The 496,026-nt window shown below is 45.5% G+C and overlaps 1 protein-coding gene across 4 annotated transcripts; it reads left to right on the forward strand.

The window, feature by feature from the left end:
- The first annotated feature begins 69,951 nt into the window (after positions 1–69,951).
- On the forward strand, positions 69,952–478,053 carry tulp4a (TUB like protein 4a). Of its 4 annotated transcripts, XM_078556827.1 has the most exons (15): positions 70,860–70,997; positions 130,621–130,706; positions 183,085–183,213; positions 193,902–194,063; positions 200,269–200,449; positions 214,250–214,384; positions 266,842–267,008; positions 327,140–327,364; positions 367,102–367,336; positions 393,287–393,431; positions 394,942–395,086; positions 395,540–395,633; positions 428,967–429,110; positions 452,490–454,969; positions 477,125–478,053. In XM_078556827.1, the coding sequence occupies exons 5-15, from the start codon at positions 200,305–200,307 to the stop codon at positions 477,239–477,241; spliced, it is 4,032 nt and encodes a 1,343-aa protein (XP_078412953.1). In that variant the 5' UTR covers positions 70,860–70,997; positions 130,621–130,706; positions 183,085–183,213; positions 193,902–194,063; positions 200,269–200,304; the 3' UTR covers positions 477,242–478,053. The 4 variants fall into 4 exon arrangements, with proteins under 4 accessions (XP_078412954.1, XP_078412951.1, XP_078412952.1 ...); XM_078556828.1 differs by lacking the exons at positions 70,860–70,997; positions 130,621–130,706 and adding an exon at positions 69,952–70,296; XM_078556825.1 differs by lacking the exon at positions 130,621–130,706 and having other exon boundaries at positions 69,953–70,997.
- The last annotated feature ends 17,973 nt before the right edge of the window (positions 478,054–496,026 follow it).

The following is a 496,026-nucleotide window of genomic DNA, read 5'->3' on the forward strand; positions in this document are numbered from 1 at the left end:
GACTGCAACGTCTTGTCTGTGATGACCTTGGCGGGTGTCCTCTGGAGGGCTGAGCCCTGGAGGGCCACGGCCCACTTTCAGCGTCCTGCTGTGTGGCAGTGGCACCCTCCTTGGCCTGTGCACCTGGAGATGCTGAGGTCACAGGAAGAGGGGATTCAGATGGGCCGGACACTCTAGGAGTCACCTGGATAGATGGCCCCGGTGTGTGCACCTGCTGATCCTCTTCCCTATGGCTGCCTGATGGACCCCGGCTGACTCCTTGAGGAGAAGGGGTAGCTGGAGTGAGATCAAGCTGCTCGGCACAATTCTCGCGTACACACTGTTGGAGGCCAACTATGGCATCAGAGATGGAGTTGAGCCCACACAACAGTGCAGTAGCGAAATCCTGGACCAAGGTCTCCATGGCGGCCACCATCCTACCAGTGTTGACTTCGGTGCATTGCAATGCCGGCGCTATCACCTTAGAGTGAAAGCGGACGGACTCCTCCATCATGCCTTGCAATCTGAGTAGTGCAGCGGACATCCCTTCCTGATGTTCCCGAGCTTGCCTTTGCAGCTCCAGCAACTGTGACATGACCGAGTCCAGAGGCTCCTCATCTGACTCGGACTCAGCAAATTTCCATCCTCCAGCAGACCTCCGAGTGCCAGACACCAGGGAAGTCTCTGCCGCTGCCTGTTGTGGATCAGAAAGTGCAATGTGTTCACCAGATTGTAATCCTGAGGCTAGTCTAAAGCTAGGCCCTACTGTGGTATGTGTCTGCGCTGGTGGAGGGCGTGGGTGCGAGACTTCAAAGAAGGTGCCTCCAGATTCCCCTTCAGAGGTTTCTTCGGGGCTTGTTTGAATGCCCTGGGTCATGGACTCCATAAGCTATTTCCCAGATTTGCCTGTGGAACCAAGGGGAGATAATTAGTACATGGCAGTGGCCTGTGAAACATCACTCACAGCATGGTTGTCTAATGGATGTTGCACTGTTGGACCCTCACTTGGTGCAGCACTGCCGACCTCATGGTCAGCACAGGACCGGTCCAGTTTGTCACCGGCCAAGTAGTTGGCTCTGTTTTCAAAGTCCATGAGGACCTTGATTTCAGGCATTCCTCCACCAGTCTGCGACCTCTCCCTGTTGTTGTGTGCCAGCTTGTCTTGCATGAATAGAGATGGAGAAAGTGTAAGCAGGATGCCTGCCAGGCCAGATGATAAGCATGCTTGGCATGTGTGGATGGTGAGTGGTCCCATGTACAGGATGAGGACAATGACGGTGTGTGTGAGAGAGTGAATAGTCATTGATGTCCCTTGAACTGGCAGTGAGTGAGATCCCGGTGAATGTGTGATGGGTTTGTGAGTATGAGAGTTGATAGTGATGAGAAGAGTGACTTACCCTGGTGGTACGGCGGAGATCATTTGACCTCTTGCGACACTGTGTAGCAGCCCTCTTTTGAAGGGCATTGGCACTGACCACCGCTGCCACTGCCTCCCAAGCCTGGTTGGTCATGCTGCTGCCCTGCGGCCAGAGGGAGTAGAGGACATCGCTAAACCTGAGGGGCTGCAGTCTTTTTGTCTTTCGTGGACATCTTCCCTGCAGCAGTTGCGGTGGGTTTGGAACAATACGGCGTGAAAACCTGCCATCGCAGCCAGCAGGTAAAACATCATTTTACCCACCCGCTACCACACTTTGTGCAAATCTAGGACGATTCCGCCTGCAGATTTTATGATCTGTTGCTCAAAGAAACAGAAACAAAGAAAATAGGAGCAGGAGCAGGCCATTCGGCCCTTCAAGCCTGCTCTGCCATTCATTATGATCATGGCTGATCATCCAACTCAATAGCCTGCTTTCTCTCCATATCCTTTGATCCCTTTTTCCCCAAGAGCTATATCTAATTCCTTCTTGAAAACATACAATGTTTTGGCCTCAACTGCTTTCTGTGGTAGCGAATTCCACCGGCTCACCACTCTCTGGGTGAAGAAATTTCTCCTCATCTCAGTCCTAAATGGTCTACCCGTATCCTCAGACTGTGACCCCTGGTTCTGGACTCCCCCACCATCGGGAACCTCCTTCCTGCATCTAGCCCTGTTAGAATTTTATAGGTTTCTATGAGATCCCTCCTCATTCTTCTGAACTCCAGCAAATATAATCCTAACCGACTCAATCTCTCCTCATACGTCAGTCCCGCCATCCCAGGAATCAGTCGGGTAAACCTTCGCTGCACTCCCTTATAGCAAGAACATCCTCCCTCAGACAAGGAGACCAAAACTGCACACAATGTTCCAGGTGTGGTCGCACCAAGGCCCTGTATAATTGCAGCAAGACATCCCTGCTCCTGTACTCGAATCCTCTGGCTATGAAGGCCAACATACCGGGCAGAATTTTCTGCCTGACGTCAGTAGTGGGGAAAATTCTAGAGTCCATTATGAAAGATTTAATAGCTGAGCACTTGGAAAACAGTGGCAGAATCAGACAGGGTCAGCATGGATTTACGAAAGGGAAATCATGCTTGACAAATCTACTGGAATTTTTCGAGGATGCAACTAGTAGAGTTGATGAGGTGGAGCCAGTGGATATGGTTTACTTGGACTTTCAGAAGGCTTTCGATAGAGTCCCACATAAGAGATTAGCATATAAAATTAAAGTGCATGGGATTGGGGGTAGTTTATTGAGATAGATAGAAAACTGGTTGGCAGACAGGAAACAAGGAGTAGGAATAAACGGGTCTTATTCCGAATGGCAGGCAGTGACTAGTGGGGTACCGCAGGGATCGGTGCTGTACCCCAGCTATTCACAATATATATTAATGATTTAGATGAGGGAACTAAATGTAATATCTCCAAATTTGCAGATGACACAAAGCTGGGTGGGAGGGTGAGCTGTGAGGAGGATGCAGAGATGCTTCAGTGTGATTTGGACAAGCTGAGTGAGTGGGCAGATGCAGTATAATGTGGATAAATGTGAGGTTATCCACTTTGGTAGCAAAAACAGGAAGGCAGATTATTATCTGAATGGCTATAAATTGAGAGAGGGGAATGTGCTCAATGATATCAAATCCAGAATAGACTCAAATGCTGCCAGAACACATCTCCATAATATATGTTTATTCTGAGATCCCATGCTTATGGCCTCCAACCCTGTCCAGTGCTCCAAATTTCCAGGGTTGCACTGAATTTAAATAAATCAGTGTCTTTTGTATGATAACTTCACTTAATAATCTAATGGTTATAAAACTCGCACCTTGCTTAAGCGTTGCCACAGGGCATCAGCTTAAAGTTTTTCATGCTGCACATTTGCCCAGTTATCACAGCTCATGAGCATCATGCACACAGGCAAAGAAACTGATTTCTCCAAGGGCAGACATTTACTGTGGGTTTGAAGGCAGGGGCTCTTAAAATCCTGCATGTGGCCTTCTCACTACCTACCAACCAGTATGAAATTTTACTGGGAGTGGTGGAGGCATTGGTGGCCTGCCCAACCTTGGGCCTATTGAGGCCCTTAAGTGGCCAATTAATGGGGGCTGAATGTAGTCCCAACAGTGGACCCGCTCCCGCCTGGTGCCTTTAGGACCTCAAAGCTACTAGCCATCTGATTGGCTCCTTGAAGTGGAACTTGCTGTCCCTGAGGGATGGAAATCCCACCTCCAGGCTATTCATGGCCATTTTGCCATTGAATAATAGCAGGGCAGCCATTTTCCCATGGGCGGATTCCCCACTGACATTTTAGATGGGAGTGGGGAACCAAATCCTTCCTGGGTGGCTTTCCTGCCACCTTCCTTGCTGCCCCTGACCTGCCCACAATTTTATGTAGGGCAAGTGTGACCTAGGACCTACCCTCACACCTTTTGAGGCCATTGGCCAGTTAAGGGTCGCTTCCCACTCAGCCTCAATTTTGAGGCTGGCGATAGGATGCAAGGACACTCTGCTTGGGTGTAGGCCTCTCTCAAGGGCCCGCCTTCCATATCAGGTGCACTCCCAAAGATCTGCCCCCCCCTCCGCCCCGCATCCCCCAGGAGCTCCCTGCCTCCCTGGTCTTTCCATCAAGACCTTCATCCCCTCTCCCTAACCTAACCTTCCTTCCACGCCATGAGACACCCGACATAGTTCATGTCCAAATGCAGCAAGACCTGCACAATATCCAGGCTTGGACTGACGAGTGGCAAGTAACATTCGTGCCACAAAAGTGTCAGGCAATGACCATCTCCAACAAGAGAGAATCCAACCATCGCCCCTTGATGTTCAATGGCATTACCATCACTGAATCCCCCACTATCAACATCCTGGGGGCTACCATTGACCAGAAACTGAACTGGGCTAGCCATATAAATACTGTGGCTACAAGAGCAGGTCAGAGGCTCGGAATCCTGCAACGAGTAACCCACCTCCTCACTCCCCAAAGCCTGTCCAGCATCTATAAGGCACAAGTCAGGAGTGTGATGGAATACTCCCCACTTGCCTGGATGAGTGCAGCTCCCACAACACTCAAGAAGCTTGACACTGTCCAGGACAAAGCAGCCTGCTTGACTGGCACCACATCCATAAAAATTCACTCCCTCCACCGCCGACGCACGGTAGCAGCAGTGTGTACCATCTACAAGATGCACTGCAGGAATTCACCAAGGTTCCTTCGACAGCATCTTCCAAACCCACGAGCACTACCATCTAGAATGACAAGAACAGCAGATAGATGGGAACACCACTAGCTGGAACCTCCCCTCCAAGTCACTCACCATTCTGTCTTGGAAATATATCGTTGTTCCTTCACTGTTGCTGGGTCAAAATCCTGGAACTCCCTTCCTAACAGTACTGTGTGTGTACCCACACCACATGGACTGCAGCAGTTCAAGAAGGCAGCTCACCACTCCCTTTCTCAAAGGAAACTAGGGATGCTGCAATAAATGCTGGCCCAGTCAGCAAAGCCCACATCCCGTGAAGGAATAAAAAAAACTTACTTGGTCCTTGATTCTGACACTTAGGATGGAGTTTTGTACCAGTGTAGGGGGCCCGGCCACCGGCTACAGAGCCAGTGAGACCCCCACATTGCCTCTTTCTGGGTAGGCCAGCCGGTAGCTTGCGCTAATCAGGCAATTGACAAGCCAATGGTGGGCCTTTCCCGAGATCAGGACTCCGGGGGTAGAAGTCCTGCCTACTGAGAGTTGCCAGCCAGTTGAAGGCAAACAGCTCTATTGAACTGCAGCGTCATCACCAGCACTACAACCATCTGAGACTCAGAATCGGGGAGGGACTCAGGCAATAGGTGTGTGATGGCTGGAGGAGATTTGTGGGGTAGGGGTCGTGGGACAGGGGGTGTAGAGGAGTCAACAGGAAGGGAAGGGGTGTGACTCTTAGCATTACCTCATTCTTTCTGATGCCGGGTCCCTCAATCAGGCACTGAGTGCCTTTGATCGAGGGCACTGGCAAGCAAACATGCCAGGGTTTGCTTGTCATGCACACCACATGTCGAGCTCCCACTCACCACTGCATTAATACCAGTAGTGGTGGGATTAAGCCCTTAGGTGAGCATTAATTTCCCACTTAAGAGCCTCAATTTGCACAGGGCGGAAAGACCGTTAATGGGCCTTTCCACCACGGACATAATTGGGGTAGTTGCTGAAAGGTGGCAGGGTCCCCACTCCCCACCCTCCTGCCTAATTAAATGCCCCCTGCCACCAAACTTGCCACAGGGGTGAGCACAAGATTGCTCTATTAGAATCTGGGGAATGCTTGAAGTCCCAGTTCTGGTCATGCTGACACTGCTGCTGCTGGGACTATAGAGCTGGCGGCTAATCAGTTTAGCTGGCAGCTCTCTGAAGCGGGTCTTCTGTCCAAGTGAAGGACGGAAGTCCCATCTTCAGCCATTTAACGCTCCTCGAAGTGTTGAATGGCTGCAGGGCTGCCATAATTGGTGGAGATGTGTTCTCTGCCGAATCATTGAGTGGCAGACTGGGAGACCCCACCGTATGAAAAATTCTGTCCCAAGTAACAGTTATCAGTTATCCTGATGGGTTGAAATATCCCTTGATAAAATGTTTTTAAAACACTCAAAAGCTACTCCCAGTCACTAGACAGAATGGAAAGCTCCTGTGTTTTTCTTCCCCTTGTGCTTACAGTAGATAAACATCAAGGGTAGAATTTTCTGCCTGTCGGGCGGGCGGGCCCGACCCAATCTCCAGTGGGCGGGGAGCTGATCCCCGCTGGAGAAGCGGGCCCCACTGCCATTTTATGTGGGCGGACCAATTAAGGCCATGAGATGGGACATGTTCATAATTTACATAATAAGTTTATTAAACTTTTTAAAACCCTACATGAAACCTCATCCCGCCGCTGGATGAGGTTTGATGTTTTTTCCATTCCCCGCCGGGGCTCCTAGCCTACCCGCCAACCTTAAGGTTGGACGGGCAGGTCCTTTAATTGTATAATTGATCCTGTCAATGGCCTCAATCGGCCATTGACAGGTCAACGGGCACACAGCTGATTTCGCTGTGCCCCTGCCTTCCTGAAAATTTAAATGAGGCGGGATGACGTCGGGGATTCCGCCCGACATCATCCCGTGTCGTTTTACGTGTCGGCGAGCGGGCCCCGCCCCCTGCCCCAAGTCACCAATCACGCATAAGAAATTGGTGATCACAAAAATACATAGGGCAGAATTTTCTGCCTATTGGGCGGGCGAAGCAGGAGCGGCTGCGGCAGGCGCAGACCCGATTGGCGTCTGCGATCGGGACCGTGCCGCCAATTAAGGCCCGCCCAGTGCATTTCCGACTCCTGTGAATAATGGGAGTGTGCGGGCTGCATGCACAGACCGCCGGGTCCAATGGAGACCTGGCAGTCTATTGAAAGGAAGACAGGCAGCCTCCTGTAGGCTGCTCACAATGGCCACTTCCAGGTCACACCTCAGGGGGTTGGCTGAACAGGGCACTCTGGAGGGAAGGGCAGAGGAGTAGGGCAGGCTGCAGAGTCTGCCACAGGAGCAGGGTAGGCCAGCAGGAGGCCAATGCGCCCCTCGCTTTTCTGATGACTGCCTTGCTGCCCTCCTTGAGGAGGTGGCAGCACGGTGGGAGGTGTTGGTCCCCCAGGATGGGAGGAGGAGGCCCCCCCACATGACCAAACGTGCCTGGGAGGAGGTGACGAAGATGGCGAGCTCCCGCGACGTGGTGCAGCGCACCTGGATCGAGTGCCGTAAGCGCTTCAATGATTTGTTGTGTTCTGGAAGGGTGAGTACCATGTTGGCATTGGGCATTTAACCCAGCAGGTAGCCTTGGCCTTTGAGGCCCCCCCGGGGCCCCCCCACCCCCCACCCACCCCCAAGACTTACTGTCATGACTGCATTGAATCATGTTGGGCATTTCTCGTACACTGGGTGCTTACATCAGCCTGAGTGGTTCATGAGGAGATGAGTTCTCCCTGCACCATGTGTTGCCCTTAGTTGCACATGACTAGTCTGGGGGCAACCTGCAGGAGATGCAGCTAGGCGCATGCTCAGAACTCCAACACATGTCCTATTCATGGTGATGAGATTGTGGAAGGGGAGCCTCAAGGTCCCGTGGCCAAAAGCCATCTGCTGCCCTCGACGCTGCACCTCCTTGCTATGGGAGCTAAGACCGTGTGTTTCCTAAAGTGATGGATGCAGAATGTGTCCAAGGTGGCCATTGGGTGGGGTTGGGAGCAGGTGTACTATCTTTGTGTGACTGATCAGCAGAGACGGGGAGAGGAGGCACTGGAGGCCTGATATGGGCTACTGTGGTAGGGGTGCGGCATGCATGTGCAGAGTCCATGTGCGAATTGCCGCAATGAATGGTCTTCTCTGTATTTCAGGAGAAGAATGCTCACAATGCATGTGAGCGTTCGAGGACTGTAGGCGGCCAGGCCCAGCTCCTGATGTTAAGCCGTTTCAAGCAGGAGACCCTGGAGCTTGAGAGGTGCCATGCGCCCAGGTCAACTGGTGTCGGTGAGGCTGGGGTGAAACGGCCAGGTATTTGAAGCCAACAGTGACATCCGCTATGTCCTCCCAACATCCATAGCAGTGATGATTGTTTGATTTGTTTTTGTTGCAACATTGCTCGGTCACAGATTGATAGAGTCAGAGGTGTGGATCATAGACAAAGGTCCCTCAGCCCTTCGAAAATGCACGTTTCAAGCACCTTCCAAAGTCGCCTTATCCCATTTCCCACCACTATCCCCATGGCCTTCTATGCATCGCAACTGCACATCCAAATACGTATTACATGTTAGGAGGGTTTCTGCATCCACCACCCTTTCAGCCAGTACGTTCCACATTCCCAACACACTCTGTGTGCAAAAGTTGGTCATCACATCACCGGTCAACCTCATGCCCCTTACCTTAAATCAATGCCACCTGGTTACTGATCCCTCCGCCAAGGGGATAAGTTCCTTTCTGTCGACTCTATCTATGCCCCTCATAATGTTATAAACCTCAATAATGTCACCCCTCAATCTCCTCTGCTCCAGGGGAAATAACCCCAGCCTATGCTATGTCTCCTCATAAGTCAAACTCTCCAGCCCAGCCAGCATCCTGGTCAACGACCTCTGCACTCTCTCCATTTTAATCACATCCCTCCTGTGAAGCGCATTTCATAACTGCATGCAGAACTATAGCTGTGGCCTAGGCAGCGTTTTCTGCATTTGGAACATGACCTCCCTGTTCCTATATTCTATTCCTCGGCTAATAAAGGCAAGTATGGCATTTACCTTCTTCAACACCTTATATATCTGTCCCGCTACCTTAACGGGCCTGTCAACATGCACAGCAAGGTTCCTCTGATCCTCCTTACTTTCCACGGTCTTACCATTCCTCGTGTATTCCTGTACCTTGTTTCTCCTGCCCAAGTGCATCACCTCACACTTATCCACATAACATTCCATTTGGCACTCCTTAGGCCATCTGACCAGCCTGTCTGTATCCGCCTGTAATGTAAGTGTATCCTCCTGACTATTTGCCACCCTACCAATATGCGTGTCCATAGGTTCTGTAAGGTTGAGCGCATAATGAGCCAGGGGCTCCCAGGAGAACAAGTAGCTTCTCCTGGGGTTACGTTCGGACCTGCAAGCCCTCACAGCGCCAGTGGCCACAGCTGGTCATTGCCAATGTGAGAGATGGTGTGGGCTTCAATCTTCCTAGCCTGTTGCCCATCCATCGACGGTGAGCAGGGAGGTCCGGGGCGACCTAACGTCGGTGGAGCACCTCCCTGTCGTACCTGCGGGCTCCTCTCATGGCGCTCCGGATGAGGACACCGGCTGCTGCGCCCCTCTCCCAGTGACTGCTTCATTGGGTCAGGCTGTGACGACTGGGGAGATGCCAACTGTGGACCTGACAGATCTCTCCCAGGTGGGCCCAGTACAGGTTCCATGGGCCAGACGACAGCCACCAAGGTCATCGAGGCCAACAGCAGAGTCAGCAGGCTGTCTCAGATGCCACTCTGAGCGATGGGGCGGCACCAAGACATAGCACCCGTAAACGTAAGCATAAAGCACCTTAGGCACACCATGGGTTTCTCACTGGTGCTTTTCTTTTGGTCCTAGATTAGGGCCTTATTATTTGTTTCTGCTTGAATAACATTTTGTTTTGACTTCTGATGGTGAAAATTAAAACCAGATGTGTTACTATGGCTGAGGGTGGCTCCTTTGTTCTGCATTTGTATGTTTTACATACATGTCATGAGTGTTTGTGGACATTGAAGTTTATGTCCGAAGCCCTTAGTTGCAGCTGATGACATGGCAGATTTAGCACTTAAGTGGCAAGTATGGAAGCGCCAGGCAAGGCTGGTCCTGCTGATCCATTTGTGTGGAAATAGCTGAAGGTTCATTGGATTGAAGTCTCCCGGGTGTCCCTGCCTCCTTGGTGTAGTCCTGGGTCAGTGTTCAGCCCTTCATCATTCCCCTGTGCTTCCTCATCCTCAGAATCAGTGCTGGGTTCGTCATGTGCAGCCGCATCCACTGCGTCAACGTCTTCACCGTCCACTGTGTCCCCCCTTTCCAGCGCAAGATTGTGGCAAGCGCAGCATGCAACCACTATCATCAACACAATCTGGGGGGTACTGGAGCGCACCCTCTGAGCGGCCCAGGCATCGGAAGCGCATCTTGGGAAGACTGATGGCTCTCTCCACCACAGCCCTTGTGGTGCCCTGGCTCCTATTGTACCGCTGCTCAGCTTCTGTTCTTGGATGGCGGAGAGGCGTCATGAGCCACCTTCTGAGAGGATAGCCCTTGTCTCCCAGCAGCCATCCATCAAGCCGAGCCGGAGCACTGAAGAGCCCCAGCACCTGGGAGTGTCTGAGGATGTAGGCATCGTGGGAGCTGCCTGGGTACCTTGCACAGACTTGTAGAATCAGCATCCTGTGATCACACACTATCTGCACGTTCATGGAGTGGAAGCCCTTCCTGTTGACGAAGGCACCGGGCACACCTGCTGGCACCTTGATGGCCACATGTGTACAGTCTATTGCACCCTGGACGCGGGAGAAGCCAGCAATGGCCGTGAAGCCTCTGGCTCACTGTGCCTGGCTTGCCTGGTCCCAGCAGAAGTGAATGCCTGAACAGAGCTTCTGTAACCTGCTTGACACAAGTGTGGACAGCTGATTGGGAGACACCGCAAAGATCACCCACCGAGCCCCAGAAGGAACCAGAGGCATAGACGTTGAGGGAAACTGTGACTTTCAGAGCCACTGGCATGGGGTGTCCGCCCAGACAGTTAGGAGAGATCTCAGGGCCAATCACCTGACAGATGTAGTTGACTGTCTCCCTTGACAGTCGGAGCCTCCTTCGGCACTGCACCTCAATCATATTGAGGTAGCTGCTTCGCCGCCTGTATACCCTGGCAGCAGGATAGTGGCATCTTCTGCGGCCCCTTCTACCTTGGACTACCTCTTGGACCTGCGCCCCTTGTGCATGCGCCTGACCTCCCAAAGGTGGCTCCCCTGGAGGCTGATTGTGCACTCCTGGCCTCCTCCTTATTCTATCCCTCCCTTCCTCCTCAGAGGAGCTGCCTCCAGTGGACATGTCAGAATCCATACCCAGGCCAAAGGGAGGCCTCCGGAAAGCTGCAGGCCCGATAAAGATTACTGACTGCAGAGAGCTGACCTGAAGGCTCAAAATACACAGAAAGCTGCTGGAATTTGTTCTGAACTGCTACAGATCACACAGGCAAGTTTAAAACACTTTCTGCAATAAATACTCACAGACCAGATTGACAACCCCACTTATCCCGCCTGTGGATGAGTTTGATTAAAAAGTCTGTTACTCACCTGCCAGTTGCGCCTGTGCGCCGACCCGAAGATCACACAGATGGCTGAAAGTCGCTGTCGATTGACGACTTAACTAGGGTCTTGACGGGTCTTAACTAGCCCGTTAATTAATGGCAGGTGCGCGTCGAACTTCATTGTGCGCCCGCCCAGCAATATATCACCATGGCGTGTGGTGATGTCGGGACGCTCGCCCGACGTCACTGCACGTCATTTTACGCGCTGACACATCAAGCAGAAAATTCTGGCCATAGGTTCCTTTTGTGAAGGATCTGAGAAGTTGATAGCAGTATTACACAGTTGGAGAACTTGTACATATGTCTGAGTTGGTAGCTTCTTCAGAATAAACTGAGACTACAAAAACAGAATTACCTGGAAAAACTCAGCAGGTCTGGCAGCATCGGCGGAGAAGAAAAGAGTTGACGTTTCGAGTCCTCATGACCCTTCAACAAAAGTTCTGTTGAAGGGTCATGAGGACTCGAAACGTCAACTCTTTTCTTCTCCGCCAATGCTGCCAGACCTGCTGAGTTTTTCCAGGTAATTCTGTTTTTGTTTTGGATTTCCAGCATCCGCAGTTTTTTGTTTTTTGTTTTTTGTTTTAAACTGAGACTAAGTCTGAATCACATTAAACATTGCATCATTCCCCCTCTAGTGGTGTATACAGAAAACATAACCACACCCACTTAAAGGTAAACCACAACAAAAGCTTTGATCAGCATGGATTAAACACCACAAAAACTTTCACATTACCTATTTGCCTTACCCAGTGAGTTTCTACAGCTAAAAACATATAGCATAACAAGCATGACAAATATAGGCAGTCGAGGGTCCCTGCCAACACCAGGCTGTTGGGCAATTGCTTCATTAAAACCACTGCTATTTTTACCTAATTTGTCTCTGAAAGGAGACCAATCTGATTGTCCAACTTGCTTCTTCATTCAAACACAACCATTGGGCTGGATTTAATGGGGCACTGCGGTCCCCGCCCCTCTGACTAAAAAGTCAGGAGAGGAGCCCGACAATGATCACAATGGCTGCCCCACAGCAATTTAATGCCAGGAGCAGTGTTAATTGCTTTAAGGCAAGACTTCCATCCCGATCTCGGGAGGAAGTCCTGCCTTAGAGAGCTGACAGCCAATCAAATGGCTGACAGCTCTGTAGTCCCACCAGTGCCAGTGGGAGCGCCAGCCACAGCTGGAACTACAAGCAGTCCCACCATGTCGAGGAGCCCATTTAAATCTGGGTTTGGGTTATTGGTGAAGTGGGGGAAGGGGGATGGGGGTTGAGGAATGGGTTCAAGAGGCTGGGGGAGGATTAAAGGGAGGGATGACCTTTGGAGTGGTGACTCCAATGGGTCCAGGCAAAGGAAGCCCCTCCCCCCTTACCTGACACCTGTCACAAACCTAAAGCTGCCGAGCTTCCTGCATGGCATGGTCCTTCCTCTGCCATGGGTAAAATAACAGCAGGGATGGAATGAGGCCCTGAAGGCACAGAAACACCATAGAAAAACTGGTACAACTGTGACTAACAAGAGGAGTTAAAAACAGCATTAGATCAGAGGAAGAGGCTTATAGTGTTACCAAAAAGAACAGTAAGCCTGAGGATTGGAGGATTTTTGAATTCAGCAAAGGAAGATTAAGACATTGATAAGGAAAGAGAATATGAGTAAACTAGCAAGAGACATAAAAACAGGTTGTAAACATTTCTATAGATATGCAAATTGAAGGAGATTATTGAAAGTAAATATGGGTCCATTTGAGGTAGAGACAGGTGAAATTAAAAGGGGAATAAGGAAATAGCAGAGATATTAAACAAATATTTTCTATCTGCCTTCACAATAGAAGACAAAACATATTCTAGAAACAATGGTGAACCAAGAGTCTAGTGAGAATGAGGAACTTAAGGGAATCGATGTAAGCAAAGAATGAGTTGGACTAAGGGGTGATTAATCCCTTGGACTTGACGAGTTGCATCAATTTTAGAACAGATGGCTGCAGAGATAGTGGATGTATTGGTTTTGATCTTCCAGAATTCCTTAGATTTTAGAATAATTTCAAAGGATTGGAAGGTAGAAAATACAACGCAATATTTAAGAAAAGAGGAAGAGAAAAAATCAGGAACTATAGCCCAGTAAGTGTATCAGTAATAGAAGAAACACTAAAATCTATTGGGCCGAATCTTCCATAGAGTGGCAATCACCTTCAGATTGCCACTCCGTTCCTTTTTACTTAATGCTAGTCTGGAACTTCAGACTTCTGACCCAGACCTCCTGAGAAATGTGCAGCATACCAGTTCTGGAGTCCTTTCAAGCATAAGGCAGCAGTGTTGAGGGAAGTCAAGCCATGCCCCCTTTTTATGCACTAGCTACCATAAAGCGGTGATTTTAAATGTCCCAGACACTTAGACAGGAGAGAAGTGTGTAAGGTAAGTGGGTGGGATGGGTTGGGATTGGTGCGGTTGGTTGGGAGGTGTCAAGTGGCCTGGGGTGGGGGTCAGGTGGTTTGAGGGGGCAATCAGGTGGTTTCAGGATGGTAGCTGGAGGGTCGGGAGGATAATCAGTGGTGGGGGTAGTCGGGGGTGTCGGGAAGGTAGTCGGGGTGGAGTGGGTAGTCAGGAGGTCTGGAGGGTAGTTGGGAAGCGTGGGCTTAGTCGGAAGCTTGGAGGGGTAGTTGGGGGTTTGGGAGGGTAGTCAGGTGGCCAGGGGGTGAGGTGGGGGCTAGATGGGGGTTCCATTGGGGGTGGTCAGTACTATAGTAGCCCATACGAACTAGGAGCAGGAGTAGGCTACTCGGTCCTTCAAGCCTGCTCTGCCATTCAATAAGATCACTGCTGATCTGATTGTAACCTCCTGCCCACCCCTATTAACATTCCACCCCCTTGTTAATCAAGGATCTATCTAGCTCTGCCTTAAAAATACACCCTGCTTCCACTGCCTTTTGAGGAAGAGAGTTCCAAAGACTCTGACCCTCTGAGAGAAAAAATTCTCCTCATCTGTCTTAATTGAGCGACCCCTTATTTTTAAACTGTGACCCCTAGTTCTAGATTCTCCCACAAGAGGAAACATTTTCTCCATATCACCTCTGTCAGGACCCCTCAAGATCTTAAAGGTTTCAATCAAGTTACTCTCATTCTTACTCTTCCAAATTCCAGTGTATACAAGCCTGACCTGTCCAACCCTTCCTCATAATGTCACGACTCACTGGGGATAGTGGGCTGTAATATCAAGCCCCACTGTTCCCTGAGCCACGACAAATGTGAAAAGTTTGACCAAACCACCAGATTGCACCAATTCTACCTAACTGTTTAATTTAGGTTAACGGAATACAAGCACCAGTTTGTAAACTTAATAAGTAAATAACAGTTTATTGAACAAACTGTCATTAACCAGTTGCAAAAGAAATAAATATGAACTGCTAATTTCTAACTCTATAACCTAAACTCTATCCCTCCTTAAATGCCTTTACACACAGATACATGACACATATGACACACAAAAACATGGATTTAAGGGTGGGATAAAACAGTTCAATAGCACCAATTCTGGAATATAGGATTCAATGGGTTGATTTTAATCGATGTCTTCCAAATTCCTTTCAGTTTTTGTTGATGACATGAGGTGGTCTTCCAGTGCTTTCAGTATTTAGTTCACTGGTTGAACACTTGCCTCTCAATGTCTCTAACAGTGATTTTCCTCTTTGCCTCTTGACAGGGGTTTTCAGAGAGAGAGCAGGTTATAGGGACATGAGGAGAAAAAGCCAGCTAGTTATTATTGTGGAATTACTAGAATCTTACACACACAGGAGAGAGAGGTTTTAGGTCTTTTTCATTTCATGCTAGGAGCTATTCTGCTACACTGCCCTCACAAAAAACCTGGTCACCTGGTCAGGAGTGAATTAAAACGTTGTTTCCAGGCAGCTTCCTTGGTCCAGGACTCCATTGCGGCACCATCCTGTCTTTCATGGCACATTCATAGATACCGTTATTCAAGAAGGGAGGAAGGGATAAACCAGGGAACCACAGGCCAGTCAGTCTAACTTCAGTGCTGGGGAAACTATTGGAAGCAATTCTGAGGGACAGAATTAATCTACACTTGGAGAGGCAGGGCTTAATCAAGGACAGTCAGCATGGTTTTGTTAAAGGGAGGTCATGTCTGACCAATTTGATTGAATTTTTCAAAGAGGTGACCAGGTGTGTAGATGAGGGCAATGCATTTGACGTAGTCTACTTGGACTTCAGCAAGGCTTTTGATAAGGTCCCACACGGGAGACTGATAACGAAGGTAAGAGCACATGGAATCCAAGATAATTTGGCAAATTGGATCCAGAATTGGCTGAGTGGCAGGAAGCAGAGGGTGATGGTCGAGGGGTGTTTTTGCGACTGGATGCCTGTGTCCAGTGGGGTCCCACAGGGATCGGTGTTGGGTCCCTTGCTGTTTGTGGTATATATGAACAATTTAGGCTTGAATGTAGAAGGGCTGATCAGTAAATTCGCAGATGAAACGAAAATTGGTGGGGTGGTAAATAGTGAGGAGGATAGCCTTAGATTACAGGAGGATTTAGACAGGCTGGTCAGATGGGCTGATCAGTGGCAAATGGAATTTAATCTGGATAAGTGTGAGGCGATGCACTTGGGCAGGACAAACAAGGCACGGGAATACACAATGAATGGTAGGACCCTGGGAAGTACCGAGGATCAGAGCGACCTTGGTGTGCATGTCCACTGGTCCCTTAAGGTAGCGGGACAGGTAGATAAGGTGGTTAAGAAGGCATATGGGATACTTGCCTTTATTAACTGAGGCATAGAGTATAAGAGCAGGGAAGTTATGCTGGAACTGTATAAAATGCTGGTTAGGCCACAGCTAGAATATTGCTTGCAGTTCTGGAATCCACATTATAGGAAGGATGTGCTTGCACTAGAGAGAGTGCAGAGGAGATTTACCAGGATGTTGCCTGAGCTGGAGAGTTTTAATTATGAGGAGAGATTGGATAGACTGGGGTTATTTTCCCTGGAGCAGAGGAGATTGAGGGGGGCACATGATTGAGGTGTATAAAATTATGAGGGGCATAGATAGGGTAGACAGGAAGGAGCTTTTTACTTTGGTGGAGGGATCAATAACCAGGGGACATAGATTTAAGGTAAGGGGCAGGAGGTTTAGAGGGGATGTGAGGAAGAATTTTTTCACCCAGAGGGTGGTGGGAATCTGGAACTCACTGCCTGAAAGAGTGGTAGAGGCAGAAACCCTCATAACATTTAAGAAGTATTTGGATGTGCACTTGCGATGCCATGGCATACAAGGCTATGGGTCTAGTGCTGGAAAATGGGATTAGAATAGTTAGGTACTTGTTAGACCGGCACAGGCTCGATGGGCCGAAGGGCCTTTTTCTGTGCTGTCGACCTCTATGACTCTATTCTGTTCCAGCACTGCAAAATTCACAGAATCACAGAATCACACAGTGCATTGGGCAGAATTTTCCAAGCCCGCTAGCAGCAGGCATCTGTGGAAAATTTGGTGTGACTTGCTTCACAACAGCGTGAAGGCAGGTCGTGATCGTCCACTCAGCCTGCCAACGGCGGGCCGTGTTTCCATCCATCAATCAGCGGGGAGCTAATTGTAATACGTCAGCATATAATTAAAAGGCCATCCTGCCAAGCTCTTGGAACCCTGTCATATCATCAGCCCACGTCGGCTGGAAAGCACGCCAACGTGTTTGACAACAGCACGCAGACTACGTGCACTTGGCTGCCTTCACTTTGGGGAAGGAGCGTTTTCCACAGCTCACCTGTTGTTTGCAGGCCTCAGGGGCACCGGGGACCGGGGGCAACTGATGCCTGGCCTCGGATGCGACTGCTAAGGACAGGGGGTTTCCGGAGGCAAGTGCTGGCCCGCCTTGGGGGCGACCGTTGTCAGTGGTGGGCGGGAGGGTTAAGTGCTGCCCTGGCGCTGCATCCCGTGCACAACCAATTGAGGTGGGGGCAGGGTAAGCGAGGGAAGTGGCCACGCATTATGGACACCTGTATAAATAGACCATGCCTCTGCAACTGAGACAGATCAGGCACAGCCAGAGTGATATGATTGGGGTTGCGCTCCTAGCCTGCCCACACATGCAAGCAACCAGGAGGCACCAAAGGGTCACCAAACGCTCCTTACCTTACCCTGGCGCTGCCCCTCCCATCCTCCTGCGCAGACTTCAAGTCTGCCACCACTTTATTGGACCACAGAGCAGTTGGACTGCATATGCTGTCCAATCTCCTCGCCAACGCTGAACATGTAGCAGTCACTGCTGGAGGCGCTCACAGACCCTTGCAAACTCAGCATCTCGGTTTGGACCAGTGTCCGTGTTGCAGGTTGACAGGGCAGTCATGCAGCGCACTCATCTCTGGCCATCCGAGGAGTGACCAGGACAATCCGGGAAGCATTAAGGGGCATTCACACAGGGCTAGGAAAGGTGCTAAGTACAGCCATGATACCCACGTCTCTCTCTTTCATGCTGCAGGAGGACCGCATCAGGATCATGGATCCTGCTGAGCTAGCTGTATGCCTGATGGCCTACAGAGACCACAGAAGACTGAGGAAGAGCGACTGAGGCTCCTGGCTGTGCAAAGGCAGAAGCAGCAACCTCATGAAGAAGAGGCAGCAGGGGCACCCGCACATGCTGCCAGGAGTGACAGTGAGCCATGGCTGGTCGATGCCTAGTGACACCCGGGGTCTATAGATGCTGCCTGCCATTCCTGCAGTTGACTGAGAACCAGTGTCGCAGACAACTGCGCATGTCTAGGGACCTTCTGGCTCACATCTGCCACTTACTGCAGTACTTGGTGCTTGCAGATATGGAGGGTATCCACTGCCAGTGGCTGTGAAAGTGACCGTGGCGCTCAATTTCTATGCCAGTGGCTCCTTTCAGGGCTCCACAGGTGACCTCTGTGGGATTTCACAATCCGTCACCCACAAATGCATCCATGAGGTCACGGATGCTATCTTCTCCATGGCACACAACTTTTTGCATTTCGCCTGGGACCGGGACAGCCAGAATACAACAACCATTGGATTCGCCCTGATCTCGGGATGTGGTGCTCAGGTCTTCATCGCTAAAAAGAAGAAAGAAAAGATAAGTACAGCACAGGAACAGGCCCTTCGGCCCTCCAAGCCTGCGCCGATCATATTCCCTGTCAAACTAAAACATTTTGCACTTCCGGGGTCCGTATCCCTCTATTCCCATCCTATTCAGGTATTTGTTAAGCTGCCTCTTAAACACCACTATCGTACCTGCTTCCACCACCTCCCCGGTAGCGAATTCCAGACACTCACTACCCTCTGCGTAAAAAACTTGCCCCAAACATCTCCTCTAAAGTTTTCTCCTCTCATCTTAAATCTATGTCCCCTAGTAATTGACTCTTCCACCCTGGGAAAAAGCTTCTGACTATCTACTCTGTCCATGCCACTCATAATTTTGTAAACTTCTATCAATTCGCCCCTCAATCTCCGTCGCTTTAGTGAGAACAATCCGAGTTTCTCCAATCTCTCTTCATAGCTAATAACCTCCAGACCAAGCAGCATCCTGGTAAACCTCCTCTGCACCCTCTCCAACGCCTCCATATCCTTCTGGTAATGTGGCGACCAGAATTGCACGCAATATTCCAAGTGTGGCCTAACCAAGGTTCTATACAGCTGCAGCATGACTTCCCAGCTTTTATACCCAATGAAGGCAAGCATGCCATATGCCTTCCTGACTACCTTATCCACCTGCGTTGCCACTTTCAGTGACCTGTGGGCCTGTACATCCAGATCCCTCTGCCCGTCAATGCACTTAAGGGTTCTGCCATTTACTGTACAATTCCTGCCTGTATTAGACCTTCCAAAATGCATTACCTCGCATTTGTCCGGATTAAACTCCATCTGCCATTTCTCCGTCCAAGTCTCCAACCGATCTATATCCCATTGTATCCTTTGACAATCCTCTTCACTATCTGCAACTCCTCCAACCTTAGTGTCGTCTGCAAACTTACTAATTAGCCCAGTTACATTTACCTCCGAATCATTTACGTATACTACAAACAGCAAAGATCCCAGCACTGATCCCTGCAGAACTCCACTAGTCACAGCTCTCCATTCAGAAAAGCACCCTTCCAATGCCACCCTCTGTCTTCTATGACTAAGACAATTCTGTATCCATCTTGCCAGCTCACCTCTGATCCCATGCGACTTTACCTTCTGTACCAGTCTGCCAAGAGGGACCTTGTCAAAGGCTTTACTGAAATCCATGTAGATAACATCCACTGCCCTTCCATCGTCAATCATCTTTGTCACTTCCTCGAAAAACTCGATCAAGTTAATGAGGCACGACCTCCCCTTCTAAAAACCATGCTGCCTCTTACTAATACACCCATTTGCTTCCAAATGGTAGTAAATCCTGTCACGAAGAATCTTCTCCAATAATTTCCCTACCACTGATATAAGGCTCACCGGCCTGTAATTTCCTAGATTATCCCTGCTACCCTTCTTAACCAATGGAACAACATTGGCCATTCTCCAGTCCTCTGGGACCTCACCCGTAGCTAGTGAGGATACAAAGATTTCTGTCAAGGCCCCAGAAATCTCCTCCTTTGCCTCCCTCAGTACTTTGGGGTAGATCCCATCTGGCCCTGGGGACTTATCCACCTTAATATTCTTCAAGACACCTAACACCTCCTCTTTTTTGATCTCAACATGATCCAGGCTACCTACACACTCTTTCCTAGACAAATCAACTGCTAAGTCCTTCTCTTTGGTGAATACTGATGAGAAGTACTCATTAAGTATCTCTCCCATTTCTTCTGGCTCCACGCACAGATTCCCACCTCTGTCCCTGAGTGGGCCTACCCTTTCCCTGGCTACCCTCTTGCTTTTTACATATGTATAAAAGGCCTTGGGATTTTCCTTAATCCTGGTTGCCAATGACTTTTCATGACCCCTTTTAGCCCTCCTGACTCCTTGCTTAAGTTTCTTCCTACTTTCTTTATATTCTCCACAGGCTTCATCTGTTCCCAGTCTTCTAGCCCTTACGAATGCTTCCCTTTTCTTTTTGACTAATCTCACAATATCCTTCGTTATCCAAGGTTCCTGAAACTTGCCATACTTATCCTTCATCCTAGCAGGAACATGCCGGTCCTGAATTCTTACCAATTGACGTTTGAAAGCCCCCCACATGTCAGTTGTTGATTTGCCCTCAAACATCCGCCTCCAGTCTAGATTCCTCAGTTCTTGCCTAATATTGTTATAATTAGCCTCCCCCCAATTAAGCACCTTAACCCCCCTGAGGACTCCTGTTATCCTTATCCACCAGTACCTTGAAACTTACTGAATTATGGTCACTTTTCCCGAAATGCTCCCCTACTGAAACTTCGACCACCTGGCTGGGTTCATTCCCTAATACCAGGTCCAGTATTGCCCCTTCCCTAGTTGGACTATCTACATATTGTCTCAGGAAGCCCTCCTGGATGCACCTTACAAACCCCTAGCACTAAGTGACTCCCAGTCAATATAGGGAAAGTTAAAATCATCCACCACAACAACCCTATTGCTTTTACATCTTTCCAAAATCTGCCTACATAACTGTTCCTCAATCTCTCACTGGCAATTGGGAGGCCTATAGTAAACCCCCAACATTGTGACTGCACCCTTCCTATTCTGGAGCACTGCCCATATTGCCTCGCTGCATGAGCCCTCCAAGGTGTCCTCCTGTCGTACAGCTGTGATATTCTCCTTAACCAGTAGTGCAACTCCCCCACCTCTTCTACATCCCTCTCTATCCTGCCTCAAACATCTAAATCCTGGAACGTTTATCTGCCAATCCTGTCCATCCTTCAACCAAGTCTCTGTAATAGCAATAACATCATAGTCCCAAGTACTAATCCAAGCTCTAAGCTCATCTGCCTTGCCTGTTATACTTCTCGTATTGAAACAAATGCATTTCAGACCTCCAGTCCCACTGTGTTCAGTAATTTCTCCCTGCCTGCCCTTCCTCTTAGTCCTACTGGCCAAATTCACTAGTTCCCAGTCATTTATTTCACCTGCTGACTTATTGCTCTGCTTCCCACCCCCCTGCCATACTAGTTTAAACCCTCCCTCGGTGGACTTCATCAAACGCAACGGCTTCCACTCACTGAACGTGCAGCAGGTATAAGACGACCAGAAATATATCCTGCAGGTGTGCGCACGGTTTCCAGGGAGTGTGCACGACATCTACATTCTGAGTCGCTCACAGATCCCTGCGGTCTTCCAGGGTCCACAGAGGCTGCAGAGTTGGTTCCTTGGGAACGAGGGCTACTCACCCATGCGTCAGCCTCAGACTGCAGCAGAGTGACACTATAATGAGCGTCATTATTCAGCAGCTCACAACTTGATGGAGCAGACCATCAGGATGCTGAAGCTGCGGTTCTGGTGCCTGGACCGATCTGGTGGAGCCCTGCAATACAGTCCGCAGAGGGTGTCATGCATTGTCATCGTCTGCTGCGCCCTTTGCAGCACCAGGTTGTAATGGGGAGAGGGAGCTGGCTGAGGAGGAGGTGGAGGAGCTGCATGTCTCCTCTGATGAGAAGGATGCCGACGGGCTTGAGGGTAAAGGGGTCCTCGGTGGTGATGATGACAGGGATGGGGCTCTCGCACTGGCTAGATGAGGCAGGTATGCTCGGGAGGCCCTCATAGCTGCCAGATTTGTGCAGGACGATGACGACATGCTGTGAGGCGTCCGCACAGATCCTCACATCGCAGTTGTGAACGTTTGCCTCCAGTCTGGCTTATGGCAGCACCAATACCCTCTGTGAGAATGCTGCTGTCGTGGAGGTGCAGTGGCGGCTCTAATAGTAACTCAATCGCAGGAGAATGATGTTGACATACAGTGAGGACAATCCATAGATCTTCACATAGCCTCTGAGAATGTCTGACTCCTGTCTGGCCGAGGGCAGCTCACTTGTGCTCCATGATCAGGGCCATCTCAGAGACGCAGCCGTGAAACTTTAGATGCATCTGATTCTGTGTCTGCCTTCAGCACCTCAGCCCTTCAGGAGCATCACTGGTTGCAGATGATGGTGTGATGGGGGCCAGCCTCACCTTAAAGGTGCTGAGAGCACACACACACAATGAGAGAACTCTGTGGCCCTGCCCACTACGTTCAGGCAGCAATGACAAACACCACCGAGGTGCAGGGAATGTGAGGCTGGACCATCACTGTGGTCTGAAGGCTGCACAGAGCACAAGGAATAGGCCCTGGACTGAGACACCTGCCTTTTATCTTGTGCAGAAAGGTTTCATATCTGAGTGACAAGAACACTGCTCATCAGAACAAGGAGCCACAGGCAGGGAGACATTCTTAGGAGTTTATTGACAATAGTGAACAGTATCTACAAGTGATCAACACCCATGGCCAGGCTGTGCAATTATTTTTACTTAACTTCCCTAACCCTGCCGCTATGTCTTGGTGCTCCCCAGACATCTACAGCAGAGGTGGAGGCAGCCTGCTGACTGTGACACCCTGTCTATGATAACTTTGGCAGTATCCTCTGGAGGACCGAGACCTGGAGGGCCCCGGCTTGCTTTCAGGGTCCTGCTGTGTGGCAGTGGGACCTTGCTCGGCCTGTAAATCTGGAGCTGCGGAGGTCACAGGAAGAGGGGATTCAGATGGGTCAGTCACTCCCAGGGTCACCTGGGTGGATGGCCCGGGGTGTGCACCTGCTGATCCTCTTCCCTATGGGTGCCCGAGGACCCCTGGCTGACTTCATGAGTGGAAGGGGCAGCTGGAGTGAGATCGAATTGCCCAGCACCCCTCTTGCGTACGCACTGTTGGAGTCCAACTTTGACATCAGCGATGGAGTTAAGCCCGTGCAGCAGTGCAGGAGTGGTGTCCTGGACCAAGGTCTCCAAAACAGCCACCATCCTGCCAGTGTTGATCTCAGTGCATTGCAATGCCGGCACTATCACCTCAGCCTGAAGATGGATGGACTCCATCGTGCCTTGCAATCTGAGGAGTGCAGCAGACATCCCTTCCTGATGTTCCCTAGCTTGCCTTTGCAGCTCCAACAACTGTGACATGACAGAGTCCAGAGGCTCCTCATCTGCCTCGGACTCAGCAACATTCTGTTCTCCAGCAGTACTCCAAGTGCCAGGGACCTGGGAAGTCCCTGCCTTTGCCTGCTGTAGATCAGAAAGTGCGATGTGCTCACCAGATTGTGACCCCAAGGCTACTCTAAAGCTAGGTCCCACCGAAGCGTGTGTCTCTGTGCTGGTGGAGTGTGTGGGTGAGCACTGTGATGGGTCTTCAGGGAAGGTGCCTTCAGATTCCTCTTCAGAATTTCTTCGGAGCTTGATTGGAGGCCCTGGGTCATGGACTCTGTCGGCTGTTTAGCAGATGTGCCTGCGTCAGCAAGGGAAGATAATTAGTGCATGGCAGTGGCCTGTGAAAGAGGACACATCACTCACAGCATGGTTGTCTGATGGATGTTGCGCTGCTGATCCTCACTTGGTAGAACAGCGCCGACCTCACTGTCAGCACAGGACCGGTCCTGGTCATCGCTGGCCAGCTGGATGGCTCTGTTTTCGAATTCTGTCAGAACTTTGATTGCTGGCATCCCTCCACCTTTCCCTCCTGTTGTTTGCCAGTTTGTCCTGTATGGATAGAGATGGGGAGAGTGTATCAGGACTCCTGCCGGGCCAGATGATAAGTATGCCTGGCCGGTGTGGGTGGTGAGTAGTCCCTTGGACAGGATAAGGACAATGATGGTGTGTGTGAAAGAATGAATGGTGATGTCCCTTGCTCTGGCAGTGAGTGAGGGACCTGTGGATGGGTTTGTGAGTGTGTGAGTTGGGAGTGATGAAAAGAGTGACTTACCCTGGCAGAACAGAGGAGATCATTCATCCTTTTACGTCACTGGGTGGCTGTCCTCCTCTGCAGGGCGTTTGCGCTGACCACTGCTGCCACCGCCTCCCAAGCTGGGTTGGTGACTTTGCTGCCCATCCTGTGGCCAGAGTGGGGGTAGACCACATCCTGGCAGGCCACAAGGGCATCCAGCAGTCACTTGAGGGACCCGTTGTTGAAGCAAGGGGCTGAAGTCTTTTTTCCTTTGCTGACCATGTCTCCCGACAGCGGTGGTGAGCTGGTGGCGATAAGCACTTTGCTGGATGCTGCCTTTTAAAGATAGCAGCAGGTGTGATACAACAGCGGGGCAATGGCAGGTGGCCAAATGAGAGCCCGCTCACCATGGAAACGGCGTGTTTCACAGGAGTGAGTAAATAATGAAGTGGGTTCAGGACGATATGGCATGAAAACCCGCCATTTTCATCGGCGGGTAGGACTCCATATTACCCACCAGCTACCGCACTTAGTGCAATTCTGGGAAAATTCCACCTATTGTATATATCTCTCATTTTTTCTGGGGAGGCAATGGCTTAGTGATATTGTCACTGGACTAGTAATCCAGAGACCCAGGGTAATGCTCTAGGGACCTGGGTTCAAATCCTACCACGGCACATGGTGGAATTTGAGTTCAATAAAAAATCTGGAATTAAAAGTCTAATCATAGGCATGAAACCATTGTTGTAAAAATGCATCTGGTTTACTCATGCCCTTTAGGGAAGGGCTGTCTGCTGTCCTTACCTGGTCTGGCCTACATGTGACTCCAGACCCACAGCAATGTGGTTAACTCTTAAATGCCATCTGAACAAGGGCAATTTGGGATGGGCAGTAAGTGTTTGCAAGCCAGCAATGCCCACACCTGATGAACAAATAAAAAAAAAGTCCTGTTCCAGTGGACTTGTCTTTCAAATTGCAGTAGTTGTAATTTTAATCCGCAGTCACAAAATCACAGAATCACAGAATGACGCAGTGCAGAAGAGGCCCTACGGCCCATCGGGTCTGCACGGACAGGTGAGAAACACCTGACCTACCTACCTAATCCCATTTACTAGCACTTGGCCCATAGCCTTGAATCTTATGCCGTGCCAAGTGCTCATCCAGGTACTTTTTAAAGGATGTGAGGCAACCCACCTCCACCACCCTCCCGGGCAGCGTATTCCAGACCGTCACCACCTTCTGGGTAAAAATATTTTTCCTCACATCCCCCCAAAGCCTCCTGCCCCTCACCTTGAACTTGTGTCCCCTCGTGACTGACCCTTCAGCTAAGGGGAACAACTGCTCCCTATCCACCCTGTCCATGCCCCTCATAATCTTGTACACCTCGATCAGGTCGCCCCCTCAGTCTTTTCTGCTCCAACGAAAACAACCCAAGTCTATCCAACCTCTCTTCATAACTTAAATCCCAGACAACATCCTGGTGAATCTCCTCTGCATCCCCTCCAGTGCAATCACATCCTTCCTATAATGTGGCAACCAGAACTGCACACAGTACTCCAGCTGTGGCCTCACCAAGGTTCTATACAACTCCATCATGACCTCCCTACTTTTGTAATCTCTGCCTCAATTGATAAAGGCAAGTGTCCCATATGCCTTTTTCACCATCCCACTAACATGCCCCTCCGCCTTCAGAGATCTATGGACACACACGGCAAGGTCCCTTTCTTCCTTAAAACTTCCTACTGTCATGCCGTTCATCGAAAACTTCCTTGTCAAATTACTCCTTCCAAAGTGTATCACTTCACACTTTTCAGGGTTAAATTCCATCTGCCACTTATCTGCCCATTTGACCATCCCGCCTATATCTTCCTGTAGCCCAAGTCACTCAACCTCTTTGATAACCACCCGGCCAATCTTTGTGTCATCCACAAACTTACTAATCCTACCCCCCACATAGTCATCTATGTCATTTATATCAATGATGAATAATAGGGGACCCAGCACAGATCCCTGTGGTACACCACTGGACACGGGCTTCCAGTCACTAAAGCAGCTTTCTGTCATCACCCTCTGTCTCCTACATTTAAGCCAATTTTGCATCCACGTTATCAAATTACCCTGTATCCCATGTGCATTTGCCTTCTTTAGAAGTCTCCCATGTGGGACATTGTCAAGGGCTTTGCTGAAACCCATATAAACTACATCAACTGCACTACCCTTATCTACACACCTGGTCACCTCCTCAAAAAATTCCATCAAATTTGTTAGGCATGACCTCCCTCTGTCAAAGCCATGCTGACTATCCCTGATCAAACTTTGCCTCTCCAAGTGGGGATAGATTTTCTCCTTCAGAATTTTCTCCAAAAGTTTCTCTACCGCTGACGTGAGACTCACTGGCCTGTAGTTCCCTGGCTTATCTCTACAACCCTTCTTAAATAACAGAACCGCATTAGCTGTTCTCCAATCCTCTGGCACCTCCCCCGTAGCCAGAGAGGAATTAAAAATTTGGGTCAGAGCCCCTGCGATCTCCTCCCTTGCCTTCCTCAGCAGTCTGGGACACAAATCATCCGGACCTGGAGATTTGTCCACTTTTAAGCCTGTCAACACCTCCTTGTCACTCCCAATATCAGTTTGCTCAAGAACCTCACAGTCTCTCTCCCTGACTTCCATACCTTCATCCTCATTCTCTTGGGTGAAGACGGATGTGAAGTATTCATTCAACACTCTACCAATGTCCTCTGGCTCCACCCATAGATTTCCCCCTTGCTCCCTTATGGGCCCTACTCTTTCCCTGGTTATCCTCTTCCCATTGATATACTTATAGAATATCTTGGGATTTTCCCTACTTTTACCAGCCAGAGCTCTCTCATATCCCCTCTTTCCTTTCCGAATTGCTTTCTTAAGTCATGAGGACTCGAAACGTCAACTCTTTTCTTTTCCGCCGATGCTGCCAGACCTGCTGAGTTTTTCCAGGTAATTCTGTTTTTGTTTTAAACTGTACCATGTTGTGGTCGCTATCACTAAAATGCTCATCCACCTCAGCCACCTGTCCGGCTTCATTCCCCAGAATTAGGTCCAGCAATGCACCGTCCCTTGTTGGACCCTGTACATATTGACCTAAAAAGTTCTCCTGTACACATTTCAAGAAATCCACTCCATCCAAGCCCTTAACACTATGTCAATCCCAATTAATGTTGGGAAGGTTGAAATCACCTAATATAATGACCCTGTTGTTATTGTTTTTACACACCTCCACAAATTGTGCACATATTTGCTCTTCAATTTCCCACTGACTAGCTGCGGATCTATAATAAACACCTAACAATGTGGTTGCCCCTTTTTTATTCCTAAGCTCTACCCATTAAGTTTCATTCGATGCCTCCTCCAAGATATCATCTCTCCTTACTGCAGTAACGGACTCCTTAACTAATAATGCAACGCCTCCTCCTCTTTTACCCCCTCCCCTGTCTTGCCTGAAGATTCTATATCCTGGAATGTTGAGCTGCCAATCCTGTCCTTCCCTCAACCACGTCTCAGTGATGGCTACTATATCACAATTCCACATGTCAATCCTCACCCTTAGCTCATCCGTTTTACCTGTAATACTCCTGGCATTAAAGTAGAGGCCATCCAGCCTTGCCTTACTCCCTTGAAGCTTATTGCAGCTGTACTCCCTCTGACTTGAGTAATCCAACGTGGAGGATTCGTCTTTCTGCTTTAGGAACTGTTACTTAATTGTTTTTAATGGACCTCTTATTTCACGACCATAAACCAATTCGAATGGACTAAATCCAGTAGATTCATTCGGAGAATCTCTGGTAGCAAATAGTAAGAAATCTAATCCTTTGTCCCAATCCTTTGGGTATTCATGACAATAAGTCTTAATCATGATTTTGAGAGTCTGATGGTATCTCTCTAAAGCTCTCTGTGTCTGTGGGTGATAGGCAGTAGATTTTAGGGATTTTAGATTTTTTGGGAATGTGTAGGTTTTATAGGAGTTTTGTGCCTAACTTCAGCACAATACCTGTATCTCTCGCCAATTTGTTAAGAAAACAGGCAGAAGTAGTATGGTCAGTAGAATGCCAAGCAGCCTTCTTTGCCTCCACCTATCGCTGGCCTTCTACCCAGCTTCACCTGTTCCACCCCCCTTTTGCCACATTTCTACTTCCCTTTAGCTCTGAAGAAGAGTCATATGGACTCGAAACATTAACTCTGTCTTTCTCTCCACAGATGCTGTCAGGCCTGTTGAGTTTTTCCAGCATTTTTTGATTTTGTTGGAGTAGATTTTAGTTGTTTGATACCCAAATTGCTGATTATGTCCTGGAAAATTTTAGACATGGAGTTAGAACCTCAGTCACATTGTATTTCAATTGGTAGGACATAATGAGTGAAAAGCCGAGTTAACTTTTCCACTACCACCTTAGCTGTAATTGTCCATAAAGGAATAGCTTCTTGTAATCGGGTTGTTATGTCCATGATTGTAAGTATATACTGAAAGGCTGCTTTTGTTTTGGGTAATGGTCCTACACAATCTACTAATACCTGACTGAATGGTTGTTCAAAAACTGGTATGGGTATTAAAGGTGCTGTTTTGATTGCATGTTGAGGTTTACCTACTACCTGACATGTATGACACATTTTACAAAATTGCACCACGTCTTGGCCAGGTAAAATGCCTGTTTATCAACGCTTGGGTATTCTGTATGTCCTGCCATAGGGATCTCATGTGCTACTCGCAATACCTGCCTACGACATTTGGGCGGTATCACTATCTGATGAACAACTATCCATTCCTCATCCGCAGGTCTGTGAGGATGTCTCCGCTTCCTCATCAGAACTCCGTTTTTAATGTAATAGCACTCCAGAACTCCTTCAGCTTCAGCTTCAGTGTGAGCTGACTGTGCTAACTTGTTTAACTCTGGATCTGCTTTCTGAGCCTCAATTAATGAAGACCTGCCAAACACTTCCTTTGAATTATCCTCATCCTTAAAGAAAGTTTCGGCTGCTCTAACATCTGATCATGGTATTACTTTGATCTCTGGTGATGGACTTTGTTTAGCCATTGCTCTGGTCACCAAAATACCAGGAATTTGTTCTTGTAACTGCTCCATCTCTTTAGCCCCTCTCAGACTTTTCGTAATTATGGGCAAAGCTATAACCTTCACTCCTGCCAAACCATTCCCCAGGAGTAAATCAACTCCATCCATGGGTAATTTCTTAACCACTCCTACAACCACCGATCCAGACAACAGATCACACTCCAATTGTACTTTGTACAATGGAACAGCGATATACTCTCCACTTATCCCGTTTACCAATACTTTAGCTTTTAGTGAACTCTCTAGAGGGAAAACTAGGTCATTCTCCAGCAAAAGACTTTTTAGTAGCTCCTGTGTCCTTTAATATAGTTATGGGCTTAGCTGCACTATTTGATGAAAAAGGGGTTATCTTTCCTTTAGACAAAAACCCTTTATATCTCTCATCTACCTTATTCACTTCACCTGCATTCACAGCAGTGTTTACCTCCAGACCCTTATTAGTAGTTAAAGCTACAGTTTCATCCGTAGCATTTTCTTTTTGAGTTCCCTTTTTGGACTCATTCTTACAAACTCCAAGAAGTCCCATGGGCTTCCCTCGCCACCTCCAGCATTCTGAATGAATGTGTCCCACTTTGTTACAATGGAAATAGTCATGAGCTGAGGAGCGCCTATAAATACAGACCGGGGATTACAGTGCGGTATACCTTGCTGGGAGTTGGAGTGGAGCAGACCTGCTGGAGACAGTCGGGAGCTGAGGAGTGCCTAAGAATACAGACCTGGGATTGCAGAGCGGCCTACCTTTCTGGGAGTTGGAGTGGAGCGGACCTGCTGAGACAGTCGGGGGCTGAGGAGTGCGCCATTTCAGCTGTTGTGAGGCAGCAGTCAGGGCAAAAGAAGAAAGCAACTGTGACATCACTGGAACTGGAACTAGTAAGTTGACTGGCCAGTAAGTGCTCAGTCTAAGGGACAGTGTGTGAGAAACCAGTTTAGGACAGGTGAGTTCAGGTAGATCTAGAAATAAAAAGAACTAAAACTTGAAAATAATAAACCAAAATTTGAAAACTTTAAAATTAAAATAAAACAATAAAGATAAAAAAGCAATAAAAATAAAGTTATTTAAACAAACATCTAAAACACATACCTTTGTAATTAAGAAGCATATAACCTTTAGTTGTCAGTGGTACTAGCATTCAATAAACACAGTAAATTGTAGCATACATAGGAAGAAAGTAATCAAAGTAAATTAACTAAATAACATAAGTTAGAATAGCGGGACAGGTGTTATGTTGCAGCTGTGGGATGTGGGAACTTTTGGATGCCACAGCGATCCATGACAAACATGTCTTCAGGAAGTGTAAGCAGCTTGAGGAATTCCAGATCAGGATTATTGATCTGGAAGCTGAAATGCAGACACTGCTCAACAAAAGGGAGGGGGAGAAATACCTAGATACTTTGTTCCAAAAGACAGTCACACCTCTTAGAAGAGGGTCATCTGTTTTGGGCAGCAGTGAGGGACAGGAGGATGTGACTATCAGTGAGGCAGGTAATGGGACCGAGCAGACAGTAGTGGAGGAGCCTCAGACTTTGCAATTGTCAAATAGGTTTGAGGTGCTCACAACCTGTGTGGATGAAAGCGAGGTCTGCAAGGCGAATGAGCTGACTGGCCATGGCACTGTGATACAGGAAGCCATTCAAGCAGAGGGGTAGTGAAAAGGAATGTAGTGGTAGTGGGGATAGTATAGTGAGGGGGATTGACACTGTTCTCTGCAACAAAGAGCGAGATGTTGCCTGCCCGGTGCCAGGGTTCGGGACATCTGCTCAGGGCTGGAGAGGAACTTGCAGTGGGAGGGCGAAGATCCAGTTGTCGTGGTCATGTAGGTACCAATGACATAGGTAGAACTGGGAAAGAGGTTCTGCAAAGTCAGTATGAGGAGTTACGTACCAAATTAAGAAGTAGAATCTCAAATAGTAATAATCTCTGGATTGTTACCTGAGCCACATGCAAATTGGCATAGGGCAAATAAGATTAGACAGACAAATGCATGGCTCAAAGACTGGTGTGGGAGAAGTGGGTTCCAGTTTGTGGGGCATTGGCATCAGTACTGGGGAAAGTGGAGGCTCTACCATTGGGATGGTTTACACCTTAACCGTACTGGGATGAGTGTCCTTGCAAGTTGCATAACTAGGGAAGTAAAGAGGTCTTTAAACTAAACAAGGGGGGTGAAGGATCAAGCTTGGATAGAGGTAGCAATTCAAGGTGTAGAGTCAAGACAGGAGAGCAAAATACTAATATGAGAAATGTGCGTCAGAGATTGGCAGGAAGGGACAGAGAAAAAAAAACCTAAGAATACATCAACAGTCAAGGCTAGATGTTACAAAGGTAGCAAAAAGACAAAACTGAAGGCTCTCTATCTGAATGCACGTAACATTCATAACAAAGTAAATGTATTGATGGCCCACATTGAAGTAAATAAATATGATCTGATAGCAATTATGGAGATGTGGCTGCAGGATGCCAAAGATTGGGTCCTGGACATGACATTCAAGAGGAATAGGAAGCTAGGTAAAGGTGGAGGGGAAGCACTGTTAATTGAAGAGGGCATTGGTGCAATATTTAGAGATGACCTTGGTTCAGGAGATCAGGATGTAGAATCAGTTTGGGTGGAGATGAGGAATAGTAGGGGAAAAAAGTCTTTATTGGGAGTGGTCTACAGGCCCCCTAACAGTAGCCACAGTGTAGGACAAAGTATTCAAGAGAAAATATTGTGTGCTTGTGATAAAGGGACGGCAATGATCATGGGTGATTTTAATCCACATATAAACTAGAAAAATCAGATTGACAATAGTAGCTTGGATGAGGAGTTAGAATGCTTTCAAGATAGTTTCTTAAAGCAGCATGTTCTGGAACCAACCAGAGAGCAGGTTATATTAGACATGGTATTATGTAATGTGACAGGATTAATTAATGACCTCAGAGTAAAGGCACCCCTAGGTAGCAGCAACCACAATGTGATTGAATTTTACATCCAGTTGGAAAGGGAGAAGAGTGAGTCTAAGGTCAACTATGTGAGAATGAAAGCTGAGCTAGCTGAAGTGAACTGGGATACTAGGCTAGAGGATAGATCAATAGAGAAGCAGTGGCAGCCATTTAAGGGGATATTTCAGAGTATTCAGAATAAGTACATTCCTATTATAAAGAAAAATTCTAAGGGGAGGACCCACCATCCATGGTTAACTAAAGAAGTTAAGGAAAGCATCAAACTTAAGGAAAAAGCATACGACTCCGCAAAGATGAGTGGCAGGACAGATGATTGATCAGAATATAAAGAACGGTAAGAATGACTAAAAAATTAACCAGGAGAAAGAAATTAGAGTATGAGAGGAAGCTAGCTAGAAATGTAAAAATGGATAGCAAGAGTTTCTACAGGTATTTAAAAAGGAAAAGAGTAAGTTAAGTGAGTGTTGGTCCTCTAGAGAGTGACAGCAGGGAGTTAATAGAAAATGAGGAAAAGGTGGAAGAAATGAACAAATATTTTGTTTCTGTGTTCACTATAGAGGATACAAAAAACATTCCAGCAATAACTGCAAATCAGGAGGTGAAAGGAACTTGGTGAAATTGAAATTACTGGGGAAATGGTACTGAGCAAATTGATGGAGCTGCGGGCTAGCAAGTCTTCGGGTCCTGATGGACTACATCCTAGGGTCTTAAAAGAGGTGGCCAATGAAGTAGTCGATACACTGGTGTTAATTTTCCAAAATTTGCTAGATTCTAGAAAGGTTACATCAGACTGGAAAGTAGCAAATATAACCCCTCTCTTCAAGAAGGGAGGGAGGCAGGAAACTATAAGCCAGTCTGTCGTGGGGAAGTTGTTAGAATCGATCATTAAGGAAGTTATAGCTGGGCACTTAGAAGAGCACATGGCAATTAGGAAGAGTCAGCATGGTTTTGTGAAAGGAAAACCATATTTAACCAATTTATTGGAGTTTTTTGAAGGAGTAACATGCGCTGTGGATAAAGGGTAGCCTGTAGACATACTGTACTTGGATTTCCAGAAGGCATTTGATAAGGTGCCACATCAAAGGTTATTACGGAAAATAAAAGCGCATGGTGTAGGAGTTTGCATATTAACCTGGATAGAGGATTGGCTGGCTGGCAGAAAACAGAGAGTATTCATAAATGGGTCTTTGTCTGATTGGCAGGATGTGACTAATGGTGTCCTGCAGGGGTCTGTGCTGGGGCCTCAACTTTTTATGACTTACATCAATGACTTGGATGAGGGGAGCGAAGAATGGTAGCTAACTTTGCAGATGACACAAAGATAGGTAGGAAAGTACGTTATGAAGAGGAAAAAAGTATGTTGTGAAGAGGTTGCAGATGGATATAGATAGGTTGAGTAAATGGGCAAAGATCTGGCAAATGGAGTTTAATGTGGGAAAATGTGAAGTTGTTCACTTTGGCAGGAAGAACAAAAATGCAGAATATTACTTAAATGTGGAGCGGCTGCATAATTTGAGATGCAGAGGGATCTAGGTGTTCTATTACATGAGTCACAAAAAATTTTGTGTGCAGGTACAGCAAGTAATTAAGAAGGCTAATGGAATGCTATCCTTTATTATGAGAGGGATTGAACATGAGAGTAAGGATGTTATGCTTCAGTTATACAGGGCATTGGTGAGACCGCACCTCGAAGACTGTGTGCAGTTTTGCTCTCATTTAAGGAGGGATGTAAATGCATTGGAGGCGGTTCAGAGGAGGTTTACTAGATTGATACCTGGAATGAATGGGTTGTCTTATGAGGAAAGGTTGGACAGACTGGGCTTGTTTCCATTAGAGTTTAGAAAAGTGAGGGGTGATTTGCTTGAAGTATACAAGATCCTGAACGGCCTCGACAAGGTGGACATCGAAAGGATGTTTCCTGTTGTGGGTGAGTCCAGAACTAAGGGGCACTGTTTTAAAATTAGGGATCGCCCTTTTAGGACAGAGATGAGGAGAATTTTTTTCTCTCAGAGGGTTTTGCAACTTTGGAGCTCTCTGCCTCAGGAGATGGTGGAGGCGGGCGGTCATTGAATATTTTTAAGGCAGAGGTAGATAGTTTCTTGTTAGGCAAGGGAATCAAAGGTTATCGGGGGTAGATGGGAATGTGGAAATCAAAACACAAGAAGATCAGCCATGATCTTATCGAATTGCAGAGCAGGCTCAAGGGGCCGAATGGTCTACTCTTATGTTCTTATGAAACACTTAGGCCTTTGAGTTTCACCTCTATCCTCAGCATCTTCTTTCTTGATTTGGGGAGGAGATCTCAAGGTATTCCCAGCTATCCATTCTTTACCCTGGCTACTTGTCCTTCCTTTCACTCTCCCACTTTCTATCCTTTTCAAATTTATGGGGTGATGGAAAAAAGGTTTAGTTTTATGGATCAGCTCATAATCGTCAGCCATTACTGCTGCCTGTCTAGCAATTGCAACCCTTTGCTCTTCAATATAGGTTCTTATTGCAGAAGGTAGGGAGTTTTTAAATTCTTCCAGGAGAATGGTCTCTTTGAGAATTTCATAGGTAGTTTCAACTCCTAATGCTCAAATCCACCTGTCAAAACTATTTTGCTGAATCTTTTCAAATTCAATGTAAGTTGCCTAGGCTGTTTCCTTAAATTTTAAACATTGTCTGTATGCTTCAGGGACCAGCTCATATGCACTCAAAATGGCCTTTTTCACCACATCATAATCCCTAGAAACCTACTCTGACAGTGAAGCATAAATTTCCTGTGCTCTACCTGTCAATTTGGTCTGCATGGGCTGTGTCCAGTTTTCCTTTAGCCAGTTCACCTGTTTAGCTATCTTCTCAAATGAAATAAAGAATGCTCCAACATCTCTTCCCTCAAATTTTGGAAGAGCTTGTACAAATTTAAACATCTCCCTACTAGAACAAAGAACAAAAAAAGTACAGCACAGGAACAGGCCCTTCGGCCCTCCAAGCCTGCGCCGATCATATTGCCCATCAACTAAAACATTTTGCACTTCCGGGGTCCGTATCCCTCTATTCCCATCCTATTCATGTATTTGTCAAGCTGCCTCTTAAACACCACTATCGTACCTGCTTCCACCACCTCCTCTGGCAGCAAATTCCAGAAACTCACTACCCTCTGGGTAAAAAACTTGCCCCGCACATCTCCTCTATAGTTTTCTCCTCTCACCTTAAATCTATGTCCCCGAATAATTGACTCTTCCACCCTGGGAAAAAGCTTCTGACTATATACTCTGTCCATGCCACTCATAATTTTGTAAACTTCTATCAAGTCGCCCCTCAATCTCCGTCGCTCTAGTGAGAATAATCCGAGTTTCTCCAACCTCTCCTCATAGCTAATAACCTTCAGACCAGGCAGCATCCTGGTAAACCTCCTCTGCACCCTCTCCAATGCCTCCATATCCTTCTGGTAATGTGGCGACCAGAATTGCACGCAATATTCCAAGTGTGGCCTAACCAAGGTTCTGTACAGTTGCAGCATGACTTCCCAGCTTTTATACTCAATACCCCTGCCGATGAAGGCAAGCATGCCATATGCCTTCCTGACTACCTTATCCACCTGCGTTGCCACTTTCAGTGACCTGTGGACCTGTTCACCCAGATCCCTCTGCCCGTCGATGCACTTAAGGGTTCTGCCATTTACTGTATAATTCCTGCCTGTATTAGACCTTCCAAAATGCATTACCTCACATTTGTCTGGATTAAACTCCATCTGCCATTTCTCCGCCCAAGTCTCCAACCGATCTATATCCCATTGTATCCTTTGACAATCCTCTTCACTATCTGCAACTCCTCCAACCTTAGTGTCGTCTGCAAACTTACTAATTAGTCCAGTTACATTTTCCTCCAAATCATTTACGTATACTACAAACAGCAAAGGCCCCAGCACTGATCCCTGCGGAACTCCACTAGTCACAGCTCTCCATTCAGAAAAGCACCCTTCCACTGCTACCCTCTGTCTTCTATGACCAAGCCAATTCTGTATCCATCTTACTAGGTTCTGATCTGGAAATAAGTCCTCCCTCACCTAATGGTGTCTCTTTTTTAACTGTCAGTATTTTAAGCTGGAATTCTCTCTCTTTTTCTGCTTCCTCCTTTTCAAACTTTGCCATTTCTACCTCCCTTTGAAATGTCCTTTATCTTTCCTTTTCTGCTGCCACTAGTTCCAATTTATTTTATTTGCAACTGAATTTGAGCCCATTCCAATGAACCCCCTCTGGAGGACTCAGTCTCTTAGGTATTCCTCCCAATTTCAAATGTTGTGCCATCTCTTCAATTATTTCTGCCTTCCTAACTACTTTTAATTTACTTGCCAATTCGATTAACCTGGCTTTTGGGATCCCTTGTAAAATTGTCAGGGATATCTCTTCCACTTTCAGGAAAGATTTACCAGTTTCCAGTGCCATCTTATTTTTGACAGTACAAACCTAGTGTTTCCTTTTAGCTTTTACTACTTACTAAATCTACACCCAAATCGTTGTTGCCTTTTGTTTCAAAATATCCTAGACCCGAGCCCCCAAACTTTGTCATGATTCACTGGGGATAGTGCACTTGTAATATCAAGCCCCACTGTCCCCGAGCCATGACAAATGTGAAAAGTTTGACCAAACCACCAGATTGCCCCAATTCTACCTAACTGTTTAATTTAGGTTAACAGAATATGAGCACCAGGTTTGTAAACTTAATAAGTAAATACCTGTTTATTGAACAAACTGTCATTAACCAGTGGCAAAAGAAATAAATATAAACTGCTAATTTCTAACTCTATAACCTAAACTCTACCCATTCTTAAATCCCTATACACACACATACAAGACACATAAGGCACACAAAGACATGGATTTAAGGGTGGGATAAAACAGTTCAATAGCACACAGGATTCAATGGGTTGATTTTGATTGAAGTTTCCCAAATTCCTTTCAGTTCTTGTTGATGACATGAGGTGGCCTTCCAGCCCTTTCAGTATTTAGTTCACTAGTTGAGCACTTTCCTTTCAATGTCTCATAGACACATAGGGGAGAATTTTCAGCATGTCGGGCGGGCTGTGCGGGAACGGGCGTGGGTGGGCATGGAGCTGATCGCCATCTGCGATTGGCTCCACGCTGCCATTTTACACAGGCAGGCCAACCAAGGATCACCCAGCGTGAATCACGGCTCCCGAGAACAGTGGGAGGGGGCGGGTGACGGCAGGACTCGAATGACCGTTGGGTCCAATGGCAACCCGCTGGCCTATTTAAAAACAGCGCAGGCAGCCTTCCAAAGGCTGCCAACGATGGTGCACAGAAGAGTTCCCGAGAACAATCTTAGGGACCAGGCCAGGCAGGAGGGCAGGTCACCCTTGAGATTCAAGGTATATTCCCTTGAAGGGGAAAGGTAGGACAAATAAATCTAGGACACCCTGGCTGATGAGAGAAATAGAGGTGAAGCTGAAAAGGAAGAAGTACACATGACAGATGTCAGGTAGAAAATACAATGGAGAATCAGGCTGAATATGGAAGGACAAGAGGGGAAGTGAAAAACTAATCAGAAAAGCAAGAGAGGAGCATGAAAAGAGACTAGCAGCTAACATAAAAGGGAATCCCAAGGTCTTCTATAATGAAAGGGCGACAAAGTTTGGGGACTCGGGTCTAGGATATTTTGAAACAAAAGGCAACAACGATTTGGGTGTAGATTTAGTAAGTAGTAAAAGCTAAAAAGAAACACTATTCTATAATAGAATGGGTAGAGCCAATTAGGGATTAAATAAATTTGATTGTGGAGGCAGGAGAAGTAGCAGAGGTATTAAATGAATACTTTTCATCTGTCCTTACAAAGGAAGAGGATGCTAGCCAGGCTGAGGTGAGAGAGGAGGTGGTTGGTACACTTGAGGAATTTACAATTGAGAAGGGCTTTCTTTACTTAAAATTGATGAGGTACCAGGGCCGGATGAGATGCATCCGAGAATACTGAGGGAGGTAAGAGTGGAAATTTCAGAGGCACTGGTGATAATCTTCCAGTCTTCCTTAGACACGGGTGGTGCTGGAGGACTGGAGAATTGTGAATGTTACACCCTTGTTCAAAGTGGGTGCAAGGATAATGCCAGCAACTACAGACCAGTCAGTTTGACCCCAGTGGTAGGGAAACTTCTGGAAACTATAGTTTGGGACAAAATTAATAGTCACTTATACAGTTGCTGGATAGTTAAGCAAAGCCAGCATGGATTCATTAAGGGAAAACCATCTTTAACTAACTTGCTGCAGTTTTTTGAGCAGGTAACAGAGAAGGTTGATAAGGGCAACACTGTTGATGTGGTGTGTATGGATTTTCAAAAGGCATTTGATACAATGCCACACAACAGATTTATGAGCAAAATTCTAGCTCATGGAATAAAAGTGAAAGTAGGCACTTGGCTGAGTGACAGGAAACAGAGAGTTGAAAAAAAGCATGAGAGGTGCTGGGAGTTGAAAAGGAGCTGGGAGAGGAGCCATGAGTTGAAAAGGAGTGCGAGAGGAGCCAGGAGTTGAAAAGGAGCTGGGAGAGGAGCTGGGAGTTGAAAAGGAGCTGGGAGAGGAGCCGTGAGTTGAAAAGGAATGCGAGAGGAGCCAGGAGTTGAAAAGGGGTTGGGAGAGGAGCCGTGAGTTGAAAAGGAGCGCGAGAGGAGCCAGGAGTTGAAAAGGAGCTGGGAGAGGAGCCCGGAGTTGAAGAGGAGCTGGGAGAGGAGCCAAGAGCTGAAAAGGTGCACGAGAGGAGCCTGGAGTTGAAAAGGTGCACAAGAGGAGCCAGGAATTGAAAAGGAGTTGGGAGAGGAGCTGGGAGTTGAAAAGGAGCTGGGAGAGGAGCCGTGAGTTGAAAAGGAGTGCGAGAGGAGCCGGGAGTTGAAAAAGGGCTGGGAGAGGAGCCGTGAGTTGAAAAGGAGCGCGAGGGGAGCTGGGAGTTGAAAAGGCGCACAAGAGGAGCCAGGAGTTGAAAAGGATCTGGGAGAGGAGCTGGGAGTTGAAAAAGGGCTGGGAGAGGAGCCGGGAGTTGAAAAGGAGTGCGAGAGGAGCCGGGAGTTGAAAAAGGGCTGGGAGAGGAGCCGGGAGTTGAAAAGGAGCTGGGAGAGGAGCAGGGAGTTGAAAATGTGCGCAAGAGGAGCCAGGAGTTGAAAAGGATCTGGGAGAGGAGCCGGGAGTTGAAAAGGAGCACGAGGGGAGCGGGGAGTTGAAAAGGTGCAGGAGAGGAGCCGTGAGTTGAAAAGGAGTGTGAGAAGAGCTGGGAGTTGAAAAGGAGCTGGGAGAGGAGCCAGGAGTTGAAAAGGAGCTGGGAAAGGAGCAGGGAGTTGAAAAGGAGCGCGAGGGAAGCCGGGAGCTGAAAGGAGCTGGGAGAGGAGCCGTGAGTCAAAAAGGAGTGCGAGGGGAGCTAGGAGTTGAAAAGGTCGCGAGAGGAGCCGGGAGTTGAAAAGGTTGCGAGAGGAGCCAGGAGTTGAAAAGGTCGTGAGAGGAGCCGGGAGTTGAAAAGGAGTGTGAATAGACTGTCGTTACTTAAAGTTGACAAGGCACCAGGACCAGGTGAGATGCATCCAAGGATATTGAAGGAAGTGAGAGTAGAAATTGCAGGGGCATTGGCCATAATCTTCCAGTCTTCCCTAGCCTCAGGGGAGGTGCCTGAGGACTGGAGAATTGCAAACATTACCCCCTTGTTCAAAAAAGGTTGTAAGGATAAGCCCAGCAATTATAGACCAGTCAGTTTAATTTCAGTGGTGGGCAAGATTCTAGAAACAATTATTCGGGATAGAATTAGTAGTCACATAGAAAAATATGGGTTGATAAGGGAGAGCCAGCATGGATTTCTAAAGGGGAAATCATGCTGGAGTATTGTGTACAGTTTTGGGTGCCATACAATAGGAAGGATGTGAACATATTGGAGAGAGTGCAGAAGAGGTTTACAAGAGTGGTTCCATGGATGAGAAACTTCAGCTATAAGGATAGACTGGAGAGGTTGGGATTATTCTCCTTGGAGAGAAGAAAGCTAAGAGGAGATTCGATAGAGATGTTCAAAATCATGAAAGGGCTAGACAGAGTAAATAGGGAGAAGCTGTTCCCACTCATAAAAGGATCAAGAACGAGAGGGCATAGATTTAAAGTGACTTTCAAAAGAAGCAAATGTAACATGAGAAAAAACTTTTTCATGCAACGAGTGGTTCAGGTCTGGAATCCACTGCCTGGAGGCAGGTTCAATCGAGGCATTCAAGAGGGCATTTGATGATAATTTGACTAGAAACAATTTTCAGGGGTATGAGGAAAATACAGGGCAATGGCACTAGATCATAATGTTCATTTGGAGAGCCGGTGCAGACACAATGTGCTGAATGGCCTCCTTCTGTGCCGTTAAAATTCTGTGATTCTGTGATAAATGGTTGTTTTTCAGTTTGGAGGAAGACCTGTAATAGCATTCCCCAGGGGTCAATGTTGGGACCCTTGCCCTTCTTGATATATATTAATGACCTAGACTGTGGTGTGCAGGGCATGATTTCAAAATTTGTGGATGAAACAAAGATTGGAAGCATTGTCAACTGTGATGAAGATAGTCTTGAACTTCAAATGGACATAGACATATTGGTGGATTGGGCAGACAAATGGCAGATGAAGTTCAATGCAGAGAAGTGTGAGGTGATTTATTTTAGCAGGAAGAATGTGGAGAGACAATATAAAATAAAGAGAGAAACTCTAAAGGAGATGCAGGAAAAAAGGACCTCAGTGTATATGTACAAAAGTCATTGAAGGTGGCAGGGCATGTTGAGAGAGCAGTTAATAAAGCATATGGTATCCTAGGTTTTATTAATAGTGGCATCGAGTACAAGAGTAAAGAGATCATGTTAAACTTGTATAAGGCACTAGTTAGACCTCATCAGGAGTACTGCATCCAGTTCTGGGTGCCATACGTGAGGAAGGATGTGAAGGCATTGGAGAGAGTACAGAGGAGATTCACAAGAATGATTCCAGGGATAAACAACTGTAGCTATGAGGATAGACTGGAGAGGTTGGGTCTGTTTTCCTTGGAGAAAAGAAGACTGAGAGGAGACCTGACAGAGGTATTTAAGATCCTGAGGGGTATGGACAGGGTAAATTGTGAGAAACGGTTCCCACTCAAGAGTACATCAAGAATTAGAGGCCACAGATTCAAAATAATGGGCAAAAGGAGTAGAAATGATGTGAGGAAACATTTTTTCACCCAGAGGGTGGTTGGAGTCTGGAACAAACTTTTTGAAAGGGTGGTGGAGGCAAGTTCAGTTGAGGCATTCAGAAGGGAATTGGATTGCTATCTGAAAAGAAAGAATGTGCAAGGTTATGGGGATAAGGCAGGGGAGTGAGATTAGGTAGAATGCTCTTTCAGCGAGCTAGTGCAGACTCAATGGGCTGAATAGCCTCCTGCACTGTAAAGATTCTGTGATTCATAAGTCCATATGATTTGTTTGGTGTGATCACATATCAGCTGTATGTTCAAAGAATGAAAATATTTCCTGTTGATGAATGTGACTGGCTAATGCCAGGGAGCTCTCAATGCCACATGAGTGCATCAAATGGCCCGTGTGAAAGGGAATCCTGCGATTGCTGCAAAACCCAACGCTCTGGCTGCCTGGCTCTCAGGATCCAAGTGGAAATTGACAAATTGGTATGCTCTCCTGAAGAGGGCACCTGTCATCTTCTGGATAAACTTGTGCATCACTGACTGGGAAATTCCACACAGGTCCCTGGTGGAGCTCAGGAAGGAGTCACTGGCAAAAAGGTTTAGAGATCCGGTAACCTTTAATGCCACCGGCATAGGATTGCCTCCAAGTCTTTGTGGATGCAGGTCTCCATGGAGCAGCTGGCATATGTGATCAAACACATTCTGGGACAACCTAAGACACCTCTGGCATTCCCTTTCGCTCACTTGCAGGTAGCTGCACCACCTGTGATTTACCCAAGTTCAGGCCAATGCTCGCCATTGCACTGGCCCCTGGTTGCTATCCTCCTAACATTATCGAGGCTTTGCTGCCTCTTGCTGCTCCAGCCATTGCTGCTCCTGGTCCTGGGCTAACCTAAACTGGTTCCTCTTATAAGCACTAGAGTCAGTAGAAAGGCAAGGCTTCCTGCAGCCTGCATCATCTATGCCTGAGTGAATCTGTGAACAAATTACAGTGATCCATCTAGTCAGCTTATTCTTTGTAGATTTGCCTCCATTGCTGAGCCTTTGTTTAAACCTATGCTAATCCCTGTGCCTGGCTAGACATGGCCACCCATCCCCAGTCCTTCATGGTGAAGGACATCCTGGAGGACCACAGATGAGTTCATACCTGAATGCGCATGGAGACTTTGCACGTTGACTTGGATAATGACAGCCATGTGCAATATCCCTCCCTCAGACACATTTTAGGTTGCCTCCATTACCATTGAGACTCTATAGAGAGACCATTGCCTTAGCATCATAGACCACATAAACTCTTGTCGGCTATGACCATTTATCAGCAGAATGAAGGTTTGGAGTCGGATCCAGCATCTATGCCCCTTGCAGGGTTCCACCTCCCACCGTCCTTTCACCACTGCCTCTGACAGCAGCAGATGCCAATCAGCACACAATGTACAGCAACTCCAGACCTTGATGGGTTCTCACTGGAATGCAATCCATTAATCTTGGAGCAATGCTGGTTTATTGAGCATTGGAACCTTGAAAGGGGAACTCAGCTGAGCCTCGTTCTCCATGGAATGGACTAATAATTAATAGGATGCCAATTCATTCGGCCCAAAAGATGAAGCATTAACTTCTCCCACCTGAAAGGAGACCCCTCCCATATCGAATGCTTGGGAGGTTTTAGAACTGCGCAATAATTTTGACAGCCTCAGCATGGTACATGTGAGGTTTGCCAGCATATCAAGCACCTTCCACCCTCCTCCTGTTCCCAATCAAGCTCCCCGCATTATCCTACACAATCAGCACTTTGTCACTCCTCTCCCTCCTGTAACCCTTCAACCTCCCCCAGTTGCCCTAGACACTATTGTTATCAATGTGTGGCATAGTTATCCTCCTAATATGCCTTGGACTGTCTGGCTTCCTTCTCGAATTACCCTCCTAAACAGCCCCAGACAGTTTGGTTTCCTTCTTGAATTACTAACCTAAACATCCCCAGACAGTCCGGCCTGCTTCTCTGGACACACTCCCACACTTCCCCACTAACCCTGCCTCCTTTATCCAGCCTCCACTCCACACTTCTCCATGGATCCTCCCTCCCATGTCCAGCCACCGCTCCACCCTTCTCCGCTGACCCTGCCTCCCATGTCCAGCCTCCGTGCAGCTTGGAATTCAGGCACCCAATCTCAATCAAGAGGCTGACAGCGGATCCTAAGGAGGACAAAGCAGTGGCTACTCGCTCCAAAGTCCAGGAAGAGGTCTACCTCGCCAGGTGCACACCACATAGTGGGGATCTGAACACAAGAATTTCTTGCTAGCAATGAATTAAATTTTGAAGGAGCATTTAATTCTGGCGATCTGGCCTTTAAATGAGCACGCATGACAGTCAAATATGCATGCAAAAAAGACTTCCTGACACTGTTTGCCATGAAACTCAGCCCGCCTTTAACCTGCAGAGTCAATGGGATACACCCGCAGGGTCAGCAGGCAACACCAGCAAGGAAAGCAAGCATCACCCATGGGGTCAGCAGGAGATACCTGCAGTGTCAGCGGGAGACACTTGGGGGGTTGATAGGTGACAACCGTGGGGTCAGTGGGAGACACCTTTGGGATCAGTGAGCGACACTTGCAGTGTTAGCGGGTGATACCCACAGAGTCAACAGGGACCACTTACCCCACTGCTTACTGACTGCCTGCTGACCCCACCGGTGTCACCCACCGACCCCCACAGGTGTTGCCCGCTGGCACTGTGGGTATTACCCAATGACACTGCGGATATCGCTCATGGACTCTGCAGGTGTCACTCTTGGACCACGAGGGTGTCGCCCTCTCACCCCTCGGATGCTGCCATCTGACTCCGCATGTATCTTCCACTGACTCCACGTGTTTTGGCCACTCACCCTTCAGGTGTCACCCATTGGGTGTTGCATGTTGACAATGCGAGTGTTGCCCGTTGAACTTGTGGTTGTTGCCCACTCATGCCGTGGGTGCTTGACCCCATGAGTGTCACCCACTGACCTTGCAGTTATTGCCCCCTGAGCGCGTGTTGTCACCTGCTGACCCCACAGGTATTGCACCCTGTGCCGGTGGGATTCTACCACTGACCACATGGGTGTCACCCACTGGCCCCACGGGTGTCGCCCGCTCACCCTGTTCGTCGCCCTCTCACCCACATGTGCCTACAACTGACCACAGGGTGTCACCCGCTCATCTCATGGGGGTTGCCCGTTGACAGCACGAGTGTTGCTCACTGATCCCGCAGGTTTCACCCACTCACCTGTGAGTGTCACCGCTGAGCCTGTGAGTGATGTCTGCTGACCCCACTTGTGCCGCCTGCTGACACCGTGCTGCCACCCGGTGACCCCAAGGATGATGCCCCATCACCACTCAGGTGTCGACTGTTGAAGCCACAAGTGTCCGGTAACACCCGCTGACACTATAGGTGCACCCACTCAAACAACGGGTGTCACCTGCTCACCTCACAAGCGTCACCCGCTCATGCTGCAGTTGTCACCTGCTCATCCCGTGGGTGTTATCCACTTACCCTCCGGGTGTTGCCCATTGATGCCTCGAGTGTCGCCCGATCACTCCACATGTGTTTTGGCCACTCACCCTTCAGGTGTCACCCATTGGGTGTTGCATGTTGACAATGCGAGTGCTGCTGACCTGCTGACCCCATGGGTTTCACCTACCAACCCTGTGGGTGCCAGCCCCGAACCAACAGTTGGCACACACTGACCCTGTGTGGGTGTTAAACCCTGACCCCATGTGTGCTGCCCCCTGACCCCATGGGTGTTGCCTGCTAACCCTGAGGATGGCGCCCCCTGATGCCATTGATGCCACTTGCTGGCTCCATGAGTGTCATCTGTTGACAGTGGGTGTCACCTGCCAACCCCATGGATGCCAAACCTGACCCTGCAGGAGTCACCGGTTGACCCCGCAGGTGACACATGCTCATCCAGCAGGTGTCACCTGCTCACCCTGCAGGGGTCACTCGTTGACACCATGGGTATTGCCCACTGACCCTGTGATTGTCACCTGTTTCCACATAGGGTGTCACCTTCTCAGCTTGTGAGTGTCATCCATTCACCCTGCGGTTGTCGCCCTCTCACACAGCAGGTGTCACCTGCTCACCTCGGGAGTTTCGTCTGCTGACCCCGTGGGTATTGTCCGATGACAGAACAGGTATCACCTGCGCACCCTGTGGTTTCGCCCGCTAACCCCATGGATGTTGCACCTCACCCTGCAGGTGTCACTTGCTGATCCCATGGATATTGTCCACTCACCCCGCGAGTGTCGACTGCTCACCACGTGGGTGTTGCCCACAAACCTCTAGTGTCACCCACCCACCCCGCATATGTCGCCTGCTCTCCCTGTGGCTGTTGTTCACTGACACTGCAGGTGTCTCCCGCTGAGTCCATGGGTTTTGCCAGCTGACTCTGCGGGTGTCGCCTGTTATCGCTACAGGTGTCACCCCTGCTGACCCCTCGGTCTCCTCCCTGACCCTGTGGGTGTTTCCTGCTCACCTGTGGGTGTCATCCATTGATGCCACGGATGTCGGACACTCACCCCACTGTTGCTGCCCGCTGTCCTTGTGGGTGTCGGTGCCTGACCCCGAGTGTGACAGTCCCTGACCCTGCTAGTATCACCCGCTCAGCCTGTGGGTGTCACCCTCTGACCATGCTAGTGTCAGATGCTGACCCCACAGGTTTCACCCGCTGACATCGTACCTATTGCCCACTCACTGCGTGGGTATCCCTTGCTCACTCCATGGGTGTCACTCATTGTTGCTTTCGAGATCCAGGTGGAATTAGACAAATCGGTGTGTTCTCCTGAACAGGGCATTTGTCACCTCCTGGGCGCACTTGATTGTCACTGACTGGGAGATTCCTATAGGTCCCCAGCGGAGCCCTGGAAGGAACTACTGGCAAAGAGGTTTAAGGCGACGGTGTCCTTTAATGCCATCAGCATGAGATTGCTTCTAAGTCTGCAGGTTGTTATGTAGCAGTTTGCAGATGTGAGCCAGCAGATTCTGGAACATTCTAAGGTGCCTCCAGCATTGTCTATTTCTTTCTGTAGATAGTTGCATTGCCTGCGATATACCGGTGGTCAGCCAATGCTCGCCGTTGCAGTAGACCCTACTCACCAGCATCCTGACCTTCTTGAGATCCTGCTTCCTCTTGCTACTCAGGCCATTGCTCCTGCTGGCCCTGTGCCAACCTGCGATGTGCCCTCCTCCTCCTCATCTGGATGAGAGCCAGTTTGTTTGGAGCCTGCATCATCTAGGCCTCAGTGGATCTGTGAACCAACTGCAGTAATAAATCCAGTGAGCATATTCTTCACAAGTTTGCCTCCATCTCAGAACCACTACTAAGCCCTGTGCCTGGCTTCCATTTAGACATGGCATCCTCACCCCTTCCAGATCAAGGACATTCTGGAGGACCAGAAATGGGTGTTCCTCCCATTCATACATGACTACACATGGGGTCATTGCTCTTTGATCAGGGTGATGAGAGCCATGAGTGAGAACCTCCCTCAGACACTATTCAGCTTTCCTCCAGCTACAAGGCCCACCTCCCCCGCCCCCACCATATCCCCTTTCCACCCTTCACCTGCCCCCCATGTCCAGCCTTTGCACAGCTTGTCCTACCAGCACCTGATCTGAGTCAAGAGGCTGAGATTTGTGAGTGATCCACAAGATGGCCAAAGCAGCATCTACTTACCTCGAAGTTGTGGAAGAAGTCAAGCTCACCAGGTACTCAGGCCACTTAGATACAGCCATGAATGTGAATGGTCTAATTTTGACTAGTGGGGAACTCACTTCAGAGGGGAAACTTAATTTCGGTGAGGTGGCCTTCTAATGAGCATGCATGACATGCAAAATGGCTTCCTGACATTGTTCGTTGGAAAGCTTGACCTGCCTTTAACCTGCCTTCAAAGTCCTGAGAACAAATTCCAAAAGTTCGTCCTACTGTCGGGAAACTGATTTTTGGACTCCCACCAAATTAAGTTCCCCTGCCACCAAGCTTCTTCCTATTGGTGGGACCGGAAGATTCCGCCAATCTTTCCGAAAGTATGGTGACCAGAACTAGATGCAATACTCTTGTTGAGGCCTAACCAGAGCTTTATAAATGTTCAACATAACTTTCCTGCTTTTGTACTCAATGCTCCATTTATGGAACTTAAGATCCCATATAAAAGCAAAATACTGTGGATGCTGGAAATCTGAATTAAAAACAGAAAATGCTGGAAAAACTCTGCAGGTCTGACAGCGTCTGTGGAGAGAGAAACAGAATTAACGTTTCAAGTCTGTATGACTCTTCTTTAGGGCTAAAGAGAAGTAGAAATGCAATGAAATTTATACTGTTTAAGAGGGGTGAAGCAGGTGAAGCTGTATAGGTCAGCAATAGATGGGGTCTAAGGAGAGATTGACAAAGATGTCATGGACACAAGACAAAGGGAATGTTAATGGTAGTGGTAAGGGCTAAAGAAGATGCTGATAGTGGCATAAAGGTAAGAAGGCAGAATATGTGAATAGCAGAACAGGAGTCAGCACTCTGTGAAAGAAACTGAGATTTGTGAGCGATCCACAACATGGCCAAAGCAGAGTCTACTTACCTTGAAGTTGTGGAAGAAGTCAAGCTCGCCAGGTATACAGGCTACTTAGATGCAGCCATGAATCTGAACGGTCTAATTTCTGACTAGTAGGGAACTTACTTCAGAGGGGAAACTTGGAACAAATAACAGTTGGCCCTTTTGGGGGTGGGATGCGGGAAGGGGGAGTGGTTGAGGAAAACGGATAGAAAAAGGGGAGCAAAAAGGCGATAAAACAACAAATAAGTGAATAAAAAATTAAAATAAACTTTTAAAAAGGGATTTAAAAAAGGGGTGAAGATAGAGGAGAGAGTTCATGGTCTGAAGTTGTTGAACTCAATGTTAAGCCTGGAAGGCTAATTGGAAGATGAGGTGCTGTTCCTCCAGTGTGCGTTGGGCTTCACTGGAACATTGCAAAAGGCCAAGGACGGACATGTGGGCATGACAGCAGGAAGGCGTGTTGAAATGGCAAGCAACAGGAAGGTCTGGGTCATGCTTACAGACAGACTGAAGATGTTACGCAAAGCGGTCACCCAGTCTGCATTTGGTCTCCTCAATGTAGAGGAGACCGCATTGGGAGCAGCGAATACAGTAGACAAAATTGAAGGAGCTGCAAGTGAAATGCTGCTTTACCTGAAAGAAGTGTTTGGGCCCTAGGATGGTGAAGAGGGAGGAGGTAAAGGGGCAGGCGTTGTACCTTCTGCGATTGGTGGGAGGTACCGTGGGAAGGGGATGAGGTTTTGGGGGTGATGGAATCCTTTGCCTTGTTTGACATCCCCAAATGCATCACCTCTCACTTCTCTAGGCTAAATTCCATTTGCCACTTTTTTGCTCACCTGACCGATCCATTGATATCTTCCTGCAGTCTACAGCTATCCTCCTCACAATCAAACGTACGGCCAATTTTTGTGTCGTCTGCAAACCTTTTAATCATTCTCCTACATTTATGTCCAAATCATTAATATATGCCACAAAAAGCAAGGGACCTAGTACTGCGTCCTGTGGAATGCCACTGGAAACAGCCTTCCAGTCATAAAAACATCCATCATCAATTACCTTTTGTTTCCTGCCACCGAGCCTATTTTGTATCCAGCTTGTTACATTCCGCTGGATCCCATGTGCTTTTATTTTTTAAACCAGTCTGCCATGTGGGACCTTGTCAAAAGCCTTGCTAAAATCCATGTAGACCATATCAATTGCACTACCCTCATCAATCCTTCATGTTACTTCCTCAAAAAGTTCAATCAAATTAGTCAGACACAACCTTCCCTTAACAAACCCATGCTGACTGTCCTTGAACAACCCATGCCTTTCTAAATGACAGTTAATTCTGTACCTTAGGAATGATTCTAATAATTTGCCCATTACCAAAGTGAGGCTGACTGGCCTGTCCCTCCCTCCCTTTTTAAACAAAGGTGCAATGTTAGCAGACCTACAAACCTCCAACACCACACCCGTATCCAGTGAGGATTGAAAAATGATGGTCAGGCACTCTGCAATTACCTTTCTCTGCGCTTCTTTTAACAGCCTGGGGTACATTTCATTCGGCCATGGTGATTTATCCACTTTCAAAGACGCAAATCCCCTTAATACTTCCTCCCTCTCTATGTTTATCACATTCAATACTTCATACTCCTCCTCCTTAACTATAATGCCCCCTCCTTTGTGAAGTCAAACACAAAAGTATTCATTAAGAACCGTATCCTCATCATTCAACCTCCACACACAGGTTACCTTTTTGGTCTTTTATGAGCCCTACTCTTTCTTCAGTTATCCTTGTTGTGGGAAAAGTAAGCCCCTCTTAAGTCTGAGAAATTCAAGCAAACAAAGATTTTATTCGAGCATATATAAGGGAGAAGATCTCGGTCACCCAAGGAACTTCTCAATAATGCAAAGTTTGCAGCACATATTTATAGTTCTTATCTTCCTGACTCCCCACACCCTGCCCACAACCTATAAGGCAAAAGTCAGGAGTGTGATGGAATACGTTCCACTTGCCTGGATGAGTGCAGCTCCAACAACATTCAAGAAGCTTGACACCATCCAGGACAAAGCAGCTCACTTGATTGACACTCCATTCACAAACATTCACTCCCTTCACCACCGACACACAGTAGCAGCAGTGTGTACCATCTACAAGATGCACTTCAGAAACTTACTAAGGCTTCTTAGACAGTACCTTCCAAACCCACAACCACTAACATCTAGAAGGACAAGGGCAGAAGATAGATGGGAAAAATATCTTATTTTCACTAGTGTTTCACGAAAGTCATTCATCACTAATCATATTACCCCAGCACATATACCACAACATGACGAGTTCCCCAACCTGATCAGTGAACTGAATCATGCAGGCCCAGCTGAAGTCTCCTGCTATCTCAACCTTCTGCCTTGAGTCTGCTAGTTTCCATGGTGACTCAACTGTCTTGTCTAGACTTCAGTTGCCTTTAGCTCTTTCCTCTGTATAGCAGTGAATAGTATATTTACACAGGCTGTTATTGCTAGCTGCTGAGTCAGCATCCCCAGAGCCACTTTTGGTCAAGTATCCCATCATGACTAGGACATATTTATAGTTCTTACCCCATAATGACAATGCTTATTTTAAGATTAATGAAGCATTTTAATATTAATCCTACTAGTATAAACACTCTGGCCCCTACTCCATCCTCTTACTCTTAATGTATTGATGAAATATCTTTGGATTCTCCTTGACTTTGCTTGCCAATAATCTTTCATGCTCTATCTTTACTTTCATAATTTCCTTTATGTTTTCACCCCTACTCTTTCTATACCCCTCTTGGTTTTCCTTTTCTATCTTATCTAACCCCGTTGGCGCCTTGACATCCAGGGGGCTCTAGATTTAGCCATCCCTTTCTCTTTGTGGGAACATATTTACTCTGACCCCTTGAATCTCCCCTTTGAATGTCTCCCACTGCTCTGAGACTGATATAACTTCAACAGCTGTTTGCAGTCCACTTTTGCTAAATCACTCCTCAGCTTAGTAAAACTGGCCTTTCCCCAAATTAGAACTCCTGTTTTATCTTTGTCCTTTTTTATAATTATGTTATTTCCATAAAAATAAGTAACTGAATTATGATCAGTACCATCAAAATGCTCTCCCAATGTCACTCCTTCCACCTGCCCAGCTTCATTTCCTAAAACTAAGTCCAGAACTGTATCCTCTCTTGTTGGACTTGGTACATACTGGCCACAAAAAGGTCTTCTGAATGCACCTTAAGAATTCTGTTCCCACCATTCCTTTCACACTAAGCCTATCCCAGTTAAATTGAGGTAGTTAAAATCCCCTACTATTACTGCCCTACTGTTTTTGCATTTCTCAGAGATTTTACTACATATTTGTTCTTCTATCTCCTGGGACTGATTGGGGGTCTATAGTATACTTGTGCCCCTTTTTCTTCTTAGGCTCAGATTTATAACCTCAATTGATGATTCTTCTAACATATCATCCCTCCTCACAGCTGTAATTGCTTCTCTAACTAAAATTGCCACCCCGTCCCTTTTTATCTCCCTCTCTATACCACCTGAAAACTTTGTAACCAGGAATGTTGAGCTGCCATTCCTGTCCCTCTTTAAGACATGTTTCTGTAATAGCTAAATCATACTGCCATGTTTCTATCTGTGCCCTCAGCTCATCTGCTTTATTTGCTGTACTCCTTGCATTGAAATATATACCCTTGAGCACTACCAAACTCTCTTTTTTATCTTCTATCTTTTGTTTCCTCTGTCTTCCAGACTCATTCAGTGATTTTCTGCCTTCCATTACCATTTTTGATTTTGCCCCATCTGAGTCTATCCTCAGGTTTCCAAACCTCATTTAAACCCTCCCCAACAGCACTAGCAAACCTCCCAGGAAGAATATTGGTCCCAGCCCCAATAAGGTGCAAGCCATCCAACTTATACAGGTCTCACCTCCTTCAGAACCGGTCTGAATGCCCCAGGAATCTGAATCCCTCCCTCCTACACCATTTCTTCAGCAAGCATGAATCAGCTCTAACTTCCTACTTCTATTCTGACTAGCATGTGGCACTGATAATAATCTGGAGATTACTACCTCTGAGGTCCTGCATTTTAATGTATTACCTATCTCCCTAAAATCTGCTTTCAGGTCCTCATCCCTCTTTCTATCTATGTCATTGGCACCAATGTGAATCACGATCTTTTTAAAAATTCATTCAAGGGCTTCGTTGGCTGGCCAGCATTTATTGCCCATCCCTAATTCTCCTTGAGAAGGTTGTGGTGAGCTGCCTTCTTGAACTGCTGCAGTCCATGTGGTGTAGGTACACCCACAGTGCTAGTAGGGAGGGAGTTCCAGGATTTTGACCCAGTGACAGTGAAGGAACGGCGATTTATTTCCAAGTCAGCATGGTAAGTGGCTTGGAGTGGGAACTTTCAAGTGGTGGTGTTCCCATCTATCTGTTCCCCTTGGCTTTCTAGATGGTAGAGGTTGTGGGTTTGGAAGGTACTGTCTAAGGAGCCTTAATGAGTTTCTGAAGTGCATCTTTTAGATGGCACTACTTGATGCTGCTACTATGTGTCGGTGGTGGAGGGAGTGAATGTTTGTAAATGGGGTGCCAATCAAGTGGGCTGCATTGTCCTGGATGGTGTCAAGCTTCTTGAATCTTGTTGGAGCTGTACTCATCCAGGCAAGTGGAATGTATTCCATCAAATTCCTGTCTTGTACCTTATAGATTGTGGACAGGCTTTGGGGAGTCAGTAGGTGAGTTATTCGTCGCAGGCTTCCTAGCCTCTGACCTGCTCTTGTAGGCACAGTATTTATATGGTCAGTCCAGTTCAGTTCCTGGACAATGGTGAACCCCCAAGATGTTGATAGTGGGGGATTCAGTGATACTAATGCCCATCTTACCCATTAAGAATATTCTGCAGACACTCTGTCATGTCCTTGACCTTGGCACCAGGGAAGCAACATACCATCCTGGAGTCACGTCTACCGCAGAAATGCCTATCTGTTCTCCTAACTATCTAATCCATCCACTATTCCTCTTTCACTCTTCTTCCTTCTTGCCCGTGCAGTTGAGCCACCCATGGTGCCCCAAATTTGGATCTTGCTGTACGCCTGTGAGGAACCATCACTGGTGTCCAAAATGGAAAACTGGTTCATGAGCAAGATAGAATCAGTGGACTCCTGCACTACCTGCCTTGTCCTCCTAGACTTTCTGGTGGTCACCCATTCCCTCTCTGCCTGCATGCTCCTAATTGGAGGCGTGACCACCTCTCTAAATGTGCTTTCCAAGTAGTCCTCAGCATCATGGGTGTGCCCCAGTAACTCCAGCCACCGCTTGAGTTCCAAAACTCAGAGCACAAGTTTCTGCAGCTCCTGCGCATGTACTCATCTAGGCCATGTGAAGTGTCCACAACTCCCTACATGCCACAAGCCAAGCTACCCTGTGCACCAAATTCCCACGTGAACCAAATTTCTAACTCCACACTCTATCTAGGTCACACTCAGGCATAATTTTCTGTCTCATGTGCCGCTTACTGTCCAATCACTTATGCGTCACTCCCATTGTTGGAAACTGAATACAAAGACTTTAATGAAGAAGTACACACAGACCCTAGCAATCAACATATTTTTGCTTGTTGTTCATGATCTATGTAGCAAATGGTTGGAAATTACTACAACAAATTCCATAACCTCCACTTCGGCCATTGATATTCTGGAAAAGTTACTTACAAAATGGGGTTTGCTGAAGTCTTTCACAACAGGTAATGTCCACAATTTGTTTCCAGTCAGTTCAGAGTTCCTAGCAAGCTATGAATTCACCACCATCTGACATTGCGATACAACCCACAATCTAATGGTAGCATCGAACGATTCAACAGAGTGATATAGGACAGTCTAAGAACTAATGCATTGGAGGATAAAACATTTGACTAAAATCAATTCACCTCCTACTTTGTGCATATCAATCCACTCCACATGAGCTAGGAAAGCAGGATTGTTGAAGAATTGTCTTGTCACTTGAAGCTTGAGTAAGAAAAGGATGCTACTATTCATGCTGAAATAGAATTAGCCAGACTTCAATTAGAGAATGAAAGGGAAATAAAACAATATGAAATAGAGAGGGTGAAATGGGAAACAGAAAAAGACATGAAACAGTTTGAATTCAAAAGAGAAAGAAAAAGAGAAAATTTAGAAAGAGAAAAGTTCAAAAGAGAGGAAAGGAAAAAAGAAAAAGAAAGCGAATTGGAAAGAAAAAGGTTCAGAGTACATGAATGTGAACTGATGGTGAAAAATGAGGTTGATCTAAAGCAAACTCATCATAGATTTGATTTGGTGAAGAGTGTTTGCTTGTTATCTAAATTTAGTGAGGAGGGAGTAGACATGTACTTGTGTCATTTGAGAAAAACACCATGAATCTGAAATGGCCTAAATATTGAACTATGCTTCCATAGAGTTTTTTTGTAGCTAAAGCTTTGGAATTGGACTCATTTCTTTCAGAACAGCACTCAGGTGACTATGACAAGGCAAAGACTGCTGTTCTTAATGCCTATGAGTTGGTGCGAGAGGTTTACAAACAGAAATTTGAAAAGGAAACAGGGCCAGACCTATGTGGAGTTTGCTTGGGAAAAGGAAATGGTGTTCGATAAGTGGTATAGATTGTGTAGGGTTGAATGCCTTAAGGAAGTGATTCTGATGGAAGAATTCAAAAACAGTCTTCATTTGGGAATAAGGTCCGGAAGAACATAAAGTTCATGAAATAAAGAAAGCTGCATGTGACAGATGATTATGAATTGACTGTAAGAGCAGGCCCCAATTCAGACACTCGGGAAATTGGAGTGATGGGAGATTTGATCATTGTTACGATCCCCAGCTGAGGTTACCACTGGACAAGCCTGATCCCAGGGTGGAACCCAGCTTGATAGATCCTAACTTTTATTTGTTTGTTTAGATACGTGGAGAGTGGCTACTGAACAGAGTCACCGAAGTCAGCTGAAGAACTTTTACCAAAAAAATACAGTTATTCAACAAGACAAGATGAACTATATTACAATACTCCTTCACCCACAACTATACCTTTACAGAATCAAAAACAAAAATAGCTGGAAAAACTCAGCAGGTCTGACAACATCTGCGGGGAGGAATACAGTTCATGTTTCAAGTCCGTATGACTCTTCAACAGAATGCCTTTACAGATATATATGGATTTGTGAGGATAACACAAGTTACAAAAGCTATCTTATACTTTAATGTTCACAGTAAATACGAAGTCAATGTAAACACCTGTGTTCAGACACACCACACTCTAAAACCAAGTGACTGATGTCACCCCAACCAGATGCTATGGATCTCTCCTCAACTCCCCACCACCCCCTCCTCCAGGCGCTTGTCACACCATGAGCCAACCAATTTCACTGAACTCCATCTTTCACATGAGGATTTCCAATCTCCACTCTCCAAGAACTTGCTTTGGAATCTTCTCCCAAACCAGCGCTTTCTCTCAGATCCTTCCGCAAGGGTTCACCTCCAGAGTTTTGAACCCTCTGTTCGATGTTCCTCTTCCCTAGGTCACCACATGCATTCAAGCTGTCTTCCATGCACTGTCTCTCACCAACTCAGCCATCAACAGTACACCACTGTTTCACATGCCCATAGCAAAGAGTTACAGAACTTCAGCCATCTCTTTGGACTTTCCTGCCTCTAGCAAATTGTTCTCACTTTAAATCTACTGTCTGCAGCTTTTGTCTCTTTAAATCTGAAGCTTGGAGTCTTTTTCTCTTCCCCTCACTCTTAACTTAACAGGACCTTTTCCAGGTTTCTGTCCTTCCTTTCTTCTTTGTACTTTCCCCTCTTCCACCCCCCTGGGATTTTGGGGTTGTCCTTAGCTTGGGACTGGCTATCTGTCCCCTTTGCTCCAATCTCTCCTGGCAGCAACTTTCAAAAAAACCAACTGAACTCCACAGCTTCCGAATCAAAACTGCTGTTTCTTTTCTTCCGTGTGTGTGTTTGTGGGAGGGACCTGCCTCTCTGGCCCCCTGTTGCTAGTTGTTTAACTTAGCTGCAACAGTCATAAAAAACCTCATTAGAAATGCAAGCACCCTTTTAAAGTGAAACTAAAACTCCATTTGACCTTTCTTAACACACAGACACAGAAATACAAATCAAACTTAAATTTTAAAGCTAAAACTCATTCATAACACCTACAAATGCCAATACAACTTACGTTAACTATCTCTATTTGCTAACATAATGAAGAGAAGTCTGGCTCAGTTGAAGAAGATGGCAGGGGTGAAGACATGAGCACTCCTTGGGGAAGTAAAGTTGAAAGTCCAGAGGGCAAGTTTGGTTTGCTATTTTTGTCATTAAAAAGGACATGTGTAGGCTGAGTATTGGAAGTGGAAAAACAAGACTGTAGCATTTGTATGGTCACGTGATATCCCTCCAGAAAATACTGTACTTGCCATGAAGAGATATTAATGTCTATAATGTTATTGGAAATTATTTTTAAGATGGAATTCTAGTGGGGTTTGTGTCTATGTGTTCGACTGTGTGTGTCTTAATTGGATTAAAACTAGCTAATCTGGTGCTTTGATGTATAGTTGTTTGAGATGTTAATTGGGTAAACACTAAGGAGGACAGAAGGTTAAGTGTAAATTTGCATTTGTTGAATAAAGCATTCAAGAGTGGGAGTACAATCTTGCACCTAGCTAGAAGACGACAAGCAATATGTTTATTTTTTTTTCAGTTTACTAATAAAATTGGTGGAGTCAAAGGGTGTTATTGTTAGAAGAGGTAAAATTAAAAATCTAGTAATAGAATGGAAAATTTACATTCAAAGGAAAAGCTAGGTATAAACAGAAAGGAGTTTGTGCGTGTAAGGCAGAGGCATTTAAGATCTAACCAGCCTGTACACCTGCAACTTGTGTCTGCAAGGAACCTCATTTTGAATTCATAAGGTCAAATGTGCTTTGCCTGGGGTCTTTTAAATCTATCAGTTTTACTGTTGCTTTAACAGGGGTGTAACTGAGAGTCAGATTAATTACGGGATTTTTGTAGTTATAGTAGTAATTTTGTAGACATATGTATGTGCTTACAATTTTTCTTGTATTAATAAATGTTTAATTTAGTTTTATAAAAAACCTCCCGAGACTCAATGGTCTTGTTACTACTGAATTCAAACCTGTATCTCGAAACATACAAATTACAAAAATGGGTTACGACAGTTGTTTCAAGTTTGCCTCTGGGATTTGAACAACTCAGCCTTCACCATTGGCTGTGTCATAATAGTCCTAGCAGGTAAAGTTCACGATTAGCAGGTATTTTCCCCCACATTTACTGATGGAGTGAATCAGTGCAGCAAACTATAGAAGTTTTCTATTTGAGGGTAACCTATCCCGGTGTTTGTCTGGTGAACAAGGAAAATCAATTGTTATCCTTAGAGGTACAGGGGCAACACAGTCAATGATGTTAACATGAATTTCCCTCCAGGTAGTTCACTGGATTCTAAGGTGTTAATTCATTGATAATTGATGGAAATTATTTACCTGTTCCCATGTATAGGTTGATTTAAAATGTGACTTAGTCACTGGTCCTGTTACTGTTGGTGCTATTTCTAGTTTGCTAATTGAAGGTGTGGGTTTTTTGCTAGGAAATGACCTGACTGGGGTAAAGCATTGTCATCTCCAGTGGTTTTGGGAAAGCCCACTGAAGCTCTGAAACAAAGCCTTAACAAGAAGAGCTGGCTGACTTGAAGGAACAAATTACTCTTTATGAATCTGCTGCTAAGATTGATGTTTTTACTAAAGATGTGTCAGAAGAGAGGCCTTAAAACAACTTAACATATAAGAACATAAGAACTAGGAGCAGGAGTAGGCAATTCAGCCCCTCAAGCCTGCCCTGCCATTCAATACGATCATGGCAGATCTAATTTCGGCCTCAACTCCAATTTCCTGCCCTCTCCCCGTAACCTTTCAACCCGTTACTAATTAAAAATCTGTCTATCTCCTCCTTAAATTTAACTAAATTAAACTTGAACTAGAACTGTAGAAAAAACATTAAGATAGTGTAGCTAAACTGGTGGAAATGGTATTAACAGAAGCACATGTTTGTTGATTGAAAGAATTAACTAACTTTCCTGAATACAGAGCCAATTTACAAATTGAGGAGAAGAAATGGAAGAGAGAGCATGAACAAGATATGGCAAAGTAGATAGCAACAGTACTCAAAAGAAATGATGAAAAATGGAAGAAACATGTTTTGGAAGAAATTGAGAAAGCAGGGTTAAAACTGCAGAGCTGCAAGAAAAAAAACTTGGGTGGAATTTTACGCCAGCGGGATGTTATGGTCCTACCGAAGTCAATGGACATTTGAACAGCTCACCGCATTTTAAGGCCCTACCCCCACCACGACAGGGCTATAAAATTCTGCCCCTTGTTCTTGAATGCAGGTTAGAGCTTCAGAAAGCAGCAGTAGTAGCTCAAGCTGAATTAACAAGTTCAAGCTCAGTGCAATAAAGAACAAGAAGAGGAGATAAATAGAATTCATGAACTAAATTAAAAGGAATGTCAAGCTTAGCTGACCATCAAAATAAACTCAATGAAGTTCTTAAAGCAGCACCTGGTAGAGAAATGAGCTGCTTACACAAAGGAGACAGAATTAAACCTGTGTATCCTGGAGGGACAAAAGGAATGGTCAGCTCATGATGAAGAATTTACAGCTGAAAATACTCTTGAACCTGAACAAGATAGGTCAGTTCCAGATGCAAATCTGGATAAAGACTTGGACATTAAAAAGCATGCAGACGTGGAAGAAAATGGGGTTCAGGAGCTGGAACCTAAACAAAATGGTTCAGGGTCTGTTTCTGAAAGTAAAAGCAACATCAAAGAAATCCCTGATGACAAAAGCAAAATACTGCGGATGCTGGAAACATCTTTGTCAATCTCTCCTTTGCCCCCCACCTATCGCTGGCCTTCTATCCAGCTTCACCTGCTCCACCCCTCTTAAACAGTATAAATTTCATCACATTCCTACTTCTCTGTAGCTCTGAAGATGGGCCATATGGACTCGAAACATCAACTCTGTTTCTGTCTCCACAGATGCTGTCAGACCTGCTGAGATTTTCTAGCATTTTCTGTTTTTGTTTCAAATCCCTGATGACAGCCTGGCTTCAAAGTGGAGCAGTGGGAATTTCTGAATCCAGAGGGCATGAAGCAATAAGGCTGGGAAGCTCTCCTTGGGTTCTAGTCCACAGCAGCTCATACAGGGAAGTCAGATGAATTGCCTTCAATCAGCAATGTTGTTCTTGACAAGATGAACCAGAACAGAAAAATTGCAAGACCTTCAGACCCTCATGAATGCTGTCCCGGGGCCCAGACTTCACACTCTCCTTTGCAGATTTTGGAAGCCAGCCACAAAGCGAATGAGCAGGAGCAGTCCTAAATGTTGGACCAAGGAGGTCACAGCATGGGAAAATGATAGAACCAAGGAAAATGATTACAAATGATGGTATCCAGCTGAAGAAGTCTGAGAATTTATTAAAAGAATCTGAAAGGCAACATCAGGAATACAAAACTGAAAAGGAAACTTTGGAAACTTAAATTGTCTGAACTTCAGCTCAAACAATAATTGGAACATTTACAGCGTAAGATGAAAAAATTTACACATCTACATTTACACATTTACAAAACTAAACTAAATATGACTTGGTTTCCGGGAAGGAAATCTTAAGTCCTGAATACTAGCTAAATGAGGAACAATGCAAGCAGCAGCACACAAATTTCAACAGTAAGGTCAGCAGCACTGTTCATGAAACCAAAACTGACTTACAACATTTAAAAACCATAAAGATAATGCAAAATGAAAAGGAGTATCTTGTAGGAAAACTGAAAGAAAGTGAATCAACCAGCAATAAAACAAATTCTCATTTACAGGAAAATTGGAACTCCAAGAATCCAAGCAAATTAATCTCCAAAAATGGATTAGAGAAAAATCAGCATCAGTATTTGAGAGCTGTGGACAAAATTAGAGAAGACATAATGCATTTCATTCAAGAGAGTGAGCAGCTGAAATGATTTGTACAGAAGTACTGAGGGAACATCAACAAACTGCACAAAAATTCTGCAAATATTACTTGACCTGCCTCCACCAGCTCCAAGAAGGCAGTGGGAAGAATGATAGTGCTGAAAAGAGGATTTTGAATGCTGTTAGCAAGTTGTTTGCAATGGCCAAAGTTTTAGAAACTCCTGTTACAAATCGAAAAAGCATGAGAAACCTTTCGCACATGCAAACATGAAAAGTTCAGAACTAAGAACCATAGGCTGTTCATTGGAGTTTGATGGTACAGCCATTTACACTGAAATTATGCATGTTGCAGGAAAAAAAAACAATGTAATTACTGATGCTCTGTCCATAATTTAAATATGGTGTGTAGGGGGAAAAAAGGCTCTGAATTGTAATAATTCTATGATGTTTGGATTCTGCTAATTATGGATTTGTTATTGGTTAAGTCTTTATGATTTTGTGAATAAGATATGTATAATTGTGGAATATGCAAAAAATATAAAGAAAACTTCACTATGGTAAAGCTTTTTTTTCCAACAGGAGGGGGTATGATGAAAAACTGTTACATCACAAACATCTGGTACTTTAATATTTCAATAATTGTTATAATTTTTTTAAAAGAGAGGGACAATGGCTCATATAAAGAGGTTTTCTGGAGGAGAGCTTGGTGGGGCACTTGAAAAAAGTGAACATGAAAGCTGGATTCAGGAGCAAAGATAAGGAAAAAATAAGTCTGCTGCCTTTGCTTCAGTTATTTTAACTTATTGACTTATTGAGCAGAACTGGCCATATAGGGTTGTCACTGAAGGTTCGGTTAAAGGTAATACTGGTGAATCCATGCTGTCGAATAGAGCTGAGGAAATTCTGGAGAAATGCATCATTTTGTTGAAGACTGCACATATAGAACTTGGGTTGTAGGGGAGCTGCTGTCTGATGAGAATCGATGGCTAAATCTGTGAAAGAAAACAGTTGGAATTCTACCTTTGAGCTTTGAATGGCTTTGTAGCTAAAATTGGTGCCATTTTTTATAGTGGATTACGTGATTTATTTAACGTGCAATTTATAATTTATATTAATCATGATTTGCCCATTAATTCATGTGTAATTTATGTTGATTTTGTTTTGATTGTTAAAGTTAGTCATAAAAAGGTTTCTGGTCCAGTAATGGCATGTAATATTCATAACTATTAAAATATAAACTTTATGCAATGTGGAATCTTTTGAATTGACTTTTTCTTTCAAAATTGACAATATGCTACAACTAAATGGCCACCAGAGGTCAGATGATGACCTAGTCTTTGTATTCGAAGAACTGACTCACTATCTCACAAGGAAAAAAGGTGGAAATTACACATATCCTGAAAGACCATCAGAAGACATTGAATGAGTCTTTTTGAAAAGAAAGAAAGTAATTATTTTAGCCCATCAAAGCGCATGTCTTCAATCAATGGTACAGTAATCCAAAAACAATAAAGCAGGATGTGGCTCATCAAAGGAGAACACCACTATATTTGGCAAATAAACCTCAGTTGTGTGGAGTTGCATGGTGGAGCAGCCATATTTGCCGGCAAGTCTGGTCATGTGGCGGCCAACTGCAGCGCTGTCCTCTGCAAGAATTGCAAGCAGGAAGGGCACCAGACAAAGGACTGCAAACAGACTAAGTGCTGCGACCTGTGTGGCGAGGCAGGCCACCTCAACATGACCTGCCCTAAACGCTGCCTCATTTATGCACAGGCGGCCAAAACCAATGAGGGGGAAGCAGATGAAATGCTTAGTGTCACTACTACCAAGGACACTTGCAACCCTCCAGTCACCAAGGCCACAAACGAGCACAATGGGGCAAAAGGGGACACTGAGAGAGACAAGATGAAGGAAAAGATTGAGGCAGCGGAAAGCCAAACAACTGCACTGCCCCCTGAACCTCCCACTCCTCAGCAGAGTGAATCAATGGAGGAGGAACCAGCAGAAAATCATCAGGGGGAGTGGCAGCTGGTGAAAAGAGCCAAAAAGAAGAAGGGGCTAAGAAGGGATCAAGCCACATCCCAGACGAGTGGCAAGGGGCGTCACCCATCTGACACGGATGACGAGGGCTGCTGCTCTTTGGACAAAGAAGGGCAAGGGTGGCACCAACAGAAGAAGCGGCAAAGCTCTAGAGAGTTGGAGGACGAGACACCTGAGCTCCAGAACATTGGAGACAATGAACAAACCAGCGCACCCCAACTTTGCTCACAACTTGAAGAGGCCAGCGCACCCCAGCCCCAGTGAAGCACTCAGCGCACCCCAGCTCCGGGAAGCCGGGAGCAGCAATGCCCCCGAGGAGGATTGGATCGGAGAGACTGCTCTAACAGAGAATAATTCAAAGCTCGTTCTTTGCATGAACCCCCAGATGCCACCTGAGTGGAACATCTCCAATGGGGTGGTTCAGGACAGTTTCCTCAGCCCATTCAAAGTGAGACAATTTGTTAATACTATGGGTATGCGGGAGCAGACCAAAGGTCTGGCACTCTCAAGGACAACAGGTTTTGTAAGCAACAAAATGCTTTAAAAATGGGGATAAAGATTGTATCCATAAACGTGCGTAGCATTAAATCTACTACGTGATGTGTTGCGACCTTGGATTACCTTGCCAAGGTCAAAGCTGACCTGCTGTTTCTGCAGGAGTGTGCGAGGGCAATGGTTACGGTGGTGGTCCCATGGGCCATCGGTCTGGTCGGGAGGAAACGACTCACGTTCCTCCGGCCTGGGTATTCTGCTGCGGGGAGGCAACTTCACTGTCACCAAGGTTAAGGAGGTGGTGGGCGGGCGCCTCCTCATAGCAGATGTAATGTACAAGAATGCTCCACTCTGGTTAATTAACGTGTATCCTCCGGCTCAAAAGAATGAGCGGCTGACGGTCTTTCAGCAGCTCCTGCTCCTGCTGGCGACCTCCAGGCCGGTCGTTCTGGGCGGTGACTTCAACTGCAGCTGGACGATCTGGCAGGGCCGACAGCAGATTGGACGCCACATCCAGATCCCTGATGGAAACAGTAAAGGATGCTAAGCTGCACGACGTCTTCAGCAACCCGGCAGATGGAGCGCAGCGTAGATACACCTGGTTGCAGCCAGACGGATCCATCCATTCCAGGATAGACTTCCTGTTTGTGTCCCATGCATTCACAGTCAAATCCACTGATGTCAAGCCAGTGTTTTTCTCTGACCTACTGGCTGACTGTCATTTACAGGAAGACTAGACGGTTGGCAGAGGGACATGGAAGTTGAACATGTAACTGCTGACCCCAGAGACCATCGAGGAACTCAATAGGGATTACAAAGGTTGGAGAACCGTGAAACCCCTCTTTGAGTCTCTGATACACTGGTGGGAAGTGATCAAGGAAAACATCAAGAGGTTTTTCATCCTCAAAGGCATCCAGAAAGCTAGAAAGGAACAGAGGGAAATGTCCCGACTCCAGAAAAACATGCAGAATCTGCTCCACTGCAGTCACAGAATCTCAGAAACACAGAGTGCAGAAGAGGCCCTTCAGCCCATCAAGTCTGTACCGACACGTGAGAAACACCTGACCTATCTACCTAATCCCATTTACCAGCACTTAGTCCATAGCCTTGAATGTTATGATGTGCCAAGTGCTCATCCAGGTACTTTTTAAAGGATGTGAGGCAACCCGCCTCCACCACCCTCCCAGGCAGCGCATTTGAGACCGTCACCACCTTCTGGGTAAAAAGGTTTTTCCTCATATCCCCCCTAAACCTCCTGCCCCTCACCTTAATCTTATGTCCCCTTGTGACTGACCCTTCGACGAAGGGGAACAGCTGCTCCCTATCCACCCTGTCCATGCCCCCCATAATCTTGTACACCTCGATCAGGTCGCCCCTCAGTCTTCTCTGCTCCAACAAAAATAACCCAAGTCTATCCAACCTCTCTTCATAACTTAAATGTTTCATCCCAGGCAGCATCCTGGTGAATCTCCTCTGCACCCCCTCCAGTGCAATCGCATCCTTCCTATAATGTGGCGACCAGAACTGCACAGAGTACTCCAGCTGTGGCCTCACCAAGGTTCTATACAACTCCAACATGACCTCCCTACTTTTGTAATCTATGCCTTGATTGATAAAGGCAAGTGTCCCATATGCCTTTTTCACCACCCCACTAACATGCCCCTCTGCAGATCTATGGACACACACGCCAAGGTCCCTTTGTTCCTCAGAACTTCCTAGTGTCATGCCGCTCATTGAATACTTCCTTGTCAAATTACTCCTTCCAAAGTGTATCACCTCACACTTTTCAGGGTTAAATTCCATCTGCCACTTATCTGCCCATTTGACCATCTCGTCTATATCTTCCTGTAGCTCAAGTCACTCAACCTCACTATTAACCATCCGGCTAATCTTTGTGTCATCCACAAAATTACTAATCCCACCCCCCACATAGTCATCTATGTCGTTTATATGAATGACAAATAATAGGGGACCCAGCACAGATCCCTGTGGTACGCCATTGGACACTGGCTTCCAGGCACTAAAGCATCCTTCTGTCATCACTCTCTGTCTCCTACAACTAAGCCAATTTTTAATCCACCTTATCAAATTACCCTGGATCCCATGTGCATTTGTCTTCTTTATAAGTTTCCCATGTGGGACCTTGTCAAAGGCTTTGCTGAAATCCATATAAACTACATCAACTGCACTACCCTCATCTACACACCTGATCACCTCCTCAAAAAATTCAATCAAATTTGTTAGGCATGACCTCCCTCTGACAAAGCCATGCTGACTAGCCCTGATCAAATCTTGCCTCTCCAAGTGGATATAGATTCTCTCCTTCAGAATTTTTTCCAATAGTTTCCCTATAGTTTTGCTATCACTAAAATGCTCCCCCCCCATCACCTCAGCCACCTGTCCAACTTCATTCCCCAGAATTAAATCCAGCACTGCACCGTCCCTTGTTGGACCTTCTACATATTTGCCTAAAAGGTTCTCCTGCACACATTTCAAGAAATCCATTCCATCCAAGCCCTTAACACTATATCTATCCCAATTAATGTTGGGAAAGTTGAAATCACTTAATATAATTACCCTATTGTTATTGTTTTTACACACATCCGCAAATTGTGCACATATTTGCTCCTCAATTTCCCACTGACTATCTGGGGAACTTTAGTAAACACCTAACAATGTGGCTGCCCTTTTTTATTCCTAAGCTGTATCCACAAAGCTTCATTCGATGCCCCCTCCAAGATATCATCTCTCCTTACTGCAGTAGCTGACTCCTTAACTAATAATGCAACGCCACCTCCTCTTTTACCCCCTCCCCTGTCTCGCCTGAAGATTCTATATCCTGGAATGCTGAGCTGCCATTCCTGCCCCTCCCTCAACTACGTCTCAGTGATGGCTACTATATCACAATTCCTCGTGTCAATGGGGGTCGATGTCAAGGAGGAACTCCAAGTGGTGAAGAGCCAGCAAGCCTCGCTCTTTGTGTCGGAGACCTCCAAGATCCACACCCCTGTCCTGCACATAGGCAATCGTATCCCTGAGTAGCGCAAGACTGTCAGAGATCTTCCTGCCGGGCACAGTGCAGGTCTGGTCAGGGTGGATCACCAATTCCAGAGTGGACTTGACTCGATTGGCGATGACCTTGGACAGAATCTTATAGTCCCACAGGTGAGAAGTGCTCACATTTCTTCTTCCAACAGCTGTCTTCCACAGCTCTGTGAAAAGCAGCCTGAAGGAAGAAGATGGCTCAGTAAAGTCATTGCAGTCTGACATTTTGAGGATCAGCAAATCCTTTTATGCCAGATTGTATGACATGAAGCCCGCAGACAGCGCCAGTCGTTCCTGTCCTCTATCACGGAGGTCATAGATGACAGTACACAGGAGAGTCTGGACAAACCATTAACTCCTGATGAACTGACTAAGGCCCTTGAGTCCTTCAAGAAGAGTAAGACTCCTGGAAGCGACGGCTTACCGGCTGAGTTGTATTTGGCTCTGTGGGACTGGATCAGCCCAGACCTACTAGAAGTGTACGAGGGTATGCTTCTGGCTGGCAGCAGGTCAGAATCCATGAGGAAAGGCATCATCACCCTCATCTACAAGCGGAAGGGGGAAAGGGAGGAAATTAGAAATTGGCAACCCATTTCACTGTTGAATGTGGACTATAAGATTCTGTCCAAGGTCATCGCCAATCGAGTCAAGTCCACTCTGGAATTGGTGATCCACCCTGACCAGACCTGCACTGTGCCCGGCAGGAAGATCTCTGACAGTCTTGCGCTACTCAGGGATACGATTGCCTATGTGCAGGACAGGGGTGTGGACACCTGCCTCATCAGCCTGGATCAGGAGAAGGCCTTTGACAGAATATTGCACACCTACATGGTGGATGAACTCTCCAAAATGGGGTTTGGGGAGGGAATTTGCAACTGGATCCAACTGCTCTACACTAATATCAGTAGAGCAGTTTCAATCAATGGGTGGGAATCAGAAAGCTTCCCAATTAAATCTGGCAGGGCTGCCCTCTCTCCCCTGTCCTGTTTGTTTTTTGCATAGAACCCTTTGCTGAGTCCATCAGGAAGTATCTGGGCATAAGAGAAGTGACAATCCCAGGCAGTTGAGGCACTCAGGTCAAAGCCTCTCTGTACATGGATGATGTCACTGTCTTCTGCTCGGATCCACTGTCGGTGCGCAGACTGATCAACGTCTACGACCAGTTTGAACTGGCCTCGGGAGCCAAGGTAAATTGTGGCAACAGCGAGGCCATGTTCTTTGGGAACTAGGGTGACCGATCCTTTGTCCCCTTCACCATCATGTCAGATGACCTGAAGATGCTGGGGATATGGTTCTGAGGGACCAGGGCATGCGTTGGAAACTAGAATGAGTGAATGACTATGGTGGAAAAAAAACTGGGCATGTGGGAGTGACGCTTCCTCTCCATTGTGGGTAAGAACCTGGTCATCAGGTGTAAGGCACTCTTGCTGTTGCTGTATGTGGCGCAGGTCTGGCCCATTCCTCACTCCTGCACGGTGGCAATCACCTGAGCCGTCTTTCGCTTTATCTGGAGGTCGAAAAGGGATTCAAAAAGTGTTCGCAGGGACATGATGTGCAAGCCTCTAGATAAAGGGGGAAAAAACGTGCCCAACATTGCCCTCATCCTGATGGCCACCTTTGTGTGTGGCTGCATCAAGCTGTACTTGGACCCTCGGTACACAAACACCAAGTGTCACTGTGTGCTGAGGTTCTACCTGTCCCCGGTGTTGCGAAGGATGGGTCTGGCCACGCTGCCATGGAACGCTCCAAGTAGTTGGATAATGCCGTTCCACCTGTCCCTCGTGGAAAAATTTATGCAGAGAAAAACCTTTGACCACAAGTCCATCAGGCAGTGGTCGGCATGTAACGTCCTAGAGGCTCTGCGGGAAAGGGAGATGGTGGATCCTGTCAGATGGTTCCCCGAGCATACTATCAAAGTCATTTGGCAGAATGCCTCATCGCCAGAACTTTCCAAAAAGCATCAAGATGTAGCTTGGCTGGTGGTGAGAAAGGCCCACCCCATCAGATCCTTCCTACACGCCAGGGGTCTCACCCCCTCTGCACGTTGCCCTCGAGGTGGCTGTGACAGGGAAGAGACCATTGTTCGCCTTGTTGTGGAATGTGCCTTTGCGAAGGAGATCTGGAGAGAGATGCAATGGTTTTTGTTGAGGTTCCTCCCGAGCAGTACTGTGACACAGGACTCTGTGCTGTACGGGCTGTTCCCAGGGACACACACCAAGACAAACGTCAACTGCAGTTGGAGGATCATCAATTCAGTGAAAGGCATTCTTTGGTCTGCCTGAAACTTGTTGGTCTTCCAGTGCAAAGAGTTGTCCCCGACTGAGTGTTGCAGACTGGCACATTCCAAGGTCCAGGACTACGTGCTGAGGGACGCACTAAAGCCTGGGGCAGCTGCCGCAAAGGTGCAATGGGGAAAGGTTGCTGTCTAAGGCCTTTCTGTCATAGCGCACCGAGGGGCTGGTAATTGTATAGACCCCTCGGGTTGTATGACTCACAATTAATGTATGTAGTGAATACTAAATGTGTCATAATTATATTGAAGCGCTTCAGAATGCAACATGATGTATGTCGATAACCCCAAAACCATTGCACTGTCTGACTGTCTGTAATGACCATATTGAAATGACTGTAATATTCATTGATTGTATTGAAGCACCTTGTGATCCATGTGTAAAAGTTGAATATGATTGCCCCTTTTGTGTTGGCCATTTAGAAATGTTTTGTAATGTTCTTTCAGATATTTTATGAATAAAGTATATTTTTCCAAAAAAAAAAATATTTAAATAAGAAATGCTGTCTGCAGAAAGGGAACACAGAAAAGACAGTAATATCTGTGCCTGAGAAAGATCTCAAGGCTGTAACATCGTAAGATTTCCAAGCCTGTTCCATTTTGGGTCCACTAAAACAGCAAACTATTCCTTTTTTTAATAACTTGTAAAGCACTGTAACCCTCCAACAGCACTTTCCTTGATTTGTTTGTGTGTGATTGTGTGACTGGGTTCCGTAAGTATTCAATTTTGGGCCGAGTGCTTAAATAAACAATCCTCTTTCTTTGTTTAAACTCACAAAAAAGCCTACTGCCTGTTATTCAAATTGTCCACACACTCAAGAGGTTAAAAAACATACATTGGGGTTGTTCGGCAAATTCAGTTCTTTTGATTTGCTGATCTCCATGAGGATCATACAAGACATCTTAGAAGAGGCTGGATTCAAGAGCAATCAAGGAGAACATACCCCTTGCACCACAGTTCTGCTATTAGTGAATGGCCAAGTGGAAGGAGTGTCCTCAGAGCAATTGGGGAATTGCTCATGAATTGGACAGTAAAGATATCATAGTCCAATACTTCCTCACCTACCAATTGGTTTTTATGTTACAGTAAAAGGGAGCTGCACATACCTGTAAAGTGGAAAAGACTGTCGCCAGTGTACCTATTAAAACTATACCTCTACTGAGTTCCAGGAGCGTCTATGTAGATGGTTCCAGATTCTAGAAGCAAGGACAGTACCATCTATACTGCTGCATGCTTGATTCCACAGGGTAATCAACATGCCCTCATTAAATATCCACCCAAAAGGCTGAAGTTATTCTGTATTCCAAATTTTCAGACCATTATGTGGGAGGTCACCATGTACTATGACAGTTTATTTGTGTGAAATTTCCTCGCAGAATATTTACCTGTCTGTCACCTTTTACCTTCTGGCTGCAGGAGTTCCATCATTTAGAACTCCAAAATAAAGCTCGCTTCATTACCACTCAACTTCGTTACAGTCTCCAACTCACTGTGAATAACACCTTAGGGGACCTTTTGGTGTCACAAAAATTTTCAATGAATTCTCATCACCATCAAACATCAGGAATCAACACCATAATCCTAACCGATCCATGTTTGGTATGCTTTGGATGTAACAAATGGATGCAACAAATGGATGCTTTGATGTAGTACCAATATTTCTTTGGCAGAACAATAAGAATTACATGGAATGTATATTCTTCAGTACAATGTTTGAATATTACTTTTCCAGGTTTACTCCTCATGGAGCAATGTTGCCGTTTGGTGGTTATTCCCAGCAGCATAGGACTTTACCAGTTAGAATTAACAATAAGTAGTACTTCTTTAAATATCTGAACAATTTAAAGGTTTCAGTATTTTTGATTTAATATGCAAATTCTAATCATACTTCAAAAACTTGGCACCAGATCATTAGCAGATTTGTTTGGAACCGTTAAGTAAATCATAATACAAAAACAAGTTGGAAATCTGAAATAACAGAAAATGCTGAAAATTCTTAGTTCTGACAGCATCAGTGTAGAGAGAAACACAATTAACGCTTCAGGTCTAAGCAAGTCTGACAGCATGAGTGGAGAGAAACATTTTTGATGCTGCCAGACCGACTGAGTGTTTCCAGCATTTTTTGCTTCTTTAAATTTTACGTAATGCCTAATAATACCGGCTAAACTTGCAGTGGATAATAAATTTTTTATTTGAATATCTCCACCTGCTCACGCTCAGCTTTTTCATAGCAAATCACTTGAAACAACTGCAAAAAATGCTGCAGGTAGCTGCAACGGAATGCGTACGCAGCACTTGAAACGCCTACGGGCCAAGTGCAAGAAAATGGGATTAGAACAGATAGGTGCTTGATGACCGGCACGGACACGATGGGCCGAAGGACCTGTTTCAGTGCTGTATAACTCTACGAAGCGTCATCCAGATGCTCCGTGCAGCATGACGCTAAACGGCATTCTGCGTGTGCGAGGGAGTTAACTAGAACGAGTTGTTAGTAAAGTATCGGCGACCGGGTGGGGAGGGGGCTGGTAAGGTTTTCACGTCTTCACACCGCCCGCGCGGGGTCGAAGGAGTAAACTGATGGTGCTAACAGGTGACGCTGTTCCTCCTCACTCAAAGGCAGGCTTTTCATACAATAAGGGCGAGCAGAGGCGCGCGCAGTCTCCCAAGGCTCTCGCACTCCTTCACCGAAACTCGAGCCAAGAGGGTGGTGTGGGCTAACGGTCGTACTCGCGGCTGAGGCGCGCGACAGCAGACCTGACTGGTGGCCTCCGCGTCGCAAAGCTTTGCGCTGCGTTCCTTAAGGGGCCTATGATCAGGAGGTTCAGTTCGGGATAAACAAGCGCCCATCCTCCCCTTCGGCCACTTCTAATTTTCTCACCCTCACCCCCCGCCCACGGGCCCTGTCAGTGTGTCTGTTGCCGAGAGTGTTAGGAGTGCCTCCTTCCCGCCCCGCCTCAGGCTTCCGATGCTGTCACTTGAGGTCGCCTAGGAACGCGCTCGTTCGGCGTGTGTTTGATTTACAGCTGCGGCCCCAGCGGGATGTTCGCAGCGGTGGAACAGGGCTTGGTGCTGTGCAGCGATTCCAACATCCTCTGCATGTCGTGGAAGGGCCGTGTGCCCAAGAGTGAGAAGGAGAAGCCCGTTTGTCGGCGACGCTGCTATGAAGAAGGCTGGCTGGCGACTGGTAACGGCAGAGGGGTGGTCGGCGTGACTTTCACTGCTAGTCACTGCAAGAAGGAGCGCAATTTTCCGCAGAGGATCAACTTTAATTTGCGAGGCCACAACAACGAGGTGAGACTTTAAAGAACTGCATTCGAGGCCGCGGCTCGTTGCGCGACTGCTATTGAATCAGTATTTGGTTAAAATAATGGCAGCCGCTTTCAGGTCTTCTCTAAACCGCCATCATGGTGCAGTACCATACATGGACTCAGCTGATGGAAGAGCGGGTGCGATCCTGACCGCTGGTCTGTTATTTCTAATGCTAGAGTGTTTTTAGGTGCCTTTACCCTTTTTAGATGCACGCTCTTTTTCTTTTACCTTCAGGAACACAACTTGAATTCACTTAAAGATTAATTTGTACTGTAACTTCGCTTTGCATTAGGGCTTTGGCAAAAAAAAACCCGTTTTTTGCCGGATTCCACCTCGCCTGTCTCTGGGAGATCAGTGGTACAAGATCCTCTGGAGGACATGATCATGTAAATGAGAAGGTTGATGCTCATGGGGAGCAGAACTCCTGTGTGATTCCAACCTTTATTGCAAAATATCCGTCCCCAGACCACACTAAGAAATGACTAAATTTACGGAGGGACGAATTTTGTTCTGATGGAGAAATATCCCAAAGGACTATTTTAATATATTAGTAGCTACAGGAGAACCTTTGGCTGTGATCTTCTATTTGATGGTGTCTTTAACATTTTTTAGTCACATTGCACTATCTATTATTGACTGTCTTAGTGGTCCAAGAGTAAGTTAATTATATATCATTAAAATAGTTCAAAGTGAATTTAAAATCCTATTTCAATCTTGAATTTGGTCATACAACAACTTAAACTGCAGCAATTTTCACGTTGGCCTATTGGGTTGTTGTCTTTCACTTTTCTATTGAATGTAACTGTGTGGCAGAAAATAGAGGAGTCAAAGGATGAACTACCATGGGCACAATATTTAAAAGTTGGCTGCAATATGACCAAATAACCGTGAAATTGTGATGAGTCAAATTCGGATGACACACAATTCCGGTTGTGCGATCAATCATACCTGCCAGCAGAATAGCAAATCCCATAGAATGATGCCTGTGATGAGACGAAATTCTGCACTTGTTACTCTGGATCAGCTGAACTTTTCTAAGCTTGTCATATGACTGCGCCAAACAATCAGAGCAGAGTTAGACCACATGAGCATGAAATCATGGACCGCTGAGCAAGCTATTGTTTGACATAAGAGATCTTCCTGTGACAGGACATGCTAAAACTGTGCGAAGGTTAAGTGCTCTCAGAGAGAAGGTGAAGTTGATGCAGCAAGTGGAAAACCATGGCATGAAGCGGAAAGTGGATGTTGCAAAGGAGTGGTAGATTCTGCCATCAAGTTTGTCCACCATTATGAAACACTTGGAACAATTTGATAAACAGGCATTCTCTCCAGTGAGGAAGTGGATGAGAATGGCTGCATATCCCAACATTGGAACAGCTCTGCTAATGTGGTTCAATGTAGCCTGAGCAGAGGATGTGACCATCTCCGATCCAATCCTGCAGGAAAGGGGAGTTACCCTGACAAAGAAACTGGGCCACCTGGAGTTCACTGCAGTGACGGATGGCTGATTCAAGACAAGGCATGGCGTTGTCTTCCATGTGGTTATGGCAGTAATGATGGATGATTGGCTCCAAAATGGTCTCACCCACGTCTTTCATGAATATGCACCAAGAGACATTTTTAACGTGGATGAAACCAGACTCTTTTACCGTCTTTTGCCAGACCTCTGATGTTTAAAGGTAAAACGTTTAATGGTGGAAAGCAGTGCAAGGAAAGTGTTAATTCTGTAGCCTGCACCAATATGGATGGCACCGAAAAGCTGCTGCTGCTTGTGATAGGCAAGTCTGAGAAACCATGTTGCTTCGCGAATCTACGCTATCTATGTGGTTCAAGGCTAACAAAATTGCCTGGATGAGATCTGGCCTTTTTCAATGCAAAGCCCCTGTCTTTTGCAAGGTCAGGTCTTTGTAAGGTGTTAACAAATTGAATAAAGACTTTTTCATGCATTACTGCTTACTCTTTTCATTTGGCGTTTGAATCTATTGTTTTTCACATGGACCACGTTTATAGGCATATTGAGTTACATAGAGACACGTTCATGTGGGATTAAGGTCCCATCAGCTATTGCGAAGCTCTGCTTAACACACATTTGGAGGCGACTCCACTAGGATTCATCAAGATTTTGCTGTATGTGATCCTCGACTGACTATAGTCCAGTCAGCCTTGTTTGAAAGTGTCAGTGCTATCGTACTCATATTCTGAACTCTGGCTCAACATGTCAGGAATTTGAGGTTAGGTAATTGTTGAGGAAATTTGCAGACCGGAAGAATTTGCTATATAGTAGATAAATTTCTTGAAGTTTACATCAATATTTTAATGTTTGTCAACATGATAAATCCTTATTGATGAAAATGCGAACTTTGATTAAGGTCACATGATCATATGAACATCCTAGGAAGAAATCGATACACATTCTAAAGCAACCATTAAATATCCCACCGCTATTTCAAATGAAAGAGAGAGGCCTGCACCTCATTTCTTGCTTGTAATTGTGGCTGGGTAGTGCAGTGAAATCTCCACTTGCAAAATTAAATTTATATTTTGATTGGAAGGAAAATGTTTTTATGGCTAAGTGATTTTGACAGTGATACATTTGAAAAAAATGGGGCAGAATTTTATGTCCCCCCACCACTGGCAGGTTTGTAGGTCTGGGTGGCTGTAAAATTTTTCGAATGGCCTTCCCATCAGGTTCGTGCCCGCCCTGACCGCTCTGCAATTTTATGCTGGGTTGGGCGAGGCCGAGGCTTCAGGGAGGTGTTCTGGGGCAGGGGGGATGCCCGCAAAGTGACACTTGCTTGGGTGCGTCTGCCTCCACCAGCAGCCTCCTTTGAACATTGAATGCCCCCTCCCCCCCCCCCCCCCCCAAAAAAAAAAGGTTTGGCCCCTGCAGGGGCTCCTTTCTGACCACCCCAGGTCCAGACTCTCCATCAACACCCCCACCTCCGCTCTGCCCAGCTCCCTGGCCTTGCCTACCTTCCCTGCCATCGGACTCTCAGAACTTACCTGGTCCTCGACACCTGGGACTTAGGCTCTGGGGATTCCCAGTCCTGGCCATTGCAGCTTCTGGCATTGCCAGGACTAGAGCTGCCAGCAGATCGGTTTGGCCGGCAGCTCTCCAAGGCGGAACTTCTTCCTGACTGATGGGCGGAAGTGCCCCCTCCAGCCAATTAACACTTGTTGGAGTGTGAAATGGCTGCAGGGCAGCCAGTATTGGCAGCAGTGTTTTGCCACCGACTCCTCGGATGGTGGGAAGGTAAACTCCCATCTGAAAAACCCTGGTCATGACTTTTTTTTATTAAAAGGTTTAAATTTGATAAGTAATGACAATTTGTATTCTGATAATGATCAGTGATCTCTTGCTAAGTAGTGTGCAGAGTTTTGTGTTTTGGAAAACATTGGTATGAAATTAAAAGCATTTTAGTGATGTGTTGCTCTGATTTTACCTTTCTGAACATTAAGGGGGTTGTTTTGATTTTATGATGTGGCTGTTGCACTGTTAGTCATCTGATAGATGACCACAAATTTATATTCTTTGACATTTCACATAGTACGTGAATGAAGTGACAGGTAATGTTCCCTACTGATCTGTAGTGGGGTCTCAAGTTTTCAGATGCCACTAAGTTAGGAGGCACAGTAAATTGTGAAGATGGGAGTAAGAAGTTATAAGGAGACTGATTAAGTGAACAGACAAAACTGCAGCAGATGAAATTTAAATCAAAAATAAAAATACCTGGAAAAACTCAGCAGGTCTGGCAGCATCTGCGGAGAGGAACACAGTTAACGTTTCGAGTCCGTATGACTCTTCAACAGAACTAAGTAAAAATAGGAGAGGTGAAATATAAAACAAAAACAGAATTACCTGGAAAAACTCAGCAGGTCTGGCAGCATCGGTGGAGAAGAAAAGAGTTGACGTTTCGGGTCCACACTACCCTTCAACAGAACTGAAGTATAGTTAGGAGAGGGGTGAAATATAAGCTGGTTTAAGGTGGGGGGCGGGGGGAGAGAAGTTGAGGGTGGGGTGGTTGTAGGGACAAGCAAGCAGTGATAGGAGCAGATAATCAAAAGATGTCACAGACAAAAGGATCAAAGAGGTGTTGAAGGTGGTGATATTATCTAAGAAAAGTGCTAATTAAGAATGGATGGCAGGACACTCAAGTTACAGCTCTAGTGGGGGTGGAGTGGAAAGACTGACAAGGTATTAGTTGTAGATTTAAAAATAATGGAAATAGGTGGGAAAAGAAAAATCTATATAAATTATTGGAAAAAAACAAAAGGGAGGGGGAGGAAACGGGGTGGGGATGGGGGGAGGGGGAGTTTAAGATCTAAAGTTGTTGAATTCAATATTCAGCCCGGAAGGCTGTAAAGTGCCTAGTCGGAAGATGAGGTGCTGTTCCTCCAGTTTGCGTTGGGCTTCACTGGAACAATGCAGCAAGCCAAGGACAGACATGTGGGCAAGGGAGCAGGGTGGAGTGTTAAAATGGCAAGCGACAGGGAGGTTTGGGTCTTTCTTGTGGACAGGCCGCAGGTGTTCCGCAAAGCGGTCGCCCAGTTTGCGTTTGGTCTCTCCAATGTAGAGGAGACCGCATTGGGAGCAACAAATGCAGTAGACTAAGTTAGGGGAAACGCAAGTGAAATGCTGCTTCACTTGAAAGGAGTGTTTGGGCCCTTGGACGGTGAGGAGAGAGGAAGTGAAGGGGCAGGTGTTGCATCTTCTGCGTGGGCATGGGGAGGTGCCATAGGTGGGGGTTGAGGAGTAGGGGGTGATGGAGGAGTGGACCAGGGTGTCCCGGAGGGAACGATCCCTACGGAATGCCGCCGGGGGGGTGAAGGGAAGATGTGTTTGGTGGTGGCATCATGCTGGAGTTGGCGGAAATGGCGGAGGATGATCCTTTGAATGCGGAGGCTGGTGGGGTGATAAGTGAGGACAAGGGGGACCCTATCATGTTTCTGGGAGGGAGGAGAAGGCGTGAGGGTGGATGCGCGGGAGTTTTTATCTCTGTGTTTAATTGACTGCCACTTCTCTTCAAGAAATGCCTTCCTTGAAGAAGTATTGCTCTGTTCTCCGACAGGATTTCCGCCTGTCTCTTCTGCCTTGTGCACTTTCATTGCTTTCCATTTCTCTCCTGGTGTTTGACAAGGTGTTTACTAAAACCCGCTTTCACAGCCATATTTCCTTTCTCAGTGACTGTCTCCGTCTCCGACTCACCCCACGTGGATTTCAACTGAAATTCCATCCCTCTTGTTACAACTACCCAGGATTACAGGTATCTCCGGGACATAAAATGTTTCTCGGACTGCTGTTCCCGTCGCATTCTGAGATCCACACTCAGTGCCATGCGCCGCCATATGAACACACTCGACCTCTCCCTCCAGCAGCACCGCCGCACCCTTTTTCAAAGCTGCGCGTGCCCCCAGTTTCATTTTATTCTTCGCCTCATCCGACGCCTCAACAAGAAACTTTTTCTCTTTCTCTCAAGTGCTAAGGAACGCAAGCTCCAACAGCTCATCGACACCAACACCCATCTGGGACCCTCCACCCCTGCTTGTCCTTCCGTCCCCACCCCATCTTCCAATCCCAGCCCCAGCCGCGTATTCACTATACCCCCTGACCTTCCCCTCTCTGACGCTGAACGTTCAGTGCTCAGCAAAGGACTTAGTTTCATACCCTTACGCCCTCATCTCAATGAATTTCGGGCTCGGCACGGTGCTGAACTCTTCTTCCGCCGTCTTCGTCTCCGTGCTCACTTCTTTGGGCAGGAGTCCTCTCCCCGTTCCACGGATCCTTTTACCCACCTCCAATATTCTCCCTCCACCTGGACCCCTCCCTCTGGATTCTTACCTTCTCTTGATCTTTTCATTGAGAACTGTCGGTGTGACATTAGCCGTCTTAATCTCTCTGCTCCTCTCACCCATTCCACCGTGTGTGGAAAACCTCGGTTAAGGAAGAAGGAGGACATGTCAGAGGAACTGTTTTTGAAGGTAGCGTCATCAGAACAGATGCGACGGAGGCGAAGGAACTGAGAGAATGGGATGGAGTACTTACAGGAAGCGGGGTGTGAGGAGCTGTAGTCGAGGTAGCTGTGGGAGTCGGTAGGCTTGTAATGGATATTGGTGGACAGTCTATCATCAGAAATTGAGACAGAGAGGTCAAGGAAGGGAAGTGTCAGAGACGGACCATGTGAAAATGATGGAGGGGTGGAGATTGGAAGCAAAATTAATAAATTTTTCCAGGTCCCGACGAGAGCATGAAGCAGCACCAAAGTAATCATCGATGTACCGGAGAAAGAGTTGTGGGAGGGGGCCGGAGTAGGACTGGAACAAGGAATGTTCCACATACCTCATAAAGAGACAGGCATAGCTGGGGCCCATGCGGGTACCCATAGCCACACCTTTTATTTGGAGGAAGTGAGAGGAGTTAAAGGAGAAATTGTTCAGTGTGAGAACAAGTTCAGCCAGACAGAGGAGAGTAGTGGTGGATGGGGATTGTTGGGGCCTCTGTTCAAGGAAGAAGCTAAGGGCCCTCAGACCATCCTGGTGGGGGATGGAGGTGTAGAGGGATTGGACATCCATGGTGAAGAGGAAGCGGTTGGGGCCAGGGAACTGGAAATTGTTGATGTGACGTAAGGTGTCAGAGGAATCACGGATGTAGGTGGGAAGGGACTGGACAAGGGGAGAGAGAAGGGAGTCAAGATAACGAGAAATGAGTTCCGTGGGGCAGGAACAGGCTGACACGATCGGTCTGCCAGGATAGTTCCGTTTGTGGATTTTGGGTAGGAGGTAGAAGCGGGCCGTCCGAGGTTGGGCGACTATCAGGTTGGAAGCTGTGGGAGGAAGATCTCCAGAGGAGATGAGGTCAGTGACAGTCCTGGAAACAATGGCTTGATGTTCCGTGGTGGGGTCATGGTCCAGGGAGATGTAGGAGGAAGTGTCTGCGAGTTGACGCTCAGCCTCCGCGAGGTAGAGGTCAGTGCGCCAGACAACAACAGCACCATCCTTGTCAGCGGGTTTGATGACAATGTTGGGGTTGGACCTGAGAGAATGGAGTGCAGTAAGTTCAGAGAGAGACAGGTTAGAATGGGTGAGAGGAGCAGAGAAATTGAGACGGCTAATAGTGAATACGCGGCTGGGGCTGGGATTGGAAGATGGGGTGGGGACGGAAGGACAAGCAGGGGTGGAGGGTCCCAGATGGGTGTTGGTGTCGATGAGCTGTTGGAGCTTGCGTTCCTTAGCACTTGAGAGAAAGAGAAAAAGTTTCTTGTTGAGGCGTCGGATGAGGCGAAGAATAAAATGAAACTGGGGGCACGCGCAGCTTTGAAAAAGGGTGCGGCAGTGCTGCTGGAGGGAGAGGTCGAGTGTGTTCATATGGCGGCGCATGGCACTGAGTGTGGATCTCAGAATGTGACGGGAACAGCAGTCCGAGAAACATTTTATGTCCCGGAGATACCTGTAATCCTGGGTGGGTTCGAAACAAGAGGGATGGAATTTCAGTTGAAATCCACGTGGGGTGAGTCGGAGACGGAGACAGTCACTGAGAAAGGAAATATGGCTGTGAAAGCGGGTTTTAGTAAACACCTTGTCAAACACCAGGAGAGAAATGGAAAGCAATGAAGGTGCACAAGGCAGAAGAGACAGGCGGAAATCCTGTCGGAGAACAGAGCAATACTTCTTCAAGGAAGGCATTTCTTGAAGAGAAGTGGCAGTCAATTAAACACAGAGATAAAAACCCCCGTGCATCCACCCTCACGCCTTCTCCCTCCCAGAAACATGATAGGATCCCCCTTGTCCTCACTTATCACCCCACCAGCCTCCGCATTCAAAGGATCATCCTCCGCCATTTCCGCCAACTCCAGCATGATGCCACCACCAAACACATCTTCCCTTCACCCCCCCCGGCGGCATTCCGTAGGGATCGTTCCCTCCGGGACACCCTGGTCCACTCCTCCATCACCCCCTACTCCTCAACCCCCACCTATGGCACCTCCCCATGCCCACGCAGAAGATGCAACACCTGCCCCTTCACTTCCTCTCCTCACCGTCCAAGGGCCCAAACACTCCTTTCAAGTGAAGCAGCATTTCACTTGCATTTCCCCTAACTTAGTCTACTGCATTCGTTGCTCCCAATGCGGTCTCCTCTACATTGGAGAGACCAAACGCAAACTGGGCGACCGCTTTGCAGAACACCTGCGGCCCGTCCGCAAGAAAGACCCAAACCTCTCTGTCGCTTGCCATTTTAACACTCTTGCCCACATGTCTGTCCTTGGCTTGCTGCATTGTTCCAGTGAAGCCCAACGCAAACTGGAGGAACAGCACCTCATCTTCCGACTAGGCACTTTACAGCCTTCCGGGCTGAATATTGAATTCAACAACTTTAGATCTTAAACTCCCCCTCCCCCCATCCCCACCCCGTTTCCTCCCCCTCCCTTTTGTTTTTTTCCAATAATTTATATAGATTTTTCTTTTCCCACCTATTTCCATTATTTTTAAATCTACAACTAATACCTTGTCAGTCTTTCCACCCCACCCCCACTAGAGCTGTACCTTGAGTGTCCTGCCATCCATTCTTAATTAGCACTTTTCTTAGATAATATCACCACCTTCAACACCTCTTTGATCTTTTTGTCTGTGACATCTTTTGATTATCTGCTCCTATCACTGCTTGCTTGTCCCTACAACCACCCCACCCTCAACTTCTCTCCCCCCGCCCCCCACCTTAAACCAGCTTATATTTCACCCCTCTCCTAACTATACTTCAGTTCTGTTGAAGGGTAGTGTGGACCCGAAACGTCGACTCTTTTCTTCTCCACCGATGCTGCCAGACCTGCTGAGTTTTTCCAGGTAATTCTGTTTTTGTTTTGGATTTCCAGCATCCGCAGAGGTGAAATATAAGCTGGTTTAAGGGGGGTGGGACAAGTAGAGCTGGATGGAGGGCCAGTGATAGGTGGAGATAGCCAAAAGATGTCATAGACAAAAGCACAAAGAGGTGTTGAAGGTGGTGATATTATCTAAGGAATGTTCTAATTAATGGTAGAAAGCAGGACAAGCAAGGTACAGAAAGCCCGAGTGGGGGTGGGGTGGGGTGAAGGAATTGAAAAAGGCTAAAAGGTAGAGATAACACGATGGATGGAAATACATTTAAAAATAATGGAAATAGGTGGGAAAAGAAAAATCTATATAAATTATTGGAAAAAAAAGGGGGGGATTGGAAAGGGGGTGGGGATGGAGGAGAGAGTTCATGATCTAAAATAGTTGAACACAATATTCAGTCCGGAAGGCTGTAAAGTGCCTAGTCGGAAGATGAAATTTAAATGTTCGGAAATGTGAGCTCATTCACTTGGGGTTCGAGAAAGAGATTAGTAGCTGTGCAGGGATTTAGATGTCCTTGTTCCCTGGTCCAAAAAGTAATAAGAATGGTCTTCGAATATTGGTCAATATCTTGAGTTTGGAATACAACCGTGACGTTATGCATCTAGTGTGTACAGAACCCTGATCAGGCTCCATCTGGCATATTGCGTTCAATTTTAGGCACCTCGATGTTTGTTTGTATGTTGGCCTTGGAAAGGAGTATGGTACAGATTCAGCAGAATTGTATTAGTGTTTAAATGGTTAATTTATGGGGCCTGGTTGCATAAGCTTGGTTTTTATATCCTTCAGATTTGAATGTTGAGGAATGATCTAATTGAAGTATTTAAAATGGTAGAGGGATTTGATAGGGTTAATATAGATAGAACTATTTTCCTTAGATGGAGAATTGAAGGCAGGGTTGGCACAATCTTAAAATCAGAAATAAACTTCTTAGAAGTGAAATCAGGAAGCTATTTTTCATACAATGTATAATGGAAATCTGAAACTCCCACTAAATGAGTCAACAAAACATTTTCAAGATGGATCATTTTTTTTAAGGTAACAGTATCAAAATATGAAGCAAAGATGGATAAAAGGAGTTAGTTACATATCAGTTGAATGATGGTACAGGCTTGAGGGGCTGAATGGCCTACTCCTATCCCTATGCTGCGTAGATTATTCTTATTATGATAAATGTAGCCACAGCAAATTTGTTCAAAAAACTTTTGCATGAGTAATTCATATTCATATCACTTTACATTGCTTTCAATGCTTGTTATGCTAAATCATACCATGAAATCATTAATTTTTCTGGTACAATGAATATTACAATGAATATATGAATAAAATATTAATACCACTTGTGGCAAATATACCCTATTTCATTTTTTTGCATGAGAAAGTTTCTTCTAATTTCCACCTTCATATATTTATCTTGAATGATCTTCTGTATTCATTTTATCTACCAGAGTATTTTTACCTTGTCTGTTACCTGTATCATTTTAAATGCCTTTGTCAAAACACCTCAGCCATCTTGGTTCAAAGTCAGCAGCCCAAATTGCTATAACCTTACCCTAAAACTCATGCTTTCTCACTTCTGCTATCATTATAGAAAACTCTGTGTTGCACTTTCTCTGGAGCTGCTAAATGACTGAAGATGCCTGGGGCCCATATTTGTGCTAGGTATGACACTAACTGGTTGAGTGTTCCTCCTCATTTCTGTTGACTTCAATTTTGCTTGATTCCTTGATGCCACACTCGGTGAAATGCTGCCTTGACGTCACGGGCAGTCACTTTCACTTCGCCTCTGAAATTCAGCTCTTTTGTCCATGTTTGAAGCAAGGCTACAATGAGATCTGGAGCCCTGTGCCCCTGGCAGCACCCAAACTGAGTATCGTTGAGCAGGTTATTGCGAGTAAGTGCTGCTTGATAGCACTGTCAACAGCACGATCAATCACATCGCACAGTAAAGTTAGAGGGAGAATATTCAGATGAAATTAGGAAACGCCTCTGCACAAAGTTGGAAACGCCTCTGTACAAAGTTGTAGAGGCACTGAAGGAGACCGTTTGACTCATTGAGTCCATGCTGATTTTTCTGTAGAGAAATCTAGCCAGACCCATCCGCTTGCCCTACCTCTATAGCCCTGCAAGTTTGTTTGCCTCAAGTGCCCACCCATTTTCTTTCTGAAATCATTGATCATCTCTGCTCCCGCTGTCCTTGTAGGCAGCAAGTTCCAGGTTATTACCACTCTGTATAGAAAAGGTCTTCCTCACATCACCACACATCTCTTGTCCAAAACCTTAAAATTGTGTCCCCGTAGTTCTTGTACCTTGTACCATCTGCTAACGGGAACAGCTTTTCTTTGTCTCTCTCACCTAAACCTTTCATAATTATGTACATCTCTATCAAATTTCTCCTCACTCACCTTTGCTCCAAGAAAAGCAGACCCAATTTCTCGAAATTAACCTTGTAGCTAAATTCCCTCATCCCTGGAACCATTCTGGTAAATCTCCTCTCTACCTTCTCAAGGACACTAACATCCTTCCTAAAGTGTGGTGACCAGAACTAGACGTGTGGTCTAACTAGAGCTTCATAAAGGTTCAGCATAACTTCCCTGCTTTTGTACTCATACCTCTATTTATGGGACCTTGGACTTCATATGCTTTACTAATTACAGTCTCAGTATGACCCCTCAGATCTGTGCCATTAAGTCTATATTGCCTATACCAACACTTATGCCAAAATGAATTGCCCTTACTTTTTCGTATTAAATTCCATCTGCCGCTTGTCTGCCCATTCTCCTAGTGTATCTGGGTCCTGATGCAGTCGATTGGCATCATTCTGACTATTCACAACACCTCCAAGTTTGGCATTCTTGAGAAATTTTGAAATTTTAATTTGTATTCCAGTATCTAAGTCATTTATATTTATCACTAATGTCCTTTAGGGAAGGAATAGTGCTGTCCTTACCTGCTCTGGCCTACATGTGACTCAAGACCCTCAGCAATATGACTAACTTTTAAATGGCCTACCAAGTCACTCAGTTGTACCAAGCCACTATAGAAAAGTTGAAATTAAACCAGACAAACCAGCCAGCAAATGACAATGGCATACCCAACCCTGTCAACCGTGCAAAGTCTTCCTTGGTAACCTCTGCGGGCTTGTGACAAAATTGGGAGAGTTGACCCACAGATTAATAAGCAACAGCCTGACAGTCTGTAAGGTATGATTTGGTGCGTATGACTATGTCCCAGACACCACCAATCACTTTCCCTGGGTTTGGCCTGTCCCAACCGCAGGACAGACCCACCAGAGGTGGTGGCACCGTGGTATACAGTTGGCAGAGAGTTGCTTTAGGAGTCCTCGTCATTGACTCTGGACCCCATGAAGTCTCATGGCATCAGGCCAGATATCACAAGGAAACCTCTGTTGATTTCTACCTACTGTCACCCCACCCCCCCACTCCTTTCAGCTGATGAATCAGTGCTCCTCCATGTTGAACACCACTTGAAAGAAGTACTGAGGGTGGCAAGGGCACAGAACCCTACTGTGGATGGGGGGGACTTCAATGTCCATCACCAAGAGTGGCTCAGTAGCACCACTTCTGGCTGAGTCCTAAAGGACATAGCTGCTATATTATGTCTGCTTTAGGTGGTGAGGGAACTAACGAGAGAGAAGAACCTACTTGTCGTCACCAAACTACCTGTTGCAAGATGCACCTGTCCATGACAATATTGGCATGGGTGGAGATGAGATGAAGTCTTGTCTTCTCATTGAGGATACCCTCTCTCGTGTTCTGTGCACTACCAGGGTGCTAAATAGAATAGATTTCAAACTGATCTAGTAGCTCATGGCATCCGTGAGGCGCTATGGGCCGTCAGCAGCCACAGAATTGTATTCAACCACAACCTGCAACCTCTTGGCCCAGCATATCAGCCACTGTACCGTTCCATCATGGTTTTCTGTCTTTAAGCCAAATTTTTATAAACTCAAATTTCTATTCCATGAGTCACAATTTGTTGACCTTTTTATGTGCTACTGTCACAGGTGCTTTCTTAAAATCCATGTAGATAACGTCACCTTGATTCCCTTCATCTGTTACTGGAAGTTCACTTAGATTAGTCAAAGACTATCTTGTAGGATTTAAACCCAATTGCAATCAATTCAATCGCCATTAATTTGTTTGAACTCAAGTTTGAACGAGACTTCTAACCTACAAGATAAGACAGGACTCATGGAAAATTAAAAAAAGTTTATTTCAAAGATGATTACTTATTGACATAGTGTTAAAATATGGAATTACTTAAGCCCAAACATATGGGGAGGGGTTCCTACAGTTAAGCCCTCTTAATTGAATATATACAGAATACAAACCTGATATTTTTATCAATTAATTACTTCCTTTCCAAGCCAGACAAAATTCTAGTTATAAATAACTCGATATAGAGGAAAAATATATACTTTTCAGTCCAAAACGGACTTTTACGACTTCCATCAGGTGACCAGGCCGAAGAAGTGTAACCCTACTATCCATGAAAATCTTGCCCAGGGGAGTTCTAGTTCATGGCTAGCAACAGGCCTTTCTTTGCTAAGGGTTTTTACACCCTAATAGTATTCTCGAATGAGTTTGGTTATAACTCGATAATTGGTCAATTTTATTACTGAATTGATTCAATTGGTTTTAAACTTTTGCACAAATGATCTTGGATACATTGGAACTGTTCATTTTACCACTCCCATCTGGCTCTGTTGTTATTGCTTTAGTGAGTTCTCTGGGTTGGACGTGCCTCTGGGCATAGCGCCGTGATCTCCCCAAGGGTAGAGGAAGGAGGGGCAGTTCCTGAATCCACACCAGCCAGAATGGATATCAAACCCTGTGCTGTTGGCACCAGTCTGATTCACAACGGCTGTCTGACCAACTGAGCCATCCTGTCCCCCAGAGTTGCTGTGGCAACCTGCACCTTTTTACATGCATGTTGTAGCCTGGAGCTATAGATAGTGATGGTAGAGGCTCCAATTTCTTTCCATTCCTAGCGCCTGTCATTGGCATATTGGTGGATTTACAATTTGATAGTCAACCTGTTTCGCCGCATTATGCGCAAACCTCCCTAGGCCATCAAGTCCTGGAGTGAGGTTTGAAGCTGGAGCTTCTGGCTCAGAGGCAGGGATGCTACCCGCCTTGCCACAAGAGCTCCTATTGGATTCTGTACAAGTTTTCTATTCATTGTTCAGTTCCAAATAATGTTTGACGAAGGCCATGGTGAATTTGTTGCTAACCATTTTATCCTGATGTTGCATTCTTTCTCACAGAATCTGCAATATGGAATTTAAAAACAACTTGGAGTTTTAAGGATAACTCAGTCTTTTAAAATGATTAAATCTTCAATTATAATTCACTTTTTTAATCATCTTTCTGGTTGATGTCTAAATATAGATATAAAGCGGTTAACAAAAACGTACAATAGGAAATGGCTGCAGAAAGCTAAGTGTTAAAATGCTTCCCTGACCTCGTTAGCTTAACAAAGTGAAAAGTTTCATTTTATAGCCTAAAAATGGTCATGTTCTACTAAAAATCGCTATCCAAACCTACCAACAGATTTAAGGTGAAATATATCTGCAATATATTGATCTCTCACTACTTATGTGACACCTTTATTTCCTTCACATCAATTGGATTACAGCTAATATGTGATATTATCCTGATCCATGATGGTATTTCAATAATCAGCCCACAGTTGCACCAATGACTATTGTCTCCAGCAGCAGGTATTTCTTCTTTGACTTATGCATTTCGTTGCAGAATATAAAGGTGTCAATTGGAAGAGACAAACCTTTGCCTGAATGTCTATCTGATGAACTTAATGCATTGGAGAGATATGATATCCAAATCTACTAACATATGTTCATGTAATTGTTCACTTAAGTCATCCCTAACACTGATGTTCAACTGTTGGTGGTTATACACCTGGAGTGGTAAGGCTGGGTGAAGCCAAAGGTCCCTGAGTAAGTGAGGCCAGTTAAATCTCCATATTTGTATTCTTGATTGTATGGTAATGATACAAATTCACCTTTCCCTCTGTAGGCCAAATGTACAGGGAATTCTGCCCCTCGTGGTGCTGTTAGATCCCTCTTGATCCCAAATGAACCTACAGTAGTGTGCGCAGCAACATCATAAGGGCAGATGGAAGGCATTGCCTCTTCGGGTACAACCTTTCAAGTCAGGCCAACCCAGATAACTCCATCTACCTGGACTAGGTACTTTGGGTACTGATGATATTGGTGCTGTGCCCTTGACTCCTTAGCCCAATGTTCTTGACCCTAAACAAGGCGGCTGGGCTGTTCATTGCCTTTTAACGCAGCGTAAAAACTTATTAGCATTTGTATAATTATTATTAGTATCAGTCCAATTATATTTGTCCCGTTGTTTCCCAGATGGCATTCCTGTTTTACTGGGTGTACCTGTACTAGGCCCCTAGTTTTACAAATGTTAGTCGTTAGCTGATAAATGGACAGGGCCTCCGGGTGCGCATTTGTCATCTACGAGGGATAACTCCCTGCAATCCTCTGCAGGTTCCCCCTAGTTTTTTCTAATACCCAAGAGCCATATGTTGCACAGACATCACTTTGCAGCCTCTGAAGCATTGTTCTTCTCTTTTTAAAGATCTTATTCATGTGATGGGTATGTGTCTTGTCATATGTCTTGCAAATGGGTGGTCATAATCTGATCCTTTGTAAGCTCTCCCCTTCTCACAGAATCTCTCAGTGCAGAAGAGGCCCTTCGGCCCATCGAGTCTGCACCAACACGTGAGAAACACCTGGCCTATCTACCTAATCCCATTTACCAGCACTTAGCCCATAGCCTTGAATGTTATGACGTGCCAAGTGCTCATCCAGGTACTTTTTAAATGATGTGAGGCAACCCGCCTCCACCACCCTCCCAGGCAGCGCATTCCAGATCGTCACCACCCTCTGAGTAAAAAAGTTATTCCTCACATACCCCCCCCTAAACCTCCTGCCCCTCACCTTGAACTTGTGTCCCCTTGTGACTGACCCTTCAACTAAGGGGAACAGCTGCTCCATATCCACCCTGTCCATGCCCCTCATAATCTTGTACATCTCAATCAGGTCGCCCCTCAGTCTTCTCTGCTCCAACGAAAACAACCCAAGTCTATCCAACCTCTCTTCATAACTTAAATCCCAGACAACATCCTGGTGAATCTCCTCTGCATCCCCTCCAGTGCAATCACATCCTTCCTATAATGTGGTGACCAGAACTGCACACAGTACTCCAGCTGTGGCCTCACCAAGGTTCTATACAACTCCAACATGACCTCCCTACTTTTGTAATCTATGCCTCGATTGATAAAGGCAAGTGTCCCATATGCATTTTTCACCACCCCACTAACATGTACTTCCGCTTTCAGAGATCTATGGACACACATGTCAAGGTCCCTTTGTTCCTCAGAACTTCCTAGTGTCATGCTGCTCATTGAATACTTCCTTGTCAAATTACTCCTTCCAAAGTGTATCACCTCACACTTTTCAGGGTTAAATTCCATCTGCCACTTATCTGCCCATTTGACCATCCCGTCTATATCTTCCTGCAGCCCAAGACACTCAACCTCACTGTTAACCACCCGGCCAATCTTTGTGTCATCTGCAAACTTATTAATCCTACCCCCCACATAGTCATCTATGTCGTTTATATCAATGACGAATAATAGGGGACCCAGCACAGATCCCTGTGGTATGCCACTGGCTTCCAGCCACTAAAGCATCCTTATGTCATCACCCTCTGTCTCCGACAACTAAGCCAATTTTGAATCCACCTTATTAAATTACCCCTGTGTCCCATGTGCATTTGCCTTTTTTTATAAGTCTCCCATGTGGGACCTTGTCAAGGGCTTTGCTGAAATCCATATAAACTACATCAACTGCACTACCCTCATCTACACACCTGGTCACCTCCTCAAAAAATTCCATCAAATTTGATAGGCATGACCTCCTTCTGACAAAGCCATGCTGACTATTCCTGATCAAACCTTGCCTCTCCAAGTGGAGATAGATTCTCTCCTTCAGAATTTTCTCCAATAGTTTCCCTACCACTGACGTGAGACTCACTGGTCTGTAGTTCCCTGGCTTATCTCTACAACCCTTCTTAAATAGTGGAACCACATTAGCTGTTCTCCAGTCCTCTGGCACCTCCCCCGTGGCCAGAGAGGAATTAAAAATTACGGTCAGAGCCCCTGCGATCTCCTCCCTTGCCTCCCTCAGCAGTCTGGGACATAAATCATCTGGACCTGGAGATTAGTCCACTTTTAAGCCTGCCAACACCTCTAATACCTTGTCACTCCATATATCAATTTGCACAAGAACCTCGCAGTCTATCTCCCAGAATTCCATACCTTCGTCCTCATTCTTTTGGGTGAAGATGGATGTGAAGTATTCATTCAACACTGTACCGATGTCTTCTGGCTGCACTCATAGATTGCCCCCTTGGTCCCTAATGGGCCCTACTCTTTCCCTGGTTATCCTCTTCCCATTGATATACTTATAGAATATCTTGGGATTTTCCCTACTTTTACCAGCCAGAGCTTTCTCATATCCCCTCTTTGCTCTCCGAATTGCTTTCTTAAGCTCCACCCTGCACTTTCTGTACTTCACTAATGCCTCCACTGATTTGCTCCCCTTGTACCTGCTAAAAGCCTCTCTTTTCCTTCTCATTGTATCCTGAATATCTTTGGTCATCCATCGTTCCCTGGCCTTTTTACTCCTTCCTATCACCCTAGAGGGAACATGTTGAGCCTGTACCCTCCCAATTTCCTTTGTGAACTCTGCTTTTCTGTAGATTTCCCCACAAGTAGCTGTTCCCAGTCTACGTTGGCTAGATCCTGCCTTATTTTACTAAAATTTGCTCTCCCCCAGTCCAAACATTTTTTTGTTATTCATCTTGGGCAATATCCCCTTTTACCTATTTCAGACAGTCATTATAGAATAATCTAGTCTGGGGATCAGGTCCAGGCCATTCACAACTGATGTCCCTGTGTTGAATATGGGTGCTGCATCATTAATTACGCCCCTTTGTACTTACAAGGCTTAGGATCTGGGCTATTTCCTGGTGCTCTGTACAGGTAAGTAACTTCCCTTTCATCTGCTATGGTACCTGTTCTTTCCCAAAATTCCCTAAGGATCTGGTGTAACATTTTGTCTTTTAAGGCTGGGATCTTATTTTTGCACCATGTGGTAATTCCCATATCGGTCATAACGGTATCGTCTCATGGCGTAAAGTGGGGTAAGAATGACAGTTTAAACTGTTGCCTGCTCTCTGTCTGTGTTTGGTGCACTCTATCTTCTTGGTGGCTTTCCTTGATTTATTAACTGGAGGTCGTAGTTTTATCTTCATTTCCAGAGTTGCAATGTTTTTGCTCCAATTCCCTGAGGTGCGTTGTGGGGCGGATTGTTGTAAGACCATTTGTGGGCCTCCTGGATAATAGATATCATCTGGTGAACACATTGAGTAAGCCTCAACCAGACAATAGGCGTGTAATCCCCATGTGCTGTTAGTCTGGGAAACTCGGGGTCCATTTCACAGGCTGCCTCTGGCATCACCTTCTGAATTAAATTAAAATTAGGCATGTTGGGATCGAGATCATCTCCCCTGATGCACATATAATTACCAGAAAGGTATGCCCCCCCCACCATCTAGGCTAATATAATTCTTCATTATATTTGGGTGCTCCTGTCCTAAACCATTTCAGGGTGGTGTGTGTATTCCAAGGGTTTCTGACCTGTTCCCGTATGACCTCATCTGTTCTTTGCCTCGTCAACCAGATTGTGTTAGTGTAAGGAGACTGCTTCCAACGGTATTCACACACCAAACATATGCCGTGTTCTTCCTTTACTTCCCAGGTTTGTTGTCTCCCTCTTCAAGGGACAATCAATCGTCCAATCACCCTTAATTTTAACTGTATAACTCCCAAGATTCGATCTTTCCTGCATTGCCTGGCATCATGTCTGGTGAACCAAAAGCAATATTACGATCAGTTAGATTCGTCCAATCGAAGTGGATGTCCTTTGAACTGAGACCAGGGGGATGAGACAGAAGATGGTATTAAAGATTTGTGATGTCCATCCCTTTCATTATAAATGATGCCAGAGTTAAGTGGAACAGTGGCGTCAGGATCCACATCTTCACCTCCTTCGCTGGCCTCTAAGACAAGTGCAGTATTTACTCTTTCACAGTTTTTAACTGATTAATATTGTACTACTTCTGTCTTTATCTTTTTAACTTCCTTTTTCAATCTGTGCCAGGAATACAGCTGGGTTTAACTTGTCTGTGATAGGAAATGGCTCTTTTCATTTGGGATCAAGCATGTTTTCTTTTCCACTGTATTTGAGTGTCATAACTGAATCTCCAACATGGTGTTCATGAGGTCTTAAATTTGCTTTGGAATACTTTTTGACTCTGTTTTTCGAAACTCCCAAATTCTTTGCTACATACTGGTTTACGAGGGCTGTTTGTTCTATCATTTGCTTCAACTATTTAGAACTGCAAGGTCACAGGACCGGCTGTCAAGTGTTAAATGACAAGAAACATGGGAAGTAAAGGAAGGACATGGGGTATGTTTAGTGTGCGAATACCGTTGGAAGCGGTCTCCCTAGACTAACAAAATCTGGTTGACAAGGCAAAGAACAGCTAAGGTCACACGGGAACAGGTTGGAAATTCTTGGAATACACACACCACCCTGAAATGGGTTTTCATGAGTCTGATAGAGAATTCCTGCTGTCCTATGATGTGTTAATCTTAAAGCCATGAGACACAGTGGTAACATATATTAGCCCATTGAGTTGGGTGATTTGTACACAACTTTTTCAACATTGTTTTTTGTGTTCTGTTCTATTCTTTCCACCACTCCAGAAGACTGTGGATGATGACTAATGTGTAATTTATGCATGATTCCCAATCGTTTTTGTATTTGAGTAAAAATTTCTCCTGTAAAATGTGAGCCTTGATCACTGTCTACCTGCAGTGGGAGTCCCCGCCTACAGATTGCTGCTAAATTTTTATTGAGTGAGGTAATGAGTGCAGTGTTATTTCTGCAGGGGAAGGCTTTAATCCATTTGGTAAACTGATCCATCACAACCAGTGCATACTCATAATTGCCTTGATGTTTGGCAAAGATCAAACCAATCACTTTGTAAATGTGCCCATGGTCCTTCAGGGGGTGGTGCAGTTTTTAGAAAAGCTCTGTTGGAATAAGCAGGAGGATTCTGTTGGAGGCATGACAGGCAACGTGACAGATTTACTGCATCTTGCATGCCTGGCCACCACCTTGTTTCAGTAGTTTTCTTGTAGGTGGCCACTATTGAGCAGATAGCACTTATTGGATGCGAGTGGACAGGTACAACAGTTCTTGTCCCAGCTCAAGGGAAACACTCCTATTTAAGGGTTTTGTCTTTCAACTTGTGCATTCACAGTTATTCTGCATTTAATACTTGGGACAAAATAGTATCTGCAGCCCAAGGAGTCAGTTGAGGGAGTGGCTTATCTTGTTTATGCCATTCAGTGACTATGGCAAAAAATGTCATACTATCATTGTAAAGTTCCTAAAATCTGTGGGATCACTCACTGTAATTGCAGCTTTTTCAAATAAATGTGCTGATGTTTCTGTGTCTAATTCCCCTGATGCTACAGCTTCTTTGGCTGCTGTCGAATTTTGCATCACTTTCACTGTGGGGCTGCCCTTGTTTATGAGCAGCTACCTTACCAATGTAACAGGGTTGACTACAACCTGTAGACGTAGTTAAGTGGTGTTAAATGGTACCATATCTTTTTCCACCAGGGGCCATAAATTAAAGGTTTGCCTTCTGTGGTGCAGTACGAATTTTTGTGATGCAGGGGAAGAGCTAACATGACATTGATGGCACAGGCACTGTCAGACCAAATGTTTACCATTCGGTTAGAAGTTTCTCTGGCAGTCAAGAGAGTAAGTATCCCTGCATACTGGGAAGAGTGTTTAGTACATCGTCTTTTAATAACTCATCTTAATAGTGTCACAGCATAGCCTGTGTGTGGCGATCGTTGAATGTGGTAGGAGCCATCCACATACACATCAGGAGCTCCTTTGGTTCTTTTGTGATTGGATATGATTCTAAGTCAATTAGAGGAAGTGGACACTTCGGAGGATCTCCCTCATAAGCCAATAAATGGGTAGTAAACTTGTCTTTTTTGTTGTAATTTCAATGTCTGTGCAACAACTCCAACGTCCACTTACTCAATCATTGAGACTAATGAATCTCCAAACTTCATCAATAAATTTGGTATTGTGTGTGGTGAGTGTAAAATGACATGCTGCAAACCTGTGATGGATGTAAAATACTTTACTGCCCAAAACATAGCCAGTACATGATGATCGTATGCAAAGTATGTTGACTCCGCCCCTTGAGGGATGAATGACACATAAGCAAATGTTTGTAGTCGTCTCGTCTGGACCTGGTAAAGTACAGCAGTTAGACTTAATTCTATAGAAGGGACATCTAGGTGGAAAGGTTGAGCAGAATCAGGCATCAATCTAGCAGCTTGCATAACTGTCATTTTAAGGTTTGTCACAGCTTCAGTGTGGCATTCTTTCCAGTTAGGCTGAGTACTGTCCTTTGGGACTTTTACAAGTTTGTACAGTGGCTTTGCCATTTCAGCAAAATTCGAAATAAAATTTTTATAGTAACTAACTAGACATAAGAATAGCAGGCTCTGAATACACTCTAATTTGAGAGAGTCCAAGACTGATTTCGTCTGGGGAAATTACAGCTCCCAAATAGGTAGGTCACTTGTTCTTTGAACGATTGAGCTTTTTGTGGATTAGCTTTCAAACCTGCCTGTTGCAAAATCATTAGCAGTTTGTCTAATTGAAACAAATGTTTCTTCACCATCCTGGTTGCTAAAAGTATGTCATTTATATTTGCAAAGGATATTTGGGTCGAGAAAATCTTTCAAAATGGCTGCATTTTGGAAATACTGTTGGAACATTATGGAATCCCTGTGGCCAGCAAGTCCAAGTATAACTTTGATTTCTTAAATGTAAAAGCAAATTTATACTGATCCTCTTTCCTAACGAGTGCTCCAAAATCCATTGGAAATATCTATGGTGGAAAAATATTTGGAACCAACTGGGATTTTTGACAGAAGAATGGTCGCTTCTTGCATAACAGGAGAACCTCAATTTCAGAATTGAGGTTTTGATGACAGATCATTAACCTCCAATTACTATCCGGTTTCTTTACGGGCCAAATAGGTGAGTTGGTTGTAAACGTGCCTTGCCTTACAACACCTTGTTTAATAAGAGGCTGGATTGTTTCTCTAATAAAGGGATAAAGAGGTAGCTTTCCTTAGGAACCTGATTCTGTTTAACAAATGCGTGAGGATTTCAGTTAATGGTCTCCTCCTTTCATTTGCCCACAATCATGTTCACTAGTGGCTAAGACAACAAGGTGTTTCTGAATTAACTGTTCTACCTGGCCATTTTCATGTTTAGCAGGATTGTACAAACAAACCTTTTTAATTGCAAACACAATGTAAACTATGCAATTGCAAACACCTCTGAGATTACTGGAGTCTTTTCTTTCTCTGCTCCAAACCACATACAGTTATGGTTATAGCCAGTGTAGTTCGCTTTGTACTGATCCAATATATCGGTTCCCAATATTCCTAATTCTAATGGTTCATTCATGTACGTTTGGTAAATCAGCTGTACAGATGAGACTTCCCAACTGAAGTTCAGAAAGCCTTTCCTTATGGTCCTCTGAAGGGGACAGTAATAGCGAGAGAGTGTGAGAAGAGCAGTGGGGCCATTAACAGCAAGAGAGTGCGAGAGGAGTGGGGATGTTAGCAGCGCGACTGGAAGCAGCATAAGAGGAGAGAGTAGTGATCAAAGTGTAAGGTCACAGGGAAACAGGTAAGTCATAGAGGTCTACAGCACAGAAAAAGGCCCTTCGGCCCATCAAGTCTGCGCCAGTCAAACAAGTACCTAACTATTCTAATCCCATTTTCCAGCACTAGGCCCATAGCCTTGTATCCCATGGCATCGTAAGTGCACATCCAAATACTTAAATGTTATGAGGGTTTCTGCTTTTATTACCCTTTCAGGCAGTGAGTTCCAGATTCCCACCACCCTCTGGGTGAAAAAATTCTTCCTCACATCCCCTCTAAACCTCCTGCCCCTTACCTTCATTCTATGCCCCTTGGTTATTGATCCCTCCATCAAGGGGAAAAGTTCCTTCCTGTCTACCCTATTCTATGCCCCCCATAATTTTATACCCCTCAATCATGTCCCTCCTCAATCTGCTCTGCTCCAGGGAAAATAACCCCAGTCTATCCAATCTCTCCTCATAACTAAATGCTGATGCCTTCCAGACTCTCTCGCTCACTCTTCTAATTTTGGCTGTGCATCTCCCTCTGCTGAACCTCCTCTCAGGATCCCATCCTCCTGCCAAGTTAGTTTAAACCCTCCACAACAGCACTCGCAAACCTCCCCGCAAGGATGTTGGTCCCATTCCGGTTCAGGTGCAACCCGTCGGCCTTGTACAGATCCTACCACCCCCAGAAACGGTCCCAATGTCCCAGAAATCTAAAGCCCTCCCTCCTGCACCATCTCTGCAGCCACGCATTCATCTGGACTAACCTCCTATTTCTATACTCACTAGCACGTGGCACCGGAAGTAATCCAGAGATTACCACCTTTTGAGGTCCTGTTTTTTAATCTGCTTCTTAGCTCCCTAAATTCTGCTTGCAGGACCTCATTCCTCTTTCTACCTATGTCGTTGGCACCAATATGTACCATATGTTTGCCCTCCCCTTTTAGAATGCCCTGCAGCCGTTCAGTGACATCCTTGACCCTGGCACCAGGGAGGCAACATACCATCCTGGAGTCAAGTCTATGGCCGCAGAAACGCCTGCCTGTTCCCCTTACTATTGAGTCTCCTACCGCTATTGCTCTTCCCCCCCCCCCCCCCCCCCCCCAGCCCCGTGCAGCTAAGCCACTCACAGTGCCATGAGTGTGGCTGCACTCCCCAGAAGAACCGTCACTCTCACCATTTTCCAACACAGAAAAATGCTTCTCGAGCGAGATGCACCCTGGGGATTTCCTGACTACCTGCCTGACACCTTTCTTCTGACTGATGGTCACCCATTCCCTCTCTGTTTGCACTTCCGTAAGCTGTGGGGTGACTACGTCTAAAAACATGCTATCCACGAAACTCTCAGCCTCGCAGATGCACCTCAGTGCCTCCAGCTGCCACTCAAGCACTGAAAATCAGAGCTCAAGTAGCTGCAGCTGGTGGCACTTCCTGCACACATGGTCGGTCAGAGCGCAAGGAGCATTTAGGATTTCCCACATGTTGCAGGCGGTACGTAACACGGGACTGAGCTGCCCTGCCATGCCTCTAGTTGGAAAAAAACACTTCCTTTAAGTTAAATACAGTAAAAAAAAAAGTTAAATTATTTATGTACTCTAAATAAAAACTAGAACCCTTACCTTTCCTTAGCTTAATCTATTTTAAACTGGAGAAGAACACTTACTCACTACTCACCAATCAGCTCTCTTTGTGCTGACGTCACTTTTTGAAGCCTCCCCGCACTCGCGCTGGTTCTGATCTCTCCGTCGCGCTGTCTTGTGATGTCACTTTTTCTTTGAAAAATATACTTTATTTATAAAACATCTGGAAGAACATTACAAAACATTTCAAAATTGCCATCACAAAAATGACAATCAGATTCAACTTTTACCCATTGGTGCTTCAATACAATCAATGAATATTACAATCATTTCAATATGGTCATTACAGACAATCAGACATTGGTATTGGAGTTATCAGCATACATCATGTTGCACTCTGAGGTGCTTCAATACAATTATAATACAATTAGTATTCAATGCATACAGTCATTGTGAGCTGTACAGCCAGAGGGGCTCTAAACAATTCCCAGCCCCTCGGTGCACTATGGCAGGAACGTCTTAGACAGCGACCTTTCCCCATTGCGCCTTTGCGGCGGCTGTCCCAAGCTTTAGTGTGTCCCTCAGCACGTAGTCCTGGACTTCGGAATGTACCAGTCTGCATCACTCGGTCGGGGACAACTCTTTGCACTGGAAGACCAACAAGTTTCGGGCAGACCAAAGAGCGTCTTTCACCGAGTTGATGACCCTCCAGCTGCAGTTGATGTTTGTCTCAGTGTGTGTCCCTGGGAACAGCCCGTAGATCACAGAGTCCTGTGTCACAGAACTGCTTGGGATGAACCTCGACAGAAACCACTGTATCTCTCTCCAGACCTTCTTTGCAAAGGCACAATCCACAAGGAGGTGAACAACGGTCTCGTCCCCACCACAGCCACCTCGAGGGCAACGTGCAGAGGGGGTAAGACCCCTGGCGTGTTGGAAGGATCTGACGGGGAGGGCCTTTCTCACCACCAGCCAAGCTACATCTTGGTGCTTGTTGGAAAGTTCTGGCGATGAGGCATTCTGCCAAATGACTTTGACAGTCTGCTCGGGGAACCATCCCACAGGAACCATCCTCTCCTTTTCCCGCAGGGCCTCTAAGATGTTACGTGCTGACCACTTCCTGATGGACTTGTGGTCAGAGGTGTTCCTCTGCATAAATCTTTCCACGAGGGACAGGTGGTACGGCACGAGTTCCGCGGCAGCATGGCCAGACCCATCCTTCGCAACACCGGCGACAGGTAGAACCTCAGCACGTAGTGACACTTGGTGTTTGTGTACAGAGGACCCACGCACAGTTCGATGCAGCCACACACAAAGGTGGCCATCAGTATGAGGGCGATGTTGGGAACGTTTTTTCCCCCCTCATCTAGAGGCTTGTACATCGCATCCCTGTAGACACGATCCATTTTCGACCTCCAGATAAAGCGAAAGATGGCTTGGGTAATCGCCATCGCGCAGGAGTCTGGAATGGGCCAGACCTATGCCACGTACAGCAACAGCGAGAGTGCCTCACACCTGATGACCAGGTTCTTACGCGCAATGGAGAGGGAGTGTCACTACCACATGCCCAGTTATTTTTGCACCATAGACACTTGCTCCTTCCAGTTTCTAACGCCTGCCCCGGTCCCTCTGAACCATATCCCCAGCACCTTCAGGCCGTCAACCCTGACGGTGAAGGGGACAAAGGATCGGTCAGCCCAGTTCTCAAAGAACATGGCCTCGCTCTTCCCACGATTTACCTTGGATCCCGAGGCCAGTTCGAACTGGTTGCAGATGTGGATCAGTCTGTGCACCGACAGTGGATCCGAGCAGAAGACGGCGACATCGTCCATGTACAAGGAGGCTTTGACTTGAGTGCCTCCACTGCCTGGGATCGTCACTCCTCTTATGCCCGGATCCTTCCTGATAGACTCAGCAAAGGGTTCTATGCAACACACAAACAGGACAGGGGAGAGAGGGCAGCCTTGCCTGACTCCAGATTTGATAGGAAAGCTATCTGATTCCCACCCATTGATTGAGATTGCGCTACTGATAGTGTAGAGCAGTTGGATCCAGTTGTGAGTTCCCTCCCCAAACCCCATTTTGGAGAGCACATCCACCATGTAGGTGTGCGATATTCTGTCAAAGGCCTTCTCCTGATCCAGGCTGATGAAGCAGGAGCCCGCACCCCTGTCCTGCACATAGGCAATTGTATCCCTGAATAGCGCAAGACTGTCAGAGATCTTCCTGCCGGGCACAGTGCAGGTCTGGTCAGGGTGGATCACCAATTCCAGAGTGGACTTGACTCGACTGGCGATGACCTTGGACAGAATCTTATAGTCCACCTTCAACAGTGAAATGGGTCGCCAATTTCTAATTTCCTCCCTTTCCCCCTTGTACTTGTAGATGAGGGTGATGATGCCTTTCCGCATGGATTCTGACATGCCGCCGGCCAGAAGCATACTCTCATACATTTCTAGCAGGTCTGGGCCGATCCAGTCCCACAGAGCCGAATACAACCCAGCCGGCAAGCTGTTGCTTCCGGGAGTTTTACTCTTCTCGAAGCACTCAAGGGTCTTAGTCAGTTCGTCAGGAGTTTGCAGTTTGTCCAAGCTCTCCTGTGTACTGTTGTCTAAGACCTCCGTGATAGAGGACAGGAAGGACTGGGAGGCCGTGCTGTCTGTGGGCTTCACGCCATACAATCTGGCATAAAAGGATTTGCTGAACCTCAAAATGTCAGACTGCGATGACTTTACTGAGCCATCTTCTTCCTTCAGGCTGCTGATCACAGAGCTCTCTCTGTGTGCCTTTTGGAAGAAGAAACGTGAGCATGTCTCATCCTGCTCCACGGAGCGGACTCTGGAACGGAAGACCTTGGAGGCATCCGAGGCAAAGAGCGAGGCTTGCTGGCTCTTCAGTTTTTGGAGTTCCTCCTTGACATCAACCATCATCGACTGCAGCCGGAGCAGGTTCTGCATGTTTTTCTGGAGTCAGGACATTTCCCTCTGTTACTTTCTAGCTTTCTTGGATGCCTTTGAGGATGAAAAATTTCTTGATGTTTTCCTTGATCGCTTCCCACCAGTGTGTCAGGGACTCAAAGAGGGGTTTCACGGTTCTCCAACCTTTGTAATCCCTCTTTGAGCTCCTCAATGTTCTCTGGGGTCAGCAGTTGCATGTTCAGCTTCCATGCCCCTCTGCCAACCCTCTGGTTTTCCTCTAACTGACAGTCAGCCAGCAGCAGGCAGTGGTCAGAGAAGAACACTGGCTTGACGTCGGTGGATCTGACTGCGAACGCACGGGACATAAACAGGAAGTCTATCCTGGAATGGATGGACCCGCCTGGCCTTGACCAGGTGTATCTATGCTGCGCTCCATCTGCAGGGTTGCTGAAGACACCGTGCAGCTTGGCATCCTTTACTGTTTCCATCAGGGATCTGGACGTAGCGTCCAATCTGCTGTCGGCCCTGCCGGATCGTCCAGCCGCATCGATGATGCAACTGAAGTCACCGCCCAGAATGACGAACCTGGAAGTCGCCAGCAGCAGTGGGAACTGCTGAAAGACCGCCAGCTGCTCGCCCTTTGTGCTGGGGCGTACACATTTATTAACCGGAGTGGAGCATTCTTGTACATCTGCTACGAGGAGGCGCCCGCCCACCACCTCCTTAACCTCGGAGACGGTGAAGTTGCCTCCCCGCAGCAGAATACCCAGGCCGGAGGATTGTAAGTCGTTTCTTCCCAACCAGATCGATGGTCCATGGGACCACCACCGTGACCATTGCCTGTAGGAGCTGAGATCTGGTATCGCACACTCCTGCAGAAACAGCAGGTCAGTTTTGACCTTGGCATCGTAGTCCAAGGTCGCGTAGTAGATTTAATGCTATGCACATTTATGGATACAATCTTTACACCCATTTTAAAAGCATTTAGTTGCTTACCAAACCTGCTGTCTTTGAGAGTTCCAGACCTTTGGTCTGCTCCTGCATACCCATAGTGTTCACAAATTGTCTCACTTTGGATGGGCTGAGGAAACTGTCCTGAACCACTCCATTGGAGATGTTCCGCTCAGGTGGCAACTGGGGGTTCGTGCAAGGAACGAGTTTTAAATTGTTCTCTGTTGGAGAAGTCTCTCCGATCCACACCCCTTCTGGGGCGTTGCTGCTCCCGGCTTCCCGGAGCTAGTGTGCGCTGAGCGTTTCATTGCTCCCAGATTCCTGGGGCTGGGCTGCGCTGGCCTCTTCGAGTTGTGGGCAAAGTTGGGGTGCGCTGCTCTCCTCATTGTCTCCAATGTTCTGGAGCTCAGGTGTCTCGTCTTCCAACTCCCTAGAACTTTGTTGCTTCTTCTGTTGGTGCCGCCCTTGCCCTTCTTCGTCCGAAGAGCAGCTGCCCTTATGATCCGTGTCGGATGGGAGACGCCTCTTGTCTGGGAAGTGGCTTGGTCCCTTCTTAGCCCCTTCTTCTTTTTGGCTCTCTTTACCAGCTGCCACTCCCCCTGATGATTTTCTGCTGCTTCCTCCTCCATTGATTCGCTCTCCTGAGGAGTGGGAGGTTCAGGGGGCAGTGCAGTTGATTGTCTGCTGCCTCAATCCTTTCCTCCACCTTGTCTCTCCATGTCCTCCTTTGTCTCATTGTTCTCAATGAACAATGATGGTTGGAGGGTTGCAAGTGTTCTTGGTAGTAGTGACATGAAGTTTTTCATCTGCTTCCCCCTCACAGGCTTTGGCTTCCTGTGCATAAGTGAGGCAGTGTTTGGGGCAGGTCTTGTAGAGGTGGCCTGCCCCGCCACACAAGTTGCAGCACTTAGTCTGTTTGCAGTCCTTTGTCTGGTGCCCTTCCTGCTTGCAGTTCTTGCGGAGGACGGCGCTGCAGTTGGCCGCCGCATGAGCAACAAAGTTTCGGCTGCCCAGCGTAGACAAGGTAGCCACGGCTTGCCCCGATAGCGAGGCTGGGAGGAGGGTGGAGGATGGCTCCCATATCAACGGCCTTGCGCGTAACCTTGACCTGGAGTTTGCTTGTCCAAATCCTGAAGGCGTCTTTAACCTCAGTGCAGCTCCCAACCTTGTCAACATACCTGGCACATCGGCGACAGGGATGTGGAGGTTGTAGAGATGCACAGTCACAACACGGTCCCGTTGCAACGGCAGAGCAAAGAGCGACTCCACTGTCAGGATCTTTATCTGCGGCTGGCCTCTCTTCTCCTCGAACACCTTCAGGAACTTGATGCAGGCAGCAACATTCCTGAAGGTCACGTCGAAGTATCCAGCGCTGGGGAAGTCCTGCAGGCAGTAGATCTCCGCAGCTTCAAACCCACACGACTTCAACAGGATCCACTTGATGATGAAGGCGGCACGATCCATGGGTGTTCCTCCGTCGCTGTCCTTCACCGCCACCCTAACGGTATTACGTACCCCACGGTTTGGGGCTCGACTGGTCTTAGCCGTCACTCTTGTTATTTTCAACAAGAACTGACTGCAGGACGCTCTTCCCAGACTGCTTCACCGCGATGCTGACTGCAGGACGCTCTTCCCAGACTGTTCCACCGCGATGCTGACTGCAGGACGCTCTTCCCAGACTGTTCCACCGCAATGCTGACTGCAGGATGCTCTTCCCAGACTGCTCCACTGCGATGCTGACTGCAGGACGCTCTTCCCAGACTGCTCCACCACGATGCTGACTGCAGGACGCTCTTCCCAGACTGCTCCACCACGATGCTGACTGCAGGACGCTCTTCCCAGACTGCTGCACCACGATGCTGACTGCAGGACGCTCTTCCCAGACTGCTCCACCACGATGCTGACTGCAGGACGCTCTTCCCAGACTGCTTCACCGTGATGCTGACTGCAGGACGCTCTTCCCAGACTGCTCCACCGAGATGCGGACTGCAGGATGCTCTTCCCAGACTGCTGAGTATTTTGCTACTTTAACTTTCAAAAGTGTGTAATTTATTAATAACGTTTTATTGGTAATAGTAAGGTCTACTAGCAATAGTAAAGGTTATTGAGAGTAGTGAGGTTTATTAATTATACTTTAATTAAGGAAAAGTAATTAATTAACTAACACGATAAAGATGGCAGGTGATCTGCTGTGGCTGCAGAAGGTGAAAGCTCCTGGACACCAGTGTGATCAAGGGCAAACATGTCTGCAGTAAGTGTCTGTGGCTTGAGGAACTTTGGCTCATTCATTGAGCTGCGGACTCTGCGATGTTCAGGGAGTGGAAAGTTACCTGGATACTTTATTCCAGGAGCTTTTCACACCCCTTAGGATAGGGTTGGTCAATGGTCAGGGACAGGAGAGTGTGACTGCAGGTCATGTAGGTATGGGGACCCAGCATATAATGACGGAGGAGCCTCAGTCCCTGCCTTTGTCCAACAGGTACGAGGTGTTTGCTACCAGTGTGGCTGAGGAGAAGGACTGCAAGGTGGGTGAGTGGACTGACCATGGTACCATGGTGAGGGTTGCCGTTTAAGTGGCTGGAGCAAAGGGAAGTGCGGTAGAGGTAGGAGACTGTATGGTCAAGGGGATAGATATGGTTCTATGCAACCGCAACAGGGATCTCTGAAGGTTGTGTTGCCTGCCCGGTCCCGGGGTTAAGGACATCTTCTCGTGGCTCGCGAGAAATTTGGAATGGGAGGGGAGGAATCCTGTTGTTGTCCATGTGGCAACTAATGACTTAGGCAGAACCAGGAATGATGTTTTCCTAAGCGAATTTGAGTTAGGGTCCAAATTAAAATCTGGAGCATCAAAGGTAATCATGTCTGGATGAGCCACCTGAGCCACGTGCAAATTAGCATACGGTTAAAACAGATCAGACAATTAAATGTGTGGCTCAGAATGGTGAGGGAAGAAGGGATTTTGATTCATGGGGCACTGGCATCAGTACTTGGGGAAGAGTGAGCAATTCTGTTGGGATGGTTTCCACTTGAACCAGGCTGGGGCCAGTGTCCTGGTCATTCGTATATCTTGGGCTGTGGACAGCGCCTTAAAGTAACGGAGGCGGGGTGGGGACTCAGGTAAAGGGAGACTTAGAAATCTAAAAAGAAAGGTCAGGGTATCAGAACTGTATAGTGATGTGGGTAAAGACAAGTGGAGTGGAACAGAGTGTTTAACAAAAATTGTACATCAGTGAATAAGGTCATTGCAGGGAATAGAAGTTTTTAAAAAAATGAAATTAAAGGTTCTTTATCTGAATGCACAAAGCATCTGCAACAAGATAGATGAACTAGTGACAAAAATAGAGGCAAATAATTTAGACCTAATGGCCATTAGAGAAACATGGTTTCAAGGTGATCTAGGTTGGGAAATTCCTAGAAGCACGATATTTCATAAAGACAGACAGAATGGCGAATGAGGTGGCGTAGCCCTTTATAATAAAGGATGACATGTGGGTATTAGTGGGAAAGGACCTGGTCTCTGAAGATCTTGAATTTGAATCATTATGGGTAGAAATTAGGAATAGCAAGAGTCAGAAAACACTGTGGGAGTAGTTTATAGGCCCCAGAGCATTAAACAAGATATAATTGGAAACAAAAACAGAATTACCTGGAAAAACTCAGCAGGTCTGGCAGCATCGGCGGAGAAGAAAAGAGTTGATGTTTCGAGTCCTCGTGACCCTTCAGCAGAACTGAGTAAAGATATATTTGGAGCCTGTAACAAAGGAAATGTAATAATTGTGGGGGACTTTAATCTTCATATAGACTGGGACAATCAAATTGGCATAGAATGGTATAGAAGTTGAGTTTGTAGAATGTTTTTGTGACAGTTTTATCCCTACATACTAGAAACTATCTTAGATCCAGTATTGTATAATAAAGCAGTGAAGGAACGGATATCTAGTTTTTATTCATTTACGGGAGGTGGGCGTTGCTGACCAGGCCAGCATTTATTGCCCATTCCTAATTGCCCTTGAGAAGATGATGGTGAGCTGCTGCTTTGAACCACTGCAGTCCCAGTCGTGTAGGTACACCCACAGTACTGTTCGGGAGGGAACACCAGGTTTTTGATCCAGTGACGAGTGAAGGAATGGTGATATATTTCCAAGCCAGGATGGTGAGTGACTTGGAGGAGAACTTCCAGGTGGTGGTGTTCCTGTGTATCTGCTGCCCTTGTCCTTCTAGATGATAGCAGTCATGGGTTTGGAAGGTGTTGCCTAAGGAGCCTCAGTGAGTTTCTGCAGTGCATCTTGTAGATGGTCCACACTGCTGCCACTGTTCGTTGGTTGTGGGGAAAGTGAATGTTTGTGCAAGGGGTGCCAATCAAGCAGGCTGCTTTGTCCTGGATGGTCCAAGCTGCTTGAGTGTTTTTTGGAGCTACACTCACCCAGGCAAGTGGAGAGTATTCTGTCACACTCTTGACTTGTGCCTTGTGGTGGACAGGCTTTGAGGAGTCAGGAGGTGAATTACCCACCGCAGGATTCTGAACCACTATTCAAGTCAGGATAATGTGTCGCTTGGAAGGGAACGAGAGGTGGTGGTGTTCCCATGCATGTGCTGCCCTTGCCCTTTTAGGTGGATATTTAAGGTAGTGGCTGGGATGCCAATCAAGCAGACTGCTTTGTCCTGGATGGTGTGAAGCTTCTTCAGTGTTGTTGGAGCTGCACTCATTCAAGCAAGTGTAGGGTGTTCCATCACACTCGCGACATGTGCTTTGTTGATGGTGGACATGCTTTGAAGAGTCACGAGGTGAATTATTCGCCACAGAATTCCCAGCCTCTGACCTACTCTTGTAGTCACAGTAGTTATGAATACAAATGTTTGTTTTTATAAAGGACTATGTGCTTGATTAGATTTAAATGTACTGAATTCATGAATGGAGAAGTTTTTTTGTATAGTTATGTATGTGATAGGTATTTAGAACTTAATTTTATTTAATCTTCTCATGGCTCCTGTGGTCGACCCATGGTGGATACTAGGTGAGTTGGCATAGGGGCCATGGGTGGAGGTCATGAGTTGGCACTAAGTTGGCATAGAGGCTAGAAGGGTGCATGGTTTGGCATGAATTGGCATTGGGAGTGAAGGTAATATTTAACAAATCAACTGGGACAAAGTCACAGAGAGTCAAGGCGGGCCGTTTAACCAGCCTGTATTGCCAGACATTGTGGCTGCCACCAAGCGGCATCCAGGGCTGGTGGGCCTGACTCGATTCCTCACCCTGGAGTGAAGATCCTGCCATGTGGGGAACTTTTTTCTGCGGTGGGTGAAGCGAGCTGGGAGTTCTCTCGGCTCGCCACACCTGCCATGAGAGCAAAAAATCTCGCACGGCTGGATTTAACTTGCTCGAACCCATTGATGTATGCAGTGTTAAAATCAGACCCAGCTGGCAAAAAGTGCAAATGTTGATTCCAGTCACTAACTTTCTTTACTTTGTTTGACTCAGAAGTTCAGATTAGAAAAAAGGCCGTTGGAAATAAGCAGAAGAACAAAGCATTAACTTATTTCTCTCAGAAATAAATTACTTTTTTTTTGCTTAGCTGTTGGAACAAAACCCTCAGAGGAAGGCTGATGTGATTGTACAAATCAGGAGCGCAGTAAAGAGATGATTCAATCTATACCTGTGAGCTGTGGTGTAGAGAACGTTCAAGCTGACTTCCATTGTGTTTGTCAGTGTAAATGTTTTGTCGATAACATGCCATTATCTGACAGCGATAGCATGCCATATAGAAATTTACCACCAAGTTCCCAATCTGATTCATCAAAAACTTGGATTTTAAAAGGAGATGATTTTGAAAGTGCCACTGACTGCAATTTAGCTGCCTAGGATGAGAGACACTCAGCCCCATGGCAATTGAAGACTTAGTGACAGAAAGCGCTATTATTTAGTAAGCATTGACAAACTTAAGATTTTTTCATTGTGCATTGTAGATTTAACAGGTAACTTACCAACTTGGAGGGACTTCATAAATGAATGTTGCTCTTAAACTTCTTCACAAGGTGTTCTGCAGTGTGATGTGTTCAACTGTGACTGTAATACAAGTAGTCAATCCACAGACAGCTCTTGTTCATGTGCACCACAAGCTTAAATAAGTACCCAATCTGTACGTGGAACATCTCCTCTTTAAAGGTCAGCCATTGTTCTGTTACAGCTTTTCCTGTCATTCTTTGGTTCAGTTTTACCTTGATGAGAAGCCCCCCCATCCCATTGATTAGCCCTCTTCCAATTTAGAAGTTCTACTTTAGAATATTCATTGTGCTTACCCAATCTGAGCCTAATTATATGATCATTCTTTCCCAGATGTTCCCCTGTGGACACTTGTCCCAACTCCATCCCTAGCACCAGAACCTTAAAATGCTTCCTTCCTAATTGGACAGGTAACATACTGGTCAAGGAAGTTCTCCTGAACGTATTTCAGAAATTCTTCCCGCTTTTTATCCTTTATTCTAACATTCAATGAATATTCAATAGTTAAAGTCCCACAATATCACCCCTCTATAGTTCCTACACATCTATGACTTCCCTTCAGATTTGCTACTCCACCTCTCTCACTATTAGAGGCCTACAAAATATTCCCAGCAGTGTGATCTTACCTTTCTTGCTTCTTTACTTTTATATTAGTGTTAATTATTCTTAACTCGGTGAGTCAGGGTAAAACATAGCCTGTGATTTGAAATCTGGCCCTGGAGAGCAGCTTCTGATGGTTGGAAGGCTGACTGTGGAAGATGCGATTCCATCTTGGCATTATCTGTATCGGCTGCTGAGATTCAGTCATTGCGTTAAAGCTAATTTTTGACAGAACGGAAAACAGATTCAGTCCTCGCCCCCTCAAGGACACCCTCTCTTTCCAATATTACAGTATCTTCCTCATAAGTACTACTACCCACCTCCCTTTTCCCCTTCCTTATCTTTTTTGAGGACTTTGTATCCTTGAATATTAAGCACTTAGACCTTGCTGTTTTAAGCCATGTTTCCATTATTGTTGCTACAACATATTTGCATATGGCTATTTGCACTTGTGGCTCACCAACCTCATTCACCACATTTTGCATGTTTACTTACATGCATTCTAAACCTGCCTTTGTATTCCTTGTAGTCCTTCTTGGGCTTCTATCTAATATGGTACCACTTCCTTCTCCGGTGCTCTCCAACACACACTTTCTACCTCTTCTATATGTTGGTGCACATCCTGCTGCCAGTTTAATTTTAACCCTCCCTACACTGGTGAACCTCCATATGAGGACATTTGCCCCTTTTGAATAGGTGTCTCCTGCCCCAGAACTGGTCCCAATGCCTCAATAATCTGAAGCTCTCCATCCTGCACCATGCCTCAAGCCACGCATTGATTCTCAATCTCCCTGTTTCTACTCTCGCTAGCACATGGCACTGAGATCCTACTTTTCAACTTGCTCCCTAGCTCCTGAAAGCAGGACCTCAATACCTGCCCTCTGTCAACTTCTTGGCCACTCTCTTCCCTCTGCAGAATATTCTGTACCCTCTCCCATTACCCTGGGAAGGCAACACGCCATGCAGGAAACAGTGATGGTTCCAGAAATGCCTTTATATCCCAGTATGGAACTCCCTATAATGACTGCATTTGTACGCTTTGCTGGTCCACCCTTTGCAAGCCCCTGCCCATTGGTGCCATGGTTTGGACTGCATTCTGGCTTGAGAGTGGCACCCTCCCTTAGCAGTATCTACATACCATACCAGTGTGATGCTAGGTATGTAGGCTGTAAGTTCCAAAGACGGCTGCAGTTCGCAATGGACAAGGTACATGCTACCCAACCAGCCCATGCTTGCAAAACTCAAAACATTAGATGTGATTCCTTGATTGGACAATATTTGTTAAATAATCCTCAATGCGCTCAGAATTACGCTGACAACCAATTTAAGTTTGTCAGTCGGACTTGCAGTGTGGTGCATTTGCATGTACCGGAAGCTACATATATTAATTCCAGGGCTCTGTTCTTTGCAGACAGAACATGTACACGCCTGTTTCAGCTAAACAAAATAAGTGACAGCCTTTTGCTGACTCATTCCCCAGGGCAATACCTTGGCCAATTGGTCAAGCTGCCTGGTTTAAATTTCAAACAATGCTTGGCAATTAACTGTAGTCACCGCCAATTAGTGCATTCTCCATGGCAACATCTTTACCAGTCACAGTCCACTTGCCAACCAATCAGCACTCTCTCTTCTCATTACAGTGCAAGACAAAAAGCTTTGACATGTCCCTTTTCAGCGATACTCAAATGAATATTAGTTCACGTGAATTCCAGAGACAATGAAGAGTTGTTTCACATAGGAGCTTGAGTGCAGCTGGCTGAAGACCTGAGTTGTAGAGTTCTCTTTACAGTTGGTGCTGATATTGCAGGATGAAGTTCGTGGACAGAGACAGGGCCAGTTCTGCAGGCGATGGTCGGAAATCTTCCAGCAGATACAGGCTTCAAGGAGCAGGCTGTTGTTCAGCCTAGAGTTGTTGTTCTTGGTGTTCACTGGTTGGATGCTAAACAGCAGACTGCTTGTGAGGTCAAAGATGAAATGCTAAAACTGTCCAAAAGGCCAGAGGCTTGGGTCATGTGACATGGCCCATTAATGGGTTAATTGCAGCTTAACAATCAGGCTCTGTGCTTCTAGTCAGAATTATTCCCCCTTAAGAGAGAGATGAGGCATCTATTAGCATCCCTTTTAGTACAACGAGTTTCAATTTCTCTCTTTTGTGATAGTTCAGGTTTTGGAAACCAGTTTGCATGCACTTGCTCTGCTTTTGCTGATTACAGGGGTTTGTACAATGAGGTGTGAGACTTGTTCTTGTAACTCCTGTTAGTAGCTTCTAGAACAAAGGGCTAAACCTGTGGTCATGTGACTTGTAGCAGCCAATTTCTTTGGCTCAGCAGAAAATCCATTTTGTAAAAAAGGGCAGAAGAATAAAGTTTGGGATTTCTTTTCATGTCCGAGGGACCCAAGAGTCTCTCTCTCTCTCTCTCCCCCTCTCTCCCCCCCCCACCCCCAAACCCCTTGTCTGGGGGAAATGAATTCAATTTCATTTTTTTTCAAGTGGTCTTGCAAAGAAAAGGTCTGTAGTCATTCTCAATCACACTGGAAAGTCAAACACATGGGCAATGTCAGTTCCTTACTGCATTTCAGGTCTGGAGAGTCCTGATTTATTACAATGAGAACAGGTTACCAGGTGTTCTTTTTTCAGGCTTGAGGACTTCTCACACCCTCATTTAGACTTTCCTCTATGGGGTGGAGGGGGAGTGGGTAGTGGCTATGTATCTATGTTGCCCCGCTTATCTTTCTGAAAGTCACGGGGATGGTATGGAAAGGGTCTGCCTGAGTTTCTAGGCCTTTTGGTGAGGTCATAGCTGTTTGCTGTGATGGCCGCATCCCTGGTTGTGAGGATTCTCTGCTCCTCCAAGTGCATCCTTAGACTGGAGGGTAAGCATTTTTAAATTCCTCCAGCAATATCAAGTCGCGTAACCCCTTGTAAGTGAACTGTATTTTCAAAGAGCAGACCCACTAGTTGAATGCGATTTGCTTCAGCTGTTCAAACTCAATGTCGGTCTATGTAGGTTTCTTAGGCCTCCAGAATTGCTGGCGATATGGCTCTGTGACCAGCTCATAGGCATTATGGATGGTGACCTTGGTTTGTTCATAATTGGTGGACACTTCAGGAGTCAGCATGGCATAGACCTCTTGAGCTTTCCCTGATAGCTGCCCTTGAAAAAGTTCACACATCCGGCCATTTTATCTGTCCTGCAACTTTTTCACAAAAGTGTCAAAAAAGGCTTCCATGTCACTGTCTTCAAATTTGGGAATCTAGCATACTTAAGGGCCTTGGAGATGTGGGCTATTATCAGTTGTGGAGAGGGGTTTTCTCTCGTGGCTTACAGCTGTCTGGTCTCTCTCTCCCTTTGAGCTTCTAACTCCATTTCTAATTTTTGAAGCTCTCGCTCTCCTTTCCTGAGCTTTTTCGCTCTATTTCGCATCTGCTCTCTCTCCTTACCTGCGCTTCTTTTTCACTCTCTTTCATGCTCTCTCTCTCTCCTTTCCTGAGCTTCTTTTTCGCTCTCTCCCGCTCTTTATCTCCTTTCCTGAGCTTTTTCGCTCTCTCTCGTGCCCTCGCTCTCCTTTCCTGAGCTTCTTTTTCGCTCTCTTTCGCACTCTTGCTCTCTCCTGAGCTTTTTTGCTGTCTCTCACACGCGCTCTCTCTCCTTTCCTTAGCTCTTTCGCTCTCTCTCACACACGCTCTCTCTCCTTTCCTGAACTTTTTCACTCTCTCTCATGTGCTCTCTCTCCTTTCCTGAGCTTTTTTGCTCTCTCTCACGCGCTCTCGCTCCATTCCTGAGCTTTTTTGTGTTCTCTTACGTGCTCTCTCTCCTTTGCTGAGCTTTTTTGCTCTGTCTCCTTTCCTGAGCTTTTTCACTCTCCTTTCCTGAGTTTTTTGCTCTCTCTCACGCACTGTCTCTCCTTTCCTGAGCTTTTTTGTTCTCTCTCACATGCTCTCTCTCCTTTCCTGAGCTTTTTCACTCTCTCTTGCGTTCTCCCTCTCTCCTTTCCTGAGCTTTTTCACTCTTTCTCTTGCTCTCCCTCTCCTTTCCTGAGCTTTTTCGCTCTCTTTTGCACTCTTGCTCTCTCCTTTCCTGAGCTTTTTCGCTCTCTTTCGCACTCTTGCTCTCTCCTTTCCTGAGCTTTTTTGCTCTCTCTCATGCTCTCTGCCCTTACCTGAGCTTTTTTGCTCTCTCTCTCTCTCTCTCCTTTGGCGAGCTGCTTCTTCGCTCTCGCTCGCTCGCTCTCTCTCTCTCTCTCTCTTTTCCTGAGCTTTTTCGCTCTTTCTCTCGCGCGCTCGCTCTACCTCCATTCCTGAGCTTTTTTGCTTTCTCTCGCGCTCTCCTTTCCTGAGCTTTTTTTGCTCCCTCTCTCTCTCCTTTCCTGAGCTTCTCTTTTTCTCTCTCTCTCAGGCTCTCCCCTTTTCCTGAGCTGCTCTTTCTCGCTCTCGCTCGCTCCCCTTTCCTCAGATTCTCTTTCTTGCTCTTGCTCTTGCGCGCTCTTTCTCTCTCTCCTTCCCTGAGTTTCTCTTTCTCTCTTGCGCTCTCTCTCTCCTCTCTCCTTTCATGAGCTTCTCTCTCGCTCTCGCTTATCCCTTTCCTGAGCTTCTCTTTCTCCCCCTCTCTCTCTCTCTCCCTTACTCCTTTCCTGAGTTTGTGTTTTACTTACTCGCTCTCTCGCTCTCTCTGTCCCCTTTCCAGAGCATCACTTCCTTTCTCGCATGCCCTGAGCTTCTCCTTCTCTTCCTCTTCTCTTCCCCTCTCTCTCTCTTTCTCTCGCTCTCTCTCTCTCTCCCCCTCTCCTCCCCAGCTCTCTCTCTCACCACCCCCCCCCCCCCCCCACCCCTCAGTTGTCCTGTGCGTAGGGATGCTAATGTTTTGCCTTTTAAGCCCCCTTGCTTTACCCACACCTGACCGTCAAAAGCCGCCATTTTCCTAGTGTTAGGGGAAGGGAATTTGCTGCTGCTTTTTTCTTGTGTTTTAAAAATCGTTCCAGCCTCTCTATCTATTCGTCTCAACTTCCAATTGGTTCCTTTTGTATCAGATTTGGCTTGTTTCCTTGCCTGATCAACTTTTGGCTTGCTTGCAATGGGTCTATTCTGGAACTGAGCCCTACATTCCTGGTATGGACAGGAGAGAGAGAGAGAGGCAAATTGTACTTCTTTCCCCTCACCAACTGTCTGTGAGCAGAAGGTGTTTTGAATTATTTTTGAAGTATGCTGTGGCATGTTTTCCCAAACCTCTTTCTGTGATCCAATTTACTAATAACTCACAGCAGACGTCTGTTATGATTAACTCCGAAGGTTTGTTTATTTTGTATTCAAAAACTGGGGGAGGAGTATTTGCAACTTCCCACCCTACTACACATGCGCACGCGCGCAACACACACACACACACACACACACAAAGTGGGAAATAGGAAAAAATAGTTTTACAACTATTACAGTAGCACTACAAGAACCACAGAAATTAATATTAGTTCGCATGAATTCTGGAGTCCAGAGCCCTAGTCCAGTAAGGAGTTCTTTCACGTAGGAGATTGAGTTTAGCTGGCTGAAAACCAGAGTTGTTAGAGTTGGAGGATCAACCCTGATTGAATGATGATTGCAGGAGGGCATGCCAGGAACAGCACCATGCATACCTAAAAATGAGGTGAAGCTACAACACAGGACTACTTGCATGCGAAACAGCAGCAGCAGCATGCGATAGACAGAGCTCAGCGATGCCACAACGGTTAAGATCCAAGCTCTGCACTCCTTCATCCAGTTGTGAATGCTGGTGGACGATTAAACCAGCACCTAGAGGTGGAGCCACAAATATTCCCATCCTCAATGATGGAGGAGCCAGCACATCGGTGCAATGGAGAAGGCTGAAGGATTTGCCTCCTCCTGAGGTCACCAGCATCACAAATGCCAGTCTTCAACCAATTCGATTCGCTCCATGTGATATCAAGAAATAGCTCAAAGCAGTGGGTTATGTAAAGGCTATGGTCTTGACAACATTCCAGCAATAGTATGGAAGAATTGTGCTCCAGAACTAGCTGCAGCCTTAGCCAAGATGTTCCAGTACAACACTGGCATCTACCCAGCAATGCTGAAAACTGCCCACACACATCCTGTCCGCAAAAAGCAGGATACACCTAACCTGGCCAGTAGCTACCCCATCAGTCTACTCTCGATCATAGCAAGGTGATGGAAGGGGTTGTCGACAGGGCTGCCCAGCGGCACTGACTCAGAAATAACCTGCTCACTGCTCAGTTTGGGTTCTGGGGGAAAGTGGGGGTTGTACCGTTGGGATGGTCTACACCTGAGCCAGTGTTCTTGCGAGCTGTGTAACTAGAAGTAGAGAGAGAATAGAGAAAACTAAGTATTGGGGACAAGGGATCACATTTGGGAAGATATAGTAAATCAGAGTGGAGACAAAGCAAGAGAGAAAGGTATTAATATGGGTAAGGATAAACAGACTGGCAGGAAGGGAGAGAGTACAAACCTGAGACAAATCAAGTAAGGCTAGAGGTTACAAAAATAATAAAATAATAATAAATAATAATAAAAATAAAACACACTAAAGGCTCTGTATCTGAATGCATGTAGCATTCGAAACAAAACAGTTGAACTGATAGCTCAATAGAAATAAATAAGTACAATCTGATAGTCATTACAGAGACATGGCTGCAGGATGACAAAGATTGGGAGCTGAATATTGAAAGGTACGTGACATTTAGGAAGGAAGTTGAGAAAAGGTGGAGGGTATGACCCTGTTAATTAATGATGGTATTAGTGCAATAGAGAGGGATGACCTAAGTTCAGGAAACTAGGATGTAGAAGTGGTTTGGGTAGTGATGAGAAATGATGATAAAGGCATGATAGTAACCACATGACAGGACGGGGTATAAAGGAAGAATTAACGGGAGCTTGTCAGAAAGATATGACGATAATCATGTGGGATTTTAATTTACATACGGTCTGTAAAAGTCATGAGGGCATGAAAGCAGGGCTAGCTAAAGTGAACTGGCAAATTAGGTTTCGGGATGGGTCAATAGAGATACAGTGGCAGACATTTAGTGGGATATTTCAGGATGCACAGAATAGATGCATTCCAAGGGAAAGAAAATTCCAAGGAGAGGACCCACCATCCGTGGTTAACTAAACAAGTTAAAGACAGTATCAAACTTAAAGAAAAAGCATATAATTGCGCAAAGATGGGTGGCATCAAAAATCAAAGAATGACTAAAAAATTAATAAGGAGGGAAAAATTAGAGTATGAGAGAAAGCTAGCTAAAAATATAAAAACAGATACTAAGAGTTTCTATAGATGTTTTTTTAAAAAAAGAAGAGCTAGCAAAGTGAGCGTTGGTCCTATAGCAAATGAATCTGGGGAACTAATAATGGAAAATGAGATGACAGATGAATTGAACTGATACTTTGCATCGGTCTTCACTATAGAGGATACAAGTAACATCGCAGAAATAGCTGTAAATCAGGAAATGGAAGGAAAGGGGGAACTCAAAATTACAATCACCAGGGAAGTGGTACTGAGGAAATTGTTGGAGCTGCATGCCGACAATTTCCTGGGTCCCAATGGACTTCATCGTAAGGTCTTAAAAGAAGTGGCTAGTGAGATAGTTGATGTGTTGGTTTTAATTTTCCAAAATTCCCTAGATTCGGGCAAGGTTCCATTAGACTCCAAAATTCAAAAAGTGAGGGAGACAGAAATCAGGAAACTATAAGCCGGTTAGCTTAACAACTGTCACAGGGAAATGTTAGCTATTATTAAAGACGTTATAGTTGGGCGCTTAGAAAAATTCAATGTAATCAGGCAGAGTTAGTATGGTTTTGTGAAAGGGAAATCACGTTTGACCAATTTATTGGAGTTCTTTGAAGTAACATTTTATTCATTTACAGGATGTGTGTGTCACTAGTGAGGCCAGCATTTATTGCCCATACCTAATTGCCGTTGAGAAGGTGGTGGTGAGCTGCCTTCTTGAACCGCTGCAATCCATGTGATGTAGGTACACCCACAGTGCTGTTAGAGAGGGAGTTCCGGGATTTTAACCCATCAACATTGAAGGAACGGCGATTTATTTCCAAGTCAGGATGGTGAGTGGCTTGGAGGGGAACTTCGAAGTGGTGGTGTCCCCATGTATCTGTTGCCTTTGTCCTTCTAGATGGTAGTCATTGTGGGTTTGGGAGTTGCTGTCTTAAGGAGGCTTGGTGAGTCCCTGCAGTACGTCTTGTAGATAGTATGTACTGCTGCCACGGTACGTCGATGGTGGAGGAAATGAATGTTTGTGGATGGAGTGCCAATCAAGTGGGCTGCTTTGTCCTGGATGGGTGTTGGAACTGCACCCATCCAGGCAATGTGGAGTGGATCAAGGGGAACCAGTGGATGTACTTTGCTTAGATTTCTAGAAGGCGTTTGATAAGGTGCCACATCAAATGTTATTACAGAAAATGAAAACTCATGGTGTAGGGGGCAACATATTGACATGGGTAGAAGATTGGCTAGATAACAAGAAACTGAGTAGGCATAAATGGGTCATTTTTTAGTTGGCAAGATGTAACGAGTGGTGTGCCACAGGGATCAATGCTGGTGCCTCAACTGTTCAATTCAGATGAGGAAAATTTTTTTCTGAGGGTCGTGAGTCTTTGGAACTCTTCCTCAAAAGGTGGTGGAAGCAGAGTCTTTGAATATTTTTAAGGCAGAGGTAGATAGATTCTTGATAAACAAGGTTATCGGGGTAGGTGGGAATGTGGAGTTGAGGTTACAATCAAATCAGCCTTGGTCTTACTGAATGGTGGAGCAGGCTCAAGGTGATATTTTAGTACCACCTATTGTTTCCCCTCAATTCATGAATCAGCAATCCTCCATGTTGAACACCGCTTGGAAGAAGAACTGAGGTTGGCAAGGGCACAGAATGTACCCTGGGTGGGGGACTTCAGTGTCCATCACCAGGAGCGGCTTGGTCGCACCACTACTGACTAAGCTGGCTGTGTCCTAAAGACGTAGCTGCTAGACTGGGTTTGTGGCAGGTGGGAGGGAACAAAGAAGAAAGAACCTACTTGAACTCGTCCCCACCAATTTATCTCGCAGATATATCTGTTGCTGAATCCACTACTATCAACACCCCACAGGGGCTACCATTGACCAGAAACTGAATTGGACCAGCTATATAAATACTGTGGCTAAAAGAGCATGTTAGAGGCTGGGAATTCTGCAGTGAGCAGCTCGCCTCCTGACTCTCTGAAGCCTGATCACGTTTACAAGTGGGGAGTGTGAACCACTTGCCTGGATGATTGCAACTCCAACAACATTCTTGACACCACCGGGACAAAGCAGCCTGCTTGATTGGCAGCATCTCCACCGCCAATGTACAGTGGCAGCAGTTTTTACTATCTACAAGATGACCTGCAGCTACTCAAATCAATAATATTCTGGTCACTATTGCCTAGATATGCCCTTTTAGGTCTGACTCATTCCCGATTACTAGATCAAATAGCAAATCCTCTCTTATTGAGCTTTGTGCATATTGGGTTAAAATAATACCTGTACTTATTATCAGAATTTGTAAATGCGAGTAGGCTCTTTCCACTTAGATTAGGAGAAATAAACACGAGAGGACATGGCTTTAGGGTGAAAGGGGAAAGATTTAGGGGGAACATTAGGGGGAACTTCTTCACTCAGAGTGGTGAGCGTGTGGAACGAGCTACCATCTGACGTGGTAAATGCGGGCTCACTCTTAAGTTTTAAGAATAAATTAGATAGATACATGGATGGGAGAGGTCTGGAGGGTTATGAACTAGGTGCAGGTCAGTGGGACTAGCGGAATAATATTTCGGCACAGACTAGAAGGGCCAAATGGCCTGTTTTCTGTGCTGTAGTGTTCTATGGTTCTATGGTTCTAATTCTAGTCCATTCCTTTCTGTACCGTTTCCAGCTAGTTATTAACAGGTTAGTTGAAATTTGCTGTTATTATTATGCTAAGTTTTTTTAAACTCATTTCCTAATGTATATTTCTTCCTCTACCTTTCTTCCACTATTAGGTGAAGACTACCCCTATATCAGTGGCTGATCCTTTGTTTTATCTCTCCCCATATGATTCTGTTGCTGCTTGCTGATGTCATTGTCACCTTTCTGTACTGTGATTGTTTTCTTTCTTCCATAATTAGTCTGGCTACTCAATTTCCCCCTTTTCCCTTTTGACACTTCGTTAAGTATGTTATACTCTGCAATGTGCAATGTTCAATTCCTAGCCCTAATTTTCAGTAGCCATGTCTCAGTAATCCCTTTAATGTCTATTTCCTTGCAATATAACATTGTCTCCAGTTTGCCTGTATTATTAAGGACACTTTGCGCATTGATGTTCAGGCAGTTTAACACACTTTACTAGCATTTCCTCTTACCCATTTAGCCATCTTTTACCTTTATATTCCACAATTCTACTCAACTTCATTTTACCTGAGTCTTGACTTAGGCCCAGAGTTTTGCTCCTGGGTCAGGTGTGCAGAGTTGTCAGAATTCCCAGTTTAGTGAGCACAACCTTTAAAAATGGTCACCCACAGGTCAAATTTTCATTTTAGGGTTGGGGGGGTGGAGGGAGGTGGAGTGGGCAGGGCAGGCTGGATTGGAAGTCAGGTTCAACACACCCCCAAAAAAGCCCAGAGCCTGACAGGTGCAGAGGTCTGGCTGGGTGAGAGGCCTGCCTCTGTGATCCAGCAGTTTGCTTAAGTTATTTAAAAACCGAGCAGCCCTCACCTCCCCCACAAATCCTCATGCTCAATCCATGCCAACCTATACCACCTCATGTTACCCTATGCACCCCCAGGGCCCCTCATACTCCCAATGCCCCCACATCCTCAATGCTCTTTATAGACCTTATGTCAACTTAGTGTCATCTCTTGTCAACCAATACCCCCACTCAAAACACTTTTTCCATACGCTCTCTATGCCATCTCAGCTAGTATCCTTTGACAGTTCTTTGGCAGCTTTGACAATTCTTTTGACAGTTCCTTGATAGCTTTAACATTTATAATGGGCTTGTGCATAAAAAGTGCATAACCATGTTTACTTTTCACAATCTCAAAGGGTTCCTTATCCCTCCAAAGGGGTATCCTGGCGATCAAAATGAATCCATCATGTTAAAAACATCAAGGGTATGGGGATAGTGCAGGAAAATGGTGGTGAAGAAGATGATCACCCACAGTCTCACTGAATGGCAGAGCAAGCTTGAAGGGCTAAATGACCTACTCCTCCTATTTCTTAAGTTCTTATGTAAGGCTCCTTTGGCAGCACCTCCCAAGCCCATGACCTCTACCACCTCGAAGGATAATGGTGGCAGATGCATGGGAACACCTCCATCTGCAAGTTTCCCTCCAAGCCACACACCACCTTGACTTGGAACTACATCGCAGCTCTTTCACTGTTGCTGGGTCTGGAGCTCCCTTCCTAACAGCACTGAGGGTGTACCTACCTGACATGACCTGTAACAGTTCAAGAAGGCAGCTCCCCAGCACTTTGTCGAGGGCAGTTGGGGATGGGCAATAAATGGTGGTTTAGCCAGCGAGGCCGACATCCCGTGAAGGAATAAAAAAAAACAATTCTCTCTGAGCATTAGCGTTTATAAGTTTCAGACTTTCTAACAAATATTCTGCTTTTCTATTCTTATCAAAGTGAATAACTTCACATTTCCTCTCATTTTACTCCATTTGCCACTTGTTGCCCATTCAATTAACCTGTCTTTATCTCTTTGCAGCCTCTGCGTCCTCCCCACAGCTCCCATTTCTACCTAGTTTTGTATCATCAGCAAACCTAGATACATTATTCTTTGTCTGTTCATCTAAGTCATGAATATAGATGGTAAATAGCTGAGGCCCCAGCACTGACCCTTGTGACATTCCACTAGTCAGCTGGGAAAGTTGATAAGATGTACATGGCTTACTTACTTTTGGATCTAGGGGCATAAAATGTGAAGGCAAAGAGATCATGTCAGATATCTTGTCCCAGTATACTATGAGCTTTCAGAGAATGCTTTAAAATTTTGAACAGAAACAGGCTGTTAAATATGGCTGCTGCAATTTCTGTGATCTATGATCTTTTGGCTCCTGAGCTCCAGAGAGTCCTGAGTCTCTAGCAAATACCTAATTAAATATGGGCAATCACAGCCATGTGGAATTCACAGATCTCTGTCTAAGGATGAACTGTCAACAAACGAACCAGAGCAATCAAGTCAGACCATCTTTTTGTTTCACCATGGACAAAAGAAACATGAAAACTCAACGTGTGTTAGATGAATGTAAATGGATTCCCATTGATTTTCCATTGTATAATGATGATCTCTCAACCAAACTAGACTGGACGAATTTCAAAGCGTCAAACGACAACTCAGGATGTGTAATCAACACACCACCGCTTTTTGAAAAAGAGACTTTGAAGTTGTAGAAGTCGCATGGTGAAGAAGCCATTTTGTGGCCTACTTTAAAAATTAATAAGATGCTTAGAGAGAGAGATCCATCAGACAGCCATCGAACCAGCTGCAAGTCAACCAAGCAGCCAAGTAATAAACAGCCAACCCTTGAAAGTAGGGGAAGGACTCTTCCCAACCTGTTTCAATTTCACCTGAGAATCAACCTGGAAATTTGACAACAAGAAACTTTGCATCTTACTGAAAATCCTCTGCTTTACAAGACCTTCAACCAAGCATCAACTCATCTAAGAAACTACAGTAATATAAAAACAAAATACTGCGGATGCTGGAAATCTGAAATAAAAACAGAAAATGCTGGGAAAACTGAGCAGGGCTAGCAGCATCTGTGGAGAGAGAAACAGCGTTAACGTTTCGAGTCCGTATGACCCTTCTTCAGAGATGAAACTACAGGCCTGTCACAAAAGAGACTGACAATTAGAAATTGTAATTGCATTTTTCCCCCCCATCTGTATCTAATCTTCCTGTGAGTGATAGTGTAGATGAGTCAAGTGAGAATCTCTGTGTCTACTCTGGGGCAAGTGTGAGATAATGAATAAACTTCCTTATTTTTAAATTCACTAAAAGCTTGGTGCCAGAAGTATTTAACTTGGGCAACCACTCTGATGGTCAGAAAACACACATCTCTCACATACAAAACACTGATCATGGGCAGTAAGAAAATATATAAAATCTGCCCATGTCACTGGTAAGATGGTAACACTCGCCCCTTGTTGACTTTGGCGGTGGATGTGTGTTTGCCACTTTTTTTTCGGTCATATGATACTGATCGTAGCTAAAGCCTTTAACTCTGACTTCGTCCACACATCATGTAGAAAGCCTGTTTGCTTTCTAGTTGGAGATTTTTCCACTATGAATTTTCATCCTGATCTGTCTTGCTGCTAACCTTGTGTATGTGCCTGTATTTATGTTGGTGTCTGGCATACTCCCTGTTGCTGTCAATATGCTGCACACACTTTTTCTTTGGTTATATCCTATTTTAACCTCTAGTCGCACCTCGAGATTCAGATTTCCTACGTTGGCAAGCCTCATGCCCTCGTGCCTTGCAAAGTCTTGGAACGCAGGACAGCTTTGTGGTGGGTTTTTGTATTCATTCATGGGATGTGGGCGTCGCTGGCGAAGTCAACATTTATTGCCTATCTCTAATTGCCCCTGAGAAGGTGGTGGTGAGCTGCCTTCTTGAACCGCTGCAGTCCATGTGGTGTAGGTACACCCATAGTGCTGTTAGGGAGGGAGTTCCAGGATTGTGACCCAGCGACAGTGAATGTACAGTGATATATTTCCAAGTCAGGATGGTGTGTGACTTGGAGGGGAACTTCCAGGTGGTGGTGTTCCCATGTGTCTGCTGCTCTTGTCCATCTAGATGGTAGTGGTCGGGGGTTTGGAAGGTGCTGTGCAAGGGAGCCTTGGTGAGTTCTTGCATTGCATCTTGTAGATGGTACACACTGCTGCACTGTGCATTGGTGATACAGGAAGTGAATGTTTGTGATGGGGTGCCAATCAAGCTGGCTGCTTTACCCTGAATGGTGTCAGGCCTCTTGGGTGTTGTTGGAGCTGCACTCATCCAGGCAATTGAAGAGTATTCCATCATACTCCTGACTTGTGCCTTGTACAAGGTGGACAGGCTTTGGGGAGTCAGGAGGTGAGTTACTTATCGCAGGATTCCTAGCCTCTGGCCTGCTGTTGTAGCTACAGTGTTTATGTGGCTAGTCCAGTACATTTTCTGGTCAATGGTAATCCCCAGGATGTTGATAGTGGGGGATTCCGTGATGGTAATGCCATTGAATGTCAAGAGGCAATGGTTAGATTCTCTCTTGTTGGAGATGGTCATTGCCTGGCATTTGTGTAGCGCAAATGTTACTTGCCATCTGTCAGCCTAAGTCTGGATATTGTCCAGGTCTTGCTACATTTGGACATGGATTGCTTCAGTATCCAAGGAGTCACGAATGGTGCTGAACATTGTGCAATCATCAACGAACATCCCCATTTCTGACCTTATGATGGAAGGAGCATTATTAAAGAAGAAGCTGAAGGTGGCTGGGCCGAGGGCACTACCGTGAGGAACTCCTGCAGTGATGTCCTGGAACTGAGATGATTGACCTCCAAAAACACAACCATCTTCCTTTGTGCTAGGTATGACTGCAATCAGCAGAGTTTTCCCCCTGATTCCCATTGACTCCAGTTCTGCTAGAGCACTTTGATGCCACCCTCAGTTAAATGCTGTATTGATGTCAAAGGCAGTCATTGTTATGCAGTAGACAGCACTTCTCATGGCTTGCTTGCTTTCTTCATTTTGGCTACTGTCGCAATACTGTTAGTCGCACCCAATGCTTGCAACTGTAGTCATCCAGCCGCAATGACTTCAAATTTTCACTTGTCTTCTACCAGTGTGTCAAAATCGTATCTTTTTCTCAGTCTTTTTTGAAAGGTTCAATGGGCGTTGTGAAGTTGTGACTAGCTCCATTATCTGTTAAGACAAGCTTGGCTTCTGAAAAATTGCAGTCCTTCCCCATATCAAGGCACCTGCTGATGAACTGATCAATTGATTCTTGTGGCTGTTTTCTGTAAGGCATCAGTTTCAATTGGTGTATCCTGAAATTCACCCTTACTCAAAGCTGATGGTCCAGCATATTCCACAGCATTACAAAGTGTTGACTCAATGTAGCCCCTCGTTTCCAATGGCTATTTTTATTTTCACCGCTTGTTTATCCGGTTCTGTGATGGATAAATCTAAAAAGCATAAATCTAAAAAGCATCCTTTGTTTAAAAACCCTAAATTCGGATCGGCCATCTGTGGCCTCCCAATTTATGCTGGTAACTCAGTGGTTATCTTCCTGATGTTCCTTGCCTTTTATAGGTGTTCCCAACTTATAGAGGATTTGTAACCTGTCCACTCTGTGGAGAGATTCAGCAATGCAGCTTGTTTTTTAAAAATTCCCATTCCCTTTTTGTTTGGCTCAGGTTATTTTTGGTTCAGGTTTTCGCCACACTCTTCCCAGTGCACAGTCCTTTGCACAGGAATGTCACCCAAGGATGCCTCATTGGCCCTGCAGCTTTTCTACCCGACTCAAAACCAACTGCACAGTGCGATCCTGAACCATCATTACCCCCAGTCGCCACCAATCTGATTATCCCACAAATCAGGTGCTTGGTGTTCTGCAAAGTGCGGTCTGTAGAGGCACCCTGCCTCCCAGAATTTCGGTGCATATACAGCCTCTGTCTTTGCTTCAGGCAGTCTATATCGCACCAGACTGAGTCTGTGGCTCCTCCTCTGGTTGTCAAGCTCCCAGCTCTGCCACCATATTGCATTTCTAGCTTCTTTATGCAAACTCGCCAATGTCATACAGGATTGGTAAACTAAGTAGGTTCTATTTATTTGAAGAGTAGGATGTATATACATGTTAGAGAGAGCTCAACAGAGGTGTACTAGGGATTCAGCACACACAACAGCAACCACCACCAATACTAACAGCAACAGCCTGTTGGTCACATGCTGCTTTATATCCCGGCACTGCGGTGACAGGTGTACATCATTTGCATACGTCTTTAAAGTGATATCGCAACAGACCCCAGTAACAGCTGCTCCCATGTGCAGCGTGCAGAGCCCCTTCCTGCACTGGGCCATCTTCCTGCTGCTGCTTCTGCTGCAGCTTCTGCTGCAGGAGTCACTTCTGTTGATGGAGAATGAATGGACGATCTTGTCTAATCCAAGGCCTTGTTACCGATGGAGCCACATGGCCCTGACCTAACCGTAGCACGCCGCTCAACTTCAGGCTCTAGCCCCGGCGGGAGATTCCAGCTGGCTGTGGTCTCAGCCATATCCTGCCCTCAGTAGCAGTCTCTGCTTTGTGCTTCCTCTGACTCAGTCTACTCGGGTCCCCAGCACTACCCAAACACCATTGATGGAAGAGGCAGAGCTCTCTGGCACACTGAGATCTGTGCCCATGGAGCCAGAGATCCTATGCCTTGGGGAGGTGGCTCGCTCACACCTTCATTTATTTAGCGAATGTAAATCCCTGAAGCCAAGCAAAGCTGCCTCATTTGCTGAGTTTACTGAGCCACTTAGCCTGTAGCAGGGACATTCCTCAGTAATGTGCAGCATTGCTTGTGTCTTTCCACAAGTGTATAAGAGGTTTGTACTGAGGCCCCTGTGGTGGAGGTTGGCTGCACAGGGACCCTGGCCTATCTTGAACTTATTTGGTAAGGACCACTGTCGCCGTGGCAGTTCAGAGCTTACCATTTGAAAGATGATGTTTGTCATGAGGAACTTATTGGTGATTTCTCTTTTTCCTATTCCTTGACCCAAAGGATGTCTGCTTGTAGGTCTTGCTCAGGAAGGGTGCTATATATAGGGCGCTGAGATGGAAGGTGAGCAATAGGTGGGTTGAATGGGTCATCAGGGAGTGGTAAGTGAGGTGTAGCATGGATGGTTTCAACCAGCTTGTAGGTTTTTAAGTTGGCAACGTGTGGCAATGTGATGTTTGCGAGGACAGGAAGCCAGGGGTGGGATGTTGAGCGGAGAGTTCCAGTTATGATGCGCAATGTTGCGTTCAGTTGAGTGTCAACAAGATGTGTAGTGTGATGACCTTTGCTGGACAAGTGCACAGTACTCTGTTGCAGTGTATGATAGGGCAAGTGTTGATGTCCAGAGTATTGTAGCAACAGCATATAGATCCAGCAAGTTTGGTTAGTAGGTTGTTTCTGGCTTTGGCCTTTGCTGCCGTTTTCTTCAAACATTCCCAGAAGGGCAGACTCCTATCCAGAGTCAGTCCCAAATATGTTGGGTTGGAATCGTGCTTTAGTCTTTGGCCATCCAAGTAGATATGCAATTCCTTTTTGACACAAGCATGGGTGGAGGTAGAATACACTGGATATGGCTTTAGATGGATTTAACGTGAGATGCCATGTGCTGCAGTAGTCCATCAACTTTGTAATGTTTTCTGTTTTTGCTAAAGATTTGATACAGAGTGCAGAAGAATGAAGCTTGGGTAGCACAACAGATGTCACCAGCATAGATGAATTTGCAGGGCGTGGTTGTTGGCAAATCATGTTGAACAGCTAGTATTTGAGCGCTGTGGTAATCCGTTGGCCTGGCTTCTCCATGCACTTCCACCTTGCCCTAGGTGGACTCTGAATCATTTGGCAGCCCTGGCAGTGTGGATCCAAGTGGCGTCAGACACGGACAGCGGCAGTGATGAGGAGCCTAGTCTAGGAAAGGTGGAGAAGGAGGAGAGTATGAATGAGTGCATCTGGGTGAGAAGGGAGGGTATGAGTGGGGGTGGAGGGCCATGAGTGAGTAACAGGGATCAGGCAGAGTGGGAATGGAGGGCCATGAGCCATAGATTCATAGACATTTACAGCACAGAAGGAGGCCATTCGGCCCACCGTGTCCGCACCAGCCAACAAAGATTGTAGCTATGAGGAGAGATTGGATAGGCTGGGGTTATTTTCCTTGAAACAAAGAAGGCTGAGAGGTGACTTGATTGAGGTGTACAAAATTATGAGGGGAATAGATAGAGTGGACAAATTAAAATTGTTTCCCTTGATGGAGAATTCTAGAACCAGGGGACATAGACTCAAGATAAGTGGCAGAAGGTGTAGGGGAGACATGAGGAAGAACTTTTTTACGCAGAGGGTAGTGGGTGTCTGGAATTCGCTGCCCAAGTTGGTGGTAGAGGCAGAAACTTTAAACTCTTTAAAAAGTACCTGGATCTGCACCTTAAGTGCTGTAAGCTGCAGGGTTATGGGCCGGGTGCAGGAAGGTGGGATTAGAAAGTACACCTGGGTATCCTCAGGCTGGCATGGACAAGATGGGCAGAATGGCCTCCTTCTGTGCTGTAACTTTTCTATGGTTCTATCTGACTACATTAATCCCATTTTCCAGCGCTGGAGACTATAGCAACGTAAGTGCATACCTAAATACTACTTAATTGTTACGAGAGTTTTCGTCTCAACCAACCACCCTTTCAGGCAGTGAGTTCCAGACTCCCACCACCCTCTGGGTGAAGAAATTTCTCCTCAACTCTCCTCTTAGCCTTCTACCTCTTAACTTAAATCTATGCCCCCTGGTTATTGACCCCTCTACTAATGGAAAAGTGCCTTCCTATCCGCCCTATCTATACCTCTCATAATCTTATACACCTCTATCAGCTCCCCCCTCAACCTTCGCTGCTTCAAGGAAAGCAACCCCACCCTATCCAATCTTTCCTCATAGCTCAGACCCTCCAGCCCAGGCAGCATCCTGGTAAATCTCCTCTGCACCCTCTCCAGTGCAATCACATCCTTCCTATAATGTGGTGACCTGAACTGCATGCAGTACTCCAGTTGTGGCCTAACCAGCATTTTATACAGTTCCAGCATAACCTCCCTGCTCTTGTATTCTATGCCTCGGCTAATAAAGGCAAGTATCCCATATGCCTTCTTAACCACATTATCTGCCTGCCCTGCTACCCTCGGGGATCTGTAGATATGCACACCAAGGTCCCTCTGACCTTCAGTACATTCCAGGGTCCGACCATTCATAGTGTAATCCCTTGCCTTGTTAGCCCTACCCATGTTCATTACCTCTCACTTTCCTGCGTTGAATTCCATTTGCTACTGCTCTGCCCACCTGACCAGTCCATTGATATCCTCCTGCAGTTTATGGCTATCCTCCTCACTATTTACCACACTACCAATTTTTGTGTCATCAGCAAACTTCTTGACCATACCCCCTACATTTAAGTCCAAATCATTTATGTACGCCACAAACCGCAAGGGTCCCAGCCCTGAGCCCTGAGGTGAGGGGGTCAGGCAGTGTGGGGAAGGAGGCCATGAGTCGGTGGGGGTGGGAAGAGAAGGAGGAGGAGGCCATGAGCTGGTGTGGAGGGGGAAGGAGGAGGAGGCAATGAATGGGGTGGAGCGCGGGAGGGGTATGTGTGGAGGGGACAGGCTTGAGTGGGGAGGTGATTTGGAAGGAGGGACTAGTAATGGAGAGCTTGACTGAAACCTACATGAGTGCATAAAATAATTACATTTTTACAAAGTACTTTAAAAAACCCATTTTCATTTTTATATGATGTATGTTGATCTATAATACTGTCTGAAGTAATTATATACCGAATGTTGTTATGCCCCTTTATTGCTGTTTTGTTTTTGCTGGCGCCTGGGATCATGTTAATTTTTCAAAAGTTGTTTTAATACATATTTGTGCATTGGACATGGTTGACAAGGCTGCTCGTTATTTCCCATCCCTAAGTGGTAGTGAGGTAAAATGGGGTCAGATTGGAGAATAGTTTAAGCACTGCCTTAGTCCTTTGCTCAGTTTCGCACTATGAACTCATGATCACCAAAATGGACTCCAATATTGTTGGACTTTTATTAAAATGGCAGTCCATCACGAAAATTGTTTAGCTCAATGAGAAAAACACTTCTCTGTTAGAAAATCAAAACGTTTTCACAAATGACTCAAAAAATTCTTGGACCTTCATAAAAGCAGTCAGACATCACAAGAATTGTTTAACTCTGTCGGAAAAGCACTTTTTATCAGAAAGTTGAAACTTTTCACGTGACTCATTGTTGAACCTTCATAGAAATACTTAACACACGATAAAGAAATGCTTAACTCACTGAGAAAAGTACTTTTTACTGGAAAATCAAAACTTTTCACACATGACTGGAAGGTTGTTGGGCCTTCAGAAAAAAAATAGTAGACCACCAGAGAATGATGAACAATGAAGCATTGCCAGAAAATCCAAACGTTTCACAAGTGACTCAAAAGCTGCTGACCTTTGTCACAACAGTAGTACATCACAAAACATTGGTTAACTCACTGCCACTTTTTGCCAGAAAATGAAAATTTTTCACAAAAGAATGAAATATTGTTGGATCTTCATTAAAACAGAAGCACATCACTAAAAGTGCTGAGCACGCTGAGTTTCTTAGAGCAGCACCACATTTGTGGTCATGTGCAATGAGGCAGGATGGATTAATAACCTCAGTGAAGGCGACCAGGTAGCAGTGATTGAATTTTGTATTCCGTTTGAGGGAGAGAAGAGTGTGTCTAAGACTAGCATTTTAAATTTAAATAAAGACAATTATGAGGGTATGAAGACAGCTGGCTAAATTGAACTGGGAAATAAGGCTAAGCGAGAGGCCAGTAGAGATGCAGTGGCAGATATTTAAGGAGTTATTTCATAACACTCAACAAAGATGCATTCCAGTGGGAAAAAGACTCCAGGGAAAGGATGTACCATTCATGGCTAACTAAGGAAGTTAAAGATAGTATCAGTATCAAATTGAAAGAAAAGGCATACAATCCAGCGATGAATAGTAGCAGGTCAGAACATTGGTTAGAGTGTAAAAAAAAGAGGCAAAGAATGATGAGCGAGAAATTAGAGCATGGGAGAAATCTAGTTAGGAATATTTTTTAGAAGTAAGAATTTCCACAGGTATTTAAAAACGAAAGGAGTAAGTCAAGGCGTTGATCCTCTGGAGAGCGAGTCTGGGTAATTAATAATGGGAAATAAAGAAATGGTGGATGAGTTGAACAAATACTTTGCATCTGTCTTAAGTGGAGGATACAAATAACATCCCAGAAATGAATCAAGAGGTGAAAGGGAAGGAGGAACTAAAAACAATTATAATCACTGAAGTGTATTGAGAAAGTTATTTGAACTCAAAGATGACAAGCCCCCAGGTCTTAATGGGCTGGATGCATTGGTGTTAATTTTCCAAAATTCCTAAGATTCTGGTAAGGTACCATCAGATTGGAAAATGGCAAATATAGCTCCTCTATTCAAAGGGCGACAGAAAGCTGGAAACCACAAGACAGTTAGCTTAACACCTGTCACAAGGAAAATGCTAGAATCTATTATTAAGGTGGTTATTTAGAAAATCTCAGTGCTATCAGGCAGAATCAGCATGGTTTTGTGTTTGACTAATTTATTAGAGTTATTTTGAGGAAGTAATAAGCAACGTGGATAAATGTGAACCTGTGGATGCAATGTACTTATTTTTGAAGAAAGCATTTATCAAGGTGCCACGTCAAAGGTTATTACAAAAAAAGGGCTCATGATGTCAGGGGTAACACATGAACTTGGATAGAGGATTGGTTAGCTAACAGGAAACAGAGATTAGGCATAAATGGATCATTTTCAGGTTGGCAAATTGTAACGCTACAAGGATCAGTGCTGGGGCCTCAACTATTTACAATCTGTATCAATGACTTGGATGAAGGGACAGAATGTATGGTTGCTAAGTTTGCTGATGCCACAAACAAAAAAGGAAAGAATGTTTTGAAGAGGACATAACCTATCTATATCCCTTTGCAGACTCAAGTGATTGGGTAAAAATGAGCAGATGCAGTATAATGTAGGAAAGTGTGAACTTGAACACAGGAAGAATAAAAAGCAGCATATTATTTAAATGGAGAGAGATTGCAGAACTTGGCGGTGCAGAGGGATCTGGGTCCTGGTGCATGAATTCCAAATAGTTGGTATGCAGGTACAGCAAATGATTAGGAAGACAAATTAAATGTTGTCATTTCTTACAAGGGGAATGGAATATAAAAATAAGGATATTTTGCTCCAGTTCCACAGGGCATTGGTGAGACCACATCTGGTGTACTGCCGCAAGCATGACCCAGACCTTCCTGTCGCTTGCCATTTCAACACGCCACCCTGCTCTCATGCCCACATGTTCATCCTTGGCCTGCTGTAATGTTCCAGTGAAGCCCAACGCAATCTGGAGGAGAACAGCACATCATCTTTCGATTAAGCACTTTACAGCCTTCCGGACTAAAAATTGAGTTCAACAACTTCAGACCATGAGCTCTCTCCTCCATCCTCACCCCTTTTTTTCATTATTCATTTTCATTTTTTTTTATCCACTTATTTTTATTTTTATTTATTTATTTTCATTTTTATTCATTGTTTTATCCCCACTTTTTATCCTATTTTTGATCTTTTTTCCCCCCACTACTGTCCCCTCCCCCCACCCCACTCCTACAAGGACCATCTGTCACTTGTTTATGTTGTTCTTTCCACAGTGCTTACCCTTGTCCTGCTATTATCACATTCTGCTTTCTGACCTTAATGCCACCATCAGCACCTCCTTTAGCCAATACCACTAGCATTTGTTCTTTTGTTCATGACATCTTTGGCAATCTGCCCTTTGCCCCCGCCTATCGCTTGCCTTCTATCCAGCTTCACCTGCTCCACCCCCTTTAAACAGTATAAATTTCATCCCCTTTTTACTTCTCTAGCTCTGAAGAAAAGCCATATGGACTCGAAACGTTAACTCTGTTTTTTCTCTCCACAGATGCTGTTCAATCTGCTGAGTTTTTCAAACATTTTCTTTTTTTGCTTCTGTTGCACTGTGTACAGTTTTGGTCTCCTTATTTAAGAAAGGACATAACTGTATTAGAAGTAGTTCAGACAACGTTTAGCTGGCTGAACTCTGGGATGAGGAGGTTATCTTATGAGGAAAGGTTGGACAGGTTGGACCTGTATCCATTGGAGTTTAGAAGAATAAGAGGTGATCTTTTTTAAATGTAAAAGGTCCTGAGGGGACTTGGCAGGATGGATGTTGAAAGGATGTTTCCCCTTGTGGGAGAGACTAGAACGAGGGGACACAGTTTAAAAATAAAGGGCCTCCCATTTAAGATGGTGATGAGAGAACTTTTCCATGTGGTCCATGAGCCTGTGTAACTGTCTTCCTTAGAGAACAGTGGAGACATGGTCATTGAATATTTTTAAGTAAGGGATAGGTAGATTTTTGACTAACAAGGGAGTTGATATTGGGGGTAGGCAGCAAAGTGGAGTTGAGGCCACAGTCAGATCAGCCATGATCTTTATCAAATGGCATAGCAAGCTCGAAGGTGCTCTCCTCCTCCTGCTCCTAATTTGTATGATTGAATTTATGGGGATGAGGAGGAATTTCATCTCTGGCCGTTAATCCTTGGAAGCCTGTCCCACAGATAGCAGTCGTCTGAGTGATTGAATATGTTCAAAGTTGAGTTAGACAGATTTTTAATCTACAAGGAAATGAAGCGTTATGAGGTGCACTCTGGAAAGTGAAGTTAAGACCACAATCAGATGACCCATGATCTTAATGATGAAGCTGACTCAAGGGGACAACTGGTCTACTGCTTTTCCTATTTCTTAGGTTCTGAATAATGTTAGGCATAAGTCGAGTGCCAAGAGGGGTGGCTTTGAGTGATGGAGTGCGATGCATGGAACTGATTGAGAGGGCATCAGTGTTGTGGGAATGAGATGTACTGTGAGAATGCATTCATTCACCTTGAGGTCAGTGTATTTTTTGACATTGTTCATGGCACCAAACCATGGGCATTTGCCTCCTGGGTGACGTGTTCTGATTTCTTCCTCAGGCTGTGCATTGAGGGCTTCCTTCCACCCCAGAGAAATAATTTCCCTTCTTCTAGATTCCACTATGGTGACTAGAGACTCCAGAGTGGTGTGACTGAACTGGGGAACCCCCTTCAGTGCCTGTTGAGTCATCCCTGAACTTTTCAGAAATAATTTAGTGCCAGGCATGATTTCAGGAATGCAGCACCCTTTAGTTGACGGTGAGTCTTTGAGGACCAAACTGCCTGGAGCACTGATTAGCAAAAAACGCTGCTGAGTCTTCTTTTGTACAGAGGCCACTGGTGCCCTGGAAGTTAGAGGAGTGGCTGGGCTGCTGTTTGGCCCAGCATCACAATTAGGGAAATGAGGTGGGTACACCAAAATTGCATCATACCCACCTTGAATTCTTTGAGCAGGGCCAGTTCGTGATCCTCGTGCACACTAGCTTCTAGACCACTGTGTTTTACTGTACCAATTTGGATAATGCTTCACACAGCTTCAGGTGTTACTGTGTGCAATTGATGTTTCTCTGAAGTTCCAGTAATTGTTTTCCAGCAACTTAAACGCTTTGATTTGCACATTTAGGCCTTTGAGCACAGGAAAACATGCTGTTCTGCCACAACCAAGTATATGGCTGAAAAGACCACAATTTTAAGCACATGTGATCCTGCAAAAATTCAGACTCCTAAGTATCCCTGCCATGTTTTGTATGACTCCATCAAGCTCTGTGTTGGAATGAGTCTGCCCACAAAATTGGCAACAACCCAACTCTGAAATATGCGTCTCCTCCAATTGCCCATGCTTTTAACATTGCATTCAAATTTTCAGGTGCATGGACACCTTGGTCGCCCAAAGCAAGTGCTGACCTGGAAAAAGGTTGATGCCATCATCATCTCTTGCTGCTGTAGGCAGGCATTTTACAGCCGATTCTGTAAATTAACGAAGATGGCTCATTTTATAGCTGCATCCTTGATTTTTTGTAATGTTGCAGGAGGAGAAGGAAGACAAGGGAGAGAACCAGAGACATGAACCCCAGAGAACAAAGCATCACAAGAAAGAACTGCACTACATCGACAGGTACCCTTCTCAGAGAGTGTGCAGGCTTCAACTGACATCCCAGAAGATGTCTGAGTACTAATAAAGGATTCAATCGGCTAGCTGTGCAACTTGCTCTGAAGTGTCTTGGGAAACTTTGGGCCACATGCTGCAGAATCCTCTTGGTGTAAATAAAGATGACCAAGGCCCTCAACTTTTACGAATATCAATCCTTCTAGCCAGCCACGACGTCCTGTTCCACATGAATCATGGTGAAGTGAGGGACAATATTTGACTGGTGATGGACACCTTATTCCGTTGAGCTTGCCAATACATTAAATTTGGAATGTGAGCAGTGGAGCAAAGGAGGATGACCCTGACTTTAATAGAATTGTTGGTTTTCCCAGAGTGCTCGAGTGATGAACACAATTGACACTAAAAGCTTCCCTTCAGAACCACATAGCTACATGTACAGGAAGGGTTTCCAGTCCCTTAGTGTGCAGGTAGTGTACCCGGCTTGCATATCCTTTAGATGTAGTGCACAGGCAGCTGTCATAATGCTCTCATCGTGTGTAGCTCAGTAATGGCAGGCTTGAGGATAGGACTGACGGAAGGATAGATAATTGGCAACAAGGCTTTACCTTCTGCTGCAATGCTTTGGGCATGCTTTCGCACTCTACAAACTAACGTTTAGGGGAGTTACAACAGGTGCAAATGTCTACCAGGCAGGTCAATCTGAGAATTGTCACTGTTCTGAGGAGCGGTTTCAGGAGCCTGCATGAATTTGGGCATTCTTTGGTGTTCTTCAAAGAGAAAGCGGTGAGGATTGTTGTAGTATGTTGTGCTCTGCATAGCTTTGCAATGACTGAAGGTGTGGACTTTGACATTTGGATATAAGACCCTGCACTGCAGGAACTGGAACAAAAAGACAGGAATGCAGAGCTGTAAGGCCTGTGGTGGGGCTGTTCTTCATAAGGCCCCCAACCACACCAATCGTAAGTAGGACTCTGATCTCTTCAAATTCATATGACATTTTATTGCAAAATACCAATGGGAGTGGTAGTATAGTATTTATAATACAGAACCAGTGATCTAGAGGCCTGGATTAATGCTTTGGAGACATGCATTCAAATCCCACTACGACAGCTAGGGCATTGAAATTCAATTAATTAAGTCTAAAGTAGAAAGCTAGTTCTCAGTAACGGTGACTGAAACTACTGGATTGTTGTGAAAACCCATCTGATTCATTTGTCTTCTAGGGAAGGAAATCTGCTGTCCTTCCCTGGTTTGGCCCAATGTAACTCCAGACCCACATCAATGTCCTTGACTCTCAACGTGATACAAATACACGTAATTGTATCAAACTGCTGTGATAAAGTTGATTTAAGAATAAAGCTGAACAGACTATCTGTTATTGACCTGGCCACTGGACATAAAGGCATACCCTGCCCAGTTGCCCCTTCTCACTAACAGCTGGGGACTTGTCTTATTGTGGAGAAATTTTAACACAAGCAACAATCTGATGTAGTCATACTCACCAAATGTCATACCCTACAGCCAATGGCCACTCCTCTATCACCAGCCCTAGGTATATCATGTCCTACTGGCAGGTCAGACCCACCAGAATTGGGGGCACAGTCAGGAGGGAGGGGCTCCAGAACATTGACTCCAAATCCATGAAATCTTATCACATCAGGTGAAAGATGGGTAGGGAAGAAAATCTGCTGCATATTACTGTTGGTGACTGCTTTCCTTTTCTATTATTTTTTGTTACTTTAAACCCAGACACAAGTTGTAACAATCAAAGAATCAGATCTTTATCTTTAACAAACTCATGTTACGCAGTCCAAGCATACAATACAATTCTATATGATATGACCATATGATATTACTAAGTTCACAACTCGCTATAAGAACTCCAGTACTAGCTTCACCATTCCAGCATGATTACAGCAAACAGTGGTTTACTTAAAACATTTAAACTAATTCTACCTTTTGATCTCTATATTCCATGCATGCTTACACTAAATTGCAATATAAAAGATACAGTCAGACATCATATAACATGGAGCCAAGAAGATACACTTATGTTCAGCTCAAACTCGCCCAATGATCCAGTTACCATGGTTATATTGCCCACTTAATCACTTTATTACCATAAACAGTATCCAAACCAACATGTCCCAGACCCTAAAGACATAGAGCTTCCTTCAGCTAGACCTGCTTCAAAAAGCATCCTTGTTCAGTGAAACTGAAAACTGTTCTAACTCCTTATGTGCAAATTCCACAAACAGCCCATGATGGGTAATGTGAACCACATTCCCACCTACTGCCCTCTTTCAACTAATGAATGAGTAAATCCCCCACCTTGAAAGCTATTTGGAAGAAGCACTTAGGGTAATAAGGGCATAGAGTGAACATTGGATGAAGCAACTTCAATGGCTATCACGAAGAGTGGCTCGGTGGCATCACTACTGACAGAACTGGCCAAGTCCTGAAACACATATCTTCAAAAGATGAGGCTTGTGGCAGGAGGTGAAAGACCCAACATAAGCGAAACACCTACTTTTAACTTCATCCTTGCTAACCTACATGCTGCAGATGCGTTTATCCTTGACAATATCAGCAGGAATGCAAATGAAGTTCAACATAGATAAATGTGCGGTAGTATATTTTGATAGGAAGAATGCGGAGGTCAGTTAATACTTGGAAGGTGCAAATCTAAGAGGGGTAGAAAAACAAGGATCTCTGAATACAAATACGTCAATCACGAAAAGCTACGCCACAGGTTAGCAAGACTAAAAACAAACCTGTTGGAGAGACAAATGAAAAGTAGGGAAGTTATACTCAACTTGTATCGAACCTTGGTTAGACTATACATAGAGTATGTGTGCAGTTCTGGCTGTCATATTATTAAAAGGACGTAGAGGCACTGGAGAAGACGCAGAGAGGATTTAAAAGGATGGTACCAGAAATGCTTGGCGTACTTAACAGGAAAGGATTGACAGGTTGGGCCTTCTTTCTCTTGAACAAAGAAAGTTGAGAGGTGACCTAATAGAGTTCTTTAAAATTATGAAGCGTTTTGGTAAGAATGCACACAGAGAGAATGGCTGGAATTTTATGTAGTTCTGGGTCGCAGTCTGAAGAACCTGCAGGAACCTCACGTCACCTATTTCTCAGGAGGCCTGCCACATCATGTGTCACTCAGGCACTTGGCAGGTCAGCAAAGGGCCTTTCGTTGGGATCATAAACCCCAGGGGTGGAGGTCCTGCCTGATGAGAGCTGCTGGCTACTCAGACGCTGGTAGCTCTATTGATTGGCAGCTCCTCTGGAGATGGTGGCTGCTACTGGTATGGCACCCACCCGAGGCTTAGGATCAGTGTTGGATCCCAGGCCACAGGTGAGAGGCTTCCACTACAGGAGGGGGCTATGCAGGGTTGGGTCGTGAGGGAGGGGGGGAAGGGGGTCGGCAGCAAGGGCAGGGGGTGGCTCTCAGCGGCACCCCCTCTACTTCCTGAGGCCAGGTTCTTTGATCAGGCACGAGATGCCTTTGAATGTGGGTCCCCCCACAAACAACCCCACATGGGTTGCCATGCTCCCTGCATGGTGAACCCTGCGCCTGCCGCTGGATTAATACTAGCAATGGCGGAATGAGGGCCTTAAGTGGGCATCAGTTGGCCACTTAAGGACTTCAGTTGGTGGTGGGAAGGGAAGGCCCAGAAAGTGGAAATGGGAAGGAAGCTAGATATTCACCAACCACCCTCCTGCCTGATTAAATGCTCCTCCCCACTAAACTCACCATGTGGGAGGGCAGAAGATACCAGACAATGTTTTCACTTGAGGGGAAGAGCATAACTAGAGGCCATCAATATAAAATAGTCATTAAGAAATCCAAAAGGGAATTTGGAAGACACTTCCTGACCCAAAGAGTGGAAACAGCTGTCAGGAAGACAGAATTTTCATAATATTATTTGGAATTTATTATAAAGTAGGGTAATAGTGGGGTCTGTGTCTATGTATGTGTGTGACTTAATTTAATTAAAGGCAGCTGGCTTTGATGTATCAGAAGATAAGCTAGGTTTGAAATGTTAAATAGGTAAACATGCAGGAAGTTCTAGAATGTGAGGTGTAAAGGGAGCATTTGCATTTCTGAATAAACCCAGAGTAGCTTGAATTCAAAAGAGGGGGGGTAAAATGTTTCACCCAGCCAGGAGAAGTTAAGAAACAGTGTGTTTATTTTTCCCAAAGATTACTGGTAAAATTGGTACTTTGATAGATTTTTATTATTAGAGAGGCAAAGTCCAAAGACATAGGGCAGAATTTTGCCCTTGATGGGCGGGCGGGCCTGACCGGCTCGGCGGTGGGCAGGCAGCTGATCGCCGCCGAAGCGAGCCCTGCCGCCATTTTGAGTGGGCGGGCCAATTAAGGCCCGCCCAGCAGGCTGCCTGCCTGACAGGAAGCGCTATGCACTTCCTGTGGGGGGAGGGATTCCCCAACTGTCAAAGTGCGCTCTTTTACGCATGCGCGTTAAAGAGCGCACATCTCCCTGAGACTAAGTGCTGTTACAGGAAGATCGGTGAAAGCTTTATAAACCTCAAAAATAGAAAAATAAAAAAATTATTAACATGCCCTCCTCATGTGACAATGTCACACGAGATGGGACATGTTAATAAAAAGCACAGAACCTTTATTAAACTTTTTAAAAACAGACTTGAAACCTCATCCCACCGGTGGATGAGGTTTCATGTTTTTTCAGAAGCCCCCTGGCCTGCCCGCCAACCTTAAGGTTGGACGGGCAGAGCCTTTAATCGGGTTAACTACTCCTCGATTGGCCATTGACAGGTTGGCGGGCGGACAGCTGATTTCGCTGTCCGCCCGCCTTCCTGAATATTTAAATGAGGCGGGATGACATCGGCCCGATGTCATCCCGTGTCGTTTTCGCGTCGGCGAGCGGGCCCCACCCCCAACTCGCCGACGGAAAATTCTGGCCATAGTGTAACAATGGGAATTTGTATTCAAAGGGGAAAATATGTATAAAGGAGAGAAGAATGTGTGCAAAGGAAGGCATTCTAAGATCTAATAAGTGTGAAAAGCCTCCAGCCGCTGAGCCCAAGCTGCTGTCTAAAGAAACTGAAGTTAAGAAAACTCTCTTTGAATTCAACTGTTCAGGGTATCATGTTACTTTGCCTGGGCCTTTTAAAGTCTGTGTTTTAACAGAGGTGTAACTGGGAGTTAGATTAATCAGGGGAGCCAGAAGTTATAGTCGTAATTTATAAACCTATCTTTGTGCTTAAAATCATTTTCCTATTTAATAAAGGTTTAATTTAGTTTTGTAAGAAATCTATAAGATATGGTGGTCTTATTACTACTGAATTCAATGCAAGCATCTCAAAATAAATACAAATTGTGAAATAGCTGTGGCAATTATTTCAAGTTTCCTTCTGTGATTTGAACAGCTCAGCATTTACCATCTGCTGTGCCATAACATAGTTGGGGGCTCTTTGTGGGATTATATTTGATATTCCTTGATTGGGTTGGAGTTGGTGAATCTTAAGGTTATGAGTATGAGAAGCACTTTGAACTCAGGAGTTGGTGTGGGGTTTTTTTAAAAGTGGTGAGACTGCAATATGGCTTTGGCAGTTGCTAAGACTTGTCTGGGAGTTGAAGTTATACCTTTGGCTGGTTTACATAAGGTACATAAAGTTAAGTTAATGGAATTGGCAGATAAGTTACAATTAGGGTTACCTGCAGGGGTAAGGAAATCATACATAATTGGCGGTATAGTACAGCATTTGAAATTGGAAGGAATACTTGAGAGACCGAGTTCTCCAAGGGGTGGTTTATTGGAATTGGCTCAAATTCAGTTGCAAATGAAAAGAATTGGAACTAGAGGCAGCAGAAAAAGAAAGGGCAGAGAAAGAAAAGAGAAAGGGCATTCCAAAGGGAACAGGCAGAAAGGCAGGAGAGAGAGAGAGAGAAAACAGGAAAGGGAATTAGAAATGGTGAGGTTAGAATAGGAGGAAAGAGAAAAAAGAGAGAGAGAGAGACTTCCAGCTGAAACTGCTGGCAGTTAAAGAAACAACAGAAGGTGCGGAAGTACTTATGTCCAGATCAGAACCCAGCGGGGAGATGTTTAAATTTGTACAAGCTCTTCCAAAGTTTGAAGAAAGTGATGCTGAAGCATTCTTTATTTCATTTGCGAAGATAGCTAAACAGATGAAATGGCCACAGAAAAACTGGACATTGTTATTACAATCCAGATTGGTGGGCAGAGCACATGAGGTTTATGTTTCATTGTCAGAAGAAATGTCAGTGAACTATGGTGTGGTAAAAAGGGCTATTTTGAGTGCATATGAGTTGGTTCCTGAGGCATACAGGCAGAAACTTAGGAATATGAGAAAACAGCCTGGGCAAACTTATATTGAGTTTGAAAGAATAAAACAAAGTAATTTTGACAGGTGGATACACAGGCCTTAAAGATAGAGATAACATATGCAGCTCTGAGGTAATTCTTTTGGAAGAATTTAAAGATTCAATTCCTTCGGTAGTGAGAACTCACATGGAGGAACAGAGGATTCAAATGGTAAGACAAGCAGCAGAGATAGCTGATGATTGAGTTAGTTCATTCAGCTAAACCTATTTTTGTCACTCTTTTAAATTAGGGAAGCATAGAAAGTGGGAAGGTGAAAGGAAGATGGGTATTCAGGGAAGAGAAAGAGGAGATGAAAATTCCCAGGAGGTTTTTTCTCAGAATAAAAAAGAAGGTGCTGAGGGTAGAGGTGACACCCAAAAATTGAGGTGTTTTATTGTAATAAAGTTGGGCACACTAAGTCAGTGTGTTGGAAATTACAGGGAAAATATGTTGAAATTGTAGGGGTGCAGAAAAACACTGGAATAAAAGTACTGTGGGTTCAGAGGTCCATACACAGGAAAAACCAGTAGTTTTTATACAGGTAAAACAGAAAGAATAAGTGATAGGTAAAGAAGTGGGAATGTGTTCACAATTTATCCAAGAGAATTCTGAGGAGCAGGTTGCAGAAATATTTAAAGATTTTGAATGTGAAGGGAAAGTCTTTCCATGTGTACAGGGTGGAGTAGGTAAAGACGTTAAAATTTTAAGAGACATAGGGGCTAGTCAAATCTTAATGTTGTGGGATAGTGACATTTGTTGTTCAAAGGGAGTATTGCAGGAACAGGTGATAATAAGTGGAGTTCATGGAGATGCTAAACCTATTCCCTTGTGGAAGGTGAATTTAAAGAGTAAGTGGAAAACAGGTGAGGTGATTGTTGGAGTAGTGGAAAAATTGCCCATTGCAGACGTTCAGTTTATTTTGGGTAATGATGTGGCAATGTCTATGGTAGTTGAGCAGCCTGTAGAAGTGATTTCAACAGAAGTATTGCCGAGAGAGCATCCTGAATTGTTTTCAGATTGTGTGGTAAGATCACAAGCTCATAGGTTGAAACAAGAACAGGAAGCTCATAGGCAGTGAGAAGGTGTGGAAATCCAATTAGCTGACACTGTGTTTCATAGGGTTGTTCAGGAGGAAAGACTGGAAGACAATGCAGCTGAAGTGTTAAACTCAAGACAGTTAGTGGAGTTACAGAAAAAAGATACGCAAATAAGACAGTTATATCAGACAGCTTACTCAGAAACAGAGGCAAATGTATTCCAGAATGTTTTGGGTAATGTTTTAATGAGAAAATGGAGACCGTATCATGTTTTAGCAAATGAAAGCTGGAGGGAGGTGCATCATATTGTAATGCCATTTGGATATAAAAATGAGATTCTGAGGATAGCTTATGAAATTCCAATGGGGGGACATTTAGGAATTAGAAAGACACAGACGGAAATACAAAAACATTTTTGTTAGCCTGGATTGCTTAGGGATGTAGTCAAATTCTGTAGAACATGCCATGCATGTCAGGTGATAGGTAAACCACAAGTAGCAAGCAGTGATTGAGCTGGCACCTTTAATTCTAATTCCAGCATGTGAATAACCATTTACTAGGGTCATGATTGATTGTGTAGGACCCCACCACCACCCCAAGACTAAAAGCGGAAATCAGTACTTATTGACAATAATGGATGTGTGTACAATGCAACCTGCTCCTCAGAATTCTCTTGGATAAATTGTGAACACATTCCCACTTCTTTACTTATCACTTATTCTTCCTGTTTTACCTGTACAAAAACTACTGGTTTTTTCTGTGTATGGACCTCTGAACCCATAGTACTTTTATTCTCGTGCTTTTCTGCACCGCTACAATTTCAACATATTTTCCCTGTAATTTCCAACGCACTGAAGCAATACCTTTGAGAAATATTATTAGAAAGAAAATTGTGGAAGAGCTAACTAAATTTTTGACTATCAGATCAGGGTTCAAATTTCATATCACAGCTGTTTAAAGAAGTAATGAACAATTTGGGGATAAAACAATTGAAGTCAACAGCTTATCATCTTGAGTCATAAGAGGCTTTGGAAAGATGACACCAAACTATAAAAACTATGATGAAGGCGTATAGTCAGGATTATCCACAGGATAGGGATAGGGGAATTCCATTCCTGTTATTTGCTATTGGGGATGCTCCTAAAGCATTGACTGGTTTTGGTCCTTTTGAACTAGTTTATGGTCATCAGGTAAGGGGATCACTGAAATTGATTAATGAGTAATTGGTGGGTCAAAATTCAGTAACTACTCTGCTGGATTATGTAGCAAGCTTCAGAGAGAAAATAGACAGAACGTGTGAGTTGGCTAGGGAGCATTTAAAGATATCACAGCAAGTGATTAAAGTGAAGGGAGATAGGAAAGCTACAGCTCGTAGTTGTGCTGCTCGGAAGAAAGTGCTAGTTCTGTAACCAGTACTGGGTGACTCGTTAAAGGCGAGGTTTAGTGGGCCTTACAGGATTGAAAGGAAACTGAATGAAGTAAATTATTTAATAAATACTCCAGATAGAAGAAAGAAGCAGAGGGTGTGTCATCACAGAATCTCAAAATGCAGAAGAGGCCCTTCGGCCCATCGGGTCTGCACCGACACGTGAGAAACACCTGACCTACCTACCTAATCCCATTTACCAGCACTCGGCCCATAGCCTTGAATGTTATGATGTGCCAAGTGCTCATCCAGGTACTTTTTAAAGGATGTGAGGCAACCCGCCCCCACCATCCTCCCAGGCAGCGCATTCCAGACCGTCACCACCCTCTGGGTAAAAAAGTCCTTCCTCACATCCCCCCGAGACCTCCTGCCCCTCACCTTGAACTTATGTCCCCTTGTGACTGACCCTTCAACTAAGGGGAAGAGCTGCTCCCTGTCCATGCCCCTCATAATCTTGTACACCTCGATCAGGTTGCCCCTCAGTCTTCTCTGCTCCAATGAAAATAACCCAAGTCTATCCAACCTCTCTTCATAACTTAAATGTTTCATCCCAGACAACATCCTGGTGAATCTCCTCTGCACCCCCTCCAGTGCAATCACATCCTTCCTATAATGTGGCGACCAGAACTGCACAGAGTACTCCAGCTGTGGCCTCACCAAGGTTCTATACAACTCCAACATGACCTCCCTACTTTTGTAATCTATGCCTTGATTGATAAAGGCAAATGTCCCATATGCCTTTTTCACCACCCCACTAACATGCCCCTCCGCCTTCAGAGATCTATGGACACACACGCCAAGGTCCCTTTGTTCCTCAGAACTTCTTAATGTAATGCCGTTCGTTGAATACTTCCTTGTCAAATTACTCCTTCCAAAGTGTATCACCTCAAACTTTTCAGGGTCAAATTCCATCTGCCATTTATCTGCCCATTTGACCATCCCGTCTATATCTTCCTGTAGCCCAAGACACTCAACCTCACCACCCGGCCAATCTTTGTGTCATCCGCAAACTTACTATCCATCTATGTCATTTATATAAACGACAAATAATAGGGGACCCAGCACAGATCCCTGTGGTATGCCACTGGACGCTGGCTTGCAGTCACGAGAGCATCCTTCTGTCATCACCCTCTGTTTCCTGCAACTAAGCCGATTTTGAATCCACCTTATCAAATTACCCTGTATCCCATGTGCATTTGCCTTCTTTAGAAGTCTCCCATGTGGGACCTTGTTAAGGGCTTTGCTGAAATCCATAAAAACTACATCAACTGCACTACCCTCATCTACACACCTGGTCACCTCACAAAATGCAATCAAATTTGTTAGGCATGACCTCCCTCTGATAAAGCCATGCTGACTATCCCTTATCAAACCTTGCCTCTCCAAGTGGAGATAGATTCTCTCCTTCAGAATTTTCTCCAATAGTTTCCTTACCATTGACGTGAGACTCACCGGTCTGTAGTTCCCTGGCTTATCTCTACAACCCTTCTTAAATAGCGGAATTGCATTAGCTGTTCTCCAGTCCTCTGGCACCTCCCCCTTGGCCGGAGAGGAATTAAAGATTTGGGTCAGAGCCCCTGCGATCTCCTCCCTTGCCTCTCTCAGTGATCTGGGACGCAAATCATCCGGACCTGGAGATTAGTCCACTTTTAAGCCTGCCAACACCCCTAAAACCTTGTCACTCCCTATGTCAATTTGCTTAAGAACCTCACAGTCTCTCTCCCAGAGTTCGATACCTTCATCCACATTCTCTTGGGTGAAGATGGGTGTGAAGTATTCGTTCAACACTCCAGCAATGTCATCTGGCTCCACCCATAGATTGCCCCCTTGGTCCCTACTCTTTCCCTGGTTATCCTCTTCCCATTGATATACTTATAGAATATCTTGGGATTTTCCCTACTTTTACCAGCCAGAGCTTTCTCATACCCCCTCTTTGCTCTCCTAATTGCTTTCTTAAGCTCCACCTTGCACTTGCTGTACTCCACTAATTCCTCCGCTGATTCCTCCCTTGTACCTGCTAAAAGCCTCTCTTTTCCTTCTTATCGTAACCTGAATGTCTCTGGTCATCCATGGTTCTCTGGGCTTGACACTCCTTCCTATCACCCTAGAGGGAACATGTTGAGCCTGTACCCTCCCCATTTCCTTTTTGAACGCTCCCCACTGCTCCTCTGTAGATTTCCCTTCAAGTAGCTGTTCCCAGTCTACGTTGACCAGATCCTGCCTTATTTTACTAAAATCCACTCTTCCCCCAATCCAAAACATTTTTTTGCAACTTGTCTATTACTTTGTCCCTATCAAAGTTAAACTGTACCATGTTGTGGTCGCTATCACTAAAGTGCTCTCTCACCACCACCTCAGCCAGCTGTCTGGCTTCATTCTCCAGAATTAGGTCCCTTGTTGGACCCTCTACATATTGGCCTAAAAAGTTCTCCTGTACACATTTCAAGAAATCCACTCCATCCAAGCCGTTAACACTATGTCTATCCCAAATAATGTTGGGAAAGTTGAAATCACCTAAAATTGTTATTGTTTTTACACACCTCCGCAAATTGTGCACATATTTGCTCCTCAATTTCCTGCTGATTTATCTGGGGGTCTATAATATACTCCCAACAATGTGGCTGCCCTTTTTTATTCCTAAGCTCTACCCACAAAGCTTCATTTGATGCCCCCTCCAAGATATCATCTCTCTTTCCTGCAGTAACTGACTCCTTAACTAATAATGCAATGCCTCCTCCTCTTTTACCCCCTCCCCTGTCTCGCCTGAAGATTCAGTGTCCTGGAATGTTGAGCTGCCAATCCTGCCCCTCCGTCAACCATGTCTCTGTGATGACTACTATATCACAATTCCACATGTCAATCCTCAGCCTTAACTCATCCGTTTTACCTGTAATACTCCTGGCATTGAAGTAGAGGCCATCTAGCCTTGCCTTACTCCCTTGAAACTTAATGCAGCTGTACTCCCTCTGAATTGATTGTTTTACTGTATTATGTTGTGTCCCTATTCTGCTAACATTCTGTGTCCCCTCCTCCTGCTGAATTAGTTTAAACTCCTCCCAACAGCACTAGCAAACCCGCCTGCAAGGATGTTAGTCCCGCTTTGGTTCAGATGTAGACCGTCCCGCTTGTACAGATCCCACCTTCCCCAGAAACGGTCCCAGTTATCCAGGAATCTAAAACCCTCCCTCCTGTACCAACTTTTAAGCCACGTATTCATCTGTGCTATTCTCCTATTCCTGAGCTCGCTAGCATGTAGCACTGGGAGTAATCCAGAGATTACAACCAGAGAGGTCTTGCTTTTTAGTCTACTGCCTAATTTCCTGAATTCTTGATGCAAGACCTCATCCCTCTTTCTACCTATGTCATTGATACCAATGTGTACCATGACCTCTGCCTTATCACCTTCCCCCTTCAGGATGCCTTGCAGCTATTCAGTGACATCCCAGACCCTGGCACCAGGGAGGCAACATACCATCCTGGAGTCACTTTGACGGCCGCAGTAGCGCCTATCTGTTCCCTTGACTATAGAATCCCCTATTATTATTGCTCTTCCTCTCTTCCTCCCCTCCTGTACAGAGAGGCTGCCTGTGGTGCCAGAAGGTTGGCTCTGTCTGCACTCCCTGGAGGAACCAGCGCCCTCATCAGCCTCCAAAATGGAATACCGATTTGCGAGCGGGACCCCAGGGGACTACTGAACTACCTGCCTGTTTCTCTTGGACTGCCAAAATGATATCATTGAGTCTAATTGCAATAACTGGAGTTCGCCTATTGTGCTGGTACCGAAACTGGATGGACCACAAACTGTGTGTGGACTATTGAAACGTGAATGTGGTGACAAAAAGTGATTCATATCCTATTCCACGGTTGAGAAAGTGGGACAATCATAAACTATTACAAAGATTGACTTGTTAAAAGGATATTCACAAGTATTGTTATTGGAGAGAGCAAAGGAGATATCGGCTTTTGTGATGCCAGATGGACTATATCAGTTTAAAGTCATGCCACTTGGTATGAAAAATGCACCTGCAGCATTTCAAAGACTGACGAACAAAGTAATTTCAGGCCTGAGCAATTGTGCTGTTTATATTGATGACATAATCGTTTTCAGTTAGATGTGGGAGGAGCATTTACACATCTGGAAGAATTATTTACTCGATTACAAGAAGCTAATTTGGTGATGAACTTGGCTAAAAGTAAATTTGCAAAAGCACAAGTTACATATCTAGGCCATACCATTGGACATGGTAAGGTGGCTTCGAGAGATGTGAAAGTCAGGGTTAGCATGGATTTCCCTGTGCCTATAACAAAACCAGAAGTTTTGAGATTTCTGGGCATGAGTGGGTTTTATCGGAAATTTGTACCAAATTGTAGCAGTGTGGTTGCTCCATTGACTGAACTATTAAAAAAGAACAAGAAGTTTCAATGGATACAGGAGTGTCAGAAAGCATTTGTTAGTTTGAAAACTGTATTAACTACAACACCAGATTTGGCAGTATCCAATTGTGCCAAGCAATTTAAGTTGGCCATTGACGCAAGCAATGTAGGTATTGGGGCTGTACATATAGAAGAAGATGACACTCGAATTGAAAAGCCAATAGGGTATTTTTTACGGAAACTGAATGTACGTCAGAGAAGATATTCAGTGATTGAAAGGGAATCTTTGGGTCTGGTGTTAGCATTGCAGCATATTGAAATTTACGTTGCAAACAATTCGCCAGAATCAGCTGTTTATAGAGAACACAATCCTTTAAAGTTTCTGAACAAATTTCGAGACAGAAGTGCAAGGCTATTCAGATGGAGTTTGTTACTGCAACCATTTAATCTGCAGATTAGACATGTGGCTGGGCGCGAAAATCTGATTGCAGATGCATTGTCAAGAGTTTGAAGCTGAAAGAGAAAATTGGACTTTTAAAACCTGAACATTGGACTGGAATGACTTCTGTTGATACCAAGGATTTGTGTATGTTAATGTATGTTATGTTAATGCATGCATCTGGTAATGTAATCATGTCATAAGTATAGGAGGGAATGTAAGATGGCTTCAAAAAATGAAGCTGTCTTTTTAAATGATGACGGTTCATTTTTTAATAAGGAAGGGAATGTCAGGAAGATATAATTTTCATAATGTTATTTGGAATTTATTGTAGAGTAATATTGGTGTGTGTGTGCGTGGCTAGGTTTGAAATGTTAAGTAGGTAAACGTGGGGAAATTTTAGAATGTGAGGTGTAAAGGGAGAATTTGCATTTTTAAATAAACCAGAGTAGCTTGAATTCAAAAGAGGGGGTGAAATGTTTCATCCAGCCAGGAGAAATTAAGAAACTGTGTGTTTATTTTTCCCAAAGATTACTGGTAAAATTGGTACTTTGATAGATTATTAGACATAGTGTAACAATGGGAATTTGCATTCAAAGGGGAAAATATGTATAAAGGAGAGAAGATTGTGTGCAAGGGAAGGCATTCTAAGATCTATCAAGTGTGAAAAGCCTCCAGCTTCTGAGCCTAAGCTGCTGTCTAAAGTAACTGAAGTTAAGAAAACTCTCTTTGAATTCAACTGTTCAGGATATTGTGTTACTTTGCCTGGGTCTTTTAAAGTCTGTGTGTTTTTACTGTTGCCTTAACAGAGGTGTAACTGGAAGTTAGATTAATCAGGGGAGCTAGAAGTTATTATAGTAGTAATTTGTAAACCTGTGTATGTGCTTAAAATCATTTTTTAATTTAATAAAGGTTTAATTTAGTTTTGTAAGAAACCTATAAGACATGGTGGTCCTGTTGCTACTGAATTTGAGGCACGCATCTCGCAATAAATACAAATTGTACAATAGTTGTGGCAGTTGTTTCAAGTTTCCCTCTGGGATTTGAACAGCTCAGCATTTGTCATCTGCTGTGCCATAACACCGTGTGGAGCTTGCTACCTCAGGGAGTGGTTGGTGAATACTATAGATGCATTTACGGGGAGGCAGGCAAGCATTTGAGAGAGAAGGAAATAGAGGTTTATGATAGATTTGGTTGAGGAAAGATGAGAGAGGGGGCTTGAGTGGAACATTAATCCTAGCAGGCACTGGTTGGGTTGAATGGTGTGTTTCTGTCCTGTATAACCTATGTAATTGAATGAGTGACCACCGCACAGTCCTTGTCGAGATTAAATCCTTCTTCCCATTTTGGACAGCCTCTATTATGTTGTATGGCATTACCATATGTTAAATGAGAATTTCAGAACAGATCTGGCAGCTCAAAGCTGGGGCATCCATGAGGTGCTGTGGCTCATCAACTTCAGCAGAATTGTATTCCACCACATTCTGTCAGCTGGAATGTGCCTGTGTCATTAACAGCAAACAAAGTTGAAGCACTTGCAACCATCTTCCGCAAGAAGCACCAAGTAGATGCTTGATCCCAACCTCCACCTGCGCTATCTAGCTTCACAGACAGCAGTCTTCAGCTACTTCAATTCACTCAAATAAGGATGAGTGCACTGATCCAGCAAATGATATGGATTCTGACAACATCCCGGCTGTAGCGCTTGAATACTTATGCACCTGAATTAGCTGCGCCCCTAGCCAAACGTTTCCAGTATGGCAACAGCACTGGCATCTGTCTAACAAGCTGAGAAACTGCCCAAGTGTGTCCTGTCTGCAAAATGAAAGGACACATTCAATTCTGCATTTATCACCCATCAGTATATCCTCAATCATCAGCAAAGTAATGGAAGCTGCCATCGACATTGCCATCAAGCGGCGCTTACTTGCCAATAAACTGCTCAGTTTGGGTTCTGCCTGCAGTACTTTCCACCGGACCACACTGTAGCCTTCGTTCAAACATGGACAACAGAGCTAAATTCTAGAGTGGGCGCCCTTGAATTCAGGGCAGCATTGACCAAATGTGGTATTGACGAGCCCTTCAAGTCATTGAGTTTGAGGACGATGCTCTTCACTAACTGAAGTCATAGCTAGTGCAAAGGTTGTTGAAGGCCAATCATCTGGACCCGAAATCATAGCTGCAGGGGCATGATCTAGTCTTAAACATCTTCACTTGCTTCATCAATGACATTCCCTCGATCATAAGCTCAGAAGTGGGGACTTCACTGATGATTGCACTGTTCTCAATTCCATTCACAACTCCTCAGATAATGAGACAGTCTTGCTTGCTTGTAGCAGGACCTGGACAACATTCAGGCCTAGACTGATAAGTGGCTAGTAACATTCATATCATACAAGTGCCAAGCAATGACCAACTCCAACAAGAATGTGTCTAACCACCCCTCCTTAACATGCAATGACATTACCACATCAGAATCTCCATCATCAACATCCTGGGGCGCTCACCATTGAACAGAATCTAATTAGCGTCACGGAAGAAAGCCATTCGCCTCATCAAACCGATGCTGCTCATGCTTGAGCAAGCCATTCCCCACTTTATCCCCTTGGGCCTGCAAGTTTATTTCCCTCAAGTGCCTATCCAGTTTCCTTTTGAAATCATTGGTCGTCTTTGCTTCCATCACCTCTTTTGTAGGCAGCAAGCTCCAAGTCATTACCACTTGCTGTGTAAAATAAAGAAGATCTTTCTCGCGTTCCCCCTGTACCTTTTTAATCAGTTTTCCTTTGTCTACCTTATCTAAACCTGCTATAATCTTCTACACTCTATCAAATCTCCCCTCAACCACCTGCACTGCAAAGAGAATAATCCCAACTTCTTCAATCTAATCTTCTAGCTAAATTCCCTCATCCCTGGGACCTTTCTGGTAAATTTCTTCTGTACTCTTAATGAAGTTCACTTCCTTCCTAAAGCACAGTGACCAGAACTGGATACTCTAGTTGCAGCCTAACCAGCACTTTCTAAAGGCCTAACTTCCTGTTTTTGTAATCAGTACCTTTATTTATGAAGCCCAAGCTCCCATTTGATTTGCTGACTAGTCTTTCAAGATGCTCTGCCACCGTCAAAGATGATTCTAGTACTCCATGCTGTATGTACATGAACCCTTAGGTCCCTATGTCCGTGTACATTCTTTAGAACTGTGCCATTAAGTATATATTGCCTCTCCCTATACCTTCCAAAATCTGTCACTCCGCATTTCTAGACCAGCCACATAAATAGTGTGGGTATAAGAGCAGGTCAGACGTCAGAAATTCTGCAGCCAGCAACTCACCACCTGACTTTCTACCACATTTATGGCACAAGTCAGAAGTGTGATGGAAATCTCTGCACTTGTCTGGATGTGTGAAGCTCCAATAAAACTCAAGAAGTTCAACTGCAGGACATAGCAGATTACTTAATTGACACCCTATCCACTGCCTTAAACATTCATTCACTCCAACACTGACACACCATGGCAGCAATATGTACCATCTGCAAGATGCACTGGAGCAACTTGTCAAAGCTGCTTTGAAAGCTTCCAAACCCACAACCTCTATCACCTGAAAGAAGGGAAGCATGCATATGGAAACTACACAACCTGCAAAGCACATACTATCCTGACTTGGAAGTATACTGTGTTCCTTCATGGTCATTGGGCCTAAATCTTGGAACACCCTCTGTAACAGTTCTGTGGATGTATCTACACCACATGTACTGCAGCAGTTCAGAGGTGGCTCACCGTTACCATCTTAAGGGCAATAAATGCTGGCCTTGCCAGTGGCACCCACATAACACGAACAACTAAGTAAAACAAAGTATTGTTAATGACAAATAGAACATTTATATAAAGAAAGTTAAATATCTGATGTAATGTTCAAAGATTTTTCAAGTGTTAAACCATAAACATTTTAAATAACAAATATTTATATGTAATACTGTTTTAAAAAGTTTTAAAGAGCAAAAATATAAGCAAGTGAAAATATTTTATATGATTTTACAACTGAGCTCAAACATTTAGGGTAAGAAATTGAATCATATTTCGCTGGAGATAGGCTGCTTTGTGATGCACTGGTGTCTATTGATATTGGCATATGTAGCTGCATCCTCTGCTTGCACCCAAACAAGTATCATGACAGCTGAACTGGTGTGATGCCAGGAGCCCAAATTTAGCGCAGCTCCTGGCAATGCCTATGTTCTATCCTTTTGAAAGTCAGAGCATTAAATAATAGGATGGGCCTTTCAGTTCCATTATAAGTTAAATTTTTGGGACACTTTTTATTGGAAAATGTCAAAAATTACTGGAGTGTTTTTTTTTAGGTATTTTGGTGAGTTCTGCCACAGTGTTGCAGCATCCTCATTGAAATAGCAAAGGAGTAAGTGAACTGTGTACACAAAGGCTGCACAGTTTCAGTGCCTTTGGGTCTGCAGCACAATAGGTGATTAAGCAGAGGTGTGGAGAGGGCAAACTTTGCACCATGCCCTCTGCCAAATTGGAACTGCACTCCTTTATGCTCATTGACAGTGACTGTCATGTCAGCAATGCATCCAGTAGTTTGGTGTGCATGTCATTTACACTCCTGTATGCTGCCCAATCAAGATCATTACCTGAGCCCTCTGAAGCAGTGCTTGTCTGCCATCTTACCCTTCGGTGAGCTGGCAAATAAACCATGCTTTCACCGTGGCTGGTTGTAGCTGATTCCTGCCCAGTGATTTACCATGACCAATCCCAACTCTATGCTACCCTCCAAGGTAAGTGTAGCGCCGGTGGCTGCAAGTGTCAGATCAAGTGGCTCTGTTGTAGTTCTCCTGTGGCTGGGCAGGGAACAATAGTGCCTGAAAGTAGCAGAATGAGAAGCTTGTTGTGAGGAAAGTAGACCTGTGGGGGATTTGGGGGTGGGGGGTGTAGTGCGCAAACAATATGTCCAAGATCACATTATCAGCAGCTTGCTCATCATGCTAGATAGCTAGATGAGGGTTGGGATTGGGGTTGGGAAGGTTGAGAATTGAGAAGAGGTATTAGGCATGAAGATATCATCAGCTCCAATGTCCTCATGAACATTGAATGCTATCAACTCTTGTCGCAGCTGACCCCACCATGTTGAGCACCATTTTCTTTGTAGGGCTCAGGCGATGCAGGTCTCCTTTTCCCCTGCTGACTCTGCTCTGCCTCATTGTGTTGTGTGTCACCTTGTCCTGTAAGAGAGAAGGCAGTGCGTCAGTGGTTGGTGTAGCACTGTATTTGGGTGATGTGTCTACCATAGCTGAATAGCTGCAGGTATGTCGAAGCAGCGAGAGGTGGGTGTGAGGCTGGCAGCATTGGTGGGTGTGTAAGAATGAAGTGGAGCTTTTGAATGTTACACAAGTCCTGCATCCCAGGGAGTGCTGTTGGGAGAACTGCATAAAGGAGTGCAGTTCCAATTTGGCAGAGGGCATGGTGCAAAGTTTGCCCTCTCCACACCTCTGCTTAATCACCTATTGTGCTGCAGACCCAAAGGCACTGAAACTTTGTGCAGCCTTTGTGTACACAGTTCACTTATTCCTTTGCTATTTCAATGAGGATGCTGGAACTTAATGCATTAAGTAGCATGATTGGTTGGTGGTATGGTGGGTAGGAGATGCCCTACCCACTGAGGTTGACCACCTGTGTGAGGCCATTAAACTTTGTGTGGCACTGCTACCGGGTCAGAGGGTTAAAACTCCAGAAACATAGAAACTAGGAGCAGGAGTAGGCCATTTGGCCCTTTGAGCCTGCTCTGCCATTCAATATGATCATGGCTGATCCTCTATCTCAACGCCATATTCTTGCTTTCTCTCCATACCCCTTGATGCCCCTAATATCCAAAAATAGATCAGTTTGGATATACTCAGTGACCCGGCCTCCATAGCCTTCTGTGGTACAGAATTCCACAGGTTCACCATCCTCTGTGTGAAGAAATATTTCCTTATCTTAGTCCTAAATGACCTGCCCCATACCCTGAGACTGTGGCCCCTGGTCCTGTACTCCCCAACCAGGTGAAATATCCCCAAGGTATCCGTAATTGAATGGTGAGGTGGAAAGGAGTGTCTGTACCATTAAATTAAGCCCCCAGTGCTGCCAAAGAAACTAATCCCAGGGTTGACAGCCAAGGACTACCAAAACACTCAGGACTGAGAACAGGCAGTGGCAGGCCTCCACCTACAGTTGAAGGTACCACACCAAGAACCTGCTACAGTTACACAAAGGTGACAGGGTGTGGATCAGGGACCTTGAAAGAGAGGACAACATTGCCTAGAGAGGCAGGGACCAACCAAGGCCATACCTTATCCATACACCGGAAGATATGATCAGGAGGAGCCTCCTCCTCAGCCCTCGAGGTGAACCTCCTACTACACACTTGAGCGAATTAGGAAGGACACTTGTTCCAGGACGCAGTCACACCCCTTAGGCTAGGTACTTCAGATTTGATCTGTGATCAGAGGCAGGAGAGTGTGACTACGAGTGAGACAGGTATGGGGATCCAGAGAGGTAGCAATGGAGGGGCCTCAGCCCTTGCTGTTGTCCAGCAGATTTGATGCTCTTGCAACTTGTGTGGACGAGAACAGGCACTACAGTGGTGATAAGCAAACTGACCACAGGAGCCATTCATGTAGGGGGAGTAAAGAGAAATGTAATAGTAGTAGGGGGCAGTATAGTTTCAGGGATAGATACTGTTTTCTGCAGCCGAGAGCATGAATCCAAAAGGGCGTGTTTCCTGCTCACCTCCAGGGTTGAGGACATCACCTGGGAGCTGGGAGAAACTTGAAGTGGGAGGGGAAGTGTCCGGGTGTCATGGTCCATGTGGGTGCCAATGATATGAGTAGGATTAAGAAAGAGCTGCTGCTGAGGGAGTATGAGCAGTTAGGGGCTAAATTAAAAAGCAGAACCACAAAGATGATGATCTCTGGATTACTACCTGAGTCGTAAGCAAATTGGTAAAGAGTAAATAAGATCAGAGAATTGAATGTGTGGCTCAAAGATTGGGGAGGGAGAAATTAGCTTTAAACTAATGTGGTGGGGTGGGTTCACTCGGGAGATTTGGAAAAAAGAGAAAGGGACATCTTACAGTGCAGTGTCACAACTCACTGGGGATAGTGCGCTGCAATATCAAGCCCCACTGCTCCCCGAGCCATGACAAATGTAAAAGAATTTGATCAACCCACCTAATTGTTTAATTTATGTTAACAGAATATGAGCACCAGGTTTGTAAACTTAAGTAAATAACTATTTATTGAACAAATTGTCTTTAACCGCTGGCAAAAGAAAGAAGTATGAACTGCTAACTTCTAACTCGATAACCTAAACTCCACCCCTTCTTAAATCCCTATACAAACACATACAAGACACATAAGACACACGAGAACATGGATTTTAAGGGTGGGCTAGAACAGTTCAGTACCACCAATTCATGAGTACAGGATTTGATGGGTTGATTTTGATCGATGTCTTCCAAATTCCTTTTAGTTCTTTGTTGATGACACAAGGTGGTCTTCCAGCACTTTCAGTATTTTGTTCACTGGCTGAGCACTTGCTTTTCAATGTCTCAAATGGTGATTTTCTGCCTTGCCTCTTGCCAGGGGTTTTCAGAGAGAGAGCAGGTTATAGAGATATGAGGTGAAAAAGCTAGCTAGCTGCTATTGTAGAATTATTGGAATCTTACATACACAGGAGAGAGAGGTTGTAGGTGTTTTTCCTTTAAGGCTAGGAGCTATTCTGCTGCACTGCTCTCTCACAAACCCTGGTCACCTGGTCAGGAGCCAATTAAAATGTTGTTGCCAGGCAGTTCTCCATTAGACCAGACTCCTCCTCGGCACCATCCTGTCTTTCATGGCACACACTATTCCAGGACAGCAACATTGAATATATCCCTCACACTGTTCCAGTAGACATGTCTTTCAAACTGTAACCATTGCAATTTTAGTCCACAGTGCAACAGAAATAAAAAGATATGTTCTTTACAGTAGTGATAAGGGTAACGGTAACCAGAGTGTGATAGGAAGGGTCAGAACATAGAAACATAAGAATGCACCAGCAAATAAAATCAGAATAGGGAAACATGGTAAAAAGACAGAATTAAAGGCTCTTTATCTGAACAAAACTGATTTGTAACAAAATTGATAGTACAAATAGAATTAAGTATGATAATGATAGCGATTACAGAGACGTGGTTACAATGTGACCAAGGCTGGGAACTGAATAGTCAAGTGATTTAATGTTTCGGAAGGATAGGAAGAAAGGAAAAGGAGGTGGGTTAGCTCTGTTGATAACCGATGAGATCAGTGAGAAATGATTTTGGCTTTGGAGATCAAGATATAGAATCAGCTTGGGTGGAGATGGGAAATAGCAAAGGAAAGAAGTCACTGGTGGGAATAGTTTATTCTAGCTACACTGTAGGGCAGAGTATAAATCAAGAAATAATGGGAGCTTGTAAGAAGGGAATTGCAGTAATTTTTGTTGAGGTTCTGAAGAAGAGTCGTATGGACTCGAAACGTTAACTCTGTCTTTCTCTCCATAGATGCTGTCAGACCTGCTGAGTTTTTCCAACAATTTTTGTTTTTGTTGCAGTAATTTTTGATTTTTTTACCTTCAGATCAATTGGACAAATAAAGTTGGCAAAGGTAGTGCATTCGGGACAGTTCCTGAGAACAATACTTCCTGGAACCAACCAGAAAGCAGGCTGTTTTAGACCTGATAATCTGTAATGAGACATGATTAATTAATAATCTCATGGTAAAGGAGTGATCATAATATGATAAAATTTCACCTTTGGTTTGAGACTGAGCAATTTGTGTCTGAAACTATTATCTTTAGTTTAGACAATTACAAGGGCATGAAGAAAATTAGCTAATATGGAATGGGGAAATAAGTTAAAAGCTAATACGGTAGAGAAGCAGTGGTAGACATTCAGGGTGATATTCCATAACTCATAACAAAGATGTAGTCCATTCCTTGAGAAAGAAAGGCTCTATGAGAAGGATGAACCATCTATGCCTAACTAAGGAAGTTAAGGATGGTATCAAATTGAAAGAAAAGGTGTATGATGCTGCCAAGATTAATGGTAGGCTGGAAGATTTGGAAGTTTTTAGAAACCAGCAAAGGGTAACAGAAAGAATAATAGAGGGAGAAATTGGAGTAAACTAGGAGGAATATTTAAAAAAATAAGAGCTTCTACAATTATATAAAAAAGTAAATAAGTAGCTAAAGTGAATGTTGGCCCCTTAGAAGATGAGTCTGGTGAATTACTGGGAAACAAGAAGTGGCAGAGAATTTGAACAACTGTTTTGTACCTGCCTTTAGAGTAGAAGACACAAAAGACTTCCCAAGAATAGTAGAAAATCAAGAGGCAAAAGGGAGGGAGGAACTTAAAACTATCACTGGAGAGAAAATGCACTGGCAAAACTAATGCGACTAAAGGCTGACAAGTCCCCCGGACGTGATTGCCTGCATCTGAGTGCCTTAGAGGCAGTGGCTGCTGACATAGCAGGTGCATTGTTCGTAATCTTTCAAAATTTCCAAGATTCTGGAACAGTCCAAGAGGATTGGACAACTGCAAATTTAATACCTCTGTTCAAGAATGGAGGGAGACAGAAAATAGGAAACTATAGGCCAGTTAGCCTAAAATTTGGAATTCATTATTAAGTAAGTGATAGCAGGACATTTGGAAAATCATAATACAATCAAGCAGAGTCATCGTGGTTTTATGAAAGGGAAATTGTGTTTACAAATTTGTTAGAATTCTTTGCAGATGTAACAAGCAGGGTGGATAAAGGGGAATCAGTAGATGTAGCTTATTTGAATTTCCAAAAAGCATTCGATAAGGTGTCACATAAAAGGTTACTACACAATATAAGAGTTCATAATGTTGGAGATAATATTAGTATGGATGGAGGATTAGTTTGACTAAATGGAGGAGGAGGCTCCACAAATATCCCCATCCTCAATGATGGGGGAGCCCAGTACATCGTTGCAAAAGACGAGGCTGAAGCACTTGCAACAATCTTAAGCTAGAAGTGCCGAGTGGGTGCCCATCTTGGCCTCCTCCTGAGGTCCTCAGCATCACAGATGCCAGTCTTCTGCCAACTTGATTCACTCCACGTGATATCAAAACACAGCTGAAGGCACTGGAGGCTGCAAAAACTATGGGTCCTGACAAAGTTCCAGCAAAAGTACTGAAGACTTGTGCTCAAGAACTAGCTACACCCTTAGCCAAGTTATTCAAGTGCAGCTACAACACTGGCGTCTATCCTGAATGTGGAAAACTGCCCAGGAATGTCCTATCCATAAAAAGCAGGACAAATCCAACCTGGCCAATCACTGCCGGTCTTACATCAGTTTACTCTAGATCATTAGCAAAGTGATGGCAGTGCTATCAAGTGGCACTTACTCAGAAATGGCCTGCTCACTAACGCTCAGTTTGGGTTCCACTAAGGCCACTGAGCTCCTGACCTCATTAGAGCCCTAGTCCAAACATGGACAAAAGAGCTGAACTCAAGAGGTGAGGTGAGAGTGACTGCCCTTGACGTCAAGGCAACATTTGACCGATAGTGGCATCAAGGAGTCCTAGCAAAAATTGAGTCAATGGGAATCAGAGGGGAATCTCTCCAGCAGTTAGCCATACCAAGCACAAAGGAAGATGGTTGTGATTGTTGGAGGTCAATCATCTCAGTTCCAGGACATCACTGCAGGAGTCCCTCAGGCCCAACCATCTTCAGCTGCTCCATCACTGACCTTTCCCCCCCACCCCCATCATAAAGTCAGAAGTGGGGATGTTCGCTGATATTTGAACTACGTTCAGCACCATTCGTGCCTCCTCAAATACTGAAGCAGTCCATACCCATAAGCAACAAGACCTGGGCAACATTTTGGCTTCGGCTGATAAGTGGCAAGTAATAAGAGTGAATCCAACCATCTCCCCTTGACAGTCAATGACATCACCATCGTTGAATCCTCCACTATCAACATACTGGGGGGTTACCATTGACCAGAAACGGAACTGGACCAGCCATATAAATACTGTGACTACAAGAGCAGGTCAGAGGCTGGGAATTCTGAGGGGAGTAACTCGCCTCCTGACTTCCCAGAACCTGTCCACCATCTAAAATGCAGGAGTCAGGAGTGTGATGGAATACTTTCCACTTGCCTGGATGAGTGCAGCACCATCAACACTCAAGAAACTCAACACCATCCAGGACAAAGCAGCTCACTTGACTGGCAAGCCATCCACCACTTCCAACATCCACTTCCTGCACCACCGACGCACAGTGGCAGCAGTGTGCATCATCTACAAGATGCACTGCATCAACTCACCAATGCTCCTTCGACAGCACCTTCGAAACCTGCGACCCATACTACCTAGAAAGATAAGGGGAGCAGATGCATTGGAACCCTACCAACTGCAAGCTCCCCTCCAAGCCAAACACCATCCTGACTTGGAACCATATCGCAGTTCCTTCACTGTTGCAGGGTCAAAATCCTAGATCTCCTTCCCAAACATCACTCCAGGTGTACCACATGGACTAGAGCAGTTCCAGAAGGCGGCTCTTCACCGCCTTCTCAAGGGCAATTAGGGGCAGGCAACAAAAATGCTGGCCTAGCATTTGACAAATGACCACATCTCGTGAAAGAATTTTTTTTAAAAAAGGAACAGAATCAGGATAAATGGGCTATTTTCAGCATGGCAAACTAACTCGTGTAGTGCCACAGGGATCAGTGCAAGGACCTCAATTATTTACGTTCTATATTAATAACTTGGACAAAGGGACTAAGTGCATTGTGTCAAATTTGCTGATGGTACAAAGATAACAAGAAGGCAAATTGTGAGGAACACACAATGAGTCTCCAAATGGATGTAGATATGTTAAGTGAGTGGGCATAGATTTGGCAGGTGACTTATAATGTGGGAAAATGTGAGGCTGTTCACTTTGGCGTGAAGAATAGAATAGTGGAATGTTACCTCAATGGAGGGAGCCTGCAGAATGGTGCAGTACAGAGGAATTTGGGTGTCCTTGTACATGAATCACAAAACATGCAGGTACAAGTAATTAGGAACACAAATGAAATGCTAGCCTCTATTGCAAGATGGATACAGTGTACAAGTAGGGAAACCTCTTTAAAATGGTACAGGACGCTGGTGAGACTGCACCTGGAGTACTGTGTACAGTTTTGGTCTCTGTACTTGAGGGATATACTTGCATTGGAAGCAGTTCAGTTAAGACAAACAAATGAAGATACGAATGAGGAGCCGGAGTAGGCCATTCAGACCTGCTCTGCCATTTAACAATATCATGGCTGATCTGATTGCGGCCTCAACTCTAGTTTCTTGCCTATCCCCTATAACCTTTGACTGCCTTGTCAATTAAAAGTCTGTCTAATGCAGCCTTAAAAATATTCAATGGCCCTACCTCCTCTGCTTTCTGGGGAAGAGAATGCCACAGTCTAACAAGCTTGTGAGAAAAAAATTCCTTAAATCTTCCTTTTAAATAGGTAACGCCTTATTCTGAAATAATGATCTCGACTTCTAGAGTCCCACACCAGCGTAAAAATCCTCTCAGAATTTACCCTTTTAAGCCCATATCCCGTGAATGGATTAAAAAAAAACTTGTTGCATCTGTGTATAATTTTTTGTGATTCATGTCCCAGGACAGCCATATCCCTCTGTACCGCAGAGTTCTGCAGGCTTTCTCGATTTAAATAATTACACTGCTTTTCTATTCTTCCTGCCAAAGTGGACAAGTTCGCATTTTTCCATTTTATACTCCAGCTGGCAATTTTTTGCCCGCTTACTTAACCTAATTGATATCCGTTTACAGACTCTTTAGATCCATTTCACAATTTATTCTTCTACCTATCTTTATGTCTTCAGCAAATTTAGCAACCATACATGCAGTCCCTTAGTCCAAGTCATTGTTATAGATTATAAATAGTTGATGCCCCAGCACTGATCCCTGTGGCACTCCGCCGGTTATAGCTTGCGAACCAAATTGGCCCAATTTACCTCTACTCTGCTTTCTGTTAGCTAACCAATCCTCTATCCGTGCTAGTATGTTACCCCTTACACCATGAGCTCTCGTTTTGTGCATTAACCTTTGATGTGGCACCTTATCAAATTTCTTTTGGAAATCCAGTAGTTTCCTGTTGTTTGTTACTCTCTCAAAGAACTCTAATAAATGGTCAAATACAATTTCCCTTTCACAAAACCACATTGACTCTGCTTGATTGCTTTGCGAGATTGTAAAGACTGCAGCGGTTGAAGAAGGCAGCTCACCACCACCTTCTCAAGGGCAATTAGGGACAGGCAATAAAAATGCTGGCCTAGTTGGCCACGTCCATGTCTCGTGAAAGAATTGAAAAAAAGAACAGAATAAGGATAAATGGGATAAGCAAGTTCAGGAAGACATAATGAGCCTTCAAATGGATATAAATATGTTAAGTGAATGGGCATACATTTGACAGGTGTCATATAATGTGGGAAAATGTGAGGATGTTCACTTTGGCTCGAAGAAGAGAAATGCAGGATGTTACTGAATTGGAGGGAGACTGCTATGAACTCTTCATTGATTCTAGCATTTTCTCTATGCTAGACTTGAGGCTAACTGGCCTGTAGCTTCCTGCTTTTTGCCTTCCTCCTTTCTTGAGTTGAGGAGTCACATTTGGTAGTTTCCAATCTGATGGGACCTTTCCAGAATCTAGGGAAGTTTGGAAAATTACAACCAATGCATCTACTATCTCAGCAGCTTTTAAGACCCTCGAATGCAGCCTATCAGGTCTTGGGACTTGTCAGTCTTTAATTGTAAAATAGTTTTCTCAGTACACTTTCCCTGGTGATTGTTGAGGTGTCAGCTGTGGCTCAGTTCATAGCACCCTCGCCTTTGAATCAGAAGGTTGTGGGTTCATGTCCCACTCCCGGAAACCAAGAACTGTGATTGTACTCGAAAGAGTTTCAATCTGTGACTGTTGATAACTCGAAAGAGTTTCCCTGGTGATTGTTGAGGTGTCAGCTGTGGCTCAGTTCATAGCACCCTCGCCTTTGAATCAGAGGGTTGTGGGTTCATGTCCCACTCCTGGAAAACCAAGAACTGTGATTGTACTCGAAAGAAGTTGCAATCTGTGACTGTTGGTAACTCGAAAGAGTTTCCCTGGTGATTGTAGTTCCTCACTCCCTTTGACCTCTTGATTTACAACTATTTCTGAGCTGTGTCTTCTACAGTGAAGATATACATAAAATACCTGTTTAAAGCTTCGACATTTCCTTATTTCCAATTATTAATTCCCCAAACTCACTCTGCAGGGGACCAATACTCACTTTAATTACTCTTCCTTTCTAAATACTTGTTGAAACTCTTAATATCTGTTTTTATATTTGTAGCTAGTTTTCTGTCATACTCCAATTTCTCCCTCCTTATTTTTTAGTTATCCTCTGCCAGTTTTCAAAATTCTGCCCAATCTTCTGGCGTACCATTAATATTCACAGAATTTAATGCTTTTTCTTTCAATTTGATACCAACCTTAACTGCCTTAGTTAACCACGTGTGGTCCATCCATCTCATAGAGTCTTTCTTTCTCACCAGAATGTATCTTTTCTGAGTCTCATGAAATATCTTCTTAGGACTGGATTAGATGCATCCGAGGATACTGAGGGAGGTGAGAGTGGAAATTTCAGAGGCATTGGTGATAATCTTCCAGTCTTCCTTCAACACAGTGGTGATGCAGGAGGACTGGAGAATAGCGAATATTGCACTCTTGTTCAGAAAGGGGTGCAAGGATAATGCCGGCAACTACAGACCAGTCAGTTTGACTTCAGTGGTAGGGAAACTTCTGGAAACTATAGTTTGGGACAAAATCAATAGCCACTTAGACAGGTGCGGTATATTGAAGGAAAGCCAGCTTGGATTCATTAAGGGAAAATCATGTTTCACTAACTTGCTGGAGTATTTTGAGGCGGTAACAGAGAAGGTTGACAACGGCAATGCTGTTGATTTGCTGTATATGGATATTCAAAAAGCATTTGATACATTTCTACACAGTAGACTTGTGAGCAAAACTCTAGCTCATGAAATAAAAGGGAAAGTAGGCACTTAGATAAGAAATTGGCTGAGTGACAGGAAACAGTCGTGATAAATAGTTGTTTTCCGGATTGGAGGAAGGTCTGTAGTGGAGTTCCCCAGGGATCAGTATGGGACCCTTGGTCATCTTGATACATATTAAAGACCTAGACTGTGGCGTGCAGGGCATGATTTCAAAATTTGCGGATGGTACGAAGATTAGAACCACTGTCAACTATGATGAGGATAGTCTTGATCTTCAAAAGTACATAGACATATAGGTGGATTGGGCAGCCAAATGGCAGACCAATTTCAATGCAGGGAAGTGTGAGGTGATTCATTTTGGCAGGAGGAATGTGGAGAGACAGTATAAAATAGAGGGAAGAACTCTAAAGGAGGTGCAAGAACAGAGGGAACTCGGTGTCTAAGTACATAAGCCATTGAAGATGGTAGGGCATGTTGAGAGAGCAGTTAATAAAGTATATGTTGTCCTAGGTTTTAATAATAAAGGCATTGAGTACAAGAGTAAGGAGGTCATGTTAAACTTGTGTAAGACACTTGTTAGGCCTCATTTGGAGTAATGTGTCCAGTTCTGGATGCCATACTTGAGGAAGGATGTGAAGGCATTGGAGAGAGTACAGAGGAGATTCACAAGAATGATTCCAGGGATAAACAATTGATAGGTTGGAGAGGTTGGGTCTGTATTTTTTTGAGAAAAGAAGGCTGAGAGGAGACTTGATAGAGGTATTCAAGACCCTGAAGGGTATGGACAGGGTAAATAGTGAGAAACTATTCCCATTCAAGAGTATAACAAGAACAAGAGAGCACAGGTTCCAAATAGTGGACAAAAGGAGTAGAAGTGATGTGAGAATGGTGGCTGGTGTATGGAATGACCTCCCTGAAAGGGTGGTGGAGGCAGGTTCGATCAAGATGTTGAAAAGGGAATTGGATTGCAATCTGAAAAGAAAGAATGTGCAAGGTTATGGGGATAAGGCAGGGGAGTGGGATTAGGTAGAATGCTCTTTCAACGAACCAGTGCAGACTGGATGGGCTGAACGGCCTTCTGTGCTGTAAAGATACTGTGATTCTGTGATACTGTGAAATGTCTGCCATTGCATCGACACTGTCCTATCCTTTACCTTTCTATCCTTAGCCTTTCCTGAGTGGAAAGGTAACTGTGGGGAGGGCACAGAGAGGCTGCAAAGAGATTTGACAGGTTAAGCAAATGGGCAACAAGATGGTGGATGTATTATAATGTTAGATTGAGAGACTTGTTGAGACTCATTGGGCCATTCACCGTGTCCCAAGAAACAGAACAATCCACAGTAACTGGTACAGAGCGTATCAGACAGCAGGCCAATGAGTTCATTCCAGGTGTAGGGGCCAAGTTGACCGTTCATGGGGTCTGGCAGCATAGTGGAGTTAAAACCAGTGATGATCTTATTGCAAGGCAGAGCAGGCACGAGGTGCAGCTGGATCTTTCCTGATTCTGTCTCTTATGATGTTATGATTCCATTGCAAGAATTTCCACTGCAGCAATTGTTTTGTGTAGTTTCCCTTTAAGTAGCCTTGCCTTTAATAAAGAACAGACTGTATGTTTCACATAGTCTGTAGCATCACTGCCTGCATCTCCTGTGCGTGCAGAGCTCGCTGGCAGCATTGCGAAGGAGAAAGCAATATTGGAGGTGCAGAAACTAGCACCAACGTCATTCGGATGAGGTGAATGACAGATTTTGTATCTGGGCTGGTGAGGGCAAGTCGCGAATCGAGGACCCCACACCAAAAAATTGAAGTATCTGAGTTTTTCGCCCTTTAGCTTTGTGCAAAACCTTTACAACTTTATAAAACTGAAATAAAAGTTCTGCATTTTGACAAATTAATTCTATAAAATTTAAGTGTGCCTTCAGGCCTGGCAGCTTTTTCCCTTAGTGACACAGGAGGCAGTATATGCAAGCTAAAAATCTCCGCAATCTCACTCAAGATGTTATATAATGTAGAATATTTATTTCAGTTTTATAATATTTCTGTCAACCTTTTGCTCCATCTGTCTCTTACTCTCTCCATCCGTCTTTCTCCGTCCGTCATCCTCTTTCTCTCTCTGTCCATCTCGTTCTCCCTCCATCTGCCTCTTTCTCCGTCCGTCTCGTTCTCTATCTCCGTCCGTCTCGTTCTCTCTCTCCGCCCGTCTCCTCCTCTCGCCGCCCGTCTCCTCCTCTCGCCCGCCGCCCCCGTCTCCTCCTCTCGCCCGCCGCCCCGTCTCCTCCTCTCGCCTGCTGCCCCCGTCTCCTCCTCTCGCCTGCCGCCCCCGTCTCCTCCTCTCGCCCGCCGCCCTGTCTCCTCCTCTCGCCCGCCGCCCCCGTCGTCTCCTCTCGCCCGCCGCTCCCGTCTCCTCCTCTCGCCCGCCGCCCCCGTCTCCTCCTCTCGCCCGCCGCCCCCGTCTCCTCCTCTCGCCCGCCGCCCCCGTCTCCTCCTCTCGCCCGCCGCCCCCGTCTCCTCCTCTCGCCCGCCGCCCCCGTCTCCTCCTCTCGCCCGCCGCCCCCGTCTCCTCCTCTCCCCCGCCGCCCCTCTCTCCCCCGCCGCCCCTCTCTCCCCCGCCGCCCCTCTCTCCCCCGCCGCCCCTCTCTCCCCCGCCGCCCCGCTCCATCCCCCTCTCTCCATCCCTCTCCCGCCGCCCCTCTCCATCCCCCTCTCTCCATCCATCTCCCGCCGCCCCTCTCCATCCCCCTCTCTCCATCCCTCTCCCGCTGCCCCTCTGCATCCCCCTCTCTCCATCGCTCTCCCGCCGCCCCTCTCCATCCCCCTCTCTCCATCCCTCTCCCGCCGCCCCTCTCCATCCCCCCCTCTCCATCCCTCTCCCGCCGTACCTACCTCTCTCGACGCCCCTCTCCCTCCCTCGCCGCCCCTCTCTCTCCCTCCCTCGCCGCCCCTCTCTCTCCCTCCCTCGCCGCCCCTCTCTCTCCCTCCCTCGCCGCCCCTCTCTCTCTCTCTGTCTCGCCGGCCCTCTCTGTCTCGCCGGCCCTCTCTGTCTCGCCGGCCCTCTCTGTCTCGCCGGCCCTCTCTCGCCATCTCCCTTGTCAGCCCTCTCTCTCTCTCTCTCTCGCTATCCCATCTCTCTCTCTTGCTATCCCTCTCTCTCTCTCTCTCTCTTTCCCACCATTCCTCTCTCTCTTGACATCCCTTTCGCCATCTCTCTCTCTCTCACCATCCCTCTCTCTCTTGCTGTCCCAACCTCCCTCTCTCTCTCCCCCTCTCGCCATCCCTCCCTGTCTCGCCATCGCTCTCTGTCTCGCCATCCCTCTCTGTCTCGCCATCCCTCTCTGTCTCGCCATCCCACTCTGTCTCGCCAACCCTCTCTGTCTCGCCATCCCTCTCTGTCTCTCTCTCGCCGTCTCTCTCTCGCTGTCTCTCTCTCTCTCACCGTCTCTCTCTCTCTAGTCGTCTCTCTCTCTCTCGCCGTCTCTCTCTCTCTCTCGCCTTCTCTCTCTCGCCATCTGTCCCTCTCGCCGTCTCTCTCTCGCCTTCTCTCTCTTGCCATCTGTCTCTTTCGCCATTCTCTCTCTCTCTCGCCATCTCTGTCTCTCTCTCCATCTCTCTCTCACTCGCCATCTCTCTCTCACTCGCCATCTCTCACTCGCCATCTCTCTCTCACTCGCCATCTCTCTCTCTCTCGCCTTCTCTCTCGGCATCTCTCTCTCTCGCCGTCTCTCTTTCTCTCGCCGTCTCTCTCTCTCTCTCGCCGTCTCTCCCTCTCTCGCCGTCTCTCTCTCTCTCGCTGTCTCTCTATCGCCGTCTCTCTCTCTCTCGCTGTCTCTCTATCGCCGTCTCTCTCTCTCTCTCGCCGTCACTCTCTCTCGCCGACTCTCTCTCTCTCGCCTCCTCTCTCGCCGTCTCTCTCTCTCGCCGTCTCTTTCTCGCCGTCTCTCTCTCTCTCTCTTGCCATCCCATCCCTCTCTCTCTCGCCATCCCATCCCTCTCTCTCTCGCCATCCTATCCCTCTCTCGCCATCCCATCCCTCTCTCTCTCGCCATCCCATCCCTCTCTTGCCAACCCCTTCCCTCTCTCTCTCGCCACGCTTCTCTGTCTCTTGCCATCCTTCTCAGCATCTCTCTCACCATCTTTCTCTCCCTTGCCATCCCAAACTCCCTCTCTCTCTTCCCCTCTCTCCATCCCCCTCACGCCATCCTTCACTGTCTCGCCATCCCTCTCTCTCGCGCCATCTCTCTTTCTGTCGTCATCTCTCTCTCTCCATCTCTCTCTCTCCATCTCTCTCTCTCTCTCGCCATCTCTCTCTCTCTCGCCATCTCTCTCTCGCCATCTCTCTCTCTCTCGTCATATCTCTCTCTCTCGCCATCTCTCTCTCGCCATCTCTCTCTCGCCGTCTCTCTCTCGCCGTCTCTCTCTCTCTCGCCGTCTCTCTCTCTCTCGCCGTCTCTCTCTCGCCGTTTCTCTCTCTCTCGCCGTCTCTCTCTCTCTCGCCGTCTCTCTCGCCGTCTCGCTCTCTCGCCGTCTCACTCTCGCCGTCTCTCTCTCTCTCGCCGTCTCTCTCTCTCGCCGTCTCTCTCGCCGTCTCTCTCTCTCGCCGTCTCTCTCTCTCGCCGTCTCTCTCTCTCGCCATCTCTATCGCCGTCTCTATCGCCGTCTCTCTCGCCGTCTCTCTCTCTCTCGCTCGCCGTTTCTCTCTCTTTCGCCGTCTCGCTCTCTCGCTCGCCGTCTCGCTCTCTCGCTCGCAGTCTCTCTCTTGCCGTCTCTCTCTCTCTCTCTCGCCGTGTCACTCTCTCTCGCCGTCTCTCTCTCGCCGTCTCTCTCTCTCGCCGTCTCTTTCTGTCCCGCCGTCTCTCTGTCCCGCCGTCTCTCTGTCCCGCCGTCTCTCTGTCCCGCCGTCTCTCTGTCCCGCCGTCTCTGTGTCCCGCCGTCTCTCTCTCTCTCGCCGTCTCTCTCTCTCTCGCCGTCTCTCTCTCTCTTTCGCCGTCTCTCTCTCTCTCGCCGTCTCTCTCTCTCTCGCCGTCTCTCTCTCTCTCTCCGTCTCTCTCGCCGTCTCTCCCTCTCTCGCCGTCTCTCCCTCTCGCCGTCTCTCTCTTTCGCCGTCTCTCTCGCCGTCTCTCTCTCTCTCGCCGTCTCTCTCTCGCCATCTCTCTCTCTCTCTTTCGCCGTCTCTCTCTCTCTCTCTTTCTCGCCGTCTCTCTCTCTCTCGCCGTCTCTCTCTCGCCGTCTCTCTCTCTCTCGCTGTCTCTATCTCTCTCGCCATCTCTCTCGCCGTCTCGCTCTCTCGCCGTTTCTCTCTCGCCGTCTCTCTCTCTCGCCGTCTCTCTCGCCGTCTCTCTCTCTCGCCGTCTCTCTCTCTCGCCGTCTCTCTCTCTCGCCGTCTCTCTCTCTCTCGCCGTCTCTCTCTCTCGCCGTCTCTCTCTCTCGCCGTCTTTCTCTCTCGCCGTCTCTCACGCCGTCTCTCTCTCTCGCCGTCTCTCACGCCGTCTCTCTCTCGCCGTCTCTCTCTCTCTCTCGCCGTCTCTCTCTCTTGCTGTCTCTCTCTCTTGCCGTCTCTCTCTCTTGCCGTCTCGCTCTCGCTCGCCGTCTCTCTCTCGCTCGCCGTCTCTCTCCCGGCTTCTCTATCTCTCTCGCCATCTCTCTCGCCGTCTCGCTCTCTCGCCGTCTCTCTCTCGCCGTCTCTCTCTCTCTCTCGCCGTCTCTCTCTCTCTCGCCGTCTCTCTCTCTCGCCGTCTCTCTCTCTCGCCGTCTCTCTCTCGCCGTCTCTCTCTCGCCGTCTCTCTCTCTCGCCGTCTCTCTCTCTCGCCGTCTCTCTCTCGCTCGCCGTCTCTCTCTCGCTCGCCGTCTCTCTCTCTCTCGCCGTCTCTCTCTCTCTCGCCGTCTCTCTCTCTCTCGCCGTCTCTCTCTCTCTCGCCGTCTCTCTCTCTCTCTCTCGCCATCTCTCTCTCTCTCTCTCGCCATCTCTCTCTTGCCGTTTCTCTCTCGCTCGCCGTCTCTCTCCCGGCGTCTCTCTCTCTTGCCGTCTCTCTCTCGCCGTCTCTCTCTCTCGCTCGCCGTCTCTCTCCCGGCGTCTCTCTCTCTCTCGCCGTCTCTCTCTCTCTCGCCGTCTCTCTCTCGCCGTCTCTCTCTCTCTCTCTCTCGCCTCTCTCTCTCGCCGTCTCTCTCTCGCCGTCTCTCTCTCTCTCGCCGTCTCTCTCTCTCTCTCTCTCTCTCTCGCCGTCTCTCTCTCTCTCGCCGTCTGTCTCTCTCTCTCTCACCGTCTCTCTCTCGCCGTCTCTCTCTCGCCGTCTCTCTCTCTCTCGCCGTCTCTCTCTATCGCCGTTTCTCTCTATCGGCGTCTTTCTCTCTCGCCGTCTCTCTCGCTCGCCGTCTCTCTCTCGCTCGCCGTCTCTCTCCCGGCGTCTCTCTCTCTCGCCGTCTCTCTCGCCGTCTCTCTCTCTCTCTCTCGCCGTCTCTCTCTATCGCCGTTTCTCTCTATCGGCGTCTTTCTCTCTCGCCGTCTCTCTCGCTCGCCGTCTCTCTCTCGCTCGCCGTCTCTCTCCCGGCGTCTCTCTCTCTCTCTCGCCGTCTCTCTCTCTCTCTCTCGCCGTCTCTCTCTCGTCGTCTCTCTCTCTCGCCGTCTCTCTCTCTCTCTCTCGCCGTCTCTCTCTATCGCCGTTTCTCTCTATCGGCGTCTCTCTCTCTCGCCGTGTCTCTCTCGCCGTGTCTCTCGCCGTGTCTCTCTCTCTCGCCGTCTCTCTCTCTCTCGCCGTCTCTCTCTCTCGCCGTCTCTCTCTCTCTCGCCGTCTCTCACTCTCTCGCCGTCTCTCTTTCTCTCGCCGTCTCTCTCTCGCCGTCTCTCTCTCGCCGTCTCTCTCTCTCGCCGTCTCTCTCTCTCTCGCCGTCTCTCTCTCTCTCGCCATCTCTCTCTCTCTCTCGCCATCTCTCTCTCTCTCGCCATCTCTCTCTCGCCGTCTCTCTCTCTCTCGCCGTCTCTCTCTCTCTCTCTCGCCGTCTCTCTCTCTCTCTCGCCGTCTCTCTCGCCGTCTCTCTCTCGCCGTCTCTCTCTCGCCGTCTCTCTCTCTCGCCGTCTCTCTCTCGCTCGCCGTCTCTCTCTCGCCATCTCTCTCTCTCTCGCCATCCCTCTCTCGCCATCCTTCTCTCTCCCCATCCCTCTCTCTCCAGCGCCATCTCTCTCCAGCGCCATCTCTCTCCAGCGCCATCTCTCTCCAGCGCCATCTCTCTCATGCCATCTCTCTCATGCCATCTCTCTCTCTCACGCCATCTCTCTCTGTCGCGCCATCTCTCTCTGTCGCGCCATCTCTCTCTGTCGCGCCATCTCTCTCGCCGTCTCTCTCTCTCTCGCCGTCTCTCTCTCTCTCGCCGTCTCTCTCTCGCCGTCTCTCTCTCGCCGTCTCTCTCTCGCCGTCTCTCTCGCCGTCTCTCTCTCTCTCACCGTCACTCTCTCGCCGTCTCTCTCTCGCCGTCTCTCTCTCTCTCGCCGTCTCTCTCTCTCTCGCCGTCTCTCTCTCGCCGTCTCTCTCTCTCTCGCCGTCTCTCGCCGTCTCTCTCTCGCCGTCTCTCACTCTCTCGCCGTCTCTCCCTCTCTCGCCGTCTCTCCCTCTCTCGCCGTCTCTCTCTCTCTGGCCGTCTCTCTCTCTCTGGCCGTCTCTCTCTCTCTCGCCATCTCTCTCTCGCCGTCTCTCTCTCTCTCGCCGTCTCTCTCTCTCTCGCCGTCTCTCACTCTCTCGCCGTCTCTCACTCTCTCGCCGTCTCTCTTTCTCTCGCCGTCTCTCTCTTGCCGTCTCTCTCTCGCCGTCTCTCTCTCGCCGTCTCTCTCTCGCCGTCTCTCTCTCGCCGTCTCTCTCTCGCCGTCTCTCTCTCTCTCTCGCCGTCTCTCTCTCTCTCTCTCGCCGTCTCTCTCTCTCTCTCGCCGTCTCTCTCGCCGTCGCTCTCTCGCCGTCTCTCTCTCGCCGTCTCTCTCTCTCGCCGTCTCTCTCTCGCTCGCCGTCTCTCTCTCGCCATCTCTCTCTCTCTCGCCATCCCTCTCTCGCCATCCTTCTCTCTCCCCATCCCTCTCTCTCCAGCGCCATCTCTCTCCAGCGCCATCTCTCTCCAGCGCCATCTCTCTCCAGCGCCATCTCTCTCATGCCATCTCTCTCATGCCATCTCTCTCTCTCACGCCATCTCTCTCTGTCGCGCCATCTCTCTCTGTCGCGCCATCTCTCTCTGTCGCGCCATCTCTCTCTGTCGCGCCATCTCTCTCGCCGTCTCTCTCTCTCTCGCCGTCTCTCTCTCTCTCGCCGTCTCTCTCTCGCCGTCTCTCTCTCGCCGTCTCTCTCTCGCCGTCTCTCTCTCGCCGTCTCTCTCGCCGTCTCTCTCTCTCTCACCGTCACTCTCTCGCCGTCTCTATCTCGCCGTCTCTCTCTCTCTCGCCGTCTCTCTCTCTCTCGCCGTCTCTCTCTCGCCGTCTCTCTCTCTCTCGCCGTCTCTCGCCGTCTCTCTCTCGCCGTCTCTCTCTCTCTCGCCGTCTCTCACTCTCTCGCCGTCTCTCCCTCTCTCGCCGTCTCTCCCTCTCTCGCCGTCTCTCTCTCTCTGGCCGTCTCTCTCTCTCTCGCCGTCTCTCTCTCTCTGGCCGTCTCTCTCTCTCTGGCCGTCTCTCTGTCTCTCGCCGTCTCTCTCTCTCTCGCCGTCTCTCTCTCTCTCGCCGTCTCTCTCTCGCCGTCTCTCTCTCTCGCCGTCTCTCTCACTCTCTCGCCATGTCTCTCTCTCTTGCCGTATCTCTCTCGCCGTCTCTCTCGCCATCTCTCCCTCTCTCGCTGTCTCTCTCTCGCCGTCTCTCTCTCTCTCGCCGTCTCTCTCTCGCCGTCTCTCTCTCTCTCGCCATCTCTCTCTCACCGTCACTCTCTCGCTGTCTCTCTCTCGCCGTCTCTCTCTCGCCGTCACTCTCTCGCCGCCTCTCTCTCTCGCCGTCTCTCTCTCGCCGTCACTCTCTCGCCGTCTCTCTCTCTCTCTCGCCGTCTCTCTCTCTCTCGCCGTCTCTCTCTCTCTGGCCGTCTCTCTCTGGCCGTCTCTCTCTCTCTCGCCATCTCTCTCTCGCCGTCTCTCTCTCGCCGTCTCTCTCTCGCCGTCTCTCTCTCTCGCCGTCTCTCTCTCTCTCGCCGTCTCTCTCTCTCTCTCGCCGTCTCTCACTCTCTCGCCGTCTCTCACTCTCTCGCCGTCTCTCTCTCTCTCGCCGTCTCTCTCTCGCCATCTCTCTCTCGCCGTCTCTCTCTCGCCGTCTCTCTCTCTCTCGCCATCCCATCCCTCTCTCTCTCACCATCCCATCTCTCTGTTGCCATCCCTTTGCCTCTCTCTCTCTTGCCACCCTTCTCTGTCTCTTGCCATCCTTCTCGGCATCTCTCTCACCATCCCTCTCTCCCTTGCCATCCCAACCTCGCTCTCTCTCTTCCCCGCTCTCCATCCCCCTCACGCCTTCCCTCACTGTCTCGCCATCCCTCTCGTGCCATCCCTCTCTCTCGCACCATCTCTCTTTCTGTCGTCATCGCTCTCTCTCGCCATCTCTCTCGCCCTCTCTCTCTCTCTCGCCCTCTCTCTCTCTCTCGCCCTCTCTCTCTCTCTCTCGCCATCTCTCTCTTGCCATCTCTCTCTCTCTCTCGCCATCTCTCTCTCTCTCGCTGTTTCTCTCTCTCGCCGTTTCTGTCTCTCGCGCCGTCTCTATCTCTCTCGCCGTCTCTATCTCTCTCGCCGTCTCTATCTCTCTCGCCGTCTCTATCTCTCTCACCGTCTCTCTCTCTCACCGTCTCTCTCTCACCGTCTCTCTCGCCGTCTCACTCTCTCGCCGTCTCACTATCTCTCTCGCCATCTCTCTCGCCGTCTCGCTCTCTCGCCGTTTCTCTCTCTCTCTCGCCGTCTCTCACTCTCTCGCCGTCTCTCTCACTCTCGCCGTCTCTCTCTCTCTCGCCGTCTCTCCCTCTCGCCGTCTCTCCCTCTCTCGCCATCTCTCTCTCACTGTCACTCTCTCGCCGTCTCTCTCTCTCTCGCCGTCTCTCTCGCCGTCTCTCACTCTCTCGCCGTCTCTCTCTCTCTCGCCGTCTCTCTCTCGCCGTCTCTCTCTCGCCGTCTCTCTCTCTCTCTCGCCGTCTCTCTCTCTCTCTCTCGCCATCTCTCTCTCTCGCCATCTCTCTCTCACCGTCACTCTCTCTCTCTCGCCGTCTCTCACTCTCTCGCCGTCTCTCTCTCTCGCCGTCTCTCTCTCGCCGTCTCTCTCTCGCCGTCTCTCTCTCGCCTTCTCTCTCTCTCTCGCCATCTGTCCCTCTCTCGCCGTCTCTCTCGTCGTCTCTCTCTCTCTCTCGCCGTCTCTCTCTCTCTCGCCGTCTCTCTCTCTCTCGCCGTCTCTCTCTCTCTCGCCGTCTCTCTCTCTCTCGCCGTCTCTCTCTCTCGCCGTCTCTCTCTCTCTCGCCTTCTCTCACTCTCTCGCCGTCTCTCTCTCTCGCCGTCTCTCTCTCTCGCCGTCTCTCTCTCTCGCCGTCTCTCTCTCTCGCCGTCTCTCTCTCTCGCCGTCTCTCTATCGCCGTCTCTCTATCGCCGTCTCTCTCTCGCCTTCTCTCTCTCTCTCGCCATCTCTCCCTCTCTCGCCGTCTCTCTCGCCGTCTCTCTCTCTCTCTCGCCATCTCTCTCTCGCGGTCACTCTCTCGCCGTCTCTCTCTCTCTCGCCGTCTCTCTCTCTCTCGCCGTCTCTCTCTCTCTCGCCGTCTCTCTCTCTCTCGCCGTCTCTCTCTCTCTCGCCGTCTCTCTCTCTCTCGCCGTCTCTCTCTCTCTCGCCGTCTCTCACTCTCTCGCCGTCTCTCTCTCTCTCGCCGTCTCTCACTCTCTCGCCATCTCTCTCTCTCTCGCCGTCTCTCCCTCTCTCGCCGTCTCTCTCTCTCGCCGTCTCTCTCTGTACCGCCGTCTCTCTCTGTCCTGCTGTCTCTCTCTCGCCGTCTCTCTCTCTCTCGCCGTCTCTCACTCTCTCGCCGTCTCTCTCTCTTGCCGTCTCTCTCTCGCCGTCTCTCTCTCGCCGTCTCTCTCTCGCCTTCTCTCTCTCTCTCGCCATCTCTCTCTCTCTCGCCGTCTCTCTCTCTCTCTCGCCGTCTCTCTCTCTCTCGCCGTCTCTCTCTCTCTCGCCGTCTCTCTCTCTCTCGCCGTCTCTCTCTCTCTCGCCGTCTCTCTCTCTCGCCGTCTCTCTCTCTCTCGCCGTCTCTCTCTCTCTCGCCGTCTCTCTCTCTCTCTCTCGCCGTCTCTCACTCTCTCGCCGTCTCTCACTCTCTCGCCGTCTCTCTCTCGCCTTCTCTCTCTCTCTCGCCATCTCTCCCTCTCTCGCCGTCTCTCTCGTCGTCTCTCTCTCTCGCCGTCTCTCTCTCTCTCGCCGTCTCTCTCTCTCGCCGTCTCTCTCTCTCTCGCCGTCTCTCTCTCTCTCGCCGTCTCTCTCTCTCGCCGTCTCTCTCTCTCTCGCCGTCTCTCTCTCTCTCGCCGTCTCTCTCTCTCTCGCCGTCTCTCACTCTCTCGTCGTCTCTCACTCTCTCGCCGTCTCTCCCTCTCTCGCCGTCTCTCTCTCTCGCCGTCTCTCTCTGTACCGCCGTCTCTCTCTGTCCTGCTGTCTCTCTCTCGCCGTCTCTCTCTCTCTCGCCGTCTCTCTCTCTCTCTCTCTCGCTGTCTCTCTCTCTCTCTGTCTCTCTCTCTCGCCGTCTCTCTCTCTCGCCGTCTCTCTCTCTCGCCGTTTCTCTCTATCGGCGTCTATCTCTCTCGCCGTCTCTCTCTCGCCGTGTCTCTCTCGCCGTGTCTTTCTCGCCGTCTCGCTCTCTCGCCGTCTCTCTCTCTCTTGCCGTCTCTCTCTCTCTCGCTGTCTCTCTCGCCGTCTCTCTCTCTCGCCGTCTCTCTCTCTCTCGCCGTCTCTCTCTCGCCATCTCTCTCTCACCGTCACTCTCTCGCCGTCTCCCTCCTGCCGTCTCTCTCTCTCTCACCGTCACTCTCTCACCGTCACTCTCTCTCTCGCCTTTTCTCTCTCTCTCGCCGTCTCTCGCTCTCTCGCCGTCTCTCGCTCTCTCGCCGTCTCTCTCTCTCTCGCTGTCTCTCTCTCGCCGTCTCTCTCTCGCCGTCTCTCTCTCTCGCCGTCTCTCTCTCGCCGTCTCTCTCTCGCCGTCTCTCTCTCACCGTCACTCTCTCTCTCGACGTCTCACTCTCTCTCTCGACGTCTCTCTCTCTCTCTCGCCGTCTCTCTCTCTCGCCGTCTCTCTCTCTCTCGCCGTCTCTCTCTCGCCGTCTCTCACTCTCTCGCCGTCTCTCTCTCTCTCGCCGTCTCTCTCTCTCTCTCGCCGTCTCTCCCTCTCTCGCCATCTCTCTCTCACCGTCACTCTCTCGCCGTCTCTCTCTCGCCGTCTCTCTCTCTCTCGCCGTCTCTCTCTCTCGCCGTCTCTCACTCTCTCGCCGTCTCTCTCTCTCTCGCCGTCTCTCTCTCTCTCGCCGTCTCTCTCTCTCTCGCCGTCTCTCTCTCTCTCTCGCCGTCTCTCTCTCTCGCCGTCTCTCTCTCTCTCGCCATCTCTCTCTCTCGCCATCTCTCTCGCCATCTCTCTCTCACCGTCACTCTCTCTCTCTCGCCGTCTCTCTCTCTCGCCGTCTCTCTCTCGCCGTCTCTCTCTCGCCGTCTCTCTCTCGCCGTCTCTCTCTCGCCGTCTCTCTCTCGCTGTCTCTCTCTCTCTCGCCATCTCTCCCTCTCTCGCCGTCTCTCTCGTCGTCTCTCTCTCTCGCTGTCTCTCTCTCGCCGTCTCTCTCTCTCTCGCCGTCTCTCTCTCTCTCGCCGTCTCTCTCTCTCTCGCCTTCTCTCACTCTCTCGCCGTCTCTCTCGCCGTCTCTCTCTCTCGCCATCTCTCTATCGCCGTCTCTCTATCGCCGTCTCTCTCTTGCCTTCTCTCTCTCTCTCGCCATCTCTCCCTCTCTCGCCGTCTCTCTCGCCGTCTCTCTCTCTCTCTCGCCATCTCTCTCGCCGTCTCTCTCTCTCTCTCGCCATCTCTCTCTCTCTCGCCGTCTCTCTCTCTCTCTCTCGCCGTCTCTCACTCTCTCGCCGTCTCTCACTCTCTCGCCGTCTCTCGCCGTCTCTCTCTCTCTCGCCGTCTCTCTCTCTCTCGCCGTCTCTCTCTCGCCGTCTCTCTCTCTCGCCGTCTCTCTCTCTCGCCGTCTCTCTCTCGCTCGCCGTCTCTCTCCCGGCGTCTCTCTCTCTCTCGCCGTCTCTCTCTCTCTCGCCGTCTCTCCCTCTCTCGCCGTCTCTCTCTCTCGCCGTCTCTCTTTGTACCGCCGTCTCTCTCTGTCCTGCTGTCTCTCTCTCGCCGTCTCTCTCTCGCCGTCTCTCTCTCTCTCGCCATCTCTCCCTCTCTCGCCGTCTCTCTCGCCGTCTCTCTCTCTCTCTCGCCATCTCTCTCTCTCTCGCCGTCTCTCTCTCTCTCTCTCGCCGTCTCTCACTCTCTCGCCGTCTCTCACTCTCTCGCCGTCTCTCGCCGTCTCTCTCTCTCTCGCCGTCTCTCTCTCGCCGTCTCTCTCTCTCGCCGTCTCTCTCTCTCGCCGTCTCTCTCTCGCTCGCCGTCTCTCTCCCAGCGTCTCTCTCTCTCTCGCCGTCTCTCTCTCTCTCGCCGTCTCTCCCTCTCTCGCCGTCTCTCTCTCTCGCCGTCTCTCTCTGTACCACCGTCTCTCTCTGTCCTGCTGTCTCTCTCTCGCCGTCTCTCTCTCTCTCGCCGTCTCTCTCTCTCTCTCTCTCGCTGTCTCTCTCTCTCGCTGTCTCTCTCTCTCGCCGTCTCTCTCTCTCGCCGTCTCTCTCTCTCGCCGTTTCTCTCTATCGGCGTCTATCTCTCTCGCCGTCTCTCTCTCGCCGTGTCTCTCTCGCCGTGTCTTTCTCGCCGTCTCGCTCTCTCGCCGTCTCTCTCTCTCTCGCCGTCTCTCTCTCTCTCGCCGTCTCTCTCTCTCTCGCCGTCTCTCTCTCGCCGTCTCTCTCTCGCCATCTCTCTCTCGCCGTCACTCTCTCGCCGTCACTCTCTCGCCGTCTCTCTCCTGCCGTCTCTCTCTCTCTCACCGTTACTCTCTCACTGTCACTCTCTCTCTCGCCGTCTCTCGCTCTCTCGCCGTCTCTCTCTCTCTCGCCGTCTCTCTCTCGCCGTCTCTCTCTCTCTCGCCGTCTCTCTCTCTCGCCGTCTCTCTCTCACCGTCACTCTCTCACCGTCACTCTCTCTCTCGACGTCTCTCTCTGTCTCTCTCGCCGTCTCTCTCTCTGGCCGTCTCTCTCTCTCTCGCCGTCTCTCTCTCGCCGTCTCTCCCTCTCTCGCCATCTCTCTCTAGCCGTCTCTCTCTCGCCGTCTCTCTCTCTCTCGCCGTCTCTCTCTCTCTCGCCGTCTCTCTCTCGCCGTCTCTCTCTCTCTCTCGCCGTCTCTCTCTCTCTCTCGCCGTCTCTCTCTCTCTTGCCATCTCTCTCTCACCGTCACTCTCTCGCCGTCTCTCTCTCTCTCGCCGTTTCTCTCTCGCCGTCTCTCTCTCTCTCGCCGTCTCTCTCTCTCTCGCCGTCTCTCTCTCTCTCTCGCCGTTTCTCTCTCTCTCTCGCCGTCTCTCACTCTCTCACCATCTCTCACACTCTCGCCGTCTCTCTCTCTCTCGCCGTCTCTCTCTCTCGCCGTCTCTCTCTCTCTCGCCGTCTCTCTCTCTCTCTCGCCGTCTCTCTCTCTCTCTCGCCGTCTCTCTCTCTCTCTCGCCGTCTCTCTCTCGCCATCCCATCCCTCTCTCTCTCGCCATCCCATCCCTCTCTGTCTCGCCATCCCATCTCTCTCTCTCGCCATCCCATCTCTCTGTTGCCATCCCTTTGCCTCTCTCTCTCTCGCCACCCTTCTCCGTCTCTTGCCATCCTTCTCGGCATCTCTCTCACCATCCCTCTCTCCCTTGCCATCCCAACCTCACTCTCTCTCTTCCCCGCTCTCCATCCCCCTCACGCCATCCCTCACTGTCTCGCCATCCCTCTCGTGCCATCCCTCTCGCGCAATCTCTCTTTCTGTCGTCATCTCTCTCTCTCGCCATCTCTCTCTCTCTCGCCATCTCTCGCTCTCTCGCCATCTCTCTCTCGCCATCTCTCTCTCGCTGTCTCTCTCGCCGTTTCTCTCTCTCGCGCCGTCTCTATCTCTCTCGCCGTCTCTCCCTCTCTCGCCATCCCTCTCTAGCCGTCTCTCTCTCGCCGTCTCTCTCTCTCTCGCCGTCTCTCTCTCTCTCGCCGTCTCTCTCTCGCCGTCTCTCTCTCTCTCTCGCCGTCTCTCTCTCTCTTGCCATCTCTCTCTCACCGTCACTCTCTCGCCGTGTCTCTCTCTCTCGCCGTGTCTCTCTCTCTCGCCGTGTCTCTCTCTCTCGCCGTGTCTCTCTCTCTCGCCGTCTCTCTCTCTCTCGCCGTCTCTCTCTCTCTCGCCGTCTCTCTCTCTCTCGCCGTCTCTCTCTCTCTCGCCGTCTCTCTCTCTCGCCGTCTCTCTCTCTCGCCGTCTCTCTCTCTCGCCGTCTCTCTCTCTCGCCGTCTCTCTCTCTCTCGCCGTCTCTCTCGCTCTCTCTCTCGCCATCTCTCTCTCTCTCTCGCCGTCTCTCTCTCTCTCTCGCCATCTCTTTTCTCTCGCCATCTCTTTTCTCTCGCCATCCCTCTCTCTCTCGCCATCCCTCTCTCTCTCACCATCTCTCTCTCTCGCCATCCTTCTCTCTCGCGCCATCCCTCTCTCTCTCGCGCCATCCCTCTCTCTCTCGCCATCCCTCTCTTTCTCTCTCTCTCGCCATCCCTCTCTTTCTCTCTCTCTCGCCATCCCTCTCTTTCTCTCTCTCTCGCCATCCCTCTCTCTTTCTCTTTTTCTCTCGCCATCTCTCTCTCTCTCGCCATCTCTCTCTCTCTCGCCATCTCTTTCTCTCTCGCCATCTCTTTCTCTCTCGCCATCTCTCTCTCGCCATCTCTCTCGCCATCTCTCTCTCTCTCGCCATCTCTCTCGCCATCCTTCTCTCTCGCGCCATCCCTCTCTCTCTCGCGCCATCCCTCTCTCGCCATCCCTCTCTTTCTCTCGCCATCCCTCTCTTTCTCTCTCTCGCCATCCTTCTCTCTTTCTCTTTTTCTCTCGCCATCTCTCTCTCTCTCGCCATCTCTTTCTCTCTCGCCATCTCTTTCTCTCTCGCCATCTCTTTCTCTCGCCATCCATCTCTCTTTCTCTCGCCTTCCCTCTCTTTCTCACTCTCTTGCCATCTTACTCTCTCTCGCCATCTCTCTCTCTCTCGCCATCTCTATCTCTCTCGCCATCTCTCTCGCCGTTTCTCTCTCTCTCGCCGTCTCTCTCTCTCTAGCCGTCCCTCTCTCTCGCCAACCCATCCCCCTCTCTCTCGCCATCCCATCCCTCTCTCTCTCGCCATCCCATCCCTCTTTCTCTCGCCATCCAATCTCTCTCTTGCCATCCGCTTCTCTCTCTCTCTCTCGCCACCGTTCTCTGTCTCTTGTCATCCTTCTTGGCATCTCTCTCACCATCCCTCTTTCCCTTGCCATCCCAACCTCCCTCTCTCTCTTCCCCTCTCTCCATCCCCCTCACGCCATCCCTCTCGTGCCATCCCTCCCTCTCTCACCATCCCTCTCTCTTTCTCTTTTTCTCTCGCCATCCCTCTCTCTCGCCATTCCTCTCTCTCACCATCTCTCTCTCTCTCACCATCTCTCTCTCTCTCGCCATCTCTCTCTCTCGCCCTCTCTCTTGCCGTGTCTCTCTCTCTCGCCGTGTCTCTCTCTCTCGCCGTGTCTCTCTCTCTCGCCGTGTCTCTCTCTCTCGCCGTGTCTCTCTCTCTCGCCGTGTCTCTCTCTCTCGCCGTGTCTCTCTCTCTCGCCGTGTCTCTCTCTCTCGCCGTCTCTCTCTCTCTCGCCGTCTCTCTCTCTCTCGCCGTCTCTCTCTCTCTCGCCGTCTCTCTCTCTCTCGCCGTCTCTCTCTCTCTCGCCGTCTCTCTCTCTCGCCGTCTCTCTCTCTCGCCGTCTCTCTCTCTCTCGCCGTCTCTCTCGCTCTCTCTCTCGCCATCTCTCTCTCTCTCTCTCTCGCCGTCTCTCTCTCTCTCGCCATCTCTTTTCTCTCGCCATCCCTCTCTCTCTCGCCATCCCTCTCTCTCTCGCCATCCCTCTCTCTCTCACCATCTCTCTCTCTCGCCATCCTTCTCTCTCGCGCCATCCCTCTCTCTCTCGCGCCATCCCTCTCTCTCTCGCCATCCCTCTCTTTCTCTCTCTCTCGCCATCCCTCTCTTTCTCTCTCTCTCGCCATCCCTCTCTTTCTCTCTCTCTCGCCATCCCTCTCTCTTTCTCTTTTTCTCTCGCCATCTCTCTCTCTCTCGCCATCTCTCTCTCTCTCGCCATCTCTTTCTCTCTCGCCATCTCTTTCTCTCTCGCCATCTCTCTCTCGCCATCTCTCTCGCCATCTCTCTCTCTCTCGCCATCTCTCTCGCCATCCTTCTCTCTCGCGCCATCCCTCTCTCTCTCGCGCCATCCCTCTCTCGCCATCCCTCTCTTTCTCTCGCCATCCCTCTCTTTCTCTCTCTCGCCATCCTTCTCTCTTTCTCTTTTTCTCTCGCCATCTCTCTCTCTCTCGCCATCTCTTTCTCTCTCGCCATCTCTTTCTCTCTCGCCATCTCTTTCTCTCTCGCCATCTCTTTCTCTCTCGCCATCCCTCTCTCTCTCGCCATCCCTCTCTCTCGCCATCCCTCTCTCTCTCGCCATCTCTCTCTCGCCATCCTTCTCTCTCGCGCCATCCCTCTCTCGCGCCATCCCCCTCTCTCGCGCCATCCCTCTCTCTCGCGCCATCCCTCTTTCTCTCGCCATCTCTCTCTCTCGCCATCTCTCGCCATCCCTCTCTCTTTCTCTTTTTCTCTCGCTATCCCTCTCTCTTTCTCTTTCTCTTTTTCTCTCGCCATCCCTCACTTTCTCTCTCTCTCTTCATCCCTCTCTCTTTATCTCTCTCTCTCGCCATCTATCTTTATCTCTATCTCTCGCCATCTATTTCTATCTCTCTCTCGCCATCTCTCTCTCTCGCCATCCCTCTCTCTTTCTCGCCATCCCTCTCTCTTTCGCCATCGCTCTCGCCATCCCTTTTTCTTGCCATCCCTCTCTTTCTTGCCATACCTCTCTCTTTCTCGCCATCCATCTCTCTCTCTTGCCATCCCCCACTCTATCTCCCTCGCGCTCCATCCGTCCCCCCTCTCTCTCTCTCTTTCTCGCTCTCCATCCGCCTCCCTCTATCTCTCTCTCTTGCTCTCCATCCGCCTATCCCTCTCTCACTTTCCATCCGCCCCTCTCTTTCTCTCTCTCTCTCTCCATCCGTCTCTCTCTCTCTCGCTCTCCATCCGCCCCCTCCCTCTCTCTCTCTTGCTCTCCATCCGCCTCTCTCTCTCTCTCTCCTTCTCCCTCCATCCGCCCCTCTCTCTCTGTCTCTCTCCACCCGCCTCTCTCTCTCCCGCTATCCACCTCTCTCTCTCCATCTGCCTCTCTCGATCTCTCTATCCGTCTCACTCTCTCCCTTCATCTGCACCTCTCTCTCTCTCCGTCCGCCCCTCTCTCTCGCTCTCCGTCCGCCCCTCTCTCTCTCTCGCTCTCCGTCCGCCCCTCTCTCTCTCTCGCTCTCCGTCCGCCCCTCTCTCTCTCTCGCTCTCCGTCCGCCCCTCTCTCTCGCTCCCCCTCCATCCGCCCCTCTTGTTCGCTCCCCCTCCATCCGCCCCTCTCGCTCTCTCCCCCTCCATCCGCCCCTCTTGCTCGGTCCCCCTCCATCTGCCTCTCTCGCTCGCTGTCCCTCCATTCGCCTCTCTCGCTCGCTCTCCCTCCATTCGCCTCTCTCGCTCGCTCTCCCTCCATTCGCCTCTCTTGCTCGCTCTCCCTCCATCCGCCTCTCTCGTTCGCTCTCTCCACCCACTCACTCAACTTGTCTAAATCATTTTGAAGCCTCTTAACATCCCACTCACACTCACATTCCCACCTAGTTTTGTGTCGTCAGTAAACCTGGAAATATTGCATTTGGTTCCCTCATCCAAAACATTGATATATATTGTGAATAACTGGGACCCAAGCACAGATCTTTGCGGTACCCCACTAGTCACCACCTGCCGCTCTGAAAAAGGCCATTTATTCACACATCCTTTCCCCATGGCTCCCGCCTCTCTGGCCCCGTCACTCCTGGCCCCGCCCCTCCCAGCCCTCGCCCCTTCCCGGCCCCCACCCCTCTCGCCTCTCTTTTTAAAACAGATTGAGATCCAAGGATCTCAGGTGGGTTGCTAGCCTGTATTTCAAACATAGAAAATACTATCTTCATTGTTCACCACATGGAATGCGGATAGGGTTGTATTTCAGTTTGGATTTCATGAGGGAAAAGGCAGCTGGAAGATTTCTTCTATCCCAAGGCTGGTGGTAAAAATCTACAGTGGTCCTCACAGAGCGTTGTGGCAGAAAGCAGTCAGCAGAGTTAGCTTGAGAAACTGAACAAGGAGCTGAGGCATCCACAGTTGTGAAGTCAGTGAAGGAATGAGTGGCAGGTCGCATAGCCAAAGCTAATGGAAGAACCCCGCATAGAATCTAATATTTGGAAGAACAACTGGAATAGGAAGTTGAATTAACTTTTTGAGTTGGTCCCATGAATAATGAATGCATTCAAGATTACTTGAAGGGAACTCTTGGGTTGTGGCAGTCGGGAGGCAGTCAAAAAGAACTGAATTATTTTACACAATAATGTGCCTTTTTCAAATCAAAATGTATTTCATTGTTTATGCAGTGAGCAACAAGGAACCAATAAAATAAGGTTTTCTTGAGTTTAAGAAAGAGCAAATTTATTAACCACTAAACCTGAGGAAAAGAAAAACATACACACAGATATCAGAAATGAGGAAGGTTCGAGTCCAATTTAAAAAAAAAAGGTGAAAATAACATAGTTAAGTGTGCTTTGATTGCCTCGGAGGTGTAGATTTTTAAACAATGCAGTCGATTTGGATTAGTTGGTTTTGTGGATGCGGTCAGATGCAGCAGATGTTGCAATTATTACACGATCTCAGTTCGCTGGTAGAGTTCTAGTTAGGTTGTCATCTGAACCGGGGAATACACTTTTTTCAAAGAGAGAGAGGGAGAGAGAGTTTTCAGCTTGTCTCTTCTGCTAAAGCCTTTCTTCTATATCTCTGCGGTGCCTATAGCCTGGCCTTTACACTTCACCCACTGTGTATTTCCAGGGGTTTTTTGGGTGGGTTTGGCTGTGACAGCCATTGTTTCAATATCCAGCACTTTGCATTTTAATGTGTCTTCCTTAAACAGTGATGAGTTTGGATGGGTCTCTGAAGGTTTGATTGTTTTTCAACTTCAATTTGGAAGGTGGCCTTGCATTTTTAGGTAGTTTGTTCTGTTTCGTTTCAAATTGCAAAATTACCAGTCAGTTGAAAGTTGAAAAATCATATTTTCAAAAATAAAGGGGCATAGCCTCATGGCAGCCAGTCTCTTTTCACACAGCCTCTTTGCTTCTTTTATTTGCTTTTTCAATTCCCCTCTGAACCTCAGTATTCAGCCTGGTTCTCTGTTGTATTATCCACTTGATATCTGTCATAAGCGCACTTTTTCTTCTTCTTTTCAATCTCTATTTCTTTGTCATCCAGGGAACTCTGGATTTGTTTGCCCTAACTTTCCCTTTTGCGGGAGTATATCTTGACTGTGCCCAAACCATCTCTTCTTTAAAAGCAGTCCATTTTCCGTTCCAGTTTTGCCTGCCAACCTTTGATTCCAATTCATCAGGGCCATATCACTCTTATCCTATTGAGGTTGGCTTTCCCCCAGTTAGTTATTCCTACTCTGGATTGTTCCTTGTCCATATATCATGGGCAACCTAAACCATATGATACGATGCCACCTGATACACTTGGCCCACCTCAATCCCAAGAACTAGATCTTCTAGCAGTGCCTCCTTTCTCTTTGGACTAGAAACATACTGCTGTAGAAAATTCTCCTCAACACACTCCATTAACTCTTGCCCCTCTCTGTCCTTTACACTACTATTATCCCTGTCTATATTCAGATAATTAAAGTCCCCCATTATAACTACTCTATAATTTTTGCACCTCTCTGTAGTTTTCTTGTCCATTTGTTCTTCTACATTAGGTTTGTCCAATCCGCAGCCCCTCCATGTGGCCCTCGGTGCGTTTGTTGAAAATGCCGGTAGAATGTGTCAGTGAGTTTGAAGATTTCTGCATGGGACTGCTCCTCCAATGTGTCTATCCCGCATTTGCTGCTGATAGGTTCGATACTGAGCCTGTCAGCAGCAAACATGGAAGAGAACAGGCTGTGATTGGAGGAACAGCGAACACTGGCAATTCTGGAGGCAATTGGGCATGCTTCCCCACTGCCCCCACACCCCTGGCTTATAATGCTTTGGCACCACCGGCTGTGTTCCCCTGCTTCCTCCCCACGTTCTCCCCGATTCCTCCCTGTGTTCCCCACGATTCCTCCTGCATTCCCCCAGTTCTCCCAGTTCCTCCCCTCATTCAGCCGACTCTTAGCATTTCCCTGGGTGTCCACCCGCGTTTGGGCGCTGTTAGGCCTCAGGCCTCACTTCAGGACTCTCTTCCACTCATACCTTCCTTGCCCCCGCAGCTGATTTGGTTTGTGAGGGTGGGTGGGTGGGGGAAGGCGCGTGAGAGGGGGAAGTGAGGGTGGGTGGGTGAGGGAGGGCACGTGGGAGGGGCAAGTGAGGGCAGGTAAAGGGGGGAAGGAGGGAGGGAGCTTGTGTGGGTGCAAGAAAGGGGGGTGGCAAGAAGGAGGGGAGTGTGTGCCTGGCTCACTCCCAAACCCAGCATTCTCATTTACCCTTACTCTCACACACCAAAAGGTACTTTCACCCACTCTGTGGTGAGGGTGAGTAATTGACTCTGAGACTGAGAGTCAGCTGAACACACACACCCTTTCACACTCGAATGGTTGTCTTAATTTTAAAAAAAGATGAGAAATAATCAATTCATTGTTGTGATTTTTTTTCTGCTTAGCAATTTGTTTCTTTTCATATGTCAGACTTCTTTTTTGAAATTCATGCTTAATGTGCCAAATGTTATCTTCCCAAAATTTGCCTATCGGCCCCCCCCCACAAGTATGAGAAAAATTGAAATGTGGCCCCTATGCAAAAAGGTTGGATAAGCCTGTTCTACATCTTTCTCACTAGTTGGTGGCCCCTACTGAGCAATGTAATTGTACCTTTTTTTGCATATTGTAGCTGAAATCCCTCATCCTAGGACGATTGTGGTAAATGTCTGCATTTCTCAAAGACCTCCACATCCTTCCTAAAGTGTGGTGACCAGAATAGGATGCAGTACTTCACTGCTTTTGTACTTAATGTCTCTATCAAGTCCAAGATCCTATATGTTTTGCCAACTACTGTCTCAGTATGTCCTGCAACCATCAAAGATCTGTGCACGTGGATACCTTGGTCCATCTGTCCCTGCACATTCTAGAACTGTGTCATTAAGTCTATATTGCCTCTCTCCGTCCCTTCTGCCAAAATGCATCATCTAACCCCTCTCTGTGTTAAATATCATTTGCCGGTTCTCTGCTAGCCTATTATGCAGTTGATCAGTATCATCCTCACTGTTTCCCACGCCTCCAAGTTTGGTATCTTTAAGAAATTTTGCAACTTTTTGTATTGTAATATCCAAGTCATTATATAAATTAAAAAGCAGCAGCACTGACTCTTGGGGAGTGACAGTGTCTATCATCCTCCCGCTGTAAAACAATTATTTACCAAAACTCACTGTTTTCTGTCCTTAAGCTAATTTTTTTCTTCAAGCTGACACTGACCCTTCTATTCCTTGATTCTCAATTTTGTTAACCAGCCTTTAATGTGGTATTTTTTCAAATGTTTTCTAAAAATCAAAAAGACCACATTTATTGCATTCCCTTCACCACCTTCCATGTTGCTTCAAAAAATTCAGCTAAGTTATTCAAACATGATCTGCCTTTTACAAATCCATGCTGGCTCTCCTCAATTAATTGAAACCTCTCCAAGTGCCTGTTAATTTTTGTAATCTCCCACATCATCAAAGTAGCCCTGGCTTTGGTTCCCTTACCTAGGAATGCACCTAGCCTGTACCTGAAACATCTCCTTAAAGATCACCCATTGTTCAAATACAGTTTTTCCTATCAACCTTTGGTTCCATTATACCCTGCTAGATCCCTTCTCATCCCATCAAAGTAGGCCTTCTTCCAGTTTACAAATTCTACTTTAGATTGTTCCGTGTTCTTTTCCATTGCTAATCAAAACCTCCTGTGACAATAATATAGCTTACCCAAGTGTTTCTGCCCCACTTGGCCTACCTTATTCCCCGAGAACCAGATCCAACATTGCCTCCTTCCTGGTCAAGGAAGTTCTCCTGAACATATTTTAGAAATTTTAAATTATTTTGTTATTTTGCATCTGTTTACAAAATATGATATCTGGATATGGAGATATAACTTTTAATAAAGTACATTGCTGAGATGTCAACATTTCAATTCCTTTAATCATATCCCTTAATGTATTTTTTAACCTTTTATGGTTCTGATTTTGCAACTCGAACATAGTTAATTGTTTTCCCCATTACTCTAATTCATGTACTTAACTTTTGCTGATTATATTTAGGTGGTACTTGTGCGGTGGAATGAACCATTTCAGAAACTTGCGACATGCGATGCTGATGGAGGAATTTTTGTGTGGATTCAGTACGAAGGGAGGTGGTCAGTTGAGCTAGTCAATGATCGTGGAGCACAGGTAAACATTTTCTTCAAATGAAAAATTTGAAACTATTGTTTTTTTAATTGATCACATTTACATTTGAAAAATATCAAACTTTTCTCAGAAGGTTCAGATTCCATTGATTAGTTTCATAATTTTTAAATTATGCAATGGAATAATAGGCATGTATGTTTAATGTATTAATTTGAACTTCCTTTTTCATTAGTGGTGTTAATCTATTTATTTTGAACCAGTCAATGCCTTCGCCAAAGTAGCGCAGAGATTCATTTCAGACTTGCATCTGTTATTCCTCTGCATAACCTTGAGGCCCATGGTTGTTATGTTTAAATCATCTGATGATTATTCATCTACAGAAGTTACTTTGTCCGTTTACAAATAGGAACATAGAAATAGCTAGATTTAAAAATGTCAACATCCACCTAATTCACCATCCATCATTCTGGTAACTACATGACTCAACAATGGCAATCAATCTCTCTCAATTAGTTTACAGCAGACCCAAGATTCAAGGGAAACCCCAGTGGTGGAAAGGTCTAAAGTTATTTTTTTTGTTTCAAACATATATATGTACCATATTTCATGTCTCAGATTACTCATTTACTGTTTTCCAAAATAATATTTTTGGAAAGAAATCCATCCAATCTGGTGGTTCAGCAATTCACTACTGACACTTTACATGCACTTTAAACACAGGGCCATCTTCTCATTCTGCTGTTATGGGTTGGGTGAAACAGCTTGTCATCATCTAGATTATGAGTTTAGCGTTTTAAAAACAGTAATCCCATCACCCCTCAGCCTTCAGTGAGAACATGCCTAACCTGCATAATCACTGCTCATAATTTGATTGGTTGGATGCCCTCTTCTGAAAAATGACGTATCCCTTTTTATTGATCTCTGATCTGATTTGGTACCTCAAAAAACCTGAATCATCTTTGTTATATTCGTTCTCTAACAGGTAAATATCAAGTTTTTCACTTTTGAAAACACAGTTATTTTGGATGGCTAAGCAATTTGAGTTAATTGAAATCATGCAGTTAGTAGTCAGAAAATAGGCTTGGCAGACCCTTCTGCCCATTTGATCTCTCAGTTCCAGAATTCCAAACTTGCACATTGTAACATTTAATTGTTGCTTAGTGAGTCATTGCCCAAATCTCAACAGCTCTTCTTCAAAACTTGTTCAAAACTTATTCAAATTATCAATCACCCTTTTTGAAATGTGCCATCATCTGTTCTAAATTCACCTTTAAAGCTGCTGAACCGTTGTCCTCTTATCCTGCTGCCTTGGTGTTTTTGAAAAGTATATTTACAACCTCTTAAAAAATCCCATGAGGCATTTTTTTAGCTGATCAGGTCTATTCACATAGTTTTTCCCTTTTAGCCAGTTATTAATATACATTCATACTTAATCCATAATACTCATCTACATTATTTAACAAAGAATGTTTTATACCTTTATTAAATGCTTCCCTTCTCTCCAGTCAATTTATTGAATTCTTTGAAAAAGTAACAGTAGACAAGGGCAATATAAATGCAATAGATTTGAATTTTCAAAATTATTTTGCTAAGTTTGGCCTTGGCCTTGACTAATGTCAAAGCATGTGAAGTTAGAGGACTAGTTACTGAGTGGCTAGCAAAATGGCTACAAAACAAAAAACAAAGTACGACTTAAAACTAGCTACTCAGACTGGCAAAAGGTGGGAAGTGGTATTCCATGATTGAGTCAAAGTACGTTTTCAGCACTTCTGGATGGAGGTATAGTTAATATTCAGAAATGAACTTTCAGAATGTGTGTGCAATTTTCAAATAAATTTCAATGAGGTTAAGTGTAAAGTGGTGCATTTTGATAGGAGGAATAAGGAAGCCACAAACTGCTTGGAAAATAAGGATCAAAGTCAGGTAGAGGAAGTGATAATAGTTCAACTCGATTTAGGGTAGTTATGGAAAAAGACAAAAATAGATCAGGAATAAATGTTCTTAATTGGGTGAAATGCTAATTTTACTAAGTTGAGAGATGATTTAGCTAAAATAGACAGGAAACAGCTACTTAAAGGTAAATCAATACCTTGACCTTGATCAGTAAATCAGATCAGTGGGAGACGTTCAGGAAAGAGTTAATGAAGGTTCAGAGCAAGTATGTTCCTTAAAAAGTGTGCACGGACAAATCTAGAACTGCTGGATGTCAAAAGGCTTAAGGGAAAGGATAAAGAGAAAAAAAGGAAGCTTATGACAGAAACGGTGGGCTCAGTGGGAAACGTACAGGAGTATGTAAAGTGCATTAAAAAGATAATTAGGAAAGCTAAAAGAGGACATATGGACAAGTAAAAGTCAAGAAAACCCAAAGATTTTTTATAAATGCAAAAAGAAGCTTTACCATCTACCAGAAGCTTATCTTCAATCGTTAAGATACATGTTGGGATTTATACAGTTCCACATGCTGTAAGATTGGCTTTATTGGCAACCTCGTAAATAGGGCCTGAGCCATTTGCTCATCATGCAAGCTTGATGATGAAATAGGGCACATTAAAGCCATCCTGTGAGATAATGGCTACCCTGATCTGATCATTGCTAGCTGCATATCATGCAAACTTATGACTGGGCCTAAGGCTGGCTCTTCCTTTCCTGAAAAGTGTCCAGGCAACCTCAGATTACCCTGGAAGGGTAAGGTATCTCAAAAATTTGAACAACAGATGAAGCTAGCTGTTGCTGCTACCATGCAGTAGCAACATGAATTGTGTTGACCTGAAGCAGGATGCTGCTGTCAAGCCAAAAAGATGTTCTGCCGATCACACAAATGAGTAATGAAGCATATGAATTTCAGTGCTGGTGTGATGCTAGGCTGTATGTCCCAAACATTGGCTGATCATAACAAACAGCATGTCCCTTCAGCTGTTCGCAACAGGCAAGGTACTGACTGTACCCAACCAGCCCATTCTTGAAAAACGCAAAATATAGTGCCCAGCATTAGATGGGATTCTGCGATTGGACAACATTTGCTAAACAATCCTGAGTGTGGTAAGAATTAAAACAAAAAGCTAAAAGCTACTGCGGATGCTGGAAATCCAAAACAAAAACAGAATTACCTGGAAAAACTCAGCAGGTCTGGCAGCATCGGCGGAGAAGAAATCAGTTAACGTTTCGAGCCTTCATGGCCCTTCGGCAGAACTGAAGCATAGTTAGAAGAAGGGAGAAATCTCCCTTCTTCTAACTATGCTTCAGTTCTGCCGAAGGGCCATGAAGGCTCGAAACGTTAACTGATTTCTTCTCCGCCGATGCTGCCAGACCTGCTGAGTTTTTCCAGGTAATTCTGTTTTTGTTGTGGTAAGAATTATACTGACAACCAATTTAGATTATCCATAGTGGCTCATAGTGTGGCTCACGTACATGTTCAAGAAGCTACATATCTTAATACACAGAGCCCTGTCTTTTCCAGACAGAAAGAACATATCCACACACTGCGCCTTTTTCAACTAAACAAAATAGGCAACAGCCATTCTCTGGTTCATCCCCCAAGGCAATGCCTAGCCCAATCAGAGTCAACCTGCCTGGTTTGAATTTAAACAAAGCTTGACAGTTAACTGTCAGTCATCAGTTAACTGGTACATTCTTGATGGCAACACCTCTATAAATCAGAGTTCACTTGTCAACCAATCAGCACTTTCTTTTGATGCAGACTAAATTGTTGTTCCCATTACATTTGGTATTCATGTGAATTGTCCTGATGAGTGCAAGACAAAAAGTTTTGACAACATGTCTTTTTTTCAGCAATACCTGTTTTTTTTAACTTTATTCTTTCAGGGGATTTGGGCATCACTGGCTAGGCCAGCATTTGTTGCCCATCCTTAGTTGCCCATGTGAGCTGCATTCTTGAACTGCTGCAGCCTATGTGGTGTAGGTACACCCATGGTGCTGTTAGGAAGGGAGTTCCAGGATTTTGCCCCAGCGTCAGTGAAGGAATAGCGACATAGTTCCAAGTCAGGATGGTGTGTAGCTTGGGGGGGGAACTTGCAGGTGGTGGTGTTCCCATGCATCTGCTGCCCTTGTCGATCCAGGTGGTAAAGTTCCTGGGTTTGGAAGATACTGTTGAAGGAGGCTTGCTGAGTGCTGCGATGCATCTTTTATGTGCTACACACTGTGTGTTGGTTTTGGAGGGAGTGAATGTTTAAGTGGGATGCTTTGCCTTGGATGTTGTTAAACTTCTTGGGTGTTGTTGGAGCTGGATGACATTCTGTGGTTCTTAATGAATACTTTACGCCTGTTTTCACAAAAGAGAGGGACAACCAGACATTGCGATCAGGGAGGGGAAGTGTGAAACGTTAGATTAAATTAACATGGTGAGAGAAGAAGTATTAAGAGGTTGAACATCTGAACTTGGATCAGATCCCCAGGCTTGGACACAATGTTAAAGGAAGCAAGAAAACAAAAAGCAGAGGCCCTGACCATTTTTCAATTCTCTCTGTGGTGCTAGAGGACTGGAGGACAGCCAACTTTGCACCTTTGTTTAAAAATGGAGAAAGGGATAAACCGAATAATTATAGGCCAGTCAGCCTAACCTCGGTGGTGGGAAAGTTATTGGAAAAATTCTGAGGGACAGGATGAATCTTCATTTAGAAAATTAATCAAAGGCAATTAGCATGGATTTGTTAAGGAATGGTCTTGTCTGACTAGTGTGAGTTACTTTTTGAGGTAGTAACAAGGAAGGTTGATGAGGGTAATGCATTTGATGTAGTCCATATGGATTTTAGAAAGTTTTTGATGAGACCCTCATGGCAAGCTAATTGTAAAAGTAAAAGCCCATGGGAACCAAGGCAAAGTAGCAAGATGGATCCCAAATTGGATCAGACACAGAAAGCAAAGAGTGATGTTATTGTGACTGGAAGGCTGTTTCCAGTGGAGTTCTGCAGGGCTCAGGACTAGGTCTGTTATTTTTTATGGTATATATCAATGATTTGGACTTGCATCCAGAGGATATGATTAAGAAGCTTGCAGATGATGCAGAAGAAATGACCCTGTAAGGTAATAATGAAGAAGAATGGAGTAGACTGCAGGAAGATATCAGTGGACTAATCAGGTGGGTAGAAAAATGGCAAGTTGAGTTCAGTCTGGAGAAATATGAGATAACGCGTTTGAGGAATGATAATAAGGCAAGGGAATACACAATAAATGATAGGACACTGAGAAGTGTGGAGGAACAAAGGGACCTTGGAGTGCATGCCCACAGATCCCTGAAAGTGGCAGGAAAGGTAGATGAGGTGGTCAAGAAAATGTAATTGAGGCATAGAATTTAAGAGCTGGGAGGTTATGCTGGAACTGTATAAAACACCAGTGAGTGATAATGACCTGGAAACTCTTTCGAGTTACCAACGGTCACAGATTGCAACTTCTTTCGAGTACAATCACAGTTCTTGGTTTTCCAGGAGTGGGACATGAACCCACAACCCTCTGATTCAAAGGCGAGGGTGCTATGGACTGAGCCACAGCTGACACCTCCATCGGGTGGAAATTCTTTCGAGTTACCAACAGTCACAGACTGCAACTTTTTTCGAGTACAATCACAGTTCTTGGTTTTCCAGGAGTGGGACATGAACCTGATTCAAAGGTGAGGGATAATGACCTGGAACTTGCTGCCTATGAGAGTGGTAGAAGCAGGCACAATAAATGATTTTAAAGTGAAATCAGATGGCAATTTTTTCATTCTGTTTTCTACTGGCTGTCTTGACAGGCTTTGCTGGCTGCCAGGTGTGAAAGCCATTGGCAGAATGCTGCAGCTGATGACTGTTGAGTATGGATCCTAGTCAACAGACCGGGGCATGGTGCTTGGGCATGGCAGCAAGGAGAGAGGGAGGTCCAGATGAAACACATCTTGGATGCTAAGGGAGGCTAGGATGGAGATAGAGAAGCTCTCACCACAGTCTTTCATTTCTCCTTGGATATGACAGTGGCGCCAGAGCATTGGAGGATTGCAAATGTTGCACCTCAGTTCAAAAAGGAAAGAGGGATAAACCTGGTATCCAGTCAGTCTAACATCATTGATGGGAAAAGTACTAACGACCATTTTCAAGGACAAAATTAATTTTTTTTTGGAGAACGAGGCATGGGTTAATATGGGTTAGCCAGCACGGATTTGTTATAGGAGAATAGTGTCTGATTCATAAGAATCCTTGACTCTCTTGTAGATCAAAAATTTGCCTTAAGTACATTCAATGATCCAGCCTCCACTGCTCTTAGGGGTGGAGAATTCCAAAGATTAATGATCCTTTGAGAGAAGAAATTCCTTTTGTCTCCACCTTAAATGGGAGTCCCCCTTATTCTGAAACTCTGCCCCCCGTTCTAGATTCCACCATGATTGGAAACATCATCTTAGCAGCATGTCAATCCCCCTCGGAATCTTTTATGTTTCAGCAAGATCATCACTCATTCTTCTAAACTCCAGTGAGTACAGGCCCAACCTATTGATGGAAGCAGATTCAATATTAATGTTCAAAGGGGAATAGGATAAATACTTGGAAAGGAAAAAAGATTATAGGGCCATGGGGAAAGAAGCTCTACCTAAGAGTCAGCACATGCCGAATGGCCTCTTTTTTAAATCCATTTACAGGATGTGGGCTTTGCTGGCAGGGCCAGCATTTATTGCCCATCCCTAGTTGCCCTTGAGAAGGTGGTGGTGTTGAGCTGCCTTCTTGAACTGCTGCAGTCCATGTGGTGTAGGTTCATCCACAGTGCTGTTAGGAAGGGAGTTCCAGGAGTTTGACCCAGTGACAGTGGAGGAACGGCGATATATTTCCAAGTCAGGATGGTGAGTGGCTTGGAGGGGAACTTCCAAGTGGTGGTGTTCCCATCTATCTTGTCCTTCTAGGTTGTAGTGGTCATGTGTTTGGAAGGTGCTGTCTAAGGAGCCTTGGTGAGTTCCTGCAGTGTATCTTGTAGGTGGTACTACTGCTGCTACTGTATGTTGATGGTGGAGGGAGTGAATGTTTGTGGATGTGGTGCCAATCAAGCGGACTGCTTTGTCCTGGACGGTGTCCAGCTTCTTCAGCGAAGTGGGAACTGCACTCATCCAGGCAAGTGGGAAGTATTCCATCACACTCCTGACTTGTGCCTTGTAGATAGTGGACAGGCTTTGGGGAGTCAGGAGGTGAGTTTATATGGCTAGTCCAGTTCAGAAACTGAAGTTTCTGGTCAATCGTAACCCCCAGGATGTTGATAGTGGGGGATTCAGTGATGGTAATGCCGTTGAATGTCAAGGAGTGATGGTTGGATTCTCTCTTGTTGGAGATAGTCATTGCATGACATTTGTGTGGCGCGAATGTTACTTGCCACTTGTCAGTCCAAGCCTGGATATTGTCCAGGTCTTGCTGCGTTTGGACATGGACCGCTTCAGTGTCTGGGGAGTCGTGAATCGTGCTGAGCATTGCGCAATCATCAGCAAACATGCCCACTTCTGACCTTATGATGGAAGGAAGGTCTTTGATGAAGCAGCTGAAGATGGTTGACCCTAGGGAACTACCCTGAGGAGCTCCTGCAGTGTTGTCCTGGAGCTGAGATGATTGACCTCCAACAACTGCAACCATCTTCCTTTGTGCTAGGTATGACTCTAACCAGCAGAGAGTTTCCTCCCTGATTCCCATTGACTCCAGTTTTGCTAGGGCTTCTTGATGCCATACTCGGTCAAGTGCTGTTTTGATGTCAAGGGCAGTCACTCTCACCTCACCTCGGGAGTTCAGCTCTTATGTCCATGTTTGAATCAAGGCTGTAATGAGGTGAGGAGCTGAGTGATTCAATAAGACTGTTCTAAAAAAAAGCCAACAGGATCCTTCGCTTTGTGAAAAGGAGCATAGACCGTAAATGCAAGGAAGCTATGCTAAACGTTTATAATACACTGGTTAGACCACTGCTAGACTATTGTGGCCTTTTCTGACTTTCTGAATCCAAGTTGTCAATGCAGAATGGTAAATTCACAGAAATTGTAAAATTGGATTGGGGAGTTTGCTGCCGAGTTGAAGAAAATAACCAATGACTTACAAAGAGGGGAGTGTAAAGAAGCGAATTAAATAAAATTTATTAGATGCAGGTGTAAAATACTGCACATTGATAGGAAAAATTGGTTGCCTTTTTAAGCTGATAGGAAAAATTGGTTGCCTTTTTAAGCTGAATTTGTAATTGAAAGGTACCTAATGTGATAGATAGTGGCATAGTGGTATTGGCACTGGACTGGTAATCCAGAGACCTAGGGTAATGCTCTGGGGACGCATGTTCAAATCTTACCATGGCAGATCGTGGAACTTGAATTTGATTTAAAAAAAAAATCTGGAATTAAAAGGCTGATGGTGACTATGAAACCATTATCAATTGTCATAAAAACCCATCTGTTTCACTAATGTCCTTTAGAGAAGGAAACCTTCCCTAATGGAAACCTACACGTGACTCCAGACCCACAGCAATGTGATTGACTTCTTTAAAAAAAAATGCCCTCTGAACAAGAGCAATTAGGTATGGGCAATAAATGCTGGCCTAGCCAGTGACGCCCATGAACGAAAGGAAAAAAAGATAAATTAGGCACTTAACTTTCCAACTCACTTTAGAGAGTGACAACAAAGTGAATGGAATGTATTGGTAAATCAGTGGAGTATAAATCAAAGGAATTAACACCAGAGCTGTAAGGTATTCTTGCCAGACTGCTTTGTTATCAAGGCACAAAGGAAATAATTCACAACCTGGAGATGGAAGAGCATGAAGTTGATGCCTAGAATTGACATTAAAGACTGGAGATATAGGGGCTCTTCAATGTCAAAAGGAGGTAGAACCATATTAAGAAAGGTATCTAAGATTTTATATAGTACTGGGAAGGTAATACACGAGCACTAGTCCAAGGTAAGTGATTAACAATAGAATACGAGGATATAGGTTAAAAGTAATGAATGTTTCAGGACTGGAAGAATTATTTACACAGTGATCATTTCATGAAATAGTTTTGGGGATAGATGAAAAATAATTTGCTGATTATGTCAAGTTGTTTCTGCCTTTTGTATGTTGTATGAACGGAAAAGGAGGATGTGTATCTTTATATGAATCTGTGATGCAAGTGCATTGCAGAAGTTTGTGGAAAAAGAGAGAAGAACCTGAATTCTGGCAATGTAATAATACCAACATATAAGGATTATAGACAAAATGCATCTGATGTAGATAATATTCTGATACAGTGCTTTGGGACTCTAGAGTGCAGTGTCAGTGTGTGTGGAGCATTGCTATTAATTTTCTCTTAGCTATGTAATGGAGCTGTGAACGCAGGACATTTGCTCCCCACAAAAGAAAATAAAGACAGTTGTCCTGGGCCATCTTGTTTAAATCTTGTTAATTGAGCTGCCAGTTTTCTCATCTAGGGTACAGTTTTATGCTGCCAGGAGTGTATCTGGTTTGCATCCTGATGCATTATCCGGTAAATTGGAAGCAAATAGCCAAGCCCTTCATTTGACCAGACGCTTTGCATGAGAGAAAATCTGAAACTGGCTTACATTCAAATGAAGGGTCTGGCTATCCACTTCCTCCGTGCAAAGTGTCTGATATGAAGAATGATCACTGTGTTCATTGTTGCTAGGTGACTAAAACTAATGGCAGGGCACAGTGATGTGTAAAGCTAACTGTAGTTTTGGTTTTCTTAGAATCATGGAATTGTCATAGCATAGACCATTTGGCTCATTGAGCCAATGCCATCACTCTGCAAGAGCACTTTAGCTAGTCTCACTCCTTGCCGCTAACCCTGTAGCCCTGCAGTTTACTTACAAGTGTTTATCTAGTTCCCTTTGCAAGCCACAATTGAATATGTGTCTACCACTCTTTCAGGCAGTGCTTTACAGATTGTAGTCATTCTCTGTCTAAAAAGTTTTCATCGTGCCACCTTTGATCCTATTCCCAATCATTTTAAATCTGTATTCTCTGGTTCTCGACCCTTCCGTCAAAGGGAACAATTTCTATCTACTCTGTTTAGACCCCTCATGATTTTGAACACCCCTACCAAATCTCCTCTCAACCTTCTCTAATGAGCACAACCTCAGCCTCCCCTTTTTATCCACAGAACTGAAGTCCCTCATTCCTGGAACCATTATTATTTATCTATTTTTCTTAATTTTTGTATCCAGGCACTTAAGTTCTCATGAGCCTTTGTGCCAATTGATGCAAATGATGATTTATTTACCATCATAACTGGTTTCCTGCTGAGAGTCCTATTAGATGCCTCTAGAAGGGGAGGACAGCCAGTGGAACAATGTTGGGTATGTCAGGTTGAACACAGTGACAGGATGATCATGAACTAGCAATTCCTGATTCACTGAATGATTTGTTAAATTTATATTCATTTTTGCAATTAAAATATTTAGGTTACTTTTGAAATGTTTGTTGTGCTGGGTTAACAGTTTTTAACCAGGGTGGTGGTTGGAGCACTGCAATTAGCCTCATAAAGTAGGAAGGGGGGTATTAACCTTGTTCCTAGCTGCTATCCAGCAGCCCCTGTTGTAAATGATTATATTAGGATGTTTGAGAAAATCTGGCACAGCTGCGAAGCCTCTTGTGACTATTAGGTGAGGCACAGGAGGGTCTGCTAGTAAATCTATAGCCCAGCAAGGAGAAATAAATAGGAAAAGGGAATAAAATAAATTCATGAATTGTTTAATTCCAGCAAACGACTTTTTTCCCCTCATTCTGCTTTTCAGGTGAGTGACTTTACCTGGAGCCATGATGGTACTCAAGCACTCATCTCTTACCGAGATGGCTTTGTGCTAGTTGGATCTGTCAGTGGGCAGCGACATTGGTCTTCTGAGATTAATTTGGACAGCCAGATTACGTGTGGAATATGGACACCTGATGATCAACAGGTATCAGTACTGTGCTTGAATTTTAGCTATCTAAGCAATGCAATGTTTCAATCGAACAACATCATTATAAGCTACTACTTGGATGGAGTGCTCTCAGCAGTTTTTCTCTGAAAGAAGGAAAACTGAAAATTATTATAGTGAGAATTGCACTTAATTTCAGTGCTTTACTGAGTTCTATGGGTTTGTCAATAAATGGTATTAATGTGAAATTTCTGTACATCCCTCATCTATGTGCTGTTCCTTGGCGACATCATCCATCAAGTTCCACATATATGCTGACGACACCCAGCTCCAGCCCACCACCTCTCTGTCCATCCACTGTCTGTGACTTGTCACACTGCTCATCTGACATCCAGTCCTGGATGAACAAAAATTTCCTCCAGCTAAATTATGGGAAGACTGAAACCATCATCTTCAGTACCTGCCACAAACTGTTTCCAACTCAACCCCTCTCCCCTGAGGTGGAACCAGACCGTTTGCAACTTTGGTGTCATATTTGACACCGAGTAAGCTTTGGACCACATATCCACTCCATCATCAAGGCCACCTACTTTGACCTGTAATACCGTCTGACTCCGCTCCATCTCATCTCAGCTCAACTGCTTTTGAAATACTCAACCATACCTTTATTACCTCTAGATGTGACTGTTCCAATTCTCTTTCGGTTGGTCTCCTATCTTCCACTCTACATAGTCTTAAGCTTTTCTAAAACTCTGATCCCTCTATCCCAACTTGCATTGAGTTCTGTTTGCCCGTCACCCCCATGCTCATTGACCTACATCAGCTTCAGGTCTGGCAGCACCACACTCGTAAAATTTTCACTTTTTGTTTTCAAATCCCTCTGTGGCCTTGCCCATCTATACCTCTGGAACCTCCTCCAGCCCTACAAGCCTTCAAGATCTCAGTGGTCTTCAGTGTGGCTTCACGTGCACCCCCTATTTTAACCACTCCACTATTGATGGCATGCCTTCACTTGCCTAGACTCTTGCTCTGCAGTGCTTTCCCTAAACCCCCCTCCTCTTTTAAGGCGCTCTTTAAAACCTATCGCTTTGTCCAAGCTTTTGATTATCTGTCCCAACACCTTCCGTAGCTTGGTATCAAACTTTTGACTGATAATCGCTCTATGAAGTGCCTTGGGAGGTTTTATACAAAAAAATGCTGTATAATTGCAAGTTGATTAACTCCAGTTTTTCCTCCTTTAACATCATTTATAACTCAGTCCAATCATTGGAAGAGATTTTAGGAATCTATTTAGCTTTGTAGCCCAAATATATAAGCAAACTGGAAATGTCTGTTCAAGTCTGGTTAAATCTGAAGGTGAAAAAGTAGTGGTGGGGGGGTGCTTAGGAACCATTTTAATACAAAACCCGAAAATGATGGAAATACGCAGCATGTCAGGCAGCATCTGTGAAGAGAGAAACAGAATAAACTTTTCAGATAGTTGACCTATCAACTGAATGTTATTTTGGTTTCAAGATTTTTAGTTTCATTAAGTGAAAAATACAACCATGAACTTTGATACTTATTTTTATACTAAATAAGTAGAATTAGATTTTATCTACTGTAAAGTCTAGCTGCAAAACAGATTTTAAAAAAAGTACTTTTCTTGTATTTATCTACATGTATGCATATGTAGTACCAGTAGGTCTCCCATTGCTCACGGACGGTCTGGAACACTGCATGCAGTTTCTGATGATTACTGTGGTCCTTCCATAATGTAACCATGAGAGCCATTTATCATTTGCTTCAGTATAACAAAATTACTGAATCAATGTATCAGGTAGCTGTTGAGTAAAAAATATTGCACATATTACCCATTATGAAAATTGAGTCCTCAGATATGGCTGTAATAATATTTGCAATTACTTACAAGACTTATAGAATCATATTTGGAATTTTCGGAGCCCATTGGCAACAGGTTTGGAGGTGGCTGAGGGTGCTGTTGGGCTCCCCAATGAGGTCTAGCCTCCGGCCACTCTTCCCAAGGGTGGGCTGGGTGTGTGGATGGCATCCTGCCCAGCAGCGGCGGGATTCCAGTTAAGGCCATTGAGGGACCAAATAGCCAGCGTTTTCATAGTGCGATGGAAGTTTATTGGAATCGAATAGGACCCCTGCTGTGCTTGCAGCTCGCCTGCTCACAGGAGACATGAACACAGTGGCAGGTTGCAGTGCTATTATTAAGTTTCCAGATTTATGTTTAAAGCAGCACATCTGCAGGCAAGTGAAATAATTTGGAAGTGTTTCCCCTGTGGACTGATTCCCAAGATGGTTCTGCCTGCTATTGATAGGATGCAATTTCCACCATTAATTAACGCCGGAGTCTTGAAAATGTGTGACTTCTTTCCTTCTCATCAGTTTTATTTGTCCGAAAATTAAAATACACTTTTTTTTTAAAAGAAGGGAATCTGTTAATGTTGGAATCACGTTACATGAAGTGCATGTTTTAGTTTGTAAGTGAGAGCAGCTGTTGCTAACTGGAGAAAGATTAAGGAATTATTCTTAAGTATATAAGAACTGGTGTACACCGTTGTAGGAGGGATGAAAAGAGGAGTCTGTGACTGTGCTCTATGGTTTGGTGAATAAAACCGTGTTATGGAAAAGACTACTCCAGATTCGTCACGCCAGAAGAAAAGCCGTCCTGAAACTGAAATGCTTTGAGGAAGCCCTCCCTGCAGCCAGGCTAAATTGGTTAATGGCGGGATTTCCACCCCTCAGTGGAGGAGTCCTGCTCTCAGGAGCTGCCAGTCAACCTGATTGGTGGCAGCTCCACCAGTCCCAACAGAGCCAGAACTCAGTGGTGAGCGCACCCGAGACTGCGGGAAAGAGGACAAAGAAGACCATGGCTGCTGCAGAAAGTTAAGTCCCGAGGTTTTAGTGCGGGAGGGATCCTAGACCCCAGAGAGTGGGGTGGGGGGGTTGGTTTTGTAGGGCAGGTGGCGTGGTAGGAAAGAGGGAGTTGACATCTCGGGGGGTGTGCCCTCAATGCACAGAGGCTGCCCCCCACCCCCCCAACTCCCTCTGTTTGAGGTACCCCCTTCTTTGGTGCCTTTTATTCATGTAGGCCTTAAAAACAGCCTGCCCACTCCTGCCTGCCTGTCCACGCCAACCGTATTATGGCATGGTCAGTGTATTATTCAAGTCAATAGGCTTGCTAGCAAGCCTAATTGACCTTTAATTACTCACTTAAATATGGCAGGTGGGCTGTTGATTTTGACTTTCGCCCATCCAGCGTATTATGGGGATCAGCTTGGAGGCAGGTGGTGGACTAGCCACCCGAACTATTTTATGTGCCCCCCGCCGACTGAAAACATGCTCAGTGGGGGCACATAAAATCCAGCCCATGGTGTCAACCACTTGCTTTATGTAGAAATGAAGAATGGGCTGGCTTATCTGTCATTTCCCTTGAAGTGGCCTGGAAGAATACTGTGGATTGTATGGGGTGCAGTAGTAGGCTTCACCAATACAGGGAATGTTACTGTCTGTAGATCAGCCTGCACCAAATGATTTAGGATTCCATGAAGGAAAGATTCCAAACGCCAGTTTCATGTGACATAACCAAGCAGGAGTGTCCTGACCTGTAAACACCAGGTTGTTGAACAATCAAACGTTCCTCCTTGTGCTTGAAGATTTTGAGTGTTTGTGAATTGGCGTCCAATTCATGCAAAGATACGGAAATAATCCAAAGGAATTTCCATCCTCCCAACTTGGTTACCAGCAACCTGCACTCAGAAAGTATATCTTATCAAAATAAAGGTCTCAGAAAAAATGTACAAGCAGAGAAATGCACACTGTCAAAAAAAATAGTATTCAATCAAATTACTGCAAACTGGATGTGACTAGGCCTGTTTCTCAGTTTTATGCCCATTTTACATGAGCTAGCTGCAAGCTGAGGATGAAATGTCACCTGATTTAGGGAAACTTGGTGAATGGTCTAATTTGCATGATTAACATAGGTAATTTGGTTTGCACAGACCAGTCGTGTGGCCTTTCAATTTTCTCTAAAATTGCCGGCCCATAAAACAAGTGCATTAAGAATCCACCTACGATGTATGTGGCCTTCACTTGTGTTCCTTCTCTTCTGCACCTTTTTCAGTCTATAAGTCACACATGTCCCTTTAATAGCGCATTCAGTTTGTTTTGTCTTGTCATTTTAAGGTCGAGGATGCATGACAGGATGGCAGGCAATTTGTGCATTGGAATCAGCCGATACCCCAGATCTGCCTTTCAGATAAAGGTTATTTATGAGCTTTTTTGTTTTTTTGCAAAGGAATTGCATAGTTATGGGGAATAAGACAGGCAAAATATTATCTAAAAATTTATTCATATGCACGAAGCTTGGAAGGCCATGTTATAGTGCCACCTACAAATATCATGGGCAATTTCAAATGTAACAGGTTTGTGAGGACACCCCCACTCTGTGAAGACATGGCAAACATTGCTTACATAGGTGAAGATGCAGTGTTCCTTTTTAATATATTTTGAAGTGTTAAGTATTGAAATAGAAGATCATGAATTCTATTTTTAAGGCCCCTTTGTTTTTGTGATTGAGTAATGCGAACGGCCGAATGCAACTAAACCTGAGTTTGTATCAAATGCACTATCTATTGCACTTAGGTTAGATGTTTGAAGATGAGAAAAGATTTTGGCTTTCATTTAGAACTTGTTTATTATGAAGCCTGAAATGCCCTCCTTTTGTTGCACCACCATGATTGTAGCCCCAGTAATGAGAATGTATTGCATCCAATATCTGGGCCAGAATTTTCCCGTCAGTGATTTGGGGGTGGGGCCCGCTCGCCGATGGGAAAATGACGCGGGATGAGGTTGGGAGGAACCCCCGACGTCATCCCGCCCCATTTAAATATTCAGGAAGGCAGGCGGACAGCGAAATCAGCTGTCCGCCCGCCAACCTGTCAATGGCCAATTGAGGCCATTGACAGGATAATTAACCCAATTAAAGGCCCTGCCTGTCCAACCTTAAGAGCCCCAGGCAGTAGAAAAAACATGAAACCTCATCCACTGGCGAGATGAGGTTTCATGTCCGTTTTAAAAATCTTTAATAAACTTTATGTCATATTTATTAACATGTCCCATCTCGTGTGACATTGTCACATGAGGGGGACATGTTAATAATGTTTTATTTTTCTAATTCTGAGGTTTTTTAAACTGTCACCAATCTCCCTGAGACAGCACTTAGTTTCAGGGAGCAGTGCGCTCTTTCGCACTTTGACAGTTGGAGCATTCCACCCCCTGCAAAAGAAGCGCTCCCTGTTGGGCAGCCCACTGGGTGGGCCTTAATTGGCTCGCCCACTCAAAATGGCGGCAGGGCCTGTTTTGGTGGCAGAGCTCGGCTTGCCGCCCGCCGCCCGCCGCCGAGCTGGTGGGGCCCGCCCACCCATTGAGGGCTAAATTCTGCCCCTGATGTATAGCTAGACTAAAATGAGACTTTATAATTGAAATATATCTATATTATATATATATCTATATCAGTATATATCTATCTTATATCTCTCTCTCCCTCTCTTCCTCATTTTCAACATTTCTTTTGCATAGAACAATGAATGCTCATTGCTGTGTTAAATGAGTTAACTTAGTTACCGATTCTCATTGTATGAGATTTAAAAATTAAGCTTAGTAGAGAGGAGAGTAGCAGTAAACTTGTGGCTGGCAGCAGGCAATTAGTTTAATTTTTTTAATGTTATTTGTAAAAAGAAATGACCAAAGATCAAGTGGATTTAATTTGTGACACAAAGTTGGCAATTATTTTTGTTTTAAAATCTATTTAATGTCATTTTAACTGAAGGATATTTGTAGTTAATGGCTTCAGGAAAGAACACAGGATATTCTGTGGTGGAGCCAGTGAGACCAGACAGTGATTTGCAAAAGAAGCAAATATGATTGAGAAATATCTTTTTCACACAGTGAGTGGTTCGGGTCTGGAATGCACTGCATGGAAGTGCGGTGGAGGCAGGTTCAGTCAAGGCATTCAAGAGGGCATTAGATGATTATTTGAATAGAAGCAGTGTGCAGGGTTATGGAGAAAAGGCAGGAGAATGGCACTGAGTCATAGTACTCATTTGGAGAGCAAGTGCAGACACGATGGGCCAAATGGCCACCTCCTGCACTGTAACAATTCTGTTATTCTGTGACGACAAAAACCTCTGGCCCTTTTGGTATTTTGCTGTCCATTTTTTGTATCTTTTTGTAGGTGCTATTTGGTACAGCTGATGGACAAGTGATAGTGATGGACTGCCATGGACGTATGCTGGCTCATGTATTACTTCATGAATCTGATGGTATCCTGGGAATGTCTTGGAATTATCCTAGTTTTCTTGTGGAGGACAGTAGCGAGAGTGACACAGACTCTGATGATTACTCACCACCACAAGGTATCTATTCACGTATCTATGTTATAACGCTTCTGGTTGGGAAATTATAGAAATAAAACCCTTGTGGTTACTAAATATTGTACTAGCATTGTAAGTATGTAATTGCTTTGGCCCAGTATTTGCACTGTATTTGTCCCAGCCTTCTCCATTTTCATCTCTGGGTATATCCTGTCCCACTGGCAGGACAGATCCCTTAGTGCCGGAACAGTGATATACTGTCAAGAGAGTGTGGCCCTGGGATTCCTCAGCGTTCATTCCAGACTCCATGAGGTTTCATGGCATCTGGTCAAACCTGGGCAAGGAAAACTCCTGCTATTACTGTCTTCTACCCTCCCTCAGCTGACAAATCAGTGTTTCTCCTTGTTTATCACCACTTGGAAGAAGCACTGAGTAGCAAGGGCACAGAATCTACTCTGCTAAGTGACCTTCAATATCTATCACCAAGAGTGACTTATAGCACCTATTGACCGAGCTGGCCAAGTCCTGAAGGGCATACCTGCCAGATTGGAATTGCAGCAGGTGGTGAGAGAGCCAAAATGAGGGAAACACCTATTTGACTTCGTTCTCATCCTTTACCTGCTGCAGATTCAAGACAATATTGGTAAGAGTGAGCACTGCACAGTCCTTGTGAGATCAAGTCTCATCTTCACTCTGAGGGCAACCTCCATTGTGTTGTGTGCCACTACCACCATGTTAAATAGGATAGACTCAGGATAGATCTAGCAAGTCAAAACTGGGCATCCATGAGACACTGGGCCATTAGCAACAGCAGAATTATATTCAACCACAGTGTGTAACCCCATAGTCTAACATATCACTCTCATTAATATTAATCACCTATCTAGAGGACCAACTCTAGTTCAGTAAGGAGTTTAGGAGAGTATGCCAGGAACAGCACCAGGCATAATTAAAAATGGGATGCTAACTTGGTGAAGCTACAGCACAGAACTACCCGCTAAACAGCAATATGTAGTAGATAGAGCTAAGTGATCCCATAGCTTATGGATCAGATCAAAACTCTGCATCCTGCCACATCCAGTCATGAATGGTGGTGAACAATTAAACAACTAAATGGAGGAGGAGACTCCAGAAATATCTAGATCCTCAATGATGTAGGTGCCCATCACATCATTGCAAAAGACAAGTCTGAAGCATTTATAATCATATTCAGCCAGAAGTGCTGTGGACCCATCTCAGGCTTCTCTTGAGGCCCCCTATCATCATAGATGCTAGTCTTCAAGCAATTCATTTCACTGCATGAAATATCAAGAAATGGCTGAAGGCAATGGATATAGCAAAGGTTATGGGCTCAAACAACACCCTGGCTGTAGTACTGAAGTATTTGGCTTCAAATCTAGATGTGCCCTTAGCCAAGCTCCAATACAGCTACACCACTGGTATTTACCACAATGCAGAAAATTGCCCAAGATTGCCCTGCCCACAAAAAGCAGGATAAATCCAAGCCAGCTAATTACCACCCCCCAGCCATCCAAATCTTCAGCAAAGTGATGGAAGGTGTGATCGACATTGCTATCGAGTGTCACTTACTCAGCAACAGCCTGCTTGCCTGTGCTTAGATGAGGTTTTTCCAGGGCTGTTCAACTCCAGACCTCATTATAGCCTTGGCCCAAACATGGACAAAAGAGCTGAATTCCAGAGATGATGTGAGAGTGATGGCCACTGTCATCAAGGCAGCATTTGACTGAATGTAGCATCACGAAGCCCTAGCAAAATTGAAGACAGAGGGAATCAGCAGAATAACTCTCAAATGGTTGGAGTCTTATCTATTAGAAAGGAAGATGATTGTGGTTGTTTAAGACCACATGTAGACCAGGCCATGTAAGGACGGGAGATTTTCTTCCCTAAAGGGACATTCAGGCATAGTGTCCTAGGCTCAACTGTTGTCAGCTGCTCCATCGCAAGGTCAGAAGTGAGGAAGTTGGCCACCAATTATATTTCGCAATTCTTCAGACATTGAAGCAGCCAGTGCCTGCATGCAGCAAGACCTGGACAGTATTCAGGCTTGGGCTGATAAAAGGCTAATAACACACTGTGATAATGACCATCTCTAACAGGAGAGAATCTAATTATCTTCCCATGACATTCAGTAGGAGTAGGCCATTCAGCTCCTTGAACCTGTTTTTTTTAGTGTTCATGGGATGTGGGCGTCGCTGAATAGACCAGCATTTATTGCCCATCCCTAATTGCCCTTGTTCAGAGCTGATAGAACTGAGTGGCTTGCTAGGCCATTTCAGAGGGCATCGAAGAGTCATTGCTGTGGGTCTGGAGTCACATGTAGGCCAGACCATGCAAGGTCGGCAGATTTTCTTCCCTAAAGGGACATAAGTGAACCAGATTTTTACGACAATCGGCAATGGTTTTCATAAGACTTTTAATTTCAGATTTTTATTGGATTCATATTTAATCATCTGCAGTGGTGGGATTCAAACCCGGGTCCCCAGAGGATTACCCTGTGCTTCTGGAATACTGGCCCAGTGAGAATAACACTCTGCCACCGCCTCCTCTGCCATTCAGTTAGATCATAGCTGATCGTCTACCTCAACACCATTTTCCCACACTATCCCCATATCACTTGATGTCATTAGTCTCTAGAAATCTATAGATCTCTGTCTTGAACATTCTCAATGACTGAGCTTCCACAGCCTTCTGGGGTAGAGCATTTCAAAGATTCACTACTCTTGAGTGAACAGATTCCTCTTCAGCTCAGTCCTAAGTGGCTTGCCCCTTATTCTGAGACTATGTCCCTTGGTTCTAGACCACCACCCACCCAACCCCACCCAAGCCAGAGGAAACAGCCTTCATGCATCTACCCTATCTAGCCCCTTAAGAATTTTGTAAGTTTCAATAAGATCACACCTCATTCTTCTAAACTCTAGAGAATACAGGTCCAGCCTCCTCAATATCTCTTCATAAGACAGTCCCGCCATCCCAGGAATTAGTCTGGTGAAACTCCCTCTATGACAAATATATCCTTCCTTGGGGACCAAAAGTGCACAATACTCCAGATGCAGTCTAACCAAGCTTCTATACAATTGAAGCAAGACACCTTTACTCCTATACTCAAATCCCCTTATGATAAAGGCCAACCAAGTTGTTTGCTGCACCTGCATGTTAGCTTTCAGTGACTTATGAACGAGGACACCCAGGTTCCTTTGGACATCAACGCTTCCCATGTAGGCCTATTAGCCTGATGACAGCAGTAGGGAAAATACTGGAATCTATTATTAAGGATGCAATAACTGGACACTTAGAAAATAATGATCTGATTGGGCAAAGTTGACATGGACTTATGAGAAGGAAATCATGTTTGACAAACCTGTTAAGAGTTTTTTGAAAATGTTACTAGCAGAATAGATAAGGGGATCCAGTGGATGCGGTGTATTTGGATTTTCAGAAGGCTTTCAATAAGGTTCCACATGGGTTAGTAAACAAAATTAGAGCGCATGCGATGGGGGTAATATACTGGCATGGATTGAGGATTGGTTAATGGATAGAAAACAGAGAATAGGAATAAACAGGTAATTCTCAGGTTGGCAGGCTGTGACTAGTAAGGCCCCATATCAATCAATATTTGGGCCCAAGTTGTTCACAATCTATATCAATGATTTGGATATGGGAACCAAATGTAATATTTCTAAGTTTGCGGAATACACAAAACTAGATGGGAATGTGTGTTCCGAGGATGATGCAAAATTGCTTCAAGGGGATTTGGACATGCCTAAAGAGTGGACAAGAACATAGTAGATGGAATAAGTGTGGATAACTGAGAGGTTATCCACTTCAGTAAGCGGAACAGAGATTCAGAATATTTCTTAAATGGTGAGTGTTTCATGGTTGTCATCAGACTTTTATTTTCAGATTTTTATTGGATTCAGATTTAATCATCTGCAGTGATGGGATTTGAACCCAAGTCCCAAGAGGATTACCCTGCTCTATAGTTCCCGATTCTCTCTCCCTCCTTTCTTAAATAGCAGGGTTACAACTTCAACTTTCCAAAGTGCAGGCACCATTCCAAAATCTATAGAATTTTGAAAGATGACCACCAATGCATCCACTATCTCCAGAGCCAACCTCCTTCAGCACCCTGGGATGTTCATCATTGGGTCACTGGGATTGATCAACTTTCAGTCCCATTAATTTATCCAGTGCTACTTTTTCACAAACATTAATTTCTTTCACTTCCACATTCCCACTAGTCCCTTGGTTCTATATTATTTCTGAGAAGATTTTTTTGTATCTTCCTCCATGAAGACAGACAATATAGTAATTACTTAGCTTCGCTGCCATTTCCCTGTTCCAGAATCACAGAATCTCTCAGTGCAGAAGAGGTGCTTCGGCCCATCGAGTCTGCACCAATGTGTGAGAAACACCTGACCTACCTACCTAATCCCATTTACCAGCACTTGGCCCATAGCCTTGAATGTTATGACGTGCCAAGTGCTTATCCAGGTACTTTTTAAAGGATGCGAGGCAACCCGCCTCCACCTCCCTCCCAGGCAGTGCATTCCAGACCGTCACCACTCTCTGGGTAAAAAGGTTTTTCCTCACATCCCCCCCAAACCTCTTGCCCCTCACCTTGAACTTGTGTCCCCTCGTGACCGACCCTTCAACTAAGGGGAACAGCTGTTCCCTATCCAGTCTGGCAGCATCGGCGGAGAAGAAATCAGTTAACGTTTTGAGCCTTCATGGCCCTTCGGCAGAAGGGCCATGAAGGCTCGAAACGTTAACTGATTTCTTCTCCGCCGATGCTGCCAGACTTGCTGAGTTTTTCCAGGTAATTCTGTTTTTGTTTTGGATTTCCAGCATCCGCAGTAGCTTTTAGCTTTTTGTTCCCTATCCACCCTGTCCATGCCCCTCATAATCTTGTACACCTCGATCAGGTCGTTCCTCAGTCTTCTCTGCTCCAACGGAAACTACCCAAGTCGATCCAACTTCTCTTCATAACTTAAATGTTTCACCCCAGGCAACATCCTGGTGAATCTCCTCTGCACCCCCACCAGTGCAATCACATCCTTCCTATAATGTGATGACCAGAACTGCACACAGTACTCCAGCTGTGGCCTCACTAAGGTTCTATACAACAACAACATGACCTCCCTACTTTTGTAATCTATGCCTCAATTGATAAAGGCACGTGTCCCATATGCCTTTTTCACCACCCTACTAACATGCCCCTCCGCCTTCAAAGATCTAAGGACACACACGTCAAAGTCCCTTTGTTCCTCAGAACTTCTTAGTGTCATGCCGTTCATTGAATTCTTCCTTGTATCACCTCACACTTTCTAGGGTTAAATCCCATCTGCCACTTATCTGCCCATTTGACCATCCCGTCTATATCTTCCTGTAGCCCAAGGCACTCAACCTTACTGTTAACCACCCGGCCAATCTTTGTGTCATCCGCAAACTTACTAATCCTAGCCCCCACATGGTCATCTATGTTGTTTATATAAATGACAAATAATAGGGGACCCAGCACAGATTCCTGTGGTACGCCACTGGACATGAGCTTCCAGTCACTAAAGCATCCTTCTGTTAGCACCCTCTGTCTCCGACAACTAAGCCAATTTTGAATCCACCTTATCAAATTACCCTGTATCCCATGTGCATTTGCCTTCTTTATAAGTCTCCTATGTGGGACCTTGTCAAAGGCTTTACTGAAATCCATATAAACTACATCAACTGCACTACCCTCATCTACATGTCTGGTCACCTCTTCAAAAAATTCATCAAATTTGTTAGGCATGACCATCCCCTGACATTTAAATTCCCCTGTCTCTGCCTGTAACATTTGCCTTTGTTAATCTTTTCCTTTTTACATACCTTTTGAAGATTTACAGCCTGTTTATATGTTCTTGCTAGTTAATATTCAAATTCTATTCTCCCTTATCAGTTTCTTGATCCTCCTTGCTGAATTCTAAAATGCTGCCAATCCTCAGGCTTACTACCCTTTTTGGCAACTTTAAAAGCTTCCTCCTTTGATCTAATACAATCTTTAACTTCCTTTGTTAGCCACGGTTGACTCACTTTTCCTTTTGGGTTTTGGGCCTTAAAGGAATGTATATTCGTTGCAAACCATGTTGCAATCCACCACAGGCAACTTGGTCTTCTCACCTTCATAGTTTCCTTTGTTTAGATTTAAGACCCTAGTTTTGGATTGAACTACATTGCGTGGAGCCTTTCCTGCGCCTCTTGCGGAGGAGGTTGTCGGGATTGGTTCTGCGCGGGCCGGGCATCGGGGTGGTCCTTTCGGCATACGCCGATGACATGCTCCTAATGTTTAATGACCCGGCTGACCTGCGGAGGATGCGCGAGTGCCAGGAGGTCTACTCTGCGGCTTCTTCTGCCAGGATCAACTGGGAGAAATGTCCTGGACTCCTGGTCGGCCCGTGGCAGATGGATCCCCTACCCGAGGAGCTCAGGCCTTTGACCTGGAGCAGGACCAGCATCCTCTACCTGGGGGTCCATCTCTGCCCTGCCGAGGAATCCTGGCTGGCCAACTGGCAGGAACTGGAGACGAAAGTCACCGCTCGCCTGCGGCGCTGGACAGGACTGCTCCGAGTGCTGTCTTACCGGGGTCGAGTTCTCGTCATAAACCAGCTGATCGCCGCCATGTTGTGGTATCGGCTGGTCACTTTGACCCCTCACCCGGACTTTGTCGTAAAAATCCAGAGAATGCTAGTCGACTTCTTCTGGGACAAAAGATTGCACTGGGTCGCTGCTGAGGTTCTGAGTCTCCCGCTTAGGGAGGGTGGTCAGGCGCTAGTGTGCCTACGCATGCAGGTGGCGACTTTCCGTCTTCAGACCCTGCAGCGATACCTTTACGTCGAGCCTCCTCCGAGATGGTGTGCCCTGGCGACATATTTCTTCCGCCAGGTGCACGGCCTGAATTATGACATGCAGCTCCTGTTTATAGAGCAGAGGGGCCTCGGTGGCTCCTTCCAGGTGTTGCCCGTCTTTTACCAGGACCTGATCAAAGTCTGGAACGTGGTCGCCTCGCGACGCAGCTCTCCCCCGTCAGGAGTAGCGGCTATCGTCAGAGAGCCGCTGCTCAGGAATCCGCCCCTCCGTTCCTTTCAGTGGCTGGCGGAGAGGAGGGCTGTGGCTGCCGGGGTGATCAGGATCGGGGACGTGCTGGGTGGCGGAGGACTGGGCTGGATGCTCCTTTTGGCGCGCCGCACGTCAGTGAGTGTCCAGGTCGCAGCCGATGCCATCCAAGACCTAAGAACGGTCGTGCTTGGACCCGAAGTCATTTTAGGTCTCGAGGTGCCCCAGGTGCGCGGTGATCTTCCGGCTGAACGTTCCCCTGTTCGGACAGAATTCCACATTGGCCCCAAGCCCTGAACCCTCCCTCGGGTGCCGGTGCCCCGCAATAATATGAGCCGCCTCGGGGACATGCCCTCCGTGCCATTTGGCACGATGCGGAGGGGTTTTCTGTACAGACTGCTGCTGCACACCTTCCATTTTCTCGCTCTGGCGTGCCTTGTTGCCGTCTGGCGGCGGAGGCCCCCGATGGGAGGCCCTCTACGGAGGTGTTCTCCCTCTTTCTATCGGGGACCTGGGTTGGAGGGTGTTGCATGCAGCAGTCCCCTATAATCGTAAAATGTGTAGGTTCACGGACTCCCAAGACACCTGCTCTTCTTGCGGTCTTGTGGAGTCCGTGGACCACGTGTATATAGGGTGTCTTAGGCTGCACTCCCTTTTTAGTTATTTAAAAAACCTTTTGTTGTTGTTTTGTTTGCACTTCAGTCCCACGCTCCTGATCTACGGACACCCGGTGTGGAAGGTGGTCGGGAAGGAGGAGGACCTCCTTGTGAACGTGCTCCTGGGCTTGGCCAGGTTGGCCATTAACAAGTCCAGGCAGTGGGCGATCGAGGGGGGAGTCCCGCCCGATTGTTTGTCCCTCTTCCGCGGCTACGTTCGTGGCCGGGTGTCCCTGGAGAGGGAGCACGCGGTGTCTGCCGGCACCATCGAGGCCTTCCGTGCCCGGTGGGCACCGCGGGGACTGGGGTGGTTTGTTGACCCCTTTAATCACATTTTGGTTTAATGTTTGTAAGTTTCCTTTAAACTTTGTCCTTGGTTTTACAGCTGACCTGACTTAGGGGCTGTGCCTGATTTATCCCTTATTGTGTTAATTTAGTTTATTGTTTTGACTCGAAAAGAGTTACATTGTTTTCAAATCTAATCTAAAAGTCTTTCATATTATGGTCACTCTTCCTTAAAAGTTCTTTTGCAACAAGATTATTAGTTTGTCCTTTCTAGTTGCATAATAGTAAATCTAAAGTAGCCTATTCCCGAGTTGGTTTCTCAACATACTGCTCAAGTAAACTATCTTGTACACATTTGAGGAATTTGCCCTCCACAGCATTAGTACTTAGTAGATTTACACAATCTATATGTAGATCGAAGTCATCCATGATTACTGTATTACACGTGTTATATGTACCTTTAATTTCCTGATTTATACCATGTCCTGCATCGCCACTATTGTTTGGTGGCCTATAAACAACCCTTACCAATGTTTGCTGTCCCTTGCTGTTTCTTAGCTCCACCCAAGCAGATTCTACATCTTGTTCTTCCGACCTTAGGTCCTACCTCACTAATAAATCAATATCATCCCTTATTATCTGCGCGACCCCACCTTCTTTTCCTTTTTGCCCGTCATTCCTAAATGTCGAATACCCTTGAATATTTAGTTCCCAGCTTTGGTCACTCTGTAGTCATGTCCCCGTAAAGGCAATTAGATTATACCTGTCTATTTGTGCCATCAATTGATCTACCTTGTTGTCAATGCGATGTGCATTTAGATAGGATGCTTTTAATTCTGCTTTTTTAACATTATTCCATAGCTTCACTCTATTTGATGCTGGTATTTGTTTCTGCCGTCTACATTTTTAAAAATTCATAAATAGGATGTGGGCATCACTGGCTGCCCCAGCATTTATTGCCCATCCCTAATTGCCCTTGAGAAGATGGTGGTGAGCTGACTTCTTGAACTGCTGCAGTCCATGTGGTGTAGGTACACCCACAGTGCTGTTCGGGAGGGAGTTCCAGGATTTTGACCCGGTAACAGTGAAGGAACGGTGATCTCTGTCCAAGTCAGGATGGTGAGTGGCTTGGAGGGGAACTTCCAGTTGGTGGTGTTCCCATGTAACTGCTGCCCTTGCCCTTCTAGATGGTAGTGGTCGTTGGTTTGTAAGGTGCTGCCTAAGGAGCCTTGGTGAGTTTTTGCAGTACATCTTGTAGATGGTACACACTGCTGCCACTGTTCATCGGTGGTGGAGGGAGTGAATGTTTGTGGAAGGGTGCCAATCAAGCAGGCTGCTTTGCCCTGGATGGCATCAAGCTTCTTGTGTGCTGTTGGAGCTGCACTCATCCAGGCAAGTGGAGAGTATTCCATCACACTTGGGACTTGTGCCTTGTAGGTGGTAGACAGGTTTTGGGGAGTCAGGAGATGAGTCACTTGCTGCAGGATTCTGAGCCTCTGACTTGCTCTTGTAGTCACAGTATTGATGTGGCTATTCCAATTTAGTTTCTGGACAATGGTAACCCTCAGGATGTTGATAGTGGGGGATTCGGCGATGGTAATGCCATTGTCAAGGGGCAATGGCTAGATTCTCTCTTGTTGGAGATGATTATTGCCTGGCACTTGTGTAGCGTGAGTGTTACTTGCCACTTGTTAGCCCAAGCCTGGAAATTGCCTAGGTCTTGCTGCATTTGAACATGGTCTGCTTCAGTATCTGAGTTGCGAATGGTGCTGAACATTGTGCAACCGTCAGCAAACATCTCCACTTCTGACCTTATGATGGAAGGAAGACCATTGATGAAGCAACTGACAATGGCTAGGCCTAGGACGCTACCCTGAGGAACTCCTGCAGTAATGTCCTGCAACTGAGATGATTTGCCTCCAACAAGCGCAACCATCTTCCTTTGTCCTAGGTAGACTCCAATCAGTGAAGAGCTTTCCCCCGATTCCCATTGACTCCAGCTTTGCTAGGGCTTCTTGGTGCCATACTTGGTCAAATGCTGCCTTGATATCAAGTGCAGCCACTCTCACCTCACCTGTGGAGTTCAGCTCCTTTGTCCATGTTTGAACCAAGGCTGTAATGAGGTCAGAAGCTGAGTGATCATGGCGGAACCCAAACTGAGCGTCAGTGAGCAGGTTATTGCTAAGCAAGTGCCGCTTGATGCCACTGTTTATGACCCCTTCCATCCCTTTACTGATGATAGAGAGTAGACTGATGGGGTGGAAATTGGCCGGATTGGATTTGACTTGCTTTTTGTGTACAGGCAATTTTCCACATGGCTGAGTAGATGCCAGTGTTGTAGCTGTACTGGAACAGCTTGGCTAGGGGTGCGGCAAGTTCTGAAGCACAAGTCTTCAGTACTATTACTTTTCACTTTCCATTACCAGCTTTGTTTTTCTCCTATTTGAATTCCCTCTCGGGTTCCCATTCCCAGTTGATAGCATTACCAGCACTGAATCCCCGAGCAGCAACATCCTGGTGGTCATCACTGACTAGTAACAACAGGACCAGCCATATAAATACTGTGTCTACAAGTGCAGATTAGAGTGCAGATTAGAGGCTTGGAATTCTGCAGTGAGTAAATCGCCTCCTGGCTCCCCAAAGCCTGTCATCCATCTAGAAGGCACAAGCCAGGATTGTGATGGAATACTTCCCACTTGCCAAGTGAGTGCAGCTCCAACTACTATCAAGATGCTCGATACCACCCAAAACAAAGCAGCCCGTTTCATTGCACCCTATCCACCACCTTAAACAATCATTTCCTCTATCACCGATGCACAGTGACAACAGTGCATACCAACAAGATGCACTGCAGGAACTTGCTCGTGTGTACCAATTAGCAGGAACTTCGACAGCATCTTCCAAACCTGGAATCTCGACCAGCTAGAAGAACAAGGGCAGCAGAGGAATGAGGATATCACCGCCTGAAAGTTCCCCTCCAAGTCACATATCATCCTAACTTGGAACTATATCGCTGTTCCTTCACTGTTGCTGGGTCAATATCCTGGAACTCTCTCCCCTAACAGCATTGTAGGTGTACCTATATCAGAGACTGCAGCAGTATAAGAAAGCAGCTCACCACCACCTTTTCAGTGGCAATTTTTGAAATACTGGTCTTGCCAGCTTACAATGCAAGAATGAATAGAAAACATTTTTGATCCTGGTGTAAATAACTGAAAGAGTAAAAGGTCTTGTCAAATAATGAACAGTGGCAAATCTGGAAAAAGACAACTTTTTTTGAGGGTTTGGTGTCTTGTCATAATGCTAAGAATTCTAATAAGCGCAATTAGTATTTGGAGCCAAAATAAAGGGGGCACCGTCTTCATTGAAATGTGCTTGGGAAACCTTTTCTTTGAAGTAAGCCAAAGAGGCATGCACCATTTTCATTGTAATGACATTTAAAAGTGACACAGCATGACTTTTGTTACGGTTGTCATTTCAGCATGTGTGGCAAAATTTTCTTTGTCTGCGAACAACTTTTCATGTAATGTTACTTCTTCAATCTTTAGTCTCTGTACTGATTTTCAGTTATGTGGCAGTTAGTTATTGCTTGAGGGGGATGGTCATGATAATTTAGATGGTACATTGATGGAGATATTAAACGGCTTCCCATGTTTGTATAGTCTAAAAAAGTAAGTTAACCAACAGAATGTATTTCAGATGGCTAAATGCAACTCTGGCTAGCTGACTACTTTAAATCCTAGTCATCCCTCTGCTTTGCCTCAAATTGGGGTATCTTGCTCCTTCATGTTCTGAGACTTAGTAAGGCTCAAAGTTGATTCGAATAGGCCAAATAACTACAGTTGTGTGCTGTCTTGCAAATTGAGAGTTTATGCTAGAAGATTTAAACTTGTTCTTTTGTTTTGCTGTTGTCATCCTGTATGCATACATATCTGTAATGGCAGTTACACTGATCAATCTATAATTGGCCATTTTGTATTTATACCCTCTTTGGACTCACCCATAAGCAGAAATTGTTTCTTTGCATCTACCCTTTTAGAACCTGCTCAAGTCTTCTTAATGAGACATGGCCTGCTCAATCTGTCCTTGGGATTCCATCCCCTCAATTCTGGTAACATCCCTGTAATTTTTTTCACCACTTTGTACTATGGAGACCTGGACTGCACACAATACTGTGGTTGGTCTATTTTGTATAAATTTAACATATCCTGCTCACATTTCCTAAGCTATAAAATTAAAGATTCACCTTGTTTTTTTACCAAAGTATGGTGAGCTTTTTGGAAAGTTTTGTCTGGCCCACTGAGCAAAGGCACAGACAGCCCTGTGTAATTCGAGGCCTATTCCACGCAGCAAAAGGATTGATTATCATTGTGCTGGTTTTGCTGATTGTATATGTGTGTGTTCTATCCCATCATCTAAATTGTTAATGCATACAGTGAATATTTGAGGCCTTAACACAGTTCCACATAGGACACTGCTTGGCACACAATGCCAATTATGCCAACTGCCCATTATCCCTACCCTCTGCTGCCACTCAGCCAATTTTCTAACCAGGTCAATAATTTGCCTCCGATTTCGTGAGCTGTAACTTCAGCTACCAGTCTCTTTATCACATATCTTCAGGAGTGCAAATAAATAACATCCCCCCGTCCACTCCTTTAGTCACCTCTTCAAAAAATTCAGTCAGTTTCGTCAAGTATGATCTACCTTTACAAATCCATGTTGGCTCTCTTGTCTGCTTCTTTCAAGGTATTCAGTCATTCTCTCCTTAGTTATAGACTCTAGCAATTTCCTGGTAACAGGCATTAAGCTAGCTGCTCTATAATTCCTTGGTTTGTCTCCCTCGCCCTTCTTAAATATTAGAGTGATTAGAGCAACTTTCCAATCTAAAGAAATGTTTCCTGAATTGAGAGAAGTTTGGAAAATTATAGTTATGGCATCTGCAATGTTTTAATCTATTTCCTTTAAAACCCTGGAATGGAAGCTCGTGGGAATTTGTTACTCTCTTGATAGCCATTTTTTTTTCATTACTGCTCTTTTGTTTTCATTAATTTTAGTAAGTCCTTGTCCCTGATTAAGTATTAATTCCTTTAGGAATTTTGACATGCTGACCTTTTCTCCACTGTAAATATTTGATGCAAAGTAATTATTCAGCATGTCTGTCATTTGCTTATTTTCATTGACAACATCACTATTATCAGTTTTCAAAGGGCCCACTTAACTCCTGGCTACTCTTCCTAATGTAATTGTAAATCTTTTTGTTTTGATCTTGAGAAGAAAAGTGCAAGGGATATTATGTTTCCTTTTTGTAGCTCTTTGTCACCTTTTGCTGTTTCTTTCCCATTTGCCAGGATCTATGCTAATTTTTGCATATTTGTAATCTTTTAGTTTATTTTGTAGAACTATGGCCTCTTATTGGGTATAAGCTGATTTTATATCACATTAAATTATTTTTGAGCATCCCCCGCTGACATGCAATTTTAACCATTAACAGATTTTCCCGGTTTACAATCAACAGTATCTGACTCCTTTCAGTTAATTTCTTCATTGTTTACAGAGCGTAATGATCAAAAATAATTTTATGCACCTATATTTGTGGTTATTTTTAAACTAAGTACTTTGTTTTAAATTCCGATTCCTATTTAAATCTATTAAGGTGGTCAACTAATTTAAAATAGTCTCAACAACTGGCATTTTGAGTGATTGATACAAAAATGGCTCTTGCGTTCAGAAATTAATCTGCATTTAACTAGGCCTTGAAAACGTAAGTTATGGCTGTGTATTTTTGTTACAGATGGCCCACCAGTATACCCTTTACCAATTCAGAACAGCAAGCCGCTGCTGACTGTTAGCTTCACATCTGGGGATATTAGCATGATGAACAACTATGATGATTTATCACCCACTATTATCCACTCAGGTTTAAAAGGTGAGAAATACAGTTTCAAAATATTTTTAAAATGTGAGATGATAGCTTGGTATGTTCATCAAAAAGTATTTAAGCTTTTTTTCACTTGCACAATAACATGACAGAGATTTCATTTAATTCCTTTGTAATTAAGATGATGCAGCACTGTTTTCCCTCTCCAAATAAATAGGCTTCAAAGGTACATTCATGAGATATTACCCTTTCCGACTCTCAAATCTATATATAATATATAGGCATAATGAGTTTTCAGAAAGGGGCAATATTCCGAACTGAGATTAAGGGGAGACTAGAAGATCAAAGTGAATTCTCCAAACCATTCTAGTGTCCTTTCCTAAACCTAGTTTAGACATCATTTGAAGTTAGGACCAAATCACACCAGCATGATGAATAAAGAAAAAGGGTGTAGGGAAAATCTTTGGAATGTCTGTGGTGCGGATTCTGTGGTGTAAAAGATGTTCCTACCTAGTGCAAGTACAAGAAAACAAGAAAAAGGAGCAGGAGTAAACCATAAGTACTGCCAGGCCTGCTCCGCCATTCAGTATGATCATGGCTGATCTTGGATTTCAACTCCACTCTCCCGCCCACTCCCCATATCTGTTTATTTCCTAAGAGAATGTCTATCCCACCCTTAAATGTATTCAACTGTGGAGCATCTAGAATCCTCAGGGGCAGAGTGTTCCAAAGATTCAGAACCCTTTGAGTGAAGTAATTCCTCCTCATCCCAGTCCCCTTATCCCGGGATTGTGCATCTATGTTTAGATTCCCCGACCAGCAGAAACGATCTCTCAGCATCTACCCTATCAAGGCCCTTCAGAATCTTGTGTGTTTCAATGAGATTGCCTCTCATTCTTCTAAACTTCAGAGACTATAAGCCCAATTTACATAATCTCTCATCACAGGGCAACCCCCTCATCCCAGAGACCAATTTAGTGAACCTTTGCTGTACTGCCTCCAATGCATTTATATCCTTGTTTAAATATCGAAACCAAAACTGCTCACAGTATTCCTGATATGGTCTCACCAAAGCCCTGTACAATTGTAGCAAGACTTTATTCCTGTACTCCAAACCCCTTGCAATAAGGGCAAACATGCCATTTGCCTTCTTTTTTGCTTACTGTACATGCATGCTAGCATTCTGTGTTCTTTGTATGAATAGACCCAAGTCTCTCTGAATATCAGCATTTACAAGTTTCACGCCTTTTAGAAAAGTATTCTGCTTTTCTATTCTTGCGACCAAAGCGAATAACTTAACACTTGCCCATATTATACTCCATCTGCCATTTGCTGCTCACTCACTTCAACCTGTCTATCTTTCTTTGCAGCCTGTCAGTTTCTTCCCCACAGCTTACCTTTCCACCTCTCTTTGTATTGTCATCAAACTTAGGTACTTTACTCTCTGTCTCTTCATCTAAGTCATTAGTATAGATTGTAAACAATTGAGGCCCCAACACTGATCCTTGCGGCACTCCACTAGTCACAGTCTCCCAATTTAAAATACCCCGTTTATGCCCATTCTTTGCTTTATGTCTGTTAACTAAGTCTCTGTCCATGCTAATATATTATCCCCAGCTCCATAAGCTCTTATCTTACCTATTAATCTTTTGTGTGGCATCTTATCAAATTTAGAAATCCAGGTATACTATATTCATTGGCTCCCCTTTATCTACCCCACTAGTTTCATCCTCCGAAAACTAATACATTTTTGTCAAACAGGATTTCTCTTTTGCAAAATCACGTTGACTTGTTCTAATCATACTATACTTTTCTATGTGCATTATTAAGACGCCCTTTTTCCTCAACGACTGATGTTAGGCTAACTGGTCTGTAGTTCCCTGCTTTCTCTCCCTCCTTTCTTGAATAGCAGAGCTACATTTGTCAACTTCGAACATGATGGGATTGTTCCCGAATCTAAGGAATTTTGGAAAATCATAGCTAGCGCATCCACCATCTCTGCAACTATCTCTTTCACAATCCTAGGGTTTAGGCCATCAGGTCCCAGGGATTTGTTGGATTTTAGTCCCTTAAGTTTCTCCAATACTCTGCTTATTTTCTCTGCTTGTATTAATTACCTTAATTTCCTCATTCCTTCTGTCTCCTGGGTTACCCTCTATTTCTGGTATGCGACTTGTATCCTCTACTTTGAAGACAGACACAAAATATTTGTTCAATCCCTCTACAATTTCCTGATTCCCCAAGATAAGTTTTGCTGTCTCTGCTATAAGGGACTAATGTTTACTTTAGCTACTCTTTTCCTTTTTGTATATGTTATGGCAGGTGGATGGTAAATGTCAAGCTGCCCAAATCCCAGAGCAGCTTGAAGCAGCTGCCACAACTATTTGCAATTCATATTTATTTCGAGATGCGGGCTTTGAATTCAATAAAAAGGTCACCAAGTCTTATAGGTTTCTTACAAGACTAAATTAAACCTTTATTAATAGAATAAATGATTTTAAGCACATACATAGATCTACAAATTACTACTATCATTACTTCTAAATCCCCTAATTAATCTAAACCCCTGTTACCTCTCCGTTAAGTCAACAGTGAGACGCATAGATTTTAAAAGACCCAGGCAAAGTAGCACACAATACCCTGAAAAGTTGAATTGAAAGTGAGTTTTTCTCTGCTTCAGTTCCTTGTAGACAGCAGCTTGAGGCTTAGATGCTGGAGGCTTTTCACACTTGTGTTAGATCTTAGATCTAAGGGAATGCCTGCCCTTACACATAACCTTCGCTCCTTTATACATATTTTCCCCTTTGAATGTAAATTCCCATTGTTTCACTATGCCTTTGGACTTTACCTCTCTAACAATAAAATCTATCATAGTACCAATTTTACCAGTAATCTTTGGGAAAAATAAACACACTGTTTCTTAACTTCTCCTGGCTAGGTGTAACATTTTACTCCCTCTTTTGAATTCAAGCTAGTCTGGTTTATTTAAAAATGCACATGTTTCCTTTACATCTTATGTTCCAAAACTTCCGCCGTGTTTATCTACTTAACATTTCATATATCAAAACCTTCAGACCATCTGCCTTCAATTCAATTAAGTCCCCCACACACACACACACAGACCCCACTATTGCTCTACTTTACAATAAATTCCAATATCTTCCTGACATTCCCCTCCTTATTAAACAGTGAGCCGTCATAATTTAAAAAGACAGCTTCATTTTCTGAACCCATCTTACATTACCTCCTATACTTATTGCACTATTACATTACCAGATGCATGCATGAACATAATATATATGCAAACCCTTGGCGTCAGCAGACATCATTCCAGTGCAATGTCCAGGTTTTAAATTTCCAATTTTCCCTTTCAGCTTCAAACGCTTGACAATGTATCTGCAATCAGATTTTCTCATCCCGCCACGTGTATAATCTGTAGATTAAATGGTTGCAGTAATAAACTCCATCTGAATAGCCTTGCACTTTTGCCTCAAAATTTGTCCAGAAACGTTAAAGGATTGTGTTCTGTATAAACAGTTGTTTCTGATGAATTGTTGGCAACATAAATTTCAAAATGCTGCAATGCTAACACCAACCCCAAAGTTTCCTTTTTGATTGTTGAATATCTTCTCTGTTGTACATTCAACTTCTGTGAAAAATACCCTCAGTTTTTTAATTCCAGTGTCATCTTCTTATAACAGTACGGCCCCAATGCCTATATCGCTTGCGTCAATGGCCAATTTAAATTGCTTGGCATAATTGGGTACTGCCAAAACTGATGTTTAGTAATACAGTTTTCAAACCAACAAATGCCTTCTCACACTCCAGCGTCCATTGAAACTTCTTGTTCTTTTTTAATAGTTCAGTCAATGGAGTAACCACATTGCTACAATTTGGTACAAATTTCCGATAAAACCCTCTCATGCCCAGAAATCTCAAAACTTCTTGTTTTGTTGTAGGCACAGGGAAATCCACGATAGCCTTGACTTTCATATCTCTCGGAGCCACCTTACCATGTCTAATGGTATGACCTAGATACATAACTTGTGCTTTTGCAAATTCACTTTTATCCAAGTTCACCACCAAATTAGCTTCTTGTAATCGAGTAAATAATTCTTCCAGATGTAGTAAATGCTCCTCCCACATCTGACTGAAAACTATCAAGTCATCAATATAAACAGCACAATTGCCCAGACCTGCAACTACTTTGTTTGTCAGTCTTTGAAATGTTGAAGGTGCATTTTTCATACCAAATGGCATGACTTGAAACTGATATAGTTCATTTGGCATCACGAAAGCCGATATCTCCTTTTCTCTCTCTGATAAAAGTACTTGCGAATATCCTTTTAGCAAGTCAATCTTTGTGATAAATTTTGATTGCCCCACTTTCTCAATATAATCTTCCAACTGTGGTATAGAATATGAACCCGCTTTTGTCACCGTATTCATCTTTCGATAGTCTGCACACAGTCTTTGTGTTTCATCCGGTTTCAGTACCAGCACAAAAGGCGAAATCCAGTTACTGCAACTAGACTCAATTATATCATTTTGAAGCATGAATTCAATTTCTTTCTGTACTTGTGATAACTCTGCCGGAATTAATCTATAAGGATGTTACCTTATTGAAGATGAAACTTCATGTATAGCTAAATTTGTCCTTCCCAGCTTATTCCCACAAATATCTTTGTGTGACCGCAATGGCTTCCACAAACCATTTTGACACTTGTCTGGAAGGTAACTCAATATCACATTTACATTTTCAAGTACCCCCTCATTATCCAGTTGGAAGAAAATCAATTTCAGAATCCTGCATTTCTACCTCTTTCTCATTATCTACCACCACTAATACCTCCTTTTGGTCCTCTTCCCTGTCAAAATACTTTTTAAGCATATTTACATGATATACCCTCTGCTTCTTTCTTCTATCTGGAGTATTTATTAAATAATTTACTTCACTCAGTCTCCTTTCAATCCTGTAAGGCCCACTAAACCTTGCCTTTAATGAATCACCCAGTACTGTTAAACCCAAAACTAGCACTTTCTCCCCAGCAACAAAGCTACGAGCTATAGCTTTCCTGTCTGTCTTCACTTTCATCACTTGCTGTGATACTTTTAAATGTTCCCTAGCTAACTCGCATGCTTTGTCCAACCTCTCTCTGAAGCTTGATACATAATCCAGGAGAGTAGTTTCTGAATTTTGACCCACCAGTTTCTCATGAATCCATTTCAGTGGCCCCCTTACCTGATGACCATAAAGTAGTTCAAAAGGACCAAAACCAGTCAATGCATTAGGAGCGTCCCTAATAGCAAATAACAAGAATTAAATTCCCCTTTCCCAATCTTGTGGATAATAGTGACTATACGCCCTTTAAAGTTTGATGCCATCTTTTCCAAAGCCCCTTGTGGCTCAGGGTGGTAAGCTGTTGACTCCAGCTATTTTATTCCCAAACTGTTCATTACTTCCTTAAACAGCTGTGACATGAAATTTGAACCCTGATCTGATTGCATTTCTTTAGGTAAACCATATCTTGTAAAAAAATTAGTCAACTCTTCCACAATTTTCTTTGTTGTAATATCTTTCAAAAGTATTGCTTCTGGAAACCTGGTAGATACATCCATTATTGTCAGTAAGTACTGATTTCCACTTTTAGTCTTAGGGAGGGGCCTCGCACAATCAATCATGACCCTAGTATAAGGTTCTTCAAATGCTGGAATGGGAATTAAAGGTGCCGGCTTAATCATGAATTGTCTCGCCCACGTAAAATGGCGGCACGGAGCCGATCGCGGGCAGCGATTGTGCCCGGGTCTGCGCCTGCTCCTGCTCCACTCCCCCGCCAGCCAGGAAATTTTGCCCATAGACACAGACCCCCGCTATTACTCTACTTCACAATAAGTTCTAATATCTTGCTAACAGTATGCTTAGAAATATAAAAACAAATTGTAAGAGTATGTCTGTTTACTCTCTCATTGTAGTTTTTCCCTTTTTATCAACTTCTTGGTGGCTATTTGCTGGTTTCTAAAAAGCTCCTACTCCTCAGATTTGCAACACTATAAGCCATTGTTTCAATCCAATACTATTCTTAACTTCCTGATTGAGCCACAGATGGGTCTTTCTTGCTGAGTTTTTGTTTTTCAATGGAATGTATTTTTGTTGAACATTTTGAATTTTTTTTTGAATACTGATGGATGTGGAGAGGATGTTTCCTATTGTGGGATAATCTAGAGCTAGGGGTCCCCCATTTAAGACAGAGATCAGAATTTCTTTTTTCTCCTGAGGGTAGTGAAAATTTGGAACTCTCTTCCTTAAAAGGTGGTGGAAGCAGAGTCTTTGAATATTTCTAAGATGGAGGCAGATAGATCCTTGATAAACAAGGGGATGAAATGTAATTGGGGGTAGACGAGAAGTTACAATCAGAGTAACCATGATGAAAGTGAATGCCGGAGCAGGCTCAAGGGGCCGAGTGGCCTTCTCATGCTCCTAATTTGTATTTTCGTATACCGTTGATCTATTTACCTTATCAACCTTAGCCACTTGCCCTCTCATACCTATATAATTGACTTTATCTTTAAAATTCAAAAGGGAGAATGAGGAGTTGAAGGAAATTAGTATAAGTAAGAAAGTTTTATTAGAGAAATTAATGGGACCGAAAGTTGATAAGTCCCTGGAACCTGATATTCTGCATCCCAGTGTGTTGAGAGGTTGCTATAGAGGTAGTGGATGCATTGGTGATCATTTTCCAACTTTCTGTAGATTCTGGAATGGTTCCTGAAGATTGGAAGGTAGCAAATGTCACCCCACTATTTAAGAAGGGAGGGAGAGAGATAACAGGGAACTACAGACCTGTTAGCCTTACATCAGTGGTAGGGAAAACGCTAGAATTTATTATAAATGATGTGATAAATGGATACTTGGATAATTATGGATAATCAATCTATGATTGGGCATAGTCAGCATGGATTGCGAATGGGAAATTATGTTTGATGAACTTGTTGGAGTTTTTTGAGGATGTTACTAACAAAATTGATAAAGGAGAGTCGATGGACGTAGTATACTTGGATTTTCCGAAGGCTTTTGATCAAGTCCCCCACGGGAGATTGATTAGCAAAATAAAAGCACATGGGTTAGGAGGCAATATACTGCGTGGATTAAGGAATGGCTAACAGGCATAAAACAGAGAGTAGGAATAAAGGGTCATTCTCTCGGCTGTGACTAGTGGGGTACCACAAGGATCAGTACTTGGGCCCCAGCTGTTCACAATATATCAATGATGTGGATGTGGGGACCAAATATAATACTTCCAAGCTCGCGGATGATATAAAGCTAGGTGGGGATGTGTGTTGTAAGGAACATGTAAAGCAGTTACAGGAGGATTTAGACAGACTTAGTGAGTGGGCAAGAACATGGCAGATGGAATATAATGTAGAAAAATGTGAGGTTATCCACTTTGGTAGGAGGAACAGATGTGCAGCTTATTTATTAAATGGTGAGACATTACAAAGCATAGATGTACAAAGAGACCTGGGTGTCCTTGTCCATAGGTCACTAAAAGCTAACATGCAGATGCAGTAAGCTATGAGGAAGGCTAATTGAATGTTATCCTTTATCGCAAGAGGATTTGAGTACAAGTGTAGTGAAGTCTTGCTTCAATTGTATAGAAGCTTGGTTAGACTGCACCTGGAGTATTGTGTGCAGTTTTGGCCCCCTTACCTCAGGAAGGATATTATTGCCACAGAGGGTTCTGAGGTTCACCAGACTTGTTCTGGGGATGGTGTGACTGTCTTATGAAGAGAGATTGGGCAAACTGGGCCAGTATTCTCTAGATTTTGAAGAATGAGAGGTGATCTTACAGTTTCAAAATAAGGGGGAAGCCACTTAGGACTGAAATTAGAGAAAGTTCTTTATTTATAGGTTTGTGAATCTTTGGAATTCTCTACCCCAGAGGGCCATGGAAGCTCAGTCATTGAGTAGGTTTAAGGTAGAGATTGATAGATTTCTGAATAACAACGTAAAGGGCTATGGGGATAGTGTGGGTAAAAGGTATTGAAGCGTTCGATCAGCCATGATCGTATTGAATGGCGGAGTAGGCGCGACAGGCTGAATGGCCTTCTCCTGTTCCTATGATCCTATGTTTGTGATTGGAGTATGTCATTTTCAAACTTAACATGGAATTCAATAGTATTATGATAATCATTTCTCATTGGATCTTTACCGTGACATTACTGATTAATCCTGTCTCGTTGCACAATACTAGATCTAAAATAACTTTATCCCTAGTCAGTTCCACAATGCATTTCTCCAGAAAACTGTCACAAAAACATTCTACAAACTCATCTCCTGGACCACGCTTCCCAATTTGATTGTCCCAGTCTATATGAAGATTAAAGTCCCCCACAATTATTATGTTGCCATTGTTGCAGGCTCCAATAATTTCTTGTTTAATTCTCTGTCCAACAGTATAACTACTGTTATGGGGCTGAAAACTACTCCCATCAGTATTTTCTGACCCTTGCTATTCCTAATTTCTATCCATACTGATTTTACTTCATAATCTTCTGAGGCCAGATCTTTTCTCGTCGATGTCCTTATGTCATCCTTTACTATTAGGGATATCATTCCTTATTTGCCATTTTATCTGTCTTTCCAAAATATCGTGTATCCTGGAATATTTATTTCTAAATCTTGAGCACCCTGCAACCATGTTTTGTAATGGCAATTAAATCAAAACCATTTACTTTTATTTGTTCCACTGATTCATCTATCTTAATTGCATTTGAATTTCTTTTTACTTCTATTCCCTGCAATGACCTTATTCGCTGATGCACAACTTATGTTAAATTATCTGTCTCTCCAGTCACGCTCTGCTTGTCTTTACCGACATTGCTACAATGTTCCGTTGCCTCGATCTTTCTTGTTTGATTTCTGAATCTCCCTTCACCCAAACCTTAAACCTCCTGTTGGTTTAACACCAGGTCCCAGCACTAGTTATATGATTGGCCAGGACACGGTCCCAGCCCAGTTTAAATGAAGCTCATCTCAACAGAATAGCTCACTCTTGCCGGAGTACTGATGCCAGTGCCCCATAAATTGAAACCCATTCTTCCCAAATCATTCTTTGAATCACGCGTTCAATTCTCTAACCTGCTTGACCCTATGCCAAATGGCACATGGCTCAGGTAACAATCCAGGCCTTTAAGAACAAAGAACAAAGAAATGTACAGCACAGGAACAGGCCCTTCGGCCCTCCAAGCCTGCGCCGATCATATTGCCCGTCAACTAAAACATTTTGCACTTCCGGGGTCCATATCCCTCTATTCCCATCCTACTCATGTATTTGTCAAGCTGCCTCTTAAACACCACTATCGTACCTGCTTCCACCACCTCCTCTGGCAGCGAATTCCAGACACTCACTACCCTCTGTGTAAAAAAACTTGCCCCGCACATCACTTTTATAGTTTTCTCCTCTCACCTTAAGTCTATGTCCCCTAGTAATTGACTCTTCCACCCTGGGAAAAAGCTTCTGACTATCTACTCTGTCCATGCCACTCATAATTTTGTAAACTTCTATCAAGTTGCCCCTCAATCTCCGTCGCTCTAGTGAGAACAATCCGAGTTTCTCCAACCTCTCCTCATAGCTAATAACCTTCAGACCAGGCAGCATCCTGGTAAACCTCCTCTGCACCCTCTCCAATGCCTCCATATCCTTCTGGTAATGTGGTGACCAGAATTGCACGCAATATTCCAAGTGTGGCCTAACCAAGTTTCTATACAGCTGCAGCATGACTTCCCAGCTTTTATACTCAATACCCCTGCCAGTGAAGGCAAGCATGCCATATGCCTTCCTGACTACCTTATCCACCTGCGTTGCCACTTTCAGTGACCTGTGGACCTGTACACCCAGATCCCTCTGCCCGTCGATGCACTTAAGGGTTCTGCCATTTACTGTATAATTCCTATCTGTATTAGACCTTCCAAAATGCATTACCTCGCATTTGTCCGGATTAAACGCCATTTCTCCGCCCAAGACTCCAACCGATCTATATCCCGTTGTATCCTTTGACAATCCTCTTCACTATCTGCAACTCCTCCAACCTTAGTGTCGTCTGCAAACTTATTAATTAGCCCAGTTACATTTTCTTCCAAATCATTTATATATACCACAAACAGCAAAGGTCCCAGCACTGATCCCTGCGGAACTCCACTAGTCACAGCTCTCCATTCAGAAAAGCACCCTTCCACTGCTACCACTGGTCTTCTATGACCAAGCTAATTCTGTATCCATCCTGCCAGCTCACCTCTCATCCCGTGCGACTTTACCTTCTGTACCAGTCTGCCATGAGGGACCTTGTCAAAGGCCTTACTGAAATCCATGTATATAACTTCCACTGCCCTTCCATCGTCGTTCATCTTTGTCACTTCTTCGAAAAACTCGATCAATTTAGTGAGACACGACCTCCCCTTCACAAAACCATGCTGCCTCTCACTAATACGCCCATTTGCTTCTAAATGGTAGTAAATCCTGTCACGAAGAATCTTCTCCAATAATTTCCTTACCACTGACGTAAGGCTCACCGGCCTGTAATTTCCTGGATTATTCCTGCTACCCTTCTTAAACAATGGAACAACATTGGCCATTCTCCAGTCCTCTGGGATCTCACCCGTAGCCAGTGAGGATACAAAGATTTCTGTCAAGGCCCCAGCAATCTCCTGCCTTGCCCCCCTCAGTACTCTGGGGTAGATCCCATCTGGCCCTGGGGACTTATCCACCTTAATATTCTTCAAGACACCTAACACCTCTTTTTTGATCTCAACATGATCCAGGCTATCTACACACTCTTCCCTAGACAAATCGATCGCTAAGTCCTTCTCTTTGATGTTCTGTGTTTTAATTTGGACCCTAACTCCTCAAACTCTCTTAGCACTACATCTTTCCTGGTTCTGCCTCTGTTGTTGGTTCCCACATGGACCATGACAACTGGATACTCCCCCTCTCGCTCCAAGTTCCTCTCCAGCCGTGCGATCTCCTCTTTAACCCTGGCACCGGGCAGGCAACACAACCTTCAGAGCTCCCGGTCGCGGCTGCAGAGAATGCAGTGTATCCCCCTGACTATACACAGAAATTATTGGGATAATTGTATATTCATTACCTAAAGGTTTTATACTATTGTAATAAATGATGTAATGTGCATTCAAGATGAGGTTGCCACGAGTTTTTTGGTGGATCTGTTATGGAATTAATTTTTATTAAAAAATGATGTATATTTGTGTGAATTATTCTTTGACTTGAGACTTTGACATGGGAATATGGGTGCAGGTTTTGCTGTTAGCGGTGAAGCAACGGTGCTTGCTGCTGAACTCACAGATGGCTGTCCAGAAAGATTAGCAATTTCTGTTCGAGGATTTGCCCTTTCCCAATGGCAGTTTGAATATGGCACCAAGCCAGGGGATTGCCTGTTGTGCCACTACAGTGATGTTAGCTGGGTGAGCACCCAATCACATTGAAGTATTCTCACAGACAGCAAACTATGAGGTTAAAAGCATTGAATCCCTTTGATTTAAAATTACAGAATGTGAAATAAATAATGATGATTGCATTAAGATAGAAGCTAAAATCTTTATTTTAAATTACTATTTAATTATAAACAAAAGAACTATTGAAGAAATATGGAATCTTTTAACATAATGCAGAAATTTGACATTCTACAAGTATAAAATTACCTTTTCAGGGATAGAGAGGTTATTTAGCAGTAATTATGAACTTAGGTGTTTAAAAACCCACCCAGCTACACCTCATTCACCAAGGTGTAGCTTTTCCAAGGGAAAAGCGATATGAGACTGGGGGCCTAATTTTCGCTCCTGAGTTGGGAGCGCAGAGTTGGGGAAATTCCCGACTTCGCAAACTCGACTGGGAAAAAGTGTACCGGATAATCTGATTTTTGCTCTGGAGAGGCAGTCACTAATGGGAGTTGGGCCCCTGAGCCTGGAAGTGTTGTAGAGGTAGAGGCGAGCTCAATGTGGGTTGGGTTTAAAAAGATTAAGCAGTTCCTATTCTGAGGCAGGAGGTGGATGGAATTGCTGTTTTTGTTTGGAGGAGAAGTCATTTTGCAGTCAGGTGAATGCAAACTGTAATAGTTGTCCAACTCATTGCTGTCATTCGAACAGATGGCCATGTACTTTCCATAGGAAAATATAATCATTACTGCTGCTTATTCACTTTAGAATGAAGGAGGTCACTGAAGCAATTTAAGGCTGGAAAAGCATGACAAGACACAGCCACAGAGATGGCAGCATCTTGGGTGTCATCAGTTGCTCACAGTATTCTGTATTGACTCATGTTACTATAATGCCTCAGGAAATGATTGATATGCGCCACATTCATCACGATCCTTTGCCCTTCCATCTACCTTCTTTCCTCCCATCTCTCAGGGTGTGCCCATTGAATTGACACTTCATTAGGACACTCAGAGCTGCACAATTTCAGAGGGAGCAAGCCATTGTAGTTTTTGGTTGGGAGCACAGCATGGCACCTGGGGAGTGACAGGAACAAACACCAGGCTACCCTGCATTGACCCATTTCCACCTCTCCCAACATTAGTCATTGATGAGATATAGAATGTGGTTCATGAATGTAAGCACACAAATGCGTGTGAGATCATTCAAAGCTGGATGCCTTTTTACATTTCTCATGCCAGCAGTCTCACTGAAGAGAGAGTGGGGAAGAAATGGGAGGGCCAGTTTCAATGACCACGACTTCCAGACCCTGGTGGAGAAGGCCCAGACATGACGCACAATATTATATCCAGGTGGCCACTGAATCCTGGTCACAGAAATCAAGAGGATATTAAAAGAGATTGCCACTGCCGTGAGCACAGCAGGGGACCATCAAAAAACCTGGATCCAATGTAGGAAGAGGTTCTGCGGCCTGCTGCGCTCTGGCATGGTGAGTTGTTTGGCACAAGCGCACAGCGGTCCAAGTGATGGATCACATCTGAATGCTGCACCAATGGTGGGAGACCTGGCACATACCTCTCCTGTAGCCTGGAGGCTTGTATGTTCAAGCCGCTTGTGTAAGTATACTTATGTAGAAAAAGATGAAACCACTCAAGCCTGAGTTCCAGTAAACAAGGTCTTAATTCAAGCATATGCTGAAAAAATCACCCTGGTTGCTTTTCCAAGGATCTCTGACAGTACAATTTTATAGAACCTTGGCAAAACACTGTTGGTTACATCACCCATCACTGGCAATGCCTTAATACATACATCACTTAATCAAGAGTCGGGTTCTTCCTTCTGCAGATGTTCCCTGTTATCTCAACAGTTTCAGCATTTGGCTTCACCAGGGATGTGTTCGTGTCTGGGGCTTAATGACTCCCTGTCTGTTTCCTTATCTCCTTAACACCTTGTTTACCCAAGTTGTGAAGGCCATTTGGTTCACAGCTTGTGATTCCTAGCTAGTTCTCACAGTACTGACTATATTTCCCATCATGCCTAGAAAGAGCCCTATGGCTGCACATGTCTATTTTAAAGCTGTTAATATTCATAACTACACTTGTCTACTTTTAAAGCTGTTATTGCACATCTTAATATCAGTTTTAAGATTGAATTATTTCATTACCCCACTTCAACACACAGTAGAGATGTGAATGTCTACTGTGATGCGCTGACACATTCAGGAAATTTCACCCTGGTGTCAACATATATTACTCTTTAGGTTGTATTTACAGGACAGGATGGGCCATAACTTGCAGGAGATGCAGGGAACATCTGCAGAAGGAAGAACCCAATCTTGATTAAGTGATGTATGTATTAAGGCATTGCCAGTGATGGGTGATGTAACCAACAGTGTTTTGCCAAGGTTCTATAAAATTGTACTGTCAGAGGTCCTTGGAAAAGCAACCAGGGTGATTTCTTCAGCATATGCTTGAATTAAGACCTTGTTTACTGGAACTCAGTAACTTGCAGGAGATGGCCCAGACTGGGGGTGAGTCTGAGAAGCTATGGGTGCTTAGGAATGTGGAGGAGACAACAAAGATGCCAGGGTGTCTGTCTGGCTCGTTGCCAGGGATGGAGAATTGCCTGTAGCAGGCGCTAAAGGTGGTGGTAGAGGCACTTTGGTACTTGGTAATGGTGGAGGTGATGCTGTCAGTTCATTAGCCCAAGGGGATATTGGCATGAAAGGGAGTGTGAAGGTGGGGGGTTGCATGGTAAGGGCAATACAATAATGGTTTAATATAGTGGCTTGCATTAGAATGTGCTCCCACGATGTAAAGGGCTATAACTTATTACCTCTTGTGTGTCACATGGGCCGCAGTGCTGCTTGCTAACCCCACCATCTCATCCTTTGGGCATTGAGAGGAGGAAGAGATGTCAGCACTGTGTAAAGGGCACCATACCCGACTGCAGGAGGAGCTATTAGAGTCAGAAACATCTGTGCTCGTTTCCCCTTGGTGGAGTGAGGAAAGTCACCGGTGATTCTCCAGTGGGCAAGGACATGGGGTCTCAGGAATCACATTTTGGGGCACAGTATTCAGAATATCAGCAGATGTGTAGATATCTGGCAGAGTTTCCTGAGGCAATGTGAGCTCAAACACTTTGAGTGGAAGAGTCCATCCTGGCGATGAGCTCTGCCTTGTCTCCCCCCTGATCTCACAAGCTCCAACCATGAGAGAATGGTTAATCTTATGGAGAGACACATGGAGCATCATTCGGAGTGGAATCAAGAGCACTGTCACTGCTTGCAAAGGGTGCAAGGCTTACACAGTAGCCTGGAGCAGCCTTCTCAGGTATGAGCACTGGCATCCGTGGACTACATGAGGAGCTGCATTCGCAGTGGTGGCACACAGTTGCTGGAATGGATGACTCCTGTGCACCAGCAGCCAGCCCCACCGACCCCACCTTAAAGCTAATATAAGGGCTGTGGAGATTAGTGAGGAGGGTGAAGATACTGAGAGCATCTCAGCAACCTCATCTTCTTCCAACTCCCAGCCCCTCTGCCAGTGCCTTCATCTGCTCCACATGTGCCTGTGACAACGGCTGCCCGGTAGAAGTGCAGAGGCTGCAGCCTGAAATGGGGCCCCGACGACAAGGCTGGCCACCACGTTTCTCAATGACGTATAGGACAAGAGGTGTTCTGGTTGTCTCCATTTCCTCTGAGGCAACATGGAGCACTCCATAGGAGCATTTGCCAGCACATGGCATTGTCTCACCTCAATCACGAATGGATTCACAGTGGTGACACAATTGCACATATCAAAATGTCTCTGCCTGCTTTTGTTTCACTAAAATCCTCAATGAGAATGTTAACAGAATGAAAGTGGCCCTTACCAGTGTCACTGAACGCTGCATGCTGAAAACTATGTCGCATTGATGCATCAGGAGCAAGGGTGTGCACATGCATGAACGACAGTGGAAGGCGCTTTCCTTCTCTGGACCTTCAGGTAAGATGGAAGTGTAGCAAGGGTTGTGGATTGAGATGCTCCTTGCAGCACCTCTTCTCCAACAGTGATTGACTTTAAGGGAGGATCAGTGGAATTTATCTGATGCACTTGAGCGCTGTGTCCAAGGCAGTCATCCATACTAGAGTGTTAGAGTCATCTAAGTGGAAATTTCATATGTAGTGATCCTATGTACGCTTCAGGGAAGAATGCTTGTGTGGTCTTCCCACAACATTGGAAGCCTTTGTCTTCCAGATGGTAGAGGCTATGGTATATAAGGGAGCTGAGGTTTCTGGCAGCATTGGATGTTGCAGATGCAGCACACGTCTGTATATTGCATTTGCATCATATCTGTAGGTATTGGGTTAAAGTCCTGCTTCCTACTGGCACACTCAGCATGGTGGTCATTGTTTGAGTAGGCACATGGTGGTGTCCTTGCCAGCTCATTTGCAGTGACGAACAGATATGTTAAGGGTTCAGGTTGTGAAGGACTTCTCAAGGTGCGGTTGTGCACTATGTTGAGGCCAAGAATTATGATGGTCATAGTTGCAGTCATGTTTATGGCACTGACTTATATTATTTGCTGCTGGTTTTCTCTCTTGTTGGGGATGGACATTCCCTGAGGATGCGTGGCTTCCTTGTGTAAGGCTTATTATGTGGAGACTGCTCAACAGGGATTCGCTGATATTATTTGTGACCTTTCAGGAGCCTGGGTCAATTTACTATTGATTAGCAGGCTTCTGGAGATGACCCCCTTCTGCAAAGAATCAGCTGTGGCTACGTGGGCCTGCCCCTCAGCTGGTTGCCATTGCCACCTCTCCCTCCTCCTCAGTGTCAGATCCATGAGCCGGGACAGGGGTTCCTCCTCCTGCTCTTCATCTTCCTCCTTCTCAGATGATGTAGATATGAGCCTGGCTTCGACCCTCTGCTGCACCATATTGTGTAACATGCAGCACACCACGACTATCCAGGAGACCTTTGCAGGGGAATACTGTAAAACTCCTCCTAAGCAGTCAAGACACCTGAAGCACATTTTGAGAATGCCTATGGGACTGTGGGTCAAGATATGGCTTTTATTATAGTTCTGTCTGGGCTTCGTTTGTGGCTGCCTGAAGGGTGTCATCGGCTACCTCCTTAAGAGTACCCCCTTGTCCCATAAAACCCCCTAAAATGCTGAGGCAGTTTCGAATTGCTCAGGATGAATGAATCATGGCAGCTTCAAAGGCACCATACATAGACATGAGGAAAGTCTTGGTGTGGTCACACACCACCTTCACCTTTGGATGGTGGAAGGATTTCCTGTTTCTGATGGTGTCAGGTTGATGAGTTGATGCCTTTTATGACAACATGGGTGGAGTCGATAGCCCCCTGCACCTGAGGGAAGCCTGCTAATTCTGCGAAAACCTTTGCGCCTGTGACTCCACATTCGTCGAGAAGTTAATGTGCTCCCCCACCCAAGCAAACAGCATCAGTGACTACCTTGACGCGACTGTGTCCTGCTGAGTCCTGGAAAGAGCCGGCTACATAAAAATTCAGAACCATAGTGACCTTGAGAGCCACTGGTAGGTCATGAGTGTCAACTGACTGTGTTTGAGATCCTGCTGGAGCACGGCACCTATGCAGGTGACCAATTCCCGGGTTAACCTGTGCCACCTTCTGCATTGGTTCTCAGTCATATCGAGTTATGACCTCCGCAGACAGTAAACTCAGGGTAAGCTCAGGGTAAAACCTGGCTGCCCCCCTCCTCCTGCCTCATGTGTGTTGAGCTGCCTCTAAATCCTGGCCTGCTCACCTCCCTCTGGCCTCACATTGGTCATGCTCATGTTCCTCTATGGCACAAAGGTGTGAAGGTGACACCCCTGTTTTGCAGCTCTTTGCTATGATGCACATTGCTCCCTTCTGCAGCATACTTTCCTTCCTGACACCTGGGTGCCAGAGTCACAAGGGGCAAAAGTGCCCTTTCTAGGACACTGACCCACCTTGCAACTCCTTTATGTGTAAGCCACACATTTAATTTCATGATTTAATTGCTGGAAGTTCTGTGGCACTTAGTTAAACTTTTCAAAGCTATCCAAAAGGACGTCTGAACTATCCAAAAAGGTACCCTATATCTCTGAAGAACTCCAGTAACTTTAGACCTCCTCCTGAAAAGAGTAAAGTCCGCGAGTCACGTTTCTGAAACCTGGGCGAGGAAAATTCCAAACAACTGAAGGCAGCTGCACTGTATGACATGCCCCCATTTCACCCTGCCAAAAATGGTGAGTTCCGGATTCAGTGGTAGGGGGGATTTTCTGGATTCAGGGTTCTGGCTCCGGTGTCATTTGGCTAATTCTGATGCCATTCCGTCCCTGTGAAAATTTGGGCTGAAGAGAGCATGCGAGTGGGTTTTTTTTTTTGGCTATTCTTATTTATTGCCCACCCCCAATTGTCCTTGAGAAGGTGATGGTGAGCCACCACCATAAACTACTGCAGTCAATGTGGTGTAGCTACATCCATAGAGCTGTTAGGGAGGGAGTTCCAGGATTTTGACCCAGCAACAGTGAAGGAACGGCAATATAGTTCCAAGTTAAGATGGTGTGTGACTTGGAGGGAACTTGCAGGTGGTGGTGTTCCGAAACATCTGCTGCCCTAGGCGGTAGAGGTTGCAGGTTCAGAAGATGCTGTCGAAGGAGCCTTGGTGAGGTGCTACAGTGCATCTTGCAGATGGTGTACACAGCTGCCACTGAGCGTCAGTGGTGGAGAGAGTGGATGCTAAGATGGTGGATGGGATGCCAATCGAGCAGGCTGCTTTGTCCTGGATGGTGTTGAGTTTCATGAATGTTGTTGGAGCTGCACTCATTAAGACAAGTGGAGAGTATTCCATCACACTCCTGATTTGTGCCTTGTAGATGGTAAAAGGCTTTGGGGAGTCCGGAGGTGAGTTACTCTGCAGAATTCCCAGCCTCTGACCTGCTTTTGTAGCCACAGTGTTTATATGGCTAGTCCGGTTCAATTTCTGGTTAAAGGTAGCCCCTATTTGATAGTGGGGGTTTCGGCAATGGTAATGCCATTGAATGTCAAGGGGCAATGGTTAGATTCTCTCTTGTTGGAGATGGTCATTGCCTGGCACTTGTGTGGTGCGAATGTTACTTGCCACTTGTCAGCACAAGCCTGGATATTGTCCAGGTCTTGCTGCATTTGGACATGGACTGCTTCAGTATCTGAGGAGTTGTGAATGGTGCTGAACATTGTGCAATCATCAGCGAACATCCCCACTTCGGACCTTATGATGGAAGGAAGTTCATTGATGAAGCAGCTGAAGATGATTGGGCTAGGACACTACCCTGAGGAACTCCTGCAACGATGTCCTGGAACTGAGATGATTGACCTGCAATAAGCACAACCATCTTCCTTTGTGCTAGGTGTCATGAAGCTATTAATGCATATAATATTATTGGAAAGTATTTTTCTTTTAAAATAGAGGTTTATTCTGTGGGTGTATCTTAAATGGATTAAAGCCAGCTAGCTTGGGTGCTTTGATGTGTACAAGTTTTGAGATGTAAGAGAGTTAGGGTGCATTTGCATTTTGTTGAATAGAACATTCAAGAAGGGGAGCAAATTTTGGCACCTAGCTAGCAGAGATCAAGTAATATGTTTATATTACTAATAAAATTGGTACTATGAAAGGGGTTTTATTGTTAGAAAAGGTGGAGTTCAAAGAGGCTGGTGATATAATGAGAATTTACATTCACTGAGCTATGACAGCAGTTTTGTGTTTGCTGGGTAGAGGCAAGTAACATCAAAGCAGCTATAAGCCTACCATTGTCTGTACAGGAACCAAAGTGAAAAGAACCTCATTTTGAATTCGTAAGATGAAAATGCTTTGCCTGGTATCTGGTTAAGTCTATGGGTGCTGTTGCCTTAATGGAGATTCATTTGGGAATTTGTTAAAGGTTATGATAGTAATTTGTAGCCATGTGTATGTGTTTAATGTGTTGTAACTTAATAAAATATTTCAAGAACTGATGGTCTGATTCCTGAACTTAGAGCTGCATCTCAAACATACCACTTAAAATATAGGTTATGACAGTTGTTTAAAGTTTCCCTCTGGGACTTCTAAATATCTCAGCTTTACCAACTGCTAGGTCATAATATAGGTATGACTCTAACCAGCGGAGAGTTTTCCCCCTGGTTCCTGTTGACTCCAGTTTTGCTAGGGCTCCTTGATGCCACACCCAGCCAAATGCTGTCTTCAGAGGCAGTTACTCTCACCTCACCTCTAGAGTTTAGCTCTTTTGTCCATGTTTGAACCAAGGCTATAATGAGGTCAGGAGCTGAGTGACCCTGCCGGAACCCAAACAGAACGTCAGTGAGCAGTTTATTGCTAAGCAAGTGCCGCTTGAAGGCATTGTTGATGACCCCTTCCATCACTTTACTGATGGTCTAGTGAGGTAGTTGATGCGTTGGTTTTAGTTTTCCAAAATTCCCAGGATTCAGGAAGGTTCCATTAGATTGGAAAATAACAAATATAGCTTCTTTATTCAAAAAGGAAGGGAGACAGAAAGCTGAAAACCACAGCCAGTTAGCTTAACATCTGTCATAGGGAAAATGTTAGAAGCTTTATTTCAAGGGCCCTTAGATAAGTTAAAGGTAATCAGACAGAGTCAACATGGTCTTGTGAGAGGGAAATCATGTTTAACCAATTTATAGGAGTTCTTTGAAGAATTAACACCTGCTGTGGATTAAGGGGTGGATGCACTGTACTTAGATTTCCAGAAGGCATTGATACGGTGCCACAGCAAAGGTTATTGCCGAAAATAAAAGCTCATGGTGTAGGGGCATATTGGCATGGGTAGAAGATTGGCTAGCTAACAGGAAACAATGAGTAGGCATAAATGGGTCATTTTCTGTTTGGCAAGATGTAATGAGTGGTGTGCGACAGGGATCAGTGCTGGGACCTCAACTTTGTACTATTTATATAAATGTCTTGGATGAAAGTATGGTTGCTAAATTTGATACAAAGATAAGTAGGAAAGTAAGTTGCGAAGTTACACAAGGGGACCACAAAGGGGTGAGTGGGCAAAGATCTGGCAAATGGAGTGTAATGTGGGAAACAAAAACAGAATTACCTGGAAAAACTCAGCAGGTCTGGCAGCATCGGTGGAGAAGAAATCAGTTAACGTTTCGAGCCTTCACGGCCCTTCGGCAGAACTGAAGCATAGTTAGGAGAGGGGAGAAATATAAGCTGGTTTAAGGTGGGGGGGCGGGGGGAGAGAGAAGTTGAGGGTGTGGTGATTGTGGAGATAAGCAAGCAGTGATAGGAGCAGATAATCAAAAGATGTCACAGACAAAAGGATCAAAGAGGTATTGAAGGTGGTGATATTTGTCTAAGAAGAGTGCTAATTAAGAATGGAAGACAGGACACTCAAAGTACAGCTCTAGTGGGGGTGGGGTGGAAAGACTAACAAGGTTTTAGTTTTAGATTTAAAAATAATGGAAATAGGTGGGGAAAGAAGAATCTATATAAATTATTGAAAAAAAGGGGGAGGAACGGGGTGGGGATGGGGGGAGGGGGAGTTTAAGATCTAAAGTTGTTGAATTCAGTATTCAGCCCGGAAGGCTGTAAAGTGCCTAGTCGGAAGATGAGGTGCTGTTCCTCCAGTTTGCGTTGGGCTTCACTGGAACAATGCAGCAAGCCAAGGACAGACATGTGGGCAAGAGAACAGGGTGGAGTGTTAAAATGGCAAGCGACAGGGAGGTTTGGGTCTTTCTTGCGGACAGACCGCAGGTGTTCCGCAAAACGGTCGCCCAGTTTGCGTTTGGTCTCTCCAATGTAGAGGAGACCGCATTGGGAGCAACGAATGCAGTAGGCTAAGTTAGGGGAAACGCAAGTGAAATGCTGCTTCACTTGAAAGGAGTGTTTGGGCCCTTGGACGGTGAGGAGAGAGGAAGTGAAGGGGCAGGTGTTGCATCTTCTGCGTGGGCATGGGGAGGTGCCATAAGTAGGGGTTGAGGAGTAGGGGGTGATGGAGGAGTGGACCAGGGTGTCCCGGAGGGAACGATCCCTACGGAATGCCGCCGGGGGGGTGAAGGGAAGATGTGTTTGGTGGTGGCATCATGCTGGAGTTGGCGGAAATGGCGGAGGATGATCAGTGGGGTGATAAGTGAGGACAAGGGGGACCCTATCATGTTTCTGGGAGGGAGGAGAAGGCGTGAGGGAGGATGCGCAGGATATGGGCCGGACACGGTTGAGGGCCCTGTCAACGACCGTGGATGGGAAACCTCGGTTAAGGAAGAAGGAGGACATGTCAGAGGAGCTGTTTTTGAAGGTAGCGTCATCAGAACAGATGCGACGGAGGCGAAGGAACTGAGAGAATGGGATGGAGTCTTTACAGGAAGCGGGGTGTGAGGAGCTGTAGTCGAGGTAGCTGTGGGAGTCGGTAGGCTTGAAATGGATATTGGTGGACAGTCTATCATCAGAAATTGAGACAGAGAGGTCAAGGAAGGGAAGAGAAGTGTCAGAGATGGACCATGTGAAAATGATGGAGGGGTGGAGATTGGAAGCAAAATTAATAAATTTTTCCAGGTCCCGACGAGAGCATGAAGCAACACCGAAGTAATCATCGATGTACCGGAGAAAGAGTTGTGGGAGGTGGCCGGAGTAGGACTGGAACAAGGAATGTTCCACATACCCCATAAAGAGACAGGCATAGCTGGGGCCCATGCGGGTACCCATAGCCACACCTTTTATTTGGAGGAAGTGAGAGGAGTTAAAGAAGAAATTGTTCAGTGTGAGAACAAGTTCAGCCAGACGGAGGAGAGTAGTGGTGGATGGGGATTGTTGGGGCCTCTGTTCAAGGAAGAAACTAAGGGCCCTCAGACCATCCTGGTGGGGGATGGAGGTGTAGAGGGATTGGACATCCATGGTGAAGAGGAAGCGGTTGGGGCCAGGGAACTGGAAATTGTTGATGTGACGTAAGGTGTCAGAGGAATCACGGATGTAGGTGGGAAGGGACTGGACAAGGGGAGAGAGAAGGGAGTCAAGATAACGAGAAATGAGTTCCGTGGGGCAGGAACAGGCTGACACGATCGGTCTGCCAGGACAGTTCTGTTTGTGGATTTTGGGTAGGATGGTCTGAGGGCCCTTAGCTTCTTCCTTGAACAGAGGCCCCAACAATCCCCATCCACCACTACTCTCCTCCGGCTGGCTGAACTTGTTGTCACACTGAACAATTTCTCCTTTAACTCCTCTCACTTCCTCGAAATAAAAGGTGTGGCTATGGGTACCCGCATGGGCCCCAGCTATGCCTGTCTCTTTATGGGGTATGTGGAACATTCCTTGTTCCAGTCCTACTCCGGCCCCCTCCCACAACCCTTTCTCCGGTACATCGATGATTACTTCGGTGCTGCTTCATGCTCTCGTCGGGACCTGGAAAAATTTATTAATTTTGCTTCCAATCTCCACCCCTCCATCATTTTCACATGGTCCATCTCTGACACTTCTCTTCCCTTCCTTGACCTCTCTGTCTCAATTTCTGATGATTGACTGTCCACCAATATCCATTACAAGCCTACCGACTCCCACAGCTACCTCGACTACAGCTCCTCACACCCCGCTTCCTGTAAAGACTCCATCCCATTCTCTCAGTTCCTTCGCCTCCGTCGCATCTGTTCTGATGACGCTACCTTCAAAAACAGCTCCTCTGACATGTCCTCCTTCTTCCTTAACCGAGGTTTTCCATCCACGGTCGTTGACAGGGCCCTCAACCGTGTCCGGCCCATATCCCGCGCATCCTCCCTCATGCCTTCTCCTCCTTCCCAGAAACATGATAGGGTCCCCCTTGTCCTCACTTATCACCCCACCAGCCTCCGCATTCAAAGGATCATCCTCCACCATTTCTGCCAACTCCAGCATGATGCCACCACCAAACACATCTTCCCTTCACCCCCCCTGACAGCATTCCGTAGGGATCGTTCCCTCCGGGACACCCTGGTCCACTCCTCCATCACCCCCTAGTCCTCAACCCCCACCTATGGCACCTCCCCATGCCCACGCAGAAGATGCAACACCTGCCCCTTCACTTCCTCTCTCCTCACCGTCCAAGGGCCCAAACACTCCTTTCAAGTGAAGCAGCATTTCACTTGCATTTCCCCTAACTTAGTCTACTACATTCGTTGCTCCCAATGCGGTCTCCTCTACATTGGAGAGACCAAACGCAAACTGGGCGACCGTTTTGCAGAACACCTGCGGTCTGTCCGCAAGAAAGACCCAAACCTCCCTGTCGCTTGCCATTTTAACACTCCACCCTGTTCTCTTGCCCACATGTCTGTCCATGGCTTGCTGCATTGTTCCAGTGAAGCCCAACGCAAACTGGAGGAACAGCACCTCATCTTCCGACTAGGCACTTTACAGCCTTCCGGGCTGAATACTGAATTCAACAACTTTAGATCTTAAACTCCCCCTCCCCCCATCCCCACCCCGTTCCTCCCCCTTTTTTTTCAATAATTTATATAGATTCTTCTTTCCCCACCTATTTCCATTATTTTTAAATCTAAAACTAAAACCTTGTTAGTCTTTCCACCCCACCCCCACTAGAGCTGTACTTTGAGTGTCCTGTCTTCCATTCTTAATTAGCACTTTTCTTAGACAAATATCACCACCTTCAATACCTCTTTGATCCTTTTGTCTGTGACATCTTTTGATTATCTGCTCCTATCACTGCTTGCTTATCTCCACAATCACCACACCCTCAACTTCTCTCTCCCCCCGCCCCCCCACCTTAAACCAGCTTATATTTCTCCCCTCTCCTAACTATGCTTCAGTTCTGCCGAAGGGCCGTGAAGGCTCGAAACGTTAACTGATTTCTTCTCCACCAATGCTGCCAGACCTGCTGAGTTTTTCCAGGTAATTCTGTTTTTGTTTTGGATTTCCAGCATCCGCAGTAGCTTTTAGCTTTTTGTTTTTATAATGTGGGAAATGTGAATTCGGCAGGAAAAGTGGAAAAGAAGCATGTTATCCAAATGGTGAGAGATTGCAGAGCTCTGAGATACAGAGGGATCTGTGTGTCCTAGTGCATGAATTGCCAAAGGTTAGTATGCAGTTAGAGCAAGTAATTAGTAAAGCTAACAATGCTATTGTTTATTGTGAGCGGAATTGAATACAAAAGTAGGGAGGTTATTCTTCAGTTATACAGGGCATTCATCGGACCACATCTGGAGCACTGTCTACAGTATTGGTCTCCTTATTTAAGGAAGGATGTAAATGCGTTGGAAGCAGTTCAGAGAAGGTTTACTAGAGTTGGAGTGGGAGGGTTGTCTTGTGAGGAAAGGTTGGACAGATTAGGCTTGTATTCCCTGGAGTTTGGAAGAGGAAGAGGCGACTTGATTGAAACATATAGGATACTGAGGGGTCTTAACAGGGCGGATGTGGAAAGGATGTTTCTTGGTGGAGAATCTAGAAGTAGAGGTCACTGTTTAAAAATTAGGGGTTACCCATTTAAATCAAAGAGGACGAGAAATTCTTTCCCTGAGGACCATGAGTATTTGGAACTCTCTTCCTCAAAAGGTGGTGGAAGCAGAGTCTTTGAATATTTTTAAGGCAGAGGTAGATAGATTCTTGATAATCAAGGTGTTCAAAGGTTATTGGGGTGGGTGGGAATGTGGAGTTGATTTTTACAATCAGATCAGCCATGAACTTATCGAATGGCAGAGCAGGCTCAAGGGGTCGAGTGGCCTACTCCTGATCCTGATTCTTATGTTCTTATGTATGTAAGCCTGATGTACCTAACCTAAGGGGTCTGACAGCCTCCTGAAATCAAGCTAACTTTCTTCCTCCTGGTGCATCGCAGTATTCCAGCTCATTAACTCTGTTGAAGTTCCTTGCACTGCACATGTAGTTGCTGTGGAACACAGTGGTGTCCACCAGCTCTCAATTGTTGCAGCTGCTGCACATCATCTGCCTGTACATCAGAGCTCCCACATGGACCTTGAATTGCATTCCACTGCACTGAGGTGCCCTGACTTGCCTCTTTATTAGGCTATTAACTAACTCAACAGAAATAAACTTAAATGTTAAAGAAAAATGCTCACAAGCTACTGACAGGAATCAAAAATAATAAAAAAAGTGGCAACTCCCCTCCGCATAGAATTCCCACCTGTACCAGATTCCTGTTAACGATGTAATCAGTTCTGCGATCACTTCCCATTACTTGTAAATGTTGACATGTCTCTGCTTCAATCACTAACAGGATAGTGCATTCTACAACTACAGCTGTCTGTGTAAAAAAAATTATTTCCTGTTTGCAGTCCTAAAAAACATGCATCTTACATTTGTGCCTCTGTTTATAAACCTCTTAAGTACAACACAGAAAAAGCCTGTTTCCATCTTCTCTGACCCATCATTGCATAATTTTATGAGTTGTATAGAACCTTGGTGAGGCCACAGCTGGAGGGTTCTGGCCGCCACATTATAGGAAGGATGTGATTGCACTGGAGGGGGTGCAGAGGAGATTCACCAGGATGTTGCCCGGGATGAAACATTTTAAGTTATGGAGAGAGGTTGGATAGACTTGGGTTGTTTTCGTTGGAGCAGAGAAGACTGAGGAACGAGCTGATCGAGGTGTACAAGATTATGAGGGGCAAGGACAGGGTGGATAGGGAGCAGCTGTTCCCCTTAGTTGAAGGGTCAGTCACGAGGGGACACAAGTTCAAGGTGAAGGGCAGGAGGTTTAGGAGAGATGCGAGGAAAATCTTTTTTACCCAGAGGGTGGTGACGGTCTGGAATGCACTGCCTGGGAGGGTGGTGGAGGCGGGTTGCCTCACATCCTTTAAAAAGTACCTGGATGAGCAGTTGGCACGTCATAACATTCAAGGCTATGGGCCAAGTGCTGGTAAACGGGATTAGGTAGGTAGGTCAGATGTTTTTCAAGTGTCGGTGCAGACTTGATGGGCGGAAGAGCCTATTCTACACTGTGTAATTCTGTGATTCTGTGAACTCTTATCAAATCATCCCTAGTTTGAAACTCCGATGTGAAGTCATCCTTGAATTTAATTTAATTAAACACGCATGCACTCTCTCTCAAAGCGCTCTCAAAGCGCTCTCAAGGCGCACGCTCTCTCAACGTACGTGCGTGCTCTCTCAACGTACTCGCGTGCTCTCAATGTGCGCGAGCTCTCTGAACGCGCCCGCTCTCTCTGTCAGCGCGCCTGCTCTCTCTCAGCGCGCGCGCTCTCTCAATGTGCACGCACTCTCTCAACGCACACTCTGTCTCAACATTCTCTCAACACACACACACACTATCTCAACGCACACACACTCTCAACGCACACTCTCACTCTCAACGCTCTCTATCTCAGCGCACATTCTCGCTCTCAAAGCACATTCTCTTTCTCTCAATACACTTTCTCGCTCTGTCTCAATTCACACTCTCTTTTTCAATGCACACTCTCTCAACGCACTCTTTCTCTCTCAATGCGTGATCGCTCTCAATGCACGCGTGCACTCTCAACAGGCGTGCACTCTCTCAACGCACACTAACCCACAACACACACACTCTCAACGCACACTCAACGCACGCTCTCTCAACGCACTCTCTCTCTCTCTCAAAGCACCCTCTTTCTCTCAAAGCGCCTGCTCGCTCTCTCTCGACACACTCTCACTCTCAACGCTCTCTCAACGCGCGTGCTCACTCTCAACGCAGGCGCTCACACTCTCAACGTGCGTGCTCGCTCTCAACGCGCGCGCTTGCTCTCTCAACGTACACACTCACTCTCACTGCTCACTCAACGCTCTCTCTCAATGCACACTCAACGCTCTTTCTCAACACTCACTCTCAGTGCTCACTCTCAACACTCTCTCAACGCACACTCTCACTCTCAACGCTCTCTCTCAATGCACACTCTCACTCTCAATGCTCTCTGTCAACGCGCACACACTCTCAACGCTCTCTCAACGCACACTCTCACTCTCAATGCTCTCAATGCGCACTCTTGCTCAACGTTTTCTCTCAATGCACACTCTCTCTCAACACGCACTCTCTCAACGCGCACTCTTCACGCACTCTTTCCACGCATGCACTCTCTCAACGCGCTCGCTCTCTCTCAACACGCTCTCTCAACGCACTCGCACTCTCTCTCCCTCTCTCTCAACGCACCCTGCCTCTCAATGCACACTCTCTCAATGCATTCTCTCTCTCAACGCACACTCTCTCAACGCATTCTCTCAACGCACATTCTTTCTCTGTCAATGCACACTATCTCAGCGCACATTCTCACTCTCTCTCTCAAAGCACATTCTCTCTCAACGCACATTCTCGCTCTCTCAACGCACACACTCTCAACACACTCTCTTTCAAAGCACACTCTCTCTCAACACTCTCAACCTCTCAATGCACACTCTCCCTATCCACGCACACTCTCTCAACGCACACACTCACTCTCAACGTTGTCTCTCCCAACGCACACTCCCTCTCTCCCTCTCAATGTGCGTGCTCTCTCTCTCTCTCTCTCAACGCACACACTCTCTCTCTCTCAACGCACACTCTCTCTCAACGCACACACTCTCTCTCTCCCTCAACGCACACCCTGTCCCCCTCTCTCAACGCACACTCTCTCAATGCCCACTCTCTCTCTCAACACATCCTCTCTATCTCAACGCATTCTCTATCTCTCAACGCACACTCACTCTCTCTATGCACACTCTCTCTCTCAACACACTCTCAATGCACTCTCTCTCTCGCTCTCAATGCGCGCTCTCTCTCAACACGTGCTGTCTCTCAACGCGCGCTCCCTCTCTCTCAACATGCGCTCGCTCTCTCAACGTGCATTCTCTCTCTCAATGCGCGCGCGCTCTCTCTCTCAACACTCTCTCAAAGCACACTCTCTCTCAATGGACACTCTCTCTCTCAACGCACACTCCCTCTCAATGCCTTCTCTCTCACTCTCAAAGCACACTCTCTCTCAAAATGGACACTCTCTCTCTCAACGCACACTCCCTCTCTCAATGCCTTCTCGCTCTCTCCCTCAACGCACTCTCTCTCTCAATGCACATTGTCTCTCTCTCTCAACGCACACTCTGTCTCTCTCTCTCAACGCACACTCTCTGTCTCTCTCAACGCGCGACCTCTCAACGCACACTCTCAACGCGCGATCTCTCTCTCAACGCGCGATCTCTCACTCAACGCGCGATCTCTCACTCAACGCGCGATCTCACTCAACGCGCGATCTCTCACTCAACGCGCGATCTCTCTCAACGCGCGATCTCTCTCAACGCGCGATCTCTCTCTCAACGCGCGATCTCTCAACGCGCAATCTCTCTCAACGCGCGATCTCTCAACGCGCGATCTCACTCAACGCGCAATCTCACTCTCAACGCGCGCTCTCAATGTGCGTGCGCTCTCTCAACGTGCGTGCTGTCTCAACACTCAACGCACATTCTCTGTCTCTCTCAGTGCACACTCCCTCTCTCAACGGACACTCTCTCAACGCAGACTCTCAACGCACACTCCCTCTCTCAATGCCTTCTCGCTCTCTCTCTCAACGCGCACACTCTTTCAACGCACGATCTCACTCTCAAAGCACACTCTCTCTCTCAACGGACACTCTCTCAATGCACGCTCCCTCTCTCAATGCCTTCTTGCTCTCTCTCTCAGCGCACACTCTCAGCGCACACTCTGTCTCTCTCCCTCAATGCACACTCTCTCTATCAACGCGCACTCTCTCTCTCAACGCGCGCGCTCTCTCAATGTGTGTGCTCTCTCTCAACACGTGCGCGCTCTCTCTCAACACTCTCTCAAAGCACACTCACTCAACGCACACTCTCTCAATGCACACTCTCTCTCTCAACGCACACTGTCTCTCTCTCCAATGCACACTCCCTCTCTCTCAACGCACAGTCTCTCTCAACATGCGTGCTCTCTCTCTGAATGCGCCCGCTCTCTCTCTCAATGCGCCCACTCTCTCTCAATGTGCCCGCTCTCTCTCTCAGTGTGCCCGCTCTCTCTCTCAATGTGCCCGCTCTCTCTCTCAATGTGCCCGCTCTCTCTCTCAATGTGCCCGCTCTCTCTCTCAATGTGCCCGCTCTCTCAATGTGCCCGCTCTCTCTCTCAACACTCTCTCTCAAAGCACACTCTCTCAACGCACCCTCTCTCTCTTTCAATGCACACTCTCTCCCAATGCACACTCCCTCTCTCTCAACGCACAGTCTCTTTCTCTCAACATGCGCGCTCTCTCTCTCAATTCGCCCGCTCTCTCTCTCAATGTGCCCGCTCCCTTTCTCAATGTGCCCGCTCTCTCTCAATGTGTGGGTTCTCTCTCTCTCAACGCGCGCTCTCTCTCTCAACGCGCGCTCTCTCTCTCTCAACGCGCGCTCTCAACGCGCGCTCTCTCTCAACGCGCGCTCTCTCTCTCAACGCGCGCGCTCTCTCTCAACGCTCGCTCCCTCTCAACGCGCGATCTCACTCTCAACGCGCGCGCTCTCTCAACGCGTGTTATCTCTCTCAACACGCGCGCACTCTCTCAACGGCGTGTGCTCTCTCTCTCAACACTCTCAACGCGCGCTCTCTCAACACGCGCTCCCTCTCAACACACGATCTCACTCTCAAAGCACACTCTCTCTCTGTCAATGTGCCCGCTCTCTCTCAATGTGCCCGCTCTCTCTCTCAATGTGCCCGCTCTCTCTCAATGTGCCCGCTCTCTCTCTCAATGTGCCCGCTCTCTCTCTCTCAACGTGCGCGCTCTCTCTCGCTCTCAACACGCTCGTCCTCTCTTGCAACGCGCGTCCTCTCAACGCGCATGTTCTCTCTCAACGCGTGCTCTCTCTCAACGCGTGCGCGCTCCCTCTCTTAACACTCTCTCAAAGCTCTCTCTCAATGCACACTCTCTCTCAACGCCTTCACTCTCTCTCTGAATGCACTCTCTCTCAACGCACACTCTCTGTCTCTCTCTCAATGCACACTCTCTCTTTCAACGCATTCTCTCTCTCTCAATGCACACTGTCTCCCTCAACGCACACTCTCTCTCTCTCTCTCAATGCACACTCTCTCTCTCTCAACACACACTCTCTCTCTCAATGCGCATGCTCTCTCTCAATGCGCGTGCTCTCCCTCTGTCAATGCGCGTGCTCACATTCTCAACGCGCGCGCGCTCTCTGTCTCAATGCACACTCTCACTCTCAGCGCTCTCTATCAACGCACACTCTCTCCCTCTCAATGCGCTCTCTCTCAACGCACACTCTCACTCTCAAAGTTCTCTATCAACGCACACTCTCTATCTCTCAACGCCCTCTCCCTCAACACACTCTCTCAACGCTCTCCCTCTCTCTCTCTCTCAAAACGCACTCTCTTTCAGCGTGCGTGCCCTCTCTCTCAACACACATTCTCTCTCCACGCATACTCTCTCTCAACGCGCATTCTCTCTCTCTCATCGTGCACTTTCTCTCAACGCACGCGCTCCCCCTCAATGCACACTCTCTCCCTCAATGCACATTCTCTCTCTCTCAACACGCACTCTCACTCTCCACCCACACTCTCTCTCTCTCAACGCTCACTCTCTCTCAACGCACACTCTCTCTCCCTCAACACACACTCTCTCTTTCACTCCCTCAATGCGCATTCTCTCTCTCAATGCACACTCTCTCTCAACGCACTCTCCCAACGCGTGTGCTCTCTCTCAACGCACATCTCTCTCAACACATTCTCTCAATGCACACTCTCTCTCAACACACGCTCTCTCTCCCAAAGCACTCTTACTCTCTCTCTCAAAGCGCCCGCTCACTCTCTCTCAACGCACACTCACTCTCAACGCACTCTCCCAACGCACACTCCCTCTCTCCCTCTCAACGCGCGCGCTCTCTCTCAATGCACACTCTCTCAACACACTCTATCAACGCACACACTCTCTCTCTCTCCCTCTCAACGCGCTCTCTCTCAACGCTCACTTTCACTCTCAAAGCGCTCTATCAACACACACCCTCTCTCAACGCGCTTTCTATCTCTCAATGCACAGTCTCTCAACGCCTTCTCTCAACGTACACTCTCTCTCTTAACGCACACTCTCTCGCTCTCAACACCTCTATCTCTCAATTCACCCTCTCTCAATGCATTCTCTCACTCTCTCTCAACGCACACTCTCTCTCTCCCTCAACGCACACTTTCTGTCTCTCTCTCAATGCACACTCTCTCTCAATACGCGTGCTCTCCCTCAGCGCGCGCGCTAGCTCTCACCGTACACCCTCTCTCAACGTACACCCTCTCTCAACGCACACGCTCACTCTCAACGCTCTCTATCAACGCACACTCTCTCTCTCCCTCTCAACGCGCTCTCTCTCAACGCACACTCTCACTCTCAAAGCTCTCTCTCAAGGCACACTCTCAATGCACACACTCTCTCTCTCTCTCTCTCTCTCAAGGCACACTCCATCTCTTTCTGATCGCACACTCTCTCTCTCTCTCTCTCTCTCTCAAACCACACACTCTCTCTCAACGCACACCTGTCTCTCTCTCAATGCACACCCTGTCTCTCTCTCTCAGTGCACACTCTGTCTCTCTCCCTTAATGCACCATCTCTCTCTCTCTCAATGCACACTCTCTCAACGCACAGTCTCTCTCAACGGGCGCGCTCTCTCTCTCAACGCACTCTCTCTGTCAACGCGCTCTCTCTCAACGGGCTCGCGCTCTCTCTCAACGCGCGTTCTCTCTCTCAACGGGCTCGCGCTCTCAACACTCAAAGCACTCTCTCAACGCACACTCTCAACGCACACTCTCTCAACGCACTCTCAATGCACACTCTCTGTCTCTCTCTCAATGCACACTCTCTCTCAACGCATTCTCTCTCTTTCTCTTTCAACGCACACTCCCTCCCTCAACGCACACTCTCTGTCTCTCTCTCAATGCACATTCTCTCTCTCTCAACGCACACTCTCTCTCAATGCGTGTGCTCTCTCAATGCGCATGCTCCCTCTCAATGTGCCTGCTCTCCCTCCCTCAATGCGCATGCTCTCCCTCTCTCAATGCGCGTGCTCTCCCTCTCTCAATGCGGGTGCTCTCCCTCTCTCAATGCGCGTGCTCTCCCTCTCTCAATGCGTGCGCTAGCTCTCTCAACGCACACTCTCTCTCTCTATCAAAGCGCCCGCTCACTCTCTCTCAATGCACACACTCATTCTCAACGCTCTCTCTCCCAACTCTCACTCTCAACGCACACTCCCTGTCTCAACATGCTCGCTCTCTCTCTCTCTCAACGCGTGCCTTCTCTCAACACACGCGCTCTCTCTCAACGCCTGCGCTCTCTCTCAACGCACATTCTCTCTCTCTCAATGCACACTCCCTCTCTCTTAACACACGGTCTCTCTCCAAAAGCACACCTCTCTCTCAAAGCGCCCGTTCACTCTCTCAACGTACACACTCACTCTCAACGCTCTCTCTCCCAACGCACACTGCCTCTCTCCCTCTCAACGCGCACGCTCTCTCTATCAATGCGCGCGCTCCCTCTCTCAACGCGCGCTCCCTCTCTCAACGCACGATCTCACTCAACGCGCGCTCTCTCTCAACACGTGCTCTCTCTCAACGTGCGTTCTCTCTCTCAACGCGCTCTCTCAAAGCACTCTCAACGCACACTCTCAATGCACATTCACTCTCTCAACGCCTTCTCTCTCTCTCAACGCACTCTCTCAACGCACACTCTCTCTCAATGCACATTCTCTCTCTCAACGCATTCTCTCTCTTTCTCAATGCACACTCTCTCCCTCAACGCACACTCTCTGTCTCTCTCTCAACGCACTCTCTCTCTCTCTCAACGCACGCACTCTCTCTCTCAGCGCACGCACTCTCTCTCTCTCTCTCAATGCACGCACTCTCTCTCTCTCAACGCACACCCTGTCTCTCTCTCTGAACGCACACCCTGTCTGTCTTTCTCTGTGCTGACTCTGTCTCTCTCAATGCACAATCTCTCTCTCAATGCACACTCTCTCTCTCTCAACGCACAGTCTCTCTCTCTCAACATGTGCTCTCTCCCTCTCAATGCGCCCGCTCTCTCTCAATGCGCCCGCTCTCTCTCTCTCAATGTGCCAACTTTCTCTCTCAATGTGCCAGCTTTCTCTCTCAATGTGCCCGCTCTCTCTCTCAATGTGCCCGCTCTCTCTGTGTGCCCGCTCTCTCTCTCAATGTGCCCGCGCTCTCTCTCAATGTGCCCGCTCTCTCTCAATGTGCCCGCTCTCTCTCTCAATGTGCCTGCTCTCTCTCAATGTGCCCGCTCTCTCTGTGTGCCCGCTCTCTCTCAATGTGCCCGCTCTCTCTCAACGTGCGCGCTCTCTCTCGCTCTCAACACGCGCGTCCTCTCTTGCAACGCGCGTCCTCTCTCTCAACGCGCGTGGTCTCTCTCAACGCGTGGTCTCTCAACGCGTGCGCGCTCCCTCTCTCAACACTCTCTCTCAAAGCTCTCTCTCAACGCACACTCTCAACGCCTTCACTCTCTCTCTGAATGCACTCTCTCTCAACGCGCACTCTCTGTCTCTCTCTCAATGCACACTCTCTCTCTCAACGCATTCTCTCTCTTTCTCTCTCAACACACACTCTCTCCGTCAACGCACACTCTGTCTCTCTCTCTCTCAATGCACACTCTCTCTCTCTCAACGCACACTCTCTCTCTCAATGCGCATGCTCTCTCTCAATGCGCGTGCTCTCCCTCTCTCAATGCACGTGCTCACTCTCTCAACGCGCGCGCTCTCTCTGTCTCAACGCACACTCTCACTCTCAGCGCTCTCTATCAACGCACACTCTCTCCCTCTCAATGCGCTCTCTCTCAACGCACACTCACTCTCAAAGTTCTCTATCAACGCGCACACTCTATTTCTCAACGCCCTCTCTCTCAACACACTCTCTCAACGCTCTCCCTCTCTCTCTCTCTCAACACACTCTCTCAACGCTCTCCCTCTCTCTCTCAAAGCGCACTCTCTTTCAGCATCCGTGCCCTCTCTCTCAACACACACTCTCTCTCAACACACACTCTCTCTCCACGCACACTCTCTCTCAACGCGCATTCTCTCTCTCTCATCATGCACTTTCTCTCAACGCACACGCTCTCCCTCAATGCACACTCTCTCTCCCTCAATGCACATTCTCTCTCTCTCAACGCGCACTCTCACTCTCCACCCGCACTCTCTCTCTCAACACACACTCTCTCTTTCACTCCCTCAACGCACATTCTCTCTCTCAATGCACACTCTCTCAACGCACTCTCCCAACGCGTGTGCTCTCTCTCAACGCACATCTCTCTCAACACACTCTCTCAATGCACACTCTCTCTCAACACACGCTCTCTCTCCCAAAGCACACTTACTCTCTCTCTCTCAAAGCGCCTGCTCACCCTCTCTCAACGCACACTCACTCTCAACGCTCTCTCCCAACGCACACTCCCTCTCTCCCTCTCAACGCGCGCGCTCTCTCTCAATGCACACTCTCACTCTCAACGCTCTCTATTAACGCACACTCTCTCTCCCTCTCAACGCGCTCTCTCTCAACGCTCACTTTCACCCAAAGCTCTCTATCAACACACACCCTCTCTCTCTCAATGCGCTTTCTATCTCTCAGTGCACACTCTCTCTCAATGCACAGTCTCTCAACGCCTTCTCTCTCTCTCTCTCTCTCTCAACAGACACACTCTCTCTTAACGCACACTCTCTCGCTCTCAACACCTCCTCTCTCTATCTCTCAATTCACCCTCTCTTAATGCATTTTCTCACTCTCAACGCACACTCTCTCCTTCAACGCACACTTTCTGTCTCTCTCGTTCAATGCACACTCTCTCTCAATACGTGTGCTCTCCCTCAACGCGCGCGCTAGCTCTCAATGTACACTCTCTCTCAACGCACACTCTCACTCTCAACGCTCTCTATCAACGCACACTCTCTCTCTCCCTCTCAACGCGCTCTCTCTCAACGCACACTCTCACTCTCAAAGCTCTCTATCAACACAAACGTGCTCTCTCTCAACGCGCTCGCTCTCAACGCGGGCTCTCTCTCTTTCAACGTGTGTGCTCAAAGCGCGCGCTGTCTCTCTCTCAACACACACTCTTACTGAACGCTCTCTCAATGCACACACTCTCTCAATGCATGTGCTCTCTCTCAACGCACACTCACTCTCAATGCACTCTCTCAAGGCACACTCTCAATGCACACATTCTCTCTCTCTCTCTCTCAACGCACACTCTCACCGCTCTCTCTCAACGCACACTCCCTTTCTTTCTGATCGCACACTCTCTCTCTCTCGCTCTCTCTCTCAAACCACACACTCTCTCTCTCGCTCTCTCAACACACACCCCGTCTCTCTCTCTCAATACACACCCTGTCTCTCTCTCTCAGTGCACACTCTGTCTCTCTCTCTCAATGCACAATCTCTCTCTCTCTCAATGCACACTCTCTCTCAACGCACACTCTCTCAACGCGTGTGCTCTCTCAATGCGCATGCTCCCTCTCAATGCGCCTGCTCTCCCTCTCTCAATGCGCGTGCTCTCCCTCTCTCAATGCGCGTGCTCTCCCTCTCTCAGTGCGCGTACTCTCCCTCTCTCAACGCGTGCGCTAGCTCTCTTAACGCGCACTCTCTCTCAACGTGCGCGCTCTCTCTGTCTCAACGCACACTCTCACTCTCAGCGCTCTCTATCAACACACACTCTCTCTCTCCCTCTCAACGTGCTCTCTCTCAACGCACACTCTCTCTCTATCTCTCAACGCCCTCTCTCTCAACACACTCTCAACGCTCTCCCTCTCTCAACGCTCTCCCTCTCTCTCTCTCTCAAAGCGCACTCTCTTTCAGTGTGCGTGCTCTCTCTCTGAACACACACTCTCTCTTAACAAACACTCTCTCTCCACGCACTCTCTCAACGCGCATTCTCTCTTTCTCGTCGCGCACTTTCAACGCACGCGCTCTCCCTCAATGCACACTCTCTCTCTCTCTCAATGCACATTCTCTCTCTCTCAACGCGCACTCTCACTCTCCACCCACACTCTCTCTCTTCTACGCACACTCTCTCTCAACGCACATTCTCTCTCAATGCTCACTCTCTCTCAACGCACACTCTCTCTCAACACACACTCTCTCTTTCACTCCCTCAACGCACATTCTCTCTCTCAATGCACTCTCTCAACGCGTGTTCTCTCTCTCAACGCACATCTCTCTCAACGCACCTTCTCAATGCACACCTCTCTCTCAATGCACTCTCTCAACGCGTGTGCTCTCTCTCAACGCACATCTCTCTCAACGCACTTTCTCAACGCACACCTCTCAATGCACACTCTCTCAACGCACGCTCTCTCTCAACACACGCTCTCTCTCCCAAAGTGCCCTCTCTCTCTCTGTGCGCCCTCTCTCTCTGTGCGCCTTCTCTCTCTCTGCGCGCCCTCTCTCTCTCTCTTAGCGCGCCCTCTCTCAGCATACGCTCTCTCGCTCAACACACTCTCTCTCTCTCTCTCTCAACACGCTCTCTCGCAACTCCCCCACTCACAACTCCCTCTCTCCTTTTCAAATGAAAACTTTTCAAAACACATGAAAAATTCTTAAAGATAACTAATTGAAAAAAAATTATACTTTTCTTCATCTTCAGTGTCTCACATTATAGTACAACCAACCATTAACATCCCATTTTCCCCGTTAAACTTAGCTTTTTAAAATATGCATAAATACTACAACGCAATCAAAGAAAATATTGGTTTTCCAATACACCTAATGATATAGTGGAGCAAGCACTCTCTCCTTTCCCACAGTTCCTTTTTATTGGCAAGGTTTTTTTCTTGACACACAATATTCTACGGGCAAACTTTTTTCTGATTTCCCATTCTGTAAAATTTCCTTGAGATTATTAGATATGCACGCCTCAATATCAGTTGTTTCTACTTGCGTAGTGTTTCAACAGCTAAGGTCCTTTTAACTATAATTTTTGGTTTCTTTGTTTCCCAGGCCAATGGGCACCATTTATTATTCGTTCCCAGTAACAATATGATAGACCCTACTCTACTAGAATATCCATCTGGAAGATTGGCATGTGAAACATCGCTAAAAATGACGAACTTAATATCTTCTAAATCACCCAAAACTTTAAACTTGAGTGCATATTTCTCTGAATTTAATTTCTTTACTGTTATTTACTCTTTACTCTTAGAACATTTTCATCTATAGCATGTTTCATCATCGTACTCAGTTCCAATACATCATAACTGGCATCAGGTCTTGCCTGAGTGTACAACCAGTTCAGCTGTACAATCAAAGTTCTTAATTGATTTGCTTCTCCCTTGGTCACCAGATCCTCTCTTTGTGAGGACATGGTCTGATTTAATGCGATGTAATTGACATTTTCTAAGAAAGGTTGTTGAGTCAAGGTCACTCCCGACTTATTCAGCTTAATGTCTGACCCTATATATTTAAAGGCCCCCGAAGCCTGACTTATAACCTTAAACCCTTTCTTTATTTTATTTATCACCTATTGCTCAATTTCTGCAGAACCTCCCCACAGAAAATCATTAACCTGCATCATAAAGATGCCTGCTAGTTTCTCCTTCTGATACCAATAGAACATTACTGGGTCTGCTTTTAGCTGAATACAACCCGTTTTCAGCAGGACAGATCTAATTGAGAAATACCACACTCTTGATGTATCATTCAACCCATAAACACACAGGAGTACGTTGCTAAAAGAACTAAGAAAATCTTCAAGCTCACTTTTTCTGCAGTGGTGGGGGTGTGGGGGTTTTGGGGGGGGGCGGGGGCGAGTCCACTCTGACATCTTGATCACCAAGTCTCTCTTCAAAACCCGAGCCACTAGTCTGGCTTTAGCCTTGTACATGCCATTAGTAAGTTCCTTTTCTGTGCATATTCACCTGTGTGATAAGGCTGGCTGTCCCTTGTCTGGTGTTTCAGTGTATACACCAAATTCTTTTTGTTTAGCATCCTTTATCAACTGATCTTCTAATTTGTTAGTAACCATTAATGCTTGTCAATTACAAGGACTTCTACTTCTCCTTGCATTCCTAGCCTGTTCTGTGGTCCTTGTTCTATCACTTCTACTCACCCTCCTATCTCTTTCTGGACTACCACTACCTATGATCACAGTACCTTTTGCAAGTCTATGATCTTTTTCTACGGCCATGATCACATCCAGGTCCATTTTCAGAATTCTCAACACATTTTCTGGCCTTTACCTCATTTTGCCAATACATGGATCTTACCTTTTGTCCCTCAATTTGCACATTCAGCCAATATTTGTATTTGCCAGTGGTTTTTCCTGCTCTGTCTACAGTAGTGGCATCCCTGTACTCACTAGCTCCTTCTGGCATATATGTTACTCTTGTGTCGACTTTTGGTAATTGTTCTCTGGGATAAATAGCCTTATCCTGTGCTTCAGTATCACTTTGTCCATATTAAGTCAGCCCTTTATCTGCCATAATCTGCTCCTCGTAATTGTCCAACGTATGCCTGTGTGAAGTGCATGATGCTTCATCACTTTCTTTTACTTGTTCAGATTCTGTAAATACTGCTAATTAACTTGAGGAATGTACCCTAACAGTTTGATTGCCATGTTGTAAAATTACTGTTTTTCCATCACTGCTGATAACCTTTCCACACTTTCTGCACTTCACTTTTGTAATATTTATTTAAAATTTATTTCTGATGGCCTTATGCGGTGCCATAAGGCTCGCCGAATTTTCTGTGAAACAGCCTTGATAAATGCAGGACATTCAAGTGCTCAGAAGAAAATTGAATTAATTGCAGTCCCTTCCAAGGCTGGGAATGATCCCAAATCACTGAAGGTATTTTTTGATTTCTTCCATAAACCAATTTATAGGCACTATAACCCCCAACCATTTGAAGTGAATTCTTTACATGGACTGCGCACACCAGGGCAGATGCCAGTTTACAAACTCGTTTAGTTAGCTAAGATTTTGTGAAGCATCTCATCAATTACTCGTGATTTCTTTCACAACCCCATTACTGAAGGGACTTTCCGCTGCTCTGTTATTTACCACGAAGTTCATATTTTCACACATTCTTTTAAATATGTCATTGGCAAATTCCTGCCGCCCGCCATTTGTCAGTTAGGAATTTAGCTGGTGCTCCCAGTTCAGTTTTTATCTATTTTCCATTATCTCGTGCATAATTACCTTTTGGTCTTTACTATGTACTACTATTGATAAACTGAATTTAGTTGCTATGTCTATGAAGTATAAGAGAAAATGTTTTTGCCCTTATCCCATTCCTTCAAGTCCATTGCTACAATTTCATTAAGTCACAGAGTTATACAAAACAGAAACAGGTCCTTTGGCCTATTGTATCCTGTATACTATGGCGTTTCAAAGTGCTCATCTAAATACTTCTTAAATGTTGTGAGGGTTCTTGCCTCTGTCACCCCCTCAGGCAGTGTGTTCCAGATTCCAGCCACCATGTGGGTGAAAAACATTTTCCTCAAATCCCTTCTACCTGGTTATTGACACCTCCGCTAAGGGGAAAGGTTTCTTCCTATCTACTCTAACTATGCCCCTCATAATTTTGTAAACCTCTGTCAGGCCCCCCACAGCTCAGCCTTTTCTGCTCTAAGGAAAACAACCGTAGCCTATCCAGTCTCTAGTCATAGCTGAAACGCTCCAGCCTGAGCAACATCCTTGTGAGTCTCTTCTGCACCCTCTCCAGTACAAATACATCCTTTCTATAGTGCGGTGACCAGAATTGCACACAGTACTCCAGTTGTGGCCTAACTAGCTTCAACATAACCTCCCTGCTCGTATAGTCTATGCCTCAGCTAATAAAGGCAAGTATGCCATACGCCCTCTTAACCACCTTATCTACCTGTGCTGCTGCCTTCAGGGATCTATGGACATGTACACCAAGGTCCCCCTGATTCTCTGTACTTCCTAGGGTCCTACCATTCATTGTGTATTCCCTTGCCGTGTTAATACTCCCAAAATGCATCAGCTCACACTTCTCAGGCTTAAATTCCATTTGCCACTGCTCTCCCCATCATATCAGCCCATCTATTTCGTCCTGTAATCTAAGGCTTTCCTCCTCACTATTTATGACACCACCAATTTTCGTGTCATCTGTGAACTTACTAATCATACCTCCTATATTCATGTCTAAATCATTAATGTACACGACAAACAGCAAGAGTCCCAGCAACGATTCCTATGGTACACCACTCGTCACAGGCTTCCAATCACAAAAACAACCCTCGACCGTCACCCTCTGCCTCCTGCCATTAAGCCAATTTTGGATCCAATTTGCCAAATTGTCTTAGATCCCATGGGCTCTTTCCTTCTTGACCATCTTCCTGTATGGGACCTTGTCAAAAGCCTTACTGAAGTCCATGTAGGCTACATCAACTGCACTACCCTCATCTACACAACTAGTCACCTCTTCGAAAAATTCAATCAAATTTGTTAGACATGATCTCCCCCTGAAAAAGCCATGCTGACTATCCCTGATTAATCCCTGTCTCTCCAAGCGGAGATTAATCCTGTCCCTCAGAATTTTTTCTAATAGTTGCCCTACCACTGATGTTAGACTCACTGGCCTGTAATTACCTGGTTTATCCCTACTACCCTCCTTGAATAATGGTACCACATGTGCTGTCCTCCAGTCCTCTGGCACCTCTCCTGTGGCCACAGAGGATTTGAAAATTAGTGTCAAAGCCCCTGCAATCTCCTCCCTTGTCTCACATAGCAGCCTGATTTGCATCTCATTTGGGCCTGGGGATTTATCAACTTTTAAGCCCGCTAAAACTGCTAATACCTCTTCCCTTTCAATGCTAATTTATTTAAGTATATCACAGTCCCCCTTCCTGATTTCTACACCTACGTCGTCCTTCTCCATAGTGAACACAAATGAAAAGCAATCATTCAAAACCTTGCCTATATCCTCCAGCTCCACACACATTGCCATTTTGGTCCCTAATGGGCCCTACTCTCCCTGGTTATCCTCTTGCCCTAATATATTTATAAAATGCCTTGGGATTTTCCTTTATCCTGCCCGCCAGTGTTTCTTCATGCCCCCTCTTCACTCTCCTAATTACTTTTTTAAGTAATTCTTAACTCTCACACATTCTATACTCCTCTAGGGCTTCCGCTGTTTTCAGCCCTCTGTAACTGCCATAAGCCTCCTTTTTTTCCCCTTATCCAATCCTCTATATCCCTTGACATCCAGTGTTCCTTGGACTTGTTAGTTCTTCCTTTCACCTTGATGGGAACATGTTGGCCCTGAACTCTCTATTTCCTTTTTGAATGACTCCCACTGGTCTGATGTGGACTTTCCTACAAGTAGCTGCTTTGGCTGCTTTGTCCACTTTGGCTGGATCCTGATATATCATATTGAAATTGGCCTTCCCCCAATTCAGGACCTTTATTTCCGGTCCATCTTTGTCCTTTTCCATAACTACCTTAAATGGTTATGGTCACTATCCTCTAAATGCTCCCCCACTGACATGTCTACCACTTGCCCGGTTTCATTCCCTAAGATTAGGCCCAGTACCATCCCTTCTCTTGTAGGACTTTTTACGTGCTGGCTCAAAAAGCTCTCCTGGATGCACTTTAAGAATTGTGCCCCCTCTAAGCCTTTCATACTAAGGCTATTCCAGTTAATATTGGGGAAGTTGAAATCCCCTACTATTGTTACGCTTCTCTGAGATTTCCCTACATATCTGCTCCTCTATCTCTCCCTGACTTTTTGGAGGCCTACAGTACACTTCCAGCAAAGTGATTGCCTCCTTTTTGTTTTTAAGTTCTACCCATATGGCCTCATTTGAGGAACCTTCTAGGATACCATGCCTCCTTACTGCAGTAATTGACTCCTTGATCAATAGTGCAATACCACCTTCTTTTACACCCTTTCCCCTGTCGTGCCTGAAGATTCTACACCCTGGAATAATGAGCTGCCAGTCCTGTCCTTCTCTCAACTATGTCTCTGATAGCAATAATATCATATTCCCATGTGTTAATCAACACCCTCAATTCATCTACTTTACTTGTAAGACTCCTTGCATTAAAATAGATGCAATCCAGCCTTGAATTATTCCCTTATGCCTTAACAGGTCTATATTTTTGATCTGCCTTCCAAACTGACTTAGTTTCTCTTCTATATTTGGCAGTGCATCACTCTGTACTGTACCTCCACTCTGTATCCCACCCCACTGCCAAATTAGTTTAAACCCCCTGCCCACTGCCCAACAACACCAGCAAACCTCCCCGCAAAGATGTTGGTCCCGTTCTGGTTCGGGTGCAACCCATCCAACTTGTACAGGCCCCACCTTCGTCAGAAACAGACCCAGTCATCCAGGAAGCTAAAGCCCTCCCTCCTGCACCATCTCTTCAGCTATGCATTCATCCTCTCTTATCCTCCTATTCCTATACTCACTAGCACGTAGGCACTGGAAGTAATCCAGAGATTACAACCTTTGAGGTCTTGCTTTTTAATCTTCTACCTAGCTCCCTAAACTCTTGTTGCAGGACCTCATCCCGCTTTCTACCTATGTCATTGGTACCATTGTGAACCACAGCCTCTGACTGTTCACCCTCCCCCTTTAGAATGCCCTGCAGCTGTTCTGTGACATCCTTGAACCTGGCACCAGGGAGGCAACACCCTGGAGCCATGTCTAGGGCCACAGAAGTGCCTGTCTGCACCCCTTACTATTGAGTCTCCTACCACTATTGCTCTTGCGCTCTTACTCCTCCCCCCTTGTGCAGCTGAGCCATCCACAGTGCTGTGAACTTGGCTCTGGTTGCAATCCCCAGAGGAACCTTCAGCCTTACTGCTTTCCAACACAGAGAAACGGTTCTTGAGTGAGATGCACTCTGGGGCTTTCCTGACTACCTGCCTGCCTCCCTTCTTCTGACTGGTGGTCACCCATTTCTTCTCTGACTGCACTTCCTTAAGCTGCAGAGTGACCACATCTAAAAACGTGCAATCCACATAACCCTCAGGCTCACGGATGCACCGCTGTGTCTCCAACTGACGCTCGAGCTCCAAAACCCGTTGCTCAAGCTGGTCAAGCTTCCTGCACATGTGGTCATCCAGACCGCAAGGAATGTCTAAGAACTCCCACATGCTGCAGGACATACAACACACGGGACTGAGCTCCCTTGCCATACTTTTTGTTTGTTTTTAAAGTAAAAGACCATTTCATTAAATTTAAGCCCTGCTCTGCTCACTGAAGTCTTGCTCTTTACAGCCCCACTCCGCTCACTGAATTCTCGCTCTTTACAGCCCCGCTCTGCTCACTGAAGTCTCGCTCGTTACAGCTCCGCTCAGCTCACTGAAGTCTCGCTCTTTACTGTCCCGCTCCAGACTCGCTACAGCTGTGATGGTGTCCTCCTATATTTTTTACACATATCACATTTCTCACTGATCTCTATAAGTTTAGTATATTCATCAGCCATTACCCCTACATTCTTTAGTAGAATTTTTCACCTATGGCAAGATGGATGGGCCAACTGTCAAATTAGTTTTACAACAGTTTGCTTTTATGTCTTTAAACTCCTACCTCTGATGCCATTAACACTTCTTTAACATTTTGATTAGAGATATCTTCTTAAGGGGATACAAAAACCACTGCATCTCTCTCCAAACCTTCTTTGCAATGGTTCATTCCACAAGGCGGTGAACAACGGTCTCTTCCCCATCTCAGCCACCTCGAGGGCAATGTGCGGAGGGGGTAAGACTTCTGGAGTGTAGGAAGGATCTGACGGGGAGGACCTTTCTCACCACCAGCCAAGCTACATTTTGGTGCTTGTTGGAAAGTTCTGGCGATGAGGCATTCTGCCAAATGACTTTGACAGTCTGCTCGGGGAACCATCCGACAGGATCCACCATCTCCTTTTCCTGCAGGGCCTCTAGGACGTTACCTGCCCACCACTGCCTGATGGACTTGTAGTCAAAGATGTTTCTCTGCATCAAGTTTTCCACGAGGGACAGATGGTCCAACTACTTGGAGCGTTCTGTGGCAGTGTGGCTTGACCCATCTTCCACAACACCGGGGACGGGTAGAACCTCAGCACGTAGTGTTTGCGTACCGATGAGTCTACGCACAGCTTGATGCAGTCACACACAAAGATGGCCATCAGGATGAGGGCGATGTTGGGCATGCTTTTTCCGCCTTCATCTAGAGGCTTGTACACAGTGTCCTTGAAAACATGATCCATTTTTGACCTCCAGATAAAGTGAAAGATAGCTCAGGTGATTGCCATCACGCAAGAGTGAGGAATGGGCCAGACCTGCGCCACGTACAGCAATGCTGAGAGTGCCTCACACCCGATGACCAGGTTCTTACCCACAATGGAGAGGGACTGTCCACACGCTCAGTTTTCTTTTCACCATAGCCACTCCTTCCAGTTTCTAACGCATGCTCTGGTCCCTCCGAACCATATCCCCGCACCTTCAGGCCGTCGGACCTGAAGGTGAAGGGTAGAAAGGGCTGGTCAGCCCAGTTCCCAAAGAACATGACCTCACTTTTGCCACGATTTACCTTGGCACTTAAGGCCAATTCAAACTGGCTGCAGATATTAATCAGAAAACAGCGACATCGTCCATGTACAGGGAGGCTTTTACCTCAGTGCCTCCACTGTCTGGGATCGTCACTCCTCTTGTGCCTGGATCCTTCCTGATAGACTCAGCAAAAGGTTCTAGGCAACACACACACTGGACGAGAGAGAGGGCAGCCCTGCCTGACTCCAGAGTTAATTGGAAAGCTTTCTGATTCCCACCCATTGATTGAAACTGTGCTACAGATGTTTGTGTAGAGCAGTTTGACCCAGTTGCGGATTCCGTCCCCAAACCCCATTTTGGAGAGCACTTCCACCATGTCGGTGTGAGATACTCTGTCAACGCCTTCTCCTGGTCCAGGCTGATGAGGCAGGTGTCCACACCCCTGTCCTGCACATAGGCTATTGTATCCCTGAGTAGCACGAGACTGTCAGAGATCTTCCTGCTGGGTACAGCGCAGGTCTGGTCAGGGTGGATCACCAGCTCCAGAGCAGACCTGACCCGATTGACGATGACCTTGGACAGAATCTTATAGTCCACATTCAACAGTAAGATGGGTCACCAATTTCTAATTTCCTCCCTTTCACCTTTCTGCTTGTAGCTGCCTTTCCTCATGGATTCTGACATGCTGCCAGCCAGGAGCATACTCTCGTACACTTCTAACAGGTCTGGGCTGAAGCAGTCCCACAGAGCCGAATACAACTAACCGAATACAACGTAAGCCGTCGCTTCCGGGAGTTTTACTCTTCTTGAAAGACTCAAGGGCCTTAGTCAGTTTGTCAGGAGTTAGCGGTTTGTCCAGACTTTCCCAAATACTGTTGCCTAAGACCTCCGTAATAGAGAACAGGAAGGACTGGGAGGCTGTGCTGTCTGTGGGCTTCATGTCATACAATCTAGCATAAAAGGATTTGCTGATCCTCAAAATGTCAGAGTGCGATGATTTTACTGAGCTGTCGTCTTCCTTCAGGCTCTCTCAAAATGTCAGAGCTCTCTCTGTGTACCTTTTGGAAGAAGAAACGAGAGCACGTCTTATCCTGCTCCACGGAGCGGACTCTGGAGCAGATGATGATCTTGGAGGCCTCCGAGGCTTGCTGGCTCTCCACCTCTTGGAGTTCCTCCTTGACATTGACCCCCATCGACTGCAGCTGGAGCGGGTTCTGCATGTTTTTCTGGAGTCGGGACATTCCCCTCGGTTCCTCTCTAGCTTTCTGGACACCTTTGAGGATGAAAAACTTCTTGATGTGCTCCTTGGTTGCTTCCCACCATTGTATCAGGGACTAAAGAGGGGTTTCACAGTTCTCCAACCTTTGTAACCCCCCTTGAGTTCCTCAATGTTCTCAGGAGTCAGCAGTTGCATGTTCAGCTTCCATGTCCCCCTGCCAACCCTCTGGTCTTCCTGTAAGTGACAGTCAGCCAGTCGGAGGCAGTGGTCAGAGAAGAACTTGATCCTCAAAATGTCAGAGTGCGATGATTTTACTTAGCTGTCGTCTTCCTTCAGGCTCTCTCAAAATGTCAGAGCTCTCTCTGTGTACCTTTTGGAAGAAGAAACGAGAGCACGTCTTATCCTGCTCCACGGAGCGGACTCTGGACTGGAAGATGATCTTGGAGGCCTCCAAGGCTTGCTGGCTGACAAAGGTGGATCTGACTGTAAATGCATGGGACACAAACAGGAAGTCTATCCTGGAATAGCCTGGCCGTGACTAGGTGTATCTACGCTGCGCTCCATCTGCAGGGTTGCTGAAGATGTTGTGCAGCTTGGCATCCTTTACTGTTTCCATCAGGAGTCTGGACGTGGTGTCCAGTCTGCTGTCGGCCCTGCCGGATCATCCAGCCGCATCGATGATGCAGTTGAAGTCACTGCCCAGAATGACTGGCCTGGAAGTCGCCAGCAGCAGTGGGAGCTGCTGAAGGACTGCCAGCCGCTCACTGTTTTGAGCCAGGGCATACACGTTAATTAACCAGAGTGTAGCATCCTTATATAATATATCTGCTATGAGAGGCACCTGCCCACCACGTCCTTAACCTTGGAGGTGGTGAAATTGCCTCCCCACAGCAGAATATCCAGGCCGGAGGACCGTGAGTTATTTCCTCCCGATCAAATCGATGGCCCATGGGGCCACCATCGTCACCATTGCCTGTAGGAGCTGAGGTGCAGTATCTCACACTCCTGCAGAAACAGCAGGTCAGCTTTGACCTTGGCAAGGTAATCCATGGTCGCAACACATCCCGTCATAGATTTATTGCTACGCACGTCAATGGATACAATCTTTATCCCCATTTTTAAAGCATTTTGTGCCTTACCAAATTTGTGGATGGCTTACTTAATAGTTAAGAGTATTTCACTGGATACTTCATCTGTGCTAATAAAGTGGCTTACCCCAGCTACTTTACATAGAATTGCCATTCTTTTTAGTGACTTTAACATGTTGTCGCCCCCAAACCTGAATTAAGTAAAACTTTTATATTTGTTAACCTTATTTCAGCCTTTACTATTTAGAGAATCCAACTAACACTTCAACCAATCCACTCCACATAGCGTGGATGTGCACCCACTGTCTAACACAGCACAATTGAATGAATCCGCAACTAGAACACCCAGTACTGGGTTCTTGTGACCAGGACAATTCTCTGTAACTGATCAGTATTGTCATCTTCCCCTTCTGAACCTTCTATGTCATGTGTCATTTCAAAAACCCTGTTTTCTGTTTTGGACAATTCATCGCAAAATGATATTTCGAGTCACGTCTGAAACACTTGTTGACCGTTCCTTGGTTATTCCTGGGGTTCATTCTTCTGCTGTAGTTACCCAATTCCTTTCATCTGTTAAAGCTGCCAAAAGGTTCTCTATCCTCATCCCTTTTGTTTGTCATTTTTCTTTTTTATTGACGTTTGTGTCCCATATCTGAACAGTCTTGAAATGCCGTAAGCATTGAATCTATATTTTGTGTTACTGCTAAAGGTCCATTTGTGCTATGAAAGTGGCTGGAAATGAATGTTTCCCCAGGAATTTTTTAAAGTTTCAGACATCTGTCCCAAAAGCATATCTCCTTCTGAAAATCTAACCCCAGCTAAGACCAGGATCCTATCCATGTTTGATATTTTAGCACAGTGCAACAGTTTGAAAGGAAGAACTGAATTCCTAACTGAATTAGGAATCTCCAAATGGGCTCTCTGCAATCTTATATGCTGTTCAATTCCATGATATATTTTTCTATGGAATAACTACCATCTTTCTAAATTTATCGAAGGCTGACCGTACCTCGTATGCATTTAATAGATTGTCTTTCTTATAAATTTTGTCCATAAATTTTAAGCGATTACCCAAATGTTCCTCAATGTCCAATTGATGGGTCTCTAGCTCCGAAAATACTTTGCACCTGATCTGCTCCTGGTGGGAAGCAAAAGTGTCAAGGCTATACCTTGCCTTTTCTTTGGTAAGGATGTAAACTGTGTCCATATATCCAATTTTTCTTTGCTAAGGACACAACCTGTGTCCATAAATCCACTTCATTCTTCCATTGGTCATAAGGTTCAGCTTCACAGAACAATAGTGGAAAACCATGATACTCTACACTTGGCTTCAGCCATTCTTCTTCAAAGTAACTCTGATTACAACCTTCTGTCTCCAAAGAAGTCTTAGTTTCCAATCTTCACCTTTAGGCCATCATCCTCTGCTACTATTGTTAATAGGATCCAAGTCGATTGATGAAGCTGAATCCAAGACACAGAGGTTTGCCTTATCAAGAGAGTTTATTGACTTGTTCAGTCTCAGAGCTCTTCCCTGATTCCACCCAGTGTCCCAGCTATCCCCTATTTATACCCATATACCTCTTTTAATACCCATAAAATAAAGTAATTAACAAACTAATTAACTAATTGAAAACTCCTTCAAGGGAAACAGTAACAACAACAAAACTTTAAAAGGAAACTTAATAAATTTAATTGAAATGTTGTTTATCCCCTATTTATTCATGCTCAAAAACAACTCGTAACCATTGCCTGTTTATCCTAACCTTAACAGTGACGTTTACAAACCTTTGCAATGTAATTAAGAAGAGACTAATACACAGACCCTGGCAAGTGTCCTATTACCTTCTTTGCTTTTGAAACATTTAGCCCAAGTTGTGCACCCATGTCAACACAACTAATAACTTCTACCCAAATGTTTGCAATTCTTGACCAATGGGAAGAGTGCTTCTGGCTTCCCTACAGCAATCTAACCTTTATTTATAGTTCTAGCTGTCAGGCCACCCTTCAAGCCAATCAGCATCCCAGTTTTGGCTTTTGTTTGCTGCTAATGTTAGACTCACTGGAGCCTAAAAGTGCCCCATCTATAAAGCCACATGTTCTTAAAGCTACATTACAGTATTTTGGCATTTAGAGATTTCAACTTAGACTTCTTAACAACTTTCCAATATTACATACAAATTCAGGCTTTTCATCACTAAGCTTATGGACAGTACAATTTGATAACTTAAACCTTGTTGGTTGCATCGATGTATCAGTGAGGTGAAGTCTGACAAGTGTTTTGCAGAATTACAGTAGGACTACACCTGGGAAATGTGGAGAGACTTGGCCTGGTGCTGAGACTGAGCATAAGCTATGTAGTATAAGGGTCTGGTACATATAGGGTTAATGTGGGACTGAGTACAGGCCATACCTTGTAAGGTACAAGTGATGTAAGAAGGTACATCATCCAGACTCAGGGGTCAGTGTACAGCGACATGTGTAACCCTAAGCATGGATGCAGCTCCTAGCTTGTACTCTTTACTAGAGTTTTTACAGATGTACAGCAGTTAATAAAGACTTACAGTTAACCTACAGAAACTATGGAGACTTTTTTGAGACATACCGGTCAGTAACCAACACCCACGACATTGTGGCAGCTCTTGGAAAAAACCCAAATCCTTGCTAAAATGCAGAGACAAACCAACATGCTGGAAGCCTGAGGAAAAATTCAAAAAAGCATTCTGACCTGTAAAGAAGCTCCAAAAGCACAGGCACAGAGGAAAAATCACCAGGTAGAAGCTTTTAAGAAAGACTTGGAAGCTAGAAGACTACAACAGCGTAAGACTTCATTGAACTTCCTTTGGAAGTCCATCTTCTAATCCAAGCACAGCTTCAGCAGGCCTAGCAAGGGTGAGGTAAATCTTTTAAAATTCCAGGCCGCAGCAACATCTTCAAAGTAATTCGGTGTCAGAAGTGCCATTTTAAAGAAAGCCGTTGCTAAATCCCAATCCTCAAGTAAGAGCCTGAACACGTGGCATCCGGGCTCATTCGAAATAAATTAATTAAATATTTTGGGAATATCGTGACTGCGCAGCTTAGTAAAACGCAAGCAGGAGCTTACAGTCTAAGAAGTAAAATGCTGAACAAAAGAGGTCTGTAGACAGCTAATATAGGCAACCATTATTAAATTTTTTATTTTCAAAAAGAGCGCCATCGCCATTATGCGGAACGGGCATGTGCCGGAAATCCCTTTGTACCCCGAGTGAACGGTGATGTTATCTTGAAATTCAAAAAGCCCTTAAAGCTGAACATACACTTTTAAAAGTTTTTAACATGGACCACAAGTCCACTCTTCCAAATTAATTTGGACCATCCAAGTCCCAGACCAATCCAAAATTGGGCACTTCAGAGGAAAAGATTCTTAAACCTGAGAAAAAAGTCAGAAGACCTGCAAGCAAAGGAAGATCTAACCCTGGAAAAGGCATTCCAGATAGTTAAGACAGTCAGAACTCCATGAGCAGCATAGACAATCTTAAGAGGAGAGAATCAAACATGGTGCAGAGGCCAACCTTCAGTCCAGCTAGTTATGCCACACAGATGAGAGACATCCTTCGCCAGGAAAAGCAATACCAGAACATGCCAACGCTGTGGAGCAAAGCACCCTTACAGGCAAGATCGGTATCCTGCAAGTGCAGCCCAATGCTTCCAACACAATAGGATTGGACACCATGGCAAACTGTGCAAGGCAAAAACTCTGATAGACATAGAAAGCCTAAAGATGATCCACAAATTTAAAACTGCAAACTCAGAAGACACGCAGCCATGCAACAAGTTAGAGCCTTAATTTAAAGAGTGGAAAAGGATGGCATGGATTTTCCGAGCAGTGGCATTGATAGTTGGATTGCTGCTGTGTTTGGAAAATCCCTCTGCTGTGCATTTTTCTGGGATCTTCTGTGGTGCAGCCTCCCTTGGGTAACCCGGAGCAGAGTAGAATTGGCAGGCTAGGACATGCCACCTTTTTATGGCTCTAGCTGCCATATGATAAGTTTAAAGGTCTAGATTGAATGATAGTGAATAGATGAGTAGATGAATGGGTGGACGAGGTAGTAGGTGGGTGGGGTGGATAGGTGGGTGAGGTGGATAAGCAGGTATGTGTGTTAGAGTAGGTGGGTGATTGGGTAGATGTGTTGGGGGATAATTGGGTTGGGGATAATTGGTTGGTGGGTAGTTGGTTCAAATCAGGAGTTAGTCATGTGGCCAGAGGTAATCGGGTTGCGGGTTAGTCAGGTGGCCGGGGTAGTTGGGTCAAGTTTGGGGAGTATTTGTATTGGGGGTGTAGTCGGGGGGGAGGGTCAGGTGGGTGATCAGTTTTGTAGTTACCTAGGTGATGGACTAGGTTTTAATCTGTCTAACATTTCCTGGGTAACTATTCAGGTAAGTACCACAAAACTGTCTGAAGTAGATTCAGAGATTTCTACAGAGAGTCCCAGGGGAATTACCCATTGGAGTTGAAACATTCTGGGTAATTCCCACATAGGTCTGCATGTCAGGACTTCTGCAAGGTACTAATGTATATCTTCAGTCATACGTCCGGTCTCTGACGATCCAGAGACTGGAAATTTGGCCTGATATAACTAAGTGAAGTAAGCCACATCAATATGAAGTGCTGAATGGGTTCAAGATATTCTGACTGGTGCTACAACATATGGATTCACACACTCCTTTGTAGTTGTAGATTATCTGTTGTGATTATGTATCATTGCATGAAGTAACTGGGAGTGGTTCTTCCCCCTTTTTCCCTATCTCTCACTTGTCACATGATCTGATTTCCGAGATGTCTCTTTTGGAACCAACCCCCTCGACCATCTTTATTGCTGGGTCTAGGCTGGAGGTGGGGGCCTGATGAAGAGTACAGGTCTCTGCTAACCATGTATTTCAACAGCCTCACAAAATGGAAGAATTCATAGATGAACCAGAAGCAAGGATACATGAACACCATCGTTGCATGCTCTTCTTGCTCAAAAAATTAGTGAGAGATTTTCCTTGAAGCTCAAAACATTTTTTGCACACTAGATCTTACTTTGAGGACTGGTTTCCAATATAACTAGTGAGTTTTGTATGTAATTGCTTGAACGTTTGCTTTCAGAATGCTTTCTGTGTGTAACTTACTCCAGTTTATAATGCACAGCTAGGTTTCAGCTCTATTTTCATTACAAAGGAAGCTAAATTATTAATAAGAAGCCTAACCTTTAAACAACTCTTTTGAGAATTGTGTATTTTTGAAGACTTAAAAGATTACTGATGTATCATCTCTGTTAACTAGTCGTGGTAAATTATTTTTTGTCTGCCTCATTATTCTAGATGCGGTTGTACAGTGGAGCACCCAGGGGGACTTACTTGCAGTAGCAGGCATGGGAAAGCAGAATCAACCTTACGAGTCAGGAGGTCTTCCTGTAGTGAAAAATACCGCTGTTAAATTCTATAATAATCATGGAGAACATATTTACACACTGGAAAGTCCCACTCAGGTATAGAAGTTGGGTCAGTAATTTTGACTTTAATAAAACTGCTTCAAAAAACATCTCCATTATGACAGTCCTATGTCAATTTCACAGAAAATTGATTCAAAATAAAAATATTGCATGCGGAGATATACTTATATCAAAGCCAGTATGATCTGAACTGTTAAGAGTAATGTAATTCCGTATAGTTTTGTTAATTAAAAAAATGTGATCAAATAGGCAAAAGCAGGGCATTTACTTCTGTGAAGCAAAGAAATATGAATTCACTGCTCTTTTGGTATGCGTTTTTTTGAGTCTGTATTTGTAAATGTATATGTGTATGTATAATACGTATATATATATATATTGCATATATATAGAAATGTGGGCTTGTAAGTTTGTGTGTGTATGTTTGCGTTTGTATGGGTGTGTACATGTCTGTGTAGGAGTGGATGCATACGTGCCATATATGTGGCTGAGTACATCCGAGGTATTTCTGGCCATTTGTGCATCCCCAATTTTAACCACTCCACCATTGGTGGATGTACCTTCAGTTGCTTAGGGCCTAAGCTCTGGAATATCCTCCCTATACCTCCACCTGTACCTTGCTTTCCTCCTTTAAGACACTCCTTAACGTATGAACACACAAAGTGGGAGCAGAAGTAGGCTGTTTGGCCGCTTGAGCCTGCTCCACCATTCAATCTGATCTGTTTGTGTTTCAGGTTCTACATTCCCATCTACCCCCGATAACCTTAGATTCTTGTTAGGCAAGGGAATCAATTTACCTGTGCCTTAAAAATATTCAGTGACCCGCTTCCACTGCCTTCTGAGGCAGAGAGTTCCAAAGTCGCACAAGCCTCTGAGGAAAAAGTTCTACTCAACTCCAGCGACCCCTAATTTTAAACTAGTGCCCCCAGTTCTGGACTCACCCACAGAGGAAACATCCTTTTCACGTCCACCTTGTCAAGACCATTCAGGATCTTATACACTCCAATCAAGTCACCCCTCACTCGTCTAAACTCCAGTGGAAACAAGCGCAGCCTGTCCAACCTATCTTCATAAGATTCATTCCAGGTATCAATCTAGTAAACCTCCTCTGAACCACCTTCAATGCATTTACATCCTTCCTTAAATAAGGAGACCAAAACTGCACACAGTATTCGAGATGCAGTCTCACAAATGCCCTGTATAACTGAAGTATAACATCCTTACATTTAGGTTTAATTCCTCTCTTAATAACGAATAGCATTCCATTAGCCACCTTGGTTAAATGCTGTACCTTCATACTAACTTTTGTGACTCATACACGAGGACACCTAGATCGTTTTGCACCTTGGAGTTCTACTGCCGTTCTCCATTTAAGTAATTCTCTGCTCTTATATTCTTTCTACCAAAGTGAATAACTTCACATTTTCCCACATTATACTCATCTGCCAGATTTTTGCCCACTCAATCAACTTATCTGTATCCGTCTGCAAACTCCTTATGTCTTCTTCACAACATACTTTCCTACTTATCTTTGTGTCATTGGCTAATTTAGCTACTGTGCATTTGCTCCCCTCATCCAAGTCATTGATGTGAATTGTAAAAAGTTGAGGCCCCAGCACAGACCCCTGCAGGACTCCACGAGTCATATCCTGCCAATCAGACAAAGACACATTTATGCATACTCTCGGTTTTCTGCCAGCCAGCCAATCTTCTATCCATGCTAATATGTTACTCTCTACGCCATGAGCTTTTATTTTCTGCAATAACCTTTGATGTGGCACCTTATCAAATGCCTTCTGGAAATCCAGCTACAGTACTTCTACAGGCTCCCCTTTATCCACAGCACATGTTATTCCTTCAAAGAACACTAATAAATTGGTGTAAACATGATTTCCCTTTCACAAAGCCATGCTGGCTCTTCCCAATTACCTTGTGTTTTTCTAAGTGCCCAGCTATAACCTCTTTAATGATCAACTCTAACACCTTCGAAAGAAATCAAGCCAACTGGCCTCCAGTTTACTGTTTTCTGCCTCTCTCACTTCTTGAATAGAAGGGTTATGTTTGCTACTTTCCAGCAAACAAAAAGGTTCCAGAATCTAAGGAATTTTGGAAAATTAGCAATAACAATTAACGACAACATTAGCCGCCTATTTTAAGACCTTAGGATGAAATCCATCTGGACCTGGAGACTTGTCAGCCCGCAACGCCGTCAGTTTGCTCAGTACCGCTTCCCTAGTGATTGTAATTTCACCAAGCTGCTCTCTCCCTCCACTTACTGATTTATAGCAATTACTGGAATGTTTTACAATAATAGTTCAGATGGGTTGCATCTGAACAGGAACAGGACCAACATCCTCACGGGGAGGTTTGCTAATGCTGTTGGGGCAGATTTAAACTAAATTGTCAAGGGGATGGGACCCTGAAAAGTGGCTCAGAGGGGAGAAAAGCTGAGATGGAATTAGAAGTTAAAATGCTAGTAAGTAAGTCTGGAAGGCAGAAGAAGCATAGTCTAGATAAGAAAGAAGTGCAAGGCTAAATGGAATATTTTTTAATGCAAGGAGCCTGAGGAATAAAATAGACAAACTGAGGGCATAAGGGAGTATGATATCATAGCTATGACCGAGACTTGGCTAAAAGAAGGGCAGGATTGACAGCTCGACATTCCTTGTTATAGGGTATTCAGACGAGATAGAGAGGTGGGTAAGAGAGGAGGGGGTTTCGCATTATTGATCAAGGATTCAATTAAAGCAGTGAGGAGGGATGATATCTTGGAAGGATCATCAAATGAAGCTATATGGGTAGAAGTAAAAAAACACAGAAGGGGAAAACACACTGTTGAGTGTGTACTATAGGTCCCAAACATTCAGGGAGAGATAGAGGATCAAATATGCAATCAAATTTCAGAGAAGTGTGAGAATAATGCAGTAATACAGGGGACTTTAACTACCCAAATATTAACTGGGATAGTTTTAGTGTGCAATGTAGGGAAGGAGCAACATTCTTAAGCTGCATCCAGGAGAACCTTTTTAGTCAGTACATAGAAAGTCCAACAAAGAAGGGGGCAGTTCTGGACCTAATATTTGGAAATGAGCATGGGAAGGTGGAAGGCATATCTGTAGGGGAGCATTTTGGAGATGGTGACCATAACTCCGTTAGATTTAGGATAGTTATGGAAAAGGATAAGGTTGGGCCAGGAATAAAAGTTCTAAACTGGGGAAAGGCTAATTTTACTAAGGTGAGATATGATTTGGCCCAAGTGGACTGGGAGCAGCTACTTGCAGATAAAACTGTGTCAAAGCAGTGGGAGGCATTCAAGGAAGAAATAGCGAGAGTACAGGGCAAATATGTTCCTGTAAAGACAAAGGAGTGGAAGGGGAACCAAGTACGGAGAACCCTGGATGCCAAGGGACATAAAGGTTAGGATTAAGAAAAAAAGAGAAGCTTACGGCAGATACCGAGGGCTCAATACGGCAGAGTCCCTAGAGGAGTATGAAAAGTGCAGAGGGGAACTTAAAAAGGAAATTAGGAAAGCTAAGAGAGTGCATGAGAAACCATTGGTGGGTAGAATGAAGGAAAACCTAAAGAGGTTGTTTAAATATATAAAGAGCAAGAGAAAAACTAGGGAAAGAGTAGGGCCAATTAGGGACCATAGAGGTAATGTGTGTGTCTACCCGGAAGATGTGGGTACAGTCCTCGATGAATACTTCACGTTGGTCTTCACAATGGAAAAGGACAATGCAGTTATAGATATCAGGGTGGAGGACTGTGAAATATTAGAGGAAATTAAAATAGAAAGAGAGAAGGTACTAGCGGGCTTAGTGGCCTTAAAAGTGGATTAATCCACAGACCCGAATGAGATGCATCCCAGGCTGTTGAGGGAGGCAAGGGAAGATACCAGGGACATTGGCAGTAATTTTCAAACACTCTTTGGCCACAGGTGAGGTGCCAGAGGACTGAAAGACTGCTAACATTGTCCCATTATTAAAAAAGGGAGGAAGGGATAGACCAGGAAATTACAGGTCAGTCAGTCTAACATCGGTAGTGGGCGAGTTACTAGAAATAATTCTGAGGGACAGAATGTATCTGCACTTGGAGAGATACGGATTAATCAGGGATAGTCAGCATGGATTTGTTAAGGGAAGGTCGTGTTTGACAAACTTGATCAAATTTTTTGAGGAGGTAACCAGGAGTGTTGATGAGGGTAATGCATTTGATGTGATCTGCAAGGACTTTAGCATGGCTTTTGTTAAGGTCTCTCTTGGCAGACTGGTCAAGAAAGTAAGAGCCCATGGGATCCAAGGCAGAGTGGCATGTTGAATCCAAAATTGGCTGAGAGACAGGAAGCAGAGGGATGTTTCTGTGACTGGAAGTCTGTTTCCAGGGGGGTTCCGCAGGGCTCAGTGCTGGGGCCCTTGCTGTTTGTTGTGTACATTAGTGATTTGGACTTAAATGTAGGGGGTATGATCAAGACGTTGTTAGTGTGGTAAATAGTGAGGAGGATAGCCATAAGAACAAAGAACAAAGAAAAGTACAGCACAGGAACAGGCCCTTCGGCCCTTCAAGCCTGCGCCGATCATATTGCCTGTCAAACTGAAACATTTTGCACTTCTGGGGTCCGTATCCCTCTATTCCCTCTATCTTATTCATGTATTTGTCAAGCTGCCTCTTAAACACCACTATTGTACCTGCTTTCACCACCTCCTCTGGCAGCGAATTCCAGACACTCACTACCCTCTGCGTAAAAAACTTGCCCCGCACATCTCCTCTAAAGTTTTCTCCTCTCACCTTAAATCTATGTCCCCCTAGTAATTGACTCTTCCACCCTGGGAAAAAGCTTCTGACTATCTACTCTGTCCATGCCACTCATAATTTTGTAAACTTCTATCAAGTCGCCCCTCAATCTCCGTCACTCTAGTGAGAACAATCCGAGTTTCTCCAACCTCTCCTCATAGCTAATAAACTCCAGACCAGGCAGCATCCTGGTAAACCTCCTCTGCACCCTCTCCAATGCCTCCACATCCTTCTGGTAATGTGGTGACCAGAATTGCATGCAATATTCCAAGTGTGGTCTAACCAAGGTTCTATACAGCTGCAGCATGACTTCCCAGCTTTTATACTCAATACCCCTGCCGATGAAGGCAAGCATGCCATATGCCTTCCTGACTACCTTATCCACCTGCGTTGCCACTTTCAGTGACCTGTGGACCTGTGGATCCAAACCCCTAGCACTAAGTGATTCCCAGTCAATATAGGGAAAGTTAAAATCACCCACCACAACAATCCTATTGCTTTTACATAATTCCAAAATCTGCCTACATATAAGTTCCTCAATCTCCCGCCGGCAATTGGGAGGCTTATAGTAAACCCCCAACATTGTGCCTGTACCCTTCCTATTCCGGAGCTCTACCCATATTGCCTCGCTGCATGAGCCCTCCGAGGTGTCCTCCTGTAATACTGCTGTGATAGTCTCCTAAACTACAGGAGGATATCAATGGACTGGTCAGGTGGGCAGAGCAGTGGCAAATGGAATTCAACCTGGAAAAGTGTGAGGTAATGCACTTGGGGAGGGCTAACAAGGCACAGGATTAGACTATGAATGGTAGCACCCTGGAAAGTACTGAAGATCAGAGGGACCTTGGTGTGCATATCCGTAGATCCCTAAAGGTAGCAGGGCAGGTAGATAAGGTGGTTATGAAGGCATATGGTATTCTTGCCTTTATTAGCTGAGGCAGAGAATACTAGAGCAGGGAAGTTACACTGGAACTATCTAAAACGCTGGTTAGGCCACAACTGGAGTACTGTGTGCAGTTCTGGTTATCACCTTATAGGAAGGATGTGATTGCACTGGAGAGGGTGCAGAGGAGATTTACCAGACTGCTGCCTGGGCTGGAGGGTCTGATCTATGAGGAAAGATTGAATAGGCTTGGGTTGTTTTCCTTGGAGCAGCAAAGGTTGAGATGGCACCTGATAAAGGTGTATCTATGAGGGGCAGAGATAGGGTGGATAGGAAGTTACTTTTTCCGTTAGTAGATGGTCAATAAGCAGGGGTCATAGATTTAAGGTAAGAGGTAGAAGGATAAGAGAGGAGTTGAGGATAAGTTTTTTCACCCATAAGGTGGTGGGAGTCTGGAGCTCGCTGCCTGAATGGGTGGTTGAGTCACAAACTCTCGTAACATTTAAGAAGTATTTAGATATTCACTTACATTGCCATAGCCTCCAGGGCTATGGGCCAAGCACTGGAAAATGGCCTCCTGTGCTCTAAATGTCTTTGAATCTGAGTTTTTTGCATCCTCTATAGTGAAGACAGAAGCAAAATATTGTTAATTGCATCCGACATTTCCTTATTATCTACTATTAACTGCCCATTCTCACTCTCTAGAGGACCAACGCTCACTTTACCTACTCTTTTCCTGTTTAAATACCTGTAGAAAATCTTGCTATCCATAGAACCATAGAAAAGTTACAGCACAGAGGGAGGCCATTCGACTCATCTTGTCCATGCCAGCCCGAGGACACCCAGGTGCCCTTTCTAATCCCACCTTCCTGTACCCGGCCCATAGCCCTGCAGCTTACAGCACTTTAGCTGCAGATCCAGGTACTTTTTAAAGAGTTTAAAGTTTCTGCCTCTACCACCAAATTGGGCAGCGAATTCCAGACACCCACTACCCTCTGCGTAAAATAGTTCTTCCTCATGTCCCCCCTACACCTTCTGCCACTTATCTTGAATCTATGTCCCCTGGTTCTAGAATTCTCCATCAAGGGAAACAATTTTATCCTGTCCACTCTGTCTATTCCCCTCATAATTTTGTACACCTCAATCAAGTCACCTCTCAACCTTCTTTGTTCCAAGGAAAATAACCCTAACCTATCCAATCTCTCCTCGTAGCTACGCTTTTCTAATCCTGGCAACATTCATGTAAACCTCCTCTGCACTCTCTCCAGAGCTATTACGTCCTTCCTGTAATGTGGTGACCAGAACTGCACACAATAGTCCAGTTGTGGCCTCACCAGTGTTTTATACAATTCCAACATTATATCCTTACTTTTATATTCTATACCTCTGCCAATGAAGGAGAGCATTCCATATGCCTTCTTTACAACCTTGTCTACTTGAACTGCTGCCTTCAGGGACCTATGTACTTGTACGCCAAGATCTCTCACTTCATCTAACCCTCTTAATATATTCCCATTTATTTTGTAATCCCTGTAACTGTTTGACCTCTCTAAATGTATGACCTCACACTTCTCTATGTTAAAATCGATCTACCACTTTACCACCCACTCCACCAACCCATCTATATCGTTTTGGAGAATATGGCTATCTTCTACACTATCCAATACTTGGCCAATCTGCAAATTTCCCAATCATGCCCCCCACGTTCACGTCCAAATCGTTAATAAATAACACAAACAGCAAGGGTCCCAACACCGAGCCCTGTGGAACACCACTTGAGACAACTTTCCATTTGCACGGGCATTCATCGACCATTACCCTTTGTTTCCCATTAGAAAGCCAACCTTTTGTCCAGTTTACCACATTACCCTGAATCCCATGGGCTTTTACTTTCCTGACCAATCTGACATGTAGGACCTTGTCAAATGCCTTGCTAAAATCCATGTACACAACATCCACTGCACTACCTTCATCAACCCTTCTTGTCACTTCCTCAAAGAATTCATCAAATTTGTGAGGCAGGACCTTCCTTTAACAAATCCATGTTGACCGTCCCTGACTAGTCCATGCCTTTCCACATGACAGTTAATCCTATCTCTCAGGATTGATTCTACTAATTTGCTCACCACCGATGTAAGACTAACTGGCCTATAATTGTTTGGCATTTCCTTTGATCCCTTTTTAAACAATGGAACTACGTTTGCATTTCTCCAGTCCTCCGGTACCTCCTCTGTATTGCAAGATCCGTTTTTACATTTCTAGCTATCTTCCTCTCGTACTCTAATTTATTTCTCCTGATTAACCTTAATTCTCTGCCATTCTTTATATTCTGACCAATCATCTGACCTGCTACTCATCTTTGCACAGTTATAGGCTTTTTCCTTAAGTTTGATGCTTTCCCTAACTTGTTTAGTTAACCATGGATGGCGGGCCCTCCCTTTAGAATTTTTCTTTATATTAGAAATATACTTATTCTGAGTATTCTGAAATGTCCCTTTAAATGTCTGCTGCTGCTCCTCTATTGATCTATCCCTTAGCCTAGTATCCCAGTTAACTTTAGCTAACTCAGTTTTCATGCCCACAGAGTTGCCCTTATTTTAGTCTAAATTTAGACTCACTCTTCTCCCATTCATACTGGATGTGAAGTTCAATTATATTGTGGTATATTGGGGTGCCTTTACCTACCTCCATGACTAAGCTTTTCGTCATCTGAACCAATATTGCTCAGTGTGGCTCGATGTCGGACCTTGTCTTGTCATACCTTGCTTTATAATGCTCCTGTGAAGTGCCTTGGAACATGTTATTATGTTGAAAGTGATATATAAATATAAGTTGTTAGAGTGTGTGTGGCTGACTGTATACATGACAAAACTACTGCATGTGTGGCAGAATTTTATGCCCTCTTTTGGCGTTTTTGGAGGCGTGGATGGCGTTTAATTAGGCAAGAGGGTGGTGTGTGAACATCAAGCTGCCTTCCTGTCTGTGCCAAAATTAAGTCCTGGGTGGGAAGGCCCATGGTTGGACTTCCTACCCTGCCTCCAATTGAGGTCCTTAAGTGAACAATTAATTGCCACTTATCCCTCTGGCGCTAGTATTCTGTCACCATATGAGGAGCGCCTCCCCCACCCCCCGTGTAGCCAGGAAAATTACTGAATTGATAGTAAATTGGCAAAAAATATTGAAATCGGAGAGTAGGGATAAAAGGTGCACTGAGGGAGGTACAAAGCAGTGCAGAGAGAACACTCATAATGTTCTGTCATTAGTTTCACATTTACCCTGATGACACCCAACTCCAGCTAACCACCACCTCCCTGGATCCCCCACAGTTGCTGAACCATCAGACTGCTTCATCTCTAACTACTAAGCTCTAGAATCCTTCCCTACGCCTCTTTAGCTCAGTTTCCTCCTTTAAGACTCTTCTTAAAACCTACTTCTTTGACCAAGCTTTTGATCATCTGACCTAACATCTCCTCATAAGACATGTCATATTTGTTTTATGATACTTTGTGAAGTGCATGGGACATTTGATAAAGACGCCTAATAATTTAAGTTGTTGTTACTAACAATTTGGACTTGGGAACAAGAAACTCAGTATAAGAACTTGAAGATAATACTGAACTGGAGGTATAGCTAACACTTGGGAAGAATGCAACGTCATGAAAACTTACAGACTGGCAGTTAAATGACGGATGAACTTCAACATAGATAAATGTAAGATGATGCACTTTGGTAGAAAAAATAGAAACATCACTTACACCTTAGAAGTTAATAAATGTCTCAGGTAGAAGAACAAAGGGATTTGGGGATACTGTAGAAAAATCATTAAAAGCAGCACCACAAGTCAGTTAAACAAAAATACTTCACTTTATGAAAAAAGTGCTAAGTTATGTTAAGCTGGTCTTGGGCCTGGTTAGGCCACACTTAGAGTACAGTGCAACATTTTGGTGTCTCAGATTTAGAAGCACTGGAGAAGAAAGTGCAAAAAAAAAACAAATGTGGCACCAGAACTGAGAGATAACTGATGTCAGGAAAGATCGAACAATTTGAGGCTTTTATCTTAGGAAAAGAGAGATCTTAGAGATGACTTGATAGAGGCTTTTGAAGTTATATATGGGTTGGACAGGGTAGATATGAAGAGCATATTATCACATGTTGGAACGTCCAAATTAGAGATCACAAATGCAAGGTAGTTAGTAATAAATCCAATAGAATCACAGAATTGTTACATCACAGAAGGAGGCCATTTGGCCTGCCGTGTCTGCACCACCTTTCCAAATGAGCATTGCACCTAGTGTTATTCCCCTGCCTTCTCCGTGTAACCCTACACACGCTTCCTTTTCAGACAATAATCCAATTCCCTCGACTGAACCTGCCTGCACCACATTTTCAGGCAGTGCATTCCAGAACTTAATTGTTTACCATGTGAAAAAGTTTCTCATGTCTCCATTGCTTCTTTTGCCAATTACCTTAAATGTGTGCCTTCTCGTTTTCGATTCTTCCATCAGTGGGAACAGATTTTCCCTATCTAACCTGTCCAGACTCCTCATGGTTTTGAATAGCTCTATCATGTCTCCTCTCAACCTTCTCTCCTCCAAGGAAAATAGTCCCAACACCTCCAATCTATCTATTTAACTGAAGTTCCTCAATCCTTAGAACCATTCTCATGAATCTTTTTCTGTGCTGCCTATATTGTCAAATAGACAAAAGCAGGACATTTATGTTTGTGAAGCAAAGAAATGTGAATTCACTGCTCTGTGTTCTTGACACTGACTCCATCCACGTCTTTTGAGGCATGAAAAGACAGTTTTGTAAGCAGATATTACTTTTTATTTTATAAGGTATTTAAAGATATTTGTTGGGTTGTCTTAGAATCCAAAGTGAATCTTGTATGACAATGTTAATTTTTTATTATGCCTCTGAAGTGCTTTAGGATATTTTTGTGCCATAAAGGTGCTATATTAATGCAAGTTGCTGTAGCTAGTGATGGTTATTACAAAAATGGAAGTATAAGAAATCTAACAGCTGTAGAAAGATGAATGCTTAAATTTTGATAACTGGCTTTTTCTTGTAACCATTGGCACTCTAACATAAGTGGGTGTGGAAAAAAATTATGCTGGCTGCAAAAAGAACAGATGAAGTGAAGGAATTTTAATGCTATTCACAAACAGGATGCATAAAATGGATTAGAAGCTAGGTGATAATAGGACACTTAGAAAATATCAACAGGATTAGACAAAGTCAACATGGATTTATGAAAGGGAAATCATGCTTGTCAAATGTACTGGAGTTCTTTAAGGACATAACTAGCAGAATAGATGATGTGGTGTATTTGGATTTTCAGAAAGCTTTGGATAAAGTCGCACATAAAAGGTTAGTGTGTAAAATTAAAGCACATGGGATTGGAGTAATATATTGGCATGGATTGAGAATTGGTTAGCAGACAGCAAACAGAGTAAATAAATGGGTCTTTTTCGGAGTGGCAGGTAATGACTAGTGGGGTACCTCAGGGATCAGTGCTTGGGCCCCAGCTATTCATAATATATATCAATGATTTGGATGAGGGAACCAAATGTAATATTTCCAAGTTTGCTGACAACACAAAACTTGGTGGGAATGTGAGCGATGAGGTTGTTAAGAGGCTTCAGGGCGATTCAGACAAATTGAGTGGACAAATACAGATACAATATAATGTTGATAAATGTGAAGTTATGCACTTCGGTAGGAAAAACAGAATGGTAGAGTATCATTTAAATGGTGATAGATTAGGAAATGTTGATGTACAAAGGGACCTGGGCGTCCTTGTACACCAATCACTGAAAGCAAGCATGCAGGTGCAGCGAGCAGTTAAAAAGACAAATGGTATTTTGGCCTTCATTGCAAGAGGAGATGAGTACAGGAGCAAGGACGTCTTACTGCAGCTGCACACGGTCTTGGTGAGACCGCATCTGGAGTATCGTGCACAGTTTTGGCCTCCTTACCTAAGAAAGGATACACTTTCCATAGAGGGAATGCAGCAAAGGTTGACAAGACTGGTTCCTGGAATGGCAGGATTGTCATATAAGGAGAGATTGGGCCGACTAGGCCTGTATTCACTGGAGTTTAGAAGAATGAAAGGGGATCTCATTGAAACATATAAAATTCTGACAGGGATGGGCAAGACTGGATGCAGGGATGATATTTCCTCTGGCATAGGGGTATAGGACACAGTCTCAGGATACGGGGGAGGCCATTTGGGACTGAGATGAGGAGAAACTTCTTCACTCAGAGGGTGGTGAACCTATGGAATCGTCTACCACAGAAGGCTGTGGAGGCCAAGTCACTGAATATATTTCAGAAGAAAATAGTTAGATTTCTAGACTCTGAAGTTGTCAATGGGTATGGGGAGAGCACAAGAATACGGCGTTGAGAAATAGGATCAGCCATGATCATATTGAATGGCGGAGCAGGCTCCAAGGGCCGAATGACCTACTCATGCTCCTATTTTCTATGTTTCTATGTTGACACAAGGGCACAAAATATTTGGCACCTTATTAGTAAAAAAGTAGATCATTTTTGAATACTTAAGTAACTCAAGAAGTTTCTATCCAGTATGGCTTTAACTTCTACCACATGTGGTTGAAAACCATAAATAGGTTAAAGGTAACTGCATATTTATTCTTGGCAAAATGACGAAGGACCCATTGCTGAACCAAATCCATGTGTGCCCTTTTTATCTTGCAGAGTTTTCAGTGTGTTTTTAATTCTAGGAAGAACATTGTGAAATATTCACAGATAACAAGGTAGATGAGTCAAGGGCACAGGTAGACGCATGGGAGCAGGATGTCATTGCTATAACGGAGACCTGGCTAAAGGACGGACAAAACTGGCAGCTAAATATCCCTGCCTATAGAGTCCTAAGACACGATAGAGCAGGAGATAAAAAGGGATGGGGGTGTTGAGGGGGGGGGGGGGGGGGGAGGGGGGGAGGGGGGGGGAGTGTGGGGGGGTAGCACTAATGGTTAAAGAATCAATTCCAGTTGTGAGAAGGGATGATATACTAAATGGGTCAACAAACGAGGCTTTATGGATTGAGCTTAGAAATAAAAAAGGGGCAGTCACACTACTGGGAGTATACTACAGATGTCCAAATAGTGAAAGGGAGATAGAAGAACTAATATGTAGGAAAATTTCTGCTTGTAAGAACAAGAGGGCAATAATAGTAGGAGACTTCAACTATCCTAATATCAACTGGGATTCAAACAATATATGGGGCACTGAGGGAGAAAAATTCATGCAATGTGTCCAGGAAAATTTTTTCAACCAATTAGTGACAAACCCAACGAGAGGAGATGCAATTCTAGACCTAGTCTTAGGGAACGAAGAAGGGCAAGTGGGTGAAGTGACAGTTGGCCACCATATCGGGGACAGTGATCACAATTCAGTCAGATTTAGCATTACCATGGAAAAGGACAGAGACAAGTCTGGAGTAAAAGTCTTGAACTCGGGGAAGGCAAATGGAAAACTAGTGGGAAGCACTAAAAAGTGAGATCCTAATTGCACAAAGTAGACATGTCCCCTACAAAAATAAGAGTGGTACTGCCAAATCTAGACCTCCCTGGTTGTCTAGAGGAATACAGGGGAAGATCAAACAGAAAAAGAAAGCGTATGATAGGCACAATGAACTAAGCACTGCAGATAGCCTAGACGAATATAAGAAGTGCAGGGACGAAGTAAAAAAGGAAAAAAGGAAAACAAAGAGAGGGCATCAAAAAAGATTAGCAAGTAAAGTTAAAGATAACCCAAAGATGTTTTACCAATACATTAATGCTAAAAGGTTACGTAAGGAAAAAGTGGGACCTATCAGAGATGAAGATGGAAACTTGTGTGTAGATGCAGAGGCTGTGGGAAGGGTTTTGAATGAATATTTTGTCTCTGTGTTTACAAAGGAAAGGGAGGATGTAGATATAGTAGTCCAGGAGGAACACTGTGTGATATTGGAGGGGATAGTCATAAAGAGAGAGGAAGTACTCGAAGGGTTGAAATCCTTGAAAGTTGATAAGTCGCCAGGGTCAGATGGATTGTTTCCGAGGCTGCTGAAGGAAGTCAGGGAGGAGATAGCAGATGCTCTGAGGATGATTTTCCAATCTTCACTAGATACAGGGGAGGTACCGGAGGACTGGAGAAATGCAAATGTAGTTCCATTGTTTAAAAGGGGATCAAAGGAAATGCCAAACAATTAAAGGCCAGTTAGTCTTACATCGGTGATGAGCAAATTAGTAGAATCAATCCTGAGAGATAGGATTAAATGTCATGTGGAAAGGCATGGACTAGTCAGGGATGGTCAGCATGGATTTGTTAAAGGAAGTCTTGCCTCACAAATTTGATTGAATTTTTTGAGGAAGTGACAAGAAGGGTTGATGAAGGTTGTGCAGTGAACGTTGTGTACACGGATTTTAGCAAGGCATTTGACAAGGTCCCACATATGGCAGATTGGTCAGGAAAGTAAAAGCCCATGGAAATCAGGGTAATGTGGCAAACTGGACAAAAGGTTGGCTTTGTAACAGGAAACAAAGGGTAATGGTCGATGGATGCCTTTGTGAATGGAAAGTTATCTCAAGTGGTGTTCCACAGGGCTTGGTGTTGGGACCCTTGCTGTTTGTGTTATTTATTAACGATTTGGACATGAACGTGGGGGGCACGATTGGGAAATTTGCAGATGACACAAAGATTGGCCGAGTAGTGGATAGTGTAGAAGATAGCCATAATCTCCAAAACGATATAGATGGGTTGGTGTAGTGAGCGGTAAAGTAGCAGATGAATTTTATCATAGAGAAGTGTGAGGTCATACATTTAGGGAGGTCAAACAGTTACAGGGATTACAAAATAAATGGGAATATACTAAGAGGGGTAGATGAAGTGAGATACCTTGGCGTACAAGTACACAGGTCTCTGAAGGCAGCAGTTCAAGTAGACAAGGTTGTAAAGAAGGCATATGGAATGCTCTCCTTCATTGGCAGAGGTATAGAATATAAAAGTAAGGATATAATGTTGGAATTGTATAAAAGACTGGTGAGGCCACAACTGGAGTATTGTGTGCAGTTCTGGTCACCACATTACAGGAAGGACGTAATAGCTCTGGAGAGAGTGCAGAGGAGGTTTACATGAATGTTGCCAGGATTAGAAAAGTGTAGCTACGAGGAGAGATTGGATAGGTTGGGGTTATTTTCCTTGGAACAAAGAAGGTTGAGAGGTGACTTGACTGAGGTGTACAAAATTATGAGGGGAATAGACAGAGTGGACAGGATAAAATTGTTTCCCTTGATGGAGAATTCTAGAACCAAGGGACATAGATTCAAGATAAGTGGCAGAAGGTGTAGGGGGGACATGAGGAAGAACTTTTTTATGCAGAGGGTAGTGGGTGTCTGGAATTCGCTGCCCAAGTTGGTGGTAGAGGCAGAAACTTTAAACTCTTTAAAAAGTACCTGGATCTGCAGCTAAAGTGCTGTAAGCTGCAGGGCTATGGGCCGGGTACAGGAAGGTGGGATTAGAAAGGGCCCCTGGGTGTCCTCGGGCTGGCATGGACAAGATGGGCCGAATGCCCTCCTTCTGTGCTGTAACTTTTCTATGGTTCTATGGTTCTAACTCTCAGATGCTAAGGTCAGTTTTCCAAATTAACATCGGTAACAATAAAAAAAATTGCGGGAGGCAGACAAGTAATGCACAAATATTGCAGGTGTTACTGCAACACCATGCATTTTTATACCATTGATACCGCCATATAAATTGTCCTGGCAATTTAAGACAACCCCATTTTTATAGCCCCAAAAATTGTTTTTGCATTTACTCGGCATATAAGTCGATGCCACGACGTGCTGTACTCGCTTTAGCAGTCAGCCTCAAGTTTTCGCCCCACTAAAACATTTTTTACTTACCAGCGCCTTACAACTGGAGGCAATATGGGTTGTGTTACAAAGGGACTTTAAGTCACACCTGCACAGAACAAACCGCACATGGCGAACAACAAAGAGAAATGAATGAAGTATGAAGCTGGTTTCCAATTAAAAGTCGGAACATTTGGTCTCTTGTCAAGTAACTATGCTACAGTGAGGGAATTTGGTGTCAGTGGAAAAACTGGTGCGAGAATGGAAGAAGAAAAACCAAATAAGAGAAGAAAAGGGAGTATGAAAAGAGACAGGTAGCCAACATAAAAGGAAATCCCGAAGTCTTCTATTGGCATATAACTAGTAAAAGGGCGGTAAGCGGAGGAGTAGGACCAATTAGGAACCAAACAGGGATTTACATGTGGAGGCAGAGGGCTTGGCTTAGGTACTAAAGGAATACTTTGCATCTGTTGTTACCAAGGGGGAATATGCTCAGTAGGCCATGGTCATTCAGGTCCCAGAAGGGTTTACAATTGATAAGGAGGAGGTATTGAATAGGCTATCTGTACTTGAAGTTGATAAGGCACCAGGGACAGGATGAGATGCACCCAAGGATATTGAGGGAAGTGAAGAGTATAAATTGCAGAGGCACTGGCCATAATTTTTGGTCTTTCTTAGACTCCGAGGTGGTGCTAGAGGACTGGAGAATTGCAACTTATTCAAAAAAGGGTGTAAAGATAAGCCCTGCAACTACAAGCCAGTCAGTTTTATTTGGTGGTGGGGAAACTTATAGAATCAAAATTCTGGACAAAATAAACAGTCACATGGGCAAATATGGATTAACTGAGGAAAGCCAGCATGGCTTTCTTAATGAAAAACCATGTTTAACTAACTTGCTGGAGTGTTTTGAAGAAGGATGGTTAATGAGGGCAATGTAGTGTACGTGGATTACCAAAAGGCATTTGATACAGTGCTGCACCACAGGCTGGTGAGCAAAGTTACAGCTCATGGAATAAAAGGGCAGGATACAAATTTGGCTGAGAAACAGGAAACGGAGTAGTGGTTAAAGAATATGTTTTGGGCTGGAGGAAGGTTTGTAAGGGGGTCAGTGTTGGCACCCTTGCTTTTCCTGATATATGTTAATGACCTAGACCTCAGTTTACAGGGCACAATTTCAAAACTTGCAGATGATATGAAACTTGGATGCATTGCAAACTGAGGAGGATAGTGTAGAACTTCAAAGGGACATAGACAAGTTGGTAGAATAGGTGGACAAGTGGCAGATGAAGTTCAATGTGGAGAAATGTGAGAACAAAGAACAAAGAAAAGTACAGTACAGGAACAGGCCCTTCGGCCCTCCAAGATCATATTGCCTGTCAAACTAAAACATTTTGCACTTCTGGGGTCCGTATCCCTCTATCCCCATCCTATTCATGTATTTGTCAAACTGCCTCTTAAACACCACTATCGTACCTGCTTCCACCACCTCCTCTGGCAGCGAATTCCAGACACTCACTACCCTCTGCGTAAAAAACTTGCTCCGCACATCTCCTCTAAAGTTTTCTCCTCTCACCTTAAATCTATGTCCCCTAGTAATTGACTCTTCCACCCTGGGAAAAAGCTTCTGACTATCTACTCTGTCCATGCCACTCATAATTTTGTAAACTTCTATCAAGTCGCCCCTCAATCTCCGTCACTCTAGTGAGAACAATCCGAGTTTCTCCAACCTCTCCTCATAGCTAATAACCTCCAGACCAGGCAGCATCCTGGTAAACCTCCTCTGCACCCTCTCCAATGCCTCCACATCCTTCTGGTAATGTGGTGACCAGAATTGCACGCAATATTCCAAGTGTGGTCTAACCAAGGTTCTATACAGCTGCAGCATGACTTCCCAGGTTTTATACTCAATACTCAAAAATAGTGAGGTGATTCATTTTGGTAGGAAGAACCTGGAGACACAATATAAAATAAAAGGTACATTTCTAAAGAGGATGCAGGAGCAGAGGGACCTGGGTGTATATGCGCATAGGTCTTTGAAAGTGGCAGCAGAGGTTGAGAGAGCAGTTAATAAAGCATACAGTATGCTAGGCTTTATTAATAGGGGCATCAAGTACAAGAGGTTATGTCGAACTTATATTGGACACTAGTTCGGCCTCAGCTTGAGTATTGTGTCTGGCTCTGTGTGCAGCACTGAGGAAGGATGTGAAGGCATTGGTGAGAATGCAGAAAAGATTCATGAAAATAGTTCCAGAGATGAGGAACTTCAGTTATGAAGATAGATTGGAGAAGTTAGGACTGATTTCCTTGGAAAAGAGATCTGATAAGATGTATTCAAAATCTTGAAGGGTCTGGGCAGAGTAGATATGGAGAAACTGTTCCCACTCCTGAAATGATCAAGAATGAGAGGGTGCAGATTTAAGGTAATTGGCAAAAGAAGCAAACGTGATATGAGAAAAGAATGTGGTTAAGATCTGGAATGCATTGCCGGAATGTGTGGCGGAGGCAGGTTCAATCAAAGCATTCAAAAGGGACTTAAGACTGTTATCTGAAAAGGAAGAATGTGCAGGGCTATGGGGTGAAGGTAGGAAAATGGCACTAAGTGAAATGCGCATTCGGAAAGCCAGTGCTGATACAATGGGTCAAATAGACTCCTTCTGCTCTGTAAAAATTCTGTGAAGAAGAAATCCATCCTAAGGCTAAATGTGCCATGAGAAGATGGACCAACCAGTGGCCTGCCCTTGAGAAGCATGTGTCGGAATGGGTCCTCGAAAATTGTCAAAATGGTTACATCATCACCAGAAATGCAATACATATGTATGCACTTAAACGGGCCCAATCGAGAAGAGTCCAGCAAAGATTGAGAGCAATAACTAGTTGGTGCAGCCGTTCTGTGTTGCAGTTCTTCCAAAAATTACTATTTTCCAGCAATTCGTGATCAGGCCACATAAGAACAGGAGTATCCATTTTGCCACAGTGGCAACATGGATGAAACACCCATGAATTTTCATGTGCCCAGCAACTAAACTGTGGAATAGAAAGGTTCGAAAATATTTCTGGTCAAAACCACAGGACATGAGGAGACATGATTCACAGTGGTCTTAGCCTGCATGGCCAACGGAATGAAATTAAAGCCTATGGTAATTTTCAAACACAAAACCATGTTAAAAATCAAGTTCCCTGCAGGAGATTTTGTGCATGTCCATGACAATAGGTGGATGGATGAGGATGGAGTGAAGTTGTGGATCCATAATGTGTAGAATAGGCCTACGTAAAGAATGCAGCCATGGGACATGCAATATAACCGGATGAAATAACACTCATAATTGCAGTTATAGCTGTGGGGGGGCTCTACCATCCATAGTTCAACCTTTGGATGTGTGCCTCAGCAAGCCAGTCAAGGATCATGACATGCCAAATGAACATGGATGGTGAACAGAGCAAAAACCTTCACAAAGACTGGACTTATGTGTGCTGCCTCACTTGATGCTTTGTGCGGTTTCATCATCAAATCACGGGTTGCTGTTAGTGCACAAAGTGTCATCAGATTGTTCAAAAAATGCAGAATATCCAATTCACTGGTTGGAGAGGAAGCTGATTTGTTGTGGAGGGATTATTATGAAACATCTGATCCAGAGTAGGATCCTTACGATGATGCCATAGCCAAAGTGACTCCGAATAAATTTGATGAACTCCTTGCATCGAAGGCCGAAAATAATGAATTTGACAGGTTCTATCTTTGTAGAACTAATTCATTTAATAAACCATGCCACATTAATTTAATATAAATTACTGGTGTTTTTATTCACATTTCAAAATAGCACCCACCCACACGGCGTATAACTTGACTCCCGTATTTGGGAGGACTTTTGGAGGCTTCAAAGAATGACCTATGTACTGTAGTATAAATAGAAAATAGAGCAGCAGAGAAAATAGAAAAATAATTGTTAAAATTGTAGGAATGATGGAAGGATAATTTGGGTTGTGTACTTTTAAGCTGATGAGAAAAAAAGGTATCATAACTTTGGAACTAGTAAATTATAAACAAAATTAGAATTAATTTAAAATGCTCTGTAAAGAATACCTAGACAATAGGTTATATTCTTGGGAAAGCATATAGACTTGGGTGAGATAGGATCATGGGGAAGGAGTAACTGCATTTGGTTTAGTGTGTTGGACCACAGATGGATAAGAATGCAGTTCAGAGGTATTGTTCAATCAGAACAACAGGAACAAAAGAAAGAACTTGAACCTATTTACTTATGAAGTTTAACCACCATTGAAATAAATACAGAAAATGCTGGAAATACTCAGCAGATCAGGCACCATCTGTAGAGAAAGAAACAGAGTTAATGTTTCAGATCAGTGACCTTTTATCAGAACTAGAAAAAGTTAGCGATGTAACAGAATTTAAGCAAGAATAGCAGCAGGGAAGGGAGGAAAGAACAGAAAGGAAGGCCTGTGATAGTGTGGAATGCAGGAGAGATTAAATGACAAAAAGAAAGTTGTGCAAGCAAAATGAAATGGTAAGTAAAGAAACAAAAGGTGGGCCTAGAGGAGCTGTAAATGCCAATACCAGCAGCATTATCAACCACCTGAAAGCACTGCTTTTGATCTGAAATTATGAACTTAGTGTTCTTTCTGGAAGGTTGTAAAGTCCCTTATCGAAACATTAGGTGCTGTTCCTCGAGCTTCCATTAAAACATTATAGGTGGGCTAGAACAGAGAGGCCAAAGTGAGACTAGAAAGGAGAATTATATCATAAGATCATAAGAAATAGGAGCAGGAGTAGACCATTCGACCCATCAAGCCTGCCCTGTCATTTGATAAGATCATGGCTGGTCTGATTGTGGCTTTCCTGCCTGTCCCCGTAACCGTCGATCAGAAATCTGTCTAATTCAGCCTTTAATGACCCAGCATCCACTGCTCCTTGTAAGAGAATTCCAAAAACAAACCATCCTTTGAGAAAAGAAATTCCTCCTTATCGCTGTCTTAATTTGGAATCCCCATATTTTGAATCTGTGCCCCCCCTAGTTCTAGGTTCCCCGACAGGAAGAAACATCCTCACAGCACCTACCCTGTTAAGCCCAGTCAGAACCTTGGTTGGGATTTTCTGGCCACAACACTAGCAGGCATTGGTGCAGGCGGGATGGAAAGATTTGGACTTTTAATGGCTCTCCCAGTTTTCCCGTCCCACCCATGATCATGGCCACCGGCATTGGGGTGAGAAAGTCTCACCCCTTATGTTTCAATTAAATCACATCTAATTCTTCTAAATCCCAGTGTATAGATCAATTATTTCAATCTTTTCTCTTAAAATAACCCCTTCATCCCAGGAATCAACCTAGTGAATCTTACCTGAACTGTCTCTAATACAAGTACACCCCTCCTTAAATAAAGAGACCAAAACTATGCACCTTATGGCCTCACCCATACAGCTGTAGCAAAATTTCCCTACTTTGACTTGCTGCACCTACATGCTAATTTTTTGTAATTCATGTACAAGGACACACAGATCCCTCTGTAGTGCAGAATTCTGCAGTCTCTCTCCATTCAAATAATATTCTGCTTTTCTATTCTTCCTGCCAATATGGATAACCTCACATTTTCCCACATTATGTACTCATCTGACAATTTCTTGCCCACTCACTTAACCTCTTTATATCCTCCTTGTTTTCCTAATTATCTTTGTATCAACAGATTTGGCTACAATACAGTCTGTCCCTTCATCTAAGTCATTAATATAGATCATAAGTAGTTGCGGCCCCAGCACTGATCCCTACAGCACTCCACTAGTTACAGTTTGCCAACTTGAAAATCACCCATTTATCCTGACCTCTGTTTCCTGTTAGTTAAACAATCCTCTTATCGATGCTAATATATCACCCCTACACCAGGAGCTGTTATCTTGCACAGTAACCTTTTATGCGGCACTTTATCGAATGTCTTTGGAAATATTTACTTGTTCTCCTTTATCCACCCTGCTTGTTGTATCCTCAATGAACTCTAATAAATTTATCATACACAATTCCCTGTCACAAAACCATGTTGAATCTGTCTGATTATATTATGATTTTCTAAATTGGTGTGGTCTCACCAATGCCCTGCATAATTGTATTAAGACCACCTATTTTTATACATCAACCCCCCCCTTACAATAAAGGCCAACATTCCATTTGCCTTCCTAATTGTTTGATGTACCTGCATGTTGACTTTTTGTAATTCATGTACAAGGACACCCAGGTCCCTCTATACCACAGCATTCTAGCAGTCTCCATTTAAATAATACACTGCTTTTCTTATTCTCCTGCTGAAGTGGACAATCTCATATTTTCCCACAGAATGCTCCATTTTTGCCGACTCATTTAACCTGTCTATATCCCTTTGCAGATTCTTTGTATCCTCCTCACAATTTGCTTTCCTACCTATCTTTGCATCGTCAGCAAATTTGGCTACAATACAGTCGGTCCTTTCATCCAAGTCATTAATGTAAATGGTAAATAGTGAAGGCCCCAGCTCTGATTTCTGTGGCACTCCACTAGTTAGAGTTTGCCAACCTGAAGATGACCCAATTGTGCTGACTCTCTATTACCTGTTTGTTAGCCTGCCCTTTATTCATGCTAATATATCATCCCCAACACCATCTGCTAATATCTTGTGTATATCTTTTATGTGGCTCATTGTGTCAAATGCCTTTTGAAAATCCAAATACTGGTTCCCCTTTATCCACTCTGTTTGTTACCTCCTTAACGAACTCTTAATACATTTGTCAAACACCATTTCCATTTCACAAAACCTTGTTGATTTTGCCTGATCGTATTATGATTTTCTAAATGTCCTGCTACTACCTACTTAATAATGGATTCTAGCAGTTTCTCAATAGCAGATGTTAGAGGTTCCTGCCTTGTACCTCCCTCCTTTCTTAAATAGTGATGTTACATTTGTGGTTTTCCAGTTGCTGGGACTTTTCCAGAATCCATTGAATTTTTGGAAAGTTACAACCAATGCATCCACTGTCTCTGCAACTGCTTCCTTTAAGACCCTTGGATACATGCCATCAGGTCCAGGGTACTTGTGGGCCTTTAATCCCATTAGTTTTCCTAGTACTTTTTATCGAGTGATGGTGATTGTTCTAAGTTCCTCCCTCCCTTTTGCCTTTTGATTTTCTACTATTCTTGGGATGCTTCCTCTGTCTTCTACTGTGAAGACAGATACAAAATACAAATTCAAAGTTTCTGTCATTTCCTTGTTTCCCTTTATTAATTTCCCAGTTACATCCTCTAAGGGACTAAGGCTTACTTTAGCTTTTATATTTCTTGCTATTTTTCTCTCATGCCCCAATTTCTCCCTCTATTATTTTTTAGACTTCCTTTGCTGGTTTCTAAAATTTCCCTAATCTTCTGGCCTACCACTAATCCTTGCAGCATTGTACATATTTTCTTTAAATTTGATACTATCCTTAATTTCCTCCAAACCAATAAAATGTCTCACGACTGTACTGATCTCATCCTTTATTAAGAGCCACCCTTTTCCATTCTTCCTGTCCTTCCGAAATGCCGAATACCCTTGATTATTCAGGTCCCAGCTGTGGTTACTTTATAACCATGTCTCTGTAATCACTCCTCAGATACTGACGCAGTCCATGTACAAATGCAGCAAGATCTGGACAATATCCAGGCTCGGGCTGACAAATGGAAGTAACATTCGTGTCACACAAGTGCCAAGCAATGACCATCTCTAACAAGAGAGAATTTTTCCCCCCCGTTTTTTAAATTAATTCTTTTTAAAAAGAAATTAACAGTCATAATGAGTAACCGTACCAAAAAAAGCTTACAGTACAGCAATAATTCAATACACTTACATTTGGAAGAGAAAGAAAGGAAAAGAGAAGTATGAGGAAGAAGAAAAAGGAAAGAGAAATAAGACCCTCCCCAACTCCCAAAAAATAGATGATAAGAAAATTAACCACAATCATAGCTCAGATATAATTTCACCTAATATAATGCATGCAACCTAATTAGGGTCAGTTATTTGGTTCCATTCCAAAGGATGCTGTAATAGGAGACAGTTCAGTGTTGCTACTGAAAATATGAGAGTGTGATCTTAAAATTTTTGTCCAAAACAAAGCCAATTTAGGACACGACCAATACACAGGAATGAGAAGGGCTGGGGCATTATGACATTTATCATAGGTTCAATCAAAATTTGAATAAATCTTAGATAGGTTCACCTTGGATAGATGGATACGATGTAAGATTTTAAATTGTAGCAACCGATGTCTTGCACATACAGATGAGGAATGTACACGAGAGAGAATAGACTTCCAGTTATCTTCTGATAAGTTTGAGTCAAAATCTTGCTCCCAAAGAGTTTTTAAGATAGAAATCGAAAGGCAGTGTAGTGAGAAAATTAGAGAATACAATTTGGAAATGAACCCCCTGACAAAAGGATTTAATTCTAACATAATTTAGGGGGCAATAAAGGACACTGGGCGATTTTTTTTTTGGAGGGCAAAATCCCTGATTTATAAATAGCGAAATAAGTGTGTGTGGGGCAGATCATATTTCCGAGAGAGTGAGTCAAAAGAAGCAAAAATATTATGAATGTATAAGTTAGCAAGGGTTTTGACGCCTCTCGTATGCCAGACTTGAAAGGCAGAATCTCCTAATGAAAGCGTGAAAGCGGAAATAAATGGTTTGCATTAATAGGGCTGTATAAAGAGAGAGATTGCAGCCCAAAGTGTGTTCTGATCTGGGTCCAAATCTTAAGTGACTGTCCAACAATAGGGCTTGAAGAAAAGTGACTGGTTTGAGGAGCACAAAGAGCAGGCAGAGATGTAGATTGACAGGAGGCTGCCTCCAATTGCACCCACGTTAAACTAGCCAGGTCCGAATGAAGCCAAAAAGAAATATTATGGATATTAAGGGCAGAATTTTCTGGATGACATGCGGGTGGCGGGCCCCGCACGTCAGCGCTTAAAATGGCGCGTGCTGACGTCGGGCAAGCGTCCCGATATCACTGCGTGGCATCGCGATATTTAGCTGGGCAGACACGCGATGAGGTGCCCGCCATTAATTAAAGGGCTTGTTAAGGCCCTTAACTTCGCAATCGATGCCGATTTTGAGGCGCCTGCATGGGCGCAACGGGCAGGCGGGTAAGTGACTTTTTAACAAAACTCATCCACGGGCGGGATATGTGGGCTCAGTGGGGTTGTCAATGTTTTATGTGAAGTATTTATTGCAGCAGTGTTATAAACTTGCCTGTGTGATCGGCAGCAGTTCAGATCGATTTCCAGCAGCTTTTTCTGTACATTGAAGCTTCAGCTCAGCATTCTGCAGTCAGGAATCTTTATCGGGCCTGCCGAGCTTTCCGGAGGCCTCCATTTAGCCTGGGTATGGGTTCTGACATCTCTACTGGAGGCAGCTCCTCTGAGGAGGAAGGGAGGGCTAGAATAAGGAGGAGGCCAGGAGTGGACAATCAGCCTCCAGGGGAGCCACCTTTGGGAGGCCAGGCGCAGGCACAAGGGGCGCAGGGCCAAGAGGTAGTCCAAGGTGGAAGGGGCCGCAGAAGATGCCGCTATCCTGCTGCCAGGGTATACAGGCGGCGAAGCAGCTACCTCAATATGAAGGAGGCTCTGACTGTCAAGGGAAACAGACAACTACATCTGTCAGATGATTGGCCCTGAGATATCTCCTAACTGTGTGGGTGGACACCCCATGCCAGCAGCTCTGAAGCTCACAGTTGCCCTCCATTTCTATGCATCTGGCTCCTTCCAGGGCTCAGTGGGTGATCTTTGTGGTGTCTCCCAATCAGCTGTCCACACATGTTAAGCAGGTTACAGATGCTCTGTTCAGATGTGCATTAACCTTCATCCACTTCCGCTGCGACCAGGCAAGTCAGGCACAGCGAGCCAGAGGCATCGTGGCCATTGCTGGCTTCCCCCGTGTCCAGGGTACTATAGACTGCACACGTGGCCATCAAGGCACCAGCAGGTGAGCCCGGTGCCTTTGTCAACAGGAAGGGGTTCCACTCTATGAACGTTCAGATAGTGTGTGGTCAGAGGATGCAGATTCTGCAAGTTTGTGCAAGGTACCCAGGCAGCTCCCATGATGGCTACATCCTCAGACCCTCCCAGGTGCAGGGATTCTTCAGTGCTCCGGCTCGGCTGGATGGATGGCTGGTGGGTGACGAGAGCTATCCCCTCAGAAGGTGGCTCATGATGCCTCTCCGCTATCCAAAAACAGAAGCTGAACAGCGCTACAATAGGAGCCACGGCTCCACAAGGGCTGTGGTGGAGAGAGCCATCGGTGTTCTCAAGATGCGCTACCGATGCCTGGACCGCCCAGGGGGCGCACTCCAATACCCCCCAGATCGCGTCTCTGTGATAGTGGTAGCATGCTGCGCTCTGCACAATCTTGCGCTGGAAAGAGGGGACGTAGTTGACGATGAAGATTTTGACGCAGTGGATGAGTCTGCACATGATGAATCCAGCAGTGGCTCAGAGGATGAAGAAGCACAAGGCAATGATGAGGGGCAGCACACCGACCCGCAACTACACCAAGGAGGCAGGGACATCTGGGACACTTTAATCCAACGAACCTTCAGCTAGCTCCACACAAATGGATCTGCAGGACCAGCATTGCCTGGTGCATCCAAACGCAGCACTTAAGTGCTACGTCTTCCATTTCATCAGCTGCAACTAAGGGCTTAGTACATAAACATCAATGTCCACTCAAACACTCATGATATGTCTGTGAAACAGACAAATGCAGCACAGAGGAGACACCCTCAGCCATGGTAACAAATGTGGACTTTATTCCCATCCATCAGATGGTGCCACAAAAAACATAACAAAATGTTGCTCTGACGTTGGCAAAAATAAATTCCCTAATCTAGGGGCAACAGAAAAGCACCAGTGAGAAACCCGTGGAGTGCCTAATGTGCCTTATGCTTACGTTTGCGGGTGCCTCGTCTTGGTGCCGCCCCAGCGCTTGGAGTGGCTTGTGAGACAGCCTGCTGACTCTGCTGTCCTATTGGCCTCGATGACTTTGGCGGACGTCCTCTGGCCCGTGGAGCCTGTGCTGGCCCTGCCTGGGAGGGAGTGGCCAGTTCCAGAACTGGCACCTCCCCAGTTGTCGCAGCCTCAACGGATGCAATGGTCACTGGCAGAGGGGCGGAGGAGCTGCTGCCCTCATCCGGAGTGCCCTGAGAGGAGCTCCCATAGACGACAGGCAGCTGCTGCGCCGACGTGAGGTCACTTAGGACCTCCCTGCTCACCTCAGTTGGATGGGCACCGAGCTGGGACACTTGGTGCCCAGAACATCTCCCACATTGCCAATGACCACCTGTGGCCATTAGAGTTGTGAGGGCTTGCAGGTCTGAGCATAACCCAATCAGATGCTGATCAATCCATTGGAAGCCCCTCTCCATGAGGGTCGCCGATCTCTCAATGGAGGAAGCCTGACGCTCTGACATGAGGTTCATGCCATCACTGACACTCTGCCTGGATTCCTCCACCACAGAGACCAAGTGAAGCACACTCTCATGCAACACTGCCAGATGCTTCTGTGTACCCAGTCGCTTGTCCTGCAGCTGCTGCATGGCGGACATCTCCAGAGGCACATTATCCGGCCCAACTCAGCATGTGCCTGGTCCCCTGCAGTCCTCCGGCTGCTGTCACCATCGGCACTCTCTGTCCGTGCCATTTTCTCCAGCGATTGTGAAGTGCCCTCTCCACTGTGCCCCAGGACACTAGCTGAAGTTATATTCCCCACCGATGTGGTAGTCACTGCACTGGTGCCTGGCTCGCTGAAATGAAATGACGCTCGTGCCAATTGACGCCACTCAGGTGTGGAAGGGGGACTCTGGACGTCGTCCTGGCGGCCATGCGGTGGTGATGCTGAAATTAACAACAAGGACAGAGCATCAGTCAGCGTTCAGTCAGTAACACAATTCATCCCTTTCCCCCCAGGCTCATAATGCGCTCAACCTTCAAGAACCTAAGGAGACGAACATTGGTGGGGTGGTAAATAGTCAAGAGGAGGCCCAAACATTACACGCGCATACAGACAGGCTGGTCAGATGGCCTAAGGAATGCCACGTGGAATGTTATGTGGATAAGTGTTCGGTTAAGCACTTGGGCAAGACAAACAAGGTACGGAAATACAGGAGAAATGGTAGGACCGTGGAAAGTAAGGATGATTACAGGGACCTTGCTGGGCAGACTTGTTAAGGTAGCAGAACAGGAACATAAGGTGTTTAACAAGGTAAAAGCCAGACTTGCCTTTATTAGCCGAGGAATAGAATGTAGGAAAAGGGAGGTCATGTTGCAAATGCAGAAAACGCTGTCGAGGCCACAGCTACATTTCTGTGTTCAGTTGTGACCTGCGCTTCATGGGAGGGATGGCATTGGAGTGGGGAGAGTGCAGAGGTTCCTGACCAGGATGCATGCTGGCCTGGAGAGTTGGAGTTATGAGGAAACATTGCATACACTTGTGACATTTACCGTGGAGCACAGGAGATTGACAGGTCACATTATTGACCTGCCTACCGTTATAACGGGCATAGACCAGGTGGACAGAAGGCAACATTTCCCCTTGACAGAGGGATGACTAATGTGGTGGCATTTATTTAAGTTGAGTGCCATGAGATTGACAGGTGAGGTGCTGAGGACCTTTTGGACAGAGTAATGTGGGACGCACTGGCTGAAAGGGTGGTGGAGGTACAAGCCCTCCTAAGATGCAGTAAGTATTTGGATGTGTAGCAGCGATGCCATGGCATGATAGGCCATGGGGATAGTGGTCAGAAGTGGGATAAGGCGACTTTGGAAGGTGCTAGAGATGCGCATCCTCAAGGGGCCGAGGGACCTTTGTGTATAACCCACACGTCTGACTGTATCAGTCTGTGAATGAGCAGTGTTGCTGCATTAACGATTGCAGCAATCATCAGTGCTTTGGATGGTGGGAAGACAGAGTGGATGGGACTGTGGGCCTCAAATACCTGACCGCTGCACCCCGGCCTCACCGACACCTGCCGACCTGGCCGCTTGGCTTCTTTCTAGCTCCATGGCCTGTTCTTCGAAGTGGGTCAGTGTGTGCAGCATGACTTGGCCACCACCAGTGCACAAACGCTGTTGGGTGTTGTATTCAGTTTTCGCCTGCAGAACAGAGAACACCATTTATTGGGGCTGATCGCTCATGTACTCTGCATGCGCACGCCGCACCCCAACCACAGTGGCCCATCTGAGGCCTCCAGCGGTTCCTGTCCACACTACCGGTGATCAGTCACCAGAAGATAGTATGGCTGCTCCCAACCCCCTCCCCCAACGGCTGCTTTGGACACATTCGGCATACATCACTTTCAATAACACATGGGTCTTAACGCCCATGGCAAGGAGGCACAACTAGGTGCAGCGCCGGGGCCAGCAGATGGCTCTTGGCCACGACACCTTGAGGCTCCCCTTCCACCATCTCATCACCATCAATAAGACGTGTGTTGGAGTTCTGAGTACATGTCTAGCTGCTTCTCCTGCAGGTTGCCCCAGACTACTCAAATGTGACAAACACCAACAAATGCTGTGGGGAGAACCCATCTTCTCATCAACCGCTAAGGCTGATGTAAGCATGGTCACTATCTGTTTGCCCACCCAGCGTGAGCCAAATGCCCAATGCAGTAACGACACTAAGACGTGGGGGTGGGGGGGCGGCCTCAAAGGCTAAGGCCACCTGCTGAGTTAAATGGCCAAGGCCAACATGGTGCTCACCCTTCCAGAGTGCAACAAATCATTGAAACGCTTGTGGCACTAGGTCCCTGTTCGACGGACAGCATTTAGGGAGCTGACCACCTCCGCCACCTCCTGCCAGGCCTGTTTTGTGATATGGGGGGCCCTCCTCCTCCCATCCTCGGGAAACAGAACCTCTCGCCGTGCTGCCACCTCCTCGAGAAGGGCAGCAAGGCAGGCATCAGAGAAGCGAGGGGCACATTGGCCTACCCTGCAACCTGCCCTCCTCCGGCGCCTGCTGTGCAGACCCCCTGCACCTGTGGCTGGCCATGGTGATCAGCCTAAAGGAGGATACCTGGCCTTTCTTTATACAGACAGCCGATTCCCCATTGGAACCGGCAGTCTGTACATGCCCGCCACAATTTAAAAAATCCCGCTATCTGTGGGAGTGTGAAATGCACTGGGTGGGCCTTAATTGCCCACCCGCGCAAAATGGCAACGCGGCCCGGATCGCCGGTGGCAATCAGCTCCGTGCCCGCCCGCAATTGGGTCAGCCCCGCCCGCCTGATGAACGGAAAATTCAGCCCTAACAGACCAATAATAAAACTGAAAATTTGGCAGTGCCAAATCACCTGAATGCTTGGGACTTTGTAGAAAAACTTCTGAGTGTTTTCTTATTCCAAATAAAGGCAGAAATTAGTTGATCAATTGCAACACAAAAAGCTTGGGAATAAACAATGGAATGCACTGAAGCAAGTATAGAAATATTTGGCAGAATATATATCTTTACAAAATTTATATGACCAACGAAAGAAAGGGGTAAGCTAGACCAACGTGCTTAGTCCTATTTTGTACGTTCCAACAAAGGGTCAAAGTTGAGCTTAAAAATATCTCCAAGGAACCCAGTACCCAAAATTCCTAAATATTTAAAACTGTTTACTGAGACCTAGAAGCGGAGGGAAGAAAGAAGGTAACTCTTTGCAATCGAGTTAATAGGAAAAATTACACTCTTTTGCAAATTAATTTTAAAATCTGAAATATGACCAAATTGCTCAAGAATAGAGAAAATATGTGGGAGAGATGAGGCCAGATCAGAAATGTAAAGAAGCAGGTCATCAACATATAGGGAGAGTTTCTGCTTGACTCCAACCCATATAACACCCTGTATATCTCCAAAGGTCTGCAGTGAAATTGCCAGGGGCTCAATAGCAATAATGAAAAGTAGGAGGGGAAAGGGACAGCACTCTCTCGTACCTCGATGGAAGTCAAAGAGTTTAGAGTGGATATTATTTGTACGTACTGAAGTAACTGGTGAGGAATACAATAATTTTTTCCATTTTATAAAAATGGGTCCAAGTCCAAATTTTTGAAAAGTGAAGAAAAGCTAGAGTGGAATGGGGCTATCAAAAGCCTTTTCTGCATCCATAGTTATGAGGAGTAGTTGAACGTGTATAAATAATATTGAAAAGACATCTTAAAGTAGAGAAAGATTGCCTGACCTGCCTGCTCAGGAGAGATAATAGATGGAAGGACAGGTTCAAGATGTTGGGCTAAGGCTTTAGCTAGTATCTTTTTTTATACATCCGTATTTAAAAAGGACGTAGGCCGATATAAACTGCAATGCAGAGGATCCTTATCCCTCTTTAAAAGAATAGACAAAGATGCCTTGTAGGAGGGAGCGTTTTAGAGAAAGAGCATTCCGAAAACAGAGACAATAATGATGGAGAAAGTTGTGATAACTTTTTTTATAAAATTCTATTGGAAACCCATCAGGCTCTGGTGCCTTATTACTTTGCATGGATTTAATTGCCTTTAGTATTTTATCTTGGGAAAGGGTACTTCTAATGCATTCATAGAGTCAGGCTTTAGAGATGGGATGCCCATATTATCAAAAACATTGTGAAATAAACCAGGATCTGAAAAGGAGTCTCAGGTATGAAGCATGGAATAAAAGAGTTTGAATTGATCATCTGATGATTGGTGGTGGCTGACCCTGTTAGAGTGATAGTTTCAGTTATAAGTTGAGAGGAGGCAGACTGGCAAAGCTGGTGAGCCAGGAGCCTACTGGTTCTTTCACCATGCTCATAAAATGTGCCACGTGATCTAAGTATAAGCTTTTCTGTTTGTTTAGTGAAAAGAAGATCAAATTTAGTCTGTAGAGCCAGACGCTGTTTATATAATACTGGGGTAGGTGCAACAGCATACTGTTGGTCCACTAAGAGAATTTGGTCAATCAATTGGGGACAATTTTGAGGTACTGTGTTTGTTAAGTTGAGCTGTATATGACGTTTGTCTACGTAGGTAAGCCTTCATACTCTCCTAGACAGTAGCAAAGGAAATATCTGGAGTAGTATTAAGTTCTATAAAAATATCTATTTGCGAGGAAATGAATTTGGTAAAATCCGGGTCCGCCAGAAGAGGAGAATCAAGGTGAGATACAGGTTGGTCAGTACGCAACATTGAATTAACGCGAGCAGCCTCTTGTCAAGGAAAAATTAGTGAATAGGTGTGGTGGACAGGAGAAAAAGGAGTATTGTCTTGCTGTTGGGTATAGAAAACGTCATGAGTCTACCATCCATGTGTATCTAGAAAAGAACTGATGGCTGAGGCTGATTTTGATATTGGAACATATTTTGTGGATGAGTGATCTAAATTTGGGTCAAGAACACAGTTAAAATCTCCTCCAAGAAGTAAGTGATATGAGTCTAAATCAGGTATGGAAAATGAAAAATTTGAAATGAAACAGTGATCGTCCCAGTTTGGTGTATATACATTGGCTAGGATCGATGGACATTTAAAAAGTCTGACTTGTACTATAACATTGCAGCCATTAGGGTCAGCTATAACCTGAGAGTGAACAAAGGGATAATCCTTTATGGATTAAAATTGCCACACCGTTTGCTTTACTATTAAAATTAGAATGAAATATCTGCATTACACAAACCTTCCCCAGTGGTGAGATGTACTTAAGTGAGTTTCCTGCAGGAAGGCAATGCCCGCTTTCAAATGATGTAAATGAAAGAGAACTTTATTTCTTCTAACTTTATCACATTCCAGGTGATAAAATGGATTGAACAACCACCCTGTGAGGCCATAATATTAGTGGACATTATAATAATAAAAGTGTCTCAAAGCATTTGCCCCCATTGGTTAACCGTTGCAAATAAAGGATTAAATATTTTTGAACCAGAGCTTATCCACCTAAAGAATGTTAAAAATTGACCAAAAGGAAAGTATATATAAATATTTGGAAAAGAACAAGAAATAGAGAAAAAAGAAGAGAGAAGAAAAGGGAGAAAGAAGGGGAGGAAGGAAAGAAAAGCTTACATCATCTCCCCAAACAAGGTGAATGCTACCCCTCACAGCTAGTGTTCTGTTCATACCTATCTTATCAGTGTGTCTGAAAAGACAACCCACATTAAAGCAATATACAATCAAATATCCCAAACAAAAGTATTGTAAAGCTCAGCATATGCTAAACAAGGTGCAGAATCTACCTGAAGCAACAGTTTTGTAATGCAGTACACAATAAGAGAGGGAGAATATAAAGAGAGATTCAACTCTCAAAGAATTCAATTGTACTTGTGGTAAAAGGTAAAAAATAAACACCCATAGGGTTTATATAAAACTTTCCGTGATTAGTGCAGTTTGGACATAAGATACAAAGGGATTGGTATATCCAACAAATCTTATTATGTAACAGAACCATCACGCTATAGTAATCTGATATGTAATATACTTTTAAGACAAGTGTAAGATCACATGATCTTAATACCCAATAGCAGAGTAGCGCAGTCAACCTCTGTGAGAGAGTCTCGAGTTAGACACTGAAGAGTGAAGACAGAGTTATGAGTTACCTAGGTCACTAGATAGATTCACAAGGCCTACATCCAGTTGAAGAAAAAGTGAAAGCCATTAATGAAGCCCCAGAGCCAAAGAACACATCCGAACTGAAACCATTCTCGGGGATGATCAATTACTATGAACGCTTGCCTAATTTGTCAACAGAACTGGCACCATTGTATTGCTTGCTCAAGAAAAATCAGAGATGGTCATGGCAAACACCACACAAAGAAGCTTTCACAAAAATGAAACAGTTGTTACAATCATCTACACTTCCAGTACATTTTGACCCAAGAAGAGAGTTGACACATCACCTTATAGAGTGGGAGCAGTGCTTTCCCACCGAATTGATGATGGATCAGAATGACCTATAGCAAATGTGTTGAGAACACTCAGTACTGCTGAGAAAAGTACTCTCAAATTGAAAAAGATGGCCTGGCAATCATTTTCAGTGTTAAGAAGTTTCATCAATATGTACAGGGTTGTCATTTTACTATCATAACGGACCACAAGCCATTATTAGGACTATTCGGGGAAGACAAGGCTATATCCCCTATAGCATCAGCAAAAGTACAAAGATGGGCGTTGATATTGGCAGCGTATGAGTATACTTTTGTTTATAGGCCCAGAAGTCAAATTGCAAATGCAGATGCACTCAGTCGTTTACCCTTGTAGTAAAAGATGAGGATGTTCCAGTTCCTCAGGAATTCGTTTTGTTATTAAAGTTTCGCAATTAATGGACTACCTGAAGTGCTAGTATCAGATAATGGGACAGTATGCACAAGTGCTGAACTTAACCGATTTACAAGCCTCAACGGTATTGTTCAGATGAAAACATCTCCATTCCACACTTCTTCAAATGGACTCACCAAGAGAGCAGTTCAGACGTTCAAATCTGGTATGAAGAAATTGACTGGAGATTTGATAGCAACTAAATTAGCACAATTTCTTTTCCATTGTAGAAACACCTCTCATTCGACAACAGGTGTCACACCTGTGGAATTGTTGATGAAGCGCTGTCTCCGATCGAGACTGAGCCTAATTATGCCAAACTTGGGGGGCTGGGTGGGGGGTGGGGTTAGGTAGAAGGAAGGCAACAAAGTCAAAAAATGGATCATGATTGTCACAATCGCGACAGAACATTTAATATAGGAGAGAAAGTATGTATAAAAAAGTTTGGAGAAGGACCAGCATGGTTGTTCAGTGAGATAAATGCAAAAACCAGACCTCTTTCCTACCATGTGAAAGTCGAAGAGACATGTGCATCACATAAGAAGAGGAGAAACCAAATACCCAGAAATGGCTCCACAAGTGTTCGAGACTGAATCAACATCTCCTGTTGAAAGAACTCAACTGAGTACAAATGTGTTTGAAGGGCTGACTGTAACTGAAAGAGTCGAAGAAACAGATTTACAGGTACCTACTGAAGAACCAGATGTTCAGACGACTCCAGTAATGGAGGTTCCAAATCAAACTTCAGAAGCTGTAGAGCTGAGACATTCCACATGCCTAAGGAGAGCCCCCAGAAAGACTGACTTTGTAAATAATTGACCTGTGTAAATAACTTGATACATTGAAAAAATTGTAAAATGTATTTTTCAGTAAATGAGGAGGGATGTAGTAATCTGATATGTAATATACCTTTAAGACAAGTGTTTTAATGTAAGATCACATGATCTTAATACCCAATAGCAGAGTAGTGTGGGCTATCTCTGTGAGAGAGTCTTGAGTTAGACACAGAAGAGCTGAAGAGTGAAAACAGAATTATGAGTTGAGCGCACAAGTGTAGCTGCTGAGTTTAGTTTGTAAATAAACAGCATGTGTTTATTCTAACAACAATCTCCTGATGCTTTCTGTCTCTGTACCAACTCGGTCACCCCGAAGCAAGTGTGCAACGTGGATCCTTTAGCTCCAACAAACCAAAGGGCACTGGATCCAACACACGCATAATTACCTAATTAAACATTGAGTACCATTTTGTCCTGGATGAAGTCATGATATGACTTATTAAGAGAAGGTACAATTGTGTTCTTGAAAAAGGCTGAAGCTTCTTGCAGTGTGTTGAAAACCTTATTCACTCCATTAAAAGTTACACACAGGCGAGCAGGATGGAGAAAGCTTCACGAAGTTGGGCTTGAACAAATTTATATTCTCCATGACACCAAGCTAGATCCATGCTGATGTCAGGGTGGATGAATATCTAACTTCCACAAAAGTATATAGTTGACCATTTTCTCTAGACAGACACATAATTTGCTCCTTCAGTCTATGGCGATGCAGTCTTAGTATTGACGGCCTTAGGGGCTCGCCATGCTGTGGCCGCGATGCCAAAGAGTGATGGCTTCGATCCACAACTGGCGGTGAATCACAAGTCTCCTTGCCAAAAGCCTCCAAAAGAACTGCCTCAGTAAAAGTTGTCTTGTCCTTTGTCTTTAACTGTCCAAATCTCCCCTTACAAGAACTCTTCCCCCCACCCCCCACCGAATATTTACTTGAAAGCTCTCTATGGCCCCAGTTAATTCACCAGTATGCTGGTCCCAGTGTGGTTCAGGTGAAGACTATCCTAACGACACAGCTCCATCCTTCCCCAGTACTAGTGGCAGTGCCCCATGAATCGAAAACCCATTTCTCCCATGCCAATATTTGAGCCATGCATTCAACTCTCTGATCTTATTTACTCACCTCAGTTTGCTCATGGCTCAGCTAATAATCCAGAGATTTTTTTACCTATGTTGTTCTGCTTTTTAATGTAGTCTCTAGCTGCTCATACTTAACAGAATATTTTTCTTAGTCCTGCACTGTCAGTGGAAAGCAACACAGCCTTTGGAACTCTCACTTTTGGCTGTAGAGAACAGTGTCTATATCCTTAACGATACTGTCTCCTAGTACAACTACATTTCTTTTTGCTCCCTCCACTTGACTGGCTCCCTGCACCACGGTGCCGTAGTTAGCTTGATCATCCTCCATGCAGTCTTTTCTCTCATCCACACAAGTTGCAAGAATCTCAAATCTGTTGGATAATTGCAAGGGCTGAGGCTCTCTTTGAATCCCCATACCTGCCTCACCGTAGTCACACCCTACTGTCCCTGATGACATATCAAATCTGAAGTATCTAGCCTAAGGGGTGTGATTACCTCCTGGAACAAAGTGTCCAGGTAACTTTCCCCCTCCCTGATGCATCATAGTGTCTGAAGCTTGGACTCCAGCTCATCATCTCTGAGCTAAAGTTCCTCAAGCTGCAGACACTTAGTCCAGATGTGGCTGCTGTGGATCACACTGGTGCCCACCAGTCCTTACATGCTACAGCTGCAACACATCAACTGCCCTGCTATCTTTATTATGTTTAATTTAACTAATTAGGTTTCGTTTAGAAATATCACTCAACTGTTGTCTGTAATTATATCAAGTAGTACCTTCCCAGTGACAGTTTAACCAACTGCCTGTGTTTAGAGGGATGAAATCTAAACAACCCAACAAATAATCACCTATCTGCTCACGTAATTTAAGCATTGAACACTCACCAGCTTCTGAAAAAATGTGAGAAGTAGCAGCTCCTTCACCTTCTTCACCAAATTCTCAAGTTAGCACTCAGGCCTTGTTGCAGCCTGTGCCCCCACACTCCCACGGTTAAAATGGCAGGTGGCCAGAAGCTCAGGGTCATGCTTGTGGGCTGGATGAACGTGTCCCACAAGGCCAGCACCCAATCTACATTTGGTCTCTATATAAAAGAGACTGCATAATGAACAGGGAATACAGTATGCTATATTGAAAGAAGTATAGATAAATCGCTGTTTCCTACTTGTCCCGCCCCTCCTTAAACCAGCTTATATTTCACCTCTCTTCTATTTTTACTTAGTTCTGTTGAAGAGTCATACGGACTCGAAACGTTAACTGTGTTCCTCTCCGCAGATGCTGCCAGACCTGCTGAATTTTTCCAGGTATTTTTATTTTTGTTTTAAATTGCTATTTCACCTGTCTCAGACTTGAAGAGTGGGAAGGGAGTGGAAAAAGGGTAGGTGTTGCATCTTTTGCTTTTACAGAGGAAGGGTGTTTGGGGTGATGGAAGAGTTGCTCAAAGTACCACGGAGAGTGATCAGGATACCACAGAGAATACCTTCAGAATGCTGAAAGGAGAGGAGAGGGGAAGATGCATTAGGTGATGCTACCACCTGGAGTTTTTAGAAATGGCAGATTTCAACCTGTTGAATGTGGAGGCTGGTGGAGTGGAAGGTGACGACCAGAGGAACGCTATTGTGGTTTGGGGGGCAAGGTCAAGGATGACAGCAAAAATGCAGTAAATGGGATGGACACAGTTGAGTGCCCTGTCAACCACAGTGGAGGGGAATCCTTAATTGAGGAAAAAGAAACGCATATAAGAAGCATCGGTCTGGAAGGTGGCATCAGCAAAACAGATGCAACGCAAGTGGAGAAACTGGGAGACCAGCTATCCTGTCCTCCAACGGAAATCACTCCCACCTCTGTGCCCGCCACTGAACTTAGACTCCAGAATGGAAGATTCCGGCCAATGACATATCTGGTGTTCAAGCAAAGAAACTAGAAATACATTTTTCCTAGTTTGCATTCGGACATCACCACAATGGTATTGTATGTATAGGCTCTTTTGTGTTTGTTCTGGATAAGTTATTTTAAGAAACAATGGTATTATGCCCCACATAGTGTGTTGGTGGCTCCACAATCCAGGTTTACAAAACCCCAGTTGAACTTAAATTCATTCTTGACCTGCAAAGCCAGACAAACCTAACATTGTTGACTGGTTTACTTAATCTACAGGATGAGTTAGAGTCCTTAACATCTCAGTCCTGTTCCTTTTATGATCATAAACTATCAGATATTAAACACCCAAGTAGAGAACAGCTGGTAGACCTAGGACAAGAAACCTATGGTGATCACTTTGTGTCCTGTCTCAGTAATGACTTCTGTCTGTCAGCTCCCCTTTTAGAGTTGCAAGAATCTGAGGTTTAGATTGTGTGTGCTGGTGACATTTTCTGACTCAGTGAGAAGTATCCAGGAAAGGATTTCAGCCTGACAAACACTACTCCCTCTTTCAATATGAGTTTATGGGCAGAATCTTCTGGTCTCGCCAGCAGCGGGAATTGTGGCAGATGATGGCACTTATCTGGTAGGAGGCAAAAACTCTGTTTCCTAACAGTGAGATAAACTTAGAATTTTGTTCTCCCGACTTTTAAGGTGGGTTAAAGGTCAGTCGAGCTTCCCGATGAACAAGTTGAAAGCTCTGTTATTATGCTTGCTCATTAAAAGGCCACCTTACCGCAATTAATTTCGCCATCCAAATTAAGAACATTCATTCTTAAGTGCACCTGGCAAACTTCACCTCTTCCATGACTTTGAGGTCAGTAGATTCTGATTTTGCCGCCTTGGGGAGCTCGCATAAGTTCACTCGTAGCGAATGCCAGTATCAGAAGCTGTGCCAAGGCTGGGCATGGGAGGGAGGCTAAGCCGGGAAAGGGGGAGGGTTTGTCCAGGGAAGGCAGAGGAGGTGGAGGAGTAGAGTGTCTGGGGAAGGGAGGGGAGAGATTGTCTTAGAGGGTGGGGTCAGTGGTTTTGACAATGGGGTCCTGGAGGGCGAACTTGGGGTACTGGTAATAGGGGTGAACAGTCACAGTCAGAAGGGGTAATGGGATGCAGTAGAGTGGCAGGTCCAGGGTGAAAGTTTGGTAGGTGTAAAGGTCTCATGGGGGTTGGGGGGGCGTGTCATGGAGGAGGTCTAGATAGGTAGCTTGGATAATGGAAAGGGCAGGGCCAGGGAGGGCATAGGGACAGTAACGAGTGTTGGCTCTGAGAGGAGTGAAGGTATGCGGAGGTGGACTGTAATAGGGTCTAGGATAATGGGGCGAGTTTCAAGGGTGACAGAGAGGAGAGGAATGGTGATATTGGGTGCGTCAAAGGTGATGGGGCTAATTGGTGGGTCACAGGGGGAGGGTAGAAGCCGGTGAAATGAGTCTGGAATGTGACCCACACCATTTTTCAAATCTGACCTTGACCACATAGTCAGTAAGTGAGATCCCTGGAAATGGGAGGAGCATCTTTTTGGGCAAGTGAAGTTCAAGGTCAGCACAAGTAGCTGACTAAAGGGACATCCTAATAATTGAGGCAAAGCAGGTTCCTGACTCATGGGTCTCATAATATTGAGATGCCAGCAAGGTGGGAAGCTTCTATTCATTCTGTGGCATTTGCCATCTGCTGCAGATGCAGGAATGAAGGGAGGGATTGAGCTGGACGCCTCCAAGGGGCACGGCTGGTGGATGGCAGCCAATTCATGACTCCAAGCCTTCATTCTCCCAGGTGAATGGTCATGGCTGACAAGGGCTCATGTGGTTAGTCTTTCTATGCTGCCTAAGGCAGTATAGAGGGTAGCGGAGACAAGCGGAATAGTATAGAGGGAGGCTGCTTGCACATGGCTCTATCACGCTGGTCAAAGAGCAAAGTCTCCATGACCAGTCATATATGATTGGGAGGAACACCCATCTCCAGTCCTCCAGGATGTCCTTCACCTGGAAGGGATGGGGTAGGGATGCCATGTCTAATGGAGGCCAGCCGAAAGGCTTAGCACTAGCCTGCTGGCCTAGTGGCACATTACATTGGAATATCAACATTCTATGCCATCTTACAAATGATATACACTTCTGCCACTATCTGCTGGTAATGGAAAGAGATGAAGGTGTTTAAGCAAGTGGATGATGTGCTGATCAAGTGTGCTGTATTATCCTGGGTGATGCTGAGCTTTCTATGTGTTTGAGTACCTCAATTAGGTCTCACCTTTACCTTCTCTGTTCGAAGAAGAACAACCCCAGCTTCTCCAATCTCTCCACATAATTGGCTGTGCTGGTAATATTGTGTGGTTCAATAAAGACATACCAATTAGCTTAAAGCTGGCAGTAGGAAAGATAATGGAATTCTTACTTGAAGGTGTAATAAAAAACATCTGGAAACTGAAAATAGAATGGCACATTTTCCAAAGAGAAGGTCGTGCTTGATCACTTGTATTAAATACTTAGGATCATGGAATGATTATAGACAGAAGGAGGCCATTTGATCTATTGTGTCAATGTCGACTCTTGCAGGGTGACCACATTCAGAAACACACTATCCATGTAGCTCTCAGCCTCACGGATGTACCACAGTGATGCTAGCTGCAGCTCAAGCTGCTACAACTGATGACAGTTCTGGTACACATTGTCCAGAATACAAGAATTGTGCTGGAGTTCCCACATGAAACAGAATGCATATTCCGAGGAACTGAGGTGTCCTGCCATGCCTCTATTATTTAGAGTAACTAACCTTAATAGAAATAAGAATTATTTAAAAATCAGCAGCTACTCATCAATCAGCACCTTCTCTGTGCACCTTCTCTTGTGCTGACGTCACTTGCAGTTTTTTTTCACGTCAACCCCTTTGCTCAACCTCTGAACTCCTTCAGGGTTACCACTTTCACCTGTTGGTCTCTGGCACTGGTTTCCCTCAGGCCTGCACTCCCTGTCTCCCACTTTAACTCCCACTGCTGCTTTTACATATTGATTTCTGGTACTGTTTTCCCTTGGGTTCACTCATGGGGGCCTGAGTTGCCAGCCAACTGGAGACATGAGAAATCGAAAGAAAAATTCTTTGGAAAAGGGATAGAAAGGGTTGATAACAGTAGTGCAGTAGGCAGTATAATTGTATTTCCAAAAGATCTTTGATAAGTTACTACAAAGTAGACTCATGACTAAACAGAACGGGTGGAATTTTCCAGATTTGAAACTGAGTGCCATGACGGGTGGGTTCTGTGGTGCGTTTCCTGCAGGTCGGAGAGGTGGGAAATCGCGTCCAATTTCATGCTCAGAAGCTCATTCATTATGCATAGGCGTGTATCTTTCTGAATCACATGACTGGTTGGGAACAGATTCAGCCGCCCTGCTGTTACCAAAAGGCATCGAAAGCCTGGGTGCCATAATTAATTGGCACCTGAGCACACACATTTCATTTTCTCCAGCCCAGCTGTCTTCAGGAGATGTACCGAGATGGCTGCACACAAGAAAAAGGCTGCACCCAGATTTAGCCACGACTTCCTTGAGGCTTTAATCAGCGATGTGCGCGAACATCAGGATGTGCCGTACCCAAGGGATGACTCCAGGAAGCACACCGGCCTCACCTCTCTGGCCTGGGAGGCGATAACAGGGTGGGTCAGCGTGGCTGGCAACCACCCCTACAAGGCAATCCAGTGCAGGAGGAGGATGAATGACCTCATCTGCCCCGCCAGGGTAAGTCGATCTTCAGCTCCTTCCAATATCAAACTCTCATCATGGCACCATGCACTCAAAGGGCTACACTGCTCAGTGACATCACACAATATTAGTGGGGGACACATATCATCATCTCACGAATACTTTCACATGACCACTATCTCATATATCAGGCTGCACAAACTCCATCCTCAGCCCTTTCTGGGGAGGGCTCACCACACACAGGAGGCATACATGCTTCCCAACCTCTGCTCCATCCCACCTCATCACATTACCATACCTTTGTCTTCATGTAGGGCAAGCTTGCCCACAACAGGAGGGAGAGATTCCAGATGGGGGGAGGGACGTCTAGCACCACAAAGCTCACCAAATTCGACAAGATTGCAGCCGGGCTGGCTGGGGAGGAGGTGAATCACTCCTGTGGGGAAGGCAAGATTACTTCTCCTAGCAGCCTAGTACAGATGAAACCTCCATGAGTTCATCACATCCTGACATTCACAGTGACGTCATACAATCTTATATTCTGCCTGCTTATGAACTAAATCTGTTTTCTCCTGGAGGCGCCAGCTGGTCTAGGCACACCAGGAGGGCCAACATAAGCCTCAGCCCACCTCAGAGGAGGATGCTGAGGAGTAAAGCCAAGAAGATGTGTCACTGAGTTCACCTGCACCTTCCACCAGCGCAGAGACAGACACCTTGGTAAGTCATAGTCCTATATTAATCCCAGGGTGACCTTCTGGAGAATGCCTCACTGACATGTCTCCACAGCAGTCAGAGCCAGTGACAGCCCAGGTCTCTGGAATTCGGAGGACTGCTAGAAGTCAGACACCCAAGTCAGATGATGAGCCCCTGTGAGTGGCCACCTACACAATGCTGGAGATGTAATGACAGGTGGTGGAACATCAGGCAGAGATGCGAGAGTCACTCAGAAGACTAAAGCGAAGGATGGAGGAGTCCATCCGCATTCTGTCTGATGTCATGGCTCTGACATGCGAGCGCCTCGAGGTCACCATGGTAAGGGTGGCGACCGCCTTGGAGACCTTGGTCCAGCAGGATTTGCACTCGGATCTGCACACCATGCATTGGTGGGATTCATCAGTGGCTAAGCGAGAGGGGTTCGGGCATCTTGACTTCCCTCCAGGTCCCCCTCCTCGTCAAAGAGTATGGGAGGGGCCCTCGGTCACCCAGTGGGAGGACAAGTGTCAGCCAGATACCCTGGGGCCTCCACACAGGGCACTCCAAAGGCCTTTGGCCACTCTGAATCCCCTTTGCCTGTGACCCGGTCAACCCCAGCTGGTCAGGCCGTGGAGGGTGCTTCTGCCCCTGAGCAGAAGACCCTTATCAGGCCGGGGTCCTCCAGATCACTAGAAGGTGTCCACCAAGGTCATCATAGACAGGGCATAGCAGTCAGCAGCTACCTCCATCTCTCCTGCGGATGTTGGGGCTGCACCCAGGTATAAAAGTAGGGTTCGGAAAATTAAGAAATATTAACATCACTTCTGACTCACGGGTATATATCTTGGACTTTTGTAAAAACATTTGATGTCAATGAGAATGGTTTGGTCATTTGAAGGCATTGTGCATATACATATATGTGCCCTCTTATTGCGAGGGTGAGCCATCCTCCCCCTCAGCCATCGTCTCCCTTTATCACATTCATGTGATGTCAGCCTCACTGAAGGTAGTTACCGGAACCTTGTGTGATGTCAGGGAGATGTGTCAGAATCTTTGTCAGAAGTGTGTGCTAAATGCATTGATAATCTTTAATGCTTGAGATAACATTGTGTGAGAGCTGCTCAGCAGCCTTGAAGCCTGCAGTTCTGTCACCTCAGCAGTAGTGCCAGAAGACAACCTTATGCCATGATGATATCTCCAAACTTGGGCTCATCTCAGTGTCCGCTGCAGTTTCTCATTAAGATGGTGACAACCGCCAAGTCCTTTGACGCAGCGGCTGCGCTGTTGTGTCAATTTACACTTTCCAAAGAACACGCATGCAGGGTTCACTGCTGTCCTTTCCAGAGATCATGGCCTGGTGAATCATGAGGGTTGAAGTTGCAAGTCTGAATGCAGAATTTGCTGTCAATGTGACTTGTTGTAAACCCCCTTCAGTGCAATGGCATGACATTAAGGAACAGGAGGAATGTAGCCGTCTCCCATTGCCAGCACCTTACTCTTCCTGGAATCTTGTGGCTATCAAAGTGGCACGGGCACATCTTCCACGTCATGTTTCTTCGTCACGTAGAAGCGCGGACCCTCTCTCTACAGGTTCCTGATTCCCTTGTCCTTCATCGTCCAAGGAGTTCTCAGCCTCGTCCGTTTCTCCCTCTGGCAAGGCATGCCTCCTTTAAAACGCCAGTTTGTGAAGGGTGCAACAGACCACTACAATGTGTGAGACCCTCTATGGAGTGTACTGTAGAGCCCAACCTGAGCGGTCCAAATATCGGGAGCGAATCTTCAGGATGCCAATTGTCTGCTCGATTACGGATCATGCGGAGCTATGCATTTCATTAGACCACTTCTCCGAGGCACTGTGAGGATGACGGGTGTCATGAGCTATCATTTGAGCAGCCACCCCTTATCCCCAAGCAGCCATCCCTGTACTTGCTGAGGCTCTTTGAATATGTGAGGCACCTGGGAGGACTCAGGATGTATGAGCCATGGGAACTCCCAGGGTACCTAGCACAAACGTGCATTATGTCCTTCCAATGATCGCACACCAGTTGAATGTTGATGGAGTGGAACCCTTTTTGGTTGAGGAGTATCAGGCGCTGATGCCATGGAGCCCCGATAGCCCCATGTGTGCAGTCAGTGGCACCCTGAATTCTAGGAAAGACTGAGATAGCTGAAAACTCATTAAATCTAGCAGCCTGTCTATCTTCATCCAATGTGAACCTCACATATTGATGAGCCTTTTTGTAGAGGGCATCTGTCACCTCCTTGATGCATATATGTATGGCAGCCTGCGAGATGCTGCACACGCAATGATCTGCAGGCTCTGGACTCTGGACCTCAGATGGGGCTTCCTCCCGAAGCCATGTTCAGCGGCGTCAGATCATCCTTCTCTTTTGGCAGCATTGGCGGAGAAGAATAAAGTTGACGTTTTGAGTCCTCATGAGGACTCGAAACGTCAACTTTATTCTTCTCTGCCGATGCTGCCAGACCTGCTGAGTTTTTCCAGGTAATTCTGTTTTTGTTTTGGATTTCCAGCATCCGCAGTTTTTTGTTTTTATCATCCTTCTCTTTTGTTCAATGAGTACCCTCAAGAAGGCAGCATTGAGCCCAGGCTCCATTATTGTACCCTCCTCTCTGTAGACTGACAGATGTAACAGATTAATGAATAATGGGGAAAAATTAAGTTCCCACACGCAAACGAAAAGCTGCTGTCATGGTCTCAAGCTGCATCTTCGCTACTAGCCTTTTTGCTGATACAGACTTGTAGATGAAGCGCAAACTCACAGAGCAAGGTGACCAAGATGCAAACTTCAATACTTAACATCTCAATCTCACAGAGGTTGGAAAAGGTTTGGACGCATTAATGACATGTGCCATCTTGCCAAAATCACTCCTCCAATCTCAGATCTGGCATATTGATTAAAGTTAACTTGCACATGAGTTATGACTGCATGGCTTTTAACCTGTTATCCATGCCACTTGGGATAAGCATGTTAGAGGCTTTCTTGATGATCTGGCATATATGTGGCAGCTGTGGATCCTTTACGGTTGTCTGCATTCCCACTCTTCACATTCCTGTGTGTTAATGCTGAAATGGAGTAGCTGTGTTGTGAAGCCCATGACACTTGCAGTTTCTTGTTAAAGTGCTAAAAATGGCAATGGATCCAATGGAACCTTCTCAAGAAAATCTTCCAATTTTTTCTCATTTCTGAATTCATTTCAATGTTTTGCATGCAAGCAGGTTGAGGCTGCCCCATGAAATGGGGCCCCAATGCAGCCCTGGGCTCTTCCCACTCTGACTCTGACCCCACCTCTCCAGATGCTTTAATAGTTTTAATTTCTGACTGCGCCATAACTTTGACTTGACAAGATGGCGGTGCTCAGATTTTACTTTGACACCAGCTTTGACCCTCATTCCGTGACTGTTACCGTCCTTCCAATCTTCCTGGAACCCCAAGGTGAGCGGGTAGAGATGCCTCCCGTCATTCTCCAGCCTCCCCCAATAACCCTGGATCCCATAGTCATTGTGCTCAGTGCTGCAACCCTCCCACCTGAACCCATAACTGTAGATGCCCATTGTGGACCTTGTCCCTCCCCATCTCGTGGCTATGTGCATGGTCACGTACAGAGGAGATTCCCCCCAGGAAAGTTTCGCATACCCCCCTCTGCATTGCCTCTTGCCCTTTTACAGGCTGCAGATGCCTCTCCTAACCCTGACCATCCCATTTGCACCCCAGTACCAAGACAGACAAGACCTTGTGCAAGCCTTACCCTCTTGTTGTCAAACTAACACAACTCCCTCTTGTATTCCTGAAATTGCATGCTTCCCCTCCAATACATGTTCACATTCCGCCCCCTACTGTGTCTGTCTTTCATGCATTCCTGTCTTTCATGTTGGCTTCCAGCTTCCTCTTCCTCGATCTCCCCTCTGCCTGTCATCGTTTCTGTCCCCCATCCCTCCAACCTCTCCTTTGCCCATTTTCACCCATGTCTCTTCCATCTCCCCAACTCTTTTCACCCCACCCCACCCCAGCTGCAATGCGCGTCTCTGTCTGGGTTGCTGCCCTGCCTGAGCCCCCAGATGACACGCTCCTTGACAAGGGAGGAAGCCAGTGAGGGGAGCAAGGCTACATCCTCACCTGTGTAGCATCTCATTGCCTTTGTGAGAACCCAGAGCGGCGCTGCTGCAGGTAGGCTTTGAGGGATGGACTCACCTCGAAGTCAGCAGCAAAGTGAGGGCTGACAGATGCACGCTGCTTATTTGCAAATGTTGTTTCAGACTGATCTAACTTCCCGCTGACAAGGGACGTAATCGGGAGGGGCTTTGTGATTCTGGTGAGTAGCATTTTTAGTGAGCATTCATGACATGATAATATATGCAAATAGGGCTCCCGCCATGGATCAGCGGGAAACCGCCATCCGCTCATCATGAAAGTGGTAAGGGGAAAATTCAAAACTGTTTTCCTGCTGGGGGGTTTTTGATTTTTAGCCTCCGAATTTCCGTCTCTTCCCATCATAAAACCCACCATGAGCTGGATGGGAAAATTCCGCCCAACATGTGGAGTCAGGGGATAAGTAGTATAAAAGGTAGCAAATTAGTTGCAAAGCTGAAATTTAAAGGAAGATATTTAGACTGGTAAAAGGGGGGACCTTTTGTTACTCAGGGATTGGTGCTGTTGTTCACGAATTACATCAATGATTTGGACTCAAGAATTAAAAGTGCTGTTTTAAAAATTTGCAAACTACAACAAATTGGAGGTTGTAGTTAATACTGAGGAGATCTGCAACAAAATTCAGGCAGACATAACAATGCAGATTGGGCATGTAATTGGCAAATTAATTTCAATATACATAAGTGTGCAGTAGTACATTTTGGTAGGAAAAATGTGTGTACATGGGATTAAGGAGCAGAGGGATCTGGAGGTATATGTAGAGAAATCATTTAAGCAGCAATATAGGTCATAGCCACACTAAAAAGAAAAGCAAACAAAGTACTGGGGTTCACAGCAGTAGCAAACCTCCCTCAAGGATGTTGGTCCCATTCCTGTTCAGGTGCAACCCGTCCACCTTGTACAGGTCCCACCGCCCCCAGAAACGGTCCCAATGTCCCAGAAATCTAAAGCCCTCCCTCCTGCATCATCTCTCCAGCCATGCATTCATCTGGACTAACCTCCTATTTCTATACTCACTAGCGCGTGGCACCGAACTGAAAAGCAGAGAAATTATGTTAGACTTGTATAGGACTATGGGTATACCACGCTTGGTGAACTGAACTGTTTCGGCCTCCGTATTATAACAACAGATACAGAAGTACTGGAACAGGTGCAAAAAAGTTTTACTGGAATGATACTAGTTATATCAGGAAAGATTGATACTGGTTATATCAGGAAAGATTGAACAGGCTGGAACTCTTTTCTGTAGAAAGGAAATGACTGAGTAGTTTTTCATTCATTCATGGTAATTGGGCATCACTAGCAATGCTAGCATTTATTGTCCATCCCTAATTGTTCTTGAGAAAGTGGTGGTGAGCTGCTTTCTTGAACCACTACACTCTATCTTGTGTAAGTACACCTGCAATGCTGTTAGGAAGGGAGTTCAAGGATTTGTCTGAAAGGTATACTTCCGTGAGTATGACTATGTCAGGCTATCGCTTGACTGGTCTGTGGGGCAGCTAATGTCAATTTTAGTACAAGTCTCCAGATGTTCATGTGTAGGACTTTGCAGAGATGACTGGGCAGAGCGGGCTTTTGTCGTTTGCTGTGCCTAGGTTGATGTCTGGTAGTCTGGTTTTATTCTTCTTAGGTGCTTTTGTAACAGTTTGATATAACTGAGTGGCTTGCTAGATCATTTCAGAGAGCAGTTAAAAGTCTACCACATTGGTGTGATTCTGGAGTCACATATAAGCTTGACCTGGTAAGGCTGGCAGATTTGCTTCTCGGACAATCCGGTAGTTTCATGGTCACCATTACTGAGAGGCAAGGTTTGATCAGGGATAGTCAGCATGGCTTTGTCAGAGGGAGGTCATGCCTAACAAATTTGATTGAATTTTTTGAGGAAGTGACCAGGTGTGTAGATGAGGGTAGTGCAGTTGATGTAGTTTATCTGGATTTCAGCAAAGCCTTTGACAAGGTCCCACATGGGAGACTTATAAAGAAGGCAAATGCACATGGGATACAGGGTAATTTGATAAGGTGGATTCAAAATTGGCTTAGTTGTCGGAGACAGAGGATGATGACAGAAGGATGTTTTCATGACTGGAAGCCAGTGTCCAGTGGCGTACCACAGGGATCTGTGCTGGGTCCCCTATTATTTGTCATTTATATAAACAACATAGATGACTGTGTGGGGGTTAGGATTAGTAAGTTTGCAGATGACACAAAGATTGGCCGGGTGGTTAACAGTGAGGTTGAGTTTCTTGGGCTACAGGAAGATATAGACGGGATGGTCAAATGGGCAGATAAGTGGCAGATGGAATTTAACTCTGAAAAGTGTGAGGTGATACACTTTGGAAGGAGTAATTTGACAAGGAAGTATTCAATGAACGGCACAACACTAGGAAGTTCTGAGGAACAAAGGGACCTTGGCGTGTGTGTCCAAAAATCTCTGAAGGCGGAGGGGCATGTTAGTGGGGTGGTGAAAAAGGCATATGGAACACTTGCCTTTATCAATCAAGGCATAAATTACAAAAGTAGGGAGATCATGTTGGAGTTGTGTAGAACCTTGGTGAGGCCACAGCTGGAGTACTGTGTGCAGTTCTGGTCGCCACATTATAGGAAGGATGTGATTGCACTGGATGGGGTGCAGAGGAGATTCACCAGGATGTTGCCTGGGATGAAACATTTAAGTTATGAAGAGCGGTTGGATAGACTTGGGTTGTTTTCGTTGGAGCAGAGAAGATTGAGGGGCGACCTGATCGAGGTGTACAAGATTATGAGGGGCATGGACAGGATGGATAGGGAGCAGCTGTTCCCCTTAGTTGAAGGGTCAGTCACAAGGGGCATAAGTTCAAGGTGAGGGGCAGGAGGTTTAAGGGGGATGTGAGGAAGAACTTTTTTACCCAGAGGGTGGTGATGGTCTGAAATGCACTGCCTGGGAGGGTGGTGGAGGCGGGTTGCCTCACATCCTTTAAAAAGTACCTGGATGAGCACTTGGCACATCATAACATTCAAGGCTATGGGCCAAGTACTGGTAAATGGGATTAGATAGGTAGGTCAGGTGTTTCTCACGTGTCGGTACAGACTAGATGGGCCGAAGGGCCTCTTCTGCACTTTGTGATTCTGTGTGATGTTAGCTTTTTATTCCAGATTTTATTTACTTAATTGAATTTGAGGTTCCCTGCTCCCATGATGGGATTTGAACTCACGTCACTGGATCATTAGTCCTGGCTTCTGTGCTACTATCCCAGTAACAAAACCACTATGTTACTGTACACCTGGTTGGACAAGGACTGGACAAACTGAAAGGGAGGCAGAATAGATATAATATGAAGGGCTTATAATGGGATCAATTTAGATTCGTTGCTTTTATTATCACAAACCTAAATCCATCCCATCTTAATTCATTTTTTAATGTAATATACCCTTGTACATCTGGAATTAAAACTGGGTGCTCTCACACAAAATGGTGCAGCTTGTCTTGATACAATAGTTCCACAATATATATGCTGTGTTAGCCAAGCCAATCTTTTCAAATGCAAATATTCTTTTAATTTTACATAGGAAATAGGAGCAGGAGTAGGCCATTCCACCCCTTGAGCTTTCTCCGCCATTCGACTAGATCATGGTTGATCTTCTACCTCAACGCTATTTTCCCATGCTATCCAAATATCCCTTGATATCTTTAATATCTAGAAATCGATCAAACTCTGTCTTGAATTTACTCAATGACTGAGCTTTCAAAGCCCTCAGGGGTAGAGAATTCCAAAAAATCTACCACCCTCTGAGTGAAGACATTCCTCCTCATATCAGTCCTAAATGGCCTACCTGTTATTCTAAGACTGTGTCCCCTGGTTCTAGACACCCCAGCCAGGGGAAAAGTCCTTCTCGGATCTATCTTGTTGAGCCCATAGGAACTTTGTATGCTTCATTGAGATCACCTTTCATACTCCTAAACTCTAGAGGACATAGGCCCAGAGCCCTCAATTTCTCCTTATAGGACAATCCCACCATCCCAGGGATCAGTCTAGTGAACCTTCATTGCACTCACTCTATGGCAATTATATCTTCCTTAGGTAAGGAAACCAAAACTATACATTCTAGATGTGGTCTCACTAAGGCTCTATATAATTGCAGAAAGACTTCTTTACTCCTGTACTCAAATCGTCTTTCAATAAAGCCCAACATACCATTTGCCTTCCTAATTGCTGCTGCATCTGCATGTTAGCTTTCAGTGACTTAAGAACATGGACACTTGGTCCCCTTGGACATCAACACTCCCAAATCTCTCACCATTTAAGAAATACACTGCATTTCTGTTTTTCCGACCAAAGTGGATAACTTTACGTTTTTCCACATTATGTTCCATCTGCCATGTTCTTGTCCATTCACTTAGCCTGTCTAAATGCCCTTGAAGCCTCTTTACGTACTCCTCACAACTCACATTTCCATCTATTTTGTGTTATCAGCAAACTTGGAAATATTACACTTGTTCCCCAAATCCAAATTATTGATATATATTGTGAATAGCTGGGACCCAAGCACTAATCCTTGCGATGCCCTGCTAGTCACAGCTTGCCGGTATATGCCAATGCATCAGTAATTACATTGCTAGTTAAAATGGGTGATGGGAATTGGTTCTCCCATCAAAACAGTATAAATAGATACAACTGGAACATTCTGGTGTGGGAGATACTAGGAAGTCTGTTACATTGAAGAGCTGTCTTATGAATAAACCAGCTTCTGGAAAAAGACTAGTGTTGGACTTGTCCTTCCATGTCAAGCACTTATTGTGAGTAACTTGGTAACAGAGGATGATCTTTAAGCTTTGGTAAGACCATAAGATATAGAAGCGAAGTAGGCCATTAGGCCCATTGAGTGCTCTGCCAATCAATGAGACCATGGCTGACCTGATAATCCTCAGCTCCACTTTCCTGCCTTTTCCCCATAACCTTTGACTCCCTTACTGATTAAAAATCTGTCTATCTCAGCCGTGAATATACTTAATGCCCCAGCCTCTACAGCCCTCTGTGGTAAAGAATTCCACAAATTAACTACCCTCTGAGAGAAGAAATTCCTCCTTATCTCTGTCTTAAATGGGTGGCCCCTTACTCTGAGATTATGCCCTCTGGTCCTAGACTCTTCCACAAGGGAAAACAACCTCTCAGCATCTACCTCGTCAAGCCCCTTAAGAATCTTATATGTTTCAACACGGTCGCCTCTCATTCTTCTATATGCCAACGAGTACAAGCCCAACCTACTGAACCTCTCCTCATAAGAAAATCCTTCCATACCTGGGATCAACTTAGTGAACCTTCTCTGGACTGCCTTCAATGCCAGCACATCTTTCCTTAGATAAGGGGACCAAAACTATTCACAGTATTCTTGGCGTGGTCTAACTAGTGCCTTCTATAGTTTTAGCAAGACTTCCCTATTTTTATACTCCATTCCCTTTGAAATAAAGGCCAATGTTCCATTTGTCTCCCCTATTACCCGTTGAACTTGTATGCTAGCTTTTTGGGATTCATGCATGAGGACCCCCAAATCCCTTTGCACTGCAGCTTCCTGCAGTCTTTCTCTATTTAAATAATATTCAGCTCTTCCATTCTTCCTGCTAAAGTGCACAACCTCACATTTTCCCATATTATATTCCATGCCAAGTTTTTGCCCACTCACTTAACCTGTCTATATAAAGGAAGTAGCTGCAGAGATAGTGGTTGCACTGGTAGTAATCTTCCAAGAATCCTCAGATTCTGGCAGGTGGAACATAATGTTGGAAAATGCGAAGCTATGCACTTTAGCAGGAAGAATAGAAGAGCTGAATATTATTTAAATGGAGAAAAATTGAAAATGAATAGAGTTGAGTAGATTGGGCCTGTACTCTTTGGAGTATAGAAGAATGAGAGGTGACCGTATTGAAACATATAAGATTCTTAGTGGGCTTGACAGGGTAGATGCTGAGAGGTTGTTTTCCCTTGTGGGAGAGTCTAGGACCAGAGGGCATAATCTCAGAATAAGGGGTTGTCCATTTAAGACAGAGATGAGGAGGAATATCTTCTCTCAGAGGGTAGCTAATCGATGGAATTCTTTACCACAGAGGGCTGTAGAGGCTGGGTCGTTAAGTATATTCACGGCTGAGAAAGATCAGTAAGGGAATCAAAGGTTATGGGGAAAAGGCAGGAAAGTGGAGTTGAAAAATATTTCTTGCAAAACGTTGTTCCCAGCCACTTTCTTAGCAAATATGAACAACTATGCCATGAAACAAAGGATGGAAGATTCTGTGGTGGCCAAGTTTCAAGATCAACCAAATATTGGACAAAGATTCCAGTACAAGGACTGGGGCTCTGACAGGCAGTCTGAAAATGGTTGTAACTTCAGCCAATTTGAGAGTAGAACCAAAAGGCGGGTTTGGGACTGTGATCGTAGGCGTTTGAACCTGAAAAATGCAAGGGGAATGCTTGATTGGTGTGAATCTCAGTTTTATTACACAATGAATTGCCCACATCGAAAGAATTGTATTTTTGAAGTCCATCACAAGATGGATTCTTCTGAGGCTCAAAGTGATGATGGTGACTGCCATGATGGAATTGAGTTGGTCACTGAAAGTTTAAATCCAGTGATGTGTATCTTGGTGGTTAATTCCTTCAACTGTGCAGTTCTAGACAGTGGTTGCATGTCTACGGTGTGTGGGATGGATTGGCTTTTGTTGAGGCAGACTGGCGCCAGGTCAAGGAGTATGAAAGCTCTACATGTTTCAGGTCTGGAGATGATAACACATTAACATCCTCCAAAAGTGTAGTCCTCCCTTGTAAGATATTAGGGATCAGCCTGTTCATTGGTACTGATATGGTTTCTAGTGAGTTACCGCTATTGTTAATGTGATCTGCAATGAAAAAGGCTTAGATGACGCTAGACATGAAGAATGATAGAACGGTTATGTTTGGAAAAATATGGATCTATATTTTACTTCGTCAGGCCATTACTGCCTACCACTAAGGAAGGCAGATATTTCTTATCAAGAAGTTCATGAAGTTTTGCTAACTTCTGAGAATAAGAACTTGGTGGACAAAAAGAAGATCATTTGGAAGTTACATAGACAGTTTGCACATCTGGTGCCACAGAAACTGAAAACTTTACTGCGAGCTACTGGAGTGGTTGATAAAGGATACAATGACTTTATTGAGCAAATCACTGTACAGTGTAAAATTTGTATTAAATATTGCAAGACACCACTGCATCCTGTTATGAGCTTGCCATTAGTCAGTGAATTTAACGACACAGTGGCAATGGACTTAAAAGTTTGGGACGAGGATAGGGTTTTTTTTGACTACCCTTCATGGATATGGCAACCAGATTTAGCCTACCCACTGTAATACAAAGTAAGGATGAACAGACCATTGTCGATAAGGTCATGGAGAAATGGGTGGGAACAGGATTAGGAACACCAACAAAATTCCTGACAGATAATTAGCCAAGGGGGAATTCTGAGACGTGTGAAAATTTGAACATCATAGTTATGCACACTGCAGCTGAGAACCCGTTTAGTAATTATCTTTGTGAGAGAAACCATGAGGTGATAGATGACATGGTACATCAAATATTGGCTGATTAACCAGATTGCAAATTGCAAACGGCGCTGGCATGGGCAGTGCATGCAAAGAACTCTTTGCAAATGGTTGGGGGGTATAGTCTGTACCAGTCGGTGTACGGAAGAAATCCGAAGTTGCCTTCGATGTTATCAGATGCACCCCCTGTTCTAGAAGGGACTAGCATTAGCTCCACTTTTTATGCTCATCTGAATGCTTTGCATGCGGACAGAAAAATTTCCCTTAACGCTGAGGCTTCGGAGAAAATTCATTGAGCCCTATGACACTGCATAAGACCATCAGGAATACAGCTTAGACAAGGAAACATGGTATATTACAAATCTGAAAGGCTGGAAAGAGTGGAAAGGACCTGGCAAGTTGATCGGGAGTGATGGAAAAGTAGTAATTGTGCAACACAGCAATCAAACTGTTAGGGTACATTCTTTGAGGTTAATTGGCACTGACAATTGGCACTTTACAGATTCTGAACTGGACATAGAAAGTGAAGAGGCACCGTGCACTTCACATACATGCACACTGGGCAGCTATGAGGAGCAGACTATGACAGATAGAGGGTCGACTGACAATGAGCAAAGTAACACTGAGATACAGGATAAAGCTATTTGTCCAAAAGGGCAACTACCCAAAGTAGGAACAAAGATAACATACATGCCAGAAGGGACTAGTGTGTGGAGGGATGCCACTGTCATAGGGAGAGCAGGAAGGGCAAATATAAACACTGGCTAAATGTGCAGGATGAAGGGCAGGAGATAAGACCCATGGATTGGCAAACCAAAGTAAAGATGTGGAAGCCCAGAAAGCACTGTATGAGTTTTGAAAGTGGACCAGAAAGTAATCATGACCTCAGAAAAAAAATCACAGACTGACAAACAGGATTCTGCTTGCATGGGAGAAAGATCATATAGTAGTAGTCCAGAAAGAGAAAGGAATGTGAGTAGAGCTTGACAAGAACAAGGACTATAGAACAAGCTAGGAATGTCAATAGAAGTAGAAGTCCTTATGACTGAGAGGTTTTAGTAGCTGTTGATATGTTGGAAAGTAAGCTGATAAAGGAAACCAAAGAGAAAGAGTTGGAAAGCTGGAAGGAATTTGGGGTATATACTGAAATACCTGATGGGGACAGCCGGCCCTATCTCACAGGTGGATCTGTACAAGGTTAAGTGAGATTAGTAACCCAAGGCTTTGAAGAAAGATTCTGGGATCAGGATGTCAGGGTGGACTCGCCTGCTACAGGGGAAGTGAGTTTAAAGAATTTTTCTTCAGATATTTTAGCATCATATTCCTGGGAGTGCAAATCTATTGATATAAAGGCTGCGTTTTTGCAGGAGAAGTTTCAAAGAGAAGTTTTTTGAAACTGCCTAAAGAAGCTGGCAACGTAGAAGGAAATCTGTGGAAATTGAACAAGCGTGTTTATGGATTGAATGATGCGTCAAGTGTATGGTATTTTCTGTTGAAAACGGGTTGCATTCAGTTAAAGGCAAACCCTGCGATGTCCTACTGGTACCATAAGGAGAAACTAGCAGAAATGTTTCTCATGCATGTTGTTGATTTCCTGTGGGGAGGTTCTGTAGAATTTGAGCAATGGGTAATCGAGAAGATAAAGAAAGAATTCAGGTTGGCAGTTAGGTTTCAGGGGCCTTTAAATACATAGGTTTAAACATTAAGCAGAGCATGTCAGGAGTGACATTGAATCAACAATCTTATCTAGAAAATGTTAATCGCATCCCTATAAATCAGGTTAGATCCTCACAAGAAGAGGATCCTGCTTCTAAGGAAGAAACAGAACAATTGAGAAGTTTGATCGGGTAGTTGAACTGGCTGTGCACTCAGACTAGACCTGATGCTCGCTATGATGTGTTGGAGCTGAGGACTATGATGAAACATACTATGATTGGGGAAGTTCTGACAGCAAACAAAACATTAAAGAAATTAAATTCAGAAAGAATGTATACTCAAGTTTCCAGCCTTTGGTGGACTATAAGATATGAGGTTGGTCATTTTTAGTGATGCTTCACATGCTAATCTTTCAGATGGGTATTCTAGCACAGCAGGGTTTATCATATTCTTGGTAGGAAAGAATGATAAATATTGCCTGCTGGCTTGGGAGACCAAGAAAATTAAAAAGGGTAGTTAAAAACACCTTAGCTGCTGAAATTCAGGCAAGATGGAGAGTGACGTAGTTGATTCTGAGACTTGGGTCCTGAATCTTAACAAAGGAAACTACGATGGTATGATGGATTGGGAAACATTACTTAAAGGGATGACGGTGGATTGGAAATGGCAAACATTCAAAGAGCGCATGGGTTAACTGCAACAATTGTTTATTCCTGTCTGGCGCAAAAGTAAAACAGGAAAGGTGGCTAAACCATGGCTTACAAGGGAAATTAGAGATAGTATTAGATCCAAGGAAGAGGCATACAAATTGGCCAGAAAAAACAACAGACCTGAGGATTGGGAGCAGTTTAGAATTCAGCAAAGGACGACCAAGGGATTGATTAAGAAGGGGAAAATAGAGTATGAAAGTAAGCTTGCAGGGAACATAAAAACTGACTGTAAAAGTTTCTATAGGTATGTGAAGAGAAAAAGATTGGTGAAGACAAATGTAGGTCCCTTACAGCCAGAAACAGGGGAATTTATAATGGGGAACAAAGAAATGCCTGACCAACTAAATACATACTTTGGTTTTGTCTTCACAAAGGAGGACACAAATAACATACCAGAAAAGTTGGGGAACACAGGGTTTAGTGAGGGGGAGGAACTGAAAGAAATCAGTATTAGCGGGGAAATGGTGTTGAGGACATTGAGGGGATTGAAAGCCGATAAACCCCCGAGGCCTGATAATCTACATCCCAGAGTACTTAAGGAAGTGGCCCTAGAAATAGTGGATGCATTGGTGGTCATCTTCCGAGATCCTACAGTCTCTGGAACAGTTCCTACTGATTGGAGGGAAACTAAGTTAACCCCACCATTTAAAAAGGGAGGCAGAGGGAAAACAGGGAATTCTAGACCAGTCAGCCTGACATCAGTAGTGGGAAAAATTCTAGAGTCCATTATAAAAGATTTAATAGCTGAGCACGTGGAAAACGGTGGCAGAATCGGACAGATGGATTTACAAAAGGGAAATCATGCTTGACAAATCTATTAGAATTTTTCGATGATGTAACTAGTAGAGTTGATTGAGGGGGAGCCAGTGGATGTGGTTTATTTGGACTTTCAGAAGGCTTTCGACAAAGTCCCACATAAGAGATTGGCGTGTAAAATTAAAGCGCATGGGATTGGGGGTAGTGTATTGAGATGGATAGAAAACTGGTTGGCAGACAGGAAACAAAGAGTAGGAATAAATGGGTCTTTTTCCGAATGGCAGGCAGTGACTAGTGGGGTACTGCAGGGATCGGTGCTGGTACCCCAGTTATTCACAATATATATTAATGATTTAGATGAGGGAATTAAATGTAATATCTCCAAATTTGCAGATGACACAAAGCTGGGTGGGAGGGTGAGCTGTGAAGAGGATGCAGTGATGTTTCAGTGTAATTTGGACAAGCTGAGTGAGTGGGCAAATGTATGGCAGATGCAGTATAATGTGGATAAATGTGAGGTTACCCATTTTGGTAGCAAAAACAGGAAGGCAGATTATTATCTGAATGGCTATAAATTGAGAGAGGGGTATGTGCAATGAGACCTGGGTGTCCTTGTACACCAGTCGCTGAAGGTAAGCATGCAGGTGCAGCAGGCGGTAAAGAAGGCCAGAGGATTTGAGTACAGGAACAGGGATATCTTGCTGCAATTGTACAGGGCCTTGGTGAGATCACACCTGGAATATTGTGTGCAGTTTTGGTCTCCTTATCTGAGGAAGCATGTACTTGGTATAGACGGAATGCAGCGAAGGTTTACCCGACTGATTCCTGGGATGGCGGGACAAACATATGAGGAGAGATTGAGTCGATTAGGATTATATCGCTGGAGTTCAGAAGAATGAGGGGGGATCTCATAGAAGCCTTTAAAATTCTAACAGGACTAGACAGAGTAGATGCAGGAAGGATGTTTCTGATGGTGGGGAGTCCAGAACCAGGGGTCACAGTCTGAGGATATGGGGTAGACCATTTAGGACTGAGATGAGGAGAAAGTTCTTCACCCAGAGAGTGGTGAGCCTGTGGAATTCATTACCACAGAAAGTAGTTGAGACCAAAACATTGTATGTTTTCAAGAAGGAGTTAAATGTAGCTCTTGGGGCGAAAGGGATCAAAGGGTATGGGGAGAAAGCGGGAGCAGGCTATTGAGTTGGATGATCAGCCATGATCATAATGAATGGTGGAGCAGGCTCGAAGTGCCGAATGGCCTACTCCTGCTCCTAGTTTCTATTAGTAGAAGCGATAGATTGGGGGTTTAGTTAGCTAATATACTGACAGAAATATAAGGGGCAATGTAAGAAAAGTTTGCCCATAGAATGTTATGTTGACAACCAATTTTTTTAGGATAATATTCATTCGATGAAAAGTGTCGCTGAAAAGAGGCTAAGAATAGACCTAGCCAGCATAAAAGAAATGTTAGAGAAGAGAGCTCTCTAAGATACGATATGTTGACACAAGCCACCAACTATCAGATTGTTTTACGAAAAGAAATGCCTGCTCCAAGAAATACTAAATGTATTGGAAGAGGTGCATCTTATGTTATAATGACGAAATGAAGAAACCCATAAATATTTTTGCTTTATAATTGTTTATATTTGAAAAAGGAAATGTGGGATCTATAAATCAGAAAAAACGTGACTTTATTTCCTTCTGTTTGCTTTGAAAATAATATTCTTTAATTTTTCAAAAGCTTGAATTTAAAAAGAGGGGCATCTGTCAATGTATCAGTAATTACATTGCATAGCAATTACGTTATTAAAGACAATTACTAGTTAAAACAGGTGATGGGCATTGATTCTCCTATCAAAACTGTATTAAATAAAAGAAATAAAAAAGTAATTAAAACAGTATAATTAGATACATCTGGAACACTGGTGTGGGAGATACTAGGGAGTCTGTTACACTGAAGAGCTGTGTGATGAATAAACCAACTTGTGGAAAAAGACTAGCTTTGGACTTGTTCTTCCAGGACAAGCACTTATTGTGAGGAACTGTATGTTACTTCCCAATCCATGTGCTGTAATTTTGCTTACTGATCTCCTGTGTGAGACCATCTGGAAAGCCTTCTGAAAATCCAAATACATCACATCCACTGATTTCCCCTTATCTATTCTGGCAGTTACATTCTCAAAACACTCTTGGCAGGTTTGTCAAAGATGATTCCCTTTCATAAATCCATGATGACTCTGCCCAATCCTACCATTATTTTCTAAGTGTCCAGTTATCACATCTTTTATAATAGATTCTAGCATTTTTCCCTACTATTGATGTCAAACTTACAGGTCTGTAGTTCCCTGTTTCCTCTCTTCCTCCTTTCTGAAATGTTTGATTAACAAGCTCGTTCAGAGTTTAGGTGACATATTTTGACATTTCCATTAGAATGGTCATTTTTTTTTAAGAAACAGTTTTCTTCACCTGCTATGTTTAAAGTTGGGAACTTTGAAGCCAACAGAGCAATGCATTAGCCATAGGGAAACTCTGCAGCTGGCCAGCAACAAAATTCCAGGTAAAAGTTAATATCCAGGGATATAAACAGAAAATGATGGAAGCATCCAGCAGGTTAAGCAACATTCGTGCAATGAGGAAGTTAGGGTAAACATTTTAGTTCGATGAACTTTCAGACCTTTGGTCTGTCCGCAACCATGACCCAGACCTCCCTGTCGCTTGCCATTTCAACACTCCACCCTGCTCTCATGCCCACATGTCCGTCCTTGGCCTGCTGCAATGTTCCAGTGAAGCACAACGTAAAGTGGAGGAACAGCACCCCATCTTCCAACTAGGCACTTTACAGCCTTCCGGACTGAATATTGAGTTCAACAATTTTAGATCATAAACTCTCTCCTCCATCCCCACCCCCTTTCTGATCCCCCTTTTTTCCAATAATTTAAAGAGATTTTTCTTTTCCCACCTATCTCCATTATTTTTAAATGTATTTCCATCCATTGTTTTATCTCTACCTTTTAGCCTATTTCGATCCCTGCATTGGCAATATTTAATTTGCAAAATAGAGTTTGATGCAAACTTCAGCACCTCTCTTCACCTACCCCCACATAGCATGCTACCAAAATTTGTCAGTCTACTCAGTGCTGCCCAACCATAGAACTGCCCATGCTCTTTAGTCAGCCTCCAGTCTTGTACATTTTGCCTATCATTTGCTGTGTATCCTACATATTGAAAAAGACGAGATAAAGTTATTTAAATGCCTTGAATTATGCAAAACAGCAACATTGTACCCTTTTTTTTCTTCTCAGCGTCCCATTACAGCCATCTGCTGGGGTCACCGTGACTCACGTTTGTTCCTTGCTTCTGGACCTGCATTGTATGTTGTTCGAGTGGAGCACAAGATTGCCAACTTGCAATTATTATGTCAACAGTCTATAGCTATTTCTCTGCGTGATGAGAAAGACTTCAGTAAATTAACACTGCCACCTCGTCTTTGCTCATACCTCACTGCTGCATTTGTATCAACAATTAAGGTATTTATTTACTATTTTTACTTTAAAACATCAAAAATTTTATGAGATCAAACTAGACATTTTAAAAAGTTAATTAGGGCAATACATGGCGTAAGATTAATACTCAGTATCATATTTACTTGAAATTCCCACATACAACTAGTGCAAGAACACCCTTCAAGTGTTATTATTTCAATTTCCCCTTGTTTGCTCAGATCATAACTCAGCATTTTTCAATACTGATGTCTCATCAAATAATTGAATGGTTGTGGTCCCTTACTTGTGGTTGCTTTCAATTACCTCCCTCTGACTCAGACCAAGAGTTGGAAGGTAGGATTAGACTTTTGTCTTGCATGAATATTATGGCCGCCTACTGTGCTGAAAATCTTCTATGTTTCTACATATCTAATCCAGAGCTATTTTATAATGTGGGAAGTCATCCTGACAAAATCTGCTGTTCAGGATAATTGCAAGGAATATAATTTAATTACCTAGGCTTATTTTTGTCTTACCTGTTTTGAGGTTGTTGGAACCTCAGCAGTTTAAAACCTGTTCTTCAGTTCTGAGAATGGCTGAATTTTCATCTTAGAGGTGGATAGCTCAAGTTGGGAAATTTACCGGTTCAGCACACCCGAGACGGACAAATGTGTTCCCAATGATGCTTTTCTCGTTGTGGGGGGAGGTGGGTGCAGAATAGAGTCAGATCCAGCACTCCCCAGTTGCAAATCAGTGGCTGCCAAGTGCCGAGGCAGGCTGGTAAAAAGGCCGGCCTCTGTTCTCTTGTTGAATCAGGCCTTCTAGCCTCATCCCTATTCATGCCATCTCATGTCAACCTATGCCCCCCACATGCATCCAGTGGCCCTAATGTTCCCTAATTTGTCTGCATATTTCTTTTTCTATCTCCCTTCCACTGTTAACTCATCTGTAGACGGCACCTATTAGTGTGATTGATCCTTTATTATCTTTCATCTCTATCTGTGTGGATTCCGTTTTTGACTTGCGTCCTTTTTTTCTACTGCAATTGTGTTATTCCAAATAAGTACAGTTAATCCACCACCTCTATTTTCCTATCTTTTCTAAATATGTTATGCCCTGCAAAGTTTAATTGCCAGTCCTGATTTGACAGCCATGTCTCAGTAATCCTGCTATGTCTAGTTTGTCCTAATGCATGATTGCCTCCAACTCTTCTATTTTATTAGACACTGTGTACATTTTAAGTCATTTTAAATAGGATTTTCTCTCACTTTATGTTTAACCATCTTTTCAGACTCCGATTCTATAACTATTTATTCCCTTGCCAATGATGTCGTCCCTTACTTTATTTGAGTCTGTGCTCTCCTTCCGTTTTGATTGATCTTAGAGGCTTATGTTTCTTGTGGATCTGTCCCCCTGACTTACTAGTGTGAAGCCTTTGCTACCTCTTTCCTCTAGGACACCAGTCTCAGCCCTGTTCAGGTGTTTCTTGTTCCATCGGTACAGTTCTTTCCTGTCCCAGAACTGGTGCCAATGTTCCATGAAAAGGAACTCCTCATTCTCACATCAGCCCTTTAATGTTAATTCTCCTGACTTGTCTGATGTTGTGCCAGTTTGCATGTGGCTCAGGCAATATTGCCCGCGAGTTTCTTCTTCTTACACAGGCCATTCTTTGAGATTCTTGTTGTTGGCTGCAGACCTATCCACCTAACTATCAAGTTGCCCATTGCTACCATATTTATTTTCTGCTCTTCCTGCCTTCTGAACCATGGTGCCTTGGTCTATATTGTGGTGTCCCACCTGCAAAGCATACATCATACTGCTGGACTGGACCAGTGTTTGCGGGACCTCCTCCTCAACCTCTCCTATATCCTCTCTAACACCTTCCTTTCCTGAATCTGTTTTTTCCTCTGGGAATTGACTATATACTATTTAAGACTGTCCAGAAATTCCTTCCCTTCCCTTATGTGTCAGAGTCTCTCAAACTCATGCTGCAGCTCTATGACTCTTGAGCTGGAGAAGTTCAAGATGGAGACATGTTTGATCGGTACAGTCTCGCCACCCACAAACTCCCACATTATGCAGTGCAAACATATAACCTGTTCTGCCATATCTTAGATTAGTCTTTATTTATTTAAATGAAGTATTTTTTCAACAGATATTAATAGTTATATTAAGTTGTTTAACTAGTTAAGCTATAACTTTGATACAGTACTTGTATTTTCTAGTGCTATTTAATCTACTGTCCTAGTTTAGAGAAAAAAATCTTAAAACTCACCAATCGCCTACCTGCTCACCTAATTAATGCCTCTAGATTGCAGCTCTCAGGTCTTGTTGGCTCCAGCTCCCTCCTCAAACCACTCCTCGTTTTGTAAAATATCAGAACAGCATCTCTTCCCTCGCTGAACCGAATTCCCTCACTCAGCAAAGTGATGGAAGGAGTAATCAACAGTGCTATCAAGCAGCACTTACTCAGAAAAAACCTGCTAGGTGACGCTCAGTTTGGGTTCCGCAAGGGCCATCCAGCTTCTGACCTCATTACAGCCTTAGTCCAGATATGGACAAAAGAGCTGAACTCAAGAGGCGAGGTGATAGTGACCACATTTGATCAAATGGGGCATCAAAAGGCTACATTTGATCAAATGTGGCATCAAGGAGCCCTAGCAAAACTGGAGTCAATGGGAATCAGGGGGAAAACTCTCCACTAGCTGGAGTGATACCTAGCACAAAGGAAGATGGTTGTAATTGTTGGAGGTCAATCATCTCAGTCCAAGGCTATCACTGCAGGAGTCCCTCAGGGTAGTATCTAGGCCCAACCATCTTCAGCTGTTTCATCAATGACCTTCCTTCCATCACAAGGTCAGAAGTGGGGATGTTCACTGATGATTGCACAATGTTCAGCACCATTCGCGATGCCTCAGATACTGAAGCAGTCTGTGCCCATATGCAACGAGACCTGGACAACATTCAGGCTTGAGTTGATAAGTGGCAAGTAACATTCATGCCACATAAGTGCCATCTCCAAAAAGAAAGAATACAACCATCTCCCTTTGACATTCAGTGACATTACCATTGTCGAATCTCCCACTATCAACATGCTGGGGGTTACCTTTGACCAGAAACTGAACTGAAACAGCCATATAAATACTCTGGCTACAAGAGCAGGTCAGAGGCTGGGAATTTGTGGAGAGTTACTCACTTCCTGCCTGTCCACCATCTGTAGGCACAAGTCAGGGGTGTGATGGAATACTCTTCACTTGCCTGGATGAGTGCAATGCCGTCAACACTCAAGAAGCTCGGCACTTCAGGACAAAGGAGTCCACTTGATTGGCATCCCATCCACCACCTCCAATATCCACTTCCTACACCACTAACGTACATTGGTGTCAGTATATACCATCTACAAGATGCACTGCAGCAACTCATAAGGCTCCTTCCAATCCCGCGACCTCTACCACCTAGAAGGCCAAGGGCAGCAGGTTCATGGGAGTACCACCATCTGCAAGTTCCCCTCCAAGCCACACACCATCCTGCCTTGGAATTATAGCCACACATCATCCTACCTTGGACTATATCGCCATTCCTTCACAATTGCTGAGTCAAAATCCTGAAATTCCGTCCCAAACAGCACTATAGGGGTATCTACACCACATAAACTGCAGTGATTCAAGAAGGCAGCTTACCACCACCTTCTCAAGGGCAATTAAGGATGGGCAGTAAAAACGCTGGCCTCGCCAGTGATGCCCACATACCGTAAAATAATTTTTTAAAACTCCAAATTCCCTGAGTTAAGTGCTCTGTTGAGCTAGACTTTGTGCTACTTATGATGGAATCTGCCTCCACCACACTCCAGATCCTAATCATTTGCTATGTAAAAGAATTCTTCTTCATATTGCCATTACTTCTTTTCCCAATCACCTTTAGTCAGTGTATCTGGCTCTTGATCCATCTGGCAGTGAGAGCAGTTTCTTTCTGTCTACTCTGTCTAGACACCTCATGATTTTGAATGCCTCTATTAAATCTCCTCTTAATCTTCTCTAAGGAGAACAACTCTACCTTCTCCAATCTTTCCATGTAACTGAAAAAGAAAATTCATCCCTGGGACCATTCTGCTAAAGTCATCCTTCCTAAAGTATGATGCCCAGAATTGGACACAACATTCCAGTTGAGGCAGAACCAGTGTTTTATCCAGGTTTATCATAACTTCCTTATTTTTGTACTCCCTGCCTCTATTTAAAGCCTGTATGCACATTCTCAACTTGTCCAGTTACCTTCAACGATTTCTGCACATATATCCACAGGTGTCTGCACTCTATTTAGAATTGTACCCTTTATTTTGTATTGCCTCTCCTTGTTCTTCCTACCAAAATGCATCAGCTCACACTTCTCTCCATTAAACTTCATCTGCCATGTGCCCCCCCCCCCCCCCCCCCAAATTCCACCAGCCTGCTGAAGTCTCTTGCTATCTTTCTCACAGTGCACAATATTTCCTAGTTCTGTGTCATCTGTACATTTTAAAATTCTGCTCTGCACATCTTAATCATCATTATGTATCAAGAAAAACGTTGGTCCTGTTACCAACCCTTGAGGAACCCCACTATGTCTTTCTCTAGTCTGAAAACAACTGTTAACCACTATTCTTTATCCTGTCACTCAGCCAACATCATACCCATCCTGCCACTGTCCCTTTTAATCCATGACCTTCAAGCTTTTTGGTAGCCTATTTTGTGGCACTACACCTTTTGAAAGATCATGTACACTGTTTTGACCCCAGCTGATGTTACTAATGGACAACTCAGATCCCAGGGTAGAACCCAGCTTGATAGATCCTAATTTTCATTTTTTGTTTAGAAATGTGGAGGGCAGCTACTGAACAGGAATCAGCTGATGTACTTTTAACAAAAGAATAAAACATTTATTTAGCAAGAAAAGTTGAACTATATCACAATATTCCTTCACCCGCAACTATACCTTTACAGATATATACAGATTCGTAAGGATAACACAAGTTACAAAAGCTATATTATACTCTAATGTTCACTATAAGTACACAGTCCATGTAAACCAATTGGCGGCCTGTGGTCAGACAGACCACATTCTGAAACTAAGTGACAGATGACACCCCAAAAGATGCTATGGATCTTCCATCGACTCCCCCCAGACACTTGTCACACCGTGAGCCAATTGGTCTCACTGAACTGTGGGCAGAATTTTCCGGTTGACGTGCGGGTGGTGTAGCCCGCACGTCAGTGTGTAAAATACTGCGCGCTGATGTCAGTGCGCGGCATCGCGATATTTTGGTGGGCGGGCGCGCTCAGTTCGCCCGCCATTAATTGAAGGGCTCGTTAAGGCCCTTAACTTGCCAATTGTCCAGGATTTTGAGGGGCCCTTGCGAACTTCGGGTCGGCGCACGGGCCCAATGGGCAGGCGGGTAGGAGATTATTTAAGAAAACTTTTGCAATGTCAGGATATGTAGACTCAGAGGGATTGTTCATGTTTTACATGAAGTTATAATTGATGAAAGTGCTTAAAACTTGCCTGTGTGATTGTTAGTAGTTCTCATCGATGTCAAAGAGATTTTTGTGTAATTTGAAACCAGTCTGCAGACAGCATTCTTTTTCGAACTTGCAGCTTTCCGGAGGCCTCCATTTAGCCTGGAGCTATGAGTTCTGATCTCTCCAGTGGAGGCAGCTCTCCTGAGGAGGAAGGGAAGGATAGAATAAGGAGGAGGCCAGGACTGAACAATCAGCCTCCAGGGGAGCCACCTTTGGGTGTCCAGGCGCAGGCACAAGGGGCGCAAGGCCAAGAGGTTGTCCAAGGTGCAAGGGGCCGCAGACGACGCCACTATCCTGCTGCCAGGGTATACAGGCGGTGAAGCAGCTACCTCAATATGACTGAGATGCAGTGCCGAAGGAGGCTCCGACTCTCAAGGGAGACAGTCAACTATATCTGTCGGATGATTGGTGCTGAGATCTCCCCTATCTGTTTAGGAGGACACCCCATGCCAGCAGCTCTGAAGCTCACAGCTGCCCTCCACTTCTATGCTAAAGTCATACGGACTCGAAACGTTAACTGTGTTCCTCTCCGCAGATGCTGTCAGACCTGCTGAGTTTTTCCAGGTATTTTTGTTTTTGTTCTCCACTTCTATGCCTCTGGCTCCTTCCAGGGCTCGGTGGCTGATCTTTGCGGTGTCTCCCAATCAGCTGTCCACACTTGTGTCAAGCAGGTTACAGATGCTCTGTTCAGACGGGTATCCACCTTCGTCCACTTCCGCTGCGACCAGGCAAGGCAGGCACAGCAAACCAGAGGCTTCGCAGCCATTGCTGGCTTCCCCTGCGTTCAGGGTGCAATAGACTGCACACATGTGGCCACCAAGGCGCCAGCAGGTGAGCCTGGTGCCTTCGTCAACAGGAAGGGCTTCCACTCCATGAACGTGCAGATAGTGTGTGATCACAGGATGCTGATTCTACAAGTCTGCGCAAGGTTCCCAGGCAGCTCCCACGACACCTGCATCCTCAGACATTCCCAGGTGCCGGGGCTCTTCAGTGCTCCAGCTTGGCTGGATGGTTGGCTGCTGGGTGACAAGGGTTAACTCCTGCGAAAGTGGCTCATGACACCACTACGCCGTCCAAGAACAGAAGCTGAGCAGCGGTACAATAGAAGCCAGGGCACCACAAGGGCTGTGGTGGAGAGAGCCATCGGTCTTCTCAAGATGCGCTTCTGTTGCCTTGACCGCTCAAGGGGCGCACTCCAGTACCCCCCAGATCGCGTCTCTCTGATCGTGGTAGTCTGCTGCGCCCTGCACAATCTTCCGCTGGAAAGGGGATATGGAACTGACGATGAAGACCTTGACGCCCTGGATGAGGCTGCACATGATGAATCCAGCAGTGCCTCAGAGGATGAGGAAGCACAGGGCGATGATGAGGGGCACAACGATGACTCCCGTTTACACCAAGGAGGCAGGGACACCCGGGATAATTTAATCCAAAGAACCTTCAGCTAGCTCCACACACATGGATCAGCAGGAACAGTATTGCCTGGAACTTCCACACGTGGCACTTAGGTGCTACATCTTCCACCTTATCAGCTGCAAATAAGGCCTTAGTACAGAAACATCGATGTCTACTCAAGCACTCATGATAATTGTGTGAAAAAGAAAAAAGCACCACAATGAAAAGACCCTCAGCCATGGTAACAAAGGTGGACTTCATTGTGTCCAAAATTATAGCACACATGATTAATTCACAATGGTAGAAAAATGGGTCCCTATTCTAAGGCCAACAAAAAATCACCAGTGATGGGGAGTGCCTAAGGTGCCTTATGCTTATGTTTCCAGGTGCTACGTCTACATGCCACCCCATCGCTCGGAGTGGCTTGTGAGACAGCCTGCTGACTCTGCTGTCCTATTGGCCTAGATGACCTTGGCGGGTGTCCTCTGGCCCGTGGAGCCTGTGATGGAGCCTCATAAGTCGCTCACCCTCAAAGACCCTAAGGAAAAGAACATTGGTGAGGTGAAAATGAGTCAAGACGGGCCCCAACCATTAAACGCACATGCAGACAGGCTGGTCAGATGGCCTCATGAATGCCACATGGCTTGTTATGAACCATAGATGTGGGGAGAGTGCAGGGGTACCTGATGTGGATGCATTGTTGCCTGGATAGTTGCGGGGCTGAGGAAACATCTCAAACAGTTGTGACATTTTCTGCCGAACACGGGAGATTGAGAGGTCATATTATTGCCCTTCATTCCGTAAGGAGGGGCATAGACTGGATGGCCAGAAGGCAACATTTCCCCTTGGCGCAGGAATGAGTAACGTGGTGGCATTCATCTAAGTTGAGTGCCATGAGGTTTACAGCTGAGGTGCTGAGGATCTTTTGGACAAAGTAATGTGGAGCGCACTGGCTAAAAGGGTGCAGGAGGTCCCAAGCCCCCTAGAATGGAATAAGTCTTTAGCTGTGCAGCAGCGATCCAATGGTATGTTAGACCATGGTGATAGTGGTCACAAATGGGATAAGGTAACTTTGGAAGTTGGTGGAGATGCTATTCCTCAAGGGGACGAAGGTCCCTCCTGTATGACTCAAACGTCAGAATGTCTCAGTCTGTGAACGAGCATTGTTGCAGCATTAACGATTGCAGCAACCATCAGTGGTTTGGATCATGGGCAGACAGAGTGGATAGGGCTGTGGACCTCAAATACCTGCCTGCTGGACCCCAGCTTCACCGCCCTGGCCTCCTGCCCAGCTCCATGGCCTGCTCCTCAAAGGGTGTGAGGCGCTGGAGGAGGGCACGCCCACCTCCAGTCCTCAGGCGCTCCTGGGCATTGTAGTTACTTATTGCCTGCAAAACAGAGAAGAGGGTTTATTGGGGCAGCTCGCTCATGTACTCTGCACGTGCACGCCGCACCCCAACCACAGTGGCCCATCTGAGGCCTCCAGCGGCTCCTGTCCACACAACTAGTGATGAGTCCCCAGAAGATAGTACAGCTGGTCCCAACCCCATCCCCTTGGACACATTCGGCTTCCATCACTTTGAATAGCACACGGGTCCTAGCGCCCATAGCAAGGAGGAGCAAATAGGTGCGGCGCCGATGCCAGCAGATGGGACTCGCCCAAAAGACCTTGAGGCACCCCTTGGACCATCTCATTACCATTAATATGACATGTGTTGGAGTTCTAAGTATGTGTCTACCGGCTTCCCCTGCAGCTTGTCCTCAAACTACTCAAATACCACAGAAACCAACATATGCTGCGGGGAAAGCCCTTCTTCTCCTCAACCACGAAGGCTGATGGAAGCATTGTCAGTACCCATTTGCCCACCCAGCGTGCGACAGATGCCCTATGCAGTAACGACAGCAATACATGGTCGGGGGGGGGGGGGGGGGGTGGTCAAAGGCTAAGGCTGCCTTCTGGGTCAAATGGCCAAGACAGACATGGTACTCACCCGTCCTGAGCGCAGCAAATCATTGAATCGTTTTCTGCACTGTGTGCCAGTGCGCCGGACGTCATCATGGGCACTTACAGCCTCACCCACCTCCTCCCACGCCTGGCTGGCAACATGGGGGGCCCTCCTCCTCCCATCCTCAGGATACAGAATCTGATGCCAGTCTCCCACCTCTTGCAGGAGGACAGCAAGGCATGCATTCTAAAATCTGGGGGAAAATCTGGCCTCTCCTGCAGCCTGCCCCCCTCCTCCTCCTCCTCCACCACCTCCTCTGCCCTCCATGCAACATTTCTTGATCTCTGAGTGGCCATTGTGCACTGCTTCAAGCAGGCTACCTGGCCACTCTTTAAACAGGCTGCCCGCTGCCCATTGGAACCGGCAGTCTGAGGCCGCCCACCCCTGTGACTATTTTCCCGTTCTCCATGGGAGTCGCAAAGCCGCAGTGTGGCCCACCTGCAGAAAATGGCAGCGCAGCCCGTTTTGCCAGCGGCAATCAGCCGCCTGCTGCCGAGTCGGTTGGGCCTGCCCAACCGACGAACGTAAAATTCTGCCTCTATCTTTCACATGAGGGTCTCCACTCTCCAAGAACTCGCTTTAGAATCTTCTGCCAAATGAAGCTTTCTCTCGGACGCCTTCCACAAGGGTCTACCTCCCCCAGGGTTTTAACCTCTCCTTCTGCTGTTTCTCTCCCCTGGGTCGCCATGTGCATTCAAGCTTTGCCTTTCACACACTCTTAGGTATTCAGCTGTGCCAACAAAACAGCACTGCTTCACAGGCCATAATGAGTCACCGACCTTTGGCTGTCTCCTTGGATCTCCTGGCTTCTTGCAAGCCTATTTTGCTTTGAGTCTGCTTCCTGCAGCTTTCTCTCTTTAATTCAGAGCCTTTCCCTCTGCTCCTTGCTTTCACTTCCTCCAGGATCTTGCTCCAGATTCCTGCCCTTGTCATTTGACTTAACTTAAAGGTCTTCTTGGGACCTTTCTCTTTTCCCTTTAGGACCTGCTCCCTGCAGTTCCCTCTCCCAGTAGACTGCTGACAACTTGGTGTATCCCCCTTGAGATCCAGAACTCACTCGACATTCACTGTTACTTCAACTTTAGAGCAACTCATCTGAGATTCTTAGACTTATTTTCCTCAGCAATCTGTTAGTATGTCCAGCTAGAGAGACTTAAACTGCTTCCTCCACCTTAGAGCATAACCACCAACTGAGCTCAAACTGCTTTCTGTTTCTCTGTGTCTGCGGGCCCTCTATTGCTAGGCAACAGTCCAGTTTTTCTACTTCAAGATTCAAAAAAACCTCATGAGAATGCAGGTATGCAAACAAACCCACAGACTTGCAGGCAACATTCTTTAAAGTGAAGCTAGATCCAGGTTTCACCCTTTTAACCCACAAATAAAACATATAACTTAAACTTAAAGCTTAAACTTAAAGCTATAGCTTATTCCTAACATCCACAAATACAACTGACTTAAAACTATCTCTATTTCCTAACACATCAGCCATATTAGCTCATCAACTTTCTATTAGCTCATCAAAAAACTCAATCAAGTTAGTTAATCTTGATTTATCTTTATCAAATAGATACGGGCATTCATTAATTAATCCACACTTGTTGAGTGACTGTTAATTGCATTCCAAATTACCATTCCTAAAAGCTTTCCCATCACTGAGGTTAAAGTGATTGGCCTATAGTTGCTTGGTTTATCCTTATGCATGATTTTGAAAATGGGTGTAACATTTGCAATTCTCCAGTCCTTTGGCATCAAACCCCTCCCCCCCCCCCCACCAGTATGTAAGGAGGATTGAAAGATTATGGCCAGGACCTCCACAACTCCTAACCTTACATCCCTCAGCATCCTTACACGTATTCCATCTGGTCCTGGTGACTTATCTACTGTAAGTACAGTCCGTGCTTCTAATACCCTGTCTATCAATTGTTAGCCCATCCAGTATCACTACTTCAATTCAAGAGTGAGTTCATTTTGTCCTTTTCAGGAACCCATTTTCCTGTAAATTGTTGAAGCCTTCACAGGAACAAATATAATGTTACCCTTCCAAATGACCATATAAACATTCTCTGTGCTGCAAAGCCTCCCAGCTGTTAGGAGAGAATCTTGTGCATCTTTCAGGTAGTGCCTAAAGAATAAATTCGGCGAGTTTTCAGTCTTGTAACTGTGTTATTTGTTTTAGTGCAGAACTCTCTTCAGCTGACTTCCATCTTGCACTGGTCCTTTGGTGCCTTTCAACCAAATTTCTCTGTTCAAGCTTATTTAGAAAGCAATATTCTGTTGGGGCGCAGGTTGTATTCTCTATATCATAGTAACAATTCACATCTTACCGGATATCACTGGGGCACACAATCTAGATGGCTGGACATACAGCATGGAATTTGCAAAGCAGTCAACTTGGAAAACTGACTGAATTTGTGAGCAATTTGCTTCATTCTATCATTCTATCATTTTCAAGATCAGATTTATTAATACTTTGTGGATCTGTGGGATGACATGTGGTTTTCCATCCTTTTCTGCGACACCCTGCAACTCAACCTCAGACACTGGAATTTGCCTCTCCTCTCCCTTCCCTACATCCCCACCCCTCCAATATCCAAATTCAAGAGGTGGTTCCCTCATTTTGGTCCCCAAGAACTCTGGCAAATCTGTCTTCAGTGCAAATGTTAGAAATCATCAGAAGGTGCAATTTCCTCCATGGATAATAGTGTATCATCATGGTGTAGTTCTTTGACTTTGCATTGTTGCCAGTGATTTGCATCTATTGTTCGTCTGATATAAGTCTTTAAATGGGAGTACGGTCCAACACGAGGTTGCTGATTGCAGTGGGGACATCATAGGTTGTAATTTAGTGATGCAGGGACTACGGCTGCATGCTTGTTCCTGTGACAATTTGAAGACTTGGTTCTTCAAATTTCTGTGCTCTAGGTTCGGCGTCAAGTGCTGCTTGACTGTTTGAAGTCAATCCTGATTCAATCCAATCCAATCCAATCCAAAGATTGTTTGATGTCAATCCGGAATGAAATGATTTCTCTCTTGCATGAATCTTTGTATCTTATTTTTGGCCACCCAATGGGTCTACTGACACTATACAGTGCATCTTATGTTGATGACTATCATCTATTCTAATGACATGGCCTAGCCGTCGTAGTCGATGTTGCTTGACCATTACCATGATATTTTGAGTTAGAAAGCTGCAGTATTTCTGTGTTGGGGACTCTGTGTTGTCAGTGGTTCCTAAGGATCTTTCTCAGGCAATGCATATGAAATGAATTCAATCTGCGTTCCTGCTTTTAACATGTTGTGCAAGTTACAATACCATTCAGCAGTCCTGCTTAGTATTCAGGCTTTATAGAATCTTAAGCCGTGTGGCTGTTATGAGTTTGGGATTTTTCCAGGCTCTTGCCTGAAGTTTTCCAAATGCTACAGCATATACAAGCTGATATCTCCTCATTAATCATTTCATTTGAGACCATTGAGCCCAGGTAGCAAAATTTGTCTACATTTTTTTTTAAAGAGTTGTTGATTCGAGTCAGTGGGTGGGATTTTCTGGTCCCGGCAGCGGCGGGCATCGTGGCAGGCAGGATGGAAAAATTTGGCGAGTACCCAAAAGTCAATTTCCAGTTGACGTAAAAATGAATTTTCCACTCCCGACTTTCCACTGTATTTGCAAGCATTTGAATCTCATGAATACTCATTAAAAACCCAGCTTGTCGGAATCGCGGCCCCAGATCAAATGAGCACGCTGGTGGCTAATTAGACCGGCGTGTTTCATGGCCATATATAAGTGGCGTGAAGCACCATGTCACTCGCCACCTCGAGGTTTGTATGTGCAGTGTTCGCCTACCTTTCACTGCATTGCGCGCATGGCTGCTCTGACTCTGTGCCACGGCTGATCAGGCCAGATTAGCAGGAACTCGAGGGTGGGGGTCAAAGCCAACGTTTCACATGCAAGAGCAGTGGGAAGGGCAGGGGAGGTGGGTGGTGGTTGAAGAGCAAAGGATTGATTGGGTAGGGGTTGGTGAGACAAGACATAGGCAAGGGAAGGGGCTGGAAGCCAAAGGCTTGACACAGGTTGGTGGGTGAGACAAGACGCTGGCAAGGGAAGGGTCTGGAAGGCAAAGGTTTGATGGTGTGGGGCCATTCAATGGGAATGGAGCCCAGGGGAAAGGGTACACAGAGACATACTGCTTGTGGGGGGAACCATTTGGGAAGAGAGCACTTGACACATGACAGTGTATGGGGTGGGGGGAGTGGAATGACTGGGTGTTATGACCCAGCAGTTGGTAAAGCTGAGTTATTTAAAAATCCCAGACAGAAACTTTAAACAACTGTCATAACCTATATTTTTAAGTGGCATGTTTGAGATGCAACTCTGAATTCAGGAATCAGACCATCAGCTCTTGAGAGGTTTTATATTAAAATAAATTAAACATTTTATTAATTTAAACAAGTTAAATATATACACATGGCTACAAATTTCTACTATCATAACTTTTAACAAATTCCCAAACTAATCTCCATTAAGGCAGTTTATATGGATTTCAGCAAAGCCTTTGCCAAGGTCCCACATGGGAGACTTATGAAGAAGGCAAATGCACATGGGATATAGGGTAATTTGATCAGGTGGATTCAAAATTGGCTTAGTTGTAGGAGGCAGAGGGTGATGACAGACGGATGCTTTAGTGATTAGAAGCCAGTGTCCAGTGGTGTACCACAGGGATCTGTGCTCGGTCCCCTATTATTTGTCATTTATCTAAACGGCATACATGACTATGTGGGGGGTAGGATTTGTAAGTTTGTGGATGATGCAAAGATTGGCCGGGTGGTTAACAGTGAGGTTGAGTGTCTTGGGCTACAGGAAGATATAGACGGGATGGTCAAATGGGCAGATAAGTGGCAGATGGAATTTAACCCTGAAAAGTGTGAGGTGATACACTTTGGAGGGAGTAATTTGACAAGGAAGTATTCAATGAACGGCATGGCACTAGGTAGTTCTGAGGAACAAAGGGACCTTGGCGTGTGTGTCCAAAGATCTCTGAAGGCGGAGGGGCATGTTAGTGGGGTGGTGAAAAAGGCATATGGAACATTGCCTTTATCAATCGAGGCATAGATTACAAAAGTAGGGAGGTCATGTTGGAGTTGTATAGAACCTTGGTGAGTCCACAGCTGGAGTACTGTGTGCAGTTCTGGTCGCCACATTATAGGAAGGATGTGATTGCACTGGAGGGGGTGCAGAGGAGATTCACCAGGATGTTGCCTAGGATGAAACATTTAAGTTATGAAGAGCGGTTGGATAGACTTGGGTTGTTTTCGTTGGAGCAGAGAAGATTGAGGGGCGACCTGATCGAGGTGTACAAGATTATGAGGGGCATGGACAGGATGGATAGGGAGCAGCTGTTCCCCTTAGTTGAAGGGTCAGTCACAAGGGGGCATAAGTTCAAGGTGAGGGGCAGGAGGTTTAAGGGGGATGTGAGGAAGAACTTTTTTACCCAGAGGGTGGTGATGGTCTGAAATGCACTGCCTGGGAGGGTGGTGGAGGCGGGTTGCCTCACATCCTTTCAAAAGTACCTGGATGAGCACTTGGCACATCATAACATTCAAGGCTATGGGCCAATTACTGGTAAATGGGATTAGGTAGGTAGGTCAGGTGTTTCTCATGTGTCGGTGCAGACTTGATGGGCCGAAGTGCCTCTTCTGCACTGTGATTCTGTGAACAGCAACCTATAAACTTAACCAGACACCAGGCAAAGCATCTTCACCTTACAAATTCAAAATGAGGTTCCTCTCACTTTGGTTCCTGTGGAGACAGTTGTCGGCTTACAGCTACTTTGATCTTACATTGCCTCTACCCTGCACACATGAAAACTGCTATCAGTTATATCCAGCACATCTCATTGAATGTAAATTCTAATTGTATCACTAGCCCCTCTTCTAACAATAAAACCCCTTTCATTGTACCAATTTTATTAGTAATATTGCTTCGTCTGTGCTAGCTAGGTGCCAGATTTCACTCTCCTTGAATGCTGTATTCAAAAAATGCAAATGCACTCTACATCTCTTACAAAACGTAGTAGACATCAAAGCACCCAGACTAGCTGGCTTTAATCCAATTAAGACATATCCACAGACTAAACCTCTATTTTAAAAGAAAAATATTTTCCAATAACATTATATACATTAATAGCTTCATGACATCCCCTTCCCGATGGAAAAATGAACCACCATAATTCTAAAAGACGGATTCATTTTAATAACCCATCTCATACTATCTCCTATACTTATTACACTATTTCATTACCAGATGCATGCATTAACTCTGATAACGCATCTGCGAACAGATTTTCTCTTCCAGCAATATGTATAATCCATAGACTAAATGGTTATAATAATACTCTATCTGAAAAGCCTTGCACTTTTGTCTCAAAGTTGGTCCAAAAACTTCAATTGTTTCTGACAATTGTTTGCAACATAAATTTCAAAATGCTGCAATGCTTACACCAAACTCAAAGTCTCTTTTTTGATCACTGAATATCTTGTATGTTGTACATTCAGCTTCCGTGAAAAATACCGTATCGGTTTTTCAATTCCAGTGTCGTCATCTTATAACAATATAGCCCCAATGCCTATATCACTTGCGACAATGGCCAACTTGAATTGCTTGGCATAATTGGGTACTGCCAAAACTGGTGTCGTAGTTAATATAGTTTTCAAACTATTGAATTACTTCTGCCATTGACATTTTTTGTTTTTTAATAGTTCAGTTAGTGGAGCAACCACACGGCTAAAATTTGGCACAAATTTCCAGTAAATCTGCTCATGCCCAGAAATCTCAAAACTTCTTGTTTTGTTGTAGGCACTGGGAAATTCACGATAGCCTTGACTTTCGCATCTCTCAGAGCCACCTTACCATGCCCAATGGTATGGCCTAGATACATAACTTCGCGCTTTTGCAAATTCACTTTTAGCCAAGTTCATCACCTAATTAGCTTCTTGTAGCCGAGTGAATAATTCTTCCAGTTGCTGCAAATGCTTCTCCCACGTCTGACTGAAAACGATTAGATCATCAATATAAACCGCACAATTGCTTAGACCTACACCTACTTTGTTTGTCAGTCTTTGAAATGTCGCAGTACATTCTTCATACCAAATGGCATGACTTTAAACTGATATAGTCCACTTGGCATTACAAAAGTTGATATCTCCTTTGCTCTCTCTGACAACGGTACCTGCCATAATCCTTCTAGCAAGTCAATCTTTGTGATAAATTTTGATCGTTCCACTTTCTCAATGCAATCTTCCAACCGTGGTATGGGATATGAACCTACTTTTGTCACCGTTTTCACCTTTCGATAGTCCGCACACAGTCTTTGTGTTCCATCCGGTTTCGGTACCAGTATAATAGGCAAACTCCAGTTACTGCAAGAAGACTCAAAGATATCATTCTGAAGCATGAAATCAATTTCTTTTTGTACTTGTGATAACTTGACCAGATTTAATCTATAAGGTTATTTCCACAAATAGGTCTGTGTGACTGCAATAGCTTTTCCAAATCACTTTGACACTTGCTTATAAGGTAACTCAATATTTCATTTAAATTTTTAAGCACCCCCTCATTATCCAATTTGATTAGAGGCAAATCAATTTCAGAGTCCTGCACTTCTATCTCTTTCTCATTATCCATCATTACTAATACCTCTTTTTGTTCCTCTTCCCTGTCAAAGTACTTTTTAAGCCTATTTACATGACATACCCTCTGCTTCTTTATTCTATCTGGATTATTTATTAAATAATTTACGTTGCTCAATTTCTTTTCACTCCTATAAGGCCCACTAAATCTTGCATTTAATGAATCACCAAGTACTGGTAACAAAACTAACACTTTCCCTCCAGAAACAAAACTGAATTTTAGCTTTCTTATCTGCTTTCACTTTCATCACTTGCTGTGATATCTTTAAATGTTCCCTAGCCAACTCACATGCTCTGTTCAACCTTTTCCAGAAATTTGATACATAATCCAGGAGAATAATTTCTGAATTTTGACCCACCAATTTCTCATGAATTAATTCCTGTGGTCCCTCTTACCTCATGACCATAAACTAGTTTGAAAGTGCTAAAACCAGTTGATGCTTTAGGAGCATCTCTAACAGCAAATAACAGAAATGGAATCCGTATATCCCAATCCTGTGCATGATCAAGACAGTATGCTCTTATCATAGTTTTTAAAGTTTGATGCCATCTTTCCAAAACTCCTTGTGACTCCAGAGGATAAGCTGTTGCCTTAAACTGTTTTATCCCCAAACTGTTCATTACTTCTTTAAACAGCTGTGACATTTGACCCCTGATCTGATTGTAGTTCTTTAGATAAACCATATGTTGTAAAAAAAAATTAATTAACTCCTCTACAATCTTTTTAGTTGTAATATTTCTTAAAGGTATCGCTTCAGGAAACCTGGTAGACAGATCCATTATTGTCAATAAATACTGATTTCCACTTTTAGTCTTAGGGAGGGGTCCTACACAATCAATCATGACCCTGGTAAAAGGTTCTTCAAATGTTGGTATTGGGATTAAAGGTACCGGCTTAATCACTGCTTATGGTTTTCCTGTTATTTAACATGTATAACAAGTTCTACAGAATTTGACTACATCCCTATGCAATCTTGGCCAACAAAAAATACCTCTATCTTTTCCTGTGTTTTCCGTTTTCCTTCCTGTGTTTTCCTGGAATTTCATGAGCAATCCTCAGAATCTCATGGGATAACAATCTGATGCATCTCCCTCCAGCTTTCATTTGCTGAGACATGATCCGACCAACACTTTCTCATCAAAATACCTTCCCAAACATACTGGAATACATTTTGCCTCTGTTTCTGAATAAGCTTTTTGATATAACTGTTTTAATTGAAAATCATTTTCCTGCAATTCCATTAACCTCTTTGAGTTAAACATTTCAGCTGAATTGTCCTGTATTCCTTCCTCTTGAACAATGCTTTCAAATACAGTGCCAGCTAATTGGATTTTGACACCTTCTTGCCTTTGAACCGCTTGCTTACCTCGTTTGTCTTGTTCTTCCCTATGAGCCTTTGATTTCGTTACAACACAATCAAGAAACAATACAGGATGTTCCTTCTGTAACACCTCTGTTGAAAGTACTTCTACAGGCTGCTCAACTACCATAGGCATTACCCACATTTGCAATCCAGCTACACCATTACCCAGAATAAATTGAACCCCTGCAATGGGCAATTTTTCCAACACTCCAACTATAACTTCACCATTCTTACATTTGCTCTTTAAATTTACCTTCCACAATGGAATAGATTTAGCATCTCCATTAACCCCACTTATTGTTACCTTCTCCTGCAATACCCCCTTTGAACAACAAATATCACTATCCCACAACATTAAGGATTGACTAGTCCCTGTGCCTCTTAAAATTTTAACAACTTTACCTACTACCTTCTTTTCACCTACCCACTTTTTTTATCCTTTTCCAATTTGAAAGGGCGATGAAAAAAAGGTTTAGCTCTATGAACTAACTCATAATCATCAGCTATCTCTGCTGTTTGCCTTACAGAATCAACCACGCGAGTTCTCACTACCAAAGGGATTGAATCTTTAAATCATTCCAAAAGAATTACTTCCTTAGCTGCATACATTGTTTCTATTTTTAATACCGTATCCACCGGTCAAAATGACTCATTCAAATTCAATATTAGTTTGCCAGGCTGTTTTCTCATATTTCTAAATTTCTGCCTCTATGCTTCAAGAACCAACTCATATACGCTCAAAATTAGCTTTTTCACCACATCGTAGTTCACCGACATTTCTTCTGCTAGCGAAGCCCATGCCTCATGCGCCCTACCTCGCAACTTAGATTGTAATAATAACGTCCAGTTTCCCTGTGGCCATTTTACCTGTTTAGCTAGCTTCTGAAAGGAAATAAAGAATGCTTCAATATCTTTTTCCTCAAACATTGGAAGAGCTAGTACAAATGTAAACATCTCCCCACTGGGTTCTACTCTAGAGATAAATCCTTCCTCACCTACTGGCATCTCTTTTTTAACTGCTAACATTTTGAGTTGGAATTCTTTCTCTTTCCTCCTTCTCTATCTTCACAATTTCTACTTCCCTTTTAAAAGCCATTTCACTGTCCTTTCCTTCTAATTCAAGCTTTTTCATTTGCAACTGAAGTCTCACTACCTCCAGCTGTGACTCACTGGAATCAGGTTTCACTTCCAACTGTAGATGCTGTGCTATACTTTTAATTATGGCTGATTTCCTAACACCCTCAGGTAACCCCAATTTTAACTTATCTGCCAACTCTGTTAACTTACTTTTGGTTATTTTCTCCAACCCAATCAGAGTTATCTCTTCTACTCCCAGACAAGTCTTAGCAATTGCCAAAGCCATCTTGCAGTCACACCACTTCTAAAGTACCTCACCAACTCCTGAATTCAAAGTGCTTCTTGTACTCGTAACCTTAAGATTCACCAATTCCAAACTAAATTAGAAATACTTTTATCCTGGCAAGAACCCCCAATTGTTATGACCCTGCAGTTGATAAAGCTGAGTTATTTAAAAATCCCAGAGGGCAACTTAAAACAACTGTCATAGCCTATATTTTTAAGTGTCACCATTAGCACATTCCTTAGCTAATATCACTGCCATCAACACCCCTTTATCCTTTTGTCTATGACATCTTTGGCAATCTCTTCTTTGCCTCCACCTATCACTGGCCCTGTATCCAGCTCTAGCTGTCCCACCCCCCTAAACCAGCTTATATTTCACCTCATTTCTATATTTCCTTAGTTCTGATGAAGAGTCATACGGACTCGAAACGTTAACTGTATTCCTCTCCGCAGATGCTGTCAGACCTGCTGAGTTTTTCCAGCTATTTTTGTTTTTGTCTATATTTTTAAGTGGTTGGTTTGAGATGCAACTCTGAATTCAGGAATCAGACCACCAGTTCTTGAGAGGTTTTATATTAAACTAAATGAAGCATTTCATTAATTTACACAAGTTAAAATATATATACAGTTGGCTTCAAATTACTGCTATCATAACTTTTAACAAATTCCCAAACTAATCTCCATTAAGGCAACCAGCAATCCATTGACTTAACCAGGCACCAGACAAAGCATTTTCACCTTATGAATTCAAAATGAGGTTCATCTCACTTTGGTTCTGTGGAGACAATTGTCGGCTTACAGTTACTTTGATCTTACATTGCCACTGCCCTGCATATATGAAAACTGCAATCGGTTATATCCAGCACATCTCACTGAATGTAAATTCTCATTGTATCACCAGCCTCTTTCAACTCCGCCTCTTCTAACAATAAAACCCCTTTCATAGCACCAATTTTACCAGTAATATAAACATATTGCTTGGTCTCTGCTAGCTAGGTGCGGGATTTCACTCACCTTCTTGAATGCTGTATTCAAAAAATGTAAATGCACTCTACCTCTCTTACATCTCAAAACTACTACACATCAAAGCACCCAGACTAGCTGGCATTATTCCATTTAAGACACACCCACAGACTAAACCTCTATTTTAAATTAAAAATATTTTCCAATAATATATACATTAATGGCTTCATGACACTGGGGAAGAGAGCACAGAGACACATGGCCGGTGGTGGGGGGCGTGCGGAGAGCGAATTAGTCGGGGCCAGAAAATAGAGAGAGCCCTTGGGCAATAGCGCAACAGGTAGTCGTGGCCAGAAAGCAAAGAGAGTCCTGTGCTATAGCGCAACAGGTAGTAGGGAGCACAAAGCAGAGACAGTCCTGTGGATCTGCGTCACAATTTAGAGGGCTATGCTTGGCATGCCTGTCCTGGTCCCAGTCCAGGGAGGGGGAGGGCCTGTCAGTCCTGTGCTAGGCGTGCCCAGCATGGTCCGCAGGGCATGGTCAGCCCCTCACAGACGCCGGTTCGTTGGTGGCTTGATACTGGGCCACAAATAGTTCATTCACAGTCAGGGGAGGCATTTGCAGCCTGTATATGGGGAGCAGATAATGTTGGAGTTGAGGTGGGAGGGGACACTTGATGGCCTCATGGGAGACGGCCTCTGTAAATCATAGTACAATGGAGAGGATCAGGTCTACGTGGGGCATCAGGACTTCAACATCAAATGGCTCGGGGCAGGGGGGGTGTGCTGGTGGAGCAGGACAGGCATGTCAACAACTATAATGTTGGGATCAAGGATTAGAGGTTGGGGAAGGGGACTGATTTGAGGGAGTGAAACCTGCACATGATGCTCTTTCAGCACGATGGGAGGGACTTCAATGGTCACAGGAGGACTGGAAGCTGGACTCATCATAAAAGCTCAGCACCACCATTTTTCAAGCTGATCCAGTGGCACAATTGAAAAACAAGCTTTGAAAATAATTGTTAGGGGAGGGCTGTAAGGGCTTGTGAGAGGAGTTGACTACTGCACTTGTGGGCCGATTGAAGGGATACCCTACTAATGTCTGCCTTTCCAAATGGAGAGGAAGGCACAGCTGAGAAATGTTAGGAACAGTCAAATGCCAATTTAGGGTGCCTTGACTCATGTTCTGCATTCTTGCGTGAGACTATTCCTGAATGGGGCCATTTTTGGTTTGGCTTCCAAAAACCCTTTGTCCTTCTCGTAGGAAATCTCGAGTGTCAGAGGATTCAACTGAAAGGGGAGAAGGGGCCAAAGGCATATGCCTAATGACCCAAAGACCACTAAACCCTGCAACTGGCTGAAGCCCCCCCCCACCCCCCACCAAATACTTTCATTACATTACAGCAATTTGGGGCTACTCTGTAATCCAAAGGATTCAGTCTGACAGTGCCCTGACTGAGACATCTGTCGCCTGGCAGAACTCAGTCAGATCCAAGCCTCTGTGTGAAATCCCTGTCATGCCTGTGGCCTTTGGGGGGAGTGGTGGGGGATGCCCTACCAGTGATCCATAAGGCAGTACTTGCACTCCAAGGGACTGCGTGGGGATGTAATGGCTGGAATGCAAGCAACCCATGGGCTTCACAATGACTGCCTATTTCACAAGTGAAAGGTGACTGTTGCAGGCTTTTGTTCATTCATGTTTCTGTTCAGTGTTTTCGTAGAGTCGAGCAGGAGTCCATCATGGATAGAGCAGTTCATCCTGACAATCAGGCAACTAAGAAGGAGGTGAAGAAGGGCCCACAAAGTCACTGCCAGGCTGGCCAAAGGAAAAAGCCTCAACCTAATGAACAAGCACCAGCAGGGCCCCTTCAAGACCCTGAAACAGAGGCTGACAGACCCATTGAGCTGAGACATTTGGCACAACCAAGAGCATACAGAAGACACTTCTCATGCCTCCAGCTGAGCGAGAGAGAGTGCCATAGATGCCTGCGCATGTGAAGGGTTGTGGTGGCTCACATCTGCCACATTCTTTGGGAGGAGTTCATGGTGCAGGAATTGGGAGGTCACCTATTGCCAGTGGCTCTCAAAGTGACCACTGCTCTGAACTTCCTCTTGAGTGGCTCGTCCTGGGGTTCCAGTGGGGACCTCTGCGGGATTTCTCAAGCATCTGCTCACAAATGCATTCAAGAGGTTACTGACACCCTATTTAACAAGTGCACAATTGCGTCCCGTTCTCCCTAGATGAAGCCAGCCAGTCCGCCAGAGCAGTGGGATTTGCAGCAATCTTTGGATTCCCCTAAGTGCAAGGTGCCATTAATTGCACACACGTGACTTTAAGAGCTCCCTGGTAGCAGCCTCTCAAATTCGTCAACCAGAAAGGCTACCACTCTCAAATGTGCAGCTGGTTTGCAACCACCAGAAGCAGATTATGCAGGTATGTGCGAGATAGCCATGAAGCTCTTTAGTACATCTTAAGTAACTTGCAGGTGCCACTTTGAGGGTCCTCAACACCTTGGTTGGCTCCTTGGTGACAGAGGCTACCCACAAAAGACATGACTGATGATGCCTGTTTGATGGCCAGAAAGTGCATCGGAGGAGAGGTACAACGCTGCTCATTCTGTAACATGCTCATTGATTGAGCAGGTGATTGGCATTTTGAAGATGCGTTTTTGATGTCTGGACAGGTCAGGCACTGCTCTCCAGTACTCTTCCTAGAGGGTTTCCTGCATCATCGTGGCTTGCTGCGCTCTACACAACCTTGCGCTCCAAAGTAAAGGATGACTTGGCAGAATGAGAGCTGGAGGAGCTGCATGTCTCCTCTGATGATGAGAATGCCGAGAGGGCTGAGCTCAATGAGGGTGAAGAACCGGAGGCTCCAGAGGAAGAAACCATACCATGGGCCAGACGAGGCAGGTGTGCATGTGACATGCTTATAACCGCCAAGTTCCAGGGGGGTGATTACCAGCTCATACGAGCCTCTTTCACCAGTGCCCTCCATCCTAGGTCTACCTTAACAAATTTGTTGCAATCCTCATCATCTCAAGGCAGTTTATCAATCTCTGAATGAGTAGTTGAGATGTCCTCATCCTTGGAAGGCAAGACAGCCTCTGGAGCATGTGGCCTTTCTGTTATGGGATAATAACTGCAACAGCGTGTTTGGTGAGCAGAGATGGTGTGGCCTCTTCAAGCTTCTCACCAAGATTCTACTGCCTATGGCAGCCTTCAGGAGGCAGGAGCAGAACTGTAATCATCAGTGCACTTGTGGCAGTATACCAGCAGTGTAGCAAGGCACCTCAAGGAGGACAATCATCACTCAGTGGGTCTCGTGTCTGAGGTCTAATCTGAATCTGCACTACAACATCTCTGCAGATGCAATCGTTCATGGAAGACAAGCGTCCAGGCCTTATCTTGAGTCCCCAGCATGAGATCTATCTTCAAGACTCAAGTCATCTATAACTTTCAGTAATGAATGCAAGCCTGTACTTCAGCTCACCTTTCAGTGGAGCATGAACATTTCAGCAGCAGCATAGTCTGATCTCTGTCAAGCACTCATGACCATGCCTCCGTTTGGAGTCTCCCAAGTTCCATACAGCCTAGCCTTAGCATCTGTAGGGCTGAAGAAGCTGACACTCCGTCTAGGCATTAAATACTCTGATCCTTGATAAAGAGCACAAATGAGATGTATTGGAGCTTCGCTGTGATCCCATTTGAGGCCTCCACTTTTTCATTCCAACAGTCTGACACATGCACACGGAAGCCAGGCCCGCCAGGCATTGTAACTAACACACAACCATGTTGACTGACCATCTGAGAGCTGACACAGGTTTAATGCCAAGAGATGTTAACCAGACTTTGTGGCCCAGCACAGCATCCTCCCATGTCAAAGTGCAGCATCTGGGGCCTTTACACATACCTACCTCGCATTGTTTTAACCATCTAGCAGAAATTGCAAGGCTCAACGTGTGTCAGCAAGGTCCATAGCTCTGCATCATGGAGGTGGGAAGATGGGGTCTCATATTGGGGTGATGTTTAGATGTACACGTGGACATGAGATAACACTGCAGGCCGCAAGAGGTGCATAAGAGCCCTGAGTTTTAGTGCATGTGTAAATGTAAAGCACACTGAAGGCTGATGGAAATTACATGGAGGCCAATGAAAGATTCACTCCAATGCGCCTCAACATTCAATTCTCTAAGATTCACATTGAGCACTCTTCATTGTAGAAGCATCAGGAGACTAAAGCAGTCTCCCAGGTTCTAAACTCATGAGGCAACTTTATATTAACCTCTGAAGCAGTTGGCAAAGATGCCTTGCCCAACCACCAAGTTCTTAGAGCCAGAGGCTGTACTCATGTTGATACTGCACAGAGAATGTTCAGTCACTGTGATGAGATGGTCCGAGACATCATAGACCTGAAGCAGATGATTAAAAGTCTGGAAGGGGTGGGTGAGGGGTGCTAGGTGGCAGCTGTGACACTTGACTGACCACGGAGCACATCATCAGATAGAAGAGGCATACAGTAGATGAAAAGTTGAATGAAAGAAAACCTATTAACATTTGTGCAAAGCATATATAGATATACACCTTGTGTGCTACCTTGGTGCTCCTAGCATTTCTTAATTTTTCTTATCCTACCTACGTCTTGACGCATTCCCAACATCCACAGCAGAGATGGGGGAAGCCTGCTGATTGCTACGCCCTGTTGTCCATGATGACCTTGGCGGGTCCTCTGGAGGACTAAGGCCTGGAGGCTTCAGCCTGCTTTGGGTCTCCTGCTGTGGGGCAGGTCCACCCTCCTCAGCATGTGGAGCTGGAGGTGATGAGGTCACAGGCAGAGAGGATTAGGAGTTGCTGGACACTGTTGGAGTCACCTGGGTGGATGGCCCCAGGGCATGCAGCTGATTCTTCTCCTCCATATGGGTGCCCGAGGGCACCAGCCTGACTCCTTGAAGAGAAGGGACACCTGGAGTAGGGTTGAGCTCCTCCCCCTCTTGCCTAGCAACTGATGGACCCCACCTATGCCTAGAGCAATGACGTGCAAGGTCCTCACCTGAGGCAGTATGGGAGCTAGAGCTGGCTGTCGGTGACTGTTAAATAGACAAGAGATGATCAGTGTTCGGCTGCATAGTTACCAACATTACAAAGCACTCACAATTTCGTCAGGTGTCCGAGGAGCTGCTAATGGGTCCTCACTGGCTTGGGAAACGCCAATCTCACCCGTGGTGCAGGCACAGTCCAGGTCCTCGCTGGCCAGCTCTGCTGCCCGCTCTTCATATATAGTGAGAGGTCTGAACTCAGGCATCCCTCCCAGTCTGGATCTCTCCCTCTTGTTTTGGGCGATTTTGTCCTGCATCCTGTGAGCATTACAGATGCCAACTCAAATGAGAAGAATGCCTGCCTTCTGTGGATGTTGAGTAGACCTGTGTAAGAGCTGAGGATGCAAGCTGCACAGGATGTGAGAAGAGATGAATGTCAAAGTGTGTGTGACAGAGTCATTGGTGATGTGTCTTGAATGCCTAAGAGTGAGGAGAAGGTTAACTTACCCTGGTGGGATTATTCATCCTCTTCCTGCACTGGATGGCGGTCCTCTTCTGCACAGCATTGGTGCTGACCACCCTGGCAACCTGCTGCCAAGCTAGTGTGGAAGTTGATGGTCCTCCATCTCCCAGGGGAAAAGTATATCCCAGTGTTCCCCACTGCGTCAAGTAGTGCCCCCAGTGCATTGTCACTGAACTTGGGTGCAGTTAGATTCTTTCTTTTCGGGGCCACCACTCATCATGGCCACTTCTGGGTTGCAGAGAATGAATGTGTATGCGGGTGTGGTTTAAATATGATGCCTGGAAAAATGAGCCGATGTAGTAATAGCGTGAAGGAGAAATCCCAGCCCGCCCCGCCACGGTTTTTGACGTGCTTCACGTTCATACATAAAAAATGGAGTGAAAAGTAGATGATCTGTCACAGAAACCCGCCACTCCAGCTGGTCTTTTGTGCCCGCCACCACACTTGTCTAAATGGAAACTTCCATGAAGTGACTTGGAGTCGAGTCACATTTTTTTAACTTCTGATTTGATTTGACTTGGGGAGGGAAAAATGACTTATTGACATTCCTAAGTTAAAAAAAGATATCTTTTAAAAATCCCGCCGCAATACAGTTGATCGACGTTTCAGTGCAATGCATGGTATATGTAATCCAGCATAGGTTTTGTTCTCCTTTTGCCTGACCCCGCCCATTGCCACCGTTGATTGGCTGCTTTGGAGATGGTGCTGACAGATCCAAAGCAGTGATTGACCAAGCAGTTTGTCAGTCAGGGATAATCTATTCGCCAGATTCCCCATTTCCTCTTTTCTCACTGACCTCATGTGAGGAGAGGTCTGTTTGTTGGAAACATCCGGAGGCGAAGGATGCAATTCGAACTGGTGAGTTAAATAAAGGCTTTCGGCCTGGTTCCCACAGGCACATGGTGTCCACCCTGAACTGTGAAGGGAAGAGTTTTCCGTGTTGTTCCCAGCCCTTCTGTGGCTGCTCCCAATCCGAGCTTTTCTTGAAGAGACACTATAAAACAAAGGGTACAATTCCAAAGGGGTGCAAGAGCACAGGGACCTGGGTGTATGTGCATAAATCATTGAAGTTGGCAGGACAGGTTGAGAGAGCAGTTGATAAAGCATACAACATCCTAGGCTTTACTAATAGAGGCATAGAGTACAATAGCAAGGAAGTTTAACTCCTATAGAATACTGGTTTGGCTGCAACTGGAATATTACATCTAGTCTGGGTGCCACACTTTAGGAAGGATGTGATAGCTTCTTTTCTTGGAGAAGTGCAAGTTGAGAGGCGATTTGATAGAGGTATTCAAAATCACTGTATCTCTTGGCATTGCACTGGAACAGGAAGTCAGTGCCGCTGTCAACATCACTATGCACCTTGAACAGGAAGTTAGTACTCCTGTAGGCGCATGCGCGGTGCCTCTGATGAAATTGTTGCACACCCATTGAATGCTAACCACTTACTTGTTCCCTGTCCTGCTCGCTGCTTCTTCACTCGCCGCCTTCTCACAGCTTCATTTGCCGCCCCCTCACAGCTTTGCTTGCACCCCCTCACTGACCAGCTTGCTACTTTGCTCGTTGTCCCACTTGCCATCCTCTTGCTGCTTTGCTCATCGCCATGCTGGTCACTCTGCTTGCTGCCCTACTCGCTGCCTCGCTGGCTGTTTTGCTCACCACTTTGCTCTCTGCCCCCCTTACTGCCACCTCGCCGCTTTGCTCGCTGCACCAATCGTCACCTCACTTGCCGCCCCCTAGCTGCTCTGCTCACCACCCCCTCACTGACCAGCTGACCGCATCATTCATTGCGTGTCAATCATCCAGACCCTTTAAAATATCAATGCAGAAACTGCAAGCACTTGAAATCTCTTTATATAGTGTAAATAAACATTGTGATATTGACAGAAGATATCAGAGCCAGAGCCGTCAATCAAGCAATGTTTTCCCTAGGGCACAGGTGTTTCAACGCCAAGCTGAATGACTTTTTAAAAGAACTTTTAAACACACCTTACTGCCACAATAGGATTCATTTTTTTCTATACTGTATTGGAGTGCAGCATTGGGCTGCATTGTAGTGCTTCAGTTGGAGTTTGGTGAGAGAGGGACTTTTAGAGTGAATTTCTATCTAAAGTCTAATCTTTAATTTAGCAACTAACTAAAAGTTGATCTTTGGGTTGGGAGAAGGTGAGTTTTAGTCCAGCTTTAAAACAGGGGTTATACAGGCTCTGCTTGCAGCTACCGCTAGTTAATTAGTTAACTGGCTTAAACAAGTTTTCAGAAGCTAGATTCAGACAGCATAAAAGCAAGCCACTACAGTGCCGCGTTTGTCTGCACTGGACTGCTGCTTTGGGCTGCATTAGAGCGCTGCAATTGGAGTTTGGTGAGAGACAGAGTTCGCCGAAGAGGGAAGGAGGGATCCTTTCATTTCCTACGTTTCTTCAGTAAGAAGAGTGGTGGCTTTGGTAAGTTGGACTTGGTAAATATTTCTTCTGTCCTTAATATCCTCTAAACTAGAGGATGTAAAAATATAGATGAGTAATTTAAAGGTAAGTCTTGGCAGGGCAGCTCGGCGAAGTGGAACGCTCCTCCGGTGCGATGTAGGAAGTCAGGGACGCTTCCAATGTCCAGGAAGTGCACCATGTGTGCAGGAAGTGTCTCCAGCTGCAGCTACTCAAAATCTGCGTTTCAGAGCTGGAGCTGCAGCTGGAGTCACTGTGAAGCATCCACAAGGATGAGATCTTCGTGAATAGCATGTACAGTGAGGTAGTCACACCATAGGTAAAGAGTGCACAGGCAGAAAGGGAATGGGTGATCACCAGGGTTTTAGTCCCCTGGGTCCATCTCCCTCTCCAACAGATTTTCTGTTTTGAATACTGTTGGGGGAGATGGTTTCCCAGGGGAGATGGTTTCCCAGGGGAATGCAGCAAGTGCCAAGTCCGTGGCACCACAAGTGGCTCAGCTGGACAAAGGCGGGGGACAAAAGAGTAGGAGATCGATAGTGATAAGGGGTTCTATTGTAAGGGGAACAGATAGACATTCCTGCAGCCGCAGATGTGACACCAGGATGGTATGTTGCCTCCCTGGTGCCAGGGTCAAGGATGTCACTGAACTGAAGGAGGGTGAACAGCCAGAGGTCATGGTTCATATTGGTACCAACAGCATAGGTATAAAGAGGGATGAGGTCCTGAAAGCAGAATATAGAGTGCTAGGAAATAAATTAAAAAGTAGAATCTCAAAGGTATAATCTCAGGTGCCACATGCTACTGAGATCAGGAATAGGAGAACAGACCAGATGAATGCGTGGTTGGAGATGTGGTGTAGGAGGGATGGATTTAGGTTCCTAAGGCATTGGGACCAATTCTGGGGAAGATGGAACCTGTACAAGCTGGACAGTTTGCACCGCACCAGTACCGAAATGAATATCCTCACAGAGGCATTTGCTAATGCTGTGGGGGAGGGTTTAAACTAGAATGACAGGGTGATGGGAATCTGAGCAGAGAGAGAAAAAGAGAGGGAGTGAAAGACAGAAAAGTAGAAACCAAAAGTGGAAGGCAGAGGAAACAAAGCAGCAAATAGGGTCAAAAAAAGTGTAAAAATGTTAAAAAGACAAATCTAAAGGCACTGTTTCTGAATGCACAGAGCATTCTCAATAAGGTAGACAAATTAAGAATGCCATAGATGTAAATGGGTATGATATAATTGCTATTATGGAGACATGGCTGCAGGGTTACCAAGGCTGGGAACTGAATATCCAAGGGCACTCAATAATTAGGACAGACAGCCAAAAAGGAAAAGGAGGTGGCATGGCGTTATTAGTTAAGGATGAAATCAATGCGACAGTGAGAGAGGATATTGGCTCAGAAAATCCAGATGTAGAATCAGCCTGGGTGGAGCTAAGAAGCAACAAGGGGCGGAAAATATTAGTAGGAGTTGTCTATAGGCCTCCAAACAGTAGTGATAAGGTAGGGTGTGGCATTAAACAGGAAATTAGAGATGCATGTAAGAAGGGTGCTACATGGGTGACTTTAATCTACATGTCAACTGGGTAAACAAAATTAGCAATAATGCTGTGGCAGATGAATTCTTAGAGTGCTGAATTACCTACTCCTGCTCCTATTTTCTATGTTTCTATACAGAGTATGTTAGGAAATAGAGATTGGTATTTTTGAGTGTTATGAATGAGTTTTAGCTTTAATGTTAAAGTTTGATTTGTATTGCTGGATTTGTGTGTTAAGAAAAGGTCAAATTGAGTTTTAGTTTTACTTTAAAAAGGTGCCTGCATTTCTAATGAGGTTTTTTACAACTGTTGCAGTTAAGGTAAACAAACAAAGGTGGAAGAATTAGGATGTTGCCTAGCAACAGGGGTCCAGAGAGGCAGGTCCCTCCCACAGACACCCACACAAGAAGAGAAATAGCAGTTTTAAGTTCAATTTGAAGCCAAGACCCCAGAGAGACTGGGCAGTGGGAGCTGCAGATTTCCCATAAGGTCCCAAAGCCAAAGGAGTGAGATGGAAACAAGGGTAAGTCCCAAGCAGACCTTCTAGTCAAAGGATGAACAGCAACTGGAAAAGGTTCCTGTTAATGAAGTTAAGTGAGAGGCAGAGAGAAAGGCTCCAAGCTTCAGATTTAAAGAAACAAAAGCTGCAGAAAGCCGATTTAAAGCAAGAACAGCTTGCAAGAGGCAAGAAGGCCCAAAGAGACAACTCAATGTCTGTAGTTGTTTGCTATGGGCATGTGAAGCAGTGGTACTGTTGACGGCTGAGTCTGTGAGAAAGTGCATGGAAAACAGCTTGAATGCATGTTGTGACCCGGGGAGAGGAACATTGGAAGGAGAGTTTAAAACCCTGGAGGTGAACCCTGGCGGAAGGCATCTTCAAGAGAGCGTCGGTTTGGGAGAAGATTCAAAGGCAACGTCTTGGAGAGTGGAGATTGGAAACCCATGTGTGAAAGACGGAGTTCAGTGAGACTGGTTGGCTCATAGTGTGACAAGACTAGGGGGAGTTGAGGGGGGAATCCATAGCACCTGGTTGAGGTGACATCTGTCACTTGGTTTCAGAGTATGGCATGTCTGACCATAGGTGTACATAGACTGTATACTTACTGTGAGCATTAAAGTATAAGATAGTGTTTGTAACTTGTGTTATCCTTTCAAATCTGTATATACCTGTAAAGGTATAGTTGTGGGTGAAGGAGTGTTTTAATGTAGTTCATCTTTTGTTTAATTAATGTTTTATTCTTTTGTTAGAAGTTCATCAGCTGACGTTCAGTAGCTACTCTCCAAATATCTAAACAAACAAATAAAAGTTAAGATCAAACAAGCTGGGTTCCACTCTGGGATCAGGCTTGTCCAGGGCTAACCTCAGCTGGGATCGTAACAAGTTTATCGTGGGTGCATACAAAATTCTTACAGGTCTTGATAGGGTAGATGTAAGAAGGATGTATCCCCTCACTGGGTGAGGGAACAGTTTCAGAATAAGAGGTAGCCTATTTAGAACTGAGGTGAGAAGGAATTTATTCATTCAGAGGGTGATGAGTCTTAGGAATTCTCTACCCCAGAAGGCCGTGGAGGCTCAGTCATTGTGTATGTTCAAGACAGAGATCGATAGATTTCTAGATATTAAAGATATCAAGGAATATGGGGATGGCGCAGGAAAATGGCTTTGAGGCAGAAGATCAGCCATGATCTAGTTGAATGTAGGAGCAGGTTCGAGGTTCTGGATGGCCTGCTGCTGCTCCTATTTCCTGTGTTCTTATGAATGGACATGGAATTGCCATAGCTTGGCATGGGGGCTATGAGGGGCCATGAGTGGTGGATGGAGGGGCATAGCTAGGCATGGAGGGTATGAGAGGGTATGGGGGGTGGGTGGATGGAGGGGCACAATGTGGCATGGAGGAAATGAGGGGCCATGGTGGGGGGTACAGAGCTTGGCATGGAAGATTTGAGGGGCTGAGGGGGTTGGTTCATAATGCCTCTAAGATGCGATAAACCATGACTCTTTGAAAAGCTGATCTGACTTGATGAAAATTGTGGAGGACTGGGCCATGCCACGTCAGGAGTGCAGGGTGGGCTCTTGACTTGAACCAGCCTGCACCCTTAAATGGTACTACTGAAAATCGAAAACCTGAGGAATGATGACGGGAATCCTGAAATCGGGTCCTGGCCATCATTTTAATCCCTCCACAGAGCCTCCTTGACTCCACTGAAGTCCAGTCCCATGTCTGTGGTTGAATGACCGGCTCTGAACCCACTTTGGCTTCTGTACAGACATCATTAGCAGGTTTTTGTAGGGGATTGAGCACTATCTGGGCAAAGATCTTTCCAGCAACACACAACAGTCGAGTTTGTTGCTGCAATCTGACTTGTCATCTTTGTACTTGTATATGGTTAAGATTTGGGCATCTCTGATTTTCGGATTATATGTGTTCAGTTTTTATTTACTGCATTTGTAAGGCTAATTATAATGACATATCTTGTGGCTGTAGGCTGTCTATGTTCAAACTGGATCTAAGTGAATAATGCTTTTGGAACTGGAATTTGCATTTTGATCCATTGCACCCTGATTCAAGTATTTGAAGGCTGATTTGAATGTTTTCCCAAATATTTGGACCATTTTTACGTTAAATCTGGCAAAATTTACAATAAATTAAGATAACGATGCTATGTTTGAAGCAGATGAAACAGAAAGGGCATGAGCACACAAAATGGTGTCTGTTGTCTAAGTCCCAATTGGTTTGCTCTTATATGAGCCACATATCAATTTGATTGTAGCACGATGAAAGAAGCCTATATCACAGTGCTGGTTAAGTTGGTATTTTTTGTGTTATGTACCACATGTCAAATGATGTGCAGAATAAGTCAGATCTGGTACCCAGTCACTAATCTAGATGATGCAAAAATAGCCTTAGAAATCTCACTTCAAATGAGAACAAGTAGTTAAAGAGAGTATTCTCCTCTGCTCCCTACCAGAAGTGAATATAGGGGAAATTGGAATGATTACTAAGCTGTCCTTTCACCACCAGAACCTGGTTTTGAATGCAGCTTAGCTTGATAAGGTGAAAGAAAGAATTTAATCTTAATATCTCTTTTCCGTATGAAATGCATTTTGGCAATCTTAACTGACTTCCTGGTGGGCATGGAGTCACATTGAAATCTGTCAACAATTTAGTAAAATTAATGTCATTCTGAAATCCTTCAATTGCTGTAATCATTGTCATCACTCCCTCAAAATAAGTATGATGTTTGCCGGGCTTCATGATTTGAAATAGTAAGACATGTTGAAAAATTCAGTTAGATCAGTCTACTGTTTTTCTTGTATAATTCACTGAAATAAGAACTGAATATCTTTTGAAACTTGCATGTTTGTTAACTACTAAAAATAATTTTTAGAGAATGTTCTTCAGGTGCTTAGGTCTGGTTAAGTATATTATTGAAATACTCTCCTAGAGGAGAGTGCGAGAGGAGGACCCTGGGATAAGCAGTCAGCAGCACCTAGAGGATCTAGTCTATCTAGAGGATTTAGAACCTAGTCTATACTTGAGTAGGAGTAAGGGTAAAATAAAAGCAAGGGTCCATATTCTATTTAGCTAAGAAATGTCTGGGGAGCTCAGTCCTGTGATTTGCACATCCTGCGCTATATGGAAAACCCTAGATGCACCTGGCAGTCTGGATGACCATGTGTGCAGGAGGTGCCTCCGACTGGAACAACTTGCGCTCCGGGTTTTGGAGCTTGAGCGGCAGCTGGGGGCACTACATGCATTTACGAGGCTGAGAGGTTCGTGGATAGCACGTTTCAGGATGTGGTCATCCCAGCTTAAGGAAGTGCAAGCAGATAGGCAATGCGTGCCCGCCAGATAGAAGAAGGGAACCAGGCAGGTAGTGAGGGAATCCCCCGAGTGCATCTCGCTCGCAAACTGCTTTTCGGCCTTGGAAAACGGTGAGAGTGGCGGTTCCTCTGCGCAGGCCAACCAGAGCAAAGACCATGGCATTGTGGGTGGTCCAGCTGCTCAGGGCAGGAGAAAGATGTGTGGAAGGGCAATAATGGTCGGTGATTCAGTAGTGATGGGAGAAGACAGTCGCTTCTGCGGCCGTCGACGTGACTCTAGGATGGTATGTTGCCTCCTGGGTGCCAGGGTCAAGGCTGTTATGGAACGGCTGCAGGACTTTCCGAAGGGGGAGGGTGAACAGCCAGAGGTTGTGGTCCATTTTGGGACAATGACAGAGGAAGGAAGAGAAATTAGTCCTGCAAGCAGACTTTAGAGAGTTAGGTAGGAAATTGAAAAGCAGGACTTAAAAGGTAGTAAACTTCGGATAATTCCTGGTGCCACGCAGCAAGTAGTGAGTACCAGAACAGAAGGATAGAGCAGATGAATGCATGGCTGGAGAGATGGTGCAGGAGGGAGAGCTTTAGATTCCTGGGGCATTGGGACATTTCTGGGGGAGGTGGGACCTGTATACATTGGACGGGTTACATCTGAACAGGAATGGGACCAACATCCTCGCGTGGAGGTTTGCCAGTGCTGTTGGGGTGGATTTAAACTAAATTAGCAGGAGGATGGGATCCTGAAAAGTAGTTCAGAGGGGAGAGAAGCTGAGATGGAATTAGATGTTAAAAAGCTAGTGAATCTGGAAGGCAGAGGAAACATAGGCTAGATAAGAAAGAAGTGAGTTTAGCAAGGCTAAATGGAATATATTTTAATGCAAGGAGGCTGAGGAATAAGATAGACAAACCTGAGGGCACAGATAGGCATGTGGGAGTATGATGATATAGCTATGACTGAGACTTGGCCAAAAGAAGGGCAGGATTGACAGTTCAATATTCCTGGTTATAGGGTATTCAGACGAGATAAAGAGGGGGGTTGCAATATTGATCAAGGAATCAATTATAGCAGTGAGGAGGGAATATATAGAAACATAGAAAATAGGAGCAGGGGTAGGCCATTCGGCCCTTCGAGCCTGCTCCACCATTCATTATGATCATGGCTGATCATCCAACTGAATAGCCTGCTCCCGCTTTCTCCCCATATCCTTTGATCCCTTTCGTCCCAAGAGCTATATCTAACTCCTTGAAAACATACAATGTTTTTGCCTCAACTACTTTCTGTGGTAGCAAATTCCACAGGCTCACCACTCTCTGGATGAAGAAATTTCTCCTCATCTCAGTCCTAAATGGTCTACCCCATATCCTCAGACTGTGACCCCTGGTTCTGGACTCCCCCACCATCGGGAACATCCTTCCTGCATCTACCCTGTCTAGTCCTGTTAGAATTTTAAAGGTTTCTATGAGATCTCCCCTCATTCTTCTGAACTCCAGCGAATATAATCCTAACCGACTCAATCTCTCCTCATATGTCAGTCCCGCCATCCCAGGAATCAGTATGGTAAACCTTTGCTGCACTCCCTCTATAGCAAGAACATCCTTCCTCAGATAAGGAGACCAAAACTGCACACAATATTCCAGGTGTGGTCTCACCAAGGCCCTGTATAATTGCAGCAAGACATCCCTGCTCCTGTACTCGAATTCTCTCGCTATGAAGGCCAACATACCATTCCATTCTCTCAGTTCCTTCGCCTCCGTCGCATCTGTTCTGATGACACTACCTTCAAAAACAGCTCCTCTGACATGTCCTCCTCCTTCCTTAACCGAGGTTTTCCATCCACGGTCGTTGACAGGGCCCTCAACTGTGTCCGGCCCATATCCCGCGCATCCTCCCTCACGCCTTCTCCTCCTTCCCAGAAACATGATAGGGTCCCCCTTGTCCTCACTTATCACCCCACCAGCCTCCGCATTCAAAGGATCATCCTCCGCCATTTCCGCCAACTCCAGCATGATGCCACCACCAAACACATCTTCCCTTCACCCCCCCTGACGGCATTCCGTAGGGATCGTTCCCTCCGGGACACCCTGGTCCACTCCTCCATCATCATCATCCCCTACTCCTCAACCCCCACTTATGGCACCTCCCCATGCCCACGCAGAAGATGCAACACCTGCCCCTTCACTTCCTCTCTCCTCACCGTCCAAGGGCCCAAACACTCCTTTCAAGTGAAGCAGCATTTCACTTGCATTTCCCCTAACTTAGTCTTCTGCATTCGTTGCTCCCAGTGCGGTCTCCTCTACATTGGAGAGACCAAACGCAAACTGGGCGACCGTTTTGCGGAACACCTGCGGTCTGTCCGCAAGAAAGACCCAAACCTCCCTGTCGCTTGCCATTTTAACACTCCACCCTGTTCTCTTGCCCACATGTCTGTCCTTGGCTTGCTGCATTGTTCCAGTGAAGCCCAACGCAAACTGGAGAAACAGCACCTCATCTTCCGACTAGGCACTTTACAGCCTTCCGGGCTGAATATTGAATTCAACAACTTTAGATCTTAAACTCCCCCTCCCCCCCATCCCCACCCCCACCCCGTTTCTCCCCCCCACCCCCTTTTTTTTTCAATAATTTATATAGATTCTTCTTTTCCCACCTATTTCCATTATTTTTAAATCTAAAACTAAAACCTTGTTAGTCTGTCCACCCCACCCCCACTAGAGCTGTACTTTGAATATCCTGTCTTCCATTCTTAATTAGCACTTTTCTTAGACAAATATCACCACCTTCAACACCTCTTTGACCCTTTTGTCTGTGATATCTTTTGATTATCTGCTCCTATCACTGCTTATCTCCACAATCACCACACCCTCAACGTCTCTCTTCACCCCCCCCCCCCCCCCCCACAAACCTTAAATCAGTTTATATTTCTCCCTTCTCCTAACTATGCTTCAGTTCTGCCGAAGGGCCATGAAGGCTCGAAACGTCAACTCTTTTCTTCTCCGCCGATGCTGCCAGACCTGCTGAGTTTTTCCAGGTAATTCTGTTTTTGTTTTGGATTTCCAGCATCCGCAGTAGCTTTTAGCTTTTTGTTTTTACCATTTGCCTTCTTTACCATCTGCTGCACCTGCATGCTTACCTTCAGCGACTGGTGTACGAGGACACCCAGGTCTCGTTGCACATTCCCCTCTCTCAATTTATAGCCATTCAGATTATAATCTGCCTTCCTGTTTTAGCTACCAAAGTGGATAACCTCACATTTATCCACATTATACTGCATCTGCCTATCTTGGAAGGATCATCAAATGAAGCCCTATGGTTAGAGTAAAAAACACAAAAGGTGCAAACACATTGTTTGGTATGTACTAAAGGCCCCAAACAGTCAGGGAGAGATAGAGGATCAAATATGTAATCAAATTTCAGAGAAGTGTAAGAATAATAGGGCAATAATAGTAGGGGATTTTAACTACCCAGATGTTAACTGGGATAGTTTTAGTGTGCAAGGGAGGGAGCAAAATTCTTAAGTTACATCCAGGAGAATTTTTTTTAGCCAGTACGTAGAAAGCCCAACAAGGGAGGGGCCAGTTCTGGACCTAATATTTAGAAATGAGCCCAGGCAGGTGGAAGGCATATCAGTAGGGGAGTATTTTGGAGATAACTCAGTAGGATTTAGGATAGTTATGGAAAAGGATAAGGTTGGGCCAGGAATAAAAGTTCTAAACTGGGGAAAGGCTAATTTTACTACGATTTGGCTCAAGTGGACTGGGAGCAGCTACTTGCAGATAAAACTGTGTCAGAGCAGTGGGAGGCATTCAAGAGGGAAATAGCGAGAGTACAGGGCAAATATGTTCCCATAAAGACAAAGGGGGGGACCAAGTCTGGAGAACCCTGGATGTCAAGGGACATAAAGGTTAGGATTAAGTAAAAAAGAGAAGCTTATGGCAGATACCGAGGGCTCAGTATGGCAGAGTCCCTAGAGGAGTATAAAAAGTGCAGGGGGAACTTAAAAAGGAAATTAGGAAAGCTAAGAGAGTGCATGAGAAAGCATTGGTGGGTAGAATAAAGGGAAACCCAAAGGTGCTTTATAAATATATAAAGAGCAAGAGAATAACTCGGGAAAGAGTAGGGCCAATCAGAGACGATAGAGCTAATATGTGTGTGGACCCAGAAGACGTGGGTACAGTCCTCAAAGAATACTTTACATCAGTCTTCACAATGGAAAAGAACGATGCAGATATAGACATCAGGGTGGAGGACTGTGAAATATTAGAGGAAATTAACATAGAGAGAGAGGAGGTACTTGTGGGTTTAGTGGCCTTAAAAGTGGATAAATTCACAGGCCTGTATGAGATGTATCCAAGGCTGTTGAGGGAGGCAAGGAAAGAGATATCAGGAGCCCTACCAGTAATTTTCAAATCCTCTCCGGCCAGAGGACCGGAGGACCGCTAACGTTGTCCCATTGTTAAAAAAGTGAGGAAGGGATAGACCAGGAAATTACAGGCCAGTCAATCTAACCTCGTCACTAGAGTTACTGGAAAGAATTCTGAGGGACAGAATATATCTGCACTTGAGGAGACATGGATTAATCAGGGATAGTCAGCATGGATTTGTTAAGGGAAGGTCACATTTGACAAATTTGATTGAGTTTTTTGAGGAGGTAACCAGGAGTATTGATGAGGGTGATGCATTTGTTGTGGTCTACATGAACTTTAGCGAGACTTTTGATAAGGTCCCTCATGCAGACTGGTCAAGAAACTAAGCCCATGGGATCCATGGCAAAGTGGCACGTTGGATCCAAGATTGGCTGAGAGACAGGAAGCATAGGGTGATGGTAGAGGGATGTTTCTGTGACTGGAAGTCTGTTTCCAGTGGGGTTCCACAGGGCTCAGTGCTGGGGCCCTTGCTGTTTATGGTGTACATAAATGATTTGAACTTAAATGTAGGGGTATGGTCAAGAAGTTTGCGGATGACACGAAAATTGTTAGGGTGGTAAATAGTGAGGAAGATGGCTTCAAACTGCAGGAGGATATCAATGGACAGGTCAATTGGGCAGAGCAGTGGCAAATGGAATTCAACCCGGAAAAGTGTGAGGTAATGTACTTGGGGAGGACTAACGAGGCAAGGGATTACACTATGAATGGTAGGACCCTGGAAAGTATTGAAGATCAAAGGGACCTTGATGTGCATATCTGTTAATCCCTGAAGGTAGCAGGGCATGTAGATAAGGTGGTTAAGGCATATGGGATACTTGCCTTTATTAGCCGAGGCATAGAATACAAGAGCAGGGAGGTTATGCTGGAATTGTATAAAATGCTGGTTAGGCCACAACTGGAGTACTGCATGCAGTTCTGGTCACTACATTATAGGAAGGATGTAATTGCATTGAAGAGGGTGCAAAGGAGTTTTAACAGGATGCTGCCTAGGTTGGAGGGTCAGAGCTATGAGGAAAGATTGGATAGGCTGGGGTTGTTTTCCTTGGAGCAATGAAGGTTGAGAGGGCACCTGATAGAGGTGTATAAGATTGTGAGGGGTATATATAGGGTGGATAGGAAGGCACTATTTCCATTCGTAGAGGGGTCAATAACCAAGGGGCATAGATTTAAGGTAAGAGGGAGCAGGCTAAGAGGGGAGTTGAGGAGAAATGTTTTCACCCAGAGGTTGATGGCAGTCTGGAACTCACTGATTGAAAGGGTGGTTGAGTCAGAAACTCTCGTAACATTTAAGAAGTACTTATATATTCACTTATCGTTGCCATAGCCTCCAGGGCTATGGGCCAAGCGCTGGAAAATGGGATTAGTGTAGTCAGATCTTTGTTGACCAGTGGAGACACGACTGGTGCAGACACAATGGGCTGAATGGCCTCCTTCTGTGCTGTAGACGTCTATGAGTCTATAAGATTGTAGGGAGGTGTGTTTTACAAATAGATACACCATGGGAACTATTGGATATTGGCATTGGGTTTCAGATGTGGAGTGACATACACCAAATAAGAAAATTCATCAGCTCTGTTTGGCTTTGTTGTATGGAAAGTTTATTTCTGTCATAGAAATATGATGTTTATTAATTAAGTTGATTATTTAAGTAATCACTGCTTGTATCTTTGTTTAGCCTCCCATTCCAGACCCAAATAATATGCGGGATTTTGTCAGTTACCCGACAGCAGGAAATGAAAGACTGCACTGCACCATGAAGCGTACAGAAGATGACCCAGAGGTAGGGGGACCATGCTACACCCTGTACCTGGAATACTTGGGTGGACTAGTGCCAATTTTAAAAGGAAGGCGAATAAGCAAGCTTCGACCAGAATTTGTCATAATGGACCCCAAAACTGATGGTAAAGCAGGTATGAATGGATTTAAAATTGTAGCATGAAAATTTAGCATGGAATAATTTATCTACAGTAGGCTTCACATGCAAAGAATTTGGGATCTTGGACTTCATAAATCAAGCTATTAAGTGCAAAAGCAGGAACCTTTGTAAAGCTCTGGTTAGACAACAACTAGAATATTGCGTCCAGTGCTGGTCACCACAGGAAGGATATGAGGAAACCTTGAGAGGTTATGAAGGAGATTTACCAGAGTGGTTCTTGGGATGAGGGATTTTAGATAAGGTTAGATTGGAGAAGTTGTTCTTCTTGGAGCAAAGGAGGTTGAGAGGAGCTCTGATATAGGGTTACAAGATTATGACAGGTTTAGGTAAGGCAAAGAAAAGCTGTTCCCTTTAGCTTATAGTACAAGAGGACACAGATTTAAGGTTATGGGTAAGAGATGTAGGGGGGATGTGAGGAAATACGTTTTTAATGGTAGTGATCTGGAACTCGCTGCCTATGTGAGTGGTGAAAGCCAATCAATGATTTCAAAAAGGAAATTAGATGGACATGTAAGGGAAATAAATGTGTGGGTTTATGGGGACAGAGCATAGGAATCAGACTGGATTAGATTGCTCTATAAAGAGCCAGCATGGACTTGATGGATTGAATGGCCTTCTGTGCCATAATGACTCTATGACTAATTATAATATGGTGCTCAGAGCAGAAATTATTTTAGTGATTAAGTTATTATAAGTTGCATGCTATAATAAACATTTATTCTTTGTTTAATGCATACACTTGGAATCCAAAATTTATAACCGGACCTGCAAACCAAAAGACTTGCATAATGAGAATGAACAATGATTCAGAAGCAGATTTCTGTTTTAATGCTCATGTGAGTTTTAAAACTGGTTGTCAACCAATTTGCAAAATATAGCTCATATAAAATTTAATTGAAGCAAGAGGGTAGCCAGGGAAAGGGTAGGCCCACTCAGGGACAGAGGTGGGAATCTGTGTGTGGAGCCAGAAGAAATGGGAGAGATACTAAATGAATACTTCTCATCAGTATTCACCAAAGAGAAGGACGTAGCGGTCGATTTGTCTAGGGAAGAGTGTGTAGATAGCCTGGATCATGTTGAGATCAAAAAAGAGGTGGTGTTAGGCGTCTTGAAGAATATTAAGGTGGATAAGTCCCCAGAGCCAGATGGGATCTACCCCAGAGTACTGAGGGAGGCAAGGGAGGAGATTGCTGGGGCCTTGACAGAAATCTTTGTATCCTTACTGGCTACGGGTGAGGTCCCAGAGGACTGGAGAATGGCCAATGTTTTTCCATTGTTTAAGAAGGGTAGCAGGGATAATCCAGGAAATTACAGGCCAGTGATAGTCAGTGGTAGGGAAATTATTGGAGAAGATTCTTTGTGACAGGATTTACTACCATTTGGAAGCAAGTGGGCGTATTAGTGAGAGGCAGCATGGTTTTGTGAAGGAGAGGTCGTGTCTCACTAACTTGATCAAGTTTTTCGAGGAAGTGACAAAGATGATCGATGATGGAAGCGCAGTGGATGTTATCTACATGGATTTCAGTAAGGCCTTTGACAAGGTCCCTCATGGCAGACTGGTACAGAAGGTAAAGTTGCACGGGATCAGAGGTGAGCTGACAGGATGGATACAGAATTGGCTTGGTCATAGAAGACAGTGGAAGGGTGCTTTTCTGAATGGAGAGCTGTGACTAGTGGAGTTCCGCAGGGATCAGTGCTGGGACCTTTGCTGTTTGTAGTATACATAAATGATTTGGAAGAAAATGTAACTGGGATAATTAGTAAGTTTGCAGACGACACTAAGGTTGGAGGAGTTGCAGATAGTGAAGAGGATTGTTAAAGGATACAACGGGATATAGATCGGTTGGAGACTTGGGCGGAGAAATGGCAGATGGAGTTTAATCTGGACAAATGCGAGGTAATGCATTTTGGAAGGTCTAATACAGGCAGGAATTATACAGTAAATGGCAGGACACTTAAGTGCATCGACGGGCAGAGGGATCTGGGTGAACAGGTCCACAGGTCACAGAAAGTGGCAACGCAGGTGGATAAGGTAGTCAGGAAGGCATATGGCATGCTTGCCTTCGTTGGCAGGGGTATTGAGTATAAAAGCTGGGAAGTCATGCTGCAGCTATATAGAAACTTGGTTAGGCCACACTTGGAATATTGCGTGCAATTCTGGTCACCACATTACCAGAAGGATATGGAGGCGTTGGAAAGGGTGCAGAGGATGTTTACCAGGATGCTGCCTGGTCTGGAGGTTATTAGCTATGAGGAGAGGTTGGAGAAACTTAGATTGTTCTCACTAGAGCGATGGAGATTGAGGGGCAACTTGATAGAAGTTTACAAAATTACGAGTGGCATGGACAGAGTAGATAAACAGAAGTTTTTCCCAGGGTGGAAGAGTCAATTACTAGGGGACATAGATTTAAGGTAAGAGGAGAAAACTTTAGAGGAGATGTGCGGGGCAAGTTTTTTACGCAGAGGGTAGTGAGTGTCTGGAATTCGCTGCCAGAGGAGGTGGTGGTGGAAGCAGGTACGATAGTGGTGTTTAAGAGGCAGCTTGACAAATACATGAATAGGATGGAAATAGAGGGATACGGACCCCGGAAGTGCAAAATGTTTTAGTTGACAGGCAATATGATCGGCGCAGGCTTGGAGGGCCGAAGGGCCTGTTCCTGTGCTGTACTTTTCTTTGTTCTTTGTAACCATTGTTAACTCAAATATATGATTGTTACCAGGCAAGAGAGAAATGCTTTTGCTGCCAACCAAAAACAAGAAAGTCAGACAGGACAAACCAACCAATCAAATTCCTCAATTTGTACAATGACTTCCAGCGGCCTTATTTGATCCTGAGGTTCTCCAACACTAAGTACAACTGAACAGAGATTATGTATAAATTAACCATGAAATATTCTTGCCTGTCAGGCCTCTCAAGTGTCTGGGGCTTGAATTATGCTCCATTGTTTGAACTTAGCTTCTATTCCCTATTGCAAATCTTTTTCTTAAACCCTTCTGCCCTATCTCCTTGTCACTCCAGTGAGTGCCAGGAACTCATGGACTTCTAGAGCATTAAGGTTGAGACCATCCATTCAGCTATCTCAGCGCTTGCCTCCCTTCCCCAGTCCAGTGGGCCTGGGTTCTACCTTCCCACGCCTCCAACTCACATCTTTCTGTAGTTTCTCTCCTGTCTCGTGTTATGCGCTCTCCGACTTTATCTCATCCCTGAGATTCGTCCCCTGCTCCCTCGATCTAGGCTGACATTCCACTGCTGTTCGGAGTGCTGTACTGTCTTTCGGGTGAAATGATAAACCAAAGCCCCTTCTGCCTTGTCTTTAAAAGATCCCATGATACCATTTTGAAGAAGAGCAGGAGAGTTATCCTGGTGTCCTGGTCAATATGTATCCCTCAAGCAACATTACAGAAAAAAAGGTTATCTCGATATTATCACTTTCCTGTTTGTTGGAGTTTGGTGTGTGCAGATTAGCTACTGTTTCCTACATTACAACAATGACTACACTTCAAAAGCACTTCATTGGCTATAAAGTGCTCTAGGACATCCTGTGGTCATGAAAGGTTAATGATTCTCTCTCTTCTGGTACACCTTCTCCTTCTTATTCACCCCTCTTTTCAAAAGACCAACCCTTGACCCATCAATCCTTGCAAACTACTGCCCCATCTCGAACCTCCCTTTCCACTCCAAAGCCTTTGGACGGGCTGCTGCCTCTCAAATCCAGGCCTATCTTTTCAGGAACTCTTGTTTGAATCCTCCAATCAGGTTTCCACTCTGCCTTAGCACTAAAAGGGTTCTTGTCAAAGTTATAAACAACATCCTATGTGACTGTGACCATGGTGAACTATTTCTCCTTGACTTGTCTGCAGCTTTTCATATGGTTGACCAAATCATTCTTCTCTAGCTCCTCTCCACTATCGTCCAGTTTGGGTGGGACTGCACTCACCTGCTTCTATTCTTATATAGCCAGAGAATCACCTACAATGGCATCTCTTCCCACAACCTGGCCCCCTCCTATTCTCATCTACATGCTGCTTCTTGTGGACATGATCTGAAAACAATGTAAGATTCTACATATATGGTGACAGCTCACAGCTGTATCTCAAGACCACTTCTCTTGACTCCTCCATTATCTAAATGGTTTGACTGCTTATCCAACATCCAGTACTGGGTGAATAGAAGTTTCATCCAATTAAAATATTGGGAAAACCAAAGTCATTGTCTTCAGTCCCCACCACATACAGGATGCTTATATAACTAGGAGAATTTGGTAAGTGAGGGAATTTTAAGGGTTGATCCTAGCTAGCTGGCTTCAAGACAGAAAGCAAAGAGTGAGAATAGAGATTAGTTATTTAGAATGGAAAATGGCGTTGGGACCACTTACTGTTCACAATTTACTTAACACTTTGGACTTTGTAATCAAAAACAGAGTTTCTAAATTTGTTGATGACACCAAATTAGGAGGATAGTCAATAAGAGCATAAGAAATAGGAACAGGAATAGGCCATTTGGCCCCTCAAGCCTGCTCTGCCACTCAGTAAGATCATGGATGAACTGATTGTGGTCTTAATTCCACTTTCCTGCATGGCCCCCATAACCCTTGACTTTCTTGAATATCAAAGACCTGTTTAACCCAGCCTTGAACGTGTTCAGTGACTGAGCCTCCACTGCTCTTTGGGGTAAAGAATTCCAAAGATTACTGACTCTGAGAGTAGAAATTCCTCCTAATTTCTGTTTTAAATGAGAGATCCCTTATTTTGAAACTATGCCCCTGAGTTCTAATTCCCCTATGAGGGGAAACAGCCTCTCAGCATCTACCCTGTCAAGCCCCCTCGGAGTTTTATATGTTTAAATAAGTTCACCTCTCATTCTTTCAAACAGGCCCAACCTGCTTAACCTTTCCTCATAAGACAAACCCTTCATCCCAGGAATCAAACTCGAGACCCTTCTCTGAACTGCCTCCAATGCAATTATATCCCTCCTTATGTAAGAAGACCAAAACTGCACGCAGTAGTCTAGGGGTGGTCTCATCCATGCCCTGTACAGCTGGAGCAAGACTACATTTATATTCTATCCTCCTTGCATTTGACTTCTTAATTACTTGCTGTACCTGCATGCTCACTTTTTGTGATTCATGTGCAATGATACCCAAATCCTTCTGCATTCTGCAGTCTCTTCCCATTTAAATAATATTTTGCTTTTCCACTCATCCCACCAAAACGGACAACCTCATATTTCCCACATTATGCTCCATCTGCCAAATTTTTGCCTGCTCACTTAGCCTGTCCCTTCGCAGACTCTTTGGCCTGAATTTTTGGTGGGATGGAAGGGGTACGTCCCTTAGCCAAAATGGTGCTGGAGCCCTGATTCCAGAAGTCTCACCCTCAAACCCGGCACCCACCATTTTTGCTGGACATGTGCGGTTCATGGAGGCAGCTGCACTTTTAAGTGTGCAGCTGCCTTCAGTTGAATGCGATTTTCATCACCCAGGTTTCTGAAACAAGACTTGTGGGCTTTACACTATTCAGGAGAAGGTCTCAACCTACTGAAGTTCTTTGGAGAGGTCAGGTATCCTTTTGGAGAGCTGGGGTACAGTTTTGATTAACTTTAAGAAGTTTCACCAAGTGCCACAGAACTTCAACAAATTCAATCCCAGGTATGTGGCTGGCATCAAGGGAGTTGAAGGATGGGGCCTGTGGCTTTGGAAGGGCTGATTTTTTGCCCCTCCTGACTTGGGCACCCAGATGGCAGGAAGGAGGGTATGCCAGAGAAGGGAACAGTGCACATCATGGAAAGAGGCCCCAAATGGGGATGGTGCCTTTGCATATTTGTGCCATAGAGGTATGTGACCATGAGGCCAGAAGGAGGGGATCAGGCCAGGAGTTAGAGGCAGTGGAGCGTTCTGGTGGTAAATTATAATTAAGTAATTAACTAAAACAAATCAAGGAAGGCAGGACAGGTGATGTGTCAGGGCTGCAGCATGTTGGAGCTCCTGGATGTCAGTGTGATCCAGGGGAAACACATCTGCAGCAAGTGTTTGCAGTTCCAGGAGCTTCAACTCAGAATCATTGAGCTGGAGGCTGAGCTGCAGACACTGTGACACCTCAGGGACAGGGAAAGTTACCTGAATGCTTTGTACTAGGAGGCAGACATCCACCTCGGATAGGGTCTTCTGATTTGCTCACTGGTCAGGGACAGAAGTCAGGGACAGGGACTGTGAGTGAGGCAGGTAAGGGGATCAGGAGGGCAATAGGTTTGAGGTTCTCTCAGCTTGTTCAGATGAGAATGGGAGCAGAAAGGTGGATGAGCAAACTGACCTTGGCACCATGGTACAGGAAGCCATTCAAGTGGGGGAGCAAAAAGGAATGCAGTGGTAATAGGGGACAGCATAGTGAGGGAATTGACACTGCTCTCTGCACCAAAAACCAAGAGTCCAGATGGCTGTGTTGTCTGTCAGTGCCAGGGTTCGGGACATCTGCTCAGGGCTGGAAGGGAACTTGCATTGCAGTGGAAGGGGAAGGATCCAGTTGTTGTGGCCCATGTAGGTACCAATGACATAAGTAGAACTAGGAAAGAGTCCTGCACAGAGCATATGTGGAGCTAGGCACTAAATTAAAAAGCAAACCCTCAAAGGTTATAATCTCTGGATTATTACCTGAACCATGTGCAAATTTCTTGTTGCAGGACCTCATCCCTTGCTCCCTAAATTCTTGTTGCAGGACCTCATCCCTCTTTCTACCTATGTCGCTGGTAGCAATGTGAACCATGATCCCTGACTGTTCGCTCTCCCCCTTCGGAATGCCCTGCAACCATTCAGTGACATCCTTGAAGCTGGCCCCAGGGAGGCAACACACTATCCTGGAGTCATGCCTGTAGCCGCAAAAACGCCTGTCTGTACCCTTCACTATTGAGTCTCCTATCACGATTGCCCTTCCTCTCTTTTTCCTTCCCCTTTGTGCAGCTGGGTTCTGGCTGCACTCCCCAGAGGAACCGTCACTCTCATCGTTTTCCAACACAGAAAAACTGTTCTTGAGTGAGATGCACTCTGGGGCTTTACTGACTACATGCCTGCTTCTGACTGGTGGTCACCCATTCCTTCTCCGACTGCACTTCCTTAAGCTGCAGTGTGGCCACATCTAAAAATATGTTATCCATGTAACTCTCAGCCTTGCGGATGCGCGGCTGTGCCTCCAGCCGATGCCCAAGTTCTGAAACCTGTCGCTGAAGCTGGTCAGATCGGTGGCACTTCCTGCAGATGTGGTCATCCAGACAACCAGGAATGTCTTAAGACTTTCCACATTCTGCAGGTTGTGCAACACATGAACTGAGCTCTCCTGCCATACCTTTAGTTAAAATACTCTTACCCTATATTTAAGCCAAGTAGAAAATTCCTTAAGTTTGTTTCTTTTTTTAAAAAAAGCTAAAACTCTTACCTTTACTTGATGTAGCCTTAAAGTGGAGAGAAGCAACTTACCCACTATCTACCAATCAGCTCTCTGCTTTCCGCTGACGTCACTTTCATCAGCCTTTTCGATTTATAACCTCTGACCTGCTCTTGTAGCCACTGTATTTATATGGCTAGTCCAGTTCAGTTTCTGGCCAATGGTAACCCCAGGATGTTGATAGTGGGGGATTCAGCAATGGTAATGCCATTGAATGTGCAGGGGCGATGATTAGATTCTCTCTTGTTGGAGATGATCATTGCCTGGCACTTGTGTGGCCCAAATGTTACTTGCCACTTGTCAGCCCAAGCCTGGATATTGTCTAGGTCTTGCTGAATTTGGACATGGACTACTTCAATATCTGAGGAGTCGCAAATGGTGCTGAACATTGTGCAATCATCAGCGAACATCCCTACTTCTGAAATAAAAACAAAAATAGCTGGAAAAGCTCAGCAGGTCTGACAGCATCTGTGGAGAGGAAGACAGAGTTAACATTTCGAGTCCGTATGACTCTTCATCAGAACCTACTTCTGACCTTATGATGGAAGGAAGGTCATTGATGAAGCAGCTGAAGATGGTTGGGCCTAGGACACTACCCTGAGGAACTCCTGCAGTGATGTACTGGAACTGAGGTGATTGACCTCCGACAACCACAACCATCTCCCTTTGTGCTAGGTATGACTCTAACCAGCGGAGAGTGTTCCCCCGATTCCCATTGACTCCGGTTTTGCTAGGGCTCCTTGATGCCACACTTGGTCAACTGCTGCCTTGATGTCAAGGGCAGTCACTTGAACCTGTGGAGTTCAGCTCTTTTGTCCATGTTGGAATTAAGACTGTAATGAAGTCAGGAGCTGAATAACCTTAGCGGAACCCAAACTGAGCATCACAAACAGCTAAGCACTGTTGATGACCCCTGACATCACTTTACTGATGATGGAGAGTAGGCTGATGGGGCAGTAATTGGACGGGTTGGATTGTCCTGCTTTTTGTGTACAGGACATACCTGGGCAATTCTTGAAATTGTAGATCGAAAATCCCAGATACCATTGAGGGGGAGACATAGAAAACTAGTGGGTTGCATGATATCCCTGCAATCGGGGATTGTGCATCAGCAGATTACTGGATTACTTCATTTGGGACTGACTGTTAACTTGGTAGCGGGCATCAGTTTTGACGATTACCACGATTACATGGGGGTGGGGGTTTGCCTACTTCAGGGAGGAAAGATCACTGCCTCGCCATGGATGTCAGGCACAGCTGCTGTCAGGGTAGCAAAGAAGTGCAAAAGATTACCATTGATAACGGCATCCTTAGTGGCACGATCAGCCCAGGAGTTACCTAGAGACCAAGGATCACAGCAGCTGGCATGAGTTGGGGGCTGACCGGAATTTTAAATGGTTTCAAAGGTTTGCAAAAAGATCTGCATGTAGGAAAGCCTTGCCATCCGCAGTTCAGAAACTATTTCAAACAAACAAAGGCAAAGATAAAAGGGTGTTAATCATATAGGTGTTATGATGTGCCTTCAGCTTTAAACTACTGTCAGTCATAAACACCTTGACAGGATGTGATTTATTTGTCCCATGACTTGCAGCTAGTTGGCAAGCAGCAGGGTAGAGATTAGATGTACTATATTTAACCTCATAGTGAATACTATCTGTATGTAGTCTTATCTTCAAATAATGAACGCACATTATTGTTCCACCAGTTCTTATGTATGATTGGTACGTTTATGTTGAATAGGGAAGAGTGTAACAGTAGGCGCTGTCCGACTAAATATTAACTGGAATATCATGGATAAGTTGAACTGCCGTGCATAGGGCTGCTACTTCAGCATATTGGGAAGATTGATGACTGCATTGGTGCTAGAGTTCCTATTCCAGCAAAATCACTACAAATCCTGTAGGTTTCTCCCCTGCACAGTAGGGTGATCTGTCAATGTATATGTCACAGGCATCACGCAGTGGGGTAGAGGAAACAGGATGAGAATCAGAATCCAACTGTGGAAGGAGACACTCGTTGGATCCTCCATTATAGAGCAATTGCTGGGGTGTCTGATCCTAATCTCTCTGGGTCGGTAGCAGAGTCCAATGACTGATTTGAGCAGAATAGATTAGGGTGTCCCCTGGTTTAAAGAGGAGTTTCAAAGGAATATGGGGGCTGTGAATGATTGTTTTATTTAGTCCAGTAGTAAATGTAAAATGTTTAACTGTCCAGAAGATGGCCAACAGGTGTTGCTCAGTGGGCAGTTCTTTTCCACGCAGAATATGGAGGCATGTGTAATAAGCATAAGTATACTGTGTACTTGCTGACAGAGGACAGCGGCTAGACTGGAGGCTCTATGTCTGGGCTGGGATTGAGCAAACACATAGGTTGCATAGCAGCAGTTTTCAGAAGGGACATAACTCTTGTGTTCAGGAGTCCAATAACAGATCACAGAGTCAAATTATTCACCCTTTAATAGCTTGTACAGGGGTTTGGCTCGTTCTGCATACCCAGGAATAAACAAACGTTGATACCCCACCAAAAGGTACCAAAGTGCAATTTTAGATGTGGGCACTGGGAGCTGCTTAATGATGTTGATCTTGTGCTGACCTGGACTGAGTCCCTTAAATCCTACCACAACCCCAAAGAAGGTTGTTATGATCCCTGTGGGGTGACTGTAAACCAAAATAACCAAATTTACCGATGACCCCCAAAGAAGAAATTACCAACAAGATTTCACTTTTTGTAACTTTTAATTTAGCACGAATCAGAATCAACATGAGCTAAACATGAATTAACAGGTGAATAATATTTCAAATAAAAAGGTAAATTTCACTTTAAATAGTTGATACAACAAAGATACGTCGTATAGAACCACAAGCACCTGCATCACTGCCCACACAAATGTGGCACTATGTAGCTGCGAAATTTCACAAAACGCTGTATTCACACAGGGTAGGTCAGGAGTCCTATCTGACAACAGCTTTTACCTTGAGTTTCCCTGTTATGATTATCATTAACAAGGGTCCCTTGGGTCACGAAAGTCCCGATGGCGTAGCTTTCCAGAGTTCCTTTACAATTGACTGACCAATAATAGCCCAGTTCATGGTTTGGCCACTTCTGGGAAAACTTGCAGCTCTTTAGCGTCTCTGAGCTATTCACACAGCTTTCCAGGTTTGACCTTTTTAGCCAGTTGGCTGCAAGAGCTCCTGTCTCCTTTTCTACCAAACGGAAAAACTGACCTTTTTGTAGAGAGCTCGGTTTGCTATCAAACACACCATGAGTTTGATAACTGTGCCCTGCTGCTGCACTTCTTTGTTCTTTACAGAAGTAGCTCCTTTGTCTGTCTGCTGCCCAGCTTCTGGTCTTAACTTCCTTCCTGTTGGTATTGCTTCCAGGTCAAGGGCTGCCAGGTCACATGGACCAGTGGGTTTTTTTTTACAGTATTTCTTACAATTTTTCTTATTATACTACTTCCAGGTCAATGGTTATCATAAAATGACTTCCTCATGTAAAAGCTGTGCTTTTTTCGGATTAATCTTAGCCCTGAAGACAAAAGCAGATTCAGCAGTTCTTTCATTAGTTCAGTATGAGTCCATTTGTTATGTATAGCAAGTAAAATGTAATCATCATTTTGCAACAAGTATTCAGGTTGTGGAGAAGGTTGAGTACCTGAGCTATCTATTTATCAAAGATAGTTGGGGCATTGTGGAAGCCTTGAGGTTAACATGACCAACAGAACTTTGATCTTCATTGGTGAAAACAAATTTATACTAATCCTCTTTCAGAATAGGAATAGTTAATTTGAAATGTCCAAAATTGAAAAGTAGCAGCTACCTGGTGGAATCAGGGAAAGGAGGGTTGGGGCCTCCCTTACAACTGGAGCATAGGCTGAGGTGACTGAATTAAATTTATGAGGTGTCAGCTGCCATCAGATTTTTTAACTTGCCAAATCTGGGACTTGGTTGCAAAATGGCCAGCGCAAATAACGTCCAATTTAACATGCAATCAACAGAAATAAGGTCTGCACTCTCCTCTGAGAGTATTGCTTCACCCAAGAGAGTGAGGGACCATTAATTTCCTCATCCCCAATTGTCTTGCCACAATCATGCTTAGATTTAGTAAAAATCTCCAAAAACATATCAGTTTCACTAACTGTTGAATCTGTTGTTTGAGGTCGGTCAAAAGTTTCAGGTTTCTTTATTACATGTAATGAATAGGTGTTGGAAATAGGGGTTGGGTGTCTGCCATTAAGTTGCTACCACAGATAGTTATTAGCATAGTCAAGAGTAGCATGGTGCTTCAGCAGCACATTGCTACCCATGACACCTTTTTGGATTTGTGTGGCCGTATAAACCAGGGAAGAAATAGCCACAGGGGATTATAATGGGGATAACTCTTGCTGAACTATCTGGGCAGTGTAATTAAAGCCTTTTAAGATTTAAGGTGTTTTCCTGGTGTGAAAAAGGCACTCAGTCATATAAAATAGCCACAGCAGTGCTGCAATCCACTAACAGAATTTGGTGACAACCTCTTTCATCAGTGGCTCAGACAAAGGGACATCCATCCTCTCAAATGGGGCAAGAGACAGTTACCATGGTGCCTGATGACTGTCAGAAAGAACGGTCAGACTGTAAGCCCTGACGTGCACCCTCACCATGGGAGACCACTGAACCTGCAGCCTGACAATGGCTCATTGCTGCAGCTAGTGCTGAGAGATGTTCTAATTCTTGTAGAACATAACCTGAGCTTGGCCTTAACATCAGAATGTGGGGCTTGGTAACGTGGACCAGTGCTCAGACGTCGGCTATAACAGTCACGAGCATAGTGTCCAGGCTTGGAACATTTAAAACAAATCAAAGGTTGTCCATCTCCCATTCGAGGAAGATATTCCCCTTTACTGTTTATTACAACCTGAGGAGCTTCCATTGCTGAAACTTTGTAATTCGGGAGTGATTTAAGCCAGTCCCATGGCCTAATGCATGACTCCAGTAAATCAGCCCAGGAAATTTCTTTTTATGAATGGTAATGCTAAAGCCATCTCGAGCTAGAGGAATAAGAGCATTCAAAAATGTCATTTTAAATCCTTCCTCCTCCCTATGTGCTCCTGTGTTAAGTGTATCGTTGGGTGAATTAAGGGGATAAAAATGCTTAAAGGGGAACTGGTAGATCTGGTGTACCTGGATTTCCAAAAGGCATTTGATACGGTACCACATCAAAGGTTACTACATGGTGTTGAGGGTAACATATTAGCATGGATACGTGATTGGTTGGCGAACAGGAAGTAGAGCATAGGGATAAAATGGGCCTTTTTCAGATTGGCAAACTGTAACTATTGGAGTGCCTCAGGGATCGGTGTTAGGTCCTTAACTATTTACAATCTACATCAATGATTTGGATGAAGGAAACGAATCTATGGTAGCTAAATTTGCCAATAACACTATGATAGGTAGGAAAGTAAATTTGTCAAGACAAGGTAGAGCGCCTGGAAAGGGATATAGCTAGGGTAAGTGAGTGGGCAAAAATTTGGCAGATGGATTATAACGTGGGTAAATGTGAACTTGTACACTTTGGCAGGAAGAATAGATAAACAGTGTGCCATTTAAATGGAGAAAGATAGCAGAACCTGGTGATACAGAAGGACCTAGGTGTTCTGGTACATGAATCACATAAAATTAGTATGCAGGTACAGCAAGTAATTGTTGGCATTTATTGCAAGAGGAATGGAATATAAAAGTAGGGAAGTTTTACTACAGCCGTACATGGTCTTGGTGAGACCACATTGGAATGCTGTGTGCAGTTTTAGTATCCTTATTTTGAAAAAGATATATAATTGTTTTAGAAACAGTTCAGAGAAAGTTCACTGGACTCAATCCTGGGGAGAAGGGGTTGTCTTATAAAGGTCAAACAAGTTAGGCCTATACCCATAGGAGTTTAGAAGAATGAGAGGTGATCTTTTTGAAACATAGAGGGCCCAGATTCGCCCCAGATTCAAACTAAGTGCGGTGGCGGGTGGGGAAAAGGGAGTTTTACACAACGGCTGCAACGGCGACGTTTCTTGCTGTATCGTCTGAATCCTGTCTCACTAATTATGCATTCCCAGGAAACATGCTGCTTCGATGGCGGGTGAGCTCTCATTTGCCCGCTATGCCATCACCTCTCCACTTCCTCACGCCAGGCGCCATATTTAAAGTGCAACTGTGCGAACACCCCTTAATGCTTCCAGCCCAGGATTGCTGCAAATAAGACTGCAGCCCCTTGGTTTAATGATGCGCCCCTCAAGTGCCTTTTGGACGCAGTGAAGGCCGCCGTGATGCCGTCTGCCCCAGCTCTGGCTGCAGGATGGGCAGCATAGATTGCATGGGAGGCGGTGGCAAAAGTGGTCAGTGTCAATGCCCTGCAAAAAGGACAGCCACCCAGTGCTGCAGCAGGATGAATGGTCTCATCCATTCTTCCAGTGTAAGTCACTCTTCTCATCACTCTCAACTCACACACTCATGAACCCATCACACATCCACAGGGATCTCACATCTCAAGGGACACCACCTCTCTCACACACATCCTCACATCTCCATCAGACTCATATTCTCTGGAGCTCGTGTCCTCATCTCGTCCATGGCTCTGCTTACCACACAAACATTCCATGCAGTGCCATGTGTCTTGCTCAGACTCTCTCCATGTACTTTCATGCAGGAGAAGTTGGCTCACAACAGCAGGGAGAGGTCCCAGACCCGAGGCGGAGTGGCCCACATTGGGCCCCTCACTCACTTTGAGGAGAGTGCCATTGCACTGACTAGTGAGGACGTGGACTGTGCCTGAGGCGATGGTGAGGTCAGTGGCGAACACCCTTGTGAGGATCCTGCTCCACATCATCCCCTTCTCAGCGCAAATATGAGTGCTTTGCCCTTGCTTTTGACTCTGCTGACATGCACAAATTATCTCTACTTTGGCTCGCAGGGAGCCCTGCGAAGCGACCAACACCCTCAGCCAGCCAGTCCCTCAGCCAGCCAGTCCCTCAGCCCCATCCACACCCTCGCCTCCAGCAAAGAGGACAACTCCTCCATTGAAGAGCTGGAAATAAGCAGCCTGGAAGAAGAGTCACAGTGCTTACCCACGCCCTCCACCAGCGCAGAGAGACACACCTCTGCAGGACCTAGATCTAGAGCAGGCTCAGGTTCACAATCTGGTGGTCACCGCATGGACACGTTTTCGCAGCAGGAGGAGGCAGGTTCAGCTGACCTCCCTGGCACTTGGAAGACTGCTGGGGAAGAGGCATCTGTGAGGTTCGAGTCAGATGACGAGCCTCTGGATTTGGCCTTCCAACTCATCCTGGAGAGTCATCAGAAAGCAGTGGAACATCACACAGAGCTGTTGGAAGTCCTCAACAGAGTGACACACAAGTTGGAGGAGCACGCCTGCCTGTCCTCTGATGAAGTGGTGCCCACATATGCACGTCTGAAGGTCTCCATGGGGAGGATGGCAGACGCCATAGAGACCCTGGCCCAGCAGAACGTGGAGATGCACGCAGACCTGTACTCCATTGCCGTAGCTATGGTGAGTTCCTGCAGTGACAACATGAGAGTGAAAATGGGGCACCTCAAAGTCCCCCCAGGTGCTCCTTCCCCTCAAAGAGTCAGGCTGGGGCCCTTGGGCACCCGAAGGGAGGAGGAGGGGCAGCCGGACACCCCTCAGTCATCCACACACAAATCTCAGAGGCTGCCCTCTCCCTCTGAGTCCCCTTTGCCTGTGACCCCCTCAGCCTCGTCTTCTTGTCCAAAGCAAACCAGGGCCCCCAAGGCCTTGGCTCTCCAGAGGACCCACACCAAAGTCACCAGAAGCAACTGGGCCAACCATTGTACAGCCTGTCTCCACCCATGCTGCGGATGTCAGGGCAGTACCTAGAAGTCTACGGCATTCAAAAATTAAGAAATTCTGATCACAGTTGATTGCACGGGTGAATACATTTTGTCACTTTACAATCTGGAAATATATTCACTTCCACTGAATAATGTGTAATGGTGTCTTTCAGCTTCATTGACAGGCTTCGCGAGTCCTCCCACTGCATCCCCACCACTAGCAGTTCAGCTGCATGCAGCTAGCCCATGAGTGATTCTGGAAGGAGAAGTGTGTGCGTGGCATGGCCTTTAGGAGCTGCATGCAAGCACACTCCCTTGCATCACACTCATCCCAATGCCCTGAGCATTTTCAATGCTGCCTGCTGGGGTTCGCTTTCAGTTGTCCATCTGAGCTGACTTGCATCTCCGCCCACCCACTGATCACACTCCCATGCAGCACCTGTTCTCCCCCACCATTACTCTCGTTTCACTTTTGATTTAGCAAGCATGGAAGTGCTACAGTTTTTCTTGCACTGCCCCTGTTCTTTCCCCTCATCCAGTCACCCATTTCCTTTCCCTCATCACTGTGAATGGCCCCACCAGCCACAACCTTTTCCTTTCGGGGATGTCCAGGTGAATGTTCACATTCCTTCCTTCCTGAAAATCCCACCCCCATCCACATTCACCTCCAGGACCACCTCCTTTCCACCCCCTGGATCTGTATCTGCCTCTGAATCCCCACCGACCGCCCTGGCTGTCCCTTCTAATGATACCATCACACCCTCACCTTCCCACCTTACCACCTCACTCTGCCCTCAGTCATTCTCACCATTCCCTCCGACCACGTCCACCCTCAGTTCACTCCCCAGGAGGCAGTCATGGGCTCAACAGAGCTCTTCCTTGCATGTTCACCCACACACCGCCCACCCTGCCCCCCCGCCCCACCTCTGAACTCCTTCCTCTCTTGGAACTCCTCTCCACCCATCTACCCCACCCCCTTAGTCTTTCCCCCTTCCTGACTCCTTCCCGACTCCTTCCTCCAACCTTACTTCTTCGACCACCCTTACTCCTTCACCTCTCCGGACTCCTTCCTCCCCCACCCCTCCAGACTCTTTCCCCGCCCCCAACAGCCCCCCAGACTCCTTCCCCCCCACCCCCCCCTCAACCCTCCAGACACCTTCCTCCCCCTGGATTTCCTCCTCCCCCTGGATTCCCTCCCCTCTGGACTCCTTCCCTCCTCCGAACCCCATCCCTTACACCTTCCTCCCCAGTTGCCATCTTCCCCCCATTACCCCGCCTACCCCTGTACTCTGTCCCCAAACCTCATCCCCGACACCTTCGTTATCCCCCAACCTCGACCCCCCCCACCACCTTTGTTCACTTCCTCCCAACCTAACTCCCCCTGACACACACCACCCTCTCCCAGTCGGTCTTAGACCTTCCTCTCCCACTCATCAGCACATCTTCGTCTCCCAAGCACAGCTGGACCTTCCTCTACACCCCCTCGACAATCATCCGTTGTGAGCAGACTCTCAAGGGTGACCTTGCATTTTTCGTGAGCGGCTTCACGGCAGAGCCATGTCCATCAGAATCCACCCAACGTGTGATGGACATTCCTCCAGGGTCCTGTTGCTGTCGGGCTCCCAGAATCTTCTGCTCCTTGGGTGTCCCACAATGTGAGCAAGGCCCTGACGGTAAATCCTGACTTCTGCACATCACACTTGTCAAGATGTGTTCTGCACTGGCGTGTTTTCCCGCTGACGTGGGCAGTTGATCCAGCGCGATGGTTACAGCAGGCTGGGCTTTCAATGATATGCAGATGTATTGCAATTTGGTTCCCAACGTCTGACGGTAGAAAACGCAGCCCGCCATTGGCGGGCAGAGCAAACGATTGCAAAGTGCTTTCACGACATCCTGAAACTGATTCTTCTCGACATGCCGCCTAACACTGCTGACACCAGCAGGCATGGAAAATTCCACTCATAAGATCCTGAGGTGCTTGAGAGACAGGGGCTATAGCGGGCAGACAGGAAAGTGGAGCTAAGACCACAACCAGATCAACCATGATCTTATTGAATGGAGGAGCAAAGTTCTTGGCTTGCACTTAAGATCCATTGATTCTAATTCAGCTTGGCTGCAGCAGAACGTGCCTCAATCGTTTGCTAAACTGGCTGGGCTTGTACCCTAAGTTATGGACCCCATCTCCGCAGATAGTGCCTTACACTCAGCTGGGGTTAAGCTCCTACTTATGGACAAAGAGGTTAATGTTATCCATTGGGCTGGTAGTAGTGGTTGTAATTATAATAACTTGCTTAGTTTCCATTGGTGAAATAGTTTCTGGATAGGGAGGTGGCACTAGAGGGGGCTGCTCATGTAACTCTCCCAGCTAGGAGCTCAGAGATTCATTTTTAATTTTTAACTCTGTTGTTTTCATAAACTTGACATTGCGTGGTGAGGTGAATCATGATTGAGTATTATGACATAGCCAATGGTAAGGGCTGAGTTGTTCAAATCCCAGAGGGAAACTTGAAACAACTGTCATAATCCATTTTTGCAATTTGTATGTTTCAAGGTGCAGGCTTTGAATTCAGTAGTAATAAGACCACTGAGTCTCAACAGATTTTTTATAAAACTAAATTAAACATTTATTAATATAAGAAAAATTGTAAGCACACAAATATGTCTACAAAATTACTGCTATAATAAATACAAAAATCCTCTAATTAACCTGACTCTCAGTTACACCCCTGTTAAGGCAACAGTAAAACTCATAGATTGAAAAAGACCCCAGGCAAAGCACATTTGACCGTACGAATTCAAAATGAGGTTCCTTGCAATTGGGTTCACTACAGACACAGTTGGAGGCATACAGGCTGGTCAGACCTTAAATGTCTCTGCCTTACGCACACAAACTCCTTCCTGTTTATGCCTAGCTTCTCCTTTGAACGTAAATTTTCCATGGTATCCTAGGCTTTTAACGTCACATCTAACAATAACATTTTCATCCCACTAATTTTATCAGTAATATAAACACATTGCTTGGCGTCTCCCAGCTAGGTGCAAGATTTCACCCATTCTTTTGAATGCTTTATTTAAAAATGCAAATTGCCCCCTTGACACCTATGTTTCTAAGCTTCCCCATGTTTATCTAATTACCATTTCAAACCTACTTCTTTCTATACATCAAAGCATCCAGATTAGCTGGTTTTGATTCAATTAAGACACACGCACATAGACAGACACCACTCAACTCGATTTCAAAAAATATTTTCCAATAACATGATAAACATTAATCTCTACATGACATGAAGTTAATCTGCCAGAGCTTGTTCTTAGCATATAAGGGAACAGACTGTGGCCTGTCAGTCTTGCCAATCCTGTAAATATTTTTAAAGCTACACATGTTGTCCTCTCAAAAGCTCGAGATCAGTTTCAGAGAGAAGAGTACTTAAGTGAGCTGTATAAGCCAGTTTATGACTGGCATCTTTGAGTTTAAGGTTTTTCACATGTACTCCAGACCTTAGAGTAACTTCTACTGCCACTCTGTATGAATCCAATTACCTCTTGGGTCCCAGGGACCCTTATCTTCTCCCTGTTCACGACTTCTCCCTTAAAAAACACTACACCTGTCATTTCATTTTTGCTTTCAGTGACAAAATGTTCCTGCTGTATAAAACAAGGTTTCCAACATGATCACAATGCCTGGCAGCTTCAAGCACGCATTGATTAGAGTCCACCTTCAACCCTTATTGTCTTACAACAACCGGTTTGCACATCTGGGGTGCCAATTTGTGAGAATTTTACTCTTTGAAGGAGAGTTTGAATTAAATGTAGAATGTTAGTTGAGAGTTATCACTATGCATTCAATCAGTATGGTGGGCTTTAGAGTATTAGTGAGTTCAAGACGGGATATAACATTAGTAGTTAAACTGAAAAAAACATATGACTGTGAGAAGTAGCAAGTATCGGTCTGGATCGGGCAGGATGTCTGGCATGCAAAAAAAGCTCTTTGCCTCTTCACTCCTCTTCTCAGTGTTCAAGCAGTTCTCGACCTCTGGAACCCCTCAGGAGTGTTTGACCGGAGACTTCCTTCAGATTCTTTGCCTTCTACCTACTGCAAACAACTCTCCCAAAAGTCTCTTACTTTCTACCCTTTTTCAGGATAAATGTCTGGATTGATTATTTGCAAGGCCTTTTGAACCTCTGAAGATTTACTTTCTTGCAAAATACCCCATGAGATGTTGAGTTCTTTGTTGAAATTTTGGGTTAACTGTCCTGCCTATTGGTGTAAATCATTTGCCATTCCATTACTCTTTTGGACCTTGGCATGTGTTCTGGCCATATTCTTACCTCATCTTTTCCTTATCATCTCTCAGCTGTCAGTCCTATCCTAGCCTTCATTCCACCTCTGACAACATACTAACTTCCAAAACGTTTTATTAATTTTGTTATCAGTTATTTATGACTAGGCCTGTCCATTAGGCCTGTGAACATGCATTCACAATGACCATTCTGTGCAGCTGTTCTTACCCCTTATCAAGCTGGTGAACCGGACTATTGTGCACTGCAGACAAGCCTAATGCTCCACCCACTACTGAATTTATATGCCTCAGCATGCATCTTAATGAAGGAAAGTTAAATTAAAGCCTGGCACAACTTCATACTACTTGTTATCTCTACCAACTATGACCTTTAGCTCAAACTAGCCAACCTTATCTAAGAATAATGATTATCCGTAGCTGGTTTCCATGATAGTGAAATCTTAAGCAATTTCCAGTAAAAATGAACATTAAAATGAACCCATTCCTTTACCTAGTTCAAGCTAATTTTATGTGTGTTTATATTCTAACACTATTACTAATTTCTAAATATTTCTAATTTCTAACAGGCTCAATATAGAAGGTTCAGAGGGAAAGCAAATAAGAGAAGCAAAGAGAGGTTATGAGAACAGACTGGCAACTAACATAAAAGGGAATCCCAAAATTCTTCTAAAACATAGACTAAGTGAATTTGTATCTGTCTTTGCCAAGCAAAAATATGCTGCCCAGGTTTACTGAAAGAGCTTGTCATTGAGACCCTTGATGGAAAAAAAAATATTAAAAAAGGAGATATTAGATAGGCTACTTGAAGTTGATAAGTCACTGGAACTGGATGAGATGCACCCAAGGAGACTAAGGGAAGTAAGAGTGGAAATTGCAGAAGCACTGACCATAATTTTCAAACCCTGTTTAGATACAAGAGTGGCGCCAGAGGGCTGAAGAATTGGAAATATTGCACCCTTGTTGAAAAAAGGTGTAAGGATAAGCCCAGCAACTACAGGCCAGTCAGTTTAACCTCGGCGGTGGGGAACTTTTAGAATCGATAATTCGGAACAAAATTGACAGTCACTGGGGCAAATACAGATTACATATACGGATTACGTAATTAAGGAAAGCCAGCACAGATTTGTTAAAGGCAAACCATGTTTATTTAACTTGCTTGAGATTTTTGACGAGGTCACAGAGGGTGTATGAGGGTAATGCAGTTGATGTGGACTTCCGAAAGGCATTTGATAAAGTGTCACATAGCAGGTTTGTGAGCAAAGTTTAAACTCATGGAATAAAAGGAACAGTAGTAATATGGTTACAAAATTGGCTGAATAACAGGAAACAGAGTAGCGGTGATCAGTTGTTTTTCAGGGAACTTGGAGCAAGGCTTGTAGTGGGGTTCTACAGGGGTCAGTGTTAGCCCCCACCCACTTTGCATAATATATATAAATCATAGAATCATAGTATGGTTACAGCGTAGAAGGGGGCCATTTGGTCTGTTGCATCTATGCTGGCTCTCTGAAGGAGCAATTCAACTATTCTGCTTATTGCCTTCTCCCCGTAGCCCTGCGCATTCTTCCTTTTCAGATAATTATCCAAATCTCTCTCGAATACCTCAGTTGAACCTGCTTCCATCACATTCTCAGGCAGCGCATTTAAATCCTAACCACGCTCTGTGTGAAAAAGTTTTTCCTCATGTCGCCATTGCTTCTTTTGCCAATTGCCTTAAATCTGTGCCACCTCATTTTTGACCCTTCCACCAATGGGAACAGTTTTTCCCTTTCTACTCTACTCAGACCCTTTATGATTTTGAGTACCTCTACCAAAATTCCTTAATCTTCTCTTCTCCAAGGAAAACAGTCCCAGCTTCTCCAATTTATCTATGTAACTGAAGTTCCTCATCCCTTGATCCATTCTTATGAATCTTTTCTGCCTTCACATCCTTCCTAAAATGTGGTGCCCAGAACTGGGCACAATACTGCAGTTAAGGCCGAACCAGAGTTTAAAACAATTTTAGCATTTTGCACTTTATGCCCCTATTGATAAATCCAGGACCCCGTATGCTTTATGTTAGGTCAATGTGACATGAAAAGAAATCCAAAACTTTATTCTTTTACCGTTTTTTAAAAATGGACTTTCTGCTGAACCAAAAGCAGATGGCTGCAACAAGTCACATGACCATAGGATTGGCCCTTTGTTCTGGAGGCTACCAAGAGAAGTTACAAGAACAAAGAGTTCCTCAGCCTGTGGAATCTCACACCTCATTGTACATACCCAAAAGCAGAGAAAGTGCAGATGAACTGGCTCCCTAACCTGAACTATCACAAAAGAGAGAGATTGAAACTCACTATACCGGAAGAGATGTTAATAGCCACCTCATCTCTCACCTAAGGAGGAAAATTGGATTCTAGCTAGAAGCACAAAAATTGATTGTTAAGCTGCAATTAACCCATTAATCGGCCATGACACATGACCAAGCCTCTGGCTTTTTGGACAGTTGGACAGTTATAACACTACATCTTTGGCCTCACAGTCAGTCTGCTCTTTAACATCTAACTGGTGAACACCAAGAAGAAGAACTCCCGGCTGAACAACAAACTTCTCGCAGCCTGTCTCTGCTGGAAGATTTCCTACCATCACCTTCAGAACTGACCCAGTTTCTATGCACCAATTTCATCTTGCGGTATCAGAACTGTATAAAGAACTTTCCAGTCTTCAGCCAGCTAAACTCGAGCTCCTACATGAGAGAACTCCTCATTGGACTCTGACTTTGGAATTCCTGTGAACTAATATTCAATTCTGTGGTTCTTGTACTGTTAATATTCATAGTTGTAATTCCCTCTTTCTATTTCCTTCCTCCCCCTTACTGTGTATGTTTGTAATGGAGTGAGAAGTTGTAAACTCCTGGGTTTTGAATATGAAATAAACTAACCTTGTGAGTTAATCATAACGTGAGTTTTCTGCGAGTTATTAGTGAATTGAAAGAAATTAAGGGTTTGGGAAGACACACCACAGCATACTTTAAAAAAATCAAAACGCTTTTTGTTTACAGATAGTTGGTGAGAAAAAATATACAGTCTCTCCTATCTGTAACGTTCATTAACTCCTCTCTCAACCTGTCCTTTCATGTTCAATGATTTATGAACATATACACCCAGATCCCTTTGCTCCTGCATCCCATTTAGAAGTACACCTTGGTGTACAGGGTACAATTAAAAAAGTTACAGATGACAACATTTGGAAGTGCTTTGAACTGTGAGAGGGCTTGTATTAAACTTCAAAGGGACATAGGCTGGTGGTGTGGGTGGATAAATTGCAGAGAAGTGTGAAGTGATTCATTTTGGTAGAAGGAAGGAGGTGAGGCAATAAAAAATTACAGGGTACAATTCTAAAGCGGGTGCAGGAGCAGAGGGAGACTTTGTGGTTTATGCGCAAATTAAGTTGGCAGGGCAGGTTGAGAGAGCTATTACTAAAGCATACAAGGATCCTGGGTTTTATAGGTAGGGGCTTAAACCATAAAAGAGAGGAAATCATGATAAACCTGTATAAAACACTGGTTCAACTTCAAGTGGAAGGAAAGGTTGATGGGAGATTTGAGGTGCATACATTGTGGCTTTCAAAATAGAATTAGATCACTTTCTGAGGAGGGCTATGGGGAAAAGGCAAGGGAATGGCACTAGATAAATTGCTCTTGCAAAGAGCTGGCATGGATACAATCTGCCAAATGGCCTCCTCCTGTGCTGTAACCATTCTATGAAATTAATGCCCTTTAATCAGATGAATTGGTCAGTTGTATTGTCAGTTTCAAACAATACAATCTTTGACCAGTAGATGGTGTTCTCAGCTGGTTTACATAAACCCACAAACCTCTGTGTGGTAGATGCTAACATGCAATAAAACTCTGGTGTTAAATAAATAGGATTATAACTGCAAAATTCTTTACTGTTTCCCATTTTCCACCACTACTGCTCCTGTGTCCTGACCAGACTTCTGTTTTGCATTATTGTGTGACATCAATTTTAGCAAAATATGAAGTTTGCTTTTTTTCATATTGTCATTTGTAAACATATAAGATATATTGGGCCGAACCTTCTGAGGCAATCACCATCAGATGGCAAGATGGTTGGTGGCAGGATGGGTGAGGTGGTAGGTGGCAGGGTTGGTAGGGTGGTCAGGTCGAGTCGGGGGAGTCGGGTCAGGTATGGGAATTGGCGGGTCGGGGGAAAGTTGGAGGGTTGGGAGGGAGAGTTAGAGGGTCGGAGGGGAAAGTCGGAGAGTCGGTGGGGGGGAGGGGAGTCAGGTGGTCTGGGGAGTCGGAGGATCAGGGGTGGGAGTTTAGGGGGGCTTGGGGTCAGTGTGATGTCGGGGGGCTCAGTTGTATAGTTACCCAGGAATTCGACCTGTTTTTTTTTGTTTGTCCAACATTTCTTGGGTAACTATCAAAGTAAGTGAGTCAGAAACTTCCAAAGTCTCTGACTCTAAATCAGAGTTGTAGACTGTTTTGGAGGGTTCCGGATGAGGGCAATTGTCCATCAGCAGTTGAAACTTCCCAGTCAATTCCCACGGAGTCCTGTGTTGGGACTTCCGAGAAGTCCAGTAACATATCCTTCGGGATACAGCTGGTCTACAACCATCCAAAGGCTGGAAGATCTGGGCCATTTAATTTAAGGTAGTGCTGTAATATACTTATTAATTTATTATTTATCACAAGTGCTTCATTATACTAAAATTAACAATCCCCATATGTCAGTCTGAACTTGTGTAGGTTTTTAGTTATAATTTCTTGGCATGAATTGCCACTAGGACAGAGAGCAGGGGGGATCGTTACAGTCATTACAATTAGGAAAATTGGGTGGGATTTGTTAAGGGTTTGCAATCTCCTTGTCTGAGTTTTCATTTTCGTTTGGTGCAATGTCCAGGCAATGCTCTTTACTGAAACAATGCAGACAAAATAAGTCTTTGTTTGCATGTACACGTACAGGGAGGCGGTGGCATAGTGGCCTGCCTCTCCTGGCCTGCTTTGTGGATAGATTTGGGGAGGGAGGAGGAGGACAACAGCTGGATGCATGTGTTCAGCTCATTCCCACTCTCAGGGTCCTCACTTTCACTCACTCACTCACACTCCCACAGACTCACATTCATACTTGAATGGGGGAGATGGTAGCATAGTGATATTGTCACTGAGCTAGTATTCCAGAGACCCAGGATAATGCTCTGGGGACCCAGGTTTGAATCTCACCAAGGCAGGTGGTGAATTCAATACAAAAAACCTGGAATTAAAAATCTGATGATGACCACAAAACCATTGCTGATTGTTGTAAAACCCATCTGGTTCACTAATGTCCTTACCTGGTCTAGCCTACATGTCACTCCAGACCCACAGCAATTTGGTTGACTTTTAAATGCCCTCTGAACAAGGGCAATTAGGGATGGGCAATAAATGCTGGCCTAGCCAGTGACACCCACATCCCATGAATGAATATAAAAAAATGCCTTTAAATGTGTGGCTTAGCACATTCAATCGAGGCATTCAAGAGGGCGTTAGATGATTATTTGAATAGAAACAATGTGCAAGGTTATGGGAAAAAGGCAGAGCAGTGGCACTAAGTCATAATGCTCATTTGGAGAGCCGGTGAAGATATGATGGGCTGAATGGCCTCCTTCTGTGCTGTTAAGATTCTGTGATTCTGAAAAAAGCAAACAAACATGTATAAAACAAAATGTATTTATTTGTTTTATAACAGTGGAACTATCTTTCACAAATGCTTTAAGCTCATTTGACAACAGTAATTTCTAGGCTCCTGTTTTTTGCATTCAATCTGTTTTTGGTCTTCTATTTCTCCTGTTTCAAATCAAATCATAGTTAGATGACAGAGTGTTATGCTAATGTACAGAAGTGACAATCTTGATTTTTTGTTGCAGCCCCAGCAGGAGGTTGTGTGCTTTTTCTAAAGAAAACCTCCTGTCACCAATAGTAGCCAGTTGAAGAAAGCGGCTTTTGACATGCATGTGCCCTTTGACATGATAGCTGGCCACACCTAGGACTATGACCATGTTTTATTTTCCTTCATGTGATAAGTTCCTGTATTCTTAAATTGGGGGGAAAATGCAGTTTTTAATTGGTGCATTTTAATTCTCAAAATGGTGCAGTCAGGTGCATTGGAACATTGTATGCATCTCTGAATTAAATTTCCAACTCTTCTAATTGATTAATTTTCTCAAGTTATATTTCATAGCTTGAATTCTATTATTCGTGGAAGACAAGACATTCTATGACTAATACTTACAAAAGCGTGCCATTTAAAAGTATATAGGATGTGCTTTTGGGCCAGGTTTTAATTTTCTTTTCTTGTATGCTTTTACTAGATGAAATCTATGGAAGCAACTTGATGTCAGCAGTGATTGATAGCTGTAACTGTTCTGACTCCAGCGATATAGAACTAAGTGATGACTGGATTGGCAAGAAATCTCCAAAGATCTCTCGAGCTAGCAAATCCCCCAAACTACCCAGGTACACAAACTACTCAGGACTAACAAATTTGATGATATGAGTTCTTTTAAAATAAAAAAGTTCAAAAAAATTTCCCATAAACCCTTCTACTTGCTTATGCTTTATTGGCATTATTGTTGCTGGTAACTGAAGAATTTTAAGAGCATAAGAAATTTGAGCAAGAGTAGGCTATTCGGCCCTTTGAACCTGCTCTGCCATTTAATAAGATCTTGATGAGCTTCTATTTCAACTCCATTTGCAGAATTTACTACTTGGATATATGTAAGTGCAGTTCTATAGTGCCTTTAATATAGTAACACGTCCCAAGACAGAAGCACTCATAAAATTTAACACCAAACCACATAAGAAGATAATAGGATAGGTAACTAAAGTGTTAGTCTGAGATCAGTTTTAAACAGTATCTTAAAGAAGGAGAGAGGGGTGGAAATAAAGGGAGATTTAGGAGGGAATTTCAGAACTACAGCAGCTGGAGGCATGGCTGGCAATGGTGAAAATTAAAATTGGAGGAGCACATGAGACAAGCAGAGAGAATGGAGGTTTGTAGGACTGGAGGATGTTACAGATACAGGGAGAGGCTAGGCCATGAAGGGATTTGAAACTAAAGCATGAGAATTTTACAATCAAGGCATTGCCAGCCAATTTATGTCAATGAGCAGGGTAATGGGTGAATGGAATTTAATGTGAGTTAGGGTGTGAGCACCAGCATTTTGGATGAGTTTGGAAGGGCAAGGTAATGAAGGATGATGGTTTCAGCAGCATGATCTGAGGCAAGCACATTGCAGATGTGGAGGTGGGTGATCTTAGTGATGGCAAGGATATGTATTTGTCAGTTTATCCTGGTCAAATGGGATGCCAAGGTTGCTGACAGTCTAGTTCAGCCTCAGACAGTGGCCAATGAAAAGGTGGATCCAGTGGCCAGGGAACAGAATTTTTGATCGAAAACAGTTACCTTGGTCTTCTGAGTATTTAGTTGGAGGAAATTTCTGCTTGTGCAGAATGGATGTCAGACATGTAGGCTGACATCAGGTTAGTGGAGGAATCGAAAGTGTTTGTGGTGAGGTAGACCAAGGCATATCAACGTACTGACACCAAGAGGCAGCGTGTGAATGACAATTAGGAGAGAGCTAAAGGTATAGACGCTTTGTGTACTCCAGAGTTTGGAGCATTATGCGTCCTTGGCCCCATCCATCCTTGTTTTATCACAGCAGATTGTACCTTTATAGCTAATGAAATTCAGTGCCACTTTTTGGTAAATTGATTACATCATAAAAATGAATAGAAAATGCACCTAATGCTTCGGAAATATTTCATACACCTCCTGACAATCTGAAAAGCCTTTGCCCTGTTCAATATTTGACTATCAAACCATGTCCCAAGTGTGATTATAAATTATTTTATTTCAACCAGGACAGCTGCTAAAATTAGCCCTAGCAAGCGATGGCTATTGTAACTTCAGCGAATTGTCACATTTGCCCAAACATCATGCTAATTCATGCTAATTTCTCACCAGAATTAATCTCGATGCAAGAAAATCACCCAAGCTTTCAAGGGCTAGCCAGGAGGTATCAAAGTCTCCACGATTGCCAATTAGGAAACCTTCTATTGGTTCCCCAAGCTTAACTCGTAAAGAATTTCCTTTAGAAGATATCACACAGGTATGAAGCTGGATGGGTTTGTTTGATTTTTTACTGGAGTTCTTGTTACTTGACTAAGTTAAATATTTTGTGCAAATTGACTTTTAAAGTATTATTTTTAGTAATTATTCATGTCATGTCCAGAAGAATAGAAAAAAAAAATGAGGGTTTAAAGAACAAATTGCATTTAAAATATTAACTACATATTGAAGATTTGTCTAGTTTTAAATTTTGGGATGTGTGTTAAGATAATGGCTGTTTGTGTTGGAGAGTGAACATTGTCCTCTTTAAATCCAGTATGATAATCATTCCAGATTAGCTACAAGCATGAGCTAAGTAAAGCTCCTACCTTGTCCCAATAATATACCTTAATGTCAAGTTCAAATTAGCACCTTTTTCTGCATCTGCTTGATAATCAGTTCATGATACAGTAAAGCAGCGTTTTGAAAGAAATGTACTTGTCTTTTTTCTCAGCACAACTATCTTGCTCAGGTCACATCTAACATCTGGGGGACTAAATTCAAGATTGTGGGACTGGCTTCATTTCTACCAAGTAATTTGGGTGCAGGTAGGAATTCAAACCTTAACATGCTGTCTAAGAGCAGGTTTGGAATTTTTTTTATTCTTTCATGGGATGTGGGCATCGCTGGCTAGGCCAGCATTTATTGCCCATGAGCCGTCTGTTAATATAATAAATATATTACTCTATATTGCATGCCTTAGAAAAACAAAATTATGATCTAGTGGCTATGACACTCATTCTCATAATGCTGCTTCTAACGATGCTGTGCAGACATACCTGCAGAGTTAAAGCGCCACTGGCAACTTCCCTTCCCGTGAGGATGTGACTGGAATGGAGCATATAGGTGTATCCCCTGCGAGTGTCAGCAGAAGTCACAGGAGCAAAATTATGACATTATCGACATCAGTGGGCTGATGCATGAATACATTGTCTTGAATAAGTGTGGGGGCAGTAGTTGCAGTACTGATTGCTCTGCAACATGTGCAGAACAGACAAGAGGTAGAGACGGGAACCTGTGTGAAGAGGGAGAAACATGAGGGCTATCTTTACAAAGCCTTACCCCAAAAAGGTCTTCCGGGAGCACCAATTTTAAGTTGGGATGAGACAGGCGGATGTGCCTCGGGTGACTTTGCTTTACCAAGGAGATTGTGACTGAGTTAGGTCATCTCCTTCACAAAAATGTGGATCCTCAAATCAGAGTGAGGGCTGCCCTCACAGCTGTGAAAATTACAGTCATTCTGTCATAGTTTGCAACTGTTTCCTTCCAGCCAGCAGTTTGTGACGTTAACAACATGCCACAATCCACAGACCTCAGAAGTATCTGGGAGGCGATGGGCACTCTAAACCACACCCCCCCTCAATGAGGGAAATCCAGAATGAAAGGGCTTCCAGACTGTGCAGAACGCCATTGACTGCGTACAAGTGGTTCTGCAGGCCCCCCACATCAACAGGAAGCAAGAAGGGCTGCCACTCCGTGTACTGTTGGTGTGTAACCCACAGCAAGAAGTTCATCTTAGTGAATGCTTGCTATTCTGCCAGCACCCAAGATGCTTTTATCCTGCAACAGTCAGCAATTTTGACCATATTCAGGCCTCCAAAGCTTACAACAGGATGACTGCTTAGCTATCTCAACGCCATATTGCCACTTTCTCTACATACCCCTTGATGCCCCTAATATTCAAAAATTTATCAATTTCTTTACTGAATATACTCAGTGACCCAGTCTCCACAGCCTTCTGAAGGAGAGAAATCCACAGGTTGACCACCCTCTGAGTGAAGAAATCTTTCCTCATCTCAGTCCAAAATGGCCTGCCCCATATTCTGAGACTGTGGCCCCTGGTTCTAGATTCCCCAACGAGGGGAAACATCCTCCTTGCATCCAGCCTGTCTGGCCCTGTTAGAATTTTATATGTTTCAATCAGATCCCCTCTCATTCTTCTAAACTCTAGTGAATACAGGCCCAGCAGAACCAATCTCTCCTCATAAGACAGTCCTGCCATCCCCGGTATCAGCTTAGTTAACCTTCGTTGCACTCCCTCTATGGCAAGTATATCCCTTCTTTGGTAGGGAGACCAAAACTGCACGCAATACACCAGGTGTGGTCTCACCAAGGCCCTGTATCACTGCAGTAAGACATCCCTATTTCTGAACTCAAATCCTCTTGCAATGAAAGCCAACAAACCATTTGCCTTCCTAATTGCTTGCTGCACCTGCCTATTTACTTTCATTGATTGGTGTACAAGGACACCCAGATCCATTTGTACATCCATATTTCCCAATATATCACCACTTAAATAATACTCTGCCTTCCTGTTTTTCACACCGAAGCATATAACTTCACATTTATCCAAGTTATGCTGCATCTGTCATGTGTTTGCCCACACACACAACTTGTCTAAATCTCCCTGAAGCCTCCTTGCATCCTCCTCTCAACCCACAACCCCACCCAGTTTTTTGTTGTCAGCAAACTTGAAAATATTGCATTTGTTTCCCTCATCCAAGTCATTTATATATATCGTGAATAGCTAGGGCCCAAGCACTGATCCATGAAGTACACCACTAGTCACTGCCTGCCACCCAGAAAGAGACCCGTTTATTCCCACTCTCTGTTTCTGGCCTGTCAACCAATTCTCAATCCATGCCAGTATATTACCCCCAATCCCATGTGCTTTAATTTTGCCCACTAGCCTCTTATGTGGGACCTTATCAAAAGCCTTCTTGAAATCCAAATACACCACATCCACTGGTTCTCCCTTATCTATTCCACTAGTTACATCCTCAAAAAACTCCAGCTGATTAGTTAAGCATGATTTCCCTTTCATAAACCCATGCTGACTTTGTCTAATCCCGTTAATGCCTTCCAAGTGTTCTGTTACCACGTCTTTTATAATAGATTCTAACATTTTCCCCACTACTGATATTAGGCTAACTGGTCTGTAATTCTCTGTTTTTTCTCTCCCTCCTTTTTTAAATAGTGGGGTTACATTTCCCTCCTCAATGTGCCGGTGCCCCGTCCCTCGAAGGCTGGTAGCCCACAAGGCTAACATCAAAAAAGGGATGCAGCGCTGTGACCCATACAATGTACTTAGTGTGCCCCTACCTAAACACTCACCGAGCTCAGTGATGCAACATCCGTATGGTGATGTGCTGCGGTCAGTGGAACCGTTGAGTATGATATCGATACGGATCTCCTTGAGGTGCTTTGTCAGACGTAAGGCACACTGGCACAAATGTGTTGAGGACAGCAGTGCAACTCCTGCGCCTCTTGTAGACTGCCGTAGTGACTAGGATGCTGGAGAGACAGCCCCTTCTGTTGTGTGCTACCGGAATGCCCCTCTGCAATTAGGACCTCATCTCAGCAAGGACACACGCTTCCAAGTCGTCCTCATCCTTCAAAGAATGAGGGCATGGTGAGCCCAATGTGTAACTGCTCACTCTAAGATTGAAGAGGATTGTTGTGATATGAAGTCTAGCAATGCTAGTGGTGATGGGAGCCCATCATGGAGGGCATTTGTCGGAGAGGATAATCACTGCTACTCATCATCATCCACCTGGAATCTGGCGGCTATGAGGGCCTCATGTGCATGCTTGCATTATCTGGATCTTGCTATGGTCTCTTTGCATGCAGCCTTGGCATCATCGACCTCATCAGGCTCAGCCCTCGCAACGTCTTACTCATCGGAGGAGATGTGCAGCTCCTCCATCTTGGCATCTGGCAAGTCCTCCCTCTCCTTTGCAGAGCAAGGTTATGCAGGGCACAGCAAGCCACAGTGATTTGTGAGACCCTCTGGGGAGTGTACTGGAGTGCCCTGTGTAAGACCCTACTAAAGGTTCTTTTCTTGGATATCAACAGCACTCAACAACTTGGTTGAAATATCACCAAAGGTGATACACCTTTATTAAACCACTAAGCTATAATACTTACTCAGGATAATAGCAGTTGCTTAGCTTCCCTGCGAGCCGGAGTCCATCTCGGTGGTTAATCTGATAATGAATTGTCCGTGCACATCTTCTGAGCAACTGGCCAAATTGCTGTAAACACTGAAGCCCTGTTGGTTCTGTGGACTCTTTCCTTATACCTTATCTTTGCATATATGTATATGTGCTATATACGGTAAAGCCTGCTTTTAATCAGTTTAATTGGTTTTCAGTTACATCATTGTACATCTCCATGCTTTCTCCAGATGTACCCTGGTTGGGCCCCTTTTGAAGGTCAAACTTGAGGTACCATAGCCAGCTTGACTCTGCTTTGTTATCTCCAACACCATTATCAATCACCAGAGCTGGGAGAAGGCGGCACATTTATTGCCCCTTAACGAATCTCAGTCTGCTTATCTTCCCTGGTACGAGCCCTCCTACAGTTTGTCATTTTACAGAACTTGCAAAGATTCTAGCAAGACTTTCACTTGACTAAATTAACCACCATGCTTTGCCTTTTGAGCCCCCAGTGCAGTTCAGTACAGTTCGTTGAATATCTTCTGTCTGAGACCTTCTTATACCTTGATGTTACCACCATGAGACAGACTCCAAGCACACAGGATTACACCGCAACCGGTCTACATTAATTAATTTAAAAGAAATAAAGAAGCAGTTACATAGTTAAAAAGTGATTGTACATTAAAAAGGTAAATGGTTGGCTTGCACCTGCCAGATCTGTCGAAGCATCGGAATTGCATCTTCAAGATGCCAGTGGTTTGCCCGTTCAATGCTCGTGTGGCGGAATGAACATCATTGTACCTTCCCTCAGATGGATTTTGTGGCTGCCGCACGGGCATCATCAGCCACATCCTTTGCGAGTAGCCTTTGTCACTGAGGAGCTAACCCTGGATCTTCTGGTCCCTCGAAGATGTCCAGGATCTGCGATTTACTCAAGATGCACTCAAGAAGTCCTGGCAGCTTCCTGGAGATCTGGCACAAACCTGCATGATGCGTTTCTAGCGGTCACAGACCAGCTGTACGTTGAGCGAGCGGAACCCTTTCCTGTTGATGTATTGCACTGCCTGTTGCCAGGGAGCTCTTACAGCCACATGAGTTCAGCCAATGGCACCCTGAACCAGTGGGAATCCCAAGATAGCATCAAAGCCCAGTGCTAAGGCTGCCAGGCTAGAAGTCTGGCGAAGTGCACGTAATTGTGGGCCATGGCAAAAAACGCTTCCATTACCTCCTGTATGCACTTATGAGTGGATGCCTGAAAGATCCCGCAGAAGTCCTCAGTGGAGCCCTTGATTGAGCCACCCACGTAGAAGTTAAGAGCGGCGGTCACTTTGACAGCCACTGCCAATGGATGTCCTCCTAGGCCAATTGGCGTCAACTTCTGGAGAATGTGGCAGGTGCAGGGGTGTCGATGACGGTGATTCTCGCTCATCTGGTGAAAAGACATGCGTCTTCTGTACATGCTCGGTCTTGAGAAGCGCCTACACGGCATGTTTCCTTGACTCACATCCTCTGGGTCCGGAAGGGGCCCTGCTGCTCCTTGCTCATCAGGGTGAAACTCCTCCCTTTGGTGATCCTGGCGCTACTGCAGCACTGTCTTGTGCCTTTGCTCCTGCCTGCATGCGATGATGCAGGCAACATTAAATGCACCTTCCATCTTCCTCAAGTTCTCCTCTCTGTAGGATCATTGCAAGAAAACATCAATGAGCATCAGCCTCCAAACGCACTTTTTCTGCCACTGACTATTGAGTCACTGTGGTTTCAAGGCTTGGTTAGAGTCAAGGCACGTATTCATCACTACAATCCTGGGCAGTGCAATGAACTCATGCAGTATCACAGTGTCCTTCATCCCCTGCCCCCACAACTAGAAATACTGGCCAGTCGCTCGGATGTCCTGCATTTATTCCATGCACTAGATCTTCATTTGGTGCATTCTGAGTACCTGCTTTAGAAAACACTTGAGGGCTAATGTTTAGTGAAGTGTTGAGATAACTTTAATGGGGGCTGGGGGCTTCCATCTCTGAACCTACAAGCTGCAAAGTTCGGAGGTGATGTTTCAAATGGGCATTCGCGGTTTGTCCAGGTGCCCACTTCACACTGGAGAGTTAACACTATTGGGACAAGGGGTTATTGCAAGCAGATCGATGATTGGAACTAATCGGAATTAATGCTGCATAAGATTTAAGACTCCAGATTGGGATATTCAGTGGTGGTAATGCCATTGAACGTCAAGGGGCGATGGTTAGATTCTCTCTTATTGGAGTTGGTCATTGCCTGGCATTTGTGTGAGACATAGAAACATAGAAACTAAGTGCTGGAGTAGGCCGTTCGGCCCTTCGAGCCTGCTCTGCCATTCATTATGATCATGGCTGATCATCCAACTCAATAGCCTGCTCCCACTTTCTCCCCATATCCTTTGATCCCTTTCACACCAAAAGCTATATCTAACTCCATCTTGAAAACATACAATGTTTTGGCCTCAACTACTTTCTGTGGTAGCGAATTCCACAGGCTCACCACTCTCCGGGTGAAGAAATTTCTCCTCATCTCAGTCCTAAATGGTCTACCCCGTATCCTCAGACTGTGACCCCTGGTTCTGGACTCCCCCACCATTGGGAATGAGTGGCGCGAATGTTACTTGCCACTTGTCAGCCCAAGCCTGGATATTGTCTAGGACTTGCTGCACTTGGACATGGACTGCTTTAGTATCTGAGGAGTTGCAAATGGTGCTGAACATTGTGCAATCATCAGTGAACATCCCCACTTCTGACCTTATGATGGAAAGAAGGTCATTGATGAAGCAGCTGAAGATGGTTGGGCTGAGGACACTCTGATATCCTGGAGCTGAGATGACTGATCTCCAACAACCACAACCATCTTCCTTTGTGCTAGGTATGACTCCAACCAGCGGAGAGTTTTCTGCTTGATTCCCATTGACTCCAGTTTTGCTAGGGCTCTTTGACGCCACACTCAGGTCAAATGCGGCCTTGATGTCAAGTGCAGTCGCTCTCACCTCATCTTGGGAATTCAGCTCTTTTGTCCATGTTTGAACTAAGGCTGTAATGAAATCAGGAACTGAATGGCGCTGGCGAAACCCAAACTGTGCATAAGTGAGCAGGTTATTGCTAAGAAAGTGCCGCTTGATAGCACTGTTGATGACCCTTTCCATTACTTTGCTGTTGATTGAGAGTAGATTGATGGGGCAGTAATTGGTTGGGTTGGATTTGTCCTGCTTTTTGTGCACAGGACATACCCGGGCAATTTTCCACAAAGCTGGATAGATGCCAGTGTTGTAGCAGTACTGGAACAGCTTGGCTAGGGGTGTGGCAAGTTCTGGAGCACAAGTCTTCAGCACTATTGCTGGAATATTTTCAGGGCCCATTGCCTTTGCACTATCCAGTGCCTTCAGCCGTTTCTTGATATCACGTGGAGTGAATTGAATTGGCTGAAGACTGGCATCTGTGATGCTGGGGACCTCCAGAGGGGACCGAGATAGTGGCCGTCAGATGGTGGTCCTCAGGTTTTATGACCAGACCAGCTTCAACCTGCCTTGTGTTACTGCCCAAATCCCTCCCATCCTCCTGGAGGAGCATAACATTCAGGTTTCCCTCCCTCCAATAACTCTTTAAGTTTCTCCCCCTATAATCCTTGATCCCATTGCAATTGTTTGATATCCACGTGTTACCCCCAAGTCATTAGAGGTGGATGTTCCTATGCCGCATGTTGACCTTACCCCTCCCCATCTTGAGGCCATTTGTACTGTGAAATACAGACACTGCCCCCATGAAACTATCGAGTGCCTGACCCAAACCACTTTGTCCCGATCTGTAGGCTGCAGATGCCATCCGCGTCCCAGTATTATGCCCGAAACCCCCCGGATGACATGCTTAAGGTGATGACCACTCCCTGGGCATGACTGACACTGGACTGACATGCCCTCCCCCTCCCTGGACTGAGACAAGGACACTCTTTGCAAGCTCAACTGTCTAAACTGAAGATTCATTACTAGGCTCTCTCGCCATTCTGGCAATGAAGGTTTTTCTCTTCTCCTTCCCTCCTTCCCCCATGCACCCCGCCCCCCCAGTTATGTGTCTGTGTGCAATCATCACCATTCTTCCCCCCACCCACCGCAGTCATGTGTCCGTGTCATCCTTCCCCAATTTTCCCTCTCCCCCCCACCACAGTCAAGCATTTTCCCTCCAGCTCCTTCCCTTGCCTTTGTCTTGTCTCTCCCCACCTAGTCAAACCTTTCATCTGTAGCACATTAGCACCCATCCCCACCTTCCAGTCTGGTATATAGAGCCTTGCCTGAGATACCCCCTGAAGTTGATGTGCTGAAGCCTGGCTTGGAGTCTGCGGAAGTGCGAGCGTAGTGCAATGCAAGGTAGGCGAACTTGCCTCAAAGCCATGAGCGAAATGCCATTCACCAGGTGCACGTCACTTATATCTGGTTGTGATGCACATCAGTCTGATTAGATGCCAACATTTCCTTTTGATCTGGCATCGGGATGCGATTCTGGTGAGCTGCCTTCGTAATGAGTAAACATGACATTCTAATTTATTCAAATGCGACCCGCCATTGAAGACTAGAGAAGACGATCGCTACCTATTTTCCTGCAGACAGGAAATTGACTTTTTGGCTCGCACAATATTTTCCCTTTCCGCCCACCATAGTGCCCGCCACGGGCGGGAGTGGAAAATCCTGGCCTAAGTGAATTGTGAACAGAGTGGGAAATCGAGAATTTGATAAGTAGTTCGAATCATGGACAGGTGATAAGCTGATAATTTGGAAGTGTGTAAGAATTTGGACCTGATTAATATTTGGGGCTGCTAGTAATTTTAGTCAATTTTACTTTGTATCCCAAATCCACAATTCTCACTGTGGGTCTCACCTACAAGATACAATCAAATGAGAGAGACAATCAGGTGTGCTGAATCAAAGTAGAATGTATTAAGTAAGAATGGTAAATATACTTCACAAAAGGCAGTAAAGACAGCATGGACTAATCCTCAAAGGCCACGACTCCTCCGAGCGCTGTCAGCACAGTTGAAGTCTTTCTCTTCAACTTGGTTTAAGCTGTGTCTTCAGGAGAGTTATCACCGCAGGAGCAATGGTGAAGACACTGCCAATGATGTCTTGAAACTTTCGATGTTCATCCCTAATTCTGAAAGTCCTTGTGCCATATTTGTATGTGGCTTGTATTATCCCTTTCAGTTGATCAGTATTGAGGTCACTAGCTTTCTCTCCCCACGTTCATGGCTCAAGTCACATAACCAGTAACTGAAAACAGATGTTCATCGCTTGTACTCAGTGTTATCTCCAGATGTTACATTAAATAAAAGTACAAATCACATGTTGCATCTTTATCGCAAAATATAGCTATTTGACCTCCTCGATGTTTTCACACAGATGGGGATGCATGTCCTGACAGCTATTAGTACCAATAGAAAGCTATTGGTGAAATAGCAAAAACAACCAAAGAAAATGTCTTAAATGCTATACTCAATTGATTATATGTAAATAATCAATATGTTAGAAAACTATTCTAATCAAAAGGTACTAGCCTTTATCAGCACAGGGAGAGATTCATGCTGAGTCACTTCTGTTCCACTTTGAGTATGGCTTTAAGGTGCTGTGAACACTCCAAACAAGCAGGCAAGCTAACTCTTATTAGTAAGTCAATTCTCTCAGTATTGACAGCTTTGAGCCTCACAGCTGTAACTGCTAGCAGCCCGATCAATTTAACAAAAAGCTACTGCGGATGCTGGAAATCCAAAACAAAAACAGAATTACCTGGAAAAACTCAGCAGGTCTGGCAGCATCGGTGGAGAAGAAAAGAGTTGACGTTTCGTTATTATATTTCACCCCTCTCCTAACTATACTTAAGTTCTGTTGAAGGGTCATGTTGGACTCGAAACGTCAACTCTTTTCTTCTCCACCGATGCTGCCAGACCTGCTGAGTTTTTCCAGGTAATTCTGTTTTTGTTATCAATTTAACTGTTTAATTACCTCTCTCTAGGCAGGCAAGAACTTAAGCTAGTCCGAAGTGTGGTTAGTATGAGATCCCAAAATGTTAGTCCTAAAAAAGTGGGAAGTATGAAGTTGAGAATTTGGTCATAATTTGGCATTGTGGGAGAGGGAAGTACTTTTTGTCATTAAAGGTGGTCATGTTTTGTCTAAGGTTGGGGCATTAAGTATTTAATTTTTTTCACTAAAATAAAAACAAAATACTTTGGATGCTGGAAATCTGAAACAAAAACAGAAAATGCTAGAAAAACTCAGGACTGGCAGAATCTATGGAGAGAGAAACAAAGTTAACGTTTCGCGTCTGTATGACTTCAGAACTGAAAGGAAGTAGAAATGTGATGGATTTTATGCTGTTTAAGAGGGGGTGGAGCAGATGAAACAAAATAGAAGGACAGGGATAGAAGGGAGCTCAGGAGAGTCAAGGACACAAGACAAAGGAAGGGTAGTGTTAAAGACTAAAGAAGTTGCTGGTAGTGACATAAAGGTAAGATAACAATGTGTTAATAGCAGAAGGGTCAGCGCTCAGTGGGGGTGGTGGGTGTTAGGGAAAATAGATAAATAAAAGAGATTAAAAAATATAAAAAAGAATAAACAAATAAAAATAAATGTAAAAAATTTTTAAATTGGTTTTAAAAAGGGGTAAAGATGGAGGAAGAAAGTTCATGCTCTGAAGTTTTTGAACTCAATGTTAAGTCCGGAAGGCTGTAAAATGCCTAATCGCAAGATAAGGTGCTGTTCCTCCAGTTTGCATTGGGCTTCACTGGAACATTGCAGCAAGCCAAGGACGGACATGTGGGCATGAGAGCAGGATGGCGCGCTGAAATAGTAAGCTACAAGAAGGTCTGGGTCATGCTTGTGGACTGAGCAAAGGTGTTCCGCAAAGCAGTCACCCAGTCTGCGTTTAGTCTCCCCAATGTAGAGGAGACCGCATTGGGAGCAGCGAATACAGTAGACCAAATTGAAGGAGGTGCAAGTAAAGCTTCACCTGAAAGGAGTGTTTGGAGCCTTGGACGGTGATGAGGGAGGAGGTAAAGGGGCAGGTGTTGCACCTTCTGCGATTGCATGGGAAGGTGCTGTGGCAAGGGGATGAAGAGTTGGGGGTGATGGAGGAATGGACCAGGGTGTCATGGAGGGAATGGTTTTTACGGAAGGTTGAAAGGGGGGTGTGGGGAAGATGTGTTTGGAGGTGGCATCATGCTGGAGTTGGCAGCAGCGGCGGAGGATGATTCTATGAATGCAGAGGCGGGTGGAATGAAAACTGAGGACAAGGGGGACCCTATCATTGTTCTGGGAGGGAGGGGAAGGGGTGAGGGCAGAGATGCGAGATATGGAACAGACATGGTTGAGGGCCCTGTCAACCACATTGGGGGTGGGGGGGGAACCCTTAGTTAAGGAAAAAGGAAGACGTGTCAGAAGTGCTGTTTTGGAAGGTAGCATCATTGGAACACATGCAATGGAGGCGGAGGAACTGGGAGAATGGGATGGAGTCCTTATAGGAAGCAAGCTTTGAGGAGCTGTAGTCAAGGTAGCTTTGGGAGTCGGTGGGCTTGTAATGAATATTGGCAGACAGTCTATCATCAGAAATGGAGACAGAGGGGTTAGGGAAGGGAAGGGAAGTGTCGGAGATGGACAATGTGTAGGTGAGAGAGGGGTGGAAATTGGAAGCAAAATCAATAAATTTTTCCAGGTCCAGACGAGAGCATGAAGTGGCACCGATACGGTCATCAAGGTAACGGAAAAGAGTTATGGGAGGGGACCTGAATAGGACTGGAACAAGGAATGTTTCACATACCCCACAAAAACGCAGGGATTATTGGGGCCATGCGGTATCCATAGCCACACCTTTTATTTGGAGAAGTGAGACAAGTTAAAGGAGAAATTGTTCAGTGAGAGAATTAGTTCAGCCAGACGGAGGAGAGTGGTGGTGGATGGGGATTGTTCGGGCCTCTGTTCAAGGAAGAACCAGAGAGCCCTCAGACCATCCTGGTGAGGGACAGAGGTGTAGTGGGACTGGACGTCTATAGTGAAGGGGAGGCGGTTAGGGCCAGGAAACTGGAAATTGTTGATACGATGTAGGGCATCAGAGGAATCATGAATGTAGTAGGAAGAGACTGGACAAGGGGAGAGAGAATACAGTCAAGATAGGAAGAAATGAGTTCCATGGGGCAGGAACAGGCTGACACGATGGATTTACCAGAACAGTCCTGTTTGCAATTTGAGAAAGAAGTAGAAGTGGGCTGCGCAGGGTTTGGAGACTATGAAGTTGGAAGCCGTAGAGGGAAGATCTCCAGAGGAAATGACGTCAGTGATAGTCCTGGAAACAATGGCTTGATGTTCGGTGGTGGGGCCATGGTCCAGGGGGAGGTAGGAAGAAGTGTCTGAGAGTTGGTATTCAGCCTCTGCAAGGCAGAGGTCAGTACACCAGACAGCAACAGCACTACCCTTGACGGCAGGCTTGATAACAAAGTCAGGATTGGACATGAGAGAATGGAGTGCAGCAAGTTCAGAAGGAGACAGGTTGCAGTGGATGAGAGGAGCAGAGAAATTAAGACGGCCAATGTCATACCAACAGTCTTGAATGAAAAGGTGGCATAGTGGTACTGTCACTGGACTAGTAATCCAGAGACCCAAGGAAATGCTCTGGGGACCCAGGTTCAAATCCCACCACGGCAGATAGTGGAATTTGAATTCAATAAAAAATCTGGAATTAAAAGTCTGATGATGACCATGAAACCACCCCTATGTCCCTTTTTTCTTCCTTTCCTGTCTTTCTTAAACACCTTGTACTCAGGCATATTTAACACCCAGTCCTGCCCTCCTTTGAGCCAGATCTCTGTTATAGCAATAATATCATAATTCCATTTGTCAACCTGTGCCTGTAGTCCGCCAATCTTATTAACCACACTCTGTGCATTCACATACGTGAACACTGATTTAGGCTTTTTTACTTTCCCCCTTACTCTGACCCCATCTAATGACTTACTATTGCGTACTCTAGTTCTATCAAACTCACCAAGTATTCTATTTACATTGATACTACTCTCTGATGTATCAGTTAATACTTCCCATTGCCAGTTTTTCTCCTCTCCACTCTGGATTTCCCTTCAGGTTCCCATCCCCTTGCCAATCTAGTTTAAACCCTCCACTAGTAAAGTTCCCCACGAGGACATTAGCCCCAGTCCTGCTAAGGTGTAACCCATTCTTCTTGTACTGGTCCCAACTGCCCCAGAAACCTTCCCAATGCCTCAGAAACCCGAGGCCCTCCCTCCTACTCCATTTCTCCAGTCACGTGTTGAACTGCTCAATCTTCCTATTCTTATGCAAACTAGCATGTGGTACTGGGAGTAATCCTGACATTACTTCTCTTGAGGTCCTGCTGTTTAATTCCCTTCTTAACTCCCTAAAATCTACTTTCAGGACCTCATCCCTTTTCCTACCTATGTCATTGGTCCCAGTGTGGACCATGACCTCTGGCTGTTCACCCTCCCCCAAAAGAATGTCCTGCAGCCGCTCTGTGATATCCATGACCCTGCCACCAGGGAGGCAACATACCATCCTGGAGTCACGTCTACGGCTGGAGAAACACCTGTCTGCTCACCCACCTGTGGAATCCCCTATCATATAGCACCTCCAACCTTCCTCCCCTCCTGTGCAGCTAAGTCACCATGATGCCACGAACTTGGATCTTGCTGCAGTCCTCTGAGGAACCATCTCACTCACCAGCATTCAAAATTGCAAAGCAGTTTGAGAATGAGATAGCCTCAGGGATTCCTGCACTACCTGCCTGTTTCTCTTAGATACTCTAGCGGTCACCCATTCTCTCTCTGCCTGTGTACTTCTTAGCTGCGGTGTGACCATCTCTTTACACGTGCTATCCATGTAATCCTTAGCCTTGCAGATGCACTGCAGTGACTCTAGCCACCGCTTGAGTTACACAACCCGGAGCTCAAGTTTCTGCAGCTGGTGACACTTCCTGCAGATGTAGTCATCGAGGGCACTTTGTGCTTGCACAACTTCCCACATCCAGCAAGATGCACATTCCACATGGCTGAGCTGCACTGACATACCTTAAACTATATATTAAGTGGCTACTACAGTGTGGTATAATATAATATAAAATAACTCACCTGTATATGTGGCTTCTAGCATGCGTAAGTGGGCCACAGTGCAAGCCCGGTGGATAATCTTAAATTGGTTTTCAGTGTAATTGTTAACCCAATCAGGATGGTTTAGCAAATGTTGTCCAATCATGGAATCACATCTAATCGTGGACACTATTAGAGTTTTGCATGCACGGGCTAGTTGGGTACGGTCAGTACTTTGCCTGTTGCGAACAACTGAAGGGACGTGCTGTTTGATATGATCCACCAGTCAGCATCGCACAAGCACTGAGATTAATAAATGACATGACTCATTTATGTGTTAGACGGAACATCTTTTTGGCTTGATGGCCGCATCCAGTTAGTGGAGAATATCACTCATGTTGCTACTGCATAGTAACAATGTGCAATGGCTAGCTTCATCTGTTGCTCAAATTTTTGAGATAATGGTCAGTACCAATGGTTAATTGTCCCATGACCAATCAGAGTTGACTGCCTAGTTTGAATTTGAAACTATCCTGCATGAGAAGAGAGCACTGATTGGTTGGCAAGTGGATTCTGATTGACAGAGGAATTGCCATGGGGAATGCTGCAGAGAACAGTTAAATTTTAACTTTTAACTCCCACGCTTTCATTTCAAATTCACACCAAGCAAGTCGATTCTCCTTGGTCAAGGCATTACCATGGCGCAATTGAGTAACAGCATAAGATCTCTTCACCTGTTGCTCAAATTTTTGACTCGCCTTACGCTTCCTGGGTAATCTGAGGTAGACTAGGCACTTTTCAGGACTGAAAGTGGATTGTATCAAAGGCCATGTCCATTCAGCTGTTTGCAACAGGCAAAGTACTGACTGTACCCAACCAGTCTATGCTTGCAAAACTCAAAACATGTCCAACATTCGATGTGATTCTGTGATTGGACAACGCTTGCTAAACAATCCTGATTGTGCTAATAATTACACTGAAAACCAATTCAAAATTATCAGTTGGGTTTGCAGTGTGGCTCGCTTATGCATGCCAAAAGCTACATTTTTTCATATATATTGTCCTGTACTTTGCAGACAGAAGGAGCATGTCCACGTATTGCACCTTTTTCAACCAAATAAAAGATTGTGGGACGGCCATTCCCTGGTTCATTCCCCTTGGAATTTGCCGTAACCAATCAGAGTCAGCCTGCCTGGTTTGAATTTGAACTAAAGCTTGGCAGTTAACTGTTCTCTGGTGCATTCTCCATTACAACATCTCTACCAATTAGAGTCCTCTTGCCAACCAATCATCACTCTTTTTTCATGCAGCATAAATTGTTATTCCTTTTACTATTGGTATTCTTGTGAACTGTCCTGACGAGTGCAAGACAAAAAGCTTCAACAGCATCTCTTTTCAGTAATACTCAAGTTCTGTACTATCAACTAATTACGATTAAAATTTCTGTGAAAACAGGTACAATAGGAGGAATTAAAACCAGGGGGAGGTTGTGGGTTTGGGAGTGGATGTGAGCTTAAAGCCATGAAATTGGTAGTGCGCCAGAACCTGCTAATTTCTAGGTTTCACTCCATTGCATTAAGCTGCATGTGTGTATTCCCCTCCAGAGGGATGGGTTGGCAATTAACGTTCATTCATCACTCAATTAGAATGGTGTTGACCTTGTGTGATCTACAGGTTTCTCAGGATTCCTGAATTTCATCAATGAAAGCAAGGCGAGAACATAGTGAAATTTGAGAAGATCAATAGATCTTGGAAAAATGGCACTCTTATCTGCTAGTGATGAGTGTTCATTATCTACACTTCAGAGGTTTTGTCAACACTTGAATTAAGAATGCAAGAAATAGGAACTGGAGTAGTCCATTTGGCGCTTTGAGCCTGCTTTGCCATTTAGCATGATTATCGCTGATGATCTACCTCAACTCCACCTCCCCACACTAACCAAGAAGAACATAAGAAATAGGAGATAAAAACATAAAACTACTGCGGATGCTGGAAATCCAAAACAAAAACAGAATTACCTGGAAAAACTCAGCAGGTCTGGCAGCATCGGCGGAGAAGAAAAGAGTTGACATTTCGAGTCCTCATGACCCTTCGGCAGAACTGGTTAGATGTATCAGATCACGTATGCTGCCTTAGACTGGTCCTCAGATGACCAGCAACAGCAGTAACCTGCTGGTCACAGGCCTGTAGCAGTGGAGGTGAGAGAGCAGCAGCAGAGAGTTGCGGTTTGCAGCAGGCAGAATTTCAGATTCATTGACTTATTGGAACAGCAGTGTTGTCTCAGGAAATTCAGATTGTCACTTCCAAGTAGTGGCAGACATCTGCAACCTGTTGGAAGAAGACTTGCTGCCAGCTGGACCTGTTGGCCATGTTTAACCACTGTCAATGTCAAAGGGTATCTACTGGCAATATCTATTGGATCCCAGTCGGCAGTCCACAAACTCATAAGACTGTTGGCTTATTTGCCCATGATGATGCTAGTGTTACGATCCTGTTAGGGGCATCAACATTTAAAGAAGAAAACCAAACACATAGTAATTCATTACAGAACTATGCCTCAAGATTTCACTTTTTTATAACAAAAATGAACATTATTTTACATATAAAGAGAAATTAAACAAAGCAAGCACCACTAACTTAACACCATAGCTTATAAACACTTATGCTATAAACTCAGGTCTACTTTTTACTTTGTCCCAAGAGTTCCCCTATCTTATGAAATCTTGAAGATTCATTCACTTTTCCTGAGACCAACCCAAAAGAGATGCCACAGCCCTCTGGAATTTGTTTTAATTCTCCTTACTATTCCAGCTATTCCTCGAGGTGCCAATTACATGGGGATCCTTCCATTAGCATTTGCCTAAGTGATCCTCTAATTTTCTTTAAAAACCCCAGGACTCTGGACTCCTTGTCCTGCCTTTGGGCCTATTTAGACTGTTTTTCCCAGTCTGCTCCCACGGCTTCTGTACAGCCCTTTCCAAGCTGACTGCTTTCTACAACAAGGCTCTGTGAGGGCCACAGTAGATTTCTTCCACTAGCTGCAAGCTAGAGCAAATTTTCCAGTTGCTTTTCCCTCACAAAACCCAAACTGAACTGCTTCATACACAGCAAACACATGCATATAAATTAAATCAAAGAAGCACCTAACCCCGCACCCTGTCCCCAAGATGACAATGGCATGCTTTGGGATGTTTCATAAAAAATGTAAAAGAATTATTTTATCTTCAATACAATTCATTGATTCTGTAATCCATATGAATAATGTCTTTCTCAAATGGAGTTTTATGATCCTTTTTCACAGAATTGCTAGCTATTAGTTTCTTTTATGGAGATAATGATGGACACTGTGGCTCTGCCAAGAAGTCCAGAAATGAGTCGTCTATTATTCAAGCTTTTCACTATCAAATCTGATCTTGGGGGACAGACACAGGCTACTGTTTAAATTTAATAGATCCAGGTTTGTTTGAGTTGCATTTACATCAGAGTTGTTTTCCTCAGTTTCTCAACCAGATGGCCCCATTTTCTAAGTTAAAACTTTAATTCCTAAAACTAGAAGTTACATTCCAAAACATGTGCGTTATGAGCTAGATTTTTGCAACATTAGTTGGAATGAGTGGGTTTACACCTCTGGCTGGCTTCCAGAGTGTTGAGTGAAGAGTGTTGTTGACCACACATACATGACAATCTCAGCAGGACTCAACCACAAGAACTTTCACTCCATAATTGTGCTACTGGTGTGCAACCACAAAAAGATCTGTATGAAAGTATGTGCAAGATTTCCAGACAATTGCCATGAGTTTTTGTCTTGCGGGATGCTTTGGGATGATTCAAACAGAATCATCTTCCTGACTTCTTTGCAACAGAAGCAGAGTTAATGGGTATTAAAAGCAAAATACTCTGCATGCTTGAAATCTGAAATACAAATTGGGAAAACTGGTAAAACTCGCAGGCCTGAATCATCTATGGTGTGAGAAACAGAGTTAACATTTCAAGTCCATATAACTCTTCTTCGGAATTTGAGGAAGGTAAAAATGTAATGGGTGTCATGCTGTTGAAAAAGGAGGGAGGAGCAAGTGAGCAAAATACAAGGTTGGGGATAGGGGGCAGGAGTGATTAAAAGACAAAGATGTCATGGAACACAAGGCAAAGGGAATGGAGGGACTGTTCAGAGACAAGGGATACCCGCTTAAAATGTGACTGATGACACTTCTCAGAAACCTGAGAAATGATACCCAGGAACACTAAAATCAATGCTAGGTCACTACCAGATGTGCCATTGACCAAACCCATCAGCAGGTGTCTCAACAGATCTGGAGGCAGATTTCAGTAACCTCCAGTCAGGATGTCCAGAATGAACATAATTGCACAGCACTGAGGTTTGGACTGCAGGCGGGCCAAGCCATGGAGCGTAGATCCTCTTCAGAGGATTCTGACCGAGGCAGAGGAGGAAGATGAGGAGAGAAAGAGTGATAAGGGCAATGCATCACTAGCTGCAGATACTTCTGACACAGGATCCCCTGATTATTGCTAGGTTCCACTAGTGGACCCATCTGATAACCGCATACACCTAATTCTTGCAAACCTATCCCTGCACACCCCTATTGATTGCCATCAATTCATGTATTCCGATCCATCATTAAACAATTTAAAAGGCCACTTGCCAGCCAGCAGACAAAAATGAGCAAGACGGAAAAGTGGTGCCAAATAATATTTGTGCTTCAAGTAAAGAACAGAAATATAACAGAAATATAACAACAACAATACTTAAGACATAGAGGCTTGTGCGGCTACAAATGTTTAATCTTCCTTTTCCTCCTTCTCCCACATGGTGCAAGCCCTTGAGCTTGAGTAGAGGTCAAAGCAAGTTGCTCAGATCCCTGCTCTGACTGTTGAGATGCTCTTGGCCAATTTCTTCCAAGTTTTGGAGGTTATGAGGGCTGTGCCAAAGAGTGCTCTACCTGTGCAGGGGCAGACATGGTCCTCGGCACACAAAGCAGCATGTCGGGTACAGACTGGGCTGAAAGGATTGAGTGGTGGACAGCAGGTGTGCTTTGAGTGGAGCTCCAACTTCCATGTCGCCTTTCGCCAGCAGCATTTCACTGTGTACAACAGTATTTTGCTGCAGACATCCAGGTGAAGGTTAGGGTATCTGTCATCCATAAGGTGGCATCCAGAATCTGCAAGCCCTTGCTTAAGGTCTGCATGGACTCGTGTGATTGCAACATTTGATGTTCATGCTGTTGGCCAGTCTAACCAGAAGATATCATTGTAATGCTGTGTGACATCAACTCACTCACGTTTGAGGCGGACTTCCAATTTTTCCGCAATTTTGAACAGTATGCTTGGAAAGTATAAAGTGTATCATATGAACTTGTTCAATTTGGCAGGAAGAATAGAATAGCAGTGTGTTATTTAGGTGGAGAGCAATTTCAAAACTCTGCAGTACAGAGGGATCTGGATGCCCTGATACATGAATCACAAAAAGTTAGTAGCAGGTACAGTAAGTGATTAAGAAGGCAAATAGAATGTTGTCGTTTGTTGCAAAGGGAATGGAATGTAAAAGTAAGGACACTTACTACTACAGTTGTACAGAGAATTGGTGAGACCAACTGTGTACAGTTTTGGTCTCCTTACTTAAAAAAGGATATAATTGCAGAAGGTTCACTCAACAGATTTCTGCAATCAAGATCTTATGGGGAAAACTTGGACAGGTTGCGCCTTTATCCATTGGCATTCAGAAGAATGAGAGATGTTATTGAAACATATCGGATTTTGAGGGGACTTGAGGGGGTGGGTGCTGAGAGGATGTTTCCCCTTATGGGAAAGACTGGAACTAGGGGACACACTTTAAAATAAGGGTATCCCATTTAAGATGGAGAGGAGAAATTTTTCTCGCCGAAATTCATTAGTCTGTGGAATTTTCTTCCCCAGACAACAGTGGAGGTGGGGTCATTGAATATTTTTAAGGCTGAGTTAGATAAATTCTTGATTGACAAGGGTTATAGGGGCTAAACAGGAAAGTAGAGTTGAGGCTGCAATCAGACCAGTCATGATCTTATCAAATGACGAACCAGACTCGAGGGACTGAATGGCCTACTCCTCCTAATTCATATGTTCGCATGTATGTTCGTATGAAAGATTGTTAGTACATTACACATTCTCTGCTGCTGCTCACTGGTTATCTGCATCATTGATGGCTCCTGGAATACTGCGTCTACGTCCAGCTAAGCAGAGCTTGGAAGAGAACTGTGTGTTAGATGTGGACTCTCCACTCCACGACAACTATCTGCTAATGCTCACTTGTGAAGTGAAAACCCAGCTCTCTGTTTTACTTGTCCCACCGAAGTGCAAGTAGCTGAGCTGATGCATGGTATGCATGAGTCGTGTGATGGCGAGCCCTCAAGGATTCAGCTCTTCTGAAGTATTGTCTGCAGCCTTCAGCAAATTCTATTGTATACTTGAAGGCCCTGTCAGAGATAAATCACATGAATGTGTGCTGGCAAGCAAGTCATCATTATGAAGATGATCATAATAGTCATTGTTGAAATCAAATCAACATGACTGAGTGCCATATGACTGTGCATGGCTGATATTCAACTGCATCACCAGGGAGCTTGAAGGCCCCCAACACCAACAGCCAGACATGCCAAGACTACTCCTTTCCAGCACCACCACTTGCATGTTGAATAATGCATGGAGCTGTGCCTTAGCTCTGCCTTTCCCTATGCTATTGTGACATATTAAGACAATGGATGGAGTGCATTTGGGGAGGGTGCCTATGAATGAGGGGAATGAAATTGCATAAGGGTGCTAGGAATGGTGGATGTATAGGTTGGAATGTAATGAAATGCAGAGTAAGGGAAGGTTGGTTGAGCATCCAAGTGTGAGAAGAGTGATCTGATGGATTAGCTTGAGAAGGCAGAATGAGGGGTTGGGTGACGTGCACAGCAGATTGTAGGTGAATGTGCAATTGTACTCACTTTTCCTATCTGGTTAGGTCATTAAAGCACTTCCTACACAGAATCCACAAGCTGATGCTACAGTCTTGCTGCTAACCTCCTATGCCACCTCCAGTCATACCTTCCTCCAATTGCTTGAGAATAAAATCTTTCTCCAACTCCACACCATTGTGACCTGTGTCCAGTGGGGTTCCACAGGGACCGGTGTTGGGTCCCTTGCTGTTTGTGGTATATATAAACGATTTAGACTTGAATGTAGGAGGGTTGATCAGTAAGTTCATGGATGACACGAAAATTGGTGGGGTGGTAAATAGTGAGGAGGATAGCCTTAGATTACAGGAGGATATAGACAGGCTGGTCAGATGGGCTGATCAGTGGCAAATGGAATTTAATCCGGATAAGTGTGGGGAGGTGATGCACTGGGGCAGGACAAACAAGGCACGGGGATACATGATGAATGGTAGGATCCTGAGAAGTACGGAGGATCAGAGGGACCTTGGTGTGCATGACCACCGGTCCCTTAAGGTAGCGGGACAGGTAGTTACGAAGGCATATGGAATACTTGCCTTTATTAGCCGAGGCATAGAATATAAGAGCAGGGAGGTTATGCTGGAACTGTATAAAACGCTGTTTAGGCCACAGCTAGAGTATTGCGTGCAGTTCTGGAATCCGCATTATAGGAAGGATACGATTGCACTAGAGAGAGTGCAGAGGAGATTTACCAGGATATTGCCTGGGCTGGAGAGTTTTAGTTATGAGTAGAGATTGGATAGACTGGGGTTATTTTCCCTGGAGCAGAGGAGATTGAGGTGTATAAAATTATGAGGGGCATAGATAAGGTAGACAGGAAGGAACTTTTCCCCTTGGTGGAGAGATTAGTAACCGGGGGCATAGATTTAAGGTAAGGGGCAGGAGGTTTAGAGAGGATGTGAGGAAGAATTATTTCACCCAGAGGGTGGTGGGTATCTGGAACTCACTGCCTGAAAGAGTGGTAGAGGCAGAAACCCTCATAACATTTAAGAAGTATTCAGATATGCACTTGTGATGCCATAGCATACAAGGCTATGGGCCTAGTGCTGGAAAATGGGGTTGGAATAGTTAGGTACTTGTTTGACCGGCGCAGACTCGATGGGCCAAAGGGCCTTTTTCTGTTCTGCAGACCTCAATGACTCTATGACCATGCCCAACAGTAAATCAAGGGAGGCACCATTAAAGCAGGGTGCAATCTTTTAAGCTTCCTGATTCCATAGTGATAGTTATTTCTCTGTTGCTTTCCACTCCAAGCTCCTGCAACTTGCATCTTTGCATTGGTCCTTTAAATACTGGAGTTGAGATTGTGTCACACAGGTTCTCATCACGCCCAATATTGCTGATTGGACGGAAAATCTGGAAGTAAAATTGTAATAGTGTGACTGCATTAACAAACTGCAGACAGACTCGTTGAACATACTCCTGAGTTTCCCACATGATATGTCACCTCGCCACTCACAGCCAAAATATTTGCTTGATGCCTCTGCCATTTCCTAATTCTCTATTATAATTTCGCCAGTGTCTCCCTCTTAGAAATGGCACTGAAGAAGAGTAATAATGACTCAAAACGTTAACTCTCTTTCTGCCTCTGCAGATGCTGCCAGACCTGCTGAGTTTCTCAAGCATTTTTTGTTTTTATTATTTTAGTTTACTTTCACCAATTTCTTCCTTTTTGCATGTACAATCTGTTTTTATATTTCTTGCTAGTTTACTCATTCTATTTTCTCTATCAATCTTTTCGTCATCCTTTGCTGGCTTTTAAAACTCTCCTAAACCTCTGGCAGACTACCCTTTTGGCACCATTGTCAGCCTCTTCCTTGAATCTAATACTTCTCTAGTGAACTTCAGCGTGGGTTCCACTTTACTAGTTGTGTTTTTATTTCTGTAGGGAATTTATATTTGTTGAGAATTGTGATTAATTCCTTAAATGTCATGTTTTCCAATAAACCAATCTACCTTAACCAACTCATTCTGATACCTGAATTAACTTTGTTTGAGTTAAAGATGCTAATTTTAGACTTAAGCACAATACTCTCAGATTCAACATGAAATTCCATCATACTGTGATCACTCTTCCCCAGAGGATCCTTTACTATAAGATTATTAATTAGTCCTGTCTCATTACACAATATTGTCTAAAATAGCCTGAACCATAATTCTCAATTCTACTTCTGGTTTGGTTCCTTAGTGGATGATGGACAACTGGATCTTTCCCCTCCAGCTGCAAGGAGATGTCTTTAACCCTGGCAGGTAGCAAAGCCTTTGGAACTCAGGGTGGTGGCTGCAGAGAACAGTATCAACCCCCCTGACTATAGTACCCCTACCATTGCCATATTTATTTTCTCTCCCTATACGTGAATGGCCTTCTGTACCACAATTACTTTGGTCAAGGTTGAGGTGGTGGAACAGTGGTATTGTCGCTGGACTGGTATTCCAGAGACCCAGCATAATGCTCTGGGGACCTGGGTTCCAATCCCACCATGGCAGATAGTGGAATTTGAATTCAATAAAAATCTGGAATCAAAAGTCTAATGACGACCATGAAAACTATTGTCGATTGTTGTAAAAACTCATCTGGTTCACTAATGTCCTTTAGGGAAGGAAATCTGCCGTCCTTACCTGATCTGGCCTACATGTGACTCCAGACCCACAGCAATGTGGTTGACTTTTAAAATGCCCTCTGAACAAGGGCAATTAGGGATGGGCAATAAATGCTGGCCTAGCCAGCGATGCCTACATCCCATGCTGTCTTTGTTATAATCCAGATTTGTAGCAAGTACGTTGTATCTGTTAGACTAGGGCAAAAAAAAAAACAAAGGCTCCTCTACCACTGCATCTGAGGTCCCCTTACCTACCTAAGTCACAGCCACATCATCGTAGCCTCGGCCACTAACCAAATCTAAAGCACTACCTAACCTAAGGGGTGTGACTGTCTCCTGGATACAATATCCAGGTAACTCTCCCCCTTCCTGATACATCATAATGTCTACACCTCAGACCCCAACTCAATAACTTTGAGCTGAAGTTCCTTAGATAAGACCATAAGACGTAGGAGCAGAAGCAGGCCATTCAAGCCTGCTCCACCGTCTCCCGATTGCAGACTTTTACTTCAGATGTTGCTTGGGATCACACTGCTCTCTACAAACTTACAGATGTTGCAGATGCAGCTCACCTGCACTGCCAACTCTCATGTAGCGCCTTGGTGAGACCGCAACTGGAATATTGTGTCTCCTTACCGAAGGAAAGATATTCTTGCCATAGAAGGAGTGCAATGAATGTTCACTGTATTAATTCTTGGGATGGAGGGCTTGTCCTATGAAGAAAGATTAAATAGACTGGGCCTTTTTTCTCTGGAGGTTAGAAGAATGAGACGTGATCTCATTCAAACGTACAAAAATCTTACAGGGCCTAACAGGGTAGATGCAGGAAGGATGTGGCGGGTGGGGTCTAGGGAACAACCTTGGCTGGGTGGGGTCTAGCAACAGGGGACACAGTCTCAGAATAAGGGGCAGGCAATTTAGGACTGAGATGAGGAGGAATTTCTTCACTGAGAGGGTGGTGAATATTTGGAATTCCCTGCCCCAGAGGGCTGTGAAGGCTCAGTCATTGAAGATGTTCAAGACAGAGGTTGATAGATTTTTACACATTAAAAACATCAAGGGACATGGGGATAGTGCAAGAAAAAGCTGTTGAAGTAGAAGATCAGCCACGATCTCATTGAATGGTGTATCGACTCGAAGTGCTGAATGACCTACTTCTATATTTTATTTTCTAACTTTGTTTTATGCATTTAATTAATTAAAGTTTTCACATGGTTTATTTTTAGTCTTTTTAAACTAATTAATTTAGCTGATTTAAGTGATTAATAAAGCATTAGTTGGAAGTTTCTAGTTTCCACGACTTCCCTAGTTTAGAGAACAAAAGAATTTATTGTTCACCAAACAATCACCAACCTGCCATCCTGTGACATCACCAAATCTGAGTTGTCTACTCCAACTGAATGGATGCTACTGGAAATCTCATGCTTTTTTAAAATAGTTCAGTTATTCAGGCTCTTTATCTTAGATCCTTACCTCATTACTTATCCTTGATATTTATCTTAGTTCTCTCAGGTTCTGCACTCCTTCAGCCCTATCTCAGTGCATCTGCTGCCGAAATTCTCAACTATACCATTGCCACTTGCAGGCTTTCAATGCCTCCCTGGCTGGCCTACTATCTGCCATCCTCTGTAAACTTCAGCTCATCCACAACTGTGCTGCCTGTATCCAGTCCTACATCAAATCCTGCTTGTCCATCAGCCCTATCCTCATCTACCTAGGTTGGGTCTTCATCTCTCAAAGACTCAAACTTAAAATGTTCATCCTCATGTTTAAATCCCTTTATGGCCTTGCTCCTCATCATTCTCGACCTGTTTAGTTTTCCATGAAATATGGAGACAGGTTAAGGTAAAATAATAATGTAGAGGGAGGTGTTATTAAGAATATGCTCTCAATTTCTGGTTTATGAAGCTCCTCCTTTAATAGTAGAGGATCAAAGAAGGATATAGGAATATAGGAGCAGGAGTAGGTCATGCTCTGCCATTCAGTAAGATCATGGCTGATCTGGTTATGGCCTCAACTCCACTTTTCCGTCTGCCCCTGATAACCCTTGACTCCCTTGTCCATCAAAAATCTGTCTAACTCAGCCTTGAATAAATTCAATGACCCAGCCTCCACTACTCTCTGGGGGAGAGAATTCCAGATACTAATGACCCTCTGAGAGAAAAAAATCCTCATCATCTCAGTCTTAAAAAGGTATCTTAAACTGCGTCCCCTAGTTCTAGGCTCCCCGACAAGTGGAAACATCCTCCCTGTATCTACCCTGTCAAGTCCCCTCATGATCTTATATGTTTCAATAAGATCACTTCTCATTCTTCTAAATTCTAATGGGCATAGGCCCAACCTGTTCAACCTTCCAAATAGGATATTTCCTACTCCCAGGAATGAGTTGAGTGAACATTCTCTGTTCTGTTTTTTACACAATTATATATTTTTTCAAATAAGGAAACCAAAACTGTCCACAGCATTCCAGATATGGTCTCACCAGTGCCCTGTATTGCTGTAGTAAATCTTCCCTACTTTTATATCCTATTCCCCCTGCAATAAACACCAACATTCCATTTGTCTTCCTAATCACTTGCTGTACCTGTATAGTAACTTTTTCTGGTTCATGTATAAGGACACCCGGATCCCTTTTCAGCACCAAGTTCTGCAACCTTTCTCCATTTAAATAGCATACTGCTTTTCCATTCTTCTTACCAAAGTTCACATTGTCCCACATTATACTCCATCTGCCAAATTTTTTCCCACTCACTTAACTTGCCTATATCTCTTTGCAGACTCTCTACCTCCTCTTGACAACTTACTTTCCTATGTATTTTTGTGTCATCGGCAAATTTATCTATCATGCATTTGGCTCTTTCATCCAAATCATTGATCTTGTTAGTAGTTGAGGCCCAGCATTGATCCCTGTGGCCACTAGTTAGTTTGTCAACCTGAAAAAGATCCATTTATTCCTACTCTCTGCTGCCTGTTAGCTAACCAATCTTTTAACCATGCTAATATGTTAACCCCTGCACCATGTTCTCTTATCTTTAATGTGGCACCTTATCAAATGTCTTTTGGAAATCCAAGAACACCATATCCACAGGTTCCTCTTTATCTACCTTACTTGTTACTTCTTCAAAAAACTCTAATAAATTATTTCCTTATTTAAATTATATCCTTATTTCCCTTTCAAAAAGCCATGTTGGCTTGCCTGATTACATTATGATTTTCTAAGTATCCTGCTATAACCTTCTTAATAATGGATTCCAACAATTTTCCTATGATAGATGTTAGGCTAATTGGTCTGTCATTTCCTGCTTTCTGTCTCCTTCATTTCTTGAATAAGGATGTTACATTAGCTCTTTTCCAGTCCACTGGGACCCTTCCAGAATCTAAGGAATTTTGGAAGATTATAACCAATGAATTTATCTCTGCAACCACTTCTTTTAAGACACAAAGATGCAGGCCATCTTGTCCTGGGTCTTTAAGTCTAATTGTTTCCCCAGCACCTTTTCCCTAGTGTTGGTGATTGTTTTACATTCCTCCCTCCTGTTTTACTTTTGATTTTCAAGTATCTTTGGGAAATTTTCGAAGTCTTCCACATTGAAGGCAGACACAAAATACCTGTTCGGTTTTCTTGTTTTCCATTATTAATTTCCCACACTCACTTTCTAGGGGACCAACGCTAGCTTTAGTTATTCTTTTCCTGTTTAAATACTTGTAGAAACTCTTAGTATGTTTTTATATTACTAACTAGCTTTTTCTCATACTCAACTTCCTCCCTTTTTATTATTTTTTTAGTCATTCTTTGCTGGTTCTTAAAATCTGACCAATCTTCTGACCTACCACTAACCTTTGATTTGTACACTTTTTCTTTCAATTTGATACAATCCTTAATTTCTTTATTCAGCCAAGGATAATGCATTCTTCACAATGAGTCTTCCTTTCTTACCCGGATAAATCTTTGCTGGTAGTTATTAAATATCCCCTTAAAAGTCTGCCTCTACATTCCTACTGTCCTATCTTTCAATCTAGTTTCCTGGTTCTCTTTAGCTAGTTCAGCTTTTCATATCTTTATAGTTACCTTTATTCGGGTTTAAAACATTAGTCTTAGACCTATATTTCATGCCTTCAAACTGAACATGTAATTCCATCATGCTATGATCTCTGTAATCTATAGGCTCTTTAACTATGGGGTTGTTGATTAATCCTAACTCATTGCACATTACCAGCTCTAAAATAGCCTGCTCCCTGGTTAGCTCCAGAATCTATTGCTCTAAGAAATTATCTCACATACACTCTATGAACTCATTTTCCAGGCTACCTTTGCCAATTTGATTCATTCAATCTACATGTAGATTAAAGCCACCCATGATTATTGCGGCACCTTTCTTACATGCCCCGTTTGTTTCTTCCTGTATAGTCTGTCCTACAATATAAGTATTGTTAGGGGGGCATATAAGTTACTCCCACAAGTGACCTTTTCTATTTCTTATCTCTCCCAAACTGATTCTACACCTTGCTCTTTCAAGCTAAGGTCATTTCCTGCTACTATATTAATGATATCCTTAACTAACAGAACTATACCATCACCTTTTTCTACCTTCCTCTCTTTTCAAAGTGTCAAATAACTGCCAATATTCAGGTCCCAGCCTTAGTCACTCTGCAAACATGTATCTGTGATGGCTATCAGATCATACATTATTTATTTCTATCTGTGCCAACAATCCATTTTGTTTTGCATGGTACAAGCATTCAGATGCAGAGCCTTTACTTCCTGCCACCCTCTAGTTATCTTTACCCAAATTGCTACCCTGCTCTAGTACCTCGTTGTTACCCTTTGATTGACTATATCTCCTCTCACATGGTTCTTTCCCCTCACTAGTTAGTTTAAAGCCCTCTCTTCTGCCCTAGTTATATGACTTGCCAGAACACTGATCCCAGCACGGTTCATCCTCACAGTATAGCTCCCATTTTCCCCAGTACTGGTGCCAGTGCTCCGTGAATTGAAACCCATTTCTCCCACACTAGACTTTGAACCGTGCATTCATCTCTCTAATCTTAATTAACCTATGCTAATTTGCTTGTGGCTCCATTAATAATCCAGAGATTATTATCTTTCAGGTTCTGCTTTTTAATTTAGCCCCTGACTGCTCATAATCCCTAAGCAGAACCTCTTTCCTATTCCTGTCTATGTCATTGGTACCAGTGCCACAACAACTGGATCCTCTCCCACTGCAGTCCCGAGCAGGTGTCCTGAATCCTGGCACCGGGCAAGTAACACAGTTGTATGGACTCTCTCTCGACTGCAGAGGACTGTGTCAATCTCCCTGACTATACTGTCCCTACTCTACATTCTTATTTACTTGAATGGCTTCCTGTACCACGGTGCTATGGTCAGCTTGTCCATCTACCCTGTAGCCCCTGTTTTCGTCCCCCCAAGTTGCAAGAACCTCAAACCCATTGGACAATTACAATGGCTGAGGCTCCTTCACTTCTAACTTCTTGACCACCTCACCTGCCTCACTCACAGTCACACCCTCCTGCCCCTGACCACTGAGCAGATCAGAAGACCTTAACCAAAGGGGTGTGACCACCTCCTGGAACAAAGTGTCCAGGTAACTTTCCCCTTCCCTGATGCATCGCAGTGTCTACAGCTCGGCCTCTAGCTAAATGACTCCAAGCCAAAGCTCATTAAGTTACTGACAATTACTACAGAAATGTTTGCCCTGGATCGCACTGGTGTCCAGGAAGTCCCTACATTCTGCAGTCACAGCAGATTATCTGGTTGCCATCTTTATTATATTTTAATTAATCTATTATTGTTTTCTTAATTTATAATCAATGAACCGTACTACTCCCAAATGAGCTTTGCTACTCCTAGTAAACCTTACTAATATAAATAAAACCTTACAATCACAAATAACCAAGTTTTGGAAGATAAATGAGTAAAATACTTACCAACCAATCACTTAACTGTTACCCGCTCCGTCAATGCACTGTTCCAAAGAGAACAAAGAACAAAGAAAAGTACAGCACAGGAACAGGCCCTTCGGCCCTCCAAGCCTGCGCCGATCATATTGCCTGTCAAACTAAAACATTTTGCACTTCTGGGGTCCGTATCCCTCTATTCCCATCCTATTCATGTATTTGTCAAGCTGCCTCTTAAACACCACTACTGTACCTGCTTCCACCACCTCCTCTGGCAGCAAATTCCAGACACTCGCTACCCTCTGCGTAAAAAACTTGCCCCGCACATCTCCTCTAAAGTTTTCTCCTCTCACCTTAAATCTATGTCCCCTAGTAATTGACTCTTCCACCCTGGGAAAAAGCTTCTGACTATCTACTCTGTCCATGCCACTCATAATTTTGTAAACTTCTATCAAGTCGCCCCTCAATCTCCGTCGCTCTAGTGAGAACAATCCGAGTTTCTCCAACCTCTCCTCATAGCTAATAACCTCCAGACCAGGCAACATCCTGGTAAACCTCCTCTGCACCCTCTCCAACGCCTCCATATCCTTCTGGTAATGTGGTGACCAGAATTGCACGCAATATTCCAAGTGTGGCTTAACCAAGGTTCTATACAGCTGCAGCATGACTTCCCAGCTTTTATACTTAATGACTCAATGCCCCTGCCGATTAAGGCAAGCATGCCATATGCCTTCCTGACTACCTTATACTGTGTTGCCACTTTCAGTGACCTGTGGACCTGTACACCCAGGTCCCTCTGCCCGTTGATGCACTTAAGGGTTCTGCTATTTACTGTATAATTCCTACCTGTATTAGACCTTCCAAAATGCATTACCTCGCATTTGTCCAGATTAAACTCCATCTGCCATTTCTCCGCCCAAGTCTCCAACCGATCTATATCCCGTTGTATCCTTTGACAATCCTCTTCACTATCTGCAACTCCTCCAACCTTAGTGTCATCTGCAAACTTACTAATTAGCCCAGTTACATTTACCTCCGAATCACTTACGTATACTATAAACAGCAAAGGTCCCAGCACTAATCCCTGTGGAACACCACTAGTCACAGCTCTCCATTCAGAAAAGCACCCTTCCACTGCTACCCTCTGTCTTCTATGACCAAGCCAATTCTGTATCCATCCTGTCAGCTCACCTCTCATCCCGTGCGATTTTACCTACTGTACCAGTCTGCCATGAGGGACCTTGTCAAAGGCCTTACTGAAATCCATGTAGATAACATCCACTGCCCTTCCATCGTCTATCATCTTTGTCACTTCCTCGAAAAACTCGATCAAGTTAGTGAGACACGACCTCCCCTTCACAAAACCATGCTGCCTCTCACTAATACGCCCATTTGCTTCCAAATGGTAGTAAATCCTGTCACGAAGAATCTTCTCCAATAATTTCCCTACCACTGACGTAAGGCTCACCGGCCTGTAATTTCCTGGATTATCCCTGCTACCCTTCTTAAACAATGGAACAACATTGGCCATTCTCCAGTCCTCTGGGACCTCACCCGTAGCCAGTGAGGATACAAAGATTTCTGTCAAGGCCCCAGCAATCTCCTCCCTTGCCTCCCTTACTCACCAAATTCCCAAGTTCATACTCTGTGACTAACTGCACTCAGTGATGAGCTGCTGTCTTCGATTGTACAAAAGATTTGCTTTCAATGCAAAGCATATTCATACATAAGAAGAATGAGCAAAATGTGCAGATTATTTTTTTTGCTGTCACTCTGCATCACCCACTTGAGAATAACCAAACTGGCATGTTGGTCACTGTACGAATCCGTGTTTCTTTTTGTTCCTCAATGGCAATTAGGATCCAGTTCATTCCCTAACCTAATGCTGGTAACCACTGTTTACTTCAGTACCACCTATACATTATTCTTTCTCCTAAATCTATGGAAAACCTATTGGCCTTTCATGGGAAACCTGGTGGGCCTTTCCCAGTTTTTTGCTATATACTGTTAAAATTGACCTTTGGGTTAAATCAATTATTTTAACAATTCCGAATTTAAAACCTTAAAGATCCATATCAGACATGAATGTCTGTTTGGCAACTAATTAAAATGGTAGGACTGAGGCAACAATGCATTAATGCTTCACGTGAATATATTTAATGAAATCCAGGTTAAGGAAAAGATAAGTCAAGCAATGATTGAGTGTTACAAAATCTCTTAATATTAAAATACACTAGAAAATTAATATGTTAAATCGAGGTGAACAATCCTTGACAAGGAAGAATGTGCTATTTAAATTAGGAAGTGAGAGCAAGCAAGTATCAGCTGTCAAATCAGCTTTGCATTTCTTGTGTAACTTATTTTGATGGAACCACATCTACCACCACTTAGCCATCAGCAAATAAGCAATCAGCTATCAGCAAATAAGAATTAGGAGCAGGAATAGGCCATTTGGCCCTTCGAGCCTGCTCCATGGCTGATCTGGTTGTGGTCTCAACTCTACTTTGCAGCCTGCACCCCCCCCACCCCACCCCCATAACCCCCACTCCCTCATCCATCAAAAATCTATCTCACTCAGCCTTGAATAAATTCAATAACCCAGCCTCCACTGCTTTCTGGGGAAGAGAATTCCACAGACTAACAACCCTCTGAGAGAAACACATTCTCCTCATTTCAATCTTAAAATGGAGAGTTCTTAAGCTATGCCCCCTAATTCTTGTCTCCCCCTCAAGAGGAAACATCCTCCTGGTATCCATCTTATCAAATCACCTCAGGATCTTATAAAATCATCTCTCATTCATTCTTCTTAACTCCCATGACCAATTTCACAATAGATCAATGCACCCAGCAACAGTTGCTTTAACTTGCTGCCCACAAAGTTGGTGGAAGCGGAAACAATCAATGACTTGAAAAGGAAATTGTATGGACTCTTGAAGGAAATAAACTTGCAGAGCCACAGGGATTGAGCAAAGGAGTGGGGTTCACAGCAAAAATAAAAATACCTGGAAAAACTCAGCAGGTCTGGCAGCATCTGCGGAGAGGAACACAGTTAACGTTTCGAGTCCATATGACTCTTCAACAGAACTAAGTAAAAATAGAAAAGTGGTGAAATATAAGCTGGTTTAAGGGGGTGGTGGGATTCACAGAGTTGCTTCATATAGAGTTGACATTGTGGCCAAATGGCTTCCTTCTGTGCCATACATTACTCCGAGCATTTTGACATAACTGGGCCAATTTGCCACAAAAAATACTGAGCTAATCTGTACCTTGCTTGTCCTGCTTTCTACCCTTAATTAGCACATTCCTTAGATAATATCACCACCTTCAACACCTCTTTGTCCTATTGTCTATGACATCTTTTGGCTATCTCCACCTCTCACTGGCCCTCTATCCAGCTCTACCCTCCCCCCTTTAAACCAGCTTATATTTCACCTCTTTTCTATTTTTACTTAGTTCTGTTGAAGAGTCATACTGACTCGAAATGTTAACCGTGTTCCTCTCCGCAGATGCTGCCAGACCTGCTGAGTTTTTCCAGGTATTTTTACTTTTGTTTTGGATTTCCAGCATCCGCAGTTTTTTGCTTTTATCTGAGCTAATCTACCTTCTGTATGAAAAAAATGAAGCTAATTACTGCAATTAACCCTAACGACCTGACAGATGGTCTCAAGTATACATTAAGGTTCTACTTCATGGGCTGTGGCTCAGTTCATAGCACCCCTCGCCTTTGAATCAGAGGGTTGTAGGTTCATGTCCCACTCCCGGAAAACCAAGAACTGTGATTGTACTCGAAAGAAGTTGCAATCTGTGACTGTTGGTAACTCGAAAGAGTTTCCTCTCCACAGATGCTGTTCAGTTTGAGGTGTCAGCTGTGGCTCAGTTCATAGCACCCTCGCCTTTGAATCAGAGGATTGTGGGTTCATGTCCCACTCCCGGAAACCAAGAACTGTGATTGTACTCGAAAGAGTTGCAATCTGTGACTGTTGATAACTCGAAAGAGTTTCATGGGCATGTGTTTGTTACCCTTTTTTTTGGCAATCATTTAAAAGCAGGAAAGACAAGAGAGATGCATTTCTATTTATATGGCACCTTTCTCATGCTTAAGATACCCTCAAGCACTTTTGAAGTGGAATTTGGGTAGGCAAACTCACCAACATAAAAGTCACCAACATAAAAGTCACCAAAACAGCAAGTGAGGTGAATTGGTTTTGGTGGCTTTGGATAAGGGGTGAATATTTTCCTATTTGTTTTCAGCTTTAATGTAATTTATTCTATGTTTTAGTGTATTTAGAAGTGCATATAATTAACAACAATCATCTTGTCATTCTTAGTAATCTACAAAACCAGCTTGCTCCATCTTCAGCCCAGACAAATGACTATATACCTACCAGAAGTACGCAAGCTAACAATGGACTACATAAATATGTCTATATTCAATCCCAGTGTTTTCAGTGAAGATGAAGACGATCTTGCAGGTAAGCCTTACCTATATTCATATAAATATGTTTAAACTAAGATGAAACTCAACCTATTTTATCCCTTGATTGCACAGATCAAAATGTCTACTGGTGATCTCGTGTTGAGCTTCTTAAATGTTGGACAGAGTACAGGAAATTGTACACATTCTCCTGCCCGCCATACAGAATACTGACTTAGATAATCTTTTTTCATTATACTTGCAGAATTTCTAGAAATAATTCCAATAGCACTTGACACATAGACGCATCTTGAAACTTTCTCCAAGTCAAGGGCAATATTTTGTTTTAGCAGCATCCAGCTTTATTATGGCAATGGGTCAGAATTTAGCAAATTGCAACTAGGTTTTGAGATGATTTTTTTTTGTTCTTTCACAGGTTGTGGAAGTCTCTGGCCAGGCCAGCATTTATTGCCCATCCCTAATTGCCCTTGAGAAAGTGGTGGTGAGCCGCCTTCTTGAACTGCTGCAGCCCACGTAGCGTAGGTACACCCACAGTTTTGTGGGAAGGAAGTTCCATGATTTTGACTCAGCAACAGTGAAGGAATGGCAATATAGTTTCAAGTCAGGATGGTGTGTGGCCTGGAGAGCAACTTGCAAATGATCATGTTCCCCTGCACCTGCTGCCCTTCTCCTTATAAGTGGTAGGAGTCGCAGGTTTGAAAGGCGCTATTGAAGGAGCCTTGATAAGTTGCTGCAGTGCAACTTGTAGATTGTATACACTGCAATCCTGATTTGTACTTTTATAGATGGTAGAGAGGTTTTGGGGAGTCAGGAGGTGAGTTACTTGCAGCAGAATTCCCAGCCTCTGACCTGGCCTTGTAGGCACAGTATTTATATGGCTGGTCAGTTCAGTTTCTGGTCAATGGTAACCTCCAGGATTTTGATAGTGGGGGATTCAGCAATGGTGAAGGGGAGATGATTGGATTCAACTTGTTGGAAATGATCATTGCCTTGCACTTGTGTGGGGAAGTGTTACTTGCCACTTATGAGCCCAAGCCTGAATGTTGTCCAGGTCTTGCTGCATATGGGCATGGACTGCTTAAGTATCTGATGAGTCACGAATGGCGCTGAACATTGTGTATTCAGCTAACATCCCAACTTCTGACCTTATGATGGAGGGAAGGTCATTGATGAAGCAGCTGAAAATGGTTAGGCCTAGGACACTACCCTGAGAAACCCTTGCAGCGTTGTTCTCTGACTGAGGTGATTGACCTTATCAAACACAAATATCTTTCTCTGTGCTAGGTATGACTCCAACCAGTGGAGCCAGGGCTCCTTGATGCCATATTCAGTCAAATGCTGCATTGATGTCAGGGGCAGCCATACTCACCTCACCTCTTGAGTTCAGCTCTTTTGTCCATGTTTGGACCAAGGCTGTAATGAGGTCAGGAGCTGAATAGCCCTGGCAGAACCCAAAATGAGCTTCAGTGAGCAAGTTATTGCTGAGTAAGTGTCGTTTGATAGAATTGTCGTCGACACCATCCATCACTTTACTATGATCAAGAGTAGACTGAGTTTGTCCTGCTTTTTGTGGATAGGATGTACCTGGGCAGTTTTCCACATTGCCGGATAGATGCCAGTGTTGTAGCTGTACTGAAATAGCTTGGGTAGGGGCGCAACTAGTTCTGGAGCACAAGCTTTGAGTACAATTGCTGGAATGTTGTATTTTCTGTATCCGGCACCTTCAACTGTTTCTTGATATCACGCAGAGTGAATTGAATTGGCTGAAGACTGGTATCTGTGATGCTGAGGACCTCAGGAGGAGGCCAAGATGGATCATGCACTTGGCACTTCTGGCTGAAGATCGTAGCAAATGCTTCAGCCTTGTCTTTTGCACTGATGTGCTGGGCTCCCCCATCATTGAGAATGGGGATATTTGTGGAGCCTCCTCCTCCTGTTAGTTGTTTACTTGTCCACCACCATTCATGGTTGGATGCGACAGGACTGCGGAGCGTTGATCTGATCGTGGTTGAGGGATCATTTTTTTTTATTCACGGAATGTAGGCTTTGCTGACTGGGCCAGTGTTTATTGCCCATCCCTAGTTGCCCTTGAGAAGGTGGTGGTGAGCTGCCCTCTTGAACCACTGCAGTCCATGTGGTGTAGGTATACCCACAGTGCTGTTAGGAAGGGAGTTCCAGGATTTTGATCCAGTGACAGTGAAGGAACGGCGATATATTTCCAAGTCAGGAGGATGAGTGACTTGGAGGGGAACTTCCCGGTGGTGGTGTTCCCATCCACCTGCTGCCCTTGCCCTTACAGATGGTAGTGGTCGTGGGTTTGGAAGGTGCTGTCTAATCCCTTCAGTGCATCTTGTAGGTGGTACACACTGTTGCTACTGTGCGTCAGTGGTGGAGGGAGTGAATGTTTGTGGATGTGGTGCCAATCAAGCAGGCTGCTTTTTCCTGGATGGTGTCAAGCTTCTTGAGTGTTGTTGGAGCTGCACTCATCCAGGCAAGTGGGGAATATTCCAGCACACTCCTGACTTGTGCCTTGTAGATGGCGTACTGGATTTAGGGAGTCAGGAGGTGAGTTACTCGTCGCAGGATTCCTAGCCTCTGACCAGCTCTTGTAGCCACAGTATTTATATGGCTAGTCCAGTTTTTGTAACAAGATGGATAAATTGAAAGCACAAATAGAAATAAATGAATATGATATGATAGCTATTGCAGAGATGTGGTTGCAAGTTGATGGAGGCTGGGATCTGTAGTTAAGTGTATTTGACATTTCAGTAGGGCAGGAGGAAAAGAAAAGGAGGTGGGGTACCTCTGCTAGCAAAGAACGAGATCAGCATAAAAGTGAAAAAGGATCTTCGTCCAGAAGATTAATTAGAGAAATATGGATGGAATTTTCCACTTTTAAGACTAAGCGGGTTCCACATATTCCCTAGGTGGGTGAGTTCTGCTGGTTTCCCACTGGGCAGCGTGGTGGAAATTCGCACCTGATTTTGCACATGGAAGTTCGTTAATTATGCATAGGAAAGTTTCTCTCCTAGTCACGAGGCCAGTCAGGAACTGATTTGCCTACCCCGCCGTCATCTAATGGGGTCGAAGGTCTGGGCACCATATGCCACCCTCACTGTCTGCATCTCAGCTTTGTGAAGAAGAAATTTGGAAATGGCTGCGGCAAAGAAGAAAGCTGCCCCGAAGTTTAGCAATGACTTCTTGGAGGCCCTCATCAATGGTGTGTGGCAACACTGGAATGTCCTCTACCCCAGGGATGGCTCAAGGAAACCCACCGACCTCACCTCGCCAACCTGGGTGGCTATTGCAAGGGCAGTCAAGCGCTTCAGGCAACTGCCCGAGAAACATTTCACTCTCTCCAGCTATCTCCAGGAGACCTTTAGAGATGTCCGGCAACCAGAAGAAGAAGGCTGCATCCCACTGATGCCCTCAAGGCCTTGATCAGAGGAGTATGGCAGCATAGGGATGTGCTTTATCCCAGGGACAGCTCCAAGAAACATAGCAACCTCACCTCTCTGGCCTGGGAGGCCATAGCAGAGGAGGTCAGTGTGGCTGGCCACCGTACCTGCAATGCCATCAGTGCAAGAGGAGGATCAATTATCTTATCCGCTCTGCAAGGGTGAGTCATCCTTCAACTCCCTCCAGTATCGAACTCTTTTCATGGCATCATGTACTCAAAGGCTACTCTCTTCAGGGATCTCAAACAACCATTAGCGGGTCACATATCACCACTGTCTCATGGGAACTTTCACATCACCACCATCTCATCTATCATGCTGCTCACACTCCATCCTCAGCCCTTTCTGGGGAGGGCTTACCATACACAGGGGCGTGCATGTTCCCAACCTTTGCTCCATCCCTTCTCATCACATTCTTTTGTCCAAGCTGGCCCAAAACAGATCAAAGGCCAACATCGTACCCTTCATCCAGTTCAAGGAGGATGCCGCCGAGCTGGCTGGGGAGGACAGGGATCACTCCTGTGGGGAAGGGGAGATCAGCTTGTCCCAGGAACCTAGTATCGATGACACCTCCATGAGTTCATCACAACCTGACATTCACAGTGAGTGACGTAGAATTTTGTAATCTGTCTGCTGAAGAACTAAAACTCTCTTCTCTCTCATAGGCACCAGCAGACCTAGGCACACAAGGAGGGCCACTTCGGATGAGGAAGCTGAGGAAGCCACCAAGGAAGAACCGTCACTGCGCTCACCTGCACCCTCCACCAGCGCAGAGACACATACCTCAGTGGCTCATAGCTCTAGATTAGGCTCAGTGTCACCTATTAGAGAACACCCCACTGACACATCACCACAGCAGTCAGAGGCAGGGACAGCCTAGGTCTCCTGCGCTTGGAAGACTGCTGGAGACCAGCCATCTGCTGAGTTTGAGTCGGATGATGAACCTCTGCGAGCAGCCACCAACACAATGCTTGAGATGCAACGACACATGGCGAAACATCAGGCAGAGATGCGGTAGTCACTCACCAGACTGAGGCGAAGGATGGAGGAGTCTGTCAGCATTCTGTCTGATGTCTTTGCTCTGACATGCGAGTGCCTCGAGGTCACCATGGCAACCACTATGAGGACCTTGGTCCAGCAGGTTTTGCCAGATTTGTGATCGGCCCTGGCATCTGTGGTCGCACACGCTGGTGGCACCATCAGTGTCTAGGCAAGGGGGGGGGCGCGATGCGAGGCAGCTTGAGCCTCCTCCAGATGCCCTTTCTCTTCAAGGAGTCAGGGAAAAGCCCTCAAGCACCCACAGGGAGGATGTTCGTCAGCCGGACACTCACGGGGCCTCCGCTCAGGCCACTCCAAGGGTGTACAGCTGCTCAAAATCCCCTCTGTCGGTGACCCCATCCACTCCAGCTGTTCAGGCCAAGGAGGGTGCCTCTGCCCCTGAGCAGGAGACCCTTATCAGGCCAGGGTCCTCCAGGCCTTGGAACACCACAGGACACCTGTCAAGGTAATCACAGACATCAGGACGTAGCAGTCAGCAGGCTGCCTTCACCTCTGCTGCAGACGTCATCCAGGCGTAGTGGTAGGGTTAGGAAAATGAAAAAATATTGAAATCACTTTTGGATCACGGGTGTGCAACCATTAAAAGTATTGCACTTTTGTTAATGCATTTGATGTTTGTGTAAATGGTTTGGTGAACTGAACAAGTGTGGTTGTGTACATATGAATCCTCTTATTACGAGGTTTAGACATTCTTCTGCTCAGTGATAGTCTCCCTTTGTGAGATTCATATTCATGTGATGTCAACCTCACTGAAGATAGTTTCTGCACCCTTGTGTGATCTCATGGAACTGTGTTAAAACCTTTATTGGATGTGTGAGCGCAGCTCAGTGGCCTTGAAGGATTAGCGACTCCTGAGTGATAGTACCAAAGGACAAGAACTGGACGGAAGATGATATCCCCAACTATGTCCTCATCTCACTGGCCGCTGTAGTTCCTCATTAATGTGGCAACAACTGCATCAAGTAAGTTAATGCAGCATTCTCGCTGCTATGTCGACTTTCACTTCCTAGAACAAGCGCATACAGGGTGCACCGCTGACCTTCTTAGAGATCATGAAGCTGAAAGGTGCAAGTCTGAATGCTGAACTTGCTCTCGATGTGACTAGCTGGACATCCCTTTCAATGCGATGGAATGACATTAAGGGACAGGAGAAATGTGGCCATCACCCATTGCCTTCACTTTACTCCTCTTGGAATCTGGTAGCAATTAAAGTGGCATGGGCATGTCTTCCACATCGTGATTCCTTGATGGAATCACCTTATGGAAGCTCACCCTCATCACCCTCTTCAGGTTCCTGGCCCTCCTGCTCTTAACCTCCGAGAAACTCTCATCTTCCTCCATTTCCCCCGCTGGCAAGGGAGCACCCCTTTGCAGCGCCAGGTTGTGAAGGGCGCAACACACAATGATGTGGGATACCCTATTTGGAGTGCCCCACCTGAGTGGTCCAGACATCGGAAGTGCATCTTCAGAACACCAATGGTCTGGTCAGTTAGGGACTGTGCAGAGCTGTGACCTGCATTGTACCTGTCCTCCGAAGCACTCTGAGGCCGACACACAGGTGTCATGGGCCAGCGTTTCATTGGGTACCCCTTATCCCCAAGCAGCCGTCCCTGTAGACGCACAGGCCTTTTGAATATCCGAAGCACCTCGGGGTGACTCAGGATGTATGAGTCATGGCAACTCCTAGGTTACCTGGCACAAACGTGCATTATGTGCTTCCAATGATTGCACATAAGTTGAACATTGATGGAATGAAAGCCTTTACTGTTGATAAACATTTAGGGGGTGCTGCCATGAAGCCCTTAAAGCCATATGGGTGCAGTCGATTGCACCCTGCACTCGTGGGAAGCCTTAGATAGCTGCAAACCCATTGAATCTCGCAGCCTGGCTATCTTCATCAAGTGTAAGCCTCACATTGATGTTCCTTGCTGTAGAGGGCATCTGTGACCTCCTTGATGCATCTATGTGTGGCGGATTGTGAGTTGCCGCACAGGTCCCCTGTGGATCCCTGGAATGATCTGTAGGCAAAGAAATTGAGTGCGGTGGTGATATTCAAGGCCACAGGCAGGGGATAGCTTCTGACTCCACAGGACATTGGGTCCTCCTGAAAAATATGGCAGATGTGATCCACCAGAACTCAGGACAAGTGCAGACATGCGTGGCATTGTCTCTCACTCATCTGCAAAGAGGAGTCTTCGGTGGACCTTTGGTCTAGCGGGTTGCCTCCGCGGTCTGGGTCTCATGTTCTTGCTGTGGCTTCCTTGCACCCTGGACCTCAGGTGGGGCCTCCTCCTGAAGCTGCGCTCGGCATCGCCTGTCCTTTCTTATCTTCCTCCATTCAATTAGAACCCTCAAAAAGGCAGCATTTAACCCTGGATCCATAACTGTTTTGTCCTTCTCTCTGAAATGCTAGATTGAATAGATTAAAGAATAACGGGTGAAAATAGTGAAGCACACAATCTTGAACCAAAAGCAACTGTAATGGTCTATAGTTGCTTCCACCCTACTAGCCTTGCATCTGAGGCGCTAACAGACATATCGAGGTGACCAAGATGCCATCCCTGAGACGTAACATTTGAATACCACAGAGGTTGGATAAGGTTTGAATGACATGTGTGACCTGACCTAGTTCAGTCCTCCAACCTCAGACCTGGCATAATAATTAACAACAATAATAATAATAAAAACAGAAAATGCTGGAAAATCTCAGAAGAAGGGTCATACGGACTTGAAACATTAACTCTGTTTCTCTCTCCATAGATGCTGTCAGATCTGCTGAGTTTTTCCAGCATTTTCTGTTTTTATTTCAGATTTCCACAGTATTTTGCTTTTATCTAATTAACAATAAGTTGGTCATGATTAGTGACTACATGCCCCTTGGACCAATTGAATGCCAATTCTGGAAACTACATGAAAGTCTTCATTAATGGGATGCCATACATGTAGCACCTGTGCCTGCTTAACGGTTGTCTGCATTCCCAAATTTCACATTTCCTTTATGTTAATGTTGAAATGCAGCGACTGTGATGTTAAGCCAGTAACTCCTATATTTCCTTGTAAGAGCATGGCAAAATGCATGGGTTCCAATGGCTAGCTTCACAAGCAGGTCTCCCTCCATTCTCTCAACTCTGACTCTATTTTAATCTTGTGGCACCAGCATTGTGCTCTTCCCAGACTTCCTCAGACCCCACCTAAGCAGATTTTCTTCTACTTTTAATTTAAAACTGTGCCATTAGTTCTAGAGTGCAAAATGGTGGCTCTGCGCTATTACTTTGGGACCAGATTCAACAGTCCCTCTCTCTCTGTCCACACCCTAGAAATTTACCTCGAGCCTCACGATGTGAAGGTAGAGCTCTGTCCTGTTGTTCTTCAGACTTCCCTAGAAATACTGGATCCCATTGTTGTTGTGGTCAACATTCCTACCCTCCCCCCTGAGCCCATCACTGTTGACGTGCCCATGCCCCAAGCGGACCTCAGGCTTCACCATCTGGAAGCTTTGTGCATGGTCACTGACAGAGGAGACATCTCCCCACCCAAGAAACCTTCACACATACCACACCTCCCCCCTTTATTTGGTTTTCCCCAAATATAGGCTGCAGATGTCCACCATAACATCCCATCTGCAGACCAGTACAGAGCCAGACAAGCCAAAGGACAGGGACGGTAAAAATGCCCTGCACACCAAGCTGTGCATTATCCCAATTGAGCTTTTAGCTCTTGCCCCTCCTTGGAGCAGGAGTACAATGTGCGTGCCATGCATAGCCCTGTAGCATGGCCCGCTACATCCTAGGGCTGTTTCTACTGTCTCACTCTTAACTATGAGCTCCGCAGAGCCCAGGACTGTCTCTACTCTCTCACGCCGACTGTGAGCCCAAGGAGTGTCTCTACTCTCTGACTCCGACATACTGGCCTCAGACCAAGGACTTTGACTTTCAATGAGTTCCCCATTGCCCTCATGACTGAACACTACACTGTCTCCCTTCCCACCATTTCCTCACCCACCCCTGCCAATCACCACCCTGCATGAGTTTCAGTGTGACCCATCCCTCTTGTGCTAGACTAACACACACCCCGCCCCTTTCCTATTCTGGAGTCTGTGTGCATCCACTTCCATTCATTCGTGTGGTATCCCATCTACCCCTTTGTTTGTCAGTGTTTCAGTTTCCCTTGTTGGGCTCCAGCTTCCTACCCCTCTGTCTTCCCTCTGCCTGTCATCGTTCTCCCTCCTCCTCCACCCCCTTGACAAGCCTTCCTGTCCCTCAGCCTTCCATCGCTCCCCTTCTGCCATAGCCCCTTGCAATGCCTTCCTGCTCCTTTGCCTCCCTGTATTCCCTCTCTCACCCCAACCCCTTGCAATGCCTTCCTGCCCCTATGTGTCTGTTATCCTTCCCACTGCCACCCCCGTCCCAGCCTGCCCACCAGTCGAAATGCTGGTCTCTGTCTGAATGTTCATCCCTGCCTGAGTACCACCTGCACTGTCTAGACTACGGAGGCACCCACCAGGCACAGACCAACCCTACACCCCCAGCAGAGTGGCGTTCCAAGATCACACCGAGGCCAGCGCAGCGCTGTGGCAGGTAGGCAATGAATGTTGCACTCACTTCAATGTCGTGAGGGAAGCGAGGTCTGACCGCTGCATGCCACTCTTTTTCAACGTGATTCAGACCAGTGTGGTTCCCTGCTAGTGTGCCGCAAGATTGGAAGGCAATTGATTCCAGCTAGCAGTAGGTTTAACGAGCATTCATGAGATGGTAATGAATGCAAACAGCGTTAACATCACAAGTCAGCAGGATACCTGACCCGCCATTAACCCGCCATCAGGAGAATAAGCAAACTGTTTTCACGCTGGCGGGATTCCAATTCTTTGGCTCCCTCTAGACTCTCCACTCCCGCCCACCACGAAATCTACCGTAGGCAGGATGGGAAAATTTCACCATTTATATCTGTCTTCACAGTAGCAGACACTGAAAGCATCCGAAAAATAGTGGAAATGCAAGAGCAAAATAGATGAACTTAAAGCAATCACTATCATCAGAGAAAAAGTAATTTTTAAAATATTCTTTAACAGATGCGAGTGTCGCTGGTAAGGCCAGCATTTGTTGCCTATCCCTAATTGCCGTTGAATTGAGTGGCTTGCTAGGCTATGTCAGGAGGCAGTTAAGAGTCAACCACATTACTGTAGATCTAGAGTCACATGTAGTTCAGACCAAGTAAGGATGGCAGATTTCCTTCTCTAAAAAAATCTAAAGATGCATTTTTATGACAATTGAAGACAGTTTCATGGTCACCATTGCTGAGATTAACTTTCAGTTTCAGATTTTATTAATTTTATTTAAAACTCCCTTCAACTGCCATCGTGGGATTTGAACCTGTGCCCTCACAGCATTAGCCTCAGCCTCTGGAGTACTAATCCAGTGACAAGTTGTGAGGAGGTTACAAAGAGTCTGCAAAGAGATATAGATAGGTTAAGTGAGTGGGCAAAAAATTGGCAGATGAAGTATAATGTGGGAAAATGTGAGGTTGTCCACTTTGGCAGGAAGAATAGAAAAGCAGAATATTTAAATGGAGAAATGCTGCAGAATGCTGTGATACAGAGGGACCTAGGTGTCCTTGTCCATGAATCACAAGAAGTCAGCATTGTAGGCACAGCAAGTAATTAGGAAGGCAGACGGAATGTTGATCTTTATTGCAAGTGCAATGGAGTATAACAGTAGGAAGTCTTGCTACAACTGTTTGGGACATTGGTGAAACCGGACCTGGAGCACTGTGACGGATGTACTTGCATTGGAAGCAGTTCAGAGGACGTTCACTAGGATGATTCATGGGATGAATGGTTTGTCTTATGAGCAGAGGTTGAGCAGGTTGAGCCTTTACTCATTGGAGGTTAGAAGAATGAGAGTTATCTTATTGAAGCAAATAAGATTCTGAGGGGGTTTGACAGGGTAGATACGAAGAGATTCCTTATGGGGAATCTAGAACAGTTTCAAAATAAGGGGTCTCCCATTTAAGACAGATGAGGAGGAATTTCTTCTCACAGTAGAGCGGGACTAGCTGAGTTACTTTCATGGACACGATGGGCTAAATGGCCTCATTCCTATGATTCTACGATTCCCTCAGAGGGTCGTTAGTGTTTGGAATTCTATTCGAGCAGTGGAGGCTGGGTCATTGAATATATTGAAGGCTGAGTTAAACGGACCTTTGATTGACAAGCGAGTCGAGGGTTATTGGGGGGTGTTGGGGTGCAGGCACGAAAGTAGAGTTAAGGCCAAAATCAAATCAGCCACAATGTTATTGAATGGTAGAACAGGCTCACTGGGCTGAGTGGCCTATTTATCTTAAAACTTATGTTCCTATCTTAGCCTTGTCTGGTAGCTTCACTGGGTTGGCACCTCGTTTTTAGGTCTGCCTGGTGCTCCTCTTGGCATGTTCTCCTGCTCTGCACATTGAACCAATGTTGATCACCTGGTCTGATTATAATGGTAGAGTGAGGGATATGCCAGGCCAAGAGGTTACAGATTATGATTGAATACAGTTCTGCTGCTGCCGATGGCCCACAGCACCTCATGGGTGCCTAGTTTTCAGCTGCTAGATCTGTTCCAGTTTATCCCATATAGCAAAGTGGTTTTGCAGCACAATGGATGGTATCCTCAATATGGAGATGGGTCTTCAACTCCTCAAGGTGGTCACTGCTATCTTTACTTTCATGTTTTAAGTTCCTCCCTCCTTTTTGCCCATTGATTTTCTACTATTCTTGGGATGCTTTTTGTGTTTCCTTTGTTTCCAAGGATAATCAGGGGAGTGAGAATGGAAATCGCAGAGTCACTCATAATTTTCCAGCTTTCTTTAGACTCAGTAGTGTCAGAGGACTGGGGAATTGCAAATGTTATACCTTTTTTTAAACAATGGTGTAAAGATAAGCCCAGCAACTACAGGCCAATCCGTTTAATCTCAATGGTTGGGAAGCTTCTTGGAACTATAATTCAAGACAAAATTAATAGCCACTTGGGCAAATGCGAACTAATTACAGAAAACCAGCATAGATTTGTTATGGGCAAATTGTGTTTAACTAATCTGCTTGAGTTTTTTTTATGAGATAACAGAGAGAACTGATGAAGGTAATGCTGTTGATGTGGTATGCATGGACTTCTAAAAGCCATGTGATAAAGTGCTGCACAATAGATTTGTGAACAATGTTAAAGCTCATGGAATAAAAGATAAAGTAATATCATGGACACAAAATTGGCTAATTGATAGGAAACAGAGAGTAGAGGTTAATGGGTATTTTTTGGACTGTAGCAAGGTTTGTAGGTGAAATTTAACACGGAGACATACGAAGTAAATCTATTGTCCGTAATGTCCGTAAAACTGCCACAGCTGAATACATTGAAACCTTTGAAGCCAACCAGAAGCTCAGCCATCTGTCAAAGTTTTATATCTGCCAAACAGATGGCTAAGGTGAACTTCAAGGATATTGAAAGCTCAGCCATCAGTCAAAGCTTTGAAACAGCCAAAAAGGACTGAGCTGAACTTCAAGGAAAAGATGGAATGAAAGGGGATAATTCACACAGTCAAATCTGAATTTTACTATTGTGCAATGTAGAATAGCACTTTCCCCAGTAGGTAATGAACTCTAATGCATCTGAAGGTTTTTTTCACTTTCACAATGCTGTTCAATTTAATTTCAGCATTCAATGCTGTTCAATTTAATGGGCTTTACAAACCTTTCCAAAACAAAACCCAATCATCAATCACTGTACTAAAAACATATGTAACTTACGATACAGCATATGACATGTGGAGTTGACAACACCTTTTGAACTTACCTTTCACATGGTTTCTAACTACAAACCATAGTTTGCCCATGGTTCATGACACCTCTGAGCTGATGTGAACCACATCACCTTCTAAACCCTCATTGAAAATTGCATATGGTCTGAAATCCCCACTTTAACAGTTGAGCCACAACGTCAGGGCAGCTGGAAGCGGGCTCGCAACCTACCCCCTTTCCCACTCCAATCAAAATATCTGATGCCAAGAGTTGGGCCGGGAATCCTGGAATTGAGACCCACCTGACATGGGTTGGCCCCGTGTTGGGGTGGGTAAATCCAGCACAAAGTGTTCTGAAAATATAGGAAGGTGAAAAAAGGAGGGTTGGCAGTACTATTGTAGAATTGGAAAGAGGGGATTGTCCTTGAGGGAGCAAGGGTAGAATCAATTTGATCAGATTTGAGAAACAAACAGGTTATAACAGGATCATGTTACTGGGGATTATCCTCCAAATAATTAGATAGATGAGCAAATCTGCAGGGAAATCACAGACATGTGCAAGAATGATTGAGTGATGATATTGGGGTCTTTGATTACCCAAATATCAATTAGGATAACTGGAGTTCGTCAAGATGATGTCCTAGACCCAACTATCTTCAGCTGTTTTTATCAATGACCTTCCCTCCATCCTAAGGCCAGAAGTGAGGATGTCCGTGAATGATTGCACAATTTTCAGCACGGCTTGGGCTGTTAAGTGGCAAGTAACATTCACTTCACACAAGTGCCAGGTATTGACCATCTCTAACAAGAGCGAATCTAATCATCTCCCGTTAACATTCAGTGGCATTATCATTGCTGAATCCCCCACTATCAACATCCTGGGGATTACCATTGACCAGAAACTGACCTTGGCCAGCCATATAAATACTGTGGCTACAAGAGCAGGTCAGAGACTGGGAATTTTGCAGAGAGTAACTCACCACTTGACTCCCCAAAGCTTGTCCACCATCTACAAGGCACAAGTCAGGAGTGTGATGGAATACTATCCACTTGCCTGGACTTGCAGCTCCAACAGCACTCAAGAAGCTTAACATCATCCAAGGCAAAGCAGCCCACTTGATTAGCCCCCATCCACCACCTTCAACATTCACTTGCACTACCACTGACGCACAGAGGTATCAATGTGTACCATCTGCAAGATGCAGTACAGCAATTCATCAAGACTCCTTCGACAGTACCTTCTAAACCTGCGGCCTCTATCAGCTAGAAGGACAAGGACAGCAGATGCATGGGAACGCCACCACCTGCAAGTTTCCCCCCAAGTCACACACCATCCTGCCTTGGAACTATATCGCCGTTCGTTCACTGTTGCTGGGTCAAAATCCTGGAACGCCCTTCCTAACAGCACTGTAGGTTTCCTACAACCCATAGACTGCAGCAGTTCAAGAAGGCAGCACACCACACTACCTTCTCAAGGGCAATTAGGAATGGGCAATAAATTCTGGCGTAGCCAGCGATGCCCACATCCCATGAACGAGTAATTTTTAAAAAGTGATCTTTAAGGACGAGATGTTTCAGCTACAAGCCAGTTAAATTAAAACATAGGAAAGAGCAGGGAAACTAAAGCAAGGGTTCCTGGGATGATGAAGGAGATAAAGAATTTGTTGAAACTAAAAAGAGAGCATGCAAATGCATGTCAAATACATTATTCAAGTGAGAACCAGGCCAAGTACAATAAGTTGAGCGGGGAAACAGAAGAGGAAAATAAGGCTGGCAAAGGGAGAATATGAGAATAGATTGGCAATGAACATAAAAAAGAACCCAAAAATCTTTGACGGGTCTGTAAATAGTAAGCAGTCAGTAAGAGGTGGGGTAGAGCTTATTAGGGAGGCTGAATATGCTTAGAAGTGCAGGTAAGACTACAATACTTAATGAGTACTTAGTACCAGTGTTTAACAGGAAGAGTATGCTTATAAAATAACGATAGGAGCAGCAATGGTAGAGGTAATGGATGGGGTGGAAATTGATAGATCCTGGTTGGGATGGCTTGCATTCTAGGTTGCTAAGGGAATTTGAGGGGTGGGGGTGTAAGATCTTGTCATAATTTTTCAAACCTCCATCGCTACAGGAGAGGTACCGGAGCACTGGAAAGTAGCAAACATGAAACTCTTGTTCAAGATATTCCTAATGATGTAACATCAGTGGTAGGTAAGGTTTTAGGAACAATAATGAGAGAAAATAAATCAACAGGCAATTGGAGAGGTTTGAGTTAATTAAAGAGAACCAGCACAGTTTTGTAATAGGCAGATCATGGTTAACTAACCTAATTGAATTTTTTAATGAAATGAGGGGGATGCAGTGGATGTTGTCCATATGGAGTTTTAAAAACGTCTTTGGCCAGATGCTGATTAACAAAATTGAGCCTCATGGAATTGGGGGTCAGTGTCAGCTTGCCTATTAAAAAAAAATGACAACAGAAAAGTACGAGCCATGATAAATGGTTGTTTATCACACTGGCGGATGATAGACAGTGGTGTTTCCTAAGGGACAGTGCTGGGAGCATTGTTTTTTGATATTTACATAAATGACTTGGATATTAGAATGCAGAGTAAAATTTCAAAATTTGTCAGTGATCCCAAACTTGGAGGTGTGGCGACAGTGGACTGCAGCAGTTCAAGGCAGCAGCTCACCACCACCTTCTCAAGGGCAATTAGGGATAGGCAATAAATGCTGACCTAGCCAGCAACGCCCACATCCCATAAATGAATAAAAATACACAATTGACTGCAACAGGACAGAGGTTAGCAGAATGGGCAGACATGTGGGAGATGGAATTTAATACAGAGAAGTGAGAGATGAAACATTTTGGCAGAAGGGATAGAGAGAGACCATATATAATTAATAACACAGTTGAAATGAGTGCACAGGGATAAAGGGATGTCGGAGTTCATGTGCATGGATTTTTGAAGTTGGCAAGACATATTGAGAGAGTTGTCAGCAACAGATGTAGGATCTTGGGTTTCATAAATAGAGGTATTGAGTACAAAAACAGGGAAGTTATGCTGAACTTCAGGTTAGGCCACAACTAGAGTATTGCATCTAGTTCTGGTGACCACACTTTAGGAAGGATGTGAGGGCCCTTGAGAGTATGCGGATGAGATTTACCAGAATACTTCTAGGGATGAAGGAATTTAGCTACATTGGAGAAACTGGGGTTATTCTGCTAGGAGCAAAGGAAGTTGAGGGGAGATCTGAGAGATGTACCAGATTATGACAGGTTTGGCTAAAGTAGACAAAGAAAAGCTGTTCCAATTATCAAATGGTACCAGGCCTATAGGATATAGATTTAAGATTTTGAGCAAGAGATACGTGTGAGGAAGAACATTTTTATGCAGTGAATGGTAATGAACTGGAGCTCCCTACCTAAAGAGTAATGGAATTAGAGATGATCAACAATTTCAAAAAGAAATTGGATAGACGCATTAGGGGAAATAAAGCAGGGTTACAGGGATAGAGTAGGTTAATGGGACCGAGTGAATTCACAGAATCACACTGTGCAGAAGAGGCCCTTCGGCTCATCGAGGATGCACCGACATGTGAGAAACACCTGACCTACCTACCTAATCCCATTTACCAGCACTTGGCCCAAAGCCTTGAATGTTATGACGTGCCAAGTGTTCATCCAGGTACTTTTTAAAGGATGTGAGGCAACCCGCCACCACCACCCTCCCAGGCAGCGCATTCCAGACTGGCACCACCCTCTGGGTAAAAATGTTTTTCCTCACGTCCCCCCTAAACCTCCTGCCCCTCACCTTGAACTTGTGTTCCCTCGTGACTGACCCTTCAACTAAGGGGAACAGCTGCTCTCTGTCCATCCTGTCCATGCCCCTCATAATCATGTACACCTCGGTCAGGTCGCCCCTCAGTCTTCTCTGCTCCAACGAAACAACCCAAGTCTATCCAACCTCTCTTCATAACTTAAATGTTTTATCCCAGGCAACATCCTGGTGAATCTCCTCTGCACCCCCTCCAGTGAAATCACATCCTTCCTGTAATGTGGCGACCCCCAGAACTGCACACAGTACTCCAGCTGTGGCCTCACCAAGGTTCTTTAGAACTCCAACATAACCTCCCTACTTTTGTAATCTATGCCTTGATTGATAAAGGCAAGTGTTCCATATGCCTTTTTCACCACCCCACTAACAAGCCCCTCCGCCTTCAGAGATCTATGGACACACACGCCAAGGTCCCTTTGTTCCTCAGAACTTCCTAGTGTCATGCCATTCATTGAATACTTCCTTGTCAAATTACTCCTTCCAAAGTGTATCACCTCACACTTTTCAAGGTTAAATTCCATCTGCCACTTATCTGCCCATTTGCCCATCCTGTCTATATCTTCCCAAGACACTCAACTTCACTGTTAACCACCCGACCAATCTTTGTGTCATTGTGACATCAGTCAATGTGTAATGCTGATGTAACATTTGCAACCTCATCACTCTAGCTAAAGCTCTCTCTTAATCTCATAATTAACTTCGTAGATCTGAACGTGCGTTCAGCAGCAGGAAAGACCCTCAAGTAGCGCTATATACAGGGGTCATCAGCAACTTGCAACTGAGTTGGTGATCTCTAGTTACTGGCTCTGTTTGATTTTTAGAAATGCTTAATGTTTTGAAGAGTTGATTAAATTTTGTGAAGTCTTTGAAGCAGGAAGTGGTGCTGCATGTCCTTGGTTGTGACTTTAATGGTCCTGGATACGCCACTTGCTCCCAGTCATGGTTGGTGTATTTACAATTCTCCTTGGCAGCTTCATAAGAGAGAAATGAGCAAAGAAGAGAACAAGCTGCTCATAGAGGAAGGAGGAGGGCTCTCAGAAGGTGGCGTTGTTAGATAGGGTCCTTCAGAACCACATCCCATACCTCCACCTCACTCGCCTAGGAGCAGCATGTGCACTGTCTTTGTTTAATGAAGAAGCTTTTCACAAATGTTATGACACAGCAGTTGGTAAAGATTGAGTTGTTCAAATCCCAGAGGGAAACTTGAACAACTTCATAACCTATATTTTCAATTGGTATGTTTGAGATGCAGCTCTGAATAAGACCACCGAGCCTCCAAAGAGTTTTTTAGATAAAACTAAATTAAACGTTTATTCATTTAACAAAAAATTAAACACATACACATGTCTACAAATTACTACCATTATAACGTTTAAACAAATCTCCAAATTAACCACTCCCAGGTAAATCTTCGCCAAGGCAACAGTAACCCATAGACTTTAAATAGACACTAGGCAAGCACATTTGACCTTAAGAATTCAAAATGAGGTTTCTTGCAGTTTGGTTCCTTTGCAGACACAGTTGTAGGCTTTCAGGCTGGTTAGATCTTAAATACCTCTGTTACACATGCAAACTCCTTTCTGTTTATACCTAGCTTCCCCTCTGAATTGAAATTTTCCATTGTATTACTAGGTTTTTAATTTTACCTCTCCTAACAATCCTTTCATTCCACCAATTTTATTAGTAATATAAACACATTGCTTGGCATATCCAGCTAGGTGCAAGATTTTACCCATTCTTTTGAATGGTTTATTCAACAAATGCAAATTGCACTTTACTTTTTAACTTCCTTACGTTTTTCTAATTAACGTCTCAAAACTATACTATACATCAAAGTACCCAGACTTTAATCCAATTGAGCCACACACAGACACACACATAGACACAGACCCTTCTACAATTCCAATTTAAAAATAATTTCCAATAACATTATAGACTATCCCTTCATGACACAGATCTCAGCCATGTCTTGCATTCAGACTAGCTGCCTCAGAGCAGGGCAAAGATGATGTTGACAGTGGCTGAAGGTGATTCTAACCCTCAGTTCATCAGCAACTGGATCCTTCCAGGCTGAAACATATGACATCTACCAGTTTGCCACTCATTACTGCATCAGAAAGGTGACAGACACCTTTTATGTAGGGAGAGGGGTGTTCTTTGTGTTCTCCCTGACCACTGAGATGCAGGGGGAGTGTATGTGTGGCTTTGCCAGGATAGCGGGCTTCCCCATGGTGCGGGGCGCCATTTTCTACGCACATGGCTCTGCAGCTACTGTATCTCAATGCTGATGTGCACCAGTTACTACTTGCTGAATGTACACATGTGCGTTGAGCATATCATGTTGGTGAATCCCTGTTATCCTTGAAGCAGTCATGATGCTTTCATTTATGATTTTCTGCCAGCCTGTTGTACCCTCAATCTTTTTGTCACCACATAAGACAAGATGATCACTGCTGGGCAGCTGCACTCCGCAACACTTTGGTGAGCATGCGTAGGATGAGAGCCAAGTGCCATAAGAAACATCTTGGAGAAGACCACTGGGACATTGGAACAATGGCCTCAACTGCTGTAGATTAGCCCTTCAGTACTCACCAGAGCAGGTATCCTGATTCATGGCTTTCTGCGGTATTCTCCACAACCTGGCCATCATAAGGGTGGCCATTGTTACCATGGATATGGCAAGCACCTCAAGAGGGGCAGGGAAGAGGAGGAGGAAAGGAGTAGATGACTGGCACATCCATGATCATGTTGACAGGGCTGTCCATGATCACCTCATTCAACTACGGTTTCCATAAATAAAACCCTAAATTCCAATTGTACAATAGCCCCAACAGCCTTTTGACCACAACGCTGAAATAAAAGCCACCACAAAACCATTCCATACCAACTTTATCCAACAAAACTATTATTCCATACAAAAATTGCCTGGCCTGGTGCTCCTATGCAGTGCTATTCCAGTGACTGAAGCCTGGCTGGTGGAAGGCTGTTGACTTTCATTAGGGAAGATTGTAGATGACCTTGCAATATGCCCTTGAGTTGCTTTAGGTCTGGAAGGCCCAGCTTCACACTGCACAACCTCAGCATTAGCCTGCACTGGGTGGCTGGCAGGCAACGGCAAGGGCAATGATGGAGCACCAATGCTGTCATCCTGAGCTGCTCCACAGAGCCACTGCTATTTCCCCAGGGTGGTGCCTCAGCATTAGGAATAATATGCTGGAGCACAGATTGTTGGACTGCTGTGGGATCCTGAAAGCTCCTTTGAGCACTGTAACCATTATGGCAGTAATCTGAGCCAACTTGGAAGCAAGCTGAGTTTTCGTGTTCAGTGTGAACTTCCACTGCAATTGTCAGACATTGGGTGACTTCTGCTTATGCTGCAGTGGAAGCTGAGACATCAGCCATTAGGTGTAGTATCGTAGTCAAGTCCACAAGTGTTCTCATGAAGTTGGCCACCATTACTGTGTTGGAAAGGATAGTCTCCAAGCACTGCATAAAACTCTGTGCTAAGTTGGAGACAGACTTCTCCATGATCTGAGGGGAGACCACAAGCTTTCTAGCAGGTCAGCTAATGCACCAAGCATTTTATTGTGCTTACCCATCAGCCTGTTTCTGTACCACCACATTGAAGTTCATATGTGAGTCGTGTGTAACAGAACTCTTATACAGCCTCACCCTCTGGCGAACTGGCACCTGCACGACCCTTTCCCTGGTTGCAACGAGTGATGCGCAGATCATCTCTCTATTCTCTGAAGTATGCATGGTACCAGTATCTGTCTAAGAATTACAGAAGCACAGAACTATTACGATGTAGAAGGAGGCCATTCGGTCCATCGTGTCTGCACTGGCTCTCTGAGCATTTTAACTTAGTGTCAATCTTCTGCCTTTACCCGTAACCCTGAACATTGTTTCTTTTTAAATAATCATCCAATGCCCTCTTGAATGACTCAATTGAACATGCTTCCACCACACTTCCAGGCAGCGCATTCCAAACCCTAACTACTCGCTGTGTGAAAGTTTTTTCTCACCTGACACTTGCTCCTTTTGGAAAACATTTTAAAACTGTGCCCTCTGGTTCTCGATCTGTTTACGAGCCGGAACAGTTTCTCCCTATCTATTCTGTCCAGACTCCTCATGATTTTGTCATTTTCCACTGTCATCCTAAACCTTATGATACAATGATCGCTGTCTCCTAAATGTTCCCCACTGTCACTTGATCTACTTGGCCCACCTCATTCCCAAGAACAAGGTCTAGCAGTGTCTCCTTTCTTGTTGGAGAGTATGTGATCGAGTGATGGTGTTCCTTCCTCATCAGTTTCTTGCACTTCTTGACCTTGAGGCTGCTGCACCAGTTGGCAGTTCTTGGGGATCTGAAGGAAGAAAGACACAAGGGTAAGATTGTGTTGATGGAAGGGGTGGTTGGGGAAAAGCAAAAGGTACATGCTTATACCAGGTGCAGCTTGTATATGAGAAGAGATTGTGGGACGAAGAACATAAAAATAGGAGTAGGCCATTCAGTCAGTTGAGTCTGCTTTGCTATTCAATTAAATCATGGCTGATCATCTACCTCAAGGCCACATTTCTATATCTATCTCAATGCCACTTTCCTGCACTACCTCCATATCCCTTGATGTCATTAGTCTCCAGAAATCTATCGATTTTTGTTTGAACATGCTCAATGATTGACCTTCCACAGTGGAGTGGGGTAGATAATTCCAAAGATTCACCACCCTCTGAGTGAAGAAATTCCTCCTCATCTCAGTCCCAATCAGCCTTCCCCTTATCCTGAGATTATGAGGGAGAAGTTGGATGTGAGAAGATGGATTAGGTAGGGACCATATCAATATCTTCTGTGGCCTCAGCCTCACTGCTGGCCACAGCCTCAGCAACGGCTGCTCCAGTTATGGTGACCCTTGCAGGTGAGGACATGCAGCCTCTCAACAAGACTAATGGATGTCTGGGTTCTCAGCCAAGCATACATAATGAAGATTGACTGACAGCCCAGATATCCATTACTCTTATTGAAACAGCTGCACCCCAGAGAAAACATTGCTTGATTGACAGCTCTGGCTTTCTCATCTCTGCCAATTTAACAATATTTATTTACACAAACTTAATGGCTTTTTGTGGTTTCTGCTTTTGATACTTTAAAGGTCTGGATGATTGACACTTTAATTGCCTTATAGTGAAATGACTTTTTTTAACATAGGAGAAAGTAATGAATGAATGAATTACTTCTTTAAAGCTTTTTTATACACTATCACTATAGGTTCTATACTGTGTATAGTGAGTCAATGAAAGTGCCATAGCTTGGAATAGGGGGGCATGAAGGGCCATGGGGGTAGGTGGGGTGACCTTATCTTGACATAGGAAGCATGAGGGGCCATGGGGGATGGGTGGAGTGCCATAGCTTGGCATAGGGGCATGAGGAGGGGCTTTGGAACTCACTTTTAAAAAGTTCCCTGATGCATACTAGGGTTCACAAATCATCTGAGGTGCTGTGAACCACGACTCTTTAAAAACCTGGCCAGACTCCATGAAAATTACAGAGGAGTAGGACATGCCTATCCCCGCAATTGAACCGGCCAGATCAGGAGTGCCAGATACAAACTTTAGATAGGATCCAGCCTGCACCCTTTAAAGGCACTCCCAAAAATCAGACAGCCCAAGAATGGGGTCCGGAATTCCAGAATCAGGACATGCCTGCCATTTTTAAAGGCTGCTGAATCATTCCGACTTGATGAAAATTTAGCCCTTAATTTCCTTGTCCCGCTGCCTTTTAAGGGCTTGCATGTATGGACACCAAGGTCCTTGCAAATCTACACTTTTCAAAATGATGACATTTATAGTATACTGTCTTTCCATATTAGTCTTCCCAAAGTGCATCACTTCATTAAACTGCATCTGCCATGCTTTTCCCATTTCATCATTCTGTCTATGTTGTCCTGAAGTCAACAACTCATCTCTACTAAGCTCTTACCAAGCCTGAGACACAGAATCACTGAATTGTCACAACACAGAGGGAAGTTATTCGGCCCATCATGTCTGCACCAGCTCTCCAGAGGAGCAGTTTACCTCGTGCCACTCTCCCGCCTTCTCCCTGTACCCCTGCATTTTCTTCCTTTTCAGATAAGCTACTTCTAAAAACTGAAGAGTAGTGGACCCAAAATTGATGCTTACAGAACTCAATGTTCTGTCTGTTGACTATCTGTCAAACACCCATCTATCGTCACTCTGTGCTTCCTGCCACTGAGCCAATGCCTTATCTATACCGCTACTTTTCCCTTAATTCCATGAGCGTGTATCTTCTTAATAAGCCTCTTGTGTGGTATTTTGCCTAAAGCCTTCCAAAAGTCTTTTTATTCATCTACTTCACTACTTGATCAACCTCTGTTGCCTCATCAAATAATTGAATCAAGTTAGCCAGTCAAGATTTCCCATTAACCCATGACTTTCTGAATAAAAGTTTATTTTGTCCTTGAGAATGGTTTCCACTAACTTCCCCACCACCGATGTGAGGCTGGATGGCTGTAGTTTCTTGGTTTATACCTCTCCTCTTTCTTAGGTAGTGATTTGACATTCACAAGCCTCCAGTTCTCCAACACTATTCCTGTATCCAATGAGGATTTAAAGATTGTGACCGATGCCTCTGCTTTTTCTATTGTTTCTTCTTTCAAGAACCTAGAATGTGTTCCATCTGGAGCAGGTGACTTTACTAACTTTGAGTAATGCTAATCTTTTTAGTACATCTTCCCTGATCCTGTCCATAACTTTCCTCTGCTATTTTAGTGTAACCTTCATCCACTGCCTTTATGAAGATAAATGCAACGTACTCATTTAGTAGTGTAACCATGTCCTCTGCCTCTACATGAAGATCTCCCTTTGGATCCTTAATAGACTTAACAAATTTCCCGAGCTAGAGCTCTTGCATTTTATATGATTATAGATTGTTTCAGGGTTCAGTGTAATGTTGCCTCCTAATCTTCTCATAGCCTCACTTTACCTTCCAAATTACCTTTTTCAATTCTCCCCTGTTTAAATATTGCATCAAACCAGGGCTTCACTGTATAATACTGCTCATTATACCACCTCTTCACATGTTAATTTATTTTAAAGTGTAGACACTGTTACATAGGTAAACAAAAAAGTTTCTTCTTCTCAAAACTGGACAAAGTGGCTGTTGCGTACAATGCAATTGAAGGTCGTTATAAAAATGCTATTGTGTGGTTTTTTTGGGGAGTATGCCAAATATTTTCTATTTTTTTTACTTTTTTTCTTTTTTTCCCTCTCTCTCCATAGTGAATGGAACATCTGGAGCTCCAGAAAACAACCCTTCTTGCACTGTTAATATTCCTATTGCACCAATCCATAGTTCTGCTCAAGCAATGTCCCCTACTCAGAGTATTGGACTTGTCCAGTCTTTACTAGCCAATCAGAATGTGCAACTTGATGTTTTAACTAATCAAACAGTTGTTGCAGGAGCAGTGGAACGCACTTTGGACAGTTCCAGCCAGTATGCAATTTCCAATAGGTTTTCTAATCCAGGACAGACAATCTTTGGAAGCATGGAAACAAGCCGAATGACTGGTGTATCACAACAGCCGTCATCACAGATCTCGGGGATGGTGCAGATTCCTGCTGTGGAGCATGTCGAACGAGAACCTGAGCACTGTCAAAAAATCAAACCGATGCGAACAATGCCACAGTTGGTTGAAGGCAACACGGTGGCATTCTGTACAACTCCTGAAGTGCAGTTAGCTAAAATAAATGCACATCCACCTCCTCCATATCCAGGAACTACAACGGTATCAGTAGCCACCTCTGCCACTGCTCCACCAGTGGACATTTGTCTGAAAAAAACAGATTTCTCTCTCTTTCCTACTGGACATCTTCAAACCCCTCTAGGTTATGAAAGAATCACAACATTTGATAGCAGTGGAAATGTTGAAGAAGTGTGTCGGCCTCGCATGAGAATATTGAGCAATCAAAATATGTGTACGCTCCCAGGCCCAGGACAGTCGTCATTACGCTTGCCTTCAGCAGATGCTAAGAAGATACAACAGGTATATGGTACACTGAATAGGCTAAGTGTTGCTCACTGTGTTATTCCTAGTGGGGATCCACCACCTTATCCTGATGCAACTAATAGAAGTCAACGTGTTGACAGTAACACTATACAAGTGCCATTGCGGAGTGATAGCAAAGATGCCATAGCGAAGGTGTCTCAACTGTTAGACTCTCATAGAGTTGTTCAACATGGTCACAAATCAAAAAGCAGCTCTGTGTCTGCACAGTACCAACAAACTTCTCTCAGATCTCCTGCTCTCTATACCTGCAGTCAGTGCATCAGCAATGGAAGCAACAATGGTAACATTAATACTAGATCAGAAATACCTACTGGGACTGGTTCTCAGCATAGCACTGTAATTGTCCACTCAACTAGTACATCACCCCTCTCTTCTCAGTCATCTTATAATCTCCTGAGTCCTCCAGATAGCTGTCATGATAGACCTGAATATGTTAATAATGCTTTCAGTGAGGATGAAACCATTTTGCAGCATTGCCAAATTGAAAAGTCTATTAGGCATATTGCACTAACTAGTGAAATGAGTATGAAGCGGCCACCTCCATATCAGTGGGACCCAACAGGAAGCGAGGAGATTTGGATCCCACAAGAACGGCCAACTCAGATTTCTACAACAGGAAGCCATAAACCGCCAAGTCCCTTGCTGGAGCAATCACATGTGGAAATATCTCACTTACCATTCATTCCTATTAAATCTCCTACCAGCCCAACAGTCACTTTCCAATCAAACTTTGGATTCACTTTACCATATCCAGTAAGTTACAGTGCATCTCCTATTGCAGCATTTCAGGCCTCATTTCCTTCTTCAGAAGCTATAGGCCCACCACCATACCCACAGCAAGACCCTTCTGTAGTTGTCCAATCTGGTTATCCAGCTAACATTGGCTGTTGCCCATTACCACCAATGTATCCAACCAGCAACACATTTTCTAGTTTACAGCTTCCTCAGATTACATTACACCAATGGAATGCCTATGGTGCATGTTCTCCGATGCATAGTTCACAGGGAACTTTAAGCTCAAAGCCAGACTTACTTGTTGAGAAACCTGGAATGCCTCCATTTCCAGCAGACCAGCAAGATCACACAGGAACTGAGGTGATTGTGGAAACAGCTAACAACTTCCGGGAGGTTCTCTCTCTGACAGAATCTCCTGTGCCCCAGCGAACTGATAAATACGACAAGAAAAGCCGTAAACGGTTAGACAGCAGACCAGAGGAGGCAAATATGCAAGCAGTAACTGAAGGGAAAATAAAAAAAGAGGCAAAGGCACTTACAGACTTCAATTCGCTTATTTCTAGCCCTAGACTAGGAAGAGAAAAGAAAAAAATCAAAAGCCAAAAGGATCAGATAAAATCCAAAAAGTTGAATAAAATAAGTGAGTTTCAAGACAGTTCAGAAAGTGAGCCAGAGTTATTCATTAGTGGAGACGAGTTAATGAATCAGAGCCAGAGCAGCAAAAAAGTTTGGAAAACTAAGAGGAATCTAAGGACAGCAAATGAAACTGATGAGCTGAAATGTCGAAGAGCAAATGAAAAAGAGGACGGGAAGTTGGGAAATCAAGGGTTTGTGTATGTAATGGCTAACAAGCAACCACTCTGGAATGAGGCAACACAAGTATATCAGTTGGACTTTGGAGGAAGAGTGACACAAGAGTCAGCAAAAAACTTCCAAATCGAGTTGGAAGGGCGACAGGTATGTAAAATAGTGTGTAAAAAATCAATTGTTGCAACACATCGCAATCAACATCCACTGTGATCTATTAATTTGAGAATTTTTATTTTAAAATTATTAGTGCTCATGGAACCATGAGAGTGTGCTGGTTTGGTGCTCATAATATCCATGGGAGGGTTCTGGCTTGTGCTAATGACACCCATAAGAGGGTGCTGGTTTGGAGCTCATGAAACACACAAGAGGGTTCTGGTTTGGACATAGTACTGAAAGTTATAAGTGTAAGGAATATTCATGGAGATGTATCCCTTAGTGTGAGGGTGCTTCAAAATGAACTGTATTTAACAATTGTGTTTTCATGCATAGCCAGACTCAATAACTTCCAATTTTTTGTCACTTGCAAAAACACAGACAGTTAAAGTGCAAAGATGGTAATCATAATTCTTAATTTTTAGATAGAATCCTTTCTTCTAAAAATAATTGACTATAGATAAGTGTTACAAATTTATGCAGCTCCTTTAGATGGGTAAGAGATTGAAAATTCCAAAATGCTTTCTAATGCTATTTGCAACCCTTTGGTTTTTTTTCTAGATATTCTTTCAATCACTCCAGTTTCAGTGGGCAAGTTAAAATAGACATTTTCAGAAATAAATCTTTACCTCAGGTGAAATCATTTAAGGGTTGCAAGGATGAAATAGATGTCAAGGGCCTATGTGGTTCTACAAATCATTTAACTGCTGATCATATTTGGATGCTGTTTGTTATTTAACCTCCATCTTCTATGGTAATTTCTATCAACTAAAATAGTAAAGTCACTTGTAAAGAGCTAAGTTTAGAAAATTACGAAGTGTATCACTTGCATTTTTCAAACTGGATAAATCAAACATAATGGAATTTAACTTGAATAACCCCCAAAAATGTGTGTGGGGATCCCAGTATGCGATTAACCTGCGTCCATTCATTGGTATGCAGACAACCTGCTGCTTTGCAGGTTGCTATTTTCAATCAGCATTACCCTCGCTTTTCATTGGCTGCAGATATCAATTGCCAGGGAGGGGGTGCTGATATTGCAAGTAAGTGGCTAGTGCTCCTTAAAGACAGCCTGCATGTCTCAAAGTGAAACTGCGTGATGGCTGTAAAATGTAGTGGAAGTATTTTGAGAAGTCCTTTCAGGAATGGCTGAATATTGCAATAGAGAGCAGGCACCAAGGTTTTCAGAAAGTACACTGGAGGTCTTGATGCAAGGCATGGAGGCATAAAGAGACAACCTGAAGGGTGGCAGGAGGCACTTCAGACAAATGCTCAGCAGACAGTGGAAATAAGTGGCAGTGGAGGTCAATGCCTGGCAGGTTGCTCCAAGAACATGGATGCAGTGCAGGAAAACATTGAACAACCTGACACGAGTTGTCAAGGTGAGTGACTTCATCTTCAAATGGCATATGCTATCAACTGCATCACTGACTTCACTACCCCCAAGACCCCAGCAGCAACCTATCAACAATCTCTATCAATCAGTATGCAACACTTCAGTTCATAAGCTTTACCTTTCCCTCACACGCTTAGCACTGTTTTAAGTCTTGCACAACCCAGTACCTATCCAACCATGCCAATCACATCATGCATACCAATGAATGGATGCAGGTTAATCGTGTACAGGGCATCACTGAGGAGGCTGGAGGGATCGATGATGAGGATTTTGGCACACCCAATTCGCCTTCTCTCTCCTCCTTCATACCATAAGGGAATGGTAGCATAGGGGTAATGTTACTGGCCTTGTAAATTTTCTTTTATTTGTCATTCATGGGATTTGAGTATTGCTGGCCGGGCCAACATTTATTGCCCATCACTAATTGACCTTTGTGGTGGTGAGCTGCTTTCTTGAACCAGTGCAGTCCATGTGGTGTAGCTACACCCACAGTGCTGTTAGTGAGGGAGTTCCAGAATTCTGACTTAGCAACAGTGAAGGAAGGGTGACACAGTTCCAAGCTAGAATGATGTGTGACTTGGAGGGGAACTTGCAGGTGATGGTGTTCCCATGTGCCTTCTGCACATTCTAAATGCTGGAGGCCATGGATTTGAAAGGTGCTTTCTAAAGAGCCTTCCCGAGTTTCAGACAGGTCAGGGGGCAGGCTGAAGGGCAACAGGAAGGCTACCCAGGGAATTTCACTGGCCCACCAACCCCCATCCCCACCACCTACAAAGTTGCCGGCGAGGGCCTGTAAAATTCTATCGCAAGGTTTGCCGTGTGCAGGTGCGGACTGCTTGAGGAAATCAGGTGTTGCGAATGGTACTGAACACTGCAGTCATCAGTGAACACAGCCACTTCTGACCTTAAATTGGAGGGAAGGTCATTGATGAGCATCAAAAGATGGTTGGATCTATCCTGCAGTAATGTCTTGTGGCTGAGATGATTGACTTCCAACAACCACAACTATCTTCCGTTGTGCTTGGTATGACAGTGGAGATGGTAGCAGAGTGGTAATGTTACTGGACTAGGCCCGGACTAAAACTCTGGACGCACTGCCATGGCAGCTAGGGGAATGTATGTTCAATTGATTAATAAATCTGGAATAAAAATCTAGTCTCAGTAATGATGATCATGAGACTAACAGATTGTCATAAAAACCCATCTAGTTCAGTAATGTCCTTCAGGGAAGGAAATCTGCCATCCTGTCTCTATTTCTAAGCCAATATTGGGTTGAATCCAGGAAACCAGTGTAAAAGACAAGGCTAAAGCGAAGGCCTGAGACCAAGAGCGAGACCTAACCGATACCAGGGGGGATAAATAGAGCAGTAACAGAGGAGGCCTGAGACCAGGCACAAGAGAGCTGAGGGAGATGGATTGGGATAATTAGAGCTAAATTGTGAACAGACAATCCAAGTTCAAGGACATGGGAGATCAGGTTGACACTACTAATTAGAGAAAACATTGTGGTGTTACAAAGAGAGGATGTCCATGGGGAGCAAGGACAGAATTGAATTTGTTAGAGTAGAGAAGTATGATCACGCTTTTGAAGATATTCTATAAGCCTCCAAATAGTGAGAGAGAGATAGAGGAGCAAATCTTTCTGCAGGGAAATCAGAGAAAAGTGTTCAAACTATAGAGTAATGTTATTTGGGAGACTTTGATTGCCCAAATATCAATTGGGATAATGTTGAAGTAAAGGGTAAGGAGGGGAAAAAATTTATGAAATGTGTTCAAGAGAACTTCCTTGACCAGTATATTCTCAGTCCAACTAGGAAGGAGGCATTTGCAGGCCTGGTGCTGGAGAATGAGGTGTGCCAAGTGGATCAAGGGCAGAATTTAACAGGTGGTGGGGTTTCCCACCCCATCACCCAAGGAGCCGTGGGGAACACGTCCCCGCCAATGACAGCTACCCCTGAGCCATTTAAACCTGTATCCTTGTACCATCGGCTAATGAGAACAGTTTTTCTTTGTCTACCTTATATAAAAACGTCTTAATCTTGTACAACTATCTCAAATCTTCCCTCAACTTCCTTTGCTCCGGCAAGAACAACTCCAGCTTCTCCCTTCAACCTTATAGCTAAATTCCATCATCCCTGAAACTATTCCGGTAAATGTGTTCTGTACCTTGTGAAAGGGAAATCATCTTTAAATAATCTGTTAGAGTTCTTTGATGAGGTAACATTCAAGGTGGATAAAGGGGAACCGGTAGATGTGGTGAATGAATTTCCAAAAGACATTTGTTAAGGTACCACATCAAATCAGGATAAGAGCACATGGTGTAGAGGTAACATATTAGCATGGATAAAGGATTGGTTGGCTTACAGGAAGCAGAATAGGGATAAATGGGTCTTTTTCCAGATTGGCAAACTGTAACTAGCGGAGTGCCAGAGGGATCAGTTGTGGGTCCTCAATTATTCACAATCTATATCAATGACGTGGATGAAGGGAGTAAATGAATGGGAGCTACATTTGCCGGTGACACCAAGATAAGTAGGAAAGTAAGTTGTCAAGAGGAGAGAGTGAGTCTGCAAAGGGATATAGACAAGTTAAGTGAGTGAACAAAAAATTGGCAAAAGGATTATAACGTGGCCAAATGTGAGCATGTTCACTTTGGCAGGAAGGATAGAAAAGCAACGTACTATTTAAATGAGGAAAGATTGCAGAACCTGGTGATACAGAGGGATCTAGGTGTCCTGGCACATGAATCACATAAAGTTAATATGCAGGTAGAACAAGTAATTAGGAAGGCAAATAGAATGTTGATGTTTATTGCAAGAGGAATGAAATATAAAAGTAGGGAAGTTTTAGTACAGCTGTACAGGGCCTTGGTGAGATCACATCTGGAGTACTGTGTACAGTTTTGGTCTCCTTATTTAAAAAAGATGTACCTGCTTTAGAAGTAGTTCAGAAAAGGTTGATTGGATTCATCCTTGGGATGAAGGGATTGTTTTGTGAAGAAAGGTTGAACAGGTTAGACCTATACCCATTGGAGTTTAGAAGAATGAGAGGTGATCTTATTGAAACATATAAGATCCTGAGGGTACTTGATAGGGTGGATGAGGACGTCTTCTTGTGGGGGAGACTAAAACTAGGGGACATAGTTTAAAAATAAGAGCTCTCCCTTTTAAGACAGACATGAGGAGAAACTTTCTCTCCCAAAAGTTCGTTGGTGTGTGGAATTCTCTTCCTCAGAAAGTGGTGGAGGCTGGGTCTCTGAATTTATTTAATGCAGAGTTAGACAGATTTTTGATAAGCAGGGGAGTCAAAGGTTATGGGGGGCAGAGAGGAAAGTGGAACCAAGGGCACAAGCAGACCAGCCATGATCTTATTGAATGGTGGAGCAGGCTCAAAGGGCCAAACGGCCTATCGCTGCTCCTATGTCCCTTCTAAAGCACCCTCACATCCTTCCTAAAGTGTGGTGATTAGAATTAGACACAGTACCGCAGTTGTGTCCTAATCATAACTTTATGAAGGTTCAACATAACTTGCCTGCTTTTGTATTCAATACCTCTATTTATGAAGCTGAAGATTCCAGAGACTTTGTTAACTGTCCATGTGTTTTGCTGCCTTCAAAGACCTATGCACATGGAAGCCCAGGTCCTCCTGACCCTGTACCCTCTTTAGAACTCTGCCATTAGATATATATTGGCTTTTCCTATCCCTTCTGCCAAAATTCATCACCTCTATGCGTTAAATTCCATCTGCCTATGCTGCTAGCCAATCTATGTCATTTTGCAGTTGATTGGCATCATCCTCACTGTTTGGCAGACCTGCAAGTCATCACTGGGAATTTTGAAATTTTATGCTGTATTCCAATATCCAAGTCATTTATGTATACAAAAATAACAGTGGTCCTTGAACTGACCCTTGTGGAATACCAATATCTACCATCCTTCAGTCTGAAATTCAATCCATTTACCATGACTCGTGGAATTTTTCACCCGGAGACTAAGTGTGGTGGCGGGCGGGATAAGCAACGTGTTTCCCACTGGGCAGTGGGGCTTGGAAGCTCATTAATTATGCACTGCTGAGCAGCTCTCCAAACCACATGGCGGGCACTGATTCTTTCGCCCTGCCATCACCTAATGGGTTCGAAGGTCCTTCTGCCATATTTAAATGCCAGCTGAACACACACATTCACTATCTGTAGCCCAGCTGTGTCATTGCTAGATCCTGAGAGGGCCCCAGGACACACAAGACGGTTGCCCTGAAGTTCAGCCATGACTCCCTTGAGGCTCTTGGCTGAGGTGTTCGCCAACGCCCAAGGGATGGATCCAGGAGGTCCAGCAACCTCACCTCGCTGACCTGGGAGGCAGTCACAGAGGGGGTCTTCTTCATGGGCAACCGCCAGTGAAATGCCCTGCAATGCAGGAAGAGGATGAATGATCTCATCCACTCCACCAGGGTAAGTCAACTGTCTGCTCACTCCAATCTCACACTCTCATAATGTACTCAAAGGGTGGCACTGCTCAGGGATCTCACACAATATTAGCAGGGGAGACATCAGCACTGATTGTCTCGCAGACACATTAACATCACCAGTATCTTATCCAAAATGCTACACAAACAGATTCTTACTCGGGAGGGCTGAGCACACACAGCATGCTTCCCATCCTCTGCTTCATCCCTTCTCATCACATTCCATCCATTTGTCTTCATGCAGGCCAAGCTTGCCCACTACAGGAGGGAGAGCTCCCAGGCTGGATGAGGGATAGCCGATATCCAGGATCACTTGATTCGAGGAGGATGTCACCAAGGTGGCAGGGGAGGACAGGGATCGCTCTGTGGTGAAGGCGAGATCAGCCTCTCCCAGCAACCCAGTACGGATGAGCCCTCCATGAGTTGATCACATTCTGACATTCACAGTGAGTGACATGAAATGTTTTATTCTGCCTGCTCATGAACTAAATCTATCTCCTCTTTCTTACAGGCACCAGCGGGCCCAGACAGAGCTCCAGACAAACCACAAGCCCCGGCCCCCAGGCCACCTGAGAGGAGGATGCTGAGGATGCTTCAGATGAAGACCGCCACTGCATTCACCTGTACACTCCACCAGCACAGAGACACACACCTCAGTAGGTCAGAGATCTAGATTAGACTCGGGGTCACTTTCTAGAGAGTACTTCACAGACAGTTCTCCACAGCAGTTGGAGACAGTGATAGCCCAGGTCTCTGCCTTTTGGAGGACTGCTAGAGAACAGGCATCCGCTTAGAGTCAGATGATGATCCTCTGGAAATGACTGTCTCTAACATGCTAGAGATGCAAAGACAGGTGGAGGAACATCAGTCAGAGTTGTGAGAAGCAGTCAACAGACTAGAGCAAAGAATGGAGGAGGCCGTCCGTGTTATGTCTGATGTCATGGCTCCGACATCCAAGTGCCTCGAGGTCACAGTGGGAAGAGCGGCAACCGCCTTGGAGACCTTGCTCCAGCAGCTTCTGCTGAATTTGCACTCGGACCTGCATACCACCACTCTAGGCATAGGTGAGATCCGTCAATGGCTAGGTGAGAGGAGGACGGGAACCTCAATCTTCCTCCAGGTGCCCCTTCTCCTCAAGAAATCAGGCAGGGGCCCATGGGCACCCAAAGGTGGAGGAGCATCAGCTGGACACCCCAGGGCCATCTATCCAGGTGACTCCAAGAGTGCGCAGTCGTTCTCAATCCCCCCTGCCCTATTACCCCATCGTCTCCATCTCCACAGGCCAAGGAGGGTACACCTGCCCCACAGCAGGAGACCCAAGCAGGCTGGGCCCCTCCAGGCCTTGGGGCTCCAGGGAACACCCACCAATGTCATCTCAAGCAACAGGGTGTAGCAGTCAGCAGTCTGCCTGCAACTCTGCTGCGGATGTCAGGGATGCACCTAGACCTAGTGGTAGGGTTAGAAAGGCTAAGAAATTCTGAGATCACTATGGAGGCATGGGTGTTCACTCATTGTATATATCATGCACCTTTGTAAATATATTTCTTGCTTATTGAGATGAACTGTCATCACTTTCCTGTTAATTAAGATCAGGTGCCAGGTAGCTCTTAAAACGCCACGTGTGCAATTGATTGCACCCTGCACTCTAGAAATCCCAGAAATCTAGCAGCATGGCTAGCTTCATCCAGGATCATCATCTGACTTTATATAACTAACAGCCTTATTTTCGAGGGCATCTGTCATCTCCTTTTACATTTATGTGTTGAGGACCAAGAGATGCCGCATAGGTCCCCTGTGGATCCCTGGAACGAGCTACTTGCAAAAAAATTGAGTGCGGCAGTGATCTTCAGGGGCACTTTAAGGAGATGCCCTCCCAGCCCATGAACATCAGATCCTCCTGCATATGTGGCAGATAGGAGCCACCATATCTTTGGACAAGTGTTATGTGTGCGGCACTGTCTTACATTCATCTCCAAATAGGAAGGGCGTCTTCGGTATTTCCTTGACTCCTTGACCTCCTCAGCTTCTGGGGCTGTCCTGGACCATGCATCTCAGGCTGGGCCGCCTCTCTAAGCTGTGCAAGATAGCACTGGGCCCTTCTTCTCCTCAATCTGAGTACTGCCATCAAGAAGGTAGTTTTGAACACAACCTCCATTCTGCAATCCTCCTCCTTCTTGTGGACAGATAGATCCAAGAGATGAATGTAGATTGACCAACTATAGCAGACCTCCCACTTGCAGCTGGAAAGCCACTGTCATGCCCAAGTGCTGTGTCTACTCGCCATTCCCTGTTCCAGCCTTGTAGCTGAGGCTACAAGAAGAAGCTACCCCAACAACTTGGCATCTCAATCCCACAGAGGACGGAAGAGGCATGAACACAGCCATGCAGTGTTGACCCTCAGTAAAGGCACTCATATGATGCCTGATTTGCATTAGAGATTAACTTTTTGGAACGACTGGATGCCTTACGGACCGTGACCCATGCCAATTGGACAGTGCACTTTACAGGGTTTCATAGCGCATCTTGCAGATACCCAGCAGCTGTGCTTCTTTAATGGCTGGCTTCCTATTTCCTTTTCCTATTCCTCTGACATTTAAATGCTCAATGAGACCACTTCTAACGTGACTTAATTGACTATTGCAGTCTTGAGTAAAAGCGAACCATTGGTTCCAACCCTTATCTTCTCAGTAAGGTGTTCATGAGTTCTATCAGCTGAGCCTTCATCTCCATGTTGCGAACCTAATAAGTATGACGGTGCCCCCTAAAAAGGCAACAGAGTCCAGCCGTGGACTCCTCCCACACAGCATCAGACTCCTTCTGTGGAGATTTTTTTCCAGTTTCATTTTTTTAAACTACGTCATTGAGATGGTGGTGCTGAACTTCTACTTCCAGACCAGCTTCCATCCTCCCCCGTCACCGTTCACATCCCTCCGATCATCCTGGAACTCACGGTGTGCAGGTAGACCTCCCTCCGATCATTCTCCAGCCACCCCCAGTAACCCTGGAGACCTTAGTTATTGTTGTGGACACTCCTGCTCTCTCCCCTAAACCCATCACTGTAGATGTCCCCATGCCATGGGACCTCACCACTCCCCCTCTTGGGTTGTGTACATGATCACATACAGGGCCCCCCCCCCCCATGAGAGCTTTGAGTACCCCACCCCCTTTATTTACAGGCTGCAGATGCCTCCCCTGACCATGACAATTCCATCTGCAGCCCAGAACCAACCCAGCCATCCCCAGGACCACAGTGTGTGAGGCACTGGCCATGCCCTGCACACCAAGCTGTGCACAACCCCCATTGAGCACACAGGCCTTGCTCCTTCCTGGACCGGTATTACAATGTGTGTGCCATGTGGCCCGCAAAGCCCCAGGACTGCCTTTAATCTCTCAACCCGACCTTTTGGCCTCAGTCCCAGGATTATGTGTCCGTCACTCAGCCCCCCCGTTTCCTTCAGGGCTGACCACACCACTGATTCCTCCCCAACCCCCACAACCTCATGAGTCTCTGTGTAACCCCTCCCTCTTGTGTTACACTAACCCCCCTTTCCCTAGTCTTGAGTCTACATGCACCTCTTCCATGTCGGGCTCCAACTCCCCCACTCCCAATCATCCTGCCACCTCCCCCCACATTTCCCCCCCCCCCGCTTCCGCCTCAACTTTCTCCTGTTCTCTTCATCCTCAGGTCTCCTAAAACCTTGCCCACAGACTGGCTTGTAATTACTTGGATTGTCTTGAACATTTGTCACATTTGCCACTTTCTAATCCTCTGGCTCCTCTCCTATATCTATGAAAGATTGGAAGATCATGGCAGCCTCTTCCATTATCTCCACCACCCCCATCCCACTTCCCTTAGCAACCATGGATGTAAGCCATCTGGATGAGGCAACTTATCTAGTCTAAGTATAGCCAGCCTTTCCAATACATACTGCCTATAATTTTTTATCCATTACCTCTGCCATCTCTACTTCCACCAATAATTTGTCAGCATCATAAACATTGATACAAAGTACGTATTGAGTATTCTCTGTGCCTCTAAGCATATATCACCTTCTTTGTCCCTAATAGGACCTACTACTCTTTACATTTATTGAGTTTCCCTTTTTGTTAACTGCTATTCTATTCTCATATTCTCTGTTTGTCAATTTTATTTTCCTCCTCACTTCCCCTCTCAGCTTATTGTATTTTGCCAAGCTCCTTGAAAAAATTATCTGAAATGCATCATGTACCCTCTTTGTTTGTTTCATAATATTGTCTATCTCCCTCATCATCCAAAGAACTCTAGCTTTAGTTCCCTAGCCTCTCCCTCTTGTTGGAATGTACTTAGACTGAAACATTTCCTCCTTAAAAGTCACCTATTGTTCCCTTACAGTTTTCCTGTCAATCTTTGGTTCTGTCATACCTTGGCTGGATCCCTTCTCATTCCTTTGAAGTTAGCTCTCTTCAGGGATGAGAAATTTCTGTCATTTGGAAGAGTTCTGATTTTTCGATAATGGAATTCTGCCCTTTTAATTTTTTTCTGACCCCTGCCTCCCCTTGGTCACCGCTTGCCTCCAACGCCGGCAAATCCAGGAGGAGCCTCAGGAAGATCTCTACCAATAATGAGGCTGGGAGTAGGCTCAGGGGAGGCCCATTCATCCCACCAGGAGGATGTGTTCTGCTGTTAGCTGCCTGGTGAGCTGTGGGGACAGGGTTACAGTTTTGCCTGCCAATCTTTGATTTCAATTTACCTGGTCCAGATCTGTTCCTACCCCATTATAAGGTGGCCCTTCCTGAATTAATTATTGCTATTCTGGATTGCTCCTTGTTATTTTCCATAGCCTCTACTAATCTCTTTGTATTCTGTCTTATCAAGCACACCTCAGCTATCTATGCACTTTGTTATGCTTTGGCAGGTGGAATTTGCCAGGCTAACCAAATCCCAAAGGGAAACTTGGTCAGGCTATCACGACGGTTTTGCAATTTGTATTTATTATGAGAAGGTATGTGTACTGAAGTCAGAAGTAAAGATTCCACTATCACTTTTGGAGATTTTAAATATTAAATTAAAAGATTTATTAACAAAAGAAAACTTAAGCACAGAAGATTAGTTACACAGTTGAAAGCTGGACGATGCCTGAAACATTTCCTCCTTAAAAATCACCCATTGTTCCCTTACAGTTTTCCTGTCAATCTTTAGTTGAAAATTAGTTACACAGTTACTTAGCCAGACTCACAAATAAACACCCTTTTACAGGCAACCATCCCTATAGATTCTTAAGCTTTAAAACCTCCAGTAATATTATCGCAAGGCACCCACTATTGCTATAAGGGAGGTATGTCACAAGCTTCTCTTCCCTCAACAATGGAAATCCAAGGCTTGTAACAAAACCTTGCTTTCTGGACCAAGCAAGCACTTCCCTGGGGTGGCTAAAAGCTGCCACTTCACAATTCTTCAAGAATTCACATGACCACTCCCATACAGGTTTCAATCTTTCCTTAAATACATTTCTTCCCTTTCATCTTTATCCGTTGTTCTTAACCGTCTTTTGAAAGCTACCTTTCTCAGAATTTAAAATCTTTCACGTTGTCTTCATGGCCGCTACCTTCGGGGAAAAATAAACTCAATAATTTTGCTTTATTTATTTATGATCACTGCCAGTGGTAAAACTCACTGTTACGTCTCTATGAAATTCAACAGCTAAAAATTCAACCCCTCATCTATCTCCTAATGCAAATTGCTATTCACGCTGTATCTACTGGGATCCTATCTCAGCTCGCCCATCTCCACTTCAAAATGCCTGCTTTTACACCTAATTCCTTTGATGATTTAAACTTTGCAGTCTGACTGTCTTCAATTTAGTTAAACTAGTCACACACACAGCCCCCACAAGCCTGCTTCACAGTATCCCACTGTAATATTGGAAAAAATGATAATCTCTTTACAACTTAATGTATGCCTCTTTCCTGACCCTCAATTGTTCCCTTATGTCTTCATTAGAACCACAACCATAGAAAGGTTACAGCACAGAAGGAGGCCATTCGGCCCATCTTGTCCATGCCAGCCCGAGGACACCCAGGTGCCCTTTCTAATCCCACCTTCCTGCACCTGGCCCATAGCCCTGCAGCTTACAGCACTTTAGGTACAGATCCAGGTACTTTTTAAAAGAGTTAAAAGTTTCTGCCTCTACCACCAACTTGGGCAACGAATTCCAGACACCCACTACCCTCTGCGTAAAAAAGTTCTTCCTCATGTCCCCCCTACTTATCTTGAATCTATGTCCCTTGGTTCTACAATTCTCCATCAAGGGAAACAATTTTATCCTGTACACTCTATCTATTCCCCTCATAATTTTGTACACCTCAACCAAGTCACCTCTCAGCCTTCTTTGTTCCAGGGAAAATAACCCCAACCTATCCAATCTCTCCTCGTAGCTACACTTTTCTAACCCTGGCAACATTCTTGTAAACCTCCTCTGCACTCTCACCAGAGCTATTACGTCCTTCCTGTAATGTGGTGACCAGAACTGCACACAATACTCCAGTTGTGGCCTCACCAGTGTTTTATACAATTCCAACATTATATCCTCACTTTTATATTCTATACCTCTGCCAATGAAGGAGAGCATTCCATATGACTTCTTTACAACCTTGTCTACTTGAACTGCTGCCTTCATGGACCTGTGTACTTGTACGCCAAGGTATCTCACTTCATCTACCCCTCTTAGTATATTCCCATTTATTTTGTAATCCCTGTAAATGTATGACCTCACACTTCTCTATGTTAAAATCCATCTGCCACTTTACCACCCACTCCACCAACCCATCTATATTGTTTTGGAGATTATGGCTATCCTCAACACTATCCACTACCTGGCCAATCTTTGTGTCATCTGCAAATTTCCCAATCGTGCCCCCCACGTTCACGTCCAAATCGCTAATAAATAACACAAACAGCAAGGGTCCCAACACCGAACCCTGTGGAACACCACTTGAGACAACTTTCCATTCGCAAGGGCATCCATCGACCATTACCTTTTGTTTCCTGTTAAAAAGCCAACCTTTTATCCAGTTTGCCACATTACCCTGAATCCCATGGGCTTTTACTTTCCTGACCAATCTGCCATGTGGGACCTTGTCAAATGCCTTGCTAAAATCCATGTACAAAACATCCACTGCACTACCTTCATCAACCCTTCTTGTCACTTCCTCAAAGAATTCAATCAAATTTGTGAGGCAAGACCTTCCTTTAACAAATCCATGTTGACCATCCCTGACTAGTCCATGCCTTTCCACATAACAGTTAATCCTATCTCTCAGGATTGATTCTACTAATTTGCTCATCACCGATGTAAGACTAACTGGCCTATAATTGTTTGGCATTTCCTTTGATCCCTTTTTAAACAATGGAACTACGTTTGCATTTCTCCAGTCCTCCAGTATCTCCTCTGTATCTAGTGAAGATTGGAAAATCATCCTCAGAGCATCTGCTATCTCCTCCCTAACTTCCTTCAGCAGCCTCGGAAACAATCCATCTGGCCCTGGCGACTTATCAACTTATCAAGGGACTTCAACCCTTCGAGTACTTCCTCTCTCTTAATGACTATCCCATCCAATATCTCACAGTGTTCCTCCTGGACTACTATATCTACATCTTCCCTTTCCTTTGTAAACACAGAGACAAAATATTCACTCAAAACCCTTCCCACAGCCTCTGCATCTACACACAAGTTTCCATCTTCATCTCTGATAGGTCCCACTTTTTCCTTACCTAATCTTTTAGCATTAATGTATTGGTAAAACATCTTTGGGTTATCTTTAACTTTACTTGCTAATCTTTTTTGATGCCCTCTCTTTGATTTCCTTATTTCCTTTTTTACTTTGTCCCTGCACTTCCTATATTTGTCTAGGCTATCTCTGCAGTGCTTAGTTCATTGTGCCTATCATACGCTTTCTTTTTCTGTTTGATCTTCCCCTGTATTCCTCTAGACAGCCAGGGAGGTCTAGATTTGGCAGTACCACTCTTATTTTTGTGGGGGACATGTCTACTTTGTACAATTAGGATCTCGCTTTTTAGTGCTTTCCACTGGCTTTCCAATGTTTTATCTTCCAGCAGTGCTGTCCAGTCCACCTCAGCCAAGTACCTTCTCATTTCTGCAAAATTTGCCTTTCCCCAGTTCAAGACTTTTACTCCTGCCTTATCTCTGTCCTTTTCCATGGTAATGCTAAATCTGACTGAATTGTGATCACTGTCCCCGATACGGTAGCCAACTGTCACTTCACCCACTTGCCCTTCTTCGTTCCCCAAGACTAGGTCTAGAATTGCATCTCCTCTCATTGGGTTTGTCACTAATTGGTTGAAAAAGTTTTCCTGGACACACTGCATGAATCTTTCTCCCTCAGTGCCCCTTATCTTGTTTGAATCCCAGTTGATATTAGGATAGCTGAAGTCTCCTACTATTATTACCCTCTTGTTCTTACAAGCAGAAATTTGCCTACATATTTGTTCTTCTATCTCCCTTTCATATTTATCCATGGAGTTTCACTATTGTTTAGTTTATTCATTCCTTTTAGTGGAATATATTTTACATGCAAGTTCTATTCTCAGCTCCTCAAAATAAGCTTTTCTCCAATCCATTAACCTGATTTTCAACATACTTATCCCCTTTCTATTATCATCTTAAAGTATATTGTATTGTTGTCACTCTTGCTTAGATTTTCCCATATTTTTACTTCTCTTGTTTGCTCTGGTTCATTCACCATTCCTCTTCCTCCTTCGGGCACCATGCCCAAAGAGAGCATGGGTGACCATGCACTTCCATTGGATTGGTCTATGATTGTGCTTGGCAAAGTACTACAGTGGTTTGCCATTGCCTTCTGTAGTACGGCTGACCAGGAAACTCCCCTACTCTTACTGCCTGCCATTGGGCGTATTGGAAGGATTTACAGATTGATAATCAACCTGTTTGGCCACATTATGAACGTATCTTGCATAGCCATCAAGCCCTGAAGTGAGGCTTGAACCTGGAGCTCCTGGCTTAGAGGTAGGGTGCACTACCACTGCATCACAAAACCTCCCCACTTCATTCACCATTGCTAGATCCAATAGCAAGTCTTCCCTAGTTGACCTTTTTAAAATCATAGAATGGTTCAGCACAGGAAGCCATTCAGCCCATCATACCTGTGCCGGCTCTTCGAAGGAGCAATCCACCTATTGCCACTCACCTCCTCCCTGTAGTCCTGTATATTCTTCCTTCTCAGATAACAATTCAATCTCCTCTTGAATGCCTCAAGTGAAATTGCCTCCACCACACTCTCAGGCAGTGCTGCATGAATAAGTTTTCCCACATGTCACCATTGCTCCTTTTGCCAATTACCTTAAATCTGTGCCCTCTTGACCCTGATCCTTCTACCAAAAGTTTTTCCCTATCTACTCTTTTCAGATCCCTCATGATTTTGAAAGCCTTAATTAAATCTCCTCTCAACCTTCTCTTCTCCAAGGGAAACAGTCCCAACCTCCCCAATCTATCTCCATAACTGAAGTTCCTCATCCCTGGAACCATTCTCGTGAATCTTTTCTACATTCCCTCATGCCTTCACATCCTTTCTAAAGTGTGGCGCCCAGAACTGGATGCAGTGCTGCAGTTGAGGCCAAATCAGTGTTCTATGCATAACATAACTTCCTTGCTTTTGTACTCTTATGTCCCTATTAATAAAGTCCAGGATGCTGTATGCTTTATTAACTGCTCTCTCAACTGCCCTGGCATCTTCAATGCATTATGCACATATACACCAGGTCCCTCTGCTCCTGCGCACTTTTAGAATTGTGCCCTTTATTTTGCATTGTCTCTCCATGTTCTTCCTATCAAAATGAATCACTTCTCACTGCCCTGCATTAAATTACATCTGTCACTTGTTCGTCCATTCCACCAATCTGTCTACACTATCTTCATCAAAATTCACAATGCCTCCATGCTCTGTTATGTCCACAGATTTTGAAATTATGTCCTGCACACCAATGTCTAGGTTATTAGTATGTCAGTAAAGGCTAGGGTCCTAACACTGAGCCCTGGGGAATTCCACTAATGACCTCCCTCCAGTCTGAAAACCATCCATTAAACACTACTCTCTGTTTCCTGTCACTCAGGCAATTTCGTACCTATGTTGCTACTGAGCCTTTTATTCCATGAACTCTAACTTTAGTCACAAGTCTGTTGTGCTGCGGTTCATCAAATGCCTTCTGGAAGTCAATGGACATGACCCTCATCAACTCTGTTACTTCATCAAAAAACACAAGTTAGTTAAACATTGTTAGTGAAACCTTAACAAATCTTAACAAACTAATCTTTCCTTAATTAACCCGCATTTGACCAAGTGACTATTAATTTTGTCCCAAATTATTGTTCCTAGAAGCTTCTCCACCACCCAAGTTAAACTGACTGGCCTATAGTTTTTGGACTTATATTTACCCCCTTGTTCAAAAAAATGTGTAACATTTGTAATTCTCCAGTCTCCTGGTCTAAGTCCAAGGAAAATTGGAAAATTCTGGCCAATGGCTCTGCAACTTCCATTCTCACTCCCTCAGTATTTTTGGATGTATTTCATCCAGTCCTGGTGCCTTATCAACTTTAAGTACAGACAGTCTATCTAATATCTCCTCTTTATCAATTTTAAAGCCTTTTCACCAAGATTTGCGCAGCAGCATCTTCCTTACTGAAGACAGATGCAAAGTATTCATTTAATCCCTCAGCCATATCACTGCCTCCATGAGTAAATCCCCTTTTTGGCCCCTAATCGGCCCCACTCCTTTTACCATCCTTTTACCATTAAATGCCAATAGAGGATTTTTGGATTCTCTTTTACTTTAGCTGCTTTTCATACTGTCTCTTTGCTTCTCTTATTTGCTTTTTCACTTCTCCTCTGAACCATCTGCCTGCTTCTCAGTTGTATTATCCACCTGACATCTGTCATAAGTACACCTTTTCTTCTTCATCTTAATCCCTATGGCCTAAATCTTCTGGTCTCCAGATCATCGGAGGTGGGAGATGTATGCCAAGATGCTGCAGAAGTTCTGACGTACAGACAAATGCAGAAATTGCCCAGGAAGTTTAGACTTTGCATGGGCTGATTCCCTGCTGCCTGGGACCCACCGCTAATGACTCCAACCCTGACCTCAGGGCAGAGACTTGGGCCAGATATGCTGGACTTACCTGCACACTTACCTAAGAAATGTTAGTTTAGTATCTGGTCTAACTCAGTGGTTAGCCAGGGTAACAAAACTGACCAGCCCCCAACCACCCCACTACCTCCCCCCGACCTCCAGACTACCCCCCAACACCCTGACTACCCCTCTGACCACCTAACTACCACCCCAACCCCACTACCCACCTCACCCACCTACCCACTTCTCCGACTCACCCACTTACCCTTTCACTCACCCATCCACTAATCTACACCAGCATCTACCCGGCAATGTGGAAAATTGCCCAGGTATGTCCTGCACACAAAAATCAGGACAAATCCAACCCTGCCAATTTCTGCCCCATCAGCCTACTCTTGATCATCAGTAAAGTGATGAAAGGTAAAGTGCTATCTAGCGGCACTTGCTTAGCAATAACCTGCTCACTGATGTTCAGTTTGTATTCCGCCAGGGTCACTCAGCTCCTGACCTCATTACAGCCTTGATTCAAACATCGACAAAAAAGCTGAATTTCAGAGGTGAGGTGAGAGCCCTTGACATCAAGGTAGCATTTGACCAAGTGTGTGCTACCTAGTAAAACTGGAGTCAATGGGAATTGTGGGGGTAAACTTTCTGCTGGTTAGAGTTATACCTAGCACAAAGGAAGATGATTATGGTTGTTGGTGGTCAATCATCTCAGTTCCAGGACATCACTGCAGGAGTTCCTCATGGTACTGTCCTAGGCCCAACCAACTTCAGCTGCTGCATCAATGACCTTCCTTCCATCATAAGATCAGAAGTGGGGATGTTCGCTTATGATTGCGCAATGTTCAACAACATTTGCAACCCCTCAGATACTGGAACAGTCCATGCCCAAATGCAGCAAGACTTGGACGATATCAAGGCTTGGGCTGACAGGTGGCAAGTAACATTCGCACCATGCAAGTGCCAGGCAATGACCATCTCCAACAAGAGAGAATCTAACCATCGCCCCTCGACACTCAATGGCATTACCATCGCTGAATCCCCCACTATCAACATCTGGGGGGTTACCATTGTCCAGAAACTGAAATGGACTAGCCATATAAATAGTGTGGCTACAAGAGCAGGTCAGAGGCTAGGAATCCTGTGGTGAGTAACTCACCACCTGACTCCCCAAAGCCTGTCTACCATCTAAAAGGCACAAGTCAGCAGTGTGATGGAATACTCTCTATTTGCCTAGACGAGTGCAGCTTCAGCAACACTCAAAAAGTTTGACACCATCCAGGGCAAAGCAGCCTGCTTGATTGGCACCGCATCCACAAACATTCACTCCCTCCACCACCGAAGCACATTGGCAAGAATGTGTACCATCTACAAGATGCACTGCAGGAATTCACCAAGCCTTCCAGACAGCACCTTCCAAACCCATGACCACTACCATCTAGAAGGACAAGGGCAGCAGATAGATGGGAACACTACCACCTGGAAGTTCCCCTCAAAGCCACTCACCATCCTAACTTGGAAATATATCACTGTTCCTTCACTGTCGCTGGGCCAAAATCCTGGAATGCCCTCCCTAACAGCACTGTGGATGTACCTACACCACAGAGACTGCAGCAGTTCAAGAAGGCAGCTCACCACCACCTTCTCAAAGGCAATTAGGGTGGGTAATCAATACTGGCCCAGCCAGCGACACCCACATCCCATGATCAATAAAAAAAACACTAATTTATTAAAAGATTTGAGACCTTTAAAAATCTTCAAAAATATGGCAGTTACTGTCATAAAAAGGAGACATATCCTCTCCTTCCTCCGATTCTCCTATGCTCACTGGACTTACCCTGGAGAGGGTGCACTGCCCATTTCTGCTTCAGCTGGGATTGGAAGACATGGCTGAAAATGGGTAGCATTGTTGGGTTGGAGAAAACTGTGGGCAGCGGCAATATGTCTAACGCTGCTGGCCGGAAGATCTAGGCCTATATCTATTTTCATCCAGGGAGCTCTGGATTTGTTTGTCCTACCTTTCCCTTCATGGGAACATACCTTGACTGTGCCTGAAATATCTCTTCTTTGAAGGCAGACAATTGTTCAGTTATAGTTTTGCCTGCCAACCTAAGATTCCAATTGTTCTGGCTCAGACCCACTTTTACTGTACTGTAGTTGGCTTTCTCACTCTGGATTGTTCCATAGCCAAGCTAAGCCTTATGATAACATGATCACTGCCCTCTAAGTGTTCCCTTATTGATTGCTGATTCACTTGATCCACTTCATTCCCCAGCATCAGATAGAGCAATGCCTCCTTTCATGTTGGACTGAAAACATACTGCTGCAGAAAATTCTCCTATACACACTATAGAAACGCTTACCCTTTTCTGTCCTTTGCACTATTACTATCATGGTCTATATTAGGATAATTAAAGTCCCCCATCCTGGCTACTCTATAATTCTTAAACGTCTCTGATAATTCCTTGCAAATTTGTTCCTCTATATCTTTCCCACTGGTTGGTTGGCTATAGAATACGCTCAGTAATGTAATAGTTTGTTTCTTGTTTCTTAGCTCTAACCAAATAGATTCTGTCCTTGATCAATCTAGGATATCCTCTCTGCAATTTGCATATTTGTGTCAAATCTAAATCCTCACAATAGAATAAATGTGATCAATTTTGCAGTGTTTTAAAATAGCATGATAATTTTAGGACCTAAAGTCATTTTTGCAGGGGTAAACTGATACAGTAGTTACCCATAAGACCATAAGACATAGAAGCAGAAGTAGGCCATTCGGCCCATCGAGTCTGCTCTGCCATTCAATGAGATCATGGATGATCTGCTAATCCTCAACTCCACTTTCCTGCCTTGTCCCCATAACCTTTGATTCCCTTACTGCTTAAAAATCTGTCTATCTCAGCCTTGAATATACTTAACTATCCGACCTCTACAGCCCTCTGAGGTAAAGAAATCTACAGATTGACCACCCTCTGAGAGAATAAATTCCTCCTCATCTCTGTTTTAAATGGGCGTCCCCTTACTCTGAGATTATGCCCTCTGGCCCTAGGCTCTCCCACAAGGGGAAACAACCTCTCAGTATCTACCCTGTCAAGCCCCCTAAGAATCTTATACGTTTCAATAAGGTCGCCTCTCATTCTTCTAAACTCCAATGAGTACAGGCCCAACCTACTCAACCTCTCCTCATAAGAAAATCCCTCCATATCCAGGATCAACCTAGTGAACCTTCTCTGGACTGCTTCCAATGTCAGTACATCTTTCCTTCGATAAGGGGACCAAAATTGTTCACAATATCCTAGGTGTGGTCTAACTAGTGCCTTGTATAGTTTGAAATAAAGGCCAGCATTCCATTTGCCTTCCCTATTACCTGTTGAATTTGTATGTTAGCTTTTTGGGATTCGTGCACAAGCACTCCCGAACCCCTCTGTGCTGCAGCCTTCTGCAGTCTTTCTCCATTTAAATAATATTCAGCTCCTCTATTCTTCCTGCCAAAGTGCATAACCTCACATTTTCCCACATTATATTCCACCTGCCAAGTTTTTGCCCACTCACTTGTCTATATCCCTCTGTAAACTCCTTGTGTCATCCTCAACCACTTGCCTTCCCACCTATTTTTGTGTCATCTGCAAAATTGGTGATAGTACATTCACTTCCCTTATCGAAGTCATTAATATATGTTGTAAATAATTGTGGCCCCAGCACTGATACCTGTGGCACTCCATTAGTTACAGGTTGCCATCCCGAAAATGCCCCCCTTATCCCAACTATTTGTCTTCTTTTAGTTAGCCAATCCTCCATGCTAATATACTACCCCCAACACCATGGGCCTTTATCTTATTAAGTAGCCTTATGTGCGGTACCTTATCGAACGCCTTTTGGAAATCCAAATATATCACATCTACTGGTTCCCCTTTATCTATCCTGCTTATTATCTTCTCAAAGAATTCTAATAAATTTGTTAGGCATGATTTCCCCATCATGAAGCCATCCTGAGTCTGCTTGATTAGACTATGTATTTCTAAATGCTCTGCTATTACATCCTTTATAATAGACTCCAACATTTTCCCAATAACAGATGTTAAGCTAACTAGCCTATAGTTACCCCACTGCTAAACTGAAGATCATAAAGTATATTTCAAAGTGTATTGTCAGCAGTGCCACTTCCATGTTGTAGTGCCAAAATCGGATGTTTTTAATTTAGTTGGTTGTGGCTGCATGGTTCACTGATAATGGATTACATTATTGTTTCAATTTTATTTTCATCCCATCTGTCTGCTTATATTGTAAAGGGGCATGGATGCTCCTCCTGCACAATCCAGGAGTTTTAAATTAACTTAATTAAAAGGTACCCTGCCTGGGGCATTACATTGGAACTATTAGAAATAAAGTGGGCTGTGCCAACCTATTATTCTGGTGATTAAGTTTTGCATATTTAAATTAATAATATGTAAACACATTTAGCTTTTATATATAAAAAAAGAAAATCAACATTCATGGTTAATCTTATGTCTTAATCATTCACATTATGCTTGGGGCAATAGAATACGAACTTCCCAATACAAATTTCTAGAGCTCTTTTCAGATCTTGGTACTGCTGCCTCAGAGAAGTTCTAAATGTAGAGCATTTATTTCCTCACTGAAAGGAAAATAAATGGAAGCAAATTAACCTAGGCAAAAATTGCTATTGGTAGAGACTAAAAACCAAGTTCTTGATTAAGGGAATACCTGTACTTGGGAAGCAAACAATCAGTATCAAATAACCTACTGGAGTTTTCATGAAAGAGATTACTGAAAGTTAATCTATCAGTACTATAATCTAATTCTCAATAATACTCCTGATCTTGAAATGATGCACACAACCATTGCCATTGTACATTGGGTCGCAGGTAATCTAAGCTTCTTGTTGAGCAGGCTAATGAATTTTAAAAATCAGACCAATTAAATGATAGCCAAAATGGAGACAATAGCATGCTCCAAAACTATGTATCTAAACAATGCCCTTGAAAACTCTTGATACAGACAGTATGTCAGAAATTGAAGTGGATCACGGACATATGGCTCATTCAGTGCACTTTGATCCACCTCCATTTCTGTTAACATTTTAAATAAGTACTTATTTTCATACCCTTTAATTTGTTTTCTTTTGCAGGTGATGCAATTTGGAAGGATTGATGGTAATGCATACATCCTGGATTTTCAATATCCATTTTCTGCAGTGCAAGCTTTTGCTGTTGCACTAGCAAATGTTACACAGCGGCTGAAATGAATGGGAAGAACCAAAGTGCTTTCTGGAGCTGAGCGTCTAAAGATGCCAGGAATGCACATTGAGTGCACTGTGACTGAATTGGTCTGGGTAGCTACAGTGCTGCTTTTCACTTTAGAGGATCACAGTTCACCTGTTTAGTCTTGAAGTAACAGGAAAGGAGAAGAGCATGCTTCTTAGATGCATGCTAGGAGGATTACAGTTCAGAGACCTTGCTGCTTTGTAGACTTTTGCAGCTGATTACATGCTGCCCCTTGCTTGTCTGAATAGCCCAGTAGAATAAGTTTACCTGTTAACTAGATGGCCTTATATTGGTGTGATTTTTTTCCTGCAACTGTTACAGAAACTTGCTTTCTCGGCGGTTTTTAATAACACTAATAATACTTGAATAATACAAAGGATTCCTGGGAACCAGAATGAAATGTTGACTTTTAGATATGGTGTTAGTAGATAGTTAGATTGTGTCAATACTGTTAAGCACTGGAAAGAACAACTTGAGTAGCTTCTGAGTTAAAACTACAAGTCTTCAAAATATTGTTTTTGAGGCAGTGTGTTTTAATAGTCATTGCTTTGAAATTAACATTTTGTGTTTTTGTTGAGCTATTTTAGTGCTAGAAACTTTTATTACTTTCAAAATTTTTCTTATTTCTAATGACAGGCTGATTGCACATGTATCCCTAATAGCGGATTGCCTTCCCAAATATTAAGCGAACCACCAACTTTCGGTATATTTGTGAAGCGGGGGACTGAATGCACCTAAACTTGTACTGTTACAGAAATGTGCTACATTTTTCAATAAATCTTTTTGTAGCATAGCTTGTCTGTTGGTTTAGACAGTGGTGCAAGTATGAGGCAGTGGGAAAAATGCTATTTACCATTACAAGCTGTAGTGTTTGCTGTCACAGGGGTTATGCAAACACTTGAAGATAGTTAATGTTTATTGCATTGCAAAGTCATGAAAACTTTAAATTTAATTTTGAAAAATAACTTCCAGCCAACATCTTGAGTTGGATTCACATGCTTGAGAAGACAATAAAATTAGCTTTTATAGAAATTTAGAATCAAACATTTTATTATCCTTATTCGACTTGTTTATTATTTGTTTTTATATTTCCCATTAACAATAGGATATTTTATGCAGTGGCAACAGTTCGTAGAATTACATAGAATTTTATAGCATAGAAACAGGCCATTTGGCCAAGCAAATGTCAATGTTTATGACCCACATGAGCCTTGTCTCCCTTACTTTATCAGACCCAATTAACAATATCCATTTTTCTCCCTCATGTGCTTATCTAGGTTCCCCTTAAATGCATCTATGATATTTGCCTGAACAACTTCACGTTGCAGTGACTTCTAGATTCTCACTATTCTCCGATTAAAGAGGTTTCTCCTGAATTCCTGTTTGGTATATATTAGTGACTATCCTGTATTCATAGCCTCTGGCTTTTGACTCCCCACTAGTCATGCCAACACAAAAGGAGGCTATCTGGCCCACCAAATCTATGCCGGCTCTGTCTGGAGGAATCCAATCAGTCTCATTTCTCACCTCTAGCCCCATAGCCTGTCAAGTTTATTTTCCTCAGGTGCCCAACCAATTTACTTTTGAAATCATTCATTGTCTTCACTTAGTTTTTATTTGTTCGTTCACAGGATGTGGGTGTTGCTGGCTAGGTGGTGACCCAGGCAGCCAGTTCCAGGTCATTACTACTCGGTGTGTAAAAGGTTCTTCCTCACAACCCCCTGCATCTCTTGCCCAAAACCTTACATCTCTGCTCCCTAGCCCTTGTACCATCGGATGCTTCACGGACAACTCCAGAGTCTCATCACCTGCCTGGGGCTCAACATTTTCCTGTCTCCCACAGTCCTCCAAGAGTCAGAGGCTTGGACTGCCACAGTCTCTGACAGCCAGTCTGGCGATTGTGCAGTGCTCCACCCAGTTGGTGCTAGCAGTCCAGCTGACACATATGTACCCACCGAGGTGCTAGTATCTGAGCTGGCGCTATGGATGGGATGCAGCACCTCTCCTCTCCCTCAGTTATTAACACCGGTCCCTTGGGAATGGCATATATTGGGGCAAGTGACTAACCTTCTGAAGCAATAACATGCATGAGTATTAATGAGCAATGAGGAAAAAGTCTCAATAAAGTCTCCAACAGAGACATGCAACATGTTAAGCTTGTCACAGAGGTGACTACACCCATTTCAACACACATACTCATCCCATTCCCCATCTCATCACTCCTTCACCCCCATCAGCTAGAGAGGGTCCCTAGAAAACACACCACCCCCCAGCAATAACTCTGGTGTCTCTTCTTCCAACCAATCTGCCCCCTGTTGATCCAGAATGTCCTCCTCCATCTTCAACAGCACCGCCAAGTTTGGGACTTCCCCACCTGTCCTCAATCTTTCATGGACGTTGTGGATACTCATTTCCTGGGAAGATAGTGTGAGCGTGATGAGTTCTATATCTGGATGGATCAACCCCACAATCCCTGGTGCTTCTGTACTGCAGATTATTATTATTGCATTATTCTCCTTGCAGGGAACCTCCCTAGTCATCACACGACAGCCCCCAGAGCCTTGCAGGGTGCAAGACTCCAGTTAGCATTATGGGCATACAGGGACCATTAAATCCATACCCCTGACAGATATCTCTTATGCACACCACATTATACCCACTTCACTCACCCTTGCAGAATGTAGAAGGTCCTTCACCCTTTTTCTGCACTGTAGCCATGTTCTATGGTTGACTACATGGCAACTGGATTCCTCTCTGCCGTCTCCATCCAGTCTTTCGTGGTCTGATGGGGATGTCTCCTCTTGCCATCCTGCGGGAGATAAACGTCTCGTTGTTCAGTGACAGCCCTCAGGAGAGCACACAGGGAGTCATCAGTAAACAGTGAAGCCGTCAATGTGCATTCCTTTGCCATTGCTGATGATTGGATGGTTTGATTGTCTTTCCATAAGCCCTTATGGTGTGTAACGATCAGTCCTCAGTGACCAGTGCTTTTGAGTGTTTCAGGAACACGGGCTGGTGGGATTGTGGTTTCCCCCTCTGCCTGCTGCTGAACTTCAATGCCTGCCTCTGGAATGCATTCTGCCTTTCTGCTCCAGGCCCTCCCCTTTACTTATAAACACTACCAGCATCCCTTTAAACCCTGCTTCTACACATGCGCCAGCCCCTGTCACTGCCTTCCATTCGTCTGAGTCTGCTGGTCAGCTGTTAATTGGCCAGTTGGCGCACGATTGCTATGAGACTGGGTAGGAGTGGGCGTGCCTTCCGCTTCCGCCCACATCACCCACTCAATGTAAAATTTTAACTCTTGAAATGTCCACGTTTCCTCTACTGTCAACATTGTCTGCCAGTTCCTTATTTTCACTGACAAAATCACCGTTATCAGTTCTCAAGGGGCCCACTTTGGTCCTGACCGCCCTCTGTTTCCGAATATAATTCTGAAGAAAAAATTGCGTTGAATTTGATATCCCTCAGAAGTTGCTTTTCATATTCCCTTTTTGTAGCTGTTTTCCACCCTTTACTGTTCTTTGTATCTCGCTCATTTTTTCTTTTAGTTTTAAGTTGTCTTTTAACCTCTTTAGTTGTCCATGACTGCTTTTTTTTGGCAAATATAGTTCTTGTTGCTTAGAAGCATAAACTGATTCAGTATCTCAATTTATTTTTTGAACACCCCTTACTGATCTTCTGCTATTAATACATTTGCCCAGTTTACTTTCTCTCAATGTATTGAAATCAGCCTTACATAAATCTAGAATCCTAGTAGCTGTTTTGCATTTCTCCCTTTCAAACACTATGTTAAACTTGTATTATGATCATCATTAGATAAATGTTCATACTCTGTTAAGCTGTTACCTAAATCTAACTCATTGCTCAATAGTCAATACAATATGGTATGCTCCCTTGTTGGTTCTAGGACATGTTGTTGCAGAAAACTTCCCTGAACACACTCAAGCACTTTCAAACATGTGCTATTCTGCTTATCCCCATCTATGTGAAAGTTAAAATTTCCCATTAAAACCACTGTGCTCCACTAATCTTTGCATGTATTCATAATACCACATCTCAGCTGTTACCAAGAGGCACATATCTCTAACTACAATCTTAAATCATTTTCCATTTCTTAATTCTACCCATTAAGTCTTCTTACCGCGTATTTCTCGTTACATCCTCTTTTATTGTTGAAGCAATTTCATCCTTAATCACCAAGGTTACTCCTCCCCCAAGGTTACTCCTCTACTATTTTCCCCATCTTTCCTGTAAAATTTATAACCTATTATATTTAGTCCCCAAATCTGAATATTTTGCAGCCATGTCTTAGTAATGGCTACCATGTCATACCCTCCAAGTTGAATTTGCAATTCACACAATTTGTACTTTACGCGCCTCGAATTTGTATGCACACCCTAACCTGTCCTTTTGCATTAATATTTTATTTTCATATTTCTTATTTCTCTCTATATATTTGAACTACCACCTTTTCCACCTGAGGCCTCCATGCACACCCCCTTCCCCTCCATAATTTATTAGTTTAATGTCCTTGTGACCTATTTATCCTTTGCACTATGACCCTGGACCCAGCCCAGTTCAAGTGAAGCCTGTACTAATGGTCCAGCTCCTTCCTGCTCCAATAGTGGTGCCATGTCTCATGAAAATGGAACCCTTTTTTCCCCCACCACTCCTTCAACCACATGTTCACCTCCCTAATCTATTTATCCCTACTTCAATTTGCACATGGCAATTGGCAGGAGATTATTACCCTTGAAGTTCTATTCTTTGACACCTGGTTCTTGGTGCTGATCAAACAGAACCTTTTGACTCTTTCCTATGATGTTGGTTCTAACATGGATTACAATGACTGGATCCTTTCTCTTTCTCTCCATTACCCCTTCAAGCCAGTTCAAGTTGGCCCTCACTCTGAAACCAGGTGGGCAACACACTGTGTGGGGCTCTTGATCTGCTTACCAAGGATGCTATCCATCTAATTATTGAATCCTCATTACATTCCCCCACCTCTTCTCCTTTGGACAGCCCCCTGCTGCAACCTGCATGGTTTGCATTTAGGCTGTCCTTTCAACAGCCCTTAATCTCACAGACCCAATGAACTTAAATGGTTTTCTCTCTGAGCTAAAGTTCCTTTGCTTGAGAGGAGGGGCATTATCCATTGTCAGATAAAAGAGATAAACTAAGTTGGTGCATCATAACAGCAAATTGGGGACTGTTGATTCACATAAGCAAGAGGTAACAGATAATTTCATGAGGTTGCACTATTGACAAGGAGCTTCGCTATTGGTACAGGTATAATCCTTACATCTATTAGCAGTGGAGCCTCTTTTGTCTACCCAGTAGCTTTAGCCTGTGGGGAGAATGATTTGAGATATATGATCATAATGTTACACTGCTATTTTTTGCTAATGAATGCAGATTATGACTTGATGAATTTACAGTGATTCTTCCACAATCTTTTAGCGAAAATCTCATAACACATCAATGACAAGGTTGCTGTTATATCTTAGAGGCCAGATTTTCCATTGGCAGTAAAGTGGAGCAATAACCAAAACTATCCCACCAGCATTGTGCATTATGAGATGTAATGAATGCGTGGAGTGATTTAAGAGGCAGTATTATGTGGTTATGCTCCAGCTTATTCCTTGGAGATTATTACTTGTGGGCATGTGTATCCAATATTTTCTAAATTTCAGTGTTTCTACTGTGATAAATATGAGTTCTAGAAGTGTAGAGTAACAGGCAGAGGGACTTGACATTTATACTGATTAGTGACTCCAATATTTTTTGTTGAATTTTTCTTTACTGTAAAAATATTGAAATGGATCCCTTTTTTCATCAGAGTAGTTGAGTCTGGATGCAAGTGGCCAATGTTAAGAGGTCTGGGGCATGGAGGGTGAAATATTAGTTATTATAAGAGATTATTCCTATCAGAAAATACCTACTTATTGAAGATACCTCCTTACCAAACTTTATAATTCATATTTACTGTAAAGTTATCCACGTCTTCTTTGTTCAGCAAAAATGTAAATATATATATATAATTTTAACAACCTTTCATATCAGTAATCAGGATTACAGGAACATAAATCTGATATTTGTAGTTTAATGTGGAGATGCTATATTTTTGGCTTAAATCTCCACATTCAGCCTACACCAAAAGACACAGGCACTAAAATATGTTCCTAGTTCTTAAAAAGTCTCTCCTGAGATAAAACATATTCTTTCCATTTACTGCTGCTTTTCTTTGTGTCAATATATAAATTTTCTATATTGATAGGAAATTTTACATTATTATTCTGTTTAACTGGGCAATTGTGAAAGTCTTTACCCATGAAAATATGGAATTCCCTGAATTCATTGAAAATATTTTTAAACAAAAATACTTAAGGTTATAGTGAAGCTTAAATTAAGCGCCGCAACAAAGCAAAATTCAGAATAATTACTGTACAAACTAAGAAAATTAGTTAGAGCTTTTTTTTAAAGATTCTAGTGAAATAGATTTTTATAAGAATTTAAGATAAGCTTTGCAGGCCTGCTTCTCTGTAAAACTACAGAGCATTTGAACAGATTTGCTATAATGATAAGCAAGCCTGTGTTACAGTGAGTTCATGGCAGGTTCTTCAATCCTGCCATTGGCTTTTCCAGTTAGATATGTTCATTTAAGCTATGGGAGATTTGTTACCTTAAAGATAGAGGTGCAATGAAGAACAAATATTTTAGAACAAAAGGCAAAGGGTAATTGTTGTAATAAGGAAACAAAACATTTGTCCAGAGTGAGTGTGAATGGCGGAAAATGAACAACTCTGAAAGCAAAACCTGAAGAACAAGGTTCAGACCGTCAGAGCAAAAGAAAACAGAATCAAAATAGGAAACTGAGTTCATGGTCTGAAATTGTTGAACTCAATGTTGAGTCCAGAAGGCTGTAAAGTAAATGGGAAGATGAGGTTCTGTCCTTGAGCTTCACGGGAACATTGCAGCAGGCCGAGGACAGAAATGTGAGCGAGAGAGAGCAAGATGGTGAATTAAAATGACAAACAATCAAAAGCTTGCGGTCATGCTTGTGAACTGAGTGGAGGTGTTCTGCAAAGCAGTCACCCAATCTATGTTTGGTCTCCCCAGTGTAGAAGAGATCACATTGTGAGCCGCATATACAATATACTAAATTGAAGGGAGTACAAGTAAATCGCTCCGCTCCACCTGGAAGGAGTGTTGAGCAATAAGAGAGGAGGTAAAAAGGCAGGTGTTACACCTCCTGCAATTGCATGGAACAGTACCATGAAGTGGTGTTGGGGTTGTTTGAAGAGTTGACCATGGTGTTGCAGAGGGAACAGTCCGTTCGAATGCTGAAAGTTGGGGGGGGAGGGGTAGATATGTTTGGCGGTGTCATCATGCTGGAGATGTCGGAAATGGCAGAGGATGATCCTTTGAATGTGGAAGCTGGTGGGGTGGAAAGTGAGGAAAAGGTGAAGGGGTGAGAAAAGAAGTGCGGGAAATGGGTCGGATACAATTGAAGATTCTGTCTACTGCACGGGGGGAAATCCTCATTTGAGCAAAAAGGAAGACAAATCAGAAATGCTGTTGTGTAAGGTTGCATCATCAGAACAGATGCAATGGAGACAGAGGAACACAATGGAATGGAGTCCCCATAGGAGGCAGGGTGTGTATTATGAGCCCACTGTAGTATACGGCCTATCCCCAGAATGGGAGACAAAGGTATTGAGGAATGGAAGGGAAGTGTTGGAGATGGACTATGTCAAGGTGAAAGAAGTGACTTGAAAGTTAAGTTGTTTAAGTTTTCTAGTTCTGGGCGAGGGCAGGAAATGGCACCAATACAGTCATTAGTGAACTGGAAAAAGAGTTGGAGGAGGGGGCCTGAGTAGGACTGGAACAAAGAATGTTCCACATACCCCACAAACAGACAGGCATAACTAGGACCCATGCAGGTACCCATAGCAGCACCTTTTATTTGGAGGAAGTGAGACAAGTTACAGGTGAAATTGTTCAATGATGGAACAAGTTCAGTCCAGCAGAAGAGGATGGTGGTGGTGGGTGGGACGAGTTGGGCCTCTGTTCAAGGAAGAAGTGGAGAACCCTCAGACCGTCCTAGTGGGAGTTGGAAGCGTAGAGAAATTGGACGTCCATAGTGAAGTCCATAGGCTAGGGTCAGGGAACAAAATGGTTGAAGTAATGTCGGGTGTCAGAAGAGTCACATCTACCACTGAACGTCAAACCGTTGTTTCCAAGACTGTCACTGACTTCATCTCCTCTGGGACATTCCCTCCACCTCGGACTCTCCCAACCCAAACAGCCTGCTTCTACCTCCTTCCCAAAATCCACAAACAGGATTGATCTGGTAGACCCATCGTTTCGCCTATTCCTGCCCCATAACTTATTTCTTCCTCGCTTGACTCTATTTTTCCACCCCTTGCCCTCTTCCCACCTTTATGCATGGCTCTTCTGACACCCTATATCATTTCAACAATTTTGTTTCCTGGCCCTAACTGCCTCTTCACTATGGACATCCAGCTTGCCAACATCACCCTTTTCCCCATCTCACTCCACCCTTCCCTCCCCTCCCTCGCCCCCTCCCCCTCCCTGCTGTCCTCCCTCCCTTCGCTCACCCTCGCTCCCTCCCGCTCCCCCACCCTCCCTCCCGCTCCCCCACCCTCCGTTCTCCCCACTCTCCCTCTCCCCTGCTGCCTCTTCCTCTCGCCCACTCTCTCCCCCCTCCCCCTTCCTCTTACCCCCTACCTCCCTCCCCCTCCCCCCACAAACTGCCCCCTCTCAACCTACCCCCTCTCCCCCTCCCCGCTCTCACTCCACTCTCCTCTCTCCCTCCCTCCCTCTTCCCTTCTCCCCACCCTCCCTCTCCCCCTCCCTCCCTCTCCCCTTCCCTACCCCACTCCCTTCCCCACCCTCTTCCCCTCCCTCCCTCCCTCGCCCCTCCTCTCCCTGCCACTCCCTGTCCCCCTCCCTCCCCGTCCCTCTCCCCGCTCTCCTTCCTCCCTCTCCCCGCTCTCCTCCCTCCCTCTCCCCGCTCTCCACCTTCCCTCCCTCCTACTCCCTCCAGCTACCCCTCCTCTCCCTCACTCTGCCCCCTCCCTCCCTCTCCCCCTCCCTCTCCCCGCTCCCCCGCTCTCCCCTTCCTCTCTCTCCCTCTCCCTCTCTCTCCATCTCCCTCTCCCCGCTCTCCCCCTCCCCCTGCTCTTTCACCGCTCTCTCCCTCACCCCGCTCCCCCATCCCTCCATCCCCCCCGCTCTCCCTGCCTCACCCATTCTTAATTCACCCCTCCACCTTTCCTCTCTCCGCCCCCTTCTCCCTTCACCCTTCCCTCCCCTCCCTTTCCCCTCTCCCTCTACCTCCCTATCCCTGTTCTCACTCCCTCCACTCTCTCCACTCCCACCCGCTCCCCCACCCTCCGCTCTCCCTCTCCCCCGCTGCCTCTCCCTCTCCCCCTCTCCCCACCATCTCCCTCTCCCTCCTCCCATTCCCTATCTCACTCCCTTCCCCACCCTCTCCCCCTCCCTCCCTCCTCTCCCTGCCACTCCCTCTCCCTCCCTCCCCCCTCCCTCTCACCGCTCTCCCCCACTCCCCTCTCTCCCACTCCCCTCCCTCCCGCTCCGTCCGTCTCCCCCTCCTCTCCCTCCCTCTCCCCCCTCCCCTTCCTCTGCCCCTTTCCCTCCCTCTCCCCATCCCTCTCCCCCTTCCTCTCTCTCCCTCCCTCCCTCTCCCTGCTCTCCTCCCTCCGTCCCCCTCTCTCCCTGCCTCTCCCCTCGCTATCTTGCCCCTCCCCCTTCCTCTCTCCCCATCTCCCTCCACCCTTCCCTCCCTCTCCCTGCTCTCCTCCCTCCCTCTGCTCCCCCAGCTCTCCCTCGCTCCCTCCCTCTCCCCCTCCCTCTCGCACCCCCTCCCTCCCATTCTCCCACCGTCCCTCCCGCTCTCCCACCCTCCGCTCTACCTCTACCCCGCTGCCCCTCCCTCTCCCCCTCCCTCCCGCTCTCCTCTCCTCCCCTCCCCACCCCTCCCTCCTCTCCCCCTCCTCTCCCCGCTTCTCTTCCCCCTCCCCTCCCCTTCCCCGCTCCTCTCCCCTCACCCTCCTCCCCCTCCCCTCCCTCTCTCCCCCTTCCTCTATCCCCCATCTCCCTCCACCCTCCCCTCCCTCTCTCCCCCTCCCCTTTCCTCTCTCGCCCCATCTCCCTCCACCCTTCCCTCCCCTCCCTCATCCTCCCCTCCTCCGCATCCCTCTCTCCCCCTCCCCTCCATCTCCCTGCTCTCCCCTACCTCCGATCTCCCCGCTCTCCCTCGCTCCCTCTGCTCTCCCCACCCTCCCTCCCGCTCACCCACCCGCTGCTCTCCCCGCTCTTCCTCTCCCCTGCTGCCCCTCCCTCTCCCCCGCCTCCCTCCCTCTCATCCTGCCACCCTCCCTCTCCCTTCTCCCTCTCCCTGCTCTCCTCCCTCCCTCCACTCTCCCTCCTTCTCCCCTGCCCCTCCCCACCTACCCCCCTCTCCACCTCCTCCTCCCCTTCCCTCTCTCCCTCTACCTCTCCTCCTGCTCTTCTCCCTCCCTCCCATCTGCTCCTGTTCCTCTCCTCTTCCCTCCTGCCCTCTCCTCTCCTCTCCACTCCCACCTCCTTTCCCCTCTCCTCCTCCCCTCTCCTCCTCCCCTCTCCTCTCCTCCCCACCCTCCTCTCCCCCCCCTCCCTCTTCTCCCCGTCCCCGCTCCTCTCCCCTCCCCTCCCTCACCCTCCCCTCCCTCTCTCCCCCGCCTCTCTCCCCCTCCCTCTCTCCCCCTCTCCCTGCTCTCCTCCCTACCTCCGATCTCTCCTCGCTCCCTTCGCTCTCCCCACTCTCCCTCGCTCCCTCCCGCTCCCCCACCCTCCGCTCTCCCTCTCCCCGCCACCCTCCCTCCCTCTCACCCGCCTCCCTCTCACCCTCCCTCTCCCCACACTCCCCCTCCCTCCACTCTCCCTCCCTCCCTCCGCTCTCCCTCCCGCTCCCCTGCCCCTCCCCGCCTATCCCCCTCTCCACCTCCTCCCCTCCCTCATTCCCTCTCCCTCTCCTGCTCTTTTCCCTTTCCTGCTCTTCTCCCTCTCCCCACTCTATTCCCTCCCATCTCCTCCCCTCCCTCTCCTCGCCCCTCCCCTCCCCCTCCTCTCCTCTCCCCACCCACCTCCTTTCCCATCTCCTTCCCCTCCCCTCTCCCCTCCCCTCTCCCCTCCTCACCCATCTTCTCCCCTCCACCCCCATCTTCTCCCCTCGCCTCCTCTCCTACCCCTCATCCCCTCCCCTCTCCCTCTCCCCTCTACTCCACCCCACCACCTCCCATCACCCCTCCCCTCCCCCTCCCTCCTCTCCCCCTCCTCTCCCTCCACCGCCCTCCTCTCCCTTACTCCCTCATTTTCTCCCTCCCATCCCTCCTTCTCTCCCTCCCCTCCCTCCTTCTCACCTTCCACTCCCTTCTCTCACTTCCCCTCCCTCCTTCTCTCCCGCCCCCTCTTCCCCTCCCCCCTCACCTTCCCCCTCCCCGCTCTGTCTCCACTCCCCTCCCTCCGCTCTCCTCCCTCCATCCCTACTCTCTCTAGTCTCTCACTCCCTCTTCACTCCCCTTCCTTCATTCTCCCCCTCCACGCTTTCCTCTCCCTCCCTCTCCCCGCACCCCTCTCACCGCTCCCCCTCCCTCCCTCCCCCTCCCCCCTCACCTTCCCCCTCTCCCCCTCCCCGCTCTGTCTCCACTCTCCTCCTTCCCTCCACTCTCCCCGCTCTCGCTCCTTCCATCTCCCCCTCCCCCTCCCTCTTTCTCCCCCTCACTCCCTTTGCCCTCCCTCCCTCTCCCCCTCCCTCCCTCTTCTCCCCCTCCCTCCCCTCCGTCCCTCTGCCAGTCCCTCCCTATCCCCCTCCGTCACACCCTCTCTCCTCCCTCCTCTCCCCTCCTCTCCCTCTCCCTCCCTCTCCACTCCCTCTCTCCTCCTCCCCTTCCTCTCTCCCACCACCCTCCCCCTCTCCGGTCTCCTCCCTCCCTCCGCTCTCCCTCTCCCCCACCCTCCCTCTGCCCCCTCTCCCTCCCACTCCCCCTCCCCGTACATCTCCCCCTGGCCCTCTCCCGCTCTCCTCCCTCCCTCCCTCTTCCCGCTCTTATCCCTCTTCCCGTTATGCTCCCTCCCCACTCTACTTCCTCACTCCCTGCCGCTCTCTCCCCACTCCCTCCTGCTCTCCTCCCCCTCCCTCCTGCTCTCTTCCTCCCCTCCCTCCTCTCCCCCTCCCCTCCCTCACCCTCCCCCTCTCCTCCCCTCACCCGCCCCCTCTCCCTGTCCCTGCTCTCCTCCCCCCTCTGCTCTCCCCACTCTCCTCCCTCTCTCCCCCTCCCTCTCCCTCCATCTGCCCCTCCTCTCCCTCCATCTGCCCCCTCTCCCCTCCCTCCTCTCCCCTCCCTCTCTCCCCCTTTCCTCTCTCCCCCCATCTCGCTCCACCCTTCCCTCACCCTCCCCCTCCCTCTCCCCTCCCCCTCCATCTCCCCCTCCCCCTCCACCTCTCCGCTCCCTCTCCCTGCTCTCCTCCCTTCCTCCGCTCTCCCCACTCCCTCCCTCTCCCCCTCCCTTGCTCCCTCCCACGCCACCTCCCTCCCTCCGCTCCAATGCCACCTCCCTCCCTCCGCTCCCCCACTCTCCCTCCTGCTCCCCCAACCTCCCCTCTCCAACCCTCCCCTCTCCAAACCTCCCTCTCCCCCTCCCTCCCTCTCCCACTCCCTCCATCTCTCCACCTACACCCTTCCTCTCTCCCACCTCCCTCCCCCTCCCCACTCACCCTCTCCTCTCTCCCTCCCCCCGCTCCCCTCCCTGACTCTCCCCGCTTCTTCCCTCCCTCTCTCCCTGCCTCTCCCCTCCCTCTCTCCCCCTCCCCCATCCTCTCTCCCCATCTCGCTCCACCCTTCCCTCACCCTCCCCTCCTTCTCCCCCTCTTCCTCCCTCTCCCTGCTCTCCTCCCTTCCTCCGCTCTCCCCACTCCCTCTCCCCCTCCCTTGCTCCCTCCCACGCCACCTCCCTCCCTCCGCTCCTCTACTCTCCCTTCTGCTCCCTCACCCTCCCCTCTCTACCATTCCCTCTCCCCCTCCCTCTCCCCTCCCTCTCTCCGCCTCCCCCTTCCTCTCTCCCACCTCCATCCCCCTTCCTCATCTCACCCTCCCCCTCTCCACTCTCCTCCCTCCCTCTGCTCTCCGCCTCCCTCCCTTTCCTCCTCCCTCTGCCCCCTCCCTCCCTGCCTACCTCCTTCCCTCTCCTCCCTCCCCGTGTTCCCTCCCTCTGCCCCTCCCTCCCTCTCGTCCTCCCTCTCCATCTCCTCCTCCGTCCCTCCCCTCCCTCACCCCCTCTCCTTTCCTCTCCCTCTCCACCCCATCCATCCTCTCCCTCTCCCCCTATCCCTCCTCTCCCTCTCCCCTCCTCTCCCTGCCTCTCCCTCCCCGTCCCTCTCCCTGCTCTTCTCCCTTTCTCCCCACTCTCCTCCCTCCCTCTTCCCACTCTTATCCCTCTTTCCCTTCTGCTCCCTCCCCACTCTACTCCCTCTCTCCCTGCCGATCTCTCCCTCCTCCCCCTCCCTCCCGCTCTGCTCCCCCTCCCTCCTGCTCTGCTCCCCCTCCCTCCCGCTCTCCTCCCCCTCCCTCCCGCTCTCCACCCCCTCACTCCCGTTCTCCTCTCCTCCCCCTCTCCAACCTCACCCTCCCCCTCCGCCTCTCCCTGCTCTGTTCCCTCCCTCCGCTCTCCCTCTCCCTCGCTGCCTCCTTCTCCCCCTCATCCCGCCTCCCCTTCCCTCTCCCGCTCACTCCCTCCCTCTCCCCCTCACTCCCTCCCTCTCCCCTCCCTCTCCCCCTCCCCCTCCCCACTCTCTCCCCGCTCTGCTCCCTCCCTCTGCTCTCCCTTCATCCCCCTCCCCTTCCCCACTCTCCCCTACCCTATCCCACTCTCCCCTTCCCTATTCCCCCTCCCTCACCCCACTCTCCCCTTCCCTATCCCACTCTCCCCTTCCCTATCCCACTCCCCCCTTCCCTATCCCACTCTACCCTTCCCTATTCCCCCTTCCTCACCCCCTCTCCCTCTCCCCTTCCCTCCCCTAGTCCCTCTCCCCCTCCCTCCCCCTAGTCCCTCTCCCCGCTCTCCTCCCTCACTCCCTCCTTCCCTCTTTCTGCTTTCCCTCTTTCCGCTCTTATCCCTCTCTCTTTCCGCTCTTACCCTCTCTCTTTCCACTCTTATCCCTCTTCCCGTTCTGCTCCCTCCCCACTTACTCCCTGCCGCTCTCTCCCCCGTCCCTCCCAAATCTCCTCCCCCCTCCCTTCTGATCTCCTCCTGCACTCCCTCCTCCCCACCTCTCCTCCCCTCTCTCTCCCCTCCCTCTCCCATCCTTCTCCCCCTCCCTCTCCTCCCTCTCTCCCCTCCCTCTCCCTGCCCTCCTCACTCCGCTCTTCCTCGCTCCTTCCACTCTCCCCACTCTCCCTCCCCCCCCACCTCGCTCCATCTCCCTCCCACTCCCCCACCCTCCGCTCTCCCTCTCCCCTTCCCTCCTTTTCCCCTCTCCCTCTACCCGCTCTCCTACCCTCCCTCCGCTCTTCCTCGCTCCCTCCGCTCTTCCCACTTTTCCTCCATCCCTCCGCTCACTCCACTCTCCCTCCCTCTCTCCTGCCCCTCCCCACCTATCCCCCTCCCTCTCCACCTCCTCCTCATCCTCCCTTTCTCCCTCTCCCCTTCCCACTCCCTCTGCTCCTGCCCTTCTCCCTTTCCTGCTCTTCTCCCTCTCCTCACTCTACTCCCTCCTTCCCATCTCCTCCCCTCCCTCTCCTCACCCCTCCCCCCTCCCCTTCACTCCTCACCCCTCTTCTCCCCTTCCCCTTCCCCCCTCTCCCTCCACTCTCCCCTCCCCTCTCCACTCCTCCCCTTTCCCCTCCTCACCTCCCTTCCTCACCTCCCTCGCCCCCACCCCCTCCCCCTCCCACACCCCTCTTCCCATCCCCCTCTCCCTCCCCCACCCCTCTTCCCATCCCCCTCTCCCTCCCCCACCCCTCTCCCCATCCCCCTCTCCCTCCCCCTCACCCCCTCCCCTGTCCCTCCTTTCTCCTGCCCTCCCCTCCCCCACTCCTTCCCCTCCCCTTTCCCCCTCCACTCCCCCTCCCCCTCTACTCCCCCCTCCTCTCCCCTTCCCCCCACCTCTCCTCTCCCCTTTCCCCCTCCTCTCCCCTTTCCTCCTCTCCTCCCCCCTCCTCTCCCCTTTCCCCCTCCCCTCCCCCTCCTCTCCCCTTTTCCCCCTGCCCCCTCCTTCCCCTCCTCTCTCCCCTTTCCCCCTCCCACCTCTTACCTTCTCCCCCCTCCTCTCTTCTCCCCCCTCCTCTCCCCTTTCCCTGTCCCCTCCCCTCTCCTTCCTCCTCCCCCCTCTCACCTCCCTCCTCCCCTCCCCCCTCCTCTCCCCCTCTCCCCTTCCCCCTCCTCTCCCCCTCCCCCTCCCCTCCTCTCCCCTTCCCCCTCCCCCCTCCTCTCCCCTTCCCCCCTCCTCTCCCCTTCCCCCCTCCTCTCCCCTTCCCCCCTCCGCTCCCCTTCCCCTCCTCTCCCCTTCCCCTCTCACCCCTTCTCTCCTCACCCCTTCCTCTCCCCTTCCCCTACTCCCCCTCCTCCCCCTCTCCATCCACTCTCCCCTCCCCTCTCCACTTCCCTCTCCACATCTCCCCTTCCCCTCCCCTCCTAACCTTTCCCCTCCTCCTCTCCCCTCCTCACCTCACCTCCCCTCCTCACCTCCCCTCCCCTCACCCCACATTCACCCCATCATCACCCCCCACCCCTCTTTCCATCCCCCTCTCCCTCCAGACATTCACCCCTCACCCCCCACCCCTCCACCCCCACACCTCCACCCCTCACTCCCTCCCCCCTCATCCCCTCCCTTCTCCTCCCCTTCCCCTGCCTTCCCCTCCCCCACTCCTCCCCCTCCCCTCCCCTCCCCCACTCCTTCCCCTCCCCCACTCCTTCCCCTCCCCCACTCCTTCCCCTCTTCCACTGCTTCCCCTCCCCCCTCCTCTCCCATTTCCCCCCTCCTCTCCCCTCCCCTCCCCTCCCCCCTCCCTCACCCCCTCCCACCTCCTCTCCCCCCCTCCTCTCCCCTTTCCCCTCCTCTCCCCTTTCCCCCTCCCCTCCTCCCCTCCCCTCCTAACCTTTCCCCTCCTCCCCTCCCCTCCCCTCCTCTCCTCTCCCCCTCCCCTCCCCTCCCGCCTCTTCTCCCCTACCCCCTCCTCTCCCCTTTCCCCCTCCCCTCCTCTCCCCTTTCCCTCTCCCCTCCCCCCTCCCCACCCCTTTCCCCTCCTCTCCCCTTCCCCCTCCTCTCCCCTTCCTCCTCCTCTCCCCCTCCCCTTCCCCTCCCCCCCTCCCCTTCCCCCTCATCTCCCCCTCCCCTTCCCCCTCCTCTCCCCCCTCCTCTCCCCTTCCCCCTCCCCCCTCCTCTCCCCCTCCCCCCTCCTCTCCCCTTCCCCCTCCCCTCCCCTTCCCCCTCCGCCTTCCCCCCACCTCTCCCCTTCCCCCCACCTCTCCCTCTCCTCTCCCCTTCCCCTCCCCCCTCCCCCTACCTCGCTCCCTTCCGCTCCATCTCCCTCCCTCCCACTCCCCCCCCTCCGGTCTCCCTCTCCCCTGCTGCCCCTCCCTCTCCCTCCATTTCTCCTCTCCCTCTACCCGCTCTCCTACCCTCCCTCCGCTCTTCCTCCCTCCCTCCGCTCTTCCCACTTTTCCTCCCTCCCTCCGCTCACTCCGCTTTCCCTCCTTCTCTCCTGCCCCGTCCCACCTATCCCCCTCCCCCTCTCCACCTCGTCCTCCCTTTCTCCCTCTCCCCCCTCCCCCTCCTCTTCTCCCTCTCCTCACTCTACTCCCTCCCTCCCATCTCCTCCCCTCTCCTCACCCCTCAGCCCCTTCTCACCCCTCCTCTCCCCCTCCCCTCCTCCCCCTCCCCTCCTCCCCCTCCCCTCCTCCCCCTCCCCTCCTCCCCCTCTCCATCCACTCTCCCCTCTCCACTCCTCCCCTTTCCCCTCCTCCCCTCCTAACCTTTCCCCTCCTCCCCTCCTCACATCCCCTCACCTCACCCTCACCATCTCCCCACCCCTCACCATCTCCCCACCCCTCACCCCATCTCCACCCCTCACCCCCTCCCCACCCCTCATCACCCCCACCCCTCACCCCGCACCCCTCACCCCCCACCACACCTCACCCCCCACCCTCCCCCACCCCTCTTCCCATCCCCCTCTCCCTCCCCCCTCCACCCCTCATGCCCTCCCTCCCCCCTCACCCCCTCCCCCTCAACCCCTCTTCCCATTCCCACCCCCACCCCTCTTCCCATCCCCTCCCCCACCCCTCTTCCCATCCCCCTCTCCCTCCCTCCCTCCCCCCTCATCCCCTCTCCTCCTCCCCTTCCCCTGCCTTCCCCTTCACCACTTCTCCTCCCCCCCTCTCCCCCCTCCTCCCTCCCCCCTCCCCTCTCCCCCCCTCCCCTCTCCCCCCTCCCCCATCTCCCCTCTCCCACCTCCCCACCTCTCCGACCCTCTCATCCACCTCTCCTCCACCCCCCCACCCTCTCCCTTCCCCCCTCCCTCCCCCCCTCTCCCTCCCCCCTCCTCTCCTCCCCACCTCCTCTCCTCCCCACCTCCTCTCCCCCCTCCTCTCCTCCTCCCCCCTCTCCCCCTCCTCTCCTCCCCCCTCCCTCCTCCCTCCCTCTTCCTCCTCCCCTCCCCCTCCTCTCCTCCCCCCTCCTCTCCTCTCCTCCCCCCTCTCCTCCCCCCTTCCCCCCTCCTCCTCCCCCCCTCCTCTCTTCCCCCTCCCCCTCCTCTCCTCCTCCCTCCTCTCCTCCTTCCCCCCCTCTTATCCCCTCCCTCCCCCCCCCTTATCCCCTCCCTCCCCCCCCCTTATCCCCTCCCTCCCTGCCTTCACTCTCCTCCCCTCCCCGATTCCCTCCTCTCCCTGCTCCCCTCATGGTGGCAGCCATTTTACGGACAGTTCCACCCCCAGTTCCCCATCCCTGCCCCATCATTTACCCTGTCCCAGCAGCAGCACAGACTCAGCCCCCATGCCCACTCTCCACTTTTAGTTATAAGTGTTGCGAAAACATCCCGTCCGTTTCTTAAAGCGATCACTGCGGTGGTTGACAGTTTGGACAGAAACCTTTGATGGGCTGGACTGTGGCCTACATGGATTACACAGTATTATTCCTTTCTGTCACACCAATTTGCTGTTTTAACACAGCAGCTGACACTTGAGGCACACTGCCGAAAGCTTCCCCTCCCATTGCGGCACAAATAAACACAGCCTTTTGGCTTTCTGACATTCTCTTATTCAGAGTCTTCTCTGGGCAAATGCTTAATTTCTTTACAACAACCACTACCACTCCCTTTGCCTTTCGTTCCAGGGACACCTTTGTGATTTAATCGCTCCTGCCTCTTATCCAATTCCAGAAGTCATATTTGATTTGAACTGTTAGCTCTGCTTCTCTCTCTACAGAGGCTGCCAGACATGTTGAGTATTTCTGGCACTTGCTGTTTACACATCAGATTTCCAGTATTTGCAATATTTTTCATGTAATTTAACAAACATTTTACATTTGCTGCACATTAGTTATATTTCATCTAGTGAAATTGGTAAAGTTCAAATTGATGAAGCATTCTTTTTAAATAAGGGTTACATGCATATCTAAAATCAGAGGTTTAATGTTTAGTACAAAGATCATCTAAGTTTTATATATTGAAACCAGAAGTAGAAC

The sequence above is a fragment of the Cetorhinus maximus genome, chromosome 14 (assembly GCF_964194155.1).
Source record: "Cetorhinus maximus chromosome 14, sCetMax3.hap1.1, whole genome shotgun sequence".
NCBI lineage: Eukaryota > Metazoa > Chordata > Chondrichthyes > Lamniformes > Cetorhinidae > Cetorhinus > Cetorhinus maximus.

Bases quoted from the DNA above. Each gene is read 5' to 3' on its own strand.
- tulp4a (XM_078556825.1), top strand. From the start codon at position 70,746: ATGTTCGCAGCGGTGGAACAGGGCTTGGTGCTGTGCAGCGATTCCAAC. The intron at 327,365-367,101 runs GTATTTATTTAC...ATCTTTGTTTAG, and splicing joins CATTTGTATCAACAATTAAG to CCTCCCATTCCAGACCCAAA. The intron at 454,970-477,124 runs GTATGTAAAATA...TTTCTTTTGCAG, and splicing joins TCGAGTTGGAAGGGCGACAG to GTGATGCAATTTGGAAGGAT.